General features: G+C 49.4%; 8 protein-coding genes, 2 long non-coding RNA genes and 4 pseudogenes across 21 annotated transcripts; 6 read left to right on the plus strand and 8 right to left on the minus strand.

The window, feature by feature from the left end:
• Positions 1-39,788: 39,788 nt before the first annotated feature.
• On the plus strand, positions 39,789-40,724 carry LOC123840956 (olfactory receptor 2V1). Its single transcript, XM_045870668.2, is given in 3 exon segments — positions 39,789-40,211; positions 40,214-40,357; positions 40,360-40,724. Coding segments are annotated over 3 exon segments (846 nt in total). The 5' UTR covers positions 39,789-39,874.
• A 19,983-nt stretch (positions 40,725-60,707) lies between these two features.
• LOC123852232 (group XIIA secretory phospholipase A2-like) lies at positions 60,708-61,289 on the plus strand (annotated as a pseudogene).
• A 6,115-nt stretch (positions 61,290-67,404) lies between these two features.
• Positions 67,405-70,486, minus strand: LOC135365311 (olfactory receptor 2M2-like; annotated as a pseudogene).
• A 27,228-nt stretch (positions 70,487-97,714) lies between these two features.
• Positions 97,715-412,234, plus strand: COL23A1 (collagen type XXIII alpha 1 chain). Of its 2 annotated transcripts, XM_054511118.2 has the most exons (29): positions 97,715-97,990; positions 119,964-120,030; positions 345,752-345,796; positions 364,957-364,964; positions 366,570-366,596; positions 384,061-384,087; positions 385,922-385,948; positions 387,260-387,286; positions 391,117-391,233; positions 392,059-392,094; positions 392,252-392,278; positions 392,725-392,751; positions 394,366-394,419; positions 394,942-395,004; positions 395,414-395,458; positions 396,755-396,832; positions 398,731-398,784; positions 399,412-399,456; positions 400,281-400,370; positions 401,157-401,219; positions 401,554-401,610; positions 401,826-401,852; positions 402,816-402,878; positions 402,965-403,018; positions 403,221-403,247; positions 407,595-407,648; positions 407,827-407,913; positions 409,615-409,653; positions 410,062-412,234. In XM_054511118.2, exons 1-29 carry the CDS (start codon positions 97,715-97,717, stop codon positions 410,062-410,064), a joined length of 1,614 nt encoding a protein of 537 aa, XP_054367093.1. In that variant the 3' UTR covers positions 410,065-412,234. The 2 variants fall into 2 exon arrangements, with proteins under 2 accessions (XP_054367093.1, XP_064451858.1); XM_064595788.1 differs by lacking the exon at positions 410,062-412,234 and having other exon boundaries at positions 409,615-409,937.
• On the plus strand, positions 155,856-156,233 carry LOC123852264 (thymosin beta-4-like). The gene has a single exon (XM_045886298.3). It carries the CDS (start codon positions 155,905-155,907, stop codon positions 156,037-156,039), a length of 135 nt encoding a protein of 44 aa, XP_045742254.1. The 5' UTR covers positions 155,856-155,904; the 3' UTR covers positions 156,040-156,233.
• On the minus strand, positions 314,701-315,178 carry LOC123852248 (large ribosomal subunit protein bL33m-like; annotated as a pseudogene).
• Positions 412,235-413,051: 817 nt separating the features above from the next.
• Positions 413,052-449,955, plus strand: PHYKPL (5-phosphohydroxy-L-lysine phospho-lyase). Of its 3 annotated transcripts, none has more exons than XM_045890815.3 (12): positions 413,058-414,321; positions 415,195-415,313; positions 416,371-416,530; positions 419,531-419,605; positions 420,206-420,293; positions 420,371-420,487; positions 421,960-422,042; positions 422,298-422,523; positions 443,200-443,354; positions 443,766-443,855; positions 445,420-445,550; positions 449,506-449,955. In XM_045890815.3, exons 1-12 carry the CDS (start codon positions 414,263-414,265, stop codon positions 449,562-449,564), a joined length of 1,362 nt encoding a protein of 453 aa, XP_045746771.1. In that variant the 5' UTR covers positions 413,058-414,262; the 3' UTR covers positions 449,565-449,955. The 3 variants fall into 3 exon arrangements, with proteins under 3 accessions (XP_054367102.1, XP_045746771.1, XP_045746779.1); XM_045890823.3 differs by lacking the exon at positions 449,506-449,955 and adding an exon at positions 446,396-446,480 and having other exon boundaries at positions 413,059-414,321; XM_054511127.2 differs by lacking the exons at positions 443,200-443,354; positions 443,766-443,855; positions 445,420-445,550; positions 449,506-449,955 and adding an exon at positions 424,483-427,092 and having other exon boundaries at positions 413,052-414,321.
• Positions 438,882-439,594, minus strand: LOC123855326 (ATP synthase F(0) complex subunit C2, mitochondrial-like; annotated as a pseudogene). Its single transcript, XR_006793502.3, has one exon. The product of XR_006793502.3 is annotated as an ATP synthase F(0) complex subunit C2, mitochondrial-like (transcript).
• On the minus strand, positions 447,126-453,533 carry HNRNPAB (heterogeneous nuclear ribonucleoprotein A/B). 2 transcript variants are annotated; one of them, XM_045890838.3, is made up of 8 exons: positions 453,329-453,533; positions 453,014-453,245; positions 452,056-452,224; positions 451,232-451,390; positions 450,896-451,027; positions 448,740-448,851; positions 447,963-448,103; positions 447,126-447,709 (listed from the first exon to the last, which is right to left on the minus strand). In XM_045890838.3, exons 2-8 carry the CDS (start codon positions 453,220-453,222, stop codon positions 447,639-447,641), a joined length of 993 nt encoding a protein of 330 aa, XP_045746794.1. In that variant the 5' UTR covers positions 453,223-453,245; positions 453,329-453,533; the 3' UTR covers positions 447,126-447,638. The 2 variants fall into 2 exon arrangements, with proteins under 2 accessions (XP_045746794.1, XP_045746802.1); XM_045890846.3 differs by lacking the exon at positions 447,963-448,103 and having other exon boundaries at positions 453,329-453,531.
• A 10,708-nt stretch (positions 453,534-464,241) lies between these two features.
• Positions 464,242-467,476, minus strand: LOC135365334 (uncharacterized). The gene is made up of 3 exons (XR_010412953.1): positions 466,740-467,476; positions 465,604-465,699; positions 464,242-465,035 (listed from the first exon to the last, which is right to left on the minus strand). It is a non-coding gene; the product is annotated as an uncharacterized LOC135365334 (long non-coding RNA).
• An 8,404-nt stretch (positions 467,477-475,880) lies between these two features.
• On the plus strand, positions 475,881-479,242 carry NHP2 (NHP2 ribonucleoprotein). Of its 2 annotated transcripts, none has more exons than XM_045890937.3 (4): positions 475,881-476,211; positions 476,292-476,361; positions 478,265-478,370; positions 478,915-479,242. In XM_045890937.3, exons 1-4 carry the CDS (start codon positions 476,052-476,054, stop codon positions 479,017-479,019), a joined length of 441 nt encoding a protein of 146 aa, XP_045746893.1. In that variant the 5' UTR covers positions 475,881-476,051; the 3' UTR covers positions 479,020-479,242. The 2 variants fall into 2 exon arrangements, with proteins under 2 accessions (XP_045746893.1, XP_045746884.1); XM_045890928.3 differs by having other exon boundaries at positions 475,897-476,211; positions 478,937-479,242.
• Positions 479,243-479,263: 21 nt separating this feature from the next.
• Positions 479,264-497,685, minus strand: RMND5B (required for meiotic nuclear division 5 homolog B). 6 transcript variants are annotated; one of them, XM_054511146.2, is made up of 11 exons: positions 497,241-497,585; positions 493,159-493,339; positions 490,861-491,011; positions 484,927-485,072; positions 484,665-484,805; positions 484,054-484,154; positions 483,703-483,869; positions 482,664-482,829; positions 480,927-481,029; positions 480,666-480,820; positions 479,264-480,071 (listed from the first exon to the last, which is right to left on the minus strand). In XM_054511146.2, exons 2-11 carry the CDS (start codon positions 493,273-493,275, stop codon positions 479,963-479,965), a joined length of 1,356 nt encoding a protein of 451 aa, XP_054367121.1. In that variant the 5' UTR covers positions 493,276-493,339; positions 497,241-497,585; the 3' UTR covers positions 479,264-479,962. The 6 variants fall into 6 exon arrangements, with proteins under 6 accessions (XP_054367121.1, XP_045746854.1, XP_045746838.1 ...); XM_045890898.3 differs by lacking the exon at positions 493,159-493,339 and having other exon boundaries at positions 497,538-497,685; XM_045890882.3 differs by lacking the exon at positions 493,159-493,339.
• Positions 497,686-500,996: 3,311 nt separating this feature from the next.
• Positions 500,997-514,765, minus strand: N4BP3 (NEDD4 binding protein 3). The gene is made up of 5 exons (XM_045890951.3): positions 514,506-514,765; positions 507,118-507,468; positions 506,325-506,852; positions 505,717-505,971; positions 500,997-505,628 (listed from the first exon to the last, which is right to left on the minus strand). Exons 2-5 carry the CDS (start codon positions 507,436-507,438, stop codon positions 505,092-505,094), a joined length of 1,641 nt encoding a protein of 546 aa, XP_045746907.1. The 5' UTR covers positions 507,439-507,468; positions 514,506-514,765; the 3' UTR covers positions 500,997-505,091.
• A 5,375-nt stretch (positions 514,766-520,140) lies between these two features.
• LOC129046267 (uncharacterized) lies at positions 520,141-522,277 on the minus strand. The gene is made up of 3 exons (XR_008507261.2): positions 522,205-522,277; positions 521,756-521,838; positions 520,141-520,228 (listed from the first exon to the last, which is right to left on the minus strand). It is a non-coding gene; the product is annotated as an uncharacterized LOC129046267 (long non-coding RNA).
• Between the last annotated feature and the right edge of the window lie 48,301 nt (positions 522,278-570,578).

The following is a 570,578-nucleotide window of genomic DNA, read 5'->3' on the forward strand; positions in this document are numbered from 1 at the left end:
CCCTCCGCGTTACGTCTGGCACCTGTTGCCCGGGCTCTCCCTCCCGGTACACCGTCAACTGCCCTCCGCTTCAGGGAGGTCCATGGCAGCTACAGCACGGTTTCTCTGCACTGTTGTTTCTTCGGGTTAGGTGGCTGGCTTTCAGCTTGCATGCACACACACTGGGCAACGGTATGAACCTCTTGAGGCGAGAGCTGAGTTGACAGCTGCTTTTTGCGCCATCCTGTGTCTCACTCGCTTTTGCATCTGGGACCCGTTCCCCATTCTCTCACACGTGGGCACTGTAAAATAAGTCCAGCTTCCCGAACAGCAATGTGAGCTGAGACCTGACCTGGGGTCACTGCACGCTCCTGGGGGTGGACGTCCGCGTGCCCGTTGGGGAGAGGCCAGTCAGCCCCGTCACACTCGTCTGCTCTCTGTCTGGTCTGGTCCCCTGCTCTCAGGACCAGGTGATGTGTGAAGCTCTGCAGCGGTCCGTCAGCCTGTGACCCCGGCAGCAGCTGGCCTCAGAGCAGGACAGGGCGTCCCTGAAACAAGTGGCGAGTCGTGTTCTGCCTTCTGCCGCGGCTGAGCCTCATTCGGAATTAGGTTGCAGACTCACTGCAGTGCTCTCACCCACGCGCACATCAGACTGCTTCCGCTCGCAGAAAAGCCTACCGAGGTTGAAACATGGATTCGCTGCTGTGCTGTTGCTGGCAGTCAGGGGGCTGCCTTTAGGCCTGAACGCACAGTGTGGGCAACGGTGTTAGCCTCGTGAAACAAGAGGTGAGTTGACAGCTGCCGTGCGAGCGATCCTGCTGCTCCCTCGATTTCACGTAGGGGACCCCTCGCCCCGGTCTCTCCCTGACGGACACGTAAATTCCCTCCAGCTTCAGGAACGGCAACGTTAGGGAAAGCGCAGGGACTCCACAGCATTGCCTCTTTGTGTTGCCAGCCTGGGACCTAGGCATCCAGGCACACAGAGTACAGCAGTGCTCCCCTCCTAAAACAAGAGGTGACTCGAGAGTAGGCTTCCCTGCCGGCCTGTTTGTCAGTCAGCGTTACGTTCAGGTCCCCTCTCTTAGGCTTTCACAAAAGCACCCAGCAGATGAACTCCACGCTCAGGGAGGGCGATCTGTGCTGAGGCCCGTACACTGGGCCAGCCGATCTAGCTCCCCGAAAACAAGTGCTGGGTCGAGAGAGGCCTTCTGCCCGTGCTTCTCTCTGCTTCCGAATTCACCTGGGACCACTTCCCCAGGTTGGCACACAAACCCAGTTGAAGAAAATGCTGCCACCCTGGGAAGAGGCGAAACGAGCTGAAGCTGGGACTGTTTACAGACTTTTTTTTTTTTTTTTTTCCTCTCAGGTCCGTGTGCAGGACTTAGCGTTGCAGGCACACATGGAACAGTGGCGCTAGCTTCAGGTAGCGGGAGCCGAGTCGAGAAGTGCCTTCTGCACTGGCCTGTGTCTCCCTCGGATTTACGAATGGACCCCGCGCCCCCGGCTCTCCCCCACGGTGCACGGTAAACTTCCTCCCTCAGAGAGGTGGACGGTAGCCAAAGCAGGGCTTCTCCACAGTGTTGTTCGTTCGAGGGAGGTGCCTGGACAGGGGCCCTCCACACAGCTGTGCCAGAGGAAGGCGAGTTTCGTGAAACTAGAGCCGGTTCGAGAGGTGCCGTCTGCAAGGGCCTGTTTCTCCCTCGGTGTTATGTATGGAACCCGTTCCCCACGCTATCACCCGCGGTGCACCGTAAACAGCTTTCTCCTTCAGAGGGTCGAGGGTAGCTAAAGGACGTTTTCTGCACACTGCCGTCCCTTCGAGGGCGGTGCCTGCATAGTACGCCTCCCCACACACGTTGAAGAGGAACGCTCTTTTCATGAACCTGGAGCTCGCTCGAGAAGGGCCTTCTGCACCCGCCTGTTTCCCCCTCCGCGTTACGTCTGGCACCTGTTGCCCGGGCTCTCCCTCCCGGTACACCGTCAACTGCCCTCCGCTTCAGGGAGGTCCATGGCAGCTACAGCACGGTTTCTCTGCACTGTTGTTTCTTCGGGTTAGGTGGCTGGCTTTCAGCTTGCATGCACACACACTGGGCAACGGTATGAACCTCTTGAGGCGAGAGCTGAGTTGACAGCTGCTTTTTGCGCCATCCTGTGTCTCACTCGCTTTTGCATCTGGGACCCGTTCCCCATTCTCTCACACGTGGGCACTGTAAAATAAGTCCAGCTTCCCGAACAGCAATGTGAGCTGAGACCTGACCTGGGGTCACTGCACGCTCCTGGGGGTGGACGTCCGCGTGCCCGTTGGGGAGAGGCCAGTCAGCCCCGTCACACTCGTCTGCTCTCTGTCTGGTCTGGTCCCCTGCTCTCAGGACCAGGTGATGTGTGAAGCTCTGCAGCGGTCCGTCAGCCTGTGACCCCGGCAGCAGCTGGCCTCAGAGCAGGACAGGGCGTCCCTGAAACAAGTGGCGAGTCGTGTTCTGCCTTCTGCCGCGGCCTGAGCCTCATTCGGAATTAGGTTGCAGACTCACTGCAGTGCTCTCACCCACGCGCACATCAGACTGCTTCCGCTCGCAGAAAAGCCTACCGAGGTTGAAACATGGATTCGCTGCTGTGCTGTTGCTGGCAGTCAGGGGGCTGCCTTTAGGCCTGAACGCACAGTGTGGGCAACGGTGTTAGCCTCGTGAAACAAGAGGTGAGTTGACAGCTGCCGTGCGAGCGATCCTGCTGCTCCCTCGATTTCACGTAGGGGACCCCTCGCCCCGGTCTCTCCCTGACGGACACGTAAATTCCCTCCAGCTTCAGGAACGGCAACGTTAGGGAAAGCGCAGGGACTCCACAGCATTGCCTCTTTGTGTTGCCAGCCTGGGACCAAGGCATCCAGGCACACAGAGTACAGCAGTGCTCCCCTCCTAAAACAAGAGGTGACTCGAGAGTAGGCTTCCCTGCCGGCCTGTTTGTCAGTCAGCGTTACGTTCAGGTCCCCTCTCTTAGGCTTTCACAAAAGCACCCAGCAGATGAACTCCACGCTCAGGGAGGGCGATCTGTGCTGAGGCCCGTACACTGGGCCAGCCGATCTAGCTCCCCGAAAACAAGTGCTGGGTCGAGAGAGGCCTTCTGCCCGTGCTTCTCTCTGCTTCCGAATTCACCTGGGACCACTTCCCCAGGTTGGCACACAAACCCAGTTGAAGAAAATGCTGCCACCCTGGGAAGAGGCGAAACGAGCTGAAGCTGGGACTGTTTACAGACTTTTTTTTTTTTTTTTCCTCTCAGGTCCGTGTGCAGGACTTAGCGTTGCAGGCACACATGGAACAGTGGCGCTAGCTTCAGGTAGCGGGAGCCGAGTCGAGAAGTGCCTTCTGCACTGGCCTGTGTCTCCCTCGGATTTACGAATGGACCCCGCGCCCCCGGCTCTCCCCCACGGTGCACGGTAAACTTCCTCCCTCAGAGAGGTGGACGGTAGCCAAAGCAGGGCTTCTCCACAGTGTTGTTCGTTCGAGGGAGGTGCCTGGACAGGGGCCCTCCACACAGCTGTGCCAGAGGAAGGCGAGTTTCGTGAAACTAGAGCCGGTTCGAGAGGTGCCGTCTGCAAGGGCCTGTCTCTCCCTCGGTGTTATGTATGGAACCCGTTCCCCACGCTATCACCCGCGGTGCACCGTAAACAGCTTTCTCCTTCAGAGGGTCGAGGGTAGCTAAAGGACGGTTTCTGCACACTGCCGTCCCTTCGAGGGCGGTGCCTGCATAGTACGCCTCCCCACACACGTTGAAGAGGAACGCTCTTTTCATGAACCTGGAGCTCGCTCGAGAAGGGCCTTCTGCACCCGCCTGTTTCCCCCTCCGCGTTACGTCTGGCACCTGTTGCCCGGGCTCTCCCTCCCGGTACACAGTCAACTGCCTTCCGCTTCAGGGAGGTCCATGGCAGCTACAGCACGGTTTCTCTGCACTGTTGTTTCTTCGGGTTAGGTGGCTGGCTTTCAGCTTGCATGCACACACACTGGGCAATGGTATGAACCTCTTGAGGCGAGAGCTGAGTTGACAGCTGCTTTCTGCGCCATCCTGTGTCTCACTCGCTTTTGCATCTGGGACCCGTCCCCCATTCTCTCACACGTGGGCACTGTAAAATAAGTCCAGCTTCCAGAACAGCAATGTGAGCTGAGACCTGACCTGGGGTCACTGCACGCTCCTGGGGGTGGACGTCCGCGTGCCCGTTGGGGAGACGCCAGTCAGCCCCGTCACACTCGTCTGCTCTCTGTCTAGTCTGGTCCCCTGCTCTCAGGACCAGGTGATGTGTGAAGCTCTGCAGCGGTCCGTCAGCCTGTGACCCCGGCAGCAGCTGGCCTCAGAGCAGGACAGGGCGTCCCTGAAACAAGTGGCGAGTCGTGTTCTGCCTTCTGCCGCGGCCTGAGCCTCATTCGGAATTAGGTTGCAGACTCACTGCAGTGCTCTCACCCACGCGCACATCAGACTGCTTCCGCTCGCAGAAAAGCCTACCGAGGTTGAAACATGGATTCGCTGCTATGCTGTTGCTGGCAGTTAGGGGGCTGCCTTTAGGCCTGAACGCACAGTGTGGGCAACGGTGTTAGCCTCGTGAAACAAGAGGTGAGTTGACAGCTGCCGTGCGAGCGATCCTGCTGCTCCCTCGATTTCACGTAGGGGACCCCTCGCCCCGGTCTCTCCCTGACGGACACGTAAATTCCCTCCAGCTTCAGGAACGGCAACGTTAGGGAAAGCGCAGGGACTCCACAGCATTGCCTCTTTGTGTTGCCAGCCTGGGACCTAGGCATCCAGGCACACAGAGTACAGCAGTGCTCCCCTCCTAAAACAAGAGGTGACTCGAGAGTAGGCTTCCCTGCCGGCCTGTTTGTCAGTCAGCGTTACGTTCAGGTCCCCTCTCTTAGGCTTTCACAAAAGCACCCAAGCAGATGAACTTCACGCTCAGGGAGGGCGATCTGTGCTGAGGCCCGTACACTGGGCCAGCCGATCTAGTTCCCGGAAAACAAGTGCTGGGTCGAGAGAGGCCTTCTGCCCGTGCTTCTCTCTGCTTCCGAATTCATCTGGGACCACTTCCCCAGGTTGGCACACAAACCCAGTTGAAGAAAATGCTGCCACCCTGGGAAGAGGCGAAACGAGCTGAAGCTGGGACTGTTTACAGACTTTTTTTTTTTTTCCTCTCAGGTCCGTGTGCAGGACTTAGCGTTGCAGGCACACATGGAACAGTGGCGCTAGCTTCAGGTAGCGGGAGCCGAGTCGAGAAGTGCCTTCTGCACTGGCCTGTGTCTCCCTCGGATTTACGAATGGACCCCGCGTCCCCGGCTCTCCCCCACGGTGCACGGTAAACTTCCTCCCTCAGAGAGGTGGACGGTAGCCAAAGCAGGGCTTCTCCGCAGTGTTGTTCGTTCGAGGGAGGTGCCTGGACAGGGGCCCTCCACACAGCTGTGCCAGAGGAAGGCAAGTTTCCTGAAACTAGAGCCGGTTCGAGAGGTGCCGTCTGCAAGGGCCTGTCTCTCCCTCGGTGTTATGTATGGAACCCGTTCCCCACGCTATCACCCGCGGTGCACCGTAAACAGCTTTCTCCTTCAGAGGGTCGAGGGTAGCTAAAGGACGGTTTCTGCACACTGCCGTCCCTTCGAGGGCGGTGCCTGCATAGTACGCCTCCCCACACACGTTGAAGAGGAACGCTCTTTTCATGAACCTGGAGCTCGCTCGAGAAGGGCCTTCTGCACCCGCCTGTTTCCCCCTCCGCGTTACGTCTGGCACCTGTTGCCCGGGCTCTCCCTCCCGGTACACCGTCAACTGCCCTCCGCTTCAGGGAGGTCCATGGCAGCTACAGCACGGTTTCTCTGCACTGTTGTTTCTTCGGGTTAGGTGGCTGGCTTTCAGCTTGCATGCACACACACTGGGCAACGGTATGAACCTCTTGAGGCGAGAGCTGAGTTGACAGCTGCTTTCTGCGCCATCCTGTGTCTCACTCGCTTTTGCATCTGGGACCCGTCCCCCATTCTCTCACACGTGGGCACTGTAAAATAAGTCCAGCTTCCAGAACAGCAATGTGAGCTGAGACCTGACCTGGGGTCACTGCACGCTCCTGGGGGTGGACGTCCGCGTGCCCGTTGGGGAGACGCCAGTCAGCCCCGTCACACTCGTCTGCTCTCTGTCTAGTCTGGTCCCCTGCTCTCAGGACCAGGTGATGTGTGAAGCTCTGCAGCGGTCCGTCAGCCTGTGACCCCGGCAGCAGCTGGCCTCAGAGCAGGACAGGGCGTCCCTGAAACAAGTGGCGAGTCGTGTTCTGCCTTCTGCCGCGGCCTGAGCCTCATTCGGAATTAGGTTGCAGACTCACTGCAGTGCTCTCACCCACGCGCACAACAGACTGCTTCCGCTCGCAGAAAAGCCTACCGAGGTTGAAACATGGATTCGCTGCTGTGCTGTTGCTGGCAGTTAGGGGGCTGCCTTTAGGCCTGAACGCACAGTGTGGGCAACGGTGTTAGCCTCGTGAAACAAGAGGTGAGTTGACAGCTGCCGTGCGAGCGATCCTGTTGCTCCCTCGATTTCACGTAGGGGACCCCTCGCCCCGGTCTCTCCCTGACGGACACGTAAATTCCCTCCAGCTTCAGGAACGGCAACGTTAGGGAAAGCGCAGGGACTCCACAGCATTGCCTCTTTGTGTTGCCAGCCTGGGACCAAGGCATCCAGGCACACAGAGTACAGCAGTGCTCCCCTCCTAAAACAAGAGGTGACTCCAGAGTAGGCTTCCCTGCCGGCCTGTTTGTCAGTCAGCGTTACGTTCAGGTCCCCTCTCTTAGGCTTTCACAAAAGCACCCAGCAGATGAACTCCACGCTCAGGGAGGGCGATCTGTGCTGAGGCCCGTACACTGGGCCAGCCGATCTAGCTCCCCGAAAACAAGTGCTGGGTCGAGAGAGGCCTTCTGCCCGTGCTTCTCTCTGCTTCCGAATTCACCTGGGACCACATCCCCAGGTTGGCACACAAACCCAGTTGAAGAAAATGCTGCCACCCTGGGAAGAGGCGAAACGAGCTGAAGCTGGGACTGTTTACAGACTTTTTTTTTTTTTTTTTCCTCTCAGGTCCGTGTGCAGGACTTAGCGTTGCAGGCACACATGGAACAGTGGCGCTAGCTTCAGGTAGCGGGAGCCGAGTCGAGAAGTGCCTTCTGCACTGGCCTGTGTCTCCCTCGGATTTACGAATGGACCCCGCGCCCCCGGCTCTCCCCCACGGTGCACGGTAAACTTCCTCCCTCAGAGAGGTGGACGGTAGCCAAAGCAGGGCTTCTCCACAGTGTTGTTCGTTCGAGGGAGGTGCCTGGACAGGGGCCCTCCACACAGCTGTGCCAGAGGAAGGCGAGTTTCGTGAAACTAGAGCCGGTTCGAGAGGTGCCGTCTGCAAGGGCCTGTTTCTCCCTCGGTGTTATGTATGGAACCCGTTCCCCACGCTATCACCCGCGCGGTGCACCGTAAACAGCTTTCTCCTTCAGAGGGTCGAGGGTAGCTAAAGGACGTTTTCTGCACACTGCCGTCCCTTCGAGGGCGGTGCCTGCATAGTACGCCTCCCCACACACGTTGAAGAGGAACGCTCTTTTCATGAACCTGGAGCTCGCTCGAGAAGGGCCTTCTGCACCCGCCTGTTTCCCCCTCCGCGTTACGTCTGGCACCTGTTGCCCGGGCTCTCCCTCCCGGTACACCGTCAACTGCCCTCCGCTTCAGGGAGGTCCATGGCAGCTACAGCACGGTTTCTCTGCACTGTTGTTTCTTCAGGTTAGGTGGCTGGCTTTCAGCTTGCATGCACACACACTGGGCAACGGTATGAACCTCTTGAGGCGAGAGCTGAGTTGACAGCTGCTTTTTGCGCCATCCTGTGTCTCACTCGCTTTTGCATCTGGGACCCGTTCCCCATTCTCTCACACGTGGGCACTGTAAAATAAGTCCAGCTTCCCGAACAGCAATGTGAGCTGAGACCTGACCTGGGGTCACTGCACGCTCCTGGGGGTGGACGTCCGCGTGCCCGTTGGGGAGAGGCCAGTCAGCCCCGTCACACTCGTCTGCTCTCTGTCTAGTCTGGTCCCCTGCTCTCAGGACCAGGTGATGTGTGAAGCTCTGCAGCGGTCCGTCAGCCTGTGACCCCGGCAGCAGCTGGCCTCAGAGCAGGACAGGGCGTCCCTGAAACAAGTGGCGAGTCGTGTTCTGCCTTCTGCCGCGGCCTGAGCCTCATTCGGAATTAGGTTGCAGACTCACTGCAGTGCTCTCACCCACGCGCACATCAGACTGCTTCCGCTCGCAGAAAAGCCTACCGAGGTTGAAACATGGATTCGCTGCTGTGCTGTTGCTGGCAGTCAGGGGGCTGCCTTTAGGCCTGAACGCACAGTGTGGGCAACGGTGTTAGCCTCGTGAAACAAGAGGTGAGTTGACAGCTGCCGTGCGAGCGATCCTGCTGCTCCCTCGATTTCACGTAGGGGACCCCTCGCCCCGGTCTCTCCCTGACGGACACGTAAATTCCCTCCAGCTTCAGGAACGGCAACGTTAGGGAAAGCGCAGGGACTCCACAGCATTGCCTCTTTGTGTTGCCAGCCTGGGACCTAGGCATCCAGGCACACAGAGTACAGCAGTGCTCCCCTCCTAAAACAAGAGGTGACTCGAGAGTAGGCTTCCCTGCCGGCCTGTTTGTCAGTCAGCGTTACGTTCAGGTCCCCTCTCTTAGGCTTTCACAAAAGCACCCAGCAGATGAACTCCACGCTCAGGGAGGGCGATCTGTGCTGAGGCCCGTACACTGGGCCAGCCGATCTAGCTCCCCGAAAACAAGTGCTGGGTCGAGAGAGGCCTTCTGCCCGTGCTTCTCTCTGCTTCCGAATTCACCTGGGACCACTTCCCCAGGTTGGCACACAAACCCAGTTGAAGAAAATGCTGCCACCCTGGGAAGAGGCGAAACGAGCTGAAGCTGGGACTGTTTACAGACTTTTTTTTTTTTTTTTCCTCTCAGGTCCGTGTGCAGGACTTAGCGTTGCAGGCACACATGGAACAGTGGCGCTAGCTTCAGGTAGCGGGAGCCGAGTCGAGAAGTGCCTTCTGCACTGGCCTGTGTCTCCCTCGGATTTACGAATGGACCCCGCGCCCCCGGCTCTCCCCCACGGTGCACGGTAAACTTCCTCCCTCAGAGAGGTGGACGGTAGCCAAAGCAGGGCTTCTCCACTGTGTTGTTCGTTCGAGGGAGGTGCCTGGACAGGGGCCCTCCACACAGCTGTGCCAGAGGAAGGCGAGTTTCGTGAAACTAGAGCCGGTTCGAGAGGTGCCGTCTGCAAGGGCCTGTTTCTCCCTCGGTGTTATGTATGGAACCCGTTCCCCACGCTATCACCCGCGGTGCACCGTAAACAGCTTTCTCCTTCAGAGGGTCGAGGGTAGCTAAAGGACGTTTTCTGCACACTGCCGTCCCTTCGAGGGCGGTGCCTGCATAGTACGCCTCCCCACACACGTTGAAGAGGAACGCTCTTTTCATGAACCTGGAGCTCGCTCGAGAAGGGCCTTCTGCACCCGCCTGTTTCCCCCTCCGCGTTACGTCTGGCACCTGTTGCCCGGGCTCTCCCTCCCGGTACACCGTCAACTGCCCTCCGCTTCAGGGAGGTCCATGGCAGCTACAGCACGGTTTCTCTGCACTGTTGTTTCTTCGGGTTAGGTGGCTGGCTTTCAGCTTGCATGCACACACACTGGGCAACGGTATGAACCTCTTGAGTCGAGAGCTGAGTTGACAGCTGCTTTTTGCGCCATCCTGTGTCTCACTCGCTTTTGCATCTGGGACCCGTTCCCCATTCTCTCACACGTGGGCACTGTAAAATAAGTCCAGCTTCCCGAACAGCAATGTGAGCTGAGACCTGACCTGGGGTCACTGCACGCTCCTGGGGGTGGACGTCCGCGTGCCCGTTGGGGAGAGGCCAGTCAGCCCCGTCACACTCGTCTGCTCTCTGTCTGGTCTGGTCCCCTGCTCTCAGGACCAGGTGATGTGTGAAGCTCTGCAGCGGTCCGTCAGCCTGTGACCCCGGCAGCAGCTGGCCTCAGAGCAGGACAGGGCGTCCCTGAAACAAGTGGCGAGTCGTGTTCTGCCTTCTGCCGCGGCCTGAGCCTCATTCGGAATTAGGTTGCAGACTCACTGCAGTGCTCTCACCCACGCGCACATCAGACTGCTTCCGCTCGCAGAAAAGCCTACCGAGGTTGAAACATGGATTCGCTGCTGTGCTGTTGCTGGCAGTCAGGGGGCTGCCTTTAGGCCTGAACGCACAGTGTGGGCAACGGTGTTAGCCTCGTGAAACAAGAGGTGAGTTGACAGCTGCCGTGCGAGCGATCCTGCTGCTCCCTCGATTTCACGTAGGGGACCCCTCGCCCCGGTCTCTCCCTGACGGACACGTAAATTCCCTCCAGCTTCAGGAACGGCAACGTTAGGGAAAGCGCAGGGACTCCACAGCATTGCCTCTTTGTGTTGCCAGCCTGGGACCTAGGCATCCAGGCACACAGAGTACAGCAGTGCTCCCCTCCTAAAACAAGAGGTGACTCGAGAGTAGGCTTCCCTGCCGGCCTGTTTGTCAGTCAGCGTTACGTTCAGGTCCCCTCTCTTAGGCTTTCACAAAAGCACCCAGCAGATGAACTCCACGCTCAGGGAGGGCGATCTGTGCTGAGGCCCGTACACTGGGCCAGCCGATCTAGCTCCCCGAAAACAAGTGCTGGGTCGAGAGAGGCCTTCTGCCCGTGCTTCTCTCTGCTTCCGAATTCACCTGGGACCACTTCCCCAGGTTGGCACACAAACCCAGTTGAAGAAAATGCTGCCACCCTGGGAAGAGGCGAAACGAGCTGAAGCTGGGACTGTTTACAGACTTTTTTTTTTTTTTTTTTCCTCTCAGGTCCGTGTGCAGGACTTAGCGTTGCAGGCACACATGGAACAGTGGCGCTAGCTTCAGGTAGCGGGAGCCGAGTCGAGAAGTGCCTTCTGCACTGGCCTGTGTCTCCCTCGGATTTACGAATGGACCCCGCGCCCCCGGCTCTCCCCCACGGTGCACGGTAAACTTCCTCCCTCAGAGAGGTGGACGGTAGCCAAAGCAGGGCTTCTCCACAGTGTTGTTCGTTCGAGGGAGGTGCCTGGACAGGGGCCCTCCACACAGCTGTGCCAGAGGAAGGCGAGTTTCGTGAAACTAGAGCCGGTTCGAGAGGTGCCGTCTGCAAGGGCCTGTTTCTCCCTCGGTGTTATGTATGGAACCCGTTCCCCACGCTATCACCCGCGGTGCACCGTAAACAGCTTTCTCCTTCAGAGGGTCGAGGGTAGCTAAAGGACGTTTTCTGCACACTGCCGTCCCTTCGAGGGCGGTGCCTGCATAGTACGCCTCCCCACACACGTTGAAGAGGAACGCTCTTTTCATGAACCTGGAGCTCGCTCGAGAAGGGCCTTCTGCACCCGCCTGTTTCCCCCTCCGCGTTACGTCTGGCACCTGTTGCCCGGGCTCTCCCTCCCGGTACACCGTCAACTGCCCTCCGCTTCAGGGAGGTCCATGGCAGCTACAGCACGGTTTCTCTGCACTGTTGTTTCTTCGGGTTAGGTGGCTGGCTTTCAGCTTGCATGCACACACACTGGGCAACGGTATGAACCTCTTGAGGCGAGAGCTGAGTTGACAGCTGCTTTTTGCGCCATCCTGTGTCTCACTCGCTTTTGCATCTGGGACCCGTTCCCCATTCTCTCACACGTGGGCACTGTAAAATAAGTCCAGCTTCCCGAACAGCAATGTGAGCTGAGACCTGACCTGGGGTCACTGCACGCTCCTGGGGGTGGACGTCCGCGTGCCCGTTGGGGAGAGGCCAGTCAGCCCCGTCACACTCGTCTGCTCTCTGTCTGGTCTGGTCCCCTGCTCTCAGGACCAGGTGATGTGTGAAGCTCTGCAGCGGTCCGTCAGCCTGTGACCCCGGCAGCAGCTGGCCTCAGAGCAGGACAGGGCGTCCCTGAAACAAGTGGCGAGTCGTGTTCTGCCTTCTGCCGCGGCCTGAGCCTCATTCGGAATTAGGTTGCAGACTCACTGCAGTGCTCTCACCCACGCGCACATCAGACTGCTTCCGCTCGCAGAAAAGCCTACCGAGGTTGAAACATGGATTCGCTGCTGTGCTGTTGCTGGCAGTTAGGGGGCTGCCTTTAGGCCTGAACGCACAGTGTGGGCAACGGTGTTAGCCTCGTGAAACAAGAGGTGAGTTGACAGCTGCCGTGCGAGCGATCCTGCTGCTCCCTCGATTTCACGTAGGGGACCCCTCGCCCCGGTCTCTCCCTGACGGACACGTAAATTCCCTCCAGCTTCAGGAACGGCAACGTTAGGGAAAGCGCAGGGACTCCACAGCATTGCCTCTTTGTGTTGCCAGCCTGGGACCAAGGCATCCAGGCACACAGAGTACAGCAGTGCTCCCCTCCTAAAACAAGAGGTGACTCGAGAGTAGGCTTCCCTGCCGGCCTGTTTGTCAGTCAGCGTTACGTTCAGGTCCCCTCTCTTAGGCTTTCACAAAAGCACCCAGCAGATGAACTCCACGCTCAGGGAGGGCGATCTGTGCTGAGGCCCGTACACTGGGCCAGCCGATCTAGCTCCCCGAAAACAAGTGCTGGGTCGAGAGAGGCCTTCTGCCCGTGCTTCTCTCTGCTTCCGAATTCACCTGGGACCACTTCCCCAGGTTGGCACACAAACCCAGTTGAAGAAAATGCTGCCACCCTGGGAAGAGGCGAAACGAGCTGAAGCTGGGACTGTTTACAGACTTTTTTTTTTTTTTTCCTCTCAGGTCCGTGTGCAGGACTTAGCGTTGCAGGCACACATGGAACAGTGGCGCTAGCTTCAGGTAGCGGGAGCCGAGTCGAGAAGTGCCTTCTGCACTGGCCTGTGTCTCCCTCGGATTTACGAATGGACCCCGCGCCCCCGGCTCTCCCCCACGGTGCACGGTAAACTTCCTCCCTCAGAGAGGTGGACGGTAGCCAAAGCAGGGCTTCTCCACAGTGTTGTTCGTTCGAGGGAGGTGCCTGGACAGGGGCCCTCCACACAGCTGTGCCAGAGGAAGGCGAGTTTCGTGAAACTAGAGCCGGTTCGAGAGGTGCCGTCTGCAAGGGCCTGTCTCTCCCTCGGTGTTATGTATGGAACCCGTTCCCCACGCTATCACCCGCGGTGCACCGTAAACAGCTTTCTCCTTCAGAGGGTCGAGGGTAGCTAAAGGACGGTTTCTGCACACTGCCGTCCCTTCGAGGGCGGTGCCTGCATAGTACGCCTCCCCACACACGTTGAAGAGGAACGCTCTTTTCATGAACCTGGAGCTCGCTCGAGAAGGGCCTTCTGCACCCGCCTGTTTCCCCCTCCGCGTTACGTCTGGCACCTGTTGCCCGGGCTCTCCCTCCCGGTACACAGTCAACTGCCCTCCGCTTCAGGGAGGTCCATGGCAGCTACAGCACGGTTTCTCTGCACTGTTGTTTCTTCGGGTTAGGTGGCTGGCTTTCAGCTTGCATGCACACACACTGGGCAACGGTATGAACCTCTTGAGGCGAGAGCTGAGTTGACAGCTGCTTTCTGCGCCATCCTGTGTCTCACTCGCTTTTGCATCTGGGACCCGTCCCCCATTCTCTCACACGTGGGCACTGTAAAATAAGTCCAGCTTCCAGAACAGCAATGTGAGCTGAGACCTGACCTGGGGTCACTGCACGCTCCTGGGGGTGGACGTCCGCGTGCCCGTTGGGGAGACGCCAGTCAGCCCCGTCACACTCGTCTGCTCTCTGTCTAGTCTGGTCCCCTGCTCTCAGGACCAGGTGATGTGTGAAGCTCTGCAGCGGTCCGTCAGCCTGTGACCCCGGCAGCAGCTGGCCTCAGAGCAGGACAGGGCGTCCCTGAAACAAGTGGCGAGTCGTGTTCTGCCTTCTGCCGCGGCCTGAGCCTCATTCGGAATTAGGTTGCAGACTCACTGCAGTGCTCTCACCCACGCGCACATCAGACTGCTTCCGCTCGCAGAAAAGCCTACCGAGGTTGAAACATGGATTCGCTGCTGTGCTGTTGCTGGCAGTTAGGGGGCTGCCTTTAGGCCTGAACGCACAGTGTGGGCAACGGTGTTAGCCTCGTGAAACAAGAGGTGAGTTGACAGCTGCCGTGCGAGCGATCCTGCTGCTCCCTCGATTTCACGTAGGGGACCCCTCGCCCCGGTCTCTCCCTGACGGACACGTAAATTCCCTCCAGCTTCAGGAACGGCAACGTTAGGGAAAGCGCAGGGACTCCACAGCATTGCCTCTTTGTGTTGCCAGCCTGGGACCTAGGCATCCAGGCACACAGAGTACAGCAGTGCTCCCCTCCTAAAACAAGAGGTGACTCGAGAGTAGGCTTCCCTGCCGGCCTGTTTGTCAGTCAGCGTTACGTTCAGGTCCCCTCTCTTAGGCTTTCACAAAAGCACCCAAGCAGATGAACTTCACGCTCAGGGAGGGCGATCTGTGCTGAGGCCCGTACACTGGGCCAGCCGATCTAGTTCCCGGAAAACAAGTGCTGGGTCGAGAGAGGCCTTCTGCCCGTGCTTCTCTCTGCTTCCGAATTCATCTGGGACCACTTCCCCAGGTTGGCACACAAACCCAGTTGAAGAAAATGCTGCCACCCTGGGAAGAGGCGAAACGAGCTGAAGCTGGGACTGTTTACAGACTTTTTTTTTTTTTCCTCTCAGGTCCGTGTGCAGGACTTAGCGTTGCAGGCACACATGGAACAGTGGCGCTAGCTTCAGGTAGCGGGAGCCGAGTCGAGAAGTGCCTTCTGCACTGGCCTGTGTCTCCCTCGGATTTACGAATGGACCCCGCGTCCCCGGCTCTCCCCCACGGTGCACGGTAAACTTCCTCCCTCAGAGAGGTGGACGGTAGCCAAAGCAGGGCTTCTCCGCAGTGTTGTTCGTTCGAGGGAGGTGCCTGGACAGGGGCCCTCCACACAGCTGTGCCAGAGGAAGGCAAGTTTCCTGAAACTAGAGCCGGTTCGAGAGGTGCCGTCTGCAAGGGCCTGTCTCTCCCTCGGTGTTATGTATGGAACCCGTTCCCCACGCTATCACCCGCGGTGCACCGTAAACAGCTTTCTCCTTCAGAGGGTCGAGGGTAGCTAAAGGACGGTTTCTGCACACTGCCGTCCCTTCGAGGGCGGTGCCTGCATAGTACGCCTCCCCACACACGTTGAAGAGGAACGCTCTTTTCATGAACCTGGAGCTCGCTCGAGAAGGGCCTTCTGCACCCGCCTGTTTCCCCCTCCGCGTTACGTCTGGCACCTGTTGCCCGGGCTCTCCCTCCCGGTACACCGTCAACTGCCCTCCGCTTCAGGGAGGTCCATGGCAGCTACAGCACGGTTTCTCTGCACTGTTGTTTCTTCGGGTTAGGTGGCTGGCTTTCAGCTTGCATGCACACACACTGGGCAACGGTATGAACCTCTTGAGGCGAGAGCTGAGTTGACAGCTGCTTTCTGCGCCATCCTGTGTCTCACTCGCTTTTGCATCTGGGACCCGTCCCCCATTCTCTCACACGTGGGCACTGTAAAATAAGTCCAGCTTCCCGAACAGCAATGTGAGCTGAGACCTGACCTGGGGTCACTGCACGCTCCTGGGGGTGGACGTCCGCGTGCCCGTTGGGGAGACGCCAGTCAGCCCCGTCACACTCGTCTGCTCTCTGTCTAGTCTGGTCCCCTGCTCTCAGGACCAGGTGATGTGTGAAGCTCTGCAGCGGTCCGTCAGCCTGTGACCCCGGCAGCAGCTGGCCTCAGAGCAGGACAGGGCGTCCCTGAAACAAGTGGCGAGTCGTGTTCTGCCTTCTGCCGCGGCCTGAGCCTCATTCGGAATTAGGTTGCAGACTCACTGCAGTGCTCTCACCCACGCGCACAACAGACTGCTTCCGCTCGCAGAAAAGCCTACCGAGGTTGAAACATGGATTCGCTGCTGTGCTGTTGCTGGCAGTTAGGGGGCTGCCTTTAGGCCTGAACGCACAGTGTGGGCAACGGTGTTAGCCTCGTGAAACAAGAGGTGAGTTGACAGCTGCCGTGCGAGCGATCCTGTTGCTCCCTCGATTTCACGTAGGGGACCCCTCGCCCCGGTCTCTCCCTGACGGACACGTAAATTCCCTCCAGCTTCAGGAACGGCAACGTTAGGGAAAGCGCAGGGACTCCACAGCATTGCCTCTTTGTGTTGCCAGCCTGGGACCAAGGCATCCAGGCACACAGAGTACAGCAGTGCTCCCCTCCTAAAACAAGAGGTGACTCGAGAGTAGGCTTCCCTGCCGGCCTGTTTGTCAGTCAGCGTTACGTTCAGGTCCCCTCTCTTAGGCTTTCACAAAAGCACCCAGCAGATGAACTCCACGCTCAGGGAGGGCGATCTGTGCTGAGGCCCGTACACTGGGCCAGCCGATCTAGCTCCCCGAAAACAAGTGCTGGGTCGAGAGAGGCCTTCTGCCCGTGCTTCTCTCTGCTTCCGAATTCACCTGGGACCACTTCCCCAGGTTGGCACACAAACCCAGTTGAAGAAAATGCTGCCACCCTGGGAAGAGGCGAAACGAGCTGAAGCTGGGACTGTTTACAGACTTTTTTTTTTTTTTTTTCCTCTCAGGTCCGTGTGCAGGAGTTAGCGTTGCAGGCACACATGGAACAGCGGCGCTAGCTTCAGGTAGCGGGAGCCGAGTCGAGAAGTGCCTTCTGCACTGGCCTGTGTCTCCCTCGGATTTACGAATGGACCCCGCGCCCCCGGCTCTCCCCCACGGTGCACGGTAAACTTCCTCCCTCAGAGAGGTGGACGGTAGCCAAAGCAGGGCTTCTCCACAGTGTTGTTCGTTCGAGGGAGGTGCCTGGACAGGGGCCCTCCACACAGCTGTGCCAGAGGAAGGCGAGTTTCGTGAAACTAGAGCCGGTTCGAGAGGTGCCGTCTGCAAGGGCCTGTTTCTCCCTCGGTGTTATGTATGGAACCCGTTCCCCACGCTATCACCCGCGGTGCACCGTAAACAGCTTTCTCCTTCAGAGGGTCGAGGGTAGCTAAAGGACGTTTTCTGCACACTGCCGTCCCTTCGAGGGCGGTGCCTGCATAGTACGCCTCCCCACACACGTTGAAGAGGAACGCTCTTTTCATGAACCTGGAGCTCGCTCGAGAAGGGCCTTCTGCACCCGCCTGTTTCCCCCTCCGCGTTACGTCTGGCACCTGTTGCCCGGGCTCTCCCTCCCGGTACACCGTCAACTGCCCTCCGCTTCAGGGAGGTCCATGGCAGCTACAGCACGGTTTCTCTGCACTGTTGTTTCTTCGGGTTAGGTGGCTGGCTTTCAGCTTGCATGCACACACACTGGGCAACGGTATGAACCTCTTGAGGCGAGAGCTGAGTTGACAGCTGCTTTTTGCGCCATCCTGTGTCTCACTCGCTTTTGCATCTGGGACCCGTTCCCCATTCTCTCACACGTGGGCACTGTAAAATAAGTCCAGCTTCCCGAACAGCAATGTGAGCTGAGACCTGACCTGGGGTCACTGCACGCTCCTGGGGGTGGACGTCCGCGTGCCCGTTGGGGAGAGGCCAGTCAGCCCCGTCACACTCGTCTGCTCTCTGTCTAGTCTGGTCCCCTGCTCTCAGGACCAGGTGATGTGTGAAGCTCTGCAGCGGTCCGTCAGCCTGTGACCCCGGCAGCAGCTGGCCTCAGAGCAGGACAGGGCGTCCCTGAAACAAGTGGCGAGTCGTGTTCTGCCTTCTGCCGCGGCCTGAGCCTCATTCGGAATTAGGTTGCAGACTCACTGCAGTGCTCTCACCCACGCGCACATCAGACTGCTTCCGCTCGCAGAAAAGCCTACCGAGGTTGAAACATGGATTCGCTGCTGTGCTGTTGCTGGCAGTCAGGGGGCTGCCTTTAGGCCTGAACGCACAGTGTGGGCAACGGTGTTAGCCTCGTGAAACAAGAGGTGAGTTTACAGCTGCCGTGCGAGCGATCCTGCTGCTCCCTCGATTTCACGTAGGGGACCCCTCGCCCCGGTCTCTCCCTGACGGACACGTAAATTCCCTCCAGCTTCAGGAACGGCAACGTTAGGGAAAGCGCAGGGACTCCACAGCATTGCCTCTTTGTGTTGCCAGCCTGGGACCAAGGCATCCAGGCACACAGAGTACAGCAGTGCTCCCCTCCTAAAACAAGAGGTGACTCGAGAGTAGGCTTCCCTGCCGGCCTGTTTGTCAGTCAGCGTTACGTTCAGGTCCCCTCTCTTAGGCTTTCACAAAAGCACCCAGCAGATGAACTCCACGCTCAGGGAGGGCGATCTGTGCTGAGGCCCGTACACTGGGCCAGCCGATCTAGCTCCCCGAAAACAAGTGCTGGGTCGAGAGAGGCCTTCTGCCCGTGCTTCTCTCTGCTTCCGAATTCACCTGGGACCACTTCCCCAGGTTGGCACACAAACCCAGTTGAAGAAAATGCTGCCACCCTGGGAAGAGGCGAAACGAGCTGAAGCTGGGACTGTTTACAGACTTTTTTTTTTTTTTTTCCTCTCAGGTCCGTGTGCAGGACTTAGCGTTGCAGGCACACATGGAACAGTGGCGCTAGCTTCAGGTAGCGGGAGCCGAGTCGAGAAGTGCCTTCTGCACTGGCCTGTGTCTCCCTCGGATTTACGAATGGACCCCGCGCCCCCGGCTCTCCCCCACGGTGCACGGTAAACTTCCTCCCTCAGAGAGGTGGACGGTAGCCAAAGCAGGGCTTCTCCACAGTGTTGTTCGTTCGAGGGAGGTGCCTGGACAGGGGCCCTCCACACAGCTGTGCCAGAGGAAGGCGAGTTTCGTGAAACTAGAGCCGGTTCGAGAGGTGCCGTCTGCAAGGGCCTGTCTCTCCCTCGGTGTTATGTATGGAACCCGTTCCCCACGCTATCACCCGCGGTGCACCGTAAACAGCTTTCTCCTTCAGAGGGTCGAGGGTAGCTAAAGGACGGTTTCTGCACACTGCCGTCCCTTCGAGGGCGGTGCCTGCATAGTACGCCTCCCCACACACGTTGAAGAGGAACGCTCTTTTCATGAACCTGGAGCTCGCTCGAGAAGGGCCTTCTGCACCCGCCTGTTTCCCCCTCCGCGTTACGTCTGGCACCTGTTGCCCGGGCTCTCCCTCCCGGTACACCGTCAACTGCCCTCCGCTTCAGAGAGGTCCATGGCAGCTACAGCACGGTTTCTCTGCACTGTTGTTTCTTCGGGTTAGGTGGCTGGCTTTCAGCTTGCATGCACACACACTGGGCAACGGTATGAACCTCTTGAGGCGAGAGCTGAGTTGACAGCTGCTTTCTGCGCCATCCTGTGTCTCACTCGCTTTTGCATCTGGGACCCGTCCCCCATTCTCTCACACGTGGGCACTGTAAAATAAGTCCAGCTTCCAGAACAGCAATGTGAGCTGAGACCTGACCTGGGGTCACTGCACGCTCCTGGGGGTGGACGTCCGCGTGCCCGTTGGGGAGACGCCAGTCAGCCCCGTCACACTCGTCTGCTCTCTGTCTAGTCTGGTCCCCTGCTCTCAGGACCAGGTGATGTGTGAAGCTCTGCAGCAGTCCGTCAGCCTGTGACCCCGGCAGCAGCTGGCCTCAGAGCAGGACAGGGCGTCCCTGAAACAAGTGGCGAGTCGTGTTCTGCCTTCTGCCGCGGCCTGAGCCTCATTCGGAATTAGGGTGCAGACTCACTGCAGTGCTCTCACCCACGCGCACAACAGACTGCTTCCGCTCGCAGAAAAGCCTACCGAGGTTGAAACATGGATTCCCTGCTGTGCTGTTGCTGGCAGTTAGGGGGCTGCCTTTAGGCCTGAACGCACAGTGTGGGCAACGGTGTTAGCCTCGTGAAACAAGAGGTGAGTTGACAGCTGCCGTGCGAGCGATCCTGTTGCTCCCTCGATTTCACGTAGGGGACCCCTCGCCCCGGTCTCTCCCTGACGGACACGTAAATTCCCTCCAGCTTCAGGAACGGCAACGTTAGGGAAAGCGCAGGGACTCCACAGCATTGCCTCTTTGTGTTGCCAGCCTGGGACCTAGGCATCCAGGCATACAGAGTACAGCAGTGCTCCCCTCCTAAAACAAGAGGTGACTCGAGAGTAGGCTTCCCTGCCGGCCTGTTTGTCAGTCAGCGTTACGTTCAGGTCCCCTCTCTTAGGCTTTCACAAAAGCACCCAGCAGATGAACTTCACGCTCAGGGAGGGCGATCTGTGCTGAGGCCCGTACACTGGGCCAGCCGATCTAGCTCCCCGAAAACAAGTGCTGGGTCGAGAGAGGCCTTCTGCCCGTGCTTCTCTCTGCTTCCGAATTCACCTGGGACCACTTCCCCAGGTTGGCACACAAACCCAGTTGAAGAAAATGCTGCCACCCTGGGAAGAGGCGAAACGAGCTGAAGCTGGGACTGTTTACAGACTTTTTTTTTTTTTTTCCTCTCAGGTCCGTGTGCAGGACTTAGCGTTGCAGGCACACATGGAACAGTGGCGCTAGCTTCAGGTAGCGGGAGCCGAGTCGAGAAGTGCCTTCTGCACTGGCCTGTGTCTCCCTCGGATTTACGAATGGACCCCGCGCCCCCGGCTCTCCCCCACGGTGCACGGTAAACTTCCTCCCTCAGAGAGGTGGACGGTAGCCAAAGCAGGGCTTCTCCACAGTGTTGTTCGTTCGAGGGAGGTGCCTGGACAGGGGCCCTCCACACAGCTGTGCCAGAGGAAGGCGAGTTTCGTGAAACTAGAGCCGGTTCGAGAGGTGCCGTCTGCAAGGGCCTGTTTCTCCCTCGGTGTTATGTATGGAACCCGTTCCCCACGCTATCACCCGCCGTGCACCGTAAACAGCTTTCTCCTTCAGAGGGTCGAGGGTAGCTAAAGGACGGTTTCTGCACACTGCCGTCCCTTCGAGGGCGGCGCCTGCATAGTACGCCTCCCCACACACGTTGAAGAGGAACGCTCTTTTCATGAACCTGGAGCTCGCTCGAGAAGGGCCTTCTGCACCCGCCTGTTTCCCCCTCCGCGTTACGTCTGGCACCTGTTGCCCGGGCTCTCCCTCCCGGTACACCGTCAACTGCCCTCCGCTTCAGAGAGGTCCATGGCAGCTACAGCACGGTTTCTCTGCACTGTTGTTTCTTCGGGTTAGGTGGCTGGCTTTCAGCTTGCATGCACACACACTGGGCAACGGTATGAACCTCTTGAGGCGAGAGCTGAGTTGACAGCTGCTTTCTGCGCCATCCTGTGTCTCACTCGCTTTTGCATCTGGGACCCGTCCCCCATTCTCTCACACGTGGGCACTGTAAAATAAGTCCAGCTTCCAGAACAGCAATGTGAGCTGAGACCTGACCTGGGGTCACTGCACGCTCCTGGGGGTGGACGTCCGCGTGCCCGTTGGGGAGACGCCAGTCAGCCCCGTCACACTCGTCTGCTCTCTGTCTAGTCTGGTCCCCTGCTCTCAGGACCAGGTGATGTGTGAAGCTCTGCAGCGGTCCGTCAGCCTGTGACCCCGGCAGCAGCTGGCCTCAGAGCAGGACAGGGCGTCCCTGAAACAAGTGGCGAGTCGTGTTCTGCCTTCTGCCGCGGCCTGAGCCTCATTCGGAATTAGGGTGCAGACTCACTGCAGTGCTCTCACCCACGCGCACAACAGACTGCTTCCGCTCGCAGAAAAGGCTACCGAGGTTGAAACATGGATTCGCTGCTGTGCTGTTGCTGGCAGTTAGGGGGCTGCCTTTAGGCCTGAACGCACAGTGTGGGCAACGGTGTTAGCCTCGTGAAACAAGAGGTGAGTTGACAGCTGCCGTGCGAGCGATCCTGTTGCTCCCTCGATTTCACGTAGGGGACCCCTCGCCCCGGTCTCTCCCTGACGGACACGTAAATTCCCTCCAGCTTCAGGAACGGCAACGTTAGGGAAAGCGCAGGGACTCCACAGCATTGCCTCTTTGTGTTGCCAGCCTGGGACCTAGGCATCCAGGCACACAGAGTACAGCAGTGCTCCCCTCCTAAAACAAGAGGTGACTCGAGAGTAGGCTTCCCTGCCGGCCTGTTAGTCAGTCAGCGTTACGTTCAGGTCCCCTCTCTTAGGCTTTCACAAAAGCACCCAGCAGATGAACTTCACGCTCAGGGAGGGCGATCTGTGCTGAGGCCCGTACACTGGGCCAGCCGATCTAGCTCCCCGAAAACAAGTGCTGGGTCGAGAGAGGTCTTCTGCCCGTGCTTCTCTTTGCTTCCGAATTCACCTGGGACCACTTCCCCAGGTTGGCACACAAACCCAGTTGAAGAAAATGCTGCCACCCTGGGAAGAGGCGAAACGAGCTGAAGCTGGGACTGTTTACAGACTTTTTTTTTTTTTCCTCTCAGGTCCGTGTGCAGGACTTAGCGTTGCAGGCACACATGGAACAGTGGCGCTAGCTTCAGGTAGCGGGAGCCGAGTCGAGAAGTGCCTTCTGCACTGGCCTGTGTCTCCCTCGGATTTACGAATGGACCCCGCGTCCCCGGCTCTCCCCCACGGTGCACGGTAAACTTCCTCCCTCAGAGAGGTGGACGGTAGCCAAAGCAGGGCTTCTCCGCAGTGTTGTTCGTTCGAGGGAGGTGCCTGGACAGGGGCCCTCCACACAGCTGTGCCAGAGGAAGGCAAGTTTCCTGAAACTAGAGCCGTTTCGAGAGGTGCCGTCTGCAAGGGCCTGTCTCTCCCTCGGTGTTATGTATGGAACCCGTTCCCCATGCTATCACCCGCGGTGCACCGTAAACAGCTTTCTCCTTCAGAGGGTCGAGGGTAGCTAAAGGACGGTTTCTGCACACTGCCGTCCCTTCGAGGGCGGTGCCTGCATAGTACGCCTCCCCACACACGTTGAAGAGGAACGCTCTTTTCATGAACCTGGAGCTCGCTCGAGAAGGGCCTTCTGCACCCGCCTGTTTCCCCCTCCGCGTTACGTCTGGCACCTGTTGCCCGGGCTCTCCCTCCCGGTACACCGTCAACTGCCCTCCGCTTCAGGGAGGTCCATGGCAGCTACAGCACGGTTTCTCTGCACTGTTGTTTCTTCGGGTTAGGTGGCTGGCTTTCAGCTTGCATGCACACACACTGGGCAACGGTATGATCCTCTTGAGGCGAGAGCTGAGTTGACAGCTGCTTTCTGCGCCATCCTGTGTCTCACTCGCTTTTGCATCTGGGACCCGTTCCCCATTCTCTCACACGTGGGCACTGTAAAATAAGTCCAGCTTCCCGAACAGCAATGTGAGCTGAGACCTGACCTGGTGTCACTGCACGCTCCTGGGGGTGGACGTCCGCGTGCCCGTTGGGGAGACGCCAGTCAGCCCCGTCACACTCGTCTGCTCTCTGTCTAGTCTGGTCCCCTGCTCTCAGGACCAGGTGATGTGTGAAGCTCTGCAGCGGTCCGTCAGCCTGTGACCCCGGCAGCAGCTGGCCTCAGAGCAGGACAGGGCGTCCCTGAAACAAGTGGCGAGTCGTGTTCTGCCTTCTGCCGCGGCCTGAGCCTCATTCGGAATTAGGTTGCAGACTCACTGCAGTGCTCTCACCCACGCGCACAACAGACTGCTTCCGCTCGCAGAAAAGGCTACCGAGGTTGAAACATGGATTCGCTGCTGTGCTGTTGCTGGCAGTTAGGGGGCTGCCTTTAGGCCTGAACGCACAGTGTGGGCAACGGTGTTAGCCTCGTGAAACAAGAGGTGAGTTGACAGCTGCCGTGCGAGCGATCCTGCTGCTCCCTCGATTTCACGTAGGGGACCCCTCGCCCCGGTCTCTCCCTGACGGACACGTGAATTCCCTCCAGCTTTTTCCGGCACATTGGAATTTTGATCGGGATGGCATTATTCTTCCAATCTATGAGCATGGAATGTTTTTCATCTTTTTGTGTCTTCTTCAATTTCTTTCATGAGTGTTCTGTAGTTTCTAGAGTTTAGATCCTTTACCTCTTTGGTTAGGTTTATTTTGAGTTATCTTATGGTTTTTGGTGCTACTGTAAATGGAATCATTTCTCTAATTTCTCTTTTACAGTTTAATTTTTAGTGTATAAGAAAACAAATGATCTCTGTTCACTGATTGGCCCAAATATTTTTGAACACCATGGTCCTTATCTTCGAAGCGTTTGAATTTCTGCCAAAATTTTTCTTGTGATTGAGTTCTAGTTTTAAAGCATTACGATCTGAGAATATGCAGGGAATACTCTCAATCTTTTGTCATGGTTGAGAGCGATTTGTGTCCCACTCTTTGGTCTATTCTGGAGAAATTTCCATGTGTGCTTGAGAAGAATGAGTATTCTTTTGTTTTAGGGTGGAATGATCTGTATATATCTATGAGGTCCATCTGGTCCAGTGTGTCATTCAAAGCTCTTTTTTCTTTGTTGATTTTCTGTTTAGATGATCTCTCTATTGCTGAGAGTGGAGTATTGATGTCTCCTACAATTAACATATTGTTATCAATATGACTTTATTTTGGTTAACTTATTTGGTTATGGCTTATGTAGATGGCTGCTTCCTTGTTGGGGGTGTAGATATATACATTGGCAAGATCTTCTTGTTGGATGGACCCTTTGAAAATGATATTGTGTCCTCTGTTTCTCTAACAAGTCTTCTGTTTAAAATTCTAATTTGTCTGATATAAGGCTTGCTACCCCAGCTTTCTTTTGAGGTCCGTTGGCATGGAATATGGATCTCCATCCATTCATTTCAGTCTGGATGTATCTTTTTTTGAAAATGAATCTCTTGGAGACAGCTTATGGATGGGTCTTGTCTTTTTATCCAATCTGCAACCCTGTGACATTTTATGGGAGAATTTAAGCCATTCACATTGAGAGTGATTATTGAAAGTTATGAATTGTCATCATGTTCCCTGTGAGAAACTTGTTTTTATAGATTTTCCCTGTAAATATCTCTTGTATATCACTCTTGGGATCTTTCTCCTTTTATAGGATCCCCCTTAATAAATCTTACAGGGCCGACTTAGTGGTCACATATTCTTTTACTTTTTGCTGGTCTTGGAAGCCCTGCATCTCTCCATCCATTCTAAATGACAGCCTTGCTGGATAAAGTATTCCTCCCTTCATGTTCTTCTCATTTAATACCCCAAATATGTCTTGCCAGGCCTTCCTGGCTTGCCAGATCTCTGGATAAGTCTGACCTTCTTCTGATGTTCTTCCCTCTGTACGTAAGTAATCTCTTCCCCCTAACTGCCCTTTAGATGGTTTCCTTGGTTCTAAGATTTGCAAGTTTTACTATTACAAGCCGCGGTTTTGACCTTTTTTCTTTGATCTTGGATGGGGTCCTTTCTGCCTCTAGGACATGAATATTTGTTTCATTCTCCAGATTAGGGAAGTTCTCAGCTATGATTTGCTCAAATACTCTTCTAGTCCCGTCTCTCCACCCCCACTGTGTTTCCAATTATTCTGACATTAGAATGGTTCAGGGTGTCACTTATTTCTCTGATTCTATTTTCATGGATTCTGAGTTGTTTTTCCCTGGCCTCCCCTTTTCCCTTTTTATCTATTATATTGTCTTCCAGGTCGCTTAATCGTTGTTCTGCCTCACTTACCCTAGTTGTTAGATTATCTAGATTAGATTGGATCTCATTGATAGCATTTTTAAGTCCTGCCAATTCATCTTTCATTTCTGCCCTTAGAGACTCTATGTTGCCATAACTGATTTCTCCATTCTAGCCATTGTCTTCACAATTGCTAGCCTGAATTCCATCTCCGACATCTTGGTTATATCTGCATCCATTTGTAAATCTGCAGCATAAGTCATAATCTCTGAGTCTTTCCTATTTTGGGGGTTCCTCCTCCTAGTCATTCTGTTGATGGGTGTTTGAGGGAATGTATAGAGTCCACATTATTGACCAGAACCCAAGCAAGGTGCTTGTTTTCTTGGGACCTTAAGGTTGCTGGCCTCTTGTTTTCCCAGCCCGTCTTCTGCGGGAGGGATAGGCAATCCTGTTTGGGCAGAGTTGCCCTGCTTCCCTGTGGCGGGGGATGGGCTCAGCGGGTATCAGTTTTTAGTTCTTTTATTCTCTGGTGGCTTTCCTTGGAGGCTTTCTCCGTCTCTTCCGCAAGTCAGAGCAGAAGAGACCGTTTCCAACCCTCTGCCTCAGAGCAGAGAGACCACAGTCTGTTCTTCAGTGAGTTCTCCGGGCCACACTTTCTCTGTTTCTGTTGGGGCTGCTATAAACTGCAGCGTCCTGGGTTGTGCGCCCCTCCACAGCACCCCCAGTCCTGCCTCCAGGTTGGGGCACCTCTCTGCCCTTTGTGCTTCTAAACTGCCAGCCTCTCCCAGTTTGCCCACGTGACCCTGCCGCCCCGGGTTTCCACCCCAGGGGCTTTCCTAAATTCCTTTCCCCACCGCTTCCAGTCTGCAAGTCTGTGCCCCATCTGCAGTGCGCGAGGCTGTTGCTCACCGGCGGTGTAGGATCCCCACGGCCAGGCACCCTCCTGCTGCCATTTATCTTCTGATAGCTGCCTGCAGAATCGTACCTCAAAACCAACTGCCTGTGATATTCTGTTTGTAGAGATCCAGATCTTACATCTCGGGCTGGTTTCGTGGGTGCTCAGAGCAGTCTTGTAGATATCCAGCTCCATTCTGGGGATAAGTTGAAAGAGGGTCCCCTACTCCTCCACCATCTTTCCTTCCGCCCAAGAAAACCTCTCTTTATACATGAAAATTATTTGAACTTCTTCCTTTCAATAAATACCCTTAAACCAAATGGATCATTCCCACTGGCCTCTGAGCTTCCCCTCAAATCTTTATCTCTTTATCCACAAACAACTCTGACCTCTAGGTCTTTGCCATCCTTACTGATGAATACATTGATCCATGACTCTGTTTTTTGTTTGTAAGCAATCATATTTTATCCAATCACCATGTGCTTTCGATAAAAAGCAATATAACAGATTTTACGTAACAAATATAATTGCAAATTTTACAGACAGTAGTCTAAAGGGGCTTACAGAGGCTGAAGTGGATGTGGGTCAAAACTGTGGGAGGTGAGAATAATAACAATGAGCTTTAGATGAGCTATATAGAATGAATTAAGTTTCAATAGGAAATACAAACCTGGCAAACTAGGTTCCAATTGAACAATAATTTGAACAAGAATGTGGAGGTGGGAATTCTTCAGTTAACTATTGGAAGCAGAGAGATTAGTGGGTATAAGAGTAAGTAGAAAAGGAAGCTTGAACAGAAGAGTGTGAGATGGCTATAGAGAGCTTCTTCAACAGCCAGGTTGCTGTGCCTGGACTTTTTGGCAGAAGACCTATTTTTCTGGGTGCCTCTGTCTCCACCTCCCTGTGTCTTCTAACATCTCCCATCAATCCCTTTTCTCTTTAGCCCTCTGATCCAATCTCTCTTCTCTGTACATCAGTCTCCAGCTGAAGCCCCAAGAGCTTTTTATGGCAGGTAAAACCTTTTTTTTACTATTGTGAAAATAAAATGATAACCAGTAAAAAAATACTAAAGACTCAAAACAAAAGATAAATTGGCCATTTGGTCCATTGGTTTCCAATGAATTGGCAATTTTAAAAATTGACCGGCTTCCATGATCATAAGGCTGAAAACAGAGCAACTGTAAAATTTTCTTCCAACTTGGATACTCTTCAGATGTCGAGAGTGCTGTCCATGATTACACTGGGAAGACAGGTGTAATATCTGTAGACCACAGGGCTATCCACAGCAAATTGTGAAAGGCACTGTGTTTAGAGAACTATCTGACAGTTTTGGGATGACAACCAGTTCTCTGCCACCATCTGACTCTTCTGAATGTGGGTACTCTTCTTTCCCTCCACTGGGTTTTAATGCCCTTAAGGCTAGATTGTGTTGTCCCCACCTTTGATTCATGTACAATATCTCACCTAGTGTGTTGTGTATCATGGGCCCTCATTAGATATAGGGTGACTTCTTTTTTTTATTATTCTTATGTTAATCCCCATACATTACATCATTAGTTTTAGATGTAGTGTTCCATGATTCATTGTTTGTGCATAACACCCAGTGCTCCATGCAGAATGTGCCCTCCTCAATACCCACCACCAGGCTAACCCATCCTCCCACCCCGCTCCCCTCTAGAACCCTCAGTTTGTTTTTCAGAGTCCATCGTCTCTCATGGTTCGTCTACCCCTCTGATTTCCCCCGCTTCATTTTTCCCTCCTGCTACCTTCTTCTTCTTCTTTTTTTTCTTAACATATATTGCATTATTTGTTTCAGAGGTACAGATCTGAGATTCAACAGTCTTGCACAATTCACAGCGCTTACCAGAGCACATACCCTCCCCAGTGTCTATCACCCAGTCACCCCATCCCTCCCACCCCCGACCACTCCAGCAACCCTCAGTTTGTTTCCTGCGATTAAGAATTCCTCATATCAGTGAGGTCATATGATACATGTCTTTCTCTGTTTGACTTATTTCGCTCAACATAATACCCTCCAGTTCCATCCACGTCATTGCAAATGGCAAGATCTCATTCCTTTTGATGGCTGCATAATATTCCATTGTATATATATACCACCTCTTCTTTATCCATTCATCTGTCAATGGACATCTTGGCTCTTTCCACAGTTTGGCTATTGTGGACATTGCTGCTATAAACATCGGGGTGCACGTACCCTTTCGGATCCCTACTTTTGTATCTTTGGGGTAAATACCGAGTAGTGCAATTGCTGGATCATAGGGTAGCTCTATTTTCAACTTTTTGAGGAACCTCCATACTGTTTTCCAGAGTGGCTGCACCAGCTTGCATTCCCACCAACAGTGTAGGAGGGTTCCCCTTTCTCCACATCCCCGCCAACATCTGTCGTTTCCTGACTTGTTAATTTTAGCCATTCTGATTGATGTGAGGTGGTATCTCATTGAGGTTTTGATTTGGATTTCCCTGATGCCGAGCGATATTGAGCACTTTTTCGTGTGTCTTTTGGATGACCATTTGGATGTCTTCTTTGGAAAAATGTCTGTTCATGTCTTCTGCCCATTTCTTGATTGGATTCTTTGTTCTTTGGGTGTTGAGTTTGATGAGTTCTTTATAGACTTTGGATACTAGCCCTTTATCTGATATGTCATTTGCAAATATCTTCTCCCATTCTGTCGGTTGTCTTTTGGTTTTGTTGACTGTTTCCTTTGCTTTGCAAAAGCTTTTTATCTTGATGAGGTCCCAATAGTTCATTTTTGCCCTTGCTTCCCTTGCCTTTGGCGATGTTTCTAGGAAGAAGTTGCTTCAGCTGAGGTTGAAGAGGTTGCTACCTGTGTTCTCCTTTAGGATTTTGATGGACTCCTGTCTCACATTGAGGTCTTTCAACCATTTGGAGTCCATTTTTGTTTGTGGTGTAAGGAAATGGTCCAGTTTCATTCTTCTGCATGTGGCTATCCAATTTTCCCAACACCATTTGTTGAAGAGACTGTCTTTTTTCCATTGGACATTCTTTCCTACTTTGTCAAAAATGAGTTGACCATAGAGTTGAGGGTCCATTTCTGGGCTCTCTATTCTGTTCCATTGATCGATGTGTATGTTTTTGTGCCAGTACCATGCTGTCTTGGTGATGACAGCTTTGTAATAGAGCTGGAAGTCCGGAATTGTGATGCCGCCAGCTTTGCTTTTCTTTTTCAACATTCCTCTGGCTATGCGGGGTCTTTTCTGGTTCCATACGAATTTTAGGATGATTTGTTCCATTTCTTTGAAAAAAGTGGATGGTATTTTGATGGGGATTGCATTGAATGTGTAGATTGCTCTAGGTAGCATTGACATCTTCACAATATTTGTTCTTCCAATCCATGAGCATGGAACGTTTTTCCATTTCTTTGTGTCTTCCTCAATTTCTTTCGTGAGTATTTTATAGTTTTTTGAATACAGATCCTTTGTCTCTTTGGTTAGATTTATTCCTAGGTATCTTATGGTTTTGGGTGCAATTGTAAATGGGATCGACTCCTTAATTTCTCTTTCTTCTGTCTTGTTGGTGGTGTATAGGAATGCCGCTGATTTCTGGGCATTGATTTTATATCCTGCCACTTGACTGAATTGCTGTATGAGTTCTAGCAGTTTTGGGGTGGAGTTTTTTGGGTTTTCCACATAAAGTATCATATGATCTGCAAAGAATGAGAGTTTGACTTCTTCTTTGCCAATTTGGATGCCTTTTATTTCTTTTTGTTGTCTGATTGCTGTGGCTAGGACTTCCAATACTATGTTGAATAGCAGTGGTGATAGTGGACATCCCTGCCGCGTTCTGACCTTAGGGGGAAAGCTCTCAGTTTTTCCCCATTGAGAATGATATTCGCTGTAGGTGTTTCATAGATGGCTTTTATGATATTGAGGTATGTACCCTCTATGCCTATACTCTGAAGAGTTTTGATCAAGAAAGGATGCTGTACTTTGTCAAAAGCTTTTTCTGCATCTATTGAGAGGATCATATGATTCTTGCTCTTTCTTTTGTTAATGTATTGTATCACATTGATTGATTTGCGGATGTTGAACCAACCTTGCAGCCCAGGGATAAATCCCACTTGGTCGTGGTGAATAATCCTTTTAATGTACTGTTGGATCCTATGGGTTAGTATTTTGGTGAGAATTTTTGCATCCATGTTCATCAGGGATACGGATCTGTAATTCTCCTTTTTGATGGGGTCTTTGTCTGGTTTTGGGATCAAGGTAATGCTGGCCTCATAAAATGAGTTTGGAAGTTTCCTTTCCATTTCTATTTTTTGGAACAGTTTCAGAAGAATAGGTATTAATTCTTCTTTAAATGTTTGGTAGAATTCCCCTGGGAAGCCATCTGGTCCTGGGCTTTTGTTTTTTGGGAGATTTTTGATGACTGCTTCAATTTCCTTAGTAGTTATAGGTCTGTTCAGGTTTTCTATATCTTCCTGGTTCAGTTTTGGTAGTTGATACATCTCTAGGAATGCATCCATTTCTTCCAGGTTATCTAATTTGCTGGCATAGAGTTGCTCATAATATGTTCTTAAAATTGTTTGTATTTCTTTGGTGTTGGTTGTGATCTCTCCTCTTTCATTCATGATTTTGTTGATTGGGTCATTTCTCTTCTCTTTTTGATAAGTCTGGCCAGGGGTTTATCAATCTTGTTAATTCTTTCAAAGAACCAGCTCCTAGTTTCATTGATCTGTTCTACTGTTCTTTACTTTCTATTTCATTGATTTCTGCTCTGATCTTTATTATTTCTCTTCTCCTGCTGGGTTTAGGCTTTATTTGCTGTTCTTTCTCCAGCTCCTTTAGGTGGAGGGTTAGGTTGTGTACTTGAGACCTTTCTTGTTTCTTGAGAAAGGCTTGTATTGCTATATACTTTCCTCTTAGGACTGCCTTTGCTGCATCCCAAAGATTTTGAATAGTTGTGTTTTCATTTTTATTGGTTTCCATGAATTTTTTAAATTCTTCTTTAATTTCCTGGTTGACCCATTCATTCTTCAGTAGGATGCTCTTTAGCCTCCATGTATTTGAGTTCTTTCTGACTTTCCTCTTGTGATTGAGTTCTAGTTTCAAAGCATTGTGGTCTGAAAATAGGCAGGGAATGATCCCAATTTTTTGGTACCTACTGGTTGAGACCTGATTTATGACCTAGGATGTGATCGATTCTGGAGAATGTTCCATGGGGAATAGAGAAGAATGTGTATTCCATTGCTTTGGGATGGAATGTTCTGAATATGTCTGTGAAGTCCATTTGGTCCAGTGTGTCATTTAAAGTCTTTATTTCCTTGTTGATCTTTTGCTTAGACGATCTGTCCATTTCAGTGATGGGGGTGTTAAAGTCCCCCACTATTATTGTATTGTTGTCGATGTGTTTCTTTGCTTTTGTTATTAATTGCCTTATATAATTGGCTGCTCCCATGTTAGGGGCATAGATATTTACAATTATTAGATCTTCTTGCTGGATAGACCCTTTAAGTAGGATATAATGTCCTTCCTCATCTCTTATTAGAGTCTTTGGTTTAAAATCTAATTTGTGTGATATAAGGATTGCCACCCCAGCTTTCTTTTGGTGTCCATTAGCATGGTAAATGGTTTTCCACCCCCTCACTTTCCATCTGGGGGTGTCTTTGGTTCTAAAATGAGTCTCTTGCAGACAGCATATCGATGGGTCTTGTTTTTTAATCCAGTCTGATAGCCTGTGTCTTTTGATTGGGGCATTTAGCCCATTTACATTCAGGGTAACTATTGAAAGATAGGAATTTAGTGCCATTGTATTGCCTGTAAGGTGACTTTTACTGTATATTGTCTGTGTTCCTTTCTGGTCTATGTTGCTTTTAGGGTCTCTCTTTGCTTAGAGGACCCCTTTCAAGAATTCTTGTAGGGCTGGTTTTGTGTTTGCAAATTCCTTTAGTTTTTGTTTGTCCTGGAAGCTTTTTATCTCTCCTTCAATTTTCAATGACAGCCTAGCTGGATATAGTATTCTTGGCTGCATATTTTTCTCATTTAGTGCTCTGAATATATCCTGCCAGTCCTTTCTGGCCTGCCAAGTCTCTGTGGATAGGTCTGTTGCCAATCTAATGTTTCTACCATTGTAGGTTACATATCTCTTCTCCCGAGCTGCTTTCAGGATTTTCTGTCTATGAGACTCGTAAGTTTTACTATTAGATGTTGGGGTGTTGACCTATTTTTATTGATTTTGAGAGGGGTTCTCTGTGCTTCCTGGATTTTGAGGCCTGTTTCCTTCCCCAAATTAGGGAAGTTCTCTGCTATAATGTGCTCCATTATACCTTCTGCCCCTCTCTTTCTTTCTTCTTCATCTGGGATCCCAATTATTCTAATGTTGTTTCATCTTATGGTATCGCTTATCTCTCGAATTCTGTCCTCGTGACCATCTCTCTTTTTCTCAGCTTCTTTATTTTCCATCATTTGATCTTCTATATTACTGATTCTCTCTTCTGACTCATTTATCTTAGCAGTTAGTGCCCCCATTTTTGATTGCACCTCATTAATAGCCTTTTTGATTTCTACTTGGTTAGATTTTAGTTCTTTTACTTCTCCAGAAAGGGTTTCTCTAATAACTTCCATATTTTTTTCAAGCCCAGCTAGTATCTTTAAAGTGATGATTCTGAACTCTAGATCTGACATCGTACTAATGTCCGTATTGAGTAGGTCCCTGGCAGTCGGTACTACCTCTTGTTCTTTTTGTTGAGGTGACTTTTTCCATCTTGTCATTTTGTGCAGAGGAGAATAGATTAATGAGAGAACAAAATCCTAGCAGAGTAACAACGTCCCCAGAAAATATACTCTAAACAAATCAGAAAAGACCTGAAGCAGTGGAAAAAGAAACGGAAAGAGAGAAAAAAGAAAAAGAAAAAAAAAAGAAAAAGAAAAAGATAAAGATAAAAACAAAAACAAACAAAACAAAACAACAACAACAAAAAAAACCAGAATGTGATCAAATATGATCAGGCTGGTATATAGATCAGTGCCACACACTAGATTTGGGGTGTATTTTGGTCTTTTAGAAGAAAGTGCCTCCCAAAATTTTAAAGAAAGAAAAACTTATATATGTACAAAAATAAGGGTTGATATGATGAAGGGATAGAATATGACTGTAAAGATGGAAAGTATAAAAAATTTTATAAAAGGAATTGATAAGAAGTTGTTTGAAAAAAGAAAGAAGAGGATTTAAAAAAAGAAAAAAGAAAAAAAAGGGAGAGAATGTGATTAGGCAGAGGAGTAGAAAAAACCATATACCAGAGATTTAGGGTATATTTTAATCTGTTAGAAGAAACTATCTCAAAATTTTAAAGAGAGAACAACATATATATATGCCAAAAATATGGGTAACTACTATGAAGGGATAGAATATGACTCTAAAAATGAAAAATAAAAATGTTTTTTAAAAAAAGGGATTGATAAGATGTTGGTTAAAAAAGGGAAAAAGAAAAATTCAAAAAAAAGAAAAAAAGAAAAAAAGACAGTTAAAAAAAAATTAACTTTGAAAGACTAAAGAATCATGGTAAAAAAGCCTGAATTCTATGTGCAGTATTCCCCTAGCGGTGGAGTTCTGCCGTTCTCATTGATCGGTAAACTTGGTCTTGGCTGGCTCTTCTCGCTGATCTTCTGGGGAGGGGCCTGTTGCCGTGGTTTCCAAATGTCTCTGCCGGAGGCGGAATTGCCCCGCCCCTGCCCCCTCCCGGCTAAGTAATCTGCTCGGGTTTGCTCTCCGGGGCTTTTGTTCCCTGCGAGCTTTCCGTACAGCTTTGGAGGCGGAGAGTGAAAATGGCGGCCTCGCAATCTCCACCCGGAGGAGCCGAGAACTCGGGGCCCCGCTCCTCAGTGAGCCCCCAGAGAAAAGCCGTCAGTCACTCCCTTCTCCCCGGTCTCCGGCCGCTCTCCGTGCTCACCCGACCTGTGACCGCGCGTTTCTATCTCTGGCACCCGACCCCAGGTGGAGTCTCCAAACCCAGCAGATCCCTGCGTTGCACTCCCGCGTGGCTCCTCCCGGGGGAGGAAGGTGAGTCTCCCCGGATCTGCCGCTTGTTGGGTCCCTGCTGGAGGAGCAGGGGCTCGACTGTGCCGCGGATCACGGTTTATGGCCACCCCGAGCTGAGAGCCCGTGCCTGGGCTCCACCTCTGCAGCCGGCTTCCCCGCTCCGTTACCTGGGAGCTCTGCCACACTCAGGCACCCCCGGTCTTTCTGTGACCCCGAGGGTCCTGAGACCACACTGTCCCGGAGGGTTCCACCCCCCGCTTAGCCACCAGAGTGACATCCCTCAGTGGAGCAGACTTTTAAAAGTTCCGATTTTGTGCTCCGCGGCTCTATCATTGCCAGAAGCGGCCGACGGAGGCCCCTCCCCCGCCGTCTATCCTCCCGAATATCGCCTCGGATTCACTTCTCCGCACGTCCTACCTTGTAGAAAGTGGTCGCTTTTCTGATGAGAGAGTTGTTGCTATCCTTTTCTTCAATCTCCTGTTGAGTTTGTAGGTGTTCAGAATGGTTTGATCCCTATCCAGCTGAATTCCTGAGAGGAGACGAAATCCAGGTCTCCTACTCCTCCCCCATCTTGCTCTGCCCCCCCATATAGGGTGACTTCTTAGGACAGGTAAAGAACAGGTGTGGATTGCATTGTACAGGGGCAGACTACTGGGACAGTCACAGATGGAGACCTTGTGAGTGTCAGAGTCACTGGGGAAGTATGGAATGTGTCTGCCATTAGAGGTAGAGCACCAAGAGCAGCTTGCTTCCCTTGCCCAGGTTTCCTCACACTATCCCATCTGGCCCTTCTCTGGTCCTGTCCCCAAGCTCCTGTTTGGGCTTCTTTAATTGTAAGCTTGGGAACCACTATTCCAGAGCTGGAGTTTGTGGACTCCCCTGGGGTTTATCAGCTTCACCCTCCTTGCTCAGGTTCAGTGTTATGTACCTGCATTGGCAGTGGGAGACAGAGACAATCGGCTAAAGGCAGCTTGTGGAACGTGGATTGGTATCTGTGGGTGGGCTGGGATGCACAGTTGCTGGTTCTGTGTCCACCACCATCTCATCTCTTTGATAAGTCTCCTTTCTTTCCACTTTTGCTGCGAAGAGGCTGTTGTCTATTTGAGTCTTACTGTTTGAGCTAGAGAACCACAGGAGGGCTGATGGTGACAAGGGCTTTGATAGCCTGGTTGAGAGGTGTCTGAGGGGCTGAGGAAGGACAGAGTTGGAAGGTTACTCTTTCTCTCCTCTGACCCAGTAAGTACAAACTCAGGGAAGGACAATGTAATTATTTTGTTGTTAGAAATTTCGCCACAGGATATCTGCTGAATTTTTTTCTTCCAGGGATCCCACTCAAAGGTGAGTGAGTGTCTTTTCAATATCACCTCCTTACCTCTTTCTTGCAGTTTCTGTTACTGATTATAGATCATTCCTCCATTCCTTTTTGCTTATCAGCATTATATTTTCCTCTTATTGTCTGTTCCCTTATTGTTTGTATTGCCTTTGGGGGGGGGGAGGATAAAGGGCTCAAGCATATTCTTTCTAGTGTTATGTCTCTCTGATCTTTCTTCTAGTCCTCTCCCTTTGATCTCCTATTCTATCCCTCTGTCTGGATTAGGGGACTCAGTGATCGACTCTTGGGTTAAAGAGTGATCCAAAGCAGAATGGCAACAGATGAGTGGAAAGAGGTGCAGGTGAAAGAGAAGCCTATGGGCTGATATAGGACATAGAGTTAACTTGTCCCCAAAATTATACTGTAGAGACCAAGTGGCTCATTTTCTGGTGTCATTTTGAGGGAAAAATGAAGCCATTAACTAACTAATTAACATTAATTAACTTCATCCATGAATTAAATGAAGTTAGAGAGCAGGAACTGAGTATGTAAGATGCTAGAGTAGTTTCTTGAGTTGTTTGCATGTTATAATCATTCAACAACATTTCTGAGAACATACTCTGTGCCAGTACTGTTCTAGGAGATGGGGATCCCCACATGAGCAAAAGTGGCCTCAGAAATATATGTTCTACCTGGGAAAGCAGAAAACTAATCCATGCAAATTAAATGTAGAATGCCTGATGGTGAGTGTTCTGAGAAGCACAAGGGTAGGGAAGAAACTCCAAATAGTTGTTGGGTAAAGCCTGGTTGAGTAGGTGAGGAGAAAGTGAGGGAACAGTGTTGAGTTTATCTGGGAAGAGCCTTCCATGAGGAAGTTAGAGCATGTACCAATTCCTCCTGAAATGCAGGGAGGCCAGTGACACCAGAGTAGAGGAAATTCCAGGGAAATCAGAAGAAAAGGAGGTTTGGGTGATGATGGAGGGCTAGCTAGATGAGTCTTCCTTTACTCTTGAAGATTTTTTTTCTTTTATTTTACAGAAAAAAACTTCACTCTATTATGTACAAATAGATTAAAGTAGGAGCAAGGACAGAAGGGGAAGGCAAGTCCAGTTAAGGCCCATTGTCATCATCCAAGGGAGCAGTGATGACAGTGTATCCGGCTGGGACCTGCAGGAGTGAGATGTGGCCAGGAGTGAATACATTCTTCAGGAAGAGCCTGCAGGGGTTCTGATGTTGGGATGTGTGTGAGAAGAGAGGAGTCAAGGATACACCATGTGTTGTTCTGGGCAACTGACGGACTTGCCATTAATTGAACCAGGAAGAGAGGAGAACTGTTGTTTCCACAGGAGAGACCAAGTGCTCTGTCTGGTCCATTTAGATAGAAAAAGCCCATTAGATGTAAAAGTGGAGGTGTTGAGTGTAAGTTTATATAAAAATCTGAGTTCAGAGGAGTTTTCCAAGAAGTGAGGGAAATGTCATTTTCCACCTGTGTAGTATTGTATTATAAGAGTTGGGAGGAAGGAAAAGTGTGGAATGCATCTCTTTATAGGTGCATGTGGCTGAGTGCCTGTGCACACTGTTGGTAAGGGTCGTTGTCAGCACGGGAGGAAGAACTTTTTTAAAAAAGATTTTATTTATTTGACAGAGAGAGAGAGCGAGAGAAGGAACCCAAGCAGGGGGAGTGGGAGAGGGAGAAAGAGGCTTCCCACGGAGCAAGGGAGCCCGATGCAGGGCTCGATCCCAGGACTCCGGGATCATGACCCGAGCCAAAGGCAGACACTTAAAGACTGAGCCACCCAGGCGCCCCAGGAGGAAGAACTTCTGATGTGGTTTGGGGGACCTGGTGTTTTCTGTTGATTGACTCAGTCTGGGGCTGATATATTCAAGATGGTATTTGAAGACTATAGGAACAATGATTTTACTTCTGTAGAACAACCCTTCCCAACATCACACCTGAGTGTTGGTGGTGGCAAGGATACCTGGCCACAAGTCAGGACATAGTCCTTTCTGTAGGGACACAGCTCATACAGCCTACTTTCCTAGTGGTGAATCTATGCAGGTCCATTCTAGTTTAGAAAATTACCTTGAGTCTTTACACAGAAATTATATCCCGTGGGGTTGCCTCATTTCCTCTTTGTAGGGAGGTAAGGTAGACATGAATACATCCCACACAAACATCTGCTATATGCTGCTATCTATCATGCATTTGTGGAAAAACTCTTAACTATTCTTTTTTTATTTTTATTTTTTTAGCACTCACTACCATGTTTTTATTTTTTTAATTTTATTTTATTATGTTACGTTAGTCACCATAAAATACATCATTAGTTTTTGATGTTGTGATCCATGATTCATTGTTTTCGGGTAACACTCAGTGCTCCATGCACAGAAAACTCTTATCTTTTAAAAATACGGAATCATTTTACATTATATCAAAAACTAATGATGTACTATATGTTGTCTAATTGAATTTAAATAATAATAATAAAGAACAGGGGCTTCTGCAGTTAAAGGAAGAGTCTTTCTGCTTCCAGGAAATGAAATTTTGTTATATTTCACTTCATCGTGTATTATTTTATTCAGTCAACACACATGTACTGAGCTTATACTATGACCTAGGAAAACATTCTAGGATCTGCCAACGTCACTGAATAATAAATGGTGCTTATGTTCCAGTGGGATGAGACAGACCATAAAATAGAGAAATGTGATGAACACTGGGTGCTATACTCAACTATGAATAGTTGAACACTACATCAATAACTAATGATGTATTATATGTTGGCTAATTGAACATCATAAAAAAATAAAAAACAATGTAGAGAAAAAGTAGAGAAATGTAAGCAATATGTGTTAAATTGTGTAAGTGATATGGGGAAAAAAACAAGAGTAGGGAAGGCTTGAGAGTGTAAGACCTTTTTGGTCTTAATATGACCTTCACAGAAGGCCACTCTATAGAGGTAAGCATTTGAGTAAAGATCTGAAGCAGGTGAAAGATAGAAGTAGGAAGAAAGAGCATTCCAAAGAGAAGAAAATGCAAAATCCCAAAGGTGAGAGTTTATCTATTTTTTTCTAAGGAAATTCAAGAAATCATAGTGAGCAAAGCGGGCATGATAGGAGATGAGGTCAGAGGTCCTAGTGTGTGTGTTTTTGTGTGTGTTTGTGTGTGTGTGTGTGATATACATAAGGCCTTGTCACTGCAAGAATTTCAATTTTGAGTAATTTTGGTAGACATGGACATACTATCGCAAGAGAGTTGCATCATGTGACATATTTTAACATATTTTAATAATCCACCTGAGAAAGTGGCTTGGAGCAGGAGAGTTGCAATGGGAGTGATAGGAATCAATTAGATTCTGAGTATTCTAAATGTAAAGCCAAGAAGCTTTCCTGATGGTTTAGATCTAGGGAACTCTAAAACATAGAAAAATTTAAGATGATTCCAAGATATTAGGCCTGAGGAAATAAAGAAATCTCAAGTCTCCATTAACTTCCCTATTGTTAACACATATAAATTATCTTTTGGACATGAAATGGTCCAAGGCTTTTGGAGATAGTTTACTTAGTTTGTGTAATCCCAGATGAAAAGAATCATGTCATACAGGGAAAAACCAATAGTTTCCTGCCAAACATTATTGTCCTTTGATCTTGTGACACATAAAATAATTCAGTTCCTATTATTTTTGATATGGATACATAAAAATATAGATATGTGGCCCAGTTCTATAATCTAGCAAAGATCCTATAATCCATGTCATGGGAATATGAAAGAGCACCCTATGTATGTCTTTTTTTTTTTTTTAAGATTTTATTTATTTGAGAGAGAGAGAATGAGAGAGAAAGAACACATGAGAGGGGATAGGGTCAGAGGGCGAAGCAGACTCCCTGCCGAGCAGGGAGCCCGATGCGGGACTCGATCCTGGGACTCCAGGACCACAACCTGAGCCGAAGGCAGTCGCCCAACCAACTGAGCCACCCAGGCGCCCACCCTATGTATGTCTTGAAGCACAAGTTTTTGAGCTTTGATGAGTTACAAAAGATACAACTGACTGAAGAAGTCAGAGATAAAGACTTGTCACTCAGTCTCAGAATTTCTCTGTTCATGTTCTCCGGTGATTGTGAACAAGTGAGCCAAGGGGATATGGTTGAACCGATCATCTATAGATGACTTCATCCTCTTGGGCATTTTTCTCATAGCCAGACTAATCTTGTCCTCTTCTCTGTGGTTATGGTGGTCTTCACAGTGACCCTCTGTGGGAAGGTTCTCCTCCTCTTCCTCATCTACATAGATCCTCGGCTTCACAAACCTATGTACTTCTTCCTCAGTCAGCTCTCCCACATGGACCTCATGTTAGTCTGTAACATCATGCCAAAGATGGCAGTCAACTTGCTCTCTGGCAGGAAGTCCATCTCCTTTGTGGGTTGTGGCATACAAATTGGCTTTTTTGTCTCTCTTGTGGGATCTGAGGGGCTCTTGCTGGGATTCATGTCTTATGACCACTATGTGGCCATTAGCCACCCACTTCACTATCCTGCCCTCATGAGTCAGAGGGTCTGCCTCCAGATTAGGGGAGTTTCTGGGCCTTTGGGTTACTAGATGAAATTATCCAGATGGTGGCAGCCATGAGCTTACCTTACTGCGGCTCAAGAAACGTGGATCACTTCTTCTGTGCGGTGCCAGGTTTATTAAAACTGGCCTGTACGGACATATCTTTTTTGAAACTCTACTCTTTGCTTGCTGTGTCTTCATGTTGTTTCTTCCCTTCTCCATCATTGTGGCCTCCTATGCTCACACCCTGAGGGCTGTGCTCCACATGCACTCTGCTCAGGCTCGTAAAAAATCCCTGGCCACCTCTTCCTCCCATCTGACAGCTGTCTTCCTCTTCTACGGGGCAGCCATGTTCATCTACCTGAGGCCTTGGCACTACCAGGTCCCTAGCCATGACAAGGTGGTCTCTATCTTCTACACGGTCCTTACTCTTATGCTCAACCCCCTCATTTATAGCTTGAGAAACCAGGAGGTGATGGGGGCCCTGAGAAAGGGGCTGGAAAATTGCAGGATTGGCTGCCAGCACTGAAGCAATAGCATCTGGTGCTTGGTGATTCCACCTCTTGGTTGCATAACATTGGTAAATCACTCACTTTTGTGAGTGTCTGTTTCTGCATCAATAAAAGAGAATCATGACACCTGCCCAGCTTCACAGGTCTCAGTACATGTAAATCTAAAGTCTCATGAAGAAGCAATGCATTGATATTGTCATTATTAATTTTTAAATTTTGAACTAAAGCTACCTATTTCTTAATTGTTCTTTGTTAAAGCTATGTTTTATTGAGTGTTTTAAATGCTGGGCACTCTTCTTTTCCCTTCTCATACCTTCTATATTATTAAATTGATGATTAAGCCTAACAAATATGGACAGTTTAAGTGGAAATTTCCTAGATGTCAGAAAATGAATCTCTACAATTCTTTATGGTTGGTTCCTAACTTGCTCCCGTGCTGCATTAAAGGATTTATAAAGCTTCCTTTAGGAAATATAAATATATCCTTATAGTTTAGAAATTACTTTCATATTTTCTATTAAGAAACAAAATAGATGAACATAGGGGAAGGGAGGGGAAATAAAAAAGATAAAAACAAAGAGGGAGGCAAATCATGAAAGACTCAACTATAGGAAACAAATGGAGGGTGGCTGGAGGGGAAGAGGGTGAGGGGATGGGATAATTGGGTGATGGGCATTAAGGAGAGCATTAATGAGCACTGGGTGTTATATGCAAGTGATGAATCAATAAATTCTACCCCTGAAACTAATAATACACTATATGTTAACAAAATTGAACTTGAGTAAAAATTTTAAAAAATTGAAAATCCAAAAAAACCCCAAATTACCTGTATATTTCTAGCATGTGACTCTGCACCTTATAAATAGCAATTGCTCAATAAAACCTCATTGAATGAATGTAAGAAGAAAATATCAAATGAGATAATATGCATGAAAGCATTTTTAAAAGCACACTTCACATGCCAAGTGTGCTGTGCTAGCTGTGATTTCTTTTTTTTAAGATTTTATTAATTTATTTGACAGAGAGAGACATAGTGAGAGAGGAAATACAAGCAGGGGGAGTAGGAGAGGGAGCAGCAGGCTTCCCACGGAGCAGGGAGCCCGATGCGGGGCTCGATCCCAGGACCCTGGGATCATGACCCGAGCCGAAGGCAGATGCTTAATGACTGAGCCACCCAGGAACCCTCTAGCTGTGATTATTTCTGTACTTCATGTTCTGCAACAGTAAAACTGTATCTCTTTAAAAGGATGAAGATTAGAACAGAATTACAGAATTGAAGGTATTATATTAAAACATATATCAGTCAATGTCCAGTCAGAAATAAAACCACATTATTTATTTTACCAGAGAAAATATAATATAAAAAGTTGTTATTCAGATATTTGAGAACTGAAATGGCAAAACAAGTATACTAAGGATTACCGGGGGGGGGGGGGAATCTAAATAATTCTTAGGCCTGGGGCAGTAAAGGGAAAGATTAGGGTTTTAAAACTTGGAGACTTGGAGCCCAAATATGTGAGGAGTGGGCACACACTAGCTGGTACTCCTACCTCAGAAGGAGCCCTTTGAGGGGGGGGTCTCCCCCAGACATCAGAGAAGGCTGCCCTGGCCAACTTAATGGTTGTTCTCCCAGAGCCCAAAGGAAGAAGAGGGGCTTGCATAGGTCCCAGACTTCTGACAAGTGGAGTGACATAAGGTTAATTCTGGTCCCCCAGTTCACTGGAGTCTCTGTCTCCAGATTGACAAAGAATAGGTGCTACTCAGCTACAGCTTGCTCCTTTGAGGGACAGAATGAGACTGGTTCTGTGTGTGTGAAAATAAAATTTGCAGAGTGGAACCAAATGCCAAGATGAAGAGTCAAGAAACACTGCTGGGATAATAATGATAGGAAAAACTGGGAATCATGAAGTTAGTTTCTTCTCTCTTGCCAGCTTACAGTCTTCTTCTAGTGCCCCTATTGGCATATCTGAATCCACACCTTCATGACAAGGCAGACAGCAGCATCACAAGTTGGAGTGTAGAGTATGAGTTTGGAGCTGAGACAATAACTTAACAATGGGCACAGTCTACACGGTTGCCTACTCAGTTTCCAGACCATTTTAACAATGTTTGGATTTCTGTTAAACACAATGACATAGAAATGTGTAACTGTTCTCTTTTTTTAAGTTGGTATTTGAATTCCAGTTAGTTAACTGACAGTGTAATATTAGTTTCAAGTGTACAATATAGTGATGCAACACCTACTTACCACACCCCGTGCTCATCACAACAAATGCCCTCCTTAATCACCATGAACTATTTCACCCATCCCCCACTCCCCTCCCCTCTGGTAACTATCAGTTTGCTCTCTAGAGTTAAGACTCTGTTTCTTGGCTTACCCCCCGCCCCCTTTTTTCCCCACTTAGCTGGTTTGTTTTGCTTCTTAAATCCCACATATGAGTGAAATATGGTATTTGTCTTTTTCCGACTGACTTATTTTGCTTAGCATTATACTCTCTAGTTCCATCAATGTCATTGTAAATGGCAAGATTTCATTCCTTTTTTATGGGTGAGTAATATTCCATTGTGTATCTATACCACACCTTCTTTATCCATTCATCTGTTGATGGACATTTGGGGTATGCCATAATTTGGTCATTGTAGATAATGCTGCTATAAACATAGGGGTGTACGTAACCCTTTGAATTAGTATTTTTGCATTCTTTTGTTAAATACCTAGCAGTGCAATTGATGGATTGTAGGGTAGTCTATTTTTACCTTTTTTTTTTTTTAAGATTTTGTTTATTTATTTATTTATTTGAGAGAGAGAGAATACATGAGAGGGGATAGGGTCAGAGGACAAAGCAGACTCCCTGCCAAGCAGGGAGCCCGATGCGGGACTTGATCCAGGGACTCCAGGATCATGACCTGAGCTGAAGGCAGTCGCTCAACCAACTGAGCCACCCAGGCGCCCTATTTTTACCTTTTTGAGGAATCTCCCTACTATTTTCCACAGTGGCTGCACCAGTTTGCATTCCCACCAACAGTAGCAAGAGAGTTCCCCTCTCTCCACATCCTTATTCAAATCTGTTGTTTCCGGTGTTGTTGATTTTAACCATTCTGACATATGTGAGGTGATATCTCTGTAGTTTTGATTTGTATTTCCCTGATGATGAGTGATGTTGAGCATCTTCTCATGTGTCTCTTGGTCATCTGGATGTCTTCTTTGGAAAAGACTGTTCATGTCTTTTGCCCATTTTTTAAAAAAGATTTTATTTATTTGACAGAGAGAGACACAGCAAGAGAGGGAACACAAGCAGGGGGAGTGGGAGAGGGAGAAGCAGGCTTCCTGTGGAGCAGGGAGCCTGATGCAGGGCTCAATTCCAGGACCCTCGGATCATGACCTGAGCCAAAGGCGGATGCTTAACGACTGAGCCACCCAGGTGTCCCAAGCATCTGACTTTTGATTTATTGATTTCATAGTCTCAAGAGTAGTAAGATCAAGCCCCATGTTGAGCTCTGTGTTCAGTGCTGAGTCGGCTTAAGACTCTCTCTCCCTCCCCCTCTGCTCCTCCTCCCTTTCTCTTTCAAATAAATAAATAAAATCTTAAAAAAAAAGAAAACTGGACATTTAGAATGGTATGGTAACTATAAATCAGATTCTTCCCCAGCCACAGAATTTGTTTTGATGCTTGCTATAGGCTTCAGTTTTTTAGTGAGTTTGACTATTTTTGTAAAATGTGTGTTTTTGTCTCTGCTTTCCAGCTTTAGAGAAATGGGAGGGCAGTGACACTAGTAAATACAATTCTTAGAACCTATAACAGGGAGAACACCTTAGATATTTTATTTCATTCAATTCTCACAACAAATATTTGTAGTGAATATCATCATTCTCATTTTACACATGAGGAAACACGTTCAAATTAGTCCCTTGCCCAAGGTCAAGTCTACATAAGATTCCCATCCAACTCTGTCCTTCTTGGAGGGGAAGTGTCTGTGCTATGCTACCTTTGTGTGAATTTCTAGTATGAGAGAAAATGAAGTGGGTAGGAGCTGACAGGAGAGTAGGAGGAGGTGGTAAGTGCCAGGGACAGATGAACCCTTTGTCATAGTAGAGTGTTTGTTGAATCCTTGACCTCTTAGAGACTGCTTTGAATTTCAGTGGAAATGAACCCTGAGATCAGAAGGTTCGGTGTGATCTTGGATGGTTGCCTCCTTATTAAGCCGAGGTCCTGAGAGGAGGCAGAAAGATGCAAAGATGTGATGGTCTGGAGGTCACGGGATGCCTTTGCTTACATAAAGTATTTAGTGGACATTTTCAAGGTTGGCCACCACACAGAACAAAAGCCAGTATTTCCCATTTCCTTTTGGAATAGAGAAAGAGCCAATTCCTCCCAGGCTGACCAATAGAAACCCTCCTCAGTTTTCTTCTCCTTCTCCTGGGAGTTTGTTGTTGGTGTAGCTGAGATGAGCAGAGAACTTTGAATGAGGCGCCTTTCCCTGGGAATTTAATTGCCAGAGACTGGGGAAAGATATGTGACAGAGGAGGGCTCTCCAAGGAATTCTGGAAAATAGAAGCAACTTTCTTTAGTCACAGAAGAAGAGGAGAAAAATGGGTAGCAGTGAGGAGTGAGGGAATAAAACCTTTTAGCATAGCACTGGACATGGCCCAACAAAGAGTCTCTCCCACAAGTGAGAGGCTCCCTGCTGGTTCCCAGTGAATGCCTCTTCCTCTCCTAGTCCAGGTCACTCCCTTGCTCCTCTTATGGATGAGGGATGTATGATCTCTATGTACTATAAATGCTCTGGATGGGTTTTTCCTCATCCCCTAAAGCTACTGCCAGTGTTTTAGCATGAGGCTGACTCTTCTAGATTTTTCTGTGTGGTTTTCCTACTTTCAGAACCCATATTCTTCCCAATTTAACCAATCTTAATGTATTTCTTCAAAACCTCTTCACAGCCCTCTTGGAAGACATCAGGTATTTCCTGCCTGTAAAAGGGAAGTGTCCTTCTTCTCTACTTTTACTAAGTCCCTCCAGCTTCCATTTCAGTCCCATTTCCTTCTAAGGAGATGGAGTTTCACTGGCTTCCCTGCACTGAGAGAGACCCATTGCAGACCCAACTGACTGATTAGAGCAGGCCTCCATTGGTGATGAAGTCTGTTTTCCAAGGACATAGGGCTCCAGACTCCTGATCTGCCCCCCTCATTTTCTAGCACTTCCTGGTGTCATTGATTACATGGTTTCAGGTAAGGTTCTTCCCTCTGTGTCTTGTTATGAAATGCTTAAAATGTTGGTTCATTCCACAAATATCTTTGCCATTCTGTTTGCTATTTCTCTTGAGGTACAGACCTCTTGTATGGTTAGATTTTGTTTCTAGAATGTTGTTTTGCCTCCTAATTCTTTATTCTGTGCATAGCACTAGAGATGATCTAGAATAGGGTTGTTTCATCCAACCTGTCATTTTGCTGCTTTGCAGGCCGAGACCCAGGAGAGGAAGTGAATTTCTCAGGGTCTAACCACAGGTTTTAGGAAGGATGGGCAGGGACTGTTTTGTTTTTTCAAGACTAGAGAGGATGTGACAATGGTAGGACCATCTGAAACTGGCCCCCTAGGTTACCATGAAAGCTATCTGTCCTTGGTGACATCTGGCTGTTAGATTTTTTTAATTTAAACTCAATTAGTTAACTTACAGTACATCATTAGTTTCAGATGTAGTGTTCAATAATTTATCAGTTTCATATAACACCCAGTGCTCATCACATCACGTGCCCTCCTTAATCTCTCCTTAATGTTGTTAGATTTTGAATATGAATGGTGAAGTCCTCCCCTGCTGACCCACCCCATGTGCCTATATTTCTGACTCTTTGGAAAATTTTTCTGTTTGCTGCTCCTCCAAACCTTATATATATTTTTCCATGTGGATATTTTCTCCTATACGCCTTCTTCTTGAAGGACAATTAGTGCCCTGCTGTTATTTTGAAATCATATTTGGTACGTTTGCTCCCTTCTCTTCCCATTCCACAATGTCCTTTCATTTCACAGCTGTCCCATGACTCTGACGACTGTCTGCTGCCGGTCTGTCCTACACAATTCCCAGTGTACCTCTTTGGGAATTTTTATGCACAGGCTAGGGCTTTGACAGGTCTGATCTGAGGGATGGAAGATGTCCTTCTTGCTAAAAAATATCTTCCAATACTGTCCACCTGAAAAAAAATGTGTTGTAGCTACCTAGTGAGACTTCACCAGGAGAAATTTACATCTCAGTTGGAGGAAGCTAGGAAGGGTCAGGCATGACTGCTGCCTTTGTGCATATAGGAAGCACCTGTTTCTGGGGCCTGAGGGGCCTGGGGGAACTATGGAAGACCTTGATGGGGCAGGACTTCCAAAGAGAGCCAGGAGGTTTGCAGGCATTGTGGTCTGCTCCACACTTTTCCAACAGGTTGGGAGAATCAGAGAAGCTGGGCTCTCACATCCTCCAGCGTCCCAGAAGTCAGAGAGCTCATTGTGGCATTGGCAACAGGAGTGATTTGCCCCTCTTTATGGCTGCCCACTTCACTCAGGTACCCCTGATGTGTCTGTCCCTCATCTCACCTGTGTTGTTGCCTTTCCCCTGATCCTTCCCTCTTAGCCTCTGTGTTCTCTCTTTCTCATCATGTGTCTATGTTCCCTGCCCTCTCTTGCATTGTCTTTGTTTTCTTACTTTTAGTCTCTTCTGGGACATTAACACTTCTGACAGTCTAATATTTTCCATCTTCATTTTTTTTCTATTTTATCACATCTCTTTATCTTGTCTCCTTTTCCTTGGCATCTTCCCATTATTCCTTTCATCTCTCCCTTCCTCCCATCACCTCCTGTTAATATTGCTCTGCTTTCTAATTCCCTGCCCTTTCTCTCATGCCTCACTGCACTCTGTGCGGTCACTCTGTGAGGTCTACTGTCATGCCCTAGGTTGAGACACTCAATCTGCTCTAATGTTATGACTGCAGTGCCTATGGCCAGGTAGCTTTGGCAACAGAAATGCCCTGCAACACTATTAGTGACACTGAAAATAGTGTACAGTGTTACTTCTGTAAAAGATTGTTTAAAAATATGAATTTATTACTCTTGCTTGAAAAAAATCCTAGTTTTTACTTGTATAGGTTTCTTAAATGTTATGCTACAAAGGAAGCTGAAAGAGAAAAGATCTTCCAGGTACATCAGTTACCTGCTCATATGGCAATCACTTAAATTCAAAGAATACATGAAGAATTTCTTGCCAAAAATTCAAATATTACAGATCAAGCTGGAATCCCTCTTTGACCGTAATCACCTATCAATCTTAAGCCTCTCTGCCGGGTAACTACTGTTATCATACTCTGTGTCCTTTAAGAATTTGTGTATTTTTTTCGCATATTCCTGCCAGCCCACACTTAATATTACCAAACTGTATATCAACTTGGGTAAAAATTTGTATTTCTGCCTTAATTTGAGTTTATCCAGTTATTAGAGAGATAAAAAAGTATTAAATATTTACTGGGATTTTCCTTTCTGATATTTACTGCTCATTTAGTCTATTTTTTTCTTATTGATTTATGGGTGTTCTCTATATATTTTAATATGAAAAGAATATTAATCCTTTTCTAGTATGTATTTTTTCTTAAAATATATTATTTATTTTTTAAAAAATTTTTTGAGTAATAAATACATTTATTTTCATTATGCCCATAAATTGATTTTTTTGAAGTTTTTTTTTAAATTTTATTATGTTAGTCACCATACAATACATCATTAGTTTTTGTTTTTTCTTTTTTTTTAAAGATTTTATTTATTTATTTGACAGAGACAGAGACAGCGGGAGCAGGAACACAAGCAGGGGGAGTGGGAGAGGGAGAAGCAGGCTTCCCGCTGAGCCGGGAGCCCGATGTGGGACTCGATCCCAGGACCCTGGGATCATGACCTGAGCCGAAGGCAGTTGCTTAACCAACTGAGCCACCCAGGCGCCCCATCATTAGTTTTTGATGTAGTGATCCCCAATCCATTGTTTTCGTATAACACCCAGTGCTCCATGCAGTACATGCCCTCCTTAATAACCATCACCGGGCTAACCAATCCCCCCTCCCCCCCTCCCCTCTAAAACCCTGTTTGTTTCTCAGGTCCATAGTCTCTCATGGTTCATCTCTCCCTCCAATTCCCCCCGCCCATTTTTCCCTTCCTTCTCCTAATGTCTTCCATGTTATTCCTTATGTTCCACAAATAAGTGAAACCATATGATAATTGACTTTCTCTGCTTGACTTATTTCACTTAGCATAGTCTCCTCCAGTCCCATCCATGTTGATGTAAAAGTTGGGTATTCATCTTTTCTGATGGCTGAGTAATATTCCATTGTATAGATGGACCACATCTCCTTTATCCATTCATCTGTTGAAGGGCATCTCGGCTCTTTCCACAGTTTGGCTATTGCGGACATTGCTGCTATGAACATTGGGGTGCATATGGCCCTTCTTTTCACTACATCTGTGTTTTTGGGGTAAATACTCAGGAGTGCAATTGCTGGGTCATAGGGTAGCTCTATTTTTAAATTTTTGAGGGACCTCCACACTGTTTTCCAAAGTGGCTGTACCAACTTGCATTCCCACCAACAGTGTCAGAGGGTTCCCCTTTCTCCACAACCTCTCCAACATTTGTTGTTTCTTTCCCTGTCCATTTTGGCCATTCTAACTGGTGAAAGGTGGTATCTCAATGTGGTTTTCATTTGCATTTCCCAGATGGCTAATGATGATGAACATTTTTTCATGTGCCTGTTAGCCATTTGTATGTCTTCTTCAGAGAAGTATCTGCTCATCTCTTCTGCCCACTTTTTGACTTGATTATTTGTTTTTTGGGTGTTGAGTTTGAGAAGTTCTTTATAGATTTTGGATAGCAGCCCTTTATCTGCAGTGTCATTTGCAAATATTTTCTCCCATTCTGTGGGTTGCCTCTTTGTTTTGTTGACTGTTTCCTTTGCTGTGCAGAAGCTTTTCATCTTGATGAAGTCCCAAAAGTTCATTTTTGCTTTTGTTTCCCTAGCTTTTGGAGATGTATCTTTTTTTTTTTAATTTTTTTTTTAATTTTATTTATTTATTTGAGAGAGAGAGAATGAGAGACAGAGAGCATGAGAGGGAGGAGGGTCAGAGGGAGAAGCAGACTCCCCGCCGAGCAGGGAGCCCGATGCGGGACTCGATCCCGGGACTCCAGGATCATGACCTGAGCGGAAGGCAGTCGCCCAACCAACTGAGCCACCCAGGCGCCCTTGGAGATGTATCTTAAAAGAAGTTGCTGTGGCCGATGTCAAAGAGGTTACTGCTTATGTTCTCCTCTAGGATTTTGATGGATTCCTGTCTCACATTGAGGTCTTTCATCCACTTTGAGTTTCTTTGTGAATGATGTTAGAGAATGGTCGAGTTTCATTCTTCTGCATGTGGCTGTCCAATTTTCCCAGCACCATTTATTGAAGAGACTGTCTTTTTTCCATTGCATGTTTTTTCCTGCTTTGTCAAAGATTATTTGACCATAGAGTTGAGGGTCCATATCTGGGTTCTCTGTTCTGTTCCATTGGTCTGTATGTCTGTTTTTGTGCAAGTACCATGCTGGCTTAGTGATCACAGCTTTGTAATATAGCTTGAAATCGGGCAATGTGATGCCCCCAGCTTTGTTTTTCTTTTTCAACATCTCCTTGGCGATTCGGGGTCTTTCCTGATTCCACACAAATGTTAGGATTGTTTGTTCCAGCACTTTGAAAAATGTCATTGGAATTTTGATCGGGATGGCATTGAAGGTATAGATTGCTCTGGGTAGCATAGACATTTTAACAATGTTTATTCTTCCGGTCCATGAGCATGGAATATTTTTCCATCTTTTTGTCTCTCCTTCAATTTCTTTCATGAGTGTTTTGTAGTTCCTAGAGTATAGACACTTTACCTCTTTGGTTAGGTTTATTCCGAGGTATCTTATGGTTTTTGGTGCTATTGTAAATGGAATTGTTTCTCTAATTTCTCTTTCTACAGTTTTGTTGTTAGTGTATAAGAAAGCAACTTATTTCTGTACATTGATTTTGTATCCTGCCACATTGCTGAATTGCTGGATGAGTTCTAGTAATTTGGGGGTGGAGTCTTTTGGGTTTTCCACATAAAGTATCATGTCATCTGTGAAAAGAGAGAGTCTGACTTCTTCTTTGCCAATTTGAATACCTTTATTGCTTTTTGTTGTCTGATTGCTGTTGCTAGGACTTCTAGTACTATGTTGAATAACAGTAGTGAGAGTGGGCACCCTTGACATGTTCCTGATCTTAAGGGAAAGGCTCTCAGCTTTTCCCCATTGAGGATGATATTCGCTGTGGGTTTTTCATAGATGGATTTTATGAGCTTGAGGAATGTTCCCTCTGTCCCTGTACTCTGGAGAGTTTTAATCAGGAAAGGATTTTGTATTTTGTCAAATGCTTTTTCTGCATCAATTGAGAGGACCATATGGTTCTTCTCCCTCCTCTTATTAAGGTGTTCTATCACATTGATTGATTTGCGAATGTTGAACCACTCTTGCATCCCGGGGATAAATCCCACTTGGTCGTGGTGGATGATCCTTTTAATGTATTGTTGGATCCTATTAGCTAGGATTTTGTTGAGGATTTTGGAATCCATATTCATCAAGGATATTGGTCTGAAATTCTCCTTTTTGATGGGGTCTTTGCCTGGTTTGAGGATTAAGGTAATGCTGGCCTTATAGAATGAGTTTGGAAGATTTCCTTCTGTTTCTATTTTTTTGAGACAGCTTCAGTAGAATAGGTATTATTTCTTCTTTGAATGTTTGGTAGAATTCTCCAGGGAATCCATTAGGCCCTGGACTCTTGTTTTCTGGGAGGTTTTTAATCACTGCATCAATCTCGTTGCTGGTTATTGGCCTATTCAAGTTGTCAATTTCTTCCTGTTTCAGTCTTGGCAGCTTATAGGTTTCCAGGAAGTCCTCCATTTCATCCAGATTGCTCAATTTATTGGCATATAGCTGTTGATAATAATTTCTAATAATTGTTTCTATTTCCTTGGTGTTAGTCGTGATCTCTCCCCTTTCATTCATAATTTTATTAATTTGGTTCCTTTCTCTTTTCTTCTGGATAAGTCTGGCCAGTGGTTTATCAATCTTATTGGTTCTTTCAAAGAACCAACTTCTAGTTTCATTGGTGTTTCTGGTTTCTAATTCATTGATTTCTGCTCTAATTTTAATTATTTCTCTTCTAATGCATGGCTTAGGCGTCGTTTGTTGCTTTTTCTCTAGTTCTTTAAGGTGTAGAGTTAGTTGGTGAATTTGGGATTTTTCTGTTTTTTTGAGTGAGGCTTGGATGGCTATGTATTTCCCCCTTAGAACCGCCTTTGCAGTATCCCATAGGTTTTGGACGGATGTGTTTTCATTCTCATTGATTTCCATGAATTGTTTAAGTTCTTCTTTGATTTCTTGGTTGACCCAAACATTCTTGAGCAGAGTGGTCTTTAGCTTCCAAGTGTTTGAATTTCTGCCAAATTTTTTCTTGTGATTGAGTTCCAGTTTTAGAGCATTGTGGTCTGAGAATATGCAGGGAATAATCTCAATCTTTTGGTATTGGTCGAGACCTGATTTGTGACCCAGTATATGGTCTATTCTGGAGAAAGTTCCATGTGTGCTCAAGAAGAATGAGTATTCTGTTGTTTTAGGGTGGAATGTTTTGTAAATATCTATGATGTCCATCTGGTCCAATGTATCATTCAAAGCTCTTGTTTCCCTGTTGATTTTCTGCTTAGATGATCTGTCCATTGCTGAGAGTGGAGTATTGAGGTCTCCTACAATTAACGTATTGTTATCAATATGACTCTTTATTCTGGTTAACAGTTGGCTTATGTAGATGGCTGCTCCCATGTTGGGGGCATAGATATTTACAATTGTTAGATCTTCTTGTTGGATAGACCCTTTAAGAATGATATAGTGTCCTTCTGTGTCTCTTATTACAGACTTTAGTTTAAAATCTAATTTGTCTAATATAAGAATTGCTACTCCAGCTTTCTTTTGAGGTCCGCTGGCATGGAAGATAGATCTCCATCCCTTCACTTTCAGTCTGGATGTATCTTTAGGTTCAAAATGAGTCTCTTGTAGACAGCATATGGATGGGTCCTGTCTTTTTATCCAATCTGCAACCCTGTGCCATTTTATGGGAGCATTTAGGCCATTCATGTTGAGAGTGATTATTGAAAGATATGAATTAATTATCATCATGTTGCCTGTGAAGACATTGTTTTTATAGATTGTCCCTGTAAATTTCTGTTGTAGATCACTCTCGGGGTCTTTCTCCTTTTATAGAACCCCCCCTTAATATTTAGTGGTCACATTCTTTCAACTTCTGCCGGTCGTGGAAGCTCTGCATCTCTCCATCCATTCTAAATGAAAGCCTTGCCAGATAAAGTATTCTTGGCTGCATGTTCTTCTCATTTAGTACCCTGAATATGTCTTGCCAGGCCTTTCTGGCTTGCCAGGTCTCTGTGGATAGGTCTGACGCTCCCTCTGTATGTAAGGAATCTCTTCCCCCTAACTGCCCTTAAGATGGTTTCCTTGGTTCTAAGATTTGCAAGTTTTACTATTACATGCCGCGGTGTTGGCCTGTTTTCCTTGATCTTAGGAGGGGTCCTCTCTGCCTCTAGGACTTGAATGTTTGTTTCATTCCCCAGATTAGGGAAGTTCTCAGCTACGATTTGCTCAAATACATCTTCTAGTCCTCTCTCTCTCTCCACTCCCTCCGGGATTCCAATTATTGTGACATTGGAACATCTTATGATGTCACTTATTTCTCTGATTCTATTTTCATGGATTCTGAGTTGTTTTTCCCTGGCCTCCTCTTTTCCCTTTTGATCTATTGTATTGTCTTCTCTCTTCTGTCTCAGTTATCCTAGCTGTTAGATGATCTAGATTGGATTGGATCTCATTGATAGCATTTTTTTAAAGATCTTATTTATTTATTTGAAAGAGAGAATGAGAGAGAGAGAGAGCATGAGAGGGGGGAGGGTCAGAGGGAGAAGCAGACTCCCTGCCGAGCAGGGAGCCCCATGCGGGACTCGATCCTGTGACTGCAGGATCATGACCTGAGCCGAAGGCAGTCACTTAACCAACTGAGCCACCCAGGTGCCCTCATTGATAGCATTTTTAAGTCCTGCCAATTTACTTTTTATTTCTGCCCTTAGAGACTCTATGTTGCCATTAATTGATTTCTCCATTCTAGCCATTGTCTTCACAATTGCTAGCCTGAATTCCATCTCCGACATCTTGGTTATATCTGCATCCATTTGTAAATCTGCAGCATAAGTCATAATCTCTGAGTCTTTTCTGTTTTGGGGGCTCCTCCTCCTAGTCATTCTGTTGATAGGTGTTTGAGGGAATGTATAGAGTCCAAATTATTGAGCAGAACCCAAGCAAGATGCACCTGTTTTCTTGGGACCTTAGGGTTGCTGGCCTCTTGTTTTCCCAGCCTGTCTTCTGCAGGAGGGGCCTGCCGCACTGTTACTCAGGCAACTCTGGGCGGAGTTGCCCTGCGCCCCTGTGGCAGGGGATGGGCTCAGTGGGAATCAGTCTTTGGGGCTTTTGTTCTCTGGCGCCTTTCCCTGGCGGCTTTCCGCATCTCTTCCGTGAGTCAGAGCAGAAGAGATGGTTTCCAACCCTCTGCCTCAGAGCAGAGAGACTTCAGTCTGTTCTTCAGTGAGCTCTCCAGGCCACACTGTCTCCGTTTCTGTCCGTGCTGCTATAAACTGCAGCGTCCTGGGTTGTGCACCCCTCCGCAGCGCTCCCAGTCCTGCCTCCAGGTTGGGGCACGTCTCTGCCCTTTGTGCTTCTAAAACTGCCAGCTGCTCCCAGTTCTCACGCGTGCAACTCCACCGCTCTGGGTTTCCACCCAGGGGGTTGCAGTTCACCAGCGCGACCCCGGCACACCGGGTTTCTGTCTCAGAAGCTGCAGTTCGCGTGCACACGGCCGTCGCTCCGTGTTTCCTTCCGGGGAGCTGCGGTTCGTGTGCGCACGAACCCGCCAGTCTGGTTTTCCACCCCGTGGGCTGCCCTAAAGTCCTTTCCCGATGCTACCGGTCTGCGGCGAGTCTGTGCCCATCCGCAGCACACAAGGCTGTCACTCACCGGCGGTGTAGGATCCCCACGTCCAGGCTCCCTCCCGCTGCCGTTTATCCTCCGATATCTGCCCGCAGAATCACGGCTCTCCGCTTCGTACCTCAAAACCAACTGCCTGTGATATTCTGTTTGTAGAGATCCAGATCTTCTTTTTTTTTTTTTTTTAAGATTTTATTTATTTATTTGACAGAGAGAGACACAGTGAGAGAGGGAACACAAGCAGGGGGAGTGGGAGAGGGAGAAGCAGGCTTCCCACCAAGCAGGGAGCCTGATGTGGGGCTCAATCCCAGGACCCTGAGATCATGACCTGAGCCGAAGGCAGTTGCTTAACGACTGAGCCACCCAGGTGTCCCAAGATCCAGATCTTCTTACATCTCAGGCTGGTTTCGTGGGTGCTCAGAGTGGTCTGGTAGATATCCAGCTCAATTCCAGGGACCAGTTGAAATATGGTCCCCTACACCTCCGCCATCTTTTTCTCCTCCCCGAAGTTTTTTATGATGTGTCAAAGTTTCAGTGTATTTTTAAATTTTTAACATTTTATTAGGATGGTCAATTAGCCAACATGTAGTACATCATTAGTTTTTTTTTTTTTCATTTTATTATGCTATGTTAGTCACCATACAATACATCATTAGTTTTTGATGTGATCCACGAACCATTGTTTTCATATAACACCCAGTGTTCCATGCAGTACGTGCCATCCTTAATACCCATCACCGGGCTAACCCATTGCCCTAGCCCACTCCCCTCTAAAACCCTCAGTTAGTTCCTCAGAGTCCATAGTCTCACATGGTTCTTCTCTCCCTCCAGTTTCTCCCACTTCCTTTTCCCTTCCTTCTCCTAATGTCCATGCTATTCCTTGTGTTCCACAAATCAGTGAAACCATATGATAATGGACTTTCTCTGTTTACTTCTTTCATGTAGCATAAACTCCTCCAGTCCCATTCATGTTGATGTAAAAGTTGGGTATTCATCCTTTCTGATGGCTGAGTAATATTCCATTGTATAGATGGACCACATCTCCTTTGTCCATTCATCTGTTGAAGGGCATCTCGGCTCTTTCCACAGTTTGGCTATTACAGACATGGTTGCTATGAACATTGGGGTGCATATGGCCCTTCTTTTCACTACATCTGTGTTTTGGGGGTAAATACCCAGGAGTGCAATTGCTGGGTCATAGGGTAGATCTATTTTTAAATTTTTGAGGAACCTCCACACTGTTTTCCAAAGTGGCTGTACCAACTTGCATTCCCACCAACAGTGTCAGAGGGTTCCCCTTTCTCCACAACCTCTCCAACATTTGTTGTTTCTTTCCCTGTCCATTTTGGCCATTCTAACTGGTGAAAGGTGGTATCTCAATGTGGTTTTCATTTGCATTTCCCAGATGGCTAATGATGATGAACATTTTTTCATGTGTCTGTTAGCCATTTGTATGTCTTCTTCAGAGAAGTATCTGCTCATCTCTTCTGCCCACTTTTTGACTTGATTATTTGTTTTTTGGGTGTTGAGTTTGAGAAGTTCTTTATGGATCTTGGAAATCAGCACTTTGTCTGTAGTGTCATTTGCAAATATTTTTTCCCATTCTGTGGGTTGCCTCTTTGTTTTGTTGACTGTTTCCTTTGCTGTGCAGAAGCTTTTTATCTTGATGAAGTCCCAAAAGTTCATTTTTGCTTTTGTTTCCCTAGCTTTTGGAGATGTATCTTGAAAGAAATTGCTGTGGCCGATGTCAAAGAGGTTACTGCCTATATTCTGCTCTAGGATTTTGATGGATTCCATCTCACATTGAGGTCTTTCATCCATTTTGAGTTTATCTTTGTGTATGGTGTTAGAGAATGGTCAAGTTTCATTCTTCTGCATGTGGCTGTCCAGTTTTTCCAGCACCATTTATTGAAGAGACTTTTTTCCATTACATATTTTTTCCTGCTTTGTCAAAGAGTATTTGGCCATAGAGTTGAGGGTCCATATCTAGGCTCTCTATCCTGTTCCATTGGTCTATATGTCTGTTTTTGTGCCAGTACCATGCTGTCTTGGTGATGACTGCTTTATAATATAGCTTGAAATCGGGCAAACTGATGCCCCTAGCTTTGTTTTTCTTTTTCAACATTTCCTTGGTGATTCTGGGTCGTTTTTGATTCCATACAAATTTTAGGTTGTTTTTCCTGCACTTTGAAAAATGTCATTGGAATTTTGATCGGGATGGCATTGAAGGTATAGATTGATCTGGGTAGCATAGACATTTTAACAATGTTTATTCTTCCAATCCATGGACATAGAATGTTTTTCTATCTTCTTGTGTCTTCCTCAAATTTTCTCATGAGTATTCTGTACTTCCTAGGTCCTTTACCTCTTGGTTAGGTTTATTCGGAGGTATTTTACGGTTTGGGGTGCTATTGTAAATGGAAATGATTCTCTAATTTCTCTTTCTACAGTTGCATTATTAGTGTATAAGAAAGCAACTGATGGTAGGGACTGGGGGGGGAACGATGGCAGAGGATTAGGGGACCCTATTTCAACTGGTCCCTGGAATTGAGCTGGATACCTAGCAGACCACACTGAACACCCACGAAATCAGCCTGAGATGTAAGAAGACAGATCTGGATCTCTACAAACAGAATATCCCAGGTGTTTTTTTTTTTCAAAGATTCTGCAGGCAGATATCAGAGGATAAATGGAAGTGGGAGGGAGCCTGGCCATCGGCATCCTACACTGCCAATTAGCGATAGCCTCTAGCCCTGGGGATGGGGCACAGACTCACAGACCAGTAGTGGCAGGGAAAGGACTTTAGGGCAGTGCCGAATGAAAACCCTGAGTGGTGGGGCTGCACGTGCAAACCGGGGGTGGCTGGCGGATTTAGAAGCACAAAGGGCAGAGATGTACCCGAACCTGAAGGCCAGGAATGGGAGCACAACCGAGGGGGGCAAAACCCAGGACACTGCAGTTTATAGCAGCATAGACAGAAGCAGAGATACGGTCTCCTGGAGAGCTCACTGAAGAACAGAATGCCATCTCTCTTCTCTGAGGCAGAGATTTGGAAATAATCTCTTCTGCTCTGACTCTCAGAAGAGATGTGGAAAGCCACCAAGGAAAGCCTCCAGGGAAGAAACTCCACAAAAAAACGGTTTTCACTCAGCCCATCCCCCACCACAGGAAGCAAGCCAACTCTGCCTAAACAGCGTTGCCTGATTAACAGCGCGGCAGGTCCTTCCCCCAGAAGACAGGCTGGGAAAACAAGAGGCCAGCAATCCTAAGGTCCTTAGAAAACAGGTGCCTCTGGCTTGGGTTGAGGTCAATAATTTGGAATTCCCTCAACCACCCATCAGCAGAATGACCAGGAGGAGAAACCCCCAAAACAGGGAAGTCTCAGAGATTATGACTTCTGCAGCAGATTTACAAATGGATGCAGATATAACCAAGATGTCAGAGATGGAATTCAGACTAGCAATTGTGAAGACAATACCTAGAATGTAGAAATCAATCAATGGCAACATAGAGTCTCTAAGGGCAGAAATGAAAGCTGAACTGGAAGAACTTAAAAATGCTATCAGTGAGATCCAATCTAATATAGATAATCTAACAGCTAGGGTAGCGAGGCAGTAGAACGAATTTGTTTTTTTTTGTTGTTTTGTTTTGTTTTGTTTTGTTTAAGAGAGAGAATTAGATAGAGAGAGAGAGAGCATGAGAGGGGAGAGGGTCAGAGGGAGAAGCAGACTCCCTGCCGAACAGGGAGCCCGATGCGGGACTCGATCCCGGGACTCCAGGATCATGACCTGAGCCGAAGGCAGTCGCTTAACCAACTGAGCCACCCAGGCGCCCCGGTAGAACGAATTTGTGACATGGAAGACCAGTTAATAGATAAAAAGGGAGAAGAGGAGGCCAGGGAAAAACAAATAAAAAACCATGACAATAGAATCAGAGAAATAAGTGACACCATGAAGCGTTCCAATGTCAGAATATTTGGAATCCCGGAGGGAGTGGAGAGAGGAGAGGACTAGAAGATGTATTTGAGCAAATCATAGCTGAGTTCTTCCCAATTCTGCGGAATGAAACAAACATTTGTGTCCTAGAGGCAGAGGGGACCCCTCCCAAGATCAAGGAAAACAGGCCAACACCGTGGCATGTAATAGTAAAACTTGCAAATCTAAGATCCAAGGAAATCATCTAAAGGGCAGGTGGGGGAAGAGATTCCTTATGTACAGAGGGAGGAACAACAAACTAACCTCAGAAGTATCCATAGAGACCTGGCAAGCCAGAAAGGCCTGGCAAGACATATTCAGGGTACTAAACAAGAAGAACATGTATCCAAGAATACTTTATCCAGCAAGCCTGACATGTAGAATGGATGGAGAGATGCAGGGCTTCCAAGACCAGCAGAAACTAAAAGAATATATGACCACTAAGCCGGACCTGCAAGAAATATTAAGGGGGATTCTATAAAAGGAGAAAGACCCCAAGAGTGATCTACAACAGAAATTTACAGGGACAGTCTATAAAAACAAGGTCTTCACAGGCAACATGATGACAATTCATATCTTTCAATAATCACTCTCAATGTGAATGGCCTAACTTCTCCCATAAAATGGCAAAGGGTAAGAGATTGCATAAAAAGACAGGACCCATCCATAAGCTGTCTCCAAGCGACTCATTTTCAAAATAATTATACATCCAGACTGAAAGTGAAGGGATGGAGATCCATCTTCCTTGCCAACAAACCTCAAAAGAAAGCTGGGGTAGCAATTCTTATATCAGACAAATTAGATTTTAAACTGAAGATTGTAGTTAGAGACACGGAAGGACACTATATCATTCTTAAAGGGCCTATCCTACAAGAAGATCTTACAAATGTATATACTTACACCCGCAACATGGGAGCAGCCATCTACATAAGCCAACTGTTAATCAAAATAAAAAGTCATATTGAAAACAATATGTTAATTGTAGGAGACATCAATACTCCACTCTCAGCAATAACGAGATCATCTAAACAGAAAATCAACAAAGAAACAAGAGCTTTGAATGACACGCTGGACCAGAAGGAACTCATAAACAGAATATTTCACCCTAAAACAACAGAATACTCATTCTTCTCAAGCACTTGTGGAATTTTCTCCAGAATAGACCAAAGAGTGGGTCACAAATCGGTCTCAACCATTCCAAAAGATTGAGACTATTCCCTGCGTATTCTCAGATCATAATGATTTAAAACTGTAATTCAATCATAAGAAAAACTTTGGCAGAAATTCAAACATTTGGAAGCTAAAGACCACTCTGCTCAAGAATATTTTGTTCAATCAATGCACAGAAATCATTTCTTTCTTATACACTAACAACACAACTGTAGAAAGAGTAATTAGAGAAACGATTCCATTTACAATAACACCAAAAACTATAAGATACCTTGGAATAAATCTAAACAAAGAGGTAAAGTATCGATACTCTAGGAACTAGAGATCACTCATGAAAGAATTTGAAGAAGACACAAAAAGATGGAAAAATATTCCATGCTCATGGATCAGAAGAATAAATATTGTTAAAAAGTCTATGCTACCCAGAGCAATCTATACCTTCAATGCCATCCTGATCAAAATTCCAATGACATTTTTCAAAGTGCTGGAACAAACAATCCTAAAATTGGTATGGAATCAGAAAAGACCCGGAATCACCAAGGAAATAATTATTTAGTGTCTTCGTGACGGCACCGCCTTCCGGCCAGAGCTGAGTAAAGGTGGTGAGGGCCAGCCTCCCAGCTCGGAAGGAGGCGTGGGCATGGAGCCGGCTGGGGTCGCCGAGCTCGGGGATAGGGACGCCGAGCCCGGGGCTGGCGCTGCTGCCTAGTGCACCCCGTGGGCTCTGTGGGGGCACGGCCCGGTGCTGTGCTGATGGCCCTGCTCCCGCCGCCCACGTTCACCCTCGTCCTCCTCCTCTTCCTGCCCGCCGCTCACAGGTGCCAGGAGCAGGCCCAGACCACCGACTGGCGGGCCACCCTGAAGACCATCCGGAACTACGTTCCCAAGTTAGACACATACCTGAACGCCACCTTGGACTTCCTGGGAGGCGAGGATGGGCTCTGTCAGTATAAGTGCAATGACGGATCTAAGCCCTTCCTGTGTTATGGTTTTAAACTCTCCCCGCTGAATGGATGTGGCTCTCCACTGTTTGATGTTCATCTTAATACTGGCATCCCTTCCCTGACAAAGTGCTGCAACCAACAGGGCAGGTGCTATGAGACCTGTGGCAAAAGCAAGAACGACTGTGATGAGGAATTCCAGTACTGCCTCTCTAAGATCTGCCGGATGTGCAGAAGACACTAGAACTAGCTCAGCATGTTCAGGCCTGTGAAACCACAGTGGAGCTCTTGTTTGACAGTGTTATACATTTAGGCTGCAAACTATATGTGGACAGCCAAGGAGCCGCATGTAGGTGTCGCTACGAAGAAAAAAGTGATCTTTAAAGTCGATGCTGACAGTGACAGTAGATAAGGCCAGAAGAATATAGCCTTTGACAAAGAACTACTGTTTTTTGAGCATAAAGCTGCCTTATTTTTTTTTAAGATTTTATTTATTTATTTGACAGAGAGACACAGCGAGAGAGGGAACACAAACAGGGGGAGTGGGAGGGGGAAAAGCAGGCTTCCCACAGAGCGGGTAGCCCGATGCGGGACTCGATCCCAGGACCCGGGGATCATGACCTGAGCCGAAGGCAGACGCTTAACAACTGAGCCACCCAGGCGCCACTAAAGCTGCCTTATTTTTGTGAAAGTATTATTTTAAGATTTATTTTGACATTAAAACTTCAAACTAAAGAAAAAAGTGAGGGAGGTGATCTTCCTGGACATTGTTGCCTTAGTGTACCGAATTTTCTTGACCAATCTCAGAAAGAGGTGCATGTTAAGGGGAGATTATTTTAAAAGGAGGAGTATATACCTCAGTTTTCACAACTGTATTTACCAAAACAATGAAGTCAAATGTAAAATTGATTACAAGGTATGTTGAACATTATCTTATTTGGATATATGGGAAAATCTTCACTTAGAAGTATATGTTTACTATAAAAATGTAAATATACATTTATTCCTGGAAAAAAACTAATGATGTAATGATTGGTGATTAAAGTAAAAACAGAAAATTTAAAATTTTTTCAAAAAAAAACAATGATGTCCTGTATGTTGACTAAAAAAACATAATAAAATTATTAAATTTAAAAAATAAATATAATAGGGGCGCCTGGGTGGCTCAGTCGTTAAGCGTCTGCCTTCGGCTCAGGTCATGATTCCAGGTCCTGGGATCGAGCCCCGCATCAGGCTCCCTGCTCAGCGGGAGGCCCGCTTCTCCCTCTCCCGCTCCCCCTGCCTGTGTTCCCTCTCTCGCTGTGTCTCTCTCTGTCAAATAAATAAATAAAATCTTTAAAAAATAATAATAAATAAATAAATAAATATAATAAAAACTTATGATTAAGATTCTAAGGGCTCTAATGGAAAACGTAGACAAGATGCTAGAAGAGATGGGTCATATACACAGAGGTGGAAATTCTAAGAATCAAGAAGAATGTTAGAATTCGAACACACTAAATGAAAGACAAGATGCTAGAAGAGATGGGTCATATACACAGAGGTGGAAATTCTAAGAATCAAGAAGAATGTTAGAATTCAAACACACTAAACAAAAGGAAGAATGCTGTCGATGATCTATTTGGTAGACTGGACATGGATGGAGAAAGAATCTCTGAACTTGAGGATATGACAACAGAAACTTTGAATACTGAAAAGCAAAGAGAAAAAATAGGGGAAAAAAGGAATAGAATACCCAAGGATTTTGAGACAACTGCTAAGGTGTGACAAGTGTGTAAGGTGAATACCAGCAGGAGAAGAGAAACAAGAACAGAAGAAACAATTGAGGCAGTAATGACAGAATTTCCCCAAATTAGTGTCAGACACCAAACCAAGCAGCCATCAAGGAGGATCAGAGTACTACACAGAACAAGTGGAAAGAAAACCAACCAAACAAAAAACACCCAGGTGTGTCACATTCAAACTGCAAAACCACCAAGGATAATAGGAGAATGGTGTCCAGAACTCTGCTTGGAACACCAGGAGAATAGGAAATGGGATAAGAGAAAACTGTAACTCATGCCGTTCCTGTGCCTTGGTCATCACTTCTCCAGAGCTGAGTCCAGGGATACTGGGGAATTCCCCATGGTACTTAGCACCTGGAAACCACTTGATGCACTGATCACCCCTAATTTCCCACAGATAAACACAAACACCTCTCTGCTTCTAGGGCTACCACACTTTGACAAATCTATAACCTCCCTTCCAGTGGAGGAGAGCAAAGCTTGAAGCCCCCAGACCCTACGCACAGGGCTGAGCTCTGGCCCCATGGAGGAGGTGCCATGTGCCTGCCCTGGGTCTCTGCCTTATCCCAGGTTGACCTTCACAGTCAGGCAGGAAGGCACCTCCTGTGAGAAGAATTCTTACCCATGCATGGCTGTGGCATTGAAGTTGTTCCTGAGCTTCTGGGAAATGGGCAGCCTCCAAACACCAGCTACTTTACCCTCCTGTGCCATTTGTCTGGTGGGCACCCTGGAGGTCTGGTCTTGGGCCTGGGGTACCTAGTAATGCTCACCTGCCTACTTCTTCCCCTGAATCCCTCAAGTATAAGAGAATTAATGTGGGGCAGTTGGGTGGCACTGCCAGTGTCCCAGGAGACTTAGAGCAGTGAACAATAGGGAGGATGTAGAAGCCAAGGCTGCACAGCCTTGGGTCCTGAGGAGGGGGCTGTGGGGCTGCGAACACCTTCTTGAAAATGGGAATGATGTCAATTCTGGGTGGACCTGGAGATGTGGTTAGTGCTTCACATGGAGCTGGGCTGAGGAGTTCCCAATCTAGACAGGACCCAGGGGAGGTGCAGGAATGAATGTTGGACACATATATCCCCTCTATAATGCATTGAAATTAGACAACTACTTGAAAATTTGCTTCCTTAAAATGGCAGAGTTGTATATAATTTTTAAGAAAAAGATTAATTACTGAAGCACATGTGCATTTTATTTTTTAATTATTATTTATTTTTTTATTATGTTATGTTAATCACCATACATTACATCATTAGTTTTTGATGTGGTGTTCCATGATTCATTGCGTATAACACCCAGTGTTCCATTCAGTATGTGCCCTCTTTTATACCCATCCCCAGGTAACCTATCCCCCCACCCTGCTCCCCTCTAGAACCCTCAGTTTGTTTCTCAGAGTCCATAGCCTCTCATTGTTCATCTCCCTTTCCGGAATCCCCCCTTCTTTTTCCCCTTCCTATTCTTCTTTTTTAACATATAATGTATTATTTGTTTCAGACGTACATGTCTGTGATTCAACAGTATTACACAATTCACAGCGCTCACCATAGCACATACCCTCCCCAGGGTTTATCACCGAGCCATCCCATCACTCCCACCCCCACCACTCCAGCAACCCTCAGTTTGTTTCCTGAGATTAAGACTTCCTCATATCAGTGAGATTGTATGGTAAATGTCTTTCTCTGATTGACTTATTTTGCTCATCATAATACCCTCCAGTTCCATCCACAGTGTTGCAAATGGCAAGATTTCATTCCTTTTGATGGCTGCATAATATTCCATTGTGTATCTATACCACATCTTCCTTATCCATTCATCTGTCAATGGACATCTTGGCTCTTTCCATAATTTGGCTATTGTGAACATTGCTGCTATAAATATCAGGGTGCATGTGCCCCTTCAGATCCCTACATTTGTATCTTTGGCATAAATACCCAGTAGTGCATATGCTGGGTCATATGGTAGCTCTATTTTCAACTTTTTGAGGAACCTCCATACTGTTTTCCAGAGTGGCTGCACCAGCTTGCATTCCCACCAACAGTGTAGGTTTCCCCTTTCTCCGCATTTGCCTAAGGCGGAATTACCCCGCCCTTGCCCAGGACCGGGCTAAGTAATCTGCTCGGGTTTGCTCTTGGGAGCTTTTGTTCCCTGAAAGCTTTCCCTACAGCTTTGGAGAACGAGAGTGAAAATCTAATCTCTGCCCCGGAGGAATCGAGACCTCGGGGCCCCACTCCTCAGTGAGTCCCAGAGAAAAACAGTTAGTCACTCCCGTCTCCCCAGTCTCCGGCCACACTCCCTGCTCACCCAGCCTGTGACCAAGCATTTCTATCTCTGGCACATGACACTGTTTGGAGTCTCCAAAACCAGCCGGTCCTGTGGTGTGCTTCCATGCCACTCCTCCCAGGAGAGGGAGGGGAGCTGCCCCGGATCTGCCACTTGCTGGGTCCCTGCTGGAAGAGCAGTGGCCCGACTGTGCCGCAGATCATGGTTTATCGCAACCCCAAGCTGAGAACCCACTCCTTGGCTCCGTCTCTGCAGCCGGCTTCCCTGCTCCGATACCTGGGTGTTCTGCTGCACACAGGCACCCCCAGTCTTTCTGTGACACCGAGAGTCCTGAGACCACAATATCCCAGCGAGGGTTTCACCCCCCTACTTAGCCACTGGAGCGACGTCCCTCAGTGGAGAAGACTTGTAAAACTTCCGATTTTGTGCTCCGTTGCTCTATCTCTTGCCAGTAGTGGCTGACGGAGGCCCCCTCCCTGTAGTCTATCATCCCGAATATCGCCTTGCATTCACTTCACACGTCTTACCTTCCAGAAAGTGGTTGCTTTCTTTTCTTCGATCCTCTGTTGAGTTCCTAGGTGTTCAGAATGGTTTGATCCCTATCTAGCTGAATTCCTGGGACCAGAGGAAATTTAGGTCTCCTACCCTTCAGGCATCTTGCTCCTCCTCTTGCACATGTGCATTTTAATAAAAGAAGCTCAAAGTGTTAAACAAGTTAAATGTAATTTCTCATTGTATCCCTCATAAAACCTTGTGAAATAACAAAATCTTCAGCTCCAGTAAGGCAGAAAATTCTGAGGGCTTGACTTTCAAATTATATCCAAAACCTGTCAACTTTTGCCACCCTCCTTTATTTCTACCCTCGTCCAAGTGCCATCATTTCTCACCTGACTTATTATACAAGCATCACTATGGACCTACACAACAGCCTCAGTGGTTCTATGAAGTCTTAGGGCAGATCATTTCTGCCCTCTGATCAACATCTAACCATCTTACACTGACCTATCAGACCCTAGGCAATGTGGACCCAGTTCCCTCTGCTTAAGAATACTGTTGTCTCTGCCTGGAACACTTTTTATCTCTGGCCAGACTCCCCCAGGGCTGGACCATGCCCTATCCCTCACCATTTTATGTGCACCCCCACATTGTGCCCAATATTCCCATGGACTCTCAGGAAGTGAATGCAGGTCTCCTGAGAGCAGTGTGAATGAGTGATGGAGGGAAGATGTTTGGTCCAGTTCAAGAAGATCTTGCTGAAGACATGGATCAAGAGATTCTTTCCCAAATCCCTCCAGAGCCCCTGTGATGGAAACTATAGAAACCAGTTCCTGCCAGTCTTCTCAATGATCAATGATCAAGAATCATTCTGATCCCAAAGTTCTGGGCACCTGGGTGGCTCCGTCGGTGAAGCGTCTGCCTCCAGCTCAGGTCATGATCCCAGGGTCCTGGGATCGAGTCCCGCATTGGGCTCCCTGCTCTGTGGGGAGCCTGCTTCTCCCTCTCCTCCACACTCTCTATCTCACTGTCTCTGTCTCTGTCTCTCTCTCTCAAATAAATAAAATCTAAAAAAAAAAAAAAAAATCACTCTGAGCCCAAAGTTCCTTCTTTGCATGGAGTTCCTGTTTTTATCTTCTGCACTTTCTGCAGTGTGCAGCTATCAGTATAAGTGGTAGACTACAAAATGTTCCGGCCATTTTTCTTTGAGATTTTACACTTTAACACTTGTATGTAAAGCAGAGTTGCAAGAAGGCATAGAAGTCTTTATGTTGTTTAATTACATAAGATACATTGAAATGGAGTTTGTATTTCAGTAAGTAATTAGTAAGTAATTAATGCCAGAAATGTTGGACTTACTTTACTGGTAGCTATGATGGTAAAGATAATAAATGGAAGTGTAGAGAGAGAAATAAACTCGACCAAGGTAGCACAGCTCCTCTATGCCAGATTCTAACATCATGTACCACATTCAGTGCACAAATGAGTTCTGCATTGGCTCCCCTCCTCACTCTCTTTCAACATCCAACTCAGAATAAACACTTCCCTTACCAGCCCTAGGGAAAATGTAACTAATGCATCTGTGGGCCTTCAATCCATGGAAATTGTGGTGCTCAATGTGGGGAAAGATTCATTATGTAGCTGGTCATGTACCATTTGTTACCCTTCCATCCAAAATGGTTTTCTGATTGCTCAGCTCACAGGCTTGCCCCAACCAGCCAGAGAGGCCCAATGAATACAGAGGAAGAAGAGGAGCCAAAAGAGAGCCTGAGCTTGCAGAGGAAAGGGCAGACCAAGACAGGAAGCCTCAGAAGGGCAAGCATGCCTACACTCCCCGTCTCGCCAGAACCTTCCTCAGGGCCCTTGTTACCTCCCTGTTCCTCAGGCTGTAAAAGAGTGGGTTGAACATTGGAGTGAGGATGGTGTAGAAGATGGAGGTGGCTCGGTGTCCTACTGGTGTCCTACTGGTGTCCTATTGGAGGCCCGCTGCATGTAGATAAACATGGTTCCTCCATAGTATAGGCCCAAAAGAGCCAGGTGGGCGGAGCAAGTTGTCAGAGCCTTCTGTTTCCCTTCTGTGGAGGGCATCCTAATGACAGCTGTGAGGACCCGGGTATAGGAAACCCCAATGACCACCAAGGGGCAGCGGCAGCATGACCACAAAGCAAGCATAGATGAGATCCTCAAAGAGTGAGGTGTCAGCACAGGAGAGACGCAGCAGGGCAGGGACCTCACAGAAGAAGTGAACCACCTCCAGAGAGCCACAGTAGGGGAAACTGAAGACCACAAGCACATCAATCACACTATCAGATATCCCTCCCATCCAGGATGCCAGGGCCAGGAAAGAGCAAGCCTTCCAGTTCATGAGCACAGGGTACCGCAGGGGGTGGCAGACTGCCACATACTGGTCATAGGCCATGACTGCCAAGAGGATGCACTCTGCTCCTCTGACCATGACCACTACGAAGATCTGAGTGGCACAGGCACCCCAAGAGATGGATTTATGGCCTGACAGAAGATTGGCTGCCATCTTGGGCACCACTGTGCCCATCATGATCAGATCCATAATGGAGAGCTGGCTGAGGAAAAACTACATTGGGGTGTGCAGTTGCCTGTTGGCCTGGATGAGCAGGAGGAAGAGGATGTTGCCAAGTAGGGCCACAGCAGAGGCCAGAAGGACAGGGGGAAAAAGAAATAAATCATATGTTGACTAGCTGAACAGGCCCAAAAGGATGAAGTCTGATAGGGAGGTGTGATTCCAGAGCTCCATGGCTGAGACCCTGAGAAAAAACAAAAGAGCAAACAAATGAAACATGGCATCTCCAAATACCCATCTCCTGTTTCTTCTAAAAGACAGAGCCCAGCCCTCTGACATGGCCCCACCCTTTCCTCCTGCAGTGAAAATCTTTTTTTTTTTTTTCTCAGCTGCCCTCAGAAAGTTGTCAGCAAGATTTGATACTTACTTCTCTAAAACACCAGGGAGCCAGAGAATGCAAGGGATAGAGAAAAGGTGCAAGGATAGATAAATGGAAGGTGAATAGCTGTAGAAGTAGGACAAAGATTTAAGAGGGGAGGTGAAATATTGGGGGACAAAGAGAAAGGAGGAGAGAAAGGGGGTGAGAGGTGTAAGGACAAATGCAAATTTTAAGAGAGCAGTGACTCTCCCCTCCTTTCTCAGAGAATTTTCTTTAGAAAACTTATCATTGTACGCTCCTTGTTGCTCCTGGGTGTTTAAACCTGTTAAAGGCTAAGTAAGCTTCTTGCTTCTTGATTACAATTCTCTTGGAATTGTAATCATCATGGAAGGTAGCACCCTTATCTCCCAGACTCTGTGGCAGAGGGGGACCCTAACTTCAGCAGGCATCTTGCTCTAAGTGGCAGAACTACCTCTTGCCGTAAACTGTGAAAAGTTTTTTCCCCCCATTTGGATAAAGCCAATTAACTAACACAGATTGCCACCCCCATTACCTGGTGAATGAACTGTGACAAATGGTACTGTCAGATCTTGTTACTTGAAGACTAGTCTTTGTTTATCTCAAAAGCTGGTATGTAATGGGTTGTCATTGCCTGACTATAAAAGGGTGAGATTCCTTCTGTTTTGCAGGCTCTCAGCAGGTAGCCTGTGATGCACCTCACCCTTTGGTTTAATACTTGTTCAAAAATAAAACTGTTGGGTGCCTGGGTGACTCAGTTCAGCATCTGCCTTTGGCTCAGGTCATGATCTCATTGTCCTGGGACCAAGCCCTGCATCAGGCTCCCTGCTCAGCCGGGAGTCTTCTCTCCTTCTCCCTTTGTCCCTCCACTCCACTCCACTTGTGCTTTCTCTAGCACCCTCTCTCAAATAAATAAAATCTTTTGAGTAAATAAATAAATAAAACTGTTTCCTCTCTCTTTTGACTTTGTGGGAAGGTTTTTTAGGTTAAGAGGAGATTTTGATTTTATTGTTTTATTCATTTTTTTTCTATTTAGATTTTAATGAAGTTTCCCCAGTGCAAGTACTGCAACAGAACTAAATGTTGATGCTAAATGCATTTCTCACGATACCTCTCAGGACATATCTCAACCATCCACCACTCTACTACTTAGACAGTAAAGTTGACTAGTCCAGAGACTTGAGAATGGATAAACCATGATAATTTTGCCCAAGAAAAGTAGGATTACCATCTGACTGGTCTCTGATGTCAAGAACCTTTGTCTCTTGACAGCAAGGAGATATCTTTGTGTGCAGTCTGACTCTCTAGGCTGAAACCTGAAGTTGGACAAACTTCTCCCACTCCCCATTCACTTTTTTTTTTTAAAGATTTTATTTATTTATTTGAGACAGAGAGAATGAGAGACAGAGAGCATGAGAGGGAAGAGGGTCAGAGGGAGAAGCAGACTCCCTGCCGAGCAGGGAGCCCGATGCGGGACTCGATCCCGGGACTCCAGGATCATGACCTGAGCCGAAGAAAGTCGCTTAACCAACTGAGCCACCCAGGCGCCCTCCCCATTCACTTTTAATCTCTGTCAGGTCTTCCCTCACCCCCTTCAGCACTTCCCAACCCATTCAGCTCACCAGACTTCACCTTCTGCTCCACCCTGTGAATCTTAGCAGAGATGGGCCAGACCCAAAAAGCATGCAAAGATCTAATCCTCAGGGCAATGTGTGAGCAAATGGTGGCCTGGGAAAAGCTCTTACACACACTCTTGTCCCAACTCCAAGGCCCCAAATAAGAATTTACGGAGATAACCACCCAAGAGGTTCTCCTGTTTCTCATAAAACTGATGATGAGATCATGTCCCAGGTTTATATCTCTATTGCAGAACAATGTCTCAGGGCACCCTACCCAGCTCATAATGAGCTGAGGGAATAGAAGCTCCAAACCAAGGAAGAAGCAAAAATTAATGAATTCAGGACAAAGTTCATTCCCCGTAGCCCTGATTCTGAAAAACACCCCAGATTGCACCTAAAGAAAGGAAGAGGGCACCCATGGGCTATCCCCTGACATATCCACCCACACTTCTCTCAGAGTCTTTACACTTACCTGACCATGGGGCTGGGAGAGAACGTGATCACCACAGAGGATCACCACTGAATATCTAAATTACAATCTGGGGGTTTCATCATGCAAGACAGGAAGTGGAGCCTGGTCAGTTACTCTGTGAAACTTGTACTCAATTGATGTCATACTTTTTTGTACTCAATTATTATTTATTGTTCATTCAACAAATAATTACTGAACACTGTGAAAATAAGACAACCCAGATGGAGTAAAGAAAAAGCTATTCAAAGCTTGCTATAGCAAGGCAGTCAGCCACTCACTTGTATTTTGGCAAAGTCTCAATGGCAGATAGAGGAGTGGGAAAGCTTTAGAGTAGAAAAAAGAGAAGCTTCAGGTTTGCTCTGCTTGGAGGCTGTTGGCATGGGGAAGCTGGAGGTAGGCTAACTGAAAGCAGGGGGATTGGTTTGGGGTCTGTATTTGGATTTCTCTGGTTTGTCCTAAATTGCAAGTGGGAACAAAATATAGGACAGCTGTCTATTATTAACCAAAATTGTTAATTTGGGGACTATCTCTACAGAATTATTGTTTATCTTCCTAGATGTTACCAAACTTAGCGATCCAACTTCTTCCATGTTGGACTGGTGGCAGTTGTCTTCCTGAACTGTTTATCATAAGTAAGGCGGTTGGTTCCTGGGCAGATTGCTGCAGTTTGTGGGTCAGGGTTGTAATTTTGCACCATGGTCTGCTATTTAGTCTCTCAGCACCTATAAATGTGACTGAATTCTTATCCTTGGAAGTAGGAAATTGGAATCTACATTATTGAGGAGTATCTAGCGGGTGGTTATTTTGCCCTGGAAAAGCTTGAGAAGCATTGAGAGGATAATTAGATGACCCAGCCTATTATCTCAATTAAGACCGTGTTAAATGGTGCCCTTGGCTGTCTTTCAATTCTCATCTATGTTTTCTGAGAGAGGAATCAGAGGAAAGAGCTCAGATTCGTCCTTGAGATGAAGCTCACTGATGCACTGTTCTGTCCATTTTACCCACTTTCCTTGGGAAATCAGTAAATGGCTTCTCAGCTACCTTGCTCTGCTCTGAGGTCTCAAGTTGGCATAGCGTTGTGTTGTTCATCTTCTGCTCATTCCTACTTCCAGTGGGGGAGGATCTGGCTCAAAGAGGTTGACTCATTCAACATAAAGTTCATCTGATAGACCAACTCATAGGTGAAATCTAAACCAAAGAAGATGGAAGGAATTCCAGGCCCGCCTGCAGTAGACATCTGTGGCCTTTCTGTGCACCTTGAGAAAGTTAACAGCATCCCATCAAGGATGTGGTTGGCCTATGGGAGGCAAGATATAAAATGCCAGGGTTCACCAATTTTCTCTTTCCTTTTCAATCTTGTTATCACTTATATATCCCAGGAAAATGTTCAGAATCATGCAAGATAATGCATCTCTCTGTGTTTTCTTTCTCCCTTGGCTATGAGACAGGCCTTCCTCTTTTCAAAATTAATTTTTTATTCATTTTTAGTTTTGCTCATCTTTCCAATTTTCTCTCCCAATTCTCTTAATATCTATTAGGTTATTAATATCAGTAGAAGAGAAGAGAGTTCTACACATCCCAACCATCACCAGTTGTCTTAATTTGGCATAGCTGGGGCTAGGCATCTAGGCATGTATTATATTTGAGAAGTGACCCAGAAAGCATGTAGAGAAAAGCATGAAGTTACACATAAATGGAAAAAGCTGATACAGTGTCGCTATTATGGACAAGTGGGGCTCAGTCCTCTGAGGACTTCAAGGATCATGCAGGACATGCTTGCAAGTCGTTCACTGAGCCCAACTCAAGGGGCAAGGAAGCTGTGTCATTTCTTTGATCTATGTGTCTATTTTTGTGCCTGTATCATACTGTTTGATTACTACAGTTTTATTTTTTTAGTTTTATTATTTTATTTTTTAATATGTTCAGTAGCTAGGTGATGGGTAGTAACGAGGACACGTGTTGTGGTGAGCACGGGGTGTTATACACAACTAATGAATTGCTGAACACTACCTCAAAAACTAATAATGTACTATATGTTGGCTAACTACAGTTTTATAACATTACTTGAAGTCCCTAATTGTGATCCTCCTGCTTTGCTTATCTTTATCAAGATCGCTTTGAGTATTTGGAGTCTTCTATGGTTCCATAGAAATTTTAGGATTGTTTATTCTAGCTCTGTGAAAAATACTGTTGGTATTTTAATAGTGATTAAATGTACAAAAGGCTTTGAGTAGTATAGATATTTTAACAATATTTGTTCTTCCAATCCATGAGCATGGAATGTTTTTCCATTTCTTTCTGGCAGCTTCAATTTCTTTTTTTAAATTTAATTTCACTTTAGTGATCATTTAGTGTATTATTAGTTTCAGGGGTAAAATTTAGTGGCTCACCAGTTGCATATAACACCCTCTGCTCATTACTTCAAGTGCCCTCCTTAATGCCCATCACCCAATTACCCCACCCCCCAACCACCATCTCCCCAAACAGCTTCAATTTGTTTCCTATAGTGAAGAGTTTTCCTCCCTCTCTCTTTTTATCTTAACTTAGTTTTCTTTCACTTCATGTTCATCTGCTTTGTTTCTTAAATTTCACATATGAGTGAGATCATATGGTATTTGTCTTTCTCTGCTTGACTTATTTTACTTGGCATAATACCTTCTAATTCCACCCACGTCTCTGCAAATGGCAAGATGTCATTTTTTTGATGGCTGAGTATTACTGCATTGTATATAAATACCACTTTTTCTTTATCCATTCATCTGTCAATGGACATCTGGTCTATTTCCATACTTTCGCTATTGTGGACACTGCTGCTATAAAAACTGGGGTGCATGTGCCCCCTTTGACTCACTATGCTTGTACCCTTTGGATAAATACCTAGAAGTGCAATTGCAGTAGTTCTATTTTTAAATTTTAAGGAACCTCCATATTGTTTTCCAGAGTGTCTCTACCAGCTTGCATTCATACCAATAGAGTAAGAGTGTTCTCCTTTCTCCACATTCTTGCCAACATCTGCTGTTTGCTCTGTTGATAATTTTAACCATTCTGACCATTGTAAGGTGGTGTCTCATTGTGGTTTTGATATTTCCCTGATACCGAGTGATGTTGAGCATTTTTTCATGTGTCTGTTGTCCATTTGGATGTCTTCTTTGGAGAAATGTCTGTTCTTGTCTTCTGCCCATTTATTGACTAGATTCTTTGCTATTTGGTTGTTGAGTTTGATAAGTTCTTTATAGATTTTTGGATACTAGCCCTTTATCTGATATATCATTTGCAAATATCTTCTCCCATTCCCTATATTGCCTTTTAGTTTTGTTGACTATTTCCTTTGCTGTGCAAAACATTTTATCCTGATGAAGTCCCAATAGTTCATTCTTTTTTCCCTTGCCTTTGGAGACGTGTCTGGCAAGAACTTGGGGAGCTTCAATTTCTTACATCAGTGTTTCATAGTTTTCAGAGTACAGGTCTTTCCCCTGTTTTTTAGTTTTATTCATAGGTATCTTATTGTTTTTGGTAAAATTGTAAGTGGACTTAATTTCTCTTCCTGCTGCTTTATTATTAGTGTATAGAAATAGACAGATTTCTTTATGTTGACTTTGCTGAATTCATTTATCAGTTCTAGCAGTTTTTTGGTGGTCTTTTGGTTTTTTACATAGAGTATCATGTCATCTGCAAATATTGACAATTTTGCTTCTTCCTTGCCAGTTTGGATGCCTTTTATTTCTTTTTGTTGTCTGGTTGCTGTGGCTTGGACTTCCAGGTGTGTTTGAATAGTTGTGGTGATTGTGAAGATCGCAGTCTTGTTCCTGACCATAAAGGAAAGGGTCTTAGTTTATCTCCATTCAGGAATGATATTAACTGTGGGTTTTTCATATATTGCCTTGATTTTGTTGTGGTATGCTCCCTCAATACCTACTTTGTTAGGGTTTTTTATCATGAATGGATGTGGTACTTTGTCAAATCTTTTCTGCATCTATTGACGAGAATGTATAGTTCTTATACTTTTTAAAAAAAATTAATGTGGTGTACCACATTTATTGATTTGTGAATATTGAACCACCCTGGCAACTCAGGAACAAATCCAACCTGATAGTGGTGAATGATTTTTTTAATGAATTGTTGGATTTGGTGTGATAATATTTTATTGAGGAATTTTCATCCAGGTTCATCAGTTATATTGGCCTGTAGTTCTCTTGTGTAGCAGTGTTTTTATCTGCATATAAATAAATAAATTAATAAATTTTTAAAAAATAAAAAATTTTTAAAAGATTTATTTATTTATTCATTCATTCATTCTTTAGAGAGAGAGAGAAAAAGAGAGCAAGTGAACAGGATCAGGGGTGAAGGGAAAGTCAGAGGGAGAAGCAGGCTCCCCACTCAATGGGGAGCCTAATGCGGGGCTCAATCCCAGAACCCTGGGGTCATGACCAGAGCCAAAGGCTGTTATCTGCAGAGGCTCTCTTTGCCTGCTGTGGGCAGTGTTTGGGACATGGCCTGAATGTGGTGAGTTTTAACCTGGTATGCTCTATTCTGCTTGTGAAATGAGACTTGTCACCACTTCCACCAGAACTGAGGCCATGTGTAGTGTGAGTAGTGGTTTGTGCTGGTGTTATAAGTGAGGTGCCTGCTGTGCTGGGACTGACGCAAGCATGAGTGAGAAGTGCAGTCCCACTGGAGCACAGGGTGTTAAAACTTGGTGTAAGCAAGTTACGCAGCCAATATTTGCAGTGCACTGCTTCCCACAGGTGGTTCTATGCTTTACTGAGGAGCAAGAGTGGGAAATGATCCTGAGGAGCTCCTTTTTTTTTGGAAAGGCAGCTCTGTGAATGCTTCTCAGGGATGCACTTGGAGAAGAGTGAGTAATCTCCTCCCTGTATGCCCCAGGAATTCTTCAGATCACTTTCTGCCCCTGGGATGCTTTCCTGCCTTATCTCCAGGAGCAGTGCAATACCCCCAAGGCTCTATCCCACCCAAGCCCAGTGTCTTTCAAACTCCAGGCTTTAAACGCTACTGATTGCAAGAACACAAAATTCAGCCACTCTTATTTTCCAAGCCAATGGCCTTGGGGAAATGTTCTCTATGTATGTTCCCTGTTTCCCTGTTTCTCTCTCTCTCCCTTCTTTGCAATCACAGCTCCCTCCTCTCCAGAGCATCTGTAATCTGTTTCTCCCCTATACCAGGTCTTTGCACTTCCTATCTTCTTCAATTTGGCCTCTTCTCTCTCTTTAGTTTTGGAGTTTGTTCTGTCAGTCTTCATGTCAATTTCTGGGCTATTTAGGATGATTTGATAATTATCTAGCTATGTTCAAGGGATGTGGCAAGTCGCGGGTCCTCCTACTTTGCTATCATCTCCCCCCCCCCCCCAAATCATCATTTTTGTCTCTTTTCTGATTATGCCAAAAGTTGCTGTTTTGGTTGGGGCACCTGGGTGGCTCAGTCAGATAAGAATCTGACTTCAGCTCAGGTCATGATCTTAGGATCATTGGTTTGAGTCCCACATCAGACTCTGTGCTCAGCAGGAAGGCTGCTTGAGATTCTCTCCCCCTCCCTCTGCCTCTCCCTCTGCCTTGCCTGTGCCCCTCTCTCTGTGCCTCCCCCCAATTGTGCTCTCTCTCTAATAAATAAATAAATATATATTTTTAAAGTTGCTATTCGGGGGAAATTTTGTTTGACATGTCCTTTAAACACAAAAACTGAGTTGTTAAATTTTTAAAAATTAGTAGATAATTATACTCAGTTATATTTTAGCAGTAACTGAGGTCTCTCCGGTATCTTGTACCCTTCTATGTTTCACTTTCTACTCACTAAAGTATATGCTTCAGTAGTTGTTTCAGTGGGAATCTTCAGTGGTAAACATTCTCTATGTTTTTATTTATCAGAGGAAAAATATCTATTTTTTGTTTTGTTTTTAAAATGACCATGTGACTAAAATTTTCAGGTAGTAATACCTAAATTAGAGACCCAAATCAAAATCCTGTAGAAAAAACAAGCAGCAACCTCTTTGACATAGGCCACATTAACTTCTTTCAAGACACGTCTGCAAAGGCAAGTGAAACAAAAGCGGAAATGAACTTTTGGGACTTCTTCAAGATAAAAAGCTTCTGCACAACAAAAGAGTCAACAAAACTAAAGGGCAACCTACAGAATGGGAGAAGATATTTGCAAATAACATATCAGATAAAGGGCTAGTATCCAAGATCTGTAAAGAACTTACCAAACTCAGCACACAAGAAACAAAGAATCTAGTCACTAAATGGGCAGAAGACATGAACAGACATTTCTCCAAAGAAGACATACAAATGGCCAACAGACACATGAAAAAATGCTCCACATTGCTTGGCATCAGGGAAATACAAATCAAAACCACAATGAGATACCACCTCACAACAGTCAGAATAGTTAAAATTAACAAGATAGGAAACATCAGATTTTGGCAAGGATGCAGAGTAAGAGGAACACTTTTGCACTGATGGTGGGAACGCAACCTGATACAGTCACTCTGAAAAACAGTATGGAGGTTCCTCAAGAAGTTAAAAATAGAGCTACCCTATGACCCAGCAATTGCACTACTTGGTATTTACCCCAAAGATACAAAGGTAGTGATCCAAAGGGGCATCTGCACCCCAATGTTCATAGCAACAATGTCCACAATAGCCAAACTGTGAAAAGAGCTGAGATGTCCATCAACAGACGAATGGATAAAGATGTGTTATATATATATAATGGAATATTACTCAGCCATCATTACTCAGCCAAAGGATGAATGCTTGCCATTTATATTGATGTGGATGGAACTGGAGGATATTATACTGAGCAAAACAAGTCAATCAGAGAAGGATAATTATCATATGTTTTCACTCATATGTAGAATATAAGAAAGTGCAGAGGATCATAGGGGAAGGGAAGGAAAACTGAATGGTAACCTACCACTGTTGGTTAAGAAACTCTTGTCTAGAGCTGCTTTCAGGATTTTCTCTTTATCTCTGAAATTTGCAAGCTTCATTATAATATACCATTTTTATTGACTTTGAGAGGGGTCCTCTCTACCTCTTGGACTTGTATGCCTGTTTCTTTCCCCAGATTAGGGAAATTCTCAGCTTTGTTTTGCTCAAATATACCTTCTGTCCCTCTCTCTCTTTCTTGTGCCTTATGAACCCAAGAATTCTAATATTGCTTTGCTTTATGGTATCGCTGATTTCTCAAGGCATCCCCTCATGGTCCATTAGTTGTTTTTCACACTATTCCTCCACTTCCTTCCTTTCCATCAACTTGTTTTCCATGTCTCTGACTGTCTCTTCCGCTTCATTTACCCTAGTTCTTAGAGCATCCAATTTAGACTACATCTCATTTAAAGCATTTTTAATTTTGGCACTAAGAAATTATCTGGTGTCTTTTGTGTTTTTTTCAAGCCCAGCTAGTAACTTTATAATCATTTTCCTGAATTCCAGCTCTGACATTTTATTGATATCCATGTGGATTAGATCTGTGGCAGAGAGTATTACTTCTGATTCTTTCTTTTGTTGTGAATTCCTCCTTCTAGTCAGTTTGCCTAGAGAAGAATGGGCAAGCAAGAGAACGAAATAAAAAATATCAACAATGACTCAAGCAAAATACACACTAGACAAATCCTAAGAGGTCAGAAACTAAAAAGAAAAGAAAAAGACAAAAAAGGGTGGGGGGAGAATGTAATCTCCAAGGTGGTCAAAACAGGGTGATACACTTAGTCCTGGGTGTATTTTGGTCTTTTTGTCAGAAGACACTAAATTTCCAGATTGTAAAGAAAGCAAAACTTATATATATAGAAAAAATAAAAATTGAATACAGTGAAAGGAGGCCAAAAATGAAGATTATATCTATAAAATGTAAATGTAAAAAATGAAAGTTAAAACTTAAAAACAAAGAGTTGACAAAATAAAAAACCAGTTGAAAAGGAAAAATTAAAAACAGGAAAAGGAAAATTTTAAACTGAAAGATAAATCATGAGAAAAAACCTCAAATTCTATATAGTATTTTCCCCTAGAGCTGGAGTTTTGCAGTCCTGCATGCTCCATAAACTTGGTGTTCACCTGTTCTTCCAGCTGACCTTCTGGGGGAGGGGCCTGTTGCACTGATTCTCAGGTGACTTTGCCTGGTTGGAGTTGCACTGACCTTTGCCAGGGGGCTGGGCTCAGTGTAAGTTGCTTCGGGTTGCTCTATGTGGCTTTTGTTCCCTGAAGGCTTTCTACATTTCTTTGGAGGATGAATATAAAAATGGCCGTACCCAGATCTCCAGCCCTGGAGCTTCAAGATCCCAGTCCCCTCTCTTCAGTAAACCCTCAGGGATAAGCAGTCTTCACTTTTGTGTGTGCCAAACTCTGCAGGCTCCTGCAGTGAGCACCCACCAGGATCCTCCCAGGCGAAGGCAGAGGGTTGCTGGGTTTCTGCCCTTTGCATGGCTCCCTCATGGAGAGCTGTTGCTGGATATTGCCACATTTCTCAGTCTATGGTAAACTGAGCTGAGAGCCCCCTCCTGGGCTCGCTGACCCTGACTGGTTTCCTTGCTCCAATGCTTGGAAACCTGTTGGCTCAGGTACCTCCTTTCTTTCTGTGACCCAGGGGATCCTGAGGCCACAGTGTCCCAGCTAGGATTCTGCCCTGCTTCAACTCCTGAGCACATTTCAGGCAGGGACAGCTCTCACTTGAGCAGATTTCTAAAGGTTTTGATTTTGCACTCTGGGGCTGTAAGACTTTCCAGTAGCCAGTTTCCAGAGTCTCCCTCCCCTTGCCATTTATCTTCTAACACCTCAGATTCACTTCTCACTTGCAAAAAGTGGTCGCTTTTCTATTTGTAGAATTCCAGCAATTCTTTTCTTACATCTGATTGAATTCATAGCTGCTCAGAATTATCTGATAGGTGTCTAACTAAATTCAAGGGACCAGATGAAAGGAGGTCCTCCACTCTTCTGCCATCTTGCTTCCCCTACAGTTCTTTATATATCTTAGATATTAACCCTTTACTGGATATGTCATTTGCAAACATCTTCTCCCATTCTGTAGGTTGCCTTTTAGTTTTGTTGATTATTTTCTTCACTATGCAGATGCTTTTTATTTTGATGTAGTCCAACAGTTTTTTTTTTTTTTTTCTTTTGTTTCCCTTGACTCAGGAGACATATCTAGAAAGAAAATGCTCCAGCTGATGTCAAAGAATTTACTGCCTGTGTTCTCTTCTGGGATTTTTATACTTTCAAGTCTCACATTTAGGTCTTTGCTCCATTTTGAATTTATTTTGGCGTTTGTTGTAAGAGGTCCAGTTTCACTCTTTTGCATGTTGCTGCCCAGTTTTCCCAACTCCTCTGGAAAACTGTTGAACAGAATGACTTCTTCCCACTGGATATTCTTTACTGCTTTATTGAAAATTAATTGACCATATATTTGTGGGCTTATTTCTGGGTTTTCATTAGTAGTTCATTTATGACTGTTTTTGCTTTACTATTTTGCATTCTATTTTTGTGAAAGATACACTTTTAATTTCCTCTTCACATAACTTTGAAATAGTATTTTGAATTTTTTGTCTGTTCTTTCATATTGTGAATTTCATCTTGAGTAAATTATACTGTTGATTTGGCTGATGTTTTAGTTTTTTATTTGCTTTCAACTCCTTTTGTAGGGGAGATTTAATTTTTTATTTTATTATCATCATTTTTGTCTCTCCCACACATATCCCTCTCTAAAAACATGTGCCTACCAACCCAGTCTGCTAAGTGGTTGGTTATTGCTAGCTTCCAAGATTCTGGGCAACACATCTTGAAGAAAGTTTTTTTTTTTTAAGATTTTTTATTTATTTACTCATGAGAGACAGAGAGAGAGAGAGAGGCAGAGGCAGAGGGAGAAGCAGGATCCCCGCGGAGCAGGGAGCCTGATGCGGGACTCCATCCCAGGACCCTGGGATCATGACCTGAGCCGAAGGCAGATGCTTAACCGACTGAGCCACCCACGCGTCCTGAAAGTTTTTTTTAAAGTGTGGATTTGTTATTGCTGCCTACATGAAGTCAGCACTATGGTAAGGCTAAGTGACCAGTCACCAGTTCCATCTGTATCTCCCCAGGCCTGGGACTCACCAGAACTAAGGCCTCAGAAGGCACTTGAGAGTCAGCTTTTCAGTTTCTTTTCGGGTTTTAATGTGGAGTTCTACCCCAACCCTTGGCCCCATCCCAAAAGGCTAGCTCTTGTTTTTTATCTTTCATGGAATTTGCAGAACTTCACCCTGCAGGACTGAACTTTTGCCCACCCTGAGTGTGTCCAAGACCAGATCTCAGCAAGCCCAGGCTTTCAGTCTTGCTCACTATTGGGCACTTCTCTATTCCTATTTCACTAAAAATAAAATAAAACCTCATAGTTGAAACCAGTTTTATCTTCGTTGTTTTCTCTTTTTATATTTTATCTACTATTGCTATATGTTTTGTGGAGAAAGTTTTATGGTGAATGAACACACTGCACCATCTTTTAGAAGTCAAATGTCTTCCTCTTAACAAAAACCATCACTCTATTCCACCCCTACCCACTTCCATGAGCATTTCTATGCTTCTCCTTGTACCAGGTTGAAAAACTGGTACAAAGTGCCTCTACTCTGTGGATGTCATTCCTTTCTGCCCAGCCCATGCTGCCAAACCTTAGTCCAAGCCAGAAATTGGCTGTGGCCCAGAGAGACTCAAGACAGTGAGAGAGGCAAAGGGGAGAGACCAGGCTTTACACAACTTTCACTCCATGGCACAGAAACCATAACTTGAGGAAAACTTTTGCTGTAAATGCTGCTGAATACCTAAAAAAATCACAATTAAAAATAATTTTCCATGAGAAATACAAAGCTTAATTTTCACAGTGATGCAAAGACACCACTCAGGATTCATCAAGAGTGATAATTTTCCTGTTTAAGATGTTTTCTGACTAACTAGGATTTTATCATCTCAAATTCAACCTGGTGAATAAAGGGAAATGGGTTACATACAAAAATAGTTCAGCCCATTTGACAGTTGCTCAAGTTAAATCCTTGATTTTCAAGTGCAGGCTGAGCCTGAAACTGTGCTCCATGTATCCTTGACTGGTCTGAATCACAGTCTTCTCCAATCCCCCTAGAAATAGACTCCAGGCATACTTAGAGGTCTTGTGGCACATACTCATCTCCCTGTCATGTCTTCCTCTATCTCATATTCCTGGCAATAGAAGCACCCCTAAGCACTATAAAAGGCAAGTAGGAAGTTGTAAGTAATGTCTGAAGTTCATCTCTGAAAGAGAAGGGAGGAGCTTGCGAAGATGGCAAAGTAGGAAGACCCTAAGCTCACCCTGTCCCACCTTTTCAACTAGCTATCATCCACATCCAAATCAGTAAACTATAGAGCAATCTGAAGACTGGTAGAAGAAACTCCACAACTAAATATAGAGAAGAATCTCCAACTGAAAAGTTAGAAAGGTCAGAAAGGTGCAGGAGTCTGCTCACATCGAAAGGACAGAGAAATTTCCCCTCACACCAGGGAACTCACACAGGGAGGACTAACTCCCATGGTTTCTGGCTTTAGAAACCAAAGGGGCTGAATTCCATGAGTTTATAAAGCCAGTGGCTTTGGGAACCTGGAGATTTGGAGGTCTTGGCACTGGGCATTCCTGGGTGCCTATAGCTGGGTCACCACCCTTAAGGAGACAGCAGCCTGCCCTGAGAGGCAACATAAAAACTGCAGTTTAAAAATTCGGGGGACAAATGGGAGAGAGATCTCTTCATAATGATTTTGGAACATGTTGAGGGACTTCACTGAGAATGAGGGAGCTAGCAGGCACCATTTTCCTCCCCTGCCCCCCATAATTTACCAGCAGAAAGTGGGGCTGCACAGACGTTCGCTGCCTGACCTGTTCACAGTGTGTTCTTCTGAGGACTGTCCCATTCCGAGCTTGCTGGTCTCAGCCTTGGGTTCAGGCCAGATTTTGTTAAAGCCATGTAAGCACCCTGAACTGCTGCCCCATGCACTTCTGCAACACTGCACCCTGCCACATGCCTTGAGGCACCCTCACGGACTACGCCCCAGCCGCCAGGTACGTAGCTGCCACTGCACACAGTGCCCCGTCACTGCACCTCATCCAGGTGCATGACCCCAGACACCACCACGCTACAGGCCCAGTTCTGCCCAGCCATCTTCTTGTGTGTCCCTATTAGTGCCCAGTTTTGCAGTCCCAGCAGCCCCAGCAGCCCCAGCAGCCCCAGCACACAATGCCCAGCCACCACAGCACTTCAGGGGATCTGGCATAAGACTAGTGGCCCAGCACAAACTTTGATACCTAGGAATAAAATTAACCAAAGAAGTGAAAGACCTGTACTCTGAAATCTATAAAACATTGATGAAAGAATTTGAAGATGACACAAGGAAATAGAAAGATATTCCACACTCATGGATTGGAAGAACAAATATCCTTAAAGTATCTATACTATCCAAAGCCATTTACACATCTACACATTTAACACAATCTTTATCAGAATACCAACAGCATTTTTCATAGAGCTAGAATAAACAAACCTAAAATTTTTATGGCAACCTCTGCAGAAATTTCCAGACTATAATTGGTTAACATGATAAACTGTCTGCTTGTAGGTGTTTTTTTCTTACTGTTAGCTGTCTTCACAGTAGAAACTAAATAAATGTTACTTAATTTAGTAAAAAACAAGAACTGCTAGGTAGAAATATTTTTTGTTATAGAATCCATAACTTTATTCAGATACAGCTTTGTTTGTCAAAAATACTGCCATTTTTATGTGTTTTACACAAAGATTTGAGTTTGTCTGTGTTTTAAACATAGAACATATGGGATTTTCTTGTACGACAAATAGTGAAACCAGGCTGGGTCCCCTGCATTATTCACAGGAGACGTTTGCCAATTTAACAAGGCTCCTGTTCCTGAAGTTGACCAGGAACTTAAGAAAGCTGAAATTCTACCACAGAATCATGGCCGAAATTAATCTCAGGCCTCTGATGCAGGCCACATACAGTAACTGCCCTCATAATAGTTGAACTGTAAGTTGTGACAAGGTGTTTGTTTTTCTCTCCCAAGCTTTTATTTGAATTCCAGTTAATGTACGGTATAGTATTAATTTCAAGTGTAGAATTTTCATCAGTCCAGTGCTTCATACAACACCCAGTGCTCAGATGCTCATCACAATCAGTGGCCTTAATCCCCATCACCTATTTTCCACCTAATCCTCCCATCCCCCTCCCCTCTGGTAACCAGCTGTGTGTTCTCTGTCATCAAGAGTCTTTCTTGGTTTGCCTCTCTTCTTCCTCCTATGTTCGGTTGCTCAGTTTCTTAATCCCTTGTATGAATGAAACCATGTATTTGTCTTTCTCTTATTTTACTTAGCATTATACTCCAGCTCCATCCATGTCGTTGCAAATGGGAAGATTTCATTCTTTTTGATGGCTGAGTAATACTCCACTGTATCCATATACCACATCTGCTTTATCCATGAATTGGTGGACATGTGGGCTATTTCTTGGTTTGGCTATTGTTGATAATGGTGCTATAAACATTGGGGTACATGTATCCCTTCGAATCAGTTTTTTGTATCCTTTGGGGAAATACCTAGTTAGTGCAATTGCTGGGTTGTAGGGTAGGTCTATTTTTAATTTTTTGAGGAACCTCCATACTATTTTCCAGAGTGGCTGCACCAGCTTGCATCCCCACGCACCCCCCTACCCCCGCCCGGAGAGTGTGAGAGAGTTCCCCTTTCTCCTCCTCCTCACCAACATTTGTCGCTTCTTGTAATTTTAGCTATTCTGACAGGTGTGAGGTGGTATCTCCTTGTGCTTCCGATTTGTATTTTTCTGATGAGTGATGTTGAACATATTTTCATGTGTGTCTGTTACCTGGATGTGTAACAAGGTTTTTTTAAAGCAGCATTTGATGAGAAGGTTCTCCCTGATCTAGCAATGTTGCTATGGAGATTAAGGTGCCTGCCATCCTTTACCTTCCCTCCGTTTCCGTGCTACCAGAGCTCTGTAGTACCCGAGCCTCTGCTCTTTTCCCTACAAGTGCTTCAAGTTCCCAAATTAATGTTGAATTTCTCCTCCATCAAGAATTCCCTCCCTCGGAGTAGCTGAACTTAGGATGTGGGAAGAAAGAAATATCCATGCTATTTCTAAGAAATTAAAGATTGTTAACCCCCTTTCTCTTCTCAAAAGTACTTACATTCTTGGGTGCCTGGGTGGCTTAGTCGTTAAGCGTCTGCCTTCGGCTCAGTTCATGATCCCAGGGTCCTGGGATCGAGTCCCACATCGGGCTCCCTGCTCACCGGGAAGCCTGCTTCTCCCTCTCCCACTCCCGCTGCTTGTGTTCCTGCTCTCGCTATCTCTGTCTCTGTCAAATAAATAAATAAAATCTTCAAAAAAAAAAAAAAAGTACTTACATTCTTCACAGCGTTGGCTAATTCTTAGGCATAGTTCCTAGAATTTTGGAAAATAAAATGAAATCTCAGTAAATTAAGAAGAAATGTTTTAGTATTAGGGTGTTACCTCTGGGATCAATCACTATGTGAATGTTTATTGCCAACCTTCCCTTCTGTGAGCTCTCAGCGTCCTATGGCTTTATCCTTGTGCTTCTGAACTCTTTCTGAAAGCACCAGATTTTCACTTGATCGTGCCGGAGCTTCAGCACTCACAGGAAAGGTTTTGAATGGCCAATGAATAAATATAGATCATTTGTAATTAGGTATTTTTCTTAATCTGATGCCTCATAGTTTGTAAAAAATATTGAAGTCCTTTGTTTTTAAAAAAAATTTTTTAATGTTTTATTTATTTATTCATGAGAGTCAGAGAGAGAGAGCACAAGCAGGGGGAGCGGTAGAGGCAGAGAGAGAAGCAGGCTCCCTGCAGAGCAGGGAGCCTGATGCGGGACTTGATCCCAGGACCCTAGGATCATCACCTGAGCCGAAGGCAGACGCTTAACCATCTGAGCCACCCAGGCGCCCTAAAGTTTTTTTAATTAAGGTATAATTAACATTAGTTTTAGGTGTACAACAATTCATTATTGGTATATATTGTAAAATCTGAACATCCACACCACACAAAATGTTTTTCTTGTGTTAACTTTTAAGATCTACTCTTAGCAACTTTCAAATATAAAAAATACAGTATTATTAGCCATAGTCCTCATGCTGTACACCACGTTACCATGACATAACCAGAAGTCGTACCTTTTGACCCCTTTCACTCATTTTGCCCACCTCCTGGCACCTCCTCCCCCCACCCCTGCAACCACCATCAACGTCTGAGTTTGGTTTTGGTTTTTTGGTAGTGGTTTTTGTTTTAGATTCCACAGGTGAGATCATATAGTATTTTTCTCTGACTTACTAGCATAATGCCTCAAGGTCCAACCATGTTATTTGCAACAGCAAAATGCATTCTTTTTTAATGGCTGATAGAGCACGCACACGTGTATCATGTTTTCTTTATCCACTCACCCATCGACAGACACTTAGGTTGTTTCCTTATCTTGGCTATCATAAATAATGCTGCAGTGAGCATGGAGGTGCATACGTCTTTTCAGTTGGTGTTTTCTTTTTCCTTGGACAAATAACTCAAAAGTGGAATCACTGGATCATATGGTAGCTCTATTTTAATTATTTGAGGAACCTCCATACTGTTTTCCAGAGTGGCCACACCAATTTATATTCCCACCAACAGCGCCCAAGTATTCCCTTTTTTCCACTTCCTAGCCAACATTTGCTTCTTTCTTTGGTACTAGCCATTCTAACAGATGTGAGGTGATACTGTGGGTTTGATTTGCACTTCCCTGATGATGGGTGATGTTGAGCATTTTTTCAGGTGTCTGTTGGCCATCTGGATGTCTTCTTGGGAAAAATGTCTATTCAGGTCATGCCCATTTTTTAATGAGATTGTTTCCTTTGAGTTGTGGGAGTTTTTCACATACTGGATATTAACCCCTCATCCTATACACGATTTGCAAATATTTTCTCCCATTCACTAGTTTGCCTTTACATTTTGTTGATGATGCCCGTTGCTGTGCAGAGGTAAAGTTTGATGAAGTCCCACTTGTTTATTATTGGTTTTGTTGCCTTTGCTTCTAGCGTCAGATCCACAAAATCATCACCCAGATGGATAAGCAAGGACTGCCTGTGTTTACTTCTCGGAAATTTATGGACTCAGTTCTTACATTTCAGTCTAGTCCATTTTGAAAGCTTGGTTTTTATGAGGCATTTTTTAAAGTGCAGCTAAATAGGTGGTCTGCAGTGTTTTCAGCTCCTGCTTATTTCTCGGGTGTTCTCATTCATCCGTTCATTCATCAGAATGTTCAAAGCAGATAAATAAAATTGACAGCCACAATTACTTGGCAGCAAATTACCCTGTGAAGTCTTACATTTCGTAAAATTGAAAACTATTCCTCTGAGTAGTCTTGAAGAGCTAGATGCTATGGAAACTGGAAAGGATTTGGCCAAGTCTCTCAGTTGTGGCTGAGCTGTGACGTACCCTCAGGTTTCCTAGATTCCAGCTTTCTGTGAAAGCACACTTCAATGAGTCCAAAACTCCCATCAGTTTGATTCTTGTTCACTACTGTGAAATGAGCTGTGCTGAAATGGAAAATAATGGTTAATAGAAAGTTTTATTACTTAGATTCCATCTTCACATTTTTCTTTACTATAGTTGATATGTAGCTTCAACCGTCAAAATGGTTAAAATTGTATGGTCATTTGAATTTAAAATTATGTTTTCAGCAGGTAGGCACATATCAGTACCTAAAACTTATCTTGACATGAGGAAATGAATGAAAACAAACTTAGGAAGGTGCACTGTTTTTAAATCCTCCCCAATTTGAAGTTTGGGATTCCCACAAAACTTGATGCAGATAAAATAATTTAAATGGAAACATCTAGTAATTCTTAACAAACTGCATTTTCAAGTATGGTCAGAAGGATTCATTTCGAATTATAGTACCAAGAGCGGTGTCAATAATTTTTGGCTTAATAGATTGAATGTTTGCAAATAAATAGGTCAAAACAATTTTCTTTTTTAAGATTTTATTTATTTATTTGAGAGAGAGAGAATGAGAGATAGAGAGCACGAGAGGGAGGAGGGTCAGAGGGAGAAGCAGACTACCTGCTGAGCAGGGAGCCCGATGTGGGACCCGATCCCAGGACTCGAGGATCATGACCTGAGCCGAAGGCAGTCACTTAACCAACTGAGCCACCCAGTTGCCCAACAATTTTAATTATTAAAAGAGTTGATCATTTTACCATTTTTAAGAGGTTGCCATCTCCAGCTAAATCCTTAAGCTAAAGTTTAGTTTGGTTGGTGAATTGGTTTTGTTTTATTTTTTTAGATAGAGGGAATGTAAAGTCAAAGATAGGTTAGTTTTACAATTTGGTCAATCCAGACTTGGGATATAGGTGATGTGAATACACTTAATTTGAGTCATATGGGGAAGATGACTAGTTCTATATTGGTAAATAATTTTTAAAAACATAATGCAATGGGGCACCTGGGTGGCTCAGTCAAATATCTGCTTTCAGCTCCTGTCACGATCTCAGGGTCCTGGGATCAAGTCCCGCATCGGGCTTCTTGCTCACTGGGGAGTCTGCTTCGCCCTCTCCCTCTGCCCCTCCCCCAGTTGTGTACTCTCCCTCTTTCTCTCTCTCAATTGGTCAAATAAATAAAATCTTAAAAATATATATATAATACAAAAGAATAATGAAGCTCTAAGTACTTAGAGCCTAGCTTCAAAACACTTTGCAAATTGTTTCGTCTCTTCCTCAACCTATTTTCCTATTGTATACAAATGCCAGATACCATATTTCACCCATATTATTTCTGTATACCTTTTAACAAATGAGTTTTTAAAGATACCCTACCATTATCATACCTAACAAAATAATTCCTTATCTGATATTCAGTCTATTTTTAAAGTCTGTCTTAAGAAAATGTCATTTTATAGTTGGTTGCTTTGAATCAGGACCCATTTCAGCCACAAACTGCTAATATGTCTTAGGTCCCTTAGAATCATGGTGTATACCTTTTGCCCACCCCCCCCAATTCTGTTTCTTTGCTAATGAAACTGGCTCATTTGTCTTTAAAGAATTTCCCATATTCAGTATTTCACCAGAGTGGTCCATTTCTCTAGTCCCCACTGATCCTGTAAACTTATAGTTAATGAAGGGAATTTTTAAATTTATTTTTATTTACTTGAGAGAGAGAGAGCACGAGCAGGGGGGAGGGGCAGAGGGAGAGGGAGAAGCAGGCTCCCCACTGAACAGGGAGCCCGATGCGGGACTTGATCCCAGGACCCTGAGATCATGACGGGAGCCAAAGGCAGACACTTAACCAACTAAGCCACCCAGGCACCCCGAAAGGAATTTTTTGAAATAGATTTCCTTCTAGTAAACACAGAAGGGATGTTAGAAAGGCACTATGTTGCAACTGTTAATGAAATAATGGATCCAGGCAGCAATCATCAGTGGAGGTTAAAACCATCGGATGAAAAACTGGTGGAGAACTTTATAATGGAGGGTTGATAGCATGTGAACTCAGGTATCAATCTGAACCTCAGACTGACAATGAGATGATGTGCTGATGTGCTTCCAGGGTCACTCAATAGGAAATACACAGAACCTGTGAGGTATCATGGCCTTAAAACAAAAACCTAGCTCTAATCAAGCCTCCAGGTTGAAATGCCATAATGTAAAGAAGCTTCCAGCCCTTTGTGTCCTTTATTTCTCACCTATCAGCTAATTACTTAGGGTAAGAGTTCAGTGAATTGAAAGAGCTCAGACTTCTTACCAGCATGGTTCCAAGGTCAGTCCCCCATCTTCTCTGGGTTTGGGGAGCAAATGATTTAAAGTAATTTTACTATGTTACTTGGAATTTCTTAGGGTTAATATCTATGCTATCAGGTGATTAAAATGTAGCAGATTACCTGGCATTTAGTGTCCCAGTAATAAAAAGCAGTTACTTTGTTTTCTGTAAATGTTTTAACCCAGATGACTTTAAAATTTTCTAACAAAGTTAATTGTTCCTCTTTATGGCACGAGAAATTACTAAACTATCAAGAATTTTATTTTGGGGGTTGCCTGGGTGGTTTAGTCAGTTAAACATTTGACTCTTGATTTCAGCTCAGATTGTGTTCTCAGGGTCTTGAGATCGAGCCCCATGTCAGACTACACTCTCTGTGGCGAGTCTGCTTGGATTCTCTTTCTCCCTCTCCCCCTCCACCCCTCCCCCACCCTCTCTCAAATAAATAAATCTTTTTTTAAAAAAGGATTCTGGGGCGCCTGGGTGGCTCAGTCGTTAAGCTTCTGCCTTCGGCTCAGGTCATGGTCCTGGGGTCCTGGGATTGAGCCCCGCATCGGGCTCCCTGTACAACGGGGAGTCTGCTTCTCCCTCTGCCTCTGCCCCTCCCCCCTGCTCATGCTCGCTCTCTCTCTCAAAAAAAAATTAAATTAAAAATATGCGGGATCGAGCCCCACATCGGGCTCCTTGCTCAGCTGGGAGCCTGCTTCTCCCTCTCCTGCTCTCCCTGCTTGTGTTTCCTCTCTAGCTGTCTGTCTTTGTGTGTCAAATAAATAAATTCTTTAATAAATAAATAAATAAATAAAGGAGTCTATTTTTGATCCCCTAAATCTGTAGTTTTTATTGTGACATTTCACTGAAATGTCATGGAGGATAGGATTTTCAAAGAAATTTGTTTGTTTTTACCAATCAAGAATGTCTACTCTTCAGATATATTTTCTGATATTCACTCCTTTCCTTGTTTTAGTTTGGTTTAAGCTTTGCAATTTGGGGGGAAATTATATATCATTACAAGACAGACATAGATTTTAATTATGAAGACTTGAAACCACCTGAAAATATCCTTTGAAACAGGCACCTCACAGACTTAGTTCTTTCAGATACTATTAATGGTAGTTACATGTAATGAGATGAATTAAAGATTAATGGTAGATTTGGGGGCATTCTCATGCCCCTCCCCCAGCCCATGACTTAAAATGTTTCCAATTAGAAATATAAATGAAATTTATGTATTTTTTTAAAGTTATAAAAATCCACTGCTTTTATTATTTTTTTTAATATTTTGTTTATTTGACAGAGAAAGAGCAAGAGAAGGAATACAAGCAGGGGGAGAGGGAGAGGGAGATGCAGGCTTCCCGCTGAACAGGGAGCCCGACACGGGGCTCCATCCCAGGACCCTGGGACCATGACCTGAGCCGAAGGCAGATGCTTAACGACTGAGCCATCCAGGCGCCCCCAAAAAATCCAGTGCTTTTTAAAGCTGCTGGATTTACTCTTAACTGAAGACAACATGGGCAGGTACGATTTTGAATGAATAACAAGAACAGGCCTATGTCATTGGTAGAGGAATTTAATTTTAAAAGATCTTACTATTTCTTTTTTATATTTTTAAAATTGCTTCAGAAACATTGACCTTACTTTGTGTGTCTCACAACTGCACATATTAGAATAATCTGGTCGGTGTGGCAATGCTTTTCTGCAGAGTCACACTGGATTCATACCCTGGAATTACTCAGATAGGTGAGCAAGGTACATATCCTCTGTAGTCTCATCTGTGAACTGGGTGCTAATACCTAACTTCCCAAGGGTGATTGTGCGGATTAGATGAAATAATTTACATAAAGTTCTAATGAATGGTAGCTATTATTTTCATAATTTCTTAATTTATACCCTATATTCTTTTTTTTAAAGATTTTATTTATTTGAGAGACAGATCATGCACATGAGCAGGAGGAGGGGCAGAGGGAGAGAGAGAATCTCAAGCAGATTCCACGCCCAGTGCAGAGTCTGACTTGGAACTCAATCTTACCACCCTGAGATCATGACCTGAGCCAAAATCAAGAGTCAGCAGCTTAACAGACTGAGGCACTCAGGCTCCCCTTGTTGGTGGCTTATTACCTACAATTCTCCTTGTGTGTGTGTGTGCGGAGGGGTTGTGTTTAGCAATTGCTTTAGAGTTTGTAGTATGCATCCTTATCACAATTTGCCTTTAAGTAACATTATGCTAGTTCACTTATATAGCAAAAGGATCACACACACACACACACACACACACATATATATTTTTTAAAGTAGACTCCACGCCCAGCATGGAGCTCAACACAAGGCTTGAACTCACGACCCCGAGCAAAAGGATCTTCTAACAGTAAATTACCATTTCTCCCTTCCTGAGCTTTGTACTCTTGTCATCACACATTTTACTAGCCATATGCTACAACCCCACAGTACACTGTTATTTTTGTTTTAAGACCTCAATTATCTTTTAAAGAGATTTAAATAAGACTTCTTGTATTTACCCACAGAGTCACCATTTCCAGAGGTTTTCAATCCCTTATGTAAACCCATATTTCCATCTGTTATGGCTTTTCCTTCCGCTTGAATTTCTTCCTTTAACATTTATTTTTATTGTGGGCTGACTGGTAATACATCCTTTTAGCTTTTGGATCAAAGTGTTTGTTGAGACTTTGGTTTTTGAAAGATACTTGCATTGGGTATAGAATTCTGGCTTGACAAAAGATACTGTTTCCCTCTATTCTGGGTTGCACTGTTTCCAGTGGAAAGTTTACTGTTGTGTTGATTCCTCTGTACATGTCTTTTTGTTTGGTTGTTTTTAAGGTTTTTTTCTTTACCATTCCTTTTAAGCAGTTTGATTATGATGTGCTTGGTGGTGTGGTTGTCTTTATGATCTTTATGCTTGGGTTCCTTAAAATTCTTGGATCTGTGAGTTTATAGTTTTTATCATATTTATAATTGTTTTTCAGCCATTGATTATTCAAAAATTTTTTTGGTCCTCTCCCCTGGGGACTCCAGTTACTTACTTGAAACTGTCCCAGAGCTTGCTGATGCTCTGCTCATTCCCCCCGCAATCTTTTCACCTCTGTTTCATTTTCGATAGTTTCTATAGCTCTATTTTCAAGTTCATTAATCTTCTGCAGTGTCTGATCTGCCTTTCATCCCATCCGCTGGATTTTTCATATCAAACACTCTCATTTTAATCTCTAGATTTTTGCTTTAGTTCTTAAAAAAGCAATCCAACTTTCCACGTCTCTACTTAACATGTTCATTCTTTCTTCTTTGTTCCTTGAGTCTATGGAATAAAGTTAGAACTTTTGATATCCTTGTCTGCTAATTCTATCTCATTTTGGCAGCAGTTTTGACTGATTGCTTTTTCTTCTATTATAGGCCATATTTTCTTGCTGATTTGCATGCCTGGTAATTTTACCTTTTTGTTTTACCTCGTTGGATACCGGATATTTTTATTTTCCTATGTAATTGAGCTTTGTTATGAGACATGATTAAGTTGCTTGAATCAGCTTGATCGTTTTAGGTTTGAGGTTTAAGCTTGGTTGGGAAGGACCAGAGTAGCATTTGGTGTAGGGCTGGGTTTTTTTTTTTTTTTTTTCCCTACTACCGAGGCAAAATCTCTTACTCTATCCAATGCCCTGTGAATGACCAGCTTTTCCTTCCTGGTCCTTTTGTGTGGTTCTTCCTCGACCTCAGGTAGTTTCCTCGAAAATGTGATGATGGTCTCTCCACTCTTCTAGCCTGCAAATTCTAACCACCTTGGCTTTCTTGGACTTGTAACACTCTCTCTCTCTCTTCACCCCAGGGTGGCTCTACCCGGGTCCCTCTCCCTGCACCGTGACCTGAAAACATCTCCCGACAGTAAAATAAATGGGTCAGTCCCATCGTCCAAGGATGGCTGGCCTTCACTGCCTGGTGTCCAGTGTCTTGACAACTGCCAATTCATATAGTTTGCCTCACTTCCTAGTTGTTTCAGGCAGAGGAAATCTAGTCTCTGTCAGTATCTCCATCTTATAAACGGGAAAACTGCGGGTCCAAAATAGAAAGTAGCTGGGAGGTATCAGTGGAGCTGGGACTAGAATCCAGGTGTTAACGTCAAGACCTGGTGTTTTCTCCACTGTATCACACCACTTTTTCTATGCAACAACTTCCTCAGGTAATTGAAGCTTAGCCCATTAAGCCGTATGGTGTAATTTAAAACATTTTTCCTAGTAATTAAACAAAAATGAGTAAGTACCCTTGCTTTCTTAAACAGAGCATTTTGAACATATTTGAACTTTTTATTTTTTTTATGATTTTATTTATTTATTTGAGAGAGAGAGAGAGAGTGCACAAGCAGGGGGAGGGGCAGAGGGAGAGGGAGAAGCAGGTTCCCCACTGAGCAGGAAGCCGGATGATCGCAGGACCCTGGGATCATGACCTGAGCTGAAGGCAGAGCTTAATCCACTGAGCCACCCAGGCGCCCCATATTTGAACTTTTTCACAATCAACATTACTTATGATCTTCTGCAATGGTTATCAACCCTATCTGACCCAAACAATCTCTTTTTTTAATAAAATATTTTATAATGTCCCTTTTATTCTGGAGTCTGCGCCTTTGTCAGTCATCAGGCTGGGTTCCTGCACACTGCTGTTCACAGTTACAAGGGGGCAAAGGAGTATCACCAGGTGCCTGGCATATTCCTCCCTGCTCCCACTGTATAAAAGCAGCCCTATCTCCTCCTGCTGATTAGGATCAGTCACCCCCACCAAAATGATGACTCTCTGACTTCAGGTCCCTGGACACAGAGCTCAACGTGCCCTGGGTGGCAGCCATAGCTTATAGTTGAATGGACCCCTGCTGCATCCCCTGGAGAGAGTGTAACCCCTTTGAGAACTAGCATCTCCAGCCCTGCAGGACCCAGAGTTGTGAGGACAGCAAGTACAAAATCCCCCAGTGAGTCATAGGGGGGCTGGTGCAGGATGTAATCCGACCCATGGATTCCACAGTCACTGTCAAGTGGGTCCCTTGCTCAGATGCTATGTTGTGTGGGATTCCATACCTATGGATTGGGCTGTCTGTCAGGACAACGGTACGGACTGAGGCTCTACAGATGGGAAAGGCCAGCCCATACTTGGAATAGCTAGCTATCCCCATGAGGGACAAAGTGCTGGCCTTTCTGGGATGGAGGGAGTCCAAAGTAGTTGATTTGCCACCAAGTGGCCAATTGGTCTCCCTGAGGATTAGTACCTGTTGCTGACAGTTTAGCCATTCAGATGCAGCCGTAGCTGTATTGACCTTGCTAAGTGCTATATGCATGTTAGGTAATGTGGTGGAGATTCCCTCTCTCTCTCTCTCTTTTTTCCCTCTATAGAGCTGCTCTTCATCTCTCTGACTCTCTGTCTTTAGCAGGCTCACCTCTTGCACTGCATCATCTGGGCTCCCTGCCCTGTGGGTTTGGTCAGCGGGAGGCAGGAGACCCAGCAGATCAGATAGCAGGAGGAGATAAAATTATCTCCCCCACCCAACTCCCACTTTCCAACTCATGGTGTCCCTTAACTGAAGTCCACAGCTCCTCTTGTTCAGACCTTTTTATAGCTCTGAGCATTCATAGGGTCCCCCCAACAGCTCCTTCTCCTCACCCCTTCAGCTGGAATGGTAATGCTCCCCACTGTTGCTACCCCAGGGGGCTTCTTCAGCATCCCCTGTTGGCTTCCCTTCAGCTGGCCCCCTTTGTAAAGAGTCTTTACATTCAGGCCTGAGGAGGTGATCTGTTCCTTCTAGAACCCCAACTGACAAAAACAAGATAGAGTATTTTCTTCCTTGGCTTTTAAAGCTGCAGGCAGTAAACCTATTTTCACCTTGCCTTAATTCATTTGACAAATATTTACTGAGCATCAGCCATGTGTCAGATCCTGTTCTGTTTTTTGAGAAAACAGTGGTGAGCAAGACAAAGGTCTTGCTAATGAAAAGGTAACTTCAAACAGTGATAAGTGGCCTGATCCCCCGAGTAATCCTTTGGAGGGGGCCGGTGGGCTCAGAGATGCCTTAGGTTAGGCAGCCTGGGAAGGTCCTTCAGAGCCAGTGAGGTTTGAGAACCTGGGGACCTTGACCTGAAGGAAGAACTTGCTGTTCAAAGATCTGAGAGCAGAATGTTCCAGATAGTGAGGTAGTAGGCAAGGGCAAAGGCCTAACGGATCAATGAGCTTGGCTTTTTTTTTTAAGTTTTCATTTAAATTCCAGTTAGTTATCACACAGTGTTATATTAGTTTCAGGTATACAATATAGTGATTCAACACTTCCATACATCACCCGGTGCTCATCACAAGTGCTCTCCTTAATCCCCATCACCTGTTTCCTCCATCCCCCCCGCCCCACCTCCCCTCTAGTAACCATCAGTTCTCATGAGTCTGTTTCTTGGTTCATTTCTCTCTCTTTTTATCCCCTATGATCGTTTGTTTTGTTTCTTAAGTTCCACATATGAATGAAATCATATGGTATTTGTCTTTCTCTGACTTACTTCACTCAGCATAATACTCTCTAGCTCCATCCATGTCATTGCAAATGGCAAGATATCATTCTTTTTTGTGGCTGAGTAATATTCTATCATATATATATATATCTCCTCTTCCTTATCCATTCAACAGTCGATGGATACTTGGGCTGCCTCCATAATTTGGCTATTGTAGATAATGCTGCTACAAACATGGGGACATGCAGTAACATTAACACAGGTGATGGGCAATTAACCCATGTGTCTGTAGTAAGACTGAAGTCCCAACCTATAATCTGGCGTTGGCCTCTTCCCGAGTAAACAATCTAGTTTGCTTAGCAAGTACTTTTCAGACTATTTATTGGGCACATGCCGGATTTTAGCATAGCCCCAAGATCTATCTCTGTATAATCACCTAACCATAAGCCCAATTTACCTAAGGAAGGTCACAGCTACAAAGTTGCAGAGGTAAGACGCCAATCACTTGTTTTATTCCAATCTCAGAGGTGGTTTTCCCCTCTGGATTAAGGGAGTAAGGAGGGACATGTCAGCTGGAGGTCCTCAACAGTTTTCAGAGATGAGTAATCTAGCCACCGAAATGAATAATCCAGATATCCAGAGAGCGAGAAGGAAGGTGTAACAGGTCTTTTTCTCAAAAAAAAAAAAAAAAAAAAAAGGTTGTGGAGTTGCCCAAATCACAAAGATCCAAGCGAGCAGTTAGTTTGTGATTTTATTTGAATATTACAGGCTTTAGTGGAAGTGTTATGGTAAGACCCATTTTAGGATATAAATACACCTGGTAGGAATGAATGTGTGACCATGCAGAGACCCTGCCTGACTTCCAGCCTTTCTTCCTTTTCTTGGAAAGACCGTGAGGGCCTCTTCATTCTACATTCAGGCTTTCCTACCTGAACCCTGTGATCTAAGTCTGCAGCAGGACCGCGGGATAGGCTCAATGCGGTGCATACTGGATTATTACTGTTGGCCGAACTGGGCTTCCACTGCGGAATTAAGCCATCATCTGAACAAAAGTTGGAGCTCTTTCCCCCCATCTTTTCTATTTGTGATAGTCTCGATTTTCTCAAATGCAAACCCTCTCTAGATCAGCGGCGAGGTCCTACGATTTCTGCTCCCAGTACCACATGTCTAGCACCTAATAAATGGTGAGAGCCCTAAGATTCTAAGAGGCATCTTTCGGCTTGGCGAGATCACAACCCAGACTACGTCTCCAAGCGCGAGTGCGCAGAGATCGCTTTCAGCCACCGAGCGGCGCCAGGGCACCATCCAGGCTGGACTCACTAAGTTTTCCACGGGGTTTGAAGTTCTGAACTTAAAAAAAAAAAAAACGGGGGGGGGGGGTGTCAGGAAGGTGAACTCACAAGTGCATTTCCCCCAGGCACGGATGATGCTCCAGCCAGAGGTGGGCTGCAGAAGGCGCCGAGGGTCCGGGCGCACCGCAGTCCTCTCGGGACCGCAGGGGACCTGGGCCTGGGGAGCGGCGGAGGTGCGCGCGCGGCAGTGGGGTGCAGCCCGGCGCCGGGGACAGGTGAGGTGGAGGTCCGCGCCGGGCCAGGGGTCGGCCAGGCGCGCGCGCGGGGGTTGGGGGGTGCCTCGGAGGAGCCAGCTCCCTTCCGTCCCCCGCCCCTCGCCGCGCGGGGCCGGCCGGGCCGCTCCTCCCCTGGGTGGGTCCCCGCTCCTTTTCTGGCAGGGTCTATTTGCATAGAGGAAACTGCCCAAAGTGGCCGCTGTGGAGAAGCTGGTGGCGGAGAGGGGGGCGTGCGCCGCGCTCCGCTGCTGCCCGGAGGCCAAGCCCCGCACCCCGCCGACCTCGTGCCTCGGGCTCTGCCGCCGGCTCCCCGCGCGCCAGCCCGCGCCCGCGGCTCCTCACCGCCCCCCTGGGAGACCCACGCGCAACCCGCGCGCCATGAGCCCGGGCCAGCGCGCCGGCGGAGACGCGCGGAAGGACGGCGGGGCGGGCGGCGGGGGGCGCCCCGCGACGGCGGCCGTGGCCTGGGCGGTGAGCGCGTTGTGCCTGCTGCTCTCCGTGGGCTCAGCGGCCGCCTGCCTGCTGCTGGGCGCCCAGGCGGCCGCGCTGCAGGGCCGGGTGGCGGCGCTCGAGGAGGAGCGGGAGCTGCTGCGGCGACCGCCGGGCGCCCTGGCCGCCTGGGCCGAGCCGCACCTGGAGCGCCTGCTGCGCGAGGTGAGGGGCGCGGGGCGCGGGGGCGGCCAGGGGCAGGGGTTGTGCGCGGGGGGGCGCGGGCTGTGCGGCTGTGTCTCCGAGGAGGGGTCGCCGGGGCCTGCGCGTCGAGGGGAAGGCTGCGGGTGCGGGTCCCCGGGGGGGCGGGGGGGGGGCTCCTGCCGTCTCCCGCGTTCCAGGGCGCAGCGGCCGCGGGAAACGCGAGATGGAAGTGCCGTTTCGGGAACGAGCAGCGGGGAGGGAGAGGAAAGCCTACGGACTTAGAAACTGTGACAGACTTGGGGGCGAGTCTCCACGGGGGTGCGCGCTCCGACCGGTCCCCTCCCGCCGGCGCTGAGCGCCTGGCTCCTCGGTGCCGCCGGACGAATGACCAGGCTCGTGTGGGAAGAGTCGTGTGGGTGACTCGCCCCCGGTAGCCTCGCAACCACTGTGCCCTGGGCTGGTGTACCTGGAGAAGCGCGGGCTCCCCAGCAGGCCGGCGGCCAGGGCGGAGGGAAGCCTCGGACAGACCTGACGGCCAGGGCCCTTGCAGGGACCCGGTCAGCGCCACTTTCCCTGTCCACCTCCCTCCGGAAAGGCTTGTTTCCGAGCAGCTCCATCCTGGAAATGCTGTGTTCTGGGGCTCTTGGAGCTGAGTGCGCACCCAGTGCCTACGAAACCTGGTAGGATGACGGGAAGAAAAAAAAAAAAAAAGCCCAATTCTGGTTTCAAGCGATGCAGATACATGCTGAATTTTCATGCGCTCGTTGGAAGTGCCGTATGAGACGCTGTGACACTTCTACTAGGGTTGCGGTTGTGTGTCTTCAAAGCAGACGCCACCTTTGGAGCTGCAAAACCCTCACCCATCCATCATGTTCAATGAAAACCTCCATGTTTTGTGCGGCAGTGCCCCTCCCCTTAGAAATGAGACAGGCAGGTGGACTGGCCAGGGGGTCTCCTGGTTGTGCTCACCTCCCTTACCACCCTCTTCCTCCTGGGAAAAGCAGATCCCAAGTATCCTGCCCAGAGGCGCATCCTCAGTTGTAGCAGGAAAAGCGCCAGGGTTTCAAGGTAGAGGAGAGGTAGGCCAAGCCTGTTACTAACCGTTTCCCCTCAACTGTGCAAGCTGTGATCTTTATTCATGTATTACCCTGTGTATCCATGGTTGAGTGCCTTTGGAATCTCTGAGGGAATGGGAGAAGATTGTGCCACACCTTCTAATCCCGGGTACCTGTTCCTTATGACTTTAATTGAAGCCAGCGTTACCTCTCCTCCAGCAGCGTGGTTTGGGGCAGAATTGCTGCTTCGTGAATTGATTTCCTTCTTTTAGTCTTCAAAGTGCCCACAGACTTCGGAAATCTCCCCGGAGCCCCGCTGGCGACTGGTGCTGAAGCTTCCATAATTGCAGCCCATTATCTTTTGGCAAATCCCTAGAGACCAGGGTGTTGAATTGATTTATGGAGGCCCAGTAACATTTCTGTTACTGCAATAACTGGAGCCGTTCTTTCCAAGAGGAGGCCCCTCTTAGTAAAAATAAACTGCAAGCCCGGACCGAGTGAATCAGAAATCCCAGTAAAATATTTTTACAAGGAATTTGCCAATTGTGTCCAGGTTAATGGTGGTGGGGACAGGGCGGATGCCCTGGCAAAGCAGCCCCTGCTGAAAAGGGTGGATTCGCAAGTCCTGGACCTTGAGGCTTAAGGATCTGAGGGGAGAGACTGCAGTGGCTTCATTCTGCCCCCCTCCTGCGACACTGATTTTACCTGGGTGGGACTTCATGTCTCTGTCTCCGTCCCAGTCTCTCTGCTCTCCGTTAGAAAGGCCAAGGGCAAATTTCACATCCAGGGATTTCCACTTGAAATTCACTGCAGCATTCCGCAGGCTGGCGTGAGGACAGGATGTGTGTCCATGGGCAGGTTGTACTACCAGCTAACTAAACTTGGCTTAGTTGGGTTTAGTTAGTTGAAGAGCATATGCGCTTGGAGCACAGGTTGGAGGGTGGAATGTCAGAGATGCTGTGGTTTAATGCACTTGGAGTTGAACTTCTGGCTGTTTGGGGTCCCCTGTGAGAAGCCATCTCTCTCCCAGGGCACCGGTCTAGTCTGTCTGTTCCTGCAACAAGCCGTTCTTCTCACTAATGTCCCTGGATGGGACATGTAAGCCCCTGGCTGAGGTGGGAGTGGGAGGGTGTGGGAGGTGCATCTCAAGGAGTTGGTAATTGGCTTTATCTCCTTTTTTTTTTTTTAAGATTTTATTTATTTGACAGAGAGAGAGCCCAAGCAGGGGGAGGGGTAGAGGGATAGGGAGAAGCAGGCTTCCCGCTGAGCAGGGAGCCAGAGGACTCCAGAACAGGAGGCTCAATCCCTTGACCCTGGGATCATGACCTGAGCTGAAAGCAGATGCTTACCCAACTGAGCCACCCAGGCGCCCAGGGAATTGGCTTTAAATGGCTGTGAAGATACTTTTTTTTGAACCATTACATAGGAAGGACAAATAAATACTGAGCTGAAAATCTCTGAAGGGAAGAACATTTGAACTTGAACATGGTTTCCAGCTCCAATTTGTTTTCAGGGAAGCATCTTTTGAGTCTGTGGCTGAAGTAGTTACGCATGCGAGGGTGCCTTCAGCTTGTCCTTTATCAACAAGCTTGTTTTCCGAGTTTCAGAGGCAGAAACCACATCCAAATTGAGGAAGAGAAATCCTTGCCAACCACACACAACTTTAATGTCAGAAAAAAACATTACAAAATAAGCCAACAAAAGCCACTGTTAATAAGGGACCCAATGTCTTTGTTCCCTTGGGAACAAAAGTGTGACATAACTTTTTTGGGGGGACTGGCTGCTGTGCCTGATAATGTAGATACAGAAGCTCCAAAAAAGGAATATTCATGCTAACTTGGGATTACTAAAGACCCTTCCCATGATCCAAAAATGAAAGAAATGGTTTTCATAAGATGAAAAAGTCGTTAACGATAGTATCTTCATTATGACCCGAAAATATAAATGCACAACAAACATCTGATATTATGCTTTTAAGGTGCCTTAGATAGGTTGCCGAAGTAATCAACCCCCCACTCATTACACCTATAATTACAGTATTACAACAGCTTAAATTTTAGAGTAAATAAAATAGCTTTCATACTCCAGTAACAAATTTAATGCAAGGATTAAAGAAATATTTAGCTGTATTCAGAGGAGAGCATTTCCAGCTTACAGTGGATTTATTTTGGCTCCTGGTCTTCCATTGTCCAGACCAATCAGTTTGAAAACAAGAAAAACTCAGAGACTCAGGGTAAAATTCAGTTTTCTCCCCTACCATCAACTACTACATGTATTGGTTAAATTACCGTAAAACCCAGAATCACATGCAGCTTTCTTGGCCTCTGCGGTGGCCTGCCACTTATCAGGACTGCCCTATGGAGAACATGTTAATAAAGAGCCAGTTTTTGAATCCCATGGCTCAACAGGAGATGGGAGGGTCAATAGTAGCTCCATTTGTTTCCTTGACATTTCCTGGCTCCCAGACCAAAAAGTTTCTTTCTGGTGACTTCCTGCATGCTTACTTTCTCCCTTTATTTTTTCCTTCTTTTTTTTTATTTTTTTTAATTTTTTGGTGGGGAAGCAATTTGGGAGAGCTTTATAAAATAGCAACATGTTTAGGAAAAGGTGAAAGATTTATGCAATCTGAAGAGAAACCAGAGTATTAAAACATAGCAGTGTGTGGGTGGCTCAGTCGGCTGAGCAACGGACTCTTGGTTTCGGCTCAGGTCATGATCTCAGGGTCGTGAGACTGAGCCCCACATCGGGCTCGGCGCTCAGCAGTCTGCTTGTCTCTCTCCCTCTGCCCCTCCCCCACTCACACTCATCCTCTCTTTCTCTTTCTCTCTTAAATAAATAAATCTTTAAAAAGTAACAGCATGGGGCGCCTGGGTGGCTCAGTCGTTAAGCGTCTGCCTTCGGCTCAGTTCATGATCCCGGGGTCCTGGGATCGAGCCCCGCATTGGGCTCCCTGCTCCGTGGGGAGCCTGCTTCTCCCTCTCCCACTCCCCCTGCTTGTGTTCCCTCTCTCACTGTCTCTCTCTGTCAAATAAACAAATAAAATCTTAAAAAAAAAAAAAAAATTCTTTAAAAAAATTTTTTAAAAAAAGGTAGCAGCATGTTTAGAACAAGCCAACTGTCAGGACATTTCTTTTGCAAACGTATTTTGGAAATGTTTGAATGGGACTTTTACATACTGGTTTCGAAGGTTTGCGGCATGGCTCCTGAGGTTGGGTCGTCCCATGAACTGAATGAATTTATCCCAGTAGGCAGAGAAGGGCTCTGGTCCTACCATTTACTAGCTGTGTCATCTAACCTCTTCAACCTCTTTCCTAATGTGCAGCTCACAACTACCTGTGCAGGGACAAGCAAATACAATAATATAGAGGAAGGCATTGGTCAGTAAGTGTGCTTTTGATGGTGAGTAGCGGAATAGCCGAGCGTGGTGCCTTCAACAATACAGTCATTGAATTATCTTGTGTAACCAGAGGAGCCTGGAAGTTAGTCAGCAGTTCTGAGTTAGTTCAGTGAGTCGGCCACCAGTGGGTCTGGGTCAGTGTCTGCCATTCTCTGGGCTTTTCCTCATGGTGTCAAGATGGCTGCTGCAGCTCCGAGCTCGTATCTTCACACAAGAGTAACCGAGGTAGAAGGGAAGGGGGCAGGAGAAAGAGTCCTCTTCTCAAGAGGCTTTCTCTTTTGTTTGAGTCAGAGGCGGGGAAGCTCCCAGCACCTCTCAGAAGACTCCCCGTATGGCCGCCGAGCAGAGCCAGCGCCCACGATTGCCATCATCCTGTCACTGGCAAGGGTAATGGGCTTGCCATAGGAGGCTTGGACCAATCTTGATTTCTCCCCTGGGAATGTTTTGGGGAACAACCAGCAGTGTCAGGTGGGGCCTGTAGAAGGTGACCCCAGAGGAGGATGGGGATGTGCTGGGGGGGTGGTCATCCACTGACCTACCACAGTTTTCATACCCACACCTGCTTTGGGAACATTCCTCAGCCACAAAATTTCTGTTTCCTTTGGGGTCCTGATTCTAGCTCTGCCCCCAGTCAGAGTCAAAGGCAAGGTTGGTGCGTTCGGGGATTCCCTCTGGCACAACGCCATTCTTGGCAGTTTATGGTCTTTAACCCTTCAGTGGACGCTTCAGTGGACCCTTCAGTGGACCCCATAATGGGGAAGTGGGAATACCTATGTCACCCTGCAGTAGGTGGAGGAGGCTGTGAGGCTGGAGAAACTGGCTCAGCCACTGCGAGGACAAGATCACTACACCCAGACTGCTGTATGGAGCCCTCTGTACCCATTAGGTATGTGCCCAGACAGCTCTCCTCTTTGTCCTCCCTTACCCCCAGCCATGGGTCTCTGTGGCTTTTCTCAGCAGCCATATGTCACCATGACCCCCAGATTCCCTTCCAGAGCATGTGCAATTATAACCATGGTCCCCAGAGCAAGATGTCCCCTGTACCCTCAGGAGCATCATCTCGTTAGATTCAGCCTTTCTACATGTCCTTGGACTCTTGCACCTTCAAATAGCAATGTGATGGGACCCCAGCTTGGACTGACTTTAATTAGAGAATTTATCGGGGCGCCTGGGTGGCTCCATCAGTTAAGCATCCCACTCTTGATCTCAGCTCAGGTCTTGATCTCAGGGTTGTGAGTTTGAGCCCCAAGTTAGGGCACTAATCCCATCATGAGGCTCCACACTCGTTTCCTCCTCACCTCCCAAAGTTCCCACCTGCTAATACCATCACACTGGAGATTAGGTTTCAACACAGGGGTGAGCTCTGGGCACTGGATCCCCTGCCCTTCACCTTCAGGGCCCCACAGGGTTTTGGTATAATCCTATACCTTCAGAGAAGCCGTATCCTCTACCAGATTTCTACACGTTTCTCCCTTTCCCCTAATTAATTCTATCCCCGACCATGAGGCATTGGTAGGTGTTGCTGGAAAATGGCATTCTTCCAAACCTGCTCTTTGTGGGGTTAGGTGCAGACCCTTTTGTCTTTGCCCCTTGCCGTGCTCGCCGGCTCTCCAGCTCCCACTGCTGCTGAGCTGTGGCCACCTCCTTATCCAGGATATTAGACCCAGTGTTGGGCAATAGCATGCCAGTTTGGCTACCCTTCCCTTTCCTCCTTTTCTTAAAAACAAAACAACAAAAAACCCCAAAGTGTATGTTGCTTTAACATGATTCATGTTATTGATAACCCCACCACCCTAAAACAAGGACTATTTAACATTTTGCATAATTTTGTCCAGTCCTTCATCCTCGGAGATTTACACCCACCCAATGCTAACCACAGAGCGTGCACCATGTATAGCTTGCGTGTGTGCATTCCGACCTTACATCAAAAATGTTTTTCCAGGGGCTGCACAGTCTTTCACAGCTGTATCTGACCCCATCAATGGAATCTGCATCTTTCTGTCCACCCAGAATCTAGGCTTCCTCCACATTTTTGTTGGCACAGAAAATGGCACAGCCAGTGGCATCCTGGGGAAGTGTCTTCCTTCTGTTATTCTCTAGGATGTAAGTAACTGCCTAAAGAGGAACATCTTTAGGGCTTTGTTTTTTGTTTCCTTTTTAGAATATCCAGGTTTGTCCAGGCCAGGCTCGTTTATCTGCCTGTGGTATTCCAAAACTGTACCCTTGTGAAGTCACGTTTTCTGATGGACAGCGTGGAGTCCATCTGTCTTTTGGTTGGATTTTTAATTTCAGTTGGATTTGTTGTTGTTGAAAGCAAAAGGCAACTGATAACAAAGAAAGCCTTAAAACAAGATCCAGAAACACTGACGATTCATCGCAGTGATTTCAGGCTCCTGTTTTGGTTTGGTGCCACCAACCCCTTTCTGGAATAGCTTTTTGGAAGTGCCAGGCATCGCACCCACTGCGCTCCCATGACGTCTTTCTAAGTCCGCGAACAAATGTAATTTGGTTTTGGGAGTGCTCTCTGGAGGCCACACACGACCTCCAGCTCCTTCCTCGTTCAATTTTCTCCCACATGTTGGATCAGGATTAATCTTTAATTGACACAGGCCCTCAGAAGACATCGCTTCATCATGTCCAGAAATAGATTTCAGGACAAAGCACGAATCCTTGAGAGAAGAAATAAATTTGCAGAAATAGTTTTAAAGGAAGGGGCGTCAGTGTGCTCCTGGAGGCGATGGAGTGCCTCTCTTGTAGGATTTACCCTGGGCAGAAGGGGCAATGACTGGCCCCAGGTAGCAGCGATTGTCTGAACCCCAGCAACCTGACTCCTGGTCCTGAGCCCTTTCCCTCAGCCTCACAGCTGCAGAAAGCAGTCATCGAGCCCAGGGCAGCAGCCTTTCCTGCCAGTGTGGACACCCTCCATAGGGGGCAGACGTGTGGATGGCAGGGAGCACTTTAGCTTTAAGCGGATCCGAGTTCATATCCCAGCTCTGCCATCTCCCAGCTGTGTCACTTTGGGTAAATGACTGCTTTTCCAAACCTCTGTTTTGCATGTGTGGTTTTTTTTAAAATATTTTATTTATTTCTTTGAGAGAGGGAGGGGGACAAGCAGACTATGCACTGAGCACAGAGCTCGACGTGGGGCTCGATCCCAGGACCCCGAGATCAGGACCTGAGCTGAAACCAAGAATCAGACACTCCACCGACTGAGCCCCCCAGGCGCCCCTGCCCGGCTGTTAAATGGGGATTATAATACGTGCGTCATGAGGTTTCCATGGGGATTAAACAAGCCGATGGCCCAAAGTGCCCCAGATGTCATCCACCTCCCGCTCATGGCTGTTCCTAGTGGAAGGCTTTCTTTGGGTGCATCCAGAAGGTGCATGTATATGCTTGTTTACATTGGAGAGGAAGCTCCATGGTCCCTTTAACGCTGGGATTCCACCAGCCCCCGGAGGCTACACAGAAGTGGAAATGGTATTAACCCAGGTCCAGTGTCCGCGTCAGTGATGGGAAGTGGGACTGCTTGGTCACTGAAGAAAAGCAGGGGCTGAATTGGCTTCATAAGTCCATTTTTCCCCCCAGTTTCTCGTTTCAGCGGAATGAGATTTTTTTCATTTAAACACACACACACAAATTCATGTTTATGACCAAAATAAAAACCTAATTATTCACAAAAATTATTAGATGGATTTTTCTTTGTGAAAGGGCACCCGAACACCTAATAAATTCGCTTTAAATAATAAGTCTGTTCTTGCAGTTACACAACATGGCACGAACACCCCCCAAATGCTCATGATTAACCTGATGGATTAGAGGCCTCACACACATCCATTGGTAAATGAGAAAATCTTTATTTTTTTGATGTAGCCGCAAAATCAGGGTTGGGGGGGGAAACGCTTTCAAATGGGTATTTTCAGCTTCTAAAACGGACTTTGCCTCCAACTTTGAGTTGTGAAACAAGTCATAAAGCAATTACAGTGATTTCTGGGGTTTTTAGGAGACAGTTTAAATAAAACCTACCCAGCTTTGGGCCTCCCAGGAGGATCTTCACACACACAAAAACGCGGTCTGTCCATTGATTTAATGGTGCCTTTTCCATCTCCGTCCACGGCATTTTCTTTGCAGCCCCATGGTATAGTGTAGTCAAATGAAGAGCAAGTTCACGTGGCAGTTGGACTGGGGTGTGTGGCCTGTGTGTGAGGGTGAGCCACTATGAGGTCTGGAGGGCACAAGAGTGTGTGCAGGTAGTGCAAATGCACGTGAGAGCAAGTGTGCATGTGTGTGAGTGTGGACGCACGTGAGTGTGTGCATACAGATGCATGCATGTGAGTGTGCATGCATGCACGTGAGTGCATATGAGAGTGTGCACGCACGTGTGTGCATATAGATGCACATGTGTGAAAGTGTGTGCACGCATGTGAATGTGCCTTTGAGTGTATGCATATAGATGCATGCATGTGAGTGTGCATGCACATGAGAGTGTGTGCATGCATGTGAGTGACTTTGAGTGTGTGCATATAGATGCCTGCATGTGAGTACATGTGAGTGTGCCTTTGAGTGTGCACATATAGATACGTGCGTGTGAGTGTGCGTGCTTGTATGTGTGTACTCACATGAGTGCATATAGATGCATGTGTGTGTGCATGCATGTGAGAGTGTGCATGCATGTGTGCATATAGGTGCATGCATGTGAGTGCATGCGAGTGTGCACGCACGAGTCTGAATGCACGTGAGTGTGTGCACGCATGTGAATGTGCCATTGAGTGTATGCATATAGATGCGCACGTGAGTGCATCTGTGTGTGCATACACGTGTGTGCATATAGATGCATGCGTGTGAAAGTGTGCATGCATGTGAATGTGCCTTTGAGTGTGTGCGCGCACGTGTGTGCATATAGATGCATGTGTGTGAGTGTGCTTGTGTGTGAGTGTGCACGCACATGAATGTGCATATAGATGCGTGTGTGTGTATGCATGCGTGCCCGTGGGTGTGCATATGGGCGTGTGCGGGCACATACGCACCACAGAGATTGTCCCACCTGGGTCCTCCTGAAAGCCCCTTTCACTGGGCCCTCCAGCTCCTGCTGCGGGCTCCAGAGCAGCAAGATCTGGGTCTGCGTCTGGAGCTCCCTTTAAGCCAGCTGCAGTGGCCAGGGACAAATGCGTTGCCTTTTCCAAGCCCCTCCTTCCTCCTCTGGAAAGAGGGTGCCAGTGTCTGCTTCACTCCGCTTCCCTGAGGATGAAGTGACACTCACTTCCCAGGACAGTGAGTGAGCCATCGGTCTCCCCTTGCTCCCCGCTCTGCTAATCCTGCCTGTGGAGTGTCCATTAACCTCCGGGGCCAGGGCCCTTCCTGGGGCCAATTCCTCCTCCTCCCCCTGCCTGTAGCAAGGCTCATCCCCGGGGCTAAGAATGGGGTGAGCTGGAGAAAGATGCCTCATCCCAGCTGGGTGGTCCTGGGACGATTCCTTCCTGGGCTTTCTTCTGTCCCCTTCCGTTAGCACCTGGCCCTTCTGGAGATGCTTGGTCTCTCTAGGTCCTGTCACCCCGTGCCTCAGGCAGACCCAGCAGCTCTGCATTCTTGCTCATCTTCCTAAATAGCCTCAGTGGGATCTCCCTCCCCTTGCTCCCCATCCACCCTGAATGCCACCCTCAATGACTCCCGTGGCCTGTGGGCCCTCACTTGGCTCTGAGGTCAGGCGTCCATGTCCTTCTAGCCTCCCCACTACCTGCTCACCCATCTGTCCCCATAGGAGGCGGGTGGGGTGTTGGGGGGACCCCATCTGTCTTTGTCTGCTCAGGGTGCCCTAACAAAGTACCACAGTCAGGGGGGCATAAACAACAGAAGAGTCTGGAAGCCAGAGGTCAGGGTGTCGGCTGGGTTGGTTTCCCCTGAGGCCTCTCCTCGGCCGGCAGATGAGCGTGCTCTCTCTGTGTCCTCTCTCATGGTCTTCCCTCTGTGTGTCCATATCCTAATCTCTTCTAGAAGGACATCAGTCACATTGGATTAGGGCCCACCTCATAGTTGACCTCATTTTGGCTTCATCACCTCTTTAAAGACCATGTCTCCAAATACAGTCACATTCTGAGGGACTGGGGTTAGGACCTCAACATACGGACTCTGGGGGGACGTGAGTCGGCCTGAGACGCTGTCAGATCAGATGACAGGCCAGGAGAAACCACAGGCATTCTGCGTGGACGAGACCGAGAGGCGAGGGTCAGGGGAAGCAGGCCACCTCGGTGTGGGGACTGTGGCAGGGTCTGGCTCGGTGACCCGGACTGCGGGAGAAGGCTGGCTGGGCCATGAGAAGGCTTTGGAGGACCTGCCGGGGGCAGCCCGGGGGCTGTCCTCAGCCTGTCGAAAGCCGTGGTGGAGAATGTCCACCCCCCACCCAGGGCTGTGGATAGGATTTCGTCCTGTCAGCCTGTGTGGTGAATCTTAGTAGATTTTGACAGGAAGGGATGTGTGTCTTTGAAAAATCATAAGTGGGAACACGAGGGACACCTGGGTGGCTCAGTCAGTTCAGTGTCTGCCTTTGGCTCAGGTCATGATCCCAGGGTCCTGGGTTCGAGTTCCGCATCGGGCTCCCTGCTCAGTGGGGAGTCTGCTTCTCCCTCTCCCTCTGCCGGCCACTCCCCCTGCTTGTGCTCGCGCATGCCCTCTCTCTGACAAATAAATAAAATCTTTGAAAAATAAATAAATAGGAACGCGAATTAACGATTGCTGAAGAATTGCTTCTCGTTTGCACACTGAATGTTTCAAAGCATGCCAACGTGTTTCAGGACTGAGCAGGGACCCCCAAGGAAATGTGTGCCCATATGGTTTGGAAGTCACTCAGTGTGCCAGTGGGAGTCACTGAGGAAACCCCACGTCCCTTAGAGAAACGTGTCTGAGCTCCTGCCAAATGCCAGCCTTCGGCTAGCTGTTCTCACCGACTATCTTCCTTTGACTCTGGCGGGGTTTACCTTGCACCAAGGTGGAACCCCAAGCCCGGTGGCATGAAGTGATGCCTTCTGACCCCAGGACACCTGTTCCCCCACCCTAGGGGTTGGGGAGCAAGCCTGTGGGAACCAGGGCCAGAGTGTTTTTGTTTTTATCATTTTTCAAAGGTATATTTGACACGTAATGAACTCCAAATATTTTAAAATTACAATTTGAGACATTGTGACCATATGGGTACAAACATGAAACCATCTCCACAGTCAAGGTAGTGAACATATCCATCACCCTCAAAAGCTTCACCTGCCCCCTTGAGTTCTGTCCCTTCCCACCTGCCACCCAGGTATTGCTGATTTCTCTCACTATTGAATCATCTTTTTTCTTAGGATTTTTATATGAATAGGATGACACAAAATTATGCTTTTTTTTTTTTTTTTTTTTACAGGGGGTGGGGTGTCTGGTTTCCTTCATGAGAGATGCATTGATATGTTTGCATATATTATTAGTTCCTTTTTTTTCCTTACCAAGTGTTATTTCATCATAGAGAGATGCCATCCTTTGTTTATCCCCTCACCTGTTGATGGACATTTGGGTTGTTTGCAGTTTGGGGTGATTACAAATAAAGCTGCTGTTAACATTTGTGTACAAGTCTTTGTATGGACACAAATGCTTTGTGTCTCTTGGTTATGCAGACCTTGGAATGAGGTGGTTGATCGTCTGATGGGTGTATGATTTAACTTTTCAAGAAGCTGCCCAGCTGTTGTGCAAACTTATCGTATCATTTTACATTCCCACCAGCAGCATAAATAGAACAAGAGTTCTATGTATTCACGTAATGCGTCCTTTTCCCTCTGGCTGCTTTTAACATTTTCTCTTGATCACTGGTTTGAAGCAATTGCTTTGGTGTGATTTTTGTCATGTTTATTGTGCTTGTGTTTCCCTGAGATTCTTGGATCTGTGGGTTTATGGTTTTCATCAAACTTTGAACAATGTTCTGACCCTCACTGCTTCACATATTTTTGTCTGTTTTCTCCCTTTCTCACTCTCTCTCCCTCTCCCAATCTGGGGACTCCACTCATCTGTGCACTTGAAGACCCAAAGTTCACTGATGCTCTTCTTCTTCTTTTCTTTTTCATTCTTTCTCTGTGTTCATTTTGGATAATTTCTATTGCTGTCTTCAGGTTCACTAATCTTCTCTTCTGCGGTGTCTAATCTTGCCATCAATCCCCTCTGTCCTGTCTTTCACCTCAGACATGGTAGTTTTCCCTCTAGAATTTCAGTGCAGATATTTTAGTATCTTTGACGCCTCTACTGAACTCCCTGAACATGTTCCACGTAGTTACAAGGTCTGCGGGGGCTAATTCTAACCTCTGTGGCAGTTGTGGGTCTGTTTCAGTTCACTGATTTTTCTCTTTATGGGGGTCTTCCTGCTGGTAATTTCTTATTAGACGCCAAACGTTATAATTTTTACCTCAATGGGTGTTGAATATTTTTGTATTTCTGTAAATTTTCATGAGCTTTGTTGGGTTACAGTTGTTTGGAAATAGTTGGATCCTTTGGGTCCTGATTTTAGGATCCATTAGGTGGAACCAGAGCCAGGGTAGTCTAGGACTGATTACTCCCTATCTCTGAGGCAAGACCCTTCTTGGTGCTCTACTCACTGGTTTATGATCATGAATGAGGGAGTTCACCTATCTGGCTGGGGGAGTGGGTACCCTTCCCAGCCCCGTGTAAGAGCTCCATGCTGTTCCCTGCATTCTTTTGGGTGGTTCTTCCCCTGGCCTCGGGTCATCGCCTCCCCCATGTACTGATCAGTGCTCCATGGAACATCTGCAAAGAACCCTCCCAGGTCTCTGGTTCTCTCGGGTCCTCTGCTCTGCAGCCCCAACTGCCTGGCATGGGAGTCCATCTCTTTTTTAATTACATTTTCTTTTTTTTTTTTTTAAGATTTTATTTATTTATTTGAGAGAGAGAGAGAGAGCACATGAGAGGGGGGAGGGTCAGAGGGAGAAGCAGACTCCCTGCCAAGCAGGGAGCCCAATGCGGGACTCGATCCTGGGACTCCAGGATCATGACCTGAGCCAAAGGCAGCCGCTTAACCGACTGAGCCACCCAGGCGCCCTCCATCTCTTTTTAAAAAAAACATTTATTTTATTTAAATTCAATTAATTAACACAGAGTGTATTATTAGTTTCAGGGGTAGAGTTCAGTGATCCATCAGTTGCATACAACACCCGGTGCTCATACCATCACATGCCCTCCTTAATGCCCATCACCCGGTTACCCCATCCCCCCACCCCCCTCCCCTCCTGCAACCCTCAGTTTGTTCCCTATAGTTAAGAGTCTCTTATGGTTTGTCTCCCTCTCCAATTTCGTCTTATTTTATTTTCCCTCCCTTCCCCTATGATCCCCTGTTTTGTTTCTTAATTTCCACATGAGTGCAATCATATAATTGCATAATACCCTCTAGATCCATCCACGTCATTGCAAATGGTAAGATTTCATTTTTTTTGATGGCTGAGTAGTATTCCATTGTGTATATATACCACATCTTCTTTATCCATTCATCTGTCGATGGACATCTGGGCTCTTTCTATAGTTTGGCTATTGTGGACATTCTGGCTCCAGCTCTCCAACTTCAGAAGGCTGTCAGGCTCCATGTCTGTTTTCCCTCCCTGTGCCGCAGCCTGGAAACTCTCCCCAGGCAGGAAGTTGGAGCCCTTGTTCTCTGTCTGAGATCACTCTCCTTTCCTGCTTGGTATCAGTGTCTTCAAAACCTGTGTTTCCTATGTTTCATTTGCAGATTTTGTTGTTGTTGTTGTTTTGGTTTTTGGTGGTACTATTTTATGCAGGAGGATAAATATAGTTGCACTACTCCATCTTGCCTGGAAGTAGAAATCCATGATGTGGCTTTTAAAATTTTTTGGAATAATTTTAGATTTATAGAAAAATATGCTTACATATGTACATAACCATAGCACATTCAACCAAAGTAAGAAATTAGCTGTGATACCTTACTTTAGCAGGCAGAATTCTAGGACAACCCTTGGGATTCTCACCCCTTGGTGTACACAGTTTGTGTGATCTCCTCCCCTTGAGAGTAGGCAGAACTGTGATTATGATAGGATCACTCCCGGGACTGAGTTACCAATCAGTTGACTGAGTTCATTACAACATTTATCTTTGGTGGGCCTGACATAAGCAGGTGAGTCCTCAGAAGGGACTGGGCCCCTCCTGAAGTCAGAGGAATCTGAAGCGTGAGAGGGTGTGTGGAGGGGGCCACATGTCAAGGAACTGTGAGTGGCCTCTAGAAGCTGAGAGCAGCCCCTGGCCGGCAGCCAGCAAGAGAATGGGGCTCACAGACTGCAGGGAACCACATGAGCTTGAAAGAGGACCCAGAAGTCCAGAAAGAAACACTCAGCTGATGCACTGATTTTAGCCTCAGGAAATCATGAGCCGAGAACCAAACTTGTCTGTGTCCAGACCTTTGACCACAGAAACCCTAGTAAATATGTGTTGTTTGAAGCTGCTGATTTTGTGACAATTTGTTATGCAACAATTAAAAACTAATACAATTACTATTAACTAAAAAGACCAGGTCCAATTCCTTAGTAACAATATCCCACTATTCATCTAGGTGGACACAGCCCATATGTTTATCGACAGATGAATCGATGAACCAAGCACGGTATAGACACCCGATGCAATATTATTCAGCCATAAAAAGGAATGAATTGCTGATACATGCTACAGAGTAGATGAAGCTCAAGAACATTATGCTGAGTGAAAGAAACCAGATACAAAAGGTCATATATTATGTAATTCTGTTCCAGAATATGTGAATCCATAGAGACAGAAGGATCAGCAGCTGCCATGGGCTCAGAGAAGGGAGGAATGGGGAGCAGTTGCTTAGTGGGCACTGGATTTCCTTTCGGAGTCATGAGAATGTTTTGGAACTAGAAAGAGGGAGCTAGATAAAGGGGTAGTTGCACATGCCACCAACCGTTCACTTTAACCTTGTTCACTTTAATTTTATGCTGAGTGAACGTCACCTCAATTTTAAAAAAAGTAGATGTGTTATAGAAAATAACAAAGCTGTATCTTAGTGGGTCTTAAGGGACTTTGTGATTTCTTTTTTTACCCATTTTTTTAAGAAGGGAACTATAGACTTTATTCAGATCTCCCTGGTTTTTCCTCTAAAGTCCATTTCCTATCCCAGGACCCCACCCAGGATACCGCATTGCATTTCGTTGTCATGTCTCCTTGGTCTCCTCTGGTCTATGACAGTTCCTCAGTCTTTCCTTGTTTTCCATGACCTTGACAAATTTTGGACATACTGGTCAGGTATTTTGTAGACTGTCCCTCAGTTTGGGCTGCTCTTATGATTAGACTGGATTCTGAGGGCTTGGGAAGAATAGCACTGTGGTGGATGGCCATTGTCATGGCTCATGTCAGGGGTCCTTGATGTCACATGACCTATCGCTGGTGACATTAATCTTGACCACTTGGTTAACATAGTATCTGCCAGATTTCCACATTATAAAGTCACTATTTTCCTTTCTCTGCTTTTAGGAAGTGAGTGTAGCCTTCACTCAAGAAGAAGGGAATTTAGCTCCACCTCCTGCAGAGGGCATATCTACATATATTATTGGAAAATTTGTCTCTTCCCACTTACTTATTCAATCATTTATATCAGTATGAACTCATGGGTTTCTAACCTATTCTTTGGCTTATAATCCAATACTGCATTATTAATTTTGTTGCCTAAGTTGTTCCAGCTTTGGCCATTCTGAGCCCTTTCAGGTAGGTTTTGTGTTTCTTTGACATACTCTTCCCCCACCTCCTTTTTTCCAAAAAGGGCTTCCTTCCTTTCTGCCACTACAAGACACTTGAGGTTCATCTTGTATATTTCCTGTCCTGGGTCTAGAATCAGCCATTTCTCCAAGGAGCCCGGTTCCTTTTCTTGAAGAATGGTATTTAGACACCAAGACTCAGGTCCTGGGTATGCTTGCTGCTTCCAGGATGTCCTTGGTCGTAGGTCTCTGCACACAGCTAGCATATATATGCCTGAATATTCACTCCCCTATATATACATACCTATGATTATTTCCGTATGTCTCTTCCTGTGGACATTAGATGTGACCTTTAGTGGCGTCTCTGACTCATCTGGCACCACACGGATCATTCTGTCTTTCCCCCTTTGCATATTTATAACTTCTTTCTTGGACAGCAAGAAGCCTGGCTCTCATCACCCATAGTGTATTTACTCACTCGTTCAATGTTAATGTATACGTAAAGTAGTTTCAACATTGCTAACCTTTCAAAATTGCCCTCTTAATGCCCGTTGCCCAGTGAGAAAGTGAGAAACAACTTTCGTTGCTAGAGTACAGCATCTCTATATGGCTCCTTTTGTGTTGAGCCTGATAGTTCTCAATCAAAACACTGTTTTGCAAAGTTACTTAGGTCAGCTGCATGCTTTTCCCCACCACTTGCCTCAAGGTTATCTCACACAGTCTTAATGTACTTAGATTCATTATCACAGCCTACGTTTCATCCAGGGATTCTCCGATATCCTGGTTGATTTTTAAAGTAAATGTGTATCCGTTAACGTTCACTTTTTGTGACGTCCAGTCTATTGTTTTTTTTTCCAATATTTTATTTATTTATTTGAGAGAGAGAGAGAGAGAGAAAGCACAAGCAGGGGGAGCAGCAGGACGGGGAGAAGCAGACTCCCTGCTGAGCAGGGAGCCCGATGAGGGACTCGATCCCAGGACCCTGGGATCATGACCCGAGCTGAAGGTGGACGCCTAACTGACTGAGCCACCCAGGTGCCCCAGTCTTACTGTTTTTGACAAATGCACAGAGCTGTGTATCCAGCACCTCAGTGCCATACAGAACAGTTCCATCAGCCTCACACTGTCTCCTTGTGTCTCCTTGTACTTCACACCTCACATTCCTCAACCTTCAGCAGCCTCAGATCTGATTTCTGCCCTTTTCGTTCTGTCTGGCCTGGTGGTGGATCAAAACTTTTTGTTTGGTTGGTTGGTTGGTTGGTTGGGATATGAAGATTGTTTGTAAGCAGAGGTTGCCATGCTCTGTGATTCAAGTTGGTTGATAGCAGGATGCAGGTCCCACCCTGATGCTTATGTCTCAATGTTCTCATCCGTAAATGGGCATAATAATAAACCCCGCCTCGTGGTGGTGACGGGGGGGGGGGGGGGGGGGGGAGAAGGTTCTTGGCAGGTCTGAATGAGGTAACAGCTGTTGGCACAGTGCCTGGCCCATTATAAGTAATTAGTAACTCAGTAATAATACTTTGTGTTTGTTATCCTCCTCATCTCCATGATGAGGTATTAAAAAAAGAATGTCAGAGGCCAGATCTCACTGTCCTCTTGGGATGCTGGGGCCATCGACAATGCACGCAGGGGCCCCTCCCTGTGGGGGCGGGAGGAGGCCAGAGGATTATTTCTGTAAAATGGTACTTGTGGTGCTAGAATCATCTGTCCATCATTCACAAATTATCCTTGGTGGGGAGACTTGAGGGCTTCATTTTGGTTCTTCTTTTACTTCCACGCTTTTTTTTTTTTTTTTTTAAACTGTGAATATGGTCTGACAACACAGTAGGGACTTCTAAAGAAGTCAATCTCAACAGCCAGGAGGGTTCATGTTTTGGTAGTTGCTGCCACCCCATGCCTAAATTTTTACACAGATAGAGACCTTTTATTTATGATATCATAAACATCCCCCCCTTGCTACATAGTGTTCCTAATGACATTTCACGAAATATGACAGTTTCATCAGGGGGCAGTTGGCCATCCTTTTCTAAATCACTCCCACTGTTTGGGGGGGAGGGGCACAAACTCATGCGTACTATTCTTTGCTCCTGCTGACTTTTATTTTCCTGAGATTTCTTCCCTAGAGCAGGAATCTTCTGTCAAAGAGGATAGGAATGGCTTTGTGGCTTTATTTGTCCCATTTTACAGAAATAAATAGGGACATCCTTCTACATGTATTAATCTATATTTCATCAAAATGCACTCGTTTGAGGCTGTGATCAGACATCTGGCGGAGCGTCCCAGACTAGTGCTCCCACAGGTCATTAGTAAATTTATCATCTAACAGTGTAATGCTTTTCTGAGAACCACGATTTCCCCTCTGCGCTCGCTGCCCCTCCCCCACCGCAAACTTCAAGTTCTCCTCTGCAGCTGGTGGAGGGAACGCTCCCAAAGTCTCAGGGTCTATTCTCTAAAAACTCCTCCTTTATTTACTTTTGGAGTCAGGACATGTTTGCATATGCAAAACCAGGACCATATTGTTTGCAGATGCGAGGGGTGCTGCCAGATAATTGAAGGCAAAAAAAAAAAAAAAATTGAGGCCTTTAAATCATTTTTACAAACTTGGACACAAAAGAATATTTTCTTAGAATTAAAGAAGAAAAAGCGAAGCATGGAAATAAAGATTGTGGGATTGGGTTTCTAATTCAAAAGTTGTTCATAGCAGTGGCATTTCAAACCCACAGAAAGTTAGGGGCCTGGAGAGGGAGGATGCGGGGGGCAGGGGACTAGCAGATAAAACTGTAATCCGTGTAATCCAGAGAAACACCCGCATAGACGGAGTTAGAGTCAGCAACCAAACAAAACCTCGATCCCATTACGTTATGACCTCACCTACTAGCATTAACAATGAGGTTATTCCCCCCTCCCATAGTTTCCTGTTTAGTTTTTTATTTTACGATAAGAGCAGTTTGGAAGTAATTGTGCTTCCTATCAGTATTTGATAAAGCGTCCCCCCCTTTTAGGAGAGCGGCCCAGATGTGATCGGCTGTTAAAAGCAAATTGGTTTTTAGCCTTAAATGCTTTGGTTTCAAACAAGGAAGCGAGTGTGGCTTCTAGACCGTCTAGCCCTGATAAAAACAAATGAGAGCGTCTCACACAAATTGACGGGCATAAACGATGAAGGCTGGATTCGTTTGCCGTGTGCATTTTGAAATCTGTAATAGTCTCTGCAAATACAGTGGAGGGGAAGAAAGTGAGTTCTGAGATCCTGCTCCAGCCTGTATTCACATCAGTGGGCAGCATCCGTGCTCTGATCAGGATAGTGGGCTACAGGGCCTGCCCAGCTGGGGAGGGGGGGTGCTGGGGGGGGCGGGTTGTAGGGCTTGGGGGGTTGCTGTCTGCAGCTGCTAGTGGAGCTGTTCTCACCCACCCCCGGGAGGGGGGTGCCCAGGGCAGCTCTGGGGGTCTCTGGAGCCTGGGGCTGCCTGCACTGCTCCTAGGGTCAGTCTGGGCCAGGTTCTCCAGAGCAGAGGTACATGACAGGTAGGGGTCCAGTTGGGAGCTGGGAGCCTGCGTCCAGGAGCCTAGCCAGGTCCTGACTTCTGGGGCAAGCTGAGGCCTTGGGGAAGACTGGGGAGGTGCAGTGAAGATGGACAAGTCAGCGCAGCTAAAGGCAGCACCGTCTGCCCCCTGCCTGTCCGCGGTACTCCTGCCACGCAGCCTCTGCCTGGGGTGCATAACCACGTCCCTGTGTTCCGTCAAAACCTGCAGGCCTTCACCCCATCTCTGGTGGGCATCAGCCGCTGTGGCCCATCTGTAAAATGAGGGCGCGGTTGGAAGTGTTGGCAGGTGGCCCGAGCTCCCGGTCCAGGGCTGCTCCAGCCAGAGGCAGACCGAGCTCAGCTGGAGTCCTCTCTCCTGTGCAAACTCCAGGCCTGGTGCTCAGGGGCTCAAAACTGGGGGTGCCCTTTGCACCTCCTCTAAAGCAGTGCTTTAAAAATAACAGTTTGGGGGGCGGGGGCCGCCTGGATGGCTCAGTCTGTAGATCGTGCGACTCTTGATCTCAGGGTTGTGAGTTCCAGCCCCACGCTGGGCACAGAGATGACTTAAAAAAAAGTTAAAAACAACAGTTTTATTTGCTTGCTGTCAAGGTATTTTAAATTTTTATTTATTTATTCTTATGGATAAAGATGACATTTTTTAAATGATTTATTTATTTATTTTTAGAGAGAGGAGAGAGAGGGAGCAAGCACAAGTGGGAGGAGCAGAGGGAGGGGGGGAATTTCACTCAGACCCTGTGCTGAGCACGGAGCCTGACGTGGGGCTCGATCTCATGACCCTGAGATCACGACCAGAGCTGGAACCAAGAATCGGACGCTTAACCCACTGAGTCCCCCTGGGTATCCCCAGAAAGATTACATTTTTATGTTGAAATCTTCTGGTGGTAGTATCACATTTTGTCACTCAAGTTATCCCATTTGGGATTTGCTTTGTTTTGCTTTGAGGGAGATTTTTTTTTACGTGTTTGCTTCCTCGGGAAAGGTTAATACTTTATTTTTTCTTTTCTTTTTTTTTTTAATTTATTTATTAGAGAGAGAGAGCATGAGAGGGAGGAGGGTCAGAGGGAGAAGCAGACTCCCTGCTGAGCAGGGAGCCCGATGCGGGACTCGATCCTGGGACTCCAGGATTATGACCTGAGCCGAAGGCAGTTGCCCAACCAACTGAGCCACCCAGACGCCCCAATATACTTTATTTTTTCTTGTTAGGACTCAAGTTTTCACTTGTTTGGGAATTATGGGCCTGTCATTTCACTCTCCTCAACCTGGATTTGGGTTTGGGGATTAATTTCTTTTTTTTTCCAAGCGTGTCCCCTATGTGCGAGGCAGGAATGGCAATCCGGGCCTCCAAGCTTGCTCCGACTGGTCCATCAGGTGATGATTATGCCACAGCCGTACTTTGAGTTAGCATAATAGCAGAGCTGGGATGTTTGATCCCATTTCTAAGGTAATTCTTTTCCCTTCCCCCAAATGTAGCACAGTCCATTGTTAAATGGTCTGAGCCAAATTTTCTAGGCCAAGGATCCCTGCTGGTGAGAAGGAAGGAAGATGTCATCAGGGCGGATTAGGTCTGGGCCTAGCGTCTGAGGCCCCATGGGCTGTGGGGGCTGCAGCAAGCGGGCCCGGGGTGTCCTGGGTTCGGATCCAATCTGAGGACCAAGGGTTGGCTGCCAAGGCCCAGCCTCCCTCTGCTCAGCCCTCCACTCTTCACACGGACTACACGGTCACTCTGACTTTTCTGGATTCGTGTTTGCAAATGTTGTAACTGGACGCCTGGGTGGCTCAGTCAGTGAAGCGTCTGCCTTCGGCTCAGGTCATGATCCTAGGGTCCTGGGATCGAGCCCCATATCGGGCTCCGTGCTCAGCAGGGAGTCTGCTTCTCCCTCTCCTCTTGCCCCTCCCCCTGCTTATGTTCTCTCTTTCTCAAATAAATAATAAAATAAAATCATTTTTAAAAATTTAAAAAATTTAAAAAAAAAAGAAAATGCTGTAACAGAGCAGAAACCTGCCACCTTCTTTTCATGGACTCCCAAGTGATTGCTGCATGTTTATTTTTGTTTCTCCTCTCATACTAAAACTATCTGTAGCACTGAACCCCCTTGTAAAAAAAAATATATTTATATGCCCAACAATGCCACCCCCCCGCCTCGCCGTCGATCTTTCCAATACATCGGTCTTTGCTGATTTTTCCACCTTTGCCCCTGTCCTCTCTCAAACTCATGCTCGTTTTTTTGGTTTTTTTCCCCCTCTCTTTTTTTTCTGGTTCAGAAGTTGGAGGGACTGGCCAAGCACCGGACAGTTCGAGAAGCGCCGACCGCCTGCGTCTGCCCACCAGGTAAGTGGATGTTTGATCCTTGTGGGCCCCTGACTACCCGAGGCCGGGCCTCCTCTCTCCTGTGTGCTTAGGACTGCCAAGCATGTGGTCAAGAGGCTGGCCCTGGGTTTCAGACCCATCCGGGGTCTTCCTTTCTATGTCTTCCCTGACAAGCTTACCAGTCAAAGATTCTAGCAAGGTTACCTGACCTGGTTTCATGAGGATGGTGGTGTGTTAGAAATGACTTGTAATGAAGGCGTAGATACTAAGAAAGTAACAGCCGTCCCATTTCAAAGACCAAGAAACAGGCCTCGACTATCCACACAGTATTAACATTGTGACCCCAGCTCTATTTCAGATACGACAGGAAGAATAAGGAATCTGGTGAATATAGGGTTTTTCGGTTTTGGTTTCTTCAGGTGGAGGTAGAGGAAGGAAGATGGGAACGTGGTCTGAATGATTCAGATAATCACGTCTGTCTTGGGTTTTGGTGGTGCAGCCAGGATGGCTGCGAATCAGACCAGGATCTGTGGATTCCCGATCCTTGTGGCTGAATCCTGAGTCCGATCAGGCCTTCTGATGGTCCTCATGGGAGCTTTGCACAGACCATCAGTGAGAATTTAGGTGTTGTGGCCTTGGCTCTGGTATTTTCTGGGTTAGAATTATCCTCTATCAAACAATGTGTCGTACCTTACCAGTGAATGAGTTGAAAATTGCAATACTTCTTAGACTTCCCACCATGTAGAACAAGGTGGAGAACACAGGAGCTGAGCCCCGGGGCCCTTGTCCTTGCCATCACTCCATCCACTAGTCGAGTTGTCAGGCTTTTCTCAGTCCACTTCAGCTGGCCAAGACACACAGTTCCTGGAAAATGATCATCTCCATGTATTGGGAGATGCCCTGGGATCTCTGCAGAGGTGAACTTCACGGTGTGAAAATTCACTCAGGGAGGATTTTATGGGCCAGCTTGAGTTAGTCTTCAAGAGTACCTCCAACATTTTAAGAGGAGGGAAAAGGACTTGACAAGCAATGACATCATATTAGCAGATCAGGAAGTCAGACTTTGTGATTCAAAGGGTGGGGGAACCAGATACACAGATGAGTTTTTGGACGATCTGCAAAATACATAGAACAGGGATGATTCCTCTTGTGTTTCTTTGTATTTTTTTTTTCCTCCTCTTTCTGAGTGCTGTATGGATGTCAATTCATGTGAGTTATGTGGAGAAGTATTTTTTAAACTGGGTGTCACAAAGCGTTTGTAGGATATGAAATCAGTTCCGTGGGTTGCAGCCAGTGTTTTGAAATTTTGAACTAGCTGTGGACTGGAATAAAGACACATTGGAGTGAAGTTTTTGTTTGAGCTATTTATATTTGGAGTATATGACCTGGATGGTGATTGAAATGCGTTTCCTGCTATGCGTTGCTGACCGGAAGTTTGAAAGTCCTAGATACAGATGATGGGGAGAGAAGGAGAAGGAGGCAGTGAGGGGGTGCAGAGCTCCTGAATAAATCTGAGCCAGGGACAAATCTTGGTCTGCTGCTTATTAACTCTCAGGGTCTTTATCAAAAATGAATAACAATATGGGAGTGGGCTCCGTAGACTTGAGATTCGTATTTGAGTATAGGTCAAAGCCCATGACCCGGAGACAGTCCTGTGATCTGCCTTCCCTTGGGGGTCCTGAACCACCAACAGAGGCTCCAAGAGGGTCCCAGGGAAGACTCTGGGGGCTAAAAGGCTGGTCAGAACCCCCAGTCCCGCTGGAGGGGGTGCCCTGCTGGGTGTCGGCGCTGTGCTTCTGTTGTCAGAGGGACTCATGGCTGCCTTCAAGCTGTCCTGGGAGGTGTCCTCAGCATGGTCATGTGGCCAGTGTGGCCAGGCCCTGATGCACACCCATGTCCACACCTGCTTTCTCCCCGTCACCTCGAGCTGGAGGACTCACTTGAGCCCTTTGGACCAGAGACCTTCATTGATGCAAAACCCCGTAGGCTGGACATTCTGCCTGTCATAAAAAGGACAGAGGCCTTTTTTTTCCAAGCACTCGAAACCAAACTGACTCCCTTTCTTCCGGGCTCTGATCTGTCCTGCAGACTTTTGGAGTCTGGACCTGCAAACTGCCCTCTGTAGCTTGGGGCCCCATCTGATTTGAGATACTTGCAGATACCCCCTCCTGCCCACCCAGTTCCTTCTCACGGCCTGGAGACTGTGTGATCTTTTGTCAGATCCTAGGAGGTCTGATAAAACAGATAAGCGAGGCCAGAGAAGGGAGAGACTCTTCTATGTGTTGCCCATTGTGAAGCGGGCCCTCAGCGGGAGTCGTGGAGCCAAGAAGGGGGCAGGCCTCCTGCCAGAGCCAGGGGCAGGAGGCCTGGCAGGGCTGTGCCCTGAGCTGGCCCCGTGACCTCGGGCAAGGGAGGGGCCTGCGCCTTGCCCCTCTCATCTATAAAATGGTGTAGAGGGTTGAATGAAGTCATCCAGGATTCAGGATGGGCCCTAAGTCCAATAACAAGTGTCCTTATCAGACAGAAGGGAGAGATTTGAGACACAGAGACACACAGTGGAGGCCTTGGGAGGACCGAGAATGATGCATCTATAAGCCCAGGAGGGCCAAGGCTCACCCACAGCCACCAGAAGCTGGAGAGGGGATGTGGAGGGGATTCAGAAAGAACCAGCCCTGGTAGCACCTTGATTTTGAACTTCTGGCCCCCAGAACTGCTAGAGAATCCGTGTCCTGTCATTTTAATCCACCTCGTTTGTGGCAATTTGGTGTGGCAGCCCTAGGAACTGAAAGTGGGCTGGGATGCAAATCACCCAGAGGACCCTGAGGTTGCGGAGGGGGAGGATCAAGATTGGGAGCCCCACTCCCCCATGCCGCCCTTTCTCATTCACCTGCCCAAAGTAAAGTTTAAAAGTGGTCATTTTTGCATAGGAAATGGTGTATGATGTGATTAAAAAAAAAAAAAAAGCTCAAGTACTGCTAAAGATTACCTGCGAAGAATAATTCCCCTTCCCCGTTCTCCCCAGTTCTCCTGCTCGCCTTTCTAGAGGTCCTACCTGTCCTAGAGCAGAACTTTCTGTGATGTGGAGGTGGGCGATATCCTGTGAATTCAGCAGCCGCTCGTGGCCACGTGTGCTGCTGAGCCCTTGACACGTGGCCAGTACCAGCGAGGAACTGAATTTTCAAATTTTTACTTAATTTGAATTTCAACTGCCACATGTGGCTAGTGGCTTTGGTTTCGGGCGGCCAGGTTTTTGAGGTAGTTTATGTATATTTCAGACCGCCGCCAGGCCTGGGGGTGTCGGGCTGGATGGACAGGAGCCCCACAGTCTGCTGGGGGAGGCTGCCCTCAGAGCGGCAATTCTAGAATATTGCAGGAAGGGCTCTGTAGGGGTGTCCCCCTAGCTGTCCTGTGGCAGAGGAAGGCACAAGCACAACCCGGCCCCACTGCGCTCAGAACAGTTGTGACCCAGGAGCATCCTAACGGAGGGGCTTATCCTTGGAGCTGGAGAGCCCTGGGTTTGACTCGACTCTGCCGTGTGGTCCGGTCCAGCATGTCCTGCGGGATGGGCCACTCTGGTGTTAAAAGTGCTTGCTTTAGCTAACTCTCCTAATACCTATCGCTAAATTCACTGCTGTGCCTGGAGGATGGGCTGCATTGATTGGCCAGGTCTGGGTCACGTGCCTGTTCTTGAACCTGGGGGAACGCCTCTTGGGGTGAGTTGACCCTGCCAGAGCCATGTGGGCTGAGAACAGGCAGGGTACTTACCATAAGGAATATTCCCAGGGTGCCGTTCCCAGAAGAAGACAAAATGGATTTAGCAGGGTAGTCATAAATAAGAGCTTACCACTCCGGGGGCGGCCTGCCAGCCCTGTCCAGGGGGCCCTCAGCTGGGGACTGTAGACAGAGTCTGGGTTTGACCAGAGGCTGGTCTCCACTCCGGGCACAGAGGGGTCTTTTCCCTCTGTTGAACTTGTCCAACAGTCAGCCTGGCCCAGTGACCAAGCGCTTGGATTCTGGACCCAGACCGCCCGGTTCAAATCCTGTCACTCACCAGCTCCATGACCTTGGACACTCACCCACTTATCCTTCTGCTGCCTCAGTTTCTCATCTGTGAAATGGGGTTTCCAGTAGTAGCGACATCATAGGATTGTCCCAGGGATTGAGTAAGTTAATGCATGTAAATTGTTTCGAACAGGACCTCTGTTGCTTCCTGAGAGTGAGTGAGTTGTGGTTACAATTAACTCAGATCCACAGTCCCCAGGCTGATCCAGACCCACCCGCGCAGCCTGTTACCTTCTTGATTTTCGCTGATGTCCGGCCGGGCCGCCAGAGAGAGATGGGGAGAGGAGATTTGAAGTTAGCGGTTGTCTGGGAATATTCTGGAGGGAAAGAACAAAGGCTTGGCAGACCAAATTGGCATGTTCTTTGGGGACGTGGGTGAGAAAAAGCTGGCGACAGAGCCCAGGAGGGAGAGAACAGGAAGGGAACAGGAAACGTAACCGGTGAGCTCCAGTCAGCCACTAAAAGGCATCCAGAAGGATGAGTGTAAAGCCTGGGGCTCTGCCCCCTTCACACAGTTCACACTGGTTTCCACCCCGGGCTCCACCTGCCCTGGAAGTTTGTTAGGAATTTTTCAGAAAAGTAGCAATACTTTTCTTTTTCTGGCCCTGCTATATCCTTGCAAAATATACCAGAGATGCTGCATGGGGTTTCTAAACGATGTGCACCGATGAACAGATTAATCAGAATTAGAAATGCATGGCTCTGTCTGAGCGTTTGGCAGTTTGAGCAGAGGAGTGAAATCCTACAGAGAGCAGGAGAGCGTGATGTTGAACCTGATACATTTCATGGATAGTTTACAGCAAATGTTACAGAGTGGAACAGAGGTACAAGTTACATTGGTTCGGCCTGTTCAGTTGTTGGCATAGGAAAGAGTTTAGTGAAGGAATTATTATTCCCCCTTTTGAATTATTTATTCAGAGAATTTTAAAAATAACACTTTTTTTTAACCTGTTAGATCCTAGTTGGCTGGAAGTTATGATATAAAACAGCAGCTTGATGGCAGTTCTCCCGCTACGTCAGACTGCACAGAGTTGAAGGAGTTAATTTGTGTGCCTGATCTTGTTTGCTTGGTTGTTGGCTGGAACACTCTGGAGGATGGTCTCTGGTGCCCACTCCATTATGCCTAGATATTTGTTCCTTCTTTCATTCATCTCTCCCTACCCCTGTTTTGTGCTTTTCCTATGGGCAGTATTGACAAAGATTAGGAGAGGCATGGCCAACGGAGCCTGTCATTGGGAGGTCATGGGGCAGAATCAAGAACCTGACCATCCTAAGAATGGGAAGAGCCTGGAGAGAAAAAAAGTCTTGTAGGAACAAAAAAAAAGAAGAAGAAGAAGGGAGAGATCATCTCAGATCAAGAGGACCTGGGCAGGGGGAAGATGATAGCCGGGCAGGGTTTTGAAAGACTGTTTGGCATCTCAGCCAGCTGGGACAGGGGACACATTCCACGATCCCACCCTTCTGAGCAGAGGCAACGGGGCGCTCTGTTTGGTTGGAAGGTGGTCGTGGGAGGTGAGGGGGTGGGTCCTGGTTAGAGAGGGATGTGGGTGTTATGCCAAGGGAGGACACAGCTGAGGGAATGTCTGTAGAGTTCAGCATTAAGAGGACCCCAGACACAGCACGGAGTAAGGACCAGAAGGCAGATTTGGTTCCAGCAGAGAAGCCCCCTGGAGAGGGTGCTCAGGGTGGGGAATGGTCTTTGTCTTGTTCCCTGCCGGGTCTCCTGAGCCTAGAATGGTGCTGGGCACGCAAAGGAGGGACGATGCGCGTTTGCTGGATGACTTCTGTGGAGGAGAGGTCGTGAGAACTTGAATGGCAGGGAGCAGCTGCAGGAGGCACGGGGCCACGTGGTGGACGGAACTCACAAACAGGATGGATGGGCACAGGAGGGGACAGAGGTGCCTGAGGCTATGGAGGGGGGGGGCGATGCCCTGAGCAGAGACAGGAAATCCCCGAAGAGGGATTTGGAAGGGAAGATGGTAAGCGTGGTTTTGGACAGTGAGTGGCTTCATGAACCAATTAGCAGACCCACTGATGGATGGGAGAGGCTAATTAGAGGTCTTCTCTGAGGGCATCGTCCAGCTACCCTGAGTCTGCTAATTACGAAATATACCATGTCCCTTAAGTAAAGTCTTGGGGTTTAACTATGTGCTGTCCGCTGAAATTTGGAGATTTTCTTGTGACCACCAGAGGGAGCCCACTATATTCATTAAATTCTATAGAAATTTAACGGGAATTTAAAAGCAATGGATAATTAGGGTTGGTTTTTTTTTTTTTTTAAATGACTGGAAAGCACCCAGAAGTGAGACATAAAGCCAAGCACCCACTCTGGTGTTTTTTCTACTAAAATGGAAGATTCCTCAGAATTTTCCAGAAGATTCCAGAAGCAAGTGGTTTCCTGGAAGCTGGGATAAATTATGGGAAAGGTAAAACAGCCATCAGCGAACGCATTCCTGGAACACCTGCCCCACCCACCCAACATTTATTGAGCGCCATCTGGTTTTATTGTAGCTGAGAATCCTGAAGCTGTGGGAAGAGAGGACTCAAAGTGTCTTGACCTCAGCTTGGCCAACTCTTTGCCAAATATTGGATGACAGGTGCAACTTTTCACTGCATGGGGTGTCATGTAACTTTGGAGGTTAGGATTATTAAATGTCCCACAGATCAGGAGTCGCTCACGTGGTGGCATTGCCTTTTCTCAGGGTAAGTTCAATGGGATCATCATATATGGCTTCTCACCTTACACCGTATGCCAAAGTATATTCCGCATGGATGGAAGACTTAAATGTGAAAAATGAAACGATGGAGGGCAAGACAAAAATACAGTAGGTCACTGAAAAAAATTGTGAGGAAGAAGCAGATTTTCTAAATGTTGAAGTCAGAAACCATAAGGCAGTGGTTCTCAACCAGGGAAGATTTAGCCCCCGGGGAAGTTTTGGCAATGTTCAGACGCATTTTGGTTTGTCTCAACGTGGGGTGTGGTGGGATGCTACCAGCATTGAGTGGATGGAGGGCGAGGGATGTGGCTAAACATCCTGCAAGGTACAGGAAAGCCCCCAACACAAAAAAATGACCCTTCCTCAAATGTCAGTGGTGTCGAGGCTGAAAAACCCTGCCATACTGTAAAATAGTTTTGTAAATATTTTAAGCTTAAAGCTTACATTTTGAGTGCCTAGGTAGCTCAGTCTGCCTTCAGCTCAGGTCATGATCCCAGGATCCTGGGATCGAGTCCCACATCGGGCTCCTTGCTCAGCAGGGAGGCTGCTTCTTCCTCTCTCTCTGCTGCTCCCCCTGCGTGTGCTTTCTTTCTCTATCTGACAAATAAATAAATAAAATCTTTAAAAAAGCTTACAGTTTCTGCATAGAAAATCTCACCTTAACAAAGTTTAAAGATAAATAAAAAGCTGAAAAAAATTCAACATATACAGTAAATGTATAGTTAATATTCATGAGATGTAAAACGTTCTTGCGAAAGAATAAGGAAAAGTCAAATATTTTAGTGGAAGAATGGGCAAAGAATATGAATGAAAAATACAAATGGTGACACTTCCCTTCAGGGGATACTTATGGGGCACCCACTCTGTGCCAGGCACTGCTGAGGGCACTTGAAAAGATCATCTGTCATGAATAAATTGTGGAAATTCCCAGTAAAATGAGATATTGTTTTCAGGGATCAGATTGATAATGTTTACATTGTTTTGATCTTTCTCGTGGGCAGTTGTTGCCGATGAAGTCCAAGGGCAGTCAGCTGGAGAATTCTCTCTTGTTTGGGAATTCGGTCCTCTTGTTCTCTTCAGGCCTTCAACTGACTGGATGAGGCCCACCCACATTATGTAGGACTATCGCTTTCCTCCAAGTCCACCTATTTGAGTGTTAATCTCATCCAAAAAAAATCCTCACAGAAACATCCAGAATAATGTTTGGCCACATATCTGGGCACCAGGATCCAGCCAAGATGACCCATGAAATTACTGTCACACCTTCATCTCTTATTCTCTTGGGGTTCTCCTCATCCCCGCCCCCCAGCTCTCTCTCCAGTCAGTTATCTTACCTGCTTCCCATATGTTGACGACTCCTCCCTACACCATCCATCCACCACTGCCTCCTCCAGACCCTCATCGGCTCTTGTCCTTTCCAGACCTTCCTCAGGACGGGGGCAAAGTGATGTTCCGTTTCAGAGCCTTCCATCGTTCTCCACCGTCTTTAGGATCGAGTGTGCAATCTGTGTCTTGGCATTTCTCCATGGGATTCCTGCCTCCTTCCCTGCACCCATCTCTCACATCATATCACCTTCCTATCTCAAATCCTATGCCCTGGGGAACAACTTAGTTTCGCAACCAGAACCTGCATGTTGTTCCTCTGCCTGAAGTCACTCTCCTCCTGGTGGTTCTCCTGGAAGAATCCATCCACATTCTTTCTTCAGGATACGCTGGCTGCACGGTGGGCTGGTAACAGACCCTCCACGGGTGTTGGCTGGGGTGGCAGGAAACAAGGACAAACTCAGCCCTTGCAAAGGGAGCACGCAGAACTCAGCTCTTTCTGTAAATACATTTGGGTGATTTGCAGCATGACAGACTGTTCCAGGATGGTTTCAGGGAAAGGCTAATAAAATCTATTAAGGAAGTTGCCAGGGCTGACACTGTCCTTCTGGAATTCTACCCTGTCCAGGAGCTGGGTAGCTTCTCGCCCCACCCCCCCCGCCCCCCGCCACCATGGGAAAGCCCCTTCGAGGGGTGTTGGCCTCCTTTTTGTTTTTAAACTTGATACTGACTCTCTTTCCATTCTTTCCAGTGTTTTCTCCCCTTGGCTTTTTCTCCTTGCTCACTGAAGCTTCCCTCTGACCAGGGCTTGGCTCGGCTGAGCTCTGAGTTGGACCCGGGTCTGATGATTGGAAGCATTTGTGTTTGGTTTGGCGCTGGCCAGGGTCCCTCCCTGTGAATCAGATCCGCTCCTGCCGCCTTGCCTTGGGGCACTTGCAGCTCTGTGTCTGAAATATAGTCCCTACCAGGGAACACTTAAGAAATAGCCTTCCTGGGGGCGCCTGGGTGGCTCAGTCTGTTAAGCATCTGCCTTGGGCTCAGGTTGTGAGCTCAGGGTCCTGGGATCGAGCCCCGCATCAGGCTCCCTGCTCAGTGGGAAGTCTGCTTCTCCCTCTGCCTCTGCCCCCCATTCATGCGCTCTCTCTCTCTCTCTCTCAAATAAATAAAAACATCTTTAAAAATGTGTAGACAAGACCACATGCCCCTGGGAGGGTGGGGGCGGCAGGTGACTTGGAGGCGGGGTGGGGAATGTACCGGAGCTGTGGCACCCACAGAAGGACCGGACAGTGACTGTACCCCTGAGCGTCACTGCCTGTCACGCAGGTGGGAACAGAGGCGGGCTGTGTTGGCCCCGGTGCTCGCTGAAGGTCAGTGGTGTACAGGAGTGGCGCACTTACTAGGGGACTGTGGTCCTCCGAGTGTCCAGGGAGGGTCTGGCACTGGTCTTAACACTTTCTCAGGGAATGTACGTATGGGGGGCGGGGGGCATGACAGGACACAGGGGGCTGCTTCCTGAGGAAGGTGAGGAGTGACTGCCCCCCTGACCCTGCACCCACCAGTAGGACTTGGGCTTAATTTCCAGGATGACAGGTAGTGCCTTCTAGCCACCCCCATGCCTGTTTGCTCCCCAAAATGTACATCCTCTCCTCTTGCCTCCTCCCCGCTTGGGACCCGGGAGCCCCATCAGGAGGGGTCTGTGAGGGCCATGCTCTGCTACCTGGACACTGGCCCCTTCTCTGCTTGTGGGGTGGGGTAGGTTGCACGTGGGGGTCTTGCGGGGGCATGAACTCAGGAGGGAGGGTTTACGGGAGGGGTAGTTTGCAGGAGGGTGAATGCAGGGGGGTTGCTTTGGTGGAAGAAGGTAGAGGTGAGGGAGGGGTGAGAGAGGGGGGAGTGACTGGTGAACTCAGGTGTGTCTGCTCTGTCCCCACCAGGAGTGGGGCTCTGAGCCCTTCAGGCTGGTGCTGAGTCCTCTGCCCAGAATCTCCCCCAGCCCCCAGGGCTGACTCACTTGGTCGCCAGGGCACCTCTTGATGATGGAGTGCCTCCCTTCCTACCTAAAATGGACTGTTTGCTTACTCCTGAAGGTCCCCACCTCCCCACAGGGCCCCCTTCTCCAGTCTTCTTAGCACACTGCCCTCCTTTTATTAAAAAAAAAAATTATTATCATAAAAGCAAGCTGTGCTTCTTAAAATTACCCCCCCCTCAAAAACAACATAGATCTGAAGTTCAAAGAAAAGTCTCCCTTGTCCCCTGCTGCCCACCTCCCCACCCCCTCCAGTCCCATTCCTTGGATGTAAATATTTTACAAACGCACACATTTGAACTCTTGCAGAAATAAAATAATGTGTGGTATTCTGCACTTTTTTTTTGTCTTCTCAATTTGAAGCTACAGTTCTGTCAGTCCAACCTGCATGGGCTCCAGGGGCCCCTGGCCACACTTCCGTGGGGACCCGTTCAAATAAACAGCAACCCGTGACTCCAGGCAGGGAGCTGGGGCAGCTTCCCCGCTTTTCCCTCTGCCTTCCTGGACCCTTTCCAACAATTCCTTCCACACCGGTGGCTTTCACTCTTTCCAGTGCAAAAGTCTCCCTTCCTGTCTCTGGCTCCTTCTGCTTCTGGCAGCAAGAAAGGGGGTGAATATGCACGCCGCTAATATTCTGGGTCTCTGCAGCCCTTAGTAGCTTTGGTCACCGTAACATCAACAGATCTGTCCCTCCTCCGATGTCTGCCTCATTATTTGTCGTAACTTTTTGTCCAGATAGAACTTACCATAGCCCAAGCGCATATCCTAAATTTGCAGCTCCGTGAATTTGCAGACAGCACACTCCTGGGTCCCAGGCAAGGAACAGTGCATGACCCACCCTCCAGAGACCACCCCCGCCCCCACAATTGCCCCCGGGGGATGGGGGGTGACTCCTATCCCAATTTCTCACATAGCAGACTAGCTTTGCCTGGTTTTGTACTTTACGCGAATGGTATCACACCGTATAGATTCGTTTGTGTCTTTCATGGAGCTGGTTGAGATTTGGCCATTTTGCCGCATGTGGTTGTGGATTGCGCATTATTCATTTCACTATTTCACTGCTGTTGGGTGTTTGGACAGTTTCTGGATTTGGGGTTCTTCTGAGCGGCGCTGCTATTTAATTAATTAATTAATTAATTTTTAATTTTTAAAATTTAAATTCAATGAACATATAGTGTATTATTAGTTCCAGAGGTAGAAGTCAGTGATTCCTGAGTCTTATAAAACACCCAGTGCTCATTACATCAAGTGCCTTCCTTACTGCCCATCACCCAGTTACCCCATCCCCCCACCTGCCTCCCCTCCAGCAACCCTCAATTTGTTTCCTATGGTTAAGAGTCTCTCACGGTTTGTCTCCCTCTCTGATTTTGCCTTCGGCTGCTCTTTGAAATGATAATAGTTTTGGAAATGTGTTTTCTGTTTGTTGCCGAGAATTCTTCATGTGGCTCCTATTTCCAGGGGCCTTGGCATCTCCGAGTAACGCTTAATAGGTCAACAGTCTTTAGATTTTCTGCGTAGTTTCTATCATCTTGTCTCCAAACAGAGTTTTATTTATTTCCTTTTCTGTGCCTTTTATTTCCTTTTACTGGACTCACTGCTCTGGGTCAGATCTTCCCTTGTGCTGAATAGAAGGATTCTCAGTTCTGGACCAGGCATCCCGTTTCATAACCGAGCTCGGAAAACACGAAGTACAACCATTGCTTTAGGGTTTTTGCAGATATTAATCAGGTTAAAGAAGTCTTCTTTTCTTAGTTTACGGAGAGATTTGTTTGTTTGTCTTTTTAAGTTAGGATTGGGTGTTACAACTTGTCCGGTGACATTTCTGCATTTATGAGCTGATCGTAGGATAGCTCTCCTTTTTTTTTTCCTGTCAAAACAGTGAATTACATTGATTGATTTTAGAACATTAACTGCTCTGGGCATCCTGGAAGAAACCCTGCTTGGATGGGGTATGTGATTTTAATATGTTGCTGGATCCAATCTGCCAACATGGTGTTTGGGGATTTTGCATCTGTCTTTGTACGTAGAGAAATGGCCTGGAAGTTTCCTTTTCCTCTCTTGTCAGGTTTTGGTATCAAGGTTATGCTGGCCTCATAAAATGAGGTGGGAAATGTTACCCCCATTTCTTCTGTCTGAGAGAATAGTGTAAGATTTAGCGTTGCTCCCTTCTTCAATGTTTGGGAGAAGTCACTAGTCAAAACATCCAGATGTAGGATTTTCTTAAGGTTTTATTTTTTATTTATTTTTTAAGATTTTATTATTTATTTATTTATTTGACAGAGAGAGACACAGCGAGAGAGGGACCACAAGCAGGGGGAGCGAGAGAGGGAGAAGCAGGCTTCCTGCGGAGCAGGGAGCCTGATGCAGGGCTCTATCCCAGGACCCTGGGATCATGACCTGAGCCGAAGGCAGATGCTTAAAGACAGAGCCACCCAGGGGCCCCTTTCTTAAGGTTTTAAATAATTAATTCATTTGTTTTAATAGCTGTAGGACTCTGCCTCGTTATGTCTTTTTTTTTTAATTTATTTATTTGAGAGAGAGAGAGCAACTGAGAGAGAGAGAGCGAGTAAGCATGAGCAGGGCTGGGGGGAGGGGCAGAAGGAGAAGCTGACTCCCCTCCACCACCCCGAGCAGGGAGCCCGATGCAGGACTCGATTCCAGGACCTTGGGATCATGCCCTGAGCCAAAGGCAGACGCTTAACCATCTGAGCCACCCAGGCGCCCCTTGTTATGTCTTTATAATAGCTTTATTAAGCTGGAACTCACAGGGGCACCCAGCTGGCTCAGTCAGAAGGGCATGCAACTCTTGGTCTCAGGGTTGTGAGTTCGAGTGCCCTGTCAGGTGTAGAGATTACTAAAAAAATAATTTAAAAAATATTTTAAAAAGAAGAAAAGATGGAACTCACAAACCATATAATTCGTTTGTTTAAAATGTGTGATTCAGGGCATCTGGGTGGCTCAGTCGTTAAGCATCTGCCTTCGGCTCAGGTCATGATCCCAGGGTCCTGGGATCGAGCCCCACATTGGGCTCCCTGCTCAGTGAGCCTGCTTCTCCCTCTCTCTCTGCCTGCCGCTCCCCCTGCTTGATGCTCATCTATTTTTTGTCTCTCTCTCTTTTGCCTCTTCTGGGCATTTCCTATAAATGGAATCCTAATGATGTGGCCTTTTGTGTCTGGCCTCTTGTATTTAGCATAATGTTTTCCAGGTTCACCTTCATGTGGCGTGCACCATACGCCATTCCCATTTAAGGCCGAATAATACTCCATCGCGTGGATATACCACATACTGTACATCCCTTCACCCATTAATAGACATCCGGGTTTCCGCTATCTGACTATAGTGGATAGAGCTGCCACGAACATTTGCGTACACGTTTTTGTGTGATCATGTGTTTCCATTTCTCTAGGCTATATACTCAGGAGTGGAATTGCTGACTCACAGGCTTCATTATTTTTTATTGCAAAACCATAACACACATATACCAAAGAGTATTTAACAACTGCGTTATGGATGTGCCTTTACGATGTTTGCATTCTTGCTGTTGAACTGTGCTCCAGGCCCTGCTACTCAAAACACCGCTTGCCAGTGGGTGCTGGCCTAGGAACCGTTTGCTATAGGCCTGTAACAAGATTAGGATAGAAACTGAGAGAATTTGGAAACCTTTATAGCAATTGAAGTGGTAATTTTATGTCTGTTGAATCTAATAATAAAAAACACGGGCGAGGACTTTCATGTTTTTGGTTTTAAAAATTTTATTTTCTGCTGCATCATTTTATTGGATTTACCCAAAGCCCTGGCCCCTGATGAGCTGGAAGTCAGGATGAAAAACATGGCTGGCCCTCCCTCACAGGTCGGGTGGTGCGCCTCCTTGCTCATGTGTTTCTGGACAAATTGTTCTGAGAAGTGCAGCTGCTAGACCAAGGCCACAGGCTGAGAAGTGACAAAGCCATTTGGGATGCGGTGGTGGGAAGGGAGGAAGAGCTCCCATTTCAGGTCCTCTGCGCTAATGATGATGATAAATGGTCAATCAGACGGATGGATACACAAATGTGCAGTGGACCCTTGAACAAAATGGTTTGGACCGTGCAGGGCCATTGATCTGCAGCAGAGCACTGAAAATACATTTTCTCTTTCTTATGATTCTCTTCATCACATTTTCTTTTCTCTCACTTTATTGTAAGAAGCCTGGGTGGCTCAGTCGATGAAGCATCCAACTCTTGATTTCAGCTCAGGTCATGATCTCGGGGTCGTGAGATCGAGCCCCACGTGGGGCTTCATGCTCAGTGGGGAGTCTGCTTGGGATTCTCTCTCTCCCTCTCCCTCTGCCCCTCCCCCCTAAAATTAATATGATATATAATACAATTTAACTTACAAAATATGTGTTCATTGACTTCGTTATCGGTAAGGCTTCCGGTCAACAGCAGGCTATTAGTTGTTAAGCTTTTGGGGAGTTAGAAGTTACACGCAGGTTTTTGAGTGCACAGGGGTTGGTGCCCCTAATGCCCATGCTGTTCAGGGCTCAACTATGTACATGTATTTCAGCCTCAAAAAGAAAGGACATTCTGACACTCGATACCACATGGATGAACCTCGAGGACTCTGTGTGGAGTGAAGTAAGCCAATCACAACAGGATAAAGACTGATTCCATGTGTACAGCACACTTAGAGGAGTCAAGTTCACAGAGACAGAGAGTAGACTGGTGGCTGCCAGGGGCTGGGAGAAGGGAGGACGGGCAGGTGACTGATGGGGACAGGGTTTCAGTTCGGATGATAATGGTTGCACAGCCGTGTGAATGGACTTCAGGCCACTGAGCTGCACACTTAAAAATGGTTATGAGGAAAAGAGAGATGAACTCTTTCTCTAACCTGTGAGCACACAGCAAGGCTGTGGAGGGAGAGGGAGTTCTGGTCTCTTCCTCTGCCTCTAAGGGCACTAATCCTATCATGCTGATGACCTCACATAAACCTAATCACCTCCCAAAGGCCCCAACTCCAAATATCATCACATTGGGGTTAGGGCTCGAACGCAATCATTTTGGGGGCGGGGGACATAAACATTCAATCCATAGTACCCATTCACTTGCCTGGGGCCTTGAACAAATCCCTTCAGTGCCTCAAGACTCAGTTTCCCCATCTGTAAAATGGGGACAGTCACTTATATGGGGCTAACATATGACTCAATTGAGGTGACAGGTGCAGACACCTTTGTCAGCTGCGGCTCTGGGAGCTTAGACTTGTCAGGGGTCCGTTGGAGTCTGTCCCAGGCACGCTGGGGGCCCTTTTAGCCAAGGGCACATCGCATTCGGTGGAAGGACAGTCCTGCTGTTTCATTTCTGCAAGGCTGCTCCTAAAAAGGCCTCTTCCGTGCTCCTGCTTTTTAGATGGATGCAGCCCCAAAGTTAAGCCATCCTCAGGGGTCTTGCCCAAGACACGGCCATGGAAGTTTCTCTTGAAAACCTGATTATTTTAGGGGCGCCTGGGTGGCTCAGATGGTTAAGCATCTGCCTTCAGCTCAGGTCATGATCCCAGGGTCCTGGGATCAAGCCCCCCATCAGGCTCCCTGCTCAGCAAGGAGCCTGCTTCTCCGTCGCCCTCTGCTACTCCCTCTGCTTGTGCTCTCTCGCTCTGTCAAATAAATAAAATCTTTAAAGAAAACCTGATTATTTTAAAAGGAATAATACTAAATCATGGCCAGGTAAACACTCAGGAAAAAATGTGCCTGGCGTAAAGCCTCCCGTCAGCGCCCGGTCAGCTTTGGTTTCTGCACAGGGTTGACCTCAGGGCTCAGCTGCGGGTGGGGGTGGGGGAGCCTAAGGAGGGGGGCGTGTCTCTGAGCAAACCCCGCCCATGTCAGCAGAGGACGGACCCAGTAAATCCCTGTGAGTTTAAGTTAGGGTTTCTGTTATCTGCAGCCAAATGCATGCCTAACTGATACACTGGCTTTTCAGGCTGCGCATGCTCACGGGGGTGCAGCGTGTGGCCGCACTGGAGTAGGGGCCTCCCCTGTTCTGGTTGTCAGTTTGTTTCGTCACCCCCTCTGAGGGCTGTGGCAGTCCCCTGAGCGGCTGGTGCTGGAGCTCAGTCACTGTAGGTGCTGAGAAAATCACCAGGCATCTTTGGTTCTTCATCAGCTAGAGCGAGCATTCAGGATGCTGGGGCCCACCTGAGTCAGCTTCAAAGGCTGAGGATGGGCGAGGACCAGCTTGTTCTGAACATTCTGGCAATATGCAGGGCGGTGGGGCGCTCTCTCACCTTGCCCCTGGAGCTTCTCATGGTTTAGCTTGGTAACTTGGTTTTGGCAACAGCACCACAAAAAGTTGGAAACACCACGGTAGGAACTTTGAATCCAGTGCAGCCTGAAAAGCCAGTGTATCAGTTAGGCATGCATTTGGCTGCAGATAACAGAAACCCTAACTTAAACTCGCAGGAATTTACTTTCCTTGCTTGCTAATTCCGGAGGTGGGCAGCCCAGGGCTGGTGTGGCTACTCAAGGATGTTTCCGGAACCTGGCTCCTTTTCTTTTCATCCCTCCATCCTTTGCTGCAGACTTTTATCTTCACTGAGAGGTCAGGGAGAATGGGGTCAGAACGAGTGTTGCATCAGCCCCAGGTAAGCGATACAAAGAGTGTTAGACTTACAATCAAGACATAGGAGTTCATGTCCTTCCCTGGGCCACCATGGGGCAAATCGCTTCCATCTTCTGGACTTTTCCCCATCTGTCAAATGGCCAAATTGCACTCTATTATCTCAAAATTCCCTTCCTTCTGGTTCCAGGTTCCACATCTATTGCTGGGTTACAAACTACCCCCCAAATTTTGTCGCTTAAGATGTTTATTTTGCTTATGAATCCGCAATATGGGGAGGGCTTGGTGAGGACAGGTGGTCTCAGCTGGGAGGCTGGGATCATTTGAAGGCTCACACTATGTCTGGCAGGGGATGGGGGCGTTCCCTGGGACCTCAGCTGGAGCTGCATCTGGATTTCCGTGTGGCCGCTTGACTTCCCCACAATGTGGTCAATGGGTTCTAAGGTGAGTTCATCAATGAGCTTTTACGGACCATTCCTTATGTGCCTAGCACTGTGCTGGGCATAATAAGTTAAAAATCAGGGCGCCTGGGTGGCTCAGTTGGTTAAGCGACTGCCTTCAGCTCAGGTCATGATCCCGGGGTCCTGGGATCGAGTCCCACGTCGGGCTCCTTGCTCTGCGGGGAGCCTGCTTCTCCCTCTCCCACTCCCCCTGCTTGTGTTCCCTCTCTCGCTGTGTCTCTGTCAAATAAATAAATAAAATATCTTTAAAAAAATAAATAAATAAAATAAGTTAAAAATCAGGCCCAAGGTCTGGCCCCATCCATTGGGAATTTGTAGTTCTCTTGGGGAGGCAGACAACCAGGAATACTACCACCTAGCCAAGTCAGCCACGTCTGATTTCAGCCTGTGTCAGTGTCTACACTGGTCTCAGCATAGAGACAGTGCTGACCACTGTCTTGGTCAGTGACAGAAACTGATATTCATGCCGTGCATAGCCCCCTCCCACATTGATTCTGAGCTTGGCTGTGCAGATTGCTTTGGGCAATTGGACATTAGCAAGTGTGGTCCGTGTACAGTAGGAAAGCCACTTGTATGCTGGGGCTTGTGCTGGTGGAACTCCCTTCATAGAACCCAGCCACCCAGCTAGGAAGCAGCTCAAGGTTAGATGACTGAAGCCCAGAAGGCCACATGGAGAGAGACCGTGGAGGGGAGGCTGTCACAGACATCCCAGCCACTTGAACAAGCTCTCCACTGAATCGCAGCCCCGCGAATGACCTCACCTGTCACCACGTGGAACAAAACTGCCCCTCGCAGCCCAGTCAATCTACAGAATCATGAGAAGCAATTCATTGATGTTTTAGGACATTATGTTTTGGGTCGTGTTGTCATGCGGCCGAAGATGACTAATATGCCCTAAGTGGTGGCAAGATGGGCTGCCACCGACTCCAGGCTCAGGTGGATTGAGAGCACCTCTTTTGCATTAATTTTCGCAAACGTCTTAGGAGTGACCCACATTTAATGAATGCAAGCCGCTTGTTGGTCTTGGAACCAATTACTGTGTCTAGTCGCAGGGGGGTGGGGGAGAACACCAGGCCAGAGATGTGTGCCCACTCTTGTAGCTGGAGCAGGGGGTGGGGTTTGGTCTCACCCAACCCGTGAACTGGGGTGGGGTAGGGAAGGGGGAGAAATGATGCTATTATTGTCAGAAGGGCGGGGGGTGGGGATGGTCAGGGAAGGAGTAGAGACTCAATAGTCAGACTCAACAGATAATCCTCCACAGGGAGTAGGTTAAATCAATTAGGGCTGAGTGAATAATGGTGAATGCGCTGAGTCGAGAAAGAATTTGTTAAAGGGCTAATATTTAAGCCAGGACTTGTTGCTAGTAAGGGACAAGGGTCTTAGGAGGCAAGCGAGCCAAGGGCTAGAATAGGAGATAGAAGAAGGCCCAGAGCTGCAAATTAGTGCACTTGGGGTGAGTGACCATTGGATGTGGATGCCAGACAGGATCTGCTTTGCACTTAGAGAGAGCCAGATGTCTTAGCCAAAAGCTGGGTGTTTGCCTAGACTCCACATGTGGGTTCAGCTTTTCTGCTTGAATTTAGAATTTACTTGTATTTTTTTTTTTTTTAAGATTTGATTTATTTCTTTGAGAGAGAGAGCATGAGCGGGGGAGGGAGGGGCTGAGGGAGAGGGAGAAGCAGACTCCCCGCTGAGCAGGGAGCCCGATGCAGGGCTCGATCCCAGGACCCCAGAATCATGACCTGAGCTGAAGGCAGATGTTTAACCACCTGAGCCACCCAGGCGCCCCTAAATTCACTTGTATTTTAAGAAAAGTATCTAGGTGTTTCTGATCCATTTATACTTAAGTCCTTGGTATGTGCGTGCACACACACAGGTGTGCATAGCTATTTAATGTCCAAGAAATGCCGGAAACGGTTCATTTTGTCACCTGCCATTTCAGACTGTTTATCCAAGGAAGGAGAGGTTGCATTTGGCTGGGCCGAGCCGCCTTTAGCCATTTGTAGCGAAGAGGTGTGGGGAGCCCTCTGTATCCACACCACCTCGGGGAGGGGGGCCGAGCGGGGGCCCTGAGCAGCAGCTTGTAGCTGGGTCCCAGGGGAGACCTCAGAGGCTGACACAGTTGTCCCAGCTCTCGGTGGGGCAGGCACCTCCACCCCAGCTGGGCACAGTAACGAGGACAGTGTGTACCCAGGGATGTGCCTGGAACGAGATTGTGATCCAGCAACCATCCGGGCCAGCTGCCTCCTGGAAATAGACCCCAAGTAGGAGCCATTCCCACGGGGCTGAGGTGTGTGCCCAAGGGGCCTGTCACTGCTGGCAGATGACCAGGCATGGGAGGCGAGGGGGTTAGCTGCTTCTCTCCAGACAGACAGATGGAAAAGTGGGAAAGGCCAGGGCTCCTGGTATTGGCCGTCAGGAGGCTGTGAGGGATTGGTGTTCCTGAAAACATTAAGATAGCTTTCTCCTCACGATGGATGCTGCCCTGCTCCTTCACCGACCTCGGGCTGAATGAGATTGGACTCAGACCAGCCCCAGAGCCACTGGCCTTTGCTGCCGAGCACCCGCTCCCTGCATAGCTCGCCTGCCATCCCCCATCCCCAGGCCCTGCCTGTCCATACCCCTTTGGGGTGCCCCTCTGGGGAATGTCACCCCACCTTTTCCAGTTCGGCTTTTTGACCCCTTCCTACACCACATGCCCTCTGAGGGGCGCTTAGCTTCTGGGCCTAGCTCCCCTCTCCCCTGCCTGGCTCCGAATGGCTGAGCAGTCTCCCCTACCACAGCGCCCCGCAGACTGAGCAAATGAGGCCATCTTTCTCGACGGCAGCAGCTGGAGGATAAGTAGAGATAGGAACAGTTTCACACATTGTTCGGTGTAATAAATTGGAGGCCAAGGAGCAGCATGATGGAATCATTCCTGAACCCCCCCAAACTGCCATTTTTCGACCCTGACATCTGGGCAGCAGAGCCACATGGCTGAGGGAACAGCAGCTCTGAGTCTGAACCCCCATTTCGGGGTTCCAGCCCTTTGAGGCCAGCCTGCTCCGCCTCCGTATCCCTGGCCCCCAAGCTCAGGCATGGCAGGACCCCATGGCGCACTCACCCGCTGGCCCCTCACTGCCCCCCAGCGGCTCCACGCCTCCACCAGCACGCCTTGGCATCCTCCCAGCTCTGTGTACTTATGTCGGCTTCATTCGGAGGTGGGGTCTTCCTCTGGGAGCAGTGGTGACAGCCCCTGCCTGCTCCAGGCCCACATCCTAACAGCCACGCAGGCCCAGAAGCATCCCACAGGGGCATTCCACTTTCAAGGTCCTCCCACACTCACCTCCTTCAGGAAACCACCTCTGATTACTCCAGCCCTCTCTGCATTCTTCCTCCCCAGAACTCCCTGGACCCTCAGCTTCTTTCAGCCTGTCCAGGCTGTGTCTGTCTGTTACCTCAGGCTGTTACCATCTTCAGCTTTTCACGCATTTGGGCTTTTGCCCCACGTGTACTGTGGGGTCTTCTTCTATATCAGCGAAGCTTTTCTTGTGAGTTCTGGACCCATCATCTTTTTCCCCTTTGCACGGGTTTTATTAGGCAAAGCCCCAGGGTCTTGGGGTTTGCACCACTGTTGTAGCCTGTCCTCACTCGCCGTGTGAGCTTAGCCACGTCATTCAACCTCTTGGTGCCTGAATCTCTTTGTCTTTGCAACAGGGAGAGGAGCACTTACCTTAAAGAACTATGTGGATTGAACAGGAGCACGTACGGAAGCTGAGCATGGGGCTCACGAACAGCTGGGAAATGAGTGAGTGAATCAGTCAGTGAGTCAATCAGTCACTGAGTGAATCAGCCAGAGTGAATCAGTCCTACTTGGCATGTAGGACTCTAGACAGGGAACTCTATGAAAAAAGAAAATCCTGTTTTATGGTGTTGGAGAGCCCTCAGCGTAGACATCGGGGCAAGAGCCAGCATGGCCTGCCTGCCTTAGGCCAGGCGGGTCTAGAAGCTGGGCCAGAGCTGCGGAAGAATCAGCAGGGGGTGGTCAGCTGGCCCCATCCGGCAGAGAAGAGGAGGCTGGCAAGGGCCAGGAGCTGGTCAGGTCAGGGCCCGGCCATGAGCAGAATGTCTGCCTGTGCTGGACAACACTGCGTCTGTCCCCCGTCCTTTGGTGACAGCACCCCTTTTCCCTGTTCCAAGGCTATGGCTTAGGGTGGGCTGACCCCACTAGAATCTAGTGATAAGCACAAGACCCGGTCTGCCCCCAAAGAGGCAGATACCAGGCTTTTCTTGGGACTTTTTTTTTTTTTTTAATATTTATTTATTTGAGAGAGAGAGGGAGAGAGCACAAGCATGGGGGAGGGGCAGAGGCAGAGGGAGAAGCAGGCTCCCCGCTGAGCAGGGAGCCTGCGGGACTCAATCCCAGGACTCTGGGATCATGACCTGAGCCGAAGGCAGACGCTTAACCCACTGAGCCACCCAGGTGTACCTTCTTGGGACTTTTAAAATAGAGAGGGTCTCTTTCCACTAAGGCTACAAAGCTGGTATAATGTAATCCCAGAGCAGCTGGGGCCCATAGTATGGCTGGCCCTCCTCCCTTCTGCTGCGAATGAATCTGACACAGAAACCAGAGCTGAGAGGTGGGGAAGGAGAGTCCTGATGGTGATGGTGATGTCATCGGAGCACCTGGATCTAGCGGTACTCGAATCTGCCTGGATTTGTCAGTCAAGGGAGACAATGCATTCTCTTTGCCTTTTAAGTTAATGCGACCCGGTTCTGACCTTGGGAGATAAAAAATCCTGGCTGATAGAGTGCCCTACTGATGCTCATTCCCATGGGTGTTTGCATTTTAGAGGTCCTTCTTAGAGGTCTTAAATGAGCTGCCCTAGCCAGGACCTCGAAGTTCTCAGGACGTCACTAAGACAGTTCAGCGAAAGCCGTGTTCATGGTCCCTGTACCAGAACTTGTCCCCCCCTCAGAAAGAGCCCCGTGTCGTGTTGTGGCCCCGTCTCAGGGACGTCAGGATCTGGAATGTGTGTTGACCACATTGAGAAGAGTTTCCTGCCCGTTGTTCGTCGTTCAAGATCTCATTTCGTTTTTTTTTTCTGGGTACGTTGGTTCGGATTTCACACGCGCTGCTGGTTTGGTGATGGAAATAATCACACGTGCCGATAAAACATGGCAGTGAATGAAAGAAAATGATACAAAGCACCCACCCGAGTGCTTCCATGGACACAGAGGATGCACATTTCTGTCCGTGGTTAAGCAGGAACAGGGCTTTGGAGCTGCTCTTGCCCGGCCCTTCCAGTGACACATCTTGAGGTCTGGGGCCACATGGATCACTTGGAACGTGTCCACATCATGGAGTTTTTTCAAGTTCACTTCTGCGCCGGATTGGAGGCTGTGCTGGAGACAGAGACTATAGGGCAGGGGGTGCACAGCCCCTTACTAGAACTGTCTCTGTGCCAGAGCTATACCGTGACACCCATGCTTGGTGTCTAAGGGTTCAAGACGGACCTTCCTTCCCAGACAGTGGGGGGGGCGGGCTGCAAATAAGAGAAAGCATGCCCTTTGGCGGAAGTGATGAGCAGTGTCTCTAAGCTTCCTCTGATCCCTGGGCAGTGCCCGTGATGAGTGCTTGGTGCCTGCCTCAATGATGATTTGTGGTTGTTGGCACATGTCGGCAGACTGCCTGAGGATGACAGGCAGCCCCCACCCCCATCCTGCCCTCCAGCACTGCCCCCTTGCCCTCACATATAAGTTCATCGCCTACCCTTGGGTGCATTCTCTCTCAAAAGATGTGTGGACACAGCTCCTGGGCTAAGGGTGGCTGTGGGTGGCCCTGGTGTCCCTCACTGAACAGCTTGGGTTAGGGTCTGTGCCGTGTGCAGACCATCTCCTGGCTGCATGGGGCAGGTGGGGAGGCCTTTCCCGGTCCCAGGGGACCAGACTGTTGTCCCCATTAAAATAGGTTCTGACTGGAATTCATGTGGGCTGAATCCATGGGGCTTAATTTGAGAGGGGAAAAATCCTGTTCCATGGTTGGTTGTCTTCCAGAAGAAGTCACTTGCCTGGTTTGTGTTTCTCGTTCTCCTCTCTCCTGCCCCCAAATTACAGAAAGCAAAACATCCAGGTCATGTTTCCAAATTTCATTTCGTAAACCGAAAACACATTGCAGGTCTCAAAGGGCAAAAAGACACCTTCATCTAGTTAACTTTAAATGTTTTTAATGTTTATACAACACAAAGTCGTGTAGTGCTCTCCCTTTTTAGGCTGACTAGGAGAATTGTTACTTTGCTCAGACCTCCCATTTTTAAAAAAAATTCTTTTATTGTGGTAAAGTCTATTTTCTGTCGTAACCAATTTTTAAGTGTATGATTCAGTGGCATCAATTATATTTACAACGTTGTGCAACTGTTTCCAACGTCTACTCCACTCCCAAAACTTTTTCCGCAGCCAAAATAGAAACTTTGTAACCCTTTTCTCCCACCCTCCAGCCCCTGGTGACCTCCAATCTACTTTGGGTCCCTATGAATTTGCCTAGTCTAGGTATTTCATATCAACCAAATCTTACAATATGTGGCCTTTTTTTTTGTTTTTTTTTTACTTAGCACATTTGAGTATGAAACATTTTTCATGACAATAATATTCCATTGTAGGTACATCCCACACTTTGTACATCTGTTCCATTGACGGACATTTGAACCTCCTCATTCTTAGATTTTGGTCTTGAATAGTTGGGTGGAGTAAATTGAATCTTAACACTTCATTCCTGTCAAGTCATTTCATAATACTGCCTGTTCAGTTAGATAGCATGACATGGAGCTAACGTTTATTGACTGTCTGCCATAAACCGGGTTCCGTGCTAGCCCTGTGCACACAGTATCATCTTATTTACTTCTCACAAACATGGTATGCAGTAGGTATCATCATCCCCTTTTGCAGATGGAAACCCTGAATCTCAGAGAGCATGAGGGACTTGCTCAAGGTCACATAGCTGAGTATGGGGCTGAGCTGAGCTTTGAATCCTGGTCCACTTAATTCCCAGATCCACGTGTTCCCATTCTGTCTGTTCTCATTAATCATGGAGACAAACTGGTTCATGCTGCTTTGTCACATTTAGAGGTGTGTCTGTCACAGATTCCTTCTTCCCAAGTACATCAACAGGGCTTTGAGCTATGGTCCAAAATGACCCAGATTTTGTCCTTTGTCCTTAGTATATCAGATATCAACTCTTCAGTGATGAGGGAGAGTATGGGGGAGTCAGGGGTGCCAGCTCTTAGGGAGGTGTTGGGGGGTTTGGAAGAGGCCTATGAGTAATGAGAGATCTGTCAGCTTTGCAATTGGGGAAACAGTGACCAGCTACCTCCACTGAGTCTTCTGCTCTGGCAGCAAAGTCGGGGACTGTCCAACCTTGTTGGTCACACATTCATTCCCTCCCTTTCCCTCTCTCTCTTCCTTCTGACCATCCAGCTGTCCATCTGACTTCCAGCGATCCATCTGAACATCTGACATCCATCCAGCTGTCCATGAATCCATGTCTGCATCCATCCACTCATCCATCGGTCCATCCATCCGTCTATCTGTCCATCCATTCACCCATATGTCCATCCATCCCTCTATCCATGCATGCATGCATGCATGCATCCATCCATCATCCACTCATCCATCTATCCATCCATCCACCCACCCAGTGTGAGGCCTGGGCTTTGTTCTGACCCATTCTGCCCCGGAACTCCCAGTTTCCTCATCTACATAGTGACTGTGGGGGATGGGGGGGGGGCGAAGATGATAAAGGAGCTGAAAAAGGTCTGCAGACTGCAGCATGCTGTCCCAGCATGGGGGCTGCCCTTGCTGAAAGTCTGAATCAGGAGAGAGCGAGTCGGGGCCTTGTCGGTAGCATGGGTGCTGCACTGAACACACTCTCCTTTTAGTTGAGGTGAACCGCTCAGCAGTGTCCTTCCATCGTGCTGCTTGGTGGTGTCCACGTGGGGCTCTTTGTCCTTTTTGTCTAGACGGGCCTTGGGGAGCATTCTGACCCTTCCTGTTGTGTCTTTGATGTTGGGTTGTTGGACCTATGCACTCCTCTCCCACCCGTCAGGGCCACAGGATTGCTTTTATCCATTCATGCACCCCTACAACAACTCTCTATTAAGCACCCATTTGCCAGGGACCATTCGAACTCTTGGGGATATGATACTGGACTAAGGCATATATGGCGGCTACATCTAGCCATGCATGCTGGACGCTTCGGCTGCTTCTTGGCTGTGGGGATGGATGGATAGTTGGGGGCAGGGTACGGTTGCTGAGGTTCTCCACCCACTAGAGTCTCAGTCCCAGCTGGGTCCTGGCCCAGGGTCCAGCCACAGCCCATCACGGCCTCCTTCCATCCTGAGCTTTGACGAGGGTGCACGCCCACTGGAGCCCTGCCCAGAGGCTCCTCTGTCCATAACAGACACTTTCCATGCACACAGCCCGGGATGGTTTAGCTTTGTATTCAGGGAGGCCCCGCGTGCCAGTTATTGCCAGCACACGGCACATCACACATCCGCATTCTTGTATGTAACTGCGATTATTTAGCATCCGGACAAGCGTGATATGCAGGGAGACCTGGTGGGCCAGGTAGGCACAGTCCCTGCCCTCATGGAGTATCTGGAGAGTCTGGGGGAGTGGTTGGGAGGGACACCCCATCCGGGCCGGAGGAGTCAGGATGCTGCCAAAGGGACGTGGCACCTAAGCTGAGGGTAAGTAGGAATTGGGAAGATAGATGAAAGTCTTCCCCAGGCCGAGAAGACAGCACGTGGACAGTGAGAGAGCACGTGAGCGTTCCAGAAACTGAGAGTTGGTTCAGGATGGTTAAAAAGTAGAGTTTGTCCGTGAGTGTGGTGGGGAGGAGGGGGGCCCAGGGGTTAGCGGGAGAAGGGCAGGAAGGCCAAGCACAAGCCTGGAAAGAGGGTCCATGGACATTTAGATCATTTCGTCCTGCTACAACATGGTCAGGAGTCTGAACTTATCCTAAGAGCCAGGAAGTTAATGGGGAGTTTTCGGCCCAGGCGTGCACTGAGCATGTGGGCATTTGAGTTGGATGAGGATGGATTTGAGGGGCCTGACCTCAGGCAGGGGCTGGGGTGCGTTAGCAGCCTGCTCAGCAGTCTGGGGTGAGGGGAGTAGGGAGTAAATGATTCTTGAATACAGGTGTTCAGGAGCGGCATTGCTTGGGGCTTGGGTTTCATTAGCTATGGGAGGGGAGGGCGGGGAGGGCATGGGAGGTCTCTGGGGTTGCTGAGGACCCATGAGGAGCAGGTTGGGTAGAGTGGGGATCGGCCAGGGGGAGACTTCATGGTGGAGGTGCCCAGGATGCGGCTGGGAATTTGGTTCTGAGGCTCAGGATGGACAGCGACCGAAGCCGGGGAGGAAGTGAGATCCTGAAGAACCCACAAGAGGAAGGGGACCCTGGTTACCAGAAGGGTGCTGAAAAGGGGCCCACAGAGGAGGCAGCAGATGGAGCAGACTGGGGAGGAAGGCCAGCCATGGAATGGAGGCCCTGGGTGAGCCGGTTACCAGGGGGAGGTGACAGCGAATGCTCAAACTGGATTTGGACATAAAACCTGGTACGTGTTGTTTCTGGGAGAGCTGACTGAGGAACGGGTGGGAGGTGGGGAGGAAAGGAAGCGATTAGGCGGAGTGGGCAGCACCTGGAAGGGGCACGGGGTGCTGGGAGGTGCTCAAGAGGAAGGAGCAGTGAGTGTGCCTGACAGCTGAGCAGTGGAGCCAGACCAGAGTATGGTGTGGGGGTCCCGAAGAGGCAGGACGAAGTGGGGAAGGACAGGAGAGTGTCAGGAGGCTGAGAGCTGCCCTCCACCCATTGCTTCTGGTTCTTTGATGAAGGGAGAGGCAGGCTGAGAACCAGCAGAGGCTGGTGGAGCTGAATGGCCAAGAGGAGGAAGGCGTCCAGGCGTTGAGGGCCATAGGAGATTTGCGGGTCTGGCATTCCCCTTCCTTGCCGCCCCTTCCCTGCTGAGGCTGGTTACACCCCCTCTCCCACCTCCCCCCAGAAACCTCCACACCAGTCCTGGACCCGTGTGGCTGCTGGGCAGACTGCTGGCCAAGGACAAGCTCACAGCAGGTGTTCGCTGGGTCCTGGTCCCGTCCCCACTAAGGTGGGCAGACAGCAGAAGGAGCCTGCGTGGGCATGGAGGCTGGGCTTGGCGGGGGGGTCGCTGCTGCAGATGGGGCACGGAGAGGAGCAGAAGAGGCCCAGGGCAGTGTGGCTTCTAGAGGAAACGTCCCCTGTAGCAGATGTCCCCAAGAGGGCTGGCTGGGAGCTGAGCCCGGCCAGCTCTGCACCACATCTGCAGTTCAGCTGCCTCCAAGAAGCTGAGTAGCACATGGCTCTGGGTGTCCATTAGAACAGGCAGCAACTTTCTTCTGCGTGGTGGAACAGTTTTTGCTTCAAAGTGAGTGATTTTATTTTCATTGGACTCTAGGGGGGAAATAACTCTAAAAATTAGGAAACCTCGGCAGAAAACGCAAATGGGCCTCAGTTCCTTGGCTCGGCTTTGTTCCTGAAGATATAAACCAAGCTCTGAAAATTCTGTCTTAATTTGAATTTACAGCCAGCGTGATACACTTGTGGGCGAGAGTGACCTGTGCTCTGGGGGGAGCTGGGATTCTGACTGCGAGGTGACCAGTGCCCTGGGCTGTGGTGTTTTTCCTTCCTTACATGTCAGTTACAAATACTGATGGTCTGTGCCGGGCCACACACCTGAATTCCCAAAGCATCTTCTTCATATGTTGCTGGGGGCAGTGGGCTGCTGTGTCTGTCTTCTTGCTGGGCTGTGAGGCCCAGGTCGGTTCCTGTCTGTAGCCCCAGCCCCAGCAGCCCCAGGATGTGGCGTTGGATTTTGCATCAGTGGGTTGTTGGATGAACGAATGAATGCATAAAGAGGGAATAATCCAGCTCCTCGCAGGGAACCATGAGCTTCGGGGTGTGTTTCATGCCAGTTTTGGACCCTCTCAATCCAAGCCAGGCCACATGCCACCACGAGAACCTTCCAGTGAAGCCCTGTCTTCACCCTCCCTCCTTTTCTCAAAGCCTTCAGTGGCTTCCTGTTTCTTCAACCTCAAGTCTAAATGTCAGCCTAGTGCACCTCTGGGGCTTCCACACCAGCCAGGATGGCCTCCTCCCTGCTCTCCAAACACAGGTGCTCATTCTGCCTCTGAGGCTTGATCCCCGGGTCCTTGAACCCAGAACACCCTGGGTCAGACAGCACAGGATTAAGGGTGCAGGCTGTGGGTTAAGATTGCCTGGCTTCCAAATGTAAAATGGTGTAGCTACTATGGAACGTGGTATGAATTACCATGTGATCCAGCTACTCCATTTCTGGGTCCATATCCAAAAGGGTGAAAAAAAGGAAGGTCTGGAAGAAATATTTGTACACCCGTGTTCTTCACAGTGTTACTCACAGTAGCCCAAATGTGCAAGCAACCCAAGTGTCCAATCAATGGATGAATGGATCAACAAAATGCGGTCTATCCACACAAGGGCATGGAGTCAGCCTTAAAAAGGAAGGAAATTCTGGGACCCCTGGGGGGCTCAGTCGGATGAGCGTCTGACTCTTGGTTTCGGCTTGGGTCATGATCTCAGGGTTGTGAGATTGAGCCCCATGTCAGCCTTCATGCTGGGCATGGAGCCTGCTTTGGATTCTCTCTCTCCCTCTCTCTCTTGCCCCTCTCCCTCTCCTCCCCTCACATGCTCACACACACGTGTGCGCTATTTTTTTTTTTAAGATTTTTTATTTATTTGACAGAAAGAGAGCGAGAGAGAGAGAGAGCACAAGCAGGGGGAGCAGCAGGCAGGGGAGAAGCAGGCTTCCGGCTGAGCAGGGAGCCCGATGCGGGGCTCGATCCCAGGACCCTGGGATCACGACCAGAGCCGAAGGCAGACGCTTAACCGACTAAGCCACCCAGGTGCCCTCTCTCTCTCTCTTTAAAAAAAAAAAAAAAAAGGTAAATTTTATGCCATGTATATGTTACCGCAATTAAAAAAATAATTTTTAGGGGTTCCTGGGTGGCTCAGTCGTTAAGCGTCTGCCTTCGGCTCAGGTCATGGTCCCGGGGTCCTGGGATCGAGCCCCCATCGGGCTCCCTGTTCGGTGGGAAGCCTGCTTCTCCCTCTCCCACTCCCCCTGCTTGTGTTCCCTCTCTCACTGTGTCTCTCTCTGTCAAACAAATAAAATCTTTAAAAAATAATAATAATAATTTTTTAAAAAGTGGAGGATGTTTGGAAAAGGTAAAAAGGTAAGTCAGAGAGAGAAGCCATGAGGACTCCACTGCTGACTTTGAAGATCGAGGGAGGGGGCTGTAAGCCAAGGAGCGCAGTGGCTTCTAGAGGCTGGGATCTGCTCTCATTTTACCGCCAGCATGAAAAGGGGGACCTCAGTGTGATAACAGGCGCTGAATTCTGCTGACACCCTGAATGAGGAGGCAGCAGATTCTCCTCCAGAGTCTCCAGAAAGGCACACAATGGGCCACACCTTGATTTTAGTCTGACGGGACACATACTGGACTTCTGACTCACAGAACACAAATTACTGTGTGTGGTTTCCAGTCACTAAAAAAAAAAAAAAAAAAAAGACTGAATCCCAGCTCTCTCCCTTTCCAGCTGGGTGGCCTTGGACAAGTTTCTTAAGCTCCTTTCTTCACTTTCTTTAGCGGTCAGTTGGGTGTCTACACACCTCGAGGATCCCGGTGAGGTTTAAATGAGTTCGTAGCCGGTGTTTTGTGCGGCGCCTGGCATCACTGGGAGTCCCCACATGGCTTCCTACTATTCTTGCTACTGCCATCCCCGCGGGCATCCTCCCTTGGGGCTCTCTTGCATGCTACTACCCTCTGGGGGCCCCCACCCCCATCACACCCTCTGGGACACACGGGTCCTCCCCAGCTGGAGCTCCTGGAGCACAGTGTCCTCCTCCTTCATCCGCTCATCTTCTGGACCTTTCCATTGATCCCTTTTCCGTGGCACTCTGTGTACATAGCTATCTCTTCCCCACTGGGCAGGAGCCGTGTTAATTCACTGCAGGCACCTGCAACAGCGTGGATACCCAGGAAGTACCCGGTGAAGAAAGGTCCATGAATGATACTCTCTCAGACCGGATATCATATATATGGTCCACGTATCTCTACATTTTAGATATACAGACAGATTCTTTCCTCTCAAAACACAATCACATGGTGAATATTCCGGCTTAAAATAGCTCAGTTGTCCACGACCATTCCTTCACGTGATTAACTACGTAAGAGTCCACTGCAGGTGTGTGTGTGCCAAAATTTAAACAGTCTCCTACTGTTGGACACTTAGGCTGTTTCCAGTTTTCTGCTTATATTATTTATAAGCGTTGAGCAGCCCTGCACACACACATTTTCTCTTCTACTTAATTTTCTTTTGACAGATTCCCAGAAGTGCATTTGCTGGCTCAAATGGTATGCACATTTTTTTTTAAGTAGGCTCCATGCCCAGTGTGGAGCCCAACACGGGACTTGAACTCACGATCCTGAGATCCTGACCTGAGCTGAGATCAAGAGTCTGACACTCAACGAACTGAGCCAGCCAGGCACCCTCCTCCCACCTGCTATATGCACATTTGTAAAGCTTCAGTTACACATTGTATTTCCAAATTGCCTTCTCCAAAGGTTGTATCAATAGAGACTCCCACTAGGACTGTACAAGAGTGTCCATTCTCATTCTAGCAATGAGTGGTATTGATTAAAATTTTTGTAAATTTTTTTTTATTTTATTTATTTGAGAAAGAGAGAATGAGAGACAGAGAGCCCGAGAGGGAAGAGGGTCAGAGGGAGAAGCAGACTCCCCGCCGAGCAGGGAGCCCGATGCGGGACTCGATCCCGGGACTCCAGGATCATGACCTGAGCTGAAGGCAGTCGCTTAACCAACTGAGCCACCCAGGCGCCCCTGTAAATTTTTTTAAAGATTTTATTTATTTGACAGAGAGAGAGAGGGAACACAAGCAGGGGGAGTGGGAGAGGAAGAAGCAGGCTTCCCACGGAGCAGGGAGCCTGATGCGGGGCTCGATCCCAGGACCCTGGGATCATGACCTGAGCCAAAGGCAGACGCTTAATGACTAAGCCATCCAGGCACCCCTATAATTTTTACCTTAAAACACTGGTAGGATATAACTGAGATCTGAGATGAGAACATGTATGAATCATTGCCATGTTTGAGGAATGTTCAACATGACCATGGGATTTAATTTCTCCCTCTGAGGAAAGTAGCAGTATCCCCATTTGGTAGATGGAGGAGGCTCAGGAACTGGTCAAGGGTCATGGAAGGCGGGGGTCACTGCAGATCAGGGGACCCATGGGTCACCAGTGAGGGTGACTGGGCCCCCCTCACTGCTCCTACAACCACAGGAGGGAGGTGAACTGGGGCTCCCTATGAGCAAAATGCTAAAGATAGGGTTGGTATGTGGGCTAAACACTCTTTAATGCCCTCCATCCCACTGGTAATCTGCAAATAAAGCCTCATTTTAGTGGGGGTTGGGGATGAATGAATGACAGCTTGCAGCTACAGATTATAAATGGATGTCTTCTCGTTCAAGATGGTGCTTTCCAGCCTTGGGGCCTCCTTTGCTGCCGAGAACTTCTTGGCACCAAGACCTTAGTTATTAATTCAAATGTCATATAACTGTCAGGTCCCACGTAACAACATTATGGGGGAACCTACTAAGAAAATGGGCTTAGATCTCTTCCTAAGTGCATCGTCCCAGGGTGATCTCCAAATCTACTTTTAGCGTCACTTAAAAGTTTTCTTTGTAATCCAATGAAAAGTTGGCAAAATGAAAAATTGGGGGAAAAATGAGTATGGGAAATTAAACCCAATTTTACCATTTTAAGAGTGATTTCTAGTTTTTTGTTCCTTTTCAAAAAGTTCTTGTTTACGTATATTAGTTATAATCAGGAGCATATGTTATTTTGTGTTTTTATTTTCTTACCTAATATTGAATACGCATTTTTTCTTTGTTTGAATACAGCCGTCTTAATTATTTCAAATGGCTCCATGGTCATCCATCAAATGGATGTGCCCTAGTTAATTGTTTGGCGTTTAGATTATGTCCACATTTTCGCAGTTATGTATCATGACTCTTCATACAAATAAACCCTTCCTTTTGCTTAAGATGAAGTGCAAAGTCCCAAGAGTGGGCCTTCTGGAAACCTCTGTTTGTGTCATATATGCTGCATGTTGCCATTGTGTTTTGTGAAAGACCTGTGTTTCAACACCATCTCTCCAGCACTGGGTATCATCATGCAAAAGAAAAAGCAGGGAACAGAAAATACAGATTTACTTATGCTCTTTTGAAATATTGATCATAACATTTTCTCGTAAGTAGGGTCTTGAAAGGCGTGCTTAGAACATGCTCACAGTGTCGGGGCGCCTGGGTGGCTCAGTCGGTTAAGCGTCTGCCTTCGGCTCGGGTCATGATCCCAGGGTCCTGGGATCGAGCCCCGCATCGGGCTCCCTGTTCGGCGGGAAGCCTGCTTCTCCTTCTCCCTCTCCCACTCCCCCTGCTTGTGTTCCCTCTCTCGCTGTGTCTCTCTCTGTCAAATAAATCAATAAAAATCTTAAAAAAAAAAAAAAAAAAAGAACATGCTCACAGTGTAAATGATTGTGTGTTTGAGTATCTCTTGTGTGTGGGGAACCAGCTAGTGAGCACTAAAGGCACATGGTAAGTCATGGTCTCTGTCCCCCGAGAGCTTTCCAGGAGCTGTCTGCAACCTCAGGATCCTAGAAGATGTAGAAAGTTTCAGAAGAAGATATGATACAAGGTTTACACAGTGGCTCAAGAAAAGAACAGGCAAACTATCACAAAGCACGTAATTAATCATCCAAGGAATGGTCCAGAGAGTGGCTGTTTAAAGCGTGTTGAGGATGACTTCAGGTTTGGGGTGGTCAGAGAAAGCTTTAGGCGTGGGGAGGGATGGTGCTACGCCTTCAATGATGGTCAGCACTCCGTGGCCAGATGGAAAGGTCAGAGCATTTCCAGCAGGGGTGTGGAGGTGGGAGAGCCTAATACAGATAAGGTCAGAGCTGGGAGCAGCCTTGGAGGTCACCCAGAGCCCTGCTTCTTAAACTTCAATGTGCCAAACATGGATGGGGGTCTTGTTCAAATGCAGGTTCTCATCCAGGAGGTCTGGGGTGGGGCCTGGGATGCTGCATTTTGAACAAGCTCCCAGAAACTGCTGTGATTCATCCATGGGGTAACAGGGGATCTAGATGAATCCTTTCTTTTTAAACTTGGGGAAATTGGGGGTGCCCAGGTGGCTCAGTCGTTAGGCATCTGCCTTCAGCTCGGGTCATGATCCCAGAGTCCTGGGATCGAGCCCCACATCAGGCTCCCTGCTCTGCGGGAAGCCTGTTTCTCCCTTTCCCACTCTCCCTGCTTGTGTCCGCTCTCCCGCAGTCTCTCTCTGTGTCAAATAAATAAATTTTAAAAAATAAAGTTGGGGAAACTGAGTCCCAGCTCGGGAAAGCGTCTTGGTCCAACATCATGGAGCTTGGCAGCAGCTGCAGAAAAATTACAAACAGTTTGAACCACAGCTGACGACTCACTTAGGAGATATTAGGATATGAGGTTGGAACCGTTGGAGAAAAGTAAAGAAATTATTTATGGCATGTATTCTCAATGCCAGGCACTTGACCTACTTTATCTCACTTACTCCTCATGACACCCCTGCATAAGAAGGAACTTGCTTTTTATTTTCCCGAAGGAAAACTGAGCCTCTGACAGCCAAAGCAGCTTGCCTAAGGTCGAATTAGTATTCCCTTTGAGGCCATTCCAGCCCCATGCTCATGCTCTTTCACCATGTCACCCCACTACCTTCAGTGTCATCTAAGATGTCAAAATATTTGCCCCCAGGTACTCTGGCTTTGTTTAACTTTTGTTCCATTTTGGCATCTGAAACGTATTTTAAAACGCTCCAAGTAACTTCCACTTATGGAAGGGTGGAGGAGAAGTATTTTTCCCTGTTCTCCTGCTAAGAATGACTAAAAGCCATGGACATTATTTTTAATACAAACATAAGAAAGCTGAGAAGGTAGAGAGAAGAAGTCAGGCCCCCTAGGGACCTCAGGACACAAGGAATGAAATCGTGGTGAGTTCTCAACAAAAGCCTGCTCCCAGTAGCCAGAGGACCCAGAAAGGGGGAGCCTAGCAAGATAGAAAAGTTTCGATGATAACTGCTTAACTCCTGCCAAAGAACTCTCCCCCTGCCTCCGCCTTTGCCATGGTTTCAGTGGAGCTCCCTGAAGAGCGGCCCCTCCTAGCCAGGGTGGGGTCAATGGAAGCCTGGAGGGGAGGGCAGGGTGGAACTCCTGCTCCCACCTATAAGTATCTTCCTTCAGGGGACAACAAAGGCCAAGTGGGGAACCTACCCATCTACCCCCCACCTGGCAGTAATGAGGTGGTACCTCCCTTCTCCTGCCAGCGTGGTAGAAGGGGAGCCAGCTATAAAATGGAAGATTTAATTAAATAAGATCTAGAGTCTCATAATATTCAAAATATATGGGTTTTTATATGGTGGCTAAATGAATTTAAATAAAAAGATGTGTGGGGTTTTTACTGACAACCACTCATCATAACAAGAACCAGGAAAATTACAACCTGAATGAGGAAAGACAGTGCCCAACACCAAGATGGCAGAGATGTTAGAATGATCTATAGGAAGAAAACAATTTGAAGTTTATTTTTAGTAATCTCCACACCCAACATGGGCTCAAACTCATGATCCTGAGATCAAGAGTCGCACGCTCTTCCAACTGAGCCAACCAGGTACCCCATAGAAGAAAACAATTTGAATGAGAGTAGATATCTCGTCAGAAATCATGGAGCCAGAACGAAGTGGCATTACAGTTTTCAAGCGCTTAAAGAACTGTTAACCCAGAATCCTATACTGAAAATATCCTTCAGGAATGAAAGGGAAATCAAGACATTTTCAGATGAAGGAAAACTAACAGAATTTGTTGCCACCAGACTTATACTAAATGTATTGCTAAAGGAAATCCTCTAAAGAAAAGAAATAATAAAAGAAGGAATTTTGGAACATCAGGAAAGAGGAAAGACCAATGGAACAAATTTTAAAAATGGATAAATATGATACATTTTCCTTCTCTCTAATTTTCCAAATTCAATAGCTGAAGCAAAAATTTTAACACTGTCTGATGTGGTTCTATAAATTTATGTAGAGGAAATAGTTAAGACAATTACATGATAAGCGGGAGGAGGGTAAAGGGACTTAAAGGGAGGGAAGTTTTCTACACTTGGTAAAATGACACCACCAGTAGACTGTGATGTTACGTGTATATAATGTAATACCTAGAGCAACCACTGAAAAAGCTATGTAAAGAGAAACACTCAGAAACACTAGAGATATACTAAAATGGAATTGTAAAAAGATGTTCACATAACCCAAAGGAAGGCAGGAAAATAGAAAAAGAAAAAAATCGAACAGAATTAAAATGAAAATGACACACTTAAGCTCTAACATATTAATAATTACATTAAATGTAAATGGTCTAAATATGCCAATTAAAAGAGATGATCAGAGCGGATTATAAAAACAGGACCCAACTATAAGCTGTTTAGAAAACCTCACTTCAGGCATTCGGCGGCGGCCACTGAGCGGGCCGGACTTCACTTGCACACGCACCTCACTCCGCTTCCTCTGCAGCCATGTCTGACAAACCTGATATGGCTGAGATTGAGAAATTCGATAAGTCGAAATTGAAGAAGACAGAAACACAAGAGAAAAATCCACTGCCTTCAAAAGAAACGATTGAACAGGAGAAGCAAGAAGGCGAACCGTAGTGAGGCGCGTGCCGCCAGTATGCACTGTACATTCCACAAGCATTGCCTTCTTATTTTACTTCTTTTAGCTGTTTAACTTTGTAAGATGCAAAGAGGTTGGATCAAGTTTAAATGACTGTGCTGCCCCTTTTCACATCAAAGAATCTGAACTACTGACCAGGAACGCCAAGCCTCCTTTCCATCTGCCTGTCTGGCTGGCAGGGAAGGAAAATAACTTGTATGCTGGTGAAAGAAGAAGCTGGGTGGGACGACCAGTAAAAACTAAGTTGGTCCAAGGTATCTGGCAGGCTGTACAATGCAGTTTAATCAGAGTGCCATTTTTTTCTTTGTATGATTTTAATTACTGGAATGCACAATTTTTAAATATGCAAATAAAAAGTTTAAAATGTGAAAAAAGAAAAAAGAAAAAAGAAAACCTCACTTCAAATATAAGAATATAGGTAGGCTGAAAGTAAAAGGATGGAGAAAGATATATCATACAAACTCTGATCAAAGAAAGCAGGAGTGGCTATATTAATTTCAAATTAAGTAGACTTCAGAGCAAAGCATTACTTTGGACAGACAGGGATATTATATAACGATAAAAGGGTCTATCCAGCAGGAAGAGATTAAAAAAATCCTAATGTGTATGCTCCAAACAAAAGACTTGCAAAAAAATGTGAAGCAACAATGGAAAAACCTGAAAAGCGAACCAGACAAATTCACAATTACTGCTGTAAACGGAGAAAGGTGCTGGAGCAGTTCTGTATCTTGATTGCAGCGGTGGTTATGCTGATCTACACCTGTGATAAAATGGCACAGAAGCGCGCACACACACAGTGCACTGGTGTCAACTTCTTGGTTTTGAGATTGCACTATAGTTAAGATGAAACCCGGGGGAAAACTGGGCGAAGGGTGCTAGAGACTTCTCTGTACTATTTGTAACCTCCTGTGAATCTCTAATTATTTCAAAGTAAAAAGTTTAAAAAAAAAAGCCTCCAAGTAGCAAAGTCCAGCTTTTCAATCTCACCTCCCCCCCTTCCTCTGCTACCACCCCCACCAGCTCCAAGCCAGACATACACAGCTGACCCTTTTGCCTTGCTCAGCACAAGCTGTTATATGGTGTGTTTCAATTTGGGCACCCAGTGAAAGTTCACTGGTTGATTCAGTGTGGAAAAGTGGCATTGAGCAAAAACATGGGGGCATGAAAGGTGGGACTTCTAGGGCAAAGGAGGCTTCAGAAACCAAAGATACTGGGTGACAGCTGGGACCTGTGAGGGACATGGAGGCCCCGGAGTAAAACGCAGATGCCAGTTAAGGCCCACACTTAGCAGTGGAGAGCATGCCTGTGAGGACATCTTGCAGATTGTGAAGGTCCTGAGTAATGTTAACTGTGAACTTGATGACAGGGGAAGACAGGGTCTCCAACCTGCACCCAGGAAGGCTGAGTCTCTGACATGACCGTCAACTTATTTGCATGCTCCTATCAATTCTGACATCACCTGGCTAATGATTATCCAGGTGAGAACGCCCTGCTCTTCCCCAGAATCTGGAACTCAGTCTTCCAGTTGAGAAGGAGTTGAGAAGGTAGGTTTGTTCAGGTGATGGATGGGTGTCAGCCCACAGGTCTTGCTTTAGTTAATGCTATAAAAGAGGCTGACTGCTACCTTTCCTCTGGACTTTCCCACATGCTTTTCTCTCTGCTGGAAAGTCTTTCCTTATCCCCCTAGTTACTAAGCTTCGGACCTGAGGATTCCTCTGTCATTGCCAACTTTGATGTAAATGAGAACCCAATTTAAGCTGGCTTAGTCAGAAAAGGGATTTTTTTTTTCAGCTCACCTGACTGAAATCCCCAGTATCCAAGCGACCATGTTGGGAGTCTGTCCTCCTCCATCTCTGAGTTCAGATTTCTTCATGCTCTCCCTCTCCATGTGTTGGCCTCTGGCAGCTCCACACTTATATCCAACCAGATCAACACCCTGGTGGAAAATGAGTCTCTTTTCTAGTACACCCTAGTGAGCACCAGGGCTGACTCTCACTGGTTGCACTGGGTCATGTGCTATCCTTGAGCCAATCATTGAGTCCCTGAAAGGCCTGGGTCTTGTGCACATCCTGAGGGTGGGGCGTTGGTGCAGCTCCATTGGTTGAGAATGGAAAACTGGGGAGTGGTTTACACAAGAAAGAGGGTCAGCAGGGGCACCTGGGTGGTTCAGCCGTTTAGCGTCTGCCTTCGGCTCAGGTCATGATCCCAGGGTCCTGGGATCGAGCCCCACATCGAGCCCCGCATCGGGCTCCTTGCTTAGTGGGAAGCCTGCTTCTCCCTTTCCCACTCGCCCTGCTTGTGTTCCCTCTCTCGCTGTCTCTCTCTGTAAAAAAATAAATAATAAAAATCTTAAAAAAAAAAAAGAAGAAGAAGAAGAAGAAGGGTCAGCAGCGTGGGCGAATCAAGCGCTGAGTCCTGCACCTCCCCTAATCCCCAGGCAGGGTGGGTGAGCCGCCACTTTGTGCTCCAACTGCCTGTGTTCCTATACTTCTGGTAGCACTCAGCACTCTATTCGGCAACTAAAATTTTACATCTCTCTCTCTCTCTCTCCCTCCTTCTAGATAGTGAGCTTTGGAAAGTACTAGGCAATAAACAATTAAAACAAAATGGAAAACAAAAAGCAACAGCACACATTTGATTCTACTGTGTTCCGGGCCTTTTAAACATGTTATTTTTAAAAACACGGTAACTCATTTGGAACTGTGAACTAGATACTCTTCTTATCCCCATTTTACAGATGAGGAGGCTGAGGTTTGGAATGTTAAGTGACCAGCCAAAGGTTTCATGATGAAAAATGAAGATCCAACTTGGAGTCTCTCCAAAGAATGAAAGGAGACATGAGCAAGGCTGTATTTTGCAGCGCTGTTAGCAAAGCCAGTGGTGGAGGATCCCCCAAGGATCCATCCAGAGGGGAATGGCACATTTGCACAGTAGTGTAGGATGGAGCTGTAAGAGGGAACTGGGGAGGTCCTTTTTTTTTTTTTAATTTAAAGATTTTATTTATTAGAGAGCACAAGCAGGGCAAGGGGTGGGGGAGGAGAAGGAGAGGGAGAAGCAGACTCCCCACTGAGCAGGGAGCCTGACGCAGGGCTCGATCCCAGGACCCTGGGATCATGACCTGATCCGAAGGCAGATGCTTAATGGACTGAGCCACCCAGGTGCCCCATGGGGAGGTCTTTATATCCCTGAAGTATTGTCAGGATATATTGCAAACTGAGGAAGACCAAGTACAGAACCGTGTATAGTACGCTGCCTTCTATATTAGAGAAGGGGCGGGATGGGAATATACATACATATCTGCTTATATTTCAAAAAAGAAGCAATAGAAGAATAAACCACAGATTTACAAGCCAAACAATGTACCTTGCTTCCTAAGTTGGCTTTGGACCCATGTAAACATTTTCCATAACTAAAAATGAAAATTAAACCCAAAAGAATAAAAGCTGCCTCGTAACACTGAAAACAAACCGAAACAAACAGTCCTGTAATTGATGGCATAATCTCACGGAGAATTGTTTCAAGGGACTTTGAAACAATTTGCCCATTTCACGTGGGACCAAGACGAGAATAACCACAAATAGAACCTAAACTGCCCTCAGCAGTCATTGTTGGTAATCAAAGTGGTATTGTTTTGGAACTATTATATATACAAAGATACACACTTAACCATGAATAATTATATTCATGTCTTTGGGAACCAGGGTTTTCATTGTAAGGGAAGGGGTGCAGATATAAAATCCTGGTAATTACGTAAATCTTGTCGTCGTGAATGAGAATTGGAAACTGTAGCAGAAAGTACCCGCTTTATTCCACAAGCCATGACATTATTGTTATTAGGAGCAACCTCAGCCCCGCACCGCAACTCCCGCCTCGGGTCAGACTCTCCTTCCAATCTCCCACGGAACCTTCATTTCCCCACTGGCCCGCCCGGTCCTCTTTGTGCTGCACAGTCTAGGTGGACGTTCTTTGGCTGGATGGGACGAAGACGTATTTCCAAAGTCTGTTTGGAGGATGTGCCCCTGGGCCACCTGGGTTTTCCTGATCAAGGCCCCCCCGGGGCGCAGGCGCCACCCTCTGGGCATGTATGGAACACCCAGGAAGCCTGAGGCCTCCAACAACTGTCAGTCATTCAATCAGTCTGGAAAGCTGTCCTTGTCGAAGCTCGAAACCCCCTCAGGCTGAGTGCCAACTGCCAGGACAGGCATCGGCCCTGGGGAGTGACATGGTCATTCTGTCCTGGTCCAGAAACAGGCCTTTGCTGTTTTGTTTTGTTTTTTTTTCTAAATCTCTCTTTGTTTATTTGTTCAACCCAGCTTCTCAAATGCTTCAGCAGACCTGGCCTCCCATGTGCTTCGCAGGGTCTGGGTGGGCCTGTCCCGTCAGAGGCCCCATTCAGGGTCTGAAGCCATGGACTTGAGGGACCATCTTCACTGGGGCATCTATGAGACTCCACGTAGGGTCACAGCCTGCTAGGCTTGCTGGCCCCTCGTGCCCTTCTTGGAGCAGGGGGGCAGAAAATGAATACACTTAGCAAAGAGGTCACCCAGTGGTGGTCATCCCATGTTTGTGGGGCCTGCCTCTTGTTTTAAAAAGTTTGGAACCAAGATTTGTAAATCCACAGCCCTCAGATTTCTAATTTCCCTTGAAAAGTGGAACATCCGCTAACCCCCAGGCCATTCCTGCTTGGCCATACTTGGCTGGGGCAGTCACGGCTGCCCATGTTTTGGCCACAGATCTACAACCAACTCATGTCATGTTGTGCATGTTGAGGCAACTGGGGTCGTGTTGTGCATGTTGAGGTGCCTCACCCCCACCGATGCATTTGCTTCACTCAGTGGGGGACTAGCCTAGCCCCAGGGGGCATTTGAGTTTTTGATCTTTGCTCCAGGATCAGGGCTATAGGTCCTCCTGACCCTGCAAACACTCCCAGTCCACTTGCCTGTCATCAGCTGTCACCACCACCCACTGAGATTCCAGCCTTTTGTCTGTGCCCTCCGCCCTTGACCTTGCACCTTGCTCTCCACCTGGGAGGTGGCCCTTCTTCCACTATGGACCCCGCCAGCCCCACCCCGTGCCTTTTGCTATCCTCCCCAGAGCGGTGTGCTCCACCTGCCCCAAGGTGGGCAGTATAGTGGTGCCCAGGCCATTTCTCCTGACCCATCCCACTGCCCCACTGTCCACAGTCCCAGACCCAGCAGCTGACCCTTTTATCAAGGGAAAGTAGATTAAAAAAAAAAATGATCATTTGAAAACTCCAGAGCAGTAAACTGACCTCTCTGTCCAACTCAGCAGTTTTTTTTATACTCTTACTCCTTCCCCAACTCAGAAGTATCCGATGGGGGAAGTGGTATGGGAGATTGTGGAATATGCAGAACAGAAATCATGTGGATCATTTCATCGTTCCAGTGAAAAGATTCTAGGAGTTGAGTATACATTCAGAGCTCTAGCTGGTATCAGCCTGAAATGTCCTTTCTCAGATAAGATCTTTTTCTTTCACACCTTTTCATATATAGTACTTGATACCATGCAAATGTCAACGGTTGAGTTATAAAGCATAATAACATAATGAACACCCAAGGACCTGTTTCCCAAATCCAGAGCCCGAACACAAATGAAAGCTTGCTGCAGTCCTCTCCTAACTTAGCCCATTCTTCTGCCCACCCCGCCTCAGCTACTTGTTACCCTGAATTTATCATTCCCCTTTCCCCTCTTCCTTTGAACTCTTTACTTTGAAATAATTTCAAATTTACAGAAAATTTGTGAAAGTAAGAAGAATACAAAGAACGCCCATATAGACTTTACCTTGATTCACTTACTGTTAACATTTTACCCCATTGTCTTTATCATATGATCTCATTCTGTCTGCCCCTTCCTACACACACACACACACACACACACACACACACACACACTATACATACATAGTATTTTTGGGACCATTTGAGGTTGTCATGTCTCCCCTACATACTTGAGTGCATATTTATTTCCTAACGATAGGAATATCCTCTCACTCAAACCACATTACAATTGTTAACTTTATTTATGTATTTTTAAAGATTTTATTTATTTGACAGAGAGAAACAGGGAGAGAGAGAGCACAAGCAGGGGGAGGGGCAGAGGGAGAGGGAGAAGCAGACTCCCTGCTGAGGAGAGAGCCCGATGCAGGGCTCGATCCCAGGACCCTACGATCATGACCTGAGCCGAAAGCAGCTGCTTAATCGACTGAGCCACCCAGGCACCCCTACAATTTTTAACTTTAATAAACTGACTGAATATTGCCCTTTATAGCATTTTTCCCCCCTCCAGTACTGGATCCAGCAGTATGTCTCCTTAGCATCATTTAATCTGGAAGATTTCCACAGACTTTGTATTTCATACCATTGACATTTTGGAAAAATTTCTCTCCCTCCTTCCTCCCCTTTTAAAAAAAATAGAACGCTGGGCACCTGGGTGGCTCAGTCGTTAAGCGTCTGCCTTCGGCTCAGGTCATGATCCCGGGATCCCGGGATCGGGCCCCGCATCTGGCTCCCTGCTCAGCGGGAGGCCCGCTTCTCCCTCTCCCACTCCCTCTGCTTGTGTCCCCTCTCTCGCTGTGTCTCTCTCTGTCAAATAAACAAATAAAATCTTTTTTAAAATAAATAAATAAAAAATTAAAAAAACAGAACGCTCCTTGTTTTGAGTTGGAGTAGTTGTTTCCTGGGTCTGAATGTGCTCTTCAGAGACTTAACGTTGTATTTTTAAGGCTCAGCACATAGAGCCCTAACTCCTTTGTCGTCCGTCCTGAATCCCACCCCAGGGTGTGCATGCACTACCATTTATTTGCACATCGAGGGATAGTAATAGGTGTTTCTAGTCTTTTGTTCCTGTGCACAGTGCTGCTGGGAACATCGTCCCTGTGCATGTCTGTTGGTGCTCATGCACGAGTTTCTTTGGGGTTGGGGGGTGTATCCAGCAAAGGCATCGCTGGACCATCAACCCTGTGAATGTTTGGCTTTTCAAGATCATCCCAAATTGTTTTCCAAAGCGGATGTGTCTTATCCTCCACGAGCAATGAGTAAGAGCGCCTGTGAACTTTGGTTTCTTCGGGCACCTAGTGTATAAATAGTGTATAATAGATAAATTATTGTCTTGTGATGTTTTTCATGAGCCTTTCTCTGATGACTGATGGCGATGAGCATCTTTTTGTGTTTTTTGAGCATATGTGTGCCATTTCTTGTGAAACAGTAGTAGTAGTAATAGTGATAATCATTAGAATACCACCTCTTGTTTACAACTTACTATGCGTGAGAAACTGTTTTAAGCAATGCACAGCATTTAATCCTAAAAATAACCTAATGAAATAAGTACTTCTATTACCCTCTTTTCTATTTATGGATATTGCCCATTTTCCTATCAGATTGTCTTTTTCTTCCAACAATTCCTGAGTCCTTCACATGTTCTGGTTCTTTAGCTGGTTTTCTTGACATTGCCCTGGCAGGGGAAGGGGACAGTGCCCAGTGAGGGTGGAAGTCCAGGTCCCCCACTGTGCCTCTGACGACACCTGAGGGGGTCTCCATGTGACTGCTGGGGGTGGGGTGGGAGTTCTGGCAGCCTGTTTGGCCTCCAGTAAAACCCCAAGTGGTGCTTCATTACTGACCTGCTGGGGTGAAAGTCCCGGCCCCCTACTTGGCCCTCTCTGAAACCATCCCAGCAGAGGTATTAGGATGCCCCCTTGCACATGGCCTCATGTACACATCCTTGATGGCAGGGGCGAGAGAAGAGTCACGGTTTTCTCTGCAGTTTTCGGCTGGAGTAGAGAAGCGATGGTCTCGCCATGCCAAGATGCCCCTTTCCAGATCCTTCAGCTAGAGAGAGTCAGCTTTGATTGGGGTGGTTTTGTCGGTGCCTAATGGCGTTTGCAGGTTGCTGGCTTCTTCAACTCCAAGTCTGGGGTGGATGAGGCAAAAAGAAAATCCGGGACTCAGCTCTATGCCGTTCCATTCCTTGGGTCTTGAGGTACCAAGGTGGTCTGCCTTCTTCTCTCCGCCATAAATATGTTCTTATGTTTCATATAGACTTGTTTTTTATATAATGCCCAAGGTTTTTCATTGTGTTTAGTGGAAGAAATAGGAAAAAGTATGTCTACCCCATCTTCTGAGAAGCAGAACTCTTGCTGACTTGTAAGAGTTCTTTCTGTCTTGTGAATACTAATCCTTACTCAAGGAGTAGTGGCTTTTAAAAGAATTTCTTGATAGTGCTTTTGACATCCGTTTCATCAGATATTCTTGATTTTGATGTAGTTTGCACTTACCAGTCTTCCCTTTTTCTTTTTAGAGTTAGTGGTTTTTATTTCTTGTTGAAGAAATAATTCCTTATCCAAAACATAGAAAGATATGGGTGCCTGGGTGGCCCAGGCAGTTAAGCGTCTGACTCTTGATTTCAGCTCAGGTCACAATCTCAGGGAAGTGAGATCGAGCCCCACATCAGGCTCCACATTGGCCATGGAGCCTGCTTAAGATTCTTTCTCTCCCTCTTCCCCTACCCCTCCTCCTGCGCTTGTGTGTGCATGCTCTCTCTCTCTCTCTCTTAAAAAAAAGACAAACAACAAACCCAAAATGTAGAAAGATAATCTCTTCTAAAATTTTTAATGCTTTTGCTTCTCATGTTTAAGTTCTTAATATCCACCTGGAACTGATTTGGGGTTATGTTATGGGGCAGGGGTCCAATTTCATATTTTCAAAAGCCTCATTGAAGTGTAAATTAACATACAATAAAGAAGACATATTTAAAGTGTACAATTTAATAGATGTTGACATATATATGTATACACTTGTGAAACCATCACCACAATAAGGAAAATGAACATATCCATCACCCCAAAAGTTTCCTCCTGCCCCTTTGTAACCTTTCCTCCCTGAAACTCCCCACCTTCTCTCCAGTCCCAGGCTACCACTGATTGGCTTTTGTTACTCTAAATTAGTATGGACTTCTGAGACTTTTGTATAACTGTAATCATTCAGTTCATACTATTTTTGTCTGGTCTGTTGTCTTTCATTCAGCATAATTATTTTGAGATTCATCCATGTTGTAGCATGTATCAATAGTTCATTCTTTTTTATTGCTGAATACTATTCCATTGTGTGTCTGTAATGCGGTTTGTTTATCCATTCACTTGTTGGACATTTGGGTTGTTTCCATTTTGAGACTGCTACAAATAAAGCTGCTATGAACATGTGTATATAAGGCTTTGCATGGAATATGATTTCATTTCTTTTAGGTATAAATACCTTGGAGTGGAATGGTTGGTCATAAGATAGATGTATGATTAACTTTTTTTAGGAAATTGCTGAACTGTTTTCCCTAAATTTTCCATTTCTACCAGCAATGTATGAAAGTTCTATTTGCTCCACATCCTTACCAACACTTGGTATGGTCAGCTTTTTTCACTTTATCCATTCTAACAGGTGTATAGTGGCATCCCATTGTGATTTTAGTTTGTATTTCCGTAATGTCTAATGATATCGAGCATCTTTTTATGTGCTTTATATATAATTTTTACTTAAATCAACATTTAGGATTGTATAATTAAGGGTATGCCAATATTATTCATAGTTCTGAATGCGTTCTGGTTTCTTTTTGTTTTGCTTGAAGTTAATATTTGTTTGGAATTTGTATTTGCTTCATTTGTTTACGTGTGGGTCTATTGCTAATTCTTCCCACATTGTCATCCCCTGACATTATCTTTTTGTCTTACTTTTTGGGTCTCATGTCTTTCTCTTTTTTCATTCATTTCATTGCTTTGTGGAGTCTATCCTCCAGGAGTTTCATCAGGTTAAATAGCAGTACAGTGGTGGAAAGCATGCTGGTGGGCACGGTCCATACACACCTTACTCTTCAGTAACACTGTTCCAATGTGGACTGGTTGCCCTTTATACTTGGTAACTGTCATTATCCCAGGATGTTGCCTCTTTAATTTGGAGAGTCTCTTACCTTTTTTCCTGTCTTACATTTCCTATTTTCTGGATCCTATGTCTCTTTCTTTCTTAGTTTGCTCTCTCACTTTTGTGGAGAACAACCTTCAGTAAGATGTGTGTTTTTTTTTTTAAAGTAAAATTTTTGACATCTCTTATGTCTGAAAATATCACTATTTTACTTGGACGTTTCATTGGTAATTTGGATGGGTAGAGAATTCTACATTAGAAAGCATATGCTTCTGTGGAAAGAGCCAAGATGTCCATCGACAGATGAATGGATAAAGAAGATGTGGTATATATATACAATGGAATATTATGCAGCCATCAAAAGGAATGAAATCTTGCCATTTGCAACAACGTGAATGAAACTGGAGGGTGTTATGCTGAGCGAAATAAGTCAATCAGAGAAAGACATGTATCATATGACCTCACTGATATGAGGAATTCTTAATCTCAGGAAACAAACTGAGGGTTGCTGGAGTGGTGGGGGATGGGAGGGATGGGGTGGCTGGGTTATAGACATTGGGGAAGGTATATGCTATGGTGAGTGCTGTGAATTGTGCAAGACTGTTGAATCACAGATCTGTACCTCTGAAACAAATAATACATTATATGTTAAAAAAAGAAGAAGATAGCAGGAGGAGAAGAATGAACGGGGGGAAATCAGAGGGGGAGATGAACCATGAGAGACAATGGACTCTGAGAAACAAACAGGGTTCTAGAGGGGAGGGGGGTGGGAGGATGGGTTAGACTGGTGATGGGTATTAAAGAGGGCACATATTGAATGGAGTACTGGGTGTTATATGCAAGCAATGAATCCTGGAACACTACATCAAAAACTAATGATGTAATGTATGGTGATTAACATAATATAATAATAAAAAAATGTATATATATATATATATATAAAAAAGAAAGTATATGCTTTCAGAACTGTGAATGAATTACTCCATTGTCATCTTCTTTCAAAGTTTTGTGGTCTTCTCTTTGTCCCCAGTGTTTGAAAGGGACCTATTATGCTGGGTATTTAGTGGACCCTTTCAGTTTGGAAATTTATGTCCTTTAGTTTAGGAAATTTCCTTGAATTATTTTAGAGGATGACGTTCTCTTCTTTTTTCTCCATTTTTTTTCTTCCTGACACATTTGGCTGCTGGATTGTCTTTTAATTTTCTTATTTTTACCATTCTACTTTCAAACTCTTAATTTTTGCTTTACTTTCTGAGATTTTATCTTAACTGTTTTCTAATCCGTTTAAGGAGTTTTTGATTCTGCTACTGTGCTTTTAATTTTAATTTAATTTTTATTTTTTATTTTTATCATTTAGAGAGGAAGGGGTGGGACAGAGGGACAAAGAGAGAGTCTTAAGCAGTCTCCATGTCCAGCATGGAGCCTGACATTGGGCTCAGTCTCACAACTCTGAGATCATGACTTGAGCTGAAATCAAGAGTCAGAAGCTTAACCAAGCCCCTTGTGCTTTTAATTTTAAAAAGTTCTTTTTTAAAATAAACTTTCAAATTTTAGAATAGATTTTGATTTGCAGAAAAAGTGCGAAGATAGTACGGAGAGTGTTGAAAAAATATACTGTCCTTTTAATAGGCGTTCCTTTAAAGGTGAACTCCCAGAGCCTGGGTGGCTCAGTTGGTTAAGCATCTGCCTTCCACTCAGGTCATGATCCCAGGGTCCTGGGATCGAGCCCCACGTTGGGCTTCTTGCTCAGCAGGTAGCCTGCTTCTCCCTCTCCCTCTGCCTGCCATTCCCCTTGCTTGTGCTCACACACTTTCTCTGTCAAATAAATAATAAATAAAATCTTTAAAAAAAAAAAATAAAGGTGAACTGCCTTTTTTTCCTGTGGATACTTTTAAGATCTTTGTCTTTGATGTATGTAGTTTTAATGTACCTAAGATGTGGACTTCTTTTTATTTATCCTACTTGGGATATGTTTTGCTTCCTAGAGTTGTGGATTCATTTTGTTTTCCCTATTAGTCCTAAGAAATTCATAGACATTATCTTTTAAAAATATTGCTTCTTTTCCATTTTTTCTATTCTTTCTTTTGGGGACTTATTCTTTTCTCAGTATCTCTTAATGTCTCATTCTTATTCATACTCTGTATTACTTTATTTCATTTTTGGTGATGTCTTTGCATCTTCCAGTTCATTGACTCTCTCTTCAGCTTTATCTAGTCTACCGCTTAACATATAAATTGAGTTTTTTTAAAAAGATTTATTTATTTATTTTAGAGAGAAAGTGAACACAAGCAGGAGGGGCAGATGGAGAAGGAGAGAGAATCTCAAGCAGACTCTGTGTGGAGCCCAGCAAGGGTCTCAACCTCATGGCTCTGAGATCACGACCTGAGCTGAAACCAAGAGTCAAATGCTTAACCGACTGTGCCACTCAGGTTCCCCTATATTGAGTTTTTTATTCAACCATGATATTTTTCACATATAGAAGCCACATTCCCCACCAAACTTCCTGTTAATTCCTCATTCTTCTTGTTTTTTTCTCTTCTTGTTTTTTTCTCATCTTGTTTTTTTCTCATCTTTGTGATTGTTTTTTCTTTTTTCTGTAAACATTTCTATATAGCTTCTGTAATTCTGTTTCTGAAATTTTCAATATGGGAGAGAAGATATCTGTTGTTTATTGTTTCTGCTGATTGTTATCCAGTAGGGTCTTGCCTTATCCCATGTTAATCCTTGATTATGAGTCCAATGCTTGATACTAATCTACAAGACTCCTGAGTCTGAATTGGGGAAGATTTCCTCCAGATTAGTTTTACCTGTCCTTCACCTGGCTGCCATGGGGAGTCACTGCCCTGAAACTATATCAGCCACTCTTTGGGATCTTGACCTAGTGAAGCTGGAAATTCCAGACCCTTGGTTGTTGAGCCAAGGTACTATGTCCTGATACACTTCTATTGCCATTTGCCCTTAGGAGAGATTCTGGCCCCTCACTGTTCAGGCTACGTGTACCTTATGTTTTGTTTTGTATTTAGTGGGTGAGGTCCTTGATGGAGCATTACCTGTGTGCTAGCAGCACTGCTTCAAAGAGTGGTTCCTGTCCAGAACACCTTGACATCCATAATGCTAGAAGCAGATTTCTGAGAAAAGATTTTTTAACTCATCAGGCAGGAACTGAAATGTAATCTTTGGAACTTAGAAAAATGTGGCTCAGTAGAATGGGAACTCATTCAGAGTAGTCTGTGGCCTTGAAAAATCAGGTCTCAAGCTCCAGTGTTTCAGAAAACCATTAGTCACCATGTTCTTTATATCCAGATTCAGCAGAAGAAATTTTTTTTCAGAACTTAGTGCCAGGAAAAATCTTGTCTTCCCAGAGGGATTGGCCAACTTCTTCTGCCTTATGGCAAGAGTTTTATACTACATCTGATTTCCCTTTTTGCCCAAGCTGACAGGAAGCACTGGTCAAAACAGATGCCAAATCAAATCTGCTTTTTAGTCCTTAGGACTGAAAAAGGGACTTTTTCCTCTTTCACAAAGTCATGACTTTTAGTTTATGTCTATATGGTAATGGATTTCTACTCTATCTCTATATCTCTTTTATGGAAAGAGCCAAGTTATGAGTAAATTAAGTTAAAGTTATAAACATTTTACATTTACCTTTCTTTCTCTTGTGTTCTTAAAATATTCAAAGGGAAGGCATAATCTGAAATATTTATGCAGATTGATCTGGCTACAACTCCTGAAGCTTCTAAGGCATGAATAAGCAAATACAACTTCCTGTAGAACATGAGGGCATTTCTCTTTCTGCTCCCCCCTTGAGGGGAGCTGTGGCCTGACTGTGCAGAACTGGGATTCTTTGCACACCTATTTTGCTTTTATGGTAGCCCAGGGGTGTGGAGTGAATTGTTCTGGGGGGCTTCACTCTGCTTCAGAGTAAGAACTAAACCTTGTCCATCACCCAGCCACTGACACTGGGGAGGGTATGAGCTATGGTGAAAGCTGTGAATTGTGTAAGACTGATGAATCACAGACCCGTACCTCTGAAACAAATAATACATTATATGTTAATAAAATATATATATAAGTAAAAAAAAAGAACTAGACCTTGGACATACTAAGGCATTCTCCCAGAGAGTTCAGAATAGACTAACAGACATTGTGTTCACAGCAGGTGAAAAGGGGTAGGCATTTACATCCCTGAATTATAGAAGGCAGGACTGGTACCCCTTGACAGGCTCAATCTGTGATTTCTGACTTCTGCTCTGTCCTATCTTTTGAGTCACTGTTATTGACTAGCTCCTCTGAGTGAAGGTGTGAAATGAAGTGCTTGGGAACATGGGCTTTGGAGCTGGTTCCTTTACCACTCACTACGTACTTACTGTGTGACCTTCAGCAAAGTTACTTAAGCTCTCTGTGCCTCTGTTTTTTCATCTGTAAAGTAGGAAAAGTAATGGTATCTACGTCCCACATCTGTTATAAGGACAAAAAGATTAAATGTGGGGAAAATACTTAGAACATATAGCAAGCACTCTTAAATGTTAACCATTAGTTTGACTACTAATTTTTATTTTTTTTATTAATTTTTCTAGAGGGAGAGAGAATGTGTGTGTGTATGCACACGTGTGTGCACATGCATGCGGCGTGCGTGTGCAGAGGGGGCAGGGGCAGAGAAAGAGGGAGAGAGAGAATCTTAAGCAAGCTCCACTCCTAGTGCAGAGCCCAATGTGGGGCTCTATCTCATGATCCTAAGATCACAACCTGAGCCGAAATCAAGAGTTGGATGCTTAACCAACTGAGCCACCCAGGTGCCCCGTGACTACTAGTTTTTAAATTATTGTTACCATGATTATTATTGCTGCAGGGGCTACATTGAACAGAAGCATGCCATTGGAGCCTCCCAATTGTCAAATTCCAGAGACTTTCCCCCCACTTTGTACTTAACTTGTGCCATGGGCATCTCCAGCTAAGACCCCACTACTTTCTTGTTGCAACTTTTTGCTGTCTTGGCCCCTGTGCCCTCTCTTCTTCTCTTCCCACTCTGCTTGGCCAACTTCATCCACCTTCATGGTTTCAGATTCCTTCACAATCTGATGGTTACTAATTCCTTACCAACCTTTTCTCTGGGCAGTGATGCCCTTTATCCAACTCATGGTCAACTTCTCCACCCTTCTTCCCCATCTCAGAGTGGCAGCTAGCATCCTTCCTTAGGATTCAGGCTGCTAAGTTAAAATTTTCCATTCATTCATCCATTTCCTCATTCATTCATTCATTCATTCATTCATCCCAGTAGTGCCTCAGATGCCTTCCTCAGGTTTATGATTGGCCTGCAAGTATGGGGCTGTGTCAGAGCATTTTTCACATCCTTGATTTGGGCCACTTACAGTTCTCCCCATGATCAGAATATTTAACTTACATAAGTCCCAAATTCCTGCTTCTCTGAATTACTTGCCAGCCCTACCCCAGGTTGTTCTATGGGACGTCTGACCTCCCCAGCAACACTGAGGACCGTGCATGACCATGGATGGGCCCAGGGAGCCTGTGGCCCAGGGAACATAGGCTCGTGCCTGGGGGCATGTTGGTGGGTGGTCACCGCCCATGTGGGAGACTGAGTGCTGGGGTCCTGGGCAAATCTCAATTCAGAGCTGGCAGGATCAGGAGGAGGACACCAGGCACATCTCTGGCAACCCCAGTTTTGTGAGGATCCAAGATGGCATCATGATTGGTGTCAAAGTCACACTGTCCCCACCTGACATCTGATGCCACCCACATGTGGCCCCTGACTTACTGGGATCCAGAGACAAATGCGTACATGCAGGGGAAAGAAAAAGTGCTTTCTGGGGCGCCTGGGTGGCTCAGTCGTTAAGCGTCTGCCTTCGGCTCAGGTCATGATCCCAGGGTCCTGGGATCAAGCCCCACATCAGGCTCCCTGCTCCGCGGAAAGCCTGCTTCTCTCTCTCCCACTCCCCCTGCTTGTGTTCCCTCTCTCGCTGTGTCTCTTTCTGTCAAATAAATAAAATCTTTAAAAAAAAAAAGAAAAGAAAAAGAAAAAGTCCTTTCTTCCTTGTGATGATGGGGGCAGAGGTTTCCCAGGGCATGACTCAGGTAGCACCCACGGTGACGAGCAGGAAGAATCCTGAATACTGGACAGGGCGGTAGAAGGGGAACTCGGGCGGTGTTAGGAACGCACAGGGAGTGGTACTCTCTTGTTTGGCACATCAGTGGGAAGCATGTCACTGTTTGATGCCTGTGCCCTTCACCTTGAGCCTTTGAGGCAGAGGTGACTTCAGTGAGGCCTCCTGAGTCTGACCCCTTGCCCCCATTAGAGTGGTGACCCACTGTGTTTGTCTGCTTGGGCTTCCATAACAGAATGTCACAGGCTGGGGGTGCTCACATAGTGGAAATGTATCCTCCCTCCGTGCTGGAGGCTGCAAGTCCAAGATCAAGGTGTCAGCAGGGTTGGTCTCTGGGGAGGACTCTCTCCTGGGGTTGCAGACCCCCACCTTCTCACTGTCCTCACATGGGCTGTGCATGCAGAGAGAGAGAGGGTGAGAGAGAGCACTCTGGTGTCTCTTCCTTTTCTTAGACCACAGCTCTGTTGGATTAGGACCCCATCCTCATGACCTCGTTTAGCCTCATTTACCCCCTTAAAGTTTCTGTCTTCCAAATACAGTCACATCGCAGGCTGGGGCTTCAACATCTGAATCCCAAAGGGACACAACTCAGTCCGTAACACCCACCACCCTCGCAGCCCATCGCATTCACAGCATGTGACCTGCTGCTGTTGAGCCAGCCCCCTACTGACCGCCTTGCCTCTTAAAGGAAGGGGGGCCTGATGTCTGGCTTGGTGCGCCCTCCATAAATGTCTGCTGAATCAAAACTGAGTAATGTGTCCTTCTAGGTGAATGAAAGCTGATTTTATGTGAAGAGTGTTTTAAGATTTTCACAACCCCCTCTTGATATAATTGAGACACCCTGGGGTATTGCAAAACGAGACCGGATCCACACTCCTCTTTACCTTTCCCCCTGCCCTGCTGTGGTTTCTGCAATAGCTGAATTGGAAACAGACCAGGTTTTGCCACAACAAACCCCTGTGTTTCCACACACAGGAAAGAGGGTCTTAAATTGCATTTTCTTAGTAGCGGCAGTTGTGTCCACACTGGTGGCTCCTACCTACAAAGTCTGCCCTGGGATTTGGGAAGGAAATTGGCGTGAGATTGGCAGTGACCTGTGGTCTGGCATGATGGCAGGTTTTGGCCCTAGCTGGTGGGATTTGGTTTCTTCTGGAGAAGACCCTGCCAAGTGCGGGGGGTGCTCAGCCTACGAGCCTGAGGAAGGCAGGTCCCCAGAGTTGATGGCTCTGCTTCGGAAGGGTATGGGGTCCTTCTCCTGCATCCCCTGTGGCTGCAGAGGTCACATCTGCCAGCCACCTCTGGCCCACCCATGTCTGGATGGGCCAACAGAGAAAGTGCCTCCCTTGACCTCACCTCTCCGGGACCCTCGATGTGTGGGGGTGGATGTGAGGATTGTGGGCAGGAGGGGCGGTGTTGCTGGCCTCAGACCCTGAGAGAGAAGCTGGCTGACCCCATGTGGACAGAGCTCTTTCCTGGTGGGGAGTTGTTGCAGCTTGCTCATGGTTCCCTTGACAAGATCTGAGTTTGCAGGCTTAGAATCCACTACAAAACTCTTCCAAGAAAAGTTGCCAGTCCTGGTGAGCCCTGGGCCTGCTGAGCTCGGAGGAGAGGTTCCAATAGGGCCATGTTCATAGATTTATAGGGAGGGATTCTGGCATGGAAGGTATTTCTAGATCTCTTGGGCTCCACGGTCCACAGAACATTGAACTAAGGGTCCCTGGAGATTCCTGCCCATGACAGTGAGGATCAGAGCACTCATTCAGCCTGGAGCCAGAAAATGGGGATCCCCAATCAGACAGAGTCCCCACCCTCAAGGCATATATGCTTTCAGGGTTTGAGACCTACAGTTAAAGGTTGACCTGATAGATAACACTTATGTGGCACTCACTGAGTGCCGGGCCCTGTTGTGAGCACTTGGCACGAGTCACGTCATGTAATCCTTTCGATAACCCTGTGAGCTTGGCACCACTATTATTGTCACTTTACAGATGAGGGACCTGAGCCACCGGGACGCTTAGTAACTGACCCGAGGTCACAGGAGGGTAAACGGTTCGAGCTGGCCATCTATTGCAGATAGCCTGGCCCCAGACTCTGTGCTCTTGATGCCTCTCAGGGGAGAGTTGGGACCCCCCAAGGGGATGTGCGGCTGATGCTGCCCAGGGGCCAGGACTTGATAGGCTAGCTGGGGTGGAGGATCCTGCAGGTGGAGAAAGCCAGTCCAGGCGAGGGCACGGGTGTGCAGAGGTGGGGAGGCTGTCGGGGGCAGGGCTGGGATCGAGTCTGCGTGTGAGCCCCGGGCAGCCAGTGCGTGGAAGTGGACGTGCCAAATGGGCGGCTGAACGTGGCCCCGTTTGGCTTTCATGATGTTACAAATTATTTTTCTTCATAGTGTGGTAAAATGCACTAGTATCAAAGTTACCATTTCCACCATTTTAAAGTGTATGATTCAGTGACATTAAGTACATTGATGCTATTGCACGAACATCACGTCTGTTTTGGTTTTTTCTTTTTTAAAACATTTTCTTTCTTTTTTTTTAAGATTTTATTTATTTGCCAGAGAATGAGAGACAGCGAGAGAGGGAACGTAAGCAGGGGGAGTGGGAGAGGGAGAAGCAGGCTCCCCACGGAGCAGGGAGCCCCCGATGCGGGGCTCGATCCCAGGACCCCGGGATCATGACCTGAGCTGAAGGCAGATCCTTAACGACGGAGCCACCCAGGTGCCCCTGGGGTTTTTTTTTTCAAGATTTTATTTTTAAGTAATCTCCACACCCACTGTGGGATTTGAACTCACAACCCTGAGATCAAAAGTCGCCTGCTCCCCCCGACTGAGCCAGCCGGGTGCCCTGTCACTTCTGTTTCCTTGCAGAACATTTTCATCATCCTTAAGGGACCCCTGTACCCATTAAGCAGTTGCTCCAACCCCCAGCCCCTGGCAACCACTCATCTGCTTCTTTCACCTCGCATTATGTTGGCAAGGTTCATCCACGCTGTAGTCTGCGGCAAAACGTCATTCCTTTCTATGGCCAAATAACCAAAGTGTTTATTTTCAATCAGAACGCCTTTCAGGAGACCAGCATTTGGTGGAGTCTGCACCCCACCCCCCACACAGTGGGGTCCCCAACTTTGCAGAGTTGAGAGAACAATTTATTATAAACAGTTAACATTTCCAAAAAGGCTTAAAAGTGGTGATTTTGGGGGACACCTGGGTGACTCGGTTAAACGTCTGCCTTTAGCTCACATCATGATCCCAGGGTCCTGGAATTGAGTCCTGCGTTGGGCTCCTTGTTCAGCGGGGAGTCTGCTTCTCCCTCTCCCTGCCACGCCCCCCCCCCCGCTTGTGCTCTCTCCCTCTCTGACAAATAAGTAAATACAATCTTTAAAAGTGGTGATTTTTTCAAAGTCAATCTCACTGAGGTGTAATTTACATACAGTAAAATTCACCATTATAGGTGTTCAGCTCTGAGCTTTTGATATACAGTTTTTTATTGGAGGAAAAACATATGCAACAAAAAATTGACCATTCCAACCATTTTTAAGTGTACGTTCGGTGGCATTATGTACATTCCCAGCGCTGTGCAACCATCCCCACCGTCCACCTCCCAACCTTCTGCATCTTGCCCAACTGCAACTCTGTACTCACAGAAAAATAATTCTCCACGTCCCCCTCCGCCCAGCTGCTTATAACCCTTCTGCTCTACTTTCTGCCTCTATGAGTTTGCCTTTTAGAGCCCTCATATAAGTGGAATAATACAATATTTGTCCTTCTGTGACGGGCTTATTTCACTTAGCATAATGTTTTCAAGGTCCACCTGTGTTGTGGCATATGTCAGAATTTCCTTTTTTAGGCTAATATTCCATTGTGCGTATATACCACGTTTTGTGTCTGTCGTTGAACACGTTGATTGTGTCCACCTTGAGACTATTGTGAATAATGCTGAACGTGGGTGTACAAATGTGGGTGTACAAACATCTATTTGAGTCGCTGCTTTCACTTCTTTGGGATATATATCTAGTATATCTAGGTGTGGAATTGCTGGATCTTATGTTCATTCCATGATTAATATTTTGAGTAAGCACCATACTGTTTTCCAGAGTGGCTAGATCATTTTATGATCCCACCAGCAATGCACAAAGGGTTCCAATCTCCCCACATGCTCACCAACACTTGTTATTTCCAGTGTTTTGAGAATAGCCATCCTGATGGGCATGAAGAAGTATCTCATTGTGGTTTGTCCTAGGAGTTTGACAAGTATATATAGTCAAAAAACCCATAAGATGATGATTTGGGGGGGAAAAATGGACATACCCAGATGCATGGAAAACTTTTGGAAAGCTCCCTCTTGGACAGTGAGGAGGTTTCAGGAAAGGAGATGGGGCAGGAGGTGACTGAATCTGCCCAGACTGAAGGTGAAAAATGCAGCTGGGCAGTGGTTCAGGGAGTAGACTGGCCCACTAGAGCCCAAAGTCGTGAGAATCTGCTTCCTGGATACCTCCCCTAGACGACTAGACGGGGGCAGGTGACAGAAACCGAGGGGTCAGAGATATGGCTGCACTTAGCTGATGGGTGACTGCTTTCTGCTGGCCCTGCCCCCACCCCACGCTCCCCACCTCCCAGTCTCCTCTTTCGGTATCATGAACAGTTCATGTCCTTTGTTCCTGGCTTCTCCCTTGGTCTGTGAGAGAGCCCTGCTTCCTGTGCTGACTGATTTCCAATGATCTCTGGTGGGAAATCCGGCCAGGAGGCCTATGGAGAGCTGGACGTATTTAACCACTGTTGGCCAGTGGCTTGTGTGTTTGTTGACCTTGAAGAAGTCTGGGGAAGTACTGGGACATTATTTCTTCACTCCGAAGCCTGGCAGGGGCAGAGACCATTGTGGTCCACCAACTGCTCTCATAGAACCGTGGATCTCCTGCCCAGAGCCTCATTCAGTCATGTCCATTAAAAGTCATGGGCGCATTGGTGGGCTTCCAACCCTGTGCACCATTTTGTCTAAATCAGTGGAGGCCTACTCTGCAAACCTGAGCTGGAGGATAACGAAGTCAAATTGGTTCAAGATTTCAATGATAGACAGAAGACATTGCATTTTGCAAATAACCTGACATCTGAGAGAGGTAGAGATGAGGAGAGGGCAGAAAATGCTGGATTCAGCCTGGAGTTTTCTCTGTGTGTGGCAAAGTGAAAGGAAGTCTATCACCTGAATTTAGAGATTCCAGGTCTGGGGCCAGGGATTATGTTCTGATCTGTGCAAGCATTCAGGACGATTGATGGGAAGATGCAACAAGTCTGCATCAGAGAGGTATTGTTTAATGAGAGGATTTTCCCTGAACAGATCCACAGCAGACTTTTCTTGGGGCTTGTCATCCTCCCTCAATTCTGATTTAATATAAATTGAGAGGGCTGAGGAACTGGATCACCCCAAGCCCTGCCAAATGACAGCTCAGTCTCAGGTTTGTCCCCTCAGTGAGGAATGGGAGCAGTCACTAAGAGGGCTCACTCTTTGCCACATGCCCAGAATTATTTCAAATACTTTTCATAATAACCCCCAAAAGTAAGGCTTTTGTGTCCTTTACAGTTTTGGGGAGGTTAAATAACCTACCCAGGGTCTCACGGCTTAAAATATTGATTTGTTCTTAAGCCCTACCCAGCAGGAGCCAGATACCCACGAGGAGCCCCTTCTGCACAGAGCTGATGGGGCAGGGTTGTTAAATTAAAACGTATGACCCAATATATAATAGGATACTATTCAGCCATGAGAAAGAAGGAAGGCGTCCTGCCATTCACAACAAGGTGGATGGAACTGAAGGGTGTTTTGCTTAGTGAGACAAGTCAGGCAGAGAAAGACAAATACTGTATGATCGCATGTATATGGAATCTAAAAAAGCCAAATTGGTAAAAACAGGGAGTAGAATGGTGGTTCACCAGGGCTGTGAGTAGGGGAATCAGAGAGATGTTTCAGGATACAGACTTGCCACCAGTCGATAAATAAGTCCTGAAGATCTGCAGCACAGTATCATGATCATAGTCAATAATGCTGTTGTAAACTTCAAAGTTGCTAAGAGACCAGATCTTAATTATTCTTGCCACAAAAAAGAAATGAAAAGTATGTGAGGTTGTTAGGGATGTTAGCTAACACTACAGTGGTAACCATATTGCGGTATACAGATGAATCGAATCAACGTGTTGTATACCTGAAACTTACACAATGTTGTATGTCAATTATATCTCAATTAAAAACAAACTTTATGACCTAGCAGAGGTGATTTCTAATGTGACTCATGTCTGTCTAATGAATTCTGGGTGCAGGGTTTCATTGGGTCTTGGTACCCTGTTTCAATTCAAGTTTGGTTGGAATCGGGGTAGGTAGTTATCATGAAAGAGCTAGAGGAAATGCAGACTAGCGTAACTGAGGCATCTCTTCCTGTACCAGCATGTGTGCATCCCACCAGCCCTCCCAGGAGGGATGTGATATTCGGCAGGAGCTGGGTCCTGGAATCCCCAGAGCCATTCCCAGGACAAGTATCACATTGGGAACCTTCCAGCCTGCATAGGTCCCTGGCTTTCCTGGGGAGGACCCACACTACACCCAAGTTCCTCTAAAAGCTTCCAGAAAATAAGACAAGCCCTGCTCTGTGCTGGAGATCATGTGTAAGTTGGGAAGCAGACATGGCCCCGCCCCTGGAGCATCTGGATTCCGAGAGCATCACCTGCAGAGCCACCTGAGATGGGAGGCGCTGGGGGAGAGACATGTATGGGTAGGTTGATTTTAGAACTTAGAAGCCCTGGACTTACTGGTATAAAAATGGATTCAGACTGAAAGATCAGGTGCAGCGTGTCTAATTGACCTCGTGTGGCATTAATGTGGCTGATAGTGGAGAGCAGAACCCCGAGGCCCAGAGGTGGGATTTTTCACTTGACCACATCCTGTCTGACCCCCCCAGTTCTCTGCTAATGGTGTAGAATGCCCTCCTGATGGTACCATTCTGATGGTCCATGACAAGATACATTAGGTTTGTATGAATCTTTACATTCCCAAGGGTACCTTCTAACAGGTCCTACTCACCTTGGCCCTTTTTTAAAATAGGAAATACCTCTGCCTTGCATGTATGAAGCAGCCTCTGGGTTCCCAATGGGTGCCTAGCTTCTGGCTCTCCCTTCATCCTGTCTCCCCAATGCCCTCCATCCCTGTGACCTGGAGTTATCTCCGCTTTGACAAAACCATTGGCCTCTCCCTGAAATAGCCTCTTTGCATTTGCCAGTTACTCATTTTCTTTTAAGCCCCCACATTTCCTTATCTTGTTCAGCTTCTTCGATGTTCCTTCTGCCCTTCCCTAATGAATGACCACGTTCTGTCAACATTTCACTTTCCAAAACATGGTAATTGTACAGTGGACTTCTCGGACTCCCATCCCGGTTCATGCCCTTGGGATTTTCTGCACCCCAGACCTTCTCTGTGACACAGGAGGGGCCCCTCCAAAGCCCTGACCTTTCTGCTCATGCACAAGAGGGGTCTTGGCAACCTGTATACGACACGGCGTCACTGAGTGTAATTGTCCTGACTTGGCAGCTTCCTGAATCTCTTCTTCAAAGGCTCCCACATCTTCAGAATGTTCAAGGTCATCCATACCTTTGGGAGTGTTTTTTAAATCATGTGTTGAAGTTTTCAATAGTCAAATTCGGCACCACGTGTATGACCTAGATTGACATATGTAATCACACAGGTGCAGCTATGTAAGTGCCGTGCTGTAGGCTTGCGTGTGGTGGTCAGTTCATTTCACACAATTTTAGCTGGTTAAGGCATCGAGATTTGAGGGCAGACGTTTTTGTCATCTTTCAAAGGTCGAGGGATATGCAATTTATATTCCCTGCTGTTGGGAGACTCTTTTTTTTCTTAAAGATTTATTTATTTATTTTTATTTATTATTTTTATTTAATTAATTAATTTATTTATTTGACAGAGAGAGAGAGATAGCGAGAGCAGGAACACAAGCAGGGGGAGTGGGAGAGGGAGAAGCAGGCTTCTTGCTGAGCAGGGAGCCCGATGTGGAACTCGATCCCAGGACCCTGGGATCATGACCTGAGCCGAAGGCAGATGCTTAATGACTGAGCCACCCAGGCGCCCTATTTATTTATTTTTAGAGAGGGAGAGAGCACAAGCTGGAGGGGCAGAGGGAGAAGGAGAGAGAATCTCAAGCAGACTCCGCACTCAGTGCAGAGCCCAATGTGGGGCTCAATCTCACGACCCTGAGATCACGATCTGGGCCGAAACCAAGAGTCAGACGCTTAACAGACTGAGCCACCCAGGCATCCCATGGGAGTTTTTTTTTTTAATGCAGAGTGCTTCCTCCCCCACCATCCCCACTGCCCAATGCAATGGACACTTGGGAATTGAGGTTCTACTTACAAACTCAACTTGCTGGTGGGTTTCCTTTTTAATGCCAAGGTTTATATCTGCACCCAGTTTCTTGACGAGCAAAATCATACCAATTTCATCTTATTGAAATGAGATGGGAAGTAAATGCATAAATTGACCGATATCTTATTGTTAGAATTTTAGGAGGACATTTTTATGCAGTTCACAATGTTTTGGAAGCTCAAAGTGCTAGAGCTGTATGGTAACTCCTCATCACTTGACAAAGTTCTCTTCATTCATTTATTCAACACACCGTGCTCATTTGCTAAGCCCTGGAGACCCGTGGCCAGAGTCTGACATCTGAAGGGCACATCCTGTATGCTGGACTCTTTATAAATATTGATCAGAAAGAAAGGAAACATCACGTCCAGTCCCATCATGCTTATGGTCTGGGGACCCATATGATGACATGAACGGTCATCATAACACGTGGTCATTTCTTTTTTTAAGATTTTATTTATTTATATGAGAGAGAGACGGAGAGAGCACAAGCAGGGGGAGTGGCAGAGGGAGACGGAGAAGCAGACACCCCGGTGAGTAGGGAGCCCGATGCGGGGCTCAATCCCAGGATCTTGGGATCATGACCTGAGCTGAAGGCAGCTGCTTAACCAACTGAGCCGCCCAGGCACCCCTCACGTGGTCATTGTTGAGAGTCTCCTGTACAAGGTTCATGGGATGGGGCCAGTAGCTCTGCCCTGGAGACCCTGTCCTTGTTCTTTCAACAAACTGCCCTGAGTTTCATTTGCTTATTTTGCTTTGTTGTATTTTTGATAGATTTGTCATTTGAATCATCCTCCAAACAGAACAAACGAAAATAAACTTCTTTTGAAAATCTTGTGCCTCAGGGCACCTGGGTGGCTCAGTCAGTTAAGCGTCTGCCTTCAGCTCAGGTCATGATCCCAAGGTATTGGGATCAAGTCCAGCATCGGGCTCCTTGGTCAGCGGGGAGCCTGATTCTCCCTCTGCCTGCCGCTCCCCTGCTTGTTCTTTCTCTCTCTCTCCCTTCCCCACCACCCTCCCGACAAAGAAAGGAATGAAAGAAGGAAGGAAGGAAAGAAGAAAATCTCATGCCTAGCAGAGTTTGGTGCCCAGGGGAATGTATGCATGCTGTACTGGAGGCAAGCAAATGGGCATTCCTGAATCAGTATTCCTTTTTCTTTTGTGCACTTACCAACCCTAGTATGAAAGTTTCCTTTTAAAGACAAGCCCTCTTGGGCGCCTGGGTGGCTCAGTTGTTAAGCATCTGCCTTCGGCTCAGGTCATGATCCCAGGGTCCTGGGATTGAGCCCCACATCGGGCTCCCTGCTCCGCTGGAAGCCTGCTTCTCTCTCTCCCACTCCCCCTGCTTGTGTTCCCTCTTTCGCTGTGTCTCTCTCTGTCAAATAAATAAATAAAATCTTTAAAAAAAAAAAAAAAAAAAAAAAAAAGACAAGCCCTCTTGCACAAGGCTCCTTACAACTCTGTAGGATACAGGGCGCCTGAGTGGCTCAGTCGGGTAAGCATCTGCCTTCGGCTCAGGTCATGATCCCAGGTCTGCTTCTCCTCTCATGCTCTCTCTCTCCCTGGCTGGCTCTCCCTCTCGCTCTCTCTCTCTCAAATAAATAAATAAATAGATAAAAATCTAAAAAAATACAAACAAACCCAGCTCTGTGGGATGAAGGTGGTCAAGTTGGAATTAGAACCCACAAACAAGCCAAACTGAACCTAATATCGGAAGAATGTACCAAGACCAAAACAAAATCAGAAGAAAACAAAACAAAACAAGCAAGGGAGAGAACTGGAAGCAAAGCATAGGGATAGAAGCTGAATTTTTCTGAATATGACTTGTGGTTTTTAGATGGGACTTTGGAAACATATAAATATTTAAACGTGTAGAAAGTTAAATGATTTTTTGGGGGGGAAATTTGACCTTATACTTATTTGCTCACATGTGACTCCCCACTTCCGAGTTGTAGTCAGCTGAGGCTCCGGAAAGCCAGAAGGGAGGACATGAGCAGAGAGAATCTCCCAAGTTGTGCATCTTGAGGGAGGCTATCCCCGTGAGCTCTCTTGTTCCTTGGATCTGAATCTGATCGCATCTTGCTGGGGACGCTGCCCAGCCCCAAGTTAGCCACCTTTTGGAGATTCTTTTTTTTTTTTTTTTTAATTCCTGTTTCATGTGGCATCTCTTGCCTTCTCCGATAAATTCCTATATGATTGTCTCCCCAGTAATTCATTTTGAAGGAGAATTATGTGAAATGACATGCAAATGCTTAACTCTACCTAGGTGTCAGGATAGCTCAAAACTGATCACTTGCAAGCCTTCATGGTGCCCCAAAGTGCTCATCAGTGACCTGTTGGTTGACCCTACTCATGATTTTTTTTATGGTGATAGAATATACATAACATAAAATTTACCTTTTCCACCATTTTTAAGTGTCCGTTCAGTGGCATGATGTATATCCGCATGGTGTGACCATCACCACTGTCCATCTCCAGAAACTTTTCATTTTTCCAAACTCAAACTCTGCACCCACCAAACAATAACTTCCTTGTTCTTTCCTCCCTCCAGCCCCTGGAAAGCACCCTCCTACTTTCTATGTCCAGGAATTTGATGACTCTAGGTACTTCATATACGTGGGATGCTACAGTTTTTGTTCTTTTGCATCTGGCTTATTTAATAAGCACATTAGCACAATATCTTCAGGGTTCATCTATATTGTAACCTGTTACTAGAATCTCATTCATTTTCCTGGCTGAATAATATTCTATTCTGTGTGCTACAGTTAGAATGTTTGGGTGCCCCTCCCCCAAATCCATATGTTTAAAGATTTTTTTTTTTTAAATTTGAGAGAGAGAATGAGAGAGAGAGAGAGAGCACATGAGAGGGGGGAGGGTCAGAAGGAGAAGCAGACTCCCTGCTGAGCAGGGAGCCCGATGTGGGACTCGATCCCGGGACTCCAGGATCATGACCTGAGCCGAAGGCAGTCACTCAACCAACTGAGCCACCCAGGTGCCCAAATCCATATGTTTAAGTCCAAACTCACCAGCTGATGGCATTAGGAAGTGGGGCCTTTGGGGGCTGATTAGGTCATGAGGGTGGAGCCTCATGAATGGAATCAGTGCCCTTATGAAAGAGACCCCAGGGGGCATCCCCATGTGGGGACACAGCAAGAAATCAGCAGTCTCAAAGCTGGAAGAGGGCCATCACCAGAACCCAACCCATACTGGCACCCCGATCTTGGACTTCAACTTCTAGAACTGTGAGCTACATGTTTCTGCTGTCTATAAGCCCCTCAGTCCCCATGGTATGTTGTCATAGCAACCAGAACAGACTAAGACCATATGGATAGACCATGTTGTTTATCCATTCATCTGTGGATGGATACTTGAGTTGATTCCATCTTTCAGCTATTTCGAATAATGCTGCTATGAGCAGTGGTGTACACATTATCTGTCTGAGTCCCTGCTTTCATTTCTTTTGGGAAGGTACCAACTTTCTGGGTCATATGGTAATTCCTCATTTAACTTTTTGAGGAACAGCCCAACTATTTTCCACAGTGGCTGTACCAATTTTACATTTTTACATGCCATTTTATGCACAAGCACTCTAATTTCTTCACATCTTCACTAACACTTGCTGTTTTCCTTTTTTTTCCATCATAGCCATATTAATGGGTGTGAAGTAGTATCTCATTGTGATCTTAATTTGCATTTTACTAATGACAAATGATGTTGAGCGTCTTTTTTAAATGGAACAGTAAATGTATTTTTTGTTTTATATATGTGTTTTTAAATTTGAATTTAAATTTAAAAGATTTTAATTCCAGCATAGTTAACATATAGTGTTACATTAGTTTCAGGTGTACAATAGAGTGATTCAACACTTCTATACTCACTCTTAATCCCCTTTACTGATTTCACCCGTCTCCCCACCTACCTCCCCTCTGGTAACCATCTGTTTGTTCTCAATAGTTAAGAGTCTGGTTTTTGGGTTTGTCTCTTTTTTTCTTTGTTTGTTTTGTTTCTTAAATTCTACGTATGAGTGAAATCATGCAGTATGTATCTTTCTCTGACTTATTTTGCTTAGCAGAATAATCTCCAGCTCCATCCATGTCATTGCAAATGGCAAGATTTCACTCTTTTTATGGCTGAGTAATATTCTGGTGTGTGTGTGTGTGTGTGTGTGTGTGTACCACATCTTCCTTATCCATTCTTTTGTCAATGGACACTTGGGCTATTTCCATAGTTTGATTATTATTGATAATGCTGCTATAAACATTGGGGTGCAAGTGCCCCTTTGAGTCAGTATTTTTGTATGCTTTGGATAAATTCCTAGTAGTGCAATTGCTGGATCATAGTATACTTCTGTTTTTAATTTTTTGAGGAACCTCCATACTGTTTTCCAGAATGGCTGGGCCAGTTTGCATTCCCACCAGTAGTGCAGGATTCCCCTTTCTCTGCATCCTTGCCAACACCTATTGTTTCTTGTGGTTTTTATTTTGATATTGAGCATCTTTTCATGTGCTTACTCACCATTTGTATATCTTCTTGGGAGAAATGTCTATTAAAAGTCCTTTGCACATTTTTAATTGTTTTGTTTTGTTGTTGAGTTGTAGGATTTCCTTATGCATTCTAGATATATCTATATCTATCTATCTATATCTACCTATCTATCTATTTTTTTTTAAGTGAGAGGCTGAACAGGGGTTGGGGCAGAGGGAAAGAGAGAAAGAATCTTAGGCAGGCTTCACACTCAGCACAGAGCCCAACACAGGGCTCAGTCCCACAGCCCTGAGATCACAACATGAGCAGACATCAAGAGTCGGACACTTAACTGACTGAGCCACCCAAATGTTCCTGCATTCTGGATATTAATCACTTATCAAATATAGGATTTGCAAATATCTTCTCGCATTATGAAGGTTGTCTTTTCATTCTATTGATAGTGTCCTTTGATGCACAGAATTGTTTAGTTTTGATGAAGTCCATTTTATGTTTTTTTCTTTGCTGCCTGTGCTTTTGACATCATAGCCAAGAAATCATTGCCATATTCAATGTCATGAAAAATTTTCTCTATGTTTCCTCCCAGTAGTTTCATAGTTTTAGCTCTTGGGCTTAGGTCTTTGATCCACATTAAGTTAATTTTTGTATGTGGTCATATTTACTTTTGATATTAAAAATATTTATGAATATCCCACATCTTATACAAAGATGGATTCACACAGTCAAGTCTGCTTAAACCTGTGAAAAACAGACTTCTGTATCCTTTTTGAGCAGTTATCATCAATTTGCTGATCTGGTTTCATCTGTCTCCTCTGCCTTTTGTTTTTCCTGGAGTTTTTTAATTTTTAATTAAAAATTTTTTTTAATTTATTTTTAATTTTTTTAGCATGCACAATTGGCAGGGAGGGGCAAAGGGAGAGGGACAGAGAGATTCCCAAGCCCCAACCAGGCTCCATGCTCAGCATGGATCCAACATGGGGCTTGATACCATGACACCAAGATCATGACTTGAGCCAAAGTCAAGAGTTGAGTGCTTAACTGACTGAGTCACACAGGTGCCCTTTTTCTGGAGTATTTTCATTTCTTTATTTATTTTTAAAGATTTTGTTTATTTATTTGAGAGAGAGAGAGAGCATAAGCAGGGGGAGCAGGAGAGGGAGAATCAGGCTCCCTGCTCAGGGAGCCTGACACACGGCTTGATCCCATGACCCTGGGATCGTGACCTGAGCCAAAGGCAGACACTTAACCTACTGAGCCACTCAGGTGCCCCTGGAGTATTTTTAAAGATTTTATTCATTTATTTGAGAGAGAGTGAGTGAGAGAGAGAGAGCGTGAAGGGGGGAGGGTCAGAGGGAGAAGCAGACTCCCCGCTGAGCAGGGAGCCGATGTGTGGCTCAATCCTGGGGCTCCAGGATGGTGATCTGAGCCGAAGGCAGATGCTTAACCAGCTGAGCCACCCAGGCGCCCTTTTCTGGAGTATTTTAAAGCAAATCCCAGACCCCTTATATTTACTTGCAAAAATTTCATTGTGCATCTCTCAAGGATTATGTGGGGTTTGGGTTTTTTGTTTTTTTGTTTTTTGTGTTTTTTTGCCCTTATAACCACTGTGCCATTATCACACCTAAAATTAATACAAATCCCAAATATCACATAATTGCAGTCCGAATTCGGATTTCTCCACTTGAATTAAATCATGTCACCTTAGCGTAGTATCATGCAGACCCCCTTTGGCCCCTTCCTGGGAGCTAGTCCCACATCCTCTGGCTTCAAGGAGCCGGAAGTATTTCTGGAATGTAATCAAGAGTTGAAAATACTTGTGTATTGCGGGAGAGCATGGTCATTGGGGCAGCTGGCATTCCCAGCATCAGGGTAAGTGCGACTGCCCGTAGAGGAGCCAGGAGGGGGAGGGAGCCAGCAGCGCCAGGTTGTGCATGTCTGCAGTTAGGAGCACAGGTTTGCTGTAAGATAGCCTGAGTTCAGGTCCTGGCTCCTGTCGCCAGTGTGTGTGACCTTGGGCAGGTGGCTTTGATGTGGGAAACAAAGGCAGAAGAAAAATTATTAAATTTCCATACTACCTACATTCCATTGACAAGCCCTTGAAATGGGCAGAGTGACATTTCTCTAAGGACTCAGCTGCCTCGAAGTTAATACTTTGCTAAGGGCAAAAGGCAACCTTAGCCTGACCCCCATGATCCTGTAAGTCTACTTTAACGTATAAAAATTCCTTTGGAAACTTCCTTTATCTCTAACCTCCCCCCAAGATACATGTTGGTAACCATCCCCCAAACATATGGCTCACCGATATATATCTGAAGGGTCTCATGACTAAGGTTTTATTAGATGGTAATAAATGACCTTTTCCCAACAATAGCTAGCCCCCTCAAGGTCTGGATACCTTGCTTCCAAAATTCCTTAGAGACTTTCACTATCCCTAACCCCGTCCCAACTTGAAAGTATATAATGGGCCGCCCTTCATGACCCCAGTGTAGCGCCTTCTGCCCACGGGTCCTGTCCCTGTGCTTTAATAAAATCACCGTTTTGCACCAAAGACGTCTCAAGAATTCTTTCTTGGCCGTCGGCTTCGAACCCTAATAACGTCTTTCCTACATCAACTTTACCTCTTTGAACCTCCTTTACTTTGGCTGTGAAATGAAAACGGTAAGAGTCGGGCTTCGTATTAAATAGTGCACATAGAGGGCCCGACAGCATTATTAATACTCAGAGAAGGTTGGCTGTTGTCAACAGTGCCATCACCGTAATCATTATTGGGGTGATTATTGTTAACCTGGGGAAGATCACAGGCCACTGAGGCTCATAACCTGGCTCTTGGCTGTGTCCCTGGGGACACCAAACTTATAGGGCAACCCAATGATTTGAAGAAGTGTAGTACCTCTTGGAAGCCCAGTGGTGTTCTGATGTTCCAGTATGGTGCCCACGTCCAGATATTGTGGCAGAGTTTCAGTGCCCGCTCGCATTTCTCTGTGCCCTTGTTCTCTGGGGGAAACCTTTGGACAAAGTCTTGTGTAAGTCAATGGAAGGACAAATGGAAAGCATGGATTCTTTCAAAGGGCCACACCAGCTACCTTCATAGCTACTTCTCTTTCAACCTGAGGAGATCTGGCTTCAAAGGTAACACAACTGGCCTGGGTGTTTTTCCCCAAATATTAATTTAAAACATTAGATTCCTCCAGACACTCTCTCCGTGGACACAGGAAGGGAGGAGGTTGGCACAGGGAATGTTCGCCGCCCAGATGGGACCCATTCTAGGGGAGGCCACCCAGATGTTCCCCGGGCCATGGGCCTCGATGTTGGTACAGAGGATGCTGGAAGGGAAGAGCAACTTCCAAGTAAAAGGGACCAGAGCTAGGAAAACCCGCAGCATTTGGGTAACAAATAGCATGTAGATTGCATAAGAAAGGACAGCTATTGTTTTGAGTCTGGAGGCTGGCTCCTTTTGGAGCAGTCAGATGTGTAGCCCAGGGAAACAGCTGTTGCAGGGAGCACAGGATAATCCTGGTTTGGTTTCCGCGTCCCAAACCCTCAGTGAATTCTCCTGCCTGCCCCTCCCCAGGCATCTTGGAAACCTACTGGTTCTTCGGGCCAAACCCTGGTATCTTCCCATCTCGTATGTAAATCTCCTGCATGGGGCTCGGGAGAGCTTTCATGTTGAAGGCCCCAGTGGGGTTCAGTGGGGTCTGCCAGGGTACACGTTGGAGCCATCTGACCCAATTGGGTCAAACCCTGCCAGACCCCCAGCCCCGACTGCTTCCCTGCCTGCTGGGGGGGGGGGGCAGGAGGAGGTGTCTCCCTGCCCCACCCCCACCCCACCTGTGTGCCCAGCTACGTCCAGGCCCTGACACCTCCTGGCGGAAAGGAGGGGCCTGAGAGTCTGCGACTCTGATAACTGGCATTCGGCCATCTCGCCTTTAGCTCCTCCTCCACGAAATGGGGACGATCATTGCTCCTTCATCGGGCAGCCATGAGCCTCCCAACGGCGCACTTCACCCAGGGGAGTCAATGTCCCAAACGGTCTTACCCTGTGAAACGAATGACTTCCCTGCTCTACTTGAAGTGTTGTCTTACTTTATGTTCTTTGGGGGAAGAGAAAGAAAGGGGGATGTGCGGATGGTTGTAAACATAGATGTTTTCGCTTGGAGAGGGGCTCAAGCTGTTTTGCATTTCTGCGAGGAGCCTTCAGATGTGCCCTTCAAGGTCTTTGCTTCCTGATTAGGCAAGAGGCACAGTGATTAACCATTCTTCCCTTTGGGCCAAACCGTCTAAAAGACCTACTGGCGCCTAATAAGGAGGCATGAAAGACAGTCTTTGGGGGACAATTCCGCTTACACTGTCTGCTTTCCATTTAAACAAGCCGTTTGTTTGCATGCAAGATGGATTGTTGGGCTCCGCGGGTGAGGGTGAGTCGGTGCCCTGCAGGAGCGCTGGGAACACCGGAAGGTACTGCGCATGCGTGCCTCCCCTTTGAGCGGGTCCAGCCACCCTGCCTCTGCTCGGGGCTGGGTGCCTCCCCCCGCGCCCCACCCCCAAAGCCCGGGCACTGTTTCTCCCGCTCAGAGCTTTGTGAGCCTCAAGATGACTTCATGTTCTGGTTGTTTTCTGAATCCATGGGTTGCCTGGAAAACAACTTCTTCCAGTAAAAGAAGATAAAAGTATTTAACGGGAACATCAACAGTCACAATCCCTCAAGCCTTTTATGGCCCTTTGCTGTTTAGAAAATGCAGTTCGTCCATGATTGCTTAGAGAACCCAAACACTAGCCCTGAGAAGGGGGGAGGCACAGATATTCTGTTAACCCCCCTACATGGATGAGCAAATTGAGGCTCAGGGGAGTGGAGTGACAAAGGTAATAATGTTAGAGCTGGACTCCTGATTCTCTGACACCCCAGGTTCAAATCCTGGCTGTGCCACTTGGTATTTGGGAGCTTAGAGAGGTCACTAAAGTCATTGGAACCCTGGTTTTTTTCATCTGTATAACAGAGTAGTCGATCATGCCTGTACCAAAGGGAGGGTTGGATGAAATTGCACATAGAAAGTCCCCAGAATGGGAGGCGGCATCATTCTTGCTAAGACTCTTATTAATTATCATCATTATTTTTCTTGCTACGTCAGATGCAAAGAGTCAGGTGTCCAAGCAGCCCCACCCATGTTGTTGGCAAGCGCATGCGGGCACGTACAGAGCGTCATGCTGCCCACAGATGGCCGGTGTTACCATGATGGGCATGGAGGATGGGAGCAGCAGGCAGATTCTGCCCTGGGACAGGTGTAGCTCTGAAATCTCTTCCTTTGAGTGTGGGCAGCCTGGGAAGGTGGTGGGATATTACTCCTTGGATGATGTCACATTTGACAGCAAAGGGATTTTGAACATGGAATTGAGGTCAACTTTGAGTTGTTCATTGAGGTTATCTGGGTGGGCCTGACCTAATCGCATCAGCCCTTTAAATCTGGGTGGAGAAGTCAGAGGCAAGAAGTCAGAGGGATCTGAAGCTTGAGAGGTCTCTACAGAGGGCCACATGGCCTCTAGGAGCTCAGAGCAGCCCCCAGCCAACAGCAAGCAAAAGATCGGGGGCCTCCGTCCTGCAACCACAAGGAACTGAATTCTGCCAACAACCATGTGAGCTTAAAAGAGGCCCCTGGGCTTCAAAAAGGAATGTGATTTCACCTTGATTTCGGCCCTCACAGGACACACAGACCTTGAGCAGTGGACCCAGACTTCTGACCTACAGAAGCTGTGAGTTAAGTTTTAAGCTGCCAAGTGTGTGGCAATTTGTTTGTCGCAACAGAAAACCAATGCCATGGGTGAAGCCGCTGCAGGGTGACGATTAGTTATCTGTTGCTGTGAACACATTTCCACAAAACTTAATGGCTGAAACCACCAACATTTATTGTCTCGTAGTTTCCAGGCATTAGGAATCCAGGTGGGCCTTTAAAGGATGCTTCTACTTCAGGGTCCCTGCTTGGACCCAGATGTCCTCAGAGCTGTTTTCTTCACTTCATTTAGGTTCCTGCTTCTGGGAAATCTCCTTCGAGAGACCTCCCTGACATGCTCACACCCATCACTCTCTGTCTCCTGTATGGCCACTTAATTTCTTTTCATGGTGGTACTTGTCATGTGTTAAATTGTGTCCCTCAGGGCACCTGGGTGGCTCAGTTGGTTAAGCGACTGCCTTCAGCTCAGGTCATGATCCTGGAGTCCCAGGATCGAGTCCCATATCGGGCTCCCCGCTCAGTGGGGAGTCTGCTTCTCCCTCTGACCCTCTCCCCTCTCATTCTCTCTCTCAAATAAATAAATAAAATCTTTAAAGAAATAAAAATAAAAAAAATAAATTGTGTCCCTCAAAAAGATATGTTGAAGTTCTAACCACTGCTCCATGTGAGTGGGACCTTATTTGGAAATCAGATCTTGGCAGATGTGACCAAGTTAATAGGAGATCACCCTGGGTTAGGGTGGGCCACCAAATGACTAGTGTCCATAGGAGAGAAATTTAGACACACAGACATGCGGGGGAGCCCCATGTGACCAAAGGAGGAAGAGATTGAAATGATGCATCTATAAGGCAAGGAGTGCCGAGGACAACTGGCAACCACCAGAAACTAGGGAGGCAAGGAAGGATCCTCCTCTAGAGCTTTCAGAGAGAGCATGGCCCTGCTGACACATTGATTTTGGACCCCTGGCTTCCAGAACTACTAGACAATAAATTTATGTTGTTTCAATCTCCAAGTTTGTGCCTACTTGTTATAGCAGCCAAAGGATACTAATACAGTACTTATCACCATCTCTCTCTTTCTCTATCTATCCATCTATCCATCCATCCATCCATCAATTGATCCAACCATCCATCCATCAATTGGTTGATCTTTTTATCTCTCTCTCTATCTAGTGTATGGTTTATAGTTTGCGTTCCCCACTGGCATTAAGTTTCTTGAGAACAGTTGACTTTCTTTTGTTCCCAGGGCAACCCCTTGCACCTAAATCAGTGCTTGCTTGGAACAGGACTTAATAAGAATGTGCTGAGTGAATTGATGAATATTTATTTAGTTAAAAAGTGCCCATGATATAAATCCTGTATATGCCACATTCTTCTACCGTTAAAGAGGTTAAGAAAGAAATACGGTGAGTTCCACTGATCTGTTTCACGATGAATGAATTTATTTTTTAACATCTCAGAGGGGAAGAGAAGATACTGAATCTTTAGGAAAAAGATTATTTCCAGTAAAAACCTCAGACATGAAACTTAAGAAAATAATGATTTCATTATGAATAAGAAAAAGGGACAGAAGTATTGAAAATTTATTTTTCCTGTAGCCTGCTGCTGGAGCATAAACTCTTTGTGAGCTAAATTCCACTGACCACCTGGTTTGGGAGCAGGACGTAGTTTCGCTGAGACAAGAGAGAAAGGGACTGGGGAGGGTAACCCTTAAAGTTAATTAGGAATGAAATTGATACAAAACTCTGACTTTCGAGGGGCTCCTTTGAAAATCTGATGAAAGCTAAGGACTTAGACAAAAGTGCCCTTTCATGCAAACCCTCACATGTGGCGTCAGGGTTTTGAGGATTTGCTGAGGCTCGAGGTGAAGAACTCTTGTCCTGAAGGATCTGTCAACGCACATCCACGTTCCTCACTGGGACTGACCCCGTCCCCTTCCCGAAGTCCACATCCCCTTGGCCAGGGGCGAGCTGGGGGCGGTGTCTGTACGTCAGGGCCAAACACCATCTCTTCAGATCACAGTGAAATAAAAATGGTTCGCTGTTATTCAGGGAAATGAAATCGTTTGGACGATTGCAAAATGAATGACCCTGTGTGGTTGTTCAACCTCTTTCTTTCAAAGTTCTCAGGACACTTTGTTTCAAGCAACTAGGAGCAAAACCCCACAGGGGTATGCCCGGTAAGGGTGTAAGAGTTGCATGACGCCCCCTCAGGGAGGTTTTGGGGGTGCAGGGTGTTAATCAGCCTGTGGCCTTGACTGTTCAGAGGCAAATATCAGAAAGAAGTGGAAAAACAGCCCTGGCTTTGGGCAGACTCAAAGCCCCAGGTCTCCCACTCACAAGCTGAGTGATCTTAGGCAAGTTACTTAACCAGCCTGAGCCTCCGTTTTTCCCTCCACGTAAGATGAGACTAATAACACTTACCTTTCGGGCTTGTTGTGGAGATGAGGAATTATGCATTACAAGCACCAGGCCCAGGAGTGGTAGCTGTTGGTAATATTATTAATGTTGACAGTACCTTACAGTTTGTGATGGATATCCCATATCTGACCGTGTATCTGAAATATCCAGGAAGCATTTAAGAAAAACTCCCAGGCCCCACCCAAGAACTATTGAATCAGACTTTCTAGGAGTCGGGCCCAGGTACATGGGGCATCTGCCTTTGGCTTCTCCAGACCATTCCACAGCCTGTCCACCCTGTTCTGGGCCCCATGAGGCCACCCAGGATGGCCAGTGGCTTCCAGTTGGGTCTCAGTTGACCTTCCTAAAGGTCACTGAGGACTCACTGGATCCTTCAAGCAAAGGGATGTTCCCTCTACCAGCCCCTTTAGTCTTTTGGTTGTTTAAGTGTGTACCTGGGACTTCATTCTAATCAAGGGCGGTAAGATGACAGACACAGAGACAACAGACTTGAAGGAAGCGTTTATTCTTCACAGTTCCCAAGAGGAGGGGCCACAGCCTGCCACGCAGGGCCACACAGAGAAGCATCAGGAGGCAGAGGGAGTGAGGGGATGCATGGCCAGAGCCTGTATTGTGGTTTTTGTGGGGAGGAAGGGATGAGGCAGGATAGGCAAGATGAGCAAGTTCAGGATTACATCGTTTGAATAATTTTGGCAGGCTCCGGACAAAAGGGATGGTCCCTAGTCGTCTGGGACCCAGCCCTGGGGTGATCTGGGGCCCAGGGCTTGCTGCTTGGCATGTGAGAGTCAGCTAGGTAAAGGAGGCAGTTAGGGGTACGTATGGGCTTTGGATTGGTTGATCTGTGGCTAAAAGATGCGGTTTGAAGGAAAGTTGTTTGCTGTCTCTTAGGAATTCACTTACCCAGATAGAGGGTTGGTCACTTCCTGGCCAGCAAAGCATCAGAAGATGTCAGGGCATCATAAAACATAAAAAAAATCTATAAAACACAAAAACTAACAGAAGGTGATGAGTGTGTCTATAGCCCCTGAGAGCTGCACCATCCCTTGTCTGCAGTCTTAAGTTTTTCTTTCTTTCTTTCTTTCTTTCTTTCTTTCTTTCTTTCTTTCTTTCTTTCTTTCTTTCTTTCTTTCTTTCTTTCTTTCTTTTTCTTTCTTTTTGAGCCTTGTAAGTTTCTTCATTAACCTCTCCTCAAACCGTGCCCCGGAGAGTGCTGTCTGTTTTCTTCCAGGGGCCTGACGGACATGTGAAGAGGGTACACACTCCCCCAGGAGATCCTGCTGCAGCCAGTGGCTGAAATAGGGGGTCTTTCAGAATGAGCTTGTGCAGGCACGGAGCACATAGTTTGCAGAGCCTGCTCAGACGGTCTGGTTAGGCCTTCACAGTAAGCCAGTGAGGAGCAGAGACTTGAGAATGGTTGTCGCATGCAATAACCGGGAACAGACAAAAGCATAGGTTTTGCTGGGGCGGGGGTGGGGGCGGGGGAGTCGTCCTGTGACAGGCTTCTGAGGCTCAGGTACCTGCTGCAGACCTCAGACTGGCTTCTCCCGGTGGGCCTTTGGGAGTTGGTAGCCACCTGGTGGGGTCCCCGGGTGGGGCTTGGCTCCTCAGGACAGGCAGTGTCCATGTCCAGTGGTCTAGCCCCAGCCACTATATTCCATGACAGTCCATCCAGATGGCTCCAGGCAGCAGGTGCCCAGGAACAAGGGCATCTCCAGATTTCCAGCTAGGTGAGCTGCTTGTATAGAATGAGCTAGGCATTTCCCCCAACACCCCATCTTTGATCCACATTATGGTGTCCTTTCCTCTCCCTGTCTTGCAGCTCTGCGTTCTTTTCCACCCTCTGGCCTGTTAACGAGCTTCGATCTAGACCTCCCCTCCCCCTTCCCGCCTGCATCCTCTGCTGCTCCCCACTTGCTATGACTCCTGGATTAAAGGCCAGCTTGGGGTCTGACTGGAGAGCTGGGAGGCTTCATGGTCTGGTGGGGGGGGCGGGGCACTGCCCAGCTCTGTGGCTCTGGACGATTCTTCTAGACAGTGGCTAGTACCAGGAGGACTGATGGGGCAGGGTTTGCAGGGATCTATAATCACAGGAGCCCAGGCCTGCGTGGCCGGCCCTCGGACACTGACTCCTGGCAAAGGAAGGACGCGGGAGCAGAGCGGGCAAGGCTGGGTGGCAGCCAAGAGCTCGGGTCGCAGCTGATCCAGAGCAAAGTCTGGATCGTCAGCTCGAAGCAAGCTGCATTTCGGGGGAAGGAGCCCAAGAAAGGACTGAGCCAGACGTTGACCCATCAGGACTGTCTATTGATTTACAAGCGTGGCCCAACAGCTGCTCTGTTTATCAGGCAGATGTCCGCATGCTGAACCTCCAGTGTCTGGGTATGGAGGGGATGAAGTCCTTGGAGTGTGAAGGGTAAAGTTTTAAAGGGGCTGATTCAGCTGCCTGGAGTGTCACTTGCCCTGTGAGACAAAATTCATTGTTAAAGGAATGACTTATTACCATGCTTGCCATAAGAAAGGCCAGCAAGGGGGCACCTGGGTGGCTCAGTCGTTAAGCGTCTGCCTTCGGCTCAGGTCATGATCCCAGGGTCCTGGAATCGAGCCCCATGTCGGGCTCCCTGATCAGCGGGAAGCCTGCTTCTCCCTCTCCCACTCCCCCTGCTTGTGTTCCCTCTCTCGCTATGTCTCTGTCAAATACATAAATAAAATCTAAAAAAAAAAAAAAAAGGCCAGCAAGAGGAGATGCCTGAGAAAAAGAAAACAAAATCTTGTTCGCGGGCGCCTGGGTGGCTCAGTTGGTTGAGCGACTGCCTTCAGCTCAGGTCATGATCCTGGAGTCCCGGGATCGAGTCCCGCATCAGGCTCCCTGCTCGGCAGGGAGTCTGCTTCGTCCTCTGACCCTATCCCCTCTCATGTGTTCTCTCTCTCTCATTCTCTCTCTCTAAAATAAATAAATAAAATCTTTAAAAAAAAAAAACTATAAAAAAGAAAATCTTGTTCGCTCAACAAAGGCTCCCTTTGGGCCTCTGCACAGTGAGATGCTTGTGGCCCATGCCTGCTTCCAGGACTGGAAGGTTCTATCCATTCTAGGACTCTTAGGGAGGAACGTGCCGTCTCCTGCCACGACCAAGCCTGCTTATCACCAGCCGGGAGATGGGCAGCTTGGCCACTCAGCCTGCAGGCACGGGCTCTCTGGGGAGGGCAGCAGGTAGCAGGTCGCCCCCACTCTGTCAGTTGGTGACAGACACCAGCGCCAGTCCTGGCGGCCCGCTTGGTGCTCAGCTCACCCAAGGGCACTTGCCTGGGGCCTCTCTCCAGGATCCTGGGTGCAGATCGCCCCGTCTCCTGCTCTTTTTCCAAGCCCTAGTCCTGAAACTGACACAACTTCTGAATTTGGGTTCTGGTCTCCAGCACGTGTTTATAGAATGCATAGACTTTGTAGAACCTGGTGGGGCTGATAGAAACAATATCTCAGAGTAAGGATATGAACGCTGCCCAGGCAGACGAGGCTGGGACAGACCGGAGGGATAGACAGGAGCTGGATGGAGGGAGCATCCCCCTAGGCAGCATCCCGTTCTGCTCATGTTTAAAGTTGAGAATCCATCCACTTCTGCGCCCATACTCCAAAGAGTTGAAAGCAGGGACTCGAAAAGATATTTGCACACCTACGTTCATAGCAGCATTTTTCACCATCGTGTCCAATGAGGGATGAATAGAGAAGCACAATATGGCCTATCCACAGGGTGGAGTATCATTCAGTCTTAAAAAGGAAGGGAAATCTGGCACATGCCACAACATGCACGAACCTTGAAGACACGATGCCAAGTGAAATTTATCAGTCGCAAAAGGACAAGCGTCGTATGATTCCAGCCATATGAGGTCCTAGCCTAGTGAGATTCACAGAGACAGAAAGTAGAATGGTAGCTGCCTGCGGCTGGGGGAGAGGAGGAATGAGGAGTTGTTTCGTGGGGGCAAGGTTTCAGTTTTGAAAGAAGAAAGAATTCTGGATGGTGGCGATGGCCACATAACAATGTGAATGGATTTAATGTCACTGAACCATGCACTTAAAAATAGCCAAAATGGTGAATTCTATGCTATGTGTATTTTCCCACAATAAAAATATTTTTTTTAACTTGGGGTTTTATAAATTAAACGTGAGGTCCAGACCCCCAGCATGCCACAGAGGGGAGCCATAGGCTCTGAGACCTTGGCACCATCCTCCCCGCTGAGTCTGGGCAGCAGGGGTACCTTGAGGACGGAGGGAGGTGCCCAGCTCTGCTCCTGGCCCTCCTTGGGCTCGCCCCACCATCAGCCCATCCCCCTCCCCTAGTGCTTGTGGTCACCCCAGTGTGTGTGTGCACTGTCACCCGCTCAGAGGGATGGGGGAGGGATGCGTGGCTGTGAGTGAGACACAGGCACGCTCTCTGACACTTTCACAGAGGAGGGAGGAGACTGGCTTTGAAGCTCAAGGCCAAGAACTGCAAGGTCTCTCCTCAGAGAGTATTCCTTTCCCACCCATCTCTCCCTGTGAATTGGGGTAAAAATGAAGTGAAATGATGCTGCCACGACCTTGAGGACAGTCCTGAGACCCCCTCCTCCCAGGACATGCGGGTTGGGCTTGTTGCTGGTCTTGCACTCAGTCATCAGCACCCCCATACTCTGAGCTCTGTCTACTCCGGGTCCCCCCCACTCTGAGCTCCCCAAGCGCAGAACCACAGCGGAATCCAACCACCTCTTCAGCTACAGCACCTTCTCCCAAAGCGGGGGATGCGCATCCCCCAGCAGAGATTGTTCTGCGCGCGCGCGCGCGCGTGCACCCAAACATCAAATCGCATCAACCCGCTTTGGAGAATGTTGCCCTGATGTTGAGCAGAAAGCCTGCTGTGTCCTTAACAGCTTCTAACGCCCGCCGATTCCCCTCTTTTCGCCAACGGAGAGCGCAGGCCTCAGACTCCGTGTCTCCAGCAAGCTGCAGTGTCTGGTTATAATTTAATAACTTCCTTTCCTTGTATGTATTTTTAGGGTTTCTTTCTATTTTTGGCAAGTGGAACTGGTTTTCTATTTACCGTAGTGTATAGCGTTTACTTTTAAAATAACTCTGCGTGCAAAAAAAACCGTGAGTTGATTTAAAGAGAAATATTAAATCAGGAACAGGAGAAGTAGGGTGTGGCTCTGGTGGGACTCACGAAGGGGGTTGCGCAGTGCGGTGCGGATTTGGCAACACGGGGTCGGAGGTTTGGGAGACCCTGCCCTAGAGACTCCTGTGCACCCTCCAGACACTAGCTCAGACCTGAGCTTTTCTCCGTGGTTCTCCCTGACATGCCAGCACCCCAACAAGACAGCGCGGAGAGCAGCTGATGTTCATGGCTCTATGGAAATTGCCTCTTTGTAGGTGTAAAAAATATGTTTACTGAGACAGGGAGCGTTGACGGGGCCACCTCTGGGTCCCCAGCCCCCATCGCAGATCCAGCCTGGAGCAGACATCAGGAGTGATCGTCACCTCCAGGCTGCTGGCTGAGAGGGGCGGAAGAATCTCCGCCCCCCCACCCCACCCCCACCCCCGCCGGGCCGGGGTGGATGGTGAGCAGGGTGCGGGGGGTGGGGACAGGTGAGGTCAGCTCTCCCAGACTTATTTCTTTCCCAAAGGCCCCGTAAGTGCAGGCACAGATGTTACTGTTTGTCCCCTGAGAGCCCTGTGAATTAATTTTGTCCACGTGGCTCCACTCATCTTTTTACGAGATTCTGCAACTTCATCTTGTAATAACACGAGTGTATTATTACAGTTCTCTGGCATTTTACATTTCATACCTTCTTTCCACAAATATTATTTTATTTATTCTTCAAAATAAGCCCCTCGGTGGAGGGAGTATGATCCCCATTTTATAGCTGGGAAAACTGAGGCTGTGTCTGAAAGCACTGGGATCCTCCAGCCTGGGGAACCTCAGAAAGATCCCATGAAGAAAGGCTGGTGCTTTCCTTTGTGAGAGCGATAGGAAAAAAAAACAAAACAAGACAAAACTCCGCTCTTACGAGGTGCTCCTGATGGCCAGCAAGCATCGCTCCTCTCGTCCTCCCACAACCCAGTGGGTCTTGTTGATGCTCCTGTTTGGAAGATGTGAGAACAGCAAGCGAGGGAAGATGTGGAGAGGCATTTAGGAGGGAGGTGAGCAGCCCTCCCTCTCCAGGACGGCGATGACCACCAAGGAGGACAGAGTTGAGGTGTAGCTGCAAGGGAGGCTTGGAGAGTGGGTCAGTGTGGACACCTAAGAGGCTTTCTGAGAGGTTTTCAGAAGCATGCACTGTATACGAACATCTGGAGTTGATTGAGAAGCTGGTCTAGAAACGACTGAGTGGTCACCAGCATCCCCGTGTCACTTACTGGTTAATACTTAGTACCACCCAGAGAGACAAATGCTACATGACCGCATTTACATGAGGAATCTCAGAAAACAGACTCATAGAAGCAGGGAACCCTAGGAAGTGATGGTCAAAGGTGCAAAGTCTCAGTTACGCAGGGCATGTTTGCAGTTCTGTTCACGGCTGTGGTCCCCACATCAAAGGGCTCAGATCATGCTAGATAGAATATGCGGGGGGAGAAGCACAGCCAAGCCAGACAAGACTCTCCTGCCACTTCTCAGGCAAGCCGGGTCAGAGCTTTCCCTGCTGACCAGGCTCAGCCATGCTGCTCAGCAGGCCTGCTCGGAGGGCAATGTCAGGGGGGTTATCTGCGGCTGTGTGAAGAATGCTATTAAGCCCATGCCTGGGTTCCTGACCTCCCCAGAGAGAGAAAACAGATGCACGCTTTAACCCTTTCTTGCCATGGGAGGAGCCCAGCATCTGAGGTTTTAGGGACTCGGCCCAAGCTAGAGAATTTCTGGCCTTTGGACCCTAAGGGTTAATGAGAGCCCGATGTTCCCAGGACCAAATCTTGGAAGTCCCAGAACTTTGCTGAGGATCTCTGAACCCCGGCCCTCAGAAGCCCATCACCTGTCAGGGTCTGATTAACAACTGGAGGGCTCACCCTTGCTTCCCAGAGGGTTCAATGTACACATCGTGCGGGTCACAGAGGTAGAAGTACTGTTTTCTTTTGCCTCTGGGAGGTCAGGAGCCCTTCATAAGACCTGTGTTCTCCACCTGGGTGGGGGCTTTGGATATGCTTTCTAAATTGAATTAACTCTTCCTAGGGCTCTACTAAGAGCTGCCGTTTCACTCCTGTTAACAATAACGTGTTAAATACATGGCTTGTGTTGTCATTTACAAAATAGTGGCATTTTGGAAGGAGACAGCTTAAGTTGAATACTTCTGTTCGAGTACAGTCACTGCTGTGTGACCTTGGGCAACTCACTTAAACTCTCTGAGCTATGCTTCCTGCTCTTCAAAACCCTGTTCACTGAGCTGTTATCAGGCCTTGGGCACATAGGGGATCAGCAGACCTAGCTGTTTGGCAGGCACAGCATTGGAAAGCTTTTGAGTTAACAGTTAAAAATATAGGTGTCCCAATCATATGATCCTCTCAATAGATGCAGAAAAAGCATTTGACAAAGTACAGCATCCTTTCTTGATCAAAACTCTTCAGAGTATAGGCATAGAGGGTACATACCTCAATATCATAAAAGCCATCTATGAAAAACCTACAGCAAATATCATTGTCAATGGGGAAAAACTGAGAGCTTTCCCCCTAAGGTCAGGAACACGGCAGGGATGTCCACTATCACCACTGCTATTCAACATAGTATTGGAAGTCCTAGCCACAGCAATCAGACAACAAAAAGAAATAAAAGGCATCCAAATCGGCAAAGAAGAAGTCAAACTCTCACTGTTTGCAGATGATATGATACTTTATGTGGAAAACCCCAAAGACTCCATCCCAAAACTGCTAGAACTCATACAGGAATTCAGTAAAGTGGCAGGATATAAAATCAATGCACAGAAGTCAGTGGCATTCCTATACACCAACAACAAGACAGAAGAAAGAGAAATTAAGGAGTTGATCCCATTTACAATTGCACCCAAAACCATAAGCTATCTAGGAATAAATCTAACCAAAGAGGCAAAGGATCTGTACTCAGAAAACTATAAAATACTCATGAAAGAAATTGAGGAAGACACAAAGAAATGGAAAAACGTGCCATGCTCATGGATTGGAAGAACAAATATTGTGAAGATGTCAATGCTACCTAGAGCAATCTACACACTCAATGCAATCCCCATCAAAATACCATCCACTTTTTTCAAAGAAATGGAACAAATAATCCTAAAATTCGTATGGAACCAGAAAAGACCCCGCATAGCCAGAGGAATGTTGATAAAGAAAAGCAAAGCTGGTAGCATCACAATTCCGGACTTCCAGCTCTATTACAAAGCTGTCATCATCAAGACAGTATGGTACTGGCACAAAAACAGGCACATAGATCAATGGAACAGAATAGAGAGCCCAGAAATGGACCCTCAAATCTATGGTCAACTCATCTTTGACAAAGCAGGAAAGAATGTCCAATGGAAAAAAGACAGTCTCTTCAACAAATGGTGTTGGGAAAATTGGATAGCCACATGCAGAAGAATGAAGCTGGACCATTTCCTTACACCACACACAAAAATAGACTCCAAATGGTTGAAAGACCTCAATGTGAGACAGGAGTCCATCAAAATCCTAAAGGAGAACACAGGCAGCAACCTCTTCGACCTCAGCCACAGCAACTTCTTCCTAGAAACATCGCCAAAGGCAAGGGAAGCAAGGGCAAAAATGAACTATTGGGACTTCATCAAGATAAAAAGCTTTTGCAAAGCAAAGGAAACAGTCAACAAAACCAAAAGACAACCGACAGAATGGGAGAAGATATTTGCAAATGACATATCAGATAAAGGGCTAGTATCCAAAATCTATAAAGAACTCATCAAACTCAACACCCAAAGAACAAAGAATCCAATCAAGAAATGGGCAGAAGACATGAACATTTTTCCAAAGAAGACATCCAAATGGCCAACAGACCCATGAAAAAGTGCTCAATATCGCTCAGCATCAGGGAAATCCAAATCAAAACCTCAATGAGATACCACCTCACAGCAGTCAGAATGGCTAAAATTAACAAGTCAGGAAACGACAGATGTTGGCGGGGATGCGGAGAAAGGGGAACCCTCCTACACTGTTGGTGGGAAAGCAAGCTGGTGCAGCCACTCTGGAAAACTGAATGGAGGCTCCTTAAAAAGTTGAAAATAGAGCTACCATATGATCCAGCAATTGCACTACTGGGTATTTACCCCAAAGATACAAAAGTAGGGATCCGAAAGGGTACGTGCACCCCGATGTTTATAGCAGCAATGTCCACAATAGCCAAACTGTGGAAAGAGCCAAGATGTCCATCGACAGATGAATGGATAAAGAAGAGGTGGTATATATATACAATGGAATATTATGCAGCCATCAAAAGGAATGAGATCTTGCCATTTGCAACGACATGGATGGAACTGGAGGGTATTATGTTGAGCGAAATAAGTCAAACAGAGAAAGACATGTATCATATGACCTCACTGATATGAGGAATTCTTAATCGCAGGAAACAAACTGAGTGTTGTTGGAGTGGGGGGTGGGGTGGGAGGGATGGGGTGACTGGGTGATAGACACTGGGGAGGGTATGTGCTCTGGTAAGCGCTGTGAATTGTGCAAGACTGTTGAATCTCAGATCTGTACCTCTGAAACAAATAATGCAATATATGTTAAGAAAAAAAAAAAAGAAGAAGAAGAAGGTAGCGGGAGGGGAAGAATGAAGCGGGGGAAATCGGAGGGGTAAACAAACCATGAGAGACGATGGACTCTGAAAAACAAACTGAGGGTTCTAGAGGGGAGGGGTGGTGGGAGGATGGGTTAGCCTGGTGGTGGGTATTGAGGAGGGCACATTCTGCATGGAGCACTGGGTGTTATGCACAAACAATGAATCATGGAACACTACATCTAAAACTAATGATGTAATGTATGGGGATTAACATAAGAATTAAAAAATTTAAAAAAATATATAGGTGTCCCTTTAAAATCCCACTTCCCGTGTCTTTTTTTTAAGATTTTTAAAATTTATTTATTGGAGAGTGAGAGAGCGAATGAGCATGAGCAGGGAGAGGACCAGAGGGAGAGGGAGAAGCAGACCTCCCGCTCAGCAGGGAGCCAGACATGGGGGATCCCGAACCCCAGGATCCTGAGGATCTGAGCTGAAGACGGATGCTTAACCGACTGAGCCACCGAGGTGCCCCTCCATGTTCTTTAACAAGTGGGAAGCTGTAGCAACAGAGGGTGGCATTCCTGCATTTCCAGAGTCAGGACTGAGTGACAGCCACAGCTTTCACATGTACCCTGGGGATGATAGCAGTGCCTTACAAATATCGATGTGCTGTAATTACGTGTCCATCAGAGAGAAGATTCTGTGTCTCAAAGGGGTGCTGAATGTGGAAACAACCCACCTGTCCATCAACAGACAGATGGATACACAAAACATGGCCTTTATATTGGAGCACAGAAATTTACAAATGTGCTATTTACAACGGAATATTATTCAGCCTCCAAAAGAAGGGCGTTCTGACACAGGCCACACCATGGAATGAAGCTTGAGGACATCATGCTAAGTGAAATAAGCAGGTCCCCAAAAGACAAATAGTGTATGATTGCATTTATATGAGGAGTGGATTCCGCTTACATGGTACCTTGGATGTGTCAAATTCATAGCGACAGAAAGGAGAATGGTGGTTGCCAGGGGCTGGGGAGTGGGGAGATGGGGAGTTAGTGTTTAACGGGGACAGAGTTTAAATTTGGGATGATGAAAACGTGGAGATGTGAATGGACTTCGCACCACTGAACTATACACTTAAAATGGTTAAGATGGTCAATTTCATGTGATGTGTACATTACTAAATGGAAAAAATGTGGATGAGTTGCTGACACCTGCTTGCTGGGGGTGTCAGATTTCTGCCCCTCAGCCTGCACCCTTGCCCATTTCGGGTCCCTGGAAACCCAGTGCAACAAGGAGCAAGTAGCCTCCTCCCCAGGAGCGCTCCATAACCAGGCTGGTTCCCCAAAGAGGGGAGACCTCCTGGTATTTATGCCACGTGGCCCAGGCAGGGCAAAGGGCCCGTACCTGCACAGTGTCCTCAGCTGCAAAAGCAAGACCAGATGTTTGAGCTCTCCCTTGTTTATAAATGAAGCGTCTGTTCCCATCCAGACCCTCCGTGTTTACAGGATGGAAGGGGTGGGGGGTCGGCCGTGCACACTTGGAAGCCTCCAGGGGCCAGTCGCTCTTGCCCCCCACCCCTGCCACCCTTAGGTGTGGGGTCTTCAGGGAGTTAATTAAATTCTCCTGCCTGTTTCCTCATAAGATAGAGAGAGATGCTAATAATGCCCATCTCGTAGGGCCAAGTCTCAAGGAATGTTTGCAAAGCACTCAGAACAGTGCCAGCCCGCAGCAAGTGCTCGGTATGGGTGTGCTATCCTCCTGCTAGCCCCTCTTTCCCTGCCCTCCCCCCCACCCCGCCTCTTGCTTCTGCTGCCCCCTTTCCAGACAATAATGCTTTCACTCAACCCCACAGCCCCAGCCTGGGAAAAGAAAGCCAAATCCACGGACATCTTGGGCTTTCTGAGAAAATAAACTCCTCTCCACCCATCTAATTAAAAGCAGAGTTTTCCAACACCCAAAGAACAAAGAATCCAATCAAGAAATGGGCAGAAGACATGAACAGACATTTCCCCAAAGAAGACATCCAGATGGCCAACAGACCCATGAAAAAGTGCTCAATACCGCTCGGCATCAGGGAAATCCAAATCAAAACCTCAATGAGATACCACCTCACACCAGTCAAAATGGCTAAAATTAACAAGTCAGGAAACGACAGATGTTGGCGGGGATGCGGAGAAAGGGGAACCCTCCTACACTGTTGGTGGGAATGCAAGCTGGTGCAGCCACTCTGGAAAACTGTATGGAGGCTCCTCAAAAAGTTGAAAATAGAGCTACCATATGATCCAGCAATTGCACTACTGGGTATTTACCCCAAAGATACAAAAGTAGGGATCCGAAAGGGTACGTGCACCCCGGTGTTTATAGCAGCAATGTCCACAATAGCCAAACTGTGGAAAGAGCCAAGATGTCCATCGACAGATGAATGGATAAAGAAGAGGTGGTATATATATACAATGGAATATTATGCAGCCATCAAAAGGAATGAGATCTTGCCATTTGCAACGACATGGATGGAACTGGAGGGTATTATGTTGAGTGAAATAAGTCAAACAGAGAAAGACATGTATCATATGATCTCACTGATATGAGGAATTCTTAATCGCAGGAAACAAACTGAGTGTTGTTGGAGTGGGGGGTGGGGTGGGAGGGATGGGGTGACTGGGTGATAGACACTGGGGAGGGTATGTGCTCTGGTAAGCACTGTGAATTGTGCAAGACTGTTGAATCTCAGATCTGTACCTCTGAAACAAATAATGCAATATATGTTAAGAAAAAAAAAAAAGAAGAAGAAGGTAGCGGGAGGGGAAGAATGAAGCGGGGGAAATCGGAGGGGTAGACAAACCATGAGAGACGATGGACTCTAAAAAACAAACAGGGTTCTAGAGGGGAGGGGTGGTGGGAGGATGGGTTAGCCTGGTGGTGGGTATTGAGGAGGGCACATTCTGCATGGAGCACTGGGTGTTATGCACAAACAATGTATCATGGAACACTTCATCTAAAACTAATGACGTAATGTATGGGGATTAACATAAGAATAAAAATAAATAAATAAATATAAAATATTAAAAAAAAAAAAGCAGAGTTTTCACAAACACTTAAAGTTCGGAATGTTTGTATATTCTCCAGCGAGAGCAGAAAGAAATCTTTCTTTGACTCACATATCACCTAGCCTGATGTCAAACCCCTGGTCGGGGCTAGAAAGTATGCGGTGGCTCTCCAAAGAAGTGGGATCCCCAGAGCAAAACAGCCCATCGGGGCGTCTAAAGTTCAATTACACTTAAAAAAATATTTCCCTTTATTTAGCTGGGTAGTGAGGCGTGAAATTGCACCTAACCACCCACTTACTGGGCCCTTTGAACATTTTCCCCCTCCCCGAGCATTGGGGCAAGGTACACGGTGCCAGCCTTCAGCTGGTCCTGCTTTGCTAATTACACCAAATACAGAGCAAATCCTGCCCTCCCGTTTCTCTCCTTTTTCTGCTGTTCGTAAATGCTCACTAATTTTCACACCAGTTTCCACTTTGGCTCTAGTTCTGAAGAGGGCACCGTGGGGACGTTTGTTAAAGAGAAATCTGGGAAATCTGATTTGGGAACTATTCTCAGACGAGCGTTTAATTGTTGAAAGGATCGGACTTGTAATTTGTAGTGAAATTGGCTACATCCTGGAGGGGTTTGATTTTTTGTTTGTTTGTTTTTGTTGTTTCAGTAGAGCAGAGTCGGAACAAAGTTAAATTTTCCACCACTCTTTGGTCTGGTTTTGTATTTTCATTAGCTGTGATGGATGGGGAATATTGAAGAGCCCAACAATAGTAATTTAGGGATTTCAGAGCTCAATGGGGGTGATTTGTAGGAACTCGAAGCTCTTAACTTAATATTTTGTTAAAAAATGTTTCCTCTTATTGCATCTGATTTAATACAGACGCTTCTCTTTTGTTCTTTATTTCTTTAAATGACCGAAATAAGTTAAATGCATACAGGTTTATGTGAGCCTCAAATGCAAAGATAAAAGGAATCAATAGGAAAAGCTCCCTATAAGTCATATCAATGACAGAAGAATGTTGAGTTTTCATTACTGACCTGGGTACATGCCTCAGCTGCTTTTATTTAAAAGCTGTGTTGGGGATTGGGGCTGATTGCTGCGGGGAGAGACCCGGGACTTAACCTCTTGGAGACTCAGTACCATCTGTGAAATTGTGGTCATAGAACGAGTTTTAAATTACATGGAAATGTTTACCATGCACAGCACAGAGCAAGTGTTGCTTGTGTGGCTGCTTTTATCCTAACTCCTTCCGGAATATGGAATAAGCACCTCCTATGTGCCAGGAGTCCAGCGCTGAGCTAACTCACCCACTGAGAACCACATCTGCAGGGGCAGGTGGGTGTGTTTGGGCATCCCCGCCCCCAACATTTTCCTTCAGTGTCTTCTTGAATTTGTGTTGAATTCCTGTTATTTTGAACAGTTTGCCAAGACTGCCTCAGGCCCACAGCCTCAGTCCTCTCACAGACCCCCTGAGGTAAATGCTATGCTCTTCCTTGTGTCACAGAAGGGGAAACTGAGGCCCAGAGAAGGGGAAACTGAGGCCCAGAGAGGCGGGGCAAATTGCCGAGGTCACAGAGCTTGAAGGAACTTTCGGATGAGGTGATTTTGTGTAAACTGTGGCATGTTGGCTACCCTCATCTCTCCAAAGTAGAGAAAAATTTTTTTAATTTTTAATTTTTTTTTCTTCCTGAGAGAGAGAGAGTGCATGCACACATGCATGTGTGAATTTGAGCCAGGGACGGGGGAAGGCAGAGGGAGAGGGAGAGAGAATCCTAAGCAGGCTCCATGCTCAGCACAGAGTCCAACACGGGCCAATCTCACGACCCCTAAGACTATGACCTGAGTCAACATCAAGAGTCAGAGGCTTAACCGACCGAGCCACCCAGGTGCCCCCAGAGTAGAGAAAGTTTTTAAATGTCCCAAAGTGCTTCCACAGTTGTCCAAACTATTAAAAATTGGTGCTGTATTTTCCAAGAGCAGTACCCATTAACCACGCCACCAAGTGGCCCTTCCCTGGGTGGGACTGCCTTGTGCCGCCCCGGCCTGGCTCCTGCTCCAGCCCCGTTTGGGAGAGCAGGGGCATAGGGAGTGGTCAGCCCCCTGGTCCCTGCCCCGCCCCCATCCCCCCCTCTCCCCAGCGTGGGGCCCACTGGCCTCTTTTGCTGCTGCTGCCCCCTGTGGTGGAAATGGTCATTACAGTCAGGAGGGGTGACCAGAGATGGCCCCGCCTGATAACAATGGTGAGCACCCTGGGCACACACCCTGCAGCTCCCTGGATTGTCCTTTGGCTGGAAGATCAGGGGAAGTGACCCGCCCCCAAGGGGTGAGGCAGCACCGGGAATCCAGCCCCTGGGCTGCAGCCAGTTCCCATCTCCACACTCTAGGTCCGGCTGCCAAAACCAGGTGCAGCAGCTGGTTTCTGCCCGCCTGCCTCCCTTAGAGAACAGCTCTCTTCAAGGAGGTGCCGTCCGGACTTTCCCATGGCAATCGCTCCTCTTCATCTCCTTACCCTTAAGTTTTTTAAAAAATACGCTTGTATGAACTGAGACACCCTATCCACAGCCCCCCCCACACACACCCAAGCTTGACTATCGTAAAATGTGGAGAAGGGGGTCGGGTGATCTTGGGCGTCTGACTTCCCTCCCCAGGGGACTGCAAACCAGGCATCAACAAAGCCTGGGACTTAATTTTCCCCACCCCCCAGGTCCTAATGACGTAGGGTCGGTAGAGTTGATAAGACCTTTTAAAAAATGCAAAGGACAAAAAAAAAAAAAGTCCATTTCTTTTTCTGAGGGGAGCAGGTATAAGGCAAGAAAAGGAAGGAAGTGGGTTCCATGGGTATGTCTGTTTTCATTAGAACCCAAGGCAGCTAGGTAGGGGGTAGATTGGTCAGACTAGATGGTGGAGCGTTCTGGAAGCCAGGCTTTCACAACAGTTTGAATCTTAAAAGTGAATCTTTACTAAAGAGAGGACAGTGGTCACTCCCAATGAAATGAACGTCTTTACCACTGCACCTCCTCGCAGAGCCTCTTCTGGTAGCACAAATTATGTTTCCTAGTTAGGATTCCTAGGTTATTTGGGTTTGTTTTCACTGACAGAGCTTTCTTTACAGGTTTTGTGTGTGTTGGCACAGATCCCATGCCCGTCTTGGCTAATGGTCATGGGCCCACTGCCTGGTACTGCTCTGTCCCCGTGGGCTGGGGGCCCCTGTCGGGCCCTGAGCTGGGACCAGCTGTCCCCTGCTGGGAGGGGCACTGCTGTGCTCATCTTTGCAAGGGATTATTTTCCACTTGATTCTCTTTCCCTTGGGGTAGAGACTCGGGGGCTCCATGAAGCCTTGGCCCAAGAAAGGTGCTTCCGTATTAGGTCTACTGAACGTTGTTTATTTTATCAAGTCTGGGGATTCTCGGCACAGTGAGGGTCTCTGGGTTCACAGCAGTTCCAGAGACTGTTGGAAGTGATTAGACAGAAATAGAAATAAACACACGGCGAGCATAACAACTTGGTTTTCCTTGACAAATTCCAAGTTAAATGCTTTCAAAAATATATTTCTGTAATTATAAAGTAAGGCTTACTAAGTGTAGAAAACAAAATACATAGAAATAAAAACCACCCAACACAACCACCATAAAGAGATAACAATTATGTTGAATTTTCTACTTTTTGCCTCAGAATTCTTGATGTATGTGTAAGACTGAGATTACACTACATAATAGTTTTGTAGCTTTTCCCACCATTGCCATATCTTGAGCATTTCCTCATGTCTTTAAATTCTTTTGGAAAAAAATCTAATTTTCAATGTTTTAAAAATCTTTTATTCTGGAAAATTGTAAACATTTCATAGAATAGTATGAACTCCAGGTACCAATCACTGGTTTTCAACAATTGGCAAATCATAATCACTGGAATCTTGTTGCATCTCAACTCCCACCTATTAACCACCTGGATTATTTGGAAGCAGTTATAGGCATCATAGTTTTTTTGTGGTAAATATTTCAGTATAACTATTTAAAAGTCAAATGCATTTTTAAAAAACATAGCCAAAATACCATTTATTGCACCTCAAAGATTTTAAAGTTAGCAAATACTGGGGTGTGTGGGTGGCTTATCCAGTTAAGCATCCAACTCTTGATTTCTGTTCAGGGTTGTGAGATCGAGCCCCTCGTTGAGCTTGATGCTCAGCATGGAGTCTGCTTAAGATACTTTCCCTCTCTCTTTGCCCTTCCTCCCACTCGTACTCTCTCTTAAAAAAATAAAAATAAAGTTAGCAAATACTTAATATCAATTAAATATACAGTTGGTGTTCAAGTTTCCCCCATTTTTTCATGATTTTTTAAAAGAGTTTAAATCAGGATCCAAATTAGTGATTGGTTGATACAGCTCTTATATCCCTTAAGTCTCTTTTGATCTATAGGTTCTACGTCCTTCTCTTTCAGTTTTCCTTGCGATGTATTTATTGAAGAAACTGGTCGTTTGTCCTGCAGAGTTTCCCACAGTCTGGATTTTGATGATTGCATTCCTGCGGTGTCATTTAATATGTTCCTCTGCCTCTATTTCCTGTAAATTGGTGGGTAGATTTAGAGGCTTGATGAGATTCAGGGTTGGTTTTGGGGGGAAGAATACTTACCAAGCAGTGGTGTGTGCTTGCACCAGGAAGCACACAGTGGAATGTGTCTCTTTTGTGATGTCAACAGACATTGATGGTCCTTGCCCAGATCCGTTATTTTATTAGGGATTTGTAAAATGGTGATAGTCTAATTCTGCTCTTCTTTATTTGTTAGCTGGAATACTTCTGTAAAGATCAACTGTTTGGGTTAACCTGTGGTAGAATACACTTAAGAAGAGCAGAATATATGTTTTTTCCCCCAATTATTTACCAGTTTTCAAAATAATGAGTTTCCTCCTTAGCATCCTGCAAGGTGACCGCTGAGTTCTCTTTCTTAGTACCTTTATGACATGCATTTAAACATCTTTGGTATATTTTAATCCCTTGAACTTATTTTTATTGATGTTTAAGGGGTCCTGTCTTTGGCTAATGGGAACCTCTTCAAGGTGAGCCATGAGTCCTTTTGACAGGACCTTAGTTGTTTCTGCATTTCCTTTGCTTTGACAATGACAAGATGGTCCAGATTCAGCTTGTATATTTCTTTAATTAGGAAGTTTATAGAGACTATAATCTGGACACTGTGGGTAACCCACTGGTACTGGGTTAGTCATTTTTGTCTTTGGCCTTTTCAGTGGAAAGAACTAGAAGATGTTTATTTGTTCTTAAGATAAAATGCTTCCTCAGATCATGCCGCTATTTTCAATTCAAAGTTAGGCCTGCTGGGTTTTCATTTAACATGGTCTTTTTCATACTGAAAATCCTGCCTCTCAACAACAGCAAATTCACTTGCTTTATCCTATGATACAGGTACAGCAGTCTTAGAATAAAATTGTCACACTATCTTCAATAATAGGATTACTATACAGAGTTTAATTGGGGGGGGGTATTTCTTTTGTTCTGTAAGGAAAACCTTTTGGGAGAGAGGGGCATGATAATCCATATTTGAGGGAGAATTTTCTCAACTTTTTGGCCATTAGGGTTAACTTCAAATTTTTGCTATTACAGAGAATGCTGTGATAAACATCCTTGCCTTTTCTTTTATTTCTGATAATTTCTTTAGGCCAGACTTTGGGGAGTGAAAGGAGACAGTCAGAGGTAGTGGACATTTCTAAGCCCCACACACAGAGTACAGTGCCTTTCTCAGAACCAGCTGTGCCTGGAAGGACCTGCATCCCTGTATCCTGGTCAACATATTCCATAATGAATGGTTCAGTGTTACCAAATAGGCCCAAGAGAGGGTGCCTCATGGTTTTATCTCTGCAGTTTTTAAAATTATTATTACCAACCATATGTTTATTAGATGGTCTTAGTTCTATTTAGAATTGTTTTTGCGGTGAGGAAGCAGGGAATTTTAGGGTTTTTCTTACTGATTTGCAAGATATTTTTAATATCTTTTTTTAAAAGATTTTATTTATTTATTTGACAGAGAGAGAGAGTACAAGCAGGGGGAGCAGCAGAGGGAGAGGGAGAAACAGACACCCCGCTGAGCAGGGAGCCTGATGCGGGACTTGATCCCAGGACCCCGGGATCATGACCTGAGCCAAAAGCAGACACCCAACCAACTGAGCCGCCCAGGCGCCTCGATATTTTTAATATCTTAAGGACAGTAATCCTTTGTTATGTTTGTTGCAAATGTTTTTCTCACTTTGTCACTTGCCTTTTTATATTCATGGGGTTTTTTAATGTATATCACTGGAAATTTTTTAATGCATCAATTTTGTTGATCTCTTTGTATCATTGCTATTTTGCTGAGAAAGTCCCACCGAGGGGGGCCTGGGTGGCTGTCGGTTGAGCATCTGACTCTTGATTCAGCTCAGGTCATAATCTCAGGGTTGTGAGAGGGAGGGTCCGCCCCCCCCCCCCCACGTTTGGGCTCCGCGCTCTGCCCGGAATCTGCTTGAGGATTCTCTCCCTCTGCCCCTCCCCACCACTTGTGTGTGCAGCACGCACGTGCTCTCTCTCTCTCAAATAAATAAATCTTAAAAAAAAAAGAAATTCCCACCTGATATCAGTTAAATATTCACCTCTCTTTCCTTCTTTCTGGTTTATATAAGGCTTAATTTATTTTTTTACCTTTATTGTTCATTCTCTTATTACAAAAGGAATACGTGTTTGCTGCAGAATTATGAAAGCTGAGGGAAAACATAGAGGCATCCTTTATGTTTATACTTAACTTTTTAAAATCTGTAATTTATTATGGTACACGGAGCGAGGAGAAGATCCAACTTGAAGGTCTTCCAAATAACTAGTTATGCCAACACAATCTGCTTTTCTCCTATATCATACACAAAACAGTTTGGTTACATGAGCACCTTTTTAAAAAAAAAATCTGTACCAATGCCAATTTGTTCTAATTCGTGTGGTTATGTAATAATAGTCCTTTCACAACTCGAGTCACTTTCTGGTTACATTTCCTTTGCAAAAATGCCGTCGCTGTTCTTGTCTGTTTATTGTCTGAATACCCAGGAGAATTGTTTTGTCAAGTGAAACCCGTGATCTGTTGATTGGAATGGCTTGAAATGGAGTTGGGAGTTTCTCCGATGGGAGTGTGTGCTGAGCCGAGGCGAATTACACAGGAGGAGTGACGTGTTAGGGTCTGTGTTTCCCATGTGGGGCGGGGGCGGCGGGGCAGGGTGTGGATTGCAGCTGTACAGGAGAAGGATGCGGACCCCCAGTGGGATCTGGCTAGACCAGCACAGAGGCAGCTTGCTGAAGGCACCGTAAAGAGGCGGTTGATGTCACACTTGCATAGGAGAGTGGAGCAGAAGGGAATATCCATCATCATCATCATCTTTGCCTTCATCTTCATCATGGCAAGTTGGTTGGTTGAAAAGATGGACTGGCCACCCCTAAGTATATGGGTCTTAAGAATCCTAGTATCGGGGCACCTGGGTGGCTCAGTCGTTAAGCGTCTGCCTTCGGCTCAGGTCATGATCCCGGGGTCCTGGGATCGAGCCCCGCATCAGGCTCCCTGCTCAGCTGGGAGTCTGCTTCTCCCTCTCCCTCTCCCCCTGCTTGTGTTCCCTCTTTCGCTGTGTCTCTCTCTGTCAAATAAATAAATTAAAAAAAAATTAAAAAAAAAAAGAATCCTAGTATCTCTGGGGCAGCTTGGCTGGCTCAGTCCATAGAGCATGTGACTCTTAATCTCAGGCTGGTGAGTTCAAGTCCCATGTAGGGCATGGAGCTTACTTTAAAAAAAAAAAAAGGAATTTCAAGTACCATTTCTTTTAAAAAAAAAAAAAGAGAGAGAATCCGGGGTGCCTTGGTGGCTCAGTTGACTGAGCATCCAACTCTTGATTTCAGCTCAGGTCATGATCTCAGGATCGTGAGATCGAGTCCCATGTCAGGCACCATGCTCAGCAGGGAGTCGGCTTGAGGATTCTCTCTCTCCCTCTGCCCACCCACTGCTTACACACTGTCTCTGTCTCAGAATAAATTAAAAATTTTTTAAATCCCTAGTAGCTCTGTGCTCTGCGATTCTGTCGAAGTTGAAACTTTTTTAATTTTTGAAAAAAAAATTTAATTTTAAGTAGGTTCCACTCCCAACGTGGACTTGAACACACGACCCTGAGATCAAGAGTCACATGCTCTATGGGCTGAGCCAGGCAGGTGCCTCTGGAATTGAAAATTTTTCATTAAGGAGCAGATTCCAAGTCTCGATGAAGCTTGGGTACTTGAGGATGAATGTTGCCATTAACAGAATTGGATAAAATTCCAAATCCACATCACAGTCTCCCAAAGCACTTATAAGAGCACCATAATATACAGGAAGTACCTTGTGTGAGTGGGTCAGTGAGATAAGAAGAAAAGTGCTCCAACATGTTTGTTTTTTTAATGGCTGAAAAAAAATGTAATAGGTCATCTGCTCATGGTGTTGAAAAATGTTGATGTATGTAGGGCATGCTGTATATATGGTTTTCTGGATGCCCAGTTTTCTTCCTCACAGGACCCCAGTGCTTTGGTTGTATTCAGTACACATCCAGGGATTTTTTTATACATATATAAATATTTATTTTTGTGTATACAGTCGTTCCCCCACCCCTTATCTGCAGTTACCTGCGGTCCCCTGAAGTCTGGAAGCCAGTGATCTGACGGATTGTCAGAAGGTCATTCCTAGTAGCCTAACTAAAGCCACATCACAACACATCACAACACCTGCATCATTCCCCTCCTCAAGCAAGCATTTTATCACCTGATATCATCATAAGAAGGGTGAATACAGGACAATAAGATATTTTCAGGAAGAGAGAAACCACATTCACGTACACATTACAATGTGTTGTTACAATCGTCCCTTTTTAGTACTAGTTATTGTTAATCTTACTGTGCCTGATTTATAAGTCAAACTCTATAATAGGTGTGTATGTATAGGAAGAAGCATAGGCCATAGGGGTCAGTACTATTTGCAGTTTCAGGCATCCGCTGGGGGCCTTGCAACAGATCTCCCACAGATAAGGGGGACTTCTGTATCTCTTTTCCCTTTTTTTACGACCCACAAACACACAGCACACACTGCACTCCACCTGTCTCCTTCACTTAACAATACACTTTGGAGATCTTTCCCTATTGGTATAGAAAGAGCTTCCTTGTCTGTTTTTCCTGCTGTATAGTATTCCTTTGCATGGATGTGTCCTGGTCTCTTTAGTCAGTCCCCTCCTCATGGACATTTAGGTTATGACTACTCTCCTGCCATTAGAAGCAGTACCATGGAATAAGCTTATGTATCCACCATTTCCCGTACATGTAGACATCCAGCTGATCAATTCCTAGTGGAAATCGTTGGTCAAAGGATACCTACATTGTTAATTTTTAAAAATATTTTATTATTTATTTATTTATTTAGAGGGCAAGTGGTAAGGGGCAGAAGGAGAGGGAGAGAGAGAATCTCAGGCAGGTCCCGCTGAGCGTGGAGCCCAGCGCGGGGCTCAATCCCATGACCCTGAGATCACTACCTGAGCCAAAACCAAGAGTCAGACTCTTAACAGACTGAGCCACCCAGGCACCCCCTGCATTGTTAATGTTGATGGACATTGACAAATTGCCTATTATCAAAGTGTACTGTTTTATGCTCCTTTTATACTCACCTTAGTGTGTTATTGTGTCCTCATTTTGCCTTTGTTTCTATTAAGTTGTTGGGCTTTTCCCTAACAGTATGTAGGAGTTCTTTGTGTATGAGGGACGAAAGCTCTTTGTAAAATGAGTTGAATGTATTTTTTTTTCCCTGTGTATCATTAGTCTTTTGATTCTGCATATGGTAGTTTTTAGATGTGTAGACATTCTTACTTTTCATATAGTCCGTGTTATCATTTTATGTCTACTGGGTTAGAACGAGCCTCGCCATTCTGAGTTTCTAAAATAACTTTCCCTTGGTTTTTCTTAGACCATTTTATGGTCTCATGTTTACCTTTTAATCTTTAATCTCTTTGCAGTTTATCCTGCATAAAGTATGAACTGTGAATCCAGCTTTTTTTTTTTCGTATGGCTATTCAGTTGTTGCAACTATCGTATTCCATCCTTGAGATGTCATCTCTCTCATAAATTAAATTCCTGTACAGGGCTTCATCTGTTTTTAGGACTTTGTATTGTGTCCCATTGATCTTTCTATACATGTGTCAATGCTATGTAATTACCAAAACTTTATAATTTGTTTTAATGTGTGATGGGGCTGTTCCTACCTTGTTACTCCTCTTCGAAAAATTTTCCTGGTTAGTCTTGCCTGTTTCGCTTCCCATATGAGCTTAGGATTAAGTTTGTCTAGTTAAAAGAAACATCTGGTGGTATTTGTTTGTGTGTGTGAATTGTGTTGACTTTAAAGGTTAACACAGGAAGAATTGATACCTTTATGATGTTTAATTTTACTGTCCAACAACAGGGTCTGTTTCTCGAATGGCTCAAACCTTCTTTTGCATCTCTTATAAGTAAGGCTGAAGCTTTTTGGGGGGCTCCCAGCTGGCTCAGTTGGAACAGCATGCGACTCTTGATCTTGGGGTCATGATTTCAAGCCCCACGTTGGGTGTAGAGATTACTTAAACAAATAAAAATTTTAAAAAAAAAGAAAGGAGACCTAAGCTTTTTCATCACATAGATATTGTAAATTTCTTATTAAATTTATTCCTAGGTATCTGCTATTTTAGAATGGGATAGGATAGAATATAATAGAAGTAGGATTTTTCTTCCATTAGAAACAATAACTTGGTTATTGTTTTTATATAGGAAAGCTCTTGATTTCTATATTCATTTGTTTGTGTCACCATATTACTGAATTCTTTGTTTATGATTCTCTTGGAATTTCTAGGTAAACAATTATATCAAAGATCAAAGCGTTTTGAGGTAAAATTCAGGTGGTAAGGAAAAGAGGTTAATAATGTTACTGATTAACAAGGAAATGGGGATCTTATGTTTCTCCTTTGGGGGATTATGTCTCGAAAATACCAGTTCTTAAAATGTAAATAGTTGTTCAATAGATTCAAAGTTTTCCCCCTTTTTTCCCTTTATAAACAGAAAAAAAAATTGCTTTGAAAGCAGTCAGTGTAATAAAAGTCGAAAATTGGGTTCTACCAGGATTTGGTTTTAATAAAACAGAGATCTATAATTCCTGATGTTATTTGTGCTCAGAATTAATCTTGATTTAAGAAGTTGTATGTTCTCAAAAACAACTATGTGGAAAGAAAACGTACCTAACTTAGAGTAAGGACCCAGCATGAGGTAATGGGAAGAGCCCTAAGCTGAGTTCAAAGACGAGTTTAAGCCCTGGTTCTGTCACCAAATCATTGTAATGTCCCCTACCTCCTCAGGCCTCAGTTTCCCCATTTATAAAAGAGGACTGAGGGTAACTACCAAACAGGGTTTATTGTGCGGAATCGAATGAGATCATATATATTGAGAGAGCACCTAGCACATTGCATGCTATATGTAGTCAACACATGTTGGCTATTTTTATTAACATATCTATTAATTTAAGCTACCATGTGTTCAGCTACAAATTAGACTGCTGTAACTTAGACCCCCAAATACTATAGTAGAACAAGACAGAAGTTTTCCTCCTGTGTGATTGTTCAAGCAGTGAGTATAGTGAGACCCAGGTTCCCAATGTTCTGTGGCTCTACCATCAACACATGGGTCATCCCATGGCCCCCAATGGCTGCCCCAGCTCTTGCCATGGCATCATCGCTTAGCCCGTGGGAAGCAAGAAAGGGAAGGGGGGGCACATGCACCTTGGCCTTAAGATCATGCCCAGGAGGGTGCCTGGGTGGCTCAGTCAGTTAGGCGTCTGCCTTCGGCTCAGGTCATGATCCCAGGCTCCTGGGATCGAGCCCCACATTGGGCTCCCTGCTCAGTGGGGAGCCTGCTTCTCCCTCTGCTTCTACCCCTTCCCCCGCTTGTGCTCTCTCTCTCAAATAAATAAATAAAATATTTTTTAAAAAATCACAGACCTGTACCTCTGAAACAAATAATACATTATATGTTAAAAAAAAAGAAGAAGATAATAGGAAGGGAAAAATGAGGGCAGGGGAATCGGAGGGGGAGATGAACCATGAGAGGCTATGGACTCTGAGAAACAAACTGAGGGTTCTAGAGAGGAGGGGGTGGGGGGATGGGTTAGCCTGGTGATGGGTATTAAAGAGGGCACATTCTGCATGGAGCACTGGGTGTTATATGCAAACAATGAATCATGGAACACTACATCAAAAACTAATGATGTAATGTATGGTGACTAACATAATAAAATAAAATTTTAAAAAAATTAAAAATTAAAAAAAGAAATTACTTTTAGATCATGCCCAGGAAGCTGCTCTCATCACTTCTGCTCATGTGCCTTTGGCCATAAACTAGATTTATCGCCACACCTAACTGCAAAGGAGCCTGGGAAATGTAGTGTGGATGCCCTTCTAAAATGTTTCTTAATATAGAAGAAGGGGAAAATGAACACCGGGGGGACCACTAGCAGTCGGAGCCATGCTTGATATATGAAATTGATACTTCCCACGTACTACCAGATGGCCACATCCTGGGCCTGCTTGAGACCCGTTTTGGCGGTGGGGTGGTGGGAATGGGAGGGCTCAGAATCTGAATCTTGTGCCTTATTTCCCTTTAGACCCATGAGAGTGTGCAGTCACCACACCCAGATAAGCCTTGCTTGTTCTCTGGGGCTTGCTCAGGGAGGCTGCCTTTCTTGGTGAGTGGATCTTAATGTGAGGTGATGAGGTAGAACCTGGACCCAGGTATCTTTATATTTGCTGGGGTGAGGCAGACACTCTTGGGAGACGTCAAACCTTGATCTCTTTTGTTACCAAACAAACAGTGCCAGGCATACAGTAGTAGGTGCCCGCAAATGTTGAGTGATGACCAGTAGGCTGATTCTAGTGCAAGGATTGTTTGGACACAGTCAACAGCGTTCATTTCACATCACCAGCTAAACAGCAAGGGATGGGCTCCCGTGCCAGCGCTTTTGTCTCAGGATGTGGAAGAGGATGCTTTATGTATAAATCTTCTTAGCAACTTATTAAGACCAGACAACAAAAGCCTCCCTGTTTCTCAGGCCCCTTCTCTAATTAGGAAAAATCATAAGTAAAAGGATGGGGTGGGGTGGGGGAGGTGCACCATCTTTTGAGTTTGAAAGCTGTGTTTAGGCCGGGACAGTTGTGCCTTTAATTATCCTGTCTGAGTTGACTTTAATGAGCATTATTTTTAATGCCTTCATTTCAAGGAGGAAGAAAAAAAAAAAAAGTGCTTTTAGCATCCAAGCATGTAAAACAGTGTTATTCACTGAGCTTGAAAGTCAGAGTCATTGCTATTGGGTCTGTAGCAATTCTAAGCCAGAAACCTCGCAGGAGAGCGTTGGCCAGAAGACCCACATCCAGTCGCTTATCAGGGAACCACTGGATTCGGGCTGTCCTGGGTGGGGCCCCTCTTCCCATGACCATCACTCAGTGGTAGCCACTTGGGAAAACAGTGCTGGACACGGGCAGGCAGCTTCAGTGTCCTGAGAGCTGGACATTTCCCCATTTAGGTAATTTTTTTAAAGATTTTATTTATTTATTTGTCAGAGAGAGAGAGTGAACAGAAGCAGGGGGAGCAGCAGAGGGAGAGGGAGAAGCAGGCTCCCCACTGAGCAGGGAGCCCGACGCGGGACTCGATCCCAGGACCCTGGGATCACGACCTGAGCCAAAGGCAGACACTTAACCAACTGAGCCACCCCTACGTCCCCCCATCTAGGTTATTCTTGACATGCTATGCAAACTGTCCTCACTCCAGGTTAAGCCATCACTATCAGCTCATTGGCCAGACTAGAAATGGTGTCAGCCCCACTTTCCAAGGTCCCCACCAGGCGAACCAACGTTCTCCCTTCTCTGCTTCAGACCCTTCCCATTGTCCCCCTTCCATCATGTTCTCTGTCTTGCCACCTAACTTCCCTCTTCTATTCCTCTTCCATATATAATTTCTTGGAAGAATAAAAGTAATATAACTATATTCAGGAAACAGAAAAAAGGAAAAAGTAATCATGGGGCACCTGGGTGGCTCAGTCAGTTAAGTGTCTGCCTTCGGTCATGATCTCAGGGTCCTGGAATCGAGCCCTGCATCGGGCTCCTTACTCAGCGGAAAGCCTGCTTCTCTCTCTCCCTCTTCCCGTCCCCCCACTCACACATGAGCATGCCCCATCTTTCTCTCTGTCTCTCTCAAATAAATAAACAAAACCTTTAAAAAAAAAGGGAAGAAATAATCATGTATAATTTTACATCCTAACAGCCATCTGTAATTTTCATACATGTCTTTCTAGTATTTTCAATCATAAGCATAATTATCCTCATAATCCTAATGATAATTGATAAACAGCCTTTTATCTTGGTTTTCTCTCAATGTGTTAATTAGCTTTTCCCTAAAATTTCTTTCTAGTTGCTCGGTAGATGTAATCCTATTTTATTTTACCACTCTCCTCATGTAAGACATTATGGTTGGCTTCTAATTTTTCACCTTTGCAAAGAGCATTACAGTGAAAATTTTTATTTTTATGTACATAACTTTTTCAGTATTTTGAACTATTTCTCCAGGATAGATTCACAAGGTCAAAGGAAATGAAGTTGTATAGTCTTTAACATTGCAAAATTGGTGTTCAGAAGTTGCATACTGATTTATCATGCCACAAGTAATGTTTGAAAATGCTACTTTCAGTGTCCTGAGAGCTGGACATTTCCAGTTGGTACCTGTGACAGTAAGGACTATCATGCTCTTTTCTAAATTTTTTCCTGCTTTGAAAAGGTGAAAATAATCCATGGAAAAAAATTGTTTATTCTTATTGGAAAAAGTAATACATACTTGTATAAGACTTAGAGAAGCCAAAAAGAACTTAAATTACTTTAATATTGCCCTTGTACCATAAACACTGGTAATATTTTGGTATGTATCCTATCTGAAGTTTTAAAAGTATGTATATATAATTTACTTTTTTTCTTTCATTCTTTATTTTAATTTTATTATGTTATGTTAATCACCGTACATTACATCATTAGTTTTTGATGTAGTGTTCCATGATTCATTGTTTGCATATAACACCCAGTGCTCCATGCAGAACGTGCCCTCCTTAATAACCCATCACCAGGCTAATCCATCCCCCCACACCCCTCCCCTCCAGAACCTTCATTTTGTTTCTCAGAGTCCATAGTCTCTCGTGGTTCAGTTCCCTCTCCGGTTTCCCCCTCTTCATTTTTCCCTTCCTACTATCTTCTTTTTATTTTTTAACATACTATTTGTTTTTTTTAACATATTTTTAACATATTTTTAACATATTATTTGTTTCAAAGATATATGATTTCACTCATATGTGGAATTTAAGAAAAAAAAAAACAGATGAACATAGGGGAAGGAAAAGCAAACCATAAGAGACTTAACTATAGAGAACAAACTGAGGGTTGCTACAGGGGAGGTGGATCAGGGTTGTGCTAAATGGGTGGTGGGTATTAAGAAGGGCACTTGTTGTGATGAGTACTGGCTGTTATATGTAAGTGATGAATCACTAAATTCTACACCTGAAACCAATTTTACCATATATGTTAAGTAAGTAGAATTTAAATAAAAACTTTAAAGAAAAAGAATTTGTTATTTCTCCTTATAAAAAGAGAGATTAAACTAATTAGGCTTCTTTGATATGCTATGTTACATGGGAAGCATTCTTTTTTTTTAAATTTTTATTGTTATGTTAATCACCATACATTACATCATTTGTTTTTGATGTAGTGTTCCATGATTCATTGTTTGTGCATAACACCCAGTGCTCCATGCAGAACGTGCCCTCTTTAATACCCATCACCAGGCTAACCCATCCCCCACTCCCCTCCCCTCTAGAACCCTCAGTTTGTTTCTCAGAGTCCATAGTCTCTCATGGTTCATCTTCCCCTCCGATTTCCCCCCTTCCTTTTTCTCTTTATTTGTTTTTTAAAAATGGAATACAAATATTTTTCACGTAACAGTTTTATGCTATGTGAACGTCTTTTTAGGACATAACATATTTTTTTCATAAAATTCCCCAGTTTTGGAAATTTGGATTCTTTTCAATTTTCTGCTATCTTAAATAATATTGTATTACCACATTTGTAAACTGTGTCTTTGCAATTTTAAGACTCCTGTATGTAAGAACACCCCTTAACCTGCATTGAGTATTTGTTATAATGTTAATTAAGTTATATATTGGGAAATTTTCAGGTAAAAAAAACTACCTTATTACTCTGTTAGTTAGTAGTTTTTAACTTATTTGGGTTCATGTAATTAAAGAAATGAAAGACATTTTCATATGCTTATCAGACAGTTGTATTCTTCCTTTGTGAATTGTTTGTTCTGTTACTTTTTTCTCTTTTCCATTAGATATCTAAACTCTTTACCGTATTGCAGAATCTTTCTCCATTTTATTCTGGTTTGGTGGTTTTTTGTTTTTTGTTTTGGTTTTTGTGTATATGTATGTGTCTTTTGGGTTTTTTGTTTTGTTTTGTTTTGTTTTGTTTTGTTTTTATCTTCTCCTTCATGGCACCTGTCTTTGGTATCATACCTTGGCAAGGTCTGCCACATTCCGAGCATCACACATATTTTCCTTTAGTATTTGCAAGATTTCATTGTCTATACGTAAATCTTTAGACTCCTTATCCTCCATCATGTCACATGGTAAGTGTAGGTTCTAATCTACTTTTCTTCTCTAACTTAGGTAACAAATCGTTCAAAATAGTGATGTCACAGAGATAGCTGGTTGGCTATTTTAGATGCCAACTCTTTCCAAATCAATTTATGAATGTTTTACAATTTCCATCAAAATGGTGATGACAGTCGGATAGGCATCTGCCTTCAGCTCCGGTCATGATCTCAGGGTCCTGTATGGAGCCCTGTGTGGGGCTCCCTGCTCAGCAGGGAGCCGGCTTCTCCCTCTCCCTCAGCCCCTCCCCCTGCTCGTTCTCTCTCTCTCTCTCTCAAGTAAATAGATAAAATCTTTTAAAAAAATCATGATGGGGGCGCCTGGGTGGCTCAGTCAGTTAAGCGGCTGCCTTCGGCTCAGGTCATGATCCCAGAGTCCTGGGATCGAGCCCCATGTCGGGCTCCCTGCTCAGTGGAGAGCCTGCTTCTCCCTCTCCCTCTGCCTGCCTCTCTGCCTACTTGTGCTCTCTCTCTCTCTCTGTCAAATTAAAAAAAAAAAAAATCATGATGAACTATTTTGGGAATTTGACCAAATGATTCTAAATTTGATCTAAGAGAATCAACATATAAAAACAGCCAAGAAAATTTTAGAAAGAAAAAATTCAAAGAAGAGGGATGTAGGCTGTCAGATATTAAAATGTATGATAAAGTTATGGTAATGAAAATGAAAACTACATGTTGCAAGGATGAGACAGTCAAATCAATCAAACAATGGAAATTTCTGAAATGGACCCGAGGATATAATGTAATTTAGTACAGCATATCATTGGAGCAAAACATTTCATATCAGCGGGAAAGGGAAGGATGGTTAACATGAATGAGTTTGACTATTAATGTTTTGAGTTTGACTATTAAAGTTTTGAGTTATATGAACAAGTTTTGTAACACTGAGCCAACCTTAAAATTCTAGAATAAATACTCATGGGACATCATATATTATTCTTTTAGTCTGTGTCACAATTGGATTTGCTAATGTTTTATTGAAGATGTTAAGGACCTTTCTTCATAAGTGACACTGGTCCTTGTAGCTATGAAGTTTGGGTATTAGAATTGAACTTGTGATAATGTGCCCACTTCTCCCTCCCCCAGTTACCTTGCCAGAGTCCAGAATCATTTTCCAAGCATTTCCCAAATCCATTCCTTCTCTCCCTCTCGGCTCTACTTCCCATGGCTGCCCACCTCCGCTGTGGTTTCTGTTCCACCCTTTGTCCTTATAACAGCTAAGGTGATTTGTGTGCTGGTTATTTTTGTTTTTGTTTTTGTTTTTGTTTTTGCATAAAATGTCTGTTTATTAAGTTTTGCAATCAGTAAAAAACAGTGTAAGTTGCTTGATTAGTTGGGGGTATTTTGGTTTGCATTTTTTCTATATTGATGCAAAATACGCATCACGTAAAATGTTACCATTGAAACTGATGTAAAGTGTATGATTTAGTGGCATTAAGTACGTTCTCCATATTGTACAGCCATTACTATTATCTAGTTCCAGAACTTTTTCTTTACCCCAAACAGAAATCCTATGCCTATTAAGCAGTCACTTCCCATTCTCCACCACCTTCAGCCACCGGCAACTGCTAATCTGCTTTCTGTCCCAGTGCATTTGCCAAATTGGGATATTTCATATAAGTGAAATCATACAATATGTGGCCTTTTGTGTCTGGCTTATTTTATTTAGCATAATGTTTGCAAGGTTCGTTTATGTCATAACATGTACCCAAATTTCATTCCTTTTGTGGCTGAACAATATTCCATTGTATGAATATACCACAGTTTGTTTATCCATTCATCCTCCAGTGGACATTTGGGTTAATTCTACTTTTTGGCTGTTATGAATAGAGCTGCTATGAGCATTTGTGTATGATTATTTTTTGAATATCTGTTTTCAAATGATGGACCTATTTTCAATGGAGGAATGGAGTTGCTGAATCATATGGTAATTCTATATTTACCTTATTGAGGAACTGCCAAAGTGGCTGAACCATTTTACATTCCCACCAGCATGTGTGAGGGTTCCAATTTATTCTGCATCCTTGCCAACACTTCTAAGAGAACATTGCCAACTTTAGCTCTTAAATTTAGGTCTTTGAACCATTTTGAGTTAATGTTTGTGTATGGTGTGAGGTAAGAGTTTGCATGGGGATGTCCAGTTCTCCCACTACCACTTATTGAAGAGACTACTCTTTCTCCATTGAATGGCCTTGGCACCCTTGTTGAAAACCAATTAGCCATAGATATATGGGTTTATTTATGGACTGTCAGTTCTATTCCATTGATCTGTATGACTGTCCTATGACAGTTCCACTTTGCTTGATTATTGTAGCTTTGTAGTAAATTTTGAAATGGGACAGTATGAGTCCTCCAAGTTTGTTATTTATTTTTCAAGACAGTTTTGGCTATCTTGGGTCTTTTGCAGTTCCATATGAATTTTAGGACCATAGCTTCCATCTATAAAAAAAAAAAAAAAAGGTCTTTGGGGTTTTGAGAGGGATTGCATTGAATCTGTAGATCACATTAGGGAGTATTGTCATCTTAACAATATTTAGTTTTCTGCTCCATGAACATGGGATGTCTTTTCATTTGTTTAGGTCTTCTTGATTTCTTTTAATCTTATCGTTTTCAGTGTACAAGACCTGCACTTCATTGGCTAAATTTATTCCTAAGTGCCTTATTCTTTTTTTTTTTTTTTTAAGTAGGCTCCATACCCAGCATGGAGCCTAACATGGAACTTGAACTCACAGCCCTGAGATCAAGATCAGAGCTGAAATCAAGAGTCAGATGCTTAACTGACTGAGCCACCCAGGCACCCCAGTACCTTATTCTTTTTGGTGCTACTGTAAATAGAATTCTTTTCTTAATTTCCTCTTTGGATTTTTCACTTCTAGTGTATAGAAATACAACTGATTTTCTGTGTTGATCTTGTATCCTACAACTTTGCTAAATTTATCAGCTCTGTTTTGTGTGTATGTATGCATGTATCTATCAGGATTTTCTATATATAAAATCTATGAATAGAAACAATTTTACTTCTTCTCTTCTAGTTTTGATGTTCTTATTTCTTTTTCTTGCCTAATTATTTTGGTTAGAACTGCCAGTGCTATGTTGAATATAAGTGGCAAAAGCAGGCATCCTTGTCTTGTTCCTGATCTTTGGTGGAAAGCTTTCTGGCTTTCACTATTGAGGATGATGTTAGCTATAGGTTTTTCATAGATGCTGTTTATCCTGTTAAAGAAGTTCCCTTCTATTCTGAGTTTATTAAGTGTTTTATCATGAAAGGGTGTTGGATTTCGTCAAATTCTTTTTCCACATCAATTGAGATATCAGTAGGGTTTTTCCCCCTTCATTCTGTTATCTGTATGTTACATTGATTGATTTTATGTATGTTGAACCAACCTTCCATTCCCAGTACAAATCCAAGTTGGTTGTGATCTAGAATCCTTTTAATGTGCTACTGGATTCAGGTTGCTAGTATTTTATAGAGGACTTTTGCATCTATATTCATAAAGCTTATAGTTTTCTTGTGATGTTTTTGTCTGGCTTTGTTACAGAATAATGCTGATCTCATGGAATGAAGTAAGTGTTCCCTCCTCTTCTATACTTTGGAAGAGTTTGAGAAGATTTGATGTTACATAGTGATCTTTTAAAAGCACAGTTAGATTCTCTCTCTGTAAAATAAATAAATAAATCTTTAAAAAATTAAGAAAAGAAAGGGTGCCTGGGTGGCTCAGTCAGTTGAGCAGCCAACTCTTGATTTTGGCTCAGGTCATGATCTCAGGGTCCTGGGATTGAGTCCCACATCAGGCTCTGTGCTCATTGGCGAGCCTGCTTGAGGATTCTCTCTCCCTCTGCCCCTCCCCCTACTTGTGTGTGTGCACATGCTCTCTAAAATAAATAAATAAATAAATAAATAAATAAATAAATAAATAAATAAATAAATAAAATTTTTTTTAATTGAAAGCACAATTAGATCACCATGCTCTCAAGTTTAATACCCTGTGCTAATGCCCACTAAACTCTGAATGTGCTTGCTCCTCATTTCCTGCTCTGCTCCAGGCACAACATTTTTCACATTACTTATTCTCAACCAGAAACAAACCTTAAACCCGTTCACTGCACATAGGCTGGGAAGCTCTCCTCTGACCCATGAAGCCCTTTACTGCCCTGGGACCTTTGCACATTCTCTTCCTGCTACCTTCCAGATCTCTTCTTGTTCTGTTTTATCCTGCTAAGTGTGACTCATCTTTCTGGAAATGTTGCCTGAATCATCAACCTACATATAGTAGTTTAAGTTTCTTCTGGTTATTCCCTTTCACAGTACTTTGAACTTTCTTTATAGCAGTGATCTTTATTGTAACTAATTATTGCTAGTGCTGGGGTCTTGGGAGAGGGGTATTGTAACTAATTACTAATGTGATTTTTGGTTTATTCTTGTCTCTCCCATAGACTTTGGGTGCCATGATGGTAGATGCCATGTCTGTCTTTAAGTTTGCTACCAAAAACTCAGTGCTTGGCCAAGTGTCTTTGACATGGTAGAGACTTGATAAATATCTACCCAAAGTACAAAGGATGACAGTAGCTTAGAAAATAGAACTGGGAAGCTTTCTGTATTTCTTAAGATGTGGAAAAAGTTTAAAGTAATTAAAAATTGTGTGTTCTTTAAATGGTTCAAGCAACATGCTCAAAACACCAATTGAACCCAGGACTAGTCATTCTAGTAATTCTGTTTTTCTTTTCAAAAAAGTTTTTGAGTTGTATGTAATATTCCCCTACAGTGTTTTCTAGTCTCCCATACCTCTAATCTCTGCTGCTAAATATAGTGATTTTGCTCTATTTATTCTTGATTAGGATTTCCAAAAATATATGTGTTTTATATCCCTGCAATTGAAGCTTTTATTTTCTTTTGGATCTAAGCATTTTTTAAAATTTTTATTTTTTGTGAGAGAGAGAGAGAGTGTGTGTGTGTGCGAACCAGGGGAGGGGCGGAAGGAGAGAGAGAGTGAGAATCCCAAGCAGGCTCCACACCGAGCATGGAGCCGACATGGGGCTCGATCCCACAACCCCAAGATTATGCCCTGAGCCAAAATCAAGAGTCAGATGTTCAAATGACTGAGCCACCCAGGTGTCCCTTGGGTCTAAGCATTAAAAAAAAAAAAAAAAAAAGGAGTCTTTAAAAATTTTTTGAATTATTTTTACATTTTTTTTAAAGATTTTATTTATTTTTTTATTTGACAGAGAGAGAGAGAGAGACAACGAGAGAGGGAACACAAGCAGGGGGAGTGGGAGAAGGAGAAGCAGGCTTCCCGCTGAGCAGAGAGCCCGATGCGGGGCTCGATCCCAGGACTCTGGGATCATGACCTGAGCCGAAGGCAGACACATAATGACTGAGCACCCAGGCGCCCCAAACTATTCTTGCATTTGAACTTTTATTATTTACTTTTAGTTGTATAACCTGATGGTCAGCCTATGTACCTTCTGATTTGACTACAATATATTGTGACTTAAAATATGGTCACCTACGAAAATATATTATGTGAAGAAAGATGCAGAGATATAAAGAAAATGTCAATAAATTCCCCAAAATATCAAGGTAGGTCTCTTGTTATTAATTTTAGCTGCTACTCAGTGAGACCTTTTGAGCTTAAGACTCAGGGAAGCCTACTGAGTATTTCTTTCACAGTTATTTTCTTTAGTTCTCTCTTGAAATTTCTACTTTGAGTGTGTGTGGGTGTGTATTAGATTTTTTTCTCCATGTCTCTTATTTTTGAAATGAGGAGCAAGTGAAATGAAATGGTGAGACACTACAGTTTAATGACACAACTAAGGCAAATTACTTAAGCTTTTCTGCCTCAATTTCCCCATCTGTAAAATGAGGGTAATACAGCACCTACCTCACACGAAGACTTTTAAATAACAGAAATCCAACTGAGTAAATTTTATTGTATTTATTTATTATTTTTTTAGAGAGAGAGTATGCGTGAGTAGGGGGGAGGGGCAGAGTGAGAGAGAGAGAGAATCCCAGACTCCCCGCTGAGCATGGAGCCCAGTGTGGGCTCAATCTCATGACCCTGAGATCATGACCTGAGCTGAAATCAAGAGTCAGTTGCTTAACCAACTGAGTCGGCCAGGTGCCCCAAATTTTAAAGATCTAATTGGCTTTCTTGAACAATTCATGAATCGGGCAGCATCCCATCCAGCAAGGAGAGGAGAGCTCCAATGTACAAAATAGAACATTTTTACAGAAGGAGAGTGGGGCAAGAAAGTTTTTAGCAAGAGAAAAGGATTGCTCCAGACAAGGTGGCTTTCCCTTAAGGGGTCTTATCATGCTGATGACCTCCATCTTACTTTTGGGGGATGGAGGGGACCCCCATGTGGCAGATTCATTGGCACTGGCTTAAAATTTCCTGACTAGCTAGTTACAACTATGTTTCTGGGGGGAAGCTGAAGCTGGAATTAGATTAGGTACTAATGCCATTTGGGGCCTGTGGTTTTGTTTTTCACGGGACTAAAGGAGTTGATGTGTATACAGCACTTAGCCCCATCCCTGGCATATCATACATACTCAGTAAATGTCACCTGTGGTTTGTGTCTGGGAAAGGGGCATTGCTGGGCTGGTGCTGGGGCCCCCAGGCCAGAGCAAGAGCAGCATGGGGGTCTCAGGGAGCAGAGGCTGTGATAAGGCTGGTTCTACAAGTGGAATGCTTCGGCTGCAAGTAACAGAAAACCAGACTCATAGTGCCTTAAACAAAGAAGTTCATTTTTTTTTCACATGCCAGAACTCTGGAGGTAGACAGTTGTTGGGGTTGACTCAGTTGCTTGACAATGCCATCAGGGTCCCAGGCTCTCCCATGGATTTCCATGGTCCCAGATGGCCACTCCACCCCCAGCGATTAGGTCTTCATACCGGAAAGGGAGAAAGAATAGGAGCAAAAAGCTTTCTTCTGGCACGGCTTGGTCCTTCCATTCAGGGAGGTGGCCCTCCCTTTACAAACTCCCTCTTCTGTCTCATCAGCCTGAATCATTACCTGCCCATCCAGAAGAATGAACCAGCCATGATTCAACTCTGGATCTGAGTCTGGGTCTGGGCTGGGAACCTACCTTTCATGAAATTGAAGCATCTCCATGTTCTCCCTGACCAAACTTGAGTTCAGTTAGTGGGGAAGAAGATGGAAGGAGACATGTTGTAGAGTAGATATTTGGACACGGTTGGCAGCCTTTTCAGAATGCACCTATGCAGTTAGTATACAAGGATATCATAGACTTTTTCACCTGCCTATTTGTTAATCCTCATTCCAGATGTCAGAGATGAGGGGCTTTCTGGCTACACTATGCCCACAATACTCACCACACTGTTGAGAAAAAAAAATGTGGGTAATTTGTAATGATTTGTCCTTAGAGCACCTCCAGGACTCACCACTGTCTGGCCTCAGGAGTTGTGTGCCTGATGGGTTTGCTCATTCTGCAATTCACCTAGCCCTCTCCAGCTTGATATCCTCCTTCTTCAGAATCACCTGTGGTCAAAGAGTGTAGACAAATGATGACATGTCTAAGTGTAGTTGTTCTTTTCATTGAGATCCAGTAGGTAAAAACCAGCTACCTCCATGTCCTTGTCCTGAGACTGGGTTGTTTAAGTTGGGTTTACTAGTAAACTTCTTCGGATAAGGTGTAAGAAAGCTCATATAATGCTGGAATCCAGCAAGAGGGTTTTTTTTTATAAGTGGTACACGTGCAAGGATGCATAATCATTTCTCTGAGTCAGTGTTTATGGGCCTCCTGCTGTGTGCCATCACCATGCTGAACTTGGTGTGGGTTCTCAAATGAACTGGAGGCTGCAGTTACAGCAGGAGGAATACTGGATGTAGGGCTGGGAGACCTACATGTGAGTAAGCTAAGCCTCTTAATCTCCAGTCTCTGGTTTTTTTGATGATAAAATGGACATGATAATATCTACCTCCAGGTGCTGTGTGAAAATTAAATAAGGTGGTGTGTGTGAACTTATGTAGTGCCTGGCACTTAGTGGGCATTCAAAACACATGAGATGAATCTGAGTTATTTGAAAAAAAGGCAGTCATACCCTCATAGGGAGATAACATACATTTAAACAGTTTTAATACACAGTAGAAAGTAAAAGATGTTGTGCTTAAAATTTTCTGGCCATGCAAGACTGGTTTAACATGCTAAAATCCATTGATGAAATCCCTCATATTAACAACTAAATAAGAATAATCACATGATCCTATTAAGAGATGCAGAAACAGTATTTGATAGGTTTCAACATCCATTCACCATAAAAACTCTTAGCAAACTAGAAGGGAACTCTCAGAAATAGAAAGGAACACCTTTCACCTGAAACCAAAGGTAAATCCCAACAGGTATTACTGCATTTGCATGACATTCCAGGATAGGCAAAACTGTAGTGATGGATCAGTGGTCTCCAGGGGTCAGGGGTGGGGGGGATTGTATGATGAGAGTATCTACAAAAACCTGCAGCTAACATCATACCTAATGGTGAAAGATTGAATGCTTCCCAATAATCAAGGAGAGTGTTCCTACTCAATATTGTACTGGTAGTTCTAGCACATGCAATAAAGTAGGAAAAAGAAATTAGTCATTCAAGTTGGAAAGGAAGAAATAAAACTATCTGTATTCATAGATGATATGATTGTCTACATAAAAAAATCCAAAGGAACTATCAAAAAAAAAAAAAAAAGCTCTTGGGCCTAATAAATGAGTTCAGCAAGATCACAAGATACAAGATCACCTTAAAAAAAAAAAAAAATCTGTTGTATTTCCATACACTAGCAACAAACAATTGGAAACCAAAATTTAACAAGCAGCCTCATTTACAGTACTCCCTTATAAATGAGATAGTTAGGCATAAATATAATAAAATATGTATAGGATCTGTATGCTGAAAACTACAAAATGTTGGTGAAAGAAATCAAAGAAAAACTAAATAAACAGAGAGACATACTCAGTTCATGAGTTGGAAGACTCAGTATAGTTAAGATGTCATCTCTCCCCAAGTTGATTTATCTCCCCATAGATTTAGTGCAATCCCTCTCAAAATCCAACCAGGATCTTTGTAGATGTCAACAAGCTTATTCTAAAATTTATATGGAAAGGTGAAGGAACTAGAATATCAAAAACAATTTTGAAAAAGAGGAACCAAATGGGAAGAGTCATGCTACACAAATCAAGACAGGGTAATATTTGCAAATGGATAGCATATTGATCAGTGGAACAGCAGAGAGAGTCCAGGGATATACCCATACAAATAGTCAACTGATTTTTGACTAAGGTAATTCACTGAAGGAAGGACAGCAGTTTCAATAAACGGTGCTATAACAGCTAAACATCCATATGCCAAAAAAACCCCACAAAAACAAAAACAAAAAACATGAACCTCAACCCAAATCTCATACCATCTCCAAATATTAAATCAAAATGGATCAGATATAACTGTAAAACTATAAAACTCTTAGATGAACCTATAGTAGAAAATCTTCATATCAGGCAAAGAGTTTTTAGAGATGACAACCAAAAAGCACAATCTATTTTTAAAAAATTGATAAGGTGGACATAAATGTAAAACTTCTGTTCTGGTGGGGACATCCCAAATAGAATGAGAAGACAAGATGCACACATGGAGAAAATACTTACAAATCATATATCCAACAGAGGACTTATATCGAGAAATACAAAGAATTCTCAAAATTCAACAATGAGAAAGCAACAACCCAATAAAAAATGAGGAAAAGTCACTTCATCAAAGAGGATACACGGATGGCAAATAAACACATGAAAAGACCCTTAACATCATGAGTCATTAGGAAAATGCAAACTAAAACCATAGTGAGATACCATCATGTACCTATCAAAGTGGCTAAAAAACATACCAACAATGCCAAGTGTGGACGAGAACGTGGAGCCTCTGGAACCCTCCTGTTTGCTGGTGAGAATGCAAAATTGTTCAGCCACTCTGGAAACCATGGGGCAGTTTCTTACAAAAGTGAACATACTCTTAGCAAATGACCAAGCTATCTCACCCTTGGGTGTTTATCCTAGATAAATGAAAACATATATTCACCCAAAAAAACTATACATGAATGTTCATAATAGCATTATTCAAAATCACCAAAAGCTGGTGAATGGATAAAGAATTTTGTTGGAATGTTAGCAGTGAAAAAGGAATGAATTTTTTTTAAGAGAGAAAGAGCACATGCATGTGAAGGGGAGAGGGGCAGAGGGAGAGGGAGAGAAAGAATCTTAAGTGCTAAACGTGGAGCCTGATTCAGGAATTGATCTCATGACCCTGAGACTATGACCTGAGCTGAAATCAAGAATCAGATGCTTGGGGCACCTGGGTGGCTCAGTCGTTAAGCGTCTGCCTTCGGCTCAGGTCATGATCCCAGGGTCCTGGGATGGAGCCCCGCATCGGGCTCCCTGCTCTGCGGGAAGCCTGCTTCTCCCTCTCCCACTCCCCCTGCTTGTGTTCCCTCTCTCGCTGTGTCTCTCTCTGTCAAATAAATAAATAAAATCTTAAAAAAAAAAAAAAAAAAGAATCAGATGCTTAACCCACTGAGCCACCCAGGTGCCCCAAAAGGAATGAACTATTAATGCACACAACAACTTGGATAAACCTTAAACGTCTTATGGTAAGGGAGAGAAATCAATTGCAAAAGGTTGCTTACGTGCTGTGTAATTCCATTTATATCCCATTCTGGAAAGGGCAAAACTAGTGATGGTGAACAGATCAGTGGTTATGGGGGTTAGACGTAGGGGGCCAGTCTGACTGCAAGGGGATTGCATGAAGGACTTTTGGGGATGTTTTGGGGGGAGTTGTCCTTTATCTCATTAAGTGGTGGCAATTATAAGAATCTGCATGTCACACCACTCAAAAAAAAAAACAATTTTATTGTGCTCAAGTTTTTACAACTCTTTCCAGAATCTGAACCAAGAGAAGGCAAGTGGCCACAGGGCATTTGGCCCCTGCGTGCCTGCTGCTGAATCACCTTCCAAAGCAGGGGGTTTGGGTGCTGGTTTGGTGGAGCATTCAAGTCTCTCCAGTTTCAGCTCCCTTTAAATGTGGGGTTCGTTTGCTGCCTGGAACTGAAATGGCACATGGTTAAGTGTTTTCACATGGGCACCGCTTCTGTGACTCTAATGGGTTTCAGGGAAACGCCGTAGGTGGGTAGGGGTGTGGACTTGTGGACGAGCTGCCTCCAACAGAGGACTGCAGGCCACACAGGCCCAAGTGAATGCCGTGGCACACACCAGACCCCACTGGGACCACACAATGCACAAGCCTGCTTTGAATCTTTGGAAGGAAACAGAGAAGCCTCCTGGGGTGCTGGAAACATCCGTGGCCCGGAGACAGGGGAAGGCTTGGGGTGATGGTGGGTCTCCCTGACCTGTAAAATAGGAAAAAAGGGGACAGAATAGACCAGAGGTTCTCAGACTGGGCTTTGCCCATGTCTAGGGGATGGGGAGGGGATGGGGAGGTGTGGTAAAGGGCATGTCGGGAGTCAGGCATAGCTTCCTTGTGCCAGACGACAGCCAAAGCTGTTGTATTCTGATTCTTTTATAGACTCGGCCTCTGCAAGGTGCCTTCGATTTAAAGAGCAGCTTCTGCTGCTTTAAACAAGGCTGAATCACCACGGGACCAGGTGATCTGTAAGGTTCCATAGGGGCCTCCTGATTCCCTGAGTCAGCTAGAAGCTCGCCCAATCCACCCTCCTGCTGTGGACCCTGACCCCAGCTCTCCTAAGGGAGATGCTCAGGCCTATCATTCTGGATTCATGAAGGCTTCACTACAGAAAATTGCTTTTGGGGCGCCTGGGTGGCTTAGTGGGTTAAGCGTCTGCCTTCGGCTCAGGTCATGATCCCGGGATCCTGGGATCGAGCCCCACGTCGGGCTCCCTGCTCAGCGGGGAGCCTGCTTCTCCTTCTCCCCCTGTCTCTCCACCCTGCTGTGCTCTCACTCACTCTCTTTCAAATAAATAAAATCTTTTTTTTTTTTTTTAAGATTTTATTTATTTATTCATGAGAGACAGAGAGAAAGAGAGAAGCAGAGGGAGAAGCAAGCTCCCAAGGAGCAGGGAGCCCGATGCGGGACTCGATCCCAGGACTCTGGGATCATGACCTGAGCCGAAGGCAGACGCTTAACCGTCTGAGCCACCCAGGCGCCCTTTCAAATAAATAAAATCTTTAAAAATTTAAAGAAAATTGCTTTTGATATGCCTAGGGGTAGAAAGTTTCTCACAAGGAGCTCCAAATGATTTAAGTGACATTTTAAGTTACGTGGAGGGAGGGTCAATCTTTAAAAAAAGTTCCCATCTAAATTTGCAAGCTTGTTTGTATAAACAAGTCAGAGGCAATCTTCTTCCTGGAATTAGCAGCATGGAGGACCTTGCATTATCCTTTTGTGCTTGCAATATGTCTCTTCATCTTTCCTTTTTTTTTTTTAAGAATTTATTTATTTATTTGAGAGAGAGAGCACAAGCCGGGGAGTGAGAGAGGGAGAAGCAGAGTCCCCACTGGGCAGGGAACCCTACACGGGGGGCTTGATCCCAGGACCCTGGGATCATGACCTGAGCCGAAGGCTGATGCTTAACCAACTGAGCCACCCAGGTGCCCCATCTCTTCATCTTTCTTGACCATACACACCACCACCACCACCACCACCCCTGGGTTTCCTAACATGTAGAGACCACATTCAGACTCTTTTAATTTGGGGGATCTTAGCCAAGGATAAGAGGAGAAGCGAGGGCCAGGCTGGAGACACAGGTGAGGCCACTAGACTTGGCATCAACTGGGATGTCCCAGAAGGCCAGGCCACCGGGTATGAGCTCGGGTTGAAAGACAAGGCCCTGGCCAAACAGGGGGAGGTGCAGAGCGGAGAAACTGAGGCACAGACTGACTGATGGGTCCTCAGCCCGGTCATGTTCAGCCTATGGAGTACAGAGTTTCCTTTGGGAAGCCCAAATCCTTCTGTCATGGGTGATTCGGGGCCCCTGTTGGACATCCAGTGGGCTTTCTTCCTCACTGCCACCATATTGGGCTGGGTGGGCTCCCATGATCTGGGAAAATGATACAGAGTGCTCTGCTAAAATATGAGAAGGGTTTGTGGTAGAGCCTAATGCTGAGCCTGCCAGCCCTGTGTTTGTTTGTTTCAAAAGCATCTTGAATCCCTGTTTCTCTAAATGTCAGGAGTTAAATGGGATCTTCTGTGCCCCATCCATTAAGACTGAGAGGAAGCTTTTAAATTCCCCTGTGCCCCAGTCTCTGTCCTTGTGTCTGGGGTCAGGGTGAGGTTTTATGGGTGATCACTGTGTGCCCCACACTGAGAGGGGCCCCTCCTTTGGGCCAACGGTTCTGCTGTCCCCATCTTAACTTAATAGTTTTTGCACAGGGGGCCCCACATTTTTATTTTGCCCTGGACTCCCACAAATTATATAGCCAGTCTTCTCTGGAGATTTCGATTGAAATTATTGTTGTTATCCCATTATTATTTTTATGTCTCGAAAAGTGTACTTGACATTTGCATTTCATCCTCTAACTCACTATTTATAGCAATCATTTGCACTTCTTGCTGGGGTTTGCTGCCCAGTCTAACTGTAGGAGAATGTTGGCTAACAAACAACTTTTTTAAAAACCATGCGCATATCGTAGGAGAGGTGAAAACATAAGACACACAGGGACCCATAATCAAGTTGCAGCGTGGGGGTAGGGGGGCTCACAGGTGCACAAAACCCGTCTTCCATTGAAGATACTGCACTGGGTGACCTCTGGGTACCAAGCTCATGATGACCATGGGGATACAGAGAGAAACACAGTACAACCCCTGCCTCTAGAAACCCCTTGTCTAATGAAGTGTTTTTCAGACTTTTGAAGCCTCAACTCATTGTAAATCATAAGCAACTCAGTACACATACAAATATACATCCATAGAATCGTGAAATGATAGTTTCACAGAACGATGTGCTTCCTACGTACAGGGCATTCTATTTTCTCTTCTGTTTTTATTTCACTTCTTAAAAATGCTGGTTGATTTCACAACCCAGTAGCTTCAGTTTTAAAAGCACTGCTGTGATAGGAGAGGTGGATATGTAAGCAAATAAGGATATTTTGAGAAGTGTAATACTACATAGGGGTGGTGTGGACTTCTCCGATGAAGTGTTATTTGCTCTGAGTCTTGGAGGATAGGAAGGAGTTGGCCAGATGGAGAAGCTGGCCATGGTTACGAGCCATTCCAGACACAGGGGCCACGTATACACTTGGGAAAGCCTGAGAATTCCATGGAGCTCGAGGATTTGGGGAGAGGGTCCTGGAAAGGTGGATCAGCATATGGTGGAGAACTTTGCCTACCAGGCAAGGAATTTGTTCATTGTCCTGTGCAAGCCACCAGAAGGGTTTTTTTTAAAAACAGTTGACCCTTGAGCAACATGGGTTTGAACTGCGTGAGTCAACGTAGGCACATATTTTTGTCATTAAATACTATACATGTATTTTCTCTTCCTTTTGATTTTCTCAATAACATTTTCTTTTCTCTAGCTTACCTTATTGGAAGAACACAGTAGATAATACACATAACACACATAATACATGTTAATCGATTGTTCATGTGATTGGTAAGACTTCCCATCAATAGTAGGCTATTTGTATTAAGTTTGGGGTGAGTCAAAACTTGTATGTGGACTTTCAACTGCATGGGGGAGGTCAGGGCCCCTAACCCCCGAATTGTTTAAGGGTCAACTGTAATTTATACACCACAAAACTCACCCATTGCGAGTGTACAGTTCCATGACTTTGAGTAAGTCTATACGGTTGTGTAACCACTACCACCATCCAGTTTTATTTAGAACCTTTCCATCAACCCAGAAAGTTCCCTGTGCCCATTTCCAGTGAATCCCCACTTCTTTCCCCAACCCCAGGCAACCACTGATCTTTCTGTCTCTCTCGATTTGTCTTTTCTAGAAATTTCATACAAATGCAATCACAGTTTTTGAGTCTGGCTGCTTTTCCTTGGTATCACGTTTCCACGGCCCATCCATGCTGCGGGCAGTAGTATTCCATTGATTGGATATACTGCAGTGTAGCCTATATATATATATATATATATATATATATATATATATATATATATGTGTGTGTGTGTGTACATATTGGCCCGCTGATGGACATTTGGGTTGTCTCCAGTTTGGTGCTAGATGAATATTGCCTCTAGGAGCATTTGCATCCACGTCTTTGTGTGGACTTATGTTTTCATTTCTCCCAAGGCGATCCAAGGAAGGGAATTGCTGCATCAGATGGTAAATATGTGTTTAGGAATGCCTGGGTGGCTCAGGCGGTTACATGTCTGCCTTCGGCTCAGGTCATGATCCCAGGGTCCTGGGATCAAGTCTCACATTGGGCTCCTTGCTCAGCAGGGAGCCTGCTTCTCCCTCTCCCTGTGCCCCTTCCCCCCCCCCAACTTGTGCTTTCTTTCTTTCTCTCCCAAATAAATAAATAAAATCTTTTAAAAAAAAATCCCTCCAGTTGCACGGTGGGGGTTACTTCTGAAGGACAGGGAGAGGGAGACGTCACGGACAGGACCACAGAGCGCATCTCAAACTGGCTCCAAGTCACACAGTAAGTGGTAGAGAGAGAGAAGACAGGAGTCATCCAGGAACAAGATTTGCCTCTGGACTGAGACAGCGGTGCTGAAGCCTCTGGCCTGTCTCGGGTTCCTATCAAGTGAGGCCAGCTCACCAGTCCTGTGCCCCCAGGGTCATTCCCAGATCCGTTGAGCGACATGGTTGGCAGCCCTAGCCTCACATATGAATCACCCAGGAAACTTTAAGAGCACCTGCCGGCCGGTCCTGGTGTCATTGCTCTGGGGGACACACAGCCCGGACGTGGAGAGACTCCAAGCTCCTGGGGGACTCCGGTATGCACCTGGAGAACCTCCACTCCAGGGCACAGCCACCCACCCGGCTGCACGCTGCAAACCCCTGGGGAGTTTGACAAGCTACGGACGCCTGCATCCCACCCAGAGCTTTGGGCATAATTGGTAAAGGATGAGGCCTGACCACCAGAACTTTAAAAAAAAAATCTCCCCAGGTGATCATTACGTGCGGCCAAGTTGGAGACCCCCCTACAGCTCATTTGGACCGAAGAGTTCATTCCAAGCACTGACGTCCAGCACCAGCATTTCCAAGACCGAGAAATCGTTTTCTTTTCCCTTTCGAGAAGGTGCACGCAGATCATTTTTCTGAAGCATTTTATACTACATGCTGTTAAAAAACAAAACCAGATTCCAGGGCACATGTTCTATAAATCCATCTGGCTTACATAAAATATTTATAAATACGGATACAGAAGGAATTTAAAGCTGTTGGTGGGTAAGGAACGGGTGTGTTAGCTGTACGTGGCTGGCCCTGTGGTCCACACAGCACACGTGTGCTGAAACACAGAGCAGACGCACAACAAACTCAGTATCTGTAGGTAAAACAGTTTATTTCACTAGGACCCCATTGGAAGGCTCACCGCTGCATGCTTTTCTGGCCCGAATAGTTTCCGACGGTAAATTAAACAAACAGAAGGATGGCTCGCACCTTTCTGTTTCTCCAGGTGTTTGGCATTTGTGCATTCCTGCCTGTCTTTTAACTCTTCCAGCAGGAACCTGGGGAGGAGGCCAGAGCCAGCTTTTTTTTTTTTTTTAACTTGGACTGTTTCAGCAAGCGTATTAAATTCTCCAGGTGCTGTTTGCATTCTTCAGACGGAATGCCTTACTCCTTTGGTGTGGACCAGAGTAGAGTCTCAGGGTGGAGACAGGTGCCATGGAGGAGCCCTGCCTGCTTGCCTTTGGCCCTGGTCCTCCTTCAGGGGATTATCACACTTGGGCTGAGATTTGTCGAGGCCTGACCAGCAGCCTCGGGTCAACTTCAGGTTTATTCACTGTGGCCGTCAGGGGCCTCTGAGCCCACAGTGGGCACTTAGACCAGACATGAGGAGCCTAGGCACTTGGCTGAGGTCCATCCCACCCCTTGCTGGCTTGGGGCCCTGGGTCTGGACTCCCAGTGTCCCCCAGGTCTGGGACGGCTTCTTGACTGATGAACCTGGGAGGCAGTTGATACTGGCACTGATGGAGACATAGGGCTGGCCTCAGAGGGGCCAGACGAGGGATGGGGGGGCATGGGGCCATGACAGAGGGAATCCAGGTAGACAGCGAGCACCCACAGGGCCTGGTCCCTCAGAACTCAGATCAGGACCCAGGGCCATAGTTTCGGCGACTGGATTCAGACCTGGGTGGACACCCAGGACAGGTCATGCCAGGCAGGTGGCAGCTGGGGCCCAGCTACAGTCCCACCAGGGACACTGAGGCAGAGGCCCGGAGTTCCACACATTTATTCATGCACCAGGAACAATTCGTCATGAGGCTCATTCTGGGCCCCAGGATGCCATAGAAGTGGGCCGGCTCCTGGTGCCTACCTGCTCAGTTCCTCACCTGCAAACCCTGCCTGGGCCTGTTTCATCCCAGGTAGAGCATAAAGAGCCAGAAGGTGATTATGGTCAGATACCACCAGGAATGCGATGAAAGAGCAAGATTATACTCCACGGAGGTGGACAGCAGGGGCATAAGAAGATTGTACTTGGAGACAGATGTCCTGGATTCAAGTGCCTAGTCTACCACTTCCAACACTGTGATCTTGAGGAGGGAGACAGATGGGAAACAGGAGTCTCAAGGACCTGGGGCCCTAAACGTGTTCTGCCAACTGTGCAGTCCACCCACCACTCTGCAACTTTGACAGGCCTAAGGAACCTCTGACCCTCGGTCTCTTCCTTTGCAAAATAAGGGTCTCACCCCTCAAGGACTGAATGAGTTGAACGACCGTTCTACACAGATAAGCCCCCGATAAATGTTAGCTGTTGGTTCTGTGCCCTAGGCAGGCAGGCAGGCTGAGGAGCGAACACAGTTCATCTTTGGGTCCCACCTCTCAGCTCAGAAGGGGTGGCTTGGTTGGGTCACCAGATGCTGCATGGTGACACCATGCTTGTCCACCATTCTGGTGCCTTTGGTCTCAGGCAGCCCTGGGGAGTCCTTGATGGAGGTACATTTTGGGAAAAGCAAACAGGGTGCTTCTCGATGGTTTTCACCAGAGATGGTGTTCTGTGCATTCTCTGACATGCAGCATCACCACCCACCCTGCCCTCCTTCCCTTCCCACCTCAGGCCCCTCCGCTGGGGCCCTTCCAACCCTCCCATCCCCCTCTGCCCACACCTTGTGCTCTCTCGATGTCCTTCCCACAACCTCGGCTCTGGACACTGGCAGCCTCCTCCTTGGCCTCCCCGCCTCCCTGTCTGTCTCTCCACACAGCCAACAGAGCTAAACACCAGGCAGCTGAGCTTGGAGCTCTGAAGCCTCTCCCTCCGAGCTTAGCTGCCTCAACCCAGCCTCCAATGCTGTCCTAACACGTATGTTTGCCGGTCACTCATCACGCACTCTCCCTCTTCATTCACGCTGACCTCTGCCGGAAGGCCCTGCCCTGAGCCCAGAGCATCCTTTGAGGCTCTGATGAAATGGCAGAGGCTCTGAGAAGCCAGCCCTGGATGCCCAGGCCGAATGGAACAGGCTCTCTGTGTCCTCTCATAATGCCTGGCCCATGAGGGTGCTGTTTCTTTCTTTCTTTCTTTCTTTCTTTCTTTCTTTCTTTCTTTCTTTCTTTCTTTCTTTCTTTCTTTCTTTTCTTTCTTTATTTCTTTCATTTATTTATTTATTTATTTATTTATTTATTTATTTATTTATTTGAGAGAGAATGAGAGAGAGAGCACAAGGGTGCTGTTTCTAATAGCCTGCGCTGCGGCCGCCTCCCCCGCTGTTCCATGAACATATCCAGGGCAAGCGTCATATCCTATTATTAACAAAAACACCAGTAAAAGAATGGCAGTCAGCATATTCCGTGCTAATTAGGTGGCAAGCATTGTACTAGGGCGATTCTTGTACACAGGCTGGTTCATTCCTCAGCGGCAGGGCCAGGAAATCGCAGGGGGCTGGGGATGGGGTGGGGGTGGGAAGACCTTCCCCAGGGCCACCCCCAAAACACACCATCTAAGTGAAAACAGTGCCCTGGCATGCAACTGTGGCTCTCCCCTTACTGCCCTGAAACTGGATCGCCTCCCCCCACCTCTGCCCCACTACACTTTTCAGAATCAGAAATTCGAGCAGCCAAGGGAAGCCTAGGAGATGGGTCCTACGATTATCCAGTTTCACAGATGGGGAAGCGGAGTCTGAGAGAGCTCAGTACCCGCCCACCGGGTCACCTGGCAAAGCGGGACTGGGACCCCATGCATCAGCCTCTGTGAGCCCACAGCCGGAATTCGGGGGGCCTCCCCACCTTTCAGTGTACTCAGCTCTGCCGGGTTGAGGGTTGAACTTGGAACTCCTGCACCACCTACATACCATTGAGGGTCACTGCAGACCCCAGTGGAGGCCACCCAGTCTCCCGGGCTCCGAGTCTGCAAATGACAAAGTCAAAGTGAACTCTAGCCAGGGAGGGAGTTCAGCTCAGAGTTCTTGCCCTCGCCCGCTCACCCCTTTCCACTTCATCTGATTAAAAGGGAGGAGAAAAAATACAATACATGCCACCCCCAGGGGTCCCAGGCTCCAGGATCTGGTTCCAGAAACAGAAAAGTTACTTTATTAGCTGTCACAGAAATTTCACTATGACCCCAAAGTAATTTCCCCAGAGAGAGGCAAATCTCCAGGAGCCAGGAATAGACGAAAAGGTTATTGCTTACCCTACTGGGCAAGCAGCGTCTGTATCCGGTGCTCTCTCGGAGTTGAGTGAGCTGCTCTGGATTGGTGCCTACCCCCCTCCCTCGACAGCAGAGGCTCCTGGGAAAGGCAGGGTCCAGCGACCACTGGTGGCCGGGGTCAGTGTTGGGGTGCCCTGCATGAGCCGCACTGGGCGCCAGGACAGACGGGACCTTTCAGAAAGGGCCAGAAAGTCTGAGATCAAACTTGGGTTTGAATTCCACACCTCTGTTAAGTTCCAACTCAGTGGACCTGAGAAAGTTGTACCCTCTCCCTGCCCACCCCCCAGCACCCTCAGCTGTAGAATGGACATGGGGGCAAAGCCCCTGGCCTCCAGAGGGGCACCAGTGGTGCTGGATCCTTCCCTCGGTGGCGTCATGACCAGAGGCCCCTGCCCCAAACTGCCCTTGTGAGGTACAAAGTGAGGTCTCCAGTCTGGGGTCCCAGGGAGTTGATGCCCCAGGAGAGACTTGCTCTGGGCGGAGGCCTAGCCTGAGCCACTTGCGCTGAACCCTGTCTCTGGGCCCAGCAGCCTCTGCTAGCCTCACCCTGCCTCACCATTTTACAGATGAGGACCAAGGTTCAGTGATGGGAGAGTCCCCACCGGTCACACAGCTGCCACGGGGCAGAACCCAACGTTCAAGTCCCGGTCCGGGCATTTAGCTCAACTCCCCTGCGGTGTGGGGGGGCCATCCTGGTGGGACTGCGTGTGGTCTGTCCTGAAGAGGGGGACTCAGGGGCCAGGAAGTGTGTGACGAGGAGGCAAAAGAGCCCCTTGAGAAAGAGTACGGCCTGCTACTTTGTGGCCTTGGGCAAGAGTGCATGACCCTGCGCCACTACTTAAACTCTACCAGCCTTGATTTCCCCATCTGTAAAGCAGGGAGGATGATAGCACCTGCCTTCTGGGGGTGGATGGGAGGCTGTATCTGCCCGCTGGGCTGCAATGACGGAGAACCACAGACTGCATGCTTGATGTATGTATGAGCTCAGTTCTAGAAGCTAGACGTCCCGAGGTGAAGTTGTGGATGGGTTTGGTTTCTTCTCTTCTTGGCTCTCAGATGGCTGTGTTCTCCCTGTGATTTCACATGGGCTCCCCTCTGTGCTTGTCTGTGTCCCGAACTTGTCTTATGAGGACAGCAGCCGATGGATGAGGGCCCACCCTAATGACCTCATTTTAATTTTGTTACCTCTTGAAAGGGCTGGTCTGCAAATACTGCCACATTCTGAGGCCCTGGGGGTGAGACTTCAATATATGAATGGGGGGGGGGACACAGTTGAGCCCACACAGAGGGTTAAATGAGGGGAGAGTGTGCTGTAATGAAAAATAAATATTTGGTCTTTGTCCCCAGGTCCTGGCACACAGCTCCTTAAGGTCTCAGAATCTCGAGTAGTAAGAGTCTTGTATGCAGGGTGCCTGGGTGGCTCAGTCTGCCTTCAGCTCAGATCATGATCTCAGGGTCCTGGGATAGAGCCTTGCATCGGACTCCCTGCTTGGTGGAGACCCTGCTTCTCCCTCTCTCTCTGCTGCTCCCCCTGCTTATGCACACGCTCTCTCTCTCAAAAAAAAAAAAAAAAATCTTGTATGCTAATGAGATGGTTGGTGTCTGGGGGCCCCCAGAGAGCTGCAGGTGGGGGCTGGTTGCCAGAAAGACCAATCCATGATAACAGGGTTGGAACTTACAGTTCGCTTTCTTAGCCACCATCCCCCTGCCCCACCCAACCCTCTCCAGGGTGGGAAGAGGGCTAACTCTTGAGTGTCATCACCAATGGCCAATGATTTCATCAGTCACACCTACTAATAGAACCTCCATAAATCCCCAGAGGATGAGGTTTGAAGTTTGGAGAACTTCAAGGTTGATGAGTAGAAGGAACAAGGTTCAGAGACGGGAGCATCCCCTTCCATGCCAGGAAGTTGGCACACTCCCAACTCCCTAGGGATAGAAGCTCCTGTTCTTGGGACCTTTTGGTCCTCACCCTCTGTGCCCCTCCATCTGGCTGTTCATCTATATCCTTTCTAATAAACCAGTAAGCATAGGAAAAGTGACTTCCTGTGTTCTGTGAGCTGTTCTAGCAGATTATGAGACCCGAGGAGGGATTCATGGGAACCCCCAATGATAGCCAGTTGGTCAGAAGTTCAGGTGGCCTGATACTTGCAGTTTGTGGGACTGAGCCTTGATACCTGTGGGGTTTGTGCTAACTCACGGGTGGTGAGCATCTGGATTGAATCAAACTGTAGGACCCCTAGTTGATGAGGGAGAATTGGAGAAGCGAGTTTGGAAATGACACCACATGTTGGGTGTCAGGAGGGAAAAGGACCTCTCAGAGAGTGAAAAGCTCAGGGTACCTGAGCTTTGATGGTCTCAGCAGCTCAGGTCCAGGGGCGTGGGGTGGGGAGCGCTGAGGGTCTTTCGGATTTGAGTTGACAGTTGGCTGGTGGGTGAGAGGACCTGTGGGGGGCGCTAGTGACCAATACAAGAAGGCTAAGGGCCCCAAACAGGGCAGCTAGAACAGCTGAAATGGGGGTCTATGCCCAGGACTGCGCTGACAGAGCAGGAGAGAAGGAGGGTGGACAGCCGGGAGGTGCTCGGGCCTCAGTTGTGCAAGTGGGGTGTGGGCCCTAGAGGTTCCTCACTTGCCTTCATCCTTCTTCCTTCCCCCTCTGCCCAGCATCTTCTTTCTCCTTCCTGGCACGACTCTCTTTAGTGGGCGGGTGACTTCAGGCCTCCCTGGGTGCAAATCCACAAACCCAGCTCTGGGCGTTTGCAACCATGAGTAAATGATCCTGCCTTTGCGCCCTCAGCCTCTTTCCTGTTGCGCTCTGATCACTGGGGACTGACCCCTGCAGGCTGTGTGCCCCTGCTCTGGGGTCTCCTGCCTTCCCCACTGGTTTCAGCCAATGGGATCGCAGGAGGGAATTAGAGGGTGGGAGGGAGAAGCCAGGGTATTTCTCCCCGCCCCTCTGGCCAGGAGCCACATGGCCTGTGGTCGGTCCAGCTTCTGTTGGTGACTCAGTCCCTGGCCTCTTCTCATTTGTCGCCCCAGCTTAAGGGGGTGGGAGTAGCTTCCTACTGTTGCTAAACTTTGGGTTATTTTAAACGTCCTCGGGTTGGCTGCTCGACTCGCCCAACACCTGTGTAACTAACCCCCTGCATTAAATTCCCTCTGTTGTAAATACTTGTGTTCCTTCCTCTTGTCTTAGTTCAACCCTGTCTACGTGAATACACGTAAAGACTTTTTTTTCTGAAGCCTTCACAGTAAAAGGACAGGGTTCTAGAAGTTACTTTGATAGGCTCTGCAGTGATTAATTGCAGCCAAAGTCCTACAACGCTTAAGGACATACCACTGTTTTATCCAAGACCTCAAAACATGTTGCAAATGTCCTCTTCTCTTCCAGCAGGAGTTTTCAGCTGCTTACCCTTCTAATCAGAATTGGCATTCATGGCTCTCATTTCTCACGGATTTCTGAATGATTTCCGTTCTCTGCCTGCAGAAAGTTTTGGTGAAAGATGTTTCTCCCCAGGCCACAGTGAGTCTCCTTAGCTGAAGTAACCACAGACACCTTTGATAGAATCCTTCGCAACATGAGCGTTTTCGTGGTTGGCAATTATCACAACCTCAGTGGCTTAAAACGACCGGTGTTTACTCTCTGAAAATGCTAGAGGCCAGAAGTCCAAAATGAGTTTCATGGGGGTTAAAATGAGGGCGTCAGAAGGGCTGGTTCCTTCCAGAGGCTCTGGGGGGAGAATGCATTCCTGGCGTCTCCTGGCTTCTGGTGGACTCCAGCATCCCTCGGCTTGTGGCCACGCCACTCCAGTCTCTGCTCCATAGTCATATTGCCTTCTCCTCTCCCTCTGTCTCCCTCTCATAAGGACACTCGTGGTCACTTTTAGGGATAATCCAGACAATCTTCCATCTCAAGAGCATTAACTTAATCACATCTGCAAAGTCCCTTTTATCCATTTTGGGTAACACTCACAAATTCCAGGCATTAGGACAGGGACATCTCTGGGAGCCACTATTCAACCCTATCCAACCACAGTGTCTTCCAGAACTTCATCATGGCGGCTGTATTCCAGAACTTCCTTTGTGTGAGTAAGCTTCTGCCCCTCTCCCCCAAGAATGAGCTTTCCAAAAACCATCTCCAAACAGGACATACCCCATGTGTATGAGCTTTGCAGACCCAAGTCCGGCCTCCACCCTGCAAGCGCCCACTGGCCTTCTGGGCAGCTTTCCCACAGGTCCTCCATCACCCACACCTTTGGCTCTCCCACTTGTCTTCCATAAACTGAGCATGCGCTTTCTGTGCCCTTGCTCATGCTCGACCTGCTGCCCGTGTTCCTGTCTCTCTCCTCTGCCTGGAGCACTCTGCTCATCCTTCAAGGCCCATCCCCACGTTGCTTCCTCCCACATCTCCCTGCTCTATGCTCCCGTCTCTGGGTCTGCTGCTAACACACCCATCACAGTGGACTTACCCCGCCTGACTCCCCGGGTAGGGACCTGCTCCCTCACCTCTAACCCCATCATACCTGGCAACTCCTCGTGAGCACGAGCATGAGTGAAGAGTCACAACCTGGGTCTCAGGGCCCGGGAGGCAGCCGACACTCAAGGAACGCAACTTGTGTGGAGTCATGCACACAGATGATCTTGTTCTCATTTCATTGGAAGACCTTATTTCCCAAGATGCCATTTAAAAGAACCACGGAATTCTGTTGGTCTCCTTTCTCCACATCCTGCCTGGAGATCAGAAGTAAGCTGCTGTGTCCCCCACACACTCACACTGGTGTGTGCTCACCCGCACGCACCTTCCCCGCAGAGGTGGACAAACCAAGCAGGTGACAGTCCTTAGGAATAGATAAAGGTCACCTTTAAAAAACATCTCCCATTTTGTCCTTTCCAAGGGACCCTGAGCCCTGGGGATGGGATTGCCACTCACACGCTTGGAAAAATCGGAACGCAGTTCTGGAATTCTTGGCAACGGTGGCGGAATTCCAGTGGATAGAGGCCCTGGGTGTGGGGGCCCTGGTGAGGTCACCTGTGGGTCGTTATTAACTGTGTGCAGAGATGAAATCCCTCATGGGGAAGGAATCCCATCCCTGTGTTCACAGAAGGTCCCCCTGACATCAGTGTGGAAACAAGCCAGGGGAGACAGCTGGGGTGCTTTGCATTGTCCCGGCAAGAGACCAGGTGGCCCCACCAGGAAGACAGGGGTCAGACTGGAACTCTGGGGTGTCCCCAGCATGGATGCCCCATGGGCCTAGATTACCGCGAGCCTCAGATCAAGGGAGTGGAGCAACTTTCTCCAGAGGAAAGGAGAGGAGAGGTACTTTACTTTTGGGGTGTCAAAGGGGGAGCTTAAATCGTGGTGGCAGGAAGGCTGAGCTTGAGACCCCGGCTCTGCCCTTTGTCGCACCCCCCTCGGTGTAGAACGGGGACGCCACCCAACACCCAAGGCTGCATCTGAGGCCAGGGGCTGCAGGGCTGGTAGCCTCAACTTCTGCAGCCCCCATCAGGCAGCCAAGGGGTTAAAAGTCCAGATGCCGGTCCCAGTTCAGGAACAGAATGAAGCCTTGAAATAAATCGCCACAGGCCAAGAGAGTGCCAATGTCCTGAGAGAGCAGGAGACATCCTGTCCCCAGCCCAGCCCCAGCTTACAAGCTGGGCGCTGACATAATGAGGTCAGGAGAACGGCGGTTGTCTAGGTCCCGGGGCTGGAAAGGCCTGGGTGCTGAGCAGAGGCGCCACCAGCACCAGAACATTCCTTCGGTCCTCTTCACAAATACTGCCGAGGAACAGAACAGGGCCGAGGCCCCGGAGGCCGTCCCTGGCTCCCTGTCCCTGCCAGGGTGGCGGGGGGTCATGGGCCCCACACAGAGCTTGGCATGTGTGCGTCCCCCACTGGCCTCCAGGGCCAAGGCACTGAGGCCCCAGCACATAAACACAAAGCCACTTGTCCCTCCCGAGAGAATTCGTGGTTTCTGTGTAGAAACTACTGAAGTTTATGTTCAACTTTTATATCATGACTCCATGTAATTAGGTTTAATTGCCTGAAGTTTCGGAAAAATAATGAGAAACTTGTAGGGTTATGGAGCCCATCTCGTCCTGGCCCCACAGTGTCCCCTGGGTGGAGGTTTTTAACAAGAAAAAGTCTCTTGAATGATTTTTGGGCCAGGATAGCTTCTCCTTATTCTCAAGCCCTTCAGTTTGAAAAGCAAAAGAGCTGGGGCTCAGTCGGTTAAGCATCCGCATCTTGGTTTCGGCTCAGGTCAGGATCTCAGGGTCGTGCAGCCTCAGGCTCCGTGCTCAGCAGGGAGTCTGCTTGAGATTCCCTCCTCTCCTTCTGCTCCTGTCCCCCTCACATGCTTGCGTGTGCTCTCTCTCTCTCAAATAAATAAAATCTTAAAAAATAAATTAAAAAGCAAAAGAGCTGGCCCACGGGTCCCTCTGGTTCCAGAAAGGGAGGCCAGCCTCGGCTACCTTCTCGCCTGGATGGAAGTCAGCCTGGGAAGCCAGAGGCCGCTGTCCCAGCACAGGGGACTCAGTCTCCTCCGAGGACTTGTGATCCTCCCCTTACCCCTCTGCTACCTGAGATCTGAGGCAACTGAGGATACAGACATACTTGTCAGGGGTCAGAATGCCTGCTTCACTGCTGAAAAGGCTGGGCTGGAGGGAAGGGCGCGGTCCCAGGCCCAGCAGACTTCCCGACACTCCTTCCCTGAGTCCACACTGTGGGGTCCCGGAGGGTGACACGCAGACACCCACTCAGCTAGCCGTTGGTGGCTCCTATCCATGCCTCCTCAAGGGCCCAGGACAGCGAAGACACTTGTGGCCACCCAGTGGGAGGACAGAGGCCACGGTGGACAAACCCTGCCCCGACTGCTGACCACAGGCATCGTTCCCATTGCTGCACGGAGGGTCCAGTGAGGAGGGTAGGAGATGGCAGAGAGTTTCTTCCCAAAACTTGTGGTGAGGGCCAAGGTGGATAAGGGGGCAGGGGGAGAGAAGCGTCTCCCTGCATGGCCCTGGGACATGGTTAATGCCCAGGGCACTTGTTTAATTGGTTATAATGGACATAGAGTATTATATTAGTTTCAGGTGTACGACATAACGATTTGATATTTGTCCACAGATGACTCTGAAATAATGAGGATTTGAACTGCTCAGGTCCACTTAAGTGTGGAATTTTTTCAGTACATATACATACAGCACTATAAATGTGTTTTCTCATCCTTGATTTTCTTAACATTTTCTTTTCCCTAGCTTACTTTATTGTAAGAATACAGTCTATCACACCTAAAACATACAAAATCCGTGTTAATAATAATGAGGTGATTGGTAAGGCTTCTGGCCAACAGTAGGCTATGGGGGAGTCAAAAGTTATTTGTGGATTTTCAACTTCCGTGCCCCCAACCCCGGTGTTCAAGGGTCAACTGTGTGTTGCAAATGATCAACACAGTAAGTCTGGTTAATATCCATCACTACATGGGGCGCCTGGTGGCTCAATTGGTTAAGCGTCAGACTCTTGATTTTGGCTCAGGTTGTGATCTCAGGGTCTTGAGATCAAGCCCCGCATCGGGCTCCACGCTCAGCAGGGAGTCTGCTGGAGATTCTCTCGCTCCCTCTCCTTCTGCCCCTCCCCCCGCTCTCTCACATGCTTTCTCTTTAAATAAATAAATAAATAAATAAATAAATAAATAAATAAATAAATAAAATCTTTTTTAAAATGCCGGCTTGTGGGGGGAGGGCTTGGCACCTGGGTGGCTCAGTCGTTAAGCGTCTGCCTTCGGCTCAGGTCATGATCCCAGGGTCCTGGGATCGAGCCCCACGTCGGGCTCTGCGCTCTGCAGTTGGAAGTCCAACTCTCAGTGCTGGTCCCTCAACCCGGTGGACCCTTATCCACTGGCACCCTCACTTCTACTTCCTGACTCTGGCCCCAGTTCCAGGGCAAACTCCAGAGGAAATAGGGTCTGAGGTGGCATGCAGGAAGAGCCTGGGACAAACTCACTGTGTGATTGCTGATAGCATGGAGTAGGGGCTTTGAGACGTTCACCTCCCAGCACGCACGCAAGGATGACTGTTCCAATGTGAGTGCGGTGTTGTCTGTGGGGTCTGTCCCCACTTTCTCTAGTGGGAGCAATATTTAGTTCATTTTGACCCATCCGACTCCTGCCACGGGTTCACAGGTGAACGTGCCCTCCACCTTAGAGCCCTGGCAACCACTGATCTTTGACTGTCTCCCAAGTGTTGCCTTGCCCAGAATGTCCTATGGTTGGAATCACGTAGCATGTAGCCTTTTCAGATCGGTTCCTTTTACTTAGTGATAATGCATTTCGGTTTCCTCCATATCTTTGTATGGCTTTGATAGCTCATTTCTTTTTAGTGCTGACCAATAATATTCCATTGTCTGGATGGACCACAGTGTAGGAATCCATTCACCTGCCGAGGGCTGCTCTCAGGTTCTGGCAGTTATGGATAAAGCTGCTCTAATTTGCCGTGTGCAGCTTTTTGTGGGGACAGAAGTTTTCAGCTCCTTTGTGTAAATACCAAGGAGTGTAATTGCTGGATCGTATAGTACAAGTATGTTTAGTTTTGTAAGAAACTGACAAACGGCCTCCCACAGTGACTGTCTCATTTTTCACATTCAACACCAATGAATGAGTCCCCTGTTGCTCTGTATCTCCGAAAGCATTTGGTGGTGTCAGTCGTCTGGATTTTGGCCATTCTGATAGGTGTGTAGTGGTATCTCAATGTTGTGATTTGGGGTGCCTGAGTGGCTCAGTCGTTAAGCGTCTGCCTTCGGCTCAGGTCATGATCCCAGGGTCCTGGGATGGAGCCCCGCATGGGGCTCCCTGCTCAGCGGGAAGCCTTCTTCTCCCTCTCCCACTCCCCCTGCTTGTGTTCCCTCTCTCACTGTGACTCTCTCTGTCAAATAAAAAAAAAAAAAAAATCAATGTTGTGATTTGCACCTCCCTGATGACATATGATGTAGAGCACCTTTTTATGTGCTTTTTTTGCCATCTGTATATCTTCTTAGTGATGTACCTGTTAAGATTGTTTTCTTCTTGTTGTCTTTGTATATTTTGGCTAACAGTCCTTCTGCCCCTTTCTACCCCACCATGCCTCCCGAGGAGGAGGTGAGGGTCAGGACCCCTCTTTGGTCCCCTAGACCAAGAGGGGTGCCCCAGGTCACTTACTGAACCCCCATTTTGTGCCATCTTTACACCCATGATCTCCCTGAATCCTCAAGGTGGCCTGGGCAAGTCTGCACTCTATGGACGGTGTCTGGAACTCAGAGGATAACTAACCTGCCAGGGTGGGCCTGAGCCATAACCGTGACCATTCAGGTTTAGAGGGATTGTTATTTAAGAGTGTGGACCTTTTGTTCTGACCCAGGGGACACTGAGTGACTACAACCACTCAGATGTCTCAGATCCAAGAGCTGTTGGTAGACCCTCTCTTTGTTCAGCTCCAGAGAAGAGCATTCAATGTTCTCTCTCCCACTGATGTGTACATTTTACTGCCTCTTCGAAGGCAATGGTGAGACAGAGGACGTGACCGGGATCCAGATCAAAGGGTTTTCCCCTGAAGTCTCGCTGTTCTGTCTGCTTCCCGTGGAACAGCGCTCACCCCAGGGTCCTGGGCGAGCCGGCCAGATTTTAGGTTCACACAACATTCCATGCCCAATGCAATGAAACTGCTTTCACAAGCGTTTTTATGGCCTTTGTCCCAGAGAGGATTGGAGAGGTGCTTTGGCATCTAACACAGGGGAAAATCACCATGAGTGCATGAGTGGATGCATGATGTATGAACAAATATATGCCTGTCTGCAAGCAAGGCTGCTTGATCTAGTTCCTGCCCGCCCCCCTGGGGCAGGGAGTGAGCTTGAACTTCATCCAACTCCTCCTTTGTTCCTTCCTCAAGGAATAAGGCCTTGGATTCCGATGTTTAATTGTGCACTGTTCAGATAATCATTCAACAGCCAAGTGTTAGCATCCTCATCTGTAAAATGGGCTTTTTCCCTCCTCTTAGCCCTCAGCCCTCCTGGATTACCTGCTAGGTCAGGAGGGTGAGGACCAAAGCTACGTCATACCCCCACTCAGCCGCTGCAGCTCATAGACATCTCTGCCCAGAGCAGACGGAGCATGCTGACATTAGCGAGCATGACCCTGGGACGCAGCGCCCAGTCTGCACCCTGCAGCAGCCTTCCCAGAGCCTCAGTTTCCCCACAGTCCAACGAGGACAGTAAATGTACCTCCAGGACTAGTGCTAGAGCAAGGATCAAAGGAGGAGCAGGAACATGCTGGAGCTTTGTATACGTGTTCAAGGTTGTATGTATATATAATCATGATTTAATTTGCTATTTCATGCGATTATGATGACCTATTCAGGTAAGTGCTTTTCTTGTCATTGCTCCCAACTATATTGCTGAAGGACAAGGGACAAGCAGGATGTAGAAATGCAGAATGGCTGTGCTCCCAGCCTCCTCGGTAGCCATCAGGGGACAGTGGCCAGCCGAGCTTGTCACGGGTGGGGGGAGCTCACAGTCCCCCCCCCCCGGGATCTGTGACCCTGTACCTCCTGAGTGGGCTACATCTGGGCACAGCCTCTGTCTGAGTCGTCCATGTGGCCGCTGCCTGCTAGCCCTTCTGTCCCTCAGTCCCCAGAGCTGCCTGTCTTCTCTGATTTGGTTTTTGCTCTGAGTTGCTCAAGAACTTTGTCGCCTTTTCAGCAGAAGTGCTGAAGTAGCTTTGGGGCAGATGCAGCTGCCTGAGGGAAGTGTCAGGATTCCAGAGGGGATGTGGGGGCGGGGGGTGCCTTCGTAAGATTCCCCGAAGACAGCAGTTTCCCAGCAGGTGCGGAGCTGGGGACTGCCCCCCCACCACCGCCGTGGAATGCAAGGGGCTCACGTGTTACTTAAGTACTGTGCGTTTCTAAATCACACTGGAGATGTGGGTACTGGAAGCAGCTAGTATACATACGGTCTTAGGACTGGGGAGCATAGAAGGTCTGAGATCAAGCCCAAGGTCTCACCTTGGAAAGGGGCAAGAACGCGGTCAACCCAGTGAGGGGCTGTCAGTACCAGAACGGGGCCCCTGGTGGCCCCCACCCCATCTATGTGCTCCCCCCCCCCCCCCCCCCGCCTCACACTTGCCTTCCTGCCTGTCCTGCTATGCCACGAGTCTCAGATTTTGCTAACAAACGAAAGCAGGGAGGGTCCCCGTGCAAACGTGTTTGATGCGCGAGAGGAGGGGTTGCCTTGTGTGGAGACTCATCCCTCACCAAATTCGGCTCCCAGCGCAGGTGTAACTATCCCCCGTTTTATGGGTGCAGAAAACAAAGCTCAGAGAGGCTGAGTGACCTGAGCAAGGTCACACAGCTGGTAAGGGCAGAGTCGGCTTGGAAATCCAAGCCCTTCGAGGAGAGTCCGAGGCCCATTCAGTTATACCTCGGCCGACTGTCCACCATGTCTGTTCTTCTCCTATAGAAAAACATTTTTCTTATTAAGGGCGCTCATGGGGTCAACCTACATCTCCAAAAGTGAGGTCGTGACTGTCGTAATTGATCATGTGCTTCAAAGATGGTTTGGGGTTACACTGTGGGAATTTTCAACAAGGACAGCATCGTTTTTTTTGCCGGCCCCATCTCTTTACGAAGAGAAAACCGAAACAAGAACAGATAGTTTTAAAGGCTCCCAGTAAACAAAGAACATCAGTTGTCCTCTCCTGGGCTGGGGTTCCCTGACCCCTCTAGTGGGAAGGGGGCGTTCTGTTTTTATTTCTGCTTTCATGGGAGTTTTCCTTGGGAATGGAACTCTGTTTCAAGTTCTACACATAAAATGAAAACAACAAAGGCCCCCGTGAGGTCAGGCCTCCCCCCCCCCCCCCGGGTGGGTGTGATGACCACCCAAAGCACAAGCCTTGAGAGCTCAGTGTTTCCCATTGTTTGGGACATTCTTTGCACTTTTCAAGTCCCAAAGCCCACATTCCCCCTGTGTGGGAGCCAAAAGGGAAGTAACATCTCACAACAGGGAGGAAGGAATTAGGACTGTAGGAGGTCCTCTGCTGCTTCTGGAATCTGCAGGACGGCTGGCAAAAGTGCCCCCCTCATCCCCATTTTATAGAATAGCAAACTGAGGGACACAACATGATTTCCATCAGGTCAGACGGCTGGTAAGTGATAGGCTGGGGCATAAACTCAGCCTGCTGGCAACAGAAGGCTTGGGTCAGCCTTCCCTAAAGCTGCAAGCAGAGTGGGGAGAAAAAGCTGAAACCCTCCAACACTGGGGATCGGGCCTGCGAGTAGGGGGACAGCAGAGCAGCAGAGGTGGGGGCCGAGTCTGGACCCTGCCACCTGGGTTCAAGTCTAGCGCTGCCACTTAAAGCCCTGTGACCCTGGGCTCTTGCTCATCACCCAGTGCTTTCCTTCTTCATCTACAGAAGGGGAAAATAATAATAGTAATACCTACCTTGTATGGTTGGGCAAATGGAAGGAGGTAATTCAGGTGAAGAGCCCCTAGCCCCAGCGCCTGGCCCAGAACAGATTTTTAGTAAATGGTTAGTGTCCTTATCAATGACGTCAGCCCTGGCATCGAAGGGCTAGAAGCTTGCCTGTTCTCCCCTGGTCCCGGGGCAGCGACCCATGGTGCGGGCCTGGCCAACTGGACACACAGGCTATGCCACTCTCCTTCAAAACTGGTGCCCAGGCCTTTGATGGAAGGGAGCAGGGGACAGGCAGTGTGGGGGCGACTGCGTTGGCTTCATTCATTCTACAAGGGTTTTCTTGAGCATCTCCTGTGGGTCAGACCTCATTCCAAGCACTAAGGAGTGAAGAGGGCAGGCAGGTTCCTGCTCTCCCAGGGCAAACATTAAATCTGTCATTGCCTGATCTAGTCTTGGCACGACTCCTGGATCTCTGCAATTCCGCTCAAACTGAAACCACATTGTTTACTCCCCCTGACCAAGGATTTAGAGTGAGGCTACCTCTGGATGCAGACAAGCAGAGGATGAGATGCAGACCTGAGGCTTAGGCAAGAGGGCTCAGCTAACCTGATAATAATGATCATGAAATTAGTAGTAGTGATAATAGCCAACCCTTAATGAGTGCATAAAAATCTCCTACTTTATGGGTACTAGCCCATTCAATCATCACAACACCAAGACACAGAGAGGTTAAGTAACTTACCCAAGGTCACACAGCTACTGAGTGGAAGAGCTAGGGTTTGAACCCAGTGAGTACAAGGTGTCAGACCTTCCAGACGCTGAGTCCTCCATGTAGGACTAACATCCTATAGCCCTACCAGCTGGCCACCTCAGGCTGCCTCCTGAGGGCTGATCCCAGGATTAGGGGGAGGCCTTGACAGAGGAGCCAGGACTGAAACGTGAAGCTGAACAAATACCAGGCCCTGAATAAATGTTTGTTAATTGAACTTGAAGGGGAAAAATGCAATTTTCTTTGGGCCCAAGTCAGATGTTGTTGGTGCAGCCCAGGTTCAGCATGTCCTCGTTTCTGCGGGGAGTTTGTGATCGTTATCCTAATGGTAGAGACAGGCCCCATCTGTTCTGCTAATGAACCCAGTCTCCTTGGCCTGGATGAAAGGGAGGGTGCAACGAGAGGCCAGGGGCATAGCTACCTATAAAAACCATCTAATCAGATATCGGTATTCCTGGGCATTCTTTCAAATGTCCCTTTATCATCAAGGGTTGGATTTCCCTCGGATACAGACCCCATGGTTTTCTGCTGTAGAATGATATCTCGCTGGGGGCATGTGGGATGGACTGGATTTTCTCCCAGACAATCTGGAATGTTGCATGCCTGATTCCCTGCCTTGAGCAGGGACCAGAAGCACAGTTTTGCTACCAGAGAGAGGTCAGATTCTTTACCTGTAGAAACACTGGCAGTGACTTAACGGCACACACAGTAAGGAAGGCGGGCTTCCCAGACATTAATGTGGATGCAGCAATCGGCAGGATTAAGCCTCCACAGTTAGAAGTTCCCCTGTGTCTGTGACTGTGAGTGATTTCTATGTAAGCCTGCATCCTTATGTCCTCCAGGTACGTGTGTACATGTGTGTTCGGGTGTGTGTATGCATGCATGTCTTGGGCATGTGCGTTCCCGTATGCATGTGTTTGCGCGTGTATGTGTGGGTCTGGAAGAGCCCTCCATCCGGGAGGAGTGGTTCTGCCTTGTCCCGAATTCTAGTAAGCACCAGCCTCATTTTCAGATCAAACGAAGTTGATTCAGTATTAGGAATGTTTTTGTTGAGTCGTGACTCATTCGACAAGTATGTTTGTCAACAGGCCCTGGGCTGATGCTTAACCACATGACATCCCTTACTTCTGAAAACTCCCGGTCTGTTGGGGAAGACTTATACCTCCAGGAGGGACAGGAGGTGAATGGGAGGAGGCCAGACCTCAGGTCGTGGGTCAGGTTGTGATGGGCCCGGATGTTGGCCACCTCCTCTTGTGGGATGCTCTGCCTGCCTATGCTCCCCATCTCAGGAATCAGCCCGTCCAGAAACTGGGGCCATCTGCAGCAACTCCCACTCCAGATCCCATTAATCACCTACTCAGCTGTGTGACTTTGGACACCTTATTTAATTTCTCTGAACCTCAGTTTTCTCATCTGTAAAATGGGAATGATATTATTACCAGTTGGGAAGATTGAGCGAGAGCTTGAAAAATGGTGAATTCTACTCTCTACATACATGTGGAACCCACCTGTCTCTCTCTAACTCCACTACATTAGCCTGGTCCCAGGCAACAGCTCTTCCTAGGCCCTCTCCCCTCCATACACATTCCAGCCAGAGGACCCTCCAGCCAGCACTGCCACCCTAGGGGTCTTCCCTGAGGCAGAGATCTGACCCAGGCAGAAAGGGGAGGGTAGGTGCTGATCCCTGGCAGTCAGCCAGTGACTGGAGCAACGTGCGTGACTGAGCCCGTCAGGTCCAGCGACTCAGCACCCTGGGGGCTTCCTGAGTGAGGTGGGCTGGCCTCCAGAGCCCTGTATCTTTGTCCATCTCTTAGAATATAAGCCTCTCAAGGACAAGGATGCTCACTGTCTTCTCTGTATCCAGTGTCTGGCGAGGAGTAGGTGCTCTCAGGTGTATTCAGTGAGTGAATGAGTGAATGGGAAGGTCTGGACTGAGGGAGAATGGCATCACGGCAACTGATGTTGGATTGGATTTCAGAATTTCATGACCTGGCAAACTGCCTTTGAACCTCTGTCCCTGGTCCATGGCTGAGGGATCCTGGCGTGCCCTGGTTTGCCTGCCGCGCCTCCACCCATCAAGTTGGATTCAAGGCCCAGCCCTCACATCTCCCCAAGGAAGCTCCCTCTGGCCCCCTCCCAACCCTGAGATCACCTTCCCACCCTAGCTCCCACTCTGGCCCCGCCCAGCCCTGATCTCTCTCCCCCCACACCGGAAGCTCTCTGGCCCCACCCAGCCCTGACAGCTCCTCCCCTGGAAGCTCCCTCTGGCCCCACCCAGCCGTGGCATCACCTCCCCACCCCAGCTCCCTCTGGCCTCACCCAACCCTGATCTCTCCGCTCCAGCTCTCTGGCCCTGCCCAGCCCTGACAGCTCTATCCCCGGAAGTTCCTTCTGGCCCCACCCAGCCCTGACAGCTCCATTCCCCCCCACCCCAGTCCCCTCTGGTCCCGCCCGCCCCCTCTGTCCTCAGTATCCCCCTCTGCAGCAGCCTGGCTCTCACCTCTTGAGGTCCTGTGCTGGAGGAGCTCACGGTCTGGTCGTTCACCTCTCTGTCTCCACTGGGCTGTGGGGGAGAGCGGTGGCTTCCATCCTCAGCATCCCTGTGCCTGGCAGGAGTTCTGCCACAGCTGTGGCATCGAAGTGTCCTTGTCCTGTCCACCTCAGTGACTGCCCACATGGTCCCCTTATCCTTTGTGGAGGCAGAGAGGATCTCAGAACAGAATTTCCCTCCTGTTTTCATTCCCGAGACCCTCCTAGCAGCAGCAGACCCTCGTAGACGTAAGCACGCCTCATGCAAGCCCTGAATCCATTTTTACCTGTGAGGAATGTCTGACTAGTAACTCTAGGCTTTTCCATAAATCGAATAAGATGTAAGTTTGACAGAGCACAGTAATCCTTACAGCAGCAGTCCTCAAAGAGCAGAGTCCACAGATCATTACGGTTTTGATTTGCAGTTCCTCATGATTAATGATGTTAAGCATCTTTTCATGGACTTATTGGCCATTTGTATGTCTTCTTTGGAGAAATGTCAATTCAAGTCCTTTGCTCATTTTGAATTGGGTTGTCTTTCTGTTGTTGGTTTGTAAGAGTTCTTTTTATGTTGGATGTATATTCTAGACATATTCTGAATACCAGACCATTCTCAGATGTGTGGTTTGAAAATGTTTTCTTGGGGCACATGGCTCGCTCAGTCCCTAAAGCATGCAACTCTTGATCTCAGGGTCCTGATTTTAACCCCCATGTTGGGCATGGAGCTTACTTTAAAAATTGGCAGTTTACTTTCTTGATAATGTCCTTTAATGCAGAAGAGTTTTTAATTTTGAGGAAGTCCAATTTATCTATTTTTTTCTTTTCTTTTTTTTTTTTTTTTGCTTTTTGTGTCATATCCAAGAATCCATTGCCAAATCCAATCTCATGAAGATTTAACCCTATATTTTCCTTGAGAGTTTTATAGTTTTAGCTCTTATATGTAGGTCATGGATCTATTTTGAGTTAGTTTTTGTCTGTGGTGTGAGGTAAGGGTCCAACTTCATTCTTTTGCATGTGGATATCTAGTTCTCCCACCACCATTTGTTAAAGAGACTATTCTTTTTCCATGGCATCCTTGTTAAGATTTAAGTTAGGGGTGCCTAGGTGGCTCAGTCAGTTAAGCTTCTGACTCTTGATTTCAGCTTAGGTTATGATCTGAAGGTTATGAGATCAAGCCCCGCATCAGGCTCCACTTTCATCATGGAGTCTGCTTGAGATTCTCTCTCTCCTTCCCCCTACTTGCGTGCTCTCTCATTTTCTCTCTCTTTTAAATAAATAAAATCTTTATTTAAAAAAATAATTAAATTAGCCATAGGTGTACGGGCCTTTTTCTGACTCTCAATTCTATTCCACTGGTCTATATGTTTATTCTTATGCCAGAACCACAGTGTTTTGATTACTGTAACTTTGTAGTAAGTTTTGAAATTGGGAAGTATGAGTCCTCCAATTTTGTTCTTCTTTTTCAATATTGTTTTGGCAACTGGCCTCTTGTGATTCTGTATGAATTTGATGATTGGCTGAGCCATTTCCTTCAAAAGAAAAAAAAAGCCATTGGAATTTTGGTAGGGATTGCATTGAATCTGTAGACTGCTTTGGGAAGTATTATTATCTTAACAATATTAAGTCTCCCTACCTATAAACATGAGATGCGAAGTATATTTTTTCATATATTTATTTTCATCTTTATGTATGTATCAATTATCTATTCATATCCTTTCCCTGTTTTCTAATGAGGTGTTTATGTTTTCATACTGCTTCATTTAAGTGTTTTAAATACAGAAACAGATTTTTCATCATAGATACTGTAAATATTTTTCCCAATTTGATGTTAGTCACATGACCCTATGTAGGATAATTTTTGATATGTACAAGATTGTTGTTTTTTAAATATAGTCAAAGGTATCAGTCTTTTATGAGTTCTGTGTTTTATATCCTGCTAGAAAGCTCGTCCAGTCTAACATTGTAAATAAATTCACTGAGGTTTTATCCTGGTAATCTTATTTATTTTTATATTGACATCATTGATAATTTTGGAATTTGTTTTTGATATAATAAGTGAAGTAGCCATCCACTTCTGTGGTTTTTCATATGGTTAGCCAATTGTCAAGAATAATCCATCTTTTAGCATTGCAGGAAATGCCATCTTGATGACACTCTGGATTTATGCCATCCTGAATACTGTATACTTTGTCATTGTCTTGTTGATTTCTTTTCTACCACCGAACTGGCTGGTTTTAATTTTTTTGTTGTTGTTTTTATTTAAAATAATTATAGGGTCTGGGCACCCGGGTGGCTCAGTCAGTTAAACATCCGACTCTTGATTTCGGCTTTGGTCATGATCTCAGGGTCATGAGATTGAGCCGGTGTCGGCCTCCACCCCGGGCGTGGAACCTGCTTAAGATTTTCTCTACTTCCTCCCCATCCTCCCCTCTCAAAAAAATTAAAATAAATAAATAAAATAATTATAGGGTCACAGAAAGCTACAAACATGGTACGGAGAAGTCCATGTACTCTTCACCCAATTTCCCCCAATAGTCACACCTTAGGTACTCTAAAACAATATCAAAACCAGGAAATTGACCTTGGTACAATGTGTGTATAGAGTTCTGTGCCATCTGATCATGGATGTGGTTCATGAAACAAGGAAAGTACAGCACTATTTTATCAGTGGGAAACCACCCACCTCTACCACCATCAGCCCCAACCTCTGGCAACCGCGAATATGTTTTCCATAGCTATACACTTGTCATTTTAAGAAACTTTATGCCTGGAATCATATAGTATGTGATGATTTAGGATTGGCTTTGTTTGCTCAGCATAATGCCCTTCAGTTCCATCCAAGTTGTTACATGTATCAAAAGTTCATTCACTTTTTTATAAGTTTGTCTTTAAATTCCAGTTAGCTAACATATAGGGTAATATTAGTTTCAGGTGCACAAATATGGTGATACAACACTTCCATACACCCCCGAGTGCTCATCACAACAAATGCCCTCCTTAATCCCCATCACCTACATGACTCATCCTCCCACCCACCTCCCCTCTGGTAACCATCAGTTTGTTTCTATAGTTAAGAGTCTGCTTCTTGGTTTGTCTCTCTCTCTCTCTTTCCCCCCCATGCTCATTTGTTTTGTTTCTTAAATTCCACATATGTGTGAAATCATATGTGTACTAGTCTTTCTGTGACCAACTTACTCATGTTGTTGCAAATGACAGGATAGTTCCATCCATGGAGTTCTTTATTTGAATGATTGTATATTTCAGTTGCAAAATTTTCATTTGGTTCTTCTTTATATCTTCTCTCTTTATATCATAGTCTGTGCTGAGAATCTCTGCTTTTGTCATTTGTTTCAAGTGTGTTCTTCATTGCTCACAGAAGTATTTTTATGATAGCTGTTTTAAAATCTTTGTCAGGGACACCTGGGTGGCTCAGTCGGTTGAGCATCCGACTCTTGATCAGCTCAGGTCATGATCTCAGGGTTATAAGATCTAGCCCCTCGTCAGGCTCCACACTGGTCGTGGAGCCTGCTTAAGATTCTCTCTCTCCCTCTGCCCCTTCCCCCCACCCACCCGCATGTGCGATGTACTCTCTTGCTCTCTCTTTAAAAAAAAACTTTGTCAAATAATTCTAACGTCCATATCACACTGGTGTTCACATTTGTGGATTGTCTTTCTCACTCAAGTTGAGGTTTTCCTGTTCTTGGTAGGATGAGTGATTTTCCATTGAATCTTGGACATTTCAGGTAGTATAAGACCTGGGATCTTACTTGCAATCTTGTGTTTTAGCTGGCCTCCTCAGACACATGCTCATTACTTCCAGCAGGATGGAAGGCCAGGTTTTCCATCCAGCCTCCACTGACATCCAAGATGGGGGAGGCTCCTCATTACTCCTGGGAGGGAGGCTGCAATTCTGCCTCCCCACTCATCCTCCTTTGATACCACCCCAGTGAGGGCTTTGTGTTGTAATAGTCTGGCTAAGAAGGCAGTCTGCTCCCCATTCTGCCCTGCTAGATGGAGGGAGGAGTGGGGCCTTGGGGTTTTTTGGGTTATACGCCTGGTATAGAGCTCATATTCTCTGGAAGTTTTGTCTTGTTACACTTCCCCCTTTCTAGGTTGGCTACAGAGAGCAGGCTTTTCTTGAGGACTTTTTTGTTCATATCCATTGGTGTTTCTGAGTTGCCGGCTTCTCCAGCACTCAGTTTGGAATAGATGAGACAAAAAAAAAAAAAGGGCAAGGGTGCCTGGGTGGCTCAGTCAGTTGGGCATCTGCCTTTGGCTCAGGTCATGATCTCAGGGTCCTGGGATTGAGCCCTGCGTGGGGCTTCCTGCTCGGTGGGGAGTCTGCTTCTCACTTTCTCTCTCCCTCTGCCTCTCCCCCTGTTTGTGCTCATTCTCTCTTTCTCAAGTAAGTCTTTTATTTATTTATTTGAGAGAGAGAGAGCATGGGGCGGGGAGAGTCAGAGTCTGTATGTATATACATACAGAGTCTATATACACATATATATGATCCAGGGTTTTCAGCTGTTCTTTCCACAGGACAAGTAGGGACAGTTATGTTTGTTCCATCTTTCCACCAAACTTTTAGTTACTGTAATTTCATAACATGCTTCAAATTTCTAGCTGGGCTAGTCTTCACTCGTCACTCTTATTTTTCAGAATTATCAAAGCTATTCTATGTGTTTTCTCCAGGTGAACCCTGATATTATTTTAAGCTTCAAAAATAAGAGTGTAGTTACGCGTGTTGTATCTCATCAATTTTGTAGGATAATTTAAGGAGCATGAGCATCTTTCCCATGCTAATCCTCTGTCTCCCTCTCTGAGAACAAGGATGACTTCCAGGATGCTCGCCTTCTCGATATTCCTCAGTAGACGTATTTTAAGTTCTCTTCATAGAGATCCTTTGATTTCTTGTGGAGTTGACTCTTGAGTGCTCCATCCTTTCTTAGAGCAATTACAAATGGAACGCTTTTCTGTGATGCCTTCCTCACTGGTTATTCTTCATGTATGGGAATGCCATTCATTTTTGCACATTACATTTATGTCTATCCACTTTAGTGTATTCCTTCATTGTTTCTAGTGGTTTGTAGTTTATTCTCATGGATTGTAGGTATCAAATTCTAGCATGTGTTAATAATTATATTTTTCACATTCCATTCCAACATTAGCATTCCTTCCTTTCTTGTGGCCTTCCAGAAAGCTGTTCCATAATGGCGGTGGTGGTGCATCCTCATCTGGGGGTGCTTTCAGCATTTCAGTGCGAGGCATGACAGTACATCAGACTGTGGTTTGGAAACACTGTTTTTTAATCATGCAGCAGAGAGGACTCACCGATTCTATTCTCCCTCTTATCACAATGTCATAAACCAGGCATGAATCACAAAGGCACTTACACATAGAAAAACCTTGCCATCTAGAGATTTAAAAGCACTCTCCTAAATAACTGGTGGGTCTGAAAGAAAATTCAAGAATGGAATCATGGTATATTTAGAGAATAATCTAAACAAGAATAGAGTGGTATTAATGAGAAGTCTTGGAACATGTCACCACGTAAACCAGCCTGAGTGGATGTACTGACTCATGTATTGACTCAGAACCAAGCAGCAGAAGCCTCAGGATGCACTGGCCTCAGGCAGAGCTGGGTGGTTCACCGTCATCATTTCCCAGAGCAAACACAGGACCGGACACTCTGTAGGCCATGCAAACCCTTCTGGGGCTTGTGATCATGGCCTGCAGTGCCCATGGGGCCAGTGAAGACAGGCTGTAAGCGGGGTGCAGGGGGTCACCTGGCTGAGCTCAGGGAGGGTCCACCCCGACTGAGGCACCCTGGTGTGAGGGCGCCACTGGTCATGTGCTATCAATAGAAGCCAAAGGACCAAGTTTGGTGAATGATATCCTTTTCTTTGCTAAATTAAAGCAAAATGCAGGTTAGCAACATGGTGACCTCGTTCTCATGCTGGTGTCCTGAGTAGAAGAGGAGAGTTTCTACTCATGTCCCCTGGGGAATGCCAAGTGGTGTGGGCCTGGGTCTGTGTGTGAGCCCCAGGACCTCCCCATCCTCAATATTGTGTGGGCATCTGCATCTCTGAGGGGTGTTAGAAACAGGGGTCTGGTTATCAGTGATCTCTGTGCCCCTGCAGGACCACTGGTCTCTGCCCAGTAGCTTGATTTATTGAGAGCCTGCTATATATGGTGAGAATTGGGGGTCACAGGAGCCAACGGTGGAGGGGGGACGGCGGCTGGTCTGGCTCATCTCATACTCCTTCCTCACCCCATACTCCCACCATAAGGAGTTACCTGTGTTTCCCCCAAACATGTCATGTTATTTCAGACCTCAGTGCCTTTGCATATGCTGCTCTTTCGACCTGGAATGCCCTTCTCTTCCTGGCAGACTCCTCCTCCTTGCAGACTCAGCTCAAGTTGCTTCTTCCATGAAGTGTGCTATGCCCAACAGAACTGATTCCTCCTCCTGATGCCACCACAAAGGTGATGACTGCCTCTGCTCACAGACTACACTGCATCTACCTCTGTGTCCCTTACTGAACTGTGGCCCTTTTGTAGTTACATGAAATGGATGGATGGATGGATGGATGGATGGATGGATGGATGGATGAAGAGTGACAGCGATTATTATAACTGAGTACATTACTAAGGCACCCACACCCAGTAGCGTGGCTACTCCTTCTGATGAGCATGGTCCCCAGTGGGGCATCCGGGGAGGGAACCCCAGAATTGGAGGCAGGCCCCGCCTGGCACACAGTAGGCTCTCAGTGAGGCGTCCGTATCCTCAGGTTGTGTTCGCCATGTAGATGGAGGCCGGGGAGGTGGAGGGGCCACGGGGAGACATGGGCCGCAGGACACCCCGACCTGAGTCTCTGTCTCCTTTGCCTTCTGTTTCCGGGAATCTCAACCGAAGGCAAGACAAGACCCTTTGAACTTCCCTTTAGAAAAATCACTTGTTCTTTTGAGGCTTCGGTTGTGGGGAGTTGGACGAGCTTGTGGTTTCGAAGCCTTGGTGGGAGCCTCCCACCTCTGTCACTTTCGGGGTTGCCCCAGAAGGCTCGGAGGCGCCTTCCAATCCGTGGGCTTCTCACAAAGGAATTTGTTCTTCTCTTTCCTCAGCCTCATGTTGTCTTTCTTAGAAAGCGTTGCAGATGTTGGGCAAAGTTGGAGCAGAGGGAGTGGCTTAAAACAGTGGCTGGACCTTTGGGCGGCATCCTGGCCAGGAATTGAAAGAGCCCTGGAGGTGCTGAGCCTTCGGATGACTGCAGGGTGTTGGGTGTCGGGTCTCGGCCTTTGTTTCCGGGGGGATAGACCTGATGCTCAGGCCTTTTGTCTGAAAGCAGCAGTTTGCACATTGTGAACCCGGCGTGTCCCTGAGAGGGGCTGAGGCTCAGGAGGCCGTGGACCCAGGCTCCGAGGCTTGAGCCTAGTGCTGGCTGGCAAAGCTCATCTCTACAATGGGAAGAATAATCCTACCCTGAAGGGGGTGTTGCAACAGTTGAGACAATGCCTTTAAACTCTCCCAGGGATGGGGCGCCTGGGGAGCTCAGTCGGTTAAGCCTCCGACTCTTGGTTTTGGTTCAGGTCGTGGTCTCAGGGTCATGAGATCGAGCCCAGATTCGGGCTCTGCACTCAGTGGGGAGTCTGCTTGGGATTCTGTCTCTCTCTCTGCTCCTCCCTCCCCTCGTGCTTGCGTGTGCACTATCTCTTTCTCTCAAATAAATAAATAAATCTTTTAAAAAATAATAAAAAAATAAAATCCCCAAGGGGAGGAAGGAGAAGTGGCACTTATTAGCACCCACCTGTATGTGAGGGAGGCACAGACATGGTGGATCAGAACCTCAGTTCACGTCTGGCTCCACCACCATCCACTCAGTGACCTCGGTTAGGCTATTTCTCCTGTGTCTAGGCACCACTTCAGGAAATTGGGAATCACTGAAGCATTAGGTGAGATAACACGTGAGGAGCTCTAAGGACCACAGGTGATGCACAGCACTAGTTTGATATGTGTGGGATGCATGGAATGCCTCAGTAAATTCCATTTTCGTTCACTTACTTCTCACCACGAAAATCATTCTATTATTTCAATCTGGCAACCAATGGAGAGCGTATGGATTTAAAAAAGACCAAGGCAACTGACACTACCGAGTGTTGGCGAGGATGCGGAGCAACTGGAACTCTCATGTGGTGCCAGCAGGAATGGAAAATGGCACGGCCGCTGTGGCAGGCATCCACCCCTCACATGACTCTGCAATCGCCCTCTTAGGTCTTTACCCAGGGAGACCAAAAGCTTACGTTCACACCAAGATCTCAATGCCGATGTTTGTAGAGCAGGATTCGTAATTACCCAAAATTAAAAATGACCTAAATGGGGGTGACTGGTGGCTCAGTCAGTGAAGTGTCTGCCTTCGGCTCAGGTCATGATCTCAGGATCCTGGGATTGAGTCCCACGTCGGGCTCCCTGCTCAGCGGGGAGTCTGCTTCTCCCTCTGTGTGCCTTCTGTCTCTCTCTCTCTCTCAAATAAATAAATAAATATATAAATCTTTTCTTTTTTAATGACCTAAATGTCCCTCTGATGGAGAATGGATAAAAAAAAAAAAAAACAGAGGAATATCCATATAGCAGAGTACCACCGAGCAGTAAAAAGGAGCAAGCTGTTGATATGCACGACAATATGGTGAATCTCAAATGCACAACACTAAGAAAAAGAAGCTGGACTGGAAAAAAAAAATCACACTACACACTACGCTTGTACTTATATGACATTTTGTAAAAGGCAAAACGGTAGAGATAGTCTTTGAAAGCAGAGAGTCAAACAGGTATGTGTACACTCACATTCATAGAACTTGTATTCACTATAATCAAAAGGTACAAACAACCCAAATGTCCATCCATAGGTGAAGGGATAAACAAAAGGTTTGCACACGATGGAATTTTTATTAAGTTTTTTTTAAAGATTTTATTTATCTGAGAGAGAGGAAAACAGCGTGAGTGGGGGTCGTGGGGGAGAGGGAGATGCAGGTCAAGAGAATCAGGGGGAGGACGGGGGCTATTCTGCCCCTTTGATTATCATGGTGGTCCTGTGACTATTCATTTGTGTACACCAAAAAGAATGCATTTTACTCAATGTAAATTTAAAATTAAATTTTAAAAAAAAAGAGGCATTCCAGCTGGGCTCTGACTCTTCTTTTGGTTCATTCATTTAGCCCACAAATATTAATTAACTCCACCTGTGCATGAGGCCCAAGCCATGCTCCGCAGAACCCTAGGGTTGGCCTTGGGGTGGATCCCGAGGAGACAGATGAGCCAATGGAGATGAGAACAATGTGGCTGCCTTAGTGTAATTTTGATAAAAATCATGTCAGTAAGTTTTCCATGGGAGACCAGCTGAAAGTGGGTGGCTCTGAATGTTTTAATACCTTCTCAAGTCATTTTTTAGTTAAGTATGTTTATACAGCAGCCCTCCACATCTGCCTCCTTTAGTCTGCCTCCCCCTTTGATGCTCCGGTTTTAAGCCATCTCTGGTTTGTGCTTTTGTTTGCGGGTCTCCTTACCCTGCCTCCCGCCCTTGAGCAGGGGTGTCTTAAAACTAGAGAAACAGGGCGCCTGGGTGGCTCAGTTGGTTAAGCGACTGCCTTCGGCTCAGGTCATGATCCTGGAGTCCCAGGATCGAGTCCCGCATCGGGCTCCCTGCTCAGCAGGGAGTCTGCTTCTCCCTCTGACCCTCCTCCCTCTCATGTGCTCTCTCTCTCCTCTCATACTCTCTCTCAAATAAATAAATAAAATCTTTAAAAAAAAAAAACTAGAGAAACAGTCCAGGTTTTCAAGGCCTTCCCTCGGCAGGCCATTGCCTTCAGCCTGCTGCGGGCCTCTCCCTCCCGTGTGCCCAGAGATTGGCTAAAAGAGACAGTTAAGTTGCAAGTAAGCGTGGCTGGCTTCAACAAAAAAAACTGAAGGTGTCGGCTGAGGAAACTTAAAGGCTCCCCGGGCTGACTAGCTTCAGGCACAGCTGGATCCAGCAGTTAATTCCTATCCTTCGGATTCTTTGTCTCTGTCTTTATCTTTTTTTTCCTCCCTCTTTCTCCCAATCCAGCCCTTCCTTCACCTCCTGACCTCTCTCCTCCATGCTGACCGCTCACAGCCTCAGCTCCTCAGCTAGGCACCCCCGGAGAGATCTCCTGGAGAGAGACACCATACTCCTGGAAGTCATTTTGCTTTCAGGATTTTCCTCCTGAGAAGCAATTTGTCAGTATCCATACACACGACGTGGAACAGTCCCCTTCCACCTGCCATGCCTGGTGTGCCCCTTACTTGCTCAAGGGCCTCCCTGCCTTGCCCTGATCCTCAGACACGCTCTCTCAGCCCGGCAAGAGTGCTTGAATCCACAGGCCCAGGGCCCCCACCCCCATCTGTTCCACCTCACGCGGACCCTCCGAGCCCATTGCTATAGACCGTGACCGAGCAAACAGCCCAGTAAGAGACACAAAATAGAGTTGTTATTCTGTGTCTTCTTGATTCATCTGTGTAACAGACCCTGCAGAGTGTCCACTGTATGCTAGGCTGCCTGGGGGCCAGCGATACAAAGATGAAAACATTACTACTGCCCTCAAAGCCCATGTTCTAAAGAGACGCAGATCTGGAGAAAAAGGTGTGCCCTTTTATGTAAGAACAGCGGGGCCCAGCAAAAGGCCTTTGAATTTCATTGTAACGAGTCAACACAGGGACTCATGGGGACTAAATCTTGAAAATAGAGACCAAAAACAAAGTCATTTTTGTAATTTTATCCCATATTTAACAATGTTTAAGTTATAATTTCAACTCTGGGAGAATTTTATTTATTTATTTATTTATTTATTTATTTATTTATTTATTTATTTATTTTAAAGATTTTATTTATTTATTTGACAGAGAGAAAGACAGCAAGAGAGGGAACACAAGCAGGGGGGAGTGGGAGAGGGAGAAGCAGGCTTCCTGCTGAGCAGGGAGCCTGACGTGGGGCTCCATCCCAGGACCCTGGGATCATGACCTGAGCCAAAGGCAGCTGCTTAACCGACTGAGCCACCCAGGCGCCCCTCAAGTATGCGTCTTTTGACAAGGTTTGCAATTTCTCTTGCCGTGGATTTGGATCACATGATTTACAGTCACAACCAGCAGGTGCATTTACAACACTCAGGGTCATCTGGACACTGCCTACCACAGGATGAGTGGGCAGAGGGGCAGGTGTGTCTCACTGTGGCTGATCTTAGAAAGGGTCAGCTTAATCTTCACTATTTGTGTTCTGATGATTTGGTCTTCTCTCTGTGGATCGTCACCCGAGGACCCACCGCATAGTGCCTGAGAATGTTTTTCTCCTTCTGAAACAGAAATATGACCCACTGCAGCAGTGGGTCCTTACCCCCTGCCCAATGTCAGCCCTGGGAGGGCCTCCAGCGAGGCCCCATGTGGCCAATGCTGGTTCACATCTCAAAGGCTTCATTCACACCTTCCCCTCCCCCTGGGACGTCTTCTCCCTTGATTCCTTGACATCTGTCTCCTCCTTCTAGATTCTGCCCCAGAGTCTCTTCCTTCAAGAAGCCCTCCCTGCTCACCCCAGCACTCTGATCCCTCCTTCCTGGGCCCCGCAGGCCTTGTGGCACCCCCTCTATTTGCACAACCCACCCCCCCAAATTGACCACATCTTCCTCCTTCACCAGACTCCTTGTGAATCCCCAGGACCAAATGCAGAATACTTCTTCGGTTGAAATAAAGGCAGGAAGAAGGGAAAGTACCCACATTTTTGGTCCAGGGAAAGTGTAGCTAGCCCTTGAGCCTAAAACCCTCCCCTCCAGCTCTCCGTGGCCCAAGCAATGAGCATGTGTTGTGGGCTGGGGCCCGGGGTGCCCGAAGCCTGCTTGCACATCAGCGTTACCCGAAGCTGGTCAAACACAGGTTCCCAGATATCACTTCCCCAATTGCCCTCCAGTTGGTCTGGGTGAGGCTCTGCATTTCTCAGCAAACCATCCCAGATGGTGGAGCAGCCTGGCCTAGTGTAGACCCATCAGGGCGGAGTCGGATGCCTCCCATGTACCCCAGAGCTGTCGAGACACTGAATCGTGTTCATTGCCTGGAGCTGCTATAATAAACTGCCATAGACTTAGGGGCTTCAAGCACCAGAAATTGATTCTCTTACGGTACTGGAAGTCAGAGATCCAGAATGGGTGCTCTCTGGGTGCTCAAAGCAAGGAGTCATCAGGGCAGGTTCCTCCGGGAGGCTCTCAGGGAGAATCCGTTCCTCTTCCAGATTCTGGAAGGCACCGGCATTCCTTGGCTTGTGACCACATCCCTCCAATGTCTGCTCTGTCATCACATCACCTTCTCTCTGACCTCCTATCGCCCCTTCTCATAAGGACCCTTGTGATTCCTTCGGTCTGCCCAGATAACCTAGAATAATCTTTCCATCTCCCTCTGCTTGACTTAATCCCATCTGCAAAGGGTCTTTCGTCGTATACATTAGTTCCCCGGGGCCACAACCAAATACCCAGACTAAAGATTTTATTTATTTATTTATTTATTTATTTATTTATTTATTTATTTATTTATTTATGAGAGAGAGCACAAGCTGGGGAGCAACAGAGAGAGAGGGAGAAGCAGACTTCCCACTGAGCAGGGCTAAGCCTGCTGAGCCCCCAACTCCGGGCTCGATCCCAGGACCCTGGGATCGTGACCTGAGCCAAAGGCAGACGCTTAACTGACTGAGCCACTCAGGCACCCCAAACTTGGTGGCTTTAAACAACAGAAATTTATTTTCTGTTCTGGAGGCCCGAAGTCCAAAATCAAGGGCCAAGGTCTCTCCAAAAGCTCTAGGGAAGAACCCCTCCTTGCCTCTTCCTAGCTTCTGGTGGTTGCTAGCAATCCTTGGCATTCCTTGGCTTAGAGCTAAATCACTCCAGTTTCTGCCTCTGTCCTCACGTGGCTGTCTCCCTGTACGTGTGTCTGTGTGTGTCTCTTTCTCCTTATAAGGACACCAGTCATATGGGATTTAGCGCCCACCCAGATCCAGTATGACCTCATCTTTACTGATTACACCTGCAAAGACCCTTTCCAAATAAGGTCGTGTTCGGAGGTTTTGGGTGGGCATGAATTTTGAGGGACTCTCTACAACCCAGTACATCATGGAGAGGGAAGATATTCACAGGGTCAGGGGATTAGGGCGTGGATATTGGGGGAGAGTCATTGTTATGCCTGCCACATGAATCCTCACGACAATCAGAGGAGAGTCAGGAGGTAGTTTTCTCCACGTCTCAGGCAAGGAAACCAAGGCACTGAGTGGGGAACGGACTTGTCCGAGGTCACACAGCTGGTAAGGAGCAGAGCCGGGACTTCGAGCCAGGTTTTGTGACACTCAGCCCAGTGTGGTCACCACCTGCCTCCCACAGCTGAGTGCCTGACGTGGAGCTCAGACTCAGAGCAGGACTAAGCCCATCAGCCCCTCCTCACTCACCAAGGGGCCCCCAAGTAGCTGTACCTCTAACAGGCAAAAGAGGTCAAGAGGGGACCGGATGTGCCCCAGGGCCCCCGGGAAGAGGGAAGTGACATTTATTCAGCCCTCCTTCATTCCAGGCACTTCCATGTGTCACCTGATTTAATTTCTACAAACAGCCCCGAAGTGTCAGCATTATTAGCCCCATTTTACAGATGAGAAAGCTGTGGTGCAGAGATATTCGTTGACTTGCCCGGAGTTCGGGTTTTTATAAAAGGCCAGGCGGTCTTATCAGTGGGACCTCGGTGGTCTCGCCAGCCTGGCCATGTGTGGCAGAAGTTCTGGATGCCCTTCCTGGACCCTGTGTGCACAGCTGCCATGGGGTGGGGGTGGGGGGGCTCAGCCAACCGAGCTGCCGGGCGGGCTGTGGCCCAGAAAGCCTCCACCCGTAGGACAGGTGGCTCCGCGGCGCAGCATCCTTGACGCCCGCTCAGTGCACACCAGGCAGGCCCCAGATGCTCAGCTGTCTTGCTCCTTTGAAGTCCACGCCAAGCAGTTCTGGGCAGGAGCCCGGAGTACTGGCCAGTGAGGCGAGAGAGCCTGATGGGGTCGAGGGAGGGGGGCGCAGGGGGGAGGGGGGAGGGGAGCCACAGCTGGGGTGGGCGGGGCCAAGAGCCTTCAGCTGAGTCCTGCAGCCCTTGCCCAAGACCTGGGTGCTTGAAATTCCAGCCCCGCTGGATTTACTGTGCACTTGTCACCTCAGGGGGCTATTTCGTCTCTCTGGGCCTCAGTTTCCCCTTTGGGAGCCCGAGAGGGGAAGGCTGCCAACATCCTCCTCCTCTCCCTGTTGAGACGGGCACAGGAACCCGGGATTGGGGTGGGGGTGGGGGCTGAGCTTTGAGCCAGAAATGCTAGTTCAGGCTTATTTCCTGTTTATCCAAAGATGTGAACCTCCAGGCCACATGGGCCTTGTAACAGCCCAGACGCCACGTGTAGGCCAGAACCCCAAGGCTTTGCAGATGAATTCATGTCTTGGAGCAGAAGAGTCCCCGACCCTGGGAATATGGTTTTGTCCACTGGGGATCTTCAGGGAGTGAGCTGGAAGAGGGGGGGAGGAGTGGCCCATGCCAGGTGCCCCGCCCATCGCAGCCCTGCACCCACCCTCTGGAAGCTCCAGGACCCCCGGACAGATGGTGACTGTGCTTGCACTGCCCTTCGGGATCCTTGTCTCCTTCAGGCACACCTGGGGCCCTTCCTGCCTCCTCCCCTGATACTGCGAGTGTTGGTGGTCTGGCCACACTGTGCACCTCCCGCCCTGGGAAAAGGGGCTCTGTCCTGCCCTTCCTTCCCTGTCGACCACAGTGGGCCAGGTGGTGGTGGGTCCTCCTACCCCTCGGCGTCCTGGGGACAGTGGCTGAAAAGAAGGGAGAGAATCTTGATTGACAGCTGTTATCAGTTCGTGGCCCCACTCACCCGATTGGAGCCAAGACATCTTTTGGGCCAAATATTGTATGCACTTCAGACAAAATCACCTAATGGGACACGGTGTGGGGTTAGAAGACCTGAGTGTGAGCTGTTCTCTGGCACGTGCCCGCCAGGGTCCCCAGGCTCTTATCCTTTGCAAAGCCCAGACACCCCAGCAGGTGATTTCAAGCGACAGGGGAGCCAGTGGAGGGCAATGATTAGGGCTGGGGCTCCTGCTTGGCTGGCTGGGCATCTGCGGTTTGCCCCCGTGTGGCCTGGCTCCATTTGCAGTCACTGGCCCTGGGCTCACCAACACCTCCTCCGTGCAGAGCTGATCATCAGCCTTGTGTATCCCATTACTGGCTATCCAGACTTCTGACTTGGATCCCTAGATTTGGAGCATGCCGGGGCCACCCTGCTTGGGGCCCGGCTGGACTTCCGGTTGCCAAATCGATATTACTTTAGTTCTTTGACACTGAAGATCTCTTGACACAACTGTTTTTTTCCAAACCTTGCTCCTACAGGGCAGGAAGCATTCTAAAAATGACGTAAGTTCAGGATGGGCTTCTTCAAATAAATGAGGAGAGGCCAAACGACCAAGCCCAGGACCTCCGTCCCCGATCCCCCTTGCAGACAGGCAGATCCCCATGAGCCACCGACCTCTCATGGAGACAGCAGTTCCTAAGTCCTGCCCAGGGCCACGTCTTGGCATCATCTTCTTATCAGATGAGTGATCTGGTTCCAGGGACAGGTGGTGGAGTCAGGTGTCAGATGCAAGGGGATCGAGGGCTCTCCTGAACAGGGTGGTGTGGCTTCTCCTCCCTTATTCCAGAAGGCCAGCCAGGATTGCTCTGTCTACATAAACATCAGCTCTGCCGTCCGGCTTCTGTTGCGCCATCCCATGGCCTTGGATTGTGGTAAAAAGACAGAGAACTCATAACTTCCACTCGTTTGTTCTTTTGCCTCTTAAAAAAATTCCTCATGGTCCGACAGTTAGTGCCTGGGGGTGTATGTCCGAGAACAATCTTGTTTGGGGTTTTCTTGTTTTAAGATGTGTCCCATAGATACAGTTCCTTTGATTTTTAGGAGAAAGATGGAAATGCTGTGGGCATGTTGTTGGAAAGATACAAGAAGAATGTAGCCTGAGACTCCAGTGGGCCAGAGTGTGCTGCTGGCTCAGCCTCGCAGTTGGGATTCGTTCTGTAACAGCCTTACTGAGATATCATTTGCTTACTATACAGTTCACCGAGGCCAAGTGCACATTTCGGTGGTTTTCAATATATTCACAGAGTTGTGAATCCATCACCAAAATCAACTTTGGGATGAATCACCACCCCCAAAAAGTAGCCCCCCCAACATGAGTAGTCACTCACCCTCCAACCCCTGGCAACCACTGACCTACCTTCTGTCCCTATACATCTCCCTGTTCTGCATTTTCATATGAGTGCAATCGTATAATACATAGTCTGTAGTCTTCTGTGACTGGCTTCTTCCACTTAGCAGAATCTTTGCAAGATTTACCCATGCTGAAGCATAAATCAGTACCTCGTTCCTTTGGATTACCAAACAATATTCTGTTGTATGGATATACCACGTTTTATTTATCCATTTATCAGCTGACAGACATTCGGGTTATTCCTACTTTTTTGGCTATTGTGAAAATATTGCATGAGCATGTGTGTTACAAGTGTTTGGGAGGACATGGGTTTCTCACTTGTCTTGGGTCAACACCTATGAGTGGAATTGCTGGGTCATGTAACAGTTGATGTTTAAGCATTTGGGGAACTGCAGGATCATTTTATGAAACTGTTGCACCATTTTGCATTCCCACAAAGAAGTATGTGAGGGTTCCAATTTCTCCACATCTCACCAACATTAATTATTATCTGCCTTTCTGATTTCAGCTATCCTAGTGGGTATGAAGTGGTACCTCATGGTGACTTTAGATTTGCATTTCCCAGATGGCTGATGATGTCGAATATCTTCTCATCTGCTTAATTGACCATTTGTGTATCTTCTTTGAAGAAATGTCTATTCAAATCCTCTATTTTTTTAAAGATTTTATTTTTAAGTAATCTCTGCACCTGAGGTGGGGCTCAAACTTACGACCCTGAGATCAAAAGTTACATGCTCTACCAACTGAGCCAGGCAGTCCCCTCTATTTTTTTTTTTTTTTAAGATTGTATTTATTTGACAGAGAGAAACACAGCGAGAGAGGGAACACAAGCAGAGGGAGTGGGAGAGGGAGAAGCAGGCTTCCCACCGAGGAGGGAGCACGATGCAGGGCTTGATCCCAGACCTGGGATCATGACCTGAGCCGAAGGCAGACGCTTAATGACTGAGCCACCCAGGTGCCCTGTCAATTTTTTAATTGATCTTTTTGTGTTTTTATTGATGAATTGTGAAAAGAGTTTATATATTCTGGATACAAATCAGTGGGTTGCCTTTTCACTTTCTTGATGGTATCTTATAAAGCACAAAAATTGTTTTGTTTTGTTTTTTATTTTGATGAAATCCAATATATCCATATTTTTCCTTTGGTTGCCTGTGTTTCTGGTGTCCTATCTAAAAAACATTGCCTAATCGAAGGTTACTAAGATTTCACCTATGTTTTCTTCTAGGATTTTTATAGTTTTAGCTCTTATATTTAGGCCTCTGATCCATTTTGAGTTAATTTTTTTAATATGGTGTGAGGTAGGGATCCAACCTCATTCTTTTGTATATGGGTATCCAGTTGTCCCAGACTTATTTGTTGAAAAGACTATTCTTTCCACCATTTAATTGTCTTGGCATCCTCGTCAGAATAAGAAGTTTTAAGAACCTTCCTGAGTGCAGGACTGCAGCCACCACGACATGGCCCACAGGTGGCCAGGGGTGCACACAACATTGGAAGCCTTGCAGGGCCCTATGTTGAGTTGTCTCTGCTTTACAAAGCCCTATGCACTTTGCAGGTAGGAACAGGGTGGATATCTGGGTTGGAAGACCCTTGGGAGGACAGCTGGTTAGAATGGATGGTATCAACTCTTCCTTTTCATGGATACACCTCTGTACCTAAGAAGGAAATGCGTCTGGCCAGGGAAGGCTGCATGCACCGTGCCTGATGTCCATAGATAGGCGATCTGCCACCAAGTGCCATGCCTCCCTGCTCCTCACTGACCTCCCCAAGCTGGCCATAGCTAAGAAGACTGTATGTGCCACCAATATTGGGACAGTCCCATGATACGTAGTCTTCTTCTTTTAAAATATCTTGGTTTGGGGGTGCCTGGGTGGCTCAGTCAGTTGAGCGTCTGCCTTCAGCTCGGGTCATGGTCCTGGCATCCTGAGATCAAGCGCCGCATCAGGCTCCCTGCTCAGCGGGGAGCCTACTTCTCCCTCTTCCTCTGCCTGCCTGTCTGCCTACTTGTGATCTCTCTCTCTCTGTCAAAAAATAAATAAAATCTTTAAAAAATAAATAAAATAAAATATCTTGATTTGGATGATAAATTATGGAGTCACCTGCTCATAGAGCAAAGACTGGGATGAGAATGTCCGTGGGCCCAAACCGTGTATTTGGAATCCAAGGCCACCCTTTGCCCTGACAGGGAGAACTGAACTTGCATTTCAAAGTTAAAGCCTCTGCAGACACGGTCCGGATGCCACAAAGCCACTGCAAGCACAGCGGTTGGCAGGATGTGCAGCCTCCTCGGGCTCCCCTGGCTAAGAAGCCGTCTGTGGGAGCCTTTGGGATTAGCCCAGTTGGAGAGCTTACCGGTGTCCTGGCCCGGGCAGCCGAGTTCTACTTCCGAAAGGGTCAGGAGAGCCAGACATGGCTGTCCCTGCCCATGCCACCTGTGTGTGCCCAACCCACAGCCTCAAGAAGCACAGGACATACAATTCATTGCCACTAAATGATGAATAGACACCTCTGGAGGAACCCCCCCCCCGCCCCCGCAACAAGAGGGGAAAGGCAATAGGAGGAAATAATGTGTTTTTGTTTTTTTCACTAAGCCAACACTCTTCTTTTTTTTTTTTTTAAGATTTTATTTATTTGAGAGAGAGAGAGAGAATGGGGGGGAAGGGAAGAAGGAGAGGGAACAGCAGGCTCCCCGCTGAGCAGGGAGCCCACTACTGGCCTGATCCCAGGACCCCGGGATAGTGACCTGAGCCAAAGGCAGACGCTTAACCAACTGAGCCACCCAGGCACCCCGCAACTCTCTTATTTTCATTTTTTTAAGTTTTCTTAATGTATTTTTTTGAAGTAATCCCTATGCCCAACATGGGTCTCAAACAACCCTGAGATCAAGAGTCACACGCTCCACCAACTGAGCCAGCCAGGCGCCTCTCTTAATGTATTTTTTTAGGTTGAAACATAATTGACATACAGCATAATATTAATTTCAGGTGTACAACATAATGATTTGGTACATATTGCGAAATGTTTGCCACAGTAAGTCTAGTTAACATCCATCACCACACAGAGGTACAAAATTTTTTTTTTCTTCTCAGGGGAACTTTTGAGATCTCCTCTCTTGGTCATTTTCAAATACACAACACAGTATTATAGTCGTGGTCAACACGCTAGACATTACGTCCGCAGGATTAGTGAATCTTATAACTGGAAGTTTGTACCTTTGAATCCTCTTCACCCATTTCACCCACCCCCCTCCCACTCCCCAGGACACTGTTATATACACACCTAACTAATGCAAACCCAGATATACCTTGGCAAAAAAAAAAAATCCAGATGGAGTAGCACAAAAGCAAGAGAGCTAATTTAAGCAGTGCCTGCAGGTGTCCTCTGTGGGGAAGGATGAGAATGTGCAGCACCCTCCTTCCCCCCTCCCCCCCCACCAGGGCAAGGGGCAATCAACTCCTGAGAGCCCTGTGAATGAATGTCTGATCATCTGAGCGAGGGCGGAAGTTTTCATACAGCTTATCCTCTAAGCACAAACCAAAGAATCATGTGATGAAATGCAAATGTTGCCTTATGCTCTGTTTATCTGTCACACTGGGGGAGATGCAGGAAAATCCCCATGCACAAGGGGAGCAGGAGAGGGCTTCCCGGAGGAGGTGACCCCGGGGAAGCTGTGTTGGGAGGAGGTGGAGGAAGATGAAGGGAGCTTCCAGGCAGCAGGCACTTTGTAAAGCAAGTACTGAGGCTGTAGGAGTGTGTGGGAAAGGAGGTGAGGCCAGGTTATGCAGGCTTCAATTGCCTTGATAAGGAATGTGAATTTTAAATTTTTTTAAAATATTTTATTTATTTATTTGACAGAGAGATAGAGAGCACAAGTAGGCAGAGAGGCAGGCAGAGGGAGAGGGAGAAGCAGGCTCTCTGCCGAGCAGGGAGCCCAATGTGGGACTCGATCCCAGGATCCTGGGATCATGACCTGAGCCAAAGGCAGACGCTTAACCAACTGAGCCACTCAGGTGCCCCAAGGAATGTGAATTTTAACCTTTGGTTAGCGACACCCAGATCAGTGTCCCTGGAACAGATTCATGAGATGCTCCTGGAACGAAGGGTTCCACAGTCACACAAGCTGGGGAGACCTCACATGCAACCCCTCCTCCCGGAATCTCCCACCTTGGAGACTTACAAAACATATTAACATAGTAAAGGCCCTGAGAAGTCCTGCAGCAAACACTTTTTTGACTAATTACTCAGGGTTTCCATGAAACCATCCTGTAGCCTTTGTGCTCCACAGGAAGCATAGCTCAGGCACTAGGGAGCCACTGCAGGTTTCAGGGCAAGGGAGTGACAGGGTCAGATGCCCCGGCCGTGCTGGGGGCAGGGAGTCCACAAGGTGGCTGGTCACACTGGCTAAGTCAGAAGGTCCATCTCAGTAGCTACCTGGATGTCTGGGAAGGACCCAGCAAAATCCCTCGATGGGGAAGGAGTTGACCATCGAAAGCAGGAGAGACGAGTGAGAGCCTGGGGCTGTGCTGATGCTCCATCCCAGAGCCTCCCTGCTCTGGAGGCTGTCAGCGGCCATGGTCCCCTGGGATGTTCCGAGGCCTGGGAAGGAGCATCTGACAGGCTTCTTCCTGCCTGCGTGTGTTTACACTCAGTAAGTGCAGGTCTGTGTCCCGAGCCGTTCCCTTGAAGGCTCCAATGGACACCTGCTTCCCACAGAGCACATCTTGCCTTTCTTTACCTTTCAAGAAGAGGGAGAACAGATCAAATCCAATAAACCCCCAGACCACCCCAGCCCCCCCTAAATTCTTAAGCAGCGTGGAGCGGACTGGCTCTCCCCTGGGATTATCAAAACTAGCGCTCACAACACTTCTTACATCTTAACCGGACCTGCATGCCGGCAGAAGGCTTACATGCCGGGCGTCTCTGAATAATTACCGATGAAGCACAGGAGACTCCGAGGCAGCAAACTGCCTGTCCAGCTGTGACTTACAGGCAAATGACACCGCACAGGAAAGGAGTTTGGTAAAACTGCGCAAAGAACAGGTGCAGGTGTGGGCGGGCCTCGGGGACAGCGAGGCTTTCTGCATTGTTCTCTGCTGCTCACTGATTTCTGTTCTACTCCCTTCGATGCTGCTGTAGCTATAAAGTCTCGGAAGAAGGGCCTCGCAGGCAGATTGCTTACAGCTCAGGATTTTCCGTCCTGTTTTCTGTACAGCCGCCCATGGACCCTCTTCCTGCCCTGGGTATGGAAGCCCCGGAGAGAGAGGGGCCCTCAGCTGGGATGCCACGGGCAGCCCCACACATCGCCAGGGGGTTGAACTCACTCGCTTCCGAAGCCACTCATTCATCCATCCTGTGTTTACTGAGTGTGGTGTGTGGCCTGAGCTTTGTATTTGTGTTGGGGGTAAATGATGAGCAGTCGTGAGCCTCCAGCATGACAGAGCTGTGCCCGCCGTGCAGGGAGATGCAGAAAGTCCCGATCCCAACTGGAGAGGCTGAGGGCCGGAGGCCGAGCAGAGCTGAGGCTGGAGCTGAGATTTTAGGAGAGGAGTGGGAATGGGGGATGGGAACTTTCAGGCAGGGGTGCTCTGGGGAGCCGGGGTGGGGGGTGGGGGGGACACTGCACGTGCAAATGCATGGAAGCCAGACTGAGCACGGTGTCTTAGGGAGCTGGGAGTGGTTTGGTTTGACCAGAGCTTGACCTCTGAAGGGCCTGTGGAAGGAGAGGAGGCAGAGAGGTGGGGAGTCCGGGCCCAGGGGATGGGGGGCTCAAGCACCACGCTAGAGAGTGTGGCTCTTCTCCAGGAGCCACGGAAGGTTCATGGCCAGGGTCATTGTGAGCCGGCAGCCCCAAGATGGGTAAAACAAGAGAGGAAAGAGGGACCGGGGTGATGTCAGCTCCAGGGAGGATGAAGAGATCAGGGTGTAGAGGGGTGGACAGCCAGAGCGGCTGGGCAGAGGTAAGCGCCAGAGCCGACATCTGAGGGCCAAATCGAGGTCTGCATGGGGACATACACCACACCCACGTGAATAGTAAAATAATGGAAGCCACGTCAATGTCTATGATAAGGGAGAATGGCCAAGTAAATCATAGGGCAGAGTATGGAGCCATGAGACGTTATGACAAAGAAAGCCTGTGTCACTCACAGCCATGCGGAGTGTGCGTCTCGCCATCTCGTGGGGACGCCCCTGCCCAGGAACAGAGCCACAGCCCCTCCCTCCCAGAAGCCATGATTTCCTCTTAGAAGTTTCCTCATGGGACAGGGACAGGAGGTGGGGGTACCCCTCTGCCCTGTGGATGCTTCCCTCCCCTGGGGTCACGGGCACCCAGGTCTCGGTGACCTGCGGGGATAGGAAGTTCAGGGAGGAAAACAGGACCCCCCGCCCTTTATCAAAACTCATCCCTCCACACATGCCCACAACTCTTCAGGTCAACAGGCTGGAAGCAAATGTCCAAAAATGGAAATATTTGTGCTAGGTCGGTGGCGTTGTGGGTGGGTCTTACTCCTAAAATTTCCTGGAATAATATATTGCCTTTTTCATAATAATATGGAAAAAACCCGCACAGCCACATACACAAAAAGCCCTTGTTGTATACAAGTGTGGTATTATGTAGCCGGCCACGGTGAGCGTTCATTCTGCCATTAATGCAGCTACGAACTGGTAAATTCTGCGCGCCTCGCTTTCCTCTGCTTTGATACGAGATGGGCAGCACTCACGGATTTCAATTTTCCAAGAAATGTCAGGTTTACTATGAGTGTAGGTGAAGTCGGTAAAATCTGATATTCAATCCAAGCTAAGCTAGGTTGAATGAGCCTCTTGAATGCTCTGGAGGCCCATGTGGGAACTCTGATCCCACCGTCCTAGTTTGATCATCGATGCCTTTGACGGGGGCATGGCTGCGCCTGGCTCTGGGTTTACCGTCTCCTACATCAGGTGACTCTGGGAACCAGGTGTAGTCAACACCACCCCAAGAAGTCATGGCAGATCATTTGGAGAGAGCCCACAGATAGCAAATCACCCATCTGTGGCGAGTTTCAGAGGAAGCGCCTAGACAAACTTCCTCCCATGAACGCATCTGGGGTGGGCCCACGCTGCTCTCGGGAGGACACGGAGAATGTGCCCATCCAGGCTCTGTGCCCATCCAGCCCCAGAGTGGAGGGGATTGGGGGATGGGCGGGGGCACCCCAGTAGGCCTGGTTCTACTGCGAGCAGGGAATGTGGGACTCAGCTCAGAAATGCAAGTCTCTCTTCTGGCCTCTTCCTAACAGGTTGTTATCAGGCTTTCCGTTAGGAGATAGTTCTCTCTGGGGGGACTGCACACCCCAGGCTGTGTTGGGATATTCCCCCTTGGGTACACAGGCTAGGCCACTGTCACAGGGGCATGGGGTGGGCCCTCCCTGCACACCCCCATGAGCACCCACCCGGTGAGTCACAGTGGTCCCAGGAGGCTCCTCGCTCTGACCTCAGCACGCCCTAGAGCCAATCCAGGACTGCCTCCTATCCCACTGAGCCTTGGTTTCCCCTCCTGCAAACCCCGACCTCCCAGGGTGGGCTTAGAATCCACTCGGGAGAGGGGAGGGAGATGAAGGTGCCCGGCTGAGGGGTCACCATGGTGGGCCACCTGTTTTGCTGGGCCGGGGTCCCTCAGGCCCCTGAGAAGGACTTCACTCAAAGCCATCCATGTGGCCTCCATAACGCGTGGGCTCAGGGGAGCTTGGGGAGGAGAAGCCAGCCTTTGAAAAGCCCTGGCCTTGGATTTTTTTGTTGTTGTTGTTGTTTTTCCCACTTATTTATTTGTTTATTTTTATTTAAATTCAATTAGCCAATATACAGCACATCATTAGTTTCAGATGCAGTGTTCAATGCGTATAACACCCAGTGCTCATCACATCACGTCGGGGCCTCATTTATGACCCGGATGAACGTCCCTGGGATTTCCTGAGGCTCGGTCTCCTGTCAGGACTGAGGAGCCAACACCTCATGAAATCTGTTTTATGAGAAAACAGCCAGTCCAGGTAGAGGCGGGGGCCGGTGAGGGGGGCAAAGCTGCTTGGCTAACTCTCCATTTCCAGTCCCCGGCGCAGTGCGTTTGGGTGGGTCTGGGTTGACACCGCTTATGACACCTGTTATTTCTTGAGAACACCTTCTCGGTCAGCTTCATTTCATCATCGCTGCCCTTTTGAGATGAGGAGCGTCTCTGGGGAGGCAACTCTGCCCGGGGACACAGTGAAGCATGTGGTACTTTGGTGGCACTTTGTATACGCACGGTGTTTTGCAATGGTGGCCAACGTCTAGTTCCAGAACTCGGTCATCACCCTTGAGGGAAATCCAGCACCTTTTACAGTAACTCCCGCCTCCCCCTCTCCCAGCCCCTGCAGACCACGAATCTGCTTTCTGTCCCTGTGGATTTACCTCTTCTGGACACTTGGCAAATGGGTCCCTGCGATATGTAGCCATTTGTGTCCTCTCCTTTTTCACTTGGCAGAGTGTTTTGGAGGTTCGTCTCATCGTGAGGGCTGAATAATATTCCATCGTAGGGGTTAGACCACAACTTTGTCCATTCATCCGTGACTGGGTGGGGGGGGTGCCTTATTCCTACTTTGTGGCTATTGTGAACAGACCTCCCAGGTCTGCGCTGGTGTGCACCCCACTTCCCTCCTCGCCCCCTTTCCTCCCCACCCCCCCTTGTAGCCCTCCCCACCCCCCTCCCCTGGTTGCCAGCTGGATTCACTTTACTCCCAGGCTGCCCTGAACCACAACTGACATTCAGCTTTATGACTTTTTGGGCGGGGGGGGCGCTCTGGCCTGAGAGGCCTCGGAGGAGGGAGGTGGGGAGCAGGAGTGGAGTCCCAGGGGTAGAGACAGTTCCCAACCCACGTAGCCGTGCTGGGCTTGTCCATCTGTCATCCTGGGTCCGGGCTCTCTTTTCCATCCGACACCCCTCTGGGAGTGAAGGGGGCCTAGAACTTACTCATACCATGGGGGGGGGAGCACAGCTCCCATTAGGCTCCGTGGGACCCCAAGATGCAACCAACTGTGACCCAGCCACTCCCCCAACTTTTAGAGCTGGGCAGGGCCCCCATGGGCTCCTTGCCTCTGGCCACCAGTGGAGTGTCAGGTGCTTACCTCCTCTAGGTCATATGCCCGTGTCCCCTTCCCCCATTAGTCCCCTTCACTTGAGGAGGAGGAAGGAGCAGGTGGGGTCGCCAACTTGAACCTTGTTCCGCTGTTACGGCAAAACCTCTAGACCTGCATTCGAAGAACCAATTTGAAACGAAGAAACCAAAAACCCTGGAAAGTTGACTTTTTTGTTTTTTGAGCTTCTCCTTCCCACCCTAACAATGCAACATTCCCATCAGGAGCCAGGGTGCTTGCTGGCCCCAAACATCTTGCGCTGGGGCTCTGTCCTTGTCAGCTGTGTGGCCTGGGGCAGACAAGTCAGCCTCTCTGGGCCTCAGCCTCCTGGCTTAGAAACCTCAGCCCCACAGGCTGTGTGCTGAAACTGGCTTCTCCAGGAAGACTCCAGGGTAGTGTGAAGCCCCAGAATAGGAGTCTCTGCCAAAGTCAGACTGCATCACAGAGAGACTCAGGGTAGAGACTGCACCACCCTCAGGAAGCCCCTGGATTCCCCATGAGAGAGGGAATGTGCCAATTTGGTCAAAGAAATCCAGGTCAGGGCATCCTTTGGAACATAATCCCTCTGGCCACTGCACTTACTGGACCATGCAAGGGACTTTCGAGGTCCTTATTAACCAGGCACCCCCTGCACGTGCCCCTTTAGGTTCTAATCTCCCAGTAAGAGGGCCTTGAATGTGCCTATCTGGGCAGCCAGGAGAGCCTGCTGTGTGCCCTCCAGCATTCCCGGTGGAGGGTGGGGAAGGCATGAGCAGGTCGCCCCCCACCATAGCCTATGCAGCCTCCACGCTCCCCTCAGTCCTAAGCAAGAGCCGGCTGCTGGCCTACTGTCTGTCCCTCCCTTCAAGCTGAAAGGGGTCCATCAAAGCCACTTCCTAATGATCTCTTGAGGGCAGGAGTTGCTAGCTCAGATGGGTCCAGTTGATGAGTGAGGCCTGGGAGGGGTCAGACCCCGGGTCCCCTTCGGTGACGGACGCCCAGGGAGGTCGGAAACCTCTGATTTTTTTCAAGCGAGGAATCACGACTTTTAGGTGAAATTGTGCCCTATGTCATAGCAATCACAGATTAGAGTGAGCCTAGCCGGATGGGCCGCATCTTCCCTGCCTCTCCCCTAACGGCTGCCCCAGCTTCTCCCTGATGCTGGCTCAAATGTTGCTTTTCATTCACTCGTTCTGGTTCTCAAAATGTTGGAAAAAAAATTTTTTTTCCATGTTAAAAAAAATAATAATGCATTACATTAAGCATCATGAATCATGAATGAAACCAACTGCAATTGCAAAATCAAAACTTGGAACTTCTCGTCCGATGCCATGGGTGGCACTGTTGTTTCCCCTTTTGGAAAAAAGAAAGAAAACAGGAAGGAAATACAATAGCAGAGAAGAGAAAACCACAAAAAAATAGTACAAGCGCTGGAAATCTGAGGATGCTAACTTTTACACTAGAGTGTGGCTACCCCCTCTGCCAGGTCAAAGGACAGTGCCCATGCTGCAACCCCCTCCCCAAAGTCACCCGTGACCCAGGGTCACAGTCCCACCTCCAGGGTAGAGACTTCAACTGCTCTGACTCTGGGCAACATTCGACCTGTCGACCTTTCCCTGCCTTCAAAGGCCCTTGCCATAGCTACTACAGATAACAAATAGAGTGGTCCTTCAGTAGTAAGAAAGGCTTTAGCCAGGGGCATCTGGGTGGTGCGCTCAGTTAAGCATCTGGCTCTTGGTTTCGGCTCAGGTCAGGATCTCGGGATCATGAGATCGAGCCCTGTGTCGGGCTCTGTGCTCTGTGGGGAGTCTGCTTGAGATTCTCTCTCTCTCCCACTCCCTCTGCCCCTCTTGCTCGTGCTGTCTCTCTCTAAAATAAATACATCTTTTTTTTTTTTTAAGATTTTATTTATTTGCGAGAGAGAGAATGAGAGACAGAGAGCATGAGAGGGAGGAGGGTCAGAGGGAGAAGCAGACTCCCCGCCGAGCAGGGAGCCCGATGTGGGACTCCATCCCGGGACTCCAGGATCATGACCTGAGCCGAAGGCAGTTGCTTAACCAACTGAGCCACCCAGGTGCCCCTAAATAAATACATCTTAAAAAAAAAAAAAAAAGAAAGAAAAAGAAACAAGAAAGGCCTTGGTCCAAAAAAAAAAAACAACCAAATATGGAATTTTATATCCACCAAAGAGTGACATGCATACAGTTCACAAAGCACCTTCGCATTGATGGTATCATTTGGGGGGCTGTGTTGGAGGCAGCCTGGGTTCAGGAGCAAAGCTCTGGACCAGTCTGTGGAACAGGGTTCCAATTCCAAACGTGAGGCTGTGGGGGCTGTGGGGCCTCCCTGAGTGTCAGTCTCCCTATCTGTGAAACAAACAGGTTGGACTTCATGGGTGGTTTCTTTTTCCTTGTTTTGTTTGTATTTGTTTTTGTTTTTATGGTTCTGGCTCCTTTTTTTTCTCTATTAATTAGAGGAGTCATATGTGATTTCTCGCTTACTGTCTTAGTCTGTTGGAGCTGCTATAACAGAACGCCATAGACTGGGTGGCTTATAAACAACAGACATCTGTTCCTTACAGTTTTGGAAGCTGGAGGTCCAAGATCGAGGTGCCAGCAGATTGGGTGTCTGGTGAGCCCGCTTCCTGGCTCATAGATGGTCGTCTCCCTGCATCCTCACATGGCAGAAAGGATGAGGGAGCTCTCCGGGGTCTGGTTCATCAGGGCACTAATCCCATCATGAGGCACCACCCTCATGACCTAATCACCTCCCAAAGGCCCCACCTCCAGATACCTTGAGTGTCAAGATTCCAACTGATGAATTTGGCAGGGACAGAAACATTCAGTCTGTAGCATTTATTGGAAAAAAAAAACCATAAGCAATACCAGAGTCTATAAAATAAAATGTCAGAGTCCACCTTCATCCCTATACGATCCCTCTCCCCAGAGGTCCCACTATTACCAGATTCCCATGGGTCCATCAAGGCTTCTTTATGCACAGTGCATGCAGAGAGCTTTGTTAGTATTTTTATATTTTTTTGATATTTCTAATACCAGTGCCTACAGTAGCATCCGACCCATTAGGTACTTTGCACATTTTTGTTGCATTGTTAAATTAGCACCTTTTCTTCCAACTGAACCCTATGTCTTGGAGATCTTGCCGTGTTTTTTTTCTGACTGCCACAGAGAGGTACAATAATTGAATCACACTTTCCCTACTACAGGTCACGATATGGTCTCCAGTTCCTTCGGGTTTGGTGTGTGCAGAATTCAACATTGCTCCATTTTAGAGAGATCACATGCCCAGGGCAGCCCCCGGAACCAGACACCCTAACATTTCTGCAGTGAAATGTATAAATACAATGGGATGAATAAAATCTGTGAACAGCCTCACATCAGGCTGGGCTTGCCTCTAGATCAGCCTGCCTGGGAAGATAGACTCTCTGCTCAGAGCTTTTGGGGTTTGGGATAAGACAAGGGGGTAAGCCTCTGCTTCTTTTTTTTTTTTTTTTAAGATTTTATTGATTTATTTGACAGAGAGAGAGACAGTGAGAGAGGGAACACAAGCAGGGGGAGTGGGAGAGGGAGAAGCAGGCTTCCCGCTGAGCAGGGAGCCCGATTCGAGGCTTGATCCCATGCGGGGCTTGATCCCAGGACCCTGGGATCATGACCTGAGCTGAAGGCAGATGCTTAACGACTGAGCCCCCCCAGACACCTCTGAGCCTCTGCCTCTGCTTGTAGGTGCCGCACATGTAGACCTCCTGGGCAAACATGGCTGAAACAGGGGGTTGGGGGAGGCCCACCCACCACCACACTTCCCTGTCCTCACTGTCTCTGTTCTCCGCCTCTGAGAGCTGGCAGAGAGGGAGAGTGTGGTGTGAGGACCAGGCAGGGCAGCCTCGCCCCAGAGGCACCAAACTTTTTCTGGCACTTGGAGCTGCTCCTACAGGTGCATCCCACGAGCTCCTTCTCTGCTCCCCCCGACCCCATCCCATTTGTGAGCTGGGGAATCTGCCTCTGTATCTTCACTTTTCCAGGGAGCTTCCCCAATCTCCAGAGCTGTCTTTTCCCTCTCAAGTTGGCGTTGATCCCCCGCCTCACTTTGGCACCGTCATTACCATTGGGACCTCACTGGATTTACCTGAGATCTTTGCATTATTGTGGAATTTTCCCAGACTGTCCCTTCTCTTCCCTCCCTCTGCCCAGTCATCTCCCGAATCCTTCTGCAGCCCAGGTTCGAAGGTGGTATTTCCTACCCAGTGAGAGGCCCGTTTGCCGTGGGGCGGAGACAGCAGGCTTCAGGGAATGCATGAGTACCCTGGAATTGGAGCCGAGTTGGGGGGCACCGTTGGGTCTCCCGAGGGCTTCGTGGAAGTGGTTAACCTCTTGGAGGGTTAACATCATGGATATTAGGCAAAGCCCTTCTCCTCTGACCTTGCCTGCTCTCCAGTATCTTCTCTGCCCCATGTCTGGGGCCCCAGTCTCCTGCCACACGCAGAGGATCCCTTGCTGTCCCCAGACCGTCCTCCCCTCCTCCTCAAAGGTATACTCACTTCCCTCAGCCCTGCCTGTCCTTCCTCCTGTTCTGCCTGTCTGCCATCCCAACACCCCCAAGGCTTGGGAGCCGGACTGGGCCGGGAACTCTGCGGGCTACCCTGGAGAGAGTGTGGGGTGTGGAAATGCGCCCAGGGACATTAGGTGCTGCAATCACAGGACCGGGGGGCCGGTGGCCCAGGCTGAAAAAAAGGAGAGTCTAACACAAACTGGGATGTCTGGCCTCACGGTCACTGACTGCCCGATGCTTTGGGGCTCATTCTCTGGCAGCTGTGGGGTAACAGCCCTTTGGAGACGGGGGGCCAGAATTTCGCCACTTAAACAGCATGGGGTCCATCCCTCCATCCCCGAAAAGCAAGGAGGAGGGGCTCCCTTTGCGTGGCCGGGAAGGAAAGGCATTCCTTGTTTGGGGGAGGCGGTTAGAATCTGACAGATGTGAAATGTCAGCCCATTACGGGATAGTCTTTACTCCAATTATGTTAACAGTGACTCTACTCTGCGGATACGCGGTCATCCTCCACCGCCCACCGCAGACTCACATGTCTGCCCATGAAGGCGCCAGCGTACCGGTCTCGTGCAGCTTCCTTCCAGACCCTGCACAACTGGCTGCGGGGTGGCCGCCCTTGTCCTTGAGCCGGCCTTGAGCTGTCCTCAAGCCGTCCTCCAGCTGGCGACCCCTTCCAAGGGCCAGATGGATCGAGGATGCTTTATGCAGCAGGATGGCCTCTCTAGGGGAAGAAAAAAGCAGTGGGGTTTGCTTTGAAGATGTCAAGAGAGCTGGCCTGTTGATGAGTCCCTTCCTCTGTCCCACCCGCTAAGTCCTAGCTTAGCTTCGGGAGCACAGTTCACCTAAGGGTGCTTACCTCGTAGAAGGAGACAGGATGTGACTTATCCATTGGGGAGCGGGGAGAGGAAGGAGCTCAGCTGCGGCCCCTTTAATACAAATAAACATTCAGCCCTGCCATCTACTGGCTGCAAGGCCTTGGGCAAGTCCCAGAACACTTCCTGGCTCCCCAGTAAATGGAAATCAAAGACCGAACTTGCAGGACTGCGTAAGGATTAGAGGTGGCGTATTTAAACACCTAGCTCGGGGTGCCTCGGTGGCTCCGTGGGTTAAACGTCAGACTCCTGATCTCAGCTCAGGTCTTGAGTTTGAGCCCCGCATTGGACTCCATGCTGGGCATGGAGCCCACTTAAAAAATAAAATAAAATAAAATAAAATAAATAAAATAAAGCACATTAACTCAATGCTTGGTTCATAAGTAGGAGCTACTGTCACCTGGCCTCCTGCTTTTAGGGAACCAGAGGCCCCCCTGCGATATGAAAGGAACTGGCCAAGGCACCACGCCATCTGGGCTTCCTGTCCAGCTCCATTTACCCGCCATGGGACCCTGGGCAGCTGTCTTCACCTAGTGGAGCCTTTGTATCCCCATCAGGGAAAGGGGGAAAAAATAAAGCCTACTTATCAGAGATCTTGTGAAGACCAAGTTCTCAGCAAATGTTTCTGGAGCCTACCAATAGGAGAGGATACATAAATCAACACAACAATAAAAATTCCCTGACCTGATGGGGCTCCCATGTAGCAGGGAGACAGACAATAAACCAAGACTATAATAAATACATCGTAGCGTCTTTTATAAGCTGACAGGTGCTGTGGAAAAGAGGAAAAGCAGATGAAGTCACTTGGAGTGTGGAATGTGCAGGTGGAGGTATTATATGGAGGGCGGGGGAGCTCTGGGGGTCCCACTGGGAAGCGGATGTTCGAGCCCAGGTTTAAAGTAGAAAAGAGAGGGAGTCAAGAGGATTTCAGGGGGACGTGGGCTCCAGGCAGGGGGGAAAATCCTAATGGCTGATTATCTGATTTACCTCGTCGCTTTCCCAGACTTGACTGAGGACCTTCTCTGGGCTGGACCCTGTGTAGCAAAGAGACAGATTATAGCAGCTAATGACTTTCTTTTCTTTCCTTCTTTTTTTTTTCCTTTGGTGGGCAACTGAGTATTTTTTTTTTAAGACAGCTTCATTGAGATATGATTCCCATGCCATACATACAATTTACCCATTTCTCGTGTACAATTCGGTGGTTTTGGGGTATTCACAGAATTGTGCAACCCCTTACCACAGCCAATTTGAGAAGATTTCATCACCTCTAAAAGAAATTCCATGATCTTGAGCCAGCGCCCCCTCACCTCCCACCCCTTCCCCAGCCCCTGGCAACCGCTAACCTTCTTTCTGTCTGTAGAGATTTCTCTGTTCGGGACTTTAATATGAATGGAAACCCATTGTAGGTGGCCTTTTGTGACTGGCATTTTCACCGAACGTAAGATTTCCAAGGTTCATCCAGGCTGTAGCAAGAATCAGTACTTTATTCCTTTTTTAGGGCCAAATATTTTTTTTTAAGATTTTGTTTATTTATTTGAGAGAGAGTGAGAGAAAGAGCCCAAGAGGGGGTAGGGTCAGAGGGAGAAGCAGACTCCCCGCTGAGGAGGGAGCCCGATGTAGGACTAGATCCCGGAACTGCGGGATCATGACCTGAGCCGAAGGCAGTCGCTTAACCAACTGAGGCACCCAGGCGCCCATAGGGCCGAGTATTTTCTTTATCCATTTGTCCATCGAATGACATTTGTTAGTAGTCTGAGACTCATGAATAACGCTGTCACAAACGTTCATTTGCAAATTTTTTGTGTGCAAATACATTTTATTTCTCGTGGGCAGACACCCAGGGGTGGAATTGCTGGGTCATACGGTAACTCTCTGTTTAATTGTTCAAGGAACCTCCAGACCAGTTCCCCAAGGGGCTCCACCATCAACTGTCCCGGGGTGGGGGGAGGTGTGAGGTGGTAGCCCACTGTGGTTTTAGTTCGCAGATTTTCAGGGCTTGCTGAGGGCGGCCACTATCAACACCTTCATGGTCGTTCATTCATCTGGTAGTCCCAACAGCCCTCCCCAGGTAGGTGCGGCAGTCATCCTCACTTTATAGATGAGCACGTTGAGGCACTGAGATGTCCACGGGTGGCAGAGCTGTGATGCAGACCCAGGCAGTCTAGGTCCTGAGCCCATGACTTTGACCGTGCTCAAAAACCTTACCGTGTGGGAGACGTGCCCATGAACTCCATAGGAGCTCCACCGGACGTGTGCAGCAAGATCACGGCAGCTCTGGGGGAGCGGCAGCTGAACTGGGCCTGGGAGGGTGAGTAGGAGCATGTCCAGTGGTCAGGGGGATGGAAGGGCAGGCAGAGGCTGGGAAGAGCAGAGGGCTGGCTCAGGTGGAAACAGCTCGCGCTTACCACCTCCCTCGCCAAAGTCCTTCACTCTCCTGTTATCCACTTCAGCACGGTAGTTTTGATCAAATATTTCAGTCCTGAAAGGAAGCTAGTATGTGCTTTGAATTCTACCCTCCAGGGTCCACTTGATTAAAAACAAGTGAATGCGTTATTTGAACACCTCATAGTGCACGGAGGAGTCTGCATAGGCCATACGCATTGGCGAGTGCCCAAGTGAGCATTCTGCTCAGGTGTGTTTAAAGCTAACTCTGACTGCCTGCTTTGACCCCAAGTGGCCCTTTGGGCACTCACTGCTCCCCTCAGTGGGAGGCAGCCGCAGCAGGACAAGGTGAGAGGTACTTGGAGGGACTGTACCCCCCACCAGTGGGTTTTGTCCAGATTGGTCTTCCGTGACTCAGCTGGTGGTGGCCCTGATGGGACCACCGGGGGCAGAGCCAGCATCCCGGCGCTGAGCTGGTGGGCTTCCACCTCCTGCTTTCATCTCGTCCCCTCAGCAACCCTGTTCCCATTTTACAGCTGAGGAAACAGGCTAGCAGAGGGGCCAGCCCACCAGTGGCTGGAGGGTACAGAGCAGGTGAACCCACATGAGAGCTTTTCGTGGGGGTAGGGGGGGTTGTAAGCTTTCACTTTTTTTTTTTTGCCAAGGGGATGGATTCCTTGCTCCCATGGACTCATCAGTTCTCCTGAGAAATCTGAAACAGTTACATCTTGCTCCTTTCCGTCCCATCTCCCCCACCAGCACCCCCAGCCCATCCCCCAGTATTTGACTCCCGTAGAGGTGCTCTGGGTTTGGGTCCCACTTTGCCCTTCCTCCTTAATTTCCTCTTGGCTGTCGATTTCTGTTTCATAAGGCCAGGGCTAACTCCGGCACCAGAATCAGCCACTAAGCCCTTTGCCTAAAAGCTTTAATGAGAAACAGAAAACGAGGAAATGGCTCTCCTGCCAAGTCCGTAAATCATGCCAGGGCTCCCAGCCAAGCCAGGTCTGCATTCGGAACAAGGAACATGGAGCTGAAGTTCTCCATGAGCAGCACTCTCTCCCAGTGCCTCCCGATGAATGCGTTATTTGAACACCTCATAGTGCACGGTCCACCCCACCCCTCACACCCACCTTCACCCTCCTGAGCCGGTCCCCGTCCTCAGACCGCCCCAGCGCCTCGCTTCCCAGAGAGGAACAGAAATCCACGGCCATGTGTAAAATCACCCAACTTCTAACTCTGGGCCACGAATTCCCATGTTTTAACAACACTCTGCAGGCCAGACAAAACATGTCTGTGGGTCACCTCCAGCCCACGGCTATCATTGTGCAACCTCTAATCTAAAAATTATACTGGATTTCCTAGCGTCGAGTTGGTCAGGTTTGATTTTTATTTTTTTTCCTTAAGTCCCTCTTAACCAACCTATTGGGCCTTCGGAACTGTAGTTCTAGAGGGAGAGCTACATCGGAAGGGTTGAACTCTGGTTGGTAAGAGCTATAAAATTAAGGCTTGGAAACATTTTCACCCTCAGGTTCAAGGTTGGAGGCAATGGAACCCCGTCCTGCAGTGGGGTAGGGTGGGGGCTGGCTTTGTGTACCGGGGACCTGTCAGTAGAGGCCCGGCTGGGGGCCAGAAGGTGGGGGCTCGGAGATGAGAAGAGGGCAAGCCATTTCGAAGTCGGTAGGAAACCTACCATTCAGAAGGGACCGAGGACTTGGGGCTCTTGGTCTCAGGGCACTGGGGATGGGAGAGCTGGAAGCTAAGGCAAGGTGGTTCTGGGGCCTGTCAGCCCAGGGAGTTGGGGACCATGCCCCAGAAAGAGGCTTGGGTCCCTGGGTCCCAGCTGCCCAGTGTCAGCCTGTCCAGCCTAAGGTCAACTAGTTCAGGCAAGGGGAGTGGGGGCTTTGAGCCGGAGCTGAGCCCCTGGAGACCCATCTGACCCATCCCCTGCAGTCAGGACTATCCTTTCGCCCCTCTTGCCCTGCAAACCAGGCGTGGGGGCACCTAGCTTGGTTTGGGGGCTGCTGCACGGTGACAACCCACTTAGGATGAGGATGTACAGATAGTCGGATCTGCACAGAACCTTTCCTCTGACGCTGCAAACAGGCGGAGAAGAAAAGCGGGCTCTGGGTCTGCGCGTCTGCGGGTCAGCGGCTGGGCTCCGCGCATGCGCTGCTGAAGCCAGTCGTTTTAGCACAAGTCCCCGGTAGCTTCCACGGTTCCTGTGGCTCCGGCCACCTCTCCGGGGCCATGCATCAGGGACGTCGTTTAGAATCCTGCTGCGGGGACACTCGGCGTCGATTTGGTTCTGGGCTGTGCTTTTCCTGAGCTGCTGGATGGTTTTTAGTTCTCGATATGCTGTGAATGGCTTCCGTGGTTGGGTTCCATGTTGACTTGACTCTACGTTTGGGACGCACATCTAGAAAGGGCATAGAACCTCGAGTCTTGAGTCCCGGACCCTTCTCTTGCCCCCTGATGGGGTCATTTATTTTTGGCTCCTGTTTTCATCCTGCCCCATTGAACGCAATATATTTTTGTAATGTGTCTGAAGGCTTTTCTAAAAGGACGGTAGAAAAGAAATCAAGATAAAGTTTCTCTTCTGATCTGCAATGGGGGCGGCCCTCCCAGTTTCCAGAAGGGCATCACCCCTAACCCAATGCACTTCCTCCCTGGTGTCCAGTTGCCCGAGAAGCGGAACTGGGGAGCAGGGTTGTCTGCACAGGGATGGGAGGGTGGTATGGGGGGTTGATTCCTCTCTCCAGAGGTCAGGGTGCTAAAGGTCCCCAGACCTGTTCACTCACCCCTGGACAGGAACCCCACCACCACCACCACCACCACCAAGCCAGTTTCTCTGAGCCCTGCCAGGATGTGTTCATGTGACTGATGCTGTCCTCTTCTAGCCTCTGCTAAAGGGATTCAGCCAACACCCCCCCACCACCACCAGGGCAAAGGATGCCTGACAAACACAGCCCACTGTCCTCACCGATGGCTTTGTTGGGAAGGTGGGTGTGGGGGGACCTTTGAAACCTTGACGAGTCACACACATGTGAGCAGTTCTTCATTTCTTTCTCCCACCCCACACCGGTACAGTCTGCTCCCACTCTGTCTCTCCCAGGCTGGACCGGTCAGCGTTTGCTGCAATGAGGAGCAGCTCTGTGAGCAGGGGATGTGCTTGTCTGCCAGCAGGAATCGGTTAGCAGGCAAGGCCACAACAGGGGAAAAGCATCGTTATGGTCTTACAGCCTAGGAACAATAAAGAGTGCTTGGTGTCCAAATAAGCAACCATACTTGGCTTGGAGTGATGCCAAATGTACCAGGTCTTTTCTGGAGGAAAATCCTTGGGAAGATTGCCATGGTGCTTCTTTAGAAGAATGTGTGTTCTGGCAGCCCTGCCTGGCCCTGGTGCTTCCCTGCACAAATCTATAGTAGCTCCTCTCTGCTCAATCCATGGGGTTCCCTCTCTTTAACCTGCTGTCCTGGCCATGTGGACTTTATGCCCATGCTTTTCACACATGGAAAATTCTAGGAAAAAAAAAACAAGTTGATCCAGGCTTACTTGGCTTCCATTTCTCATCTCAGACTGTGTCTAAGTTCTTCTTAGCCTCAAAGCCCTGCTCAAATACGGCCTCCTTGATAAAAACATTTCCTATCCCCCATATGCAGAAAGTATGCACCTGACCGATGATTTTCTGTCGTGCATTGTGGCACCTCCCTTAGAACAGTGCACCTGGCCTGGCCATGAGCTCCTTGGGGACAGTGCCTGGATCTCATCCCTCTGCTCTCCCTGGAGGGCTTAGCCCGGTCGTGACCCTGGAGGGTGGCAGAGGTACCCCCAGGAAGCCTGGGCTAACGAGCAACTCTACACCCATCTGCTGGGGCCCTGGGACAGTTACTGCATTTAAGAAGGAGCAAGAAGTCCCCCAAAGTGGGAAGAGGACACATTGGATGCATGTACTAGAAAGAAAAGACACAGTTGTAGGATGGTAGCCGGCAATTATTTGGCCACAGAATAAGATGAGCCCCCAGGAGCCTGCCTGACCTTGGATTTGAACCCCAGCCTCCCTAATACTTCAAGGCTCCCAGCTTATCCAGTGGGAACTGATAACCACCTCTGGGTCTCCTCTTCAGCACTGTGGTAAGGCCAGGTGTCCCAGGCCACAGGGGGCTCCAAGCTCTATATAAACGTGCAGAATACTTGATTTCAGAGTATAGCCTGCATCAGAAAAACAGGCATCATTCCACCTTGTACATGAACTCGCGGTCAAGCCAGCTGGTGCTCCCTCCGTGCTCCAGAGGAGAAACAGGGCACACGGAGAGGTGACCTGCTCACGGCCAAACCCCCCTGTCAAACATGGAGCTCCTGTCAGCTTAATTACAGAAAATACAGTTCACGGCGGCAGCCGACATCTGGACATCATCAAACGACTTGGAGGGAATGCCATCGGGTGTTTCCAAGCAGATCAAGATCATGCTGATTTATATTCCAGCGAAATCATCAGATAATGATTTGGCCATCAGAAAAATTTTGGCCTGACCACGACTGAGTTTTGTCTGATAGCAAATGGACTGCTTCACATGCAGACCCAAACCCATTCAGAGCGGGGTCTGAGATGCATACCGTGCAAGACTTTCGACAAACACTTACCAAGTGCCCACCCCATTCCAGGCCTGGACAGAATGCCGGCAAAGCTGGGTATACACAGCCCAGCCCGGCTGCTATGGCCAGGAAGTCTGGCATCCTGACTCCTCCCCCAAAATGGGTCACTTAGGCCGTGGAGGAGGGCGGGACCCCACTCCCTGCGAGACTCAGAAAAGTCTTTATTGGACTTCTGCTCTGGGCCAGCATGGTAGCTATTGATGCTGACAAGCTCAGAACAGGGAAGGAAGAGGCTTCCGGGGAGGCTGGAGGAGCTCCATGTGGCTGCATCATGGGTCCAGAGCAGGGCGCTGTTTGGGTCCTAGAGGAAGCTGGACGTGGGTAGGGCGTAGACAGAGAGACATGGGGACTAGTCACAGTGATGGGTGATTGAAGAGGGGTGGAGGAAAGCACCCTCTCAGGGGCAGGGTGAGCAATGGCCCGCCAGGGTCAGATGGGGTGCTGTAAAGGGAAGTGTGGGTGAACAAGACGGGCACATGGGGGCTGGCTCTGGAGATGGTGAGGAGAGGGAGAAGAGATTTGGGGCCATGGACCCCAGCAGCCAGGCGAGGCTGAACGCGCAGGGGTTCAGAGCAAAAGTGACAAGTGCCCTGGGGTGATGCCCACCACGGGGTGCAGAGGGAACCCCAGCCACAGGCAGGGGCAGCAAGCAGGGCTGGGAACAGCCCCTGCAGCCAGCAGAGTCCCACCCTCTGGACCCGGCTTGGGGGGAAGAGAGGAATGAGACCCACCCCGCTGCACGGACTCCCAGGCTGGGAGGGGAGATGGACCCTTATCAGATGGGATACCCGCTCTGTTGGAGGGAGGGAGCAGGCTGGGAGGATGCATGGCAGCAGATCATATCACAAGCTCCATGGAGTGACCCAGCAGCTGAGAGCAGGAGTGGTATTCGAACCCCATGTGTCTACCTCCAAAGTCCTTGCTGCCCTTCCTGCCATGCTCAGCCCAGCCAGAGGGGACCCAGGCTCTACCCTCGAGGAGCCCCACAGTCATGGAAGAAGCAGACCCCTGAGGGGTCTGGCCTGTCGGGCCCCCATGTGGGGTCAGGGAGGGGCTTCTCTGGGGGCGGGGGGAGGGAAGGTGAGGATAGAGCTAGGCTTGGAGGAGCGGCTTTCCAGGGGAAATATGGGAAACACAAGGGTCTGCCCCAAAGTGCAAAGAGGACATAGAGCCATTGAGGAGGGCAAAGGGTCCCTGCAAACCTGGATGGCTGCTGACCAGTCAGCGGGCAGAGCCCAGCTGTGCGATAGAGACAGGGACACCCCGGGCCACACCTTGACACCGGCCAGGAGCCTCGTAACTTGGTCCCAAGGCATCAAGGGGACACAGGGGGCTGCGGGCTGAGGGAGGGAAGCACCTGGTCAGATCCAGCACGTGTGAGCGTGGCGGGGAGGAGGAGGAGGGGCCCCATGGGGAAGCTGAGCCAGAGTTTGTGGAGCCTGGGGCTTTCACAAAAGGCCCCGGTGGCCCCAGGGTGCCCCCACCCTGCACATCAAAGCACAGCCTCACTCTCCCACACTGTCTGCCCCAACAGGATTTCTTGCAAGCAGCTGGATCACAGCTATTTATCTAATGTTCTTGGACAGAGTCCCAAGAAAACAATTTTGCTTATTTGAAAAGAAAATAACACAAAGCAACATTGCAGAGCCCACCCCCAAAGAAGAATTGTAAGGAGATTGTTATGGCCCCTGCGGTTTATGGCTTCATTGATTTATCTGTTTGGGCATCTGTTTATTGGCTGGACAGCATGGTCCCTGTTGCTCAATAAGCCCAGGCTGTCTTTACGAGGGCTGTGGAAGGAAGCAGCCCCCCAGCGCAGGGCTTCCAAGCCTGCAGTCAGCACGACCGTATGGGAATACGGGGCCAGGCACGCAGGAGCCTGGGTCCCGGGCAGCTCCGTGAGCTCACGCTGGAATCCTAGCCGTTGGCGCCCTGTGCGGAGTGAGTGGGCTCCCAGAGGGGCTTGTCAGCAGTCATAGGGGCTAGGATGCTTTTTAGAGATCCAGGTGCCTGAGACCCACCCCCCAGACTCCATGGCTCTCTCTGGGGTGGGGACAGGGACGTCTGCCCCGGTAATTCCGCTAATTAAAGGTGTAACTGCTGGATCACATGATTCCCAAGGGCCTTCCCCCTCCTCTTCTACCCTCCCCCCATTCTAGAAAGGTAATCTAGTGTCCTTTGGCATTAGAGATGGGAGGGGCAAGACCATGCAGATAGAGCCTATGAGGAATGAGCATGACCCCCAGCACTACCAGGTGACCAGTCCCATATGTTTCAGCGGCAAGATTGTGTCCTCTCCACCCCTTGTGGGCCAACCCCATCCTTAGCTCACTGTCCTGGGGACCTGCAGCGAACCATCCCACGAACCAAAAGATTCCTATCTTGGAAATTAGGAAAGCAGATGTCAGGGTGTTTGAAGACAAACCAAAGGCCTCTCTCCAAGGGTGGGGGGTGGGCAGGCTTGCATTTCTCGGACTCAGAAAGGATGTGTGTGTGTGTGTGTGTGTGTGCGTGTACATGTACATGGGAGGGACAGGAGCTGGGCCACGGCCCAGAAAACAGGCCCAGGGATGGCAAAAAATGTGCAGAAGAGCACATTTGGTTTTTAAAAGCCTGCTTGGCATAAGAAGAACAAAGAGCCAGACATGGGGCTAGGGACCCCAGACATAGGATTAGCAGACAGCAGTGGGGACAGAGGATGGGGAACAGAGGATGCTTGGGGCCTCAGCATGAGTGTCTGATGGACAGCAGTGCAGAGGGATGTGGAAAAGGGGTGCGGGGGAGAGGTTGTAAGAGGAAGAGTCTCTGTCACAGAGCAGGTGCGAAAAAAACCATGGGATGAATCCCACCACATGAATTGAGTCTTTAGGTCCACATGACCTGGGCCCAGAGCGTGGAAAGAACTTGCTCATGTGACTATAGAAATAGGGCTGTGTCTCTGAGGAGGCACAGAGGATGGGATGGATCGTCAGACCTGTCCCCATTTTCAAAAGATTCTAGAAACTCCAGGTGGGTGAGCCAGACAGGAATGTGGGTCCAATGTCTAGAGCAGATGAGGAAGCAAAGAGCCCGTGGGCTCTGTGACCAGCTGACAGTGAGCATCAGGGCCCCCCAGGTACCAGCTGCCCACCAAGCAGGCCTCCTGCATGACCCGTTTAATCCTGTTGCATTTGGACTTCAGACAGGTGGACAAAATGTCCAGGTTCTTTGTCTGAGAAGGAGACATTTGGACCAGAGTCGGGCTGGTGTGGTTAAAGTCACAGCCAGTCAGAACAGTGATTGGCCCCAGGTAGGACTCAGTAAACACTGAAGGAAGGAAGGAAGGAAGGAAGGAAGGAAGGAAGGAAGGAAGGAAGGAAGGAAGGAAGGAAGGAAGGAAGGAAGGAAGGAAGGAAGGAAGGAAGGAAGGAAGAGAGGGAGGGAGGGAGGGATGGTGCAAGCAAGGAAGGAGGGAAGGAAGGAAGGGGCCACTATCAGCTAAGAGGTAGCTTTCTTCTTTTGGACTGTGGGTTCTGTACTTAGGCCTACCCTGTTAATTGTTTCTAACAACTTAAAGACGTAAAAGGTGTCCAGTGACCCCGTTTACAGAGGATGATAATAACTGTATCAGAGGACAGAATTAAAATGTAACAAACCCATGATAAACTGTAACTATAGGTAGTAGACAGATGCTACCTCCAGGCCAGACCCCATCCTAGAGGCTCCTATCCTTCCCCTTCCTTGGTCTATGGCGAAGCTGTGATTCAAACCCTCACCTGTCTGGCTCCAAACTCAGGCCCCCTCCATTCTCTGGGGATCTGGGTAGAAATGGGACTGGTGTCTCTACCTAACAGCCCCCAGGCAGGGACAGGAGGAGTGACCCCTGAAGACCTGTCCTGAGCCAGCCGGCTATGAGTTGGAGAAGGGGACCCCTAACATGTTTTCTCCTCCACGTCCCTGTGACACCTGCATTATGTCACCTCGAAGGAGCCAGACCCGGGAAGCTTCCTTGCTGCTGGTCATAATGACCCCACATCCCCAGGAGAGGAAGAGGGATGCCTTTGTGTAAAAATCAAAACTCTTTTATCTCTACTCTGTAACTCCTAGACCCAGTGCCTGTAGCTCCCTGTGTTATTTCAGCTTGTGGTTTGCAGAGAGAGTTCCAGAGTGAGATGGTGGGAAGACCCCTGGAGGGAAGGCGGAGTCAGGATGAGGAGGCCGCCTGGCCACCAACCAGGGGAGGGCCCCACACGAGTGAATGCACCTATATGAAAACGCCTGTCTTGGGGGTGGCTGGGTCTCCCCCAGGGGACGAGGGCCCAGCTTGGCATGGGTGACCCCAGGAGTGGAGTGGGGAGCAGTCAGGGTTGGAGATGCAGAGGGACATAGGAAGGCTCAAAGTGGAGGTCCCAGGGGAGGCTGCAGGAGGAAAGGCACAGAAGTGGGGAGAAGAGTCACGCAGGGAGGAAACGTGCACACAGGGGATGTGGGATGAAGGGAATCCGAGAACATCCGTTTATGCATTCCTTAGGCCCAGTGTACCCACATTTCCACCAGGGCAGCATCTCAGAGCGAGGACACAAGAGCACTAATTCAATATCAAAGGACAGGAACTCCACATAAAAAAGCCCATGTTCAAGTCTCTTTCAGTCCTCCCAGCTGGTCCAAGAGATCAATCTCAGTTTGGTCCTACTGTGTCTTTGATGCTCCTCTGATATGTGGTAGTCTCCCTTTTTGCACACGGTTCAGACCTTAGGCTCAGTGCTTTCAGGCAAGGGTTTTGGCTGGAACTCTGTTGGATGATGTAGCTTTCATTGTGTATTATTTTAACAATAACCATCTTATGGCACGGGAGGCCGATTTTCCTTTTGTGATAGTGGTTGCAATGGAAGTTTCATTTCCAAACATATTTCTTTCAGTAAGAAAGTCTAGGTTAGGGGTGCCTGGGTGGCTCAGTTGTTAAGCGTCTGCCTTCGGCTCAGGTCATGATCCCAGGGCCCTGGGATCGAGCCCCACATCGGGCTCCCTGCTCCGCGGGAAGCCTGCTTCTCCCTCTCCCACTCCCCCTGCTTGTGTTCCTGCTCTCGCTGTCTCTCTCTCTGTCGAATAAATAAATAAAATCTTTTTTTAAAAAAAGAAAGTCATAGGTTAGGGGCGCCTGGGTGGCTTAGTCGGTTAAACGTCTGCCTTCGGCTCGGGTCATGATCTCAGGGTCCTGGGATCGAGCCCCATGTCAGGCTTCCTGCTCAGCAGGGAGTCTGATTCTCCCTCTCCTCCCTGCTCATGCTCTCTCTCACTATCTCTGTCTCTCCCTCTCAAATAAATAAAATCTTAAAAAAAAAAAGGAAAGAAAGAAAAGCTAGTTTAAAGGAAAAAAGGGTTATAAAAATGGTGCAGATGGCACAAGAATGATTAAAGTTCCCAAAACAGACTCTCAGAGCAGCTCTGGGTAGCCTTGGCTTGAGATGACGAAGATGGGACCCAAGTGTGTCCTTGACAAGTGCGGTCCAGTCCTGTTTGCTGACTCTGAAGCTGAGTGTCAGCAAATCTTCCCATCATTCTCCACTATCCTGGTGACCTAAGAAAGACCACAGAACTTGTTCTTGTTCAAGCCCGCATCACATTTGCTCTATTGGCCAATTTCCAGTCCAAGGACCTAGAGCATCTACAGCTCTCTGAGCTTACTGCTTGCCCAAAGGATTTCAGCGCAGAAACAGCAGGACGTAATGACGCCTGCCTTGAGTATGACAAGGACACCACATCCTGAACACCTCCTTGGGCTGGGTTTTACGTGTGAATCTTTTTCTTTTTTTTTTTTTTAAGATTTTATTCACTTATTTGAAAGAGCATGAGAAAGAGATCACGAGCAGGGGGGGAGGAGTAGAGGGAGAAGCAGGGAGCAAGGAGCCCTATGCGGGACTTGATTCCAGGACCCTGGGATCATGACCTGAGCCGAAGGCAGGCGCTTAACCGCCTAAGCCACCCAGGCGCCCTACGTGTGAGTTTGTAATCTCTTTTTCATTCAGTCCTCTCTGTGGCCCAACGAAGTGGGTATGATAATGCCCACTTTCAGGGCAGGAAAACAGAGGCTCAGAGAGGCGTTTGCCTCGAGTCACCCAGCTAGCACCGTGTGAGGGATTCGGAGCTGGATCTGCATGCTGCCCGTTCCCACGCTCTTTGCCGGGTGATGCATGGCCTCTGCCCGAGCAGGAGATCAGCTCCCACGTAGGACCTCACCTCCCTCGCGTGAGGCCCCGCCAGGCTTCCCGGGGGACGTGTGGCTCTCACGGGTGGGAGAACCTGGCTGCGTGCGTCACCTCCTCACAGCTGCCACCACTTTAAATGGACCTGTCCCCACTGGGGAGAGATTTTACAAATGCGATAAATTTATGTTTCCTTGGAAATCATCTAGCAGTTTCTATTCTTGTGCCACCTTCTGTGAAATTCACAGTGGTTACATTTTCCTAACCAGAAATTCCTACACTGGGACTGACAAAGAATTTGAGGCCATTTCTGGGCCCGGGGGAGGGGGGGGGGGAGGTTGTGGGGGGCTGTCTCTGGGAGATGTGGTTTGTATGTCAGAGGGCTGGCATCCCGGGACACTGGGTAGTTTATGGGGACCACAGAAGGTAATTGGAGCTGTCGCCAAAGCCCTGTGACTTTGGGGGCCCCGGGGCGCTGCGTGTCTCCCACCAGGTTCTGGCCTCAAGCTTTCCTGCTTCCGTAACTCACCCTTAACCCCACCCCTACTCCCCGACACCATTCTTCACAGCCCCCCACCCTCCTCCCTCCACCTCCCCTGCTCTCTCTTCTCCCTCCACCCCTGGGAACCCTCATAGCCCTGCTCCGTCTTCTGTGCAGAAACCCATCTGGGTCACTGGAGGAAACTGAAGCTCATGGACTTGCCCAAGGTCACACCGTCACACCAATAATGACTTCGGTGCTGGAAGCAAAGCCAGGTGTGACCCCCTATAAAGCTCAAGCCCTTTCCACTCTGCACACGGCTGTTCCCTCTGTGCTTTCTCTCCCCATAGATCCCCCGACTCTTCTAGAACACATCAGAAGTCTTCCATTTGACACACTGACATGACATCTGTCCCACAACAAAAGGCACTCACTTGTAACCTTCGTCATGTGAAGATCATGGAATCAGGGCTCATTTTCTCCCTTTGGTTTAAATGTTTTTTGTCATCGGAACTTTTATCAAGAAGCGGGCATCTGAAAAATGTATCATGTGTGTAAATATTTTATATGTGTGTGGGTTGCTGAAACATGTATTACATTTGACGTGGGTATATCATGTTTAAACATACACACGTATTCACATCTTTTAAATCTGACGTGACATTAGGCAAAATAAAAACTGAGCATTTCCGCAGTCGGGTACATTCCTTTATACTTGGAGCCAACATTTTGAAATCGAGAGCACACTCGTCATCAGCCTGGCTTTACCCTAGGAGTCAGGCCGCCTTGCCTTCCTTGTGGTATCATCAGACCAAAATTCCAAAATATGTTTTCTTTTAAAGAAGTCGCTGAAGAGTTTCCCAAGTGGATGGTTCAAACCTCAGAGGTGTGTTATTCCTCAATGTGTTGCTCTCAGCAAGACCCCACATCTCTGCCTCACCTGACCCTGCCTAACCTCATTTCACTGTAAATGCTCTCAGAGACGCGGCTGCCCCCGCCCCAGCCCTGGGGCCTCGCTGGCCCGCTCCTCTGAGCACAGCCTGCTCCCCTGCACCAAGCTCAGAGGTGGTGGGTCTTTCAGAAGAGCACAGAAAAGGCATTCTCTGGTGGGCCAGGCTGGACCTGGAAGCCCGTGAGAAGGCCGAGGTCACATCTGAGGGGACACATCATCTGGACTTCAGGGAGCAGATCTCTGGGCAGGCAGGGCCTCAAGGTCACTTCCTGCTGGGCAGCCCGGGGTCACCAGGGAGGGAACTCAGTGCTTAATGCAATTAGGGACTGAAAGAGCAGAGGGGTAGGGGTCAGCATCCTGTAAAGGGCTTCCTTCATTCTTCCTTTTTTCTGCAGTATTCAGACAATACTTTAATTCGATTCAAAGGCCTCTGTTAAAAAACCCAACCTGGCTTTTGCTGTTGACACTCATTAATGTCAGGCTCTACATTAGTCCTTTTTAATATGTAGTATCTCAGGTTATCTGGAGAAGGGGCACAAGCATCCTGGTTTGGAAACAGGCTCAGAGGGACAAATTGGACAGATCACTGGGGCCTAAGCAGGGACCAGAGCCTGAGGCCAAAAGTCCCAACTCTTTCTCTTGCTCCTTAGACAATCTGCATGCCAGGCCCCCTGTTGGAGCCTGGGATCAAAGACATAATCTCCTGGAGCAGGGGGCCTGGGGCTAGGGTGGGGAGACACAATCTCTTCTTTAAAAAAAAATTTTTTTTAAGAAGAAAAAAGAAATTGATTTTGTCTGACTTTGCACTTACATAGTCAGCTGTCAGTATGCTATGCATTGAAATGCTAAATAGAAGTTCTGGTCACCAGCGTCAACTTCTTATGAATTTTTAATGCTTTAGTATCTCAAATAATACCCGCAGGCAACACACCGCAGCGCAGAGAGCTCCGATGGGAAGAAGCAGCAGCGAGTCAGATATCCAGCTCTGCCACTGGTGTGTGGTATGAGCTCAGCCATGTAGTCCTTTACCTAGGGCCGAGTTTCTCAACTAGGAAACGAAGGGGGTGAGCAGTCCAAGTGTCCCATGACATAGAATGGGATTCCTTGTCCAGTGGTGAGTTCCCCAGCATGAGAAGTAAGCAAACACAGGCTTCAAGGCCATTATGGAAAAGATGCTGAATTGAACCCCATTAAACTGGCTTCATGAGTAGGACAACATGTGAATCAGCATTATATCTCTGGGTCCTATATATATAGGGTCCACTGCTTGACAACAGGGTAGATGCTAAATAAAGGTTGGATGGATGAATGAAGGGATGGATGGATGGATGAATGGGTGGATGGATGGGTGAACGGGTGGATGGATGGATGGATGAATGGGTGGATGGGTGGGTAGGTGGGTGGGTGGATGGATGGATGGATAGATAGGTGGATGGATGGGTGAATGGGTGGATGGATGGGTGTACGGATGAATGGGTGGATGGATGGGTAGATGGGTGCTCGGGTGGGTGTGTGGAGGCATGGATGGATAGATGGATGGACACATTTCCATGCTTGGTGGAAGGTTGAGCTAGATGACCAAAAAGGTCCCCCCACCTGAGATCCCTGACTGTCTTGCAACTCTCCCAGAAGTCCTATCTTACACAGCTTCTCCCTAATACCTTACCCATGAAGTGGAACTTTGATTGGAAACACTGGGCTCTGTATTGGTGTTCACAAGGCCTGTTGAGAGGGTTTGGAGGTAAACTTCCTGAAGATCGAACAAGCAACGGATGCCCACTGTCAGGCACGTAATAAGTGCCAGGGAGCGTTAGCTGACCCTGCTCCTTATAGGAGGTGGAGGCAAGGGGAGTTGAAGGGGATGTTGGGCAGGAGAGGAAGGGGAGGGGTGATGGCACTGGATCCCATAAGCCCCGACGGGAGGCAAGTAGTCCGTTTCTAATCCTACCAGGCTCCAGAGGGTTGCACTTGAAGCAGCAGGGCGCATGCCTGTTCCCAGACTGCTCTCTGCACTGTTCATTTCTGCAGACCAGAGGGCAACTGCGCTGGAATGAGCATTTGAAATGCTAAATAGAAGCCCCTGCGTCATGTGCAGGGTCAGCGCTGATGTGTCGGTGTGGCTTAGGCAAGTTGTTTAGCCTCTCTGAGCTCCTACTACTCTGTCCTCACCAGCCTTGTTACAGGGGTCCCCGGGGAGGCCTGCCCCTGGGGACTACACACTGCCTGGGACAGCCAGCAAAGCCCCGTCTTCCACGCTGCCGGAAAAGGCCGTCATCATTTTGAACCTTAGATGAGTGCACTTTTCCCTCCATGGCTCCTATCATGGCAGCCGGGCTTTGAGGTTCAGGCCGTGGGACCCCCATAGCTTGTGATAAGCAGCCCCCTTCTCCTTCCCTGTTCCAGGAGGACTCATTTCCTGTGTCCATACCGTAACTCACAAACAGATGCCCCTCTTTTAGACAAGCTACGGTATGCTTTACACACTGGTCTGCACCTGGCCTTTTTCTTTGGAATAAAGCTTCGCTAAGATATGATTCATATACCGTGCACTCCACCCACTTGAAGTGTACAAGTCGATGGTTTTTAGTAGATTCACAGAGTTATGCAGCCATCACGAGAGCCGATGTTAGACCATGTTCATCACCCCCAAAAGAAGTCCCCTACCCACTAATCTACCCTGTGTCTATAAACTTGCCTATTCTCGACACTTCCTATAAATGGAAATCACACAATATGTTCTCTCTGGTGCCTGCTTTTTGTATGTAATGCAATGTTTTCAAAGTTTGTCCATGTCATAGCATGCTCGGCACCTTGCCTCTTACACATCGAGGAAGTTGAAAATCATCCCATATCGGAACATACAGATCTGCCTCATTGTGGCCAGATATTTCCAATTCAAGACTCCAAAGGCATAAAAAACCTCCAGGGAAGAGAGTCCCTTCCATCCCTGGTCCTTTAGCAGCCAAGTTACCCTTCCCAGACATCTCCCAGCCTTCCTTCCAAGGGTGTAAATGCAGCCCGTCCAAACATGTATAAATACAGTATTTTCCTGCTCTTTTGTTAACTCGAGGGTAACACACAGCACATACGCTGTTTTGTCCCTTGTTTCCACTTCATAGAATATCTGAAATATTTTTGTCTCTCAGATGGAGTTTTGAACCACTGCATTAAACGGCCTGGTGGGTGCATACAGCTGAAGGATGAATTCCTACGAGTAGGATTTCTGGATCAAAGCATCTGTGACACAATAGTACCCATTCCTTTTCTACTCTCCTCAGCCTTGCAGAAGAGAACACGATTCCTGGGTCCTGGCTAAGCAACGTGGTACCACATTGACCCTTCAACATGGGGGTTAAGGATGCCAAAAAAAATCCACGTATAACTTCGGGCTCCCCCCAAAAACCTAACTACTAATAGCCTGCTGTTGACCAGAAGTCTTACTGATCACGTACACAGTCAATTAACACAATAAAGTACAATAAATTCTTACAATCAAGTAAGCTAGAGAAAAGAAAATGTTATTGAGAAAATCATAAGGAAGGGAAAATACATGTACAGCAGTATGCTGTATTTATTTTTTAAAAAATCCACATGTCAGGGCGCCTGGGTGGCTCAGTTGGTTAAGCAACTGCCTTCGGCTCAGGTCATGATCCTGGAGTCCCAGGATCGAGTCCCGCATCAGGCTCCCTGCTTGGCGGGGAGTCTGCTTCTCCCTCTGATCCTCCCCCTCTCATGCTTTCTGTCTCCCATTCTCTCTCAGATAAATAAATAAAATCTTTAAAAAAAAAAAAAAATCCACATGTCAGTGGACCGTGCAGTTCAGACCCGTGTGGGTCAAAGATCAACTGTAGCTCATTAGACATCATTCTAAGAGATGAGAAACGATATCCCAGGAGAGTTTTAATTTGTAGTTCTCTTTGATGAAGGTTGAGCATTTTTTCCCCCATATACTTCAGAGAAACTTCTATTTCCTTTTCCGTGAATTGTCCAATCAGATCCTTGGTCCATTCTCCCGCTGGGTTGTTCATCTTTTTCTTACCGATTTGCAGGAATGCTTTAAGAAAATTATCCTATGAGTTAGAAACATGTTCTCACCGTTTTATGCTTTTTCTTTGATGGATTTGGTTTTTCTTTTGTTTTTCTTTTGGGTCATGCAAAAAAAATAAATGAAAGAAATGGGAATGTCATCCCATTTATCCATCTATTTTACAGTTTGAGGTTTGTGTCGTATATAAAAGGGCCTTCTCAAATCAGAGATTATAAAAGAAATTTATGGTTCCTCTTAGTACGTTTATGGCTTCATTTTGCTTCATTCTTTTCAAAAGCTGCCTAGAATTTCATTGCAGGAGTCTGTCATAATATACCCTGCCAGTCTCCAGTTAGTGGGCGTTTGCATTGTTTTGTCCTTTGTATGAAACGCAACGCTGCAGCCAGTCCTCCGTGCATCCTGCTTTTGTGTGCACATGGGGAAGTCTACCTGAGGACAAATTCATGGAAGTAGAATTGCTAGATCAAAGGACATGGCATTTTAGATTTTGAAAATCGGGGGCCAAATTGCTTTTCTAAGGGGGTTGTCCTGTGTTCTTTCTTTCGGTAGTGCGGAGAGTGCCCTGCCTCTCAGCTTTGCCAGCATTTCTTCTTTTTTCAAATGGAAAACATCTTCTTTTCTTTTCTTTGCAAAACAGTGTGGGGAGGATGGACAAACAGGCCTGTTGGAGCGTTTGGGGTGGAGACCTCCCTCTCAACAAGCTGGGCGGGTGATGGGGTTGATCTTGTCCTGACATCTGCTGGGCATCCGACCGCGGCCTACAAAGTGACAGCCTCGGACATCTGACTTGTCTTTGGAAAGTTTTTATCATGAGTTTGTCTATTAGGCCATGGGGAAACTAATGACCCTTCTCGAAGCTCGGGTGCTTCATCTCTCCCTTTCTGGTGGGAAAAATGGAGAGGTTTGTCTTGATGGTATGTTGGAAAGAGACAAGAGTTTGAAAGATCTGGGCTTCCTGGGACCCCTGGGTGCCTCAGTCAGTTAAGCCTCTGCCTTCAGCTCAAGTCATGATCTCAGGGTCCTGGGATCGAGCCCTGCATCGAGCTCCCAGCTCAGCAGGGAGTCTGCTTCTCCCTCTCCCTCTGCCTCTTCCCCTGCTTGTGCTCTCTCTGTCGCTCACTCTCTCTCAAATAAGTAAATAAAATCTTTGAAAGAAAGAAAGAAAGATCTGGGCTTCCGTATCTTCCCCATTAATTAAATCCTTCTTTTATTGCGAATTATCGTTCTTCATAAATATTTGAATGCCTGAGGCCACTGAGGTTTTGTACCACCTCGCACCCCACACTGAAGGGCTCTCACCACAGAAATCTACTTTCTCACAGTTCCAGAGGCTGAAAGTCCGAGATCAGGGAACCCTCCAAGTTGGTTCCCATTGGAAGCTCTTTCCCTGGCCTATAGGCAACCATCTTCCTGCTGGTTCTCTTTGTGGTGGAAAGAAAGCTAGAGCCCTCCTCTTTTAAGAACACCAGTCCCATTGGATTAGATTGGATTAGGGCCCCGTGCTTATGACCTCATTATATCTTGATTACCTCTTAATTACCTTCATGACCAGGGCCCCTGGAGGTTGGGGCCTCAACAGAGGAATTTGGGAGGGACGCAGTCCCATCACTAACAGCCTGGGATGCAGAATGTGGCCCAGGTGCCAAGCATCATGTCATCACTCCCCCCAGCAGGGTCAAATCCTCAGTGTGACCCCAAGCCTGGTCCCTGACTCCCGTGGCTTCAGGCTTACCCCACTGTAGACACACTGTTCTCTCTCAGATTCACCCCAACCTGTACACCCCCACCTCAGCCCCCCCCCCCCCATGTGTCGAGCTCTCACCAGGTGAAGAAATCATGCAGAAATAGACTGTGCTTCGGAGCAAGGTGGGGCCAGGAGCAAGGAGGAATAGCAGGACAGGACCAGGAAGGCTTCCTGGAGGAGGTGAAAGGGACATTCGGCCCTGAGGCATGAGTAGAAGCCGGCTAAGTGGGAAATGCTCACGGTCATTCTAGGAAGGAGAACAGTGTGCCCCAGGCTAGGGTCTGTGGGCTCAGCCTGCTCTGCTTCGTAATCTGATCGTGGGTGCCCAGAAAGGAGAGTCTGAGAACCTGAGGACCTGAATAGCCAGAGAGACATGATTGGAGCTGAGGCCCTGGGCGGGGGGGAGGGGTGGGGCACTGGCTTCTCCCCAACTCATGCCCACCCTCTCCAGGCCTGGGAGGGAGAGAGGAGCCCAGGGGGGAGCTGAAGGATAACCCCCCATCTGGCTGGAGCCACACAGACCCCGCGCCCAGGTGGGGGCCGGAGAAGGCACGACTGGGTCAGTCTTTCATTGACACAGTCAACCACCCTTTTGTCCTCTGGGGCTTACCTGCTACAGTAGAGCGACAGACGACAAACAAAAAGGGAAGCTTCTGGATACATCAGATGCTGCTGGTGCTGGGGGAAAAGACAAGGCAGGAAAGGGCAAGGCCGTGCCATGGGGCGAGGGGGGCGAGGGGGTGCGGTGGCAATGCCTGCAGAGGAGGGCTCCTAGGGACCCCCTTTGCTGCTGCCAAACCCACTGTGACTTTAATAAAGTGAGAAAGGAAGCCGGTCACCAATCACAGCACCTCCATCATCACTGGGTTACCCGCCCGGCTGGGCCTCGGTCTCCTGCTGGCCTAGAGGGTAGGGGGCTTCCTCCCTCCCCTCAGCCACCTCTTTAGTCAGGCTTCCCCCCACCCAGCTGCCTGTCCCCCTCCGTGGTTTCTCCCCTCCTGACCCATTGTCCAATTTCACCTTAGGGGGGAAAAAAAAATCCAAGCATGGAAATCTCTTAATACAAACCAGATGAGGGAGCTGGTGAAAATGTTTTTCTCCGCATCAATCACCGGGTCCTCGCTGTGCTGAGAATTTGGTAAGCCCTCATCAGTGCTCCTACCAGGAATCCCTTCCAGACTTGGCCTGGCCGAGGCGCAGGCAAACAATGCCGCCTTCTGTGTGTTCAGCGAAGCACCTTTTCACACGTGCTTGCCCCCAACTCTTGCACCGGGTTCGGGTAGGCTTTGGGGGTCAGCCAGTCCTGCTGGTGCTGGCCGCCTGCGGTGGGGAGATCTGCCACCCTCCGCGGGGCCTCTCTCCTTCCGCGCCCCCCCCCCCGAGTCAGCAGGTCCCCCCACGGTCCCCCTGGGCTGTGCGCACCTTGTGGCGGGGGCTCTCAGGTGGGAAATGCTGGATTGGGAGCAGGTGGCCAGCAGGACCCGGGACCTCCAGGGAGCCCTCCCTAACTCAGGGAAGCAGGAGCTGTCAGGCACCCATGGGCGGCTGGTCCTGAGATGGGCCTTGCGGACCTTCCCTCCTTCCCCTCCCAAGGCGGACGGGCTGTGCCCAGGCAGAGAGCTCAGCCCAGAAGCCCGGGAGTGAATGGGCCTGAAGGCACCTCGGGGACAGCTAACCAGGTGTGACAGTGTCATCGTGGCTGTCCACCGTCTGGGCAGATCTGTGCCCGTGGGGCCCCCGCGCAGCGCTGTGCTCAGCGCCGAGGCCACACCCCCGGCAGGCGGGGGTCAGAGGAGGCGGGGGGGCGGGGCCAGCGAGGGGGCCGTTGGGGGTGGCTTCCTGCCTTAGATGCCCCCTCCTCTGAAAGCCCGAAGGGAAAATAGCCCTGCAAGGTGTGTTTTGAGCAAAATAATAGGAAGAGTGTGGCAAGTAAAGGTACCTGAGGGTCACCATACCAAGTGCGGAGGGAGCATGGAAGAGATGTCCCTGCAGGAGACCTTGGAGGAGGGAGGACGCAGAGCTGGTGGGAGGAGGCTGCCCCCGGGCCAAGGGCAGCGGGCGAGGAGCCCAGGGACACCATGGATCGTGGGTAGGGGTCAGAGAAGCTGCAGCTGGGGCGGGAACAAGGGGGTGTGGAGGCACTGGGGGGCGGGGGATGAGGAGTCCGTGGAAGGCGGAAAGACCCCTACGCAGCCCCACTAAGGCTGGGAGGCATGAATTTGGGGTGAGAGGGGATGATCAAAGGCCTGGACCCCTCCTCGAAAGCTTACAGAACTGTGCTGTCCAATGTAATAGCTACTAGCCCATGTGGCTATTTAAAAATTTATTTGTAGTTTTTTAAAATTGAGATATAATTCACACAACATAAAATGCACCCTTCTAGGCACCTGGGTGGCTCAGTCGGTTAAGCATCTGCCTTCGGCTCAGGTCATGATCCCAGGGTCCTGCTCCCGGTTCAGCGGAGAGTGTGCTTCTCCCTCTCCCTCTGCCCCTCCCCCCTGCTCGTGTGCACTCTCTCTTTCAAATAAATAAATAAATCTTTAAAAAAATAAAATAAAATGCACCCTTTTAAAGTATGCACTTCAGTCGTTTTAGGATAATCACCATGCCATGCCACCATCTTCTCACTACCTGAGTCCAGAACATTCCCTCCCTAGCAGCCATTTCTAACTCCCACTTCCTCCCACTCCCTGGCAACCACTGATCCACTTTCTGTCTCCATGGATTTGCCTACCATGGACATTTCCTATGAAATGGGATCCGACGATATGTGGCCTTCTATGCCTGGCTCCTTTCACTTAGCATCATGTTTTCAATGTCCATCCATGGCTGTTTAAATTTAAATCAATGAAATGAAAAATTCAGTTCTTTGGCCACACTGGGCATGTTTCAGGTGCTCAGTAGCCACAGGTGGATTTTAGCTTCCACAAGGGACAGCTCAGCGAATATTGAAAATTCTCGGGGGCGGTGTCCCTCCAGAATGCCCTCAGCGGACGGAAGGGGGGGCGGATGGGAGCAGAGCCCCACCCCTGCCCGCCTGGTGGGCGTGGACCCATGGTCCTCTTCATCGGCTCCACCAATGATGTTTGCTGTTTCCAAAACCGATGAAAATAAGGCTTGCCAAGGGATCAGCCTGCCAGGCTGACCCAGCGCTTGGGTTTCTGTCCTTTCGGCTATCTGCAGCCCCTATCTGCAGCCATCACAGGCTCCCACTGGCCATGGCCTAGGACTGTGATTAATAAAGATGACTTTCGGGCACCTGGCTGGCTCAGTTGGTTAAGCGACTGCCTTCCGCTCAGGTCATGATCCCAGGGTCCTGGGATCGAGTCCCACATCGGGCTCCCGGCTCAGCGGGGAGCCTGCTTCTCCCTCTGACCCTCTCCTCTCTCATGCTGTTTCTCTCTCGCTCGCTCTCTAATACATAAATAAATAAAATCTTTAAAAAAAATAAAATAAAATAAAGATGACTTTGTACATGCAGCTCGGGACACATGATCTTTTCGGAGGGAAAGGAAAAGCATAAAAAGGAGCCTTGTGTGAGTTCAGCATCCAGAGGCAACCATTATTAGCATTCTTGTTGATGGCCTCAAGATTAAGATTTTGGGGAGCGTTGTGAGGGTACACACGTAGAAATAGGCCTATAGGTACGATATTTGAGTCTCTGTATGTATTTGTGTTTAATTTTGAAAGGTCGATTCAAACACACAATTCTTTTTTCACCCCTGACAATTTACAGTGATCTTTCTCGAGAGAAGTTTGGGGCATTTCCAGAGGTATTGGGCATGCTTGTATCTCTAGGCAATAAAAGCTGTTCCTATAAGCTCGTTTCTATTTAGCCATTTTTGAAAGTTCGAGTGATGGGTACAGTGTAAAAATGAGCAATTCACAGCTGTCTTGGACTTTTGGAGAAGAGAGAAATCTTAAAAACATTCTTTTAGGGGAGCCTGGGTGGCGCAGTGCATTAAGCATCCGACTCTTGGTTTCAGCTCAAGTCATGATCTCAGGGTCATGAGATCGAGCCCTGCGTCAGGCCCCACATCGGGCTCCACGCTCTGCATGGTGGAGCCCCTCTCCCTCTGCTCCTTCCCCTTTCCCCCGCGCTTGCTTGCTCTCCCTCTCTCTAAAATGAATAAATAAATCTTTTTTAAAAAATACTCTTTTAGGGGCACTGGGTGGCTCAGTCGGTTAAGCGGCTGCCTTCGGCTCAGGTCATGATCCTGGGGTCTTGGGATCGAGCCCCACATCTGGCTCCCTGCTCAGCGCTCGCCTGCTTCTCCCTCTCCCTCTCCCTCTGCCTGCCTCTCTGCCTACCTGTGTTCTCTATCTCTCTGTCAAATAAATAAATAATCTTTAAAAAAATACTCTTTTAAAAAGTATTTTATAAAGAAAAAAGATGCAGACATTTGCACAAGTAGGCAGAGTAGCGTAATGAACTCCCATGGACCTACATCCGGCTTCAACAAATTTCAGATACACCCCCTCCTCCCCTTCATTACTTTGATTTATGGCTCAGTTGTCTGTCTTGTAAAAAGCTTACAGCTGGATTTTGAGTTTTATCCAACGAACAGTCTCTGTCTTTTTATTGAGAAGTTTATGGTTTCAGCATGTCTCCTGCTTTTTGCTGTGTTTCTCTGTGAATGCTTTCTTTTTTACAAAGAAAATTGTGATCCATATGCCTCTCTGTCAAGACATGACCTTTACTGTGACCTCATGTCCCCGATGTGTCCCCCCCCCCCCCCCCCGCATACTCACCATCGTGCCATTAGGGGCATGCCTCCCCTGTCTCCTTTCTTGGTATTAACTGATTTGGGGGTGGAGGCAACAGTCTTCACTTGGGAATCTGACCACCGCTTGATCGTGTGAGTCTTGGGGCCTCTCTGTGGCTGCTCTGAGTCTTTTCTCCGAGACTGCTGCCCGTGGGTGGGTCTTCGTGTGGCCTCCTGTGTGAGAATGTCCTGGTCACCCCCTCATACTCAGTTGCCAGCTGGCCAGATGTAAAGCTCCAGGTTCCAGGCGCAGTTGTGAAAACTTCAAAACTCATGTCAGTTCTCAACACGCTCAGTCCCTTGGAAAGCGTGGTGTCGATCTGAATCTGGTCCCTCGTCATGGGGTCGGTTCTCTCTCTCCCTTAGACCTTGCTGTCTCTGACACTCTTGAACTTCACTATAACACGTTGAGGTATGGGTTCTTTTTTTTTTATTTTAATATTTTTTATTAAGGGCTATAAAAATATCCAGAAAGATAAATAAATGTGATGCAATGATGTATGTCCTAAAATGAAGAACTTTGTTTCAGTACATTCTTTTTCTTCACAATGGCCTTCAAATCACAGGAGACAGTGATTCCGTGCCATTTCCTCTTCTTTTTTTACATGCTGCAGAATTTCTGAATCAGTATCCCACCCTCAGTATTCTCATTTGTCAATCAAATTCGTTTTCAATCCATTGTTTAGAGGGAACGTATTTTCTTCTGTTCCACAAAGAGGACTTTTGTTTTCACAATTGGATCATAATGCAAGAGAGTCAGTTTCTCCCGTAGTCAGCTTCTTTTAGTGTTGAAGGAGTAACCTGTCCCAGCTTGGCTCAGCATTTTCACCAGAATGGTTTTTGACTTGCTCTTGGCAAAGATGACCGCGGACAGAAACATGGTGACAACCTGAGGTATGGGTTCTTTCCAAACTCTGGTGTGCTGCAGGCCTTGGCCATCTGAGAGTTTCCATCTTTCTTTAAATCTAGAGAGCTATGTATTTCTACTATTTCTCTATTATTTAATCATTTCCTTCTCCAGGTACTCTTGGCAGTTTCTGTATGAAATATTAATAAAGCCTGATTTCTGACCTAATAAGAATGCATATCAATAGAAAAGGGGGAGCTTTTGAAACGGAAGGGTTGAGAATTATTGTCACGTCACAACCATCTTCTTTCTTTAAATAAGTAAGTGTTCCCAACAGCCTTCTCTGTCCTCGCCCTGTGCTGGCTCCACGGGTGGGCTTCTTGCTCATGTCAGCCCCTCCTGGTAGATCCTGCTTTGCAGAGGAGGAGTCCGTGGCATCGGGAAGTGAAGGGCCCATCCAGGATCACCCAGCTGGACATGGGCAACGATGGGGCTGCTCCTCTGTCCTACCTGCTCTGCTGGCAGAACTCTTTGATTGGCAAGTGAGGTAGAGTGTTTCAGGCAGCAGGAACAGACCATGCAAAGGTCCTGAGGTGAGAGGCATGCAGGTATTGCAGGAATAGCACAGAGACGAATTTGGCTAGAGCAGGGGTGAGGGAGACAGAGGGAGAGTGGTGGCTGAGGGGCTCAGGGGATAACAGAGGCCCAGATCATGCAGGGGCTCAGAGGGACGGAGAGGAGCCAGCCTGTGGTCATGCAGGCGGGCCACACCTGGGACCCAGCGTCCACTCTCCTGACCCCCCCCTGGCCTCCCCAGCCCAGGGCCAGGAGCAAAGCCCAAGGCATGGCCTTACATGGAAGCACATCACCTCCCTGTCCTTGTTGACTTGGAGATTTTGGAGACAAACTGTGGACCCTGTCACTCAGAGCGGAGGAGGCTTATATGAGCTTTTCCGTGCCCCGTTCTAGCAGGAGCTTGCAAGAGGGGGCTACTCGTCCTAGGGGCAAGCCACAGTGCCCCCTGCCCACAAGGGTCTCAGCTCAGGGCATTTGGGGGCTGTTTGGGGGAGGAAGCAGGAACTGCCTTCTGTTCCCCAGACAAGGTTCTCATTCCCTCTGTGAAGACGTAGCAGGGAAGGCCCGGTCCCGCTCACCATCACTGTGGCCACGAGGGAGGTCAGACCGAGTGTCTCAGCATGAGGGACTCTGTTTGCTCACCGTCAGAATGCAGGGACAGAGCTAGTTGGCTGGTTGGTGGGAGGTCCCTGTCTCATGCGACGGCCACAGCTACAGGGGCTCTGATGCCACCCGACCTGCCTCTCGGCTCCCCAGCCAGCACACATCAGCCACGGGGCTCTGTCTCACGGTCCTTGTCCACAGAAGGAACGATGACCATGTGGCTTTTTGGAGGGGAGGTGGTAATGTCATGTAAGAAAAGCTGGGCCCCGCCCCTGTCCACCTCTATTCTGGTGACCAGCCTCGCTCGTTTCTCCTGGACCTCGGGCAATGGCAGCCCCACACTCCTGAGCCTTGGTAGATGGTCCACGCATGTCGTGGGCCACAGCATCAGCAGCTCCGGGAGGTTTGGGGAGCCCAGGCCTGGAGGATGGGGATGGTGAGGCAGGGCGGCCCCGACTTGGCCTTCAGAGCCGGTTTCATAGCTGGAGCAGTGGGACTGAGGGGAGACTCTTTCTGCCCTGGAGGTGAAGGCAGGAGGGAAAGTTAGCTGCCAAGACCACCAGCTTTCTTCGCCCTTTGTTCTGCTCCTGCTCAGGAGCACCCATAAAGCTGTTCTAACACAGGTCCTTTGGGAAGCTGCTTATTACTCTTACGTGAGCCCATTTTGGGGGATGCTGGTCAGAGAGGTGGCCTGGTTCTCGGCCAGGCCCATCCTTGCCTCAGGTTCCATGCTTTCGTGGATTCTTTCCTCACAAGAACATGGCAAGGAGGGAATATCATCCCCAAAGTCAAAGGTGTGATATGCTCAAGGTCAAAGGGTTAGTGATAGGCAACACCAGAATCCCATCATCCCTCCTCCCAGCCATCCATCCCCCACCTACCCAACCCAGTCGTCCATCCATTACCCCCATCTGGGCATATCCACCCACTCACCCCCCCAACCATCCATTCATCACTCATCCATGTGCCCATCCACTCCCCTACTCATTCATCCCCTACCCCTCTACCACCAATACATCCACACCCCATCTACACCCCCCCATCTACCCCCCACCTACCCAACCCCCTTGTCCATCCATTACCCCCATCTGGCCATATCTACCCACTCACCCCTTCAACCATCCATTCATCACTCATTCATGTGCCCATCTACTCCCCTACCCAATCACCCCCTACCCCTCTACCACCTACCCCTCCACACCCCTACCCATCCACACCCCACCTACCCAACCCCCTTGTCCAACCATTACCCCCATATGGCCACACTCCACCCACTCATCCCCTCAACCCATCCATCACCCATCCATATGCCCATCTACTCCCCCACCCAACCAACCATCTACTCACCCATCCACACCCCCACCCATTTACCCCCTGCCCCTCTATCCACCTACCCATCCACCCCCCCACCTATCCACTCCCCTACCCATCCACATCCCACCTACCCAACCCACTGGTACATCCATTACCCACCAGTATGACCACACTTCATCCACTCATCCTCTCAACCCAACCATCATTCATTATGTGCCTATAAATTCCCCCACCCATCCACCCATCCACTCCCCCATCTCTCCCTCCGCCATCCATCCACCTGCCACCTATGTACCCACTCATCACTCTATCCCCCCATCTGGCCACTCTCCACCCATTCATCTTCCCAATTCACGCATTCATCACTCATTCACACGCCCATCCTTCCACCCTTTCTGTGATGTCCCAATGACTAGACTGTGCCCTGAGGAGACACAGGTAACTGAAATACATGACCCTTGTCTTCCCAGAGCTGGAGGGTTAGTGCAAAATCAGTAATTATTGCAAAGTCACATTTTAGGTGGGATTTTTATTCTAAAGTGATTACATAAGGCAAAAATCTTGCATGGCCCATTCCTCCTGAAAATCTCCCCAATTGCCCCTAAAATGCAGGAATGTACCATCTCTCTGAAACCCCACAGGGCCAGTATTTGCTCCAGTGCTGGGGGGAACAGGCGCAAATAGCTTGGGCTGGCATTCAGGAGCACTTGAGGACCAGAAAGGTTTTCGCCACCAAACGCCAGAAGTCCAGCTGGAGACTCTCCCTCACACAAGGCCTGTGGGAACCGAGGTGTACTCAGGGGCTGGTAGACTCATGTCCCCGTCTTAAATTTACTCCAGTGCATAAGGGAATATAGCCTCGGTATTCAAATCATTTCTCTCATGTTTTCCCTAAACACGTATAGTTGGTGGTGAGCCAGTGAGAATGTATCTCCATTGCACAGCCAAGGGACGGCTAGGGACTCACTCCCCCACCCATCCAACACCTTCCTGCTCATCCCACAGCAGACCAGCCACACAGAAACAGATCAGACCTCTACCTGTGCACCCTCTACACATGAATGAGTCAAGGCCCAGAGAGGGGCAGCAGAAAGCCTTGAGTGAGATACCCATCATGGCTTCCTGGGCCTGCATGCCAGTGCAGGATCATCAACAGGAGCATAACATCTTCAACAAGGGAGGTGATAATTCCGCTTTGCCCTGAGGGCTCAGTTCTGGGAACCATGGTGTAGAGGGAAGGAACGTATTAGATGGGGCAAGGCTAGAGAGGCTTCCAGGACGGCATAGGGCTGTGGAATTCACGTTTCACGGAAATGCTTCTGGGACCTGGGCCCAGGACTGTGCCTGTCCATCTCTTTGGGGCCTTTGGGCGGAGTGGTTGGGTTTGTTCTGTATGGTCCCCAGGGAGCATCTAGGCTTTAAGTACATGGTTTCCACCAGACAAGTGACTGCTTTAACTGGTGTTAGCATGGACCTGGGAGCAACCAGCTCTGGGAGGAACAGACTGCTGCCCCAGCCTCAGGAGACTGGATGTTGCTTCTGGCTTGACACTTTCCTTGGGATCTTCCAGGATGGTTTCAGGCATGCACGGATTTGCCCAAAAAGCTGCCTTTGGACCATAAGCTGCTGCTCCACCATGTTTGGGAAAGCCTGTCCTTGGTGTAAGTAGGACAGGCTTATTATAGCTCCTTATGTGCATGAGGTATGTTCCGGATGCTTGGTTGCTTTTGTTATCTCCCTGTGCTCCCTGGACATCATGGAAATGCAGCTCAGAGTGACCAGCTGAGATGTCACTGTCCCTCTGGGCAGGCTGGTTCTGAGGTCTCCATGTCCCTACCTGTGCTCTCTGCACCATCCCGCTGCCTCCCAGGTGGGACACAAGGAAGCTTCCGGAACACAGGCCAGACATGGACACCCCAAAGGTCCCAGGTACAGAAAGTTGTATGCAGTTAAGAGTGCAGCCCTGGGGTAAAACTGCCCCAGTGGCACCCCCGCCCACACCCCCAAGTGTGTGGCCCAGAGTGTGTTACTTCACCACCCCAAGCCTGTTTCCTCAGTGGTAACCCAGGAATATTCCCTGCCTGCGTGTGATGACCCACACAAGGCACTTAGCATCGTGCTCGATAAATGTCAGGTATCCCAACTTCCCTCATTATTAGTTTGACTCCTCTATGATCCCAAGAACCCCTTCCCCTCACTAAATAGTGATGGTGGGGGATGGCGCCTGGGGGGCTCAGGCAGATAGACTCTTGGTTTCGGCTCAAGGTCGTGAGATCGAGCCCCGTGTTGGGCTCTGCGCTCAGCGTGGAGTCTGCTTGAGATTCTCTCCCTTCCCCTCCCCTTCTGCCCTTTCCCCTGCTCACATGCATTCTCTCTCTCCCTCTCAAATAAATAAATAAATAAATAAATAAATAAATAAATAAATAAATAAATAAAATATGTATTTTTTTAAAGTGATGATAGGGTGGTTGACAGTGAATGCTGCTTTTGTGACCAGAGGAAGAAAGTTTGTAGAGCAGAGAGCCCCTTGCAGAGCCTCCCCCATCCCTGCAGAGCCCACGTACCCCTAGAGCAAGAGACAGTGGATCTGGAAGGAATTGCCCCACCCCAACCTCCTTCCCACTCCAGACCTCTGGGGAGCCTGGCAGCCAGCCCAGCTCATGAAAGGGTCTCATGTGTTTGAATTTACTCCATGTTATGGCACTCATTTTAAAACTGGGGAGAGGCGATATCTGGACTTGCCATAAGAGCCTGCCTCCAGGCTGAAAAAGTGGGTGAAACCAGGTCATGTACAAGACACATGAACTCCTTCCTGGGGGCTGGCAGCACGGGAGGGGGTGCAGGGCGGTGGCTGCCCTCCAGCCCGAGCGAGGATGGGTGGCCAGGGAGCCCTTCTCCCCACACACCCAGGTCTCCATGTTCAGACCCCTCTGAAAAGGGCTGCTCCCTCTAAATAAATTCTGCCGGTGGGCCAAGGACAGAGGGGAGACATCCACATGATTCCTGTGTCTGCCTCCCTGAGCCACTGGCTGGCTTTGCCAGAGAAGTACTTTTATTCTTTGCAAGCGCAAGCCATGCCTTAGTAAAACGGAGGGCTTGGAAAACCAGCTGCACCAAAGCTGCACTTGCTTCAGCTTTGCCTTCTTTTTTTTTTTTTTTTCTTTTTAAAGATTTTATTTATTTATTTGACAGAGAGAGCGAGAGAGCACAAGCAGGGAGAACAGCAGAGGGAGAGGGAGAAGCAGGCTCCCCACCAAGCAGGGAGCCCCATGTGGGGCTCAATCCCAGGACCCTGAGATCATGACCTGAGCCGAAGGCAGACGCTTAACCATCTGAGCCACCCAGGTGCCCCAGCTTTGCCTTCTTTTTTTTTCCCTTCTCCCCACTTACCGTAGCCAGTCCCCCCATTTAAATTTTGTTTATTTTTAAAAGCATTATTAAGTCAGAGATGAGACAGGCTGCCCTGCCAGAGCTGGGTTCTCTCTTTTTAATTATGGAAGTGAAATTCACATAACATAAAATTAACCAGTTTAAGTGAACAATGCGATGTATTCAATACACTCACAGTATTGTGCCACCACCACCACCACCCCTACCTAGTTCAAAAGCATTCTTGGCACCCCAGAAGGAAAACCCTTTCCATGAACAGTCACCCCTACCCACACCCCCCACTCCCTGGCAACCACTAATGCACTTTCTGTCTCTATGGATTTGCCTCTTCTAGGCATTTCATATAAATGGACTCATATAATAGGTGGCTTTGTGTGTCTGGCTTCTTTCACTTAGCATAATGTTTTCAAGGTTCATCCACGTCCTAGTGTGTGTCAGTACTTCATTACTTTTTATAGTGGAATAATATCCCATTGTACGGCTGTGCCACATTCTATCCAGTCATATGTTGTTGGATATTGGAGTTGTTTCCACCTTGTGGCTATTGTGAATCATGCTGCTTTGAACAATCTTGTACACGTGGTTTGAACACTTGTTTTCAGTTCTTTGGAGGTATATATCTAGGAGTGGAGTTGCTGAATTTTATGGTAACTCTATTTTACTTTTTGAGGAACAGCCAGATTCATTTAGATGTCATTGAATACCTAAGTATGTGTGCCAGCCTGCTCTACACTGATTGTGTTCCTCCCAAATTCGTATGTTGAAATCCTAACCCCCAACATGGTAGCATTAGGAGGTGGTCTTTTGGGAGGTGATGAGATCAAGAGGGTGGAGCCTCATGAATGAGGTTAGTGCCCTTATAAAAGAGACCCCAGAACTCCCCTGCCCCTTCCACCAGGTGAGGACACAGGGAGAAGTTGGCCATCTCTGAACCAGGACGCAGGCTCTCACTAGACACCCAGCCTCCAGAAATGTAAGAAATAAATTTCTGTTCTTTGGAAGCCACCCAGAAATACCCTTTGGTATTTTCATTATAGCAGCTCAAATGGATTCAGACACAGCCTACACCAGGTCCCAGCTTCATCTCACCCTCCTCATAGCCCCAGAACTGTGCCTCTCTTAGCTTACTCTGCCCATGTCACAAAGGGCTTCTTTTCCCCATCTGCCTGCCAGCTCATATAGGGCAAGACAGAGCCCACAACCAGATGGCAAACATAGCCCCCTACAAGACTGGTGATAGAGCAGTTCTTTGCATACCGTGGATCACTTGGAATTCTTTGCAAACAGGGTTGATGAATTATAGCTCCAATGTGATGAGCGAACTGGCATTTTGCAATAACTTTGCAAATTATTACAGTGTCTAATAGTAGTTCCAAGTCTGCTGGGCTTGTTGCAGACCCTTCCCCTGGATTTGTCAGTCTATACTGACAACAGGTTGGGCAGAAACTCCTTTTCTGAGCTCTCTTCCCTTCCCTAGGGAGATACTGAAGTTTCATATAGGGTTGGAAGGGTTGGCAAATTCTAGCATGAGGGTCTCCAGATATTAAATGGAAACCAGACCACCTGCCCTGGCTCGGAGGTTCGGGAGAGAATAACCAGTGTGTGATTGTGCCCAGGTTCATAGAATAAGTTCATGGAATAAGGCGGAGTCGGGAAATCATGTGATCTAAGCAACCAACATCCTTATTTTTGTCTTCCTTCCTCCTTATACCTGCTGATGGGGAATATTCTTCCCCTGACACTGGATGAAAGTTCTATTGTGCCCCGTGACATTCCTGGTCACCTTCCATCCATCACTTTCAGTCCCAAAACACAGGTTTGATTTGGAAATTATGTAGTACCCCAAAATTATTATGAACACATCATTTGCATTCAAAGGTCTTAGAAGGTTCAAAATGGGGCATCGCTCTGCAATCCCATCTGTTATTTAATTAGAAAACTTTTTGCTTCTGAAAAATCTCTCTTGGTTGGCACACAACAGCTGGTCCTCAGGGAACCATAAAGCTTACCTTCCCATCTTGCTGTCCTGCCTTTGGCCGTGAACAAGCTCTAAGTTTAACTCAGGGTCTTCCCACTAGCTGGGCTCCCTTGCCTTAGCGGGGGGCACCTCCAACTATGGAGGGTGCTCTTCTTGCCTTGAAGAAAACTGGGAATATGCCCAGGCTGCCAGGCCCGGCATGTGGGGAAGGCTTTGAAGTCAGCTGTCCTGGGTATGGGTCTCAGCTCCTTCTTAAGGAATGTGTGACCTCAAGAAGGTCACTTCTGTGGGCTCCATCCCCTTTATCTGTAAAATTAGTGATCATATCCCCACCTCCTAAGATGTAGAAGGATAACATGGTTTGACACATGTGAAAATATTCAGACAGCAGTAGATGCTGGGCTCACGTCATCTGTTAGATTTACCGTTGCCTTCAGAAGAGCGCGCGGCTCTTGATCTCAGGGTCGTGAGTTCAAGCCCTGCGCTGGGGGTAGAGATTACTAAAAATAAATAAACTTTAAAAAAAACATGTATTGGGCGCCTGGGTGGCTCAGTTGGTTAAGCGACTGCCTTCGGCTCAGGTCATGATCCTGGAGTCCCTGGATCGAGTCCCGCATCGGGCTCCCTGCTCGGCGGGGAGCCTGCTTCTGCCTCTGACCCTCCCCCCTCTCATGTGCTCTCTCTTTCTCATTCTCTCTGTCTCAAATAAATAAATAAAATCTTTAAAAAAAAAAAAACATGTATTGTTGGGGCACCTGGGTGGCTCAGTCGTTAAGCGTCTGCCTTCGGTTCAGGTCGTGATCCCAGGGGTCCTGGGATCAAGCCCCACATCGGGCTCCCTGCTCCGTGGGAAGCCTGCTTCTCCCTCTCCCACTCCCCCTGCCTGTGTTCTCTCTCTCTGTGTGTGTCTCTCTCTGTCAAATAAATAAATAAAATCTTTAAAACAAACATGTATTGTTGCCTACGTACAGATGGAAGGTAAATGACAAGTTCCAGTGGGGCTTTTCTAGGGCTGCATCTCTCCCTTCAGATTTTCCACGTCTTAAGAGAAAGCACAGCTTAGGAAAAGCAAACCGGGGCGCTGCTTAGGTAATGCTCCCCAGCTAGAGGCTCTCCCACATGCAAGTGGTTAGCACTCTGGCCCCCTGGGAAATGCTAAGAGGGATGTGTTCCTATAAGCTCGATTCAGTTCAGCTGGGGAACAGGAGACAAGGGAAAGGCTGCTCAGTGCCTCCTGGTGGCTCCCTTCCTGCCCTGCAATAGAGAGTCCTTACTTTTGGGAAGACAGCAGGACTGGCATCAAGGGCATGGTCTTGGTTCAAGTGCGTGCCTTGGGCAGGCCACGTCGCCGCTCTGAGCCTTGGTTCCTCAGTCCTAAAACAGGCATTAACACCAACTTAAGAGAGACATCATGAGGCTTCCTGGAGATTTGGCCTCCCCCAGCACTATACAGAGCCTAATAGATGTAAAGTGAGCCAGGTTACAGTTGGGGGGAGGTGGGGGGACACTGGCATGCATCCCCACCCACCCAGGAGAACAGGAGAAAGGCAAGGTGATTCTTCAGTCAAAGATGGAGGAAGGGAAGGGCCTGGGGTGCTGAGCCTGCACCCCGGAGGGGCCTCAAACTCTTCCCCCCAGGGCATGGGATGGAGGACAGAGACAAGACCACACACTCCGCTAGCTACTACACTAGGGTGAAAGGGGAAAATCTCTCCCCGAAGGTATGCAGATGTCTTCAAGCTCTGGAAAGAGGGCTGGCCAGGGGCTCCCTCACTGGCCAGGAGTCCAGCTGCCCTGTGGTTTCCCTCATTGCCCCCCGCCCCCGGCCAGGTTTGGGGATGATCCCCGTGTCACCAAGGCAGAAAGAAGCAGGACAGATCTGCTTTCCCCATGCTGGGTTCCCAAAACTCAGCCCTCCCCATTCCACTAGGACAGGTGCTCTCTCAGACCCCAGGAGCAGCCCACTGCCCATGCTTTCTGTAAATTTGGATATCCTCCTGGCACTGGGTTGGGGACAGAGAGGGCCTGCTGGTTAGAAGCACCAAGACAGAAGGACATAGAGGGGACTGTGGGAGCCCCAGCGCTGGATGCCTCAGATCCAGGAGATTGGGGTGCATTTCACCAAGGACTTGGTTATCGGAGTGGTCTTAGAGGATGCATAGGCATTCACCAGGCACAGGAATGAGGAGAGAAAGGGTGTGGCTGGACAGGGAAACAGCCTGGATAAAAAGCAAAGGGTCTGTGCATGGCAGGGTGGGGGAGGAGAGGAACGGAGATGGGGGAGGAAACCAGGCTGGATTCCTGCAAAGGACTTTAAATGCCATAAAAAAGAGCTGGAACTTGATCCCTTAGGCTGTAGTCACAAAGGGGCAGCCCCAAGGCAAAACCCAGACTTGAAGATGTTGAGCTTCTGGGGATTTTTTGGCCTGGAATGTATTTTTTAAGCGTGACTTAGCAATTAAAAATATGGGACATTTTAGGGGTGCCTGACTGGCTTAGTCGGTAGAGCGTGTGACTCTTGATCTCAGGGGTTGTGAGTTCGAGCCCCACGTTGGGAGTAGAGATGACTTAAAAATAAAGACATCTTGGGGCACCTGGGTGACTCAGTCATTAAGCGTCTGCCTTCGGCTCAGGTCATGATCCTGGGGCCCTGGGATCGAGCCCCACATCAGGCTCCCTGCTCAGCGGGAGGCCTGCTTCTCCCTCTCCCACTCCCCCTGCTTATGTTTCCTCTCTCGCTGTCTCTCTCTCTGTTAAATAAATAAAAAAAATAAAATCTTTAAAAAATAAAGAAGTAATAAAATAAAGACATCTAAAAATATGGGACATTTCACATAAAAGTTCTGTTTTCTGGCTTCTCTTAAAAAATGGAAGGATCTGGAAACAGTTTGTTGTAACTGCCCCCTTTACGTATACTGTCTCTGGGGTGCCACAATCCCCACTCTTCCTTATTGTCTCCCGAGCCCTAAATTTCCTATCATTCACCATCTACTCTGGGGCCTACACTCTCTTTTCTCTTAGTAAAGAAAGCTTCTTTGAACCACATTTCTGCCAAATATCAAATATAGACCAAGAGGCCTGTCTCATCATTTTTTGCTAATGAGTCTGTTCCCTTGATCTATGGAACCCACTTATCCCTGTAGGGCAGAGGGTTTGAAACCCTGCCAGGGAGTCACTGGATGAGTTTGTCGGGATCCAGAGTTGCAAACAACAGAACCACTCCAGCTAGTTTAAGAAAAACAGATTCATTAAGGGATAGGAAGGAAGACAAAGCTTCCATGAATGGCTCCCAGAGCCACCTCTGAGGAAGCCTGCCAATAGCGCTCCTGCCAGATCAGTTGGCGGAGGGGGGGGCGTCGTGTCTGCTGGCTCAGAAGCCCACTGCCTCTCCCTGCAATATGGGAGCCCTGAGCCCCACCTCTGTCCCCATGGAACTCAGCTCAGATGTGACCGATGGGTGGGCTGTAAATCACACCTACGGCTCAACCCAAGAAAGCAGGGAAGTTTGTAACCAGTGTTGGAAGGTGATGCTTAAGGGGAAGCATCCAGAAGTGAAGAGGGTGATCGAAAGGTTTGGGGAGGCCATAAATGACCATTGACCACTCGAGCTCTGGGGAAGGAGGCAGTGTTGGTGTCTGGGGGGGGGGGTCACCCATCGGAGAGACAGCCAAGCCACCCACCTGGCCCGGGGTGGTCTTGGACCAGGAACTTCACACTTACCAGGAGGCGCCTAAGTTCCCCAATACAAAAGCAGTGCTCATAGAAAAGACGGCCTCAGACGCCCAGAGCCCGGGGTAGTCCCTGGCAGGCCAGCCTCCTGGCAGCTTTGCCCACCCCCCTGGCCAGGCATCTTCACTCGGCTTGCACGTGCTTCCCTCCCGGCCCGGCCCTGCCTGCTGGTCCCCCCAAGAAAGCTGTGTCACTCTTGGGGAACTCTTTGTTCTCTTCATGGAATTCAGAGGAAGGTTCTGCCAGCTTGGAGACTGGGCTGGGCTCTTTCCCAGCAGCTGATAACGGCTGGGATTAAAAGATGAAACACCGAGCAGATGTCCCAGCTCTGCCAGAAATCGAGAAGCCAAGGGTAGGCGTGTGTGCCCTGTGGCACTCGGGTCTGCCCCGCCCTCCTGGTGGCGGCTGTGTCCGTCCTCAGAGCCCCACGCACCCAAGGATCCCACCCGATGGGGCACTATCAGCGAGCCGCTGATTCCCTGGGGGCCATCTGCGGAGCCCTGGGGGCCCACGGCCAGGACCCCTCATGAGAGCAGGGGGCTCAAGCTGGATTGTGAGTTCTGAGCCTCAGTCCCTGGCAGGCAGAGCAGCCTCTTTCATTTTGACTGCAGCATTCCCCCAGCGCCTGGTTGGTGCTCAGCCCTTGAGTGGCAGGTCTTACGTAAGCCTCACAACCCCAGAATGTAGATGCCATGTGATCCTGGGCTTACAGATCAGGAAATGAGGTGAGCTACCCAGGGCGGAGCTGGGATTCAGCCCAGGTCTGGGTGGCTCCCCAGGCCTCCACGTGGGACCCCTGCACCATGCACCCTGGTCTGCAGGCTCTGCATCTCTCTCTGCAAGAGAAACCCAGAAGCAGCATCTCTGCCTTCTAGAAGGTTCCTTTGGCCAGGAGGCATTCATCAGAGTCGATGCCCACACCGGTACCCAAGTGAGGGGAGGGGACCCGGCAGCAGACAGAGCACTGTGACAGCCAGGTCTGTGCCCAGGCCGGACAGGCCTCTGCTAGTGTGTGACTGGGGGTGAGTCATTTCCCTACTGGCCTCTGTTTTCTCATGTAATGTGTTCAACAAGTATTTCTGAGCTCCCGCTCTATGCCAAGCACCAGGCACTGAGACAGACAAGATCTGTCCTGTCAAGGAGCTTACATTCTCATAACAGGAAGACCGGCAGTGGGCAGGTGACAAGATATGGTGATGGCACTGGGGACCTGGGCGGAGAGAGTGTCACTTGAGCTAAGGTGACATTTGAGCTAAGACCCCAATGACAGAGGGAGCCAGCCACGGGAAGGTGGCAGGGCTTCCCAGGCGAGGGCCACCTCCTCTGAAGCGGGACCAGGGGTGGGCACGTGGGAAGAGCAGAGAGAAGGTCTGCGTATGGTTCACGGGGGCGGGGGCTTTGAAATGAGGGCACAGATGTAGCCCTGGAGACAGAGCGGTGCAGGCCAAGGGGAGGCGCAGAGGAAGGCTTGGAGGGTTTGATCAGGGGAAGGACACGCCCTGTGTGACACAGGAGGAAGTGGACGATGTGTGCAGAGTTGATGTGGGGATTGGGGACAGAAAAAGCCCAAGGAAGTCAAAGCCCACAGAAATACAGCACGTCTGGGGGTCATACTTCATAATGTTTGAGGGAGGGACAGCGGGGGGCTCTGACATAGGCGGGATGGTGGGAGTCTCCAGGCCCTTCTCCTGCAGACCCTCCTGAGGGAGGGCAGCAGGGCAGGAGGTCGGGCTTGGCGACGGGGGGAGGGGGCAGGCCACCCCATCTGAGGGGCCCAGTTGGAACAGAGGCTTTGTCCAATTGTCTTAGAAACAGAAGCTGAGTGGCGCCTGGATGGCTCGGTCAGTTGAGCGTCCAACTCTTGATTTCAGCTCAGGTCATGATCTCAGGGTCATGGGCTCAAGCCCCAGGTTGGGCTCCCTGCTCAGAGCACGGTCTGCTTGAGATTCTCTCTCCCTCTGCTCCTCCCCCGACTCACCCTGTCTCTTTCTCTCTTAAATACATAAAATCTTTTTCAAATTAAAGAAAAAGAAATGGAAGCTGACCCTGGTGGATTCTAACGTCAGATTCAGCAGATTTCCATCTTGACTGGATCATCTGCAGAAGAAATCAGATAGGGTTGTTTTCACCTGGGAAGGAATTCGTTTCATAAAATTTGGAAATCAACTGGGCAGTGAACTGTCAGGCAGGTTTGGCGTGGCTGTGAGCCGAAAATCCAGCTGACACATGCAACTTGAAATTGGCCACCTGGAGAAGGGTTTCCTGCCGGGCCAAGGGGCTTTGAGGCATTGGAGCTGATAGCACTGGGGAGCCTGAAGTCCGATCCCGGGCCCCCCAGGCCAGAACCACCCAAGCGGGCTGTTTTCCTACACACCCTTAGGTCGGTTTTCACTGTCCTCAAGCCATCAATCCTCAATCCTGCCATCCATCTGAAGGCCCTTTCCACCTCTAGTCCCTTGCCTGGCTTGGGAGGCCCTATCATCTCCCTCCAGCATAACTACAACAGGTGCCTACCCACCCGGTCCCCCAGCCTTATTCTTATTCTCTACTTCTAGTGACATTCTAATCTTTGCCTCCACGTTTTCAATTTGCAAGCCATTTTGTGCAAATGTTCGCTGGACATTCCTTCCGATCTTGTTTCATGGATATATCTACCATTTCTCTGAACTTACTTCTGCTGTTGTTGTTATGTTTTCTGTTTTTGAAAACCTGCATCCTCTGAGTTGCTTTTCCCCACTTGTTTTGGCCTCTGTCTTTCATCAAGAGACTCTCTCAGCTGTCCAGAATCTTTGGTTCATTTTTCATGGTGAACATGAAAAATGGTAAAAAACATGGTAAAAAAGCCAATTAGCAGCTGCATGGACACAGAGGGGACTGGTCAACAGTGGATTTGCAGGAGTGGGAGCTGGCTGGATCTTTCTCCTGGGCTCATCAGATTCCCTAGGATGAGCCCTCTCAACTCCTGCCTGTAAGCAAAGGCCTGGTTGACCACGTCCTGGAGCCTTGTTGAGGAAGGAGATGTGGAGGGGCCTCCATATTCCATGTGTAAACTTCCAGTTAATGGTACTCCTCCCTCACCTTTGCCTGGCATCCTGCAGGCTAGACACTGTTTTTCTGTCTCCAGAAAATAACCGCCCCCCACCCCTCCCGCTCCAGGCTGCCACCTAGCTCGAGGAAGGGCAACTGTCCAGGTTAGGGGCCAATACCATCTCCGTTGAAACTGACTCCGCCATTATAGCACAAAAGCGGGCATAGACAGTCCATAAGTAAAGACAGTGGCTGTGTCCTCATAAAACTTCATTTACAAAAACCAGTGGTGGGCCAGATCTGGCCCCTGGACCGTAATCTGAGACCCCTGGTAACCGGTGCTTCAAGTTCCTGAGCTTTGGGTGTTCAGCGTGGCAGACTGGTTATTCTTCAGTGTTCCCCATTGCTGGCTTAAATTTTTGTCTGTCCCATTTCTGTACAGGCAGTAACCCCTCACTGGTCTCCTTCCCAGCTTCTAAATATTACTGCTGGAGCGTCTTCTCCTGACTTCTCTGCCCTTGGAGCTCGGGGTTCTGGACATAGGAGAGATAAATGTATGCACTCCATCTCCCATCTTTAACTACCGGGCAGGCTCCTTTTATTTATTTTTTTAATTAAAAAAAGGTCCCTCAGGTTCATTCCCTCTTGAAGCATCTAGAACTAACATCAGTTAGGGTTGGTTGTGTGTCTTCACCAAATGGTACTTTTCTGTTGTGGTGGTTGTGGTTGTTGTTTTAATAAATTCATTGAACCACACAATTAATTAATGTACCACATTAAGTTAAAGACCTCTGTGAAGAATTAAATAGAAGATAACTCCCTCCTTTCTGAGGCCCTGCAGGGGGGGTGGGGTGCTGCCTGCCCTGCTCACCCAGGCAGGGCAGTGTTGGGTGAGCTAGCTCCCAGAATGCTCTCTCTGGGACCATGGCCACTCTCTCTGCAGGATCCAGAGCCTGGAATGTGGCCTGCGTGGTCCCTGCTCTGTAAGCAAGGCCCTCTTTCCCAGCCCCTTGGCCCAAGGCCAGGAGAAAAGAGGCAGTGAAATAGCAGGGTTGGGGGGAGGGGGACTTTGAGCCTTAGGTTTCCTGGAGAGGGATCACAATTTATCTGCCAGGGATGTCCCATTAGCTCTAGGACCTGTGGGGTGCAACCCCAAGCAACGGAGCCCAAGTCCCAAGCAGCCTGGAAACAGAGGGGAAACAGAGAGGCCGATGACTGGTGCTGTCCTGGGGGCCTCCCACTGGCCACTGGCTGCAGTGGGCTGCGCAGGCTGACCACCAGTCCCCAAACTGTGACAGGTGGGCTCTGCCACTTCTTTCCGGCCTCTCCGCTCTCCTGAGCCCCGGCGTCCTCCTCTGCAGAATGGAGGTGCAGGATGGCCCTAAGGATCAGTAAGAGAGAGACACATTTGAGCAGGCCCAGTGAAGAAAGCTATTTCTGACACAACAGTTTCAGGCCGCGGGGTGGCCCTGGACCCCAAGCTGCTGCTCCGTGGGTTCTAGGAGACCAGGGACGGAGGGGGCACGTTTCCCCCTGCGCATGGCTCGGTCTTCCCTTCTGAGCCGGCGCCGCTCCGGGCATCCGTGCCGCGCCCACTGCACCTGTCCCTCCCGTGACTCCCCATGCCGCGTCCTGATTGACTGCTTGCGCGGCTCCTCCCAGCTCCTCTGGCGCCTCCCCAGTCCCTGGCACCAAGGGCGCTAACGTTGGAAGGATGGACGAGCCAAAGGATGGATAAACAAAGATGGAGAACTCAGTGGGTGGACAAATGGGCAAACAAATATCCAGATGGAGCTTTGGTTACCTGGACACGCGATGTCTTGAGCCGTGTTTCGACAGAGGGCTCAGTGGGTGGATGAATCATAATAAGGAAGCAGTGCCTAAGTAGAAGGAACCGAAAGACAGCAGGGGTGAGGGTGCCTGGGTGGCTCAGTCGGTTAAGTGTCTGCCTTTGGCTCAGGTCATGATCCGGCGTCCTGGGATCAAGTCCCGCCTCGGGCTCCCTGCTCCACAGGGAGTCTGCTTCTCCCTCTCCCTCTGCCCCTCCCCCTGCTCATGCTCTCTCTCTCTCTCTCTCTCTCTCTCTCTCTCTGTCAAATGAATAAATAAAATCTTTAAGAAAGAAAGTGAGTGGGGTGGAGGAAGAAACAGCCAACAAGTGAGTAAACAGAGGGTGAATTCGAGAAACGTCTGAGCGGACAGATGACCCGTGTCTACACCTCCACGGTCACCCCTAAGGGTGTCGGTGTCTGCGAGCTGAAGGACTCGTTCCCAGGGTTCCAAGGAGGAGGGCTGGTGAGGAAGAATTCACAAACACTTTCTTTCTGTCTATTAAAAAAATAATAATAAACTTTGAATCCACTTCCAAGTATGTTTGGAAAGAGCAGAGACGGCTTTCATGAAGGGTAAATTATAAGTGCCTCATTCAGAGCTGTGTTTAGGGACCTTCAGAAATATACGCAGTCCCTGCAGTGAGCGCTAAAATGCGCATGAGACAAGAAACATATGCCGGGTATGACGATGTCAAGCAGGCTGACTGCCAGTATATGTGCTTTGCTGTCGATGGAATATTCGGCAAGTGTTCCAGAAAGAGGCCTTTCCTGAAATGGAGGTCAATGAGAATACTCCCCCTTCTCATAAATCCTTGGGAAAAAAACAGGCCTGTCTCCCACACACATGTGGCTAATTATCTGGGGGCTCAGGGCTCTCCCTGGAGAGTGGTTAAGAGCCATTTCCCTGGACTCCATCTGCCCCAAGTGGTTTCCAGCAGCTCTGGCTAGAAAGAGCTTGCCCTTGGTTCATAAACGGCCATTTTCCTGCCCCAGTGGGCAGAGGGGGACAGGCACAGGTACCTAAAAATAAAGATCGCATCTTTTCCTTTCCCCCCGCCCACCGGAGATCAGACCCGGACACAAGCTGCTGGTGGACACCCAAGAATCCAGAGCCTCTTTCCAGGGTCACTGGTGACCAGCCACCTTGGTCCAGTTTAGCTGGATTCAGCCTGGGCCTCAGACCCAGCTCTCAGAGGACCCAGGCAAACTAGATGTGATCCCTGCTTGTGGGGCTCGGGGGCTGGCAGAGAGACAGATGGGCAGACGGCTCCATCCCAGTGCACTAGGACTATAGCAAGTAAATATCCCTGACCAAGTGTGGGCAGGCAACCGGAAGACTTCTCAGAAGACAGTGCGTGTCTTAGGTGGGTCTTGAAGGATGAGTAGGAGTTTTCTGGCAAGAAATGGGAGAAAGGACATTGGAGACATGAGCAACACAGCTCAGGGGCCATGGTGTTCTGGCAAAAGGTAGGCCAGGAGCGATGTATAGAGGACAAGTCCGGGGTGGGCAGAGCAGGCCAGAGGGGGACGTCTGGCTCAGCTTGAGAGGGCTTTGGCCAACCAGCCTAGACTGTGTCTCAAGGAAGTGGGGAGCCTGTGGATGGCTTCAAAGGGACCACCAGGTAGAGAATGAGAAGAAACAGGGAGCCACAGAGGAGGCTGTGACCATCAACCCATAGAGAGATGTTAGCACGAGACCCCGTAGGGACAGAAAGGGGATGACTGTGATGCTTTCTCTTCTTGACTGTGATTTGGGGCATGTTACCTCACCTCTTGATGCTACGGTTCCACGTCTGTGAAATGGGGATAATAGTGTCTGCCACACGGAGTTGTGGTGGAGTTTCCAGTAGAACATGGAAAATGCCAGAACAGCGCCAAGGCATGGTCAGCCACACAGATCGGCACCCTGTGGCCTTTCCTATTCGGAGGCAGTGATCGGAAATTGTGACCAGATGCATCCACCTGCATTCCCAGAGTCTACGGGGTAGATGATGATGCTATTCACAAAGACTGGGGAATCAGATGGAGAAATGAGGGGGGGGCGGGGAATGAGGACCTTGGTATAGGCTATTCAGCCAATTTCCGCCAGAACGGGTGAGGGTCTTCTGTCCCAGCTGAGAATAACCCATGAACTCTGACACCAGACTGACTACCCCAGGGCCAAATCCTGGCCTTGCCACTTGATGCTGTGTGACCTCAAGCAGTGACTTGCCCTCTCTGCGTGCAGTTTCCTCCTCGATATGATGAGATAGAGGGCGGCTGTGCAAATTTCATAAGGATTGGCGTAACAGAGCTCAGAACAGCACCCAGCACACAGAAATGCTCACACTTCCTAACAGTAGTAGGAGTAGAAATAACCTCGGGTGGTTTATGAGCCCAGAACAGGTGTTCTGGGGTTTCGTAAACTCACAACTTGACTCCAGCCCCCCATCCCCTGAGCACGCAGAAGGCAACATGGCACCATGAAAAAAGGACATGAGGCATGAAATATTTTGTAGGAAAGACAATGATCTTTAAAGAGAGAGGAGAAATCAACTGGTTTCCGACTGTGTTTGCTGGACCAGCAGCAATAGCATCCCCTGAGAACTTATTAAAAATGCAAATTCTTGGGTCACTCCAGCCCCACTGAATCTGAAACTGGGGGGTGGGGCCGAGCACCCTGAGCACTTTCGAAGGTAACCCCAGCCCTCCCACTTCCACCAAGCAGGACGGGACCCAGGATGGCAAAGGAGCTGCGTGAGTCTGGGGACACCAGACAACATTATGTGAATAGATGGGAGAAGCCCCAGGCAGAACCGAATTCTTTTTTGAAAGAAAAAAAAAAAAGGCAAGTGCTTTGGAATTGGACACAGCTGGGTTTGAATCCCAGCTCTGCCACACGCAAGCCGTGTGACTTGGGACAAGTTCCTTCTCTCTAAGCATCTTTTAGTTCATCTGCAGGGTCAAAGAGCTGCCACCTCTTGGCAGGGTTGCTGGGCACACTTCTGGCACATGGCATCTCCACAGGTAGGAGCCCCCTTCCCTGCTCCCCGTGGCATCCCAGCACCCCCTCCAGAGCTCTGGGAGCAGCCAGAGCAGCGGGGACATCTCCGTGTTGCAGAAGGCTGACTGAAAGCTGTGCAAAGGACCTGAGGTCCGCCTCCTAACACCATCACACTGGGGGGTTAGGATTTTAATATCTGAATTCCAGAGGGACAGATATTCGGGTCATAACAATGGTGTGACATGGATGAACGCCGAAGACAAGACACTAAGTGAAATCAACCAGACAGCAAAAGGACAAGTCCCGTAGGATTCCACATTATACTGAAATATCTAGATATCTAGAACAGATAAGTTCATAGACAGCAAATAGATTAGAGGTTACCAGGGGTTGGGGGAAGTGGGAATGGGGAGTTCATGCTTAATGGGCACAGAGTTTTTTGGGGGGTGGGAGGGAAAATTTCAGAACCAGACAGTGGTGATGGTGGCACAACGTTAAGAATGTGCCTGATACCACTGAACTGTACACTGAAAAGTGGTCTAAAAGGCAAATTTTATGTTATGTACAATTTACCAGCATTTAAAAAAATAATATAGTAACAAAATGTGGAATACACATACAATAAAATAGATTATTCGGCCTAAAAAAGGAAGAAATTTTTTTTAATTTTTTTTATTTATTTGAGAGAGAGAGAGCATGAAAAAGTGAGCACAAGCAGGGGGAGCAGCAGAGGGAGAGTTCTAGAAAAGCAGGCTCCCCGCTGAGCAGGGAGCCCGACGTGGGTCTCTATCCCAGGACCCTGGGATTATGACCTGAGCCGAAAGCAGACGCTTAACCGACTGAGCCACCCAGGCGCCCCCTTATTTATCTATTTTAGAGAAAGAACACAAGAGGGAGGCTCAGAGGGAGAGGGAGAAGGGAGAGAAAGAATCCTCAAGCAGCCTCCTTGCTGAGCACAGAGCCCCAAGCGGGGCTCGATACCACGACCCTGAGATCATTACCTGAGCCGAAACCAAGAGCCAGACGCTCAAACCCACTGTGCCACCCAGGCACCCCTACCACCATTTAAAAAAAATAATAAAAATGTTTTAAAACAGAATGTCCTATACCAAGGCCATGGAGTGAATTGTATGGTATGTGAAGTAAATGTCTCAGTGAAGCTCTTTAGACAGTAAGGCTGCCCCAAACACAGGTGGGCACAGTGTGGCTGACTGTCCCGGGGCTGGGAGAAAGATCTGCAGGTGTCGGGGTACCAGGGTCTGCCGGGCCCCGCCCCTCTGAGTGGCTGGAGATGGCAGGTCCCTGCTCAGCACCCCTGTGACCTCCCGGCCCCCCGGAAGGGCCCAGCAGCCCTGAAGGGCAGGGAGCCGCTGCTTTATGAGGGATGGGGCAGCTGGAAGACAGTGGGGTCACCCCTAAGCCGGACAGACTGGGCAGATGAGGGCCGGGGAAATAAAGCCCGCTGAAAGTCTCCAGAGGGCATGTGGGCCTCAGCCTGGGGCTCAAGAGGGACAAAGAGTGAATCACTCAGGCCCCTTGGGAGTGTGAGTCAGTCTGCAGGGGCATCATGGGCCAGGATGCTGGCAGCAGCCCCTCGGGGACCCCATGAAACTTCCCACACCTCTGGGAAGCCCTCCTCCCTCCCCCACGCTGTAACAAGGGACACTAGTGTGCTCAGCGGGACGCCTGCTTCTCCCTCTCCCACTGCCCCTCCCCCTGCTCATGCTGTCTCTTATAAATAAATAAAATGTTAAAAACAAATAAAAAAAGAAAACCAGAAACCATCACAGAGAGTCCCCTGGGGGCAGGGGACTTTCAGACAGTTGTCAGGGAAGATGTCAGGAAGCACAGTGAGGAGTCAGCCGCATAGAGATACGCTTCATGCAAAGATCCTGGGGTAGGACTAGACCTGGCAGATTTGAGAAGCAGAAGGAAGGCCATGTGACAGAGGGTGGGAAGTGGGGGGGAAGCAGGTGGTACATAGGCAGTGTTGAGAGCCTCTTCCCTTCCTCACGGGCTGCCCACTGGAGTGACCGCCCATCCCAGTTTGCCTCGGACTGCCCCAGTTTTAGCACTGGAAGTCCCAGAAAAGTCCTGGGTACACTGCAATGGTTGGTCACCCTAGTGCCCACCTGCCCCCATATTTACTAGATGCAGAAGGTAAAGCACCCTGGGCCCTGCTGGGGGCTGGCATGCCTTTCCCTCCAGAGAGCTTTGTCCTCCTGTCCCACGGAGCCAGGAGTCCACAGTCCAGGGCCCCTCGGGTCAGGTCACCTTGGAGCAGGTGGCTCATGCTAAGTGGCCAGATTTTTCCTGAGCCACCATGCTGGCCACGCTCCAAAGACCTCCAGCTGCCCGGCCTCACCTGCCCTTTTCTAGAACCTTCTGTGTGGCACAGGGCGGGGCTTGTAACCTGCAGGTCATGAGGAATTCTCATGAAAGTCAAAGCTCCTACGAATGGCTTTTTAAGTTAAAAAAGAAATAAAACAAAATAAAATTAAAATCTCCTCATTCTCGGAAAGCAATAAATCCTGGACTTCATTAAGTTCGGAGGGATACCCTGGCCCATGTGTCAGTGATTAAGGCTTTGGGGTGCACGGGGAGTTGAGGAATTTGTTTTTTTGGGGGGGTGCTGGTTTCTGTGTGCCTCTCTGGAGCCTGTTCTCCAACAGGAAATGGAATCTCAGGAGATGATAGGCTCTGGGGAGAAGCTGATCTGCACGAGCACAGATCTGGGTCTGGCCAAGCCCCAGTCACCCCAGGCCCTCCCACCCAACAGCAGCTACCCACGGCTGGTGACCCCGTTGTACTCCCCACCTGCGCAGCCATAATTCCTTAGGATCTAGTACCTTTCTTAGCCTGGCTCCAGCGCTTTCCATATGGAGGACAACCTCTCAACCTCCACCTTTGAGAGCCCAGGAAGGTCCTTCTTTTTTCCGGAGTCCCTCCCTAAACTCCCCTTCCTTCCGCTCCAGTCCAGCGGGCGGGTCAGGGCCTCTTCAGCCTTCAGAGATGAGGCTTGAGCCCCGTGGGAGGGGAGTACCATGTTGTGTCCCGGCTCCCCCCACAAGGGGCTTTTCACTGTTCCTGTGAGTTTGCTTCATCCGTTCTATAGCCTGAGCCAAGGGCAGCAGGGAGGGAACTCTGCCAAGCCAAAGGAATGGCCTGTGACCGGGTGACCCCAACATGGGGTACCCATGTGCCTTACAGCTGTCACTCAGAAGTATCCTTCAAGAAGTCCCTTGAAGTCTCTGGGCTAAGACACACATCCCTTGACCAGAAGCCCTTCTGTGAGCCCCGTCACTCTGATCCAGAAACTATCCACCCACGTTCTGCTTCTTCCCAAGTCCTCCTTGTTCTTACCTCTGGATGAGATATTCCATATTTTTAGTGCTGGCACCTCAACCACGGTCCATTTCCCCAAAAATAAGGAACTGAGGAGGGCAGCGTTGGTGCCGGCCCAACCCTCAGCTCCTGATGAGCTCTGTGACTTGGACAGGTCACCTCCCTTTGGTCTCCGTCCCTGTTCACACCTGCATCTCTGAGTGACGAACAGGATTAAAGAGAGGGCAGAGGCACTCAGTGGGTGGCAGCGGGTCGTCCCACCCCCGGGCTCACTGCCCCCACCTCGCGGGAGCCCTTCCCACCGGGACCCTTGGGTCCGGTGTGCCACCGGCATGAGTCATAGGTCTGAACTCCTTGATCCTATTTTAAACACTTCATTAAAGCCACTCCTGACTCAGAGAGGAAGCAGCCTGGAAACAGCGGGCGCATCGGATGGCGTGAGGAGGCCATGCCAGAATCCGGCTGGAGTCAGTCCAGGCTGGTGCTGGTGGCAACGTGTGGCCTTTTAATTCAATATTTAATTCACAGACCTCTGAGAGCCATCCCTGGCCCCCTTCCTTTGTGTGTGGGTCCTGTATTCTAAAAACTATAATAATAACAAATACCAAGAAAGGGTTCTGGAACCCGTGGACTGGTGGGCACCTCTCACCTCCAGTGAGCATCTCCTCGTGCGGGAGGCGGGCAGCAGGGTTTGGATGCACACGCTCGGGGTCTACACTGCACGGCCCCACCTGCTACCAGCAGTATGACTCAGAAGGTCAGTTCATCTCTCTGCGCCTCAGTTTCTCCTTCTATAAAATGGGGATGACAATGGTAGCTTTCCTCATAGGTTCAATGTGAAGAGTAGATGGGTCAATACTGTGGAGCCGAGATTGGTACCAGCCGTAGAGCAAACAATAAATGGTGTTCCTCCCTGTTATTTTTATTAAACACCATCAGGGGGCCTCTAGGGGTGTCTGGTACTATCAGCTCCTTTGGAGAGAACAGCAGGGTCCACATCTGAGGCCCTCTGTGAAGGTGAGGTTGGGGTCCCCCACCAGTCCACTCCCCCCAAGATGGGCCCTGTTCATTCAGCCACTGAAGGGAGTGATATCTAAGTGGGCTTGCCCGATCTGGTCATAGGGACTGTAGGAATCTGTCACCAGTCTGGACACAACCCCCGTCCCAAACAAACATTTGCCCTACCACCCCAGCAGCCTGTGGTCTTGGTCTTCCAAACTGCTTGAGGACCTTCCAAAACACAGCAGGACTCCCCGTAGCATGATGCATGGGGAGCCTTTGGGGACAATAAAGTCCTTCTGGAATGAGCTGTATTTGCTGAGTAAGAAGCCGTGATTTTAGGGGTGCCTGGGTGGCTCAGTCGTTAAGCGTCTGCCTTCGGCTCAGGTCATGATCCTAGGGTCCTGGGATCGAGCCCCGCATCGGGCTCCCTGCTCAGCGGGAAGCCTGCTTCTCCCTCTCCCACTCCCCCTGCTTGTGATCCCTCTCTCACTGTGTCTCTCTCTGTCAAATAAGTAAATAAAATCTTTAAAAAAAAAAAAAAAGAAGCCGTGTTTTTAATTCCTGGAGGACAACATGGCCCTCGATGCTGGCCAAGCTCAAGCAACTTGACAGGTGGCCGGCTACTCCAGGAGGCAAAGCCCCTCCAGGAAGGCCATGGCCCCCAGGCCCTCCCCGAGGTGTCCATAGGACGCACCTGCCCCCACTCCTGCGAGGGACAGGGGGTTTTGTTAGCCCAGGCAGGAAATGAGCAGGGAGAACTCTCCCCTACCCCTGAGCAAGAGTTTCCAACTCCAAGGTTGGTCTGAAACTTATAAAACAAAATTATCTCGGGAGGTGTTTTCATGATCTGGTCTTAGCAGCTCAAATCCAGGGACCTCCCCTGCCTCCTCTGCTCAGCACGCACCCCCACGATGGCCCCCGGGGCATCAGGCAACTGCAGGGAGCTCCAGACCAAAGATCCGGAACATTCAAACCACCTGACCCCCAGGCTCCTTCCCAGAGTTCTGGGAAGAGGGTCAGAGAAAGGGGCCCCCAGTGCCCATGAGAAGGGCCAGGTCCTAAGGCTGCAGGAGGCTCTGGACACATCCTGGGATGATGATAAGAACTCAGCCTTGGTCACAATGACCCAGGAGTTCAGAGGACATGCGCTGGAGTCACACAGACCTGGGTTCGAGTCCCTGTTCTGCCATCTCCTCACTGTGTGACCTCGGGGACACCACCGTGCCCTGTGACTACATAGGCCAGGCTCTCGGCAGACACTCAGCTGTGGACAGTCATCAGCCATACCGCCAACGACATTTCTGTGGTCTCTAAGAGGCCAACCTGAGTTCGCACTCGTGCTCCGGCCCTTGGGAGCTGAGAACCCTGGGAACATTCCTTTTCTTTGTTTTAACTTTTGGTAAAATACACACCACTTAAAACTTACCATGTTAACTGTTTTTAAGTGTGACAATTCAGTGGCATTGGGTATATTCGAGGTGTTGTGCAACCATCACTGCGATCTATTTGCAAAACTTTTTCATCCTCCCAAACAGAAGCCCCGTCCCCATTAAACACTGACCCCCGTCCCCCCTCATCCAGTGCCTGGCACCCGCCCTTCTGCTTTCTGTCTCTCTGAATTTGATGACTCCAGGCACCTCACATAAGGGCAATCAATCATACAGTATTTGTCTTTTTTTGGGACCGGCATATTTCACTTAACATGATGTCCTCATGCTTCATCCATGGTGTGGCATGTGTCAGAACACCCTTCTTTTCTGAGGCTGAATAATATTCCGTTGTGTGCACACAGCACATTTTCTTCATCTCTTCAACCATCCGTGGACATTAGGGTTTTTCCACCTTTTGGCTATTGCCTCTGACAACATTTCTTGACGTCTCTGAGTCTCCTTTTCCCCAGTCGTGAGGGAAAAGAGAGTGGGAAGAGATTAAAGCACTTTCTAGGGGCGCCTGGCTGGCTCAGTCGTTAAGCGTCTGCTTAGGTCATGATCCCAAGGTCCTGGAATCGAGCCCCATATCAGGCTCCCTGCTCAGTGGGGAGCCTGCTTCTCCCTCTCCCACTCCCCCTGCTTGTGTTCCTTCTCTCACTGTGTATCTCTCTGTCAAATTTAAAAAAAAAATTTTTTAATTAAAAATCTTAAAAAAAAATAAAACACTTTCTAGAACTGTGTATAGATTCAATAAGATGAATTGCACAAAAGCCTCTGTCCTAGGAGGAGCATGGGAAGGGCCGAGGACTGGGTGACCTGGGAAACACAGGGGCCTGGGCAGGCTGTCCCCCACATGTCCAGGCCGTAATAAGGCAGACGTTGCTGGAGGAGGAGGCCTGGGGGGCGTTGGTGCCAGGGAGGCTCGAGGAGGCCACCACCTTGAGAGCCACCTCCTCAGGCTTCAGACCTCCAAGAGAGCCCGTTTGGGCGCGGTCCCCACATGGGATCTGGTCAGTGCGTGAGTTCTGCAGCCCAGCCAGAGATGAGGTTTTTATGAGTTAGAAATGGTTCCATATTGTCTGGCTTCAAACGGCACTTAAGAAAACCATCATCCTCCGTGGTTACTTACTGGGCAGATGGTCGTCACGGGCATCCAGAATCATTTCACAGCAAGCTGGAGCCCAGGCTGGGCCCGAAACCTCAGGATGTCTTTGAGAAACCCCATCCCCAGGCCGTGCAACCCCTGCATCCTGGTGCCCAGGTCCCCAGACAGACCATCAGGAGGGATGTGGGAAACCCCCAGACTGGCCTTGTGTCGGGACTCAGACCCTGCCCACAAAGTCACTGACCTGCAGCTGCCATGTCTCAGGCTTTACCCACCCTGGGGGACACACAGGAGGCTGTTGACATCAGGGCACCATGTTCTGAAGGCCCAAAGGCCCGTCTAGCCAGTTACTTCTTGGGATCCCAAATAGGCACCCCTTTTGTGCCTCCGAGCTGGTGCTCATGCCACCAGCTCTTCTGTTTAATAGTTCGGCACGGCAGCTGTCACCCCTAAAATTCCATCCGCGTGGGTTGGGAACCTGAGGCCCAGAGAGGCTGAGTAACCTGCCCCAGGTAAATAGTTTCCATGTCAGTCATATCTTTCCCGTCCTGAACTGCCCCTGCCTGGCTGGTGTCTGTTGCCCACACCTCATGGATACCCCTGTGGGTGGCGTCCCCACCACTGTGTGGGTCCCACGCAGCGGCGGGGAGAACAGCACGATGTGGGCTTCATCATGCACAGATTTTCCAGCTGGAACCATTTTCCCAACAGCATCCTTAGGCAAGACCTGTCCTCCCCCTCAAAGCCTCAGTTTTCCCATCTGTACATAACAGGCCAATCAGGACCTACTCCCAGATGCCTCCCAGGGCAGTCTGAGTGTCTGAGTGTGTGCCGACGGTGGGAGAGGTTTTCCCACTGGAGAAAGGAAGGGAAAGAGAAAAAACAGCAAGGAGAAAGTTCTGGGGCAAACCGCTGGGCCAGAGGCCTGCTTTTGCTTATTGGCGCAAAGGTTGACCAGTTGTCGAGTTGTGAGTTGTTCACGCTGAAGCCTCTAGTATCTGGTTTGGGCTGGTCTGGGAGAGGATTCAAGAGCATCAGGCTCATTCTCTTCCTCTACCAAGGCCCTTTCAGTTGGGAGTCCTGTCCAGCCTGCTGGGCCTGCAGCTCCACAGGCCCTGGATGCCTGAGGATACCCAGGCCCTGCCCCACTCCAGGCCTGCTGGGAACTCCCCCAAAGGCTCTAGGAGACGGGGCACTGCACCTGCCTGGGCAGCTGCTTGCCTGTGAGCACCCCTCCTCATTGGGCCCTCTGCCTAACCATGCCACCCAGGAGAACCACCAGACCAATCCATTCGTTCAGCCGCCTCAGTGAAGGCAAATGTCTTCATCTGGCTTGAGTTACGCAGACAGGGAATTTTATAGTCGTACCCAGTAATGACCAGCAGGAAACCATGGTGTGCTTTAGCTTTCAGACCCAGGAAGAGCCTGGCTTACTGTCCCACCTGGGGGCCCCTTTCCTACCTTGTCCCTCACCGCAGCCTAAGACCCAAGGCAGGCAGCCTTGCTGAGCCGAGCATGAGCTTCTGTGGCCTGGCAAAAGCCCAGAAGCCAGTGACCAGCGCCCTGGGCCTTGTGAGTGAAAGTGGGCCTTTTCCCTCCTACAAGCAGAGGAGGATGATGCTATGTGTGGGTTCCCATTCCCACACCCTCACTCTCCCTGAAAACAGATGTGCCCAGAGAGGAGAAAGGGCCTAACACCAGGCCAGCTGTGCACAGGAGCTGGGAAGGAGACTAGGATGTATGTTTGGCCACAACGGGCCTGAGATGTTGGTGAGATCCACACAGAGATGTTAGGTTGGCAGGTGACTGAGCGGCGTGGGCTCAACTGAGGTCATAGATCTGGAGGTGCTCCATAAGCTGCAAATCCCTCACCAGGGTGAGGAGCTGTTGTCTGTTATGAAAGTGCCAGAATCTCAGCCGTGCCAAGTCAACATGGCCCGTGGACGATTCCAGCACAAAATTCAAGGTTTGAGTCGGGTATTGAGGAAAAACCAGGGCCATATGACCGGCAGGAATTTCTGCTCTCAGAACTCAGGGCTGCATCACTTATATGGTCAAATGATCTTCAACAGAGAGGCCAAGGCTGTCCAGGGGGGAAAAGACAGTCTCTTCAACAAATGGTGTTGGGGAAACTGAATATCCACATGTAGAAGAATGACTCAGAGCCCTTACCTCACACCTCAAAAGGTTAAAAAGGCAACAAAAGCAAAAATAGGCAAATTGGACTACATCAAACTTAAAAACTTCCATGCAGCAAAAGAAACCGTCAACAGAGGGCAAAGGCAACTTACAGAATGGGAGACGATATTTGCAAGCCATGTGCCTGATAAGGGGTTAATATCCAGAAAATGGAACTCTGGCCACACAACAACAACAAAAATCCAACTAAAAAATGGGCAATGACTAGACATTTCTGCAAAGGAGACACACACATACAGATGGTCAACAGGCATATGAAGAGATGCTCAACAACACTAATTTTAAGGAAAGGCAAATTAAAACCACCATGCAGTATCACATTTTACCTCTTAGGGCGGCCACTACCAAAAAAATAATTAATTAATTAATTAATTAATTAATTAAATATAAAACAAAAACCAAGTGTCAGCAAGGCTATGGGGAAATTGAAGCCTTCATTGGTGGGAACGTAAAATGGTGTTGTCAGCATAGAAAACAATATGGAGATTCCTCCAAAAATTAAAAATGGGATTACTGTATGACCTAGTATATACCTACCACTTGTAGGTATATATCCAAAAGCACTGGAAACAGGATCTTGAGGCAGTAGTTGTATACCCATGTTCATCCCAGCACTATTCACAATAGTCAAGAGGTGGAAACAACCCAAGCATCCATCACCCGATGAGATGAATGGATGAACAATACATGGTGTATACATACGATCACCCCCAGCCACCTGTAAAGGTTTTAGGGTGTAGCATAGCACAAAGGGCCCCACTCCACGTCCAGAGGAGTCTTTCTTCTCTCTCTCCCTCTTTTCCTTAAAGACCCTCCCTCCTCATCATTCTGGACTCTCCTGAACAAAAGTCTAGAAGTGCCATTGACCCTGGGCTTCTTCTGCTTTTCCACCCATCCCAATCCCTGGTCTGGGGTGCACAGTGACTGCCCACTTGAAACCAGGAGGAAGGAAGGAAAATTCATACACATGAATTTTTTTTTTATTTTTTTAAAGATTTAATGTATTTGTTTGAGAGAGGGAGAGCACAGAGGGAGAGTGAGAGGGAGAAGCAGGTTCTCCAATGAGCAGGGAGCCTGATGTGGGACTGGATCCCAGGACCCCGAGATCATGGCCTGAGCTGAAGGCAGACGCTCAACCGACTGAGCCACCCAGGTGCCCCACATGAATATTTTAGTTAACCATCCTGCCTCGGACCTGATTCCTGGACAGCCTCTGCTTCTTCCCTGTGGTTGTTCCGGGGATTTGGGAGGGAGGTTAAGGTTGACTTTGATAGGAAAGTGCAGTTCCTTGCAATACCGTCCGAGCCTGTAGATCTACCGCCCCCGGGCCCCACCAGGCCAGCGTGCAGCCGGTGGGCACCATGGGCGGAGAGGTGTCACATGCATCTCAAACGGCAATCTAGTACGTACACCTTCATTTCTGCACACCTTTTCCCCCAGCACCTGAGAAAACGACCCCTGACTCGGGCCGGGGGCTGGTCGGCATTCTCCTGTAGCGTTGTGGTCGCTGGGTCTGGGGACCGACGTGGGCAGAGCGGGGAGAAGGTGGAGGCAGGGTGATCCGCGTCACAAATTCAGAAAGACTTCACAACCTGTGGATGGAGGTTGCTGCACGTTGGGGTGGACCTTAAGTGCAATCAATCATGAGAAATTCATGAGCCGCTCCCCCGGAGTTGTGGGGGAGGGGTGCGGAAGGTTCTGGAGGGCAGAGGAGGGATAGGCGGTGGACAGAACAGCACCTGCTGTTCCCGAGTTCAGGCATTTGGAAGGCCATGGTAGTGTCTCTATGTGGTGTGTCGTCTCTAACATTTTACCTTAGGGGATATGAAAAAGCGTTCGTCGGGGCTTTCGTAAAAGGACTCCCAACCTCACTCGGCTCTATTCTTCTCCCAGATCCAGTTTCTCAGTGGCAGACTCTTCTGCCTGTAGAGTTCCAGGGAGTCAGTCTCTGGGAGTGGGGAATGACTCGTGAAAGACTGGTGACCGGATGGAGAGGAAGGGGAAGGATGCAGCCAGCAGGGCGGTGGGCAGTGGGCGGTGGGCACCGGTGCAGGGTTCGTGGGCTGCGCGCAAGCCTGCTGGCTTCCCTTCTCAACCAGTCTGTCCTTGTTCTCCTGCCCAGGCCCTCCCGGACGGCGCGGCAAGGCTGGAAGAAGAGGCGACCCCGGTGAGTCCCCGGTTTTCTTGGTTTCCAAACCCAGCCCTGGAAGTCTGCCCTTGACCTTGAGACCTGACCTGAGCCCTGGCTGGAGGTGCCGGTCCTCGCCCTGCCCTGTAACCCGGGATGCTCAGACCCAGGGCCAGGCCTTCCTCTCCCTTCCAGCTGACCATTGTCCCCCAAGTCGTTGGTCCAGTACTGCCTTAGCTTCTCGGCACCTGCAGTTCCGGGGACAGTCCCTCTGTGCCCTTGGCCACTCCCTGAAGGTACTGTCAGCCCCTAAAACATCGTCTTCCCTTTGCAGGGGCTGCTGGTGGCCCTCCTGGGTGCGTCCCCTGCCCTCCCCAGACCTGGACTGTCCTTCCCCTGACTCCTCGACCTCCCTGCCACACAACCCGCAGACTCAACTCTACTCGCCGCCCCCTCCCTCCTGCCACCTTCATTTCACCCAAAATGCACTCACCCTACACACCCCCAACCCCCATGACAGTGAAGCTTCCAGACCCCACCCCCCACCCCCACGCCCACTCCCCACCTCGCCTTCCATCATCCCAGGCTTCTGGTCTGTTCACGGCCTTGCCGGTGACGTCAGCTTGGCCACAGTGTCCCCGGCTCAGCGCCAGCCTGCATGTCCTCCCGCATCTCCCACCCCTCCCTCTGCACCTGTTCCCTTGGACCCCACTTGCCTCTCAAACCAGCCTGCCTGTGGCCCTCTTCTGTCCTCTCTGCCACCCCCGGGGCTCCGGCTCCCCTATGATGCTGACGACGCCTCCACCCCAGTCATCTCTGGGCCCTGAGGTTGGAGGTGCCCCCCCAAACCAGCACCCCCCCACATCTGCTGTCCTGTGGCTCCCTGTCATCCCAGGGAGACCTCCGGCCACTGCTTCCCTGTGCAGACCCCAGGGCAGCATCCTCAACGCCTCCGGTCCCCATTCCCATGCCGAGTCCTGGTCAGTTTCCTCTTCCGTACACCTTGGACCCGTGCCCCCTTCTGTCCATGCCACCACCGCCTCTCAGGGCTCTCCCCTCTCCTCCCACCATGTCCCCCACCTCCTGCTTCACCCAGGGGGTCAAAGCCTCCCACTCTGAGCCTGCCCAGGGTGTCTCATCCTCTCCCTGGACTCTCGGCCCAAGTTCACTACCCTTTTGTCCTTACATCTAGAGAAAGCCTCTCGAACCCGGCTGGCTGGGGCTCTCACTCCGAGTCTTCAGAGCCCGGCACACAGTAGGCTCAGGGAAGGCAGGTGCACAGAACAGGGAAGGAATGAACGCACCCATGCTCAGCCCCTAAGCAGCTTCACCAGGACCCTAGGCAGATTGCACCCCAGGGGGAAATGGGGCAGGTTCTCTCTGTGCATCAGAGTCTTCTCCTGGGCACTGGGCATGGGCTTCCTGCCCCCTGTACCACTGCATGCTTGCCTTATCTCATTCCTTATACAGAGGACTTGCAGATAAGCTCCCTAGAGTTCACTGCTGGGAAATGCCCTTCATGGATCTCTGCTCGCTTTGACTTCCAGAGCTGAAGGCTCTTTTGTGTTTGATTGCTAGGGCTTTTCTTTACTCTGGGTTTTGTGTGTAATCACCCACAACCCACTCCCCATCCCCACACACACGCTACCAGCTCTCCAAAAACACACTGCATCATTCAGTTCTCCTTTCTCTGCATTTTATTGTAAGCTTCTGATGTCCTCTTTGTAAGGAAATGAGGAAATTAGGGACTTTTTTTTAGGATAAAGTATAATATGACTCAGCTTCCTCAAAAATCCATTTAGAATTCGGCCTCCACTTTAAAACAATCTGAAAGTCAAAGAAAGACAAGGATTTACTGGACTCTGGGCTGGGTCCTTTCAAGTTCTTCATCTAATGTGACCTTCACAGGGCCCTGCAAAAGATAAAAATATGGTATCATTCCCATTTTGCAGATAAGGAAACTGAGGCTCCAAGGGGTTAAGTGTCTTGTGTAAGGTCAGCTGCTGGGCAAGGGGTAAGCAGCTCCTCCTCCCTTCAGTGACCTTTCCCACGCGGGGTCCTGATTCTCTGCCTGTCAGGGAGTGGTGTGAGCAGCACAGAGCAGATGTCCCTCTCGGATTAGCTTTGGCGGGGCCCCCTGTTTATTTCCAGATAGTTTCACATACATGCACATCCTGGCTTTGGCGCCTTCCCTTGCACAAACCAGGCGTTTTCCTGCATCCCAGGGAGAAAGGCTCTTTTTGTCTTGTGGACAGTATCTGGCCGAGATGCCTTCCTGCTGCTGCCGCCTCCGCCCCAGTCCTGCAGACAGAGCTCGCCCTGTCCGTGGGAGTCTTCGCCTGGAAAACACCTCCAGAGCCCTGCAGTGTTTATGCATCTCCATCGTAATGGAATGGATTTCTCATCTCCCCCATTTCTCAGCCCAAGAAGCCCAACACTGCTCTTGCACTCTGGGGTCCTCTTTCTAGGGACCTTGGGCAGGATCCTTTTTCCATCTAGACCCGCCTTTCCCCAAGAGCCTCCACTGCCCAGCTCCCCCTTCCCCAGATACCTCCCTCTGTCCCAGCATTTCTGCATCTGGTTGCGGGGGGTCTGCTCTGCACACCTGTCCTTCTCCACCAAGACAGGGGCTCTTCAAAGCCGGGACCGGACCCGTAGGCACTCAGGAGACAGTCAGTAAACGCTTGTTGACAAGAAAGAGGGAGGAAAGGGAGGAGGAAGCGAGAAAGAGGGACTGGTGGGTAAATGATGGATAAAGGGTTAGGAGACACAAGGACAAAGCAATCGAATGCCGCTTGGCTGGTGGCCATGCTACACCTGCGGAGGCAAATGGAGGTGCTCACCCCATCTCTGCAGCTGCCAGCCTTCAATCAGCAGTCTCGGTGCTAGAGTTCTATTGTTGTTGTCCTTGCTTTAAATGGATTTGTGCATTTATTAGTGGCAGTATGCATTTGAAAGTAGATCTATGTGCAGAAGAGATTTATTCATTCTACTAACGATGCTTCCTTTGCATTTGGATTTGAGGACCCTTAATTATGCATTTTATACATGAGTTCCCCAGGAGTCTAGGGCTCTTAGGGTAGGAAAGAGTTCTGTGAGTCCCACTGAAAAATTCTAGAACAGGAGCCATATAGTTGGCAAATGACCGTAAGAAGATAATTGTTGATATTTTGTGTTCTGATTCATACAACAGTGTTCTCTTCCTTTGTTCAGTGGTCCACAGAGACCATGATATTGCCATTCCCTTCCTTCCCTGGACCCTGGGGGGGTGGGAAGGGGTTGGTTCTTAGGTCTCAGAGTTCTAGAAGTTTCTGGGATTTAAGAACTAGGACTTGAAAGGATAGCTACATATCGGTTCTACTACAATCATGCAGGTCTGTCTTGCCATGTCAGTGCTAGGGTTTTTAATCTACCCTGACCCCAAGAAACCCTTTCTAAAAATCCAATGGAAGAAGCACTTCTGGAATAGTAGAGTAACGACCTCTGAAAATCTGCTTCTCCATAAAAAACAGCAAGAACACTAGAGGAAAAAATAGGCCTTTTCAGAACTCTGGAAATTAATGTCTGGTAACAACCCAAGAAATGTTTATTCAAGACAAATATCTTGCTAAGAACAGTGAAGTTTGTAGCATTTTAACTTGCCCATTTCCCAGCGCCATGGTAGCCTTAAAAACCATCAATCTCACAATCACAGTACCTGTGAAAAGTAGCAGCCACTGAAGGAAGCAAAACAATTTGAAGGTCCCTAACTGCTCATTCCCAGAGAATTGTCATTATCTATCAGCTTCCAGGAAAAGCCCATATATAGGACTTGTCTCTATTTGACCTGATGCAGAGCTCACTCACTGGGAAAAGCTCTATCCTGGAGTGCTTGCTAAAAACACTCAGCAGCAATTGTTTAACGTCACAGCTGTCTAAGGTAGCAACACCAGTTGGAACAGGAAGAAGCTGACACAAACACTTAAATGAAAATCTAGGGGATGAGCCACCCAGAGGGGCTTTGAAATGCTCCAGCATATTGCTGGGAATCCAGAAGGCACATGCATGTGCAAGACTGTGTACATGTCCACAAAAGACCTGAGAGAGCCCCAGTCTCTCACTTCTGGCTGACCTTGAGGCCCTGCTCAAGCAGGAAGTGAAGGCAAAGGCAGAATTGTAACCTGGCAGAGCACTGAAGTTGTGCTCCAACACACACAATGAGCCCCTTGGCACAGAATGGGAGATGTACTGGATCAAGGCATTAAAGGACACCTCTGTCTCAGCTGACCATTAAGCTAACCAAGAGAGAATTCAGAAGCTGCACATGACAAAGAGTACACACTTTGGAGAATTAGTCCAGGAAAACCCCTAAGCAAACAAAGAGCAACAATAATAACAAACAGCAACAACAAATCCTGGAAAGGAGGATGGATATCTAATTTCCAGAGTAGCCACATTAGATTCTTTTAAATGCCCAGTGTTTAACAAAAAATTGTGAGACACATAAAGATATAAGAAAGTATGGCAATGAAAAAGGAAAAAAAAAGCAGTCAATAAAAACCGTCTGTGAAGGGGGGGAAATCGGAGGGGTAGATGAACCATGAGAGACGATGGACTCTGAAAAACAAACTGAGGGTTCCAGAGGGGAGGGGGGTGGGAGGATGGGTTAGCCTGGTGCTGGGTATTGAGGAGGGCACGTTCTGCATGGAGTACTGGGTGTTATGCACAAACAATGAATCATGGAACACTACATCTAAAACTAATGATGTAATGTATGGGGATTAACATAACAATAAAAAATGTCTGTGAGGAAGCCCAGATGGACTTACTTGACAAAGATTTTTTTTAAAGATTTTATTGAGGGGCGCCTGGGTGGCTCAGTCGTTAAGCGTCTGCCTTCGGCTCAGGTCATGATCCCAGGGTCCTGGGATCGAGCCCTGCATCGGGCTCCCTGCTCTGCGGAGAGCCTGCTTCTCCCTCTCCCATTCCCCCTGCTTGTGTTCCCTCTCTCGCTGTGTCTCTCTCTGTCAAATAAATAAAATCTTTAAAAAAAAAAAAAAGATTTTATTGATTTATTTGAGAGAGAGAGAGAGCAAGCGTGGAGAGGGGGAGGAGAAGAGGGACAGTCTGCTTAGACTGCATGCTGAGGGTGGAGCCGGACACAGGGCTCCATCTCATGACCCTGAGATCATGACATGAGCTAAATCAAGAGTCGGACACTCAACCAACTGAGCCATCCAGGTGCCCCTAGACAAAGATTTTCTGTTGACTATTATAAATTATGTTTGAAGAACTAAAGGAAACCAAGTCTAAAGAATTGAAGGAAAGCAGAAGAGTTATGTACCACCAAATGGAGACTATCAATAGAGAGATAAAAAGTATATTTAAAAAAAATAGAAATTCTGAAGCTGTAAATTACAATAACTAAAATGAAAAAAATTCACTGAAGAGGCTCAACAGTGAGCTTGGGCTGGCAGAAGAAAGAATCAGCAAACTTGAAGATAGGTCAGCTGAGATGATCCTGTCTAAGGAAGACAAACAAAAAAGAATGAAGAAAAAATGAACAGAGTTTCAGAGACCTGTGGGACACTATCAAGTATGCCAATATACATGTAATGGAGGCCTCAGAAGGGAAGAGAGAGAAAGAGGCAGAAGGAATATATGAAGATATAGTGGCCAAAACCTTCCCAAATACAAACAAAAAATATTATTCTACACATCCAAGAAGCTTAACAAACTTCAAGTAGGATAAACTCAAAGAGATCCACACCTAAGCACATCATAGCCACATTGCCAAAAGCAAAAAAAATGAAGAGAGAATCCTGAAAGCAGCAAGAGAACAATGACTCATCACAGAAAAGGAATCCTTGGTAAGATTAATAGCTGATTTCTTTTCATGAAATCAGCTATTAATGAAAAGCATGAAAGCCAAAAGTCAATGTGATGACATATTCAAAGTGGTGAAAGGGGAAAAAAAAACTGCTAACAGAGAAATCTACAGGAAAAGTATACTTTGAAAGTGAAAGAGAAATTAAGACATGCCCAGATTAGAAAAAAAGTGGAGAGAACATATTTCTATCAGTCTGTCCTACAAGCAATACTAAAGGGATTCCTTCAATTCAAAGTGAAAAGACATGAGACAGTAATTTATTTTTTTAAAAGATTTATTTGAGAGAGAGAGTGCAAGCAGGGGGAGGGGCAGAAGGAGAGAGAGAGAAGCAGACTGCCTGCTGATCACAGCCTGCCACAGGGATCGACCTCACAACCCTGAGATCATGACCTGAGCCAAAACCAAGAATCAACCACCCAACCGACTGCACCATCAGGTGCCCCTAGACACTAATTTAAATCCACATACAGAAATAAAGAGCTTCATGAGGTAGCTACATAATATGAAAGACAGTATAAATGTATTTTTATTTGTAACTCTTTTCTCTCTTCTGATTTAAAAGCCAGTTGTGTAGGGGCACCTGGGTGGCTCAGTCGTTAAGCGTCGAGTCCCACATCAGGCTCCCTGCTCAGCGGGAAGCCTGCTTCTCCCTCTCCCACTCCCCCTGCTTGTGTTCCTGCTCTCGCTGTCTCTCTCTCTGTCAAATAAATAAATAAAATCTTAAAAAAAAAAAAAAAAGCCAGTTGTGTAAAGCAATAATGATAAAACTGTGTTGATGGGCTTAAGATGTATGAAATAGTAATTTCATAAAAGTACACTAAAAGTATAAAGAAGGAGATAACTAACACAGCTATATTGGAGCAAAGTATTTGTTTACATTTGAAAGTAAATTGTTATTCATCCAAACCAAATTATTTATTAAGATGATAATTATAAACTCCAAGACAACCACTAAGAAAATTATTCCAAAAGTATGGCAAGAGAAACAAGGGAATTAAAATGGTACACTAGAAAATATCTATTTAACAAAAAAGAAGCAATAATGGGTCATAGAGGAACAAAAAAGACATAAAACATAGAGAAATTAAATACCAAATTGGCACACATAAATCCTGTGTCCCGAGCAATTACATTAAATGTAAATGGATTTTAAAAGCCCCAAATACCCAAAGAAATCCTGAGAAAGAAGAACAAAGCCAGAGGCATCACGCTTCCTGATTTCAAACTATACTATAAAACTATAACAATCAAAACAGTATGGTACTGGTATAAAAACAGACACCTTTAGGCACATAGACCAATGAAACAGAATCCAGAGTCCAGACGTAAACCCACCAACAGAGCACAAAGGTGCCAATTTCTCCATCTCCTTACTAACACTTGTTATTTTTTTATAGTAGCCATTCTATCTAATGGATATGAGGTGATGTCTCTTTGTGGTCTCGATTTGCATTGCCTTCTTGCTGATGGTGTTGAGTGCCTTTTGGATCACACTACTTATTTATTTACTTTTTTATATAAAGAATCCACAGGGGCACCTGGGTGGCTCAGTTGGTTGGGCGTCTGCCTTCAGTTCAGGTCATGATCTCACGGTTCTGGGATCGAGCCCTGAGTTGGACTCCCTGCTCAGTGGGGAATCTGCTTCTCCCTCTCACTCTGCCCCTCCCCTCTTCACTCCTGCTCGCTCTCTCTTTCTCTGTCAAATAAATAAATAAAATCTTAAAAAAAGGAATCCACAGAGGGACGCCTGGGTGGCTCAGTCAGTTGGGCGGCCGACTTGATTTCAGCTCAGGTCATGATCTCAGGGTCCTGGGATCGAGCCCCACGTCAGGCTCCACACCCAGTATGGAGTCTACTTAAAACAATAACAAAAACAAAACAAAAATCCAATGTGTTTACTTTCCACTTGGGCTTCTCATCAGTACCCACGGCCTGCCCCACACAGTGTGTGAACAGAGTGATTGCCAGATCAGCCTCCATGCCCAGGCTGGCCTGTCTGACCCTGAATTCCAGGGAGGCGTCCTTATCCCTGACCATGCTGCCCAAAATGCTGGGGGCCCTTCTGAGATGCCATCTCAACGAGACACTCTTCAGACCTGCTGTTCAGTTAGGAGCATACTTTTGGAATAATTTTCTTAGTGGTTGCCCTGGAGTTTATAATTGCCATCTGAACAAAAAACTACCAGCTGTGCTTCTCTCCCCTCTACGATCTAAGGGGTGTGCGAGTGCACACACATGTGTGTCTGTGTGTGAGTGTGGGTGTGCATGCCAAGAGAGAGCGTGACAGAAAGAGAGAATGCTGTCATTCTAGCCAACATCGGTGTTTGGTGACTCTTCTGTACCACTGCTGTCCTGGGCACCTTACGCATGTGCAGTGTGTCCCTCAATCTTTGTAGCAGTCCAGAGAGGAAGGGGGGGTCACCTGCTTAGGATCTAGAGCTTCTCAGCTGGAGGGCCGGGGTTCTAAGGCTTCTATCCTCCCTGATGGTACTGGCCAAATTAAATCCGAGCCAGAGACCTGAGCTGAGTGTCAGCTCTTGGACTCATTACTGCCTCTGGATTTGCCAGCCAGCAAGCTTCATTTCATCTACCCACAAACTCAATTTAAAAGTCCACTCAGGCAAAGGATCTGTACTCAGAAAACTATAAAATACTCATGAAAGAAATTGAGGAAGACACAAAGAAATGGAAAAACGTTCCATGCTCATGGATTGGAAGAACAAATATTGTGAAGATGTCAATGCTACCTAGAGCAATCTACACATTCAATGCAATCCCCATCAAAATACCATCCACTTTTTTCAAGGAAATGGAACAAATAATCCTAAAATTTCTATGGAACCAGAAAAGACCCTGAATAGCCAGAGGAATTTGAAAAAGAAAAGCAAAGCTGGCGGCATCACAATTCCGGACTTCCAGCTCTATTACAAAGCTGTCATCATCAAGACAGTATGGTACTGGCACAAAAACAGGCACATAGATCAATGGAACAGAATAGAGAGCCCAGAAATGGACCCTCAACTCTATGGTCAACTAATCTTTGACAAAGCAGGAAAGAATGTCCAATGGAAAAAAGACAGTCTCTTCAACAAATGGTGTTGGGAGAATTGGATAGCCACATGCAGAAGAATGAAACTGGACCATTTCCTTACACCACACACAAAAATAGACTCCAAATGGTTGAAAGACCTCAATGTGAGACAGGAGTCCATCAAAATCCTAAAGGAGAACACAGGCAGCAACCTCTTCGACCTCAGCCGAAGCAACTTCTTCCTAGAAACATCGCTAAAGGCAAGGGAAGCAAGGGCAAAAATGAACTATTGGGACCTCATCAAGATAAAAAGCTTTTGCAAAGCAAAGGAAACAGTCAACAAAACCAAAATACAACCAACAGAACGGGAGAAGATATTTGCAAATGACATCAGATAAAGGGCTAGTATCCAAAATCTATAAAGAACTTATCAAACTCAACACCCAAAGAACAAAGAATCCAATCAAGAAATGGGCAGAAGACATGAACAGACATTTTTCCAAAGAAGACATCCAAATGGCCAACAGACACATGAAAAAGAGCTCAATATCGCTTGGCATCAGGGAAATCCAAATCAAAACCTCAATGAGATACCACCTCACACCAGTCAGAATGGCTAAAATTAACAAGTCAGGAAATGACAGATGTTGGCGGGGATGCAGAGAAAGGGGAACCCTTCTACACTGTTGGTGGGAATGCAAGCTGGTGCAGCCACTCTGGAAAACAGTATGGAGATTCCTCAAAAAGTTGAAAATAGAGCTACCATATGATCCAGCAATTGCACTACTGGGTATTTACCCAAAGATACAAAAGTAGGGATCCGAAAGGGTACATGCACCCTGATGTTTTTAGCAACAATGTCCACAATAGCCAAACTGTGGAAAGAGCCAAGATGTCCATCGACAGATGAATGGATAAAGAAGAGGTGGTATATATATACAATGGAATATTATGCAGCCATCAAAAGGAATGAGATCTTGCCATTTGCAACGATGTGGATGGAACTGGAGGGTATTATGCTGAGCGAAATAAGTCAAACAGAGAAAGACATGTATCATATGACCTCACTGATATGAGGAATTCTTAATCTCATGAAACAAACTGAGGGTTGCTGGAGTGGGGGGTGGGGTGGGAGGGATGGGGTGACTGGGTGATAGACACTGGGGAGGGTATGTGCTCTGGTAAGCGCTGTGAATTGTGCAAGACTGTTGAATCTCAGATCTGTACCTCTGAAACAAATAATGCAATATATGTTAAGAAAAAAAAAGAAGAAGAAGATAGCAGGAGGGGAAGAATGAAGGGGGGGAAATCGGAGGGGTAGACGAACCATGAGAGATGATGGACTCTGAAAAACAAACTGAGGGTTCTAGAGGGGAGGGGGGTGGGAGGATGGGTTAGCCTGGTGATGGGTATTGAGGAGGGCACGTTCTGCATGGAGCACTGAGTGTTATGCACAAACAATGAATCATGGAACACTGCATCTAAAACTAATGATGTGATGTATGGGGATTAACATAACAATAAAAAATAAAAAGAAAAAAATAAATAAAAGTCCACTCAGTTTAAGGGGCACCTGGGTGGCTCTGTTGGTTAAGCAACTGCCTTCGGCCCAGGTCATGATCCCGGAGTCCCAGGATCAAGTCCTGCATCAGGCTCCCCACTCAGCAGGGAGTCTGCTTCTCCCTCTGACCCTTCCCGCTCTCGTGCGCTCTCTCTCTCTCATTCTCTTTCTCTCTCAAATAAATAAATAAAATCTAAAAAAAAAAAAGTCCACTCAGTTTAAAAGCCCCAGAGAAGCATGGCTGAAGGTCTCTGTCTTCGTGGTGGACTGGGTCTTCACGGCCTCTTACCCGGAGCAGGCTGAGTGGGAGACGCAGAGGGCTGCGCAAGCCATGGCCTGTTGGAGAGAGCAGGGAGCAGGCAGAGCGGGACTCAGGAGTCCAGGCACAACACAGAGGAGCAGGTGCAGACTGTCCACAGGGCCTCAGGCACCAAGGCTGCCGCGCCCCGCTCCCCCCAACCGGTGTGTGGCCTGGGCACCTGCCAGGCAGTGGGAAATATTCTTCCCAGTTTGCTTTTCCAGGAATATACCCTTTGGGAAACCCTCGGGAAATGTCTATTCCCCAGAGGGACGAAGAGCTCCCGGTTTGGGAACCTCTTTGGGCTACATCGGTTCAGTTCAAGAAGCCACAGGATCAGTGAACCCTCTACTCTGACCCATTTTATTTAGTTCCCAAGTCATCTGGCTCTTATTTCATTGCTCCCCACATTCTTGACAGCAAAGTCAATGGATCCAGGCAATGCCTGGCACACATGTTGGACAGCTGTGTGCAGAATGGGGCAGGGCCGTGGGAGGCCCTGCAGCCTGCCTCACTTTCTAAACAGGGACCCCTGGACGGCCTGAGCCCAGCCCTCCGCCCGATCCATCACCCATGGCTGCTCAGCTCTCTGAAGGCCGTAGTGTCCGTGTCCAGAGGCCACGGCTGCCACAGCCCAAACCCTGTGCATGGTCAGTTGCCCAGGGCTTGGAAGTGGTGATGAGCTGCCTGTCTGTCTCCCCTGATCCCCTAAGAGCTCTGCCTGCCAGGCCCTGTGCAAGGCAGCAGGGAGACGGCAGCAAGCCGGCAGCTGGGGTCCCACCTCTCAGGGAGCGGCCTCACTGGGGGGGCTGGCAGACCATAAACAACCCACAAGGAAAATGGGTTACTAATTAAAGATGGCGATAAGTGCTTGGAAGGGAAATAGAGCAGGAAGCTGTGATGGATACCAGTGAGGGCAAAGGAGGGAAAGCCATAGCCTGTCGACCGTGGGGCCAGGGTGGACATGGATGTCCTGAGACCAAGGCCATGGGCACTGAGGAGGTGCAGGGCCAAGCCGAAGAGCTGTGCAGGGGAATTCGGATGCTACTCCATGCGCCAGGGAAAGCCCTGGGAAGGGCTGGGCATTTTTAAGAGGCCCCACCGCTTGGTGGGTCCCAGGGGGCCCAGAGATGGTCAGTTAGGAGGCTGTGGGGTAGTGCTGATAGAAAGCAGTGGTGGCCTGGTGAGGTCAGGCCAGCAGGACCCGAGAGAGGTGGCGGCTGGGGTGCTTTGGAGACTCTCCGGCGGGCTAAATGTGACCTGTTCCCCCTAGCGATGGGACCACTCTCCGGAATGCCGCCGTTCCCGCGCTGGCCGCCCCTCTGGAGACACGGATGGTGCCGTGGATTTGGGGTCCCACGAGGCCTGCCTCCAGTCCGGGCTGCCCCCTCACTAGCTTGGTGACCTCAGACGTGCCACGCACCATCCCCGGCACCTCGGGGGAAGCTTTTGCTGCCAAAACTGTTACTCTCCGCCCCCTTTGTTAGGCTCAGAATCAGACAGCCTGGGTTCTGGCCTGAGGGGAACGGGACGTGACTCTGGGCAGGGTAACCTTTCTGAGCCTGTCTTCTCATCTGTAATCTGTGCCCAGGGAGGACGCAGCGGGGGTTAAATGAGATGTTTGGGGAAACCGCGCGGTTTCCAGCGCGCTCGAGGAGTCGGGCGTGAGTGATGGCCACTCTTATAGCCCCTCCTCCTGCCGGCCCCCCGGACTGCACGCTCAGGACCCCGGGTGCTCCCAATGATAATCCCAGTCTGAGCTTTCTGGGTTTTTGTTTTTAAAGTGTATTTATTTGAGCGAGCATGAGCAGGAGGGGCAGAGGGAGTGGGAGAGAGAGAATCTCAAGCAGACTCCACACTGAGCACGGAGCCTGACACGGGGCTCGATCTCACGACCCTAAGATCAGGACCTGAGCCGAAACCAAGAGTCGTAGGCTCAGCCGACTGCGCGCCGCCCCCCCGCCGCCCCCAACCGTCTGAGCTTTCTTGGAGGGAGCTTAGAGCGGAGCGTGAGAAAGGGCAGCCACAGCCAGAGGACCAGACAAAAACACAGACCTCACTCCATCCAGTTTTCAGTTAAAGCTTATTGCCTTTTCTGACTTGGTAAGCCCCGCACATGCATCCAGTGACATCAAAGAGCGAGGGAGGGGAAAGGGGGGGAGTCAGTCTCCCCTCCTCCCACCCCCAGGCTTCTATCCTCCCGCCATTCAGTGCCCCTCCCCACAGGCAACCTGATGAACACTGTCTGTGTCCACACCCAGAGATGTACCATGTTTATCCAAACAAAAACCTCTCGGTTTTTTTACTTAGCTCAAATGGCTAAATAAATAGTAATCCACTGTTGCATACCTTTTAAAAATACAACAGTAAGGGGCGCCTGGGTGGCTCAGTCAATTGAGTCCCTGCTTAGCAGCGAGCCTGCTTCTCCCTCTCCTGCTCACTCTGCTTGCTCGCGGGCTCTCTCTCTGTCACGTAAATAAAATCTTAAAAAAAAAAAAAAGAAAGAAAGAAAACATAAATAGCCTTTAAGTATATGAAACAAAAGCGAATCTTCATTCATAATATGAGAAATGATGGTTAAAACTATAATCACAGCAGATACCCATTTGGCAATGCTAATTAGGACTTAAAATGTTTGTGCTAATTGCCACAATGATGATCCTTCTAGAAATGTATTCTGTAGATGCATTAACACATCTGTATTACATATATGTGTTACATATATGTGTTACAAATATATGTTACAAATATATGTTAAAAGGACAGGTTTATAAAAATATCCATAGCAGGGCGCCTGGGTGGCTCAGTTGGTTAAGCGACTGCCTTCAGCTCAGGTCATGATCCCGGGGTCCTGGGATCGAGTCCCGCATTGGGCTCCCTGCTCTGCGGGGAGCCTGCTTCTCCCTCTCCCACTCCCCCTGCTTGTGTTCCCTCTCTCGCTGTGTCTCTCTCTGTCAAATAAATAAATAAAATCTTTAAAAAAAAAAAAATATCCATAGCAGAACTGTTTGCAATGGCCAAAAATTAGAAATAGCACAGTGGAAATGCGGAGGTATGTTTCAACTCTAAATGGAATACCATGCAGTTATGAAAAAGACTAATGTGATTCTATGTGCTCTCATGGAGAACAAGCTGTTACATATTTAGAGATTTTATTTATTTCAGTGAGAGAGAGAGAGTGCAAGCATGAGCTGGGGGTTGGGTAGGGGGAGGGGCAGAGGGAGAAGCAGACTCCCCACTGAGCAAAGAACCCGATGTGGGACTCAATCCCAGGACCCTGGGATCATGACCTGAGCCGAAGGCAGACGCTTAACCGACTGAGCCACCCAGACGCCCCTAGGCTATTTATGTTTTCTCTGACCTCTCCGTTCATATCTTTTGACTATTTTTCTCTTAGGTCGTCAATGTTTTTAGAGTTGATTTGTAGGGGCATTTTTACATCAAGGTACATCAGCCTTTGTGACATGAGTCAGAAATATTTTTCCCACTTTGGCTTTTGACTTTGCTTATGGTGCTTTCTGCTTTGTAGGCATTTTTGGTTTTATACGGTTGAATCAGACTTTCATTTTATGGCTTCTGGATTAGGGACTGTAGTTGGAAAAGCCTTTCCCTCTCCACGGTCAGAAAGGAATTTTCCTCTAGGATTTTTTTTTTTTTAACTGAAGTATAGCTGCCACTCCGTGTTACATTAGTTTCAGGTGTACAACATAGTGATTCAACTTCTCTATAGGTTGTGTGTGCTCATTACATGTGTAGCTACCATCTGTCACCATACAACATTATTACAGTATCATTGACTATATTCCCTATGCTGTACCTTTCATCCCCGTGACTTGTTCATTCCGTAACTGGAAGCCTGCATCCCCCACCCGCCTTCACCCGTCTTGCCCATCCCCCTCTTCTTCTGGCCACCACCAGTTTGTTCTCCGTATTTATGGGTCTGTTTCCCTCTAAGATTTTTAAGAATTTTTTTTAACCTGTAAGCCTTTTGATCCTTCTGGAATTTATCATGGCTCATGCTGAGGCACAGATCCAGCTTCACTTTGTCCTGATAACCACCAGTCTGCCCAGCACCCCTTAGTAACACCGCCCCTCTTCCCACGGGTTCAAGGGGCTCAGGTGGAGAGTCAGGGACAGATCGCAGCATGTGATGTAGGATTGGGGCCTTTGTCCCTAAGAACAATGGGAAAATGAGGACTGGGGGGAGAAGGGGTGCCATGCTCAGATCTGCATCTTGAAAACAGCACCCTGGCCCCAGAGTGGAGATTGGAGTAGCGATATGTCAGCCCTGACCCCGGCACATCCCCCTCATTGCTTGTGGGTTTGACCTCCTGGGTCTGCAGCCCTCCCACCAACACTCCTTCTGGGTCAGTTCCTGGGGATCTTGATATGCACACAGAAGCCCCTCCAGTGACCCAGGAGACCCAGGCCTCCTTCAGTGAGCTGGACCTCCAGCCGCCCTCCCTCCCATGGTATTGACCAATGCCTCATCATCACCAGCAAATATAGCGTCACTGTACCCCAATTCACACAATTCACCCAAGCCCACTGCCTCGTTCCCTGACCCCCACATTCCTTCCATCTCCTGCATCTTCCAACCCATGGATCCCACCGTGTTGCCCAGTCTGGCTCAAATCCCACACACGCACTCCAGCACGTGTGTGGCTGGTGACACTTTGAATGCCAGACCCACATGCGGATGTCCAGCCCCTGCCTCCAGCAGGGCCACCTCTATGTGCCATCCTCATGGTCGTCCCTCCAGGAATCCCCCATTCTCCAACATGTTGGATCCTCCCCTCCCTGCAGATGACTCCCATTATACACACATACAGTTGTGTCTCTCGTCTTGAAGAAGTAGCCCTCTCTGGACCCCTTGTCCCCAAAGCACCTGCTGTGTCTTTGCTTCCCTTTGCAGTGAAACTGCTTGAAAGTGCTCGCTGCCCATATTCCTCCTTGTCCTTCTCCTGGAAACCATCTCCAGCCAGATTTGCACACCCATCACTCCCCCTGCCCTCACCCCTGTGTGGCTAGAGCCAGTGGGCTGGTCTTTTTTTTTTTTTTTTAAGATTTTATTTATTTATTTGAAAGAAAGAGAGAGAGAGCACGCACGAGCAGAGTGAAGGGCAGAGGGAGAAGCAGGCTCCCCGCTGAGCGGGGAGCCCAACATGGGACTCAATCCCAGGACCCTAAGATTATGACCCGAGCTGAAGACAGATGCTGAACTGACTGAGCCACCAAGGCGCCCCCAGTGGGCTGGTCTTGGTCTTCATCTTACTCAGCTGTCTGCAGTGAGGGGCACAGGCAACAGCCTCCTCCTCCTCAATGCACTTTCTCCATTCCGCTTCTAGGAATTCCTTTTCTTCCCAACCTTGAACTGTTGGGACACCCCCGAGCGCCACGTGTATATAAGGCTGAGCTCCTTCCAGCCAAACCCAACCGACCCCCAGTCTCCACACCTCTGCTGATGGCAACTCCATCCCTGCAGTTGTTCCAGCTAGAATCGTGGCATCTTTCTTGACTCCTCTCTCTCTCACTCCGGAGAAAAATCCGCTTGGCTCTACCTTCAGAATCCATCCAGAGTCCATCCCCTTGCACCCCTACCCCTGCCCCGCTGCCTCTCTCTCCATTGTACATGTCATCTCGTAGGTGATGTACTTGTTCGTTATGCTTATGGTATCTTGGCCACCTCCCTCGCTAGAAGGTGAGCTCCTTAGGATGGGGATCTTTGTCATCATCACTGCCGTATCCCACGTGCCCAGAACAGCATCCAGAACAGCAGGCCCTCCGTGAATGTCTGTGGATTGGATGTGCCAATAGATTGGGGAGGGAGAGCGTGTCGAGGGGGACTCGTCATTATCCGGGTCACCAACTGGGCGGGAGGGAATCTCCCCACAGAGACTAGGAACCAGGAGAGGAGCATATTTGTGGGCAGAAGACCATGAGCGTGTCTGTGCACCTTGGCTTGAGGAGTCTTGGGGACTGTTAAAGGGAAGATGGCAAGCAGACAGCTGGAGGGAGGGAGTCTGGGCTTCTGAGGCACAGTTGAGGCAGGAGGCACCCACTTGGGACACTTCTGCCTAGGGTAGTCAAGAGCGTGATGAGATCCCTGGGGAAGACAGGAGAGAGCGGGGACAGATGAGCCCAGCGGAAAACTGAAGAGAAGAAAGCCTTTGCCATGAGCTCTGAGGAGCCTCTGCGTGAGGCTGGGAGAAATGGAGCCAGCTGAACAGCCAGCGAAGTGGGAGGAACATGACCTTTTGGAAGCCGAAGGGAGAGAGTGCTTCCAGAAGGCGGGTGTGCTCAGCAGCGTGGGATGAGGAGGAGAAATCCTTGGCGGGCTGACTGATGTGGAGGCAGGTGGTTGGGGACTGGGTGAGAGCCGTTCTGGTGGTGATAGGGATGGAACCCATATCAGAGGGTCACGAGGTGCATGGAAGGTGTGAAATTTAGAGACAGTGACAGGAAACCCCTCTCCCCAGTGGTGAGGGAGAGGAGAGCCAGGGCCGGAGCGGAGGAGGGCGTGTGAGCAAAGGATGGGCTTTCAGCAGAGAAACTGGAGCTGTTCCAGAGCTGCTGGGAAGCATCTGCTGGAGAAAGTGGGTTCGATGCAACAGGCAGGGAGGCAGCGGTGGGTGCAGGGCCCCTGGAAGGTGGGGCGGGTTGCCCGGAGGGACACAGACAGGAGGCTGGGCAGAGACGCAGGTGCAGGCTGGTGTGTGTGTGTGGCATCGGTCCAGTGGCTTTTCTTTTCCTGGGAAAACAAGGCACGAGGTCCCTAGCTGAAGGTGAAAAAGTCTGTCCACGTGGCCAACGCCTTGCCCCACCCTAGTCTAGACTCAGGGGACCCACAGCCCCCCATGTTACCATTCTCGGGTATTAGCACCGCTGTACATCAGTTTTTCAGGCCAAAGATCTTTGTCTTGTCTCTCCTTTCTCTATGCCCCATGCACAACCCCCCCACACACACCATTAATTGGATGAACAAGTCCTGTGGGTCCTCACTGACAAGTGTCTTCTGACTCACTTCTCTCCACTATGAGCATGAGGAGTCCTGGCCACCATCACCTACATGGAGACAGCTGCCCTGCACCCACTCTCAGCCCCTCCCACCCCTCCTCCGAGCAGGACCCTTCTGTGCTCCCTGCCTCCCCCTGCCTTTCAAATCCCGGGCCATGGCATGGACACCCCCTGCCCCATCTCTGTGGATCCCAGCCCCTCAGAAGCCCAGTGGTCCTGGCGCATTGGGAGCTTTGCCATCCCTGCCCCACGGCTCCCTCCCCTCTCCTCCCTGAGATAACCATGTCTCACCTTCAGGACCCCGCCTGCCTAGGAGCTTGCTGCGCTTCTCCCTGAGTCACTGTTTTCCTAAGCATCTATCCTTCCCAGAAAAAATTCTGTGAGTCAGAGATCCTGCCTCTTGTACTCACCAGTGGGTCCCCTTACTTGCCCCCCCGGGGGGGCGGCAGCTCATAGGTGGCGATCCATAAATATGTGTGGGCCTACTGCCAGCCGAGTGTCCCCTCCTCCCTGTGCCAGCCCCGCTACCCAGACTGAGGCCCAGGGTCTGCGGGGGAGCAGAGAGTTTACTGGATTGGCAGCGGCATGCCTTTAGCGGAAAGTGTATGGGGTTCAAGAGTTGGGAGAGCTCTTTCCAGGATGAATTCCAACCCTTAACCAACCATGTGGCCTTGGACAAGTCCCTGCTTTCTCCCTGAGCATCTGTGTTGTTATCACACCTCCCGCAAAGATGGCTGAGAAGGTCAAATGCAGTGTGGTTTGCACCCCAGAAGGTGAAGAAGACACCTGCGGGTTTTGCAAATGTTCTCGGCGAGCCCTCATCTGCCGGGGGGGGGACAAGTGTCAGCGTGCTGCACGAGCCTTTCCCAGAGCAGCCCCCTGTGCTTCTGGACTCAGCCCCTTCAGCTTCCCCACGCACACCCAGACTCGGTGCCCCTAACCCCAGGCTGAGCCACAGGCACCCCCTGCCTGTCTGTTCAGCCCCACCCAGACCTGCACCCTTAGGAGTGCTCTGCCCTCTGCCCCAAATGTTTTCTCCCCCAAGTCTTTCCCCTTCAGTAGAAATGAACTGACCCCAGGTGAGCACCAAAATTTGTTCTTCAAGCAGGAACAAGTCTGATTCCTACCTGGCTTGCCAAAACCGGACCCGGATGGGCCCCAGGCAGGGATCAACCATAGCCCCGGGAAACGAACACCAGAACCAATACACACAGGATTGTCATTACCACCCATACACCTGCCCCTGCCTCTGCAAGGGCAAAAGCACCCCCTCTGCCCTGCCACTTGGCTTTGGGGCCCGTGAGAGCATCAAAGGCTTGCAAGGAGGGGTGGCCTGTAGCTGTGCAAGAGAGAGGCTGGCCTGGGCAAAGGGACCCTCTCTCCCTGTAATGCTGACTGTAGGTTCTCTGCTTGTGTTTTGCAGGTCCTCCCGTAAGTGTCCTGGATGATGCTTTCTGCTCCTGAAAGATAAGACATTTTGTCCTCTTCCGTAACTATTCCATGAAAATAATTTTTAGTTAGAGAGGTGTGTTGTGTCCTTTAAAAAAAAAAAAAATCAGTCCTGGACAGGGGCCATATATTATTTTTTTAATTCGTAGATGAATGCCGGCACAGAATTCTATGGGCTTGACTTGCCCCGTGAAGCACTCTGTGACCCTTTTCCTTCCAAGAGAGCTGGCGCTCTTGGGCCTGGCTGCTCCTCGCCGGGTCTCGGCTCAACTTGGTGCACAGAGATGCAAGCACCGTGTCCTCGTTTTCTAAATTCTCTGCGGCAGTTAATCTGTTTAAATGTTTCTGTCTCGCGTGCTTAGGCACAAAGGGCCCCGGAGTCAGGCAGCGGTGCCGGGACTCATGGGGTCCCTTTCCCCGATTTGCCAAAATGTGTTTGCCTCCTTGGCTCACGCAGCTGAGCCCTCGCGGGAGCACGGGGAACACCACTCACTGGCCAGTGGGATGAGGGTGCATGGGAGGGACTGGTCGCCAGGGGACAGCATAGAACGCAGGGGATGGTCAGCGCCCCGGAACTCCCAGATCCTTCTCCAAAGACATGGGACGAGTTGGTCTTTGATTCATCCTGGCAGTTTTTCAGAGCCCGATGAATCCTGACGAATCAATTCAGGGAGCACACTGACAGTCCGCTTGGGCCAAAGTGAACCTTCTAAAGGAATTCCTTTCGGGGGAACAGTTTTATTTTTGACTTCCCCTTACTGTGATTCACTTCCCAATCGGCACCCTTCGGAAGCCGGGCTCCTCCGTGCATGAGGCAGCACCGCACTGAGCCAGGGAGTGAGCCTGCGAGAATGTGTAGATTTATTGGCCACAAGCAGTTTCTGGCTGTTGAGTCATTCCTGGCTGTCACGCGGAGGCTAGCCTATGTGAACTTGCTTGAAGTGCGTAACGCGGAGGGCAGTGGAGTGATTCTCTCTCTCTTTTTTTTTTTTTTTTTTTTTTGACTTGGCTGTTAAACTCTGCAGAATTCTCAAGCTGCAGCCTGAGATGGATGCCAATGTGTGGGACACTGGCCCTGGCAGTCAGTGCTCTGAGCTGGTGGGGAGCAGAGAAGCATCCAGTAGCGAGAAATGCTACCCCCCCACCCCCATATCTCTGGCTTCCAAGGCTGTCTTCCTCCATCTACCTTCTCCCAGTGGCAACAGGCAGGAAGAGCCATTTCTGCTCTCTAGACCCGACTCGGGGAGCCTTTTCCATGGTGGCGGTGACACCACCCTTCAGAATCACCCACCCCCCTGTGGTCCTCGCCATGCCCCCCCCCCCCTGAACCGCATGGGTGTGCTCCCTGGTGGCCCCTCCAGCTTGGCTCCAAGAGGCAGGAAATGGGTGCTCTGTCTCCCAGACCCAGCGGAGCCCTGAGTGTCCTCCTCCCACACCACCACCACCAGGAGTCATTACCAAACCATCAGCCTTTGCTGCAAACCCCGCAGAACATGGGGGGACCGGGGGGCCCTGTTTGAGTTGTAAGTGTTGCCATATGGTTTTCTGCTCAAAGTCTGATTATTAATGACGTATTAATTACCACAGGGGCAATCAGGACGAGATGGCTACCCGGTAATTTGCCATTTATTTTTTGCTCTTTGTGCCCTTTTCTCTCGAGCTGATCTTCTTCCTCTGAGCCTTTATTTAACTCTGTCTACACTCCTGCCCACCCCCCTTCTCTCAGTGGCTGAGGTCTGTCTGTAGAGGGGGGTTAGCAGTAGCTCTGCGAATCCGTCTGCCGCTCCAGCTATCCTGCAGGCAAAGCAAAGAGGCTCAAGGAGGAGGCTCCTTGGCGTCTCGAATCCTCCGGACACTCTTGCTGCCCAGCCTGTCCACCCTGAGCCAACGGTCTGGCCCTTGGCTGTGGAGCGCCCCCCGGGGCTGGCTCGGCTGTCAGCCTCTCCCCAGTGGGAAGGGGGCTGCCTGTCCCAGCCCACCGCGATCTGTCAGCACTCGGGATCCGGAGACTGGTTGGTTCCAGTGTGGTCTCTGTGGTGTCATCACTTCTCAGATCTTTTGAATTAAACCTCAAAGTTGGCTTATATTTGGAATCGACGTCCCCCTCCCAGGCTGGGTGAGCACTACATGAAAAGCAAAATTACATGGAGCTGTGCTGATGTCCAGTCCTGCTCAGAGAGGTTAAAGACCGCGACCCCAGCGTCCAGAAATCCTGAGGTGTCAGAGCAGGGGGGTGACCTCGTGGAAGGAGAGCATGGCGGGACCTGGGGTGTGGTTGGGGGACAGAAGTTGTTCTGTGCTCTCAGGCCAAGAAGATGCAGGGAGGAAAATGTTGGTTGATTCAGAGCCCTTGCTAATGACCAGCTCTGTCCAGAGTCAGGACAGGCTGGTGATGGAGGGCGAAGGGGGGTGTCCCCCAGTCCTGCTAGACCTGCCTTGCCAGGAGGCTGTGGATGGCAATCCAGCACCTAGCACCAGAAAGATCTGAGCTTACAGGTCAGCGCTGTGCCTCCCAGCTGGGTGCCCCAGGGAGAGTGGGTGGTGGCTGGGGTGAATGGGTTTCTTCCCGCGTCCCCCATATTGGCTTTTCTGAGCACAGAGTGACATTGACTCCTTTCTCCGGGGCTGTGAGCATGAGAGAGGATGTTGGCTGATGGTGGGAGTAATTTTTCCTGGGTAAAGGACGGGAGTTCCAGACCAGCCCCCAGGTCCAGGTGCGGAGTTAGGAAGTCAGGGCTCGAGTCCCTGCTCACTGGCTGTGAGCTCCCTCCCTGTGAAGACAGCAGTGGGGTTCAGGAGAAGTGAGCATCCCAACACCAAAGGTCACCGCGGACACGTGACTGGGGCTGCTCCAGGACTGTCGGGGAATGAAGCCTGGGGTTTAGCATGTGGGGGGCTTGGTGCCCAGCCTGGGCCAGAGATGGGGCTCCGTGAGTTGGGGGAGGGGAGGCAAGGGGATGGATGCAAGGGCAGTGTGTCCCTCTGGTGTGAAGTTGGGAGCTTTCTGGGAAGGGAGTGGCTGGGCCCGGTGAGGGGTGAGGGGACCTTGTCAGAATCTCGGGTCACACACCCGTGAGCGCACAGGGCCGGGGCACCCCTCTTCCTGAGGTCACCTAGCCCCGGCTTGAACCTGTGCTGCCCCCTCAGATATGGGCACCCTCCGGTGCTGAGTCCCAGGTGTCCAAGCCTTGAGCACCAGGAGCCAGCCAGGCCCTGCCGTGTACCTCCCAGCACCCTTATTCCAGCAGTCCTACTGCTCACGCGGTCCCCTGCAGGGGGCCCACGGGCTGGGAGTGACACCCCGCCATGCTCCTGCAAGGGAGGAAAGCAGGCCCATGCGGGCAGGAGGCAGGTGGGACGATCTTCCGTGGGCTCACGGGGCCCATGTGTTTTGAGCTGAAATTCAGATCTCTTGGCCCGCGGAGGGCCTGGCTCCCAGCCTGGGGGGCGGGTACAGACGGCTCCACCGTGCTCATCCCAGAGGTTAGGGTGACTACCGCCACTGGAGAGGCCTGGGCCGCCTAAGAGACACCTCGTGTACTGAGTATCCATGGGCTTGGAGTCCTTCAGACCCAACTCAGGATCCTGGCTCCGCTCTGTGGCCTCGGGCAGGGTACGCGGGCTCTCGGAGCCTGGGGAGGTCACAGGCACAGAGTTGGAAGATTAAAATAGGGTAGTAACATATGCAAGGTCCAAACGCAGTGTAGATGCAGCAGACCCTTGATCATGCCACTGTCTTTCCTCACCAAGGAAAGCCGAAAGAGGAGGAAAGACAGGTTGAGGAAACGACTTTTTTTTTTATTTGAGAGAGAGAGAGAGCGCGGGGCGAGGGGCAGAGGGAGAGGGAGAAGCAGACTCCCCGCTGAGAAGGGAGCCCGATGCGGGGCTCGATCCCAGGACCCTGAGATCCTGCCCTGAGCTGAAGGCAGACACTTAACGACTGAGCCACCCAGGCGCCTGGGAAATCACTCTCACCCACCAGCATACACTGGCAGTGTTGGGAAAGGAAAATGGCTTTGAGAACGGTCAGTTTTAGGAAAAGGTGTTTTTCTGCAGCTTAGGAAACTTCAGGACCAGCCTCAGGGAGGATTTTTTTTGTGTGTTAGAAAAATGTCACTTCCTAAAAGGAAGTGAGGGCAAGAAAAATGTCAAACGGGAGGGTCGTGCAGGAGACCGTGCCGGCTGTGTGTTCTGGATTAATCCAGGCTGGCCCCTCCCCTGAGCGAGACCAGCTGAAACCAGGTCCATATGTGGACTGGGGCTCAGGAGCCAAGCACGATGGTGGGGCAGGTTGTGGACTGACAAGGGCACAGCCTCCTTGCAAAGAGGCCAGCCTGCCCTGTCCCTGCAAGAGTTCACGAATAGCTCCCTGCCAATGACAACAGAAGCATGTTTATTAGAAAACCATCCCTCTCCCTCTCCCCCTGCTTGTGTTCCCTCTCACTGTGTCTCTCTCTGTCAAATAAATAAATAAAATCTTTTAAAAAAGTGGGGGGAACTGTCCCAAAATAGAGAAAAGCACAAAAAAGGAAAAAGCGATCATCCATAATCCTACCACCCACAGATAAGTCTTCCCAATATCTCCGTGGTTGTTCTTTTCAGACTTCTTATGTGTGAGTTTGTTTTTATGTGTATCATTCTAAAAATGGGATTACTGGACATACTTTTTTGGAGCCTTTTTTTTCTTTTCATTTAACATAGCATGAGATGTTTCCACATCCTTCAGAATTCTTCTAGACGGTACTAGCTACATAGTATTTTATCATCTGTGTAATTCAACCCATGTCCAAGTTATGGTGTTTATATGGACAATTTCTTAACCCCTATGGTCAACATCTTGGGAATAAATGTAGGTGTATTTCCATGATTATCTCCTTAGAATCAATGTCTAGAAGTTGAATTGCTGGACCAAAGGGTTTGCACATGTTGAAGGCTTTTGATGTGTGGCAAATTGCCCTCCTGGAGGCTATTCTAATTTACATTCCCACCAACAGTGTAGGAATGTTGCATATTTCCCCAAACCCTGACCAACTGTGGGTATTATCATGCTTTTAAATCTGTGCCAATATGATAAGTTAAAAAAATGTGTGCATGTATGTATCTTGTTTTAATTTAAGGTATATTTTAATGAGAAGTACAGTCTTGGAGATTAAATTAGTTTTAATAAAGTTTGTGTAAACCTAACTGCCACCTGGTGGTAGAGCTTAGAATTGCAGGTATAGTTGAAATTGGAAATCAGCATTTTTTTTAAGAGCTTCCGGATCCCCTTTGGTCCCGGGACATCATGGAATCAGCAGCCTAGGGGGAATTCTGAGCTCCAAATATTGTGAGTCAGAGGTGGGACCCACAGAGGAGCCCTAGGCACTGTGCTCATCTTGCATTTGGGGGGCAGTAATCAACATTTATGTTGATAAAGGGATTTTTGCCATCTCATACATAGGAGGCTTGGACTGTTCAACAGATCTGGATGGTGTCATGCCCTGTGCTGGGTAGTGTGCTAGCACAAAGATGAATCACTCATAGTCTTTGGGGAGCTGTGAGGCAGTCGGACCAACACAACCAATTTGCCATGGGATAGAGAGGAAGGAAATGTTAGGGGTCACTGTGACTCCCTGGAGATTTCTTATACAGACCCTTTCTTTGCTCCAAACCGTGGCTTCTGTCTAAGACGAAAAGGTTCGATCTTGCCTACACCTTGACTTTTGCACAGAAAACATCAGACTCTCATCATCCGCTGATTACAACATCGAAACTCTTCCTCTTTGGTGTTTTGATTCTTTTGACTCTTAACATTGAGCTTGAATGACTTTCTGGTTTGTTTTATACCTTCAGAGAGCAATTTAAACATTTTTCCAAGAATGTGTTTGTGGCATATCTTACAGGACTTAAGGTTTCTGTGTACCTGAAGGTATGAGGAGAGCGTCAGGTTGTGAGGCTAGAGGTGCATAGAGATGATGAAATCCAGTGAAGCCTGGGTGGGGAACTGTGCTCACCGAGCCGTTGGTCAGTGACTCTATGCTAGATGCTTTCCTGGGTCTTTGGACCAGCACTGAACAAGACAGACAGGGGAGAGGTGCCTGGGTGGCTCAGTCGGTCAAGCATCTGCCTTCAGCTCAGGTCATGATCCCGGGGTCCTGAAATCGAGCCCCACATCGGGCTCCTTGCTCAGTGGGGAGTCTGCTTCTCCCTCTGTGCTCTCTCTCTCTCAGATAAATAGACAAATAAATAACCTTTAAAAAAGAGAGACAAGGGGAGAGAAACAATGAACAAGGAAACCAACAAACCAACAAACAGTGAAATGTGCTAGGAAGAGAATAAAGCAGAATAAAGAGTACCAGCTGGGTGCATGGGTGGGCATAATTGGGATTAAGTCATTGGAAGGCTCTTGGGGAGGATGACGTTTAAGCTGAGCTTTTAATGGTGAAAACGATGCAGAGATCTTGTGGAGAGAAAAAAGCAAGTGCATGAGGTCATGGGGTGGGGTCGACCTTCATGCATCCAGAGTACACGAGAGGGATAGGGACAGGGGGTGGTGGTGAAGCCAGAGAGATCTCCAGAGCTGCATGGTGCAGAAGCTTGTAGGCTGTAGGCTAACAGGCTGACCAAGGCTAGAGGCCAAGGAAATTGGCTTTGTGTTCATAGAAACCACAAGCTGCCTTGCCAGGGGCTCAGAGATCCCCCACTCCTGAGGGAAGACAGGACTGTCTCCTCCCCTCCCCCCTCCTCCCAAGCCCTTCCAACGTGCCCAGGAAGCAAGTGCACTTATTGAGTGCTGGCTCTCGCCCTGGGAGGTCCATGGTCTCCTCCCTACTTGACAGATGAGGAGGCTGAGCGCCCAGGCTAACAGCACTTGGCTGAGACACAAGGCCCACCAGCATGACAAAGCCCAGATGCGCGCACAGGCTGGGGACTCCTCCAGAACACCAGCCACCCTATCAGCAAGCGGGCTGGAGCAACAGGTGGGGCTCAGGAGGGTCTTTCTCCTCTTAGCACCCAGGGACACCGCTATTTGGAGCCAATTTCTTCTCTCATCCTCAACCCTTGCTTTTATCCCGGGCTGGAGCTCACCCCGCATGCCACACCCATTACCAGCTTGTCCAGACCCTTTTCTGCTCTCCGGAAAAAACAAAACGGAAAGCCAAGCCTAACTTAAAGAAAGAAGTCCGTTTTTCCCTTCCACCGTCTTTGCTATTCCTCGTTCATGTGTTTGTTCCACTATTTGGAATTAGGAAGAAAGGCATCCCCCTTGTGATGAAATGTGCAATCCTGTTTCCGTGGCCAGCATCCTGTCCCTGTCATCGAGCAGCCAAATGGAGCAGGGCCCCAACAATCACTTAGGCCTTATGAGCCTCTGTGTCCACGTTGGCCAAGTGTGAGGCTTGGCCCGGTGACAACATCAGGAATCAGATCTGTGCGGCACTTCATAGTTTCAAAGCATGTCCCAACCCTATATGTGCTGATTTGTGCCCATTTGATGTCTTGAAAAGCTGAAGCTTACAGTGGGCAAGGACGAGGGCCCTGGCTTCCCTCCTGAAAACCCCCAAAAACCCAGGCCATGAGAGCCTCCCATACAGAGAACTTTCCGGCGCCATGGGTAGGGCTGTAATACATAGGGACAGGGCTTTGGGCCCCGTGGAGGAAGAAGTGGCTAACTCTGCCTGGGCCCGGGGGATGCCTGAGGTGTGTCTTGAGGGAGGAGCAGGATTGGATTGGCAGGAGGGCAAGCTGGGAAGACATTCCATTCAGCACACACGTAGGCGCCGTTAACCCCACAGGGTGTACAATGTGGTCCCTTGTCCCCCGGGGACAGTGACTCTGGGGTCAGCAGGGAAAGGAAGGAGCTGAAGCTGAGTGCGGGGCGCCCACCCACCCAGCAGCAGAGTTTGGAGGCCACAGAAACCCCGAGTGACGTGGACGGGTGTGAACGCTGAAGAGACAGACCTCCCTGGCAACGGGCCAGAAATTGGAGGAAGGCGGTCCAGGTAGGAGGCGGGGGCAGTAATTCGCAGATGAAGCTGGGGTCAAGACGGCCCCAGGGAGGATGGAGTGAAAGGGGACAGATGTCAGAAATGAGCTGGCAGGAATTGCAGGCCAGGTGACAGGTGAGGGACTGGAACCAGAGCTCCTTGGGCAGGCTGGGCAGAGCCCCACCCCCTGAGCACCGCCTGGATCTATCAGGAGAAATGCATGGGGAAGGGCAGAGGGGCAGGACCTGCACTGTGTCTCCAGAATCAGCAACAGGTGCACCCCCAGACTAGGGAAACCAGCACCCAGGTCCCAGGGAAAGCCAAGCCTAGCTCTGAGCTGAACTGTGGTAGATGAGACAGAGTCTCAGCCTGGGACCAATTTTGAACTGCAAAACTCAGACCGTTTGGAATTAATCAAGTGAGCCAAAAAGGACCACAGAGCACCACACATCCATATGCTTTCTTGCACTCTCGAAGTTCAAAAACAGCTTTGATTGTAAAAATGTAATTAGTTAAATGATTCATCTGTAATATTCCAAATTCATCTGTTTTTAGATTTCGACAACCAAATTTTCATCTGGCCCCCTGTGGCGCCGCTCCCCAGCCCCCCAGATTCCGGGTGGAGTGGGATGGGATGAAAGGAGACTTCCCGAGCCCCCGATAATGGCCCCCAGGTTGGAACCTCAGGGAGACACAGCTGGGCTCAAGGGAAAGGGCCACCTCGCTGGGATTTCCTCCCCAGGGTCCCACACCAGCACAGGGTAGGCATGGCCTCAGGCACATCCCTAACCTGTCTTTGGCCACTGGGGTAACCCGCAAATGACCCCACAAGAGCCCTAATGCTGGGCACACAAGCTAGGTTCGGTGAGTGACAGTTCCCGCCATCATGATGGCCACTGACCTCAGCGAGAGGAGCCCTTGAGGCTGAAGGAGCCCCTTTCAGGCCAGTGTCCCCCATGCCCAGCACCCTGGCGGTGACCAGAGGGCAGGAGTCCTCAGGCGCCCAGGGCAGCCTTCAGCAGGTCAAGAGCGCCCTCTGGTGACCCCAGGGGTTAGACACCAGAGCCAGTGGGAAACTGGACATTGATTCAGAGGTATCCACTTGGCAGCTGGTTCTTTCAACAACTGTATATTGTGTTCTCACTATGTATGAAGGACTTTGTTTGGCACTTGGGACAGAAGAGCGAGAAAAACATCCAGGGGTCCCTACCCCCTTAGAGGTTGTGGCTGAGTGGGAGAGAGACTCAAACAAAGTTCAACCTCACTCTGCACCAAGGTCAGGGCTGAGACCACCTGCAACCACGGCCTAGCCTGGTGGGGGTCAGGGGTCCTGCCCTGGGGGAGGGAGATGTGAGCTGAGGGCAAAAGGCAAGTAGGTGCTGACACAGGGAGTTGCAGAGGAATATCCAGACAGAGGATGCAGGCCAGGCTGACTAGGGAAAGGGTGGGGGGTGGGAGAGGAAGAGGCCAGTGGCCCTGACGTACCCAGCATCTCTAAGCCGGTTGGCTGCCTCCCCAGAGGCCTCAAGGTGGAGGGAATTTGCAGCAGCTTCCAACCTGGGGAGGACCGGATGGACACAAAAAATTTGCAAACCCATCAGGCTGCCCAGGAAGCAGTGAGTTCCCCATCACTGGAGGTATGCAAGGGCTGCACACCCACTTACCAGGAAGGACATCTAAAGAGAGGCTGGCCCCAGTGGGTCATCTTCCCACAAGTGAGTTGTTCCACCAATAGGGCCTCTTTGGGGGGCTACTCAGACCCAAACTCAGTGCAAGAGGATGGCACAAGCCTAGCTTGGGGAGCCTGGTGTGGGGGTACTTGCCAGGTGCTTGCCGAAGCCAGAGGAGGATGATGAGGCAGGATTTAGGCACAAGATTCAGGCTTGTGTCCCAGGCAGACCTGACCATGCCTGGACTCCCCAAGGAAGGCTGGGAATGTGGGGGCTGGAGACAGGGAGGCTGGTGGAGGTTGGTGTGGGAGAGAGGCCAAGTCTAGGTGGGGACAGGTGGGGGGCTGGAGAGGGGTCCACAGTTTGGATAGATGGTTCAGAGCTGGAAATGCAGACTCACACGCCCCTTGATGCATTCCCTATATGGGCCAGCCAGGTGAGGAGTAGGTGAGGCTGACTGGGTGTGAGAAAGCTCAGGGAATGGGGGGGCGTGGCCCAGGCTGAACTGGGGGGCACACGTCCCACCTCAAGGGGGCGCCACAGTGCAGCCCACGCACCTTGATCATTATCCCAGCTTCCAACTGTTCAAGAGAAGCTGGAAATCAAAATTTCACACAAAATCTTTGGATCCTTAAGGGATCCAATTCACTACCAGTGGGTGATAATTGCATTGTCTGGAAACTAAGGAGGGCCGACCCCACAGCCCAGAGGGTGGCGACCGGAGAGTCCTGGACGTGGCCGGGACCCCACGGGTCCCCACGGAGCACCTGCAGCCTCAGAGTCTGTCCCCTATTCCTCTGTCCCCTGGTCTCTCGGTTGCACCTTCAGCCTCTCTTAGACTATCTCCATCTGTGGTTCACGCCACACTCAGACTATACCCGCCTGGTCAGCTGCTCCGTCCTGCTAGCTCCCCACCCTGGCCTGTCTGCCACCAGAATGGGTGCCCCAGCCTGTCTGCTACTTCCAGTGCCTTCCACCAGACCAGCCCCACGTGCCCGAGCTGGAGAACCCAGCCCAGAGGCCGGGCCGCTCAGGCACCCACGGCGCACCTCCCAGACCCATCCTCCATGGTCCCACACCCAATGGGAGTCAAGACTCCCTTCACCCCACCCAGGAACGAGCTTTCCCGATACCTGACAAGCTAATCATGTAGCAGGCAAATGTGTAATTTAAGCAGGTATTTGGGGATCCGTTCAAAGGCATAACACCACCTCTTCCAGCCATGATGTATAATACGGATATACGCGTAATTGCTTCCAGCGCACACAGGATATACTGAGCATGCCCTCCTCCCAAAATAGAAGCCAGCCGGCTTCCTGGCCTCACAGAACCGTAGAGCTGAAAGGGACCCAGGACATTTTCTAAGCCGAGGGTTACAAACCGAGATGCGTCTATAGAGCTGGCAGGTCACCTGGACTGGGTGGGCCATGCGTGGGGCAGTAAGGTGGGGCGGAGCCTGAGGGCCCGGGGTGGAGCCTGTGGCCCGAGCCACGCTAAAGGAGCTCTTGCCTCAGCCGCTTTGCCAGGCATGCAGACTTGGGGGTGGGGGGGGCGGGCACCATCTTCCAGCGTTTCTAGAAAAGTACAAATTCCGGATGTTTATACGCAACATCACAATTTTAAAAGACTGCAACTAATTCAGTTCGTTGGGTTTGGGTTTGGGTTTGGGTTTTTTAACTGTACGGACCAAACCAAACCTGGCTCCAGGCCAGCCCTTCGCCCTACAAATAGTAGGAGAGTGGCAGCAGGAGAAGGCCCCTAACCTCGGCAGGTTCCTCGAACTCCGCCCAGCTAAAGTCTTCACGGCTGGCTGAATTGGGGCGCGATTCATTGGTGGCTCTACAGAGGGCCCCAGATCCCAGGACGGGGTTCCCTGCACGAACGCGGGGCCACCACCAGGGGCTGGACCTAAGAAGCGAGGGTCCTCTCTTTACCCCAGGGCAGAATTCGAGTCTGGGAAATCGCTAGACCCGGACAGTCTTGCTGTGGTCCATGTGTGTGAAGCCTGGTCTGAGAAATCAGAACCACATGGGGCTGACCTGCCCCGCGGGGGGCTGCCCACCCACTCTAATGAGGGAGCCTTCACACAGGAATGCGCACGTCCCAGCCTGGGACCCTGGGGCCCAACAGCCTTGTAATTTGATGAATTGTCAACATCTGGGCCATAATTACTGGTCCCTGGACTGATAATCCTGGTAAGCCCTTCACATCCAGGGGCCCGGTCCTGCTGCAATTTGGAGGCTCCATTCCCTGGCGGGAGCCGTCAGCATGAATTACAACCGGCAAGCCAGACAGTCACCCTGCTCCAGCCGGTCTGAGCATCGACTCCTATCTGCATCTAAACACAGCCCGTTTATGGATTTAGTTCAGTGCAGCAGATACTCTCGCAGATTGGGAAGCCTGCGCTCCATCTAATCAGGGGAGAACAGAGCCAGCCCCCCATGTGGGGTAAACAGTTGGCCCAGCCCTTTTGCTTCAGGGCCCCTCCCCCCACCAAGCTGATGTACACGGAGCCTCCAGCAATGGAGCCAGCAGACTCCACTTCCCAAACTTATTTCATGAAGAAACCTCCCCTCCTTTGCGCTCCTGTTAATTTTCCCCAAAAGATGGCTCTGTGGAACCCTGCTTAGGAAATATTCAGTGGTGGGAGGGAGGGAGGGAGCAGACCCACGAAGGTGCAGCCAGAGTCCCACCTCCTGCCATTCTGAAGACCACACAAGGTCACCCCCCAGCACTGCCCACCCACCCCCACCAGGGCTAATGCAGAGCCCACACCTGTGTCAGCCTACCTACAGGGTCTGGTTGGTCTGGGAGAAGAGGAGGGAGAGGAGACAGACCTGGGACTCCTGTTGGACGTGTCCTTAGAGAGGAGAAGGACATGTCCCCCATTTTGCAGATAAAAGAACTGAGGCCCTGGGTGGCTCAGGTAGCTGAGCAAGGCGAGGAGCCAGCACAGAGGCTCTCTGCCCACCTGGCCCGCACCTCATGCGCAGCACATCCGGAAACCGTCCCAGGGCTCTGCTGATCTGCACGGGGTGGAAAGAGTGATTTAAAGCAGAACCGAGGCTTGTAAACAGCTGTGGGGTTTCGTGGAAGGCAGAAAGTGTTGAAAACCTCTGGTGAATTCCATGGCTTTGATCAGGCAGGAGAGGGAGCCCGTGGGAACCGAGTGCCTGTGGGCATAGCGCTATTGGCGTCTGACCCTCCGGAGCGCCCGTCCTGAGGAAGCTGAGGCTCAGAGAGAGGATTTGAACCCTGGCAAGGCCGAAACTCTGCCTTCACCTGTGGGCTGCCCCGTGTGCCTTCCTTCCCCGCTCCTCTTGTGGGAGATGCCCCTGGTCTGGGGCGGGGGAGGGCTGCCTTGACGAGACAAGACCCCTGCCACCAAGGACATGCCCCCACCCAGGCTGGAGCTCTCCTATTCCAGACCGTTTGGCTTCCCATATGGCCCTGCTCTGCCCAAAACTGGCTTGTGGTCGGCGAGGACACTTAGCCTGGACCCTGCCCCACTTCAGTCCAGGCTGACCATGCCCTCCACCCCGTGTTTGTCCTTGGCTCCCGTCAGACCAACCCCAGGCCCTTCCCTGGAGTGTTTCTGCTCCTCCCAGAGCACCCAGAGCCAGGCTCGGGCTCCCCTCCAGCCCATGGAAACGCCTGGTTCATAGATGGTCCACACGGCCTCCCGGTGAGGCTGGGAACGCTGCCCTCCTGAGGAGCCACAAGCAGAACCAGGGTTCAGACAAGACAAGTTGCCGGAAAGAAACCTATTTCACAGCGTGGAACCCGGTGTTTCTCACACTTACTTGACTAGCGAATCCATTCCCTGCAGGATAGTGTTCCCTGGGACACCAGTTTGGGCAAGGTAGTATGTGGGATAACTAGGAGCAGGGCCTGTCCTCTGGGAGTTCACAGCCCAGGGCCCAGACATCCCCGGGACAAGAGGAATCCACTCACTCCCCCCCAGGCCAGGCAGGTCCATCTGGCTCCAAAGCCAGGCTGCTTCCTTCCTCCACCCCACTGAGTCCCCTCCTCAGTGACTCCGAGTGACCCCTTGTCACCCCGCAGCCTCTCCAGGGGTCAGCTCTTTCCCCAGATAGAGAATTCAGGGGCCCGAGCACAGCTCTCTTGCCTAGGTGTCATCAGAGATGAGCCCAGAGCCACCTGCCCAGACCCCGGGGCCACACTGTGGGTCAGCTCCAACCCCAAGGCCAGGCTAGCACCCTTTGCTCCGCAAATATGCACACGTGGGGTTTCTGTGTTTGCCCCGGGAATCTGCTCAGCATCAGATCCAACCACCCGTGGCTCCCATCTTGGTTCCTGGGGATTGGGGATGACCCTCCTTCAGCCTCCTGCTCAGACTACACCATCTGCCTTTATTTATCGGAAACTACAAACTTCATTGACTTTTTTGGGAAAACTCCTGGGAACTGAGAGCTCTGGGATGCCAGATAGAGTCAGGGCCCTAGGGAGGAAAATTGGGTTTTTGCCACTTGTAGGCTTTGTCACACACCAGAAAGAGGCCTTGGGGACCCCCCGGGGAATAATCTGGGAGTTGAAAGAGGGCAGAATCCCTCCCAGGAGACAGGAGGCCCAAGGTCACTCTCAAGAAGAGACAGCAAGATCTTGCCGTTGGAATACTTTCAGAGACAGTTGGCAACAAGAGATTCTTCCTGTGGGGTCCAAGCTGAGGGAATACCCCAGGCTCCCTTCTGCAGCAGACACTTCTAGAAAAGCAGGGCACCTACAGCTCTGTGTGTTTTCTGTCCACCCAGCGGACATCCTGGAACAGGGCCTGGGGACCCAGCGATGGACCAGAGGGAGCCCCAGCCCCAGGAAAGGCCAAACTAGGACACATGCTCCCCGTGCCAGGCTGGGGCAGGTGGGCTTTGGGCACCAGACCGGGAGGTCTGGACATTATCCTTCAGGAGTAAGGCCACCCCAGAGGGGCTCAAGCAGGAGAGCAGATTTGCATTCTAGAAAGTTCTCCAGGGCATTGCATGGGAGAGACCACAGGTGTTAGGGAAGGGCCGTGGGGATGATGCTCGGGTCTCAGTATATGTCATAGGCCTTTCCTGGAATGCAGTGAGGAGGGCTATGATGTGCCTTGCAGGGCCAGGGACCAGATTCCCCAGCACCATTAAGGCAGATGGACCCACAGACGTATGCTGCTCAGCCCATAGAGGACTTTCAAAATAAAAAAGGCGGGGGTCCACGTATGTGCTTCTCCAGGGCACGGACTGCTTCCTGGGGGGGGTCATGCTGACACCGGTGCCTGTGCTGCCCCCCAAGAGAGTAGCTGGGGAGAAGAGAAGGAGGCTTGCTTTGTCCTGTCTCTGTCTGCACAGTTCCTATGTTTCACTCAGCACACATAGCCCCTTCTCAGCAGCACACACACGCACACACACACACAGGCCAGCAACACAGGGAGGCCTGCATCTCCCTGTCACAGATGATGAGGCCCAGGTCACCAGCTGGCATGTGGGAAAGGCTGAATTTGGTCCCAGGTGTGTCTGAATCCAGAGCCGGCTTCCTCTGACCGCCTGGCGTGTCTCCTGGAGCTCGGCCACGGGGCTCTCTTCCAGAAGGATGGGGACCCAGCTCTGGGGCAGACAGACTCAGGGGATGCTTCTTCTCCTTGGGGAGGCTCCCAGAAGGGCCATCTGAGCTGGGCCTTGGGGAATAAGTACGAGTTCTCCAGGTGGAGGCAGGACTGTGTGCAGTGGAGAGAACTGGGAAAGCAGAGCTTGGGGCCAGGAAACAGCATGATGGGTGAATGTCCGTGGGCCTCCAGAGGCACCCGATGTAGCCCTGAGACCTCTGGAGCAGCTCTCTCCAAATCCCAGGGGCCACCAGGAGGCTGTGGTGTGGCAGAGTTTAGGGGAAAACTGGGGCGAACCCAGGGCAGGAACAGCCCTGCTGGGGAGAACAGGTAAGGAAGATGCTGAGGCTCAGAGAGGTTGACTGGCTCTCCCAGGTCCACATAGCACTCCCTCTGCTAGAGGGCTAGGGTGATAGAGGGCCCAGAGAGCCCTGCCCAGAGAGGGTCTGTTCAGCTGGGGAGGCAGACATCCCAGGAATCCCAGAGGAAGGCAAGGCTTGCGAGGCTCCATCCTAGGTCCTCCGGGACAGCCACTTGTCAACCGTGCTGCCCTATGCTGCAGGGGAGGGAGCACTGCGTAGAGAGGAGAGCCTGTTTCAGCCCTTGGGCGGTCCCACCGGCTCAGCTTCTTCATCTGCAGGATGGGGCCCCGGGGCCCGCCTCCCAGGGCGGCAGTGAGAGCAGAAGCCGTGCAGGGTATGGCAGGGTTCAGTGGGGTCCATGTGGATGAGCATTGGAGCATTCGTAGACTTGCCCCAGAGAGTCTCTGCCTCTGTGGCCCCAAGGGGAGGGGTGCCCGCTTCCCTCAGACCAGCCCTGCACGGGGTCCCAGGCCCTGTCAGGGGCCCCCAGCTGCCAGTGACTTGGCCGTGAGGCCCACTGTGTCCTCCCTCCCAGTGCGTGAAGAGGAAGGACATTAACTTAGCTCTAAGCTGCACCTTCGTCTCTTCTTCATCTCAGTCTTTTTCATCTGCAGGGTGGATTTGGGCAGATGGGGGAGCGTGGCCAGGAATGTCGGCGCCCAGAGGACAGAGACCTGAAGTGCCTTTCTGGGCTCCAGCCCTGCCTCGTTACTGGCTGCCTGGCCTGGGGCAAGGCCTTCCCTCCCTGGGCCTCAGTCTACTCCTCTGTAAGAGAGGGATGATAAGACCTGCCTTACACGCTTGCTGTGGTGATTCAGACTGAGTATGGGGGCCACGAAGAGCCCCCAGGTGAGACCCAGGGTGGGACTGAGCCCCATGAGGCCTAGCAGGGCCTGAGCGTGGGGAGTAGAGGAGGTGCAGGGCCCAGTGTTAGCAGACTAAGGGGAGGAGGCCTCAGGCATGTGGATCCAGGGGTCAGAACAGCCAGGAGCCAGCAGATGGGCCAGCGAGGCAGCTCCTGGTGAGCCTCAGCAACGAGGCCTGGGCCTGGGGCTGGGGCTGAGGACCTGACCAGGAGCCCCAGAGCCGAGACCCCCAAGACTTTGGAATGGCTGCACTACCCATCTCCTGGGATTCCATCTGCCCCCAGGGCATTGCCCCGAAGTCCAGACCCTCAGCCGACCTTGAGGCTGGTGGCCAGAGGCACTTAAGGGACAAATTTTCAGAATTGCCCTGGTTTCCTGCCTGGAGCGAGGCCCTGGTGTGAACGCCTCAAGGAGTAGCCCCTCTTAGGGCATCAGAGGACTTGTATGGTTCAGGGAGGTCTGGTGGCTGAGCCAGGGAAACTGGCTATTCCCTGCTGGGCCCGGCGGCCAGGGCTGCTGGCTCCCAGGCCGTGTGCAGACCCGAGGGAGGAGAGACTGGCTTCCCGGAGCCAGAGAGTGTCTCCCAGATGGAGGAGCCAGGGAAGGGCCCAGCGAGCAGAGGGAACAGCCCATGCGAAGGCATGAAGATGGGAAAGAAGCAGAGAGCTTAGGAAGACCAGGGACACAGGACAACCGCAAGGCAGAGGCTGGCCCTGGCCAAGAGGACTCCAGAGCTGGGCCGGGGAGCACAACCTCCACAGTGACAGGGACAGACCCATGTGAGAGAGACCAGGATGGGAGGGAGGTTGATGCGAGGCAGAGCTGTCCCTCTGCCCACAGGCCCTCTGCCTCAGGGCTGTGCTTTCTGCCCATGGTGCCGTCCCTAAATGCCCAAATGCTATTTTCTCAGGCTAGCACTCCCTAATCTTTCCCAATACCCCCCAGAGCCTGGCAGGCTGTCATCCTGCTCAGAATTGGCAGAACCCTTTGTCTGTCCTGCCCTGAACTTTCCGTCTTATCCCCTATGTATCTGCACACGCTTCTTTCTCGCTACCTTTCCTTGCTTTGACTCAACACACATTGAGAGGTGCACGCTCTGCGCCAGGCTTCATCCGAGCACTGGCGACACAGGGATCAGACCCTTTTCCTGGATCCACTGGAAGACTTGTGTAGACCACACAGTAACAATGCATGGTGTCATGTGCGACACCTAGAAAAAGTGCTGGGTGCAGGAGCAGATGGCCTGACTCTGGGGAGTGGAGGAGCCTGGAGGGCTTCGTGGAGGAGGAGGTGACTGAGCTGAAGATGGCGCACAAGGGGGCGAAGGGTGTGCCAGGCAGGCAGGCGGTGTGCGCGAAGGCTCAGGAGAGTGGAGCTGCCTAGAACATTTGCGGTGTCTGTGGGGATGAGGAGGCCGTGGCAGGGAGGAGGACAGGGGTTGACAGAGAACGGATGGACCCGGTTTGCGGCACTGCCCTTGGATTCTTGTATACTCCCACCGGGTGGTGGAGCTCAGCGGAGCTTTCTAAGTGGGCAGTGGCTGTGGGGGCTGCTTGGCAGCGGTCCCTAACACCACGGAGCCCCCAGAGCCTCTGAGATGTCCCAGCCCTTGGGACCCAGCCTTGAGCGATTTGGCTTCTCTTGACTTTGACTTTGGCCTGCAAAGGCCACAGCAGTGCAGGGAACTCAAAGAGCCTTCAGGACTCTTCCAGTCCTGTCTTAGCCTGTTTTGGCTGCCCCAACAAAGCACCACAGACTGGGTGGCTTAGAAACAACAGAAATCGACTTCTTGCAGTCCTAGAAGCTGGAGGTCTGAGGTCAGGGTGCCGGCTTGGTCGGGTTCTGGTGGAGGCCCTCTTCCAGGCTGCAGGTGCCCGTCTCCTCCCTGTGTCCTGTGGTGGACACAAAGGCAGGCAGCTCTCTGGAGCCTCTCTTCTAAATAGGCTGCCATCCCTTCATGAAGCTCCACCCTCATGACCTAATCGCTTCCCAAAAGACCCCCCTCCTAGCGCCATCACACTGGGTTTCAACACATGCATCTGGGGGGTGGGGACACATTCAGTCCCTGTCAACTTACATGTGACAGAACTCAATTCGAACTGGCTTAAAGAAAAACCGTGGACAAATGGAAGTGTGCAGGGGTGGGTGATTTCAGCTTCAGACCCCTTGCCCCGTTTTTCTCTCTGTCTTTCAACTCTGACTTCCTCTCTGTTGGCTCTTCCTCAAGCCACCTGGTACCCCCAGGAGCTCCACCTTAGCCCCATCAGGAGAAAAGAGCCCTCTTTCTCCTAAAGGGGCCGCCATTCAAAGTCCCAGACATAATGCTCATCCCTGAACCACTCACTCTGGTTGAGGGAATGTGACCACACGCCCAAGCCCCGTATGTGCAGATGGGGGTGGTCCTGGAGAAGAAGAGGGGCTCTCTTGTCAGAGGAGGGGATTCTGGGCAGCAAGATCCAGATGCCTCCACTCCAGGTCCGTGTGAAATGTACTCAGACCGTGGGCTCATGTCAGGTCTTGGTCTCTGATACTCAGTAGTGCCTCTGGGTCATAAAACACGCAGGAAATGCCTTTCTGGTGTGTAACCTGTGCTCTCTGTCTCTCTCATTTCCAGGGGCCACTAGGTCTGGATGGCAAGCCCGTAAGTGATGACAGGGCAATTCTAAGTGGTCCTGGGACTGGGCCACTTGTGGGGCTGGAAGTGATGGTGGGGTGCCAGAGGGAAGGGGCCACTGGATACATGGCTCAGCATGGAGAGAAGTCATTTAGGCATCAGACTGAAGTTCAAATCCAGTTTCACTACCTGCTGACTATTCAGCCTTGGGGAGGCCCCTTCACGTCCCAAGCCTGAGGCTCTGTCAAATGGGTCTGTTAACGCTCCCCACATTACCCAGCCCAACATGCTGGGGATGTGGAGAAGTGTGGATAGCACCATCCCTGACATCTAGTCAGCCTTCAAAACAAACAAGCCCCTCCTAGCCAGCCCCAGGCACAGAGCATCTTCCCATGCAGTCTCAAGACTTCAGTGGTAGGCATTGGGCTGATGAGTTCTCAACATCTGGGGCAGGAGCCTGCAGTCCACAGGCATCTTCAGCACAATGAATAAGCTGCTCAGGGAGACAGCATAATTAAATATATAGTTGGATTTGGATGTATAGGTAGGTGGGTGGGTGGATGGATGATGGATGGATGAATAATGAATAGTTAGATAATGAATGGTTGGATGGATGGATAGATGAATGGGTTGATGAACAGATGGATGAGTGGGTGGATGGAAGGAAGGATATATGAATGGATTGATGAAGGATGGATATATGGATGGATTGATGGAAGGAGGGATGGATGGATGGGTGGATGGATGGATGGACAAATGGATTGGCGAATGGTTGGATGGAAGGACAGACAGATGGATAAATAGATGAATGGGTTGATGAATAGATGGATGGGTGAGTGGATGGAAGGGAGGATGTATGATGGATTGATGGAACAATGGATGGATGGATGGGTGGAATGAAGGAAGGTAGGATGGATGGATGGATGAACAAACGGATTGGTGAATGGTTGGTTGAAAGGACAGACAGATGGACAGATAGATGAATGGTTTGATAAACAGATGGATATGTGAGTGGATGGAAGGTAGGATGTAGGAATGGATAGATGGAAGTATGGATGGATGCATGCATGGATGCATGAATAGATGGAAGGATAGGAGGAAGGAAGGTACGGTAGATGGATGGATGGATGGATGGATGGATGGATGGATGGATGGATGGATGGATGGATGGATGGATGGGCAAATGGACTGATGAATGTTTAGATGAAAGGATAGACAGATGGATAGATAGATGAATGGGCTGATGAACAGATGGATGGGTGGGTGGATGGAAGGAAGGAAGGATGTTTGGACGGAAAGATAGTCAAATGAGGTAATGAATCAATAATTGTACCAACAGTCAGATGCATGATGGTTGAGCAGACAAGGAAGTGAGGAATGAATGAAAGAAGTGATTGAGGTGTTGCCAGATGATGTGTACCGTATTAGAGGATGGAGGAATGAACTGACCTCCTAGATGGACAAGTTGTTAAGTGAATGAACCAGCAAAACCATTATGGACTGAAGGGATAATGGACAGTTAGGGGGCAGCGGCTGCCGGGCACAGCAGGGGCTGAGCTGGAAGGGCTCTGCTCTCTGGGGGGAGTGACAGCACATGCGCCCCTACCCCAACTGAGAGGTCCCGGCGACCCTCAAGTCCCCTGCCTCCCTCATGCAGAGGACTGGGGTGTGGAGCTTCCTTGGGGCCAGCAAAGGCAGCCCTCATTAAAAGCAGACAGACTTACGTGTTTCCCCACCCAGCTACCCACAGCTCTGCTCAGCTTCACAGGCCCTTCTGCCCCCACAGCCTTAGGGAAGCCAGAAGGGGAGCCAGCCCAGTCCTCCTCGTTCATGCCTGTCTTTCTGCACCTTTTTTCTACAGGGACTTCCAGGCCCCAAAGGGGAAAAGGTAAGTGATGCTGGCAGCTGTCTAGTTGGGGATATGATGGACGCCAGAAACCTGCTCCCAAACCCCAGCTCCGGAGTGTGGCCCCAGGCACGTCACACCCCTCCTGGAGCCTCAGTTTCCCCATCTGGAAAGTGGGGCTAAGAGTTCCTCCCTCCTAATGATTACACGGCTTATGTTTAACAATTTCAAGTGCCCGGGGGGTGACATTGGAGTCCCACCCTCCACCGGAGAAAGACAAAACTCAAAGCACAGTCTTCCCAAAATAAGGAGTTTCCAAAGCAAGTATTCATGAAGGCGGCGGGGGGGGGGAGGCAGGAGAGCCTGGTGGGGGGAAGAGTTGAACAGTCATTATAGATGGTATTCTTTGTGACGAGTGCATGCCCCCCCCAGGCAAACAGATGGCCAAGAGCTGCCCCTGTGATCTTTACAGCCCCTTGTGAGAAAGGCCTCCCTGGCATTCGGCATGAAATGTCACGGCAGACCCCTGGAGGGCTGGGACCTCCAAGTGCCACGGAAGGGAGGGGGCGAGAGGGGCCACCCGTGTGTCCCACTGTGGGATCAGAGCTAGGGAGGGGCCAGAGCAGATGCAGGTGTGGCAGGACGCTTCTAGGGAAGGGCTGGGTGAACCCCAGCCGCATCCACCCCAGCCCCCTGCTCTGATGTGCCCACTGAGGTAAGTAAGGGCGGCCAGGGTCCCCATCCACCCTCAGAGCTGTGCCGGGTACAGGAGCCAGGACTCAGAGCATCCAGGTTTGCGTTAGGGCTCCACCACCAACTGCATGGCTTTCGATGGGTTGGCCGGCTCCGTGGGCCTCAGTTTCTCCATCTGTCAGTTAAAGCAATCTCACAGAGATTCCCTTCTCGTTGGCTCCGGCTGAACAAAGCAGAGGCTTTGAACTCAGAGAGAAATTGGCATCTTGGCATTCATCACGTCGTAACATCCTGCCCCAAAACTTGGTGACTTCAAACAATCAACCAGCCCTCACTGTGTCGAGGTTCCAGGATTCCAAGAGGACACGGTGGGAGCAGCTCGTCTCTGCTCCGCTGAGTCTAGGGACCGGCCCCAGACAACACAGCGCCTGGTTCCAAGCCCTGCGTGTGCTGGCTGTGTGACCTTGGGCTGGTTACTTAGCCTCTCTGTGCCTCAGTTTCCTCACTGGAAATGGAGATTAAAAATAGAGCCCACATGTTATGTTTGTTAGACTTGGGTGAGACTACGCATGTAAAGCACAGAGCACAGAGTAAATGCTCAATACATATGATAAAGTAATAATAGTAGCAGTGATCTGTCTTCCTGCTTCTTGTCTTTAGGGTGCACCCGGAGACCTTGGCCCTCGGGTAAGAGCTGACGCAAGACCCCCTCACCCGCCCCACACAGTTTGTGTTATCGTATAATAAGGCGTATCTAGCATTTCTTCTGGCTCCCTACACCTTACCGCACGGGCCCACGGTCTCTGCCCACCACCCACCGTCCGTCCTTCTGTGTGGTTTCACTTAAGTGGCCACAAGATGGAAGTCCCAGGGCTTCCTCCCAGTCCTACTTGTCACCATGGATGGGGGGCAGGGGAGACAGCAGGGCTAGCACTGGCCCCAGACCCGAGACTAACCTTCCTGAGGATGGCTGGCACCCCAGGAAGAGGGAAGGTTATGGGTCAGCAGCTGAGCTCAGCCACTTACCAGCCAAGTAACCTTGAGCGACTCACTTTCCCCTCTGTGACTCAGTTTCTCCAACTGTGGTGGGTGGGATTGACAGCCCCTGACCCAAGCTGCTGTGGCGAAGGTTCATTGCAGTCATAAACATGGGCATCCAGCACCCAGCATGGGGACAGTAGATCCCCTGGCCCTCAGTGTCCCCAAGGCCCAAGGGACCCAGAAGGGCCTCATGCCAAGCCTGGGGTCTCTTCAACGAAGCAGAGTACAGAGCCCGGGTGGGGTGGGCCCCACAAAGCAGATCTGGGCAGAGAGAGGGTCATGTAAGGGGCCCCAAAGGCATGCCGCCACCATTCCTACCACCACCGGGGTGGAGGCCTGACTGCACTAGAGGGGTGTGCTCCCAGGGGTTTTCAAGGTTATGGGTGGAAATTGTAGTGGGTGAGCGAGTCCCCCCAGCCTGCCTCTGTAAGCCCTAGAGGCAGGGATGGAGCAGGGCTGAGAGGTGGGCACTGTGGATGGGGGATGGGAAGGGAAAGCAGCTGCAGGACCAGGTGTGGGCAGGGTCCCAGTCCCAGCTCTGCAGCCTCACAGCTCCGAGCCTGCTTTGTGCACCAGGCCAGGAGGGCCCACATCACAGATGGTCACAAGCAGGAGCTGAGAGCCCCGGCTGGCCACGCTGATCTTCTGAAAAGGGGGTGCCCACGTCTCAAAAGACTAGAACTCCCCCAGCCCGGGAGTCACGAGACATCCTTTCCAAAGCCCTTCCTCCGCCCTTCATGGGTGTCCCCTCGTTGTCCCAAGGTTCAAGCCACCTCCAAAACAACCTCCGCCCTTGAGAGTTCCGGGGCTTAAAACAGCAACGTGTCACTGTCCCACACGACCCTGTGGGCTGGTGGGGGGATCTCGCTCATCGAAGGCAGAGGCTGCTGGGCCTGCAGCCCAAGACAATGGCACCCTCCCTTGGCCTCGGTCGGTGCGGCTGTTGGCTGGGAGCTCAGCTGGGGGAATCTCTGTGCTTCAGGGCTTCTCCCAGTGTGGCAGTGGGCCTCCCAGAGGGGCATCCCAAGACTAGCATTCCAGGAGGCTGGAAGCGTACCTGCCAGGCCAGTTAAGAGCCTGGCAGGCCTTACTTCTTCAGCATCCTGTCCGTCCCATCAGTCACGGGGCCCATCCAAAGTCAAGGTGGAGAGAGAGGAACAGGCCCCCAGCTCTTGATGGGGTGTGGTGGGTGGGACCCCATTGCAAGGGGCCTGTGGGATGGGAACGAGCATGGTGGCCACCTTTGGAGAGTCTGCCTCTCCCGGTCGCTGGTCTGGGTGAAGTGGCTTTGCCCTCAGAAACAGCCTTGTCCTTTCCTAAGTCACCCTTTCTGCCTTCCTGACCACACAACCTGTTTGCTGGCCAGATGGTTTTCCCACAGCTCAATCCAGGCTTTATAAGTAGAGACCATCATGGGTACAGTCGCCGCATCTTCAAGGCGTGTCCGGGCCTGCTGGTTTGCGTGCTCCCTTGACTCACCCCTGCATTTCCAGGGTTAGACCTCAGCCAGCCGATCCCAGTGCACATACAAGGCCAGCCTCGTGTCCCAAGTCATTCAAGGCCAAGCCTACAAACCTCTGCTGGGGCCTGCTCAAGTGTCGAAACCCATTTTCCTCCTCATTAAGTAGAGTCCGGCCAGTGGTGCCCATCGTGGGGCCCTGGGCTGTGGAGGGAACAGCGGGGAATGGGGTATCTTCCAAGTCTTCCTGACACAGCATCAAATGGAAGAGGAATTACCCACCACCATCCCCACCCGCGCCTGGGCTAGCTAACCAAACTGTCGGTTTTCTTTACTTTGGACTGGAGTCATGGCCTCTGCGTCGGGACCCTGAGTGGTGGACACTGAGAGCCTCAGTTAATTCTTTAATTGGGGGAAACAAATGAACTGTGTCTGAAAGTCCAGTTGGCCAGAAAGGTGAACCTTCACATCATGGGATCCAGGGATTAAAAATGCATCCAAAAGGCATCGCTTGCCTCAGTGGCCAGAAGAGGTGCTGCCTTTCTTAGCTCTGTAACCCTGGGGAGACAGTTACCCTCTCTGTTCCTGACTGCTCCATCTGTAAAATGGGTCCATAGCAGGGCCTTGGCCAGGTGGTCGCAAGGGTTGGGCGAGCCAGCTTCCGGAGAGGTCAGTGCTGGGCACGCAGCGGGGGCTACCTCCACAAGAGGCTTCCTCCTTTCCTGTCCACGGGAAGTTTGGGGGCTGCTGTCGTGGTGAGCCAGCCGAGCCCCATGACTATGCTTGGTGCCAGTGCTGGGCGGGAACCACGGAGGCCACAGAAAGCACCAGTGGCGCTGTGGTTCCCCCATCCTTGCAGCTGGGACCACGAGGTGAGGGCTCCGGCTGCCTGAGGTCTGACCCCATACTAACACCGGGTCCTCGAGTCGGGGACAGGCTGCTGCATGACTGAGACTTTGTGGCCTTTCGTTGCTCTTTTTTTTTCAACTTTTTATCTTGAGATAACTGTAGGTTCACAATTAGTTGTACGAAATGATCCCCCATGCACCTGTCCTCCACGTTCCCCCGATGGTGACATCCGGCCTCCCCCGGAGTACAGTCTCACCACCAGGAAATTGGCACAATCCACCTGCCCCATTCGGAGCTCAGCCATTTTGCCCATCTGGGTGTGCTTAAGTCTGGGCGACGTCATCACGCTCAGGAGATTCCAGTGACCACCGCACGAAGATCCCTTGTGCTGCTACAGTCGCCCATCCCTACCCCCGCCCCGGGCAGCCACTGACCCACGCTCCATCTCTGTGATCTTTCCGTGTCAGCCGTGTGGTGTATTTGCAGCCATAGAGTATGGTCACCTTGTAAGATCGGCTTTTCTCACTCAGCAACATTCCCTCAAGATGCATCCGAGTCGTTGTAACATGGCTGTGCCTCCTCGTTCCTTTCCATTTATTGCCGAGCAGGGCTCCGTGACAGGGCTGTAGCCCCGTCCCTTAACCATCCACCCACGGAAGGACAATTTGGGTTGCTTCTAGTTTGGGGCCGTTACACCTAAGAGCTGCTGTGAGGATTTGCATGAGTTTTCATCTCTCTGGGTAAGTGCCCAGAAGCGCACCTCCAGCACTGAATAAAGTAGGAGCTGACCAACGAGGAGGGTCCTTCAGGACGTGTGCCGCCCCCTTTCCAGGAAGAAGGGGGCTGGTGGGGCCCACATGCTTCACTCCCGCACCCAGCGTGTCTCATCTCTCAACGAAACACCAGAGCTGGGCTCCGGGCACTAAGGGCTGGGAAGATGGCACATCCCTTGGAGTGTAGAAGGTCCTGTTAGCCTTTTACGCCAAAGTACAGGGACCTGTCCCTTCCTGCGGCCGCCAAGAAGCAGGGAGAAGCCCAACACTTTGCTCTGAGCCCACCAAGGGCTGGGGAAGAGAAGGCATCGGGCCGTCCGTCTGCAGAGGCTCCTCTCCGGAGACCAGAGCCCCTTCCCTCCCCCTCACAGTAAGCCAGGACCCATCTCTTCCAGGGAGACCAAGGGCGAGATGGAGCTGCTGGGCCTCCGGGGCCCCCTGGACCTCCTGGGGCCCGGGGCCCTCCTGGAGACACAGGAAAAGATGGCCCCAGGGGAGCACAAGGCCCTGCGGTAAGAGAGGGCACAGAGGTGGAATACCCCTGTCCCCAGTCCAGACCCAGACCCATGCCGCACCCCAACCCCAGCCAACCCAGACACCTGCCACACTCCAGCCTTATACCTCATGCCGTTTAAGACCTTGACCCCAAACTCATTCCCAAATCCTGGTCCGTACCCTCATTTCTGGCTAGTATCCAGACTCTACCTCTGACCCCTGCACTCTGACCTGACTCCAAACCCAACTCTTACCCTCCACCCTAACCCCAAATACAACCAGAGACCCTAAACCTGACCTTGGTTGCAATTTTAGTCGCATTCCTAACCCTAACCCTGAGACCCATATGGGGGCGCTTCCTCCCCAGATTTTACGCCCCACCCCCTCCGCCAGCTCTGGCTCTCTCTCCTTCTCTTTCCCTCCCTCCCTCCAGTACTAACTAGTTAGGCTCAGTTGTCCTCCTATAGTTCTACTCAGAGCCTGGAGGCCAGACTCCGTGGTACTACCCCTTCCCCTACTGCAGGGACTCAGGCCTGTCCTTCCCATCCCACGCAGAGCCAGCTCTGCCACCAGACTGCCACCAGGGTCCGCTCTCAGGGCAGCCAGCTACTCAGATGGCTCATCCATTCCTATTCACGTTGGGCACCTAACTCCCCGAGCCTCAACATTCTCATCTGCAAAGTGGGAACAAGAACTCATGAAACGAGAGACTGCTTGCAGCCCCAGCCCAGGGCCTGGCACGGGGAGTGGGCTCTGTTAACCGGGGATTCCCTGCGTCCCCTCATCCCCTGCGTCCCCTCATCCCCTGCGTCCCCTCAAGAGGTTCTCTTCTGCCTCCTCAGGGTCCCAAAGGAGAGACTGGACGGGACGGCGAGATGGTCAGTATCCAGGGCATTTGGGGAGGCCGGCCCTCGACACAGGGCATCAGGCCTGGCCTCTGGCACTTGGTATCACCCTCTGTACAATGAAGAAGAGGAGGAGGCCCAGAAGCAGCCTTCAGGACCCCATTTAATACTTTTTCTTCTCTTGTTCCAGGGCCTGAAGGGACCCCCAGGGCCCAAGGTGAGTACTCCTCACTCCCTGTCCCCTCCCTGTCCGCTGCCCCAGGCCTGGGAGGGATGGGCTCACCTCACCTCCCCTACCCCACAGGTCAGCTCTTCCTTTTCTTCTCTGCCTGCTGGGGTGGGGGGTGGAGCTGGGCTCTGCCCCGAAGGAGAAGGGCTTTCCTTGCTTTCTTCCTCATCTCAGAAACACCCCCTGGAGGCTGGGACGTCACATCCCCACTTGCAAGAGCAGTGACTTGCCCAGGGTCATTCAGCGTGGGGGGAACCTGGTCAGGAGTGGAGTCCAGGACTGTCAGCCCCACCCACCATCCATGTGCACCTCTCTGGGGGGCCGGGATCTCTTGGCTGTACCCGGTCATCAAGGCCACTTCTACCAGAGCAAGTGGTCTGGTGTCTGGGCCATGCTCTGATCTCTCTCTTGCATCCCCCTGCTTCCCCCCTCAGGGTGAGCCCGGCATTCCTGGAAAGAAGGTGAGGGGGGCCCCCAGGAGGGGCTTTTTGGTGGGTGTGTGGGAAGTGGCTGGGGAGACGGGCAGGGGCTCCCCATGGGGCAGGGCCAGGGGCTGGCCACAGGGAAGTCCTCACCAGACCCAAGCCCTCACTGTGGATGACTGCTCCGTCCTCTGTGTCTGAAGTCCGATTTCGTTTATTCACTACTTATTCGCGCATTCTTTCCTTTCCGCAAACACAGCAAATTTATTCCCACTTCAGGGGTCTGGACAGTGGTTCTCAGAGTGTGTTCCTGGGACCAGCTAGTATCAGCATCACTGGGGGCTTGTTAGACGGGCACATTTCGGGGCCGACCTCAGAGCCACCTAGTCAGAGACACTAGGGGTGGGCCACTGGGATGTTGTGATTTATAATAAATCCATATTTGGTCTCAGTCCTCTGGTTTCTGGAGCAGAGCTCCTAAAACCCTTGGAATGTCCTGGGTGATGAACCTGATTTTAAGGGGTCTATTGTTATGTTAATGAGGCGACTTTGAGGACACACACCCACCCCCCAGGATGGGGGCTCGTTGCCTAGAGAAACAACCACATGATTGGAGGGTTGGAACTTTCAGTCCTGGTCACCAGCCCTCCAGGGAGGGGCTGGAGGTTGAACCAATTTCACCAGTGGCCAGTGATTTCATCACTCACACCTATGGAATTAAGCCTCCATAAAAACCCAAAAGGATGGGGTTCTGAGAGAGTCCGGGTGGGTGAACACAGAGGATTTGGGGAGAGCAGCATGCCTAGAGAGGTCACAGATGCTCCACGCCCCTTCCCCATACCTTGCCCGCTGCATCTCTTCCATCTGGCTGTTCCTGAGTTCTGTCCTTTATAATAAATTGGGAATCTAGTAAGCAGAGTGTTTCCCTGAATTCTGTGAGCCGCTCTAGCAAGTTAATGGAACCCAAGGACGAGGAATCTTCAGTCTATGGCGGGTTGATCTGTAACACAAGTGAGAGCCGGCTTACTCCTGGTTCCCCGGAGTGGGCTGGGGGGCCAGGGCAGTCTTGTAGGACTGGGCCCTTAACCGGTGGGATCCGACGTTCTCTCCAGGTAGACAAGTATCAGAATGGTGGCACGCACTCAAATTTGGGAAACACTGGCCTGGGGTGATCTCCCCCCACCCCATCCCTTGCCAGGTCTCCAAAAAGCTGTCCCCTCTCCCAGGTGACCATCCCTCTCAGTCCCTCCATCCTGCCACCCTCTTACACTCTCTTCCCAGCACTGCTTCTACCTCCTGGCCTGGCCCTAGGTGTTTATCTGGACATTTCTTTGCCCTCAGGCCTCTCTCTCCCCCACTGAGCAGGGACCCTGCCTGCCTGGCCCACAGACGGTGCTCACGGTGCTCACAAGCTATGTGTTGACTGAAGGAACGAATCCCCTCCCCTCCACCTACCCACCCCTTCCTTCGGTGCACCCCTGCTGACGCGTGCTCTGGGCTGGCCCCAGGGAACCTGCCCCACCCCTGTCCCCACCCAGTGTGACCAGGGCTGGTGCCAGCAGAGGGCTGGGGGGGGGGGGGGAACAGGGGCGGAGACAGCCAAAGCAGGTCTGCCCAGGCCTGAGGGCTGCACCTCAGCTGCTCTCTCCTCAGGGGGATGACGGGACGCCAAGCCAGCCAGGGCTCCCTGGACCCCCAGGCCCCAAGGTAGGTACCTGTGCCTCCCCCACAGGGCCCCCTGCCTCACACCTCCCTCAGTTCCCATCGGTCTGGTGAGGCCCCCGGCTGACCCTTTCACAGTGGGGGGGGCACCTGCTGATGCCCAGGGCAGGCCAGAGAGAGACCAGGGGAGGCCCCGGACCCCACTTGACACCAGGTGGGGCATCCCATCCAGCCATTTGCCTCCCCGCACATCCTCAGGCCCTCCTAGTTCCCATCTCAGGTGGCCCCCACTCTATCCTGTCCCCCAACTAGGACCAGGATATCATCCTTGCTTCCCCAGACCATGGAGACTGCCAGCCTGCCTCCAAAATATCTCCAGAGCCCCTGAGGGGCCCTAACTATACGCCAAGACCCAGACCAGAGAAGGTGGTGTGGTCCAGAGTCCCATCTCCTCTCAACCCCAGGGGGGCTCAGGCGTGTTCCCCAAGAAGCTCTCAAAGCCACGAGGCCCAGGCAGCCCCCAGCCTGCACCTGGCCCTCACTCAGCTGTGAATGTCTCTGTTACAGGGCGAGCCAGGGAACGTGGGGCCTCGAGGAGAAAATGGTGTGGACGGCGCCCCAGGGCCAAAGGTGCCTTACAGTGCGCGGCTCAGACCAGTGCCCCCATCCTGGGGTGAAACTGGGGAGTCCTGGGAGGGCATGGGCCTAGGGGCCTCGTTCCACAGGCAGTCAGAGGCTGGCCAGGGGGGGTGGCCACAGGTTTGGGTGAGTGACAAGCCTCCACCAAGCTCAGCCATGTGGCTAAATCACCTTGTAGCCAGGGGCGCCAGGGTCTCCCTCAGTGGCCCATCTCTACACACCGTGGGGCCAAGGAGGCTCCCACAGGCCCTCCTTCCAGGATCCCTGTTCCTGGGGTGCCGGCCATGTACATTGGTCCCTTGGGGCTCCAGCACGTGGGCCCTGCGCTTTTTGGTGACTTGGAGACTGGAGGGGCATGGGGCGGCCGTGCGCACATGGCTGCAACCTCACGTCTCCACAGGGAGAGCCTGGCCCGCGAGGCGCCGATGGAGTGTCAGGACTGCGGGTAAGCAAGTCTCCCCTCTGGGCACACCGAGGGGACCCACGGGCCGGGTTCTTCAGAAGGCCCTGTCCCCCGGGGAGGCCCCAGGGGAGCAGTAGAGTCCCAGGAAATGGGAGTCTTTTTTTAATAATCATTCATTAGCAATTTAAAAAAAATTTTTTTTTTAATCTCACAATACCTGCTTTTGGTAAAACGTTCAAATACACATGTGCGAAAGCAAGGCCTCCCCAGGTGAGTGTTAGCCCTCCCAGAGTCTTGTCTTCTCATATTCAAGCACAGACCTCCAATGCGCCACCTGGGGAGGGGGGAACCTTCCCCCTGTGGGGGGCCTTGCCCCACCTTGAGGTTCGCTCCTCTCTCCAGACCCACAGCCTCCCCAGCTGGTCTCTGATCTTTTGTGACCTTTTGTGACCAGCCGCTATCAACCCACCTTTTTAAGTCAACATCCGGGATCCTGTTCTCTCTGCTCGGTGCCCTCATGCTCCCGGAGGCTGCTTTTCTCCTCGGAAAAAACAAGGTCACGCAGGTGGCCGGGGCTGGATGAGGCACTGGCTGTGGGATTCTGTGTGATCATGACCGAGGAGGCTGCTGGCAGCGGAGGCCCTGGCCCCTGACCAGAGCGCTGCCCTCCCCTCACAGTGGGCCCCCGCAGAGAGCAGCCTGGGGCTCGGAAAGGAAGGGCGGGGCCGGCAGCCGAGCACGTGTGGCCGGGGACAGGTGGGTGGGGACACGTGCGTTCTCAGACAGAGCATGCAGGCCCGGGTGGACGTGTGCTCGTTGCGAGTGCGTGGCGTGCACAGCCTCGACCAGAGCCTAGGAGTCAGGGGCACAAGGCCAAGATCCAGCTGGGACAGTTGCACTTGGTCTACACAGTGTCTGGGCGTTTGGGGGAGTGTGTTGATTTTTGCGCCTTTGTTGGCCGACATTTAAAAATCAAAAGAGATTAAAAATCGGAGAACTCCGGGATAAGACCTCAGGGGACTTCAAGTCCCACGCAAAAGGCAGCCAGACCCGTTGTGGGCAGGTTCCTCCGTTGGCTCTAGGCCTCCCTCCCCGCTTTCCTCCGGGATGCCTGCTGCCTGGGCCCTGGAACGCTCTCTCAGGGACTGGGGTGCCGGTGGCCATGTAGATTCCAGAGGATGAACTCGCGGGGGTCCCATCGGGTTAGAGCTGAGCCAGCACACGGCACACGGACCTTCCCTCGTGGGGGTCAGGTTCCTAGGGTCCCTGGTTGAGATACAGACGCGGCTGCCAAGGCTCTGCCCTGAAATTCTTACTTTCTCTTTTCCTCTGCCTCAGGGTCCCCAGGGCCTCAAGGGCGAGCAAGGAGACACAGTGGTGATTGACTACGATGGCAGGATCCTGGATGCCCTTAAGGTAGTTTCCTGGCAGGAGCAGGATACATCCTGGTTCTTTTCCGAAGACAACCACATACTTTGCATATCAATCCTGCATTTCTTTGGGGGGGGGCGGATTTTAGCACAAAGACCCCAGCTTCACCAGGTGCGCCCCAATAAGGAAATCAGGGCTATGCTGAGCCCCCCCATGGATGCTAAGAGCTGCCGTGAATATGGCTTATGTGGCCCCGAGCTCCCCTGAGGCCAAAGCAAAAAGGGAAGCTCCCTGCTCACGGGCAAGAGGCAGAGCCTTTCCTGATGTCCGGTCTCCGCAGGACCTCCTGGCACCTTCCTGGGGAACACAGACTGGAGGGCTAGGTCTTCTAGTAGCTGTTGGGGTGGGGGGATGACAGCGGCCCGGCCTGCCCCCAAGGAACCTCAGGAGATGCGCCGCCACTGAGCCCTGCCCGGTGGCCGACAGACTTGGGACCCATCCCCCGTAGGGAGAGGGGTTGGGTGCAAGCCACTCACGACTCCCGAGGAAGGGAGCTCGGGAGGGCGAGGGGCAGGCATCAGAGACCAGACTGGGCCCTCGGCACCTGACCCCACCTGGGCTCCATTCCAGTTCTCTCCCACAGGCCTCGGGGAAGTACAAGCTGATGGTAACTGTGGCCCACCCCAGGCCTGCACGGTGTGGTGTGGTGTGGTGTGGTGTGGCGTGGCGTGGCTCAAGGGCATGCACAGGCATGGTGTGTCCAGGCCCTGCTTGGAGAAGCAGCCTGAGTGCAGGGAGGCAGGAGGAAGATTCTGGATGCCAGATTGGAATGATGCCTCCAGCCGATGGGCAGTGGGCTGCCACAGTTGGTTCTTGAGCCAAGAAGTGGGGTTCACAATACATATTGTGGGGTGTCTGGGTGGCTCCATCGGTTAAACGTCTGCCTTCGGCTCAGGTCATGATCTCAGGGTCCTGGGATTGATCCCCGAGTTGGGCTCCCTGCTTCTCCCTTTCCCTCTGCCCCTCCCCCTGCTTGTGCACTCTCTCTCTCTCTCTCTCTCTCTCTCACTGTCAAATAAATAAATAAAATCTTTAAAATATATATATACACATACATATTGTGGGCAGGTTAGCTGAGGAATGGCATGGAAGGTGAATAAAAGTGGGTGTGGGGGCAACTGGAGGCAGGGAGGCCATGGCGGGGTGGGGGTGGGCTCTGGGCCTGGGTGGGAGGATGGAGGAAGATAGGAAGACCAGAGATGTCTCCATGGAGGTGCCAGCAAGGAGGGCACAGGTCGCTGGGAGGAGGGGCTGGGCGGGGTGCAGCCTTGAGGAGGGGCACAAGTCTGGAGGGCAACGATGAGCCACGGTGGGCAGGTGGTTTGTGGGAAGCCTGGGCCAGAGCGGGAGCTTGGGAGCGGGGTCAGACCTAGAGATGCTGCAGGTGCCATCCCTTACCCAGGACTCTCCAGCACTAGCAGACAGCCGGCAGCAGAGCCGATGGGCAGAGAGCTCACGGGAGGGACAGAGAGGGCAGTGCTGGGCCACCGTCAGGGATAACATTGTTAGCTGGCCTTGAATGCCAACGGGGGATTTATGCTTGCTGCAAGAGGCCATAGGGAGCCATCGCAGGATCTTGAGCAGGGGAGTATTGTGAAGAAATCTATATTTGGGGGATACTAGCTCTGAAGGTAGGGGGAACCTGGACCCACTGTGGCAGTGGACACCGTGGTATCCCACCCGGTCCCTGGTGCCACCTCCCTGCCCCCCCCCCCCCCCGCTGCAAGACAAGAGTCGGGGGACTGGGTGGGAAGCAGGCTATGAGGACCCTCAACCTGTTGCAGGCCAGCCCGACAGAGCCCTGGCCCCTGGGGGGAAGGGGTGAGCCAGCAATGCGGGGGAGGACCTGCGTAAACACTGACCAGCTTGACTTTCACATACAGGGTCCTCCCGGGCCACAGGGGCCCCCAGGCCCACCTGGGATCCCCGGAGCCAAGGTGAGTTCACAGGCCTGTTGTGTGGCCCCCTCCAAGCCCCTTAACTCCAGCGCCCACCTCCCCTCCCCTCTCTGCCATGCTCACCCTCTTCTCTCCTGGCATCCTGGCCCAGCTCCTGGGGGCTCAGAGAACGTGGCCCCGCTCCTTCCTAACCAAGCTGGATGCCTTGCTCCCAGCCCTAGCTCCTCCCTGGAAGCCCCAGTCACACGCGTAAGCCCTCGTGACGTCCCCAGGTCCCATAGATGGCAGACATAGCCGTTCTCATGGCCAGTACACATTGTTTACCGCCTGCCTGCGTGGCTCAGGAGACATGGAAATCGCAAGATCTGGTCCCGGCCATTGCCCTGGGCTGTGTGGCCTGCAACGAGTCATTGGATCCCCCCCGAGCCTCAGTTTCCCAAGCTGTAACTTCCCAGACTGTAAATTATAGCCCTGGTCTGCATCTGCCCGGAGGAGCTGAGGAGGGTGCTGCGCACCCAGTGGGCACCTTCCTGGACCCCACCCACTTCAGGGATCCAACCCAGGGACATCGTGCTGATCGGGGAGAGGAGGCAGCCCAGCCACAAGGCCCTCTTGAGGCTCAACCACGGGACACCGTAACCTCTCTTGCTTTCTGTTCCCTTCCAGGGCGAGCTGGGATTGCCTGGTGCCCCGGGAATCGACGGAGAGAAGGTCTCTGGGCCTTTCGTTTGCTTGGTGATCCTGGTGCCTAGTGGTGGGCTGCGTGTGTGCATGTGTGTGTGCGTGCATACATGTGTGTGTGTGTGTGTGCGCGCGCAGAGTTAGAGGCCACAGGACAGAGTACACTGCCTGGGCACACGTCCTGGTTCTGCCCTTAGGCCTCGGGCAAGCTGCTCACTTTCTGGCAGCCTCAGATCCTCACCTGGAGGGGAGGATGGTCACAGTTGTAAGACTTACGTAATTGTGTGTGTGGAAAACACAGAGCAGTGTGCGGGGCGCAATCTAGGGAAGAGTCTTCAAATGCTAGCTAATGTCGTTCCCCTTACCCTGGGTCCTATGAGTATTGCTGTAAGTACACACCTGTGTGTCCCCCCACACACAGCACAGTGTCAGGGGCATCACTGGACATTCATGGCGGTGGCTTTAGGGCCACGTCTTGGACGTTCCATGATTGGCTGGGAGAGAGAATGAGTGGCCGGAAGGGGCACTGGGTGGATGGTTGGTTGTACGTGGGGGCTGCGGGCTCCCGGTGCAGGTTCCTGAGATGCGAGCTCAGGGTTGACCCCCACCAAGCTCTGTAAGCGCCCCTGCAGGGGCTGCCCAGTCCCACTCCCTCCACCCCTCCCCCCTTGCACCCCTGTCTTCATCCAGGCCCCTCGGTGCATTCACCGCCTGGGCCAGAGGCAGGGACCCAGGATGAAGACGTAGGGGTGGGGGTCTAGCCTGGCCAGGACTAAGCTCTGGGGACCCTCTGGGGTGGGGGAAGGGAACATAGCTGCTGAGTTCTACCAACCCCTTGTTCTTGTGGCTCGCAGGGTCCCAAAGGAGCCAAAGGAGACCCGGGAGAGGCTGGGCCGACCGGACCCAAAGGGGAGGTGGGCGAGATGGGCCTGTCGGGCCTCCCGGTAGGTGCCTGCGCGGGCCCCACCCTACTCTGCCCCCGGTGGGGTTCCAGGGCCAATGTGTGCCCACAACAGCAGCTGCGGGGGAGGGGGGCACCGCTGGGGCCCTGCCAACTCCACCTGGCCCAGGGGCACCGAGCCTTGGAAAGAAAGCTCGGACTCAGCCCTCGCTGCTTGGTCTTCTGAGCCTCTGTACACGGACCTACCGCCTACCTCCCAAGGCCTTCGCAAAGGTGGCACAAAGGGTGGTTAGAGCCCACCCTGACTGCTCAAGTTTGCATCCTGCTCTGTCCCCTGCTGGCTCTGGAAGCCTGCACGAGTGTCCTGACCTCCCTGGGCCTTGGTTTCCCCACCTCTAAAAAGGGGATGATAACCTCCTCCCACTCACGAGGGCCTGCCCAACAGGGCTGAGAGTGGTGGCTGGCCACATGATAAAATACCCACCATCATAGTCATTGTGGCTGGACAGAAAGAGCTGTGGGTTCAAGTGGCCAGCAGGGGCCCCCTCTTCGCATCTGATGTCCATCCATGGGGCTCCCTCAGCTAGAGAGCTGGGTGCCCCCTTGCCCCCCAGGAAATAATTTATACAGCTGTCAGTGTGCTCTCCAAACACCCACTTGCTGGGCACCCAGCGCGTGTCACCAATTTAGGGGAAACTGCTTCAAGCTGCAAAGGCCAACTCATCGTTGCTGCTGGAGGCCTCATGGGGAAGGCAGGGGAGGTGCTGACCACCGTGGGTGGTGGGTCTGGTGATGGGCAGAAAGGGCTGAAGGCCAGGCTGTCCTACAGGGCACCGATGGTCGCAAGGGCGAAAAGGGAGAGTCGGCATCTGACAGCCTACGGGAGAGTCTGGTAAGGGGGGCTGCTGAGGACCAGGGTCTCCCCTCAATGCCTGGCCCAGGGGCCCCAAACCTTGGGACAGAAAAGCCACCTTTCTGTGGGCAGCGAGGGAGGGGGAAGGGGGCACCTCGGGCTATGTCCTCCAACTGAGGCCCGTCTGAGAACCCCAAAGGCCAGCCCCTGGGCCCCCCACCAGGCAGTGCCCTTCTGGAGAGACTCAGCCCAGTGGCTCAGGGCCCAGCACCACCCTGCCAGGAGTGCTCATCTGATGCCCAGTACGTTCAAGCGTGGGCGAGTGAGGTATGACGGGGCGGGGGTGACTAACCCATCTCTGACTGCTTCCTAGGCCCAGATCATAGTGGCGCCGGGGCCCCCCGGCCCACCTGGTCCCCCAGGCCCCATGGTAAGAACGTTTGGCGTGAAGTAGCTGAGATATGCAGGGGTGGTGAGCCCAGGCCTGGAGCTGTGACCCAGGGGAGGACAGGATTTCCGGTGGGGAGGGGACACATCAAGCAATATGGGAGAGCCTGGGTCTGGGCTTGGGAGTCTGCAGAGGTCAGGGCCACGGGGCCAGTGAGTGGCCTATAAGCCTTTGTGACCACTCTCCTCCTCCTCCAGGGCCTTCAGGGAATCCAGGGTCCCAAGGTAAGTTCTGGAAACCCCTCTACTCACTGCAGATGCCCAGCCTGGATAGTTCCAGAAAGCCTTGCTAATGAGCAGTGAGAGCCCTGCACTTGGCCCCAAACCAGCTCTGTATTATCCCAGGGCCTGAACATTCTGAATCCCCTGGAGCACAACCTCCCTGATGTCCTCGGAGCTGGTGCCCCCTAGCCCTACACTGGGACTCTGTACTTTCACCCTGTCCCTCTGCCCGAGCCCTCATCTGCAGCCTCTGCCTCCTTGTGCCATGCCCCCATTCTGTACACGCTTCCCCCCTGCCCCCTACGCACAGAGCTGTCTCTCAACTGCCCACAGGCTGGACATGAAGTCTTGGGTTTGGTGTATATTACATAATGTCATGATCTCTGCTCTTAAATTAAAACCGTGAGTGTGGTCTGCCCATGTGCCCCGTGTGGGGGAGGCCAGCTGGCTTCACAGCTTGCTAGGTCTGGTTTCTCTTCCACTCACTCTGGGGGAGAGTACATCTCTGATTCCCCAGCCCAGAGGCCAGCGGGACTCAGACATGAATCCCACAGCCGAGCGGGGCCAAGCACATGGCCCGACCAGATGTGCTGCTTCTGGTTCTGTTTGGCCCCACGGCCCTCCCGAGGTCGTGTTTAGAAGAGGCAGCTGCTGTCAGGGATGAGGTCCAAGGCTGGGGCTCAGAAACCCGACGGGTCTTCAGCCTTGCTGCTTCTTGGCTGTGCGTCTGGACCTGTCCCTGCCCCTCGCTCTGCCTGTCTTTACTCATCTGTGAAATGGGTGTGAGGGAGCCCATGTGTGGGTTCTGGTTACTGTTTGTACTGGAAGGAAGCTGGGGTCAAGCCCGTGAGAGCCTGGTGTCCATTCTGCCCTGCACTCCCCAGCTCACACTGAGGCCCCAAGCTTTCCTGTCCTGCTGTCTGTCTGAGCCCTTCCCCCTGACCGATGTCTCCTCTTCGCTTCCAGGGCTTGGATGGAGTAAAGGGAGAGAAGGGTGTGTTGGGTGAGAGAGGCCCCAGCGGCCTGCCTGTGAGTGTCATGAGCCTCGTTTATCCCTCTGGGGCACTAATTCCTGTAACTAATTCCTGTAATTGACCCATTCCTTTTCCACCCAGGGGCCAGCTGGCCCGCCAGGCCTTATCGGGCTGCCAGGAACCAAAGGAGAGAAGGTAATGACCTTCCTTTAATGCCTACCAAGTATGGCTGCACGTTTACGGTGTCACTCGGTCTTGGGGACTCAACCCCCTGCACTACACCATCCCAGAGCCAGAAATCAGGCTTGTGGACAACTCACAAGGCTGAACATCCCAGCAGTAGTGCTCCCAACACCCCCTCCCTGGCCCCTTACATGTCCTCTTTGTCTCTCTTCAGGGAAGACCTGGGGAGCCAGGACTAGATGTAAGTATCTCATCGTTCACAGTGATCAGGCTCTTCTTGTGTGTAGCTTCTGCCCTTGCACTGACCGTACAGTAATCTGATCTGCTGGGCTTGGATGTGACCCCCTTCCTCAGGGCTGGGACTCCCAACTGACTGGTTTCCTCTGGGTCCCCAGTGCCAAGTCTAGTTCACAGCCCAGAGTAGGTACTTGATGGGTGGATGGATGGATGGATGGATGGATAGGTGATAGGTGGATGGAAGATGGGTGGATGGATGATGGATGGGTGGATGATGGATGGATAATGGGTGGGTGAAAGATGGGTGGATGGATAATGGATGAATGGATGAGGGTGGATGGATGGATGATGGGTGGCTGGAAGATGGATGGATGGGTGATGGGTGGATGGATGATGGTGGATGGGTAATGGATGGAAGTTGGGTGGGTGGGTGGATGGATGGATGTTGGGTGGATGGATGATGGATAGAAGATAGGTAGATGGATGATGGTTGGATGAATGGATGGTGGATGGATGGATGGATGGTGGATGGATGGACAGATGGAAGATGGGTGGATGGATGATGGGTAGATGGAAGATGGGTGGATGGATGATGGATGGATGGATGAATGGATGGATGATGGGTGGATGGGTGATGGTGGGTGGGTGATGGGTGGATGATGGGTAGATGGATGGTGGATGGATGGATGATGGGTAGATGGATGATAGGTAGATGGAAGATGGGTGGATGGATGATGGGTGGATGGATGATGGGTGGATGAATGGATGGTGGATGGATGGATAGAAGATGGATGGATAGAAGATGGGTGGGTGGATGGATGGTGGTTGGATGGATGATGGGTGGTTGGATGATGGGTGGATGGAAGATGGGTGGATGGATGGTGGATGAATGGATGGTGGGTGGATGGATGATGGGTGGATGATGGGTAGATGGATGATGGTTGGATGGATGGATGATGGGTGGGTGGATGGATGGTGGATGGATGGATGAATGGATGGATGGATGGATGGATGATGGATGGATGGGTGATGGTGAATGGGTGATGGGTGGATGATGGGTGGATGGATGATGGGTGGATGGATGATGGATGGATGGATGAATGGATGGATGGATGGATGATGGGTGGATGGGTGATGGTGAATGGGTGATGGGTGGTTGATGGGTAGATGGATGATGGGTGGATGGGTAATGGATGGAAGTTGGGTGGATGGATGCTGGGTGGATGGATGGTGGATGAATGGATGATGGGTGGATGGATGGTGGATGGGTGGATGGATGGTGGGTGGATGGATGATGGGTGGATGGATGGGTGATGGGTGGATGAAAGATGGATGGATGGATGGATAATGGGTGGATGGGTAATGGATGGAAGTTGGGTGGATGGATGATGGTTGATGGATGGTGGATGGATGGATGGAAGATGGGTGGATGGATGGTGGGTAGATGGAAGATGGGTGGATGGATGGTGGATGAATGGGTGGTGGATGAATGGATGATGGTTGGATGGATGGTGGATGGATGGATGGATGGATGATGGGTGGATGGGTGATGGGTGGATGGAAGATTGGTGGATGAATGGATGATGGGTGGATGGATGATGGATGGATGGAAGATGGGTGGATGGGTGATGGATGGGTGGAAGAATGGATCATGGGTGGATGGATGATGGGTAGATGGAAGATGGGTGGATGGATGGTGGGTGGATGGATGGTGGATGAATGGATGGTGGATGAATGGATGATGATTGGATGGATGGTGGATGGATGGATGGATGATGGGTGGATGGGTGATGGGTGGATGGGTGATGGATGGGTGGAAGGATGGCTGATGGGTGGATGGAAGATGGGTGGATGGATAGTGGATGAATGGATGGTGGTTGAATGGATGGTGGATGAATGGATGATGATTGGATGGATGGTGGATGGATGGATGGATGATGGGTGGTTGGGTGATGGGTGGATGGAAGATGGGTGGATGGATAGTGGATGAATGGATGGTGGTTGAATGGATGGTGGATGAATGGATGATGATTGGATGGATGGTGGATGAATGGATGGATGATGGGTGGTTGGGTGATGGGTGGATGGAAGATGGGTGGATGGGTGATGGATGGGTGGAAGGATGGATGATGGATGAATGGACGATGGGTGGATGGATGATGGATGGGTGGAAGGATGGATGATGGGTGGATGGAAGATGGATAGATGGATGATGGATGGATGATGGGTGGATGGGTGATGGATGGAAGATGGGTGATGGATGATGGGTGGATGGAAGATGGGTAGATGGATGATGGGTGAATGGATGATGGATAACTGGACGGAAGGATGATGCATTGGAACAGGAAGGTGAGGAGAGCAGTGTTGCAATATCCTGGTGAGAGATGATGAAGCTTCAGCTAGGACATTACTGTGGGAAGGAGAGGAGAGGAAATATTAGTCCAAAGTTGATTGGATCAAGTGTCTGGGTTGCCAGCAACAGAAAACAGTTCAAACTGGCTTAAACTGACTCCTAACTGAAAAATCCAGAGGGACAATGCAAAATCCACACAACCCAGCCTCTCAAGCTTATTATCTGTGCTTCTGCTGTGGGGGTATCATTTCAAGTTAGGTGTGGTGATGGGATGGAGGCAATAGCCCCAGACCCACATCCTCCCAGACCCAAACCCTGGAGAATGACTATGTGCTTCACTCTCCTTTTAGAAAAGACTCATCAGTTCTCACTGGCCCCAGTTGGGTCAATGCTGAAACATCAACTTGGCCATAAGAAATGCAGTGCCCTGGTTGGCCAGGCCTGATCACATGCTCCCTGACCAGAATCAGGGCTGCAGGGACTCTGGTGTCCACCCTGGACTTGGAGGAGAGAATGTCCCCTGGGAGAGCAACTGCAGACACACAGAGTTTCTGACTGGGAGTGTGGTGGTCCATCCCTGAGACGGTCCAGAGAAGAAGCCAATGCTGAATCCTGTTCACCCTCTGGACCCAGGGAGGTCCAGAGTGTGGCCTCGGTGGCCTTCATGGCTCAGAGCAGCATCTCAAAGCCATGCCCACCTGCTCTAGCTGGCAAGCCTTCGGCCCCGCGCCCACTCCACCAGGCCCAGCTGCCATGGGGATTCTGCTCAGCCTCCCTGATCTCAGACCCGGGTAGAACAGCCCCTCTCCCCGGGACCCCATGGCATCTGGTTCATCCTGTGTCACTGAGCATCGACCATCATCTTCTCTGCCCTCTTGCCTGTCATGTTAGACCGTGAGGGAAGTGTCCCATTTGTTCCTGCGGGGTTTTAATTTACGGAGGTGACCGAGTGACGACCCAGAGAGGTCAATGCCATTGAAGAGAGAGTGGGCTATTAGGGTTCCCGAGGGAAGGGCTCACCTCGCTATGCAGTGCCCCATGGGGAAGCACCAGGTTTGGTGGGGGGAAAGAAAGGGGTGGGGGGGCAGAGCTTTTATGTGGGTTTCCTCAGGGAAGGCAGGCCGGGCACAGGAAACAGTTGAAGACGGGCAAGTATGAACGATGCAGGCGGGCTCTGGGCTGGAGGGGTGGCCCCCTGGCGTCCTGGTACCCGGCCTGGGGATAATTTAGGGCAGAGGAAGTATCAGCTTGTGCGTGAGAGGCAGATAAGGGGGATGACGGGGGGGGGGGGAGGGGGGAGATTGTTGGTTTACATATGAAACGTGCTCCCAGGCCCGCCCTTTGTTACCCCTAAGAGCGGGCGTGAGGGCAGGGCAGCCTGTCCCTGCCCAGCAAGTTCAAGATGTCAAAACATCCTCAGACACAGAAAATAAAAAGGGGGAGAGGAGAGACCCATCAAATCCGTTTCTCTGTCTTCAGTATCCAGCCCACAACGCAGTTCCTAGTGGATGCTTAGAAATGTTGGTTGCATGAGTGGATAGACAAATGGACGAATGGACAGATGGGTGGATGGGCGGGTAGGGGCATAAGAGATCAAGCCAGAGGCAGAGAACGGAGGTCATGATTTCTTAGTCTGGCAAATATAGTAACACAAACATCCCGAGTTTCCTGAGTCTCTGTCCCTAGCCACGCTTGGGCCAGCACCAGCTGCATGGGACAGAGACGCAAGAGAAAGCCCCTGGCCGGCCACTCTGCCTGAGGGCGTCTGTCCAGAGACACCGGCACTGTTCTCCCGTGGAGGAAGCAGCGCTGGTGTCCTGAATGCACACTTGTCTCTAAACCAGCCTTGCACCCAGCCTACGTGTCACCTAGGAGCTGGACCGGGCCCAGTTTTTGCCACCAATAGGCATGGGGGCAGGGCAGTGACGGATGGGAGGGTCATGGAGATGAACGGAGAGCAAGAGCAAACCTCAAACCTCATTTTATTCCTTTGGCCAGGGGTTCCCTGGGCCCCGAGGAGAGAAAGGTGACCGGAGCGAACGTGGAGAGAAGGTGGGGAGCACGTGGAGAGAAGGGGGGCAGCAGGAAAGGAGCCAGGGCAGGGGGAGGTTGGAGGCGGGTGCAGCACGACAGGGGTGGCTGCCAGCTGGAGGCCCATCCCTCTGAGAAGTGGAAAAGGGGTCCTGGGCCTGGCAGCCATGGCCATGCCCCCATCTCCCTCCTTGTGCAGGGGGAGCGAGGCGTCCCGGGCCGGAAAGGCGTGAAGGGCCAGAAGGGTGAGCCAGGACCACCGGGCCTGGACCAGCCATGTCCTGTGGTACGTGTCGGAGCAGAGTGGGAGCCCCACCCCAGGTCTTCGCCGCCTCGGGACTATGTCTTCTCTGTCCACATAGCTCACTTGCAAGTCCCGAGAGACCACCATGGCTGTCCCTGCCATCACGGAGGCTCCCCTCGCTCTGGTCCTGAATCCCTTCAGGGGCATGGTTCAGGGCGACCCACCCCCTCCCCGGGGCAGAGTCCTTGCCAGCGTCACCGCCTCTCATTTCTCAGCTTCCTTGGCCCTAAAGGGGGTTAGGAGGCTTTGGCTGGTGTGGGTGGCCCCACCTGGCCCCTGCACCTCCTCTGCATGCCCCAGAATCCTTCCCTGCTCCCCACACCTTCCTCCTTTCCTTCTCTCGGCCCACCAGACCACAGGCCTGATGGAACCACACTTCACTTCCCTTCCCCGCAGGGCTGGGAGGGTTCACACATCAGACTCGGACGTGGAGCGCCCCAAAGCAGGGCGTTTCCAGACTAAGACCGAGCAGATAGCCATACCCGGGCCATCCCCAGCCCCAATGCGTGCCGGCCACCTAACAAAGGGGGATCCTGGGTGAGGGATCCCAGAGGCCCGGTCCTCTGTTCTTCAGTCTCCCCATCCATGCAGTGAGGGTGCTACTCCCTACCCCCAGATGGCTTGAGGGGTGAATGAGAAAAAGACAAGAAGAGCAGAGTGGTAGGCATAAAGTGCAGGGGGACGCGGGGGGCCCAGCCTCGCTGCTCCAGGCCCTGGGCCGAGACTTCCATCCAAGTCATTCAGCCTTTGTCTTTGAAACAGGAGAATCCCAAATGTGGAGGCAAGTGAGGGGCGCCGGGCTCCGGGGGGCCCTGCCCTGCGGTATGAGATGTGGCTTGCTGTGTGCTGTGTGCTGGGCTGGGTGGGGCTGGGCAGGGCAGGGCATTCCGGGCACCTGTGCCCACCACTCTGACCCCCCTCTCCTCTATCCTGCCTTCCCTTCCTTCCACCCCCTCCTGCCCCCTTCCCTTTGGTGGGGCCACGGCAGTTCTGGGGGCTGTGCTCCCATGGGTGCCTCCAGAGTGAAGTGTTTTCCGTGCCGGGGTTCCCCAGAGACTCTAGGCTGACTGACGGGTCAGCCATGGCCCCTCTCCAGCTCCCCCGCCCTCCGGGCTGCCTGGGACACCCGCCCCACCCCATCTTGTGTCTGAGTGCTGAGCCAGCGTTGGCTTTGCTGGTGCCCCAACCCCCACCCCGCTCTCTACCCTGAGAGCCTCATCCTGCCCCGTCTGCCCCTCAGACCCAGACACAGGGACCAGGACAGGCTGCAGGGGCATCCTGCTTCCTGGACTGTCCTTCAAACGCTCTTGATGAAACTCCCTAGAGCTGTCAGGCCCCCGCGTGAGGGGCCAGAGCCAGCGTCAGGAGCTTCGATCTCCTGGCCAGCAGATTCCAGCACAACCCCCGATCCTCCACGGTGCCCCGGTTCTGTCCCCTGCCCAGGTGTCCCAACAAACAAAGCCCCGTAGGGATGCACTCAGAGCAAGCGCAGTGAGAGGCCCACCTGTCTCGTGACCCGACTACCCAGGTGGACAAGCATTCGCGCCCTGCCTTGGTGGGGTCCATTGGCCTCGTGTGGCAGCTCCCAGGGCTACACCTCCCGACACCCAGGGCAAGAGTGTATGGAGTGCAGGGAGCTCATCAGTCCCCCCGCCCCATCACTAAAACCTTTTTCTTTTCCAGGGCCCCGATGGGCTGCCCGTGCCCGGCTGCTGGCATAAGGTACCTTGCAGGGAAGAGTCTCTAGGGCAGGCTGGGAGGAGGGGGACAACGAGGGGGCCCCCAAGGGCTGATATCTGCAGCTCCCCAACAGCACCTGAATAGCTGGGTTTCCCCATGATGACATGACCCTAGTTTTGACTCTCCCATCAGGTGGCTCAAGGCTTGGGGCCGTGGTCCTGGGTGATTGGGCACAGCCCACCCTGGGCTCACTCAGTGCCTGGCCCAGCCAGGACAAAGCCTGGGATTTTGTCCAAACTGCCCCACTGAGAGGAGGTAGAAGCCCTGAGCCGGGGATGAGAGGACTGGGGCATGCGTGTTCTAGAAGAAATGGGCAGGACAGGATGCCCAGACAAGGGCGGGGCCTCTGGGGCCTCCTTGCTCACCTTCGGTCTCTCCCTTCTCTTCCAGTGACCCCCGCACCCAGCTCACAACCTGTACAGATGCGTGTGGACATTTTTAATTTTTGTAAAAAAACAAAAACAAAAACAAAAAACAGTAATATATTGATCTTTTTTCACGGGATACACCCCCTGTGTCCTTATAACATTCAAGAGGGTACGTGGCCCAGCCCCAGAATGATCAGCATTGGAAGCTGGCAGGAAAGCAGACAGTCCAATCCAGGGGAATGGTGTCCTCGTGGGGGGACAGCCGTGGGACTTGGCTTTCCCAGGAAGGAGACGAAGGTGAAAGCGCCTGGCTCAGGAGAGGCTGCAGAGATGCTGGGTTGGGCCCTCGGCCACCTGATTAGCAGAGAGACTTACCCCACCCCACCCCACCCCACCCCCGAAGCTCCAGAGCCCTGGGGCCGGCTCCATCCAGAAAGGCCCAGAGCTTGGACAGTAAATGCAGCTGTCCCAGCCTCTCTGGCCTCTGGACTCAGCCACAGTCAGCTGCCCACCCCTCGGGACCCCTCTGGGTCCCAGGTTCCCCTGGGCAGGACAAGATTCCTGCCCAGCCCCCAGGGGCTCTAGCTCCCACCAAGTTCAGGAGGCCTCAGGGGTGCAGCCTGCCATGAGAACACGTGTCCTCTGGTCTGGAGGAGAGGCCAAGCACTCTGACCACCACCTGAGGACCCAGCTGCAAAGAAGCCTCATGCTCCCCGAGTGCAGAGGACGGTGGGGTCCCAGACGGGAGGGGCTGATGCTTCCCAGGTATCTCGCAGCAGCACCCAGAAGAGGGTCACGATGAGACTTTGCCAGCCCGAGGAGACTGGCCTGCAGCTCAGAGTTTGGGCCTCACTGGCCCCAACTCGCCCACGGGAGAAGACTCTGGCCAGCCTGCCAAAACTGGTCCTTTGGATGAGCTGTGCAGACAAAGAGGGTCTTGGGGCTGGTTCCGGGCCAGCCTGCGCAGGAGGGTCTGAGACCCAGCCACCGGTGCTCTGGAAAGAGGCTTCCCCACCTCCAACAAGAGTCCCCAGCTGCCGCCTCCAGCGCAGCGGCTTGCCCCCCTTCTCTGTATAGATGGATATCACTGCGTGTAATAAACCCCAATGTGTGTCTGGGTGTGCCTGTCCTTGCACACTGCCCCTAAGCACCTCTGGGTGGGGAGGGACAAGGGGGACACTCCCTGGGTCAGAGCTACCCCAGAAACCAGAGGAACAAACCAGAGGATTGTTCAGGGTCAGGGCAAAGAGAGGGTTTGGAGTTAGAAAGACCCAAGGCCTGGCCCTGCCATATACCGTCTGAGCCCTGTGTCCACTCACTCATATCACGGAGTCCCCATATGCCCCCCTGATCCGATGACCAATGAATGCTGCATGACATATCACCCCAGAGCTTACCTTGAAACAACAATATTTCTCTCTTACCATTCTGGGGGAAATGGGCTCAGCTGGGTGGTTGTGGGGCTCACTGGGGAAGTCAGGATTGTGGACAGGGACAGAAGCACAGTGGGGCTCGGGTGCCTGACGGAGATCACTGGGTATCCAAGCATCCTTTGGAGCCCCAGCAGAACCTCACAGATGGAATGTATTCGACAGTTTGTAATCCACTCCTCCCTCCACCCAGGTGCCTCACTGGATCCCATAACCAGTCCTGTGAAGGACAGGGTCTATGTGATCCGTGTCCCTGTTTCCATTGTACATATGAGGGAACTGAGGTTCTTGAGCAGTTCGTCACCTGCCCAGGGATGGACCGCCAAGACAGGGTGACAGGCAGACTGGGCCCAGGTTCTTGGATGGCCTCCAGTTGGTCCTTCCAAATTGTTTGGCAGGGCATGGAGTCGGCTAGGCAGTGTCAAGATGTTGGGTGATTGGCAGTCCGATCCTCCTGGGGGTGGCAACCACATGTACCCTCTTCCCCCTGACCTCGGAGCTCCCTTGGCCAGACAAGTCCATTCATAGCCCATTGTTGCCCCCTTGTGGCCTCGGACCGTGTATCATCAGGTCTGCAAATTTCAACAAGCTTCAAAGTACAGAGCGGGTGGAGTCCTCCAAAACCTTGGGTTGGTGGGGCAAGAGACTGGAGAAGAATGATGTGCTCGGGGTCCCAGCTGAGACTCGGGATTTGTTCCCAGCCTCACAGCTGAGCCTCAAGGACTGAGAGCCTCGTGTCTCTCTGCCTCAGACTCTCCCCTTCCAAAGCGAGGGAAGCACATTTACTGAGCCCCGCTGTCGGCCATGGCGGCTAGACTAACCACAAGGATTACTATCTCCTTTTCCAGATGAACTGAGGTGGAAGAGGAGGTCTACGCAGGCCTCCTGATCCCCAGGATACTGCTAGAAACACACGGGGTGCTAGTGGTTGTCACAGTGACTGGGGGACACTGCTGACACTCAAATCCGGATTCAGCCCCTTCCTCCCACCCCCTGCCCTCTAGGCCTCCGGTGGTACCTCGAGGTAACGGAGGAGTGCTGAGCGTGGAGGCAAGGAGTGGGCTTTTCTGAGCAGGAAGAAGGCGAAGCTTCCTGCTGTGGTCCTGACCGTGTTGGAGACACTCTTGGCCCAGAAATGGCCCAGCCTGCTCTCACCTCCAGCCTCCTGGTACTGCCTCCTGGACCCAGACACCCCAGGAGTAGATGAGCTATGATATGGGCCTGACTGCAACCTTCTCACCCTTACCCCAAGGCAGGGACAGTCCCTGAGCCAACCTGACTTCTCTGCGCTGCCCTGGGCCACAAGAGGCTTGTGTGTGGGCAAGAGACCGGGCCAAAGATGGGGCCCAAACGGGACTCTCAGACTTCCCCTCCCCCACTCCTTTTTTTTTAAGATTTTATTTTTTGTGTTTTTTGTTAAGATTTTATTTATTTATTTGACAGAGAGAGACACAGCGAGAGAGGGAACACAAGCGGGGGAGTGGCAGAGGGAGAAGCAGGCTCCCCGCGGAGCAGGGAGCCCGATGCAGGGCTCGATCCCAGGACCCTGGGATCATGACCTGAGCCGAAGGCAGACGCTTAATGACTGAGCCACCCAGGCGCCCCAAGATTTTATTTATTTTTTGACAGCAAGAGAGAGATAGTGAGAGCAGGAACACAAGCAGGGGGAGTGGGAGAGGGAGAAGCAAGCTGCCCGCTGAGCAGGGAGCCCAATGTGGGCCTCGATCCCACGACCCTGGGATCATGACCTGAGCAGAAGGCAGATGCTTAACCGACTGAGCCACCCAGGCGCCCTTCCTCCACTCCTTTCTAACTCAGTTTGGGAAGACAAAGAAGTTCTGGAGCTGGATGGTGGTGATGGTTGCCCAACGTGAATGTACTTAAAATGCCACTGAACTGTACACTTTACCACAACTTAAAAAAAAAGAAACTCCAAATGTTCTTTAATAAATACCTTAAGCATTTTACAGCGTGGGGGGAAGAGATGAAGAAATCAGCAATGAGGGAGCAAAGCAGAGGGTTGAGACTCTTGAAAGGTGACAGGAGGGACAGCAGGAACCTCCCCTTCCCCAGCTTGCTCAGGCTGCAACCTAGGGCCCTTGTTCTGGGTTTGTCAAGGCAGAAAGTCCCGGGGCCCCACCCAAGTCGGGGTTATCTCTCTGGTTGCCCAGCTTCCCAGCGCCTTGGGGGCCAGCGATTGCTTCTCACTCACTGGACTGACAGGCAGAGCCCAGCTGGAGTCTGGCCTCGGCTGCACACTTGCTGTGTGTCTGGGGAGCACAATCCCTGTCCTTTCCGGCCCCGGGGTCTCCCAGCAGGCCTCCCAACGCTCTTCCTGCCAAAACACTGCGTGTGTCCCTTCACCCTGCCTGGATTCTAGCCAGGCCCATGACCCCCTTGGTCAGTCCTAGCAGTGACACTGCGCCCTCCTGCGGCTTGTTCCTGAGACTGGGGAGTCCTAGGTCGGGCCCCAGCCCTGATGATCTCATCTCCTCCCCTGAGGCTCCTGTTGTGAACCAGGCCCTGGGATAGGTGTCTGTCACACATTCCCAGTTAACGCTCACGGGGCAACCCACTGTATACACCAGGAAGGCTGGTGTATAAAGACAGCCTGAGCTCAGAACTCTGCAGCGATACAGAGCAGCCGCGGGGTCACCCAGGAGCCCTTCCCAGGGAGGGAACCCGCGGGGGGGGCGGGGCCGCGGCGGGGGCGGGGCCGCGGCGGGGTCTGGCGGCCGAGCAGGCGAGAGGCTTCTCGGCGAAGCGTCTCCGCGCGACCAGCCGCCGGGTGCCATGGCCGCCGATCGGCGCGGGAAGGCCGAGACTCTGGCCCTGAGGCGGCGGCTGATAAGGTACCGAGACGGCGGCGCGGGGCGGTGCGCTCACGCACGACGCACGCACGTCGGGCGCGGAGCCCGCGGAGCCCAGGAACCCCAGCCCCCGGGCCCCGAGCGGGCTCCAGCTCCCCGGCCCGCCAGACCCGGCGGCCAGCAGCTGGTCCCCGCGGCCGCCTCCCGCACTGCGTCCTCCCCGGGCAGCCCCCAGCGGCGGCCGCTGCCCGGCTCTGGGCAGCCTTTGCCCCTCGGAGGAGGCCTCTGCCCTGGCACCTGGGAGGACCTCCCCCAGGGTTGGCCCGCCCCCCGGACCTGGGCCTGGCCTGCGGGTGACCCGGGAAGAGGCTCAAAGTTCGGACGAAGGGTGGGCATGGGCGGGGAGGGGCGTTTCCCAAGAAGCCTTAGAGAAAGTCCACCCGTGCTCTCCGCGGCACTTGGGGCGTGAGGCAGCTTCTGGCCAGAGCTTGGGGCTGACACCCAGCGGGACAGCAGAGACGCTTGGCTGGCAAGGACCACTCGGGGCTGAGCGCCAGCCACGTAAAGGGGGCGCCCTCCCTCGCACCCATCCCAGCAAAGAAATACTGCCCTAAGGAGTCCCCATGGGTCTGGGGCAGCCACCTTTCCTTGGGATCCCAGGGACTAATGGGGGCACATGCAGAAATGAGCAAGGTCATACAGCCTTCAAATGACTTCAGCAATTTCAGTTTTAGCAGCTTCTTAACACATCACTTTCCTCCTTTCCAGCCACCTATACAGTGGGGGACCAGAAACAAGGAAGCACCACTGTGCCCTTCAACCTTTTGTCCCTCCCAGAAAAGGGCGGGGGGAGGCTGTGGTGGGTGGACTTTTCCATTCAGATCTTCAGACATGGCTGTCCACTTGTTCTCACAGCGATTCTTGCAGACTCTTTTTTCCGGAGGATCCTATTAAGATTGTCCGGGGTCAAGGACAGTACTTGTATGACGAACAGGGTGCAGAATACCTGGATTGTATCAACAATGTGGCTCATGGTTAGTATCATCCCTTGGGCTGGCAGGGCAGGGGAGCGGGCTGAGGCTGTGAACCTGGTCCCAGGGGGATCCTGAGATTGCAGAGAGGTGTGGAGAACTTGGGTTAAGCTGAGCAGAGGAGCCCAGTCTTTCTGGTGTAGCTACTCTAGAGTATCCAGGTGGTAGCTGTGCTAAACCAGACAGGAGTCGGAAACCTAGGTCTGAAGTCCAGGCCCACTTGGGACTGATGGTGAGCCCAAGAGTGTCAGCCTGGCCATGACCAGCCACACAGCAGGGCCCTGGCCAAGTGCTGGGGGTCATGGCAGGGCTTCAGCCCCAGGGACCTTCTCAGGTGCTAGACAAGGAAACTGAGGTAGGAATTCAGTTATCCAGGTGGGGCCCCCAGAACTGATGGAACGAAAGGGAGTCTGACCCAACGGGCACAATAGGGGTTAATGAAGTAGAGGTTAAAAGCCGGGGCTCTAGTCCAGACTACTGGGTTCATATCCCTCCCCTCCACTTTATGATCTTGGGTAAGCTACTTAATTCTCTGTGCCTCAGTTTGCTGATCTGCAAAACAGACACGATCACACTAGCACCTCACCTCAAGGCGTTTTGGAGAAATAAATGAGTTAATTCAAATAATTTGCTCTGAGTGTGCCTGGCACGTGGTGAGCTCTCAGCACATGGTCACTGTTATAATCCCCGGCTGTTGGCAATCCACATTACCTCCAGCCCCCCCACTGACTAGTTGAAGTCAAGCCTGCTGACACACATTCCCCACATCCCATCTTTGCCTAACCGGCCTCAAGAAGCTTCCCTGGATTCTCTAGATAGGGTCTCCGCCAGCAGCCTTTCCTTCTGCCAGAATCTCAGGGACTCCTTTCCAGGTCTCCCTGTCCAGAACCGCCGTCTCCGTCCCCCCCACTCCAACACACACACACCATCCTGAGCCCCCCCCCTTTTCCTCTCCCACCCAACTGCTCTCTTCTGGCTAGGTTTATGGCCCGGGGCTGGGGGAGGCCCAGTGGGGCCAGCTGAGCGGAACCACTGAGTGACGAAGGTGTTTCTCTCCCAGTCGGGCACTGCCACCCTCTCGTGGTCCAGGCCGCACACGGACAGAACCAGGTGCTCAACACCAACAGCCGGTACCTGCACGACAACATCGTGGACTACGCACAGAGGCTGGCAGAGACCCTGCCGGAAAAGCTCTGTGTGTTTTATTTCCTGAATTCTGGGTAAGTGGACTTCGGCCAGCTCCCCGCCCCCGCCTCCCCGGGCCAGAGGGTGAGATGGTGGAGACAGACAGAACTGCTCCCGCAGGCGAAACCTCGTGTAGTGGACCCAATGTGTTCTGGGGGAGAGCCAGGCTTGCCCTGGCTCAGCCTGTAGACCTGGGTGCTGGCTCTGTTGGATCCAGTTTTCTGGTCTCTTCGTAAGGCATGCCTTTACCTCCATTCCATGGTCATCCTTGGGGCTTACCCAGGTCATACGTTCCTTTATTTCTGCCCTATGAGTACACTGGCACAGCTGGGGGGTTACAGCCAACATCCCCACCCTCGTCACTAGGGGTCCTTCACATAAACGCAGAATTCCTAAGGTGGGGGGGTCATTGTCTGGAGGAGAAGTAAGGGGCCTGATGAGATGGAGAAGCAGTGGGGGGCCCTGGGCCTGCTCCTGCTCAGAGACGGTCAGAGAAGGCTGCCCTGAAGGAGCACTACCAGGCACGGAGCTGATGAGGAGGAAGGAAGCTGCCCACCCCGTTGGAAGTATTCTTGTCAGGGTCCCGCAGCCCACAGAACAGCCTGTGCAAAGGCCCTGTGCACACTTGAGGACCCAAAGGGAGAGGAGCAGGTACGAGCGGATACATTCAAAGTGAGGAGTTTGTTTTGATCCTGAGAGCATTCGGGAAGCTGTCTGAGGGTTTTAATCAGGCAAGTGATGTCATTGGGGGCCGAGGAAGAGCGAGAATGGACAGGGTTAGGCACCAGTTCAACAGCCAGCTGACAGGTGATGGTCGCTCACACCCGGAGTGGCAGTGGGGACAGAAGCGATGATGCACATCAGCACACGATGACTTGTGCATAGAACCAGCCCAGCCTGTCTGGGAGAGAACATTCCCACAAATCCCGCATCGCGGCATTTGGATCAAAGTGATGTCTTCTTCATGCACCAGTCCCTGGTCATTTCTAGGAAGTGGAATTTCCCATCCTCGCTTTGCGGATGAGGAAATGGTAGTTCAGAGAAAGGATCCAGCTTGCCCAGGGTCATCCACATGGGAGAAGGCAGAGCCGGAACCAGAGCCTCTCCGGGAAGAGCAGAGAGCTGGGTCCGGGAGTCAGCTTCCTGGGCTGGGCAGTGGGGGCAGGGTTGCTAGTTGACGCCGCCACATTCAGGCTGGATTCCAGCGACTTCCACGTTGCCAAATCCAGCGATGTCTTTGCTGTCCTTGTCTTACCCTGTCTCAGCAGTGGACTCAGCATTACCACTGTCTGGAAGTGCTCTCTGGTCTTACTTCCAAGACGCTTCATGCTGCGGGGTTTCTGCCAGCTTCTGGCCATGCCTCGTTCTCCTGTCTCCTCGGCTGATTGCTCCTCCTCTCTTGCTCAGGGCCGGTCCTAAGCAGCTGGTTCTCTGAGCCCTCTCCCTCCGTGGTCTCACCCCGTCTTGTGGGCCAGCATAGTATCCGCGTGCTGGTGATTCCTAAATTTGTGCCTCAAGCCCAGATGCTTCCCATGTGTTCCAGCCTCAAGGTTCCAACCAGACCGTCTCCAACTTGATGTGTCCAAACAGAGTTGGTGGTCTTCCACCAACAGCTGGTGTGGGACCGTGGCGCTGGCTCTCCCAGGTATTCCCAGGAGGACACCCCCCCCACTGCCACGCCCACCCTGTCTCACCTCGTAAAGGCGGCACTATCTGCATCTCCGCTCCAGGCAGGAGCCACACACCCTCCTCCCAGACCCCCATCACGTCCCTGTCGTCTGTCCGCAGGTTGTCTTCTAACTCCGTCCATCTTTCTGCTCTCCATGGTGTCCTCCTAGCTCTCCTCCCATCCCCTTCTACTCCATTAGCCCCACCCAGCCAGAGACTTCCTCCCCAGGTAGGAGCTAAATCATGTCCCTTCTCCAATTAAAACTCTCAGGGGTGCCTGGCTGGCTCCGTCGGTGCAGCATGTGACTCTTGATCTTGGGTTGTGAGTTCGAGCCCCACATCAGGTATGGAGATAACTTAAAATCTTTTGGAAAAAACACTCTCTTCAATAGCTTGGTACAGCACTGACAAGAAAATCCAGCACCTTCCAGGGCCCCTGAGTGTCTCCCCACTTCCTCTCCCGTGCTGCCCCCGGCCTCCCTTGTGCCGTCTCGGTTCCCTGAGCACACTTGAGCACTTTTCCTGCACAGGGCCTTTGAGCGTGTTGCTCACGCTGCCTAGAACCTTCCCTGTGGGGCCACAGCTCAGGTAGTGTCTCCTCACAGTTTTTCTCTGACCCCTGTATTAGGTTAGGCTGCCGTAACAAAACACCACAGACTGGGAGACCTAAGTGACAAATGTATTTCCCCTATTCCTGGAGGCCAACATCCAAAAGAAGGGGTCAGCAGCTTTGGCTTCCTTGAGGCTCTCTCCCTGGTTTGTGATTGGCCATCTTCCTGCTGCGTCTTCACTCAGTCTTCTGTGCCTGCACCCCTCCTGTGTCTCTGTATGTCCACAGTTCCTCTTAGGAGGACACGGGTCCAACTGGCCTAGGACCCACTCTGCTGCCCTCATTTTAATTGAATCACCTCTTTGAAAGCCCTGTCTCCAAATCCAGTCATGTTCTTCGGTGCTAGGAGTTAGGACTTCAACATAGGAATTTGGAGGGACACAATTCAGCCCTTTATCTAAAGGGAGGCCCTGTGTGGTTCTCTTGGGGGCACTTACCAAAATGATCATTCTTTCCTTTTTTTGTTGTTTTTGGTTTGCTTTGGCTTGGCTTTCATGACGCATACTAGAATATAAGTTCCAGAAGGGCTAGGACCTGTTTGACTTACTACTTGCCCCGCTCCCCCAGCTCATAGAACATAGAAGGCATTTGGTAAAATTTTCATTGAGTGAATGAACTCAGACAACTCACAAATAGCATCCTGAGACTCTTCCTGCTGCTGGAAGGGCTCCTCGTTCCCTGTTCTCTGTAGGAAGCAGGTATCCAGGAGGAAAGACCTGGACAGCTGTCTGAGCACTGCCCTCCTTTTCTGTCATAGGTCAGAAGCCAATGACCTGGCCCTGAGGCTGGCCCGCCAGTACACGGAACACTGGGACGTGGTGGTATTAGACCAGTAAGTGCCCTTTCCAGAAGCCGGGGCCCACCACTTACTGGGGGTCATTGAGGCTCTAGCTTTGAGTGCCTTGGGCAGGAGGATGAGGGGCCTGGGCTCGTGGAGGGAAGCATGTGGACCTGGCCATAGAGACACCCCTCCATACACCAGGGGGCTCTTTCCCCCGGGCCTCTCTTCTGGGAGCAGAGGATGCTTTGTAAGGTGGTGAGACTTGGCCCCACATTTTAGGTATGAAAATTGTCCTGATGCTATTGAGTATCTGCTATGCACGGGGCCCAGGCCCAGGGCTGGAGCATTATCCCATCCAGGATTCATTACAGTTCTGTAGGAGGGAACCAAGCCCCCCGCCCCCAACTTCACAGAGGAGAGCACTGAACCCAGAGAGGTTAAATGATTAGTCACCATTACCGAGCTAGTAAGCAGCCTCTCAGGAAGTCTTGCTCCCAGGCTCCCAGGCCTGTGCTGGTTTCCAGCCCTAGGACTCGGGGGCTGTGTCAGGTTGGTCTGCTCTGAAGCTCCTGAGGTGGGGAGACAGTTGTCGGGGCCGGGCCGTGGAGTGTGTGCCACCTGGGCCTGAGCCCCTCTCCGTTCTCCTCTCAGTGCTTACCACGGTCACCTGAGCTCCCTGATCGACATCAGTCCCTACAAGTTCCGAGACCTGGATGGCCAGAAGGAGTGGGTCCATGTGGTATGCACTGCCCAAGCGGGCAACAGGTCGGTGCCCACCCCCCAGCCCAGATGACATGGTGCTGTCACTCCCCACAGGCACCTTTGCCAGACACCTACCGGGGTCTTTACCGGGAGGACCACCCCGATCCAGCTGGGGCCTACGCCAGTGAGGTGAAGCGCGTGGTGAACAGCGTGCAGGAGAAGGGCAGGAAGGTAACTGCAGCTGCACAGGCCCGTGAACAGAACAGCACCGTCATTCCCTCTGTTGTCAGTGCAGTGCTAGAGACCAGGCACCCTGAGAGACCCCGGAACCGGGGCCCACCCTTCAGGAATCTCAGAGGAGGTTAGGTGCTCAAAAGAGAGTTTAGCTGAAGACTTGTCCTGGGTGTGACAGGAGTGCAGGGGCCCAGGCTGGACTGGTGTGGGCATGGAGGGTCCTTGGAGGAGGTGCTGCCTGATTGCAGTGAGTAGGGGGGTTAGCACTCATGGTGGGGACTGGGGGGAGGAGAGGAAAGGCATGCTAAGCAGAGGGGTGGCCTGCAGAGGTGGAACCTCACCAGTGTGGGGCCCGGCTGAGCTGGCAGGAGACGAGCCGAGAGAGGCAGGCAGGACCCCTGTGCCACAGGACCACAGGGCTGTGCTGAGGGGCTGGAGGCCACTGGGAAGCTCTGAAGGGTGTTCAGAAGGAGAGTGACGAGTCGGGGGGATGCACGTGCGTGGGGCCGGCCTGCTGCCGTGAGGAGGCCCCACCCAGGGTGTTGCAGTGAGATGGAGCGCAGGGGCAAACCGGAGAGGTGTGTGTGCTCTAGGGGAGCAGTGGCCGTGGCGACAGCAGCGGGAGGGAGTCAGCTATTGGCGGGAGGGCTTTCTGGAAGGCCTTGCTGATGCAGTGACAGCTGAACGCAAGATGGACGGCCAAGACAAGCAGGCGGTGAAGCCAGACAGATGGGCAGAACCAGATCAGGGGAGGTTGGCATGTGCGTTTCAGACGCTTTGCCTCTGCTTACAGAAAACCAGGAAAGCGACAGCTCTGGGGGCAGCAGGGGCGACCGGTTCTTGCCCCATTGGCCCTCCATCTGGGCGGTAGTCTCTGAAGCAGTTCCGAGACCCAACATAGCTTGGAGGTCACAGCTGTGAGAAGTGGGGTCCCTGAAGGGGTTTAAGCAGGACAGTGATGAGTTCAGTGACTGGGCCGAGGATCGCCCTGGTGGCCACTGGAGGACGGACTGACTGCAGGAGGCATCCTGGTAGGTGACACCCATGGGAGGCCGAGACAGGTGTGTCGGGGTGGAGGGGACGCGTGGGGTGTACAGACGGCGGAGAGGCAGAGGCTATGCTGACCGATGGATCATGGAGTGGGGGCCTCATTTCTCTCGGTGGGGGTGATGGGAGTCACTGACCAGGGCAGGGAGGGAACAGGCCAAGGAGGGAGAAATCAGTGCCTTTCATCCGGGACATGCTAAGTACAAGGAGTCTGGAGAATTCCCCGTGGTAAGAGTTGGTTTGCAGCCCGAAAGAAAACCCAGTCCCAGACCAGATGTGATCTGGAGCCCAAAGGGGCCACACAGCGACGCTGCTGACTTGTCCCGCCAAGAGCCAGCACTGAGCCAGCATTGGCAGGATGCGCCTAGCCTACCACCCAGTGCCTCCCCGGTGGTGTCCCCAGCGTTCTCTCTCCTCCACAGATCGCAGCCTTCTTTGTGGAGTCTCTGCCCAGTGTTGCGGGACAGATCATTCTCCCGGCTGGCTACTTCCCCGAAGTGGCAGAGTGAGTAGCTGGGACAGGGTGCCTCAGGGAGGGCAGGGCTGTAATGGGGCTTCCCGACCTTTTGTTCCAAATTCCAGCCTCAGCCTGAATTGGCCAGAATTTTGAGAAGAAATGGTGGCCCTGAGAAAGCCAGCCACCTGCCTAATGCCCCCACCTTACTGCTGGCAGAGCCAGGGTTCAGAGTCCGAGCCCCCCAGCTCCTGGTCCAATCCACTCTTACCGCAGACCCCGTCAGCCGTCTGTCCTCTGCCATAGGCACGTCCGCAGGGCTGGAGGGCTCTTCATCGCAGACGAGATTCAAGTGGGCTTTGGCCGAGTAGGCAAGCACTTCTGGGCCTTCCAGCTACAGGGAGAAGACTTTGTCCCCGACATTGTCACCATGGGCAAGTCCATTGGCAATGGCCACCCAGTAGCCTGTGTGGCCACAACCCAAGCTGTGGCAAGGGCCTTTGAGGCCACCGGCGTCGAGTATTTCAACACGGTGAGTGAAGGCTCCAGGGCAAGGGAGCACTGTGGGATCTGTTAGGCCTCACCCTGCTTGTCCTTAATGAGCAAAGGCCTCAGGCCTAGCATTGTGCCCAGCATAGAGATTCCTAAGATGCTGTCCTTGGGGGTTACCGCAGGTCAGAGGAAAAAAACATACAACCTTAAAAACTAGCATCAATCCAAAGACTGTCACAAGAGATCGTGCCTTGTAAAGTATACAGAAAGAATACAAGGGGCTCTCCCTCCCTCCCTTCCAGCAGGCACGACCTGCTCTGTGCCAGGCCCTGTGCCTGAGCCGATGCAGATGTGTGAGGAGCTCCATCTGTTTGGATGATGAATGGTCTGGGGACAGAGTTGATATTCCAGTAGGAGCTTCGAGGAGAACATGGCTCCTAGTCCTTGGGGTACAGACTAGAGAGATTCCCCTAAGTGAAGTGGGTCCTTGTGTTGCAGGAGAAGCCACAGCGTGTTTGCTGGCTGAGAGAACACACAGTGGGTGAGGGGAGCATGGTGGTCCCCAGGGGCTTCCTTAGAAACAGCTGAGGAGTCCGGGCTGGTCCCGACGGCAGTGACAACCTATGGAAGGGTTTTCACTGGGGATAGAGGAGATGTGAAATACATTTTAGAAGGATCTCTGGCGATCAGTGTGGAGAAAGAACCAAAGGTGGGGAGCCTGATGTAGGCAAGAGAGGAGGAGGCCCAAATCTGGGCACCAGCCACCGAGAAGAAATAGGAAGGGAAAGCATTGAGGGGAAGAAGAACTCACTGTGACTTCCCAAAAAAAGAGCCAGGTTGAATTGGAGACGGAAACATGTCAGGATTGGGCAAGATGGTCGAGAGTTGGCAGAGAAGGTCGTGAAGGGTGAGGGCTGACAATTCGGCAAATGGTCACTCAATGCCCAGGGGACACACAGAGCCTCTGCCCTGGACAAGCTCCCCGTTGAGGAAGACAGACAGACACCTGATCAGAGGCGTGGAGAAGGGCTTGATGGAAGGGGTGTGACGTCAGCGCTCGGAGAGCATGGGACAGCACAAGGGATGCGGGGGGCGGGGGTTGCCAAGAAGAGGAGAGGTGTGGGAGGACTAGCCCTGGGGGCACACTACCCAGTGGAGCACGATGCAGCTTTTTTTTTGTTTCTTTGTCTTGACCTGAAGTGCACATAGTTAGATTATATAAACCTCTGTCCCTGCACGGTTCTCTCCTCATTAACCAGTTAAAGTAACAATAACTTTTATTAATGTCATAAGCATCCAAGAAGCCATCATTCCAAGTAAAAGTTAGGCCCTGGATGGTAACCTGCATCTACCCATATGGCTGGCTGCCCCCCCCACCCCCCCACCCGATAACCACCTCCGGGTTCATTGTTCATTCTAGTTGTTTTTTATCCTTATAAAAAGTGTATCATGCTGTGTGTTCTCTTGGGAGATTGGTTTTTTGCACCTAACATGATATTACTGAGAGTGGTCCACATTGCTGGTCACCGAAGTTGGACTGCTTCATAATATGCCACTGTCTGAATGTGCCGTGATCTATTTGTCCATTCCTGGTGATGTGCTTTGGGGATGTTCCCATGGTTTTTGCTGCTATAAACAATTTTTATAAGTTTCTATTGCGCACGTGCCGGAGTTTTTCTTAGGAATAGACCTAAAAGTGGACTTGCTGGGTCAAGGGGTCTGTGTTCACTCTCCATTTTTAAGAGATGATGACATCTGTTTTCCAAAGTAGTTCACAAGTTAACCACCAGTGGTGGATAAGAGATTCTATGGGTCTACTTCCTGTCAAACACCTTTTAATGCTCATCATGCAAGTGGGGTGTAAAATGGTAACCCCTCAAATCAGGTAATGGTCTTGACATGACATTGCCTGGTTTCAAATTATGTGAAACATCTTTATGTATTTTTTTTCTTATTTTAATGTAATTCCAGTTAACATACAATGTAATATTCGTTTCAGATGTACAATGTAGTGATTCAACACTTCATACCTCACCTGGTGCTCATCATAAGTGCACAGCTCAATCCCCTTCACCTACTTCAGCCGTCCCCCACCCCCTCCCCTCTGGTAACCATCAGTTTGTGCTCTGTAGTTAAGAGTCTGTTTCTTGACTTGTCTCTCTCTCTCTCTTTTTTCCCCTTGCTTGTCTGTTTTGTTTCTTAAATTCCACATGACTGAAATCATAGTATTTTGTCTGTCTCTGACTTATTTCGTTTAGCCTCATACTCTCTAGGTCCATCCATATTGTTGCAAATGGCAAGATTTTGTTCTTTTTTATGGATGAATAATATTCCATTGCATAAATATACCACTTCTTCTTTATGCATTCATCGGTCAGTGGACACTTGGGCTGCTTTCATATCTTGGCTATTATAAATAATCCTGCTAGGGCGCCTGGGTGGCTCAGTTGGTTGAGCGACTGCCTTCGGCTCAGGTCATGATCCTGGAGTCCCGGGATCGAGTCCCGCATCGGGCTCCCTGCTTGGCAGGGAGTCTGCTTCTCCCTCTGACCTTACCCCCTCTCGTGTTCTCTCTCTCATTCTCTCTCTCTCGCTCTCGCTCCCAAATAAATAAATAAAATCTTTAAAAATAAATAAATAAATAAATAATCCTGCTATAGGGGCGCGTGGGTGGCTCAGTCGTTAAGTGTCTGCCTTCAGCTCAGGTCATGATCCCAGGGTCCTGGGATCGAGTCCCACATCGGGCTCCCTGCTCCACGGGAAGCCTGCTTCTCCCTCTCCCACTCCCCCTGCTTGTGTTCCTTCTCTTACTGTGTCTCTCTCTCTGTCAAATAAATAAATAAAAAATCTTAAAAAAAAAAAAAAGTCACATGCTCTACCTACTGAGCCAACCGGGCACCCTGGGAATTGAATCTTTATTTTTTTTTAAGATTTTATTTATTTATTCGAGAAAGAGAGAGACAGCATGAGCAGGGGGAGAAGGAGAAGCAGACTCCCCGCTAAGCAGGGAGCCCAATGCGGGGCTCGATCCCAGGGCCCTGGACTCATGACCTGAGCCAAAGTCAGATGCTGAACCGACTGAGCCACCCAGGCACCTCTTGAATCTTTTTTAAAACTTGAGGTATGACTGACATATTAGTTTCAGGTACACAACATAATGATTCGATATTTATCTCAAAATGATCACCAAAACAAGTCTAGTTAACATCCATCACCACACATAGTTACAGATTTTTTTTTCTTATAGTGAGAACTTCTAAGGTCTACTCTGTTAGCAACTTTCAAAAATATGGTAGAGTGTTATTACCTATAGTCCCCATTCTGCACATTTTACCCCCAGAACTTATTTATTGTAACTGGAAGTTTGTACCTTTTGACGAACTGCACTCATTTCACCCATCCCCCACCACCACCACCTGTGGCAACTACCGATATGTTCTCTGGATCAAAGCATTCCATTTTGGGTTTGTTTTTTGCCTTTTTTTTTTTTTTTAAGATTTTATTTCTTTGAGAGAGAGAGCACGAGCAGGGCGGGGAGCAGCAGGTGGAGGCAGAGAGAGAAGCAGACTCCCCACTGAGCAGGGAGCCCAATGCGGGGCTCGATCCCAGGACCCTGAGATCGTGACCTGAGCCAAAGGCAGACGCTTAACCAACTGAGCCACCCAGGCACCCCTGTTTTTTGCTTTTTGTTTTGATTCCACAAGTAAGTGAGATGCAGAATTTGTCTTTCTCTATCGGACTGATTTCACTTAACAATGTCCTCAAGGTACAAGGCATGCTGTCACAAATAGCAAGATTTCCTTCCTTTTTATGGTGGGATCATATTCCATTGTGTATATATACTGCATTTTCTGTATCCATTCAACCATGTGTGGACACTTAGGTTGCTTCTATGTCTTGGCTATTGAAAATAGTGCTGTTGGGGCACCTGGGTGGCTCAGTCGGTTGGGTGTCTGCCTTCAGCTCAGGTCATGATCCCGGGGTCCTGGAATTGAGCCCCACATCGGGCTCCCTGCTCTGCGGGAAGCCTGCTTCTCCCTCTCCTACTCCCCCTGCTTGTGTTCCTGCTCTCGCTATCTCTCTCTGTCAAATAAATAAATAAAATCTTAAAAAAAAGAGAGAGAAGAAAAAGAAAATAGTGCTGCAATTGATACAGGAGTGCAGATATCTCTTCAAGATAATGCGTTTTCGTTTCCTTCTGATATATACCCAGAAGTGGAATTTCTGGATCATATGGTAGCTCTATTTTTAATTTTTTGAGGAACCTCCATACTGTTTTCCAGAGTGGCTGCCCCAATTTACATTCCCACCACCAGTGCACGAGGATTCCCTTTCTCCACATCTTCGCCAACACTTGCTATTTCTTGTCTTTTCGGTAATAGCCATTCTCAGAGGTTGTGAGGCGATATCTCATTGTGGTTTTGATGCTGAGTGATGTTGGGCACCTTTTCGTGTACCTATTGGCCATCTGTATGTCTTTTCAGGAAAATGTCTATTCAGATATTCTGCCCATTTTAATCATATTCTTCTTTTTTTGGCTATTGACTTGTATGAAATCTTTATGTTTTGGATATTCTCTCCTTATCAAATAAACGATTTGCAAATATTATCTCCCATTTGGTCAACTGCCTTTTCATTTTGTGGGTGGTTTCCTCTGCTCTGCAGAAGCTTTTTAGTTTGATGTAGTCCCATTTGTTTATTTCTGCTTTCTGTTGCCTTTGCTTTTGATGTTCAATCCAAAAAGTTGCCAAGAATGATGTCAAGGAACTTACCATGTATGTTTTCTCCCAGGAGTTTTATGGTTTCAGGTCTTACATTCAAATCTTTAATCCATTTTGAGTTAATTTTTATACATGGTGTAAAATAGTAGTCCAGTTTTCCAGGAATTGAATCTATCATAAGGAATAATTTTTTCCTAATAATGACTTTGGCTCTTAAATTGTATTTTATCTGATGTTGTAAAGCTGCTCCAGCTCTCGATTAGCTTTAGGTATGTTTGTTTTAACAAGCATGTATCTAGAATTTGGTTTTTTGTCCAAATCTGTCAATATTTGACTTTAAAGTGATTACTTTAGACAATTTAAGTTTAATGTAACTATTGATGTATTTAGGCCTCTTGCCAACACCTTCATTTATAATTTCAGTTTATCATATTTTTCTGTCTCTTTTAATCCTTCCTATTTTATTTGGTATCTGTATTAAAAGTATTTCATCCCAGGCGCCTCGGTGGCTCAGTCAGTTGTCTACCTTCAGCTTGGGTCATGATCCCAGGGTTCTGGGATCGAGCCCCACATCGGGCTCCCTGCTCAGTGGAGTCTACTTCTCCCTCTCCCTCACCCTCTGCTGCTCTCCCTGCTTGTGTTCCCTCTCTCTCTGTCAAATGAATAAATAAATAAAATCTACCAAAAAAAAAATTAAAATGTATTTCATCCCGAATTATTTTCAGTGCAAGCCTTTATATTGCAAACCTTCTGAAATCTTGTGTGCTTAGGAATATCTTTATCAGGCCCTCATATTTATATATTTTATTTTTTTTAAAGATTTTATTTATTAGTGAGAGAACACGCAAATGAGAGAGCACAGATGGGGAGCGGCAGAGAGAGGGAGAAGCAGGCCTCCCGCTGAACAGGGAGCCCGATGTGGGGCTCGATCCCAGGACCCTGAGATCATGACCCGATCTGAAGGCAGACACTTAACTGACTGAGCCACCAAGGCACCCCCATATTTATATATTTTAACTAAATATAAAATCTAGGTCCTATTTTCCTCCAACATGTTAAAAGTATATTGCATTGTAACCCTGCATGTAGTATTGATATAGATAAAGCTGAAATCATCCATTCTTTTTCAGTTGAAATATAATTTACATACTCATAAAATTCACTCTTTTAAATACAATTGGGGCACCTGGGTGGCCCAGTCGGTTAAGCGGCTGCCTTCAGCTCAGGTCATGACCTCAGGGTCCTGATCTTGAGTTCCGCATCAGGCTCCCTCCTCATCAGGGAGCCTGCTTCGCCCTCTGCCCCTCCCCCCACTCGTGGACGTACACACTCTCTCTTATAAACAAATAAATATCTAATAAATAAATACAAATTCAGGGACACCTGGCTGGCTCAGTCAGAAGAGCGTGCAACTCTTGATCTCGGGGTCGTGAGTTCAAGCCTCATGTTGTGTGTAGGGATTACTTCAACACATAAATAAACTTTAAATACAAATTCATTGGGTTCAAATTCACATACAAATCAGTGGTGTTTAGTGTACTCATTAAGTTGTGCAACCACCATTACTGTCTTAATTCTGGAACATTTTCATCACCCAAAATGCAGCCCCATTAGCAGTCACTCCCCCATCGCCTTCTCTCTCTAAGTCCTGGCAGTCACTAACCTTCTTTCTGTCTTGACAGATTTACCTATTCTTGACATTTCATATAAATGGAATCACAAAAACATGATCTTTTGTGTCTGACTTCTGCATGTAGCCTAATACTTTCAAGGTTCATCCATGTTCTAGCATGAATCAGTAGTTCATTCTTTTTTAGGGATGATGAATAATCCCATTGTATGAATATGCCACATTTCACTTATCCCTTCTTCGCTTAATGAACATTTGGGTCGTTTCCCCTTCTTGGCTATTATGAATAATGCTGCAGTGAACATTTGCGTCCATGTGTTTGTTTGGACATATATTTTCTGTTCTACTGAGTATGTCCCTATGAGTGGAATTGCTAGATCATATGGCAACCCTAGGTTTAACTTTTTGAGGATTGACAGACTTTTTTCAAGTAGCTATACCACTTTACACGCCCACCAACAATGTTATGAGGGTTCCAGTTCCTCTGTATCCTCTCCAGCATTTGTAATTTTCCATCTTTTATTATAGCCATCCCAGTGAGTGCAAAATAGTATTTCATTGTGATTTGCATTTCCCTCGTGGCTAATGATGTTGAGCATCTTTTTATGTGGTTATTGACCATTCGTATATATCCTTTGGAAAATGTCTACTCATGTCCTTTGCCCATTTTTAAATTGGGTTACTTGTTTCTTTTTGCTGAATTGTAAGAATTCTTTATCAGGTACTAATCCTTATCAGATAATTTGGAAATATTTTCTCCCATTTCTGAGTTGTCTTTTCACTTTCTTCGTAGTCTCCTCTGAAGCACAAGGTTTTTAATTTTGTTGGAGTCCAATTTATTTTTTCTTTGCTTGCTAGTGCTGTGGAGTCCTATCTAACCACTGCCTAATCCAAGGTCATGAAGATTTACACTTTTACTTTCTTCTAAGGATTTTATAATTTTAGCTTTTAAACTTAGGTCTTTGGTTTATTTCAACCTAATATTTTGCATATGGGATGAGGTGGGGTAACTTGACTCACTTGCATGTGGATACCAGTTGTCCCAACACCATTTGCTGAAAAGACTATTTTTATCTCATTGAATGGTCTTGGTACCCTGGTCAAAGATGCGTGGTACCCAGCATCAAAAGCTAAAATAAGCAAATAGGATTACATCAAATTAAAAAGCTTTTGTACAGAGAAGAAAACTATCAAAAAAACAAAAAGGCAGCATACTGATTGGGAGACGATATTTGCAAATCAGACATCTAGTAAGGGGTTAATATCCAAAATATGTAAAGAATTTACACAACATAAAAACAAAAAAACACAGTTGAAAAATGGACAGAAGGGGCGCCTGGGTGGCTCAGTCGTTAAGCGTCTGCCTTCGGCTCGGGTCATGATCCCAGGGTCCTGGGATCGAGCCCCGCATCGGGCTCCCTGCTTGGCGGGAGGCCTGCTTCTCCCTCTCCCACTCCCCCTGCTTGTGTTCCCTGCTGTTGCTCTCTTTCTCTGTCAAATAAATAAATAAAATCTTTAAAAAAAAAAAAAAAAAAGAAAAATGGACAGAAGACCTGAATAGACATTTTTCCAAAGAAGACATACAGATGGTCAACAAACACATTAAAAGATACTGAACATCACTCATCATTAGGGAAATGCAGATCAAAACCACAATGAGATATCTCCTCACGCCTGTCAGCATGGCTGTTATCAGAAAGACAAAAAAATAACAGGTGTTGGCGAGGATATGGAGAAAAGGGAACACTTGTGCACTCACTGTTGGTGGGAATGTACATTGGTGCAGCCACTATGGAAAACAGTGCAGAGGGTCCTGGAAAAAGTTAAAATAGAACTACCGTATGACCCAGCAATTCCACTTCTAGCAATTTATCTGAAGAAAATTAAAACCAATCCAAAAAGACCTATGTACTGCTGTGATCATTGCAACATTATTTATAAGAGCTACGATAGGGAAGCAGCCCATCAGTTGATGAATGGATAAAGAAGATGTAGTGTGAGGGGCGCCTGGGTGGCTCAGTCGTTAAGCGTCTGCCTTCGGCTCAGGTCATGATCCCAGGGTCCTGGGATCGAGTCCCGCATCAGGCTCCCTGCTCCGTGGGAAGCCTGCTTCTCCCTCTCCCACTCCCCCTGCTTGTGTTCTCTCTCTCGCTGTGTCTCTCCCTGTCAAATAAATAAAATCTTAAAAAAAAAAAAAAAAAGATGTAGTGTGTGTGTATGTGCGCGCATGCCTGGGTAGTTCAGTCAGTTGTAACTTATCTTACACACACACACACACACACATACACACACAATGGAATTTTATTCAGCCATAAAAAAGGAATGAAATCTTGCCATCTGAAACAACACAGATGGAGATGGAGGGCATAATGCTAATGAAATAAGCCAGTCAGAGAAAGACAAATACCATATGATTTCACTTTTATATGGAATCTAAAAAACAATTGATTCTGAGTTTTCTGAGTTTTTATATATTTTGGATATTAACTCCTTATGAGATGTTATTTGCATATCTTCTGCCATTTGGTAGGTTTTTTTTTTTTTTAAGATTTTATTTATTTATTTGAGAGAGAGAGAATGAGAGCATGAGAGGGGGGAGGGTCAGAGGGAGAAGCAAACTCCCCGCCGAGCAGGGAGCCCGATACGGGACTCGATCCCAGGACTCCAGGATCATGACCTGAGCCGAAGGCAGTCACTTAACCAACTGAGCCACCCAGGCGCCCCATTTGGTAGGTTTTATTGATGATTTCCTTCACTGTGCAAAAGTTTTCAATTTGATGTAGTCCCAATTGTTTATTTTTGCTTTTGTTGTCCTCTAGATCCAAAAAGGTATTGCTTAAACAAATGTCCAAGAGTCTACTGCCTATTTTCTTCTAGGAGTTTTATAGTTTTACATCTTATATTTAAATCTTTAATCCATTTTGAGCTTAGTTTTATATATGATGTAAGAAAGTGGTCCAGTTTTTCTAACACTGTTAATTGAAGAGATTGTCTTTTCCCCATTGTATATTCTTGCCTCCTTTGTTGTAGATTAATTGGCCATATAAGTGTGATTTTGTTTCTGTGCTCTCTATTCTGATCTATTCATCTATGTGTTTGGTTTTGTGCCAGTACCATACTGTTTTGATTACTATAATTTGTAGTATAGTTTGAAATCTGGGAGCATGATACCCCCAGCTTTGTTCCTCTTTCTCAAGGTTGCTTTGGCTCTTCAGAGTTTTTTGTGGTTCCATACAAATTTTAGGATTATTTGTTCCAGTTTTGTGAAAAATGTCATTGGGTATTTTGATAGGGATTGCATTGAATCTGTAGATTGCTTTTGATAGTATGGACATTTTAATAATATTAATTCCTCCAATCCATGAGCACTGTATATCTTATCATTTATTTGTGTCATCTTCAATTTCTTTCATCATTGTCTTAACCATTTTCAGACTACAGGTGTTTCATCTCCTCAAATTTATTCCTAGTTATTCTTTTTGATGCAATTGTAAATGGGATAGTTTCCTTAATTTCTGCAATAGTTTGTTACGAGTAGATGAAAACACAACAGGGGTGCTTGGGTAGTGCAGTCGCTTCAATACCCAACTCTTGGTTTTGGCTAGAGTCATGATCTCAGGGTTGTGGGATTGAGCCCCACATCAGGGTCTAGGCTCAGCAGGGAGTCTCCTTAAGATTCTCCCTACCCTTCATCCTTCTCTCTCACTCTCTAAAATAAATAAATAAATCTTAAAAAAAAAAAAGGAAAGAACAGATTTCTATACATTTTGTATCCTGCAACTTTACTGAATTCCATTAAACTAATAGTTTTTGGGTGCAGGCTTTACAGTTCCCTATATTGTAGTAGCTCATCTGTGAATAGTGACAGTTTTACTTCTTCCTTTCCAATATGGATGCCTTTTATTTCCTTTTCTTGCCTGACTGCTATGGCTAGGACCTGCAAGTACTGTGTTCAATAAAAGTGGCAAGGGTGAGCGTCCTTGTCGTGTTCCTGATCTTAGGAAAAAGCTTTCAACTTTTCACTATTAAGTATGTTGTTAGCTGTGGGTTTGTCATATATGGCCTTTATCATGTTGAGGTATGTTGCATCTATACCCACCTTTTTTAGAGTTTTTATCATGAATAGATGTTGAATTTTGTCAAATGCTTTTTCATCTTTTGAGCTGATTGGATGATTTTTATTCTTTGTCTTGTTAATGTGGTGTATTACATTGAATGATTTGCAGATATTGAACCATCCTTGCATCCTGGGAATAAGTCCCATTTGATCATGGTGTATGATCCTTTTAATGTATTAACTGAATTTGCTTTACTAATATTTCATTGAGGATTTTTGCATCTATGTTCATCAGGGATATTGGCTTGTAATTTTATTCTTTTTTTTTTTTTTAACAATGTCTTTGATTTAGGTATCACAGTAATACTGGCCTCATAAATAAGTTTGGAAGCATTCCTTTCCTTTCAGTTTTTTGAAATAAATTGAAATTTTGGGAAGGATAGGTATTAACTCTTTAAATGTTTGGTAGAGGGGTGCGTTGGTTAAGCATCTGCCCTCGGCTCAGGTCATGATCCCAGGGTCCTGGGATTGAGTCCCACTTTGGGCTCCTTGCTCAGCGGGAAGCCTGCCTCTCCCTCTGCCCCTCCCCCTGCTTGTGCTCTCTCTTCTCTCTCTCTGTAAAATAAATAAATAAAATCTTTAAAAATAAATACATAGGGCGCCTGGGTGGCTCAGTTGGTTAAGCGACTGCCTTCGGCTCAGGTCATGATCCTGGAGTCCCGGGATCGAGTCCCGCATCAGGCTCCCTGCTCAGCAGGGAGTCTGCTTCTCCCTCTGACCCTCCCCCCTCTCATGCTCTCTCTCTCATTCTCTCACTCTTAAATAAATAAATCTTAAAAAAAAAAAAATACATAAAAATAAATATTTGGTAGAATTCACCTGTGAAGCTCTCCGGTCTTAGACTTTTGGTTTTGGGGAGTTTTTGGATTACTGATTAATTTCATTACTAGTAATAATCTGTTCAGGTTTTCTGCTTCCTGATACAGTCTTGGAAGATTGGATGTCTCTAGGAATTTATCCATTTCTTCTAGGTGTCCAATTTATTGGCATATAATTGTTCATGAAAATCTTTTATGATCCTTTGTATTTCTGTGGTATCGGTTGTAACTTCTCTTTCACTTCTAATTTTATTTGTTCCTCTCTCTTTTTTCTTGACAAGTCTGGCTATAGATTTTTCAGTTTTGTTTATTTTTTTAAAGAGCCAGCTCTTAATTTCATTGATCTTTTCTATTTTTTTTCTTTTTAATCTCTATTTTATTTACTTCCACTCTGATCTTTATTTTCTTCCTTCTACTAACTTTGGGCTTTGTTCTTTTTTTTCTCATTCCTTTAGGTATGAGGTTAGATTGTTGATTTAAGATTTTTCCTGTTTCTTGATATGGATCTGTGTCACTATACTTCCCTCTTAGAACTGCTTTTGCTGTTTCTCATAGATTTTGGACCATTGTGTTTTCATTTTTGTCTCAAGGTTTTTTTTTATTTCCTCTTTGATTTATTCATTGACCCATTGGTTGTTTAATAGCACCTTATTTAGCCTCCATGTGTTTGTGTTTCTTCCAATTCTTTTATTGTAATTGATTTCTACTTTCATACTGTTGTGGTTGGAAAAGATGCTCAATGTTAAATTTGTTGAGACTTGTTTTATGGCCTTGTGATCTGTATTGGAGAATGTTCCATGTGCACTTAAGAAAAATGTGTGTTTTGCTGTTTTTTGATGGAATATTCTGAATGTTCTGTTAAGTCCATGTGGTCTAATGTGTCATTCAATGCCAGTGTTTCCTTATTTTCTGTCTGGATGATCTCTCCATTGATGTAAGTGGGGTGTTAAAGTCTTCCTCCTATTATTGTATTACCATCAGTTTCTCCCTTTGCATATGTTAACATTTGCTTTATATATTTAGGTGCACCTACATTGGAAGCATAAATATTTACAAGTGTTTTATCTTATTGTTGAATTGATCCCTTTATTATATAATACCTTTCTTTGTCTCTCATTACAGTTTTTGTTTTAAAGTCTATTTTGTCTGGGGTGCTTCGGTGGCTCAGTCAGTTAAGCGTCTGCCTTCAGCTCAGGTCATGATCTCAGGGTCCTGTGATCGAGACCCACGTCAGGCTTCTGCTCAGTGGGGAGTCTGCTTCTCCCTCTCCCTCTACCCCCCCGCCTGCTCATGCTTGCAGTCTCTCGCTCTCTCAAATAAATAAATCTTTTTTTTAAGATTTTATTTATTTATTCATGAGAGACAGAGAGAGAAGCAGAGGAAGAGGGAGAAGCAGGGGAGTCCAGTGCGGGACTTGATCCCAGGACCCTGGGATCATGACCTGAGCCGAAGGCAGATGCTTAGCTGACTGAGCCACCCAGGTGCCCCAATAAATAAAATCTTTGAAAAAATAAAGTCTATTTTGCCTGATAGAATAATTGCTACGCCAGCTTTCTTTTCACTTCAATTTGCATGGAATATCCTTTTCCATTTCTTTACTTTAGGTTTATATATCTTTAATGCTGAAGTGAGTCTCTTGTAGGCAGCATGTAGATGGGTCCTGGGTTTTTTTTAATCTATTCAGCTACCCTGTGTCTTTTGATTGGATCATTTAGTCCATTTACAGTGATTATTGATAGGTATGTATTTACTAACATTTTGTTTGCTGTGTTCTGGTTGTTTTTGCAGTTCTTTTCTATTTTTCTCTTATTCTCTTCCCTTGTGATTTGATGACTTTAGTGTTATGTTTAGATTCCTCTCTGTTTATTTTTTGTGTATCTATTATAGGTTTTTGGTTTGTGGTTACCATGAGGTTCATATATAACAACCTGTGTGTAGCAGTCTATTTTCAGTTGGTGGTTAAGTTCAGACTCATTCTAAAAATACCACATTTGGGGTTGCCTGGGTGGCTTAGTCAGTTAAGTGTCTACCTTCAGCTCAGGTCAAGATCTCCAGGTCCTGGGATTGAGCCCCGCATCAGGCTCCCTGCTCAGTGGGAACTCTGCTTCTCCCTCTGCCGCTCCCCCTACTCCTGTGCTCATGCTTGTTCGCTCTCTCTCTCTCTCTCTCTCCCTCCCCCCCATTCCCTTCCTCCCTCCTCCTCCCTCTCAAATAAATAAAATCTTTAATAAATACATAAACTACATTTTACTCCCCCCAACCCACGCATACATACATTTTGTTTTTGATATCATATTTTACATCTATTTTGTGTATTCATTAATTGTTGCAGATGTAGTTGATTTTAGTTAGTACTTTTGTCTTTAACCCTCATTAGTTTTATAAGTGGCTCAGCTTGCCAGTGAGATTTTTTTCTTTCATATATTTCCTTATTTCTAGTTACTGTCTTTTCTGCTCGAAGAAGTTCCTTTAATATTTTTTGGGAAGCCAGTTTAGTGGTGATGAACTTCTAGCTTTTGCTGTCTGGGAAATTCTTTTATCTCTGCCTATGTTCTGAATGATAACCTTGCCAGGTAGAGTATTCTTGATTGTAAGGTGTTTTTTTTTTTTCCTTTCAGCACTTTGAATATATTGTGCCACTGTCATCTAGCCTACAAAGTTTCTGCTGAAAATTTAGCTGATAGTCTTATCAGGGTTCCCTTATACATATCTAGTTGCTTTTCTCTTGCTGCTTTTATCTTTACCTTTAATTGTTGACATTTTAATGATAATGTGTCTTGGTGTGGGTCTCTTTGGGTTCATCTTAACTTGGACTTTCTGTGCTTTCTGGACCTGTATGTTTCTTCTGCCAGGTTAGGGAAGTTTTCAGCCATTATTTCTTCAAATAGGTGTTTTGTCTCTTGACTCTCTCTTCTCCTTCTGGGACTGCAGTCAGTGAATGTTAGTACACTTGATGTTGTCCCAGAGGTCCCTTAAACTATCCTCCTTTTTTAAAAAATTCTTTTTTCTTTTTTACTGTCCTAATTGGACGATTTCCATTACCCTGTCTTCCAGATCACTGGTCCATTCTTCTGTATCATCTAATCTGTTGTTTATTCCCTCAAATGCGTATTTCATTTTTAGTATTGTATTCTTTGGCTCTGATTGGTACTTTTTTTTATTTTCTCTCTCTTTGTTGAAGTTCTCACCATGGTTATCCTTTCTTCTCCCAAGTTTGGTAAGCATCTTTATGACCATTACTTTGAACTCTTTATTGGGTAGATTAGTAGATAAGCATCTACTTTTGGTTTTGATTGCTCTTTTTTATGGTTTCTTAAAGTGGAAAGAACTGCAAAAACAACCAGAACACAGCAAACAATTCTAATTCTTTTTCTGGGGTTTTGTCTTATTCCTTCATTTGGAACATGTTCCTCTGTCTCCTCCTTTTGCTCAATTCTGTTTGTATGCATTAGATAGTTCAACTACATCTCCCCATCTTGAAGGAGTGGCCTTATGTAGAAGATGTCCTGTGGGGCCCAGAAGTGCAATCCCTCCTGGCCACAAGACCCAGGTGCTCCAGGGGTGTCCCCTGTGTGGGCTGTGTGCACCCTTGTGTTGTGGCAGGCCTGCAACTCCTGTGGGCGTGCTGTTGGGTGGGGCTGGTCCCCTGCCCAGCTGGTATTGCTGTGAGCATGCTGGTGGGAGGGGCTATCATTCAGCTGTGAAGCCCAGCTGAGGTGCATGGTTGCATAGGGTTAGCAGTCTGGAGGGAGGATTCCAGAATGGTACCTACCAGTGCCAGGATCAGATCAGAACAGAGGATAGCAAAAATGGCTGCCACCACTGTCTCAGTCCTCGAAGAGTGGCCCAACTGCCTCCTATGTTTCCAACAGACCCTCCAAGATTAGTAAGTGGGACTCCTTCACCTGTGGTCCATGTACCTTTCGATCTGGTGTTTTGCACTGGTTTTCGAGTCAAGTTGATCTATGTGTAAGCTTTTTAAGAGAGAGTTTTCATTTCCCTGTAGTTCTAGAGTTTTCTGAGATGTACTCCCTGTTGGTTTTAAGAGCTAGGTGTTTGGGGATCTTGTCTCTTTTGTTCGGGATCTAAGGGTTGGAGTGCCTGATGTGGCGCTTAAATCGCTCACTCCTCAGGGAAAAGTTGTGGGCCTTTAAGATCCCTCCTGACTGTGGAGTGCTGCCCCTGGGGTATGGTTTTTTCCTTTAGTGAGAGTATATCTCTGTCTCTGCTATCTGTCTCAGTGCTGTCCCTTCTTGCAGAGGCTCTGTTCATCCAGTTTCTCGGTCCCCTTCAGAGGGAATTATCCTATAGGTAGTTGTAGATTTGTTGTGTCCTGGGGAGGAGGTAAGCTCAGGATCTTCCTACACCTCCATCTTGAACCTTTCCTCCACATCTGTATTATTAAGAGATAGTGATCTGTAGTTTTCTTTTGATGTCTTTGTCAGGTTTTGGTATCATGGTGTAATATTGGCCTCAAAAAATGAGCCAAGAGGGGCGACTGGGTGGCTCAGTCATTAAGCGTCTGCCTTCGGCTCAGGTCATGATCCCAGGGTCCTGGGATCGAGTCCCACATCGGGCTCCCTGCTCAGCGGGAAGCCTGCTTCTCCCTCTCCCACTCCCCCTGCTTGTGTTCCTTCTCTCGCTGTGTCTCTCTCTGTCAAGTAAATAAATAAAAATCTTAAAAAAAAAAAAAAAATGAGCTGAGAAATGTTTATGCCCCTTCTGTTTTCTGGAAGGCTTTTCAAAGGATTGGTGCTAATTCTTCTTTAAACACTGTGGTAGAATTCACCAGTGGAGCCATCTGGTTCTAGGCTTTTCTTTATGGGAACTTATTACTAATTTTTCCTTTTTACTTGCATATGTCTATTAGATTTTCTGTTTCTTCTTGAGTCAGCATCAGTATTTTTTATCTTTTAGGAATTTGTGCATTTCATCTTAGTTATCTAGCTTGTCGACATACATTTGTTCATATTATTCCCTTATAATACTTTTTGCTTCTTTAAGTTTGGTAGTTTGGTAGTGATGGGTCCTCTTTCATTCCTGATTTTAGAATTTGAGTCTTTATGTTGGTCATTCTAGCTGAAGTTGGTCAATTTTATTGATCTTCTCAAAGAACCCACTTTTGATTTTGTTGGGCTTTTTTTATTTTTCTGTATTTCTATTTTTTTTTTTAAGATCTTATTAATACAGTATTTATTTGTCTTCCCTCTGTCAAACCCTGAGCCAACCACTTTCCCCAGGCTGCCTGGGGAGGTATAGGAAAAGGAACATACAGGGCAGACAAGACACGGGAGAAAGACCTATGGGAGGTGGAGACGTCTCCTTCACATGGCGAAGAGGATGAGAAAGGCCACCATCAGGCAGAAGAGCCCCATGGCCTCCGAGAGGGCAAAGCCCAGAATGGCGTAGAAGAGCTGTTGCTTCAGAGAGGGAGTCCCGGCATAACCAATGATGAGGCTCCCAAACACAGTCCCAATTCCAGCCCCAGAGCCAGCCACCCCTACCGTGGCAGCCCCAGCCCCAATGAACTGGACTACTTGTGCGCATGTCCCTTGAAATGGCACTGGTTCGGAAGCTGCGGCTGGAAATAAGTGAGGTCAGGGGACGTGGGGCTGCGAGGCCGCTGAGGCTCTTGTAGGTACCTCATCCGTCAGTGTCTCCAGCGCTTTTAGTACCGCTGCAGACAGTGATGGGCTCAGCAGCTGGGAGGTGCTCCTGACCAAGAAGGGGGTGGAGACGAACTTTGCACCGGCGGACATTTTCAGGGGATGAGGGGCCGTGGAAGGAGAGCTGCTCCCAGTGCAGAGAAGTGTATTTCTGTTTATTTCCACTTCAGTCTTTAGGATTCCCTTCCTTCTTGCTTTTGGTTTTGATTGCTCTTTTTTATGGTTTCTTTTTTTTTTTTTAAGATTTTATTTATTTATTCATGAGAGATAGAGAGAGAGAGGCAGAGGCAGAGGGAGAAGCAGGCTCCCCGCAGAGCAGGGAGCCTGATGCGGGACTCGATCCCAGGACCCTGGGATCATGACCTGAGCTGAAGGCAGACGCTTAACCATCTGAGCCACCCAGGCGTCCCTCTTTTTTATGGTTTCTTAAAGTGGAAAGTTAGATTATTCATTTGAGATCTTTCTTTTTTAACATACATGTTTACAGACAGAAATTTTCACATTAGTACTACTTTGGCTGCATCCTGTAAGTTTTGCTAGGTTTTCCTTTTCATTAATCTATATTTTTAAATCTCCTTGTGACTTCTTTGATCCACTGGTGCACTTGGGAAGTGTTTTTTCTGCTTTTTTGGAGTGTTCTGTATGTGTCTGTTAGGTCTAGTCAGCTTATAGTGTTCTTCAAATCCCCTATTTCTGTGTTGATCTTCTGTATAGTTCTATCAGTTACTAAAAATGAGAGACTGAACTCTCCATTTGTCACTGAATGGTACATTTCTGCTTTCACTTCTGTCAGTTTTTGCTTTACGTATTTTGAGGCTGTTTTTAAGTACAAATGTGTCTATAATGGTTATATCCTTTTGATAGATTAACTCTTGGCATTATGAAATGTTTCTCTATGTTGCTAATACCAATTTTAATCTGCAAGTCTCTTTTGTCTGATATTAGTACAGCTACTTCAACTCTTCTGGTTACTGTTTGCATGGTGTATCTTCTCCACCCTTTTGCTTTCAACCTCTTTGTGTCTTTACCAGTGCTCTTTATTCATGTGGATTTGAGTTACTATCTGATGTCTTTTTTTTTAAGATTTTATTTACTTGTCAGAGAGAGAGAGAGAGAGAATGAGCACAAGCAGGGGGAGTGGGAGAGGGAGAAGCAGGCTTCCCGCTGAACAGGGAGCCTGATGCGGGACTCGACCCCGGGACTCCAGGATCATGACCTGAGCCGAAGGCAGTCGCTTAACGAACTGAGCCACCCAGGCGCCCGACCTACTTATTTTATAACTGGAAATGTGTTAGCTTTTGACCACCTTTACCCATTTCTCCCACCCTCTTTGTCTTTGTGTGTCTTTCTCTCTCCTCTCCTTCTGGGACTCCCATATGCAAATGTTGGTTTGCTTCATTGTGTCCCATGGGTTGCCGAAGCTCTGTTCATTTCTTCTTTCTGGTTGGACCAGACAGTCTCAGTTGACATTATCTTCAAGTTTGTTGATTCCTTCATCTTTTTGCCCAGATCTGTTGTTGAGCCTCTCTGGTGAATTTTTCATTACAGTTACTGTGCTTTTCAACTCCAGAATTTCTATTTAGTTCTTTTTAAAAATTTCTCTTTAATGATATTCATGTTTGGTGAGACATCTTCATGCTTTGCTTTTTAGTTCTTGCAGTATGGTTTCCTTTAGTTGTTTTAATACATGCATAACATCTGATTTAATGTCTTTGTCTAATAAGACTGCCATCTTGGCTTCCAGCCAAGCAGCTTACAACTCTGTCTCAGCCTACAACTAGTCTAAGCTCACCACCGGCAAGAGCTTAAGAGTTTTCCAGGTCTTTCCTGAACATGCACATGGCACAGGGCATGCGCATAGCCCTATGTGTATGCATGACCTTCTAGATGCCCAGGACTATGTCAGAACTTGTTCATTTTCCTCCTCTTGCTCCTCTGGGGTGATCTTGGGGCAATGACCTGCCTACTGTGCTAGTTCAGCATCTTGGCTGGGTCATGATTCTAAACAAAAGATGCTATTAATATGTACACTCCACCTTTTAACAAGTTCGTGGTTAATAATAATATACAAGAAGTAGCCTCAATCCATCCTCTGTGTCCGTTCCACACATAATTTGTTTTGGACGTATCAGAAATCTGCCTCATGGCAGAATCACCTAGGAAGCTTTGTATGATCTCAAATACGGGGCTCTGCACACCCAGTTTGAAGATGATCTAGAGGATGCAACTATACACCCTTTAGAATGGCTGCAGTTAAAAAGACTGACAATTCCAAATCATTTTGAGGGTGGGAGCTCCTGGAATTTTGTAGGCTAATGGTGGGAATGTAATACGATACGACTACCTCGGGAAAGTCTCACAGTTTCTTTAGAAAGCTATTACATTTATGATTACAACCCAACAATTCCACTCCTAGGTTTTACCCAAGAGAAATGAGGACATCTGTTTACACCGAGATTTGTTATAAATGTTTTGTTTTTTTTTTTTTAAGATTTTATTTATTTGACAGAGAGACAGCGAGAGAGGGAACACAAGCAGGGGGAGTGGGAGAGGGAGAAGCAGGCTCCCCGCAGAGCAGGGAGCCTGATGCGGGACTCAATCCCAGGACCCTGGGATCATGACCTGAGCCGAAGGCAGAGGCTTAACGACTGAGCCACCCAGGCGCCCTGTTATAAATGTTCTTAAACAGCTTTATTCGTAGTAGCCAAAAATCAAAATAACCAAGGGACCACTAACAGGAGATTGGATAAACAAAGGATGGTACGTCCATACAGTGGGATACTATGCACCAGTAAAATGAACATGCTCCTGAGACACAGGACAAGCCAGGAAATCGCAAAGACAGGGAGAGCAGAAGCGGCCAGGCACAAAAGAGAACATTCCAGAAACAGCAAAACTATAGTGACAGAAAGCAGGTCAGTGGTAGCCTGAGCCAGCAGTGGAGGGGCACAAGGAACTTTGGGAAGTGATGGAAATGTTCTGTATCTTCATTGTGGTGGAGGTTCCACGGGTATGTGTACTTGTCGAGTCGCACTGAACTATATACACTGTATTTGCAGCTTATTGGACGTAAAGTCTACCTCAATAAAGTTTTCTTTTTAAATATAGTTTTAAAAAAAAAAGCGGTCCGCAAGAGACACCCTTGCGCCACCCCCTCTGTGACACAGGCCCCCCGCTCAGACACCTGCAGGGCCAGGTGAAGGAAGGGGGCCGAAGCTCTGGGGGGCCTGGAGGGGACAGCCCTGCCGGCGGAGCCAGGTGGGCCAGGTGTCAGTCAGGACCACATAGTTAACGTGAGCACCGAATTGAGAGCTGTTCATAATGCCGCACGAGCCGGACACAGCGACCCTCAGGCCACACGTGCTTGCAGGCAGCCGGCTTACGCTCTCGGCCCTAGAATCCTCCTGGAGCTCCACCAGAGCCTTGAGTACAGTTACAAAGTGGCTTTTCCTGGATGTGGCTCAGGCTCGGAGGTGATGGGGCCTAGTCGGATGCTTTGGGTCCAGGCCTACCCTGTGAGCTGGGGCCCTAGCGCCTCTCAGCGAAAGCCAGCTCTGTGGGGATGCACAGTACCCTCTCCTCTGATTCTGCTCTTGGGGCTTCCTCCTGAACCCCTGGGGTAGCTTGCCTGAGTCCCAGTCATGTTAGCACCAGGAAAGGCGAGAGGACAGCCTATGGGAGCTTTGTGGGGAGCCCGTTTAGCCCCGAGTACTCGGAGTTCTGAGGGGTTCGGCATCTGAGCCGCCGTTTGTCCCCCGGTGCAGTTTGGGGGCAGCCCGGTGTCCTGCGCCGTGGGCCTGGCCGTCCTGGACGTTCTGGCGAAGGAGCAGCTGCAGGCCCACGCCGCCTCCGTGGGCAGCGTCCTGATGGGGCTCCTCGGACAGCAGAAAGCCAAACATCCCATCATCGGGGACGTCAGGTGAGGCTCGGGCAGCGGTCCTTACCTGCTAACTGAACACCGGCCAGGGGCAGAGTGGGGCTTCCTCGGTCACTTCATCGCCACCCAGGTTGGTGGGGACTTGTGTGCCCACAGAGGAGGAGCTAAAGCGCCGAGGGGGGCTGTTGCCCAAGATGGCACTTCTAGGGAAGGAGAAAGCAGGGTCCACCTGGGCTCTGACCCCCAGCATTTCCGCTGTCACACCTGGGGCCCCTCCCCTCGCAGTCACTTCCTGCCACTGGGTCACCACCCTCCAAGGGTTCTGCAGCTCCCAGCCTCCCCAGGAAGCAGAGGCACAGGCCCCAGTGCTTTCCGCAGGCGGGGGGGGGGGGGGGGGAGCAAGGACCGTGGCCCCTCAGCCTAGCCTCCAAAGATGTCACCTTTCTGCTTCAGGGGCGTCGGGCTCTTTATTGGTGTGGACCTGATCAAAGACACAGCAACCAGGACACCAGCAACTGAAGAGGCGAACTACGTGGTGTCCAGGTACTTTTGCTCGAAACAAGTTGCCTTTGCAGCCTCCGGGGCCCTGCCTGGGAAGGAGCCTCCCTTCTGCTTCGGCTGGCGGCCCACAGAGGGTGACCTGAAGGAGGTGGCATCTGGGCCGGGGCAGGGTAGGGGCCCCCTTCTGTGTGTCCCCTGCCAGCTCCGTGGCCAGGGCCCTGCACAAAGGCTTCAGGTGGGGGCAGCGCGTTCCCGGTTCCCAGCCGAGGGTGCCAGAGCCGAAAGCCGCGTTTCACAGCCCCTGGCGGCCCCAGGGGAAGCAGCTTCCCTGCAGCCACACCAGGGACGGTGGCAGAGGCGGACTTGGGGCTTCCCGTTCCCACAGCAGTGGGCTTTCGGGACGGACAGACCTCCTGCTCCTTGTCTGGGTGGAAGGCGTGTGGAGGACCGGGATCGCAGGACTCCGGGGTCCCCCACCGCAGCCCCAGTTCGCGTGTTGTTTCAGCCGACCCCAGGCGGGGCCTGAGCCTCACAACCCTTTTCCTTGTGACTCTCTTCTTAGCACCCTTCCCCCACCTTGGCAAACTCCTCTGGTGTTCCACGTGTGTCCTTACTCAGACCGTGCAATGCACATCATTCTAAGAGCATGTGAACAGAAACAATGTAAAAATGTTCCCTTCCTTGGGATTTTTGAGACTGACCCCCCTCCCCCATTGCCACCTGAGCCCTGCCTGCTCTGCGGGTCGGGTGCACCCAGCAGCTCACCCACCGCCTTCCCCTCCGGGGAGCCTCGGGACTCAGGGTCAGTGGGAAGGAGGCAGCCAGACCTGAGTTCTCCAGTGCAGAGAGGAAACCAGAACCGGGGTGGGGGTGGGGGGTGGCACCCACGGGGGCCCCACTGGTAGGTGGTGGGGCTGGTTCGCCAAGTCCAGACCTTGTTCTTTCTAATAGGACCACGGTCCATACCGGCAAGAAGGGTACGGGCGAAAGGAGCCAAACTGGCAAGACTTAAAAATAACAAAGGAATGAGAAAGAATGGAAGTGGGGGTCAGAACGTAAATACAATCACGTCAGACCCTTTCTTTCTGGCCAAATTACCTTCCTAGGTCGAAGTGCAAATGTGGAATGTTAACGTCTTTAGGTACCAATAATATTAAGGAGAGTGAAGCCATCTTCCTAGAAAGAATTGGAAATTAAAACTAGAGAGTCCTCTGGAATTTCAAGATTACTTTGGGGCAGGAAGCAGAAACAGGGTTGGCAGGGAAGCTGCTGAAGCTAGGTCGGGGGCACGTGGGGTTCACGGTACCAGCCTGAGCGCATCGGTGCAGCACAGGAATGCTTGGCTCAGGCCGGGGCTCCAGGGGGGCCAGGGGCGGGGCACCCCACACGGGAGCCCTTAATGCTGGGCTCCGGAGGACGGGCGGGCAGGTCGAGGACGGGCGGGCAGGTCGGGCAGAGGCAGCCAGGGCCGTGTCCTGGTGGGACCTGGACAGGGGTGGGGCTCCCGGGGACAGGACGGCCTGGGGGGGGCGGGGAGGCCCCATGAAGGGCTCCTTGGCTGCTGGGCAGCAGGGCCTTACCATGTGCTGCCCCCCCCCACCCCCAGGCTGAAAGAGAACTATATTTTGCTGAGCACTGACGGCCCTGGGAGGAACGTCCTGAAGTTTAAACCCCCGATGTGCTTTAGTGTGGACAACGCGCGACACGTGGTGGCCAAGATGGATACCATCCTGACAGGTGAGCTGGGGGCCCTCGACTCTAGAGCCCAACCTGCGGCCGGGAGCTAGGACTTTCCCGGGTGCCCAGGAAGGGGGCTCCGCAGCGGGCCGCGAGTCCTGCAGACCGTGCAGGGACCAAGGAACTGCGGTGTGACAGGAAGGGCTTCCTGAGCCGCTCACCATCCTGCCTGGGCGACACCAGTCTGGACACGGGGCAAGGGAATCGGAGCTCCAGGGAAGCGCCCCCATCATGTTATCCGTGAAGCTGCGGGGACGTACTACGTGGGTGGCAGGAGCCTAGTGCCTTACTTAAAAGGCCAGCATCCCCTTGGGCGGCTGAGCTGCTGAGCGGCTGGAATGAGATTTGCACCCAGGACTGATGAAATGCAAAAGGAGACTCCTCCGCAGGTTTCCGGTCCCCAAGGAAACATCAGGATCAGTCCAGGGTCTCCCCTAAAATGCACTCACTGGGCCCCCCAGAGTGACGGAAGCGGACAGGTCTCTGCAGGCCATGCTGCACGTGCAGAGCTGGGAGCAGGGGTGGCCATTGGGCAAAATCCCAGCTCCTTGCAGAAACCCGCGCCCGCTGTGGGGGGGGGGGGTTTGCCCAGGGGACGAGAGGCAGGTTGACTAGGCATGGACCTGGCTTTGCTTTCCTGGGCAGAGGGGGCTGCCGTTGAGCCTGAAGTCTCAGGAAACCTGACGTAAGTCTGGCTTTGTCCTTTCGGACAGCGTTGCTGACCCTGTGACTTGGCCTGTGTACGTGGTCAAAGGGCTGGACTAGGGCCCAGTCTCCAAACTGTCATCCAAGCAGCTTGGATGCTGGAGATAAGCTAAGCAGGGGGGCTTTGTGCTATTTTTCAGACATGGAAGAAAAGGTGAGAAGCTGTGAGACGCTGAGGCTCGGGCCCTGAGGCAGCCCTGCCGCGTCACATCCTCCCTCCCCCAGGTGGGTGGGCCTCACTCCTTGCAACCCTCTGCCGGGGTCTGCACCCTCAGCAAGCCAAACCTTGCTCTTAACCGGGTCCTCTCCAGCCATCCTGCCAGAAACCTCTCCCAACAGTTTGCACTTGATAGCTGACAGGAGAGGGCAAAAGTAGCGCCTTCCCCCAAGCCAGTTCTAGACGTGAGGGGAAACAAACCTTTGCTGGTCTGAGGCCTCAGCCACCAGCTCTGGGGGGCCTCAGTCCAGCCAGCAGCCAGGCTCAGCCAGAGGGGGCACTTTGAGTCCCATCCAGCCAGTCCCTAGGACACTGCCTTCACACTGTCCTTGCTGGGAAACCGAATCCCACTAACACCAGCAAGGAAAGACAGAACAGTCTGCAGGTGCCTGAGACCCCACTGCCCTGGGGGCAGCATCCCTCACGGTACCACCTTCACCCCCTGAAGCTGCCTCCAGTCAGAGTCCTTTAACTTTCTCTAAAAAGGCTCAAGTCCTGGGCAGGCCCGGTCCTTACAAGCAGCTCACTGGCGATGCTGAGCGTCCATGGCCCCACCTGAGAGGACTGCTATTTAGTCATGGAGAGTACTAGAGCTTCGAAGGCTCAGGAGGCCCTTCCCCGCTCTTCATAGCACACCCCACACTCACCCAGGCTTTGGGGGTTTTTAAATTTTTATTTCAAAAGCTTGGATAGCTTCAATATCCAGGTCGTGGCAAAATCAGGACACGTGTAAAATACCTTACAATACATTAGATTCCCAAAAGGTACCAAAAAGTACAGTAAAATTAACACTTCCATTAACAGGAAATGTATGACACAAATAATATAAAATTAAAAGGTGAAAAAAAGGTGACACTGGTTTCCTAAGATACAGTTTACTCTTTACAACCAGGGTCCATAGGTCCAGGCGCGGCAGCTGGGCTCTGGGGGACCTGGGAATACAATCAGCCTCTCACGCCACTCCGGCCTCGGAGACCTCACACGCTGCCTACACAACTAGAGCTCTGGAAATAGTCAACAGGAGAGTGACTTCCAAGGGGGAAATTTTAAATAAGATGCACATGGGACAGGCCATAGAAAGTATGCCAAGTTAAATTTGGTACATAATTGTGTTCACTCGAGATCCAAACAAGCGTGTGCGATCGGTCGGGCGTCCTGCCGAAGCCTCAGTACGGCTTGTAGTTGTTCTGGTGGCCGCCGCGGCGCTGGCTCTTCCCGTAATTTGTGCTGCCCTGACCTGGGGACAAGAACGACAATGGTCGCAGCTCCGCCTTCCTGAGCCTTCCCCGCTCTGTGCCAGGCGCTTGGCGGGGACGGGCTCGAGGCCCAGAAGCTCAAGCGCTTCCTCCCTGCCACCAGCGGCCGCGCCAGACCCCCGAGCCCAGCCTGTCCGACTCCAAAGCCCCTGCTGCCAGTGGCCCCTGCACTGTCTGTCCTGCCTCCCGGGGGAGGGGTGGTGAGCGGCGGGGGCCTCCCTCTCTCCTACTTACTGTAGTCGTAGCCGGGGCCGTAGCCGTAATAGCCATAGGGCGAGTAGTCGTAGCCGCCATAGCCGGGCCCGTAGCCCTGCTGGTAGCCGTAGCCCTGGTTCCAGTAGCTGCCGTAGCCCTGATTCCAACTCTGACTCTGACCTGTGGGGGGAGCAGGGCACAGGGGCCCATGGACCATTTAGCACACGCAGGAGCTAGGATGGAGGAAATCCTGCCCTTCGGGTGGCGGGGTTACTATGGCAACTCAGGTAGAAGCCAAGGGGCTGCTGTCCTGGGGTCGAGGGCCCTGGGCCCGGCCCCGCGTCGGAAACCCACGCCTGGGATCGGCCAGGAGAGACCGGACGGCTAACTCCTCTCGGGGCAAATGAGGCAGGAGCTCACTCTCTCTCGAATGTCCCTCTCCTCACCCCACCACGCTCCCTGGCAGCTTGGCCTTAAAAAAGGATGAAGTTCAGGCTTTGGAGTCAGAGGGGCCTGGACAGAAGGAGGTAAAGCGCCTGGCACAGCCCTGCCCTACCTTCTGCTCACCCGCCCACGGGTGTCCCGAGACTCAGGACCGCCACCGAGCCAAGCGCGCCCCTCATGCCCCCCACACCCTGACTGCAATGCGGATGCCCCTCTGCCCTGGGGCCCCAGGCCCCAAGAGAGCCAGGCTCCCCCATGCCATGCCAAGCAGCAGCACCACCGCGACTCGCCCGGCCTGGCGCAGCATGCACCGGAGGCTGGCGAGAGCCCCCCAGACAAGCACCCATCTTCACTGAGCCAGGTTCCACTCACCTCCACTGCCGCCGCCGCTGCCTCGGTTCCCTCGGTTGCGGCTCCCACGGCCCCCAGAGCCATACTGCTGCTGCTGATAGACCTCTTTGGGCTGGGCCACCTTGATCTCACACTGAAAGCAGAGAGAACAATGGGTCAAACCACTGCGACAAGCTCTGGGCAGGCACGGTGGACACCTTTGCTGACGGAGACTCAGATGGCCAATCGGGACAGTCTGCTCAAGAACAAAATCTGCCCAGGGGTGCAGTCAGCGGGGTTGGTGAAGCGTCCCGACTCTTGGTTTGGGCACAGGGTCGTGGGATTGAGTCCCACATGGGGCTCTGCGCCGAGCAAAGTCTGCTAAGGTTTCTCTCTCCCTGTCCCCCCAACACACGCGCGCACTTTGTAAATCCTTAGAAAAACAAACCAACAAAAAAAAATATGCTGAAGTGGGAAGCCACGTTTGGGCTAGCAGCTTTCGGTACAACTAAAATCTCAATGGACCGGGGCTCACTAGGGCCTTTTTGGCCAAAACCTTTCCCCAGAGAAGCTACTGGGGTAACAGCTATACCCAGGCCTGCTGATGGCAGCCCAGGGGCAGCTCCGCATCTAACGACTGGGAGGAGAGACAGCGAAGCCAATGCCAACCTAGTGTAGCAAGATCCCACACCGGGAGTAGGTCTGATGCCAGCCCTGTCCTACTGGGCAAGGGCGATCAGAGCTGGCTTCTCAGATCAGGGGCCTTAAGGCGGGAGGGACACTTTCTCATTTTGTCTTTTCTTTATAGAAGAAATGAAGCACCCCACTCGAACACACCGAGGCGGCGACACTGACCTCCGGCTTTGAGGAAGAAAGCCACTGACGCTCAGGGCTTCCCTGGAGCCACACTGCTCCCCCCTTCCCCCAACCACTGGCCTGTTGTTGGGAAGGGTCAGATAGTGGTGTCCCCTTAGGAGCCAAAGACTCAGTTTCCTTTTTGCTCAAAAATCTGCCCACTGCGGGTGGGGTTAGGGTCAGGGACCTCCCACCACCCAGTGCTCTTGTAAGTAAATCAGTTTACTTTTTAAAGTACCCTAGCACATATACTCCCCTAATTAGGACCTGTAAAATACCATTTTATACGGTATGTCACCATTCAAGCATACTCTAACGAACCAGGAAACCACCCCCACCAAGTGATGCCATCTGATGTCTTCTGTTTAATTAAAAACGCTGAATACATTTATTTCAAAACCCACCACCAGTAGCAATTGCCTACCTTACAAGTACTTCCTGCCCGTTTCACATTAAGACACAGAAAAAAAAAAAAAAAAAAAGTCCTGTGCATTCACTGTCCACTGGGGGAACAGCTCTTAACCAGCTGCTGAGCCTAGGATTCAAACTCATTTGACGTAAACTCTTAAGGGCCCAATCCTAAATCCAGTCGAACTTCCCAGCCAGGATTAAGACTTCTAGAAGCCCCACCCTACCCGTCCCACCTTATCTGGCTACCACTCCCGGCCAGGGAGCCACACCCTCACCTGCCTCGAGGCCACCTAGAGAATACCTGAAGCAAACTCCCTCCCCTCCTCCCCTCCGGCCTGGCCAGAGTTCAAAGGGAAGGGCGGCAGTTCTCAGGCACAGCACTGCTCACCTCAGGCAAAAACGGACCATAGACACAAGCTGCTAAAACCCTGGGAGCTGTGGGAAGAATCTTCACCTGAGGGGGGAATTGACTAAACCAGATCCAAAGGAGGTGGAAGTGAACAAAGATTTGGTTGTGACAGAAAAGAGGAAAAAGCTCCACGGCAAGAAAGACTTTACCCAAAGGAAAGAAACCCATAAATAGAAGTTCTAGAATCTTCTGAGACTTTAACTGCAGACCATATTCACCTTGGACCCTAGATTGGGAACACCGTGATCTCTAGCTTTCAATCAGGAATCAAAGGGTCTACTCAACATGCTCTAGCCCTTAGAAACCACCCTTTCTCCTGCCTCCCACACATCCTGGGTTTCCGCCAATTCTAGCAGCCTGGAACTCCCTGAAGGACAGGACCATCGGACCCAATCAGGACAGCAGGCATCGCAGAAACACAGTGGGGTCAGACTGCCCTGGAGAGGTAGCCCAACTGCTAACCCACCCCTGTAAGAATCAGCTCTCCAGCAGCAGGTCAGAGACAGAGCTGGAACCACCTTACCTTACTTCCACTGATGGTATGGAACTTTTTCTCCAGAACTTTCTTCACAGGTTCCTCTTCTTTAAAGGTGATGAAAACAAAGCCTCGCCTTTTGTTCAACTTTGGATCCATTGGAAGTTCAATGGCCTCGATCTGGAAACATATGCAAAACTCAGAATCAATGCCTCTTCCCACCCCCAAGGCCCATAGGGAACTCCCAGGAGAAAAGACCCATGAAGGCCTGAGTGAATACAGCAGCCCTGTCTGTAGAGGAGGGTTATAGCCAGCCAAGGCTGCCAAGGACCAGGGAGAAACCTCAGGGCAACCGGCAGGCCACTCCCAGGGTCCCATACTCACCTCCCCAAACTCGCGGAAGTACTCCCTGATCTTCTCCTCAGTGGCTTCAGGATTCAGACCCCCCACAAAAATTTTCTTTACCGGGTCCTTCTTCATGGCCATGGCCTTTTTGGGGTCAATGACACGGCCATCCAGCCTGTGTTCCTTCTGGTCTAGGACCTGTCCCAACAGAAGAAAATTAGGTTGTAACTCAGCAGCACCACCCTCAACAAGGCCCTCTCAGCCACAGAGACCCCAACGCTGGTACACAAAACGTGTTTAGCCCCTCCAAACTCCACCCCTAACCTGACTTAGCAACCCAACTTCATCTCCAAACTTCAAGTACAGCTCGTTTATCTGAAAGCCTACAGGCCTCACCCCCCCACACTGCTTTACCCTAGGGGGGCAGTCTTAGTTTAAAGCCCGGCTCTTTCATGAGTTAGGCAACAGTGAGAAAGGCTGGAGGTGGGCTGCTAGGGTTGGAATCCACCCCTTTCTGGCTCTGAGGTCTTCTACTTACACTTCAGAGCCTTTGTTTCATTTTCCATAAAATGGAGCTAAAATAATGCCTACTTCATTCATAGCAACCCTGGACTCTTCATTCTAGTCCTCACAATAGCACAGTGCCCAGGAGAGACACAAAAAAAGGCAATAAACACCAACCATGATCCTCCTGGACCACTCAAACCCATACCCCTCACCACTTAATCTGTTCTTCAATCCCTTCGAAAACAGTAAAAGTTCCTCACCTCAACCACCTACAGAACACACGAACTCATCATGCTCTCAGAATGCTATCCTCTTAGAACAAACTTAAGGCTGCAGACACCAAGCGCCCAGCTTACCTTCTCCACGCTAGCTGCGTCTTTGAAGAGGATAAACCCAAACCCTCTTGACCGACCAGTGTTGGGATCCATTTTTATTGTACAGTCAACGACCTCTCCAAATTTGGTAAAATAATCCTTTAGGTCCTTTTTGCTGGTATCCCAGCTCAGGCCACCAACGAACATTTTTCTGAAACGGTAAAGACACGTGCCAAGGAGCCTCACAAGAGAGCGTGAGTTGAGGACTGGCCCCGACAATACCTTCACTGCTAAAGGCTCAGAAGCAAAGCCGCCATCCGGAACACGGGCCTGCCCTGAGAGTCACCTTTGGGAGGTGTCACCCAATCTTCACTACCCTCGCACACAACCCTGACCCGGGAGAAGCTTCAGACTGCGCAGCCCCCGACCGGGCAGGGGAAGAAGGGCACTCTGGCCTGGGGTAGAGGCCCTGAACCCTCACAACTGGAAGTCATTCGACTAACGTGGAGCACGTAAGGCAAAAGGCCGCCGGCCCGGCCTCACCCCCCACACCCCGCCAAGAGCTCGCTCTCAAGGAACTCGAAGCTTCCGGGGGCCGGAGACCGCGTTCGGACCGTGACTCCGCCCTCCGCAGGGGTGGGGGGTGAGAGGCAGGCCGCGGCCGGGGCGCGCGCCAACTCCGCCCACGCAGCCCCGCGGAGCCCGAGGCCGGCCCGACCCCGGGTCCGAGCGCACTCCCCCTTCCGTGCCGCCCGCTCCCGCTCCCACCCCCACCCCCACCCCCGGCCCCGCGCGAGCGGCCCCGGGGCGGCGCCAAAGTCGACCCAACAAACTCCTACAAACTCCGGCGCGAGCGGCGGGCGGCGGGCGACGAGGAGCCGGGCGGCGGGCGGCGAGCAGGCCCCGGCCGCCCGCCCGCCCCTCCCCCCGCCGCGTGGTGCCAACAAAAGGCGGCCCGGGAACAAAGGCGGCGCCCCGGTCGGCCCGCGGCCGCACCTACCCCGCGTCCTCCTCGTTCTTGCTGGCGTTGATCTGGTCGCCCTCGGCGCCGTTCTGGTTGCCGGCCGGGGGCGCCGCGCTCCCGCCTCCGGCGCCCGCCGCGGCCCCGCCGCCGGCCCCTGCCGGCGACTCGCCTTCGGGGGCGGCCTCGTGTCCGTTCTCGGTGGCGCCCGTCGTCTCCATGGGCTGCTCCTCACCCACTTCCGACATGGTAGGCCGGGGCGCGGCGGCTCCTGCAACGAGCGGCCCCAGCGCGTCAGGCCCGCGCGGCTCCCGCCCCGGCTCCCGCCCGCCGTCCGCGGGCCCGGCAGCTCACCTCGCCGCCGATGACGCCGCGGGGCCCGCTCGTCCCCACCCGCCGGAAAGGCGCCGCGGGCTCGGCCGCGCTCACGCCCGCGCTGCCGGGCCTCCCCTCCGTCCGCCGACGGAGCCGCCGCGACCTCGCGCCCTCCGCCGCGCCGCTCAGAGCCCACCGACCCACAGGCTCACTCGGGCCCGCGCGGTGCCGCCGCCTGACAATGCCGACTCGTGGCGCTCTTTATAATGCCGGGGGCCGGGCGCACCTCGCAACAAGGCGCGTGCTCATTGGCTGTGCCCGCCCGCCACTCAACCCCGCGCCAGCGTCCCATTGGCCGCAGCGGCGCGCGCACGCTAAATCCGGGCGGGCTTTGTCCTCATTTTAGAACCCGCGCGAGTCAGGGCCTTGCCGAGGGCTGCCGGGGCCGGGCGGGACCACAGCGTCCTCCTGAGCTGCGCCGGCAACCGGAACCCCGCGGCCCGGGAGCCGGAGACCGACCCCTCCGCCCTGTGAGGCCGCAGTCTCTCGTCCCGGTGCGCCCCATCCCAGCATCGGCAGCTTCGCCCACTGTTTTCCCCAAAAAGGAAACGGGGCTCCAGGAAGTCTCGCAAACCAAGGTCGCCCGGCTGGAAGTGGGAGAACTCGGGCTGCCGAGCTTGGGCGCGCAGGGTTCCCCCAAGGCCAGCGGCACGGCTCGAAGGGACCCGGACGCGGCCCGCCCTCCCCCTTGACCTTGGTGCCCTCACGGCCCCGCGCTCCCGCCCTTTCGGCCGCCTCCCCCAGTGGCGAGCAGCGGAGAGGGGGTGGAGCCCGCCGGGCGTCTGGTGCCAATGGTGCTCGGGCTGGATGTGGCGGGAGAAACGGTGGGACGGCGGTGTTCCCCAATCTTAGGTCGTCCGGCACCACCTAGACGATTAGCCTTGTCTTCACACTTTGGGTTAACGTTTTTTGAGTTAATTCATGTATTCCTGCTGAAATTTCTTTTTAAGGAAAATACACCACTTCCCTGAAATCATGAAGTTGGAGGCGGGGCGGGACAGTTCTCTTTCTCTAATATACTAAACCCCTTTATTTGATCTCCTTGACCACCAAACTTGGAAGGCCGGCGTAATCCCATGATTCCTTTTAATCATATGGGTGACGGGGCCCCACATGGACCAGGATTACAACCTCTGAAGCCTGGGGATTACCAGATAGCAACGGAACACAAGTGGCTGACGTTTCCCTCTGGGTTCCTACAGCCAGGCCCGGTGTGGGGGGCTGGGGGTTCTAGTGCCTCATCTGGTAACCTAACAACCCAGTGGAAGGCGATACCATCACAAATCTATAAATGAGAAAACTGAAGCCCAGAGCGTTGGCCCAAGACTCACTCCCGAATCCGGCCAGCTAGTGGAGTTGCAGAGGGAATGAATAATGTGACCATTTCACATTTGGAAAAAATAATCGACTATAGAAAACTCGAAGACTTGGCCACACAGCGCTGCATTCCCCCAAGGTATCCATCAACTAGGGCAGGGGCACCTGTCCCCAGAGGAGCAAATACCCTCTGGTTCACCCCAAGGCCCACCTGACTGCGTCACTTTCGGGCCAGATTCCACAACTAAAACCCAGAGTATCTCCATAAAACTGGGGTCATGTCAATGAAAGCTGATAAAAAGGCTTGCAGGAAGTCCTTCACAAACTCTCCACCCCAGCCCATGCCCTCCCACAGAAATAAGGGCCAGGGAGGGGTGCTGTGCACTGGGGCTGATGCTCCAGCGTGAAGATAATACAGGCAATTACGTTCAAAGTCAAATAGTCTAAATACAGCCACAGGACATAACTACTGATGAGAGCCTACATTCACTTAATCTCCTGCTCTGCTCCACACAGATGCCTTTTCCCACAACTTGGGAAACACTTTCCTAGACATGTCAAATCTGAGAATGACAGCATTTGGACAGCGCTTCACAGTTTGCAAAATGCTTTCCCCAACATTGCTTCATTGGAGCCTCAAAATAATTTTTGTGTGAGGGTATCTGTAGTTTATACCCAAAAATACTGAAATCACATCTAAAATTGTAGGCACGAAGCCAGTACCTCCAACCCTGCATTGATTCCAGGGCTCCTGGCTACCGAAGGACAAGGGGTCTCTGAGTTCCTGAGTTCCTTCGTCTGAATTAGATCTCTTATCAGATTAAATTATTTTGAGGCTCAAATGAAACAATAGCTTAGAAAATAATTTATGGGGTGCCTGGGTGGCGCAGTCAGTTAAGAGTCTGACTTTTGGTTTCAGCTCAGGTTGTGATCTCAGTGTTGTGGGATCAAGCCCCACGTGGGTCTCCACACTCAGGACGGAGTCTGCTTGAGATTCTCTCTCCCTCTCCCTCTTCTCCTCCCCCTCCTCTCAAATAAATAAATAACTCTCTTGTTTTTTAAAGATTTTATTTATTTATTTTTTTGAGAGTGAAAGAGAGCACGAGCAGGGGGGAAAGGCAGAGGAAGAGGGATAAGCAGACTCCCACTGAGCAGGGAGCCCGATGCGGGGCTCCATCCCAGGACCCTGAGGTCATGACCTGAGCCGAAGGCAGACGTTTAACCAACTGAGCCACCCAGGCACCCTATAAATACATCTTAAAAACGAAAGGAAGGAAGGAAGGAAGGAAGGAAGGAAGGAAGGAAGGAAGAAAAAAAAGAAAGAAAATTTGTAAACTCTAAAGAATTGCAGACAAGAGGGGGTCAGTCTCAGCAAAGAATGCTTTTACTTGCCCCTAACGGTGTCTCTGACATGGGCAGGGCACCGGGCTCTTTGGAAGCAGCAGGAAGTCCCTTTGATGCAAGGATCCCACTCCAGTTATTGGGTCCCTGTTACAGACCCTGAATAGAGGACATCTTTGTGTGAGGTTCTCAAATCAGCAAGGAGCCCAGTTATCCCCTGAAATGCCCTTAAGAGACCCATATAGTACAATCTCCTGGCTTTGGGGATTGAGGCTGTCGGGCAGCGTATGTGTAAGAATACATACATTAACCAACCTAGGGGCACCTAACGTCTGTCTTTGGCTCAGGTTATGATTCCAGGGTGCTGGGATGGAGCCCTGGATCAGACTCCCTGCTCAACAGGAAATCTGCTTCTCTCTCTCTCTCCCTCTGCCCCTCCCCACTGCTCATTCTCTCTCTCTCAAATAAATAAAATCTTTTAAAAAAATAGCCAACCTAGAAGAGAGAGAACAAAATGCATTTTGCAAGTTTTTAAAATTTCAGTTGACCCTTGAACAATGCAGGGGTTAGGGGTGCCAACCCCCTGTAGAGTCAAAAATCTGCATATAACTTTTGACTCCCCCCAAAACTGAACTACTCATAGCCTACTGTTGACCAGAAACCTAACCCATAATATAGGCAATTAACAAGTATTTAGTATGTTATATGTAGTATATACTATATTCTTACAATAAAGTGAGCTACTGAAAAGACAAACATTATTAGGAAAGTCATAAGGAAGAGAATACATACACAATACTGTATTGTATTTATCAAAAAAAAAAATCTAAAAAGGGGGCACCCAGGTGGCTCAGTCAAGTTGAGCATCTGACTTCGGCTCAAGGTTGTGGTCTCGGGGTCCTGGGATTGAGCTCCGAGCTCAGCGGGGAGTCTTCTCCCTCTCCCTCTGCCACTCCCCCTGTTGTGCTCTCTTGCTCTCTCTCTCCTCCCGCTCTCCCTAATAAATAAATACAATCTTTAAAAAAAAAAATCTGTGTGTAAGTGGATCCACACGGTTCAAACCCATGTTGTTCAAGGGTCAGCTGTACATGAATTGATTTTCCTCGCATTCTCCTTTATTCTTTTGTTGTTTGTTTTTCTCGGCTGAGCCTGCAAGCTGGAAGTCGCAAGAGTGAGCTGCCAGGGCATTGTGACTGTGGGCCAGGCCACACTCCTCAGCTCCCCGGGCTCCAGCCCCCCTGTGCCAGGGCTGAGTCTGGCTCCAGCTGGAGGAAGCTTTCTAACACACAAGTGGCATCTTCAGGCCTCATGGAGACCCTGGCCGGGCTTCCCAGCACTCTGAGGATGAAGTCCTAGCCCTGAATTCGGGTGAGAGAGGGAGAGAGTGGGGGCTCACGAAAGCCCATGCTCCCCACCAGCCTCCCTTGCAGGGTGGGGTGTGAGTGGCAGGGTCGCTTCCAGGGCTGGGCACGTGAGCCCAGGGGCCTCCCCAGACCTCTCTTGCCCTGGAGACCACGTGTTCTGCACAGCGGAGCTATGTCACCGCCAACAAATGCCCAACCTAGGCCAGACTTGCCCTGAGCGAGAAACGATGCTGTAACTATGTCAAGCCACTGAGATTTCGGGGTTTATCTCTAATGGCAGCTTAGGCAGCCCTGAGCATTCCACACAATGTGTGGGGTCCAGCAGGAGCCACCCCGGCAGCATCTCACGGCCACTCTCCACTCCAGCTGCGCTGAATTTATATCCGGAAACCCACCTGCGTCCTTCTGCCTCTGGAAGAGCCTCTCCACCGGCTGTTTTCTCTCCCCAGAATACTCTTCCCCAAACCTCGCCTGCCTGCTCTACGTATCTGGTGCAGGTTGAATTGTATGCCCCCCAAAAGATACGGTCGACAGTGCATGTGACCTGATTTGGAAACAGGGTCTCTGCAGATGCAGCCGAGTTAAGATGAGGTCCCCCGGGAGTAGTGTGGGCCCTTACTCCAACTTGACTGGTGCCTTCTGAGAAGAGAAGACACACAGGGACAGAGACAGAAGGAAAACACCATGATGACAGGGGCCGAGGTTGGAGGGACGGGTCTACAAGCCAGGTGTCTAAATCAGCTCTGGGTGGCTTAAACAACAAACTTCTTTTTCTTTTTAAGATTTTATTTATTTGACAGCACAAGCAGGGGGAGCAGCAGAGAGAGAGGGAGAAGCAGACTCCCTGCTGAGCAAGGAGCCCAACGTGGGGCTCGATCTCAGGACCTTGGGATCATGACCTGAGCTGAAGGCATCTTCTTCATCTTTTAAAGGGCTTCTTCATCTTTTAAAACAGGGATGGCAGGGCTGCCTGGGTGGCTCAGTCGTTAAGTGTCTGCTTTCAGCTCGGGTCATGATCCCAGGGTCCTGGGATCAAGCCCCACATCGGTCTCCCTGCTCAGCAGGGAGTCTGCTTCTCTCTCTCCCACTCCCCCTGCTTGTGTTCCCTCTCTCGCTGTGTCTCTGTCAAATAACTAAATAAAATCTTTAAAAAAAAAAACAGGGATGGCAGCACCCTAGCAGATCTGCACGGGGTCTAGCACAGGGCCTGGCAGGCAGGGGGTGGAAAGGAGAGCAACTCGGATTACCAACAACAATAGCAACAGATCTAAGGGAAGACTCCTTCACCTGCTGAGTTCCCTTGCAACCCTCTCAAGTCAGATCCTCCAAACAGACCTGGACGAGCTGACCGAGCTCCGCTAGCCGGCAGCAGCCCCCTCCCCACGGGCACATTCTTACAACAGCCGCCCCGGGCCCACCAGAGACCAATCAGAAATGCCTGGGCCACCCTTCTGGAATCAGGAATGGAACACGTGGCTCATGGACAGACCTGACCCTCCCAGTGTCCTCGGGAGCTCCCCGGGGCTGCCTACAGGGAATGCCCGGCCTTCACGTCCCGATCCCCAGCAAAGCTCAGAAACCAGATTCCCAGCTGCCGCTCCCCCCGCCCCGGGTCTGGACCTCCCCCCCACCTCACTGTTACAAAGCATTCTGGGCACCAGGCATTGGAAGGCAGACAGACCGAGGACCCCACTGCTGCAGACCAGGCCGGCGACGGCCGACAAAACTGGGAAGGGCACTGCTGCTTCTCACAGGTCTCGCCAAAGACCAGCCCAGGAGGCTCTTTTCTTTATGGGGTCGCGCTGTCCCTTGGAGCCTCGGTTTCTGGTTCTGCAAGAATGTCTCCCGTTCGCTCACCTATTAACGCCTGGGCTTCCCCTCAACCCCGCGCCATCAGCATGCCCACGGCCCTCAGGACGGACCTGTTTCCTGAGCTCTAACCCCTCAAGGATAACCACCCTGATCAGTCCTCCTGAGGTGTCACCAAGCCCCTCCATCTCAGCATGTCCCAGACGGGACACCCCCGCCCCCCCAGCCCGGCCCCTCCATGGTGTCCTTGTCTACAGAGAACACATCTGCTATTAGCTCCGTGCGCAGGCCCAGAGCAGGGGTGGCTCAGCCTCAGCGGCCCTTTCCCTCGCCTCCCCCACCCGATCTGCCATCTGGGCCCCAACAACCTGCCTCTCTTCCTCCGTCATGCGCAGAGAAGTGGCTCTCCTCCATGCGACATTTAAGGGCACAGTCCCCTTCATCTTGGGGCGCCAGCCCCCCTCGCGCCTTATCAGGCGCCTGCAGCCGGCAGAAGGAAGCAAGCAGGAAGGATCGTGTGCGTCTTGGGGGCCCAGGCCTGGGAGGAGCAGGCCTGGCTTCTACTCACACCGTGCGCCTGGAGCTGTCGGGCTGCCTCACAAGGGCCACTGAGAAACGAGCTTAGCTACTTGCACGAGGAAGGCAAGGACACCCTGGGGCCCCTGCTTCACGACAGGCTTCCGACAACCAAAGTGTCGATGATGACGAAGGGAGACGTAAGAGGCAAGCTGTCCTCCACTCGATTTTCGGAGGAGGTCACCAGGCCCCTGTCTTGGGTAACCTGCTGGCCTCCACCATCAGAGGCCATCCCCCGCCCTGGCACAGGGGGACAAGACATGTGGGAGGGATGCCGAGCCAAGTCAGTTAGGTGGGTGAGAAGGACAGATGCCCGGCTGCACCATGAGCACTGGATGGGGGGGTTCTCCGGGCAGAGATGGGGGAGGAGTGGGTGCAGGCAGAGACCCACCCAGCGAAGGCACAGAGGGTTCAAAGACTGCAAGGAGCCCCACCCGACAGAGGGGATCTAGACTGCGCCCTGACGAAGGGATCCGTTTATCCACAGGAAACAGGAAGCCAGTGATGACGGCGATGGCAGGAGTCCAGGAAAGGAGGGGCAATGAGAGGCATTAAGGAGGACAGGGAGCCTGGCTGGCTCGGGCAGGGAGCGGGAGACACTGGATCTCAGGGTCGTGAGTTCGAGCCCCGCGTTGGGTATACTGATTACTTAAATAAATAAAGCTTTAAAAAAGGGGGGGTGGGGCACCTGGGTGGCTCAGTCGGTGAAGCGGCTGCCTTCAGCTCAGGTCATGATCTCAGGGTCCTGGGATTGAGCCCCGCGTTGGGCTCCCTGATCAGCAGGGAGCTTGCTTCTCCCTCTCCCTCTGCTGCTCCCCCTACTCTCTCTACCTCTCTCTGTCAAACAAATAAATAAAATCTTAAAAAAAAAAAAAAACAACTTAAAAAAATTAAGGAGGGTGAGTGGGCAGAATTTTGTGTCTATACATAGTTATGACCCTGGCCCAGGCATGGGGGGGCGGATGGGCAGGAAGGCTGGAAAGCTGGACCAGAACTACCCAGGGGTGGGCTTTGAAAGCCGAGCCTGGCAGGGAAGGTGGTGGGCAGATACTGTCTGCTTCTGTCAAGGAGGAAACCACCCGCACCACGGGGGAAAGCCCCCTCGCTTCCGGGCTACACCTGACTCTAACCTCACGTCACCCATTTCTTGCAATGGCTAGCAAGGGATCAAGAGAGGATCCATTTCAAAGGTAAGTCCAAGCCCCTCATTAACAGAGAAGAAAACCAAAGGTCATAGAAGGAAAGGGCCTCAGTCCGTTCAAGCTGCTACAACAAACCTACGGTAGATTAGGCGGCTTACGACAACAGACATTTATTTCTCACAGCTCTGGAGGCTGGAGGTCCAAGATCAAGGTGCTGGCTGACCCAGTGCCTGGCGGGGGCCCGCTACCCAGCTCACGGATGGCTGATTCTCCCTGCATCCTCACAGGGTGGAAGGCTCCAGCCCCCCAAATGCCCCACTTCTGAATACCATCCCACTGGGGGTTAGGATTGCAACATATGAGCTGGGGAAGGGCACAGACATTCAGCGTGGAGGTGGAGTGCGGGTAACCGTCCAGTGCCACCAGGCCTGGAACCCACGCTTCTTTCAGTCGGGTCCTCTCCACCCCCGGGGCTCCGCTCCGAGCCCCAGGCAGCTGCAGGCAAGAGACCAGGGGCCCGCTGAGGTTTCCACCTCCTACGCCCAGGGAGCTCAGACATGGACGCAGGAACTCTGCCTTCCTCCCCCCAGAAACAGGAAGCCACAGGCTGGTACCCTCTTCTTGGCACCTCCCTACTCCCTCCACAGCCAAGGGCAAGGCAAAGCTAGCTTGGGCTGCCCCCCAAAACAGCTCCTTCCTCCTGGTCCCTGAAGCATCCCCCCATCTCAAACAGAGTCCTACAGAAGCCTCCTCGGTCTGGTACCACCCCCCCCCAGCCTGCCCCTCCACCTCTCCTTAATGAAACCCGCTGTCCCCACGTGGCCCAACATTCCACTGCTTGAAGCCAGGCCACACCTCCTCCCGCCTCCCTCAACACAAATGGAGGGGCCATCCCATCCCATGTCCCCCCAGCCTACATCTCCAGCGGTGCTGCATCACAGAAATATGATGCCACAAATGCAAACACATGTATAATTTAACATTTTCTGGGGCGCCTGGGTGGCTCAGTCTGAGGGTCTGCCTTCGGCTCAGGTCATGATCCCAGGGTCCTGTGGAGTCCCACTTTCATCTCCTTGCTCAGTGGGGAAGCTGTTTCTCCCTCTGCTCCTCATCCCACTCCCCTTGCTTGTGCATGCTTTCTCTCTCTCTCTGACAAATAAATAAAATCTTTTTTAAAAAAGTTTAAAAAATTCTCTCTCTCCCTCTGCTCCTACCCCACTCCTACACTTCGGTCTCTCTCTCTCAAAAACAAACAAAATAGTATTTCATGACACATAAATTCCATGAATTTCAAAGTTAGAGTCTGTAAATAAAGATAGTCTGTCAGTAAAAAGCATATGGAGATATGTCTCATCTCTTCTCTTTTTTTTTTTTTTTCCTTTTTCCCTCCTTTTTAAAGTAATCTTTATGCCCAAGGTGGGGCTCAAACTCACCATCCTGAGATGAAGAGCCACATGCTTTACCGACTGATCCAGCTGACACCCCTGTTTCATCTCTTCTTTTTTTTTAAAGATTTTATTTATTTATTTGACAGAGAGAGACACAGGGAGAGAGGGAACACAAGTAGGGGGAGTGGGAGAGGGAGAAGCAGGCTTCCCGCCGAGCAGGGATGTGGGGCTCGATCCCAGGACCCTGGGACCATGACCTGAGCCAAAGGCAGATGCTTAACGACTGAGCCACCCAGGTGCCCCTCATCTCTTCTTATACTATGTACTTACCTATATAATAGCATGCCTCCTGACCCTCAAGGCAGAAAATACAGTATTTACTATCTGATCCTGTAGGGGTAATATTTGTCCAGTTCTGTTCTAGGCCATTCACCTGTCCCTTAAACTCCAATACAGGAGCGCCAGATGTGGCTTTGGAATCAGGGGATCCAGTTCAAATCCTGCCTCCCACCCAGCATCCCAACTCTGGGATTCAGAACAAGTCATTTTCCCTTTCTTCATTTGAAAATCGGGCCAGCACTCAAATGGGTCTAAGAGTGACACTCCAGCGCCGGCCATAGAACTGGTGACTCATTTCCAGTCTCCCCTTCTCAAGTTTCCAGTCTTCACACCTCCACCTGCAGCACGGGCCCATTGAGCACCCCCTCACCAGACTCAGTACTTCGTGCAGGTGACGCCACACCTGTCGCCTTCTCCCAGCGTCCTCGATCCCCGCCTCCAATGGCCGGAGCCCCACCTCGGTGGCTTCTGGATCACTTTGGCAGTGCAATCCTCCACCTGCTTCGAACAGCGTCCCACCATCCCAGAGGTCGCCCACCGCCCAGCAGCGCGCCCCACTCACAGCTCGGCCCCGCCCCCCGCTCGCCCCGCCCACCTCCGGCACGCCCACCGGGTGCTCTGGGCATGCGCGGCTCAGGTCCCTGCTGGCTAGGACTAGATCGTGCGCCTTCCTGGGCGGACTTCTCGTGCTCGCAGGGATCCCAAGAGTTACTCCCCACTGGCTTAGGGAGACGTGGGACAGATTGCCAGGACTATGTCCTCCAGACACCCCATCGCCGACCTCGGCCAGGCCTTCTGAGGGCGTCTGACTTTCCAGAACCTCCTCCTGTACCGCTCTCGTCCCGTCCACGGCCGGCCTGGCCACCTCTTTATGTTGGGCTAGTCTAGGCTCTCCCGCCTGGCCCACCCATCTTCCTGTCGCGTCCTGCCAGCAAATCTTTTCCTCCTGGGGAAGTGTTCCTTCTAAAACTGATCCTCCCTTTGGCTGCTGGGTCAGAACGACTTCCAGCAAGGAAGAATGATACCCTAGAATGGATCTTGTTGCCAAGTACTCCCGTCCCCAGTCCACATTCCTCCATTTTGCCACAAAGGTGAGAAGTGGCCTCCCACTGGGGCTTCCAGCCCTGACCCAGGATGAGAGCAGCTTCCTCATGCCAGTTAGCAAATTTTCCTTCCACAGTCTAGCCACTTCTCAGTTTCTTTTTTCCTCCCCCCACATTCTACTCGGGATATAATTGACATACCATAAAATCCACCTCGTTAAAATGTACAATTGGGGGGCGCCTGGGTGGCTTAGTCTTTAGGCGTCTGCCTTCTGCTCAGGAAATGGCCCCAGGATCCTGGGATCAAGCCCTGCATGGGGCTCCCTGCTCAGCGGGAAGCCTGCTTCTCCCTCTCCCACTCTCCCTGCTGTGTTCCTGCTCTCGCTCTCTCTCTCTGTCAAATAAATAAAATCTTTAAAAAAAAAAAAAGTACAATTCAATGGTTTTCGTATATTCACAGAGTTGGGCAATTCGTCACCACAACCTAAGTTTAGAACATTCACTTCACCTAAAGAGAAACCCCTTACCCATTAGCAGTCATTCCCATCCCCACCCACCCAACCTCAGCCCCTGCAACCACTAATCTACTTTCTGTCTCTCTAGATTTACATATTCTAGACAGTTTTTAGAAATGGAATCATAGAGACGCCTGGGTGGCTCAGTCGGTTAAGTGTCTGCCTTCCGCTCAGATCACGATCCCAGGGTCCTGCTTCTCCCTCTCCCCTGCTTGTGCTGTCTCTCTCTCTCTCTCTCTCTGTCATAAAGAAAATCTTTAGGGGCGCCTGGGTGGCTCAGTCGTAAGCGTCTGCCTTCGACTCAGGTCATGATCCCAGGGTCCTGGAATCGAGACCCAACATTGGGCTCTCTGCTCAGCAGGAAGCCTGCTTCTCCCTCTTCCACTCCCCCTGCTTGTGTTCTCTCTCTCGCTGTCTCTCTCTCTGTGTCAAATAAATAAAATCTTAAAAAAAAAAATCTTTAAATGGAATCATATATGTGGCCTTTTGTGTCTGGCTTCTTTCACTTAGCATGATGTTTTCCAGGTTTATCCATGTTTCAGCACAAGATATTGCCTATATGTGAAAGACTCACCAACCTGTCTCTCCAGTCTGGCCCTTCCTCACAAGCTCCAGATGCAGAAGGTCCTGGAGCGGCCTCCACACCTCTGCATGGAGGTCAACTCAGGCATCAGACAATATGCCCAATATAAGAAAACCATAGGCGGAGTTCAGTTATGAATATTGATTCAAGAATGCTAGTGAGTAGGGGCACCTTGGTGGCTCAGTCCGTTGAGCGTCCAACTCTTGAGCTCATATCAGATCTTAATCTCAGGATCATGAGTTCAAGCCCCATATTGGGTGTGGAGTTTACTTAAAAAAAAAAGAAAGATGTTAGTATAAGTAAATACAACCCAACAGCAAGTTAGTAATTTTAAATATATTTTTTAAGATTTTATTTATTTATTTGAGAGAGAGTGAGAGAGCACAAGGGCCAGAGAGAGAGAGGGGGACAAGCAGACCAGCTGGGCTCGATCCCAGGAGCTGGAGACCATGACCTGAGTCAAAGTCAGATGCTTAACCGACTTAGCCACCCAGGCATCCCAGTAATTTTAAATCTTTAAAAAAAAATTTTAAATAAACTCTACACCCAGTGTGGGGCTTGAACTCATGACCCCCAGATCAAGAGTCACATGCTCCACTGACTGAGCCAGCCAAGTGTCCCTAATAATGACTTTAAATCATAACAAAGCAAGGCTTCATCCAGAAAGCCAAGGATGGTTTAATATTAGGAACTCTACTATTATAATGATAATATTAATAGGAAAAATAAGGGGGATAAAAGCAGTCTTATCAATATATATGAACAGGGCATTTGATAAACTTCAACATACATTTTTAATAAACATTCTTGACAAAATAGAATAAGATAAACACTTACAAAAACAATCCAAATGTCATCTTCCTGAAGCACTTTCATTAAAGTATGAAACAATACCTTCTTCCATTTATTCTTTAACCTTTTCGGGAGGAACAGCTAATGTAATTGGACAAGAGAAAGAAATTAGAGGCATGAAATAGGGAAAGGGTAGGTAAATTCATCACCATTTGCAGATCATATGATTACATACATGGAAAACCCAAAGAGAATTAGCCAAAACACTATTCTAAATAAACAGTAAGAGAATTCAGCAAGGTGCCTTTTATATATGCTAACAAGAATCAGAAGATACAAAGGAAGAAAGGATATAAAACACCTAGGAATACACTTAACAAATATTCAAGATAAAGATGAAGAATATAGGAAATGCTGAGCACACAAAACACGTGAGCGAATGGAAAGGCCTATCATGTTCCTGAACAGGAAGAGTCAAGATCATGAAGATGTCAAACCTCCCGTCGACATTTGATTAACTTGTTACTGCTATCCTAACAAAAACACTAGCAATTTCATAGGAACAATCTCCTATTGAAAAAAACAAGATGCAAAAATGTCGTGCACGGTCTGGACCACTTCTGTAAAAAGGAGGAAAAAAACAGTATCTGGGGATAAGCAGGTGGGTAGGAAGGTAGGTAGGTAGATAGATAGATAGATGGAGACTGTCTATGGAAGAGTAGGAACTGCCTCTCACGGGCTGCTTCTGGTTAGAAAAACAGGAAACTGAAACAAGCATGGAAGGGACAATTTTCACTGTATAACTTTTTTGTATAATTTTGAACCATGCAGGGGTGCCTGGATGGCTCAGTTGGTTGAATGTCTGCCTTCGACTCAGGTCATGATCCCAGGGTCCTGGGATTGAGCCCTGTGTTGGGTTCCCTCCTCAGCTCAGCCTGCTTCTCCCTCTCCCTCTGCCTGCCACTCTGCCTGCCACTCTGCCTGCCACTCTGCCTACTTGTGCTCTCTCTTTGTCAAATAAATAAATAAAATCTTTAAAAAACCCCCAAAAAACAAAAAAAAAAAAAACACATCCATTTCTCCTGTCACAGATCAGAAATCCAGGATGGCACCCGACTGGGTGCTCTGCTCAGCCCTTTACAAGGAGGTGAAGTCAAAGTTTCCACCTGCTGTGATCTCACCTGGCACTCAGGCTCCTCTTCCAAGCTCGTTCCTGTTGTTGGCAGGATTCAGTGCCTTATGGGAACCCGCTGGAGTGGGTTCCCCCTTCCTCCTCGCCGGGGTCCCTCCAGCTCCTTGCAGCTCCTCTTCGGTCCTTGCCCAGGGCTCCCATCTTCACAGCCGGTTTCTAAGCTCTGGCTGTCCCGCTGCCACCAGCCAAAGAAGTGCTCTGCTTTCCAGCCTGGATAATCCAGGACAGTCAGGGTTCCAAATAACATGCTCACAGCAGGGGATACCCCAGCACTCATACGTTCTGGGGTTTAGGGCAGGACCTCTCTGGGGGGCCACTTTAGAAATTCTCCCCACCTGCCCGCTTCCCCACTACCACACCCAGTCTCAAAGTCCTGCCGTGTCCTACACATCGCTCACACAGATTCCCTGAGCGCAGGCCTCACGCCCACCACCCTGGGCTCCTCTCATGGCTCATCTTTCTCCCCCATCCCCAGGCTCCACTGTCCACGCCCCTCTTTTCCCACGGTGGCCAAATGATCTTCCAAAAGCACAAAGCTAACTGGCTTACTCCTCAATTTATTTTACTAGTTTTTTAAGTTTATTTATTTTAAAAGATTTTATTTGGGGTGCCTGGGTGGCTCAGTCGTTAAGCGTCTGTCTTCGGCTCGGGTCATGATCACAGGGTCCTGGGATCGAGCCCCGCATCGGGCTCCCTGCTCCGCGGGAGGCCTGCTTCTCCCTCTCCCACTCCCCCTGCTTGTGTTCCCTCTCTCGCTGTCTCTCTCTCTGTCAAATAAATAAAATCTTTTTTTTTTTTTTTTTTTTAGATTTTATTTATTTATTTGACAGAGACACAGCGAGAGAGGGAACACAAGCAGGGGGAGTGGGAGAGAGAGAAGCAGGCTCCCGAGGAGCAGGGAGCCCAATGCGGGGCTCGATCCCAGGACCCCGGGATCATGACCCGAGCTGAAGGCAGACGCTTAACGACTGAGCCACCCAGGCTCCCCTAAAATAAATAAAATCTTAAAAAAAAAAAGATTTTATTTATTTATTTTAGGGAGGAGGAGGGGGAGGGGCAGAGGGCGAGAGAGAATCCCAAGCAGACTACCCACTGAGCGATCCCACGACCCTGAGAACACAACCTGAGCCTGAGCCAAAATAGCCAAAATCAAGAGTCGGACACTTATATGACTGAGCCACCCAGGAGCCCCTTTTTAAATTTATTTGTTTTTAAGATTTATTTATGTATTTATTTGAGAGAGAGAGAGAGAGAGAGAAAATGCGTGGGGGGGAGGGGCAGAGGGAGGGAGAGAGAGAATCCCAAGCAGACTCCCTGCTGAGCATGAAGGGGCTTGATCCTACGACCTTGAGATCACGACCTGAGCCAAAACCAAGAGTCTGATGCTCAACTGACTGAGCCACCCAGTTGCCCCTACTTATTTATTTTTAGGGTTTTTTGTTTGTTTGTTTGGTAATCGCTACACCCAACATGGGCTCAAACTCACGACCCCAAGATCAAGAGTTGCGGGGCGCCTGGGTGGTTCAGATGGTTAAGCGTCTGCCTTCGGCTCAGGTCATGATCCCATAGAGCCCCGCATCTCCCTCTCCCTCTGCCTGCCGCTCTGCCTACTTGTGCTCGCTCTCTCTCAAATAAATAAATAAAATCTTAAAAAAAAAAAGATCAAGAATCGCATGCTCTTCCGACTGAGCCAGCCAGGGGTACCTACTCCCCAATTTAAACTCCTGCCATGCTCCCACCAACACTCCCCCGCACCTCACCCCCCCCCCCCCGCGAAGTTTATTCACTCCAGTGTTTTCCGAGCACTGACTCCCTGCCAGGTATGCCCTTCTGGAGCTTTCTGTGTCGTAACACAGCAGATCCCCAACAGTGAGCATGGCTGCAGTGAGCACTGAGGGTGGCCATCCCAGTGGGCCCCGCCACCTAGCGACTTTGGCCCTGACCTCGCCCCTCCTCTCCTTACCTCAAGGCATGCCCGGCACCCTTCCCCCACCCACCCGGCAAATGGCAAATCACAGTCGGGAGCAGGTTCTCCCAGATGCCCTCCCAGGTGCCAGTTCCATCTTCTGCCAGGTCTTAGGAACCTCTGGGGAGGCAAGGGCTTTCTCTCTCTAGTTCACTATGGCTCCCTCCAATGCCTAGCACAGACTTTGCCACACTCCAGGTGCTCAGTACATGTTCTGGAATGAATGGAAAGTGCAAAGAGTCTGGCTGCTCAGCCTTCCAGCCCCTGGGTGCCCACGCTGTCCCCGTGGGCCCTGGCCTTAGCTGTGACCTGCAGCCGGAGCCCAGGATGGTGCTGCGTGGGGATGAGCTATTTAGGGAACGAAACGAGCTCCGCGGTGGCGTAAGTGTGGCGGGCCTGCGGATGCTGGTTCCAGGGGGCCGCGGAGAGAGGGCGCCAGAACAGAACATGTTCAGGAAGCACGGACTCCAGAATCCTGTTCAACAGCGGGGAGGCAGCATGGTGCCCCGCAAAGGGGGCAGTACACGCGCACCTATGCAAGCGCGGGCGCGCACACACACACACACACACACACACAGTTACAGCCCCGCCAAGCTTTACCAAAACAGGAGAGTAAACGCCAGAGAAGAGTCTCCAGCAGAGGAAAGATCCTGGGAGCGGGCAAAGCCCACGGCCAAGGGTAAGAGACAAAGGCCACCCCTCCTGACACCCACAGGCACCGGGATGGTGGCAGCGTGAGTCAGACTGACACAGGGTGATACCCTCCCCTCACCCACCCCACCTCTTCCTCCAGGCAGCCCCAGATTAAAAAACAAAATCTCAGCGGAGAAAAACACACTGTGGACGGATACTGGCGGCCTGGCGTAGACCCTGCTTCAGGCTTTGATCAAGGCCCCGGGGGCGAATGACCGCAGCCACCCCCTCCCCTACCCCAAGGGAGCCGAGGGGCCCATAGCCCCCCCTCGCTGCCCATCTCCGCCGGCACCTGACACAGAACACGGAGCGGCTCAGGGAAGTGCCTCGGCTTCCCGTCCGTGAAATGTCTGCACTAGGCGGTCCCCAGGGCGCCTCTGGCTTCCAAAAGTCCAGGCCTCCCTTCTAATTATATCCCGCCAGAAATGAGAGCCACATGTCACTGCCTGCCCTGGGCCACCAGCTGGGGGCGTGGAAGGGAGCGTCAGTGCCCAAGCCCTACAGCCTAGTGACAGGAGCCCCTCCAGGCCCAGCACTCAGTCCTATCACCACCCCAGCCCCGGCCAGATGGCCCATGAGGCTGTCACAGCCTCACCCGACCTCGGCTGCCTGCAGACCTCCAGCTCATGCCCCGCTGATGGTCAAGTTTCCAGGGCTGGGTTGAATTGTGGCCCCCCACCCCCACCCCCCCAAAAAAAGATCTGTTCAAGTCTTAACCCCTTACCTGAACACATGACCTTCTTTAGAAATAGGGTCTTTGCAGATGCAATCAAGTCAAGATGAGGCTAGGAGGGCGGGTCCTGACCCCATAGGACCGGTGTCCTTTGCAGGAGAGAGACGCCCAGAAAGCAAGCACATGAGGAGGGAGGCAGAGGTGGGAGTGACATGTCTATAAGCCAAGGAACACCAGGGCCTGGCAGCCATTCCAAGAAGCTAAGAGAAACGCAGGGACCACATGTTCCCCTAGAGCGTTCATAAACAGTATGTCTCTGCTGATACTTTGTGTTTGGATTTCTCATCTCTAGAATGGTCAGATGATACACCTGTGCTGCTTTAAGCCACTCGCTTTGTGGTACTTTATTAGGGCAGCCCTGGGCAGCTAAGACACCCAGTCAGTCGGTTCCCAGTCCCTGCTCATTGAACAGATGAATACATCCCACTCCTCCCCACTTCCCCCACCCTGCCGCCCCCTGCCGGCAATCTATCAGTGAGAGAGAAAGGAGAAAAGAAGGAGGCCCACCCCTCACATTGGAGGGGTTCAGAGCAACAGTACGGATGGAGCCCCTGAACCCCCTCTTCTATTCCTACCAGCCCCCCTCTATTCTTATAGGGAGGGACCCACTGGCACATAGGTGGATGCCCTAAGCCAGATGTCTGCAGTCTGTCCACACACTGCCCACCCATACCTCAGCCGCCCTTTAGATCCATGGGGACAGCTTTCCCTCAGAAGAGTAGATTGTGGGAGAGGGCTGAGCAGGCCCTGCTAATGGACCGGCCGGAGGATTGGGGGTGGGGGGACCTGAGCTCCAGGCCTTGGGCCTGCACATTTCCGCACCCTGGCCCTCTCAAGCTCAGGCCCAGGAGAGAACCGCCACACAGCCAGCAGAAGCCTAACAGCAGCCCCGGGGGCTTTCCTGGCAACAGACAGCTCCTTCAATCCTCATCTGATTTTAAAGGCAAGAAACCAGCACAGTAACGTTAAACAATTTGCCCAGGGGGAAAAAAGCTGATAACCTGTATACCTGGGATTCAAATCCTGGCCTGTTGGACTCCCAGAGCCTTTGTCTTTCCCGGTATCAAGTCTTTCCCCAGGCTTGGTTTTATTTTATTCTTTTTTAAAGACTTTATCTATTTATTTGTCAGAGAGAGAGAGAAAGCACAAGCAGGGGGAGCAGGAAACAGAGTGAGAAGCAGGCTCCCCACTGAGCAAGGAGCCCGACACGGGACTTGAATTCAGGACCCTGGGATCATGACCTGAGCTGAAGGTAGACGCTTAATGACTGTGCCACCCAGGCATCCCCCCAAGCTTGCTTTAAAACTGGTGAGCTGCCAAAGCCCCAGTAGATACCAAAAATAGTTCAAAAAGAAATTAAAAACAAGCAAGCAAATGCTACAACCATCAAAACAGTTTAGGACTGCCCAAACCCATATTAGAATCTAGTATGCAACAGAGGCATTTTAAATGAATGCACAGCACCAGTAAGAGTTCAGTAGATGGCATCAGGACAATGGCTCAGCCATCCGGAAGAAAATCAAGCTGGAGCCCAGCTTTGCTCCTAACATCACATTAAACCTGATGGATCAAACATTTTCATACAAACAGTGAAACCACAAAAGCACTAGAAAACTTTCCTTAAAGTCCTAAAAGCTTTTCTAAAGCGGTAAGAGACAAACCCTACAGAAAAACTGGACAAGAATAGAACACAAAAGAGCTATAAAAATATGAAATATCCAGCTTCCCTGAGAACTAAAGAAATGTAAATGAACACAAGACACCATTTGTCCCTACTGGATCATCACCAACCTTCTCCCTTCTCCAAAAAGTTGCAAAAACCCAGTCTTGGCAAGTGTTGGCGAGATACTATTTGGAGCAATTATAAATCGTATCTCTCGGGGTGCCTGGGTGGCTCAGTTGGTTAAGCATCTGCCTTCAGTTCAGGTCATGATCCCGGGGTCCTGGGATCAAGCCCCGCATTGGGCTCCCTGCTCAGCGGGGAGTCTGCTTCTCTCTCTGCCTGCTGCTCCCCCTGCTTGGGTGTTGTCTCTCTCTCTGTGTCAAATAAATAAATAAAATCTTTATATATTTTTTTCAAGTTTTATTTATTTGACAGAGAGAGACACAGCGAGAGCAGGAACAGTGGGAGGAGGGGGAGTGGGAGAGGAAGAAGGAGACTCCCGGCTAATCAGGGAGCCCGATGCGGGGCTCGATCCCAAGACCCTGGGATCATGACCTGAGCTGAAGGCAGACGCTTAACAACTGAGCCACCCAGGAGCCCCTAAATAAAATCTTTAAACAAACAAACAAACAAAAAGTCATCCTCAAGGGGCACCTGGGTGTCCCAATCAGTTGTGCTGGACTCTTGATTTCAGCTCAGGTCATTTGATCTCAGGGTCTTGAGATCAAGCCCCACGTCTTGAGATCCCACGCTCAGTGGGGAGTCTGCTTGAGATTCTCTCTCTCCCTCTCCCTCTATCCCTTTCTCCCCCCTTGTGCTCGTGTCCTTGCTCTCTCTCTCTCTCAAATAATCTTTTCTTTTTTTTAAGATTTTTTATTTATTTATTTGACAGAGAGAGAGAGGGAATACAAGCAGGGGGGAGTGGGAAGAGGGAGAAGCAGGCCTCCCGCTGAGCAGGGAGCCCGATGTAGGGCTCGATCCCAGGACCCCAGGATCATGACCTGAGCTGAAGGCAGATGGTTAATGACTGAGCCACCCAGGCGCCTCTCAAATAAATAAATCTTAAAAAAAAGTCTTCCTCAATTTAAAAATGGGCAAAAGATCTGAATAGATGTTTCTCCAAAGGAATGCAAATAGCTTACTGGAAAGTTGCTCAGGATCATTAGCCATCAGGGAAATGCAAATGGAAACCACAGGGAAACTGAATTTCACAACCACTGGAATTACTACAATAAAAAAGTCAGATAACATCAAGTGTTGGTAAGAATTTGGGGAAACTGGAATGCTCGTATGCTGCTGCTAGGAACATAAAAATGTGCAGCCACTTTGGGAAATAGCTTGGCGGTTCCCCAAAAAGTTAAACATAGACCCAAGAATTCTAGTTCTGGGTGTATATCCAGGAGAATTGAAAACATATGCCCACATGAAAACTAGCACCACTATTCACAATAGCCAAAAGGTAGAAATAACCCAATCATCCATTAACTGATGGATGGATAAAATGCAGAATATCCATACAATGGAATTTTACAGAAAAATATTCACACATGCTGATACATGTTAGAACATGGATGAACCTTGAAAACATTATACTAAGTGAAAGAAGCCAGACACAAAAGGCCACATACTATATGATTCCTTTTCAATGGAAAGTCCAGAACAGGGAACTCTATAGAAACAGAAAGTAAATTAGGGGTAGCTTACGGCTGGGGAGACTGAGGGGGTCAGAGGGTGACAACCACAGGGTGCAGGGTTTTTATTGAAGGGATGAAAATGTCCTCAAATTGATTGTGGTGATGTCTGCGCAACTCACTAAATATACTAAAACCACTGATTTGGGGGCACCTGGGTGGCTCAGTCGGTTAAGTGTCTGCCTTCGGGGCTCAGGTCATGATCTCTGTGCCCTGGGATCGAGTCCTGTATTGGGCTCCCTGCTCAGTGGGGAGTCTGTCTGTCCTTTTGCCTCTCCCCCTGCTTGTGCTCTCTTGCTCACTCTCTCTCAAATAAGTAAAATCTTAAAGAAAAAATAAAATAAAACCACTGATGTGTACACTTTAAATGGGCAACCTGTATGGTTTGTGAATTTTATCACAATTAAAAAAAAAATCACCCTCCCCAACTTTTCAAAAGATGGGACCTTAGTGCAGCTGGGTCCAACTTTCTCACTTTATAGACAAGGGGCTGAAGCCTAGAGAGTTTAAATGAATTGCCCAAAGTCACTTGTCCATTAGAGCCCTGGTCTACTGCCCATTGGGCATAGCCATATGGTCTCACCCAGTCTATACTGTTTCAAGTGAGCTCCAATAGCCGTTGGAAAGAAATCAGCAAAGTCACACAAGCCACTTCACACTTCGCATACAGGTCTGAGCCTGGTTTAAAAAAAAAAAAAAAAAAGGACGCCTGGGTGGCTCAGTTGGTTGGGCGACTGCCTTCAGCTCAGGTCATGATCCCAGAGTCCCGGGATCGAGTCCCGCATCGGGCTCCCTGCTCAGCGGGGAGTCTGCTTCTCCCTCTGACCCTCCCCCCTCTCAGGTACTCTCTCTCTCTCTCTCATTCTCGCTCTCTCAAATAAATAAATAAATCTTTTAAATAAATAAATGAATGAATGAATGAATGAATGAATAAATAAATAAATAAATAAATAATGCATGGTGGGTGGGGCACCTGGGTGGCTCAGTTGGTTAAGCATCTGCTTTCGGCTCAGGTCATGATCCCAGGGTCCTGGGATAGAGTCCCACATGGGGCTCCCTGCTTAGCAGGGAGCCTGTTTCTGCCCCTTCCCCCTGCTCATGCTCGCTCTCAGTCTCTGTCTCTCTCCCTCTGTGTGTGTCTTAAATGGATAGATAAAATCGTTAAAAAAAAAAAATTCCAAAGTGAGAACATTTATAAAAGGTCATTATCCTGTTACCTTGTGCATACAAATTGTTCAAATTATTTTTTCATTACTTATAGAACGCATTTTCATTGTTCAATTGACATACGTTGCTACTTGTGAAAACTAGTTGGGGTCCAAGGTTAGGATGGCTTGCATCCCGATTTTTCTTATTGAAATGCAAAATAGAAAAGACTGATTGGTTTTTTATTGAATGACTTTGCACTTGGTTACAGGGTTAAAAGTTCAATTTTTAAGTTGGCTTAACCAACCTGTGCTCCCAACGGCCACCTGCATACTTCTAAAGTTCCACTTACTGGCCTATTCCATCACCACAAAAATGTCAGGCCTACCACAGCATGATCAAAGGCAATTAATTTGTAGCAACGATATAATTCATATCCATCCAGTGTTCCAGGACACAGTGGAAGAAATTAGCCGGAGAAACGAGATCCACCTGAGTCTGGGCCTGCTCACTTCCCCAGCGTCACCGTCTACTGCTCTAGGGATACCTGCAGAGGGGGCGCCTACTCGGAGCTGTCCCCCACCGCGCCCCGCAGTCTCGGGCCCAGTGCCGACGCCCCCAGTGTTCCCGGGGAGGGGGGGCTCACGCTCTCCTCCCCCTCGCCCCCGCCGGCGTCTCCGCCAGGCCTTGGATTGTGCTTAATGCCAGGCAGCCGTAGGAACTAGGAGGAAAACAAAGGGAGTAGGGGAGGTCGACGGGACCGCAGTTTCAGATAGGGTGGCAAAAGTGAACCTCTCCCGGGGGGTAACATCAGTGCAGGTCGCTGCGGGAAGAGAGGCGCCCGTGAGTGGGGCCACAGAGAGAGCAGGGTGTGAGAAAATTTGCTAGAACGGAAGAAGCCCTTAGCAGCGCCAGGCTCAACCTTAACCTTGGCACACATGGGGCACCTCTCCCAGGACCACGTGAGGATCTTAGTCTAAGGTGGTTTAGAATCCCCGTTCTTCCGCTCCGCCGCAGACCCCGCCCCTCAGGCCGGAGGATCCCGCCCCCTTAGACATGTTTACGCCCCCACAGCCACAGCCTCCTCCTCCGCTCCCAGTACGCGCGAGGCGGGGCTCTCAGACCAGGCCAAGCCTGCGTCCTCGTCCCTTCCCGCCCTCGCCAGGCCCCGCCCCTCGCCTCCGAGTCCCCTGGGCGAGTCCCGCCCCTTCAGCCGAGACTCCGCCCCTCCCGGTCTGCAGTTAAAGAGCTGAGCGTCAGCGATTGGTTTGAGTCAGAGACTTCGTCCCCTAATTGGCTGTGCTGTACGGCCGGCTTCCCGCAGTACGGGATAACCCGGAAGTGATTCCTGAGGCCCGGGCCGCGTGGATTCGCCTGGCGCGGGGTATCCGTTTGCCGCGGCCGCTGCGATGACCAAAATAAAGACAGATCCGGACGGGCCGGAGGCTCAGGCGGAGGCGTGCCTCGGGGAGCGCACTTACCACGAGCTGCTGGTGAATCTGAACCCCATCGCGCAGCCCCTGGCTTCTCGCCGTCTTACGCGGAAGCTCTACAAGTGCATCAAGAAAGGTGCTTGCGGCCGCCGCGGTGGCCGGTGGTGGCGCGGGGGGCGGGCCGACGCCCCCCGATTGACTCTTCTGTCGTTGCAGCCGTGAAGCAGAAGCAGATTCGGCGCGGGGTGAAGGAGGTTCAGAAGTTTATCAACAAAGGCGAGAAAGGGTAAGGCCCCCCTGCCGTCGGGTGTTGCGTTTCTGGACGGTAGCACGGGTATCCCCACTGCTTGGGAGGTGCTCGGCGAAAGTCGGTAAATGTGATCCGCCCCCTATACACAAGGTAATGGAGCCACCGGTGAGTTCCCTCTGGTACACGTCACTCACAAGAGCTCAGAGGAACACCACCGGGAAAGTGAGTTCCGGGGCTCACGCAGGGTCGAGCCCAGCTTCACTGAACCCTCATAGAAAGTCCTGAGATACCTGCGAAGGAATGTACAGGGCGCAGTGAGAATGCCTTCATGACATCTTTCTCCCCGTCAGGCCGGACCCTAAAGCCTCTCAGTGCTCGGTCTCTGAAGTATCCCGGTACCTTGTTGGTGCTCAAGAGATAAATCGTGCTGGGGGGATGTGATGCTTAGTGGGAAGTCTGACCTAGGGCGCAGGTGTTCTGCCAGAAGATACTGGGTCCCAGGCAGGAGAGAGGATAGTGGTCGACAGAAGCATTGCCTCTCCTCGGGCTTCCTAAAACATGGTGAATTGAGTTTTTGTACTCAGAGCTTTGCAGGCCACCGAGGGTTAAAGCCAGGGAGTGACATGATTGTGTTTACCCTTGTGAAGATTTTTCTGGCAACTCTGGAAAGGATCAGGGGCACAAGAGTAGACGAAATTGAGCTAGGAGGCTGCCCCAGTGTAGGAGAGGTGAGGGCGATGTTGATTAGGTTATTGGTGGCTGAAACAGAATTAAAGTGGGTGAATCTGAGAGGACTTTGGGACGCGGAGTGAGGAGGTCTTGATTCCAGCTGAGTAGAGGGCCCCCTCACTGATACAGTGAACAGTGGAGGGGCCCAGGTTTGTGTGGGAAGATCACGAGTTTGGTGCCTTTTAGACATGTGACACCCCCCTCCCCCCAGCAGAACTGTCAAATAGGCAGATGGCCACACAGACTGGGGGCTTGGAAAGGAGAGGCCAGGCAGAAGAGAACAGATTTGGGAGTTGTCAGCACATACATGGCACCTGATGCCGTGGCCGTGGCCCAGGTCAGCCAGGGAGAAGGTACTGAGAGGGCAGCCAAGGATTAGGCTGTGAGGAACCAGCACTGAAAGGCCACTCGAAGGAAGGGGTGCCAACAGAGGAGCCTGGAAGACAAAAGGAAAACTAGGAGAGTGGGCCCAGTATGTGGAACCAAGAGCTCTTTCCTTGTGTATGCCTCTCACCCCCCTGGACAACACTCTTCCTTGGTGTCTTCAGGACTCCGAAGGCCCTTGCCCCAGAGCCCTGACACCTTGCCAGCCAGGAGTCCTACCTGAGGGCTCTCGGGCAAGCCTTCAGAAGTTCCCTGTGACTCTGGGGACTGAGCTCAGGCTTCCCAGCCTGGCACTCAAGGCCCCGGGGTGTGGCTGCTGCCCATCTCTCTAGCCTCCTTGTCTGCCCCCATCCCTACCCTGGATTTCAAAGCCATCCCAGGCCCTCATCCGCCAGCTCCTGGGTTATGTTCAGCCATTTGGATTCTCTCAGCCTCAAATGCTTTCCTCTCCTCCAGCCCCTTCAAGGGCTGCCTGACACCTTCATTCAGCTTTCTGATCTAGTGTCGCCTCCTGATTCCTTTTTTGACTCTCCAAGGAGAGCTGAGCTCTCCTCACTCCTTGGTGTCACTCCCATAGCTCACCTGTCCCAGTGGAATCCCACTTGTCGCCCTGCGTGGCATTTACTAATTTGCCAAGAACTAGGGCTCACCTCCCCAGAGGAAGTGATCACCAAACACAAATTTGCACGCACTTTCAGAAGGTGGGAGATTTACATCTGGGGTCCTTGAGGGCCGAGGCCATTTTCTCTGTCCAGAGGTAGGATAGCACTATTGACTGAAAGAAGGAATGGGCAAGTTAGAAATGACGGTGTTTCTCTCACCGCAGGATCATGGTTTTGGCAGGAGACACGTTGCCCATTGAGGTCTACTGCCATCTCCCAGTTATGTGTGAAGACCGCAACTTGCCCTACGTCTATATCCCCTCTAAGACGGTAAGGCACACACGATCCCCCCCGGATCTTGGTCAGCACTGGAGGAGGGGGATCTGGCAGCGGGTCTGTGGGAGCAGGCCATAGTGGGGAAAAATGCAGGCTTTGGAGTTGAGACTGATGTGGATGGATCCTTGGCTCTGCTGGTCCCTGGTTCAGTCTCCTTCTCGGAAACTGGGAATTCCTGCCCTTATGGACTGCAGGAATGACAAAGGAGGTGTGCTTGGACCTGCTCCGTCAGTGCAGATGCCAAGCCCGTGTTAGTCCTGATGGGTGGTTGCAGTGCTCAGGGAAGAAGGGGGTGTTGAAGGGACCGTTAGCTGGCCCGGTCCTCACGTAGGGACCAGGAGAACACAGGCCCTGCCTCAGGCGGCAGCCTCTGGGACCAGAAGCCCAGTGTAGGCCCAGCATGGTGGGCCTGAGGCTTGAAAGTTGGCAGAGTTGAAATGCCAGTGTGACGTGTCTGAGGGCTGGATGGGGCCAGTGGGTCAGGGGTCCTTGACTCCCCGGCATACAAGCAGTGCAGCCTTCCCCCCCCCGCCCATAGGCCTTCCTTCCCTTGTCCGCAGGACCTGGGTGCAGCCGCGGGCTCCAAGCGCCCCACCTGCGTGATCATGGTCAAGCCACACGAGGAGTACCAGGAGGCTTATGACGAGTGCCTGGAGGAGGTGCAGGCCCTGCCCCCGCCCATGTGAAGGACTCGGGCACCTGCTCTGGAAGCTGCGGGGCTGGCGGTGGGCCCCGCGGCCTGCCTTCTTCCCAGGCTGCTCCATCAGCTCTTTCCGGAAGGCGGAGCCAGCATCCAGCATCTTCTGTTGCGCGCGTGTGCAGATGGTCTGAGAATGGAGCGTGGGGAAGTAAATGCTAAGACTAAAGTGTGCTGAGCCTGTGGGTTTGTTTTTCGCCAGCAGCTGCTGGTGGGGCCAAGGAGGTGGTGGGCAGGAGAGAGTGGATACAGCCTTTCTCACCAGGGAACCCGACGGACTCAGAAGTTGCTGCTTCTGCTGGGCCGCCGGGGCTGGTGCCAGACCCCAGCAGAGAACACTCTTTGCTGCCCACCCCAGGCTTCCGCCTCCCACTGGTGGGAGCCACACCATAAGGCTGCTGCAGCAGATGCCATACACAAAAGCCTGCGGCCCCTGTGTTGGGGACACCCCCATTCCTCCTCCTTCCTTCCCCTGCCCCTACAAGCCCGAAATGCCACTGGGAAACCTCTGGAAGCCATTTAGCCACGCATACAGCACATCTGAAGTAGGCATATGAAGCTAGGGACAAACCCCAGGCCAGCTCTCCTGCTTGGTGTAATGACCCCGGTGACCCAGTCCCTTCAGACGTCTCAGACTTTGGGTGTCTTCCTGCTCTCTGAGGCCCAGCACGGGGCTCAGTGTGGACACAAAGCAACCAAGCTCTAGGCACCCTGGAGTCAACCGCAAAGAGCTTGGGATGGAGGGTTGGATTCAGTTCCAATTCCGAACTGTCTCCTTTACAAGCTGTGAGCCCTGTAGGGCAAGTCCGTTCATCTTCCTAAATCCCCTCGCTCCGCTTCCTATTCCTAGTAAGGAGGGCATCAGATTTGACTCGTTTGTGTAAAAGCATCAGGCCCGTGGTCTGAGGTGACATCCCTGGGCCTTTTCACCCAGGCAGAGAGGCATGCTGGGTTCTCTCTGGGCACGGTGAGGCTGCAGTAACTCCTTGTCCGTGAAGCTAAAGGCGGGTGAGGTAAGGAGAAGGCCTGTGAATATATTTGCTCAGTTATAAAACCAGGGCATTCGGTTCGAACCGGACTATTTACAGTGGGGACTGGATACATACAGTGGGAGGGGCGGGCACGGTGCTGGGGACAGGGCTGAAAAGGTCTGCATTGCTGGCCAAGTGCTTTGCTTCTCTGTGGGCTACTACGAAGTCACTGGCCGAGAGAAACAGGGCAACCGCAGGAGTGCCGAGGCCAGTGTCTTCCTGTCCTTCCGGCCAAGGAGCTGGCTGCCTGGCACAGACGGGTTCATCTCCCTTCTTGGCCTCCGCCCACGGTGGCGCTCAGCCAGTCGTTCGGAAATGAACCACAGTCCACTGAAGCTAGCCACCCCCCACCGGGGCAGAGCAAGGCTCATGGGTGGAAAGCCCTTCTGACAAAGTTCCTTTGAGGCAGGTATCAGAATATGATGCGTTTCCCATCGGCTGGGTTCTGCTCCATGGGGCAGTAGGGACACTTCAGCCTGCACAGGGAGAACAGACAATGTCTTGGGGGCTGGCTGGTTGGGGGGAACCGAGCCAAGATGGCGCAGAGCCCAGGACACTTACTTTCCTCCATTGATGAGCTTGTTGAGGGCGTCTCGGGAGATCACGTGGCCACAGATGAGCTTGATGGGAGGGTTGGAATCTGACGTCTGCTGCCGGAGGATGGGGCACGCGAACACCGAGTGGTACCAGCACTTCATGCCCAGTTCAATCTCAATCTGGGGAAGCCAGCGGAGGACTGAGTCCCACTTCCAGCTTCGGCTGCCTTTCCAGGGCCTTCTGCCCACACACCCCCACGCCCCACCCCGCCCTGCCAGGCCTCACCGGTAGCTCGTCCTTGTGACTCCAGACCCCTGTGCACTGCCTCTGCTCAATCACAGCCTTAATGTTCATCAGCACAGGCAGCGCCACACAGCCAGAAGCAAAGCTGCGGAACAAAGAGCAGGGGCTGCAGCGGCCCACACCGAGAGCCCAGCAGACAGACAGAGGCACCAGCACACTGGTCGTCGGCCTGTGTCTTGGGGCGGGGTGCTCAAGTGGCACATGGTCAGACTGATCCTTGAAAATCTCCCCGGTCGCTCATAAAGCACCAAACAGGTAGCTATGTGTGTCCGACCCTAGCGTCATTCTAATGCACCCCAGAGTTTGGGGACCTATGGGAAAAACAAAAGGAAGATCTAGGGAGCAGATACCTGCTCACCCAAACCACTGGAATGCCGCTGGTGTGATGGAGCCAGCGATCAGTTTCAAAGGGCCCCAGCCTGCCTGTCTCCCCCACTCTGCTGTCGTAATGCCCATCTGCAACCGGTTACCGTCAACGCGGACACTCAGACACGGGGGCAGATCCGAATCTCGCAGTGACTCAGGCAGGGGCGGGGAGTCAACTGGCTGGCACCTCGAGGGCTAAGTACCTATGATGCTCAGGAAAATCGTGCACCCGAGAACCATCGTGAGGTGTCCCTGGCGTTTCTGCTGGGAAACACTGTCCTTTAACTGGAAACCTTCCCCCTGGGGTGGGGCGGGAGATGCACTGTGGTGCAGCGTGGGATTCTGGGACCGGGTCCATGTGCCCTTTATTCCCTGCGAGGCCCTGGGCAAGTCCGCGCGTGCCTTGGGCCTGTGTGTTTTGTCATCTGTAAAATGAGGAAAACTACCTGTAATTCCTAGGGCCTCGTGGAGTCATGAGAACGTTACTGTGCAGGAGCCTTCCAGGGGAAAGGTCTCCATACGTGTTACTCAGGCACTTTCAAATCTCCCCAAAGGGAAGTGGTCTGAGGGAAGGCCAGGCTGCAGAGGGTCTTGTGATAACTCAGGGGGGAGGTGCAGGCAAGAGAGAGACCTCATTCAAAAGACCTTACAGAAGGGGAACCTTGGGCGCCTGGGTGGCTCAGTCGTTAAGCATCTACCTTGGGCTCAGGGATGGAGCCCTGCATTGGGCTCCCTGCTCAGCGGCAAGTCTGCTTCTCCCTCTCCCACTCCCCCTGCTTGTGTTCCTGCTCTCGCTATCTATGTCAAATAAAATCTTAAAAAAAAAAAAAAAAAAAAAAAAGGAACCTTGACCCTGCCACCGACCTTGCAGGCGAGACAGAGACCTCATTCAAAAGACCTTACAGAAGGGGAACCTTGGGCGCCTGGGTCGCTCAGTCGTTAAGCGTCTGCCTTCAGCTCAGGTCATAATCCCAGGGTCCTGGGATCGAGCCCCACACTGGGCTCCCTGCTCAGCAGGGGGTCTGCTTCTCCCTCTCCCACTCCCCCTGCTTGTGTTCCTGCTCTTGCTATCTCTCTCTCTGTGTCAAATAAATAAATAAAATCTTAAAAAAAAAAAAAAGAAGGGGAACCTTGACCCCGCCACTGACCTTGCAGTGACGGCAGGCCACAACTCTTCCTAACCTCAGTTTCTCCAACCGTAAAATCAGATAATTCCTCCCCGGAAGCATGACTAAGAGAGCCAGTTTAGGTCTGAAAGAACCAAGGACCACCCCTGGCACATGGAATGGCCTCCACCAATTGTTTCCCCTGAGACCCTCCCACTTGTGCTGCCCCCACAGGGCTGCCCTGTACCTGACACTGAGGGGCGACTCCACCGAGAGCCCCAGCAGGGAACAAGCATCCCGGGTAAAGGTCTCGCAGATCTCTGCCCAGTGGCTGTTGTCCAGGAGGTGGCAGTAGGGGGACTTCTCCAAGCCCAGCCGCAGGTACACCAGGCTGCCCATCATCACCTGGATCTCTGCAAGGCAGGCACAGGTCAGGGCGAGCAGGGGATCAGAGGGCGCAGGCTGGGCCTCGCAGATCCCAGGCCCCTGACCAGGAGGAACGGGCCCTGAGATGCCCTCAGGCAAAACTGATTTTCACTAAAATCCAGTGTGGAGGCAGAGTCTCGGGGCTGCTTCTGCAGGAGAAGGACAAGCATCAGGCACAAGGCAATCCAGTAGGGAGCTGAGTTTGAGTTCTCTTCCCATCCTTCCAAGTGCACCAAGGAGCGAGTCTCAGGTTAGCGCTCACGTTTTTCTTCTCCAACACTAGCTACTCTCCCTTTTAAAAACTTTCAGGTGGTATCTAGATTTACTGACAGTGCTTGGTCTTTATGATTTCACAAAATGTGAGGTAACACATGGGTAGGAGTGGAGCTAGAGAACCAGTTACTACCAGTAGGAGTGGTTACTAATGGTGAGTATCTGGAAGGGGAGACTCCACAGACTGAGGTCTGGAAATCCTGGTGTGATGGAAGGAAGCTGTGGAGAGGCGCCGAGTGAGTCTTAAGGAAACGAGTGGGCTGCCTCTAGGTGGGCGAGGCCCGGGCTGAGGCGCAGCGGCACACATGGCCCTGTGTGCTGAGTGTGGGTGTGCCCCACAGCAGGTGTGCAGAGCGGCCTGAGAAGAAGCTGGAAGGATATGGCACAGGCGGATGCAGGGGAAGAGCGTGGGGTTTGGAGTTCACTTGGGAGACGGTGAGGGAGGGGTCAGAGTTCTCAGATTGGGGAAAGGCATCCTGGTTACACACAGCCCCTCAGGTGGGGCAGGGACTCGGAGCCCAACCCCCTGAGCCCTGCTGACACCTGCCGGAGCCCGGCAGCCCCCACCCCAGCACCTGAGCACTTACCTCGCTGGTGCAGCCGTGCAAACGGCTGAAAGTGCCGGGCATAGCTGAGGGCCTCCAGCTGCCTCTCAGGGCCGCCTGCCAGGAGGCGGATGAAGTGTAGGCGGTGCAGCTTGAACTCCAGGGAGCTGTTGAGCTCGAGCAGGCGCTGCCTGTGAGAGACAGCCCATCTGGGGAGAAAGGGAGCTGGTGGGGCAGGAGAAGGGGCCCCGGTGGAGCCGGGACTGAGAGGTGGGCTCCCAAAGCCAAAGTGAGGCCCATGAGACAGGGCTGGAGGCGTGTCGAGTACACCAGGTGACAGAAGACCACAGACGGGCCCCGTCCCCTCACTGGCCCATCCGAGGGCCAACTTACTCCAATGCCGGCCCTAGGTCTTGTTCGTGCAGAGCTTCCAGGATTCGATTCAACTCGAGGAAAGGCTGCTTAAAGTCCAAGTCCACGTTCAGTGTTGACTCCTGTGGGGAGAGCACAATCCCACCGCTGAAGGAGTCTGTTTCCAGAACATTCCAGTTCTGGAAGGCTGAGTGTTGCAGGCTGGCCTCCCGGAGCGCAGACTACAAAACCTAACCCAGCCCCAGGGTCTTAGAGACCTGTGTTGAGTAGCATGGTGAGAAAATGATTCCTCTTCAGTCCTCTTAATCACATTGAGAAAGTACCCTTACTTTTATTACTAGTGTGTTTTTAGCACCTAACAAGTGCTACTTTGTCATGTTACTAATCTCCCTTTTTAAGAAAGCGGTATCAGGCGTCAGCTCAGAACCTTGGCCGGCAACCAACTCTAGCTAGAGATTCATGGCTTCACTTGCCATCGTATGTATTTTTAGAGCTATCTTCTATTTATGGCAGGGGCAATGATTTCCCTTCTAAAATAAGTTTATATAAAGAAGAGGAAACCAAATATAAAGACAGCCATCGAGTAGAAGCAGAAGAGACAGGTTCCAGCGCCTTCCCGGCGAGGCCATTACCTGGCACAGCTCCTCGGCAACGCTCAGCATACCCTGCTGGTATAGGTGCTCCACAATGGCCATCTGCAGGACCTGCTGCTGCTTCTCCCGAGAGTCCCACACCGCATCGGAGACGACACCGCAAATCTCAGAGTCAAAGTTCTGACAAGGACAAGAGACAGGGCCCTGTGACTCAGCATTCGCCTTTCCTGCTGAGCTCCGCCCCCCAGGCACTAGCTCCGGGGTGTCCCCACCCCCAGCCCGAGGCTGCCTGCACGCTCACCCTGTCGATGGCTTTGCCTACTCGGGAGACGCTGCTGTGAATGTCCTTGTGGTCCGAAGCCAGTTTCTGCACGGTGTCTTTGATCTTCCGGCAGCACTGGGACATCACCAGGGAGAGGGTGGCTGACAGAGGGGTCCCCTGGAGGGCTGCAGGGAAACACTGGCAGTGAATCAGGACACAGAGGAGCACATCTGGCCCCTGCTACCTCTCTTCTCCACACCAGCCCAGAGGCCCAGGAGGGAGCCCTGAACTCCAGGGTGAAAGACCCTGGCTTCTGTTCCAGGTACTGCCACTTTTTAACTGCATGCCTTGGAACTGCTCAAGCAGGGCGAGTGGATTCATCTCTCGGTTCATTTCCTCACCTGTAAAATGGGTGACAGTACCGGCCCTGTCCTTTGCTGTGAATTGTAGCTGATTCGGCACTTCCTACGGGAAAGTACTTTATTTCAGCTCATTTAATCCTCCCCACTGTGCCCTGCAGTGGACACTGTTAGTACCCTGTCCTGTAGCTGGGGGAGCTGGGGCGGTAGCTTGCTGAGTGACAGCAATGACAGAGCTAAAGCACATGTTCCTCACCACCACACCGGATGGCTCTTTACTGTCTTGAGTGAGACACCACGTGTGAGAAGGCTTTGGGCCATAAGGCGCTGTCCCCAGGTTAATGCCTCTTACCAACCCAGAGGATACTGCCAGGGAAGTTCAGGGATGTTTCTGGCTCAGGACTCCAAGCCTGTGCGGTTCCCACCCCCATGGCTGGGCCAGAACCAGACACACCGCCAAGAGCACATGGGACTTGGAAGAGAGGAGGACAGACAGAACATCTGCCCCTTTCTCCAGCCCAGCATCTAGGTGCCTTCTTTAGATGGCAACGCCTTGGTTCAGGGAAAGAAACATGACCCAGGAGAGCCAGGGAGCGTCTCGGCTCCAAGACCAGAAGCCCTGGAAGAGAGATGCATTCTACCAAGTCACTGAACACAGAATGGGAACTGGAGCTGCTGGAGCACCGTGACCTCCTGGGGGGGGGGGGGGGGCGGGGGCGGGGGGGCACTGCTCTGAGAATGAAGACAGTGTAGACTGAGGGGATCCCATGAGCACCTGGATCCAGCCGGGCCTGGACATTTCAGTTACCTGAGTCCATGAATCCAGTGTTCCCCACCCCCGCCTGTTCATTTAACCTGGTCTGAGCTGGGTTGCTGGCACCTGTAACTGAATGCCTCTGACAAATAACGACCGGAGGCCCCCCACCTACACAGGGAGACGGGGCAGGACCACATTCCACTCTGACACTGCCACCCACCCAAACCCCAGCTTGCCACTCATCTCTCACATTCTGCTCCATCCAGGTCACAGAGGACCACACTGTACAGTCCCTGGCCACATTCCCTTTAGGACAAAGCAACAGCTCTCAGGAAACCAAAGCTCCCCATCCTTTCTTTAAAGTAAGCTCCAGGCCCAACATGGGGCTTGAACTCACAACCCCAAGATTGAAAGTCACATGCTCCATTGGCTGAGCCAGCCAGGCACCCCAAAACCAAAGCCTTTTAACCTGAAACCCCCAAATCTTCTCTGCCCAAGGACGCGCCTGAAACCATTAGCGCTGACAAACCCCCATCTGAGAAAACGTGGTCTCCCTGTAAACACCCTGCAGCAGGCCACCACCACCTGTTAACCAACGGCACAGCATAAGAGCGTTTCAGACCCAGTCTACCACATGGTTAACCTGCCATCGGAAGCAAGGACCCAGGCCTGGGCATTTACTACAGCATGGCACAACCACACGATGCAATGGTAAGCAACCAGTGCAAGAATGAGGCAGAATTCTACGTAGTGAGACAGAACACTCTCGGAGACAAACTGGAGGGGGGAAAAGGTGCAGGAAAGCACACGCTTGAGGCTACCCTTTGTGTTTAAAAAAAGGGAGGGGATAGACACACATGCCACCTGTGTGTGCACACAGATGCTGTCTGGGAGGCGTGCTGGGGAAGTTGGGGGCAGGGGTGACTCGGGGGGTGGGCTGGCGCACAGGGACTGGCAAGCAGGGCTGAAGGGGAGACTCACTTTCCCTGTAAGCTCTTTTGACTTTGAAGTCTTTCCTATGTGCATGCTTTCTTTAAAAAAAAAACATTAAAAGGAAACAAACTCTACTCTGCAGATTTGTTTTTCACAGAGGTACGAAGTGTAGCAATTCCGAAAATACTCTCTATGTACCGTAGAAATCAAGCAGATGGGAGATGTATTGTCGGTGTTTGGAGTCACCATACGCACTGTTGCAGAAAAGAGATATAGCTATGGATTGGGGAGGTCTAGGAAGAACTCTGTGATACAGGATTGAAAGTGGGGTATCTGTAAACTCATGGCCTGCAACATGCAGAGACAGATCTGTCTGCTAAAAAAACAGAAACAACGACACCTCAGTAACAACCCAGACCTTGGTTTCCAAATACCATTTTCCACCCAAAGAACATCTCCTTGCAGAAATTACTTACTCCAGGGATTATCTTAATGTGCCAGAAAGCTAGGAAGTGCTAAATAATAATAGTAATAAATAAAAAGGCTGGGCTAGGGTGCCTGGGTGGCTCAATTGGTTAAGTGACTGCCTTCGGCTCAGGTCATGATCCTGGAGTCCCAGGATCGAGTCCCACATCGGGCTCCCTGCTCAGTGGGGAGTCTGCTTCTCCCTCTGACCCGACCCCCTCTTGTGTTCTCTCTCACTCTCTCTCTCAAATAAAATAACATCTTTAAAAAAAAAAAAAAAAGGATGGGTCATGTGAAAAGGACACAGGAGGATAAAGAACAAAAAGAAGAGTGCAACACCGAATATCCACATGTAAAAGAACGAAGTTGGATCTTACACCATATCTAAAAATTAACTCAAAACGGATCAAAGACCTAACTGTAAGAGCCAAAACTATAAACTCTTAGAAAACGCAGAGGTGTAATCTTTGTGGCCTTGGGCTAGGCAATGGTTTCTTAGATAAGACAACAAAGGCATAAGCAGCCCAAGAAAAAATAAACTGGACTTAATCAATATTAAAAACTTTTATGCTTCAAAGGATACTATCAAAATAGTGAAAAGACTGGGTGCCTGGGTGGCTCAGTCAGTTAAGCGACTGCCTTCGGCTCAGGTCATGATCCCAGGGTCCTGGTATCAAGTCCCACATCAGGCTCCCTGCTCAGCGGGGAGCCTGCTTCTCCCTCTCCCTCTGTCTGCCACTCCCCCTGCTTGTGCTCTCTCTCTCTCTCTGACAAATAAATAAATAAAATATAAAAAAAAAAGTGAAAAGACAACCCATATGATAGAATATCCAGTGTGGATCTAGTATTAAAGAGTACATAAAGAACTTGTACAACTCAACAATAAAAAGAGAAACAACCCAATTAAAAAATGGAAAGCAATTTAAGTAGACAGTTCTTCGATGAAGATAAACAAATGATCAACAAGCTCACTCATGAAAAGATGCTCAGCATCATTAGTCACTAGGGAAATGCAGAGCAAAACCACAGTAAGATAGCCTTTCATACCCACTAGGATGGCCATAATCAAAAAGACAGATAAAAACAAGCCTTGGTGAGGATACAGAGAAATTGGAACCCTCATGCATTGCTGGTGGGAATGAGTAAATTATTGCAACTACATTTGGAAAACAGTTTGCCTGTTCCTCAAAAAGTTAACAGAGTTACCATATGACCCAGGACAGAAAAGAATCAAATACTGATTCATGCTACAACAGGTATGAACCTTGAAAACATGCTCAGTGAAAGAAGCCAGACACAAAAGGCTGCACATTGTAAGACTGCATTTATATGAAGTATCCAGAACAGGTAATCCACAGAGAAAGTAGGTAAGTGGTTGCAGGGTCTGAAAGAGGGGGTGAAACGGTGTGACTGTTAGTGGGGAGCATTTGTTTTTGGGGTGATGAAAATGTTCTGAAATTATACAGTAGTAATAATGGTACAACTCTGTAAATATACTAAAAATAAACTAAAAAACTGTACACTTTAAAAAGGTGAATTTTAATGTGAATTATAGCTCAATTAAAAAAAAAAAGGACATAGGAATCAGGGGTGACCTCTGGTCAAATCTAAGACAATTCAAGCATCAAAATAAATAATAACAGTAACGGATTTTAACCCAACGAATAAAATAAGAATCTATGAGGCATGAGCTGGTAATAAATAAGGGGAAAAGGAAAGCTGAATGCCAACAACTACAGTTGACCCTTGAACAACATGGGGGTTAAGGGTACCACCCCGTGCACAGTCAAAAATCTGTGTATAACTTTTGACTCCCCCAAAACACAACTACTGATAGCCTATTGGTGACAGGAAGCCTTACCAGTAACAAACACAGTCAAATGACACATATTTGGTATGTCACCTGTGTTATATACTGTATTCTTAAAATAAAGCTAAAAAAAAGAGAAAATGTCATTGAGAAAGTCATAAAAAAAAGAAAATGCATTTACATTACTGTATTTACTGAAAAACAAATCTGCATGTAAGTGGACCCGCACAGTTCAAACCTGTGTTGTTCAAGGGCCAACTGTACGTAAGGAATGAGAGAGCAGGAAAAGTCACCCGTGTTGCTTTATAATAACTGAATCAGGCAAGAATCACCCCTGGGCCAGTGAGCTCAAATACAATAAAGTGCAGGCCATTTGTAGAGGCTCAAAGCATCTCCCCTAAAATTTCTTACTAATTAACTATAAAGAAATATTAACTTTACACGGGGGGAACCTGGCTGACACCGTCTTAACCAAGTGATCACAGTTCACACTGCCAATCAGGGAACGAGCTGACACCCTGTACCTCCTGATGTGACTGACGCCCTGAGAACCAGATCACTTCCAAAGTATTGTGCTGCCCAAGATGCAACATCTGGGCGAGGAGGAGAAAACAGCAGGCAAGCCTAAACCAAGAGATATTCTGCAAAATCATTAGCCTTACTGCTTCGAAATCGTGAATGTCATGAAAGACAAGCAAGTGGGAGAAATGTCCCCAGCAAAAACCAAAGATGAGGGGCGCCTGGGTGGCTCAGTCGTTAAGCGTCTGCCTTCTGCTCAGGTCATGATCCTGGGGTCCTGGGATTGAGCCCCGCATCGTGCTCCCTACTGGGCGGGAAACCTGCTTCTCCCTCTCCCACTCCCCCTGCTTGTGTTCCTTCTCTCGCTGTCTCTGTCAAATAAATAAAATCTTAAAAAAAAAAAACCCAAAGATGAGACATGAGAAACCACATGCAGTGCCTGATCTTGGATTGGATCCTAGAATGGAGACTAAAATTAAAATGTTTTCTGAAAATTATTGGACAGTGACAAAACTGAAGTATGAGCTATATTCATTAATAATACTGTATTAATGTTGAACTTCTTGATTTAATAATTACGCTGTATTTACATAAAAGAATGCCCTTGACCTTAGGAAATACACACTGAAAGTTTAGGGGCAAAGTGTTACGATAGCTGCAACTGACTTTCAAATGGTTAAAAAGTAAGAGTAGGCAAAAGAAGCGATAAAGCCAGCATGGCACTGTATCAGCAGTTGGTGTTTTCTGTAAATTTGAAACGATCTCAAAATGTCTTAAAAATTCAAAGTAGAAAAGCAAATGGAAAACAGAATATAAAATGAAAATCTAGGAACACTACATCAAAAACTAATGATGTAATGTATGGCCATTAACATAACAATAAAATTTTTTAAATAAATAAAATGAAAATCTAAGTGAAAATAATCTCAGGTAAACTAATAATTTCTGTTGGGCTTTCTGAAATAGCTTGGAATGACTTCCATGACCCCACCCGAAGGAGGCCTAGGCATCCACGGACTGATGTCCAAACCATCATCCTTCTAGAAGCCTGTCACCAAGCGGCCTTGGGGAGCTCCCAGGCCCCCGGGGAGGCAGGGTTGGGGCTCTGGGGGTGGGGGGGACACACGCACCTGCGCTGGCCAGCTCAGCCCTCAGCTGGCCCACGTAGTGCAGCAGCTCCTCCAGGCTCTGCTCGCAGTGCTGCCCGTAGGTCAGGAACTTCTGCAGGACCCTGTCCACCTCCCTCTCCACACTCGCACACTGCTCCATGGTGGCCTCTGCCTGTGGGCGGGAGGGGTCGGCTGCGGCAGGCCCCACCTGGGCTGGGGGGCTCGCCACGGAGGGTCCCCAGGTCCCCCTCACCACACCCATGTCATTTATCCTCGCGCAGAAATTCCCGGCTTAACATACGTGTCCACAGCGCCTGTCACCCCGAGCCAGGGTGCCCCGGAGGTTCTAGGCGGGCGTGAGGACAGGTGTTTTGAGTCATGGTGACCAAATTACCATTTCCAACTCTTTTCATTCTTTTGAATCAGGGGAGAGAGCAGGCCTCACAGAGTCCTCAGCAGGCAATGCTATCTACTAGAAATATATACAAATACCACCTATTTTCATATTGCATGTATGTTTATATACTCATCATAAGCACCTTCTCTTCAATTAGTGGACTTGGTTTTCCACAGACTACAGTGATAGAAGCCATGAAGGCAGCCCTTGAATGGCTGATAACTGAAAACCCAGCCTAAGGAACAACTGCCAAGCACGTAGGCCTGATGGGCTTTGCCCACCACTCCAGCCTCAGTCTCCCCTGCTGCTCACCCTGTGTCCAGCCAGCCAGAACCGCTGCTCCCTCCCAGCTCCGGGCCCGGGTTCATGCTGCTTCCTCCCCCAGATAGGTTGTTAGCCCTCCCCTCATCAACTGCTTGAGAAGCTGGCTCATCCTTTCCAGGTCGGCTCAGAGACCACCTCCTCCAGCAGCCATCCCCTTCTCCCTGCTGCCGCCTGGCTCCCTCAGCTCCTGCGTGGCACCCTTCTGTTTCAGTTTTGATCACCAGGTAAGGACCTATTTCAGGGCCCACCTCCCCCCCATCAGACTAGAACATCTCCTGTCGATGTAACACACCCCTCCCTCCTCATTATACCACTAAAAGAAAGCTGACTTTCTGGGGCGCCTGGGTGGCTCAGTTGGTTAAGCGACTGCCTTCAGCTCAGGTCATGATCCCAGGGTCCTGGGATCGAGTCCCGCATCGGGCTCCCTGCTCTGCGGGGAGCCTGCTTCTCCCTCTCCCACTCCCCCTGCTTGTGTTTCCTCTCTCGCTGTGTCTCTCTCTGTCAAGTAAATAAATAAAATCTTTAAAAAAAAAAAAAAAAAGAAAGCTGACTTTTCTGGTCCCACCAGCGAGGTGCCCTTCCTAAGTCCCTTCCACTCTGGGCCACTGCCCCCCTCTATTCCAGAGCAGCCTTTGACGCTGACCATGTGAACAGCCCTCAAAATGCTGGCGACAGACTTTCCTCCCTATCCTTCTGTCTAAAGGATTTGAAATGAAGGGCTCTCTCAAATGTTCGAATCTGGCCAGCTGTCCATTCTCTCAAAGAAGGGTACAGAGTAATATCACAAGAATCCTACGGCCAAGGTGACCACTGGGATGCTCCCCGTTTCACGAGACTCCCCATTCTCCCCGGCACTGCCAGTCCTGGCCTCATCCTCCTGGCCCAGCCCGTAACTACTGTCTCCTTATAGTGGATGAGTGGTGGGGAAATGGCAACCAGGGCCTGAGATGTGTTTTTGCCCTCTCTCCTTACGGTTGATGCCTTCACACTAGAATTTGTAATCATAATCATGATGTCCGGAAGACATGCCTTCCTCTTTGTGCCGCCTAAGCAAACACCCTATAACTGAATATGATCCATCATGAGCAAAATATACCAGTGACTCCTGTCTGAAACAATATCATAATCATAATTATTACTGCTATTATTAGTTATCATTTCATTGGGGCTTATTATGTGTCAAGCACCATTCTAACGATGTTGCATGCATCAACTAATTTATTTAATTCTTACCAAAACACTATAAGGTAGGTACAGTTATTAGACCCACTTTACAGATAAGAGAATGAGACACAGGAAGATTAAATAAGTTGCCCAAGGTCACGCGGCTGAGAAAGGGAGGACCTGGGAAGTGGAGCCAGAAACCCCTTCTCGGAAGCACTTCGCATCACATTACTCTCTGGACCAGCTTAACAGCCCACTATCTCACCAGGAAGGGAAAGTGGCCAAGATGTGTGGTTGGAATAAGTGTATAGCAACGATTAATGATGACAAGAAACGGGAAATTAACCACAGAGGCTGTGAGACGGTCACCTAGGAAAGATGGCAGCACAAGAGAAATGTTTGCCAAGAGTCTGGGAACCAGAATCACAATTTACCAAATATAAATACAGCTCAAGAAAGGTGAGGACTGGGGCGCCTGGGTGGCTCAGTCGGTTAAGCGTCTGCCTTCGGCTCAGGTCATGGTCCCAGGTTCCTGGGATCAAGTCCCGCATCGGGCTCAGTAGGGAGCCTGCTTCTCCCTCTGCCTGCCGCTCCCCCTGCTTGTGCTCTCTGCCTCTGTCAAATAAATAAATAAAATTTAAAAGGTCAGGACCTCACCACGGTCAAACAGACTAGCCCTGCGGACACCATCTGATGAAAGGATTATCTCAGGGAAGCCCAAGTCAGCATCTTGAAATTGTATTAAAGAGCTGAGGAAGGGGGCGCCTGGGTAGCTCAGTGGGTTAAGCATCTGCCTTCGGCTCAGGGCATGATCTCAGGGTCCTGGGATCCAGCCACGTTGGGTTCCCTGCTCAGCGGGGAATCTGCTTGTCCCTCTCCCTCCGCTCCTCCCACTCATGCTTGCTTGCTTGCTTGCTCTCTCTCAAATAAATACAATCTTTAAAAAAAAAAAAAAAAAAAAGCTGAGGAAGGAGATGCATAAGGATTTTCATCCCAGCACTCTGTATTGTGGTAGGAAGGGGCAGACGATCTAGGAGCCTCAGCACTGGGGGAACTGATAAGTCAAGTAAGTAAAACGTGGGAGAGGCATCTATGGAAACCTGCATAGCACTTAGAAACCATGTTCTAGATATACTCACAGGAGCATCGATAACATCCCCAAACATGGTACTGAGGGGGAAATAAAGAAGCAAAATGAACTCTAGGCAGAATACCATTTATGTAAATTAAAAATGTATACATGCAGGGGCACCTGCCTGGCTCAGTCAGTACAGCACGCGACTCTTGTTCTCAGGATTGTGAGTTCAAGCCCCATGTTGGGCGTGGAGCCTACTTAAAAAAGAAAGAAAAAAAAAGAAAATAGGGGTGTCTGGGGGGCTCAGTTGGTTGAGCGTCGGATTCTTGATTTTGGCTCAGGTCATGTGCTCAGGGTCACTCTCAGAGCGGAGTCTGCTTGAGATTCTCTCTCCCTCTCCCGCTCCCCACCTCGTGCATGTGCACATAGGAGGTCTCTCTCTCAATAAAAATTAAATTTAAAAAATCTTAATAAGGGGTGCCTGGGTGGCTCAGTCATTAGGCGTCTGCCTTCGGCTCAGGTAATGATCTCAGGGTCCTGGGATCGAGCCCCGCATCGGGCTCCCTGCTCAGCAGGAAGCCTGCTTCTCCCTCTCCTTCTCCCCCTGCTTGTGTTCCCTCTCTCGGTGTCTCTCTCTGTCAAATAAATAAATAAAATCTTAAAAAAAAAAAATCTTAAGAATAAATAAAGTGTGGGGCGCCTGGGTGGCTCAGTCGTTAAGCGTCTGCCTTCGACTCAGGTCATGATCCCAGTCCTGGGATCAAGCCCCACATCAGGCTCCCTGCTCCGCGGGGAGGCCTGCTTCTCCCTCTCCCCTCGCTTGTGTTCCCTCTCTCTCGCTGTCTCTCTCTCTAATAAATAAATAAAAAATATTAAAAAAGAATAAAGTGTGTCTTTTTAAAAATTTTTTAAAAGATTTTATTTGTGAGACTGAGCACGAGACAGAGAGAGAGCAAGCAAGCAAGCACAGGACGGGGGTGGGGTGTCAGAGGGAGAGGGAGAAGCAGACTCTCCACTGAGGAGGGAGCCTGACGTGGGGCTCAATCCCAGGACCCTGTGATCATGACCTGAGTTGAAGGCAGATGCTTTTTTTTTTTTTTAAAGATTTTATTTATTTAATTGACAGAGAGAGAGAGAGAGAGACAGACAGTGAGAGAGGGAACACAAGTGGGGGGAGTGGGAGAGGGAGAAGCAGGCTTCCCGCCGAGCAGGGAGCCTGATGCAGGGCTCGATCCCACGACCCTGGGATCATGACCTGAGCTGAAGGCAGTCGCTTAACCAACTGAGCCACCCAGGCGCCCCTGAAGGCAGATGCTTAACTGACTGAGCCACCCAGGTGCCTCTAGAGTGTGTCTTTTTTTTTTTTTTTTTTTAAGATTTTATCTATTCATTTGAGAGAGAGCATGAGGGAGGATCAGAGGGAGAAGCAGACTCCCCACTGAGCAGAGATTCCCGCCGCGGGACTTGATCCCAGGACCCCAGGACCACGACCCAAGCGGAAGGCAGCTGCCTAACCAACGGAGCCAGCCAGGTGCCCTAGAGTGTGTCTTTAAAGAAAAAAATCTATGCATACAACCAAAGACACATGCAAACACATCAGAATGGTTTCCTACGGTGGGTGGGGGAGGAGGAATGGGGATAAAAGGGAATACATCAATAAATACAAAAGAGATGAAGGCCCTGCCTGAACCAATTAAATGTATAATGAACTGAGAAGTCTGATTAACTCAATAAAAAAATCTAAAATGAATTAAAGAAGCTGGGGAAAGTAAGAAAAAGAAGCTGGGGAAACAGAATGGCTTGCCTGTATCCCACCCAGAAAGTCCAGGAGGCTAACTCAGTCTGTCCCTGGTGAGCCACTCTGCCTGAACCCCACTCGGTCATCTGGCACTGGGGTGGATGAGTACGTGCATTTGTCTTTCACAACTTCATAATGAATCCAGTGGAATTTCATGTCCATTTCAAGCCCTCCTCCCCAAGGTCTCACCTGTACAGAAATGATGCACCAGGTGATCTTCAAAACAACACGTCAAATCCTGTCACCCCTTGACTCAACACTGCATGGCCTGACACACAAGCCCTGTGTAATTACACATTCGCTTCCTTTGCACAAGCTGTTCCTGTGTCCAGAATGCCCTCTGCACTTCTCTGCAGAGGCCCCAAGATGCAGTTTAATCACCAGCTCCCCGAAAAGCCCTCAGTGAAATCCCCCAGTCTCCTCTGCTTCATACACCTCTGTAGAGGACACCCATACCGCACACCTCTGAGTCCTCAGCTCTGTGGCACAGTAACTGCCTGTCTACAGGTCTCCCTGCACTACAGTGAGCTGCTCAGGCCTGGAGGCCAGTCTTGTCCTCTTTCTCCCCGCAGTGCCCAGCCCAGGGCCTGGTCCACAGTGACTGTTCAGTGAATGGTTGCTGATTAAATGGTGCATCCACATCCTAACTCTTGGGCTAGGGTGCCTGGGCTCAAACCTGCAGGGGGGTTGACAGGAAGAGTTACGACTGAAGTATTAAAATCCCCACTAAGGCATGCATGGGTTTTGTCCCCAGACTTCAGCATCATGAAACAGAAGGGACCCTTCTGGGGCGAAAGGAAAGAAGTTTGTGCAAATCATAGAAATGTCCTCTTTGCCTGACACAGAACTGGGCAGCCTCCATTTACCAACTCTTACACTTCTGCACCCCTCAACTCTATCCATTCTCCACCCTACCCACCACTCCTCTGCTTAAAACCCAATAGATTCCTATTGTATTCAGAATAACCCCCCTTCCTTTATTTATTTATTGTTAGTAATCTCCACACCCAATGTGGGGCTGGAATTCACCATCCAGAGATCAAGAGTCGCATGCTCCTCTGACTGAGCCCGCCTGCCGCCCCCCCACCCTCCTTTTTATGGCCTAGGAATCTCTATATGAGTTGACTCCCAACCACCCCTCCAGCCTCATCTACCACTCTCCCCCCTTACTGGCTATACTACAACCACACTAGCCTCCTTCCTGTCCTTGACAAGAGTTTATTTCTGTCTCAGGGCCTTTGCACTAGCTGTTCCCTCTGCCTGATACAACTCTTCCTCAAAATGTTCCCATGACATGCTCCTTATCAGGGTCCTGTGTCCACGTCACCTCTTCAGAGATGTTCTCCTACCCGTATCTAATGCTGACCCCTCTGCTCCACACCCACGCCAGACACTCCATCTTATCACTCTGTTCCTTTTCTTCACTGCACATCTCTATTTAAAGTTTCAAATCTTTTTTTTTTTTTTTGTCATTAACGGAAACTAGAGGGAGGGCAAAGCTCACCATCTCCCCTAGGCTACAGCTCCTACTAGAAGCTTCACCTGTGTTAACGCGCAAAATAACTAGCAAACTCCCACTCATCCTTCCAAAGACCCTCCCTGCTCGAATGCCCCGTCTGGCCCCCTCGTCCACACCGGGTTACCTCCGACCCGACCGGGTCGCACCGGGACCGGACGTCTCAGTTCGCGCGACTCCCCTGGCAGAGGCGGCTCCTCGAGGGTCCTACGAGTCCGTGGGACTCCAGCTCCCGGCCCGGGCCCGACGACTGAACGGAAAGCCAGCGCAGGGGCAGGCTGGGGCCGCGGTTTGTCGGGGCTCCGGAGAAGGCCTGGGGCCTGGGAGCCCGGCCGAGCTGCCGTCTGCCTCGCCCCCGTCGGCCCGTCCGGCGTACCTCGCCCTCCGCCCGCACCTCCCGGCCCGGAAGCCAGCCGGCTCTCACCTTGTCCCCGCAGCCGGGGCCCTGGCTTCCGGCGCCTCTGTCATCGGAACCGGAAGCCGCGGCGGTTGCGCGGCGGATCTGGACCCGCCCACTCGCGGCTTCGCGGAGGGGTGGCCGTCCCGCGGGCCCACGGCTTTCTGCTCGAGCGCCGCGATTCCCCCTCCCGCGAGCCTGGAGTGGAGTCGCCTGCAGGAGCTGGGTTGCCGCTGGAAGCCGGGCTTCCCGCCGCTCGGCTTTCGCCTCCGGGATTTCCCCGAGTGCCCACAGCCGCAGGGGGAGCCGCGACCCTCCCTCTCGGCGGGAAGGAATCGGACCGACCCACTTGCGGGCCGGTGGGGGTGCGCGGGCCTGGGGGGCCGGGCTTCCCCTTCCTTCCCGGGGTCCCAGCGCCCCAACTCGGCTCTCGGAAACCCGAACCCCGAAACGACTCTGCCTTCCCGGCGCCCTGCCTTTCGCCCTCCTTCAAAATGAAGACAAACCCGAACAGCACAGTGCATGCCAGGGGTCCAAGAGTTAAGCTTTCCTGCTGTGGCTCCTTGGTGCTCTTTTTAAAAAATATCAAGTGATCTTTAAAAGAAAAGTCCTTTTTTTCTACCCCAGCCTCGCTGGTCCCCTAAGCCTGTACTTGATCTACCCATTAGGTATTCAACCCAGAAGGATTCTGCTTGGGGGTCCCAGCCCCTGTCTTGCCGCCCTCGGTGACCGCCCTCCTTGGGGGGCCGAGGAGAGGGAGAGAGGGGGATTGCACAACCGTCCTAAGGAGGAAGGGTAAAGGTTAAGAAGGAAGAGAAAGGCGGTGACCCCAAACGCAGGCCAGGACTGAATTCACGATCCTCCCAGGCCCCCTTGCTATGCAGGGGAGGGGCAGAGAAGTCCCCCAACCCCCATTTCCTCCGCAGGCCTCAGGGACTTTGACTAGAAACAGTCCAAGAGAAAAGGCTCTATCTCTGTTTCCCTGACTTCCTGCTCCCTTTGGGGATCAGTGTCATTCCAGAGCAACCTCCCCTCCCTCCCCCCACCCCCCTAAACACCTTGCACAATCTTGTTTTCTGTTTAGTGTTTGCACAATCCAGTTTTGTTTTCTTTATAGCATTTGACTCGAAATTGTGTGTTTATTCGTTCATTCTGTCTTCCTGCCCCTAACGCGCGCGCGCACACACACACACACACACACACACCCCTTTTAGGATAAAAGGTCCATTGGGGCCAGGACTTTGTACTCATCACTGCTGTATCCCCAACACCATGTACTTGGAACACAGTAAGTGCTCAAAAATACTCCCAGGTAGCCAATATGCTCTACTTATGAATGAGGGAACCGGCAGCTCCAAAACCATATGACACATACAGGGAAGAGGGCGGTCCGCGGCCCCACGGGGAGCCCGCGGGCGCGTCCTCGGAGCATCCCAGAGAGGCCTGTCTGTGCGCCTCGAGCCTGGGTGGTCCTGGCCCACGCGGGGGCCGCGGGGGCGGAGAGTTGAGTGAACCCTTCCTGGGGCCACCGGCTAGGCTGAAGCCGCCTCCAAGCCGGCAGGACCTCACAGACCTGCCCAAACGCCCTAGGCTTCCTCACTTCCTCTGGGGGAGCCCTTGCCTGCCTCACAGCCCAGGTGGGCGTGAGCAAAGCCTGGCTTCTCCAAGGACTTTGAATGTCCCGCCCGCGCGCACGCGCATTACACACGCACACGCACACACCCATACCAGGCCATTCCACCTCTATCTGTCATTGTCGTCCACCCCAAAGGTGGCTCTCCTTGCACGGCAGCTTTGTTACTTCTCAGCGTGCACCGTTTTATTACATAGATGATTTTGCCAATCTTTGCTCGGTGGGACTGTGGCTTTTGTTTTGTGTTGAGGGGTGGGGCTGCTTCGAAGCAGAAAAACTTAGCTGGTCTCCACTAACGCAGTAATAGTCCCTTTAATCTTTCGCTAGTTTCCTAGGATTTGATTTTTTTTTTTTTAATTTAACTCCTCAATACATGTCCATTTTATTTTGCAGGGCATAGTGCAAAGTATGTCTTATTTTTTCCCCCCAATTTTTGTCCAGTTATCCCAGTACCTCTTACTAAATAATCCTACCTTTTTCCTCTCATTTGGAAGCCTTTTATCCTAACGTTAAGATTTTCTACAGAATGGAATCTATTTCTGGCTCTTCATTCTTTCCATTGAGGTGTAGTATTATTGTTTTACTTGCTACTTTGTAATATGTTCTAATGTGTGGGGGGATTATACACTGCTCACAAAAAGGAAAAAAAAAGGAAAGGAAGGGTATTAAGAAAGCAGATCACTGGTTGTTGGGGAATGGGGGGAGGGCTGACTGAGACACAGGGGAATTTGGGGGGCATGATGGAGCTATTCTGTATCTTGATTGTAGTGTTGGTTATGCAACTTTCTGCGTTTGTCAAAGTTCTAAAAACTGTACTCTACAAAGGAAGCATTTTCCTGTATGTAAATTATACCTTAAAAAAATGCTGGGGGGGGGACCAGGTACACAAAGAACACACTAGATTAAAAAAAAAAAGAAAAAAGTTTCGTGGCAGACAAGACAAGCGTTCTGAAAATACAGCCTTCCTTGCTTCTCTGAGTTGAGCCCTGGAAGGCCAGGCTAGGAAAAGATGGACCCTCCCCTGATAGCTGGTTGGGGTTAGGGCAACAGCAGGTGAGGCAGACACTGCCTACCCTTTGTGGAACCTGGGAGCATCGGGCCTCAGCCCATGGAGCTCAGGTTGCCTACTCAGGCCTCTTCCTTCCACCCTCCAGGTGGCACCCAACCAGTCTCCTGCTCCTTCTCTCTGTTTCTGCCCCTCCTTGTAAGGCCTTGGTTTAGGCCAGGAGCAGCTACATCATTTGCAGGCTCTGGAGCAAAATGGAAATGTGAGGCCCCTTGCTCAAGCATCATTAAGAAGTTCAAGATGGCAACAGCAGATGGGGCACGTGGGTGGCTCAGTTGGTTAAGTGTCTGCCTTCAGCACAGGTCATGATTTCCGGGGTCCTGGGATGGAGCCCCGTGTTGGGCTTCCTGCTCAGCAGGGACTCTGCTTCTCTCTCTCTCTCTAATAAATAAATAAAATCTTTAAAAAAAAAATGGCAACAGCAGCGCCTCGCAGTTAGTGTTGGGCCCTTCTGAGTGTGGTCCTGAGTGACCACACAGGTCACACACACGTAAAGCTAGTCCTGGTTCTGGCCCTCCCCTTTGACTGCCTGAGGGACCCACTCACAGCCTGAAGTCCTCCTGTGCCAACTTACCAGTCTGTCTAGGGGCTGCCTTGCCTCCCCTCAAGTCCTTCTAGACAGGACCCTCCCTCCAAAATGCCCCACACCTCCCTGTGTTCAGTTCCAGGCCGATCCTGGATGCCCTCATCCCACCCTGCTCCTGAGGAAATCCCCCCAATTTCCCTTTCTCAGAGAAGTTTATCCCTGTTAAGGAAAAAAGTACTCATGGCACTTGTCAAAGAGTGGTAATGAAGACTTTATTCAAGAGGGGATACTGCAATGGGGGTTTTGTAGTAGGGGAGAGAGAGTGGGCTCAACTCCAAATACAACAAGGAAAAGTAGAATTGATGGCCAAGGAGCAGGTGTGGGGGATCAGTAGATGAAAAATTACTAAGAGGACACCTCCAGGGCGGGGCGGGGGGGGGGGGGGGACGGCCAGGAGGTAGCCTGGCTAACTGTACCTCACAGGAGTCTTGCTGAAGGCAGGCCAGCTGTCACCTGGGGGATGGTGGAAGATGAAGAACCAGATTACATATGGAGGGGAGTCAGATATGGAAGATGGGGATTCTGGCTAAACTAACTTAGCAAGAATCTTGCTAGAACTGGACTGTAAAGGAGGGCTACCTTCCAAGGTCAGGAGCAAAGAGAGGTTACAAGTGCTTGACCCAAGTCTGGTCCATCTTTGTCACACACACCGCCCCCCCCAAGGCACACCCCTCATCACCTGTAGTGAAAAGTGAAACAACTTTCCTCCGAGTCCCACTGTACTCATGCCCCACCTCTCATGACCTATTTCACTCTTGTTTTGTTGCAAGAAATAGCACATTCTTCTTTTCTGAATCCAATATAGAGGACTAAGCCCCACCTACTCGGGTGGTGAGTTAGTCTGAATTGTCACTGTGGGGCATGCACAGTCTTTGAAGAAAGGCTCCCTAATACCTATACCCCCCCCACCCCGGTCTCAGAGAAATGTACTTTTCCATGCTCTGCTGACCTGCCACCGTGGAGGCCCTCCGTTGTTCCCGTGTATGTATATGTTTGCGTTCTTCTGGTCTGGTCACTACCATGGACGTATGTGTGTGGCTGTCTCCCTCCCCCCACAGGGAAGGGTCATGCGGGCAGAGAGGCCTTGGCCACTATGGCTTCCTCATCTGAGATCCAGGTCTGGCCCTGAGGGAGGCATGTCGTACCTCACTGGGCAGGAAATGGTGACCAGCTCTGCAGCTCCAGTGCTTGGCCCAGGTGTCCATGAATGATGAATGAACACCCAGAGCTGGAGACTTCCCCACCCACGCCACTCCACCCCCAGCTCGAACCCATGCCAGTCAGGGAGAGGTCTGGTCCCTCTTGACTCCAAAGCCCCCGCCCCCACCCCAGTGCCTTCTGGGCTGGAGCCAGAGCAGGCTCTGGGGGTAAAAACAGAACAGACAGCCCTGCCTGGCAATGCCTACAGCCCCGTGGAGAGACACCGACAATGTCAGCAAATATACGGGTCTGTGGACATGAAGCAGGGGGGGTGGGGAGAGGAATGCCCAGGCAGGGCAGGGCAGGGCAGGGCAGGAGTTCAAGGAAGGCTTTCTCGAGGAAGTAAGATCTGTGAGGAGGCTCTACCTGGAGGACGAGGGCCTGCGAGGGCCTGCGAAGGCCTGCTGGGGTCAGAAAGGGCGCCATTATCTGGAAGTCAGGCTGTCAGATGCTTTGAGTGATAGACTAAGGGGGCCCAGGGAGACACTGGAAGATGTGACACTCTGAACTGTGAACAGGAGAGATCAGAGGCACAGAGCCCAGCTCGGGGAGCTTGCCTCAGTTCTGGAAATTGGCTATCTGGGCCTAGTCTGCTGGGGGAAGGGGCCTCTGGGCAGCTGAGGGGCAGGCCCACAGGGCGCAGGAGGGAGGGGCTGCTCCAGAGCAGGGGCCGCGGCCGTGGCACCTGTGATCAGCTGGTCCCAGAGCCACCCAGCCGGCTTGGGGACCCGGGAACTGGTTTGCCCGGCAGGGATCTGGTTCCCTCGGAGCCACCCCAGCTTCAGTTCTCTCTCGCGCCCTCCCCCTGCATCTGGGTCTGGCCCTGGTTTCTGGCAGAGCTGCCAAGTTTTGGTACCACCCACCCACTCCCCGCTGGCTGTACTGGCCGGCCCAGCTCTCTAATTGCTGGGTGGGGAGCCCTTCTGCAGAGATGGTACACCGGAAGGTGGACCCCAGCCGCGGTGGGGCACGTGGGCACCCAGCCTGACCAGCTCCAGGTTGCAGGGAGGGAGTGACCCAGGCTTTAGGTCACTAGAGGGTCTGGAGGGTCACTGGCCCAGAGACCTTGGTTTGGAGGGATCTGTGAAACAGGTTCCAAGGCCTGTGGGAGACAGGCCTGCTTAACTTGAGTGCTCCCAGTTTCCCTCCCCCAGCAGAGGACCCAGGCTCAGCTACGTGCGGGGGTCTGTCCTAGCCACAGGCTCAACCTAAGCCTGGCCAGAGGCAAAAGGGGCTGGGCTGGGGCTGGTGGGAAGAAATGGAGCAGAAGGAACAGCCAGGAAGCAGCCCTCCCGGCCTCCCAACCCGGGAGCCCCGAACACACCCCCAGACACACCCACCACCCACAAGACAGCTCCACATCCACCTGCCACTTACATGGCCATAAACACACCATACCCACGGCAGACAAGTCACACACCCCATTTTCCACCCTGAAAAGGCGAGGCACATCAGCGCATCCTCCACAGCCCCGTGGGTACCCTAGCACAGCAACTCCACCAGGACCCACCTGCCGGGGCGTGAGGAGTGGCCAGGCATGGCCTGGGAAGGGGGAATCATGGGTGACGGGAGCAAACTGGGGTTTCTGCAGAGAACTTGTCAGAGGTTGCAGCTGCCACATCAGAGCAGGGACTGGGAGGTCTGCGGGCTGGCTCCCCTGCAGCGGGAAGCACCATCTAATTCAACCCCGAGAGCCCACGCACCGAAGGCCTAACAGACGGGAGGTGCTCAATGCCCAGCAGCAGTTACAGTGATGTGCCCATAAGGATGCTGAACTTTACTGCAAGGAGTGGGGATGGGCCACCTGCGTGCCAGACTAGGTCTGTGCTCTGGGCCACCCACCCAGGAGGGAGCAAAAGTCCAGAAGGGAAACTGGACTGCTGAGAGGCTAGGGGTGGGAGTAGGCTGGAGGGGTCGGAGGACCAGCCTGGGCTGAGACCAAGGGTCAGGGAGCCTGGTGTGGGGCTGGAGGTGGAGGGTTGCTTCCTCTCAGCACAGAGCTTTCCAGAATACAAATCAGATCACATCTCACCCCTGCTTAAAAATATCCCTTGGCCTTCCATTGCCTACAGGGAAATGGCCACATTCCCTGCTGCAGTGCAGGCCCTTTACCAAGTAACCAACCCACAAGTTTTCTCTGCCTGTTTCCTGCACCTTCCTGGGGCCTCCCATTCCTGTGGAGGGAGGGGTGTGCCACAGGCGGACGGAAAGATGGGAGGTGCGTTCTGGGAGGGGCAGGGCCCTCCTGGAGCCTTTGGGTGCTCCAGGGGGAAGCTGTATTAGGCCAGCCCCAAACCCAGCAGGGGTCTGGGTACCCAGGGCCCAGAATTCCTACCAAGAGAATGTTTCATGTTCTAGCCATGCCTTGGTTGACTTGCCCTTTTGCTTTTTTCTGGGTTCTCTGGCCTTGTTCCTTCTGCAAAATCCCACTGGTGCTGAAGAAAAGCATTTCAGCCCACACAGCAGCTAAGGAACCGTGTGGTGCCGGGACAAAAGGATTCCTCCACTCCCCAACGCACATGCCCAGCGGCTGCAAACGCGCGCACACACACATGGGCACAGGGCACACCCTCCCACGGACCATGACCATGGAGGCGAGCTACAGCCCAGTCAAAGGGCCCCCGACGCCAACCATCCACAATTCTCTAGACTCAGGCCAGGGACAGGCCCAATGTAGCCCCTGCCGAGGGGGGGAGGGGGGGGGAGGGGAGAGGGGGCTCCTTGTAGAAAATGTGGCTTTATTCTGGGGGAGGCCAGTGTTCCCATCCCAGCCTCCCTTCCTCACGCCTGCCCTTCTGCATCATGGGGCTCTCCATTCCCCAACCTCCTCTGGGCCACCTCTCACTCCCGGGAGCGGGGCGAGGCCCTGCCAAGGGGCTCCTCTGCCTGGAAGCCTTGCCCTGGCTCCTGCCGCTGGCAGCCTATCCAGCCCACGACACCATGGTAGCCCTCCTCGCGGTGGGCCTCCCCACCCCTGGCCGCCTCCACAGCTTCTGCCGCAGACCAGTGTAAGGAAGGAGTCGGCCATCATCTCGGGGTGGGCTTGTCCAGGCCATTTTTCCGGCGGTGCTCCTGCCGCCCGCTCAGCCGCTGGCCTCAGATCTTGGAGGACTCCAGTCGAGGGCTCCAGGGCGCTGGGGGCTCCCGCAGCGCCCGCAGCTCTTGTTCCAGCGCCTGGTTGCGGCGGTACATGTCCAGGTAGCCTCCCTGGATCTCCCGCTGGTAGCGCAGCACCCGTTCCTTCTCCTCCTGCCATGTCCGCCGCTCGCGCTCAAAGCACAGTGCCTGCTCCTGGGCGCGGAGCCGCTCCTGCACCAGCTGGGCCCGCAGCTGCTCGGCGCCCCCTCCGCCCCCTCCGGCCTCGCTGCCGCCCGCCTCGGCCAGCAGCCCCCTGCTCTTGCAGTCGTCCGTCTCACAGCTGCCCGGGCCTTCCTCCCGCAGGCCCGGCTCCCGCAGGCTCCGCACCGCCTGGCGCAGCTGGGCCAGCTCCGCGTCCTGCGCCTGCGCCTGCGCCCGGCTGCCCCGCAGCTGCGTCTTCAGGCTGAAGATCTCCGCCAGCTTCTGCGCCAGCTCCGCCTGGGCCTCCCGCAGCTGCTGCTTCAGGAGGCTGATCTCTGCTGTCTTCTGGCACACCTGGAGGGACACAGGACGGGCGAGAGCGGGTAAGGGCGGGTGGCGGGCGGCAGAGGACCGAAGGTTTATAGGATGCCTGGTCTCTCACCTCCCATCGGGCCTCCTCCTCGGGTCGGGCGCTAGGGTCGGCCTCTGGGAGGGCGCCGGGGGGCCGAGGCTCGGGGCCCAGGTCCTGCTGCGCCCGCAGCTCTTTGCGCAGCCGCCGCTGCTCCTGCTGGGCCACGAAGAGCTGTAGCTGGAGGTTGCGCTCACTGCGCTCTGCCTTCTGAGCCACCTCGTGCAGCCGCTCCACGTACAGGCGCTTCAGCTCAGCCAGCCACAGCCGCTGGCGCTCCTCCAGCACCTACCAAGGGCAAGAGGCGCCTGCCACGCTGGGAAATCCGCACACGGCCCCGCTCCCATAGCTAGACCCCTCCACAACACCCCAGCCGTGGCTGGAGGGGAAGTGTCCCCAACACACGGCCCTCCCAGGAGGTCTCTCCTCCTCCCTTCCACCCAACTCGTCGCTAGCCAGGGCAGCCAGTGACACGACAGCCCCATCACGTGGGGGGTGGGGGACTGGATCACCTCCATCTTCCTTACTCTCTTGTGGCCAGAGCCACCTAGGTGAGCTGGCTGGGGCCCCTCCAGTTTTCCCTTTACCCCAATGCCAAGGGGCAGAATAGGACCCCAAGGTGTGGAGGGGGGCGCCCTCACCTGTGTGAAGGGGCTGGAGCCATCCTCATCACCAAGGCCCCTCTTGAGATCCTCACAGGTGTCGGGCAGCATGGCCACCACCTCCTCCGCAGTGGGGCAGGAGAACTCGTAGGGGGGTGGTGGCTCAGGCAGGCAGCTCAGCATAGCCAGGGGCCCAGCCTCTTTGGGGACCCGTGAGGCCCGGTCCAGGGAGCCCCCCAGGTGGTTAATGTGGCCCAGAGAGGAGCTGAAGGGGCCTGGACCAGTGCCAGGACTGCGGCCGAAGCTGCCCCCGCTGGAGGAGTCAGACAGGCTGGGCTCGGGCTCGGGGCCACCCTCATCCAGGCTGAGGGCATGCAAGAGCTGGGCGCGGGCCTGTGCCTGGCTGGCCCGGGGCCCTGGGCTCAGGGGTGGGTGGCAGGCCAGCGTATGCAGGCTGCCATTGCTGCGCCACAGCTTCTGGCCCTTGTGGGCGGCCAGGCTCTGCATGGACAGGAAGCCTTTCCCAGTGCCCGCCATGGGCTTGAACACCGACGGGCGGATGCGGCACTGCCAGGAAGAAAAAGGGCAGGTTTGAGGCCCCGGGCAGACCTCACCTCTGCCCTCCCAACATCCCCACAGCCCCCCGGGATCCTCTCTGAGACTCTGGGGTGCACATCCCCAGGGGGCGGTGACCTGTGACCAAGCCTCAGGCCGGCCTACAGCAGGAGGTTCATGTCCCAGCCCCATCCGAGGACCCGGGTCTCCGAGGGGACCCCAAGCCGCCCCCATCCCCACCCTCCAACACTATGGAGGGAAGTGGGCAGAGATGCACCTTGTCAAAGCGACCCCGCTCGGGCAGCGAAGTCTTGCTGAAGTCACCAGCCCGAGGATGTTCCTGGTAGTAGAGGGTGGGGTAGTCAGCAGGATCGTTCCGAGGGGCCCTCTTGGTGTTCTTGCCATCCTTCTTGGGGAGGTGCAGGTAGCTGAAGAGCTCACGCTGGCCCAAGCCCTTCCGGAGGAGCCCATCAGGCTGGCGGGAAGTCCGGGACCCCGCAAGTGCTGCCCGTAGCTCTTCGGGGGAGAAGTCCTGCCGTTCCAACAGGCTGCCCACGCTGCCCATGGCAATGCCAGCAGGGCCTGGGGCTGTGGCCATGAAGTTTCAACAGGGCACAGGCAGCTGTTTCTGGGGATTGGGAAGCTCCATCAGGGGCAGGTGGGCACTTGCTGCCCAACTTCCCTGATCCCCTAAAACCAGGTACGTGTTCTCTGTGTCAGCTCCCTACCTGGCCCAGGCCCAGGAGGCAGATATGGGTCTTGGACAGAATCCAGGACAGGATTCCCAGGCTGGCAAGAGAAAGGGGGTAGAGGCTCCCAAGCCACCAGCCTGGTGCCCCAGCTGCAGTTATGGGCCAGTGTGATTGGGGGACATGGGGCAACAGGCCCAAAGCAGTGGGATAGGGCCCCTCCCAGGACTGGGCCAGCTGAGGACTCAGGCTCTGTGTGACTCTGACCTTGTTCGCTCTCCTGCCAGGCTCCTCACCCAAATTGGAGAGGTGGCCTATGGCTCCCCATTCCTTGTCTCTGGGGAGGGGGAAAACCCAGTTCAGCCCCTCTTCCTGCAGTGGGTCAGAGTTCCCCAAGGGAAGCACCTGGCATGGGTGGGGTTGGGGGCTGCAGTGGGAGGGACACAAACAGGAAGGGCCTAGGGGAGGAAGGATGGCGGGAACAATGGCCAGTTTCCGGAACAGGTGTTCACGTAGTCATAGGGGCAGTGGTGGGAGACAGAGGGAAGGGACAGTGGGAGCCCCTGCCACCCCAAAACCCACCACCAGAGGGGGGGGTGTCTCAGATCTTGACCCAGCGTGTGGGAATCACGTGTGGGCCCTAGCTTCCTCGAGCAGTCTTATCACTCAGGGATGCTGGGAGGATGGGCTGAGATAACAGGACAAAGTGTCCAGTTCAGGGCCTGGCCCATAGCCAGGGTCAACACAGGCTGCCTGAAGCTGAGCTCAGCTGCTCAGACATGACCTCCTCCCCGGCAGGGGGCCCAGAAACCAGGTTAGGGACCAGCTCCCACCTGTGCTGAGATCACACCCTGGAGGGTGGGGCCTGGCCCTAGTTCCCCTCCGGATACCCTGTCCAGTCCAGGGCCTGGCACACAGTAGATGCGCAGACAGGACCTGCCGAATGAGCGAATGCCACCTTCTTCTCTGCCTCCGCGCCCCCGCGAGCAACTGCTCCCATTCCCGTACAGACACCCAGCCGGTATGCAGCAGCTGTGCGCCCCCCACCCACCCCAATTTGCTTCCGGGACACCCACTCCCACCTCAAACAATGGTCGTTAGGAGGCTCCATCTTCCTCAACCATTTCCAGGTTTTGTGTTTGTGGAAGACAAAGCTCTCCGGGAGTGGGAGGGATGGGGGGCAGGGCCCTGCTCCCCACCCCCACCCCGTGGCCAGCTAATAGCCTCTGAGGAGGTCACAGGGCACACAGGGTCGGGGGACTCATCCAGTTAAGGAATCATAGGTGCTGGCCAGCTCCAGCGACACAGCCCTGCGTAGGGGTCTGAGTCCCATGATAGAGCTGTTGTCCCTCTTTGAAGGCAAGGGCACTGGGGCTCCCAAAGGTAAAGTGGCTTGCCCAAGGTCACAGAGCTGGTTGGAATGAGATGCCTGTGATCTCAGCAGGATGGCTGTTGAATGTTTGGGGGGACCCCGGATAGCACCCACAGCCCAAAGGGTTAGAACTGAAGTATCCTGCCTCCCAATCTGACACCTCCTTACCGTGACAGGCCTACCCAGTGACAGACACCCATTTGTCTGAGCTCACTCAGCTCTTTTTTTTTTTTTAAAGATTTTATTTATTTATTTGAGAGAGAGAATGAGATAGAGAGAGCATGAGAGGGGGGGAGGGTCAGAGGGAGAAGCAGACTCCCCGCCGAGCAGGGAGCCTGATGCGGGACTCGATCCCGGGACTCCAGGATCATGACCTGAGCCGAAGGCAGTTGCTTAACCAACTGAGCCACCCAGGTGCCCCTGAGCCCACTCAGCTCTTGTCGCTGCTTCTCAGGGAGGTGGACAGCCAAGAACCCGGTCTCCAGCCCTGTCCTCCCACTGTCTCTCCACAGGGACCTGGCCACTATGGCTTCTCCCTTTGCCATGTCTCAGTTGCCCCATCTCTGAAGTGGGTGAGACTGCCTGCCCCGTCTTTCTTTTGGGTTTCCATCACAGAGACAATTGAGGTGAAGGGTCTCAGGAACCAGAAGCCGAGTGCAAGCATGGGGGTGGGGATGGTAGCGGCGGTGCCAAATACGCCCACCGGCCCCCAAACACAGATCCTGACTTCCTGTCTCAGGGAGGGATAAGAGGCACCCTCTGTTCCCCACAAAGGATCTCAGGTCTCTTGAACTAGAGGCAGTCATGGGCCAGAAGAGAACATACCTCCCCCACAAACCGCAGTCCAGTCAGTGAGCAGCACGGTAGTTCCTGTGTTAGAGGACATAGCACGGACGATCACATCGAACAGCACACAGTCACGGACAAGGTCACCCTCACGGCGCTGAGCACCCTCTGGGACACACACATGACATGCGAATGCTCTAGCACTACACTAGCAAGAAGACCCAGTTGTCCTACTCAGCCCCCAGGCTAGATGCAGAGAGGGTGTGTATGTGTGTGTGTGTGTGCACGCGCACGCGCTAGATGCAGAGAGGTGTGTGTGTGCGCTAGATGCAGAGAGGTGTGTGTGTGTGCACGCGCGCTAGATGCAGAGGTGTGTGTGTGTGCGCGCTAGATGCGGAGAGGTGTGTGTGTGTGTGCACGCACGCACTAGATGCAGAGAGGTGTGTGTGTGCACTAGATGCAGAGAGGTGTGTGTGTGTGCGCGCCCTAGATGCGGAGAGGTGTGTGTGTGCGCGTGCTAGATGCAGAGAGGTGTGTGTGTGTGTGCGCGCACTAGATGCAGAGAGGTGTGTGTGTGCGCTAGATGCAGAGGTGTGTGTGTGCACGCACGCGCTAGATGCAGAGAGGTGTGTGTGTGCACTAGATGCGGAGAGGCGTGTGCGCGCGCTAGAGGCGGAGAGGTGTGTGCGCGCGCGCTAGAGGCGGAGAGGTGTGTGTGTGCGCGCGCTAGATGCGGAGAGGTGTGTGTGTGTGCGCGCACTAGATGCGGAGAGGTGTGTGTGCGCGCTAGATGCAGAGGTGTGTGTGTGTGTGCACGCATGCACAAGATGCAGAGAGGTGTGTGTGTGTGCGCGCCCTAGATGCGGAGAGGTGTGTGTGTGTGCACACTAGATGCAGAGAGGTGTGTGTGTGTGTGTGTGCGCACTAGATGCAGAGGTGTGTGTGTGCGCTAGATGCAGAGGTGTGTGTGTGTGTGCACGCACGTGCTAGATGCAGAGAGGTGTGTGTGCACTAGATGCGGAGAGGTGTGTGTGCGTGCGCGCCCTAGATGCGGAGAGGTGTGTGTGTGCGCGCGCTAGAGGCGGAGAGGTGTGTGTGCGCGCGCGCTAGAGGCGGAGAGGTGTGTGTGTGCGCGCGCTAGATGCGGAGAGGTGTGTGTGTGTGCGCGCGCTAGATGCAGAGAGGTGTGTGTGCGCGCTAGATGCAGAGGTGTGTGTGTGTGCACGCACGCACTAGATGCAGAGAGGTGTGTGTGTGCACTAGATGCAGAGAGGTGTGTGTGTGTGTGCGCGCCCTAGATGCGGAGAGGTGTGTGTGCGCGCGCTAGATGCAGAGAGGTGTGTGTGTGTGTGTGCGCACTAGATGCAGAGAGGTGTGTGTGTGCGCTAGATGCAGAGGTGTGTGTGTGTGTGCACGCACGCGCTAGATGCAGAGAGGTGTGTGTGCACTAGATGCGGAGAGGTGTGTGTGCGTGCGCGCCCTAGATGCGGAGAGGTGTGTGTGCGCGCGCTAGAGGCGGAGAGGTGTGCGCGCGCGCTAGAGGCGGAGAGGTGTGCGCGCGCGCTAGAGGCGGAGAGGTGTTGCGCGCGCGCTAGAGGCGGAGAGGTGTGTGTGTGCGCGCGCTAGAGGCGGAGAGGTGTGTGCGCGCGCGCTAGAGGCGGAGAGATGTGTGCGCGCGCGCTAGATGCGGAGAGGTGTGTGTGTGTGCACGCATGCACAAGATGCAGAGAGGTGTGTGTGTGCGCTAGATGCAGAGAGGTGTGTGTGTGTGTGCGTGCGCTAGAGGCAGAGAGGTGTGTGTGTGCTAGATGCAGAGAGGTGTGTGTGTGCGTGCACGCGCTAGATGCAGAAAGGTGTGTGTGTGTGTGTGTGTGTGTGTGTGTGTGTGAGAGATGAGGGGCTTCTCTCCATGTGTGACCTAAGCAATTAGAAACAGTTGTGGAACTGGACGAAGGGGACAAAGACAGCCCCTTCCTTTAGTCTTTCCCCAAGGCCCTCCCCCTCCACCCAAGCCTTCCTAGGTAACTTCTCAGGCTGTATTATCAGCTCTCCCAGCAGGGCTGAGGCCCCGGGGTTCTAGGAGGCTCCACCCTGCCCAGGTCTCAGTCTGGGGACAGTCCCTTTTCCTAAAGGGGTCCATCCCACCTCCCCCCAACACACACATTCCTTCCCCGTTGCTTGGAGGCCCAGGGACTGGCCTGATCAGGCCAGGGCAGCTGTGCCGGCTGGGCTGGAGAGGATCTGGTGGGGGAGGAGGGAGGAAGGCAAGTGCCTTGCCGCCCCTCTGGGAACATCAGAGCAAAAAGCAGGGCCTCTTCCGAGTGCCTCCAAGGGCTCCTCTGCCCAGAGCTCAGTACATGCCCTGGGGCTCAGAGCTCCACACTGAGCTGAAACCCGCCCCCGCCCCCCACCACCGTGCTGGCTAGGTTTGGGCTGAGCCATATTCTGGACAGGATCCAGTTGGCCCCAACAGGACCCCTGAGCTCCTGTTCCCCAACCCCTGGCCCCAAGATTAGACAGCAGCACTGAAAGCCCTGGACACAGAGGGGCATCTCTTTCAGATCAGCCCTTGGTGGAGACAGGAACATGAGGCTAGGGAGCCACCCTGGCCATGAAACAGAGACAGGACACGCAGGGAAGCACCCCGGCGTCTGTTAGTCAGCCTGACATGGGGCTCACCCCAGCCTCACAACACCTGGGAATACTGACATCCTCCCCTTCGGAAGAGGAAACTGAGGCCCAGGAGGTAAAAGCACGTGCCTGAGGTCATGTTCAGCCGCACTGGAGAAAGTACACAGCTCCTCAGGTTTAGAAGCCCACCCTGATGGCTCAGTTGTTAAGTACCTGCCTTCAGCTCAGGTCATGATCCCAGGGTCCTGGGCTCGAGCCACTGTCGGGCTCCCTGATCAGTGGGGAGTCTGCTTCTCCCTCTGACTCTCCCCCTCCCCCCACCCACTTGTTCTCTCTCTCTCTCAAATAAATAAATAAAAAATCTTAAAAAAAAAAAAAAAACCAAGAAGCCCACCCTGACCCCAGCAGGGTGGGCTTCTAGACTGGCCCATCCAAGAGCATGTGGGCCTGAAGCTCCCAGTCCGGCCTTGGCTGTGGTTAGCCCCTCCAGAGCCCAGGCCCCAGGGGAGGGTCCCACCACCTGCTGGGGGATCAGCTTCACTGAAGGGAGTGTCTGCAGCTGCCCCTGAGGAATTGGACTGGAATGTCCCAGCTCCAAAGGAGGGGCAGTGGGTGAGGGGGGCCCAGGGCCCTGATGGGAGAGGGCAGCATATCCCAGTTCCACCGAGACACCTGAAGAATCAGAGCCCTGCATCTAACCCCATAGGAGTGAGTCTTAGTATCACCACAGAGTCACGTAGAGATGTATACCACTCCACAGTTTCTCTGAGCCCTTTTATTTCATCATCTGAGTTCATCTCTATAACAGCCTAGTGGGGGGCAGGCAAGGAAACTGAAGCCCAGGAGCCAGTTGCCCAAGATCCCACAATGATGAACAATTCCAACTCCTTGGGCAAGGCCCTTCTCTACTGCTGTCCCAGGCAGGGATCACCAGCTGCCCTCCATGGGCACACGCTGCAGTGTATGTATGTCCGCCCAGCCCCCCACAGCTGCGGAATCCCCCAAGGGCATCTGCAACCAGGCAGGTTTGGACCCCAGTCCCCTCAGCATGGAATTCCTCCTGCCTGTGCCTGGGTTAGAGAGAAACAGCAGAAGCATTGCTGCTTGGGGACTCGGAGCCCTGGAAGCTGCTAGTTCTAGAGGCTGTGGCGGGAGAAGGCTGGCCGCATTCATTCACAGTCTCGCACATACACACCCACACTCAGCCAGCCAGCAGGGGAGCCCTGCCCAGAGGGCCCTGGGAGGAGGCTGATCATTGGGCCCAGGATGGCCTCCTGCCTCCGCTCCCTCCTTGGCTGGGCAGGGAGAGGGCACGGGGGCCAATGTCGCAGGTCAGCCAGGCTAAGCCCCAGATGCAAATGAGGAAAGCCCCAATCTGCACTGGGGGGCTGGGTACAGGGCGGGAGGCGACAGGTCCCAGCTCAGTCCTCTTTCCAGACACAGTCAGGGTCCTGATGTCGCCCTGGCCCCAGGCAGGCCCTCGCTTTGCCAGACTGGGATGGTGCTCCGGCCTCCAAGAACTGGTAGTGTCCCCACAGGACGGGGATCCCTGGTCACTAGCAGCGGGCCGGCAGCTGCCGCCCTTACAGGACAGGAGACCGGAGCAGGAAGGGGGTATCCCAGAGGGGGCGGGAGAGGGGTCTCGTGGCGAAGGTGGAGGAACAGACGATGTTGGCAACCCCACAGAATTTCCCCGCCGGGAAGATCGTGGCGGAGGCGTGGGCTCCCCAGAACTGCGGGAGGTCCGCGGGCTACCTGGGGGGCGGGAGGGGGCGCCTCTTGCTGGCCCCTCCCTGGGCCTGCCGGGAGCGGCGGAGCTGGGGTACCGAAGCCCGGGTCAGACTCCCGCGCCAAGGGCGCCTGCCCCACCCCAGCCGCGGCGCAGGGGTCCCGGGCGCTGCTCCGAGGAGAGCACATTTGCAGGGGTTGCAGAGAGCAGCGTAACCTGCCCCCTGCCCCTCCAGAGGAGCGTCGCGGTCGGTCCCTGATCCCGCGCTTCGGTGCTTCAGTGTCTGGAAGCAGGGGGCACCTGGGCGCACACCGTACCCCGTCACCCCCGCCCACTTCTCAGACGGGCACCTCGCCGGCCAAGGGCTGCTGCTTGGCCAAGGTCGCCGGGAAAGCGAGACCTCGGCGGCCCGCCCCACCCCCGAGCCCAGTCCCCGGCCCCCGGCGCGTCGCACTCACCATGCTGGCGCCGCTCCGCGCCCCCCGCGCGCTGCAATTCCCTCGCGCGGATTCGAACCCTCCCTCCAGGCACCGGCTCCGGGCGAGACTGCGAGGCGGCCCGGAGCGGCCGGCCGGCAGACGCCGGGGAAAACGCGGCCGGGCGGGCGGGCGGACGCCGGAGCCGGATCGGCGAGGGAGGGACGCGCGCTCCGCGGCGCTCGCTTGCTCGCCTGGCCCAGAGGCGGAGGGAAAACCCGGCCTGACTCACCCGCGCGCCGCCAGCCCAGAGCCCGGCCGGGCCCCCGGATGTGGGGGGCGGGGACGGGGGGCAACCCCCGCCCACCGCGAGCCAACCTGAGCCCCGCCCGGTCTCGCCGCGCCAACGCTGCCGCGGCCGGCGGAGGCGTCCCGCGCCCGAGCCGCCAGAGGTTCCCTGCCGGCTGCGCCCCGCGCCGCCGCCGCCCCGTGCGCGCCGCGCCGATCCCCGAAGGGTCGGCAGCCCCCGCGGCGCCGCCGACGTCCCCGGAGGGCTCCCTGCCCGCCCCGCTCCTCCTCCTCCTGGCCTCGCCAGCCCCTCTCCGTTTCCAGAACTCGGCAGCTCCCGGAGAGGCGCGTTCCGTCCATCACCCACAGATCCTCGCCTCCTCCTCTTAGGTAAGCATTATTACCGGTTCGGAGGTGGAGCAAAATAGTACTCCGAGAGGTGGAGAGAGAGACCGAGGTCTCTGGCTCCTGAGCGACTGAATTCGGCGCCAAGCATTTTTTATTTATTTATTTATTTATGTATTTATGTATTTATGTATGTATGTATGTATGTATGTATGTATGTATTTATTTCCGCCAGAGCCTTCTAGGGGCAGCAAGTTCAGATGCCTTCAGGGGCCAGACAAATAATGTGAGTCAAACGGGCGAAAGACAATGCAGGAGAGATGGAGACAGACAGAGATGGACACTTGAAGGTATCCAGATTCAAACAATTAAAGCGCGTGTCTTCCTCAAAAAGTTAAACCTAGTCATCCTATGACCCAGCAATTCCACTCTTAGGTATATCCCCAAAATTGAAAACAGGGACCCAGGCAAGTGTTTGTACTCGAATGTTTGCCGCCGGACTCTTTACAATAGCCAAAGGTGGGCGGCAAGATCCAAATTGCCCATCCACTGATGAATGGATAAACACACTGTGGTATATCAACGTGATGGAGTAGTCTTCAGCCATAAAAAAGAACGAAGTGCTCATACCTGCTACAACATGGATGAACCTCCAAAAAAATGAGGCTAAGTGCAATAAACCAGACACAAAAGGCCCCCTATGGTAAGATTCCACTTAGATGAGGTAGGTAAGTCCAGAGAGACACAAAGCAGATTAGTGCCAGAGGCTGTAGGGAGAGACAAATGAGGAGTGATTCCTTAATGGGCATGGAGTTTCCTTTTGGGATAAGGAAATGTTTTGGAACCAGAGAGAGGTGGTGGTTGCACAACCTTGTGAATGTACTAAATGCCTTTGAACTGTACACTTGAAAATGGTTGATTTTATTTTATTTTATTTTTTTTAAAGATTTTATTTATTTGACAGAGACAGAGATAGCGAGAGCAGGAACACAAGCAGCAGGAGTGGGAGAGGGAGAAGAAGGCTTCCCGCTGAGCAGGGAGCCCGATGTGGGACTCAATCCCAGGACACTGGGATCGTGACCTGAGCCGAAGGCAGACGCTTAACGGCTGAGCCACCCAGGCGCCCTGAAAATGGTTGATTTTATGGTGTGGGAATTTTACCACAATGAAGAAGAGAAATTGTGTCCCCCGTGGATCATTCTGGGCCCATGGGTCACCAATTTGCAACCCCTTGTCTTTAGTGCTGTCCTTACCCATTTGCCCAGAGCCCGGCCGGGCCCCCGGAAGTGCCAAACTTAAGGGGACTCATCTCTAAGAAAACTCTCTACTACTCTGGATGTTAGCCCTCGAGGAGCACCCCAGTCTGGTGGGGTTACTCGCTGGGACAGATGAAGGTTCAGCACAAGGACACGCTTCACCTTTCGGGGGACCCAAGGAAGGGCCTCATTGGGGAGATGGCTTTTGAGGTGGTACTTGACGGATGGGAAGCATTTCCATGGAGGAAGGGGCTCACCGTGGTCAGGAGCCTCTAGCCAGAGAAGGCAGAGAACATTCTGGGGAATGCAAGCTTATTAATTAGAAATAGGTGCTGGGGAGGGTGGCTCCCGGATGGCTCAGTTGGTTAAGCCTCTGATTCTTGATTTCAGCTCAGGTCATGATCTCAGGGTCCTGGGATGGAGCCCTGAGTTGGGGCTTGCTTTATCTTGCTTTGTCTCCCTCTTCCTCTGCCCTTCCCCCGCTCGTGCTCTCTCTCTTTCTTTTCTTTTTTTTTTTTTTAAAGATTTTATTTATTTATTTGAGAGAGAATGAGAGAGAGCACATGAGAGGGGGGAGGGTCAGAGGGAGAAGCAGACTCCCTGCTGAGCAGGGAGCCCGATGCGGGACTCGATCCAGGGACTCCAGGATCATGACCTGAGCCGAAGGCAGTCGCTTAATGAACTGAGCCACCCAGGCGCCCATCTCTCTTTCAAATAAATAAATAAATCTTAAAAAAAAAAAAAAACCAACTATGTGCCAGGAGCCTCTGAGTTGTTGAGAGAGGGAGGTGTGAGGATCAAGCTGGACTTTGGGGTATTGTGTACCCAGGCCCTGTGTAGAGGTCAAGGCAGGGAGGCTGGACTATAGGGATCTCAGGGAACAGAAACAGAGACACGCGGGGCGCCTGGGTGGCTCAGTCGGTTAAGCGTCAGCCTTCTGCTCAGGTCATGATACCAGGGTCCTGGGATCGAGCCCTGCCCCTCGGTCTCCCTGCTCTGCGGGGAGCCTGCTTCCCCCTCTCCCTCTGCCGCTCCCCCTGCTTGTGCTCTCTCTCCCTGTCAAATAAATTTTTTTAAAAAATTAAAAAAAAAAAAAAGAAAAGAAAAGAAACAGAGCCACAGAAGGCAGGGGCAGTGGGGAGAGGAAGAGATGGAGGAGGTTCATGAGATAGTTTGAATGCAGAATTGTCTTGTTTTGGCAAGAAATTACATGAGGAGAAGGTGGGGCATCAAAGATAAGTTCTGGTGAAAACTCAGATTCACCCCCTCCCCTTTTTGTTGTTATAAACATGGCAACTTATCCAAGATCGTGACCCCCGAGTCCAGTGTTCTTTCCCGGCACCAGGCTGCCAGAGGGAGGCAGGAGGGGAAGGATGTGCAGTATTTTGGAACCTCCCAACAGGAGGGTTGTTTAGCACCAGGAGGGGAGGGGAGAAGGGCAGGAGGGTCCTGGCTGAACGGAATCCCTAGAAAGCGGCTCCCCCAGCAAAGAAGGGCAACTGCAGAGCAGAGGTCTGTTGAACCTGTTGAACTTCTCTGAAGCCGGCTGGGTGCAGAATGCAGGGGGCTGGAGCTGGCAGGGTCGGGGGAGGTGCACCAGAGCAGCCTGGCTCTATCCCTCTAGCAGAGCTCTCGATCAAAGAAACTAAACTGTCCACGCCCCCTCCAGCCTGGACAAGGCTGTCTGTCCCTCACCTCTTGCACGGGCTCTGGGCTGCAGGCTGCCAAGAACACCCCACACCACCACCACCCCTCCCTGGAAGTTGGGAAGCCGGCCTGGCAGATGCTCCTTCCTGCCTGGCTTCTCTGAGCCTTTAGAGTTTGTCCTGCTCCCCCTGGATGGGGAGTGCGGGGGCCCAAGGGAACCAGCTGCCCCAGGGGAGAGGCAGCTTTGGTCCCAATCCAAAGAGTGCCTCCTTGTCCGCCTCCACATACCCTGTGCCCTTCACCTTCATGCCCTCCTACACAGATTCACAAGCACATACCTTAGGGCGTAAACCATAGAGCATTCACATTGAACCCTTGGGTCCCTTCTGTCCAACCTCCTCTGATGGAAAAACTCCCCCCAAACACACATCAGAACTAGTTACTGGCAGAGCTGGCCCTGGGAGCTGGGTCTCTTGCCTCCTAGCCTGCCAGGTTCAGCCACAATGCCCCGGTGCCAAGGGCTGAGGCCCTGAGGGCACGAGGCCACGAGAAAGGAAGCAAGCTCCGTGGCTGCAACCACTTCCGGAATCGGCTGACCTTGGACCATTTACTTTCTGTCTGTGCACCTCCGTTTTCTCATCTCAAACAAGGGGCTCGTGTGAAATAACATCTGCAAAGCACACAACGCGGCTCCTGGCAGATGGTAGGCGTCTGAACATGTTAGTTTGTCCTTCTCCCTTCTGACGGGAAAAGGAGGAAAGGTTGTCAGAAGGACAGAATGCTTCCTGGAGCCCGTCTTGAAGTGGCTGGCCCCCATCCAGCGTGCACTTGTGGTGCCTTGGGTCTGTCTCCCCAGGCAAGGATGTGCATGAGACTGGCCGGGACTCTAACATCCGGGAGCTGCTCGTGGAGCCTAGGAATGGTCCCCTTGACTCTGGCTGCCTGGGCTCCCAGCTGTCGCCCACCCTGCCCCAGAGGGTGCATCCCAGCCCACGCATTCCGTCCCCAGTCTCCCCTGCTGGAGCGATGGCATCCCCAGCTTTAGGACCGGTCCTGCAGCTCCTTCGGGCCCGACCCCTGCCCCAGCCCGGTGTGCCTCTGCCCTGGGGGCTGCCTCAGTGTCCTCATCTGTAGGCGCCAGTCTTGGGGAGAGTGCATTGAGGGCACTATGTCCCTCTTCCGGCCCCGCCCCCATCCGCTGTTACTGTGGCAACACGAGTCGCAGTGCAGATTCGTGGCTCATCTGTCTGTCACCCTCAGGAGACAGCAAGCCCCGAACACACAGCGACCGGACCCCAGTCTATGTCCAGACTCTCCCAGGGCCTCCTCCAGGACCTGACGGTTGGCTGGGTTCAGCTCCAACACACCATCTGCAAAAAAGCCACTTTGTGGCATTGCGACTGTCAGGGTCGAGCCGGTACCACCAAGTGCGGCCGCCCCGCCACCACACCCAGGGAGATGTGCCCCCCACCCTGGGGTGAAAGTGGACTCCCGGGACCTGGGCGGCCCTCCCTGAGTCACCCGTGCCGGGGAGGAGCCTTTATTCACCCCCGCTGCCCGCCCTCCCCCAGTGACTGGGGCAGCCCCAGGCTGCGGGTTAGGGTGGAAGCTGAGAGCTGCCAGGGCTTGCTCGGGTGCCTGTCCTGGGGCAGAGAGCTCAGACCTGCAGGAGCCAGCTGGAACTGCAGTGCCAACGCCACCCCAAGTCGAGGCCGCCTGGCTGGCCCACTGGCGGGTCCCCAGAAACCTGGCCCCAGGCCCGGCTGCCACCCGGATGGAGCTGGGGAGACCTGGCCTCTCCCATCCCTCCATCAGAGGGAGTTACGGGTGGGACGGGGTGAAGGGAGTATTAAGAGAAACCTGGGGAAGTCACTGCAAAACTGCACATCAACAGGATGAAGGTGTTCTAGAAATCAGTTGCACCACAGCACGAATGTGCCTAACCACCGAACTGCACGCTTACAAATGGTTACCATGGCAAATTGCGTGTTATGTGTATTTACCACAGCTGAGAAAATGTACAAAGGGAGGGAAAAAAACGTCAGGTTATGGACGCCTGGGTGGCTCAGTCGATTAAGCGTCTGCCTTCGGCTCAGGTCATGATCCCAGGGTCCTGGGATCGAGTCCCACATCAGGCTCCTTGCTTGGCGGGAAGCCTGCTTCTCCCTCTGCCTCTGCCGCTCCCCCTGCTTGTGCTCTCTCTCTCTCTCTCTGACAAATAAGTAAAATCTTAAAAAAAAAAAAAAAAAGTCAGGTCACCACATTGAACACCCGACACGAATGTAACATTGTGTGTCCACTACGCTCAAAATAAAAAAAAAAACGAAAGAAATGAAAAAGAAAGAAAAACCAGCGGTACACTGGAGTGAACTTGAATCCTCACATTCCCGCATCCCCTGAAAGACGCTGGTGGAGGGTCAGTCATTTCCCTTTGAACAAGGACTTCACCTAGATTACGTTTACTTATTTATTTTTTTTATTTTTTCACCTAGATTACTTTTAAAGCTTCATTACAGAAATTTCCAAATATGCACAAAGGTCAAGAGGAGAGAATGAAAACCCTCCCAGGTACTCATCACCGCACTTTAGGATTTTATTCGTCTCCATATAAACCCTCCCTCCATGCCCCCTCCCCTCCCCCACTCCCAGGTTACTTAAAAGCCAATTCGGGACATTATATTTCGCCCATCGATATTTTCAGTGTAGACAAACATTTTACATTGTAATTGGCATTCGTTTTAGGGTGTGTGGTTGCTCCGGTACCATGGCCAAAGACAAAGCTGAAGGGTTCGGGCTCCTGGGGAATCGGCCAGGCAGGCCTCTCTGCTGTGCCCTCCACCAGCCCTCGGGCCACCTGCCCATGGACATGGCTCTCCTGAGAGAGAATGGGGAAGCTCTCCCCTCTAGGAAAGGCCAGGAGGAGTGATCTTGGGGTCACCTGTGGGACTCCTGCCCATGTAGAGAAATGAGCTCATATGCCAGTTCGTGCTGTCTCGGTGCCAGGAAGGGGCTGTTTTCCACGGAGTACAGGAGCCACAGCCCTGAGCGGTCAGGTCCTGGGCTTGGGGGAAGGGTCTCAGGCACCTGGCCACCCACCCACTCCCTTACTTACGTGTCCACCCAGTGGGCCCCTCACCCACCCTTCCATCTGCCCACATCCTGCCGGTCAGCCAAGTCGGGGCACGGCCCTCGCTGCCCTGGGCCCTGGTACTTGAGGTGTCCCAGACCTTAAAGTTGGAAAATCAGCACCCTCTCCCCTGCCTCTTCTGCTGAGGCAGAGATTTTCCTTGGCCTCAGCTCTCCTGCTTCCTCGGCCTGCTGAGTAGATGTGCACGACACAGCCTTCCTATCTGGCTTCCGTCCCCAGCCCACAGCAGGCCCAACTCACGGAGCCATGCACCTGAACATTTACCCAGCCCCACCCAGGGGAGCCAGACAGGCTCACACACACCCTCACCTGCCACGCCCCCACCCCACCTTCCAGCCCAACCTACCTGGGCAGCAGCTCCCCTCCCACTCTGTCCACCCACCCAGGCCCACACACAGATCCTCCCGGGGTCAGCAAGGTCCTCCACGCCTGTGTTCGTCATGCCCTTGGCAGGTGTGGAGGTCGGGGGTTCAGGCCCTGTACCAGCCTCTTACTTTGCATACAGCTGCTAGCCTCAGGGGGCTTACCAGGCTGATGGGGACACAGACCACCCGCCATCCCTGGGCTAGGTCCCCCACATGAGCTGGTGGGAAGGTCACACAACCTACCAAAGAGCCTGTTGTGGGGCGATCCTCTGGGAAGCAGATGCTGACATGGGGTTCGGGGTGCAAGGGTTTATGCATGGGAGCACCTGGGAAAGAGAGGAAGCAGGATTGGGCAGAGGGCACCACCCGGCAGCACAGGACCCCAGTGGTTCTGTGTTATTTGGAAATAGTTTGAGACTTAGAGAAAAGTTGTGGAAAAAAAAAAAAGTAGAGTTCGCTGATATCCTTGATCCTTGACTCAGCTTCCCCCTGTGTTAACATCATACATACCCACAGCACAGTGATGACAGTGAAGGGCTTAGCAGCGGCCCAGTCTTATAAACTACAGGCTTCATCTAGATTCAGCCAGCTTCCCACCAACACCCTTTTCTGGTTCAGGATCCAGCCACGTGCTGTGCGCTGTATCCGTTCCTGTTCTTTCATACACTCGGTCTTCCGCTAGATGGACCCACCTATTGACCATGGATTTTGTCCTTCCTTCCTTCCTTCCTGTGTCCACGATCTTCCTTCGTGGATCATTTTCTGTCTCTCTGCAGAAACACTCGTTAGCTTCCCTTAATAGCGGTCTGCTGGTGGCCTGGTCTCCCAGTTTTTGCCTGAGGACATCTTGATAGTGTTTCTTCTTGGAGGATTGTTTCTCTGAGTATAGAATTCTAAGTTGTCAGTAATTTTCTTTCAGTACACGGAAGCTATTGTTTGACCGTCTGTTGCCTTCCATTTTTGCTGTTGAGGAGTGAGGTGCAGTCCAATTGTGTGCATCAGGCAGGTGTCGCTATGACAAACATCCCCCTCTGTCTCCTCCGCTTGCAACAACAAAGGTTTATTTTTAGCTCGCTTTTCATGCCCTGGAGTAGTCAGCTGCAACTCCTACCTGGGACTCGCTAGTCTCCTGGCAGAGGGAAAAGAGCCATGGCAAAATCATGGGATGGCTCTTAAAGCTTTTTCTGAGAAGTGACAGCAGGTGTTGCTTATCCTTAAATATCATTACCCTTGCATGTCACTGGCTAAAGCCTCATGTCACCAGGGTGGAAAAATACTAGCTTCCCACAGGAACTGGTGGCAAATAATCGGGGACAAAGAATGCGATCTACCATGTTCTCTGTGGCTCCTTAATTTTTTAAAAAAGATTTTATTTATTTGTTTGTTTGTTTGTTTGTTTATTTAGAGCGTGCGTGCAATTGTGAGCAGGGGGGAGGGGCAGAGGGAGAGGGAGAGAGAATTCCAAGCAGACTCCATGCTGAGTGCAGAGCCCAACACGGGGCTCAATCTCATGACCCTGAGATCATGACCTGAGCCAAAACCAAGAGTCAGACGCCCAACGGACTCAGCCACCCAGGTTTCCCCTCTGTGGCTCCTTTAAGGAGTTCTGGATCCCTTAGGGTCCACTTAGGAAAACATAAACCATGCTAGTTTTTTCAAAGGGGATATAATACACAAAGTGGATTGTTTACACAGATTTTGGAAGGCCAAAAGAGCAAAAGAGGGTGCTGAGGTTAGCCCAGTTTACAGTTTCCTCTCCTGGGCTTGGGAAGAGGTAAGGTTAATAGCAGCTAGGGTCTTGGAGGAGGACCCCCACCTGGGGACCCTCAGAAGAGGGGTCCTGATGGCTTGGGCTATTGCCTGCAAGGGGATTTGGCCCGGATGATGCTGGGAGTGTTGAAAGGAGCTGGAGGTGCCTGAAGTGAAGCCCACAGGAAGGAATCCCCTTCTTCCACCTGCTAATCTCCCTCTAGTGCCTCCCACTGGCCGAACCAAACAGGAAGTCAGTTGGCAAGGCAGCCTGGGAAATGTAGTTTGCACACCCTAGCCCCAGCATCACAGGACAGGTTGGAGCCTGAGTAGTAACCTGAGAGACAAGAGGTAACCAGCACTATTATCTATTATTTTCCTCTGGGTGCTTTTACCGTTCTTCTCTCCATCTTGGATTTTCTACATTTTTACCATGATCAAGGGTCAAGGTGTGGATTTCTTTTTATTTATTCTGCTTGGGATCCATTTCAGCTCTTAAACCTATAGATAGATATCTTCCATCCAGGGCGCCTGGGTGGCTCAGTCGTTAAGCATCTGCCTTTGGCTCAGGTCATGATCCCAGGGTCCTGGGATCGAGTCCCACATCGGGCTCCCTGCTCGGCAGGAAGCCTGCTTCTCACTCTCCCACTCCCCCTGCTTGTGTTCCTGCTCTCACTATCTCTCTCTCTGTCAAATAAATAAATAAAATCTTAAAAAAAAAAAAGATATCTTCCATCCATTCTGGAAAATTCTCAACCATCATCTTTTCAGATATTGTCTCTGTTCCGGTCTCTCTTTCTTCTCTTATTCTGGGACTGAAATTAGACATATGTGAGATCTTCTCTCTGTAACTTCCATATCTGTAAACTTTTCTTCTGTATTTTCCATCCTGTTTTTTCTCTCCACACTTCTTCCCGGGTTGTTTCTTCTGACCAGCCTTCCAGTTCTGTAATTCATTCTTTAGACGTGTTGTAAAATCTGCTGTTAAACAGTCCATGAAATGTATAATTTTAGTTTTTAGTTTCAGTTTATTCCTTTTTCACATGTGCTATAGACTTTTATAGAGTTTCCTGCTCCCTGCTGAAGTTTCAATTTTGGTACTTAACTTCTTGAGCATAGTAGGTGTAATTTGTTTTATAGTCTGGAATTCTTTCAGTTCTATTTCTGTTGACTGTCATTGCAGATGGGCTTAGTTCAAGGTTTTAGTTCAAGGAGTCTTGCCTCCTCATGTGTCTGGTTGATTTTGTCATTTGCCAAAGAGAATTTTCTATTGCTTTTGCCAGGTGCCCAGAGGGATCAGCAAACTGAGATCATGTTAGTTCATACTTAGGGCATGATGTTGCCCCAGGATGACTCAGAGCTGGACTATGATTCAGGAAAGGGCTGGTTTGCTTTCAGTTCACCTTTACTTCTAGGGTGTAGTCCTTTGGGGCTTAACCCAATGTAGGGTTTATTGGGACCCAACCTATGGCAGGCCCCCGACTCTGTTTTGTTTTTTTTTTAAGATTTTATTTTTAAGTAATCTCTACACCTAATGTGGGACTCAAACTCACAACCCTGAGATCAAGAATTGCATGCTCTACCAACTGAGCCAGCCAGGTGCCCCATCCTGACTCTGATTTTTGTCTCTAGCTGCGCAAGGCCACTAGAAGTGAGCTTGCCCTCCCAGCTACTTATTTTCAATTGGCAAAAGCTTCTAGGGCAATTGCGTCCTCAAGTATCAGGGTCACCTCTCTGAAATCGTATCCTCTCCCGGACCTCTGCACAGCCATTCCTATCTTGTTAGTCTTGGTCATGAGTAACCAAATGGGTGATGGTCCCAAAATCAAAGACAGATGTTGGAGAGGAGGAACAATTTGGTAAGAGAAAATCAGCAGTTTGGTTTTGGGCATCTATATTTGATGAGGCTTTGGGATGTCTAAGTGAGAACATTCTGTGGGGAGTTGCATATTTGTGTCTGGAGTTCAGGCAATTATATAAAATTACAAGTCTTCAACAAGTGAGGGGCATTTTGACCCTGTGGTTTCCTTGAATGGAAATATCTTGATTAGAATTTTTTTCAAGGATTTTTATTTATTTATTTGAGAGAGAGAGAGAGGGAGAGCACAAGCCTGGGGAGACACAGAGGGAGAGGGAGAAGCAGATACCCTGCTGAGCAGGGAGCCCAACGCGGGGCTCGATCCCAGGACCCTGGGATCATGAGCTGAGCTAAAGGCAGATGCTTAACTGAGTCACCCAGGCACCCCTAGAATTTTTTATTTTAATTAGAATTATGATTTTTCTTCTTGGGTCAATAAAGCATTTTTGGAGTAAATTACATTAAAGCAAATTAACTTCTTTTTTTTCCTATAATTGATACACAACATTAGATTAGTTATAGGTATACAATATTATGATTCAAATTTGTATATATTGCGAATGATCAGTACAATAAGTCTAGTTAACATCTGTCACCATACATGATTACAGAATTTTTTTTCTTGTGATGAGAACTTTCAAGATCTACTTTCTTAGCAACTTTCAAATATGCAATACAGTATTAGCAACTATAGTCACCATGTGCTACTCAATACCATACATCCCCATGACTTATTTAATTTATAACTGGAAGTTTGTACCATTTGAACTCTGTCATCCATTTCAGCCATCCCCTGCACCCCACCCCCTGCCTCTGGCAACCACCAGTCTGCTCTCTCTATCTTTGAGCTTGGTTTTGTGTTTATCTTTGTTTTTTAGATACCACGTCTAAGTGAGATCGTGTGGTATTTGTCTTTCTCTGTCTGACTTGTTTCACTTGGCATAATGCTGTCAAGGTCCATCTGTGTTGCCACAAGTGGCAAGATTCCCTTCTTTTTTATGGCTAAATGTTCCATGGTATACATAGGTCACATTTTCTTTATCCATTCATCCATTGACGGACACTTAGGCTGCTTCCATCCTTTGGCTATTGTAAATCATGCTGCAATGAACATGGGGGTGCATAGGTCTTTCTGAGTTCGTGTTTTCGTTTTCTTCGGGTACATAACCCAGAAATAGAATTGCTGGATCATAGGGTAGTTCTCTTTTTAAATTATTGAGGAACTCTATACTGATAATAGCCTTCTGACAGGTGTGAGGTGATGTCTCCTTGTGGTTTTGACTTGCATTTCCCTGATGACGAGTGATGTTGAGCACCTTTTCATGTACCTCTTGGCCATCTGGATGTCTTCCTTGGACAGATGTCTATTCCGATCCTCTGCCCATTTGCCCTTTGCTTTTGGGATCAAATCCAAAAAATCATCGCCAACACTGATGTCAGAGCTTACTGCCTATGTTTTCTTCTTGGAGTTTTATGGTTTCAGGTCTTCCGTTTAAGTCTTTAATTCATTGTGAGTTCACTTTTGTGTTTGGTATAAGATAGTGTCCCCATTTCATTCTTTTGCACGTGGCTACCCAAAGCAAATTAACTTCTTGATCTAAAATTAAGTACAGCACAGTCAAGCCATTTCTTATTTTTTGCATTTAAATTTTATTTTGCCAAAATTACTTTCATGGCTATCCCTTCTTTTCAATTTAATTTTATTCAATCTAATTTTTAAAAAAGATTTATTTATTTATTAGGGAGGGAGAGAGCACCAGCAGGGGGAGCGGCAGGCAGAGGGAGAAGCAGACTCCCTGCTGAGCAGGGAGCCCTATGTGGTACTCCATCCCAGGACCTCAGGATCAGGACCCGAGCCGAAGACAGACGCCTAACCGACAGAGCCACCCAGGCGCCCTATTCAATCTAAACAAAGTCAATTTCTGCATCAGTCAGTTTGTATTTACTTCCGCAACTTTTACTTCTGTCAGTGCCAGTCTCCTGGATCAGGTTTTGCAGGTCTCCGTTGTGTCAAGCAGAGGCGACTTTTCTAACATTTTTAAGGCAATCGTACATTTTACCGTGTGCGGATTTCTTACCATGTGCGGGTTTCTTTATCAGTTTCGTTTTGTGTGGTTGGGTGGAGGAGGGAAGGTCTACATTTCTTAGGGAATCCAGGAGAGAAAAAAACACTTTTTAAAGATTTATTTATTTATGGGGTGCCTGGGTGGCATCAAGCGTCTGCCTTCGGCTCAGGTTATGATTCCGGGGTCCTGGGATCGAGCCCCGCATCGGGTTCCCTGCTCAGCGGGGAGCCTGCATCTCCCTCTCTCTCTGTGCTCGCTCTCTCTTTCACTCTGTCAAGTAAATAAATAAAATCTTAATTAAAAAAAAGATTGATTTATTTTAGAGAGGGAGAGTGCATGAGGGTGCACAAGCGGGGTGGGGGGAGCACAGAGGGAGAGGGAAAGAATCTCAAGCAGACTCCCCCTGAGCATGGAGCCCCATGTGGGGCTCATGTGGGGCTCACGTGGGGTTGGATCTCAGGACCCTGAGACCATGACCTGAGCCAAAATGAAGACTCTGATGCTCAGCCGACTAAGCCACCCAGGCGCCCCTCCAGGAGAAATTCTGAAGCGGTTTTGTGAACAAGACAGAAATGGAGAGAGAAAAGAAAAGTGGAGAGATACAAGGACTTGGGGAGAGAGGGAAGGAGAGGAGAGAAGGAGGGACTGAGGGGGAGGGAGAGAAGGAGGGAGGGGGGGGCAGGCTGAAAAGGATGCCCAGTATAGCAGGTCAGATATGCCCTTGGCGTTCAAACAGGCAGGATCAAAAAAACATATGTCCTGCTTTAGTACTCAGCATACAGATGGTCACTGAAGCCCCAGAGGCAATGAGATGTCTGGAGACAGAACAGGGCTCAAGGTCAAGGCTGAAGGCCCTTGGTGAAGGCAGTTTAAGGAGGAGGAGTAGAGGGCCAGGCGGACCCCCACCCGCACTACAACACCCAGCCCACCCACCCGCTCCAGCACAAGGCTGGTCTGGGAGATCTGAGGGATGGGGAGCCATCCTGCTAAGCAGGGGGCAGAGGACCGGGACGAGGGGAGGCAGGCAGCGCTAGGCTGTGCTGTGGAAAGAGACCCCGGGAAAGGGGTTCCGTTTTTCCTCCTCCAGGGACCCAGAGTCTCCTTGTTGTTCCCGAGCCCAGCCTGAGGGTCACCCTGCAGAGAATGGCCTGGGGCCAGGAGGCGGGGTGGGGACATCTGGGATTCAATTGGCTCTTTCCTCCAGGATGGCCGCCTGGGTTTATAGGGTCCCGTCTCCCCTCACCAGGCACCCCAGGGAGGCGCTGCTGCCCTGACCTCATCCACCGGACACCTTGCACCACTGCGGCCGCCCACTCCCCATATACCTGCTTGTTTGCCATAGGGCCCCTCTCTAGAATGGCCAGGTTTATTTAGCAAATAAAAACACAGAACACCTAGGGGCGCCTGGGTGGCTCATGTTGGTTAAGCGACTACCTTCAGCTCAGGTCCTGATCCTGGAGTCCCGGGATGGAGTCCCACATCCAGCTCCCTGCTCAGCGGGGAGTCGGCTTCTCCCTCTGACCCTCCCCCCCTCTCATGTGCTCTCTCTCTCTCTCTCTCAAATAAATAAACAAATAAATAAATCTTAAAAAAAATACAGAACACCCAAGTAAGTTGGAAGTTAAGATAAACGAAGTTATTTTTTGTACCATTTTTAATCCAAAAAAAATTTGTTTTGCGTCACTTAAGTTGTACGCCTGATACTAACGTAACGTTGAGTGTCAGCTCTACTCCAGAAAAGAAAGTGTTTTATCTAAAATTAAAATTAACTAGGGGATTTATGTATTTTGTCTGGCAACCTTACACCTCTCCGTTTTACCCCACCCCTGACTCAGGCCCGCAGCAAGGACGACCGCCCCTTCGCAGCAGTCCCCTGCCTTCACTCTGGACCCTTCCGGGCCATTTTCCACGCCAGTCACCAGCCTTAGCGGGCCGGTCGGTGCACAGCTCTGATCTTGCCGCCCAAACCCCTGCCCCCGAGGCTGCAAACTGAAGTCCCGGGATCATGTGCAATCAGGACAGTTCACTACAAAGACTGGGTTTCCGGCTTCTCAAGGAGGTATGAGGCCACGGCAGCCTTGAGCCTGTTTATCCACGTTGTCTTCATCACTAAGGAGCTGAGAATACTTCTCCTTTTTATTTATTTATTTATTTATTTATTTATTTATTTATTTATTTATATTTTTAATTTAATTTTTTTAAAAGATTTTATTTATTTATTTGACAGAGAGAGACACACACACAGCGAGAGAGAGTGAACACAAGCAGGGGGAGTGGGAGAGGGAGAAGCAGACTCCCCACTGAGCAGGGAGCCCGATGAGGGGCTTGATCGCAGGACCCTGGGATCATGACCTGAGCCGAAGGCAGAAGCTCAATGACTGAGACACCTGGGCGCCCCTTTATTTTTTATTTTTAAGATTGATTTATTTATTTGAGAGAGAGAGCACGCGTAAGCAGGGGAAGGGCAGAGGGAGAGGGAGAGAATCTCCAGCAGACTCCCCCATGAGCGTGGAGCCTGACGGGGGTGTTCGATCTCATGACCCTGAGATCACCACCTGAGCTGAAAGCAAGAGTCGGAAGCTCAACCGATTGAGACCCCCAGGTGCTCCTGCTTCTCCTTTTTAGAAGTCCCCAGTCTCCCCTTATCCTGGATCCCCTGGGCCTCATCTCCATAACCTATCCTTGTCCCCTCTGAGCTTTTGACCCCTGGCCTGCTGAGATCAGATTCCCCAGCTTGGCTCTCCAGGCCTTTCCCGGGGCAGGTGACCTCCCTCCCACCTTCTTTCTCTGTTCTGTTTCTTGCCTTCCTATCCTCGCCCATGGCACGCTGGATGGCTCCTTAGTGTGTCCCATGATGCGTCTGGCCCCTGAAGGGGGGCAAAATATATCACCCCCAAATATGCCTCTTTGGCATATTGATTATTTTATGCTGGCTATATATATATTTTTAAATGCTGGTTATTGTTCAGAAACAATAGACACGGGGCACCTGCGTGGCTCAGTCAGTTAAGCAAAGCATTGGCCTTCGGCTCAGGTCACAATCTCAGGGTTCTGGGATTGAGCCCCCAGGCTCTCTGCTCTGTGGGGAGCCTGCTTCTCCCTCGCCCTCTGCCCCTCTCCCGCTCGTGCTCTCTGTCTCTCTCTGTCTCTCTCTCAAATAAATAAATAATCTTAAAAAAACAAAACAAAAAAAAGCAGCCACAGGCGAAGCTCTGGAAACTAAGTAGGTTACCCTTTAGTAAGAAACATTTACAAGGGAAATCATTTGTTAGGGTGTCTCCCCTTGAGTACCAGGAAGAGGAAGATCCAAATCTCTAGGGTCTGCTGTTGGTGGATAAGGCCCGCATTTAAATCTGCATTACAACTTGACTCTTGTTTACTGGGCTTTTCCTGGTAAACCCTCCCATAACTGACTCCCACCCCTAACATCCTTTGTTTTTAGCTGAAGATGGTATTTAAGATGAGGAGCTTGGGCCATTTGGTGGGGAGGGGTGGGAGGGGTGTTACCCAGTTTTCCTGGGTCTCTCCCTTGTATCCGGGGGGTATACATGTTATTAAACTTCTGTATGCTTTTCTCCTGTTCATCTTGCATCAGTTAATTATTAGACCAGCCAAAGACCTCAGAAGGAAGGAGACTTTTGCGCCCCTACACCGTCCTGTCGCCTCACCCGCTGCTCCCTCCAGCCACCCAGTAGGTGATTCTCCTCTCTATGATCACGTCCTGCTCATTCATCCTGGCCCAGGCCACACGGACATCCCCCATGAGACCCTCTCTGTAATCTCTCCTCTGGAAGGTGCTCTCCGCTCACTTCTTTGGCCATCCACAAACCACTGATACATTACCAGCCACTTCCTCAGTGTGTGTGGACACATGCAAATAGATTCCCAAGGCTGAGTGTCCATGGTGCAGATGCTGGGGAAAGGACAAGGACAGTTAACCTCTGGGAGCGCCCTGGAGAGGAGAGGCCCCTGACCCAGGCTGCGGGCAGGGCTGAGAAGAGGTTCCCCTACTGAGAAAACTCAGCTGCCTCTCACTTGGCAGGCGGTTTCGCGGGACTGAGGCAACAACCAGAGCAAAGGCACCCAGTCTGGGGGGGGGGGGGCGGCCCGCAGCCCATGAGAGCCTTCTTTCCTAGGGGAGTGGGTAGGGACCAAAAAGGGGGGAAGCCAGGTCCTGACCTGTCGCCACGGCCAAGTTTAAGATGTTCGACAAAGGTGTAAGTAACTGGCAACCAGTGGAATTGTTAAAGCAAAGAAGTGATATAATGAGTTACCAGAGTTACTATAATATAAGACCCACGAGGGGCAGGGATTCTGGTGTTTGTTTTCAGAACATCGGGTAACTCCTGAATAAATCATTGTGTAATGCATGAAGGAGTAAGTGAACGAACATGTCCCAGGAAGGGACGGGCAGAGTCTGGGAAGGGAAGTGAGCAGGTGTGGAAAGGTGAGGGTGTGCACAGAGAGGGAGGGCGGGTGGCGGACTGAGCCGAGGGCCAGTGATGGGAGGTTTCAAGATGGTTTGACAGCCTTTACTTCAAGGACTGAGCCTTCATCTTGGCCCAGAGTAGCTGCTCAGGAGCTACTTGCCGAACGTTCCAGGTCTCCCTGGACTCCCGCAGTCTGGTGGCTGGTCTGGAATCTCCTCCCCTGGGAACTGGCGCTTCTCCCAGCTGTTCTTCCCAGTTTACTTAGAACCTTTGCAGACATTGCCTCGTTGCTTCGTGTCACCAGCTTGACAGGTGAAAGCCATTAGCTCCACTTTCCAGAGGCTGAGAGGCTGCATGACTTCACCAGGTAAGACATGGCAGAGATGGATTCAGACCCAGGTCTGCCAGTCTCCACGTTCTGAGTTCTTATTTGCTGGAAAGATAAGAGGAGCAGATGTGGAAGAGCCTAAGATGTGGGATCAGCACTGAGCCTCCTGGAGGGAGGCCTGGCTTGAGCACAGGTATGGAGTCAGAAGAGGGGAGAGGCTGAGGGGGCCTGCTCTCCAGAAGGAGCCAGACCTGGCTGACTGAGGCCTGGCCACGGCAGGTCCTAGGGCAGGGGCCTTGGTGACAGGGGGTGCACTGGGCCATGGTGAGGAGGGCTGGGGAAGGAGAGACGGTTGGCTGGTCAGGACACTCCGGGCCTGGTCGGGTGACAGATGATAAAGACCTGAAATGGTGAATATGGGGGCGGGGGGGAGGGAATGGGCCTTCCCAAGGAGGGATGGATGGGGCAGGTCAGCCACCACCTGTGGCTGGGTGGCAGGTGTTCACATGCCTGTAGGAGCTGCATACTGGTGGGGGCACCTGGGTGGCTCATTCGGTGGTGTCTGCCTTCGGCTCAGGTCCTGATCTTGGAGTCCCAGGATTAAGCCCTGCAGGCGGACTCCCTGCTGGGAGTCTGCTTCTCCCTCTGACCCTCCCCCCTCCCGTGCACTCACTCTCTAAAGTAAATAAATAAAATCTTAAAGAAAAAGAAAAATAGAAGTTGCATACTGGTGCCCACAGTTTTTGTTTGCCTGCCTAGTGTTGGACTCCTATAATGCAGGCATGCACACCTGTTAAATGAATCACGGACCTAAAAAAATGCAGGCGTTTCAAATCTAAATTTCCTGTTGCTGCTGGAAAATGGTATCTGGCCATGCCAGAGCCTCCCTTCTTTATGGCAACCATTGGCTGATACTGAGATTGCTGTTTGCAGTAGACGGGAGACGTACTCTCTTTGCCACAGTCCCCACCACTCCCTGTTCTGCGCCCTACCCACCTCACTCACTGCGGTCACTCGCTTGGCCCTCACAGGCAGAGTTTACAATGCTTGATTTGGATAAACCGGAGTGTGTTTGAGTAGGGGCCAGACTGGCTAGTGACTTGAAACCATGTCCTATGGTCTGGGTCTGGAGCCATGGGGGATATTCACCTTCTGGGGGCATGATCCTAGCCTTCACATTTAAAGGACTAAGATGGGTGGGGGGCGCCTGGGTATTGCAGTCGGTTGGGCGTCTGACTCTTGGTTGCAGCTCAAGTCATGATCTCAGCTCAGGTCCTGATCTCTGGGTTGCGGGATCTAGCTCCACATCGGGCTCTGCGCTCTGCATGGAGTCTGCTTGGGAGTCTCTCTCTCCCTCTGCCCCTCTCCCCCCTGCATGCGCTTAAAAAATAAAAGAAAATAAAGGACTAAGATGGGGGGGGACAAGTCTGTTCTGTGAATCCCCAGAAAAAATCTAGGACTGGTGGAAACGTGTGTGAGGGAGGTGGGAAGGAGAGACAGCTGGGAGGCCGACTGAGCGCCACATAAGGCGGACTCCTGAAGATCAGAACCACTTCAAGATGCAACCGATAATGTCAGCAAGTGGCCAACTCCCTGGCACGGAGCTGGGGGGCAGCGTTTGGGCTGAGCATGGGCAGGTGCTTCACCACCACGCTTTACAGGGAATCTGAGCATTGCGTGGGCAGCCAAACTGCATGCCCTTTGTAGTTTCTTCCAGCCCTGGAGGGCTGGATTCTGTGCCCACAGACAGGATGCCAGGGGTTAGGAGCTGGAAGAGCTAAAGATGGCTTGGAAGCTGGCTGCTGGTGGGACAAGTGGGGAATTTAGGGTGCAAGTGAGTAGCAGGAGGGGCAGGATGTTTTTTGTGGTGCAGCGTGATAAGCGGGGGCTTTGGGTCGGGGCCGTCGGGTCTTTTAACCTTCACGTGCCTCTCTGTGTCTCCCGTGGTAAAGTACCCCTCCTACAGGGTTGTAAAGATTTAGAGGGAAAAACGCCACCGGTTGGTAGAAGCAGCTGGATAAAGGTGGGCGCCGCCCCCCGCCAATGCCCTGCCAGAGGCCTTACCATTCCTGGAGGGAGTGTGCCCAGGGCCGGGGTTCTGGTCCTGCCCAGATGGCCAGAAGCCTGACTTACCCGATTTTAAGTCTCGTTGCATGACGTGGAGGGGCCCTGCCAGCTCCGGGCCACCCGATGCCCTGACAGACACCTGGGCGGCTGAGCCCTCCATCCAAGAGAGACAGAGTGGAGGCCAGAGCAGTGGGCGTGGAGGGCTTACTGGAGGCAGCTACTGTAAATATACTTCCAAGATGGGAAAGGGAGCTGTGATACTGTGACTTGTAACAACAGATACATATTTGGTCTTCGTCCCAATTTCTGCCTCAGAGCTCCTAAAACCCTCTGCATTTCTTACATGGTGAGAGCCTCCAAGGTGTCTTTTGTTATGTTAATGAGGCGACTTTGGGGACCCCCCCCTTAAGGGGGGAGCTGGTTGCCAGGAGAACCAACCATGTGATTAGAGAGTTGGAAATGTCAGTCCTATTTTCTGAAAGGGGAGGGGAGAGGCGCTGGAGGTTGAACCAATCTCACCAGTGGCCGGTGATTTCATCACTTACACCTACGTCATGATGCCTCCATAAAACCCAAAAGGATGGGGTTCTGAGAGCGTCCGTCCGGGTGGGTGAACACAGGGAGATTTGGGGAGAACGGCGCTCCTGGAAAGGTCACGGACGCTCCGCGCCCCTTCCCCATACCCTGCCCGCTGCATCTCTTCCATCTGGCTGTTCCTGAGTTCTGTCTTTTATAATAAACTGGGAATCTAGTAAGGGGAGTGTTTCCCTGAATTCTGTGACCCGCTCTTCTAGCAAGTTCATAAAAACCTGGGAGGAGGTCATTGGAACCTGCCGTCTGTAGCCAATCAGTTAAAAGCACAGGCGACCACCGGGATTTGGGATTAGCATCTGAAGGGGTGGGGGTGGGGGTGGGCTTATCGGGTTGAGCCCTCGCCCTGTGGCGTCTGACTCTCCCTGTAGACAGTGTCGAACTGAGTTGAATCACAGGATGCCCCGTTGGTGCCCGAGAATCACTAGGTGGGGGGGAAAACACCCACAGGTTGGAATTAAAGGAACAGACTTCTCTGAGTTCACTTTTTTATATAGTTTTTTACTTTAGAATCACAAAATTGTTTTTCGTATCCCTAAAAGTAAAGTTAAACCAAAAGAGAGGGGGAACAAAGGAAACCTGAAACTGACTATGATTAGAAAAAACAAACCTAATCGTGTATCAAATCCATAACATTACCACACACTTAAGGGGCTTAGATTCCAGTACCCATCAACAGCATTTTCCAAGGCTAAGAACTGCCCACCAATCCCTGAACTTTGCTAAAGCTTGTTGTAGAAGTGGTTTGATGACGTATTTCTAAAATAATTGTGTGTGTGTGTGTGTGTTGCAGGATACATGTACTTTCTTGTAACTTTAAAGAAGAGTGTTATTTGCTTGAGCTCTCTGGGACTGCTTATAGCAAGACAAACATTTTAATAATTACACACTTAGCAAATCACCTCCCAGCACTCGGGACTGAGCCGGGCAAAAAGCCAAACTCCACCCCGAGCGCCAGGGCGGCTGAGGGTCACTGAGGGGACAGCACCCCCTGCAGGACAGTCTTTGCCACGAGCCTGCCTTCCTCCTGCAGCTGCTGTATGTTAATTGCAATTTTTCCAACCCCAAAACTTGGGCCCTCCTCCTTCCCGTGGGTTTCATTGGAGGAGGGAGGTATCTGCCTTCATAGAGTCTGTCTTTCCCGCGGTTCAGTTATGGACCAGTGGGAAAGGCAGAGTGTTCACTGTCAGACAGAACGAGGTCAGTACAGCACAGACCGAGGTCTTGACCCTGGAGATGATGAAAAAAGGTAGCTCTCCAGAGGGTGGGGAGATGAAATCGGTTATGGGAAGAGGCTGTCCCAACGTGGCTTGGGTTATAAAATCAAGGGGACAGAGCGTGGGGGGTGAGGGGGATGACCATGCGGAGCAGCCCGTTGGAGCAGGGCGGCAGCTCTTCCTTGGGCGTCGCGGTTAATCGGGTAATGACTGTGATGATCAGATGAGGCGCTTCTAATCCGCACATGCGGGGGAGGGGGGCAGACTGCCAAGGCAGAGTAGTCAACGGCTGTTGGCTCTCTGGGCGACCAGGCAGGGCCGTGTGGGTGTCCGGGTCTGCCTGACTCCAGCCCTCGTGTTCATTCTCCTTGAGGGTTGCTGGTTAGCAAAGAGGGGCCAGCTCTCCAGGAGCTTCCAGCCAGGGTAGGCGGAAGGGTGGGCTTCCTCCACTCTGAGCCTTTCTTTGCCTTTTCTTCCCCAGATCCCAGCTTGCAGTCAGGGGAGGGGGACTGGAGCGACCACCCGGGGTGACTGGCAGGCTCCCAGCCACCTACCAGGGACTCTCCATCTCCATCTCCCCTGCCTGAAGCCCGCAGTGGTGTCCTTCAGTACTTAGAGGACACAGTGGCTCTGGGAAGGGGGGAGGGGGCTGCCAGAGTGGCTGGGGGGGGTGGACACAGTGTGTACACTTTCCCATCTGGGTGGTGGAAATCTGACCTTGTTCGCTCGGCAGGAACAGCTCTGCACCAAGCTACTAAAGCCCACAGTGAATGACATTTGAGGCTCAGAACCACACTGGGCATGTGAAATCTATCTGCTAGGTTCTCGCCTTTATTTACCGCTTAGCCACTCACTGCGCTGAGCACTTTACAGGCATAATGCGGGCAAGAGTTTTGAATTGTGTTATTATGATTTTTTTTCTCTTGCTTTCCTTTGGATGTGACCTCCCTGCCAAAGTCTTTCTTTTCTTTTTTTTTTTTTTTTTTTGCCTTGGTCTTGCTGCTGGAATCCAAAGCTTTTACTCCAGCTCAGAGCTGAGAGCTGACAGGATTGAAAATGGGAAGGATTTTGTAAACTCGTTTAGGCCCCAGGCCCCATAGACATGCTTAGATGTCTTCAAATCAAGGGTACACAAACTTCTGGGGTGCACAATGTCTTTCCAGGAGTGGGGGATGGGGAAACCAGAAAATAGGTTTTACTACTTTATTGACTAATACATAGAATCTGAAAAAAATCTTTTTTCTTTAAAGATTTTATTTATTTACTTGAGAGAGAGAGAGCGAGCACGCACAACCAGGGGGAGTAACAGAGGGAGAGGGAGAAGCAGACTCCCTGCTGAGCAGGGAGCCCATGTGGGGTTCGATCCCATGACCTGAGCTGAAGGCAGACGCTTAACCGACTGAGCCACCCAAGGCGCCCCTGCTTTACCTTTTCAACCTCTCCTTTTTTCCTTTTTTTTAAAATTGAGGTATAATTAACCTATAACATTATATTAGTTTCAGGTGTACAACATAATGATTTGATATTTTTCTATATTACGAAATGATCAGCACAAAAAATCTAGGTAATGGCCGCCACCATACATAGTTAACGAACATATTTTTCTTGTGATGAGAGCTTTTAAGATCTACTGTCTTACTCACCTCTCCTTTTGTCTAGAAATGCACTGCTCTCGAAGGAATTCCCTAGGAGCAAAGCAAAGATCACAGGTAGGAAACACATCCCTGGGAAGCAGCTCTGTGTTCTCAGCGCTCATCCGAAGAATTATCCTTAGTTAGGGGGGACAAGCCTCTGAAAGCAGTTACCATGGAGGTTAGTGATGCTGAGCAATGTGCTTGGTCTTTGGGAATACCAGCCTTTTCAGGACACATTGGCTGAAACTGACAGATGCTATTTCCATATTTCTTTTTTTTGTTGTTTATTTATTTAAGTAATCTCTATACCAAACATGGGGCTCAAACTCACAACCTAAAGATCAAGAATCACATGCTCTTGGGATGCCTGGGTGGCTCAGTTGGTTAAGCATCTGCCTTCGGCTCAGGTCATGATCCCGGGGCCCAGGGATCGAGTCCTGCATCTGGCTCCCTGCTTGTCAGGAAGCCTGCTTCTCCCTCTGACCCTCACCCCTCTCATGTTCTCTCTCTCTCTCTCTCTCTCAAATAAATAAATAAAATCTTAAAAAAAAAAAAGAATCACATGGTCTTCCAACTGAGCCAACCAAGCACCCCAGTATTTCCATATTTCTTTCAGATTCTTCGTGTTTTTCAAGAATGGAGTGTAACCTGTTTTATCAAATCGTATAAACTATTCTAATTACAGTTTTCATCTTACAAAATGTTTAATATATTCTATTATAAAAAAGAATTGCTAGCACCAGATCAATTTGTTTTAAGCAGTATATACCTCAATAAAAGATGCTTTTTATGTTTAAAAATTATTTGTCAAAATTTGTATTTCTGTTGTTTTCGTCAAATGTGTACTCATTCTATTTGTATTAATAATTCAATTCAGAAGACATGTTTAACACTTAGGATTTACAGTTGATAGGGAATAAAGTAAACTTCAATATTTCAGTTTATATACTTTTTTTGTTCTAGCTAAATATGATAAAGGTCGATAAAGACTTTAAAGCCGGGGCGCCTGGGTGGCTCAGTCGTTAAGCGTCTGCCTTCGGCTCAGGTCATGGTCCCAGGGTCCTGGGATCGAGCCCCGCATCGGGCTCCCTGCTCTGCGGGAAGCCTGCTTCTCCCTCTCCCACTCACCCTGCTCGTGTTCCCTCATTCGCTGTGTCTCTCTCTGTCAAATAAATCAATAAAATCTTAAAAAAAAAAAAAAAAAGACTTTAAAGCCTAAAAATACATCCCCTTATGGCGAATATATACAGAGGATGTGGAATGGAAACATGAATTTAAGGAGAAAAAGGAAAAAATGTAAAATTTCCAAATGTTGAAGAAGAGGTTGTTCGTGGATTTAAAATCCTGAAGATAGGGGCGCCTGGGTGGCTCAGTCAGTTAAGCGACTGCCTTCAGCTCAGGTCATGATCCCAGGGTCCTGGGATCGAGTCCCTCATTGGGCTCCCTGCTCAGCTGGAAGCCTGCTTCTTCCTCTCCCACTCCCCCTGCTTGTGTTCCTGCTCTTGCTGTGTCTCTCTCTGTCAAATAAATAAATAAAACCTTAAAAAAAAAAAAACTTGAAGATAATGGGTAAGAAATTGTTTCAATATTTATTTATTTATTTATTTACTTATTTATTTTGAGAGAGAGAGTGGGGAGGGGAGGGGCAGAGGGAGAGGGACAGAGAGACTCTTAAGCAGGCTCCACGCCCCTCAGTGGGCCCGACTCGGGACTCAGTCTCATGACCCCAATATCATGACCTGAGCCAGAATCAAGAGTCGGTCACTTAGCCAACTGAGCCACTCAGGTGTCCCATGATATTTAGATTCCACTGGATACATTTAGAAGACTGACATTAACAGTTTTTTATGTTAAATATTAGTATTTACAAAGGTGGGAAATTCTGTCCCTTTGCAAAAATCTATTTAGTGATTATTTTAGATGTCATCTTAAAAATGTGTAAGAGGGTACACACAGTTTTTCTTTTTCTTTTTCTTTCTTTCTTTCTTTCTTTCTTTCTTTCTTTCTTTCTTTCTTTCTTCTTTCCTTCTTTCTTTCTTTCAAAGATTTTATCTATTTGAGAGAGAGACACAGAGAGAGAGAGCACGATGGGCGGGGAGAGGGAGAAGCAGACTCCCTGTTAAGTGGGAAGCCCAATGTGGGACTCTGTCCCAGGACCCCAGGATCATGACCTGAGCCAAAGGCAGATGCTTAACCAACTGAGCCACCCAGGTGCCCTGCGTGTTTGTTTTTTAAATCTTCTTATTATTTTTAAAGTAATCTCTCAGTCCTCCATAGGGCCCGATACTCACGACCCCAAGATCGAGAGTCACAGTCTACCAATTGAGCCAGCCAGGCGCCCGAACAGGCTCGGTTTGGAGACCCAATGGGCCAGATCATAGAAGAAACTGAGTGATCCCACGAAGGCCCTGAGCCGAAGGGACTATGGCAGAGGGAGGTCCAGCATGTCCCTTCCTCCTGCCCCCACAGAATGAGGGCAAGAGGGGCGCCTGGGTGGCTCAGTTGTTAAGCATCTGCTTTCGGCTCAGGTCATGATCCCAGGGTCCTGGGATCGAGCCCCACATTGGGCTCCTTGCTCAGCAGGGAGCCTGCTTCTCCCTCTCTCTCCCTCTGCTTGTGCTCTCTGTCAAATAAATAAAATCTTAAAAAAAAAAAAAAAAGAATGAGGGCAGGAGCAGAGAGGCCGAGAGAGGATCGAGAGGTCAGAGGCGAATGTTCCATTTGCTTCCATATCGGGGTGAAAGCACGGTCTGGGAGGCCTGATAGATACATCCAGGGAGGAGCGGGAGAGCAGTCGCAGGTGTCTGAGTCAGTTCAGGCTGCTACGACAGAAAACCACAGACTGGGTGGCTTGTGAACAACAGAAATGTATTTCTCACAGTTTGGGAAGCTGGAAGTCTGAGATTAGGGTGCCAGCATGTCTGGGTGCTGGCGGGGGCCCTCCTCCGGGCTGCAGGTGGTTTTCCTGCTGTGTCCTTACGTACAGAGAGGGCAGGGGGACTCTCTCTGGTCTCTTTGATAAGGACACTGATCCCATTCACATTGGAAGTTAGGTTTCTTTCTTTTTTTTTTTTAAGATTTATTTATTATTTTAGAGAGAGTTCAAGTGGGGGGAGGGGCAGAGGGCGAGGGGGAGAGAGAATCGTAAGCAGACTCCCCGCTGAACGTGGAGCCTGACGTGGGACTCGATCCCACGACCCTGAGATCACGACCTGAGCCGAAATCAAGAGTCAGATGCTCAACCAACTGAGACACCCAGGCGCCCCAGAAGTTGGGATTTAAACATATGATGGAGGGGGCACTAACATTCTGTCCCTAACACAAGGGCAGGGGGAAGCACCTGGTAGATGAGCCTGAGACAGGGTTTCTGGCTCCTGATGGCCTGGGGGAGGCATGCAGGGATCCAGAAGTTCCCACCTACCTCATGGGGAGAACATGAAAGGGTTGAGGGGGCCAGTGGGCCAGCAGAGAGGTCTAGGGTAGGGACAGATGGGCTGCAAGATGCATGGCCTTTATGGTCACAGGCAAATGGCTGGACCCAGAGACTTCAGTAGTGGCCCAAAGGTCAGATGGGACCAGTCACCCCCCAACACTCACATATCCACGGCCAGACCAAACCAGATTGACCGTCTGCTGCAGGGATCAGTGTGGACATGCAGTGGATTCCTGGCCCTTCTGCCCCTACTCCCACATGTACCCCGGTGCCATCTTGGAGAGGCACACATGGATGGGCTATAATATCATTTCCATCAAATGACAGAAAGTTCATCTGAAAGAGATGGTCGCTCAAGAGACTGTCAGACATCCCGAATTCAAAGTTGTACCTGGAAAGGGACACGGAAGAGAGGGTTTGGACCAGAGGAGATTGAGTCGCTGGGCTGGAGTCTTGACACCCCAGCCCCCACCCCCATGACTGGTGAAGGAGATGCACTTGACCACGTTTACTTTGCACATGGAAACAGTGATATGGGCATATCTCAGCCATCCTCCACACATATCACACCAACACTCTTGGGGTGGGTGCTGGTGTTCTCCTTCTTTTAGAGCTGAGAAAAGAGGCTTTGGGGGTTAGCTGGGTTTCCCAAGGACGTGTGGTTATTGAATCTGGGACTATTGGCTACCCAGCCTGGGCATCTACGCTGCATGGGCCTCCCTCCCAGTTCTCCAGAGCTGTAGCTGCACCAGTCAGAAAGGCGAGCTTTCCTCCAAGTCATGGGAAAACACTACCTTGCAGGCACACTGCTGATGGTGAATTCCAGAAGCCAGAGAGAAAGAAGGCACCTTCGGGCAAAGCAGGTGTTTGGTGCTCATCTTAGCATCTCAATAACTAGGGATGTGGCTGGACCAGCCCTTGTGGTTCCTGATAGGGCTGCAAGACACATCGCAGCAAAACCCAGGAAACTTTGAAAAAAGAAAGCAGGGTTGGGGCACCTGGGTGGCTCAGTCGTTGAGCGTCTGCCTTCAGCTCAGGTCATGGTCCCAGGGTCCTGGGATCGAGCCCCGCATCGGGGTCCCTGCTCGGCGGGAGGCCTGCTTCTCCCTCTCCCGCTCCCCCTGCTTGTGTTCCCTCTCTCGCTGTCTCTCTCTGTCAAATAAATAAATAAAATCTTAAAAAAAAGAAAGAAAGCAGGGTTTATTACGAGTCCTGGAGGGTACACGCCATGCCTGGGGCGACACCCTCAAGGTTACAGGTAGAGGGAGAACCTGGGGTTCTGCTGCTCTTGAGGTCAAGGGTAGGGGCCTCGGTTTCTTGGGCTCACTCTTTGTCGGTGAACGTAAAACCCAAGAAGGGGAATTAGAGCTCAGCTTGGGAAGAAGAACAAGTGGCCAGAGCAAAGGTCTGTAAAAGGATCTGCCGGGACTCAGGCCGGCCCAGTACCAAGTCACAAGGCTGGTAATGGGTTTGTTCACGATAGCAGTCTTTGACGTGTGTGCCTCCGCAATCTAAATCTTAATCAAAAGCTTAAGTTGGCACTTGCATTGCAATACATTTAAAAACAACAAAAAACAAAACAAAATAAAACAAAAAGCCATCCAACTGTCCGGTGCTTTATGCTAGTGATGAGGCAGAGGAAATGGTTTCTAGACTGTGAGAGTAATTTGGAAGAATTCAGGCTGTTTGGGCGCTGTCTGCTCAGGTCTAAGACATCTGGAGCAGCTGGGGACAGATCTGCTCTCTGGGGTGCTGAGAACCGGCCCACACCAGATGGAAAGCATTGGGCCAGCGGCGCCTGGGTGGCTCAGTTGGTGAAGCGTCTGCCTTTCGCTCAAGTCATGATCTCAAAGTCCTGGGATCGAGTCCCGTGTCCGGCTCCCCGCTCAGTGGGAAGTCGGCTTCTCCCTCTCCTTCTGCTGCTTCCCCTGCTCATGGGTGCTCTCTCTCTCTCAAATAAATAAATTAAATTAAAAAGAGAGAGAGAGAGAGAGAGAGAGAAAGCAGTGGTCCAGCCACCAACTGGTTTCATCAGATCGTTTGCCTGTGCCCTCCTCTCCCTGGGGTCTAGAACCTCACCCTCCGTACCCCTGAAGTGGAGGCAGCAAACAGGAGGGTCACGTGGCCTGCCCCAGCCTGGGATACTACTGCCGCCCCAGTTCACACTGCGCCTCCAAACGCTGTTCTGCTGTGACCAGAGGCTAAGTCACCGACAGCGACCAGGGCCCCCGAAAAAGGTGCGTGGGAGTTAGATCCAGTCACACCGCGCTAGGAGCAAGTGCATTTTTATAGGAATTAGAGCTTCCGTCACCTATATAGAAGCAGGGAGCATTTATCCCGACCCCTTTTCCCATCACCACCTCGCAAGGTTTCTTTATCCCCACCTTTGAGAAATTTCAGGGCGCAGTCGGTGGGCTCTTGGTTCTGGCTTAAGTCTGATCTCGGGGCTCCTGAGGTCGAGCCCGGCGTGGAGCTCCTCGCTCAGTGCACAGTCTGTCTGAGATTGTCTTTCCCTCTCCCTCTGCCCCTCCCGCTCGTGCTCTCTCTCAAATAAATCTTAAAAAAAGAAAAAAATCTCAACCAATAAAGTTTTTTAAGAGCAAAGAAATGGGAAGATACTCATGTATGAACGAAGTTTTCTCACTATGGAGCCAAATGTCTACCCCTCTGAAGACTGGCCTAGTGTAAGTTTTGCCGGGGGGGGGGGGGGGGTTGGCAATTTTGTCACCTAGGGCGGCGAGTGGGGGGGCGGGAATCTGGCGAGAACAATGATGGGAAGCAAGTGACCACAAGGGGGCAGTAAGAGCTGGTGGATGCGCGAGGAGCTCCTGGAGGGAAGGGACGGCTGCCGTTCAGTACTGGGGACGCCCTGGAGGTTCCCCTTACTGGTAGCATGGGGACCCGTGGCACTTCACGTTTATCGTGGCACTTCTAGAGCAAGAAGTCTTGTCTGCATTTGGCTGGGGGAAGAACAGGAATTACTGGGAGGAAGGGGCAGGGGGGTGGGGGAGGGGTGGCCCCGCTCTTTGATTCTCAGATCAGAGCTCCCTGAGGGCTGCCACGCTGTGCCCAAAGGGGCGGAAATGTTTGGTGTATTTCAAGAGGGAGGAGGGACTGCTGTGGTCTTTGAGGGCGTTGAGAAAGGGAAGTGGCCCCACCTCTTATGCATGGTTTCCCGGGACTGAGAAGTACAGGGCTTGCGGGATCCAGGAGGGACCAGGGCCTGAGCCTGCTCAGACTGATACAGCAGTCCTTTGGGTGGGTTTGACCCCCAAAAAGCCTGGGCAAAAGTGGCAGGGTGTGTGGAACCATTGTCCTCTGAAGCTCCCGTGGGCTAGCAACGTTATGTCTTGCAGGAGGCAGCCCGCGTCCCCACGCAGAGCTGAGCTGTGCTCTGAGAGAAGGGAGCTCTTCTCTACCTGGTAGGGAATGTTCCCAGCATCTTCTCTCCTCCATCTTTCCTTCCCTCCCTGCTCCTCTCCCTTCCCTCCCCACTCCATGGAAGATTTCACACGTACCTAAAAGTAGAACAGGAGAACAATGAACTCCCTTGGACCTACCAGCCAGCTACCCCTGTATCCATCTCCTCTCCATTTCCACCAATGGATTTTGTTACTGCAAATCTTAGACATGATCCCATTTTAGCCACACATATTTTAGGCTGTATCTCTAAAAGATAAGCATGTTTTTTGGAACGCAAGCACAATACCATTATCACACCTTGGCATCTTCCCATACTCGATCCTTGTTGACATTTTCTTGGTTTGCTCAAGAGTGTGTTTTTATGGTCCATTGGTCTGGCTCAGGATCCACCTAAAGTCCACACGTTGCATTTGGTGGATGTGTCCCTTAGGTGTTCTTAATCTCCAGTGACCTTCTTGGGACTGTGGGAGCATGGGGGAGTCTTATGATGATGCAGAAAGGGGGGGCTCTTTCCCACCCCCCACCCCCCAGGTAAGATTAGATTCCCACCAGGTGCCGGAGCTGTTGTCTAATGTAATTTGAAAAAGAAAGATTTCCATTCCTTGCATTTCGAGCCTAAATAATTTCATGTAATTTTCACAATAACCCCATAAGGTAGCAATTATGCCTGTTTTACAGAAGAAACTAAGTCTGAAGGAGGCTTTCCAAATAAGTAGAAGTGATGATTTAATTAGAAGGCTTCGGGGCGCCTGGGTGGTGCAGTCAATTAAGCGGCGACTCTTGGTTTCATCTCAGGTCCTGACTTCGGGGTGGTGAGATCAAGCCACGAGTCTGGCTATGTGCTCAGTGCAGAGTCTGCCTAAGATTCTCTCTCCCTCTGCCCCTCCCACATGCCCTCTCTCTCTCAAAGTAAATAAATCTTTTTTTTTTTTAAAGATTTTATTTATTTGTCAGAGAGAGAGCACAAGCAGGGGGAGCTGCAGGCAGAGGGAGAAGCAGGCTCCCTGCTGAGCAAGGAGCTCAATGCAGGGCTTGATCCCAGGACCCTGAGATCATGACCTGAGCCGAAGGCAGACGCTTAACCCACTGAGCCACCCAGGCGCCCTCCACATCCTTATTTTCAAACAAATCATATGTTTGCACATGTAAACATTTCAGTATGTATGTTTCAAGAGATATGTCCTCTGAATGCCTTCCTCACCTCCTATGGGCTCAAACACCCATTTACAGTTCTGTCTTTGGGCTTTCTATTTAGTTCCACTGATCTGTGTGTCTATCCCTTTGCCAGGACTGTACTATGATAATTACCAGGGCATTATAATAAGTCTCGATATCTGGTAGGCAAATTCCCTACCTTGTACCTTTTCAGGAGTGCCTAAATATTCTTGGCCTTTGTTTTACCATATAAACTTTAAGATTCGCTTATCAAGCTCTATGAGAAAGCCCTCTTGAGATTTTGCCAGGAACTGCATTGCATCTGTTTTTTTTTTTTTTTTAATTTGTGCCTTTTTTTAAATGAATCTGTTTTGCACATACAAAGACACACACACGCACACACTCATATCTCCCTTCCTCCCTCACATGAACGATAGCTTACTGTATACATTGTTCTGTGCCTTTTCTTTGTCTTTTTAGTTTTATTTTTAAGTAATCTGGACACCCCACGTGGGGCTCAAATTTACAACCCCAAGGTCAGAGTCGCCCACACCACCAAGTGAGCCAGCCAGGCATGCCTTTTCAACAATGTATCACTGAGGTCGCTTTCTATTGGTGTATACCTCCAAAACTTAGTAGCTTAAAACAATCTATTATTTTTCATGATTCTGAAACCAGATCTGTCCTGCAGGTGGTGTTTTCTGGCCCTGGAATATACAAGAGGGCTTTTCAGTCGCTAGTCAGGTGGCTAGCATGTCTGAGGGCCTGCCAGGCATCTCTTCATCTTGTGTGGCCTCTCCGAATGGCTAGCTTGGGCTTCCCCTCAGCATGATGGTCTCAGGGCAGTTGGAATTCTTATATGGAGGGAGACTTCCAAGAGATGAAGTGGAACCCCGCAGTCCTCTTAAAGGCTAGGTCGATCACTGCGACAGCATCACTTCTTTTCACATTTTATTGGTCAAAGCAAGTCAGAAGATCTGCCCTGTTTCAAGAGATAGGATGGAGCCCACCACATGCTGTGAGAGGTGACATGTGTTGTTTGAGAGGGAAGGAAGTTTGGAGACTACCTACCATAGCCCTTCTGGGACGCTCCCACCCTTCCCAGATGCAAAATACCTCACCCCTTCCCAAGGTCCCCAAAGATCCTATCTCATTATAATATTAGTCAGGTTTAAAGTCTGTTATCTCATTATCTAAATCAGGTTCAAATATAGATGGCACTCAATACACACGATTCCTCTTTTGTCCGCACCCCCACCCCACCCCCATACATCCAATGTGCAATATTAAAACCAGATAAGGAAAACCACAATAAACCTGGCTGTTCAGAATGGGACACATGAAACAATCACAGATCCCATAAAAACTCTGAAATTCAGCAAGGCACACATGTTCAGGGAATATTCCAGGAATGTTCCAGAAGCAGGGAATGTTTCTTGATTAGGACCCAGATCTGCTTTCTGGGAGTGGTTTCCTAGGCCGTTCGTTGTTCCCAGTGGCTCTTGACTTCACTAAGAAATCCTGTTCTAAAGGGAATGACCTGTGTCTAGCATGGAGTGGCTTTTTTTTTTTTTTTTTAAGATTTTATTTATTTATTTGACAGAGAGAGACACAGCGAGAGCAGGAACACAAGCAGGGGGAGTGGGAGAGGGAGAAGCAGGCTTCCCACGGAGCAGGGAGCCCGATGCGGGGCTCGATCCCAGGACCCTGGGACCATGACCTGAGCCGAAGGCAGACGCTTAACGACTGAGCCACTCGGGAGCCCCAGTGAATAAAATCTTAAAAAAATAATAATAATAAATACATCTCATGACAACTTCCTTGCTGCTCTGCCACTTTCTAGCTGACCCCAAACCAACGCCTTTAGGGTTTTGTTTCCAGCACCAGTAAATCCATCGGCCTGGGGTTCAACCAGGGAAGTGGAAAGATCTCATATTGGAACTCAATCTTCCCTAAGTGTGAGGGGAGCTCCGGAAGTCAAGGTTGGAGGCTGGGAGCAGCCACCAGCCAATCAGGGAAGCTGAGGTGGGGCCACGCAGGGGGAGCTGGTGTCTCGGTATGACCACAGCCAAACCCTCGGTGGTGGCCCCGAGGCCACACGTTGGAAGGGTGCAGAAGAGAAGGGGCGGACCCACCGAGCTCGCTGGCCCCCGTGCATGCTTTGTCACCACGACCCTGCCCGCGCTGGTCTTCAGAATGTCACAGCCACGGCCTCCCGGCCACCTCGCACGCCACCTGCAAGTTCCTCTTTTGGCCAACGGGGGGAAGGGGATTCTGGGAAGAGCCACACTAGCCCCGCTGACAAGCGAATGATTCAGCACAAAGAGAAAACGTCCCCTCATCACTTGCTCCGAGGTTGGTTTCATGGTTTTACGCTTTCAACTCTGGTGCATGGAGTGCACAGTGGATCCCATTTTATCTTTCCCCAAGTGGCCATTCGCCTATCCAGATTTTTATTTTTGCCCACTGATTTTTTAAGTTTTTTTTTTTTTTTTTTTTTTAAGATTTTCTTTATTTTAGAGAGAGCGCGCAAGCGGAGGGGGAGGGAGAAGCAGACTCCCCACTGAGCAGGGAGCCCCACACCGGGACTCGATCCCAGAATGCTGGGATCATGACCTGAGCTGAAGGCAGACGCTGAACCATCTGAGCCACCCAGGCACCCCTTCCCCACTAAATTAATATGCCTTCTTTATACTGTGCTAAATTTGCCTCTGCATGATGGTCTATCTCTGGGTTTCCTGTTCTGTTCCATTATTCTTTTTATGTACCAATACCACATATTATAGAGATCCATAAAATGTTTTAATATTTGGTAGGGCTAGCTCGCCCTAACTGCTAATTTTAAGGGTTTTATTGAAAATGCCAACTCTTGGGAAACCTGAGTGGCTTAGTCAGATACGCGTCTGCCTTGGCGCAGGTCATGATCCCCTGGTTCTGGGATCAAGTCCTGCGTCAGGCTCCCCGCTCAGTGGGGAGCCTGCTTGTCCCTCTCCTCCCTGCTCATGCTCTCTCTCGGTCTCTTTCTCTCAATTACATAAATAAAATCTTAAAAAAAGAAAAGAAAAGAAAAAAGGAAATACCTATTCTTGGGGTACCCGACTACCTCAGTCGGTGGAGTGCAGGAGACTCTTGATCTCGGGGTTGTGGGTTCAAGCCCCACGCTGGGTATAGAGATTACTTAATAAAATATTTAATAAAAATAGGGGCGCCTGGGTGGCTCAGTCATTAAGCGTCTGCCTTCGGCTCAGGTCATGATCTCAGGGTCCTGGGATCGAGCCCCACATCGGGCTCCCTGCTCAGCGGGAAGCCTGCTTCTCCCTCTCCCACTCCCCCTGCTGGTGTTCCCTCTCTCGCTGTGTCTCTCTCTGTCAAATAAATAAATAAAATCTTTTAAAAAAAAATTTAATAAAAATAAATAAAATAAAATGCCTATTCTTACTTATTTTTCCATATCAACTAGATCAACTTATCTAGCATCAGAGGAAAAAAAGCCTGTTTGTGTTTTTCAATCGAGATCCTTTAATTTATAAATTAACTTGGAATTGTCATCTTTGTCACGTCGAGTTGTCCTCTCTAAGAACAAATGTTTTTCCATTTGTTCAGGTCTCTCAAGAGTGTTTTAGTTCTCCTTATGGAGTTTTGCATATTTCTTTTTTTTTTTTTGTTTTCGTATTTCTTGAAAGGCTTAAGCCTACATAATTTCTCTTTCTTGTTGCTACTGTGAATGGGGATCTTCTCTTCCAGGCCTTCCTTCTTACTGGTTATTTTTTGTATATGTGAATGTTGTGATTCCTGGATGTTCTTATAGTCTGTTGGGTCAATTTTCAATGATAATTTTGTAGCTGTTATTCCATTTTCTTCTAAAATTGAATTGCTGTGGGAAAGTATGAGGCCAGCTTGATTCCCCACGCCCCCCGTAAGTAACCTTATCTGCTTGGCTGCATAAAGGAGTCTATCTTTATATTTAAAACTCAGTTACTTTTCTTAGGATGTGACTCAGTTTAGTCCAATTTGATCATATTTTGGGGGGATGCAGAGTTCCCTTCCAATATGTAGATTCAAGTCTACTTTTACTTCGGGAGTTTTTGTGAACTATTAAACTTGTTTCAGTTGTGGGGTGCCTGGCTGGCTCCATCGGTGGACCATGTGACACTTGATCTCCGAGTTGTGAGTTTGAGCCCCACGCGGAGTGTAGAGATTACTTAAAAAAAACAAAACAAACAAAACAAAAAAACAACTCAGGGTATCTGGGTGGCTCAGTCAGTTGAGCGTCTGCCTTAGGCTCGGATCATGATCCTGGGGTCCTGGGATCGAGCCCCATGTTGGGCTCCCTGCTCAGAGGATAGTCTGCTTCTCCCTCTACCCCTCACCCCGCTCCTGCTCGCTCTCTCAAATAAATAAAGTCTTGAAAAAAAAAAAACCAAAAAACTTGTTTCAGTTGTGAAATACAACACCCTGAAAGGTGGATGAAACAAAAACGTAAAGTTCAGTGAGACCATGAAGCAAATGTCCTTATAACCACCAGTCGGGGCAAGAACACTGTCAGAACCCCAGAAGCTCTCCTCGGGCTCCCTCCTGATCACCACCCAGCCTTCATATTCATGGTTTTACCATCCAAGAATGTATACCCTGAAACACTGTTGTTTGGGCTTGTCAGTTTTGAACTTAATATAAGTGGAATAATAGAATATATATTTTTAATGTGGCTTATTTCTTTTTTTTAAAAAGATTTTATTTAGGGCGCCTGGGTGGCTCAGTTGGTTAGGCGACTGCCTTCGGCTCAGGTCATGATCCTGGAGTCCCTGGATTGAGTCCCGCATCGGGCTCCCTGCTCGGCAGGGAGTCTGCTTCTCCCTCTGACCCTCCCCCCTCTCATGTGCTCTCTATCTCAAATAAATAAAATCTTTAAAAAAAAGATTTTATTTATTTATTTGATAGAGCAAGAGCACAAGCAGGGGGCACAGTAGAGGGAGAGGGAGAAGCAGGCTTCCCGTGGAGCCGGGAGCCCGATGTGGGACTCGATCCCAGGACCCTGGGATCATGATCTGAGCCGAAGGCAGACGCTTAACCATCTGAACCACCCAGGTGCCCCAGTGTGGCTTATTTCATTAACCATGTTTGTGCGCTTCATCAGTATTGTGGAAAACCATAATTCACTCATGTTCATGGCTCTGTGATATTCCATTATATGTATACACCATGGTGCATTTATCTTTTTTTTTTTTTAAAAGATTTTATTTATTTGACAGAGAGAGCACAAGCAGAGGGAGAGAGAGGGAGAAGCAGGCTCCCCGCTGAGCAAGGAGCCCAATGAGGGGACTCAATCCCAAGACCCTGGGATCACAACCTGAGCTGAAGGCAGATGCCTCACCGACTGAGCCACCCAGGCATCCCTTCTTTTCTACCGTTGGTAAACATCTGGAGTGTTTCCAGTTTTTACCATTATAAATGATGCTACTGTGGGCGCCTGGGTGGCTCAGTCGTTGAGCGTCTGCCTTCGGCTCAGGTCATGATTCCAGGGTCCTGGGATTAAGCCCCGCATCGGGCTCCCTGCTCCACGGGAAGCTTGCTTCTCCCTTTCCCACTCCCTCTGCTTGTGTTCCCTCTCTCGCTGTCTCTCTCTGTCAAATAAATAAATAAAATCTTTAAAAAAAAAATAAATGATGCTACTGTTCGTTCTTACACGTGTTTCTTGCTACACATTTGCACACGTTCGTTGGGGAGAGCTAAGGGTTGAGATCGCTGGGTCACAAGGTATGCATATCTTCAACTGTAGAGGGTGGTGCCAAGCTGTCTTCTAGGTATTTGAATCAGTTCACACCACTCTCAGCAGTGTATGAGTGTTCTAAATGTTTCACATTCACACCAATACCCCATCTTGCCAATCTTCCTAATTTTAGCTTTTTTGTAGGTGACTGGCATTTTAATGTAGTCTTCATTTGCATTTCCCTGATTCCCAGTAACATTGAGCAAAAACATGCTATGTTGGCCATTTTGTTTTAATATATATTTTTTAAGATTTTATTTATTTTCGAGAGAGACAATGAGAGATAGAGAGCATGAGAGGGAGGAGGGTCAGAGGGAGAAGCAGACTCCCCGCTGAGCAGGGAGCCCGATGTGGGACTCGATCCCGGGACTCCAGGATCATGACCTGAGCCGAAGGCAGTCGCTTAACCAACTGAGCCACCCAGGTGCCCCATGTTGGCCATTTTTTAAAAGATTTATTTATTTATTTTAGAGAGCGCAATAGTGTGGGGAGGGGCAGAGCAAAAGGGAGAGAATCTTAAGCTGAGTCCATGCTGACCTTGGAGCCCGTCGCAGGGCTTGAACTCATGACCCTGAGATCATGACCTGAGCTGAAATCAAGAGTCAGACGCTTGACTGACTGAGCCCCCCAGGCACCGCTGTGGCAGCCATTTAGCTGTCCTCCTGAAGAGATGTTTTGCCTGTTTGTATCAGGTTGTCTGCCTTATTGATTGACAGAGTCTCTTTGGATATTCTGGACACACAGACCTTTTCTTGGTTATTTGTGTTGCAAATATTTACTTCTACTCTGTGGCTTGCCACTTTGTTCTCTCAATTGTGTCACAGGATTAACAGTTCTTAAAATAGTCCGCTTGGTCAATATTTTCCTTTATGGTTACAGTTTCTTAGTTCTATTTAAAAAATCCTTCTCTAGCCCAAAGTAATGGAGACATTTTCTTTTATTATTTTCTAGAAGCCGTATCAATTCACCTCTTCCAAACAAATCTGTAATCCACCGAGAACTGGTATTTGTGTGTAGGTGACATATGGGTTGTTTTTATTTTTTCCATGTTTATACCCAATTGTCTGAGCAAGATTTATTGAAATTGAGGAGCGCCTGGCTGGCTCAAGTCAGTGGAGCCTGGGACCCTTGATTTCGGGGTCGTGAGTTTGAGCTCCTGCTGGGTGTAGAGATTACTTAAAAATAAAATCTTGGGGCACCTGGGTGACTGAGTTGATTAAGCAGTTAAGCGTCCGACTCTTGATTTTGACTCAGGTCATGATCTCAGGGTCGTTAGATCGAGCCCCGTGTCGGGCTCTGTGCTCAGCGGGGTGTCTACTTGAGATTCTCTCCCTTCCTCTGCCCCTCCCCTCTCTCTCTCTAAAATAAATAAATAACTGTTCTTTCCACACTGTTCTGATTTAATATCTTTGTTGTCAGCCTAATATCTATGTATGCCTGAGCCTGTTTCTAGGCTATTCTCTTGGTCTGTTAGCCACGTGCCAACACCACAGTGTAGATTTCATCTCTTTGTCCAGTAGGAAGGTCCCCCTACTTCATTCTTCTTCTCGGAGTCAGCCCTCTGCATTTCCATATAAATCTTAGAAGGAGCTTGACAATTTCCACACAAAAAATCTATTAGGGATGTTGATTGGTATTGTATTGAAATCTATAGGTCAGTTTGTGGAGAAGTGCTAGGCTCTGTTCTGTAACATAATAATAATAGTTTATCCATTATTGAACTTCACAGAAATGGGATCATAGAGTATGTACTATTTGTGTCTGGCTTCTTTTGCTTAAATAATGTGGGTTTTTAAAAAAATACTTAAATATTTTTTTAAGTAATCTCTATACCCAACATGGGGCTCAAACTGATGACCCCAAGATCAAGAGTCGCACACTCCACTGACTGAGCCAGCTAGGTGCCTCTAAATAATGTTTTTGAAAAGCTTCCATGCTGGGATGCCTGGGTGGCACCCAGTCAGTTGAGCATCTGCCTTCGGCTCGGGTCGTGATCGCAGGGTCCTGGGATCAAGTCCTGCATGGGGCTCTTTGCTCAGCAGGGATTCTGCTTCTCCTTCTGCCCGCCACTCCCCAGCTTGTGTTCCCTCTCTCTCTCTGACAAATAAATAAATAAATAAAATCTTCAAAAAAACAAGTGAAATGCTTCCATGATGTTGCATGTGTAAGTAAGTCCTTTTTATTGCTGAGTAGTATTCCATTGTGTGAGTATACCACAATTTGTCTATTTATTTTCCCATTAATGGACATTTGGTTTGTTTTCAGCTTGGGGCAATTATGAGTAAAACTTATGAATATCCTTGAACAAGTGTATTTTGGGGCATGTTTTCATTTCTGGGTGAATAGATAGGGGTGGAATTGCTGGGTTATAGGGTCAGTGTATGTTTAATTTCATAAGAATATGCCAAACTCTTTTCCAAAGTGATTGTACCATTTTACACTCTCATCAGAAATGTATGAGAATTCCAATCATGCCACATCATTGACAATATTTGGTATAGTCAGTCTTTGTAATATGAGCTCCATTTTTTTGTGAGTGTGAAGTGTATTTCATTGTAGTTTTAGTGTGCATTTCTCTGATGACCAATGATATTGAGCAAATTTTCATGTGCTTATTGGCCTATACATCAAATTGGGGAGAATTAACATCCTAATAATATGTAAACCTCTAATCCATGAGCGTGGTATATCTCTCCATTTATTTAGGTGTTTAAATTCTCTGAGAAATGTTTTGTAGTTGCAAGTATGAAAAAGTCTTGCAAATATTTTGCAAATTCATTTTTAAGTATCTTATGTTTTTGATGCTATTATAAAATGTATTTTTAAAAAACTTTTTGTTTGTCACTTCTTTTTTGGTAGTATATGGAAATACAATTAAATTTGTGAATTGGCCTTTCACCTGTGATTTACTAAATTCATTTATTACTCCAACTGGGGTTTTTTTCTTGTTTTTTTTTTTGTTTTTTTTTTAAAGATTTCATTTATTTATTTGACAGAGAGAGACATAGCGAGAGCAGGAACACAAGCTGGGGGAGTGGGAGAGGGAGAAGCAGGCTTCCCGCAGAGCAGGGAGCCCGATGTGGGACTTGATCCCAGGACCCTGGGATCATGACCTGAGCCGAAGGCAGACGCTTAACGACTGAGCCACCCAGGCGCCCTCTTGGTATGTTTCTTAGGATTTTCTATGTATACAATCATGGCATTTGTGAATAAAGACCACTTTACTTCCTCATGTTTTTCCTTTTTTTTTTTTTTTAATTTTAAGTAAGCTCTGCACCCTACGTGGTGCTTAAATTCATGACCCTGAGATCAAGAGTGGTACGCTCCACTGACTGAGCCAGCCAGGCGCCCCTACTTCCTTGTTTTCAATCTTTGTGCTTTCTATTTATTTTTCCTGACATACTGCTCTTGCTGGCATCTCCAGGGCACCACTGAATAGTAATCATGAGAGCAGACATCCTTACCTTCTTCCTAATCTTGGGGGAAAGTCATTCAGTATTTCACCATTAATTAAGATGTTAGTTGAGGGTTTTTTGTAGATGACTTTTATCAGATTGAAGAAATTCCCTTCACCTCTTAATTTACCGAGGTATTTTTTTTAATCATTAATGGGTTTTGAATTTTTCCAGATGCTTTTTCGACATCTAAAGAGCTAATCTTGTGTCTTTTCTCTCTTATTTGGTTAATGTGGTGGTTGGTTGATATTTCTAATGTTAAAGCAACCTTGTATTTCTGGGATAACCCACCTTAGTCAGATATATCATCCTTTTTGTATGCCACTGGATTTGATATGCTAATATTTTTTTGAGAAATTTTGTACCTTGGGGGCGCCTGGGTGGCTCAGTCATTAAGCGTCTGCCTTCAGCTCAGGTCATGATCCCAGGGTCCTGGGATCGAGTTCCGCATCAGGCTCCCTGCTCCGCGGGAAGCCTGTTTCTCCCTCTCCCACTCCCCCTGCTTGTGTTCCCTCTCTTGCTGTGTCTCTCTGTCAAATAAATAAATAAAATCTTAAAAAAAAATTTTTGTACCTCTGTTCATGAGAAGTTATTGGTCTGTAACAGTGCTGTCCAATAGAACGTTCAGTGATGATGTAATGTTCTGATCTTGTGTGGTCCAGTATGGCAGCCACTAGGCACACGTGGCTACTGAGCACTCGAAATGTGGCCAGTATGACATTTTACTTAATTATAGTTTCCATAACCACATGGGCTAGTTGCTGCTGTATTGGACAGTACAGGTCTGTAATTTAGAAACTTATAATCTTCTTGTCTTTTTAAAATATTTACATATTCTGTTATCTTATTTTGATTTTCCTGTTGAAGGACTGTCCTTACATGAGTCTTTCTGTTTGTTCTCTATAGCTGTAATTTTCTCTCTAGTCCTTTTAATACCTTTTTTTTTTTAAGATTTTATTTTCAGGTAATCTTTACACCCAATGTGGGGCTCAAACTCACAACCCCAAGATCAAGAGTTGCATGCTCTATCAACTGAGCCAGCCAGGCGCCCCTCTTTTAATACCTTTAGTTCAACTTCGTCCTGATTGCTTTCTCCATATGTGTCCTCTATTAGGGTACTTTAGGGTCTTTATCTGCTTCGGAGGTCTTTGAATTTCATTATCATTGCAGTGATGAATTTATTTTATTATTCTTCCACTTCTTTCCTGAGCTCTGACAGATTATGTTTTATCTTATCCTGTTTGCTCACAATTTCTACCCCAGCTGCTGTTACTTCTTCCTTGTTTTTATGCTTCATAAAAGCAATGCTTTAGTTTTAACTTTAGAGTAAGATGTTTGTCATAAAGTTTTATCTATTCTGTTACAACTTTTTATAAACATATGCAACTAGCAAAAGAGCCCCCAAAATATGATGTATAAATGAACAACAAAATAACAAGGAGAAATGGACAATTAAACGATCATATTTGGAAACTTCAATTCTCAACTTTCAAGAATAGATACAGCAATCAGGCAAAAGAGCAACAAAGAACTCAAAGAACAGTATAATCCAACAGACCCAACAGACATCTCTAGAATAATACTCCATCCAACAATAGCAGAATACACATTCTTTTCAAGCACACATAGTACATTCTCCAGGACAGATCATATGCTAGGCCATAAAACAAGCTTCAATAAATTAAAAAGGATTGAAATCATACAAAGTCTGGCCTATGCCCACAATGGAAGTTAGATTTCAATAATAGAAGAACTTTCGGAAATTCACAAATATATGGAAATCAAATATCACACTCCTAAATAGTCAATGAGTCAAAGAAGAAATCACACATAGAAAACACTCTGGGATGAATAAAATAGGAAATACAACATACTGAAATGTATGGGATGTAGCAAACCTTCTATGTTCATGGATCATTAAAATTGTTACGATGGCAATACTTCTCACATTGACTTACAGACTCAGTGCAATCCCCATCAAAACCCCATCTAGCTTGCTTGCAGAAATTGACAAGCTGATCCTGGTGTTCATTTGCAAATTTTAGGAACCCAGAATGGCCAACATATCTTGAAAAAGAAGTTGGGAGGACCCATACTTCCTGATATCAAAAGTTACTACAAAAATGCAATTATCAAGACAACCTGGGGGCACCTGGTTGGCTCAGTCAGTAGAGCGTGCGACTCTTAATCTCGGGGTTTTGAGTTTGAGCCCCATGTTGGGTGTAGAGATTACTTAAAAATTTTTAAAAATCTAAAAAGAAAAAAAACGTGGGACTCACATAAAGTTAGGCATATATATCGATGAAATAAAATAAAGAATCCACAAATAAACTCATACATTTGTGGTCAGCTGACTTTTGACAAGGATGCTAAGACAAATGTGCTAAGGATACAGAACAGTTGTTCTAACAAATGTGGAAAGAATAGTCTCTTCAACAAACGGTGCTGGGACAACTGGATATCCCCTTGCAAAAGAATGAAGTCGGATCCCAACTTCACTCCATACACACAAATCAAGAGCTAAAAGTATAAAAGACTTAGAAGAAAATAAAGGGCAACTTCTTGTCAGGCAAAGGGTTTGTGATATGACACCAAAAGCACACAACAAAATAAAAAATAGAGAAATTAGACTTCATCAGCACTTAGCAACTTGTGCATCAATATCAAGAAAGTGAAAAGAACAACAAAATACAAGCACTCTTAGAATCATCTTTTATACATGTGCATGCATTTATGACAATGTGATTAAAACAAGAAAGTGAAAAGACAACCCACAGAAAATATTCACATATCTTATATCTGAGAAGAGTCTAGTATGCAGCATACATAAAGAATTCCTACAACTCAATAGTAAAAAGGTAGGGGCGCCTGGGTGGCTCAGTTGTTAAGCATCTGCCTTTGGCTCAGGTCATGATCCCGGCGTCCTGGGATCGAACCCCGTGTCGGGCTCCCTGCTCAGTGGGAAGCCTGCTTCTCCCTCTGCCACTCCCCCTGCTTGTGTTCCCTCTCTCACCATCTCTCTCTCTGTCAAATAAATAAATGAAATCTTTTTTAAAAAAATAAAAAGGTAAAAAACCTAACTTATTTATTTATGTATTTTTTAAGTAGGCTCTCTGCCCAGCCTGGGGCTTGAACTCGCACCCCGAGATCAAGAGTTGTGTGCTCTACCAACTGAGCCAGTCAGATGCTAAACCTAATTTAAATAGGTAAATAACCTAATTTAAAAGTGGGCAAAGGATCTGAGTAGATATTTCTCCAAAGAAGTTATGTGTTCTGGCAATAAGCTCATGAAAAGATGCTCAACATCGTTAGTCATTAGGGAACGACAAATCAAAACTGTGATGAGATACCACTTTATACCTATTAGGATGGCTATAATCAAAAAGGCAGATAAGATGTGGAGAAACTAGAATCCGTGTGCAGTGATGATGAAAATCTAAAATGGTGCAGTGGCTTTACAAATCATTTTGGCGGTTCCTCCAGAACTTAAACAGAGTTGCCAGTTGGTCCAGCAGTCCCATTCCAAGAAAATTGAACACAAGCACCAAACAAACATGGACACATGTGTTTCATAGCGGCACTATTTACAATAGCTTTATGAACTCATATGTCCACGAATGGATGAACAGATAAACCAAATATGGTATGTCCATACAATAGAATATTATTCAGTCATAGAAAGGAATGAAGTACTGACAGGTTACAATATGGATGAACCTTAAAAACATTATGCTAAATGGAAGATGCCAGTCACAAAAAACCACATGTATGATTCCATGTATATAAAGTATTCAGAATAGATTATAATCTAGAAAGACAGAAAATAGATTATTAGTTGCCAAGGACTGAGGAGGACAGCAGTGGGAAAATGGAGGGGGGAGTGACTGCTAATAGATACGGGTTTCTCTTGGAGGTCAAGAAAATGTTTTAAAATTGGATTTTGTAATGGTTTCACAGCCCTGTAAAAATGTTGAAAACCACTGAATAGTGTACCTTAACTGGGTGAATTAAAGCTGTTAAAAATTTGCACAATTCATCAAGATGTTAAAATGCAGGTGTGACTTAGTAAGTCTGTGGTAAGGAGACAGTTTTGAGTAGCAAGGGGATTACAGACAGTTCTTTCCTACAGAAGCTTCCATGCCTACTAGGCATATGAGACATAAACACAATATGGTCAGTAAAAAAGGAGGCGAAATACATTACCCTCCAAACTTGAAAAACGATCTCCAAGGGTAGAGACTGAATCTTGAAAGAACCAATACACGAGGATGAGGATAGTTACTGCAGACATTTCAGGAGGCATCTGTCCAAAGAAATTTGCAAACATCCAACCAAACAGGCCAGTACGTCCTTAGGAACTGCGTTTAACCAAAATTGAAATCCAATCCATTCTACTGAGCCTCAGAGAAGCTGTGTTTAAAGAACGGGGCTTATACCCAGGAAAGCAGAGCCAGAGAGTCAGACCATGTTAGTGTCCCGGGCGGGTCTGTCCCTGCAGTGAGATGGTGGTGGCATCCTGTCTGGGCCTGAGGACCTCTGTCATTGAGGGTCGATCTGGCTCAAGCGACCTTCCAGTAATCATTACACTCTCCCTGGGGGACTCTCATTTAAGAAATTTGTTAACCTGGTTCACTATAAATTACTGTTTCGGTGTCTCATTTACCCAGTTGAAGTCATTCATGAGTCCTGGCTGTATTCCATTTCTGGACTCCAAGTTGAGACTCAGACTGTGGATCACAACAAACACAGCAAGCCGTGTCCTCTGAGAAGCCTGGTACCTCCAGACAAACAGTAGCTGTACTTCGTTCTCTTTATTACAACTCAAACAAAAACTCTAGGCTAAATGCCAAGAGAGATGAGGTGTGCCAGAAGGAGTAATTGTCAAAAGTTGGGCTTGTCGGGACGCCTGGGTGGCTCAGTTGTTGAGCGTCTGCCTTCGGCTCAGGTCATGATCCCAGGGTCCTGGGATCGAGTCCCACATCGGGCTCCCTGCTCAGCGGGAAGCCTATTCTTCCCCTCCCACTCTCCCTGTTTGTGTTCCCTCTCTCGCTGTGTCTCTCTCTGTCAAAAAATAAATAAAATCTTAAAAAAAAAAAAAAGTTGGGCTTGTCAGGGATGCCTTCCATGAGAGGTAGGGCTTGAGACAGGGGGTGAAGAATGGCTATAATCCGAATATCTTGGGGGAGAAAAGAGACCTTCTGGGTAAGAGACATGTGAAGAGTAAAGTTAAGATGGGAAAAATTGAATTGACTTCCTTAGGTGACCATCTGGCTGGAACAGAGGAGTTATTCAATTAGCAGAGGCACTTTTAGGCTTGGAAAGGCAGGTAGAGATCTGATCAGGAGAACCCCGAACACTAAGCTGTAGAGTTTGAAATTTGTCTTCTAGGTGGCGAGGAGCCATTGATGATTGCTTTATAAAGGGGAATCCTATTTTAAATGACATTTGAGGGTGGAGGTGTATACTCTGTGGGGTACACCAGAGGTTGTCAAACTCTGGCCCCCCACCTGTTTTTGTAAATAAAGTTTTATTGGAACACAGCCACTTCCATTCTTTTATGTCTATCTGTTTTCATGCCAAAAAGGCAGAATTGAGTCATTGCTATAGAGACTGTATGGCCCACAGAGCCTAAAATATTTGTTATGTGGCTCTTCTCACAGGAAGAATTGGCCAATCCCTGGTGTACAGCACAGAGTAGAGAGACCTACATCAGACAGCAAGGAGCTCAGGTCAGGGATGCAAAAGGACGGAGTCACAAGGTGATGAGGGGAGCTTGGCAGAGGGGAGCTTAAGGACCCATCATTTCAAAGGAAGAGTTTACGGATTGACTGGAATGTGGAGCTGGGGAGAGGAAAGCACTGAGGATAGTTCTGAGGTTTGGAGTTCACCTCACTAAAAAAAAAAAAAAAAAAAAATAGGGAAATTAAAAGGTAGAATCTGGTTTGTGATCATGAAAGCTCATCCAGCCTCAGATACCCAGAGAGATATGGCAATTTGGAACTTTTGAATTTTCCTGGAAAAAAAATGCATGGGTTTCCAATGAGAACATTTATGTATTGCTTGCATAACTTTTCAAAAAATCAATAAGACGGGGCACTTGGATCCTAGTTCTAGATATTTCATACAAGTGGAATCATAAATATGTGTCCTTTTGTGTCAGGTTTCTTTCACTTGGCGTAATGTTTCCAAGGTTCATCCATGTCATAGCACATGTCAGGACTTCATTCCTTCTTAGGGCTGACTAATGTCCCCTTGCATGGATAGGCTGCATTTTGTTTATCCATTCAACTGTTGGCAGACACTGCGTTGTTTCCACCTTTTGACCATTGTGAATAGTGCTGTTTAGAACATTGATGGGCAGGTGTCTAAGTCGCTGTTTTCGATTCTTTGGGGCATATACTTAGGAGTGGAATTGCTGGGTCATATGCTAATTCTATGTTTAGCCTTTTTTTTTTTTAGCTTTTATTTAAATTTCAGTTGGTTGGGTGCCTGGGTGGCTCTGTCTGTTGTACGTCTGCCTTCGGCTCAGGTCATAATCCCAGGGTCCTGGGATTGAGCCCCACATCGGGCTTCCTGCTTGGCAGGGAGTCTACTCCTTTGGCTCTCTCTGCCCCTCCCCCCTGCTCATGTGCTCTCTCTATCTCAAATAAATAAAATCTTAAAAATAAATTCCAGTTAGTTAACATATAGTATAATATTAGTTTCAGGTGTACAATTTAGTGATTCAACACTTACATACAACATCCGGTGCTCATCACAAGTGCACACCTCAATCCCCTTCACCTGTTTCCCCCATCCCCCACCACCTCCCCTTCCCCTCTGGTGACCTCTCTATAGTTAAGAGTCTGTTTCTTGGTTTGTCTCTCTCTCTCTTATTTTTTTCCCTTTGCTAGTTTGTTTTGTTTCTTAAATTCCACATGTGAGTGAAATCGTATGGTATTTGTCTCTCTCCAACTGACTTATTTCACTTAGCCTCATACTCTCCAGCTCCATCCATGTCGTTGCAAATGTCTGTGTTTAGCTCTTTGGGGAATCTTTTCCTTCCTTGTTTGAAGTCCCTGGAAAAACTATCTAATGCCATTTCACTTTATGTTTGTATATAGAGCAAAGTTACGTCCTTTTTGTGGAATAGAATGTGAACCTCTGGGTTTGTCGGCATGAAGAGTTAATAGACTTTCCATATGATGAGCGTCTCACCTAATCCTCAAGATTCAGAGGTACTTTTACCTCTCATTTAGAAAGGCTCAGAGGCTGAATAATTTTGTTGCATAAAGACCTAAACCGCCCGAATCTTAAAGGTCCCCCCTCTTTTCCAGAATGGTATTTAACCAAAAGGAGGCTGAGTCCAACAGAGGAAAGGAATAGAATTAAAATGCAAAGTTCTAGAAAAACAGTCACCAGGGAGTCATTGGTTTGAGTGTGAGAAGCTTATTAGCTTGCAAACTCTTGGCTGCGTCATTTTTAAGACATCAGAGGAATCATTAAGATATATATATATATATATAGGGGCGCCTGGGTGGCTCAGGTGGTTAAGCGTCTGCCTTCGGCTCAGGTCATGATCTCAGGGTCCTGGGATCGAGTCCCGCATCAGGCTCCCTGCTCCTTGGGAGCCTGCTTCTCCCTGTTTCTCTCTCTCTCTGTCTATCATGAATAAATAAATAAAATCTTAAAAAAAAAAGATATATATATATATTTAAAGATTTTATTTATTTATTTGACAGAGAGCTAGAGAAAGAGCACAAGTAGGCAGAGAGGCAGGTAGAGGGAGAGGGAGAAGCAGGCTCTCCATTGAGCAGGGAGCCCGATGCGGAACTCGATCCCAGGATCCTGGGATCATGACCTGAGCTGAAGGCAGCCACCTAAACGACTGAGCCACCCAGGCACCCCCTCATTAAGATATTTTTATAAGCAAAAACACTGCAGTTTGCCACCAGTGGGGCCATGCATTAATAGGGAGGAGAACCAAACCAGCTCATGTCTCTGTTCCTCTGTGTCCTATTCCTGGGGAACAAGAATTGTAATTAACATAGGGACGATACTTAAAACCAGTGTTCCTCCTGTTGCCTCCTGAAGAAACCTCCTCTGACTTCTCCAGGGAGGTAGAAAGGATCTGGCTTTTTTAGGAGGCGTTCTTTGTAGCTTGCAGGAAAGGGGACTCAAGATGAATGATTCAGACCTACCCGAGCAAGCTGTCTGTAAGAGGCCCTGAGCTCCACGCTCATTAACAAGTTGTGCCCACACCTTCCTTTTCACCAATCTGGGCAGCAGCTGGGGTGAGAATTTCACCACCGCCCACCCCTCTTCCCCAGCATTGCCCCTGCTGCCCCGCCCCCCATAGGAGTTCAACCGTGTGCCTACATTTTTTTTTTTTAATGATCCTGTCTCAAAGCTACTACTATCTGGCCTCAAATCCTGGTTTGAACAGAAAATCTGGCTGAAGATCCTTCCTCCCACCCCCCCACCCCCAGAAGCACTACCATCCCTGTCAGTAGCCCCTTCATCAACCTGGCTAATCATAGCTCTAGCTCTTACCACTCCCTGAAATCAGAGTGTGTTCATATTCTCTCTCCCCCTGGCAGGAATGCAAGCCCCTCAAAGTAGGGACTTTATGTCTGTCTCGTTAATCGCTATATGCTCAATATCTTTTTTTTTTTTTTAAAGATTTTATTTATTTGTTTGAGAGAGAGTGCAAGCGAGCACAAGCAGGGGGAGGGGCAGAGGGGGAGGGAGAAGCCGGCTCCCCGCTGAGCAGGGAGCCTGACACGGGACTCTATCCCAGGACCCCGGAATCATGACCTGAGCCAGAGGCAGATGCTTAACTGACTGAGCCACCCAGGCGCCCTTATGCCCAAAACCTTGAACAGTGCTTGGCACAGAAGCTTAAGATTATGTGTTGAATAAAATAATTGGTATCTCTTATCTTATTTTTAAATTACCTTTTCTGCACTGAAACAACAGTTCTTTTCTGTTGTCCCGGAGTCTTCAATAAGGTTTTCCTATCATATCCTGTTATCTTTATTTGGGGGAATACGAAGAGGGTCTCCTGCTCATACTCGGGCCACATGGGATGGATGGGGAGGGTGGTGACAGTGGCAAAGTGACCCACAGAGAGTGAGTGCGTGGGGACTGGCGAGTTCCTGGATTGTTGCTTCCCCAGGGGTTTAAAGAAAAGAATGATTCCTAAAGCCTGGAAAATTGAGGTCTATTTATGGATAGGTTATGTTTGAGTTCCATATTGTTACATAAAACACCTTCTTGCACTTGAGGAACAACGAGTGTAGAAGGCAAGCAGATGTCTAAATAGACAAGTACAGCACCTGGCTGGCTCAGTGGGCAGAGCATATCTCCCTTGATCTCAGGGTTGTGAGTTCAAGCCCCATGTTGGGTGTAGAGCTTACTTTATTTTTATCTTATTATTTTTTTAAAGCAACAATAATTTATTTCCTAGAATTCTGGAGGTTGTCTGGGCTCAGGTGGCGGTTTCTTGCTGGTGTAGGCTGAGCTCACTAATGAAGCGGCACTCTGCTGGGAGCTTGGCTGAGGTCCAGTGTCCAAGAGAGCCTCTCATCGTCCAGAACCTCTCTGTCCCTGTGGTCTTTCACCCAGCAGCAATCTAACTTGAGCTTTTTCAAGCCATTTCAAGACATCAAAAACAGGAGCTCCCAGGATTCTTTTTTTCCCCATTTTTAATTTTAATTTAAATTCAATTAATTTCAGAGGTTTCAGAGGTAGAGGTCAATGATTCCTCATCTTATATAACACCCAGTGCTCATTGCATGACGTGCCCTCCTTACTGCCCATCACCCAGTTACCCCATCTCCCCACCTACGTCCCCTCCAGCAGCCCTCCGTTTCCTATGGTTAAGAATCCCTTAGGGTTTGTCTCCCTCTCTGGTTTCATCTTTTTTTTTTTCCTCCCTTCCCCTATGCTCCTCTGTTTTGTTTCTTAAATTCCACATATGAGTGAGATCATATGATACATGTCTTTCTCTGATTGACTTACTTCGCTTAGCATCATACCCTCTAGTTCAATCCACGTCGTTGCAAATGGCAAGATTTTTTTCTTTTTCTTTTTTTTTTTGATGGCTGAATAGTAGTCCAACTTTATTTTTCTTTAGGGTGGACCCCTAAAGTTTTCTTTAGTCTCTTAGCCCTGGGTGATTTCCAGTGCATTCACATAAACTGAATCTCAGGATTCAGCCTGAGAAAGCCCTTTCACTGGGTCTGCTCTTCATGAGGAAATTTCTTTTTTTCTTTTTTATTAATTTAATTTAATTTAATTTAATTTAATTTTTTTATGAAGAAATTTCAAATGGCAATGAAAGGCAAGCCACTGTCGGAGAGAAGGGTTCCCTCATCTCGCGTCCTGGAGTAGATCGGCTCCCCATTCATGTTCCCATATATCCCACACTTACCTTTTGTAACCACGGTCCCCTTGGCTAATGTGTGTGATGTCTGAGGTCCTCATCAGGCTGTCTGCTCCGGGGAGGAGGGGGTCAGTCCCTGCTGCACAGCACTTGGTTCAACAGATAATTACTGAAGGACCGACCACTCCCTGTTTCTTTTACTCTCCTTGAGCAAAAGGGAGAGCCCGGTGATCCTGGCCTTGAAGACGCGCTGGTTCCTGAATCTTCCTCCTTGTGAGGGACCGAGCAGGTTAATCAGGGCGATAGTGTATGACGGCGATTGGTTCCCGGGCCACCAATGCGGGCAGTCTGTTCTGGGCTGTTCAAAGCTGGAGGGCAAGTCTTTTTACTTATTTATTTATTTATTTATTTGAGAGCGAGAGAATGAGAGAGAGCACATGAGAGGGGGTAGGGTCAGAGGGAGAAGCAGGCTTCCCGCCGAGCAGGGAGCCCGATGCGGGGCTCGATCCCAGGACCCCGGGATCATGACCTGAGCCGAAGGCAGACGCTTCACCGACTGAGCCACCCAGGCACCCCAAGAAATAAAAATCTTAAAAAAAAAAGAGTAAAAGTGTCTTTTGGTGGTGGTGGTCACTTGTCAATTCAGAGTTTCCTACTCTTGTGTTACTTCCACATAAAGGCTTGTCCTAAACAGTACACTTTCCTTTTGTCATTTAAAACCTCTGCTTTTTTGGGGTGCCTGGATGGCTCAGTCCATTAAACATCTGCCTTCAGCTCAGGTCATGATCTCAGGGTTCTGGGATTGAGCCCTGTGTCGGGCTCCTTGCTCAGTGGGGAGTTTGCTTCTCCCTCTCCCTCTGCTGTTCGCCCTGCTTGTGCTCGCTTTCTGTCTCTCAAATAAATAAATAAAATCTTTAAAAATAAATAAATAAATAACGCCTCTGCTTTTTTTCCTAGAGATTAAAATGGGAGTCCTGTTGACATCTTCCTCAGTTTTCTTTAGTCTTCGAGCCCTGGGTGATTTCCAGTGCATTCACATAACCACATCTCAACTAAACCACAGCTGTGAACACACAATGCCTTCCATTGCCAATGCACACGATGTGACCTCATACCGTCCTTCTAGAAGTCCGAGAGATTAGCCTCAGGAAGACCTCCATAAAGAGGTGTGCCTCCTTTTGTTCTTCCTGGAAGGGGTTTATGGTCCTGCAAACTTTCTCCCTGTAGATACTCAGGTCAGAGTCGCCACAAAAAGAAGCTATTTAACCAGCCTGTCTACAATTCATGACTGGGACATATATGTCAGTGTTTCCCAGAGCCTCCCGCTTACTTAAGATCAAACAAAATGCAGCTTTTCAAGAATTGCTGAAATTAAAAGATTTGACTCTGCATCTCTTCTAGAAATGAAGCAGGGTCTTCCCTGAGGGTCTACTTAGTGCTTCTTCAGAAAATGGGGGGATCAAGGGTTGAAAAACTTAAATACCTTGGAAAAGGTGAAACAGCTGGTTTCTACAGCAAGGTGGTGGTACTCTGCACAGAGGCATTCAAATTAAATTAAAAACCAAAAAAAAACCCTCTTTTTTCTTTTTAAGATTTATCTATTCATTTTAGAGGGGGAGGCAGAGGGGGAGAGAGAGAGAGAAAATCTCAAGCCGATTCTGAGCTGAGCGCGGAGCCCGACACGGGGCTCAATCCCACAACCCTGAGATCACAACCTGAGCCAAAACCAAGAGTCAGATGCCCAACTGACTGCACCACCTAGGTGCCCCCCAAAACAACAAAATTCTTGTGGTTAAATGTCTGGGAGGACTATTTTCCTCTTGTATAGGCTGTCATGCAACATTCTGCGCTATGTTTAGTTAAACTTGGAAGGGGATGGTGGGGGGAACAGCAGCTCAGATTATAGCGCTTTGTAGGTAGACTTGATTTTAACCAATGAGCCTAGAATGTTTTCTCCATTTGTTCCAGGAAAATAAACTCTCCCTAGAGTTTCTTTCTATTGGGAACACACTTCATCCCATCAGGGGTCCTCCCTGGGAAGGCAGGAGTAGAAGTTGTGAAAAGGAAAGCCAAAGCGAGGGTCTATCAAAGAGAGGACAGTGCCAACACAGGACCCTGTTAAAGGGGAAATCTCCCGACTGTAATGAGGTAGGGCCCAAGGCTTGGGTAAAGTCACTCAACATAGAACCATTGAAAAGTGCAGACAGACTGGGTTGGAAGACCAGCCTCCCACCCCTTACTAGTGGGCAAGAACCTTACCCTCCCTGGACCTATTTCCCCATCTGCAAAGTGAGGGGTTTCCTGTCCCCCAGTCACTGAAACGTGCTAGTTACTGTTACTACTCATGAGAATCTACAATGTGAGAAAAATCATCTAAAAGTAGAGATCTGGGTTCAGACCTAAAAGCCAGAAATAGCTCATGTCCTAATCTCAGAATTTCCCTAGTCATCTGAACCAAACTTAGCAACGTCCTCCCTTTTATGCTTGGCTCATCCAAATTGTATAAGTCGTTCAAGAGCAATAGGTGTGAGAAAAAAAGAAATGTCAACACGCTTTAATTTTCCACGCTTTGGGGCGCCTAGCTGGCTCAGTCGTAGAGCATGTGACTCTCAATCTCGGGGCGGTGAGTTCGAGCCCCATGTTGGGTGTAGAGATTACTTAAATCAATAAATAAACTTAAAAAAACAATCTCCACAGCTGTGATAGGACCTTGACTAGCAGAAGCTGTGCTTGGAAGCAAGAAAATACATCTAAAAAAAATGGTCTCTCATTTTTCAGGAAGAATAAATCCCCCTGTCTCCCAGGATAGGTAAAAAATAATTAAATTTGAGTGCCTATTATCTGTGCTAGGCACTTCATATCTACACCATGTTATTATTTTTTTTTAAGATTTTATTTATTTGTTTGACAGAGAGAGAGCACAAGCAGGGGGAGTGGCAGACAAAGGGAGAGGGAGAAGCAGACTCCCTGGCGAGCAGAGAGCCCAACATGGCGCTTGATCCCAGGAACCTGAGCCGAAGGCAGATGCTTAACCGACTGAGCCACCCAGGTGCCCCTATTTTCTTAGACCATATACAAAAATAAATTCAAAATGCATTTAAAGCCTAAATATGAGACCTGAAACTATAAAAATCCTAGAAGAGAGCAAATTTCTCTGATACTGGCCACAGCTACTTTTTTCTAGGTAGGTCCCCTGAGCCCAGGGAAATAAAAGCAAAAATAAACTATTGGGACTCCATCAAAATGAAAAGCTTCTGCACAGCAAAGAGAACAATTAACAAAACTAAAAGGCAACCTACAGAATGGGAGAAGATATTTGCAAATGACACATCTGACAAAGGCTTAGTATCCAAAATACATAGAGAACTTACACAACTCAACAACCCCCCCCCAAATAATCCAATCTAAAGATGGGCAGAAGACATGAACAGACATTTCTCCAAAGAAGACATCCACATGGCCAACAGACACATGAAAAGATGTCAAAATCACTGATCATCAAGGAAATGCAAATCAGAACTACATGAGATATCACCTCACACCTGTCAGAATGCCTGAAATCAACAATATAAGAAACAACAGGTGTTGGCAAGGATGTGGAGAAAGGGGAACCTTCTTACACTGTTGGTGGGTATGCAAACTGGTGCAGCCACTCTGGAAAACAGTATGGAGGCTCCTCAAGAAGTTAAAAATAGAACTACCTTATGATCCAGCAATCACACTACTGTGTATTTACCCAAAGAATACAAGAACACTAATTCAAAAGGGATACATTTGTAGCAGCATTATTTACAATAACCAAAATAGGGAAACAACCAAGTGTCCATCAATAGATGAATGGATAAAGAAGATGTGGTATATGTATATATGTATATATATATATATATATATATATATATATATATATATATGAATATTATTGAGCGATAAAAAAGAATGAAATCTTGCCACTTGCAACAATGTGGATGGAGCTAGAGGGTAGTATGCTGAGTGAAATAAGTCAGTCAGAGAAAGACAAACACCATTTGATTTCACTCATATGTGGAATTTAAGAAGCAAAACACAGGAGCAAAGGAAAAAGAGAGAGAGAGAGAAACAAACCAAGACACCGACTCTTAACTACGGAGCACAAACTGAGGGTTACCAGAAGGGAGGTGGGTGGGGGGATGGGAGAAATAGGTGATGGGAATTAAGGAGGGCACTTGGGATGAGCACCGGGTGAATAAAATAAAAACTTAAAAAAATATGTCATGGTCTCTGCTTCCTTATTATTTCTTCTCTGATAATTCAGCATAGCCTGATTCAAGTTTCTTTCTTTCTGTTCTTAAACCCCAAATGCAAAAAAAAAAAAAAAGGCTAGAGGAAAGGATTTTTCCAACAGTGGTAGGAAAATTGACTTTCCAATGAAATAAACCAGAGTTGAAATTCAGGCATTTACTCTCCATGTAGGTAACTTAAGCAAGTCACTTAACTATAGCCTCAGTTTTTCCAATAATGTCTAATTTATGAAGGAAGGAAATACAGATTTAATAATGTCATTATTGTTTTAAAAGATTTATTTATGTATGTATTTAGAGAGCGAGCGAGCAGGGGGAGAACAGAGGGGGAAGGAGAGTTAGAATCTCAAGCAGACTCAGGGCTGAGCATGGAGCCCGATGCAGGTTTGATCCCCTGACCCTGAGATCATGACCTGAGCCGAAATCAAGTCAGTCACTTAACCACCTGAGCCACCCAGGCGCTCCTAATATCATTATTTAATAATACCTAGTTTATGGTGTACTACATATTAAACTAGACAGGATGCATATAAATAGCCTAATAGTGATTATGACTCATGTTTATTGAGCATTATCACATGGCAGACATTGACATGGGTGCTTTATGCAGTGTTCCTAATATTCAAAGCAAAGTTGCAAAGCAGGTATTGCATTTTTGAGGTGAGGAAACTGCAGTTGGAGATTAAGCAATCCACTCAAGAGTGGAAAGTCTGTAGTGTGTGTTAGGATATGCTACCTGTCAGAAATGGCTATTTCAATGATATTCCTGCAATGAGTAGAGGACTTTTTGAGCAGGGCTCATCTGGTTTTACTGGACACCTTAGATAAATCCTGGTATGAGAAGTGAGTCTGATAATTTGCAAATATCTGGAAGTGGTGAAATTAATTTGGATAAACATTATTTATTTTTTTAAATGTCAAAAAACCAAAGACGGTACAGAATCACCCAACAGTAGCGGAAAACACATTCTTCTCAAGTACATCTGGAAACTTCTCCAGAAGGGACCATATGATAGGCCATAAAATAAGCCTCGGTAAATTTATTTTATTAAAGATTTTTATTTATTTATTTGACAGAGAGAGACACAGCGAGAAAGGGAACACAAGCAGGGGGAGTGGGAGAGGGAGAAGCAGGCTTCCCACGGAGCAGGGAGCCCGATGCGGGGCTTGATCCCAGGACCCTGGGATCATGACCTGAGCCGAAGGCAGACGCTTAACGACTGAGCCACCCAGGCGCCCAAGCCTTGGTA

Source organism: Mirounga angustirostris, unplaced genomic scaffold (assembly GCF_029215605.1).
Source record: "Mirounga angustirostris isolate CCGP_5_RB_7025 unplaced genomic scaffold, mMirAng1.0.hap1 SCAF_7, whole genome shotgun sequence".
Lineage (NCBI taxonomy): Eukaryota > Metazoa > Chordata > Mammalia > Carnivora > Phocidae > Mirounga > Mirounga angustirostris.

Coding starts and splice junctions, on each gene's coding strand:
- COL23A1 (XM_064595788.1), top strand. CDS start 97,715: ATGAGCCCGGGCCAGCGCGCCGGCGGAGACGCGCGGAAGGACGGCGGG. Junction 366,597..384,060: donor CAGGACGAGATGGCTACCCG/GTAATTTGCCAT, acceptor TCTCATTTCCAG/GGGCCACTAGGTCTGGATGG. Junction 399,457..400,280: donor CGGGAATCGACGGAGAGAAG/GTCTCTGGGCCT, acceptor TGTGGCTCGCAG/GGTCCCAAAGGAGCCAAAGG.
- NHP2 (XM_045890928.3), top strand. CDS start 476,052: ATGACCAAAATAAAGACAGATCCGGACGGGCCGGAGGCTCAGGCGGAG. Junction 476,212..476,291: donor CTACAAGTGCATCAAGAAAG/GTGCTTGCGGCC, acceptor CTGTCGTTGCAG/CCGTGAAGCAGAAGCAGATT. Junction 476,362..478,264: donor ATCAACAAAGGCGAGAAAGG/GTAAGGCCCCCC, acceptor CTCTCACCGCAG/GATCATGGTTTTGGCAGGAG.
- N4BP3 (XM_045890951.3), bottom strand. CDS start 507,438: ATGGCCACAGCCCCAGGCCCTGCTGGCATTGCCATGGGCAGCGTGGGC. Junction 505,972..506,324: donor GCTCCAGCCCCTTCACACAG/GTGAGGGCGCCC, acceptor TGCCCTTGGTAG/GTGCTGGAGGAGCGCCAGCG. Junction 505,629..505,716: donor AGGAGGAGGCCCGATGGGAG/GTGAGAGACCAG, acceptor GTGTCCCTCCAG/GTGTGCCAGAAGACAGCAGA.
- LOC123852264 (XM_045886298.3), top strand. CDS start 155,905: ATGTCTGACAAACCTGATATGGCTGAGATTGAGAAATTCGATAAGTCG.
- RMND5B (XM_054511146.2), bottom strand. CDS start 493,275: ATGCGGGACTTGATCCCAGGAACCTGGGACCATGACCTGAGCCGAAGG. Junction 491,012..493,158: donor TTGAGCTGTATTTATATTTG/GTAAATTGTGAT, acceptor TCCCGCCCACAG/GCAGAGGCCACCATGGAGCA. Junction 481,030..482,663: donor GAGTCGCCCCTCAGTGTCAG/GTACAGGGCAGC, acceptor TTTGTTCCGCAG/CTTTGCTTCTGGCTGTGTGG.
- HNRNPAB (XM_045890838.3), bottom strand. CDS start 453,222: ATGTCGGAAGTGGGTGAGGAGCAGCCCATGGAGACGACGGGCGCCACC. Junction 452,225..453,013: donor AAGAACGAGGAGGACGCGGG/GTAGGTGCGGCC, acceptor TTACCGTTTCAG/AAAAATGTTCGTTGGTGGCC. Junction 448,104..448,739: donor CAGCGGCGGCGGCAGTGGAG/GTGAGTGGAACC, acceptor CTCCCCCCACAG/GTCAGAGTCAGAGTTGGAAT.
- PHYKPL (XM_045890815.3), top strand. CDS start 414,263: ATGGCCGCCGATCGGCGCGGGAAGGCCGAGACTCTGGCCCTGAGGCGG. Junction 414,322..415,194: donor CTGAGGCGGCGGCTGATAAG/GTACCGAGACGG, acceptor TTGTTCTCACAG/CGATTCTTGCAGACTCTTTT. Junction 422,524..443,199: donor GCGTCGAGTATTTCAACACG/GTGAGTGAAGGC, acceptor CCCCCGGTGCAG/TTTGGGGGCAGCCCGGTGTC.